Source organism: Tympanuchus pallidicinctus, unplaced genomic scaffold (genome assembly GCF_026119805.1).
Source record: "Tympanuchus pallidicinctus isolate F22 unplaced genomic scaffold, pur_lepc_1.0 scaffold20, whole genome shotgun sequence".
NCBI lineage: Eukaryota > Metazoa > Chordata > Aves > Galliformes > Phasianidae > Tympanuchus > Tympanuchus pallidicinctus.
Genome location: NW_026294722.1, coordinates 10,312,665 through 10,889,380, shown reverse-complemented (window position 1 = coordinate 10,889,380; position 576,716 = coordinate 10,312,665). Strand labels below are relative to the sequence as shown.

The window sequence follows — 576,716 nt, the reverse complement described above, 5'->3', positions numbered from 1 at the left end:
GGAGACTGAATTAGGTGATGTGATTACTCCTTTAAACCGAAATCAGATGCTAATCCTTCAGGCACCCTGATCTTTCTGGCTTCTCTTTCATTCATTTCTCCACGTACAAATTTAAAAGGTGAACTACTATTACTTAAATAGCTTCTAAAACTCCACTTCTTTTCTTGACCCCCATTTTTGCCTCAGTGGGATAGAAATGATGTCCACTGCGTCTCCAGCAAACCCTGCTCCTTCCAATAAAAAAACCCATCTGAGATCTGAAGGGAGAAGATAGAGGTAAAAAGAATTAACTGTTCCACCGAGTGATCAAGAATTTTAATCCTAACCTGCAGCTGGGCTGTGCTTAGCTGATAGGAGAACATCATGTGGCTTGTCCAGTCCCACAGCTCCTGCTGAGCCCTATCTGAGTTCTCATCCTCTGGGTTCATTCTCTGCACTGCAGTGGGCAGGATCTGGCCTGGCAATACTGCTTCTATGTGATTTTTGTTCTGCTGTGATGCAGTTATGTGTTAGGCTGGTAAAGAGAATGTATAGAAATACTGCAAGCCTTCCACAATGCTTTATTCTGATATCTGCATAACATGAGTCTGCCCTGGTATGGTTATTGCATCAAATAACTTCTGAACCAGCGTTCAGTGGCCAGTTATTTTAAAGTGCTCCCAATATTGTTTGGTAGTGATAAAAAGGATAAATAGGGAAATGCACATATTCACCTCCGCACGAAGGCCAAAATCACACGTGGCAGAGATAGCTAGAAACAATAAAGTCCAAGACTGAAGAAAAAAAGAGAAGGATAAAGCCTTATGGTTTAATATGAAGGAAAATATATGGCAGAATCTTTCATCTCTGACCGTGTTTGCTGCAAAGCAATGAGATACATTGGCTCTGAATGGAGAAGATAAGAGAGTGGGATAAAAACCAAGCTTCGGTACAACAAACATGGGAGCTAAATTATTGCCTTGTTTTTATTATTACAGGCACAGAAATAGTGGGAAGACGGAACTGCAGGGAGAAACTGCAACTAGCCAGCTGGATGGGTTGCTAATACTCAGGTACACTTTTAAGAAGGGTGAATGTTGGAAATGTTTTCCTCTTGTAAAATCATTAGAATAATGCAGCCTGTGGATAGCTTGAATGCATTGAAACAATGGCTGTAGCTTGCAGATTGTTGTGGTTTAACCCAGCAGGCAGCTAAGCAGCACACCACTGCATGGGGGAAAGAATTGGAAAAAGATAAAATTCATGGGTTGAGATAAAAGTAGGACAGAAAAGGAAGGGAAAATAATTATAATAAGGAAAGAACACAAAACAAGCATTGTACAACACAATTGCTCCCTGCCATCCCACCAATGCCCAGGCAGTCCTTGAGCAGTGCCCCCTTCCTGGCTGGCTCCCCTGGTTCTATCATTTAGTGCAACACCAATGGTGTGGGAGATCACTTAGACCAGTTTGGTTCAGCTGTCCTGGTTCCCTCCCCCCAGCTCCTTGTGCACCCACAGGGCAGCACGAGATGCTGAAAAGTCCCTGACTTAGTGTGAGCACTGCTCAGCAACAGTTGAGACACCAGTGTGTTGTCAACATTATTCTCATCCAAAATCCAAAACTTGGCACCACCAACCACGTACCTCTATTTAACTCTATCCCCAGCCAAAACCAGGACACAGATTTGAATGAAAATCTTAGGAAAGAAGGGCCTCGTGAAGCAAACTTGTAGACCTGTGTGGAGTTTGGTGGTTTCTTTCTCCCAGTAATAGAATGATCTAAATAGAAATCAAGTTAGAACAAGTTTTCCCCATGCAGAAGTGTACTGGTGAGTTCCTAACTTTGCAAGCAGTCTCCCAAACAATTAGTCTGTTTTTTCAATATGCTCAGTAACTTCTGAAGCTGAATGTATATGGAGATATATGGGTCATTAATGTGAAAAGAGGCTAGTGTGAAAGGCGCCACATGAAAGTTGCTATCAAGCAGTTGCTTTGTCTCTATGGACATCCAGACAGCCCATGAAGCTTAAACAAGTGTAAAGGCAGCACTACTGGTCTTCTTGGGTCTCAAGTATCTCAAGTCTGAACTATACCTTATCTACTATCATTAGTCTTCCTAAGATAAGGGCATGCTTCCCTTGCCTAGGACATGGGTTTCTGTTTGCCCATGTTAGATTTGGTTGCTGGAGGAAGAGGCAGGAACACAAGTTGGTGTGTCTGTTTCCTGGCCACCCCATGGGCTACTCGTTGTTCTTTGGCACCCAACAGATGCGCCTCATCCGGCTTTCAGAGCACCAGTGATGTTTGGACTCTCAGGCAAGCATTTTGGCTTTGACCCTCTTTTGGTATCAGGTCAGATGAGTCATTGGCTAATCCTTCTGTGCATGGTCCAGTCCAGTTTGGGGGGATATCTGGATCCTGAGGCACCATTCATCCATGCTGTTTGTTTGCTTTTGACATGATTCTGTTGTTTCCATGCTGGTTGCCTGTATGGGAACGGCCTGAAACTCTGATTGACCACCTGAGGCAAGCTATGGTTCAGCCACAGGAGCACAGGTGAGGGCAGTTCAGCTGTGCTATTGGAAGGGGTGGAGCCTGGCTGCTGCTCTCCTAGATCCCAATTAAGTGCTGACTGCCACTGAGGAAGGATCTCTTTCTGGAGATTGCTCCTTGTGGAGTTTGCTGTCAGCCTGTGACACCGGTGAGCGTTTCCATTTGTTTTGATTATCTTTCCACTGTGATAATCTGACTGCACCTAACCTCTGTACGCCTGTTGATTGTACAGCTATTGATTGTATGTTGCTAAAGAACACATTTTGCAGGGTCCCTGCTCTTGTGCTGGTCTCCCAGGTTCTTTCCTACAGGTTTCCATATTTATCATGGGAGACTATAACATATTTAGACAAATTATGTCATAAGGAGCATGTAGAGGATTTTCCTGAAGGGCAGATTTCCCTATAGCTTGCTTTCCCCTATGACATCAGTGCTATTAAAGACTTGGCCTCTCCAAGTGAGATTGCTCAAAGCAGCGTATACGCACTGTAAGTCTGGATTGTATTGGAATAGTTGGATTAAAGCAGCATTTGCAGTACAGTTTGAGGAAAAAAAGCTTTCAGTGGACCAACCCCAGCCCATAAGGATGGGTCCTTCCTACATTTTGTGATAGCAGAGTGTGTTACAACAGCCTGCCTGCTGCTGGGTGCCGGGGTGGGTTGGTCCCAACACATGTGGCTGTCTCATTTCCAGGGGTGACTTCTCCATCTGCTCATGGTTCTCTTGCTTCAGTAATTTCTCCCATTTGGCCTTATGTCTGTGATCTGCAGTGACTCTTCTAGAGCAGATCTGCTGTTATGTAAAGGACGCCACAGGTGTGTGAAATGTTATCTGTGTTGTACTGAGGGATGTGGTTTAATTGGTGTATTGGCGATGGGTTAATTGTTGGACCAGGTGATCTTTGCTGTCTTTTCCAGCCTTTCTGATTCTGTGATTTGAATACTGAAACTATGGAATGTTTTAAAAGCACTTTTTTTCCTGACAGATTTCCTCGCTTACTGAGAGTGTCGCAGTTTCAAGCATTTCAGTTCCAAACCACTAGAGCTGAATGCATTTTTTTATGTGTAGTGATTTTTTTTATAAGACATCAAAATATTTAATTCCAGCTTCCTTTTTAAAAAAAGAAATTGTTCAAAAGTTAGTTCTTTTGAACTTCTCATTCAGGAAAAAAAGCTTTTAATTGTACATCGCTTCAATGATATCAGATTCCTTCTTTAGCAAAACAGTTTTGTGAGGATGAGAAGGTTTAAATTTAAAGATCTTCTCGTTTGAAATTCTTTAATGAAAAAAAGAATATATCCTAGGGGTTCTATTTAAAACCTGCTGTTATGTGCATGAGAAAAAAAATTCCAGGGAAAAAGTGTCACAAACCAGAATGTGTTTTATTCACCTCTACATAAATTGCAAGTGCAACAATGCCCGTGAGAAGCAGGGAACTGCTGAGAATTTTTCAAACACTTCATTGTGCCAAGAAAACTGTGCACTCATCAGTTACTGCTGCCACAGCTCAACATTTCTTAAGTAGAGGTATTTAAACCTTTTGCAATAAAATCCAGAGCCAACAGAAATCACCTCATTTAATTCTGAATAGGAGGTGAAGTCTGAGTTCCCTGAGAGGTTAACAGAGATTCCTGTCCTTTGTGCACTGACATCCTCCGTGAAGACTTTAATGTCTTTTACAATAGTAGGGGTTGCCTTCGTGGATAGAGAGCCGAGAAACAAAAGAAGAAATGAAGCAGGTAGAACTGATGCTGAAAACCATTCACCTGGCTCTCCAATTTCAGATATTGGGGGTATCATTCCAGATACGCAGATATGGGACTTCAGTCCATAACAGCTGGATGTACAAGGGCTTTCCTGGAGCAGACTTTGATTTGGAGCATTAATGCGATGCGCTTACACACTGTTGTAAAGGTTACTCCTCAGATGCTTCTTCCCTCAAAGACTGGCACTGCTCATCTTGGCATCATGTTATATATATTGTTATATATTTAATGGAAGCATACATTCACACTGCAGTGTGTGTTTGCAAATAGCATAAAATCCTGGCAGTTTTTCTAACACTTTAAATATATGTTCATTCAGATAAGTTGCAGGGACGAAGGCAGAAGTTTGGGACGAAGGCAGAAGGAAGTTGGATATCATGCCTTAATCACTCAGGGCTGTGCAGAAGGGAGCACGGGATGCATTGCTAGGAAAACGTCCTGGCCAAGACTGCAGTAAATCTTAATGCTGGCTCCAGGTGTGACAAGTTGGTTTCTGACTGAGTTTTACCTGGACTAAAAATACTCCCAGAGTAGGGGTGAACATCAATGGTAAATTGAAATTATTTTTAGCCAAAATCTGGTGTCTTGATATACCTCAGTTTCTACTTTCTCAGCACATTTTGCTCAATTTTATTAGGTCATTTAGCAAATAATTTTAATTTTCTGCTTAGATCTGAATTTCTGAAAGTAATGTACTGTTGTACAGTTAATGAGTCTGCTAATAAGCTCCAAGAAAATGTGATTTGCAAATCATTCCAGGACATAACTGTCACTCAGACCCTATGCCAATTAGCATAACCATTAGCAACTATCCCTAAGAGGTCCTTGAAATTTAAATGACATTTCCTAAGATCCCTTTTACAAGGGAGGCTGAAGACTCTGCCTCATAGGGAAAATGCAACCTGGTGCATTAAAGACAAAATATGTCTGTAGATGTACATGCCCACCTGGACTGCAGAGCCACAGCAGTCACTCAGTGCTTGTTGGCCGTTACAATGATAACAAAATGCAGTGACCAGAACCCCTTTGGGTGCAGGAGAATTTCATCTGACACAACCTGAATGCTTTGCTCCACTCTAGAGAAAGTTCTTTTGTCAAAGTCTGCCTTGACTGATCTTTCTTACTCCAGTCTCCTACTTCCTTGGGTTTCCAGAACTAATTCTGTTGTAAGTTTTAGGAATAAACAGAGCTTTGAGGTATTGTTTAGGATGACAACCTGATGGAGCCCTTGCACAGCATTGCAGTGATGTTTATCAGGCAAACAGCACTGCAGGTGAGATGCAAAAGGTTTTGATGCACCAGAAGTCTGCTTTAGCTTGGGGGCATAAAATAAAAAAGCATGGAATTCTAGACAACTTTAAAAACCCAGAAGAGCTATTAGCTTAATCTCTTCTCTTTTAATCTTGTATTATCTCATTTATCAAATGAGAAATCCCTGTGCTTGCACCTGATTTCTTCCAAATTGAGCCAGGTGATTCCAACAAGGCCTCCACAGCCAGCACCAGCTCATAGAGTGATGTCCCTGAGCCAACTCCTTTTGTCCCAACAACACGCAGGGCAATGAAGCTGTGAAGGACCTGGTGCACATTGGGGTCTTATAGGGAGCAGCTGAGGGAACTGGGAGAGGCTTCATCACTCTCTAAATCTCCTGAAAGGAGGTTGTGGTGAGGTAGGGTCAGTTTCTTCTCCCAGGTAACAGCAGTGGGATGAGAGGTAATGACCTCAAGTTGTGCAATGGGAGGTTCAGATTGCTATTAGGAAAAATTCTTTCTCAGAAAGAGTAGTGATGCAGTGTCACAGCTGCCCAGGGAGGCAGGGGAGTCACTATCTGTGGAGGTGTTCCAGAACCTTGGAGATGTGGCACTGAGGAACACAGAGGGTATGGTGGGGTGGACTTGGTGATCCTAGAGATCTTTGTCAACTTTAATGATTCTACCAATCTATGACACAGGGAATCACCTTTGATGCAACACGTGCAGCCAAAAGTAGCTCTCTTCTGCTGATGTCTGTACGAATGTGATGGAGCACAACACACATGCACACAGTGTAGACACACTGCCAGGAAACAGCTATAGCACACCAAACACCAGAGCTCAACCTTGTTAAGGCGCAGTTAATAGCTGGGCTCCTTACCTGATGAGGGCACCCAATGGAAATTTCTGTGGAAAGCCTTGGGGAGGGTCGTCTTTAAACCATTCCTGTTTCAGGGCTAATTCAGTAGCTATCGTTTCCTCGGGTATGTTAGCTACTGATGGATGATCGTTTGCCACCTTTTCTTCTCTTGAAAGAAAAAGTCAAGGGCATATAAATCATATTTTCATGTAAGAGACCAGATACAGATTTTTGTTATTTGCCTGTAATTGCCTTCTAGGTTTTTGTTAGACAAGAAAGGATATTAACAGGATTGCACAATGGCCAATTAGTTTTAAGGGTCTTTAGTTGCATTACTTATCTGGAATAATTTGTAATCTTCCTTTGACAAAGGCGGTCGAGGAACCCTTTTTGATAATAACACTAAATCAGGCTGCTAGAGCACATACAGATTAACATATACAAGGGATGTTACACACAACAGAAATTCAATTTAACAGATCTCGCAGCTCCAGCCATACCCCAGTCATATTTATACTCTTCTACGGACTTCTCTGCTTTAGCCTCTTATCCCTTATCTTCAAAGGTCTCAGCATGGGTTTATCATGTTTCCTCCTGCTCTCACTCATACGCAGCCTGCTCATTGCCCATCACTTTTTACCATGGTGTTCTTTGATCTTTCTGTGCTGATCCCATGTGATGCTGCTAGCTGCAGAGAGAAAGGTCACTGTGTTACCAGGAATATGGAAGAAGGCACTGAACACTCAGGTCCTTTCCCACCTCCTAGAGGTGTGATGAGGAAGCTGCCTTGCTCTTGATTTATCATTTCATGGCTGGAAGCTGCATGGGTAGAACAGCAGTTCAGAAAAGAACTAATTCCATCAGCTGGGGCTCAGCATCCTGGGGAGAGGTGGCACTGGGGGGACTGGTGGGGCTACGCTGTAGATTGAGCAGAATAACAATAACTCAAGTTCACTCTCTACAAGGAGGCTGAAAAGAGATTGTGGTGAGGTCAGCCTCTGCTCCCAGGTAATAGTGATAGGATGAGAGGGAATGGCTCCAAGTTGAGCCAGGGGATATTCAGGTTGAGTATTAGGAGAAATTTCTTCTCCGGAAGAGTGGTGATGCAGTGGCACAGCTGCCTGTGGAGTCACCACCCCTGGAGGTGTTCAAGAACTGTGAGATGTGGCACCTGGGGATGTGGTCAGTGGGCATGGTGGGACTGAGCTGACAGTTAGACTAGATGATCTGATAGTTCTTTTCCATCCTTGATGATTCTATGATTCCATTCTGTGGTTCTAAGTTCAGACAAGGCACCAGATTTTAGCTCAAGGCCTTCCCAACACTGTAAGCTCTCAGATCTTGGATGTTTATTGGCTTCCATGCTTCCACCTCTGTTTTAAAGCATTTGAAAGGCAAATTAATATCTGAAAGGCAGAGTAATACCTGTAAGTTCTTCCTTTGGAAGAAGTATAATATTACTGCCCTTGCTCTAATACAAATAAGAACAAATTATTTTTGCCTTTGAGTACTGGAAAGTGAAAGGTTGAAAACTCCCTAAGCAGAGTCAGCTGATGCCCACTTATAGGAAGTAAAATCCTCATTAACAAATTGTTAATCTGCAAAACAGTAGTGGCTGAAATCACTTCAGGAGGTACTGAAGTGTTCGTGCAGATGGGACACGTTCCTATGATGGGACCTGCCTGGCTGGTTCCCAGCACTGCTGAGCTTTCTGTAGGCACCTCAGCAGAAATTGTTTCTGCCACATGAGATTGCTGTTTTCAGTGGAGGTTTTCTCCCCTTTATGGAGTGTAGATTGCATCAGCTTTCTATATAGTGTGGGAGACAGTTAATGCTGTATGAGCCCTGTTCAGCCAGAGCTGCATCATGAAATGGAAGACAAGGAAACTAAGCAGCCAGAAGTGTCAGAGGGATTTAAGTCTGTGCCTTCTTCTCCCTCTCACTCCCATAAACCAGTGCTGGAGAGAACACTGATGTGACATTACTTCCATCTTTCATTTTCTTTCCCTCTGCTTTTCATCTATTTGTTCATAAGCTGGGAAAGATTTCTTTGCAGCACCTGTGAAGGTCACCCATCTGAATGCAATGTCACAGGGACTGAAGTCAGTTGTCACCTGTTCCATGCTGGAGCCATCAAACAAGCTGGTCAAAATGTGGGCAGCTGCTTGCGCACACACTGCTTGTGGCTGGGTTCTGATGGGGCAGGTTGGTGTCCAACCCAGTTTCTGGACCATGAGAAGTTTATGGGCTCATGTCTGCCTACCATGTCTCCCAAATGTGTTTTAATTTCACAGGTTTCACAGAAATTAGGCTGATTCATGAGCTCAACCCTCATAAGACACCCAGGAGCACCATGGTACACACCATGACTGCAGGAAAAGCTCTGGCCACAGTCACGCTTTGCAGACCCAAGCAGCTCTAAACACAATCTGCATGCCATAGGAAGCAGCCTTCATCTCCTCACAAAGTTGCTTATTATGCCCTGTGCCTCACAGGATTTACTGTCACCTGGTCTGCGTGCAATGCAGAGCGTTGACCTGGGAGTCATGAATCCACAGCTTCTGTTCCTACCTCTGCCTCGGTGACAAGGTGGACTGATTTCCATCCAAGTGATTTAAATGAGCCACCGGGGAACCTTGATTTAAATCATCACTGTTTGCTTTTTACATTGGCGGGAGAGGCAGCTTTAATGATGTATGGCCCTACTGCTGTGGCTGAAATCTAAATTCCTGGAATATTCCCACTAGATAATCGCTAAAGTTCATGTATTTGCCTCTGGCTAGTGAGCTGCACAGGCAGGAGCCAGCTCTTGGCAGGGCTGGGTGGTTTGGAGCTTCTGCACTTGTGTTGGCAGCCTGAGATGGGCAGGGAGGTAGGAGGCACCTCTGGGCTTCTGCAGAACAGAGGAGAGAAGGGATGGGACTCCGAGAGCTGGCAGGGCTGTGGGAGGAGCAGTGAGCTGCAGTGGGTTCAAGCAGAAAGCAATCCAGGGCTTTTGGATCTCCAACCAGGATCTGAAGGTATTCAGAGAAGAGCTCCAAGTCTGCGTGGATGGACAATTTATAGAGTAAATATGCCATGAACTTAATATGTATTTTTCTTCATGGTAGTAATTGACTTTTTTTTTGTTAGTGAACAGATGGTTGATAATCTAGCTGTCCTTTCTGTTTTCTGCTAACTAGAAAGGTGCCATATACCTATGACCAACAGTGCTGGTACCTCTTTCCTCTCCTCTGCACTGATACCATCTAACAGGAAGAAAAAAGACCAACATTAATCACTGCATGACGAGTTCCAAAGCCAAGAAGCTCTACTGGCCTTTTTATCACAGATACGATAATGTGGTGAGCAGAGAAGATACACTCAGAAGTTGCTTTCATCTTGGAGATATTTAATAAACCAGATACCTATTTTTGTCTCAGTGAGGATTCTCACTGAAGGTATTTCAGAGAGTCCTAATCGCTCAGGTTCATGTGTGTGTTTTGAAACTCATTAACACTGCAGTGCCTCTGCCCAGCACGGCTCATCAGCACCGGGCTGTAATTGCAGAGGAGCTTCAAAGGGCCCCCTCCTGCCTTCTTGTGATGCTGAGGGAGGCTGGGACAGGGCTCATTTACCAACTACCTGTTTGTTAGGGGCTATTAAAGGATATCTATTTCAAACACTGTGACCAAAGAGCTGAGTAACACTTTGGCCTTTGCAGCTCTTTTCATGTGTGGATCTCAAAGTGTTTTGGCGTCACTAATTTGAAGCAGGAATCTCACTAATTAGCAGTGATGTGTGGGACAGAGTGCTGTGCTCTGCAGATCAGCTGTGACACACACACACACACAGTGCTGATTCCCCATCGGTGAAGGATAGCATACAGCAGCAGAGGCTTTGTGAACTGACTTTGAAGCTCAGTTCCCTTTGGTCACGGAACAGCATCAGTTGCAGTGCTCAACACCATGAGGCTCCTAACCTGAATGGCAAACTGAAATATTTGTGTCCAATTCCTCTCTCCACAGAGTTACGTAGATTGGAGAAGGGGACTGATGTCCACATGGAGGTTTGATTTTCCCCCTCTGTCATCTGTACTGTCAGCAATTGGCAGCTGTACAGCAGGAGCTTGGATGCTGCCCCTGCTCTGCAACTGCAGTAAGTTCTGAGTGCTGCATGTTGGAAAAGAGGGTTTTGCAGGAGCCACTGGTGAGGAAGCAAAAAGGGAAAGGAAAAATGGAGTAAGATGGGAGACAGCAAGCTGCTTCTACACTGAAAAAAAACACTTAGCATTCCAGTTCATCAGTGCTCTTCTTTATTTTCTGCTTCCAAAGCACAATCACCACCAATGAGATCTGCATGGAGAGCTGGGAGTGAAGAAGCTTTTGAGGCAGGAGGGCTGTAGACATTCGTGTTGTCTCCTCAAAGGCTGGGAAGCCAAAGCATGAGCTTAAGTGCAGTTGGATTCAGCTGGCAGAACTGTTGGCTTTGCTATGCCTCATTCAAATCTTTGCTTTAGTTGTGCCACCCAGCAAGCAAAGCTTAAGAAGTCCCCAAAATACAGGGTATAATAATGGAAAATACTTCCAGAAAAATGAAAGTGCAGCACTTAGTAATAGAAAAGCATGGGTAATGAGGGACTTGATTTGAAACATATCATTTGTCAGATAATTTGGAGGCACATCTCAAAACAGTGCACAAAATGGAGTTTGCTGTACCCGCTGAAGTCACCCCAAACATTCTTTCTTTGTTGCAAGTCTGTTTTTAAATCTAAGCCTTCAGAAAAGAACCTGGAACTGATAAATGACATAAAAGAATAAATGTTCACAACAAATATTCTGGGCTTAGTTCAAACACAATGTTAGAAAGCTGAATTAACTGTGTTTGTATCAAACCCAAATATATTTTATGAAACAATGAGGCCTCTTAAATGACTAACTGCTGCCCAGAATATATTTTCCCTGAACCAAACTGGATAACAGTTTCCCTCTTAAATTGGTCAGAACTGGCTGCCAAATGACAATTCTGTGTCCCATATTTATTCACCATCTGTGACTTCCACATCAATTTGCTCATTTTGGAAATCAAAACTTGAGGTTTTTTCTCCCACAACCTCTTTCTTTTCCCTCTTCTACCAGAGCTGAAGGGTGAAAACCAAGGAAGGCTTTTTGCTGCATTGTGCACAAGGCACGATGGAGTGGGGCAAGTTCCTCTGCAGCTCTGCTGGCTTTGTGCAGTAGTTGAGTTTTGCTAATGCAGTAGGTTATAGATGAGCAGCAGGTGGGAGGAATTCCTCCAAGTGACCTGTATTATCCCAGATGAATGAGAGAGTAGGACGTAAAAGGGAAAGGGGAGGAGTAAATTTGCCCGTTTGTGGCATCCTTTACCAACCTGAAAGGCTGCATTTACTTGGCAAGTGGCAGCTTATGATGGAAGCTACCAGCTCCTGAAAGGAGGAGAACTAGGAAAACTGATTCTGGGTAGTAGTCGTCCAACATCACTGCATTCCATCTATTTCTGTTCTTAAAAAACACTTGACATTTTGTGGCTACATAGCAAGCCTCTGCATACACCTCCATGCTCATCATCCCCCTGGCATTGGCAGAGGTTGGGCCTGAAGAGTGTGACCCCCACAGATAGATATTCTTCTTTGTAATATCTCTCAACACAAGAAACATTGGGGCACTCAGGAGCACTGATGGCAGCTCAGTCTATGATGAGGAGACAGGAAAAGCTGGTTCATGCAGAATGCAATCAGGCAACGAAACCCCCACACTCCTAAGAGGTCAGGGAGCACAAGCTGTGCTGGATTTGGAGGTGACTCTAGCACTGTAGTTACAAGAACTCATTGGAGTGCTCAAAACTCAGGTGATAAAGGAACACAAGAGGAATGAAGCCCTCAAAAGAAATCTTTCTTGCTCTTCCATCCCTTTTGCAGCACTGCATACCTGTTACTACAGTAGCAGAATTTTACCCTGAGCTGACATTGGCCACTTTCAGAGAGTAACCAATCCGCTACAGCAAAACCAACACTTCTGCATTGGAGAAAAGGCAGCTGCTATCAGATCATCAAAGCAGGTCAGGCTGAGCTTAGGGGTCTCCAATTGTAAATAAGAACAATACATTAAAATTCTGAGCAGAATTTATGACCAAGCTACAGATAGACACATTCTGTGACAATTACACATTACTGCTAGGCTGATCTCCTGTGGTTCCAGAGAGTTAAGCACTCATTACCTGAGTTTGTTAGAGCTGGAGCAGAGCTGGAAAGCAGGGCTGCTCAGCACAGGTTATCCCTGGTATCTCTGTGCAATGCAGAGCTGCATCCACCATCTGGTTGTGTTTGACACGGACTCTTCTGGAAGCAAGCAGATAACTATCTGTCTCTGCACAGCTTGCATGAAATGCAGCCCTGAAACATGGGCTCAGACTTTATGAACCTTTCCAAACTGCTCTGTGCAATGGATGTAAATGCAAGAGTTTTTGACAAACCCCAAGAACTGATGTGTTTTGCTTTAGTTTTATGTCACACTGCATATATTTCTGATGCCTTTAAATCAGGAATCAATCTGAACTTCCTTAGCTATAGATGTGAGATGGAACTTGACAAGAGAAGGTTGCAGCGTGCCTTTTCTGGTACTTAACAGGCTTTATGGGAAACATCAGAATCATTTTTTTTCCTCAGAGGTGTTCGGATAGCTCCATTCCTTCCTCTCCTGAGGATATTTCAATTGTAGTTCTGTAGGTTGCCTGTAACAATCAGAAACACAGTGGAAGGGCAATACAGAGGTGCAGTAGCAAAGGGACCAGAGTGAATGTAGTGGTGTTACAAAGGAAAAGTGCTCACCCATCACCAAAGATCCAGGCTTGCAAGGAAAACTCCACAAGGGAGGGATCTCCAGGAAGAGACTCAGCTGACCAGCCCTTAAATGAGGTCTAAGAGAGGTACAGCCAGGCTCACCTCTTCTGGTCCCACAGCTGAATTGCCTTCACCTGTGCTCCCAAGGCTGACAGGGGTCCTTTGCCCAGGTGCTCAATCAGTGGTTCAGGCTGGGACTCAACAGTTCCCATACAGTTGTCTTTTGGATGGAAGCCTCCTTTGGTTGCCACTTTATGCTGCCTACACAGCTTCTCTGCAGGTGGCAAGAAGGAGGTGTCACCTGGGGGCAGCAGCTGGAACCATGGGAAGAACAAGGATGGGAGCAAGGTCTGCTCACAGCTGGGACAGAGCCTGATGTGGTGAAGAGAGATGGAGGAAAGGAGAAGCACTCTCAGAGGCAATTTTCTGGGAGGAATAAAATTACACAAGGAATGACTGACAAATTAGAAGCACTTTGCACCTAATTTTAATGCATTCAGATCTCAGGGAGGAGAAATACGTTAAATTTCAAATTACCCACTTTGCCAGTTGCTGCCTTCTCTAAAATCAAAATCGAACTAAGCATTTGGTCCTAAATCTTAAAGAAACAAATTGCTTTCTATGGTACACTGCATTCTTAAAACAGCTTTATTTGAATGTCCAGCTGAGCAAGTTAATTTACATGGTGAGGTGGTCCATGACGGCCAAGCATTTGTTACTCACATCAGGACAAATCACACTCCCAGGTAAACTTAAGCTAAGATTAACCTTGGGCTCTGACTCAAAGCCATCTGATGTCCATGAGAGACTTCCAATGGACTTACTGTCTCCTGAAGCAGCTCTCAGGGGACATCAGTCATCACTATTGGCCCCAGTTGATTTACTAGCCCCCATGAACCCATGATCCCAAAAAAGAAGACGCAATTTCCCAAAGTCCTTTTCCCTCCTTCTCACCTGGACATCAGCTGTTCTGTGCCAGTTGTCACATCATCCTGTAGCTGTTACATCCCTCTGCCTACATCCTCTGTTTTTGGAGGAACATGTTATTCTGGAGTTTATATATATTTATATATATGTATTCTGGAGTTTATATATATTTTATGTATCTTGCAGAGGGCTTGGAGTAGATGGCCTTTAAGGGTCCCTATCAACTCAGATGCTTCTATGATTCTGTGACAAATACATACGTTGTCCCCAACACCGGAGCTTTAGAAGCATGGAGAAGACCTGAGTCCAAGCTCTCAAGTGCTCTTCAAGCCGGACAGGTCCTCAGTCCATCCCTGGAGATCTTTCCCATGGCCTCGGTGCTCACAGGCCTGCTGGCAATGCAACGTGTCTGTTTTTGTTAATGTAAGTGATCTGAAATTGCCAGTTCAACGTCCCAATTTAGTAATGAGGCTTATTAAAGCTTATGAGCTGCCTTGGCTTGTAAGACAATTAAATTTCAGGAAACAGAAAATATTCCAGCGAGGCTGGTGGATTCGTAATACTATTTGTGGCTTAATGCATAATAAAAATCTACCATTTAAGGTTTAATATAATATGCAACGACCGTAAATGACCAGGAAAAACATTATGCAAATTCTTAAGGAAATTATTGCCTCCAGTAAATGACAATTTATCAATGGCTTTTACACAAAGGGTTTTCCTCGTAGTTATGGAACAACAAAAATGCAGAAACGAGCAAGCATTAGTGGATTATAGAAAGGGGAGGTCAGCATCTACTGTGCAGTATGAATGGCCGTGAGCTTTCTTGTTAGACAGGGCTGGAATTTGATCCACCATTATTTCTGTGTGCTAACAAACTACATTCCAGCCCCTGCTGCTGCTGCTGCTACTACTACTCCTAATTGTGTTTTAAAATGATGAGTTTTTTTAATATAGCACCTTCCATTTATTTTTTCTTCCTTTCTTTTCCACTTCCAGTGTTCACCGAACATTTCCAGACTTACTTGTAAATATGAGCATTAAAAAATCTTTTATTGTCAGTAAGCTTCTGGTATTGCCACATGAATTTGAATTACAAAGCATAAGGCTGCCAAATTCTCATTGAAATGCCCAGCATTGGGGTGCTCGGGGTGCACTGGGGTTATCTGCTGCCATGGTCACATCTGGAGGCAAAGCTGCTCAGGAACTATTGGGCACAGGTTTGCATCCACTGCAGAGATGGCTGCATCCTGCTTTACACCTTGCGGAGGCTTCCTCCACTTTTGTGGGAGTACAGCTGGGCTCTGAGAGACAATCTCACCATAGTCAAGTGCCTAGCATTATAATGGGCTTTGAAAAATGCTTTGAGTATTATAGAGCTCTTTTTTTTTTGCAGTCATGACATCAATTCTGTATGAGGAGATATTTTATTTTAAATGTGTTATGAAGATACGGAGGCATTTGCATTGTTAATTTCTGAGATGTCAAACAAACACCATTATTGCAAAATGAATGCAGCTATCCAGCTGAGAAACAGATCCATTCACTGCAAATAAGTGAAACTTAAAAAAATGAATGAGATCTACTGATTGCAAGTATCACCAGAAATTAATAATACTCCAGGAATTTTTCACGCAAATGATAAGGAAAGAGCTGTAACTGTTTGCTTCCAGTTGTTGATCTTCATCCCTCCCTGAGGTGCAGGGGATCACGCTGCTGGCTCTTAGCATCCTTTTCCCAAGCCCAGTTTCTTCTTCCCTCTGCTACTCTGTGGCCATGGTTTTCTGTACGTCTTTGTAATAACAGCTTCAGCTCTTGGAAAATTAGGTGAGATGAACTTGTTATGTGACAAATTAAACATAAACAGCTCCAAAAAGCATTTTCGAGTATTTGTCCGTGTCTCTATATTCACCCACGAGATGAATCACTTGAGTTACAGATAGTGTGGAAGTGAAAAATCTAATGGAAATGATAATGTGATTACTGCCCATAATTCTCACAAATCAAGCATATCAGTTCTGCACAAGTAGGCTGTCTGAATGTCAGATGTGGTTTTCTTATTTTCTTATTTAAATCTAATTAAACAACTGATTGTGGGCCTTTGTATGCCTTTCCACACAGTTGATACTTGATGTGGAAAGCAACAGACAGATATTTGTTTTATGACTATGCAATAGCTGAGTCTCACAGGGCTGAGGGCTGCGTGCCCTTCTCTGTATCATCTTGTTTCAAATATTGAGAAAACACAAGAGACACATTTCTTCGCAGATGTACTTACAGAGGATCTAATAAACTGGTCTGCATGTCAAGCTACACTCTACTTTTTTTTTGTCCTTGGTTTGAGAGCCTTTCTGTGTGTGTTGAGCAGAACAGCTAAGGAATTAGCAGCTTTATTGTACATTTAATGATGATATCAAAGCATGTGGCTGAAATACAGCGACCACCTTGTCGAATTAGTGACAAGATTCTGACTTAATGTCTTTTACCAGGAAATCATAATGCATCCAGCAAATGCTATTTAAAAAAAGAGTACAGAGACAAAAGCCCACTATAATGAGAAGCAACTGCAGGAAGAGTGGATATTAATTGTTAACAAGGTTATAAATCCTTATGTTCATGGACTGAATGCATAGGCTAGGTGGTTAAGAAGTTATTTATCCTTGCTATTAATTTTTAAGCTGAAGGAATTCATCACAAACTAACTTAGTTATTTTTACAAGCTCAAACATTTTTTTTGCTAACAAACAAAACTCCAGCTTTATCTGCCGAGGGTCCCTGAATAGTCCTTTGGGTTAACCAAGAGTTTGTGTAAGTAGAGGGTTGGTTTAAATCAGAGAGCAATCCTTTCCTTTCCCTGGATATAGCTTTGACTTACTGAGAAGCAGCAGGTCCTCCACCAAAGGAACTTTGGGATTCTTAGAGGAAAAACAAAGCGTTCATGTTGAATAAGGTGTAAACCATGTCTAGATTACATACACTACCCTGGTTGTGCGATTCAGTAAGCATATTTAGCCAAGATCATCGATTGCAATTTGATTCAATGCACACTTTTCCAACCTGATTCTGAGAACAGACTAATGGTGAAGAAACTGAGCCAGAGAGCAATGAAGCTGCTCATGCAGATCCAGGCCAGCACATCTGCTTAGTGCTCATCTTCTGCTGATATCAGTAGGGTCAGGTTGGCAGCTACTGGGACTACTCCAAGTCTGTTATTTCAGATGATTTTCAAAAATAACATCTTTTCATTTGGTTTATTTTGCCATAAAGGCGCTGGCTTCATCCTTCCAAATCCACTGGTAATGAAGTGCAGCTTGAGTGCAGCACACACACATTAAATATGTGGAAGTGTCATCCTGACCTGGGCACCAGAACCTTGTGCTACATATCATGTTCTTGTGCCATCATGCTAACAGGAACATTTTGGAATTGCTCAGTTTCTGAGCTGAATCCAGATTTTAAAACCAGTCTCCAAAAGGTATCTGCTCACTTAATTCATTTGTGGTAATAGCCTCAGATGAGAGGCATTCATTTCCTCTTAGCGTAACCATATTATGAAAGCCTATTGTGAATGAGGCACTTGTAGGAAATCTTAATTATTTTTTAAAGCTTTAGTTCCTCTCAGATTTGGAAGATACATTTGCTCTTGTACAAGAGAGCCTTTTCTGTACTTGTGAGCAGACTTTCTCAAGCTTTCTTAGACCCCAAAATCACTTAAACCCTCTAGGAAATAAATGACAAAGAACAAAACCTCCACACGGTTTTGTGAATCCTAATGCTTTTTGGTAGTTGAAAAATGGATAAGTACACTACATTTACATAAATAATATCTTTTTTTCCACACACGCACAAAAAAATGCTCTTTTTCCTCCTACAATAATAACAGATGTAACTTGGCGTGTTTGATAATGCCTAGCACTACCCAAATGACAATGGGACTTGACAGAAACTGGGAATCATAATAATTTCATGAACTCTCCTCTCTTGTCCTGTAGCCCAGCAAATTGCTGTGGGCTGTGCAATACAACTATTGCTTGTCAGGTGTCTCCTTCACTGTCTGTGCAAATGCAGTTACATTTATTATCTTTCTCAAGGGCTATGAGAACATTTTACTTAATTGGTAGATCAGACATAGAAGTGCACATGCAGACAACTCAGAAAATTCAGATAGTTAATAGAATTTCCCTTGTGCTGGAAATTTCTAAGCAACACCTCAAGTGCTTTAAAATATCTGTAAGCCAAATGAAAAAAATATCTGTAAACCAAATACCAACCTGAACCTCCTCTGCTGCAATTTAAAATCATTACGTCTTGTCTTACTGATATTACCTGGGAGCAGACTGACCCTCACCTTGCCATAACCACCCTTTAGGCAGTTGTACACAGTGATAGAGTCTCCCCCAAACCTTGTTTTCTCCAGACTGAAGCATTCCAGTTCCCTCAGCTGATCCCCTAAAAACTGTGTTCCAGACTTCTCAGAGTTTCATTGCCCATCTCTGAATGTGCTCCAGAACAGAACTTGTAGTTCTGGATGGGCTCCAGCACTTTCTTGTAGTGAGACACCCAACACTGAACACCACACTTAAGCTGTTGCCCTACCAGTGCTCACTACAGAGGAATGATTGGCCTTGACTCAGATGGTAGGTACAGATCTCCTACTGGTGCTCACAAGGATGCTGACACCGTTATTTATCCATGCTGTTCATCATATTGCCAGTTTCAGAGGGAAAAGCTCTGCCAATTTTATGTAGAGTTAGCTTTGTGAGGGCTATCAAACATGCTTTGGTGACCTGGCCTTAATTTTGCAAGAATTTTATAAGCATCTCACAAATGATTTTGTTAATTTTTAATCTATCGCAATCTTCAGAAGATGCATTTTGCAGTTGGTTGTTGTTGTGATGAGATCAGACTTACGGACTTTTTTGTACCCTGTTGGCCCTCTGCAAATTCACTAGCATTACTGGAATGCAACAGTTTAACTAGAGTCATTTTTGGCAATGAAACCTAAAACAGTGCCAGTTTGGTGCTGCTCCTTGGGGAAGGGTGGGACAGAACTGCCCAGCTCCCCATGGTGCTCACGAGATACCGAATGGGGCCTTTTCCAAGTCTCTGGAGCCTTGGAGATGGCTAACATATCAGTAAATGATTTTCCTCCCATTAGGAATTTCATGTCTGACACCAAAGAACCCATACCCGCTCTCAGGCTCTCCCAGAACATGTCCAAGGCCAAACGGAAGGAGCAGCTCTGAACAGCTGTGTGTGTCACTGTGTTGTGCAGGCACTATTTTGGTGTGTGAACACAATTGCAAACAGCTCTCAGTCCATCGCACACGTCTGCGTTCTGCTGAAGTATCACCCAATGGCACTAATCTTTCTGCATCAGTTCAATATTTATATTGCAATATGAGACAGACAATTCTGGTACTCAAATTTAGGTTGGAACAAGGAGAAAAATGAAGGCAGTTCCTGCTTGTGAGCAATTCCTAATTCATCTGCACACACGCGCAGGATGTGGTGTTCCAAATGCAAAGAAGAGGTCTTCATTTGTGCTCTATGGCACGTATTGTTCTTCTCTCTCCAGGGACCAAAAGTAAATGCAGGCTTTATGGAAGCACCATTCCCGGTGGAGAAGCATTTTTCCTTCAGCTCCCTGAGAACTAACAGCACTTTCCCTTTGGGACGGCAGATGAGTGCTCCCACACAGCACCCTGCGTTGAGCAGGAGCTGCAGCAGCTCAGCAGTCTGTCTCCTTTTGTCTTTCTGAAGGTTCTGAGCCCTTGTTATTAAGCTTTTGCTGCCAGAGGGCTCGTTGCATTTGTTTGATAGATGTAAGTACACCTAGCCAAGGGAAAGGTGAGAGAGATGGGTCAGGGAGGAGACAGCATCTTCAGCTCTGATTTCAGTGACAAAAAGGTACAGACGTGTTTATAATCCAGAGGGATTTTTATTTTAAAAGTGCTTGAAAGATTAATGGCAGCCTGGGAAAATCAATAGCAACTCATCACAGGCAAAATCTTCTGGAACTCAAAACCCCATTGGGGGGACAAAGCCAAATTATGGCAGTGTGTAGAAGGGCTAATGAGCCTGTGATTAAAATGGAGGAGTAGCTGCGTCACCCTGCACCTCTACCACCAGCTCCCCAAGAAAATGGGCCCATCAGGGTGATCCCCTTCAAAGATTGTGAAAATAATTTAGACATCATTGAAAACAAGTTGGGCACTTCAGAACTCTAAACTTGATACAAGAAGCATGGTCCATGATGTCCTCCTGCCTCAGTTTCCCCTCTCTAAAACTACGATGTTTCTTTTGTCTCCTATTGAACCTCTTTCAGACTGGTGTAAGGAAGAAAGCTTTTGCTTTCAGGATGCACAATGCTTCACCCAGGAGAGCCTCGGTCTTGGTAAACATCTGATATTTCCAAGCGAAAACTCAAACGAGTTCCTTAAACCTCATCAGGGAAAAACATAATATAAAGGATAGCCATGAAGTTGTTGGAGATGAAGTTGTCTTACAACAGCTTTACAGGGGTTATTAGGTATTTGGGCTGCTAGTAAGTTATATGAATGGGTGAGATGATCTCTCTTTCAAAAAGTCACCTGAAAAGTAATAGCAATTTAAAACCACAAAATACCCTTCATCATTTCTGTGATGCAAAATGAAGTCAGAAACAAGGTTGTGGAACATTTCTGGCACAATGCCTTTGCAAGACCCTGTTGGGAAGGAGAGAATGAAAGTGTGCATGCGTTGAAAGCTATTCTAATAATATTTATCAAAAGAAAAAAAGCCTCACAAAGTCAGCTGCTAGGGTTGAATCAGAATGTGTCGACATCCTACTGCCTGCCATCTACATTAGATCTAAAGGATTTGGCAAGGAATTTGGATCAGAGCAATTACCTATGTGGCTATTTGTTAAGGGTTGTCTCAAACACAGCACTCAGAGAAATTGAACTGTCAGAAGCTAATGCAAGAATAATAAGAGGACATTTCATCTCCACTGGACACCAGAGATGAATAGCAGGTAAGTCTGAATGGAAAAAAAAAAAATATGTATTTGTCTTTAGTTTTTGTTAAAGGACTATAACATGAATAATGAATATTTTAAGGAGAGAAGACTGGTCCTTCAATATCTTTCAATAATGTTAGTGTTGTATATACTGGTTTGAATAAAATACATTTCATAAAACACCTACACACAGCTCTGCAATGCATTATGGATGGCCCCTCTTGAGAAATCTTACACTGCTTTCAATTTTGACACAGTGATATAGTAATAATGGGAAATTCAGGCATAATATTCAGCCTGCATCTTTTTTCCCCCCTTTTATTATTCCTTGCCACACTGGGTGAGCACAGATACGCCTTTCTGATGCTGCCTTCAGCAGCCCCGGTGGTGCGGCGGTGCTCACAGGGGGTATCTGAGGCAGCAGGAAGGTCCTGTCTGCTGTGGGCTGAGCAGGGAGGGTGGAATTTTCCCACCAAAAGCCTCCCTAAAAAGCTCAGTTTCTGCACAAAAAGATGCCACAAAGGGTGGAGGAGCTGCCAGCAGACACAGCAGGATGAGAAATAGTCACACAGCCCAGGAGATCTCTTTGGAGTCGTGGAGGAAGCTCGGGTGCTTGGGCATGGACTTTGCCTTCAGCCTCTCTTCTGCAGCCTTCCTGCTAACTCTGCTGCATTTCTTTCCTTTCAGTGTGTGCTGGGCTCTCATGGCTTGTTTGGGTGGGTTTTTGTATAAGCAACAGGGTGGGTGCATCTGGCTTCCTGCTTTGTGTGCACAGCCTAATTTTTAGGCAGTGCAATTATGAAAGAGACGTTGAAATGCTGTGGTAAACAATTGAGCTTTTAAACTAAAAAGAAATCTGTTACTGATGAACAAATGGCAAATCAGGCAGTGCCATCTATCCCAGGTTGGATCCAAAGCAGGGGGTTGAGCAAAGACAGCAAGAGGGCAGTGAGACACAAGAAGGTGCTACAGGCTGGTGCAGACAGCACTAACCAGCATCACAGCTGGGGCTCACCATGCTTCGCAGGTCCTGCTTTTTGTTTCAGTGCCCTGAGAAAAACCCAGCAACACTTACGTATTGCTTGTGCCAGGTGGCTTTGCTGGAATAGGAGTAGAGGTGGAAATGAGAGACGCGCCCCCATTTCATTTATGTTTCTGATGGCAGCATGGGGCTGCAAAACTTCACTGGTGCAAATATATCTCAGTTTGTTCCATGCTGCGGTTCAGGTATGAATCATCATCATAGAAACATAGAATGGTGTGGGTTGGATGGAACCTTAAAGATAATCTAGTTACAACCCCCTGCCATGGGCTGGCTGCCCCCCACCAGCTCAGGCTGCCCAGGGCCCCATCCATACCTTGGGCACCTCCAGGGATGGGGCACCCACACTTCTCTGAGCAGCCTGTGTATGGTGGGTAGACAAAGTGTCTGTTTCTGCATTTGTGCTTCTTCAGAGAAATTCCAACCCTATGAGGGTTTGTGCTCTACAACACTGAGAAAGGATGTATTAAAAAAAAAAAAAGTGGAAACAAGGGCAAAATTAATCACAGTAGATGTATCTTGCTTCACAGATACAGGTTGCTGCTGCAGGTATTCATTGCCCTGCTATTGGCAGAGTCCAGCAGGCTGAGGAGCAGCCCTGAGGCTCATCGCCCATGAGAAACCTGCTGCACATACATCACACCTATGGACCTGCTGCTCCTGGCCCAAGAGGACAAGTGACCACTGCAAGTGAGAATAATTATTAATTATTATGGTTATTAACATGGTTATCAGTTGTGTTCAAGCTTCTGTTGTGAAGGTACTGGTTGCCTGAATGGGCAGAAGAGGTACTTGGGGTGGTAAATCTCCAAGCCTGCAATGGATCATAAGTATTCCAAAGTAAACCAGCCCCATACAGGGTATGGCAGGTGAAAAATAACAAAGATAGCCAGCAAAACTAAATTAGCTTTGGAAAAGCTGTTATTGGGAGTGAAAAGCATCGTGCTCATGGAAGCTATGAACTACATCACAGAAACTGGGCACAAAACGTACCCACAGACCAGCATGCAAAGGTAAAGAGCGACATTCCTTGTAACAATTAGTAATCACAACATTATGTTCCTTCCCATTACTGTCAGCCATGCCAGAGCCACCCACTAGGTAAAATTATAGGGTTACAATAACAAGTGTATATCAGCTGATTAACTGAATGCTCCCTGAGAGCTGAGCTGCACAGTAGGAAAGTATGGATGGGCATAGAATAGAAAACAGTTCTGGGGCAAATCTTGGGGTTAATCTGTACACACACACATTTACTCACGTGCACAAATAGTGTTGAAAGCACGGTAACACATGAGAAATTAGGTAAGAAACCACTTCTAGGGTAGAATGGAAAATGAAGGTGCTTTGGGAGACAAGAATCTGTGTGCAGGTCATGAGACTGCAAGATATAAAGAGCTGTTTTGGGATCCTTCAACATCTCCAGAGGATTTAGCCCCACTCCTCTCTGAATTCCAGCCTTACTCACTTGTTTGTGCACCATTGTGTACCATTTGGTTTGTACTGCTGCTGTCTCTCCAGCAGTTCCCACCTCAGGTGTCTGCCATGTGTAAATGTGGAGAAAAGGGAAGGAGAGAAGGGAAGGAGAGAGAGAAGGGAAGGAGAGAAGGGAAGGAGAGAAGGGAAGGAGAGAAGGGAAGGAGAGAAGGGAAGGAGAGAAGGGAAGGAGAGAAGGGAAGGAGAGAAGGGAAGGAGAGAAGGGAAGGAGAAAAGGGAAGGAGAAAAGGGAAGGAGAAAAGGGAAGGAGAAAAGGAGTGGGAGGTATGCATGGCTGCAGGAAGGCTGCATGGAAGGTAGGCTCCAGAAAGACCCGTTGTCCTGGTATATTCCAGGAGATGGCTCAATGAAAGGATGTTGTAGGATGGTCCTTCTGGAAGCAGAATTAGTGCTCTAGAGCAGCATAGGTTAATAAAATACAGCTCCTTTAAACCCTCCCTGTTCGTAGGACAGAATATGTTTTGTTGGCTTTTTTTTTTTTTTTTTTTAAATGAGGAAATGGAAAATTTCCCTCTCACAGTTCAGTATTATTTGTGAAAAATTATCAGTGGGGAAAAAAATACAATTTCCCAGTCAGCTTTCTTGCTGGTAGCCAGCTGTCTGCCAACTTTTGCTAACATCACCAGATCTAAAATTACAGTTGTGGGGCAGATTTTGCTGTCTGCAGTTCATAGGAGTTGTCCAACCAGGGCTCGTCCCGTCTGGATGCTCACTGAAGCAAAGCACTTTGAGGACAAGCTCTGTGATCTGTCTGTATTTCTTTCCTCCCAACTCTTCCCCTCCCTTCATTCTTGTATCTACCACTGTCTTACACTTTTCTTATTTCACTGCCTTATTCCTTCTTCTCTGCCTTTACTTCCTCTTTTGTTAAATCACCAATTCTCTTCCACATTACCATAACAATAACCATACCCATTTCTACACCAATACTAAGGGAAGCTCTGTGGGCTTCGAATGGGAAACAGACCCTTCTGCAGCTGCCATGCAGAGCTCAAGCTCTCAGTAACAGAAACGTGCAGGGACCAATTGAAAATGGGAAACGAGTTTCATTTCAGGTCTGCACAAGGACATTTAGAGCTAAATCTGCCTGGCATTATTATTTGAAGTCCCCAGAGGAAACCTAAGGACTGAGTAGGCCATGGAGGTTTTCATAGCAATATGACTCATTATGATGATATTTATCTTAATTACAGAGTAGCAAATGTAATCCCTGAGATAGCTTAGGTCTAACTTGAGCAAAGGCAATAAGAGACCCATGGCTGCGGGCAATTCTGGTATGTTTTTTTAAAGAACATATAGACAGTCTTTCAATTTGTTGTTTTCCAGATACTACTGAAGCTTAATGAATAAATAAGTACAAAATTAAAGGCTCATTACCCACCCAAAAATCTCCAACATATATTAAACCTTTTAGAGACAGCAAGGAAAAGGGAGGAGTGCCCATTTGAAGGATAAACATATCAGAGATCTGAACGTCAAATCAAGTTGAGCAAAAATTAATTAACTCGGTAAGCGTTAGAAGGGAGAGCTTGGTGTGAGCAGACCTGATGTTCACCTGCTCTTCTTTCTCTGCCAGCTCAAAAGGCAGTGGAGGCTGTGAAGGAATTAATGTGAGCTGGGTGCACACGGCTCATTTTCATGAAAGAAGCCCCCTCCTCATTTCAGAAATCACTTTTCTTGTGTCATGAAAAATTTTCAGTAAATGGGCCTCTCCCCTGTGCCAGATGCTCTGAGAACTGAGACTTCTCTCAAGCTGCCCTCCCAGCTGGGGACCTATTAACCCAAAGATCCCCCTGAAATTGCTGTCCGAGACATTTGAGTGAGTTTTGGATCAGGCCTCCAGTGCCAGCTGGTTTATGGCTACAGCTCAGCTTACAAATGATGCCCTGAAACTGAACTATCTGTAGCTGAGAGTTAATCCCCTTGAAATCAATAATTCCTGATCCCTGAAGCTGTAGTTTCGGTGATGGACGCCTGGCAAGTGAGAGCCAACTTTGTGAAATCACCCCTTTTCCTTCTTTCTCTAAAACAAGATTTTTTTTTCTATTATTATACCATCTGATAAAACAACTGTAATCAACTCTTTTCTGCTCCATAAAATGGTTACTGCTAATTACTAATTATTGGGAACGCACTTCCTACCGTATCTGGAAGCATTATAGAAACTGGGAGTTAACAGCGATCATTACTTTTAAAAGAATCACTATTCACTTGTAAGAGGTTACATATGGCTCACTGAAGAGTTCTTAAATGACGTGAGCCAAAAAATATTTGAAAAGGAGGTTGATGATTGTAAGATATTAATATATACACATTTTAACACGTGTTTGCATATGTGACTATTCACTACAAATTGAAATTCAAGCCATTGCATCCACTAGATGCTTACTGGCCATTTGCATACAAAAACACTTGATTTGTGTAGACAATCACTGTAATTGCATGGGCAAAGAGTTGCTGCCTTGTTCTTTCCTCTTGCAGAAGTTGTTTTTAGGCATTAGTAAGTGCTAGCAAGCTGAAAACAAACTCACTGGGAAGTTATATCCCTGTGCAGAGAATGAGACACTTGCAATATTTCTTCTTCAGGATGTCACTGTTTCTGGGGAAAGGAATTAGTGAGGATCAAACAAAAGTGACCCAAGTACAGAGTAATCCCATGTCTTCCAGTCTAGGAACACTCACTCTATAATCTTTGTATAAAACTAATATCAGCCGCAGAGGAGAAAATCAACCAAATGGATAATGCCATATCAGAAAGTCCCATTAAAGCAGTGAACAGTGCCCATCAGTCTCAAGATGCTGATATCTTCAGGGCAGCAGAGAGGTGCTGGAGCCTGGGCTAGCAGGGGTCTGCAGGGCTCCTGGCACTCAATTGCCACTTTCTGCCCCAGGTTGTCTTCAGGAATGGTAGAAACTGGGAAAGATCCAAGAAGAACTGATCATAATATTTACCCAAAACCTGAAATGGAGAGAAGAGGAAAGACTTCTCTGGAAGTTCATAAAAAGGGCTTCACAAAAAGGACTTCTTTTGAGCTACTCTATCTTCCTATTTCCTAAGGTAGACAAGTATCTGGAAATCCTCAAACTGATTTCAGACCTCAAGCCTACCTCTACATCCCAAAAAACATGCCATCAGCTGAAATTGTCAAGTTTTTACTCAGGTCAAGAAAAGGACAGGACTGAAGCTTTGTTTCTACTAGCAGCAGAGACCCAGAAATTGAGAATGCTTTGCCCTTATCTGAATCAGCACTGATTTATGCTGTGTGACATTGGCCAGACACTATTCCAAACTTAATTAAGGTGTAATATCTTCTGTGTGAAGGTACTCCTTGCCAGGTGCTTTAATCAGCTGCAGAAGTACACACACAGGAAGAAAACAAAGTTCTTGTTGCTTTTGGGGACTGTAAGCAGTGCTGGCTTCCCCACAAATCCTTGGGGCAGCATTAGGAAACCAAGAGGCTTGCCCAGTGGTTGGTTTTCTCCTTCACGCCTTAGCTGTGGGCATCGAGGCCATTGCTGCCCTCATAACCCAGCCCATGTGGAAAGTCCTTCCTCTCTGATAGAAGTGTTTTCTTCAAAGCCTTTGCTAAACCAGAAAAGACCCATTAAAATGCTTGCTTCCTCTTTATTTCCATAAATGATCATAGAATCTTTTCAATTGGAAAGGATCTTTAAAGGCCATCTGATCCAATCCTCCATACAATGAACAGGGACACCCACAGCTCCATCGGTGCTCAGAGCCCCATCCAGCCTGACCTTGGGTGTCTGTAGGGATGGGGCACCACCACCTCTCTGAGCAACCTGTGCCTCACTAATGCTCTGGGAATTCCTCCAGTTCTTTGCCCTGTTAGCCATTCCAGTCTCTCTTTATCCCTTCCTGATCACATCTCCCTTCTCTGGACTAACTTTCCCTCCCTTTTTCAAATAAACCCCAGTGAAATCAAACCCTTTCCTTTCCAAAACTGTATGAAGAAGCATGTAATGCTGTTCCTCTTTCACTAGTTTGCAAATGCATTAAATAAAACATCATCTTAAAGCCTGAGGAACAGCCTGAAAGCACTTTGAGCTGGGTGTTTTTAATCCCTTCATTACATCTATAAAATAATACACGATATTAACCAAGGTGCAAGTAACCCACTTCAAAAATGTACTTTAGTTTATGGACTTGCAGGCCCATTAATTCTACTACATAATTCGCCTGAAGGAGAAAAAGAAAATGTTCATTCCATGTAGAACAGAGAAAAATCCATCCCTTTTTATTTGCAGGAACGAACATGTAATGTAGATAAGTCTTGGCTATAGCAAATGAGATACGAGCAAGAGCTCCATTAGTGGTGAATGGCATTTTCAGCCATGGACTGCATGAGAAAATAAACCTGGAACCCTTTTGCTCTGTGAAGTTTCAGGAGGAAGCCACTGATAATACGAGCTTTTTTTAATTTGGCTAACATTTTTTTGCTAAAGAAGTAGAAAAAAAACATGAAAAAAAAAGTGCTTTTAAAACTGCTTTTTTTTCCCCTGGACTTCTAAAAATAAAACTGGCATAGATTTTACAAAGTTTAAAAAAAAGGCTGAAATAACGAAGCAATGAAAGGCACGTGGCAATTTTTAAGTTTGATGAGGTGCTCATAGTTGACCCAAAATCTTTTATTCTGATCCTCTTTCCTGTTTTTCAAAACAGGTTACTTTCATGAACCTCATCTCTTCCCATCCCCAACAAAAACATCTCCCAAACCTCAAACCATATCCTACCTCAATTCAACTGAAACACATTTTAAACCATTTCATGTTTTGTTTTTACCTATGAACTCCCCCTTATCCTGCCTCTAGACCAGCTCATGTCAAAGCCTACAGTTGGCGCAGACCTTCATTTGTAAGCAGAGATGAAGTCTACCTCACTTGAAGAGTGGTCCCAGGATCATAGGGGGCTCGACTCCAATTTCCAGATACAAGTTTCAATCCCAAGTTGAAGCCCTATCTTGATTCACTCACATCTTAAGTTTGACTCAGACAAAACTTCAGCCGAAAACTTAATAGAATAAGAGAACTCCCTACAGCTGTAAACACAAGTCAGCCATCCATCTGTCTTTATTATATTCAATTTGTTCCAGCCTAGAAGAGCCTAGTAACTTGTGGAGCCAAGTCCAATAAGCAGAGATAGCCCCCAAAATGGTTCCTGCAGGGCACTATGACCTCAGCCAGTATTTAACTTCATTGTGACAGCCAACTGCGAAAAGTGTCTGGAGACAAAATCTACTCTTGGTATGGAATGGTTAAAAGATGTCTACGAGAACCACTCAGACAAGCCAGGAAATGTGCCCCAAGCTGATTACTCTTCACAGGTGCTGCAAGTGACAGCTGAGAGCTCAGCTGGCAAAACCAATCCCACCAGCTATCCTTCTGCACTGCCCTTCACGCCAGTTGTCTTAGGCAAGCTCAAATGATGATGTAGAGCCCCAAACCAGAAAATCCATTTGAATTTCTTTTCTTTAAAACTTTTAAAGGTTTGGCTTCATGATCTGCTAAGGGGTAGTTAATCAGAACTCTTAGAACTGCTCTCAAGCTCAGCTGTGTTGCACAGATGTGGAAGAATCACTGGCTAGACAGTATTTATAACCAATCCTGAGTCCCATAAATCACAGGGCAATACATCCTGAGTTAAGAGGACTATAGAAACTTCTTGGAGCTGAACAACCAAGTAATCGTTATAGTTATTAATACCAATCTTCTATAAAGTGATCTTTTCCATTATGAGATCTGAAAGTGCTTGACAAAATCTGCTATTACAGACACAATCAGCATATCTTCATCTGAACTGTTTTCCACTGGGACACAGCATCTCAGTAAGCCTACAGTGCCCCATTATGTGTTGCCCAGTGTTGCTAACACGTGCTGAAATGCCGTGCAAAAATAGAACGATTCAAAGACATCTCTATTTTTTACCCGAGCCTTAAACTGTGTTTGAAATGGAGTTTTCAGGAATAGCATTTTGGGGAGTGGGGAGGAATTTATAGTTCACAGACAGATCATGCAAATAGCTGGGAGATGTTCCAAACCAGAAGAAAAAACATCTTCAAGTATTTGCCACAAAATTATCAGTCTGCCATCACAGCAGCTCTTGGTGAAACAGGGGCAGGAACAACGTCCTCGTGCTGCATGTCTTTGCCCTCCGAGCTCCCCATCCTGCCAAGCAGGTGCCCCACTGCACATCCGTGACTGAAGGTACCTGTGGAAGAAGTGTCCTTTGACGAGTTTCCTTTGCATGCTCCTAATTATATTTTACGAAAGCTAAAGGGATGTTGGCGCATGTTAATGAAATCAAAGACTCTAAAAAGCTCTTTGCACCCTGGGGTTATACATTTATAACTTACAAAGATTTTGCTACACATTCAATCCTGCCTTGCAGAAAACAGGTCTTTCTGAGACGCTGATGCATATGCAGTGAACAGATAGCTTTTATTTGTTTCTTAAAAGACAGTTGTTAATCAAGTACAGCAACCAGTTGCAAAATACTTTGAGCCAACTGGATTAAAGTGATTATGGGCTTATTAAATGGATTAAGTTCTATCGATAACTGGTTGTCAGCCAGAAGAGCTGAAGTCCTAATCAGCTAGAGAAAACAGACCAAGCCAACCACTTACCATTGTGGTTCACCTTGAACTTATCGGTAACTTCTGCTGGTTTCAGTCATGTTTCTATAGCAACCAGGGTAATTGACATTAATTACCATATTTTGTCTGTGGTTATTTTGTGCTAATTCCATTTCTGAATTGCTCTGAATTCTAATGTGAGACCATAGTAACAGTTTTTCACTCTGCTTTTCATAGGGTTTTGCAGGCGTTGAGATACAGCCCCAACACGTGTCAGTGACATCCCACATACAGACATGGGGGCCATGTTCAACTCACAGAGAAGGCTGCAGCAAGCTGACATCAGCACCTTGCAGGTCATCAGCAAGGTGAGCCAGGCTCTTTGCAGCAGCAGCAAGCAGCAGGAGAAGGACACGATATAGGGTGTAAATTGAAACAGGAGCAATTTGTATTGGATATGAGGAAAACATTTCGCCCCATGAAGGCAGTCAGACATTGGAGGAACTTGCGCAAGGAGTCTGTGCAATTTCTGGTCTTCCAGGAGCTCAGGACCCAACATGACAAAGCCTTGGATGTCCCAGTGCTATTCCTGGGAAGTTCATGACTCCTTTGTGCTCATCCTCACATCTAAAATTCAAATTCTGAGTTCTCAAGTGTTTCAACCACCAGTCCCCACAAAAATGGGAACTGTAGGGACAGGATTGAAATGGAGATTGTTGCCTTCAGTCAAGAAGAATTTCGGGTGCTATGAACTGATTGCAAGCATAAATAATTAAATGCCATCTATTTTCATCAAAGATGATTAATAAAAAGTGCAGAATAATAACTCAATGTGCTCATTTGGGGGGGGGGGGGGGGGGGGGAAATCTTGGCTTTACGAAATGCTGCTAAGTGTCCCAGAGTTCCTGTGACATCGATAGAAGTTGGAGGCACGTGGACCCCACCCGAGTTTGTTGATCAACTTTAACAGCAGAGCCTTTCACATGGTATGTAATTATGAACTAGAGAGAGTCCCAGCTGTTAAGTGCCATTTTTTCTTTTGAGCTAGTTATCATATGCCATAAAAGTACTGTATAGCATAGCTGCTGTCAGGTTGGGGGAGAAAGGAGGTTGAATTTAACTCAATTTGAAAAAACTGGATTTCCACATAAGCATGAAAACTTCAAAGCTCTTCTAACAGCAATGAATGGAGCTGTGCTAAACTCACTGGGAAAAAAAAAAAAAAAACCAACAAAAAACACATCTCTCTGCGTGATATTACCAGTGCACTACAGAACCTACAGCTATAGGTTCAAAATCTAGTTTAAATCCCTTATACTGAAACATCCACCAATACTGTATTATTCTAAAGCGTGCTGGAAAGAAAACTAAGTGTATTTTACTATGTGTATACATGCACATTGTCAGGCAGAAGGCTGATGTGTCAGTCTAGGAACAGTACATGACAGAGATCTGCAGAGTTGTGCCACCAAAAGCACTAAAGACAATTACACTGACAAAAATAAAATAAGAAACATAGATTATAAATTTTTGAGAACATTCAAGTGTATCTCCTGTTTATTTCTGATAAGCTGTGTTGATGACCACGTAAATGATGATACTCTAACAATTAAAGACAAAAAAAAAAAAGTACTGTTCATTGAATGGCTCACGTTGGAAGGGATCTTCAAAGGCCATCAGGTCCAACCCGCCCTCCCCCCCCCCCCAAAAAAAAAAAAAAAATGCACAGGGACACCCCCAGCTCCACCAGGTGCTCAGAGCCCCATCCAGCCTGGCCTTGGGTGTTTGCAGGGATGGAACACCACCTCATCCCTGGACAGCCTGTGCCAATTCTTTACTACTCTTATCACAGAGAACTTCTTCCTTACATGAAGTCTAAATGTCTCCTCTTTTAGTTTAAAAGCACTTCCCTTGTCCTGTCTCAACAGACTCTGCTAAAGAGTCTGTCTTCTTCTTTCCTATATCTTCCTTGTAGATACTGAGCTAGATTCTATACTAAGCCATGATTCTGGCTACTCTCAGTGCAAGATGATGATGGGATTTTTCTACTTTAGATATGGCTTCCTTATAAATGTCAATAATCCCCAAGTCTGAAAAACTACTATCTATTTTAGGTACGAGGACCAGGTTTATGGGACTGGGAAGCCCTGTGGACCTCTGAGATGGTAGAGGATCTTACAAGAAATATTAGGTAAGCAACAGCCCTTGCATAGAAGACAAATGTTCTAGCCTTCCCTTTGCTTAGTGCTCAGTGAAATAAATGTCTCTGCAAGGATATGTTGATACAAGTCTCATTCTTTTATGATAACAGATGATAACTCTTTAGTCTTGGCACAGGGAAGAGAGGAGCTTCACAAATGGAAGCAAATGAGGATCACTCAGAAAAGCAAGACTTAAAGCAAGATGGCTGTATTTAGCGAGGCCTTGCTGAACTTTCAGGGTATTTAGTCAGCTAGTATTCTCAATTATTATTAATTGATAAATAACCATTTTCTTTGTACATTTGGGAATGGCTGCATGAACTCCCTCAAAGTGCAATTCTAGACCTTGAGGCACTGAAAGACAGCACAATTTGAAGCTTTTTCAGACCTTAAATTGCTACTGCCTCAGAGCATTAGATTTGCCTGGAAGTCTTCACAAGCATTTCCAGAAGCTGAGTTATGTGGTTGCTTGTATAAATATATGGAACCGGGGGGCTTCCTGAAGCGCTGCCTCTAAATCACAAACTCCACAGCTCTGAAATAAGGGAGAGGAAGAGAGAAAGAATGAGACCTAATTGAGCCTGCATGGAAAAGGGGCCTACAGTTATTGCTTCCATCTTGTTCTCAGCCTCTCTCCTGTCTCAGAGGTGTCCAGTATGAGGTTTGGTGCACAACAAACTCAGAAGCTGTCCTGAAGCATGCTCTCTGATGGAATGCTGCTACTGGCTGTAAAACCATACTGCAGGAATCAAAGCAGCAGACCTGGGTAATGGGTGCAGAAAGAGAGAAATATGCATGGGGTAAAGCACTGCACGTTCTGAGCATCTTCCCCTAAGAAACAAACACACCTAGTTGAAGGAAGAATACATTTCATAATAACCACTTGGAGCTGTAGTCAGAACTCTGGTTTCTGAGTGATGGTTTATTAACTCAGACATTGAGCACAGAGAGTGCTTGCAGACTTTGCCCTTACACTTAATAACTCACTAAGCATGAATGGGCTCAGTAATTCATTCCTTGTCTTGTGTGGCTTCTCACTAAAACCACTTTGGGATGAAATTGATGGCTTATTCTTGCAGGCCCATGAGCACTTCCTGGGGGTCCACGTCAGCCCCATACCCCTCTGTATGGACCTGCACCCCTGCCACAGCTGTATGGGATGGGATGAGTCACCTTTGGATTGGGCTTTGTTAATAAAGCAGGTTTGATTGCACCTTAAACTTTCACTTTGGTTCTCTGCTACTTTTAGGCTCTGTATCAGAGGTGGAAAGAAGACCTGGATATTAGGAAAGATTTCTTATCAGAAAGAGAGGTAACGCAGTGGCACAGCTGCCCAGAAAGGTGGTAGAGCCACTATTCCTGGAGGTGTTCAAGAGTCATGGAGATGGGGCACTGAGGGACATGGTCTGATGAGCATGGTGGGGATGACAGGTAGCCTATATGGTCTTAGTGGTCTTTCCAACCTACACGATTATCTGATTCTATCATATGACTAACTGCTCACACTTGATTATAGCGGGCTGGAGAACAAGCAGATTATAACATTACAAAGACAAAAAAGGAAAACAAGCAGCTAAAAGAAATAGGGGGTTGCTTTTTTGGAGGGGTTTTTGACAGGGTGTGAGAGCAGCACTCCCCATACCAGGTGGCAGTAATTCCTCCCTGTATCCAAGTTGGGTTCTGCAGTGGGGAGGCCTGAGTCGGTATGTCTGATGGCTGCAAGGCAAAATCTGGAAGGAAGGAAAACAAAAACTTTAAATGCTCTCTTCCCCTGCAATTTACTGAATCTAGAATGCAGTACAACCCAGCAGTACAATTGAGGGCACGACAGGAACACTAAACATTATTAGTTCCATATACCAAAATGTGTCTGGGGTCCTCCCTCAGTGCCCTGTGCCCTGCAGCAGTGACATGCAGAGGAGGATCAGTCCATTCTTTGGCACTTTCCACTAAAGCACAATTTTTTGCTTGTGAATCACGTTGCCCTTGGAAAATCTGACAGAGAGGAAAGGCAAAACAGCAGTGGTGAACAAGCAACAAGTTCTGCCTACAGACACATTGCCACTCAAAACCAGGAGACCACAGCCCTGCCTATGAACAGATGTGCACAGACAAAAAGTGACTCTAGAGAGAAGCTTGAGATCCTCCAGTATAAACATAAGGCAATTAATTTTGCCCATGATGTTTTTCTGCTGTCCTCTTTCCTGTTTTTGAAGACAGCAATACCAAGTTGACGGACAGACTCTTCCTGCCTTCTCTGGTTTGTGTTGCTCTTTCCTTGTAGTAATCTCTAAAATTGGCATTTTCAAAGAGACTGAGGAAATAAGAATCCCAAAGGGGACATAAGCCTCCAGTCCCCTCAGGACAGCCCAGACTGGATCACCTATGAACATGAAAGCAGAGAGGCTCGCAAATCTACAAAGAAGCGACATGCCAGGTGATGCAGAGCTGTGAAACAGCACTTGTACATGATGTTGTGGATAAGTCACAGGAGACATATGACTTATCCACAACATCATGTACAAGTGCTGTTTCACAGCTCTGCATCATCAGTCTCCCTGTTCATAATTCAGTGACTGAAACATTCTCTTGCAAATGCAGAGGCTCTCATTCTTTACTCGCCCAAGCTTGGTACAAAGCAGAAGTAACGCCATGCAGGTTCCAGCACTACTTTGTGAATGAGAGGAGAGTTGAGGAGTGTCTACTGCTGAGATTCACCAGGGATTTCAGCAGGAGTCAGATGCCTAAATGCCTTTGTGAATTGAGCCTTGCGTGCCTTCCTTCATTAATGAAGCAAAGAAAAAAAAGTAACTGTAATTAGAGCAAAAGGAATTCCAGAAAGTAGCTGCATGAATAGTCTCATATTGAAAAATATTGGCTTCAAGCTCATTTGTGTTCATTGGTGTGAAAGTGAGCTTTGTTCACTGGTGCATACAGGAGCATTCTGTAAATACAATAACCATTGTCTGCAGTCCTGCAGCCATTTAGAGGATGGACACTTCAAACTGGAGCTTGAGTGGGAAGCCAAGAGTCACTCCCTATAGGAGAGCAATCACAGTGGCAGCATCCACTGCAGAGGTCACCCTCCCATGGCAAGGAGAGGGAACTGCTTCTGTAACATGGGACCTATCCTCAGCTTTTAGAGTCTAAACATTACAGTCTACAAGATGGTAACAAAGAGAATGAGATGAGCCTGAAAAAGCTAGGCACCCAGGGAAAGAGTGACATCTTGTAAGCAGTTTACAGGTGGAAGGAAAGGACATCTTGACCATCAGAAAAGGCTCATGAAGACTTACTTACCTTTCATGGGGAAGACTGCTCTACTGAGGGCAAAGGATAAGAGTACAAAGCACATCTGCAGCTCCCCACTTTCAAGCTGCAAGATCTCAATAGACAATGTATTAACCATAGGTCCTCTAAACGTGCTTCTGTAACATCATAATGGGATGATAGTAGCAGGGTGGAAAAATCTTTAGCTACAGTAAATGAGAACGAGCCCAAATGCAGCAGCCACAAATACAGAAATGAAGAAAAAGATCTGCTTACCTTCAGAAGGCCTCACATAAGCAGAGATCACCAGCAAGAAATACCCCCCACATGCACTGCCAACCCTTAAATGAGGTCTGGGAAGAGGTGGAGCCAGGATCCACCCCTTCCAGTCACTCAGGTGCATTGCATACACCTGAGCTCTCCTGGGTCAGCTCTGCCTTTCCATCTGGTTCTCAATCACTGCTTCAGGCCATGACTTAGCATTTCCACTACGGTTTCCCTTGCCGTGGCTCTGCTAATAGGTATTTGTATGGGAACTGCTGAGTCACAGCCTGAGCCTCTGATTGATCACCTGAGATGAGCAATGAGTCAGCCAGAGGAGCACAGGTGAAGGCAATTCCCTATTTAAGAGCTGGCTACCAGTAGGGAAGGATCTCTTTTCTGGAGTTTTGTAAGTGAGCCTAGGATAGGGGGAAGGTTTCTATCTATTCTCTTTTTGTTATCATAATCTGCTTTGCTTAACTCTCTTGTTCAAACTTTGGTCAGAAGAGGATGCTGATGGGGGTACCCAGGAGGGGAACAGACATTTGTAGATGTCTTAGGCTTCCTCAAGCATTTGCATAGAAACCTACAGTCAACCCTGCTCATGGATAGAAAGGTTAACTCTCCCCCCCCACCACCAAAAATGTTCACAAATATGACAGAACAGAAACACACACCTTCAAGTAAAGTGTTTTTTTTTCCTGTTGCCTACACTGTAGATTATAGTTAATTAAACCTTTGCTCACATAAACAGAACAAGAAAGGATGTAAAAGTAATGAGCTGACAACATGGTCTGTACTATGTTGGGCTTCTAAGAGAATTTAATTTGGAGAAGAATTATGCACAGGCTGAAAGACAGTCCATTAAACTGAGCCAACTGTCTGGAAAGAGATAAAACAAAACAAAAAAAAAGTGTTCTGCCTCCTGTGAAATAAATAGCACATGGTGCCTTGTTGTCACTGTGCGGGCGGCGGATGCACGTGCCGGTGTGAGCACCAGGAGCTGCAGCCTCTGCTGGGATGGAGATCACCCTGCACTGTCCTCTCAAAGGAAGTGACAGATGTGAGAGAGCCTGTGAATGTGGTGGAGTGGAAAATGGCAAAGTCTTGAGCAATGTTGGAGATATTTATTAGGGTGCTGTGTATGTATTACATCCCATGAATGCCTTCCTGTGCAAAGTTGCACAGTGCTGGACAGCCTCCAGTCCAAACATAAGTGTAGTCTGCTAAGGAAAGTGGTGGTGCTAGCTTCTATGATCAGTTGTGAGAAATGCTTTTACCGTTCTTCTAATCATAAAGAAATTCAACAGATCAGCTCAGTACATGAAGTGGTTCATCTTGTCCTTGCAAACTGACACAGCAACATCTGAATGCAGGTCTCAGCTATCAGCCTCCCGAGAATCTGGGGAGAGGAGGATGCCCATGGGATCACAGAATCATAGAATTACCAAGCTGGTAAAGACCTCCAAGATCATCCAGTCCAACTGTCCACCTACCACCAATATTTCCCTACTATACCATGTCCCTCAATACACCGTCTACACATTTCTCAAACACCTCCAGGGACAGTGACTCAACCACCTCCCTGGGCAGCCTGTTCCATGGCCAAGGAGATGTTCTACAGCAACTGCAGGGCTGCAGAAGGAGGCAGGAACTGGCCTCTGCCTTCTGTCCAACAGACCTCCCACCTCCATCCTGGGGACTCACCTCCTTGCACAGGTTAACAGAGACTTGTCGCATATGTGGTGCCTGTTTTCTTCTCTTGCTGGCATCTCCCTGTACCACTCACAGGCCATTCCTTTTATTTAAAGAAAATAAATGGAGGGAATCAACCTAATAGCATGGCAAAGCAGGCATGACAGTATTGCCTAATAAGCAAGTTGCTTTGCTCAGGGGATTCATTTTTTCCAATTGCGATCCCCTTGAGGCAACTGATAGCTATTCAGGGCAATCAACTTTTTACTGGCAGTCCTCTTAAAAATAAAATAATAAAACAAAATGGACATTTGAGCTGAAGTGACTTGTACCACAGATGGGTCTCCCCCAAGTTATCTGACTTCATAAGGTGAGAGATTGTGTCGCTTAATCTCTGCCCCACCTCCAATCTGGCCCTTCCCAGCAGCTGTACAGTAATAATCCCTTCAAATGCTTCTTTTGAAACATTTTGCTTAAGCCTCAGGGGGATGCTGATGAGAGCTGGGAAATTAAGGGATTTGTTTTCTTCAGTTTGGAGAAAACGGGAAAATAATTTTGAGTAGAATGGAAGCAGTTTTTGTGTTTGTTTGTTTGTTTTTAATCCCTCAAGCAAACTAACAAAACTTTAGTTCAGATTAAATGAAGATTTTTATATATATTTTTCCAGTCACTCTTAAAAGAAAGTGTTTAAATACTTCTAAATAAATCTGAAAGAATGTTAAAGCACAGATCAATTAATTCTAGGGAAAAAAAATACAACCAAACAACACAGAACTATTTCAATCTTGATGACCATGAAATGATTCACCTTAACGAGTTTCTGTCATTTGCCCCAGATCTGGCTCTGAATAGGCCCATTGATTTCAGAACATGTGATTCAAGTGTGCTGTTGGAAGCAGAAAAAATCAGTGGTTTCCCTTTGTTCCTGTGCCTTCGTTCATCTCTTTTCCCTTTCCTATGATTTTGAAGAATGTCAGGAGGACTTACATGACTTGAGGGGCTGAAGCCATGCACCAGTTCCAAAAAAAGCAGGAGCAATCTGAATAGAAAGTGAGAGAACATTTCAATTTGCCTTGCTGTTGCCAGCTGGCCAGCTGCCTGGTGAGAGGGCTTGAGGAAGAGTGCAGCATTGCCTGCTCTGGATTGCATGGGATTTGTGAATGGAGAAGCTCTATCTGCTCCCATGCACATCCCTTGCTTTTGTTTGCTGCCCATTTGGGTGGGCAATTGGGTGATTGCTATTCCAGGAGCATTATCTGCCTGCTTCCAAAGGGATGAAATCTGGCGGAGTCCATTTGTTTTGTACATTGACAATAATCCCTTAGTTTCTGAGAACCACAAAGGATCTTAAAACAAATACCAAACCCAAGCAGAATCAAACTGTCAACATTTAGGCCGAGATTCTCAGAAAAGTTGAGCAATCAGTTTGCAATGCAGGCACCATGGGCTGACTCTAATCAGCCCTTTGCACGCATAGCCACATGCTGGGAGCTCAGGGATACAGTGCTGCCACTGGCCCCAGCCTCTGCTGGCACACGTGGCTTCTGCCAGAGCTCTCAGCTTCTCAAATAGATAAATAAATAAACCCTAGTGATGTGCTGGGGCATTTGTAGAGATCATGGAGAGTGTGGTTTGTAGCACTGCGAGGCAGCAGGAGCTGCCTGCACCCATCTGCCTCCCACCTCCAGAGCCGGGGGAGTACAGCTGAGACAGGCAGATGACTTGCCTTGTGGGGCTGAACCCAGGGACACTTGCTTTTCAAGGCTCTGGAGGTTGCAAATAGACTGAGATGGTTTCCAGAGGATGCGACGTAAAGTAGCTGCATGACATGAATTTGTTGGGCCCCATCCGTGACTGGTTGTCAACACAGCAGTCGGTGCTTGCAGACTTGGAAGCTGAGCTGGGACAAGCTCTTTCACATGACCTGGCAAACCTGATCAACTTTATATAGAGGGATGAACAGGAAGAGGCTAGCTCTGTTTCCTGGCCTTGGAAGCACTCATTTATGCCCAGATCTCTTTTATCCATTTTTTTTTTTTTTTCCCATCCACTACTTAGCTGCCTTTGTCACACCAGAGCCTTTCCTTTCATCCTCTCCTGTTTTTTGTTTCCTCTCACTAAGGACCTGCTGACTCCTTCCTGTATCCCTTTTTTGCACTCCTACCTCAAATTAAGAACAGGTTTTCTTTGATTTCCCTGTAGCTGTGTGCTGAATGCACAAAGTTGAGCTGATGGCATGATGCTTGGATGTAACCTCAGCCCTTCAGCCATCAGAGAGGGAACCCATGCTGTTGTGTATCTCTACCTGATTTATCCTGAAAACAAGCAGGATTCTTGGCTGCAGTTATCTTTAATAACAATGAGTGATCAGAGAGATCCTGCAAAAGTGATGTCTCCAGTGCTAACTGGAAAGCTGTTGGAGGCTCTTATCAGTAAACACTGATCTGCAGTTGGCCTTAGGGTGTGAGATGAATCCTTCTGGGCATCTGTCTTTGGTTTCTATATGGCATCTCTGGGCATCCTGTGACTTCTCCCCAGACACTGGCACACCCAATACTGCACCAAGGCTATTGGACATCCTGTTAGATCCTTTGCTCACCGGGCCATTGTCTTGTTATTATTAGTGGGAGATTAGAAGCTTAAGGCCTGAGAGCTTAATGGCCTCAGCGGGTGGAGAGCATGACACTAGCTGCAAAAATGACAAAAATCAATAGCTAATCCAGTGCAGTCAGTCAACCTTTTCAAAGCCTCATCCGTATTGATTTCCAAGTGCTGCTCTTCCTGTCCCTTGACGTAATCAGGCTGTTTGCTCAGAGGACTGCTTCGCTCCCTTCCACTCTCCCCCCATTTTTTGGGCTTTTTACGTTAGGAAATGGATTACTTGGATCCCCCCAGCTTTTCATCTCTGGCTGCTGTCGGAGGAATGATTAAAGGGGAGGCAGTCTGGGAAGCCATCTCCTACAAATCAAAGAAGAGCTGACCTGGAGCGTGATGGATGTTTAAGGAAAGGAGCAGGCAGACTCTGACGTGGGAGGAATGGAGGACATCTGGGCGAGTTAGATAGTTGCAATCAAGGTAGTGAACACAGAAAAAAAAAGTCTTCCATCTCCTTTCTCCGTCACTTTGAAGGTACATCAGAGCCACTGTGCTGATGGAGAAGCACAATGTGAATTTAGGGATTAGAATGCAAGTGCTCTGGGAAAGGTCTTCTCTTCCAGTGAGGATATCAGCCTTTTTCCTTTGCACACTCTGTTCTAGCTATTTTCAATATAGATTTTAGGGACATCAAGGCAGCCTTGTCAAAAACACCAACATAAGAAGCAACTCAGTTTAGTGATGCCATGCTGTTCCAGCCCTGGGTAGGGTGCTGGGACCCTTCTGCTGTGTGTTTCCTTAGCATTCCCACTCCCTGAAAAGCAGAGACATCTATGGAGCTGGGCTGTCTGTGTACATCTCCAGCGCTGGAGTCCAAGCAGCAGGTACATTGCTTTTGAGCTGGGAGGGTGCTGTGCTTTAGAAGACTTGCTCTCTCCCTGCTCTGAGCTGACCTGGCACCATTCACAGAGGCAGATAAAGAAACATAATTTGCTGTAATGCTTTTCTCCCCAGGCTGCTTCACTGCGCCTCAGACACAGTAGACAAATTCTGTCTGTCAAATCTGGTTACTTTTTACTCAGTGTCTTGTATTTGGGATCAGAGGTCAGACATTTATCAGACAAGCAACCAAATTACCAAATTACATTCCTAAAACAACTGAACAAAGAAAGCCACTCTGCCTGTGACTCTGTTTTAGGGGAAGTTGGAGGGAAACTCTGTGTTTTCTCTTGAAATTTATACTGGAGCATCTGCTCTCATTAGAGCCACCAGAACGACTTTAGAAGGGCAGCTCCTGAAGAGCAAAATATTCTTGAGTCTCCATTCTTAACAATGCTCTTAATGCCATGTCTTCTGTTAAAAACTGTGCCAGCCACAAAAATGCATCACTTCCCAAATTGACAGGCTACAGGAGCAAAGCCACCCCTGTCCTGCTGCTCTGCCCCAGGCTAGCAGGAAAGCAGGGCTTTGGGCTTCTCTAAGGCAGCGCTTTATTCTACCTGCAGATGGGATGAGCTGGCAGCAGAGGCTACCACTGGTCTGTTTTCTTCCCAGTTAGTTTTAATAGCCTTGTGTGAAGTCATTTGGTAAAAAAATTAGAAGAGACACTGAAGAGAAGCTTTGCAGTGCCATACGGTAAGGTCTGCAGGCCAATGCACATTTATTTTAATGAGAATTCCCTAATATCTTCAGCTGGCATGACCCAGAATACCTAAGAGAAGGAATTAATCTGAAACAGCGTCTGCCTTCACAGGACGTCTGGCAAACTTCTGATGAGTCTAATGAGTTTCTTCCAAGACCCGTGCTGAGCTCAGCCCTGTTGCAGGCTTTGTCTTAATGGGTGACTTTTGAGGAAGAACAACAGCAGTGCCAAGAGACCATGTGGTACAGCAGGGTGGCAGTGTTTTGATGCATGGTTATGTCCAATTTACTGCCATGCTGCACTGCAGCCAGAGCCAGGCTGTGGGGCACTGCTGGTCCCAGCCCTGCTGCAGGCTGCATGTCCCCATAGAAGGTTTTTGCATACAGCTCTTGGTGTTGGTCTTTCCCTTTTGCATCTTGCAGATTCTTCGCCTTTAGGACTTGAGAATTATACGTTGTAATTACAAAGAGGCAGTTCTCTGAAGACAAAGCATGCTGTATTTGCCAAGAAGGATGGCTGAAAAGAACAAAGATGTAGCAGCACTCACTGTGCTCCTGAAGCTGGGGGGCTCTCTTAGGAGCCCACCACAGACTAATTCATCCATGGGGTCCCACACTGCTTGAAAAACTGGGGCCTTTGCTTCTCTCCCTCTCTCCATCTGCCTTCCAGGGCTGGCAGCTCTTCCCCATTGCTTCCTGCAGGCTATGATCTGTAAGGTTTACATCCCCCTTTGATCCTCAGCTTAGCCTTGGGAAGACTGTACTTTGCCAGCCTGGAGAGAGAGGCAGAAGCAATCCCGAGGTGGCAACTCCTCGCTTTATTCTTGTAGAGCCTTTGCGTTGGCTGGTCTTACTTGGCTTTAACAGCCCTTTTGATCTCCCTCCCACACAGATAACTCCTCAAGATAGGGAAGGAAGATGGGTGAACAACCTCCATTGAAGATAAACATGCTTCTTCTAACTGCAGGAGTCAGCGCTGGCCTGAGTGACTTGAGAGGCAGCGAGCCTTTCGCTCAGGTCTGCCCTAACAGGGGCACAGTTCCCTTTTTGCCCACCCTAACACAGTGATTCAGGAGGCTCAATCCCTTCAACTTTCCGTAGTCAGTGGCAAAGGAGCTGTGCTTCCAGCAGAGCATGCTTCACAGCATTTCAACCTCTGTGCTGTCCACAGACCAGATAAAGGGAGAAGGCTTTTAGCAAAGGGGACTGAGACTGGCACGTGAGGAAGGTGATATGATCTCCTTTGCAGCGTCCAAAGAAGTGTTCATTTTTAGCTAAGATGCCAAACCAAATTCTTGACTACTTGCAATAAATAAAAATGCTTTCTTTATTTTCTGTGAGGGGAAAGATCTTATCCCAAGGGCAATGACTACATTTTCCCATGAGTAAAGGCATTAATGCTGTTGTACTGACTACATTTTAGTCTAAATTATTGCTAAAAAATGTAATTTTTTTAATGTAATGACAGCCTTTTCCAGGAAATCTTCAAAGTTGCAGCACAGTGCTTAAGCTCTTTAATAAGAAGCACCAGCATTGCCTAGACCATGCTAAAAAACAACTTTGAGGCTTAATAGGACAAAATGGTCCTGCTGAAGTGCTGAAAATTGGATTCCCAAATCTATATTTAGGCACTACACAGTACAGCTGATTTAATGAACGATGCATTTCACAGCCTATTTTAGCCACTCCGATTTGCAAATCCAATCTTAGTTTTCCTTTGGACACAAGGCACGGTGATGGGATTAGTTTACCACTACATAAGCAGTAAATAGGTAATTACTTTTCCGTGCATTCATTAAAAATTTAACCAGAATTTATACATATAAATGACATGTAACAAAGTGTTTTTAGCAGGTTCATTTGGGATTCAGATTGCAAAGATGTTAATTGACATTTAATAGTTTTGTAATTGATCTCTGTCATCTTACAGTGTGGAAAAATGCTAAAATGTATTTCAGCACAATGGAAAACAGCACAATGTAATGTAATATTAAACATATCATCAAGATACACATTTATTGCAGCTACAGAAAGCTAAACTAAGCTATGCAGTAAGTAATTTGCTAGTTCAAGAACTGTATTAATCTTCAATATTTTGTTTCCAACCACCCACAGAATTTTAGGAGGCAACAATTTCACACGGCAATTAAGGAAATGTGCTTATATGTAATAATGGGGCTACACACTCATACAGCATGCCTAGCTCATTGCTGGTTTTAATAAGTATCAGTGCATTTACAGATGCACAGACACTGACTTCTGTGAGTGGTGATGTCCATGAAATAGCTCTGTTTATTATAATAATAATCTGATGCTTGTACTTTTATAGCTCTTTTCACTGACCCAGAACTGTAAACTGAAAGCCTCTGTATTGCTTGGCCAAGTGCTTCTGAACAAATATACATGCATCTTGCCCAGGTAAAACATGGCTGGAACCTTGGAGCAGGGCACTGAAGTTTGACGAGAGGTTGGCCTTTATAGCAGGATACATCATTTGTCATTTTTGTGACAACTGAGCATAATTCAGGTCCTAAGGGGCATGGTGACCTGGTGGAAATGGGGAGCTGTTTCCACTCTGCTGTAAAAACTGGAAAGAAAGTACACTAAGAGGATTTGGCTGCAGTAATTGTCTCCAAACACCTCTGTGCATCATTCCTACTTGCATCATGGTGAGCAAAGCATGCAGGTAAGGCAAGTCGTGACCCAAGTCATGCATGATACCCATGTTTGCAGCTCTCTCCAAGCCACTAGCTCAGTGAGCATTGCCTGCAGGAGGGCAGGGAACTGTCCTGCACAGAACAAGAGCTCTACAGGCAGATCTTTGCATAATTTCACCATTCTAGCATCCTCCAGAGCTTTAACATCAGTGGAGACAGGGGCCTAGTTTATCTACAGGTGTGTGAGCTAGATGGTTGCTCTGGGGCTGTACGCTGTAGCAAGCTGTAGGTTGTTCCACCTGCTAGCATAGGGTGCATCCAGCTGTCTCAGGCACACTGCTCAGCCAAACCCAACCATCCTCTGAGGCTCTTAGCAACTGAGCCACCTCTATTGAGCTGCAGTCTGACGATAGAGTTTTCTTCCCAGTCCGTCTACAATGACTTTTTTGTGGATTTTCCCTCACTGACTTCTGGTCCTGAGGAATGAGCTGTCACTCATGATCACCTAGATTTTCAATGCAAAAAGCCATAGGAAAAAAGGTTGTTTCAGAATATTGTTTCTCTGTGATTCTTTTTTAAGGGTAGTACTGTCAGACTGAATCTGTGCAAACTGAATTTGACTCTTTTTACATGTTGTAAAATTCCCATTATTTGCCAAATGAAATCCTAGTAGAAAGGATTGATAAGGGTCAGTAATGCGCTTGGAGATTAATATGTCTGAGTCACTGGTTTCCCATCTGCCCTGTGTTTGTGTTTAGCCGATTAGTTGGTAGAGAAAACATTTCACATAATCTGGAGCTCGGGTGTAATGTGAACATATTCAAGATTTTAGCATTTACAGATGCCTAAGCCTGGGTTCTGTGCCTCTGAGGCAAACATACTCAGCCTATCGCATACGTGCAGCCTACCTGAGCACCTCATTTTGAAAAGCAAACACAGGAGAGCTTACTCACTGATGGCCATTTGCTTACCTTCAAGAACCTCAGAACATATTAAAATATTGATGAGACTGGCAAGTCCCAGGATTGGTTTAGGAATGCTAAAAGAATCAAAAATTCATTACGATTTGTGTTTATTTGCTCTTCAGTTGTTTACTTTAACTTTTTATGAATTAGGAAAGTCATATGTTTAGATCTAGGCATTTTAGAGGAGTATTTTATGCAAACAAATTATTCTAATTAACTGCTCCAGCAACATGACTGTAAATGAACAGTAATCCAGAAACTGCACAAATATATAGACAATACTTCAGGATATCACTGTTCTCAGAAATGGTCTTTGTGGAAACCTCTAAGGATCAGTAAATATGGACTATTTTCGACAGCAGAATGACATTGCCTTGATTTGCAGGCTGGGCAGAATACAGATCTACAATCATGCAGGAAAAAGCTGCAGTGCCCCTGTTCTTCTCTGGCTCATATAATTCATGTAATTTTAATTGCAAGAACAGGAATGCAGCTGCCCTCTGTTGATCTGAGGCCTAGATTGGTTATTCAAGATGAAGAGGAGGAATAACTTCCAAAACCAGTATGGTGGAAGTAATGAGGACAGCTGGAGCACCCCTGCTACCACAGCTGGCACAGACGGACATAGGCGATAACTGGACAGACAGCCATCTCTGAAGACCTGATGTAATTCATACCATGTGTGAGCTGTGAGCTGAGGTCATACAATGGTCTGCTTCCCTCCATCCTCCTAACATCACCAGCGAGGGACTGAATGGGCTAAAGAGGAGATGTTTCTCTCACTATGGGTTGCTGGAGCTGAAGTGCATTAGTGGGGTCAGATAGAAAATATGGAAGTTATTTCTTAAGATAGAAACATACAGCCTTCATCCTGTCTGTTAGGGAAATTCCTCCTCCAGTGATCTGGAGCTGGGTTTGAGCATGGCTGGTGACCTTTGTTTTATGTTTGTGTATATAGACATACGTATAAACACAGAGGAGCAGTTTCTATCCAGAGGTATGCTTTCAGGGTATTAATAATGACAACAGCATTTCCCTCATTGATCAGACAACATAAGCCAGTGCAACACACACCACACTGCCCATCTTGCACTGTCCAACTGCTTTGGGGAGTATATTATTTTGCAGATCAGATGAAATGCTCATTCTGTTGCAGTTCTGTGCAGTGATATTTATACTAATGCAGTGTATACCTACAATAGATTACTCTGAACCAAACTTTATACTGCAGCCCTAATTGAGATGTAAAGTCTGGCCAAGCCAAGAAATAACGGGCTCATGGCTGAGATGCACAATTGTGCAAGTCTGTGGATTTCAGGAATTAGGAAAGTCAGTCATTCACTCCGATAACGGAGCCTGGTAAACTCTTGTAAGCAAACTATTTTTCTTCATTATACTTATTCCTTGTGCTGATCTGTGAAATTTTGGTTAATGCCATGACATTCCACAGATCTGTTTGCTGCTCGATGGGCCATGGGGCGGTTGTGTTTCTGCCAGTTGGATGGGTGTTATGGAGGAGGGACTGTTTGTAACAGGTAAAGCAAAACAAGCGTATCTTTAATGTGGGTGGAAAACAAAATCACTTATGCTTTGTTATTCGCGTCACAAAAACGACAGAAAAAATCACTCCTATGCACATTCCTGCTGAATAAATCAGGAAGATTGCTGCTAACAGAGATGGAAAACTGGGGCTTTCCGATGAAAAATCTGTTCAGTGATGTTCAGTTCTGGCTGTGAGCCCTTATCTTGTGCTTCCCAAGACCAGCCTTGCAGCAATTCATCTCGCATCCCCGAAGATCCAGCCTCCATGTGGCAGAGTTTTGCCCCACGAAGGATCATTCAGCAGCACAGAACAGCAGCAGCAGGGGACCTCTCACAGCAGGGCATCATTAAATTTTTGCCTTAAATGAGCATTTAGGGAAGTTGCTTTGAATAGCAAATTCCTTCTCCCTTCTTTACCAAATGCCTCTGATGTTACCCCCGATGGAGAGCTTTCCAGATTTCTCTGATTTTTGTTACCTCTGTATTTCAGCTATTGCCACAGTGACTGGAGGTGAATATGACAAAGCTCGGTTATTGTGTTGTGACACGATGTGAAATGCAGACAAGTACTCTGGCAGAATTTAAATATTCACTGGGATATTGCCATTAATAAACACCACTGCGAAATGCTCGAGTGCTGCCTTCTGAAAGGTGCTGTGTAAGGTGCACAAGTTAAATGTAAATAATGATCAGTTCTCAGATCCTCATCCAGTCAGGAGAGATGCCAAGAGCTTGTGTGTTTATCTTCAGATCTATTGGGAAATTTCCCAAGAGCATGAGCTCTCAGACATTTAGTCAAAACATCCAGTGGTAACTGTCTCCAGAACATTCAGCAGCTCTTTGATTGACATATTTCTCATCAACAAGTTGGCTTTGTTTACATGTCTCAGAGAAGTACATAGGCAATGAGGGAAAAAATACCACCAGACTTTTCTCTTCTTAGACTTTCTTCTTCTGGCAGGATGGGTTTTATTTCAGGAAGTGCTACCAGCCCAGACTTGCTAGCATTAACCAGCTGGGCTGTGCTGAAATGGCCATGCAAAACAGCCTGCAAATGCTCCCTGTGGAGGTTTCCAGTGGCTCTGATCTGAACCAAGATCAGCAGAAGGCAAAGAAAGCCTCAGTTTTCCTTCAGCCCGTCTCTGCTTTCTGCACAGAACACATTTGTGCCACTTTCTGGTAGAAAGTAGACTCTGTATCCTCAAACTGCACACACTCCTTCATGCATTCCTACAGCTCTTTGGTTTTCTTTTTCTAAAATAAGTTCTGCCTTCACATGCTGCTGGGACGGCCTAGCTCATTCTTCTCAAAAACGCTCATAATACTGACTTACCTCATGGAACTGTGGCAGAATTTCACTTATAGGCACTCTGAACTTACTTTATTTACAGTTTACAGTCATTAATCAGTGTTTTCATATAGCAGTGCTCAACACAGTGCCTAAATATACACAAACCAAGCGGCTGGAGGGAAGAATCCTACATCTCTTTTCTTAGCACATTAATTCATGCAATGGGATCCAGACTGGTCTAGGGAGAATAGTCAGTATTGTCACGAATTCTAACTCTGAAAGTGTTTTCAATGAAGTGAACTATTTCCCATCCACTGCCTTCTTTGGATTTTCTTTTACACTGGCCACAGCTTTAAAAATATACCAACATGTTGGGTCAGGATGAGAAATGCACAGTGAGAGGAATACAGCTATGGAAACCTGGACGGAGGATATCAGCAGATGGCTAAATACAGAAAAAAAAACTATTACAACAGTAGTCTGCAAACCTCCCAGGTCAGGAGCTGTGGTGGTTGGCATCCCAGGTGAAGGAAACATTTAAGCTCACAGTCCTGAGAGCTGCACCATGTGTCAATCTAATGATGAGTGTACCAGAAACCACTTTGTCAGTTGTTCCAATTGCCCTTGGTCAGCCCTGGGTGCATGTTATCCACAGCATGGGCATCCCTGCTTGCTCTAACAACAGCACTCAGGTGCCTCAAATGAAACCAATAAGCCCCCACAGTTAATAACCTTGAAATGCCACAGCAAAGTCTACCATACTATCCAGCAATTAGGAAAAGTTCTGTTTTAAAATTCACAGCTAGCAGGAGTTCTTGAAAAAAAAATAGTAAAAGAAATAGCTGTTTTGGAACAGAAAAAAGGACAGGCTGTTTCAGTCATCATTTTATTACTGACTCACAAGGGAAATCAGTGAATTTACCAGTGGTTCATGCAATTCTGTTGCCAGCTTCTTCGAAAGGAAATGTCATGTATAGCAACTTGTTTTTCTATTGCAGCAATTAAAGTACATAGGAGGCCACAACAAAATCAATACAAAACTGGTAAATCCTTAATGAATGACAGCAAAATACTGATCTTCTTGCCTAAAGAAATGTCTGTCTATCTAAATGCCACCGTGTTAAGCAATAGAAGGCTTTTGTGGTTTATTTTTGAAGGATCTGCCATTTTTTAGCTTGTATTGATGGATGGATGACCAAGTGGCTCTTGCTTTTTGCTTGTGTTTGAGTTTCCTTCAAGGGAACTATGTTCAAATGCAAGTTTTCAAGGCTTCGGAGGGCCCTCAGGCAATGCAGTTTCTGCTGGATGAGGAAGGTGCCTGGGTTGCTTTTTGTGAAGCTCTATGAATCTCACCATGGAGCAGTGCTGGGAGAGCTGAGCACAGAAGGGAGCTCTCATGGTTTTGCTTGAGACTTTAGCACCCCATGGTTCTTCCCCTTTGATGCCAGTATTGCATCCATTTCTCTTAGCACACCCACACAAGACAACCGATAGGCCAGAGGTGGGTATCAGCTTCCAAACTCACAACCAGAACACAGCGAATTTTAAAATTAAAAAGATTTTTCAGCCAGTGAGAGCTGGTTCTGTCTATGTACTTCTGTACATTTACATCAACCTTCTCCATGTAGGCTGTGGAACATTCACACCTGACAGTGCACGGATAGTTTTCCCCTTCCTATGGTTTTGAACCAGTACTTCACTGAGGCAGATGCCACCTATTTTCTCCAACAACTTCCTACCTGCCCTGTGCAGCAACATGCAGTAAGAGCTGCCAAGGCATCATGACCTCAGTATTTACTTCACATACAGAACACATAAATAAGTGCAGATTAGCTCTATACCTTTCAATGATGTAACCTCATTTATTACCTTATTATTATTATTATTTTTACATTTCCACCCAATCTACTGGTCTGTCATCAAAACTGTAGCACCAGCTAATGCTTTGATCACGGCTGAGACCTCTGCTGATGCATTGCATGTTATTTTGGGTTGGGTTTTTTTGGTTTTTTTTTTTGAGCAGCCAGGTTGTTTTCTAGTGCTGGAATGGCTGTACTAAATGCTCATTGTGTCTGTCACATGCTTATCCTATTTCAGCAGCAAGAAATCGATAAGAATTGATTTGAGAACATCCAATCTTATCAAGTATCGAGTAGGGCGCTGAGACAATCACAGAGCTGATGTTATAACATATAGATTTTAACAAGGCACGTAGCCCTGGGTATGACAATCTTGTTTAAAACGAATGGTTGGACTCCAAGGTGTTAAATGTGCTCGTCCCTTGGCTTTCAAATGGTGCCAATTTCCACACCAGCTCTCTCTCATCTAAAAGCAGAGTGTAAGCACACTCTGTAGTCCTAGCAGAAGATTACATAGGGAAGAGCAAAACTGTTGCATTTAGAAACATCAGTGCTGCCAGCACATGCTATTTCAGCAATTACCTATGTTTAGTAATTATGCTAATGTTGATTCTCAAAAGGCTGTTATTTGCTCAGCATGTTCTTCATACTTTATCTCTCTACCTGCCTAACCCTTTATTTTCACTCTAGCTATTACTGGTTGTTTGTCAAGTTAAGTGATGTTTGCAGTGCCAAGTGTTGTCAAGGTATTGTTGCCTTAGCTGAATTCCTATTTTTCCAACACTGGCTGCTGTGATTTTCTGCTCATCACTACTACGAGGCTTTGGGGATTGTATTTCATTGCTTTCAAGAGACCTTGGGTGCTGCAGGTGTTATTGGTTCTTCGGGCTGCAGGAAGAACCAATAGCAGCTCCTGGGGTTGGAAACAACAGTTAGACAAAGTGTAATGGGCATCAATTTGTAAGTGCTGTGCTGACACATGAGGAACCTGTGTGCTCCTCACTGTGTGCTCCACCTTAAGCCAGAGAATTAACCATGAAGAGCCCATGGCACACGCTGCCCTAAATATGACACAGCAAAAATTAAAGGGCAGAAATCGCATACCGGAGCAATCTCATCATTTTGATCTGAGATCTTTAGTAAGATGTGTGCATGCTGTCACTGATTGCCAGCCCTCAGCTTGTACAGGAGTGCCTGTGAGTATACATATGGGAGTTGGACTTGATGGTCCTTATGGGTCTCTTGCAACTCGAAATATTGTGTGATTTTATACTGACAAGTGTGTATGTGCATTGTTATGTGCATAAGGAAAGGAAAGTGCTCGGTGACCTGCAGGTACAGAGTAATGTCAGACCACCAAGGGCAGCATGCTGTAAAGCAGATGAAGTCAATGGACACTATGTGTGAACATCAGAGGCCATCTCCCCAGGGACACTCATGCTGCTACCCTCTTGCATCAGCAGCATGCTTGCCTAGAAGATGCAACAGCATAAAGTTGTAGTGTTGTGCATGGACAGGGAAAGAGAAACCTCCCTCCTGGTGGTGGAGAAATGGGGAAAAGCCAGCCTGTGTACACGAGGTTGGGACACTACTTTGAAAGGAGCCAGTTCCAGCAGCAGGGCTGTGTCTCTGAATTTATGTCAGTGCTCAGCTCTCCCTCATGGCAGACCTGTGCTGCTCTCAAGTCCTAAGCAGCATCCTCACCTTCCTCCTTCCACCTTCCTCCTGTACTCTAAGCAGCATTTTGCTGACCAAAATTTGTACAGCACTCCCCAGTTTTGTCTCAATCCAGTAAACTGACCTCCAGACATTTCCCAGGCAGGATTGAGATTTAACACTGTAGGATCATGGCAACAGGTATTCTGCAAAAAGCAGCCTGAACTGAAGGAGGACAGCTGTACGGTATGGATGTGAGACCGCCAGCCTCACAGTCAGACTGATATGGGGTGTATTTACTTTATCAGTCCAGATGTGGCTTTGGAAAGCTTGGCTCCTTCTTCCAGCCTCACCACAACACACAGCAGCCTGAAAAGCAGTGGGCTGCATTGTGCACATTAATAAACTAATTTACTATGCAAGCAGATGCTGGTGTCAAGTAACAATTGTACCTTGCCTGAACTTCATGGACTCCAACTTCTTTCTTTATTGATTTTTTTTCTTGTAATTTTCTACCATCTTCCTGCGGTTCAGGGAACAGATCAGGAGCCCTCCTGTGGTTAATTTAGCATCTATTAGCTTTCTATCAACTTATTTGTAAATTAATTGCTAGGACTTCCCTGGAAGGAAGAAATTACATCTGATCCTCAGCGCTCTGTACGGAGTGAAAGCCAGCCTCTGAACGGAGCGATGCTCCCACGCCGGGATGTGCAATCTCTGCACACAGCAACGTTAGCACAGAGGCAGCTTGTTTAAAATGGTCAAGATAAGCAAGGTGCAGATAGGGCTGACTTGGCATACGTGTTCATTAACTTAGATGTGGGAGCTTTGAACTGAAGAGAGAAGCGATTAAGCTCTAATTGTATCTTCTTTAAGGGAGCATTTGGAACAGCCAAGCCTTTTGCAAGGTGGCTCTTTTTACACACATCACGTCTTCCTATGGATAAACAGCCCTTTATCTCACTTGACTTTTCTGTTTTCTTTTCCTTGTGAAATGCTGGATCTGATTTAGGTTCTGATGTAACACCCAGCATACAGTGACTCAAAATTCAATAGATCTCTCTTGTTGTCACTTTCCTCTCGGAAAGTCTTCATCAATGAAACCCTTGCAGATGTTTTAAATGACCCATATAGAGTAGTGCTCTTTAACTGTGTAATCAGAAATGATTTACTGAATGCATTTCAGGGTGACTGTAGCATGTGTTAAAGGATTGTTCAAGAAAAAGAGGAGAAAGCAAGTCACTAAGGTTTGTTTGCCTCCCCCCAAGGACAACACAACAAGGCAAGAGCACTAACTGTATATGTATATTCCATCACTCTGGAATAAAATTATCCATTAAAAAGCAGAAAGCCCAATGTGTCAGGCATTTGGAAACTTTCCACTCGCTGCAGGACCAGCAAAAAGCACAGACTGGAGTGATAGATCATGTGAGCTTGCTTCCTACACTGAGCACTGAATCACAGGTGCTATTTGTACACCCAATTTTTTAAACCAAATGTGTCTGCAGATGCATTTATCTGCTTTGCACATTCAATGGAAGCTCAGTTCAGGTGGTGAACCACACATCTATCTTGTATTAAAAGCAGGTTCTTCCTATAACATAAGTTACTTTTTTTTTGTCTCAAGGGCCAGCTGTCATAATATACACTTGTACAACACATTCAAGTCAACTAGAAGGTACAAGAAAATGTGTTGATCAGTGGCAGATCTCAACAGGTATACTTTAGATTTCCATCAACTTTAGCTCGGTGTGATTGTGCCAGTTCAAGCAAACTGAAGAAGTTCAAATCAACCTTTTGCCTATCCCATGAGAGGATCTTGGAACAGGAGAGATCTCACATGTCACATGTAATTCCTCTGCAATGCTCAAACCCAAGAGACTGCCATAATTACTTTCTCTCGGCTCCATGTATTTCTCGGCTCCATATATTTAAATCAACCTTGGAATATTATACGACTGAACCTTCTTTTGGATTGATCAGTTCCAAACATTCATTTGTCTTTCTCCTCTGAAAGTCTTTCTGTCCCTACGTATCGCCTGAGCTGAGGCCAAGATCGAGTCCTCAGCTGTACGTAGCTCACAAATGAGCTTGTGTAAAAGAGGGGAAAAAAAGAAAAAGACAACTTCAGTGGTCTGTGTGAGGATTAGGGATTGCTGCAACATTATGAATTTACAATAGCTTGAAAGTGTAGAGATCTGATTCAGAAAGGAAATATGATAATCAGTGTCCAGAGGGAATCGGGGAGGCCTTGGCCAAATTGGGAACTGCTTTTTGGTGCTTCTTTGCTGTGATTCCCATAACATTAATTATACTAATGCACTAGGCTGTAGAATTCCAGTCTTACAACAGACTTGTGCCTGACTTAATCTACCCAATGCCTCTTACTGAACTCATTATCTTATGACTCCTAACCATGCATGGGGAGCTTGCTCTAATTTAGGGACCTGCATTGAACTGATATATACTTAGGAGACAAAGGAAACTGTAATGGCTAAACAAATACAAGCCTTTTAGCATCCAGGTGGCAACATCTAACTCAGCAAGAGGAGCAGATGCACAGGGAGGTACCTGTGTTCCAAAGCAATTTGGGAGTTCTGGGTGGCAGGAAGAACTGATTGCTCTCTTTGACCTGGGCTGAGCTGCAGGTCCTGCTGGTGCCTAGACCTCCAAGCTCATTGACTGTGTATTAAGCTCTTTGGGACTTCCCAGTATTTACCTGTGCTTGACCCAGGTAAGCAGAACAGAAAGCTGAACAGAGAATGTTTTTTTTCCTTCACTTTTTGCTCATAAGTACCTATATCCTGAAGTTCCATCAGAATGCCCCAGAAGAGACAAATTGTTTTAAGCTAGGAATTTTTCTTACCAACAGGAATACCAGGGCACATCGTGCTCAGTCCTTCTGAGGGTAGCAGTACATAGTGAAAATCACAGTGTAGCTGTGCTTTGCCCTGCTAGTGAAGCCAGCAGCAAGGGGCCGATGAGTACAAAGCTACGTTCATGCAGCCACACTGCATGGAGATTAAATGCTGTGCTTCCGTCATGTCTTTGCTTCTGAGAGGAACTTTGTTTTTTTTCAATGAAAACTGATTTTTTTTTTCCCTAAAGAAATGTGATTCTTTTATTGGAGACCTTCACTTAGTCACTAAGGTGAGGTCGTTCTTCTCCACACAATGAGTCACACGATCTGTCTTGATCTCTAGTAGAAACTGGATTACTCTTGGTAGTTCTCTCCTATTTCCTTTCCTTTAATATGACTAACTTTGAGAGTAGGTGGGCTTTCCTCTTTGGAAACAGATTCTACATTGGCTCTCGTCCATTGGTGTAGTACCCTGCAGTTCTTTCTGTTTCCCAAACACAAGGATTTCTGCCACTCATCTTGGACTCTACACACCTTGGCTCCTAGGAGGTATCCTGCTCATCGACCCAGTTCAAAACACGAAAAAAGAAATAAAAAATAAGTATTGCTCCATGGCTCAAAAACATTTCTCAGGAGGTCTCTCCCACCCCTGAGGGCAGCCCACATATCTGCTGCAGGACCGCAGCCTCCTGCAGCTTCCCCCCTGCCCTCTCCCTCTGCTCTGCTTTCAACCAGTTTAGGCTTTGTTTTCTTAAAAGAAATATATATATATATATATCTGCTTCTGCTGGGTGGCAGAACAGATGCTGCAGAATTATGTTTTAAATCTGTCTTTACTCCCAGGCAAAACTCAATATTCAGGGGCATTGCTGGGTCAAAATTATTTCTTCATGGCCTTTGGGTATTCATTAAGCACATATAGCTCTGGCATTATTATCCCTTTTCAGTGATGTTATATTACTTTCAATAATAGCTACAATTTAGAAGGTGCAGATCCACCAAAGCAAAAACACACAATAAGGGCTCATAACTAAACTGTAGCTCCATGAATTCAGGGGGCAAAAAGAAGGCAGAGGCTTTCTGGTTGTATTAAGCTGTGAGGGAGGTGGGAGTTTCAGCACAAAGATCCTAATTCTGGAGAGCATTCCACCCGTGAAAGCTCACACCAATCCCTAACACAGACACCAGGCCAATGGAGTGTTGTTTTTTATTAAAGCATAAACTTCCATGGCTGAAGTCTATTCACTTTTACATGGGTCTTTGAGCAACTTGGTCTAGTGGGAGGTGTATAACAGGGTAGTTGGAACTAGATGATCTTCCAACCCAACCGGTCTGTGATTCTATGTATCAATATGTGTTTCTATATATCAAACACGTTAAATCTTTGTTCAGGATGCTTCGGATGTTTTCTAAGTAAAAAATTCATCTGAAATGACCAACAATCCCAGCTGGTCATAAGAAAAGGAGTGGAAAAACAAACAAAAAAGGGAAAACATTAAAATATTCCAAGTACTCACTCCTCTTTTAGTGAAATCAATGCTATTTTGAAGCAATGAAATTTGATGTAAAATCTTGCACTGAATTTCTGAATTTCCCATTCTAGAGTGGGTGTCTAAACACCCCTGTGATTAATATTTTCATGTCTGCATAGCCAGATGGATGCCTGATGGAAGACAGAAACATAACAGCCATGTAAATAAAAATGTATTTACTAAGGGCTCTGCCAAAGCAGGGAAATTTCCTGCCTGAAAGAAAAACAGCAATCTTTGAAGGGGGCAGGGGTGGTGGTGCTGCAAATAATTGTGTCCCAGTTTTGGCTGGGATGGTGTTAACTTGCTATTTAGCACCTAGTACTGTGCTGTGGTTTGGATTTGGGATTTCTAGCTGAGGAGCTGGGAGGGGACACAGCCAGGACAGCTGATCCCAACTGACCAAAGGGACTTTCCATGCTATATGGTGCCATACTGAATGATAGCAGCGGGGGGGCTGGGTTAGGGGGTGCACTGCTGTGGGACTGACTGGGCATTGGTGGGCTGGTGGCAAGCAATTGTGTCGTCGTGCATCACTTGTTTGGAGTATTAATATTATTATCATCATTATTATTGCTGTTGCTGTTACTCTTTCTGCTGTTATTATTATTTTCCCTTCATTTTCTTTCTTACTAAAGTGCCTTTATCTCAGCCCACAGGTTTTATCTTTGTCCCATTCTCTCCTCCAGCCCACTGGAGGGGCAGTGAGTTGATCACTCTGTGGTGCTGGGCTCCCCCTGCGATAAACCGCGGCAAATTGTCGTTGGAACGTTCCCAGACGTGAGGCTCGACAGAATGCTGAATAGTCAGAAAGTTGTGGGAGGCTTTGCTGTGTATCCAAAACACTGTTATCTGGCATTCACTGCAAACACAACTTACTTATTACGTAAGGTTGCTGAAAGAGCACCTTCGAAACAAATCCATTGGTCACCTGGGCAGAGGTAATGGGGCACCAGAGAAGCTGTTCAATATCACTTAAACTAATTTGCCAGCCTACCGATATCATCATTTATCTTTTATTACTGTGGGGTCTGGCATGGGCTTCGTGCCGTTCAGCTCAGTGGTACCTGTGGGCACATGCTAACTCAGGATGAAATTCAGCTTGTTTTGTAACGATTCAGTGAATTCAAGCTGCTTTCACTGGACTCTGAGTATCCAGTGTATGTAAGGATGGTACCTGCCTCCTTCAGCAGCTCACCTCGTTCATCTCACAGGAGGTCTGAGGCTCAGCCCCGGCGTAGTTATTCACAGGCAGATGGGCCAGGACAAAGCACAGAGGGAGCAGAAGCAGCATCGAGGGATGCAGGACCCTACCCACAAACTGAACACCAATCCCTAACAGATGTCAGCCTGGTTACACACGCCAACTCTGGGCTAAAATGTGTGTGAGAGTGCAGATGGACTTCAGCACATAACAGGCAAACATGGGAACAGGCAGCTCACAAAGGGAACCTGCACGCAGACAAAGTAAAAAATATCAAACCTGCCTTCTGCTCTCTCAATATTGCCAGCTTTTGTTGCCCATCAATTCCATTTTCCTGCAAGCTTTTGCTTTCTGTTTTGGCTCATTACTGCTCAACCCATGGGAAGAATGAAAAAGGCTGTTTTGTTTTCTTCCAAACAGCTAATTCAGGTTCACCTATGAAAAGATGCCTACAAAATGCTTGCTAACAGCAGGGCAGGTTGTGCCGCCAACCAAACAGGATTGGTTCACCTACCATGTGCTCCCAAGGGAGATTCAAGTTGGATGGCATAGCTGCCCATGGAGGTGGTGCAGTCACCATCTCTGGAGCTGTTCAGAACTGTGTAAAATGGCACTTGTTCAGTGATATGGTGGGGTTGGGTTGATGGTTGGACCAGATGATCTCAGTGGTCTTTTCCAACCTTCATGATTCTGTGGTTCTGTGATCCCTAACCATACTTGCCTGGTTCTGTCCTTGGCTAAAGTTAGGGTTAGGGTCTAACCTGCCCTAAAGTTAGGGCAGATATGCAGAAAGTTTAACACAGCACAGCCTCGATCCATAAGGAACCAATAAAGGCTACAGTAATACCAACAGTGCATAAATCATTCATAACAATCAATAGCTATATTCCTCCGATGCTTTATTTCCAATGAATAATTCCACCAGTTTGAGTTGTCAGCCATGACAGCAGGCAGAAAAGCTGAGAGGCTCTGAAAACTTCCCAAAGTATGGCCTCCTGCTGCTGTTCTACCTATGGAGGCTTTTGATGGGCTTTCAGAAGCAGGTGAAGAATATAGGAAATCCACAGGCAGCGTGACTCCGGAGCAGCACTGACAGCCTGCAATGGAATCAGGAATTGATAAATAATGTAGAAAATGAGTTGGCAAGGATAAAGAGATCTCCCCTAAATTCAAGCGAATGAGACAGACAAAGAATAGAGAGGGATAGACACCAGGGGAGCAGTACAGCCAGGATATGCATGTGTCTCCTGAGGTATACATGTGTCTCCTGAGGTATACATGTGTCTCCTGAGGTATACAAGAGCCTCCTGAGATACACGTGCCACTTTCTACAGTTTCAGAAAGTTAACAGTGGGAATTGAGATTGTTGGAGGGTTTTCTTTGTATATGTGTGTTTTTCCCCTTCAAAATGCTATTGGCTGACACTGTAAGAAAACTCCTTCAAACATAGTTCCTTTGCACACAGAAGCAAAGCCATGGAGATGTATGATGACCCCATGGGAGCAATCCTGCCCATAGGGTGACATCTTTCTGCATCTGGCCTTGCCTGCCTGCAGACACTACCTTGCTCTTGTGCCATTTTTGCCCATCCTGAAGGTAAGCTGCATCCAAACCTGTATAACTCACCCATGTGCTGCAGCCAGAAAGAGCTACTGTATTTGGGCTATGAAAACCAGCAGCCTGCAATGCAGCCTCCTCTGGGAGCCCTTGGTTTGGAAGTACAAGGAGAAGTTGTACAGCAAACCTGATCAGAACAAACTTATACTCTCACATTGCATTAGACTTTGATCTTGCCTCTACGCAAATGCTTCTGTAATACTGATTAAGCCCTGCAGCTCCTCCAAACTGTGAGTAAAGCAGCACATATTCTTCTACCAAGAGAGCCTGAGGCATACGCAGCTTAAATAGTGCAGGTGAAGCGACATGATGCATTTGTGGCAAATACCAGCCAGCATTTCCTGCTGCTGGTGCCCCGCAGCTGTTTGTGGTTTGTCCCAGTGTTATGCTCCTCCTCATCACATCACCATTTGTTTCTAAGCCACCCATGCACATTCAGACTCACCTGGTTTTGTAGATGTGCTCTTTTCAACTCTTTGAAAGGGTAGATAACAGCAGGACAGGGGGAAATGGTTTTAAGTTGAAGGAGGGAGGATTTAGTTTGGATATCAGGGGAAGTTCTTTTCTATGAGAGTGGTGAGGTGCTGGAACAGCTGCCCAGAGATGCTGTGGATGCCCCGTCCATCCCTGGAGGTGTCCAAGCCAGGTTGGATGGGGCCCTGGGCAGCCTGGGCTGGTATTAAATGTGGAGGTTGGTGGCCCTGCGTGTGGCAGAGGGGTTGGAGCTTCATGATCCTTGAGGTCCCTTTCAACCCGGGTCATTTTGTGACTGATTTTTTTGCCGGGAGGGAAATTTGTTTTCTTTTTTCCTGGAAAATCAGTGCTGGCCCAAAGCGATCCGCTTCTGGAAATGGGCGATGGCATGGAAGCTTTTTTTTTTTGAGTGCCACAAGTCCTTCCCAGTGCTCCTGCTGCTGGCCACAACCTCATTAGAAAAATTGCTATGGATTTGGCAACTGCACTCCATCTCAAAGCCTCTCGTTTGCCTGCCTCTGCCTGCCAGCACGGTGACATTCCATCCCTTCTATGAGCCCTTATCACCTCCTATTGACTAAGTGCCACCACGCTGCAGCTGCTGCAGACAGTGCTGACAGCCATTCTTCACCCACAGATGGACCGCAGGAGCCGCGCAGTTATGGCACCTCTTTTGCAAGACTGAGGAAGTTCCTGCAATGATTTCAGCTTACACTGCTCGCATGAGAAATTTTTTGTTCATTCACAGTGCGAGCAGAGCAGGATCCACGTGAGCAAGCACTGTCCTGCTCTCATCTACATGCAGGCAAATTCAGTCTATCTGCTGCCTTCTCACCACACTGGCACAACCCCACAACGTTAATATTGACACCTCCACTGTATGCCCTCCTCTACTTACTGGTGTGCACTCTGGGGAAACCCACACAGACATTCCTAAGCAGTTCCCCCTCTTGTAGCCGTGCTTAGGTCTGAAAGCAGCGAGATGAATTGCAGTCCAGAAATGGCTGGGAGTATTTTCCTTGTTGACTGCAAAAGGAGCCTAAGTGCTGAGTGCACTTAGCCAGGTGCCCAAAGCTAGGTGAGCTCTCTGCTACTCCTCATGCACATCTACAGTCAGTGCTGTGTGGGAACACCCAGCCTGTGCTCCGCTGCCAACAGAAGTGTGTTAGCACTGACTACCCTAATTAGCATATGGTGCATTTCAGAGAGCAGGTTAATTTCCAGCCCCACCAACAAGGTTGCACAACACCCAGGGACTGAGCAAGGTGCTCCCACTCAACAAACCCAACAAAGAAGCTTCAGCCCATGGTCACACTGCGATGCAAAAAGCTGCTGTGCCCCAGCAAGAGCCCCTGCCTTCCTCGCACCCTTTTCAACCACTAAACCACATTTTCTATACAACTGCATTGATGCAATAGCCTCTTTCAGGCTTCTGCCATTCATCCATCACCCATCAACACTGTATTCCGATTTCTGAGGTACATTTAATCTGCTCTGACAGCCATAATTTTCATGTTACCCCTTTATTGAGGCAATTAAACCGGCTTCCAATCCATTCTTTTAGGCTCTAAATTTATGTTTTTAGCACCAGTTTTGCAGCGGCCCCAGTTCCTTCACAGTTGCTGGGTTTAATTCATGTTTATGTTCAGCTCACGTGGCACCCTCAACACATGGTTTATTTCTGTCAACCACAACTCCCTGCAGAATTTAGATTGCAGCCCAGACTCACTTTGCATCCCCACCACAAGAAATACGAGTGTATGACCAAAACGGGGCTGATTCCTTCAAACTTCTACAGCTTGCTTATGTTCCATAGCATTTTACATACAGATTAAAAAAAAAATAAATTCAATCTATCATGATTGTAGTTATTCTCATTATAATGCATGTAAATTCGTAATTCAGTGGGTGTGAGAAATAGACAGGGGGAGAGAAAAATCCTAATGAAAAACTCAACAGAGCGTGCAACACTTCTGCCTTGCATTTTTAAAAAGTTGTCCATCTTCATGGTCTTCAGAACCACTTATATTTTATTGCAGATTAGGTCAGTGAATGCTTTTTCTTGCATGATTTAGATAATAACAATAACAATAAAAGATAATAGGAAGGCTTATGCCTTTTGTACTGGATTGGATGAAAGCAACAGAGCTTGGAGCTCAGCAGCAAAAGGCAGCCCCACCTGCCTGCAGTCCTTCCCATAGCAGACCTGGGAAGGCAGGGCATGGCACAGACCAGCCAAAATGCTGAGCTGTATGGGGCAGCTCCAGAAAAACTGCTGTTCCCCCAGTTCCTGCTCACAGATTGCTGAAGCTCAGGTAGGAGACACTGGGCACGAGAGCTGCAGCTGTAGTTCCAGCCCCAGCCATCCGTCAGGCTTCTATTAGCACTGTTATCACCACATTTGTCAGTGGATAATGTTTTGCACAATCAGGGGGTGATGGATTAGGCTTCATTTGAAAGGAAGGGTCAGGCTTCATGAGGATTAGATCAGAGCAGCTTGCAAGAGTCCCAGGGGTGCTGCCTGGTCATGACAAAGTCCCAGCCTAGCAGTTCTTTTCTTTTATGTAAGACAGTGACCAAATCCCCCAGGGAACAGCTCTGAAGCCACTTTCAGTCCTGTTTCTGAAGGTTGTTTATAAATTAATATATGACTATTTGACATTTACACAGTGCTGCCACAAAAGCAGTATGTGATAATTCCCACAAGCCATCAGAAGCTGCCTGAGTGGACCAGCAAATGCACAGCACCCCGCTTTCCAAACACTCTCAGCTCCTGGCATGAGACACAAAACCCCAGAAACAAAGGAAAAAATGTTCAAACCTTGCTTCTGCTGTGTGTCAGAGCACATTTCCTGGTAGGATCCAGCATCAGTCTGCTGAGTGCGGGAGAGATGCTCCTCCCTTGGTCTGTCTGCAGAGATCTGTCCTTAGGGGGGGCCTGCAGGTGCTCAGTGCTCCTCATTCTGCATGGCTGCCCCCAGAATACTTCTCAGGTGAAGCAGAGAGTGCTGAGGGCCTCTGTGTTCCTTTTTCACAGCACAGCTCAGCCCTGTGGGTCCGTTTTGTCCCAGCACAGGCCACTTCTCAGGTCCCAGGGCAGAGCTGATACACAGCTCTGCTATTACATGTGCTGTAATGGGTCTTCTACAGAAAGGCAGATCTACTGAAAAAGGTATTCTTGTGGTTTTATGATCATTTTTGGCACAATAAAATCATGAAGAAAGTCACAAGTTTCACCCAGACTAGCTCCATCAAGCTCTAATTTTTAGACCCAGAGGAAACATGAAATCTTGCTTACAAAATGGACTTGAATGAAACCAAGCCTGCATTACCCAGAACGCATTTAATGTCTTCTCCTTTGATTTTATTTGCAGGGCTCTGCTGGCACTTTCCCATAGGTTTCTTCCACTCTACTTCCTTGGATGGCTCAATATTTTGCTGTGCTTGCTGTGCTTGCTGTGTTTGCTTTGGGAAGCTGTGGGCACCCCATCTTGGGCTGTGCTGAGGGCCAGGCTGGATGGACCCCTGGGCAGCCTGCTCTCATGGAGATGTTCCTGCCCATAGCAGGAGGTTGTTTTCAATGGTCTTTAAAGGTCCCTTCCCACCCAAAACCATACTGTGATTCTACGATGGCTTGGCAGATTTATGGTCCAAACTTATTGCCTGGGAAGCATTACCAGCCAGGGAGACTTTTCTATGAGGGGGAAAAAAAAAAAAAAAAAAAAAAAAGCAACAATTTGAGAAGAGGATGGATTTCAATTAATCTTTTAATTAATCTCAGCCCTTCAGATCTTCTACCTTCAGTAACAGGTCGCTGTCTCAAGGCAGTGATGTGGGGGGTGCCCTACTGCTGCAACATGTGCTGATCCCAGAGCTGGTGGCAGAGGCAGGAGGGGTGTGAGGCCATCAGCAGCACAGCAGTTTGCTTTCCCATCCCCTGCTGGTGAGCCAGGCTTCCTCCCCTTGAGAGCTTGAGAGAGTTCAAGCAAAACTGCTCTGACAGAACATGGGCACTGCTGCCATGCCTGTCCCTGCCCAGGGGGAGGGCTGCATCCTCAGGCCAGCAAAGCAGCCTGGATGTGCTGCCTGTGCCTGTGCCAGAGCCTACAAATGTGGCTGGCTCCCATGGTGTGTTCAGGACAGGCTGCTTCTGAGCACACCCTGCCCCAACAGAGCCAGACGGGCCCCAGCCCTGTGCACAGCATCCCTCGTCCTCACGTGGATTTGGCTTCATGTGCACAGCCAGGTGTGCACAGTGCCATGGCAGCCCTTTGGTGCAGGGTTTAGGGGAGCACAACAGGCTCCCCTGGGTGCTGTGGGGTCTCATCCCATCCTCCTATGACAACCAAGCCATGCCTTTGAGTTATTTCCCACAATTAGCAAGAATGCTTCTCTAGTTATCAGGCTAACGTTGATGTTGTCTTTTTAAGTTGGACCAGTGATATTTAGCAGCTTGTTACACAGTACCATGAGCTTCTACATTAGTATTGTCATCTTGTCATCAATTAGCTTTTAATTAACATGAATTTAATCTTTTCATCTCCTAACGGGGAAAGGGGAAGAGTGGAGTAATCAGCAGGTAGATGCAAAGCAGCCCCAACCACAATTTCATGGAGAAAACTGAGCTACCACACACTGGTGGCACTTTCTAACACATGCTGTAAGATTATGTAACATTATGAAAAAGATGATCTATATCAATTTCTAGTGCCCTCTCCACAGTTTTGACCCAACTCACAGTCAGGACTTCCAGTCCCCCAGCAGAGTTTGTGCACTCCACTTGTATGGCTGCATACACAGCTCATGAAGTTTGGGTGTATTTTATGCATGACACAATCTAGAAAGGGGAAATCTACTCTAATGTGAGTAAAACAAGAACGGAGGGAGAATAAGGTAAATATTTTCTCACCTTCTCTCCCATTGCTGAAAAGTATGTGGGTTTCTTGTTTGTTTGGTTGGTTTACTTGTTTGGTTTGCGCTTCACTTTGTTGCAGGTTATGCTCACTTTTGCTATGGATTCCCATTTGTACAAAGCTGGCATGGTGGAGAGTTGCACAGAATTATGGTTCCACTGATGAAGAAAAAGCTCTGGGAAGAAGAGTAAGAACAGGTGATTCTGTAGCGTTTGTGTGCCTTGCCTGAAAGTATACGGTGATGGTAGGGTGAAGGATGGATGGTGCAGTGTTGCAACCATCCTAGAGGATAACTATGGCAGTCCAGAAAGAGGGCTTAAGCCCATTAAAAGGGATATTCTACACATGGGGCCATTTGCTTCCTTCTAGTTAAGCAGTCTTCATTTGGATGTGCTTCTGTCTATAAGGACAACTTTAAACTGAAGGAGAGACAAAACAGGAATTCATGGGGTGAACCCCAAACATTCCTGTACCCTCTTGGCTTAAGCACTTCTGGTGGGACAACGTCAGATAAAAATAATTGGAGGAGACCACATGGTTGTAAATATCAGTGTCCTTATTCTGAATGTATTGCCACTTGTACCTCTTCTGGATCGCTCTGACGGCTGGGGTTTCCTTGAGGACTGCTCTACAATTCCTCATCCAGTGGGCAATCCTGTCCTCTCCTCTTGCTACAACAGCATCCCCATCAGTCTGTCTTTGATGCAAATCCTGAAAAAGGGCAGAATTTAAGTCAGAATTAAATACAAATGTTGGGCTTCTCCCCACCTCTTTTTGTCTCTTGAAATTACCTTTCAGCTCAGTCCCAGGCTGAGTAATTCAAAGCCAATGGGAAGTGAAAATCGTGGTCCATGAAGTGCTAATGGTTACCTAAGAGCAGGAAAAAAAAAAAAAAGTGGGGGAAGATTTATCCTTCCTTCATCCCTAAATCCACCTGACTTGAGAAGAGCAATAAATCAACAGGTCTGTTGTTAGTTTCTCTTCCAGCTCAAGCTTATCATCCCATTTTATCCATCTCATCATCTTGTGGACCTACAGACTGGCGATAAATAGGCAGCTCCAAAAAGACTTGAGACGACATTAAAGAGAAGAATGTCTCCCTTCTCCCTGCTTGTTTATGCACACTGACTCCACTCCAGAGTCATCTTTACACCTGTACATCTCTTGCCACCTGTCTAAAGTGAAATAAAAGCCAAATAAATCCTGGCAGGCTGAGGTGAGGGCAGGCTCAGCAGTCCTGAGCATTGGCACCAGACATTGACTCAAGGGAGCTGACCTGAGGACATGCCCAGAGACATTTCCATCAGTGATTCCCCCAGGAGACATCACCCTGCTGTACCCATCCTCTGCTTTTCCCCCAGGACATGCTTTTGGGGAAGAGGAGAAATGATGATAGAAGGACTTCTCTTTGGCTTCTTGTTTTCCTCCTCTAGGTTCTAATTTTGTCATATTCCCTCTCAGACTTGTTTATGGATGCAGGAAGAGTTGCAGAGGAAGAGACAAGTGCTCACTCAGCCCTGCACACTGTCTGGGGTATCACCTACAGCCTCACCCCTCTTTTAGCTCAGGGACTTTTTGGACACTGACATGACCTGTGAGTTCTCAGGCACCATTACATCTCCTGTGTTCTTGGATCTGCAGAGAAAAATTCATCTCTCTCCCAACCAAAGCCCTATAGAAACAATCAGTCCTCAGGCTGATCCCACTTGTGGCCATTCATCCCTGTTAGCAACTGCTGTCAGCAAAATTAAAAGCAAGGTGCTTCTCCTGGAGATTATAATGTATTTGGAGCTGTGACCTTGTGTTATGGTTAGCCACACTTGCAGGCCTGTAACTCTTCCTGAGTTACTTCTGTTGTCTCTGTGACTGTCGTTCCTATTTGTCCCTCAGGCTCTAATGAACATCTCTGCCAGAGCACGGCCAGCTGCAAACTGCCATGGTGGCTGTGTGATGGGGAGGGGAGAGGAGCAAGGAGAGGCTGATTGGGCTGAGGCTGCACGGGAAATACAAAGCAGTATTAAAACTGAAGTCTGCAAAATCTCATCTCAACACTCACATTGCTGCATGCTATTGAGGGTAAAAAACAACTCTAAACCTGTCACTTGGAAATCTACTAATAAATAAATATTCATAGATTGAATTATCTTTTTTTTTTCCCCACAGGATTTTCCTGCAACGAGTCTGACTCAGAAGGCATTCCTGCAGGCACTGAGCCAAGGAGTTGCATGAGGCAGTTCTCAGTAAATGAGTTTGATGCAGTAAGCACATTTTGAATGTAAAGCACCGGGTTCTCACATTTCTCTCCCTCCCTGTCCTGCTAGGTTGAAGTCACTCACAGATTTTTTGTTTCTGACGTAGTGTTGCCACAAGAAGTCCCACTGCTTGCTCTGCTACAAGAAGTGCGAACTTTTATCTCCCTGCTGCAAGAGAGCAGTAAATCAGAGCAAGCCGACAGCTTTGTCTTGCAGCCTGTTATCCATGGGCGAGAGGATGCCTCCCCCGAGATCCCATTAGGTGTGCTGTCTCCACCACTAAACTTTCAACAAGCACATTGGCGGAGACCTGCATGTCAAAGAGAGCCCGCCAGCTAATGATGCCAGGAGCTCGCTGCCTCTGCTCCTTCCCTCCTGCCCCCGCCTCTCCTTCCTTTCTTGCTCACACTTTATTCTCAAGTTTATTAAAAGGAAGCTCCGTTTAGTGAAGTTTCATCACTTAGAGCCTGCGGAACAACTTCTGTTAGACTGATGCTGTGCATGGTACCGCATGCCTCCTCTGCATGGGCAGGCATTGGGAACTCTGTGCAGCGGCCATAAATCCTGCTTTCCTGCTGCTGACATGCACATAAAAAGAAAGCAAAGCAGAGTGACAGGGATGCAGCAAACCCTCCTAATGCCTAATGAGCTGCTCCCCTCCCAGGTACAGCTCAGCCATCACTCACAGGCACAGATGGTAGACACAATCGCTGCGAGCTCTTCACCCCCTCCCCAGAATTATAAGCTTGTCTCCAAGACTGAGCCCATCCGTGGGGACACTCAGTGGGGTGTGTGAGGGAGCTGCAAATTGAAAAAAGCAACGATATCATCTTTGCAGGAAGGAATACTTTTGCCCCTGACAATCTCTCTAGGACATTACTGCTCAGGCCCCCCCCCCGTGCAGCACTGTTGAGGAGCCAGGCTACAGCAGCCAGCCTTGACTTTACTGGGTTGTCTGTCAGCCCAGTCTCCATGGCCCCTTCCTCTCTCCTTTCTTTGCAAATTGCCCCATGAACCTGAGCAGAGCTGTGCTGGACACGCATTGGCCCTATAGGGTCCATTCATCATTCTCAGCCACAGCTTTTCCATGAAGAAAGAGTGGAGACCTTTCATCAAAGATGGGTACAGGATCAGCAGCACGGTGAAGGCAGCAGATGCCATTTGATGACCATTGTGTGAGCATGCAATGAAGATTCTGGAAACTTGTTCACACCTTGGGAAAACACACAACAGGGCACCTCAAAAAACAGTGTACTCATGGCCAAGGCACTATCCACTTCCATCCATGCATCTGGCTTTGCACTTGTGTCACATATCAAGGGTAGAACAGTGGATTTCATTCTGAGAGCTCATAGCTCAATAGAGCAGAGGCAGCCCTAGATGAGAAAAGCAAGGAAGAAGGCATTATAAACCCAGGAATCTAAAAATATGGGAGCCCTCCCCAAGGTCAAAGCAAAGGTACCAGGAGCAGACGTGAGAGGAGAAGCAGGGGAGAAAAAGCTTACAATGCATTTCCTATTGCTGTTTCCTAAAAGATGTGAGAAATTTTAGTCTCAAGGAGCCTATGGGAAAGAAGTTCTCAGCTCTGTCTCTGCTTCTACAAATAGTTTTCTAAAAATACCAGAACCTAGCAATTATCACAAGAATTATTTTATATTTATTGTCATTCAAATGCTGATGTAGACAAAAGGCATTTAGAAGACGTCAGCCAAACCCTGGACCACTTCTTCCCTCTTTCTGTGCTCTGGATAAGTAAATCAAATGGAAATCTCTATCCCATGCTGTATAACTTGATTAGGCTCAGCAGGTGCAAAACAAACTCCAGAGCACACTCGCTCAAAATTTTACTCTCTGCTGATGAATCCAACCTGACATAACTTGAAAACTCATAGAATAGTTTTGGCCCTACACGTACAGCACTGTTGCAAGCTAGCAAAATAATACATTAACTTTTCTTGTGGGTTTTTATAAGTAAGTGCTATCCACAGAGCCAACATTATGGTAGGGACAAGCTTTGCAGCGAGGAGCTCCGGTCTTAAATCCCAAACTGAGGTTGCTCCCCTTTGCACAGCACAGTAATGTGGAATGGCCCTCCGAGCAGTCATTAAAGTAAAGCCTGGTGGATAACGGAGAGAACGAGGCAATAAATCCCCACTGGAGCCTGTGGAGCCCATTGAAGAGGAAAGAGTGAGTCAGAAAATGATGCTCCCTCCTGACAACATTTCCCGAGGTTGAGAGCCAGCTCAGAGGTGCTGCTGCCTGCGTGCCCCTTTGCAGAGTGCAAACAGGAGGAAAGCAAAGCCCCAAACATGAGCTGACTTCTCTTCGCTGAGATTTATTGCATGCAGGGAGTGGAAATGAGGATGAACCAAGGGGTGCTGAAAAGAGAGATGGATGTAAATAAGGCTGTTCTCAGCCAGCCTGAGCTGTCACAGCCCAAAGGGGAGGGAAAAAAAAGTTGTTTTCACATCCTCCCTGTAAACCCCAACTGGCTTCATCTGAAGGCTCACACCTGGCAGCATTTTCCACCCACTTTCCCATCAATTTGCACTGAGGCGAGCGGAACACGACAGAGACACACCGGGCTGCTCCCTGAGAAGTGAAACAGCTTGAGAACCATTTTTCTCAGGTTTAACAGAGTGGGGATGTTATTTTCACCCAACTTACTGTGACTTCATGGGACAATCAGTCATCACCACTGCAGGGTCCCTGGGTACCTGGCCAGCAGCAGAGGGACTGGGCAGCAGAAGGTTGTGTTGTTGAAGAACACCTTTCTAGCAGTGCCTTGCAGCAGATATAGTGGCCTGTTGCTACATGTTAGCACGAGGAAACAAGACTTCGTAAGGTGCAAATTGGGGAAGTGCTCTCTGACTTTTCTGCAGCCTGAAATATCCCAAGTATACAAAAGGGAGAGCAGGAAGATACAGAAGAGTGACTGAAATGCAGGAGGAGATGAGTAGGTATGAGATCCCTCTCTGATGTAGTGGCTTCTTTGTATCGAATTACTATCCTAAATCACCTGTTTATACCTACAGCTGCTCTGCAATGGAATCAACACTCCCAGCCCATAAGAAAGCCCTTCCCCACTCCTGGGGCTCATGACATTCATACATCTTCCTGATCAGTTGTATCAAAAGTTGCTTTCCTCAAGCCCAGCCAGCTCAAAAGCACACTGGTGGTGGGACACAAACCTGTCCCACCAAAGCATGAATGAAACCCCACATGTCCCAACATGAAAGCCCAGTCCCTGGTGCCGTGTAGACTCACCTGGGCTGGTTGGTTTCTTCACAGTGATGGGGATGAAGCCAGTTCTCCTCTACTGCTATTTTACATTAAAAGACACAGGTGTGAGGAAAAATTCTTATCCCTTTTAGAGGTATCTGTAAGCACCATATTTCTAAAACTCATAAATGGGATCCAGAGGGAGGTTCAGCTCTGCTGTGAGGTGTGGCTCACAGTTGCCTCTATGAGATCAAGGAACAAACGAAACAAAACAAAAAAAGCAATTTAATCTGTTTTCTATCTTGTGTTTTGCTGACAGCTCCATAGGGGACCTCAGGAGCAGAGTAGCAGAGATATTGCAGGTACAGCTGTGAGTGTAATGGATTTTTTTAGTTCGTTTGGAAAATAAACCGGAGCTGATCTGTGTTGACCTGAAACATTTTTTCCACTATAATGATAAAAAGGAGTGAAAATTCACCTTCAATCAACAGCAACATCCCATTTGACCCAAAATGAAAGCTTTCATTTTGTTTTTGTAGCACTCAACCATTTCTTAATTCACGTTAAATTCAAACAACAACAAAAAAACTTGTCAAGGAAAATGTTTTGCCTTTACCTAAATAGATTTCCTTACCCTTCCCTCCCACTCAGGGCACTCTGCACTAAATGCAAGTTGAGTTGGTGAACTGTTCTGATTTCCCTCTGAGCTATATGGAAAATGAAGGGAACTCATTCTGCAGGTTGTACCTTGGTTGGAGCATCAATATCACTGCAGGTTCCTCCTTGTGCAATGCCTGCTGTCCTCACTAGGGATGTAATCACAGGAGCAGCTCCCACAAATAAGCAGTTTCAGCCTTCTTTCCTGTCCCATTCAACTAACTGTAATGAAGCCAATTCTCAGCTCGAGAAAGGTGCACTCTTCTTCTCACTGATGGCTACCTGCTAATCAACTGCAGGAGTGCCCCTATCTGCATCTTAAAATGTGTTATTAATGGGCTGGTGTCCCCTGGAGAACAGCAGGAGGACTGAAAGTAAACCATCAGGATATGTCAGGATTTGAGGCACAGAGCAGTTCTAATTGAAATCTTCTCTGTCATTTGCTCATCAGGAACGTAGAGCTTCTTCTTTGAATGAAACATTAGACACTGGCCTGACAGCTCCAGGTGGAAGATTATTCAGGAGTTTAATCGCTCCCTGACAGCTCTGGTTACTCCCACATCAGCATTTATTAACCTCTATTTTACCCAGTCCCATTTATGCCATTTTAATTTGTGGCTCTGGATGCTTTGGAGTGAGAGCTGGCCAAGCCCCACCTTGGATAAAGAAACACTGTGATGCCTGTCAGGTCAGGTCCTCTGGGATGGAAATCTTCAGGAAAGAGGTTGCCTTGTGAAACCATTAATCTGATCGATACATTGTAATGTTATCAAAACGATTCACATTTTGGGGATGTACAGTTCAAAGCCCCAAGTCACGGATGAACAAGTCACTGTGAACAATTCAGCTTTAATTTAATCTAGTTTTTGTGATAAGCTGATTGTGAGCCTCAGTTTGCTCAAAACCAGATGTGAGCGCACCCCCAAGGCTTAGAAACTGGAAGACAGATAAAAAGAACCCAAAGTTTATCCTCTCTAAATCAAGACTGGATGTCTCTTGAAAATTGATGCTATAACTCAAAGAAAAGTTATGGGCTTGATGCAGAAATTATTAGCTGAGGTCTCTGGAGCTGTTTTATGCAGGAAGTCAGACTAGATGACGATAATAGCCCCTCCTGGTCCTCTGTTCCATGAATCCTTCTCCTGAGTGCTTTGCAATTGTCCCCGAACCGTCCTTCACTATGTTATATGCTTGAGTCAAGATCTTCCATGGTACTCAGATGTCTAGCAGCAGGCAGGGATGCTAAAGGCGGAATTCAAGGCAACTGTAACTTCTCTCTCACCTGCTCAGGTTCCTTCTGTTCCCTCTGAGCCCCCAGGGTGGGCTAAGGCAGTGAGCAAGGTGGGGCACTGAGGCACCAACCCAGTGACATTGGTGATTGGCACCACTGTGCCGCTCAGCCCCAACTTGCCAATCCCTCACTCCTGCCAGCTTCTCCACTCCCCAAGCAGTAGAGCGGGCACTGGGAGCTCTACAGAACGGCTCTTCCTTCCAGCAATCTCTGTTCCCCCAGGCCCCACTCTGCACTCCTCCCACAGTGCTGCCCCACAAAGTAGCTGCAAACCCGCTGCTCCACTCGGCCCTGGCTGAGCTGCATCCCCACAATATCCCTGTGCCTAACTGCCCAGAGATTCAATGCTCCTTTCTCAAGCTGTTCTGGCACATTTCGCTTCAGCCTTGGCCCAGATTTCCATGGCTGGCTCCAGTTGGCTCAGTAATGTAATAGTGGAGCCATTTCCTCAATAAATCTCTCTCTTGTGAAAGGACAGCCGCAGACCTCCCATGCTCACGTGTGTGCTATGCTGTGCTGTTTTCCCCAACACCCAGTACCGATGAAACGTGTCTGAAGTCACCGTGATGGGAAGAAACAGTGATGCTGTACTTCTGCAAAGCAGTGCTGGAAATGTGGAATTCAGCCTCCCACCAGGGGTTCCCAGCCCCATTAATAATCTGAAATAAGATTGAGCCTGTGCCCAGCAGAGCCTCCAGTGAAGACAGATGAGCCAAAGCAGAATGTAGATAATAGTTGAGTGTCAGATGGGGTGAGGAATCCTGGGTAAAGGGAAAGAGATGGAAAGGATGGCTGGAGGGAATGGGTGGAAGCTGGATCTGATGGAGGAGAGAAAAGGCTGCCTGATGACAAGAATGTACAAAGAAGGGGCAGCACGACTGGGGTCTAACAGCAAGAATTATAGGGAATGGAAGAACAAAAGGGCTATGAAGCATAATAACTAGACAGAGAAACTGCAAAGATTTGAAAGGTCTGTTTTGGAATGCAGATTGAGCTAACTGAGTATTAGAAGCACGAAAAAAAACCCAAACAATGACTGCATTCAGGAATGATATAGGTAAAGGAAAATTAAAACAGAGATAATTTTGTGTTTTACAAGCTTTTTCATAGAGAGATAGAGGTAAAAGAGATGTGAATACAACTAATGAGAGGAAAGTTTCAGCTTCAGTACATACATATGCGTGTCTAGACAAAAAAGTATTCTACTGCCATGACAAAAGAAGGAATACTCCCTCCACAAAGAAGCTGATGCCTTTCTGGTGTGCTGAGGAACCATCACAGTTCATCCAGGCACTGAGATACATGAGCTCTTTGACTCGGTGTCAGGTGAGGGAGAAGAGAAGGGCAGCAAGATGCAAAGATGAGATTGTGACATATGCAGCAAAGTCCAACTCTTCACAAAAAGATTTTGAGGATTTTTTTCTTTACAGGTTTGTATATGTGTCCAGTAGAGGTCATGTAGGGCAACATAAGCAGGGCAGCATGGGATAGAAAGCAAATAAGTTGTTTCATGGATTGCAGATATGGTTCTTGTGGTACACAATTGTCAGTTTCCCTTTCATCTCCTATTTCCCTAAAGGGAAGAAGCTAAATATAAAAAAGCATTAAGCTATTCCTTTACCACCATATCAGATATTTATACATCAGTTGCTTCATGGGAATTACGCAGATCTTTCACTGTTGAAATGTCTCAGTTCGTGAATGGCACTGAAAGATTTTAATCATTAGGTTTGCCTTTATTTAATAGAGTTTATCTAATGGGATCTGAGAATCTGCTGAAATCAAAGTCTTCCAGCTTGTGAAACAGCAGAAAGGAAACTGAGCTTCCTTATGCCAATTAAACATCAATAACCCTGGATCTGGAGGTCTTCTCCCACACTTCAAGGCACAGTTGGATTCTGGCTATGGAGCTAGTGAATCATTGCACCCACAGTCGCACTCCCAAACAAAAAAGCTCTGTTTCACCAATAAACCAAACAGCACAACTACCACAATCAGGTAGAGCCCCACATTTTCCCAATTGTCAGTGGTGCTCACAGGTTTGAATTTAATCCCAGCTGACTCCTATATATAAAAGGAGAAGATTCTGAAAGCACACACCTGTATTTAGGAGGGATTGCAGCGTACTTCTTGTTGGAGGAGGATGGAAATCTTCCTGCAAACTACAAAGGGCGTGTGTTAAGCATATGTATCAGGCACATGCTGACTGCAGAAGATGATTTCCCTGCTTCCAGTGATGGTGATCCTGGCTCTGTCTCCTTCATATGTTTAGAGAAAGGATGAATGTGTTTGTTGGTTATTGATGTGGAGTTCTGAATTATGGGAATTTGACATGCTAGGACCCTCTGCTGAATAGTAAACCTAGAAACAGGTCAGGAGTGCTTACTGCCAGGTGACTTCATCACTGCTGATTCTGTCTGCATAGTAAGCATTAAGTTTATAATCATTATTTATAGTCCCCACAACACAGCTCACCTGAGGAATGCAAGTAAAGGAAAAGCTTGGAAAGACAACTATTGCAGCTTATTTACAATGGCTCCATTGGATCACAGCACTCTCCAGATGCATGTTAAAATGGCAATAAAGAAAGCAAAAGCATTTTTAAAATCTGCTGTTATAGCTTCGCATTGGTGACATGTATTTAAATCATCTGCATGCCATCAAACTTTGGTTCCAATTTAAATGTCACTGTGGAAGCTTTTTCTCATCCCTTCACAAAGTCATTTGTCACCTTCCAATTCACAGCAATGAAAGGAAGTGAACAGAAGATTAGATAAACAAATGAAAAATCTTTGTTTTTAATGTAAAATGCAGCCTTTGAGACCTCTTCTCACCATTCAACAAAAGAAAAAGCAAAGCAAACCAAAACGAACCACTACTACCATTAGAGGAAACAAAAGACAAAGCAAAAACTTTTTTTTTGTTGTTTAAATGCTGGAACTAATGATCATATGAAACAGCCATTGATCACCTGGCTGCCCAAATGGATTTTTACCTTTCCATTTATTACCATACTGTGATGAATTTGAATAAGTTATGGGGAGGGGGGGGGGGGGGGAATCAGTGCTAGAGCTTTCTCCACTCTTTCATATTAACATCAAGAAGGCAGCCTCTTTTTTCACAAGTACAAAAATGCATCCTTATTTTCAAGTAATCTGACAACCTATCTTATTTAGTCTGTTATTTTTCCAAGAATTCCCAGTCTATGCTGCCCCAAATTAGAACATTCCTCTAAATTTGAAAATCTTTGACATCCTAGCACTTCTTCTGAACAGTCATCTTATTTTTGTCTTAGGCAAAATATTATGAGCATAATCCATAAGTAATATAATATGGTCTCCATAACAGAAGACACTATTAAACCTTTATTTCATTTTTATTTTGCAGTGACAACGATAGAACAGCCACACAAACATGGATTATGTGATAGCAGTGATACAAATAATGGTTACTTACAGTCATAGGCCAAATGTAGGAGGTCCTAAGTTGTCCAATATTGCTCCTGATGATACTAGAATATAAACTTTTTCCTTTTTTTACCTATTCAGAGAAGATATTTCAAGTCGAAATAATTTTGAGACTGGCTTCTGGTAGATGCAGCATTTCCGATTACAGTCCATTACTATCAGATACATATTTGGTTTGCCGCAGCAGTAAAAGTTCTGAATTTTCCCCCAAAGCCCAGCTTCTGCAGTCTTGTGATTGATATGAGAGTCACTATTCTTGCATAAGAATAATCAAAACTGCAAGCTGGACCCAGAGAAAATGCCTTGAGAATGTACAGCTCAAATTATAATAACAAAAGATGCATTAAAAGGACTCAGAATGTTCTTCTCAGGAGTCGCATCACTTGATGCCAAACCCAGGCTTGGATGGAATTGAATCATGGGCACATTCACAAAGTCTGGTCATTTGAGTCAAATTACTTACGAGCCTTCAATTCAAAATTCACTCGAACAAGGATGTTTGTATTCTACTGATGTTTCCAGGCTTTGGGTCAAAACTAATTTGTAGACAAAGTAATTGTAGACAATTTCACCACCCGAATAAATCATGAAGTCAAAATCAGTCCTGGGGTTGGGGACCATCCCACCCAGCAAATGAATTCTGACACTGGCACAAAGGCGGAAGGTGCAGACCTGTCTTTACACTGATTATGAAACAGCACCCTAACACTTGGTTTTACAGTATTTCATCTATACTTGTTAGCATATGCCTATTGCTCAATCTGCCCAAAGCTGTTTGACTCAATTTACAGTCTCCAGGGCACAGCTCAGTAGTGAAAGCATCCATACTCACTGACTTCTGTCCTGCTTTGCTTTCCTACTCCTAGCACTGATGTAGCTGGTCCTATAGTATCTGCACAAGACATGTTGAAGGCATTCTCTGTGCCACCTGCCACCTTGTTAATTTCTGCAGGTCTACCTCTCATTTTTTTTAATGCAGCTCTTGGGTTTGGATGTATTTATTTATTTATTTATTTATTTATTTTTTCCATCAAGGAATGACATTTTAACACTTAAGAAATCAGTTGCTTAAATTTACAATTGCCAAATTCGCATAGCTGTCTTTTGCCATTTCTGCACCAGGTACAGTTTGTAACAACAGAATGGCAAATGGCACTGATATTAGAATATGTTTTTTCTACAGTCCATAAATCAAAAATTCTCCCCAATAACCTGAATGTATGTGAATACACTGGTCAGTTTAAAAGCACAGTTTTAGTTCTTTGCAATCTGCTAATGTACTTATGGGAAAATTTGGCATTCATAGCAACAAAAGATTAGATGCTCTCAATCAAAGCCTATCACAAGCAGGTCCCCATTTCCCCATTCAGAAATCCCAGCAGAGCTGGATGAATCCGCTTTGTGACTTTGGCTTCTTGTTCTGCTCTCCACAGGCAGATGATGATTTTTTTGTACTCACTATTTAAATTATATGCTGGATAACCTCAGTAAACAATTCTCTCTTAGCAAGTCACCATTGAGCAGTTTCCTGAGGATGCTCAGTGCTCACTCTGGTTCAGTAGGAGGCGAAGATCGCCTGAAGTCCTTGCAGTCTCTATTGGATGAGCAGAAGCCTTAGAGCATGGCTGTCCAACCTCTTGGCTTGCCTGGGCTCTACTGTGTGAAGAGGAATGGTTTTGGGCCACATACATGTTGGTTGCTCCAAAAGTAATGCCTTCAGTTTATTTCCATGGAAACTACAACTGATGCAAAGAGCAGAATAACAGTATTTGACAGTGCAAATTCTCAGCTACTAAACATCATCACCACCATTTGCTGTGCATTTTTGCTGTGTATGAACATGAGCCTGCATATTGTGATCATAAAATTCTGCACCAGCGAAGGTGACTCACTGCCGCCCCTGCTGAAAAGCACCATTCAGTGACTCCCTGTGCTCACATCCACTGTTTAGTCTCCATAATCATTCAGCAAGAGCCAATGAATGTCAGTGGGTGACATGTTTTCCACAAAGAGAAATTCAGTTCTACTCCTTTGCTTCATCCACATTTCAGTGTCAGACACCATTCTGTCAGACTGACCCTCTGTCACATAGCAGCAAAATGGAATGAAATGTTGATGGGAAGGTTCAGTCCCTACTGCCAACCCACCAACATCCACCTCTATTGTTGTGGATCAAATTAATAAAATAGGAGGCATTATTTTCAGAGGAACCCTCATAAAATATGTACTATAGCTAACATGTAAGGAACAAAACATTTTAATATTTAATATTTTTATTAAAACATTAAAAAGGGAAAAAAAAAAAAAAACAAAAACACAAAACTAATAGGCTGTTCGACCTTGTTTGTGTGAATAATCAGTGTGGCTCAGTGGTTGCCATTTTCAGTGAGCTCTGAAGGTGTTCATCAGTGGTTTTTTGATGGAGTTTTACTCTTCTGTGCTTCATCTTTGAGAACAGTTGTACAAAATGTACATACTGACAAAAAGTGATGGCACGAATAAGGCATGATTGTGAAGCGAGGGATATCTTTCTCTGCTAAGAGAGGCTTATTAAGGTCTGGTAAAGGGACACAATAATATTTCTGAGTTGAATATCTGCAACTCTACACATTCCATTTGAAAATTTGCAGGCAATGTATTCATGCTGACTGAAAATGGAATCACAAACATAAATTGATCTCTATTTTTTCTTTTTTCAATCTTGAAACCTATTCTCAAATTCCTGTGTTAAACCGGAAAGTAAGGCTGTGTATATGTCATGTCCACTGGGCTGCGTTTAGGCAACATATCAAAATGCATAGAATGATTTGCCATAATTTGAGTTAGCGTTACCCTGTGCACTCCCCAGGTCCTGGTTTCAGCCCAGACAGCTGATCACACACCCTTGTTTGGTCACAGTGAGCAATGGGAGCATGCCCAGGGCTGGGCAGAGCTGCTGCCAAGAGACAGGCTGCAGTGTGAGCTGTGCTGGGCTGTGGGTTGGACATGTATGCCTTAAAGACTGGTTTACAATGCAAAAGGCTGTGATTTGAATTCCCTTTCTAAGAATATTTTGTAAACTGCACTTTTTACCATGAATGTGGATGCTCCTTTCTGAAGTGGGGTTTTTTCCCCACTTCAGAAAGCCCACACTTACTACTTACTGCTTACCAGGATTAAAAGGCAGATGCAGCTTCATGAATCTGGAAGGTTATCCATTGTGTGTCAAGCAGATGGCTGAATAGATAATATCTGAGAAGCTGTTTAGTTTCATGCTTGAATTCCACTGCATCTGAGTATCTGCAAAACATTATAAATACTCCAGCACAGCAAGATAAGCTAAATCAATATAGTCATAGAAAAATTCCCATTGGGTGTAACAGCTCATATAATAACTGTAGCTGTCTAACCAGGCAACCTAAAATATCCATAAAATTACTTTATTTGTACATTTTGGGATTATTTACCTAACCTGGAAGACTCTGCTGATCACAAGGATTCTTTGAAAATGTGCACACCTACTAATAAAAATATTTTACGGCTTGATTTCATACTATGTAAGTTCCCCAGTGCCTGCCAATGAATTCTGAGTCTACCCACCTTTTCCAGATATGGATTTCCATTAGGAAGAAATAAAGTAAAAAATGGCATTAGTGCAGGTTTTTTTTATTTTATGGGCCACGAGAAAAATCACTGATCTCACGTCTTAAATGTTGGCCAGGAAAGCAAATGACCATTCAAAGGAGAATTATAGAAGTGGAAATCATTGCCAATAAATAACGCCAATACTGAGAGCACAGAGATGCACCAAGTACATCAGAGGAAAAAAACCAAAACATTCTTACCACTGAGATCCTAAACAACCCTGGCAGCAACGTCCAAGAGGACAAAACTATATATTCCAGTGACTCTGAGAAGGGCATTCAAGCTTCTTCATGAATAGCTTTGAAATCATCATACATACACAAGCACAGAAACCTCGGATAAAGCCAGGAGCTGTGGTTTGTGGGGTGCTTGTTGAGCTCCAACGGAACACAGAGGTGGGTTGTACTGGCACTTCCCACTGTAGTGCAGGACAAGAACTGGACTGGTTGAACTGGTGAAAATTCAGGACTTCCAGCTCTGCATTGTGTTAAGTGTGAGCACTGAGTGGGCACAACAAAGTTACTTCTTCTAAAAGTCTTGGATCCTCTCACGCTTGTTCTTGGCGTGGCGAGCTGCAGAGGAAGGTGGCATATATTATGGAAGGAGGACCTGACTGAAGTCTTTTCATTTAGATGCTAGAGGTAAGTATATGAAACCAGGAATTCACACTGCCCATTTTTAGATGACTAACTAGTCTAATTTGACTTTCTCTGTAATTAAAGGAGGAACTCAGCCTGCTATGAAACAGGAACCTAATTTAGCTGCTCTAAGTCGCACCACAGAGGAGCTCTCCCTGCTACCCATTGATTATAGGAGGGAACTAGAGGAGATCAGGTACTTAAATTAATTGAATAAATGAGATACCTGAAGTTGAGTGGTGCAAATGCCCAGTGAAGCACCCTACAACAGAAAGGATAGCAAGATTTCTAGTGCTGCATGGATGACCTTGAATGATATCCAACCCAAATGGCAATCTTCCCATCAATTCCTGTTCTTTGATTGCTGATGCTGACAACGATTCACTGCATGAAATATTGTTTAAGTGCCATAGAATGGCTTAGTATTGAAGCAAAATGAAATGTCACAACATTGAAATCTTGGATAAAGTCTTTTTGTTTCAGTGGTACCAGAATTCAAAACAGACCCAGAGGGTGACACAGCAGCATAGCAGATGTGCAGTAAGGGAGAATTTCTCATGGTAAGTATAGGTGTTTGCAATAGCAAATTTGACTGTAGAAGAAAAGTTTCTAACCCTGCTGGAAGATGAATTCCTCTTTCTAAGATAACAGACTCGACGAAACAAAGAATAAATAAATACAATTCTAAATAAAAATTAAAGCACAATGATTAAGCTTCAGCTTCTACCACAGCCTGACAACTGATCTGACAAGTTAACACATGGGTTGGAAAACAAAAAACTTTTTTTATTTTTTCCTTAAAGAAAGAGGGGGAAAAATTCCAGATTTTGAATAAAAGCTGATTTTGAAACACTGAAATGACTCCTATTGATTTCAGTGGTACGAGCACACATGCAGTCTTGGGGTAAGAACTTTTGAACGTAGCTTCATGATTTTAAAGTTTATCACTCCTTCAGAAGATGTAGAATCAAAGGATGTTTTCTTCCATAAGTAGATGGCATATAGCAGCTTCCCTCTTTTCTCAGTTTTGTGTAACTACTGCTGAGGCAATAGTTCCAGGTTCAGCTTGATGAATTCCTGCAGATAAAAGTCCTGAATTCTTATGCCTGCATTACAGCAGAGACTCTTTAGATGGAATGCTTTAGCTGTTTGGGCTAATCGAGGTCCCTTGGCACTGCAGAGACTCCATGTCCTAGAAAAATCATCCCAAGATGGCCTTGAATTCACGGCTCTTCTGTTCTTGTTCCATTCCCTTTGAGCAGCAGCTTACAGAGATTCATTTTACAAAACAACTCTCAGCTGACATCTGTGGCCACTGCATCGTCCCTGATCACCGGAGCAGAAGCATTTTGCTGCCTTCTCCCGGTCCTCCATGTCCTGTTATTGGAAATGAAGTTTCGATGTCTGAAGCACAGAAGCAATCGCTTTTGCCCATGGAAGATGGAAGCACTAAACTGTTAAATTAACAGCTGCAAACACCTCATGGAATTGGGATAAAAACAAATGAATGCGACTCCATTCCCTCCGAGCAAGGCACAGCCTGGGGCAGATCCATGTGCTCAAAGCACACAGCACTCAGCCTGGCAGCCTCCGCTTTCACCGCCAATCAGTTTGGATAAAAACACTTAAAGGGAGAAAAAATCATCTTGCAACCGATGGAGAAACCTTAAAAAAGCATAGAGAAAGCAAGATTTTCAAGCCCCGCATTGCTGCTCAGCTGGGGGCATTTTTTTCTGGACTGTTTCACCCATCCCTACGCGGTGATATAAAAGTCAGTGCTTCACTGAACTTCCTAATAGCCAGGACATATTTCCTGTGCAGCCCCAGCGCTCGCTCTCACTATGAGCTTTCTCCTAAGCAGCATGACACAACATATTGTAAAGGGAAAATGATAATTAGAAGGAACATTCGAGCAGAAGAACTTGTCTGGAAAAATGCTTTAGTTAAATGAAGCGATAAAGATTGTTTTTAACTTAATCTGTTAAACACACACACTCACATGCACAGATGCAGATCTATCCCAGTATGACAGTATCTGTTCACCACAGTACTCCAGATCGGAGGTGGAGGACAAACACAGAAAAGGACAGAAAAGAGTTCTTGGTTTGATTTTACAGAGGATAAATGGAGGTGCAGGGACATAAAGATGCACTGAGCACCCGTGCTCGTGAGCAACATGTTGCGTAAGATGCATGTGTCCCCACACTGTTCCCACAAGTCACCAGCCCAGGAACCTCTGCAGGCTGTACAGCTGCACGCAGCTCCCCCAGGGAAACCTGCATCACCAGGAACTCAGTGCAGAATCTCATCTGCATCACAAAGCTCTCCTCCTCCAGGGCTACTGGTAAAACTTTTAGCATTTTCAGAATAGGAATGGAAGATGAAGAAATGTCCAAAATAAATTACAAATACTGGAGAGAGAATTAAATAGAAAATAGTGTGCTGAAGGGAAGAAAAACAATCTATTGCCCTGACAGTCAATTTCTGTTTGAGTCTTTGGCTAATGGGAGGGATGGCAGGAGATAACAGCAATCAGAAATATCCCATTTTTCAATTAAAAAACATTTCTAACCGTATTCTTATTTCCCCCCAACAAGTTGTGAAAATGCACAGAAACATAATAAAATTTCACTTAAATTCATATTTAAGTGGGAGTGATGGGGAGGCATTGGCACAGACTGCTCAGGAAGGCAGTGCAGCTACCATCCCTGGAGTTGTTCAAGAACCATGGAGGAACATGGTTAGTGGGCATGGTGGGGATGGGTGGACTAGATGATCTTACACATCTTTTCCAACCTTAAAGCTTCTACGATTCTATGCTTCTATGCATACATACCCTTTCAAGATAACACAAGGGCCCAAAAAGTCCTCAGCCCAATCATAGCAGCTTTGCAGTCACAAAAATATTTATTTGGTTCTTGCTGTGCATGAAGAATCACCTGTTTGCTCTCTGCACCACATTCTGCCCAAGGCTGCCTCTGTGGTGTAGCTTCAAGAAGGAGAAGCCCTCTCTTCCTGCTGCATACTTTCAACAGCAGCAGTCGCAGCGCCAAGCTGCTCCCCAAAATACAAATCCTGTCATTTGGTCAAAGCTTCTTGAAACAAAGACAAAAAGGTCTCGCTGCTGAAAGACAATCTTTGTTTGAGAGCTGGTTCAAGAGTGCTCTCAAATAATAGAACCATCTAGGTTGGAAAATACTTTCAAGATCAAGCGCCAGCTACTGAGCATCTACTGAGACACATCACTGAGTCGTGCTCCTTAGTGCCACATTCATACATCTCTTTTGTACCTCCTTGGATGGAGACTTCACCACTACTCTGTGCAGCTCCTTCCAAAGCTTGACCACCCTCTATATGAAGAAATTCTTCCTCATACCCAATCTAAACCTCTACTGGTGGAACTTGAGATCATCTGTTTACATCTTCTTGTTTGCCACCCAAGAAAAAAGATCAATGTCCTTCTTACGGCACGAGTCAGGAAAGTTCTCTCTGCGGAGTCTCAGGAATAAGACAGTGGGGCAGTTTATGAATGACCATGACAAATAAATGCCAGGAAGCAAAATGGAAATCGAAGTGAGAGGACACGGCAGAGGGAGTTTTCCTGCTGCCTGTAGCACTGACTGAGCCTGCAACTGTAGCACAAGAAGGAATTTATACAGCCACATATGCATCTCTCCAGAACAGAGATTTTTCTCTTTTCTGCATTAATGTAGGATTTCTTTTCTGGTGGCTGTCTGCTTTCCTCTTTCACCTTTACTTTCCTTTGGTCTTCAAAGACAGAAAAAATAATGGAAAGCAGAGCTGGATTGCAGCCTTTGCTGGGAGGCACAGGGCAGAGCAGCACAGCTTGTTTGTTCTCAGGCTCCTTTCAGTAATGCTGGAAGTCAGGCTGGGACAGGACAGCCGTGGGGCAGTGTTACCATTGCTCTGTCTCTCATCGGTAAATCACATCTTCCTCACTAACATTAAAATTGCCAGCTTGAAGAAAAGCCAGTGACCATTTAACCTAGTGGCTTATCTCAGAAAATGATCAAAGCTGCAGCTTCCTGGGAAAATACAAAAAGCTACCACCCAGGAATATAATTTAACAAACCTTAGCGTAATACAAAATAAGTCTAAAGAGGAGCCGTGAGCACATTCAGAAGGACTCTTAATGACTAACTATTTTACTATTTTACTATTTATTCTACTATTTAGTTCTCTTTGAGTCTGTCTCAAAATAATGTCCTTCTGCACAGCAGATGAAATGAACCTGGCATCCTGACCAAACCTTACCTGAGATTGTCCATCTATGGTAATCCAAGAGGAGAACATGGCCATGTGGGTACAGACCCTGATTAACTGGCCTTTCTGGATGGGAAAGGGTAGAGGTGTTCCTGCTTGAAAAGGAAACGAATGATGGGAGGTAATTTCTCCAGCAGAATTTCTGTAGTTCACTATCAGCACAAATGATACATTTCTCCTTGTTGGATTTTATGTTTCCACTAAATTTCATGCAGGTGGAAAGTGCCACCTCCATAGCCCTGGAGGCCCAGGCACTGTTGTGGAGGTTATTTCTTTTCCTGACACCACCTATAAACAAGTGTGTGTCTTTCCTTCTTTTTTTTTTTTTTTCTTTTTTCTCCTCTCCATTCTTTTACAAGCTTTTCCATCACAACTGTGCCTAACATCCCTCTTTATGCAGGCAAAGCATGTTCATATATGGCAGGGAGAAACTACTTCTGTTCAATGACAAATTCTAGGTATCTTCAGTCATGCAATAATTCTGTGGTCGTGTTCCAAGCATAACCACTTACATGAGTTTAATTGTAATAAGGCATTAATATCCAAGTTAAAAAATATATATACTTCCCCACAAATGGAGCATCTGGGTGCTCAGGTTGCTTGATTTGGTATCCTTTGTCCTCCCCGAATGAACTTCTTTTGCTAGAGGAGTCTGTTGCAGGAGGTGTTGCAGCAGCACTTGCTGCCAGCATTGCACAGCCCTCATTTTCAAGGCAGCGTATCAGCCATCCAGGCTGAGTAAAACACAGTTTTGAAAGTGTGCCTAGTAGTGTGGATTGGTTCAGGTTGCCTCTGAAGGCTGAGAAAGTCCATTTTCTGCATCAGTGACAAAAAGACAGAGCATGGAATGGTCACTGACTTTAATAGCAGCAGGACAGGCTGTAGCTTAAAAGGAACCTGCTCCAGATGATCCTTCCAAGCTTGTGATTTATTACTACTTCTGCAACACCGGTGTTGTCACAGATACTGATTTTGGGTGAAAGTCTGTGGGCTGTCAGAGAGTTGCAGTTTGTGTGCATTCTCTTACATAACTGAAGTAAACAATCTGACATGCTCTACCTGAGAATATTTACTGCTGCAGCAACAGAGATCAGTCAGATCTACATTTTGCAACAGAGCTATGCTTCCTCCTGTCCTGTTAAAACAGCACAGGTTTACTCAGCCACAGTTACAGAAGCTCAGGCTCTCAGTGTTCATTGTTAGGTTGGATTCCTGTGTAAAATGTTAAAAATAAAGTTCAATAACCATTCTCCTTGCAAAACATGTGTCACCTATAAATACCCATCACATATGGCTATGTGCTAAAGCTCTCTCATTTACACTTTGTCTGCAGGTGGCAAACTAAACCCAGGAAATAAATATCCTCCACCAGAAAAGATAAATGCTAAAGAAAAATTAAAAGTTAGAAAAGCATTTTCACATCAGAGGAAATTTGACTTCACTATCTTTTTACTACTATCTCCTTCACCAAACCACCACACAGAGAATCATCAAAAGGATTTTAGCCCACAAAGATCCAAGTCAGTTGCTCATGAAATTTCATCCTACTCTTCAAAATATCTTTTCCCCTATCTCTATCTCCATAGTGCCAGCATAAGTAACTGTATTACTGTCTGTATTTCTGCTGGTACCAAAGTCCTGGCTGCTCCTTCTACTTCCTGGTCCTTGAAAGACAGGAATGGCAAACAGAAAAACAGTGCATTTTAATTCGAGATGTGCTTTCCTGAGAACATTACTCAGATTGAATTTAAAGGATGGTGACTGCCCTCTTCCATTCTTTCTCTTTTAGTAAGGAAATAATTGTCTGTACTGGAAAATTTATGGAAAGATAATATAGAAAAGAATAAACAGGTATGTGAATAAATGGACTGAGTCAACATAGCTTTTGCTGAGTCAAATCGTGATCAGAAATCTGCTGGGGTTCTTTGAGAATGTTTATGACCTAGAAAGGATTTGTCAATGTAGTGTGGCTGGATTTCAAAAAAGATTTCATTGAAGTTGCTCACCAGGGGTCTTAAAGAAGCAAGAACAGCCTGGCATAGGAGAACTGCTTCATTTGTAGATTAATGGCTGACAATACAATAAAAAACAAAGGGTTAGGATGGCTTTCACTGGTTACCAGTGAGGTCTTAAAATGTCTGCTGGGGTTTGTTTTATTCAGCAATGATACGTAACCTCAAAATGGGGGAGAACAATAATAAGGCAAACTGCTGATGACAGAAAAAGATTTACAGTAACTAAAACTGGAGTTCATTTAAAAGAAGTGTAAAAGGCTCCCATGACACTGCATGATAAAAATGGTAGGAGAAATTTTTTGGCAGGGAATTCTGACTTCATAGGTTCTGGAAATTTGGTATTCCAGGGGAATTAGACAAGGATTATCCAGCTGGGGTAGATGAAGAAGAGTAAAAGGTGAGATAAACTTGTAAAATCATCAATTATGTGGAGATGAACAAGGAGTGATTATTTACAGTTTCTTAAAACATGATAACAGGGAAATACCTAGTGAAACGTGTTGGCAACAGGATCAAAACAAACAAAGAAGTTTAGCACAAATTAAATAACCAAGGCACTCATTGTCACAGGATACTTTGGGGGCTGAAACCAAGAACATATTGGAAGAAGATTGAGATAAGTTGCTATTGCATATCATCATTACATATACTTTGCATCAAGTTTAGAAAGTACTGACATCCAGAAACTGAGAAAAAAATCACTTTAAAATTACCTGTTTTCTTGTAGATTTCTTCCCTATTAGCCTATGTTTGGCAGCAAAGAATGGTTAAGAGTGCTATTTTAATAAGGTTGCCTATCTGACTATCTATATATCTATCTTCATTTTAGTAGAGCTGTTGGTGTGAGCTAGATAGTTGCTCTTAGCTGAAAGGATGACACTGTGGTAAGGTCGAACCATACCAGACTAGGGAAGGTTGCCCATAGAGAAGCAGGGGAATAAGGAAAAGAAGATGAAAGAGAAAGTCCAGGCAGTGTAGCCATGAGCCTGACATGTGCCCTATCTGTTTCAGTACTAGCTCTATCCTTTCCTGATCCTGTAAGAGCACTAGGAGTTTAGGGAATGGTGCTGGCTTTGAGAGGCATCTAGAAAACACCCTCCCCTGCTCAAAGATCTCTGAAGCCAAAGAGGTTGTGTTCTGCAGCATTTGGGTTTGGGCTTCAATTCCCAGAATAGATCATCCACAGAAGATAACTCCCGGTGAAGCAGTGACATGCTCTCTTTTTCAACCATTAATTGCAGATCAGAATCAGCTGCTCGGATACCAAAGACAAGAAGCACTTGACATTCTCTGAGGCTGGCTTAGTCCTTGCACTCAATCTGTACACAGCCACGTGATGCCTTCCTGCCTGCAACCTCCACAGTACAGCCAAACTGATCGAACTCAGGGCAGGTCTTCAGAGCTTCAAATTGTCTGCTATCTGCTGAAACCCACTACTCTAATGGCTGTCACTTGTACACAATTAATGAACAAAGATATCATCGTTATGCATCCTAGCTATCCACTTCATCCCATAAGAGGCTTTTCTTTCTTCTGGAGTTATTTAGGAGTGTGTGGGTTGCTTTGTCACACCGGCTGGGTAAGGAAAGGGTATAGAGAACAGCCTGAGACCTGATACTGGAGACATGTAATTATTTCTGATATTAAGAGATCTTTCAAGTTTGATTTTTTTTTTTTAATTATTTCTGCTATGACAATTGCATCTGAGTGTTTACCTTTCAGCCTTATCCCACATTTAACAAGCTAAAAAGAAGGATGCATTAGCAGGGTTTATAAGGGGAAAAGAGCACAATAAGGTTTTTAGACCCCTTTGCAGCTATGGGGCTGATTCTAAAAGCACAGGACACAGATGCTCGCACTTATCCTGAGTAACTGTTGAAGCTTGTTTACATTCTGTAGTTGTTTTTTTGTGGGGCTGAATATCATGTAACAAGCACATCACCACACAAGGCTGTGGTCTGACAGGGCCCTTTTTATGCAGCGGATTCAATTCCATATTAATGGCTAACACAGGTTATGTAGGAACATATACCTTTAAATTCCAAATACATCTCCACTTTCACTTAACTGTAGCAAAACAGAAGATCAGATAACTCTCAAGCCAGACAAGAGCACTCCAGGTACCAGAGGCCATGTGTTTCCCACCAGATAATTGAAATCCTCACTGTGGGCTGGGGTGAGAGCCAACCTCTCTGCTAGGAATTATTAGGAGCAAGATATCAGTGTTGATCTACAAACATACATTAGAAATAACAGTGATTTCCACAATACTGATAATACTACTCCATATATCCACTTAAAGGGGAGAGCTTTAAGTAAAGCTTTAAGCTTTACCCTGCATCCCCATAAGCCTATCTGGTGTTCATTTTGGATTGCAAAGGGAAACATCCCAAACGTCCCAACAGCATCGATCAGAAAATGTTTCCTGCAGTGTGAAACCCCAGGAAGAGCTCAAGATTTTTTCCTTCATGAGTTTCCTATGTCTTGAGACAGACTGAAGTATTAAACACAGAAATACACTTCTGCACTGTTACTAAAACACAGTCTGAGTTCCATTTTTGACAAAAAAAAAAAAAATAATAATAATAATAAAAAGACATATGTGATGCTGGGAAATTTCCTAGAAGGAATTCAACTATTTGAAAATCCATACATCTGAAATCTGGGAAGAAAAAAATATGTTTTCATCTTCAGCTGTCACTTTAATTAAAATGCTCTATTGCTCCACTGAACAAAGTACCTGTGCACTGTCACTTGCTTTGCTCTGGATTCCAGTTGCACACTTATGCAACTGCAAAGAGATGGAGTGTGTGGAGAGGCCAGCAACAGCCTGCATAACCTGCCGGTGCATTGTGAAGGCACACAGCTATCTAATTTGCAGGAAAATACAGCAGAGCACAGGACTGATCACTCAGAATTCATCACTGAAGAGCAGAAGCTATTCTAGATGTTGACCAGTAGGAAGCAAAGGGTAAAGGAGGCCTCCAAGTAGAGAAAAAAAGCAGATTGTGTGACTGAACGGGGGTGAAAATGAGCTGTGATCCATCAGGAGAGAGAGTCTGGCACTTGCCTCACCTTTGCAGTGCTGTTTCCTCTCCCGCTGCTTGAAGATAGCCAAGAGCTTCCTTTTTAATCAAGGACCATTGGAAAGTACCAGCAGGTTCCCACTCACAACGCGTTGATTGGCTTCCAACTGCAGTGACAATTGCATCCTGTAATCAAAATAGCAATCATTAATGGCACAATTATTCCCCCCCAACACGCATGCACACACCCTTGTACCACTGAGTAATGACACCAAAATGCAGACTACAAACAATGTAAAATGCCTGGCTCTGGGAAAGCTGCGCATCCCTGGCCTCACAACGGGCAGCCTGGGGTTTCTGGAGCACCAGGCACTGCAGGAAAGCAGGTGTTGATGGCAGTCTGCAGATCCAGGGCGTGACTGGAAATCTAAAGGAATTGAGATGGGAATCCGAGTCGATGGAATTGTTTTCAGGCAGCATCCTGCCCTGCATACACACAAGCATCCCTCCTCAAGTGTTGTTCCCTCTGGCAGTTTCTCTTCCCCTGCTGGTGGTGCCCTGAGGCCATTGGAAAGAAATACTGTTGTAGGTGACTGATTTTTCTGACTGCTCTGAGCACAGAGTTGAGGCATTTTATTCTGGAGATGCCTACTTGTGCTCTCAGCTTTTCCTTTTTGTCTTCTTGACCTTTCCGCTCCCTGTTACTTCATTGGTGGCCAACAGGTTGGCCATGAGCCAGCAGGGTACCCTTATGGCCAAGAAAGCCAGTGGTATCCCAGGGTGCATTAAAAAGAGCGTGGCCAGCAGGTCAAGGGAAGCGATCATATGGAATACCATGTCCAGTTCTGGCTTCCCCAGATCAAAAAAGACAGGAATCTCCTAGAAGGAATCTAGCAGAGGGTGACGAAGATGATTAAGGGCCCAGAGCATCTCTCATATGAAGAAAGGCTGAGAGATCTAGGACTGTTCAGGATGGAGAAGAGAAGGCTGAGAGGGGATCTTATCAACATTTATAAACATCTAAAGGATGGGAATCAGGTGGATGGAGTCAAGCTCTTCTCACTAGAGTGCAGTGACAGGACAAGGACACCACTCCCAGGATGGACACATACTGGAATACTGGAAGTTCCATGTGAAACATCAAGAAAAACTTCTTTACTTTGGCATGATAGAGCACTGGGATGGGCTGCTTAGAGAGGCGGTAGAGGCTGCTCCTCTGGAGATATTCAGAACCTGCCTGGATGTTTTCCTGTGTTTCCTACTGTGAGAACTGTAGGAACTTCCTACTGTGTTTTACTGTGGGAACCTGCTTTAGCAGCTGGGTTGGACTTGACAATCTGCAGAGATTCCCTTCCAAGCCATACTATTCCATCATTCCATGATTGCTACATAGACTCTTCCCTGTTTAAAACCACACATACAAGCGGGGTCTCTTCTCCCCACATGACCACATGCTATCTTCTTTGGGTATCCTCCTCCATTAGTGGCTCAGGGCTCTGCTATTATAGCCTTTGTCCCACCTTTTGAGAGTGAAATACATTTCTGCAGAGGCATATCCAGCTGAATGATTAATTCCTTTAACTTGCACACCAGAAGAAAAACAGAGGCATTAAAGAATCAACTAAATGTCACCTTGCCTTTTCAATTTCAATTTGAATTTGTGCTGGGTGCACAACATACTTCACAGTTTACTATAAAGACAGTTGTTGTTTTAAAAAAGTAGTATGTATAACATGTATGGATTTTACAGTGGGTTGTATTTGATGAAATAAAATTTTAAAAGAACTTTCCAGCCACTATCTTTTTTTTTTTTTTTTTTAAACATATTTTCATTTCATTCTTGGATTATTTTACTTTAACAACATTGAGAGCGAAGGCTAATTTTCAAAAGTTGATGTTTTAACACAAAGAAGTTGCAAAGTAATGCTCTGGAATGTCAAAAGAGAAAACTGCTGACAGACAGAAAACCCCCTTCTAGTTTCTTTCTCCTCACCAAAGATGCACTCTGAGCTGAAGCCTGTTTTGTGCATAAATCTCACCCCTCTAGTTTTCAACTTAGATTTTCAGTTTTACTCCTCCTTAGAACTGCCATTAATTCCTAGTATTTATGCCATTTTTTTTTCTCCCTTTGTAAGGATCCTTGAACAGACTTGAGCAAATCAAAGTCTTTTGGAGTCCAGCTTAGAGCAATTAATGTATTATTTATAAATACAAATTGGATCTGTTTGTGGAGCAGAGAAGTTCCCACAAACAAAAGGTGCCATTTCCAGTAGGCATGGGTTTTACCACTTAAGGTCTTCCACATAAGTTTGGTACCCTTGGTGTGAACATGAGAGCAATTGACTATGTGTTGAATCAACAGACTTCCTTTGCTGACCTGCAAAGTTGGAATTGGGACGTAAAGATAGACAGAAAAAGCTTTGTGTAGATGACTAGAGGGCATGAATCTGTGGCTGCAATGTTTAACCAGCACTGAACCAGCTTTATATGCACCTGTATAGAAAAATAGGAAGAAATACATCTCCTTTTTCCTTTTCTCAGAAATAACAAAGCACATCCCAGCTCTAGAATGAGATGGAGAGTTTATGAAATGTTACTCATGAATAAATCTTTGAACAATAAATTCATGGATTCTGTTATTCTTTTGCAAAGTATTTTGTGGAAATGCTCCCAAGAATCATATTTTGGTTCTCTCTTTCCCTGCTCACCTGATTTGTAGATGCCTACTGGTATAGAAGATACCTCATAAAGTAATCAGTACAAGATGCAAACATGGTTCCCTCATGTTGGGAAATGTTATTTTTGTCAGCCTGCATCAGACTGACTTACTAGCAAATCATTAGCAACAAGCAAATCTCAGGAGTTAGGAATTTAATTTGTTCCATTCCAGATAAATATTTAAATGTGTTCGTCCTTAGTACTTTTCTCTGTGCTTATCCTAGTATATTTGGTCTAGAAATCAGACTGAGGATTTGGGAGTCTGAATCAGCTTGGCAGATTCCACAAAACGTGGAATACTTCAGTGATGCCCAGTGGCAGCACTTGGAAGGTTGTCAGTGCATGGTGGGTTTGGATTTAGGATCTACAGTGGAAGAAAGTAGGAAGAGGGAAACTTGCTTGCAGCAACAGGAACAGCACGTACAACCTCATCAGCTCCAATTACATTTTCCTCAAGGCTCATCTGCACCTCATGGTCATCTGAAGTCAGTTTGAGGGTTGCTTGTATTGCTTGAGAGAGGCAAAACAACCCTGGTGCTGAGAACCAGCCCCACAGCTCACCCATAGCTGCACAGGGACAGTGAGGCAGGGCTCTCTGCAGGACATGGACACCTCCTTTCCATCCACACCTTCACCTCCTCCACCAGGCAGCACGGCTGATGGCCAAGGGTGCTTTGCTTGCAAGTGAGACAAGATGCAGGAAAAGCCAAACGAACTATTCAAACCTCTGTAACAGTTCAGGCCAATTTTAAGAGGCTCTTTTGCCGTAGCTTACCCAGCCGTCTTTACAGCCTTGCAACAGAAAGGAAGACCTCAGGTTTAAGAACAGGAAAAGCCTTTCCCTGCTTGATTTTATTAATAAGTACTTTTTTTTTTTTTCTTTTTCCAGGCATAGACACTTTTTATTGTTAACTACTTCTGACCTATATCAGAGATTTCAGCCAACAATGGCTATCAAGCAGGGCACTCACCAGCTCTCAAAGAGTATAACAGCTCCCTAAGCCACAATTTTCCAGCAGCTGGGCCAGTGGAAAGAAGGCCAACATCTTCACAAAAGCAAACAGCGTCCTGCAGAGGCTTTGCCTTAAGGGGAGCAGCATGCTGCTACAGCCACTTCAGTCACAGGATACGAGGCAATTCCCAGGACAGGAAAATAAATAAATAGATAAATAAATTGGCTGGTTCCTCTACTTCGTAAACACAAAAGCACAAACATGTGCATCATCGCCTTTTCTTAAAGTGCTTTATTATTAACTGGAAATAGCAGCCAGATCCATCATGTTCAGCATGCCCCACATCACCGCTCCACTAAACACCACAGATTATTTCCCTGTAATTGCCTTCCTGAGCTGTCTAGCAGCTTCTATTCATTTCCATTAAGGCTCAGGAGAATGAGATCATTTAATATTTCTCCATTCTCCCTTTATATTTCCCCCATTTTTGTAAATTTGGCAATTATGTGCTCACTCCATCCCCTCAGTTACACAAGTTCAAGTGCCGCGCTTGATGTCGCAGTGGAACAGCTGAAACAACAGCAAAGTAAAGACTGAAATTTTCATATGTGAGCTTTCCCCCTTAACCTAAGAGGGAAATCTATTTGTGCCCAACCAAATGAGGCATGCAACAGCCACAACTGTGCTCACTTTGCACAGAACAACCCTAAGGGCCAGTGGTGGGGAGTGAAGGAGCCTGCAGGAGAATACAGGCTGAAGTCATCCAGGAACCAACACCAAATGTTTGAGTTCGTGTTCAAGCAACGCATTGATGTTGTACTGAGGGACATGGTTTAATAGGAAATATTAGTGATAGGTGGATGGCTGGGCTGGATCCTCCTAAAGGCCTTTTCCAACCTTGGTGATTCTATGATTATATTATTCTAAGTCCTCTTTTTGGCTCTGGTGACTGTAGAACTCCACCTGCTCACATGGCTGGGAACACTTGGATGGATCAGGATGACATCAGGTTTGATGCCAGCATCACCTTCTCATAGAAACGCACGCATTAAGTGAGCAATCCTGCCATCAGCCACACATAAATCACAAAATTCCTGCCAGCCTGGAAGGATTCTGGTGGCTGCATTACAGTGTCAGAGCCGGCTTTGTCTCCACACAGACACTGACATTCTGTTTTTGAGAACAGGACCCAAAATGCCACATTGCCATTTCTCTCCCTTTCCTTCATCTTCTGCACACAGTTTTTTTAATTCAGATTTTTTTTTTTCCTTCCATTCTGATAACTGGTAATCTCATAAAAGAGCCATCAGATATTTCGAATCTCTCCTGTTCTAGCAATTATTACCCTTTGAAGCAGCGATCTTTTGATGTTGCCACAGCCTCATTTTTTCCATTCACTCCACATGCCCTCACTGTCAGAGCCTGTCCTGGTGTGACCCCATGCTCCCCCAACACTGGCAGGAGCTTGACAGGGTCAGGTTGGGCTTCTCCTTCCCACCCCCTGCCTGTGACAGAGCCAGGTGAAACCCAGGCACACACTGCCCTAAGCTCCGTCATCCCAGAGAGCCAACTGGGCTGTACCAAGAAATCAAAGCCCAATAAAAGTATGCTGGGATAGCTCACAGAACCCCACAGCATTCTGAGGATTCCCATCAGTGCAGAAATGCATGGTCCATATTAAAAACTCCTCGGTGATAAGAGCAGCAAAACTTTGTGCATTTTTTTTTTTATATAAAAGAAGGCACAGAACAGAAAATGTGAGCACCATGAAGGACAACTCATAGAGCAGGGGAATTTGTATGATTTGCCACTGAAAATAATTAATAAAAATAAATGGCCTAACACGATCTTATGCAACACTTGGCAAGCTCCTAATTTTGACTTCAATGGAATGTGATTTACATCAGCTGGATGCCTGTCACTATAAAGACATAGATCTGACAGAGAATTATCAGTTTGCCTGTGCTTAAAATACTCTGGGGATGAGGAGGAATTCAGGTAGAACAGAGCTGAAGCATTAAACTGCCTCTTTGAAGCTCCAGAACAGAAAGCCACCCTCTAAGGGCAGAGTTGCACATCATTTGGAAAGCAGCTGAGTGAAGCAACCAGGAGATCCCCTTGGCTTCAGGTCATTAACAGAGGTGGGAAGGCATTATTTAATTTAATTCAGGTCCTTACCTGTAGATGGGGGTCAGCTCTCTGTACTCAGAGAGTGAGACCACCTGGATCACTTCTCAGCAGAGAAGGAATATCACTTCCCAAGGGTAGACAAGAAGGAAGCAGAACAAGACAAAGACACAGGAAAGGGCACAGTGGCATTTATCTACATGTTTGCTAGGGAGAAGAAAGGCAAGATGCATTCACAGAGCAAATGACACAGAGACATGGCAAATCCAACTTAGGGGCTGCCCCAGGACCTCCTGATAATTGCAGCAGCAAGCTGTGCAGCTTCATGGAATCACATCAATGGACTTTGATGGCCCTCCAGCAGGACCCCCACCCAAGAGAGTCTGGCACCTCTGTAAATCACCACATTGTTTCCTATGGGGGGTAAATGAGCTCAGGAGAGGCAGGAGGTTAAAGAAGGCTGGAAATGTTCCAGTTGCCCCATGGATACAATAAGGAAAAAAAAAAAAAGGAAAAACATTACCAGCACATCACCAAGACAGCAATGTTGCCCAGGATCTGCTAAAACCTAAGAAACAGTTCCGAGAGGCATAAAGGAGCTTTCCTTCTCTCAGGTCAGGGCAGGCTGAAATGCGGATATGCAGCTTGCCTGTGCTCCTGCCCTACATCACACAGCACCCAGAGCTCTGGCCAAAGTGGTGAGCTGAGAAAGGGTCATTCCTGTGTCATGCCCCAGAACCTCACAGCTCCACAGTCCTCTGTGTCCCCAGAGCACAGAGTGCTTGCTGCAGCTGTCAGACCACCGAAGCTTCCTCACAGCTGAAGGAACTCTGTTTTGTTCCTGGGATGCTTTCCTGCAGCCTGCTGCTGCCTCCAGCTTCAGTGCAGCACCACAGCTCCAAAGGCGTTGGACACCCAAACTGTGCCAGTGACCCATCTAATACCTAACAAGACAGCTACACTTCCACCACATAAAGCCTTTTTATTTAGTTCTCTTTTTTTTTTTTTTTTTTTTTTTTTTTTTAAGGCAATCAATAACCCCTAATTATAATGTTCTTTTCCTTGCCCTTGTTCAGATCTGTGTCAGCCCAATAATGTCACCAAGTGGAATAGATAAAAGTTTTACTAGTCCTTCAGGGCTATTATGCCAAATGAGGAATTGCTACATATTCACTCGCAAACAGCTGCTAATGTTTAATTTTTTACATAAAATGCTTTGAAAATGGAGATGCAACACACCGAGCAGCTGTTAATGCTCTGTTTTGCTTGTGCATGAGCTGTAGAGTGGAGGGCAATGCTTATCTCCAGCATTATTGCTGCCACGCTGGATTGAACACAACAGCATAGGGTGAGGCCTCATCTAAACCCTTGTTCATATCAGCTCCAGCTGCTGGGCTTTCAAAGAGTCCCGGAGCTTGGTCTCACACTGCAGAGAAATTCCAATCTTAAATCCCCTGTCAAAAAAAAGATACAACCCAACAGCAAACAAAATCACTTCCAAGCAGGGAATGCTTTTTTCCCTTTTTTGTTTCTGCATATCAAATAAAGAGATAGATTTAGTTCCCCATATCATAGGAAGCCAAACCATTTTTTTTTTTTTTCTCCTGCTTTCCTTCATGATGTTTGATTTCTTCTGATTTCACTTCAGAGCTTTCCAGGTGGGGAGCAATGGCTGAATGAAGCTGGACATTGCCAGCAGTCTCCAGGCACATCTGGCTTTCACCTTTTTCCCCAGCAGAATATACAAAATAGAACCATCAAAAAAGCAAGCAGCAAACTGCAGGTCTCAGGAGGAGAGAGAAAGTGGAATTAGTCGCCCTTTGAAATATGGAGGCAGTGGCAAATGAGAATAGATGGGCTTTGATGTCAGGAGAAGAAACTGGCAGCTGAGCTCAGATTCTGATAGCTCCTTCCCAAACCCAGCTCAGATGCTTTCATCTCTCAGGGTCTGGAACAGCTCTGGGCTTCAAAGAAGCCTCTGAGGAATCTCTTCATTGAGAAGTCACACCAAGTCCAGCCTCGCTTAGCCTGGGAACTGACGCCATCCAGGAGCTGCCACGTGTGCTAAGGCAAGAGCTGGAGTTTGGAAGCTTAGGTTTAGAAATGGCTGCTGATGCCCTGTAACTATGAAACAGTTCTTCTTACTGTCATCTTGACACTATTTGAGCATCTAAAAGCACACGGCAAACAGATTAATTGAGCCTCCAGTAAATAAACCTATAGGGAAGGTTTATCAAATCCAGGCACAGAGCAACTAGGTGACTTGTGCAAGGCTATCGCTAGGGCTGGGCCTCTGGGCACAACAAAACAATGATTTATTGCAAGAGCATTGTCACCATGTCTTCCCTTTGTACTGCACAGCCCACAGGATGGAGTGAACCAGGCCAGCTTAGCGCCTGGACAACTTCCTGCTGTGCTTCTTCAACTAGGAGAGCAGAGCTTGGCTTTAATGCCTTGGGGCAAATGTCTCTGAGTGTACGTACGTGTGCATGAGACAGAATAAATTTGATCAGATTTGGTGTGACAAAATCATCAAGGAAACATTTGCATTGCCATTTATGCAGCAGGCTGCACGACGCAAAGCAGAAAGAGAACATGTTCAGGGTGTCAGCAGCTGCACGCCACAGCTAATGGGAAGAGACGTGCGAGCTGGAGAATAATCACACTCATTAACAGTGACATCCAAAACTAACATGGACAGTGCCTTTTCACCAAGGGCAACTAACGTGTGCGAGGCTGCTCTGACTGAAGCCATTGCTGCATTGAGGCTCAGGGCAGTTGAGATGCTGCAGATACGTCCCAGCATCATCTCCAGCTTGCCACAGCATAGAGGATAAGGACAACTGATCCTCTCCTTTTTTTGTGCCTGCTTGGGACCAGGACAGCAGAAGGGGAACTGCAGTCTGTGCATTCCCTTAGCAGTTTAAAAAGCACCTGGAAGTCAGAGTAACAAATTCACTCCCTTTGCAAGCAAGCACTCCCTGAGACCAAAGATGATCATTTCAGGATGCGATGTGCTCTAGTGGCTCTAGGAAATTTTAAATGCATTGCCTTTTTTTGTTCTACTCTTGCACTCAATTAGCAGACTGAAGAGAGTGGTTTATATTACATGCAAGAGAACTTTCGAATGAAGAAAAAGGAGAATTAAATCATTTTATGTCTCTACATTGGTTTGCTATTGTTATACAAGCTCCCTTTATAGAGGGACTGTCAGACCTCAAAAGCTGAGCATTTACTATAAGTATATACATATGTGTAAAGTGGCTCCTTTATTTTCAACCAATTCCTCCTTTTTATTCTTATAAATACACAAGGATTTGGAGGAAGAATTGCATGAAATGGAACTGAGTAATGGCTTCTGGGACTTATATAAATTAGGAACACCTAACTTGACAATGTACATGCCGTCTTTATGAATTTACTCCCCATGCCAAGCATTCTGCAATACACTTCCTCTCCATTTCACACCTAATCATGTGTAGCATAAATCCCACAGATCATAGGCTGCTCATAGGGCCAAGGAAGGATCAGCTTGGGGTGGTTATCCTAGGGGGGGATCAAGCTGAGGCAGCAATTCTCCATTCCTCATCCTCAATCATAGCAAAGGAGCCTCAATCCAGCAAATAATCAGGGTCTGGGTTATTCTCTAATCCATACCCAAGGCATCTGGACACCCTTGTTTGCTATGCTGCCTGCCACCTTTCTTTCTGCGTTCCTTGTAAACAAGCTGCAGGTGAAGAGTGCTGCTCAGCACTTTTCAGGCTTTATCCCACTATTTTTAAATACAGCATAAATATGATTAACACATCAGTCTGATTATCTCCAAAAGGATTCAAGAGGGAGGCTGCCAGACAGCTTCAAGTCTCTGAAAATCCTATTAAGTCTGAAGAAAGCAAGTGTTGATAGAAGCGAGTAGGGATGTGGAGGATTACCACTACAGTCCAGGACAGGTGTGAGGAAGGCAGAGCTGCACCTTCATACTCTGCCTCTTCATGGATCCCAACAGCACACATTATCACAGAGAACTATTAAATCTGGAACTTCTTCTGACGTCAAAGGTAAATGCACTAGAAACTCACTAAAATCTCTGCTCTTGACCTCATGGGCCACTGTAGTAATTGGACAGATTAATACAATGGGAAAGGCGTTACAACAGAGATACGATGATGGAAGGACCAGCATGATAAAAAGGTGCTATAAAGGAAGAGAAGAAGATTGCTCACCCATATCAGAAGATTCTTGGTTCACAAGGGAAAGCCTCATCAAGAAAGGATCTCCAGGAAGAGATCCTTCCCCACAGGCAGTCAACTCTTAATTAGGTCTAAGAGAGATGCAGCCAGGCTTCACCCCTTCTGGTCCCAGAACTGAATTGCCTTCACCTGTGCTCCCAGGGCTGACCGGGTCCTTTCCCAGGTGCTCAATCAGTAGTTTAGGTTGTGACTTGACAGTTCCCATACAGCCACATTCTCTCCTTCGCTCACTTTTCACAAGCAGTTGACATCCTTTCTGAGCAGAAAGCCACTTGTCTGGCTTTTTGAGGCCACCAGTAACCCAGGCAGAGCTGTTGCTCTAGACCATCCTGGAGAAATGGGCAGGGCGCATGAGCATCCTCTGACAACAAACAAGTACTTCCTTTTGGGTATCTGCAGCTCCAGAACATGCCTTTCTTGGATTCATGAGCTGACTCTGCAAAAACAGCACAGCATCTGCACCTCCATCTGGGAAGCGAGGGAGAAATCTGGACTGACATATGGGAGTCAGTGTTTTTTAAATTTCCAACATTGATAGATCCACATCTGAATTTTCAATAGCAGTATCCTTGGCTTGAAGGGTGAACTGTATTTGCCCTTTTTTCTGTGGGATATAATGGGATTTCAAACCAGTGCTCCACTGATGGAGAGCCAAAGCCCCTGTATGGCAGGAGAAGCTGCTGGGGGGTGCTTCTGGTCTCGTGGCTGTACTGGTGCACTGTGAACTGGAACAAGAAACAGAGCACTGAAACAATCAGTGCTGTAGTCAACAGCACTGAAAACCAGGTAGTTCCCTATATGCTCTATTTTCAAATCAGTTCCTCTTTGCTGAACTTTAGAAAAGTCCTTTTCTTGCCCCATACCCATTTTATCTTCATTTTCTTCATAAGTCTAGATTAATCCATTTTGCTGTTGGCTAAGTGCAGCTGTGCATACATAGATACACACAGGTGTTCATATATATGCATCTGTACTTACACACGTATAGATGTATCCATATATGTATGCATTCAATTGTAAATTTTTTACAACCTTGCAGTCCTCTAGAAAACTCCCCAGTGAGCATTAGAAGACAGAAATCTCCAGAAAGGCTGATAAATCATCCTAAGTATGATGTTTGTAGGGGAAGACATTTTAGAGATGATAAAAAGAAGCACATTTTCAAAATGTCAATGAACCCACAGAAGTGGTGAGCAGCCTTTCAGATGTCTGCCTGCTTATTAGAGATGGGCAAAGTCAGGCACCTGTAATACTTGTCTAGGAAAAGTTTGAGTACAAATGACTGCACAGCCTTTGCAAGCCTCTAAAAAGGGAGGCACGGATCGGAAATGATTGGTGGGGAAAAATTGAGTTTCCCATGAAACTGTTTTTCAGTTTGTCCATGGGAAATGCAGGAAGCATAGCACAGGGGTGGAATTGCTCACGACAAATTATTTTTGAATACATAGGACAACATTACTGAGCTGTCTGGTAATGGGAGGCACAAACAGCATCCTCGCCTGCTTCTCAGGAAGCTGTTGGTATCAATTTCTGCATTCCCACATCTTTCTGTTATATAAATTAATATGGGGAGGAACATCACTAACATCAAGGGCTCGATGTGTCTATTTAGACATTCTGAATCCCAGTATCTCATATGCATGTACATGGGAGGTGTAAAAAATGCTGAATATAAACACAAATGTAAGACATAATTGCAGGAATGAGATGTGATGATGTGCTGCTTCTGATCGTTCATTATGATTCAGCCTTTGTGCTATAGGGAATAGGAAGCCCACTTCCCTCCACCACTACAATTACAGAGCATTTTACAATAGCATCCTCGCTCTTTTTCATTTTTTCTTTCTTTCTTCCATTTCTTTTTTTTTTTTATGATTGGTAGAGTAACCATTTGTAAATGAAACTCCTGCAACCTTTCATTAAAGAAGATAGGAAGCCAAGAAAGTAGCATTATATATGGCATTTTTATGAAACATTAGGCACAAAGTGATAGCTGAATTACTGTATATTAGAGAGCCCTGAAGGACGCTCAGCCAACATGATAGCTTGATTGCATGAACATTCAAATACATCTTTTTTAGGAAGGAGACATGAGCCAATGGAACAGCTAAAGGGCCACGTTCTGGCAGGTGAAGGGTCGATTTTTAAAGCAGAGCTATGACTGATAACTTTAGTTTCCTAAAAATATGGCTTGGTTTTTAAGACAATCGAAATATTCACAGCTATTTTCTTATATACTGGGAACCTGCTTCTCCTCCCACATGTAGCACTGGTCTCAGTGAATTTAGGCCTGATTCATAGCCATGTAAAAGAAGAGAAACCCCAGCTGCATGTTTCTTTGCACAAGGTAAGCACAATTTTAAATCAGTCTCTATTCATTGAAGACCAAAGCAGGTCTTAGGCTTTCAGTAGAGACACATGCTTAAGGGCTTTGTTTAATAGGAATCAACTCAAGCCAGGGCTTTGGCAGCTGCTTTAGGTTTTAGAACCTGCACCTTTCCTGATGAGCCTTACTGCAGAAGAAAGTTTGTTATTTCAAAAAGAAGGGGTTTGTGGTTATGAAGTTAAACATAAGATTAACACGCAGGAAGGTTCACTATTTGTCTGCAGCACCTCAACAGAAAATAGTATTTGATAATAAAAGAGAGCAACAGATTGGATCACATTTTTTAGCAGGTTTTCTTAATTGCATCTGCAAAAACTGTAACTCTCGTCCTATGAAATGACAGCTCCACAGAAGCATATGCAGCAGGAGTACACACATGAGCTCCAGAGCCTACAAAGTGGTATTTCAGTAAGCCTAGACACAAGCATGCCCATCTTTTGCAGAGCTGGGCTATGCTTGTGCATTTTATAGATGCTGCTAAAAAGGCCAGCTGGAAACTTAATTTACCATGTTTCACATGAAGAGCATGTTGACTGTAATTAAAATAATTTATATTTGGAGAGGGCAGTTTTGTAACGCTCTTCCTTGCATCCAGGGCTGTGAACTGCAGCAGCAATTAGTAAGAGACATGACTGATAGAAGCTACAGTCTCAAAAGGTCAGAGATGCATTTCCATGCTCACAGTGGCTGAATACAACATTATATTTGAAAGGAGCTGAAATGGGCTCACGTTTGTAACTGTCAGGTTGGACCCATGTACACTGTAGGGACAGATCCCATGTCCCCATGGAATATCCAGGCCCACACCCCTAACAGCCTGGTCGATGTCTGCAGACCCACCATACTCTGATCCCACTGAGCTGCTGGGAGTGCTCTCCAACCAGCATGGCCAATGCAGCAGCATCCATAAACAAGTACTTCATATTTTTAAGTACAAAACACTTGTAGGCTACATTTGTTCGGGCTTAGAATGATTTACAATATCCAAAGCTTCATTAGGTTAAAAGCTTCATTCAGTTAACTAGGGATAACAGATTTCTGAAATTATATTCAGATCTGAACTTCCTTGTTCCGGAAAGTGTGTAACAAATAGCAAAATAAGAGTGCAAGAAAATGAATATATGCAGTTTCTACTCCTGCGGTTCTGAAGGAAAACTTGACAATGGCACATACCTGAAGGAACTACTGGGATACTGCAGAATACTGCAGTGGTGCAGTGCTAGGGGTTCCACCTGGGATATTCTAACAGGGGCAATAATAAATCTCATAGATCCTGATGTTTCCTGACTGATGAGACAAACAGGAGGGGACATGGGCTGGAGGAGGCAGACCCAGATCCCAAGGCAGCACCATGGGCTGTCTCTGGATCACGGAGCACAGTGGGCTGTTACCACCCATTCATGGCTGTAGAGATAGGAATATGTGTTATTACAGAAGTCACTGGCCATTTGCCTCCCATAGATACTTTCTTATTCATTTGGGCATCATTGCTCATGCTTGGTAATGACCAACACAAATCTGCTTTCTGGCACAGTTGCTATGAAATGGGTAGAAATCCTGTATAAGATTTCTTGGATGGGTAAGAGTGCATCAGGCAGAAAGGACAACTACTTTACTCCTTTCCCCATTGCTTTCTAAGCAAAGCAGCAGAGAAAGTCAGCATAAAAAGCTGTCAACGTTTCTCGTGTTTCTTTATTTACTTCTGTTAGAAGCAAAGCTTTCCCCGTTGAAATCTCAATTTTCTTTCTCCATCTGCAATCCGGACCGTCGCGGCAGGGGTGAAGGCAGCGTCTATCTGGCTACATACAACAGACACAAGGCCAGCAGAGATAAAAGACAGCGCTCAACACATAACTGTAATTGTTAGAGCGGAAATGCACCGACCTAAATGGAATTTCACCTTGGGAGTTTTGGCTGAATTGAGTCTAAACAGAGGTGAAATTCCCCATGGCATATGGCAAGTCCTCGGGCTGGTGTCGGCAGAGCCCCACATCACTTCATCAGCCCTCAGAGGCCACCATTAACTCTACAGAGTGCTGTTATTAGGGAGACGAGAACAGCTGTAAGTGTCTCTTAATGCCAGTGGGGAGCTGGGGAGTGCTAAACTACTGAATGTATAATAGAAAAGGAAGAGGAATATAGCTCTGCTGAATTAGTTCAGGCCACGGAGGTCTGTTTGTTTCAATTATCACCGGTACAGTCAAGTCCCCTGAACTCCCCCATTAGCTTCCCTTGTGTTCATTTATACAGAGGCACACAGGTCCAGGCTGACTGGATCAAATGATCAAATGCCTCTTGCTTTAATGAAGCTTTTTTTTTTTTATTATTTATTTATTTATTTATTTATTTTTTTAAATATAGCATTGGAGCAGTTATCAAAAAGAAAGCATGAGCCCTTAAAAATTAATGGGTCAATGACATCACTGCTGTACTATGATGGGACGTACTGATTGTTTAGATCCAAGCTGCTGGGCAAGTAATGTAGCAGAAGAAAAAGAGAAAATTACAAAGGATAGATCTAAAAAAGAGCTGCTTTGCCTCTCTTCTTGGCTTCCCTTCCACTGAAGGCCAGTGTGTGATGTTCCTGCTTTGCAGCAAGGCATTTAGAGAGAATGTGCATCATTTTCTGCCTGCTAATGCTATTTACCAAAACTTTTCTAGGAAAAGGGTTAAATTCATGCCCAGTGCCTCCCTCCAAGCCTCCATTCATGCCACTTAAATACTTAAATATATGGGAAAAGTTAGTCTCCAAAGAGCTGCATAGTTTCCTGTTCCTTTTGCCTGGCTGTTGCAACCACCTAGGGAGAGATTTGAATTTCTTTAAAAAGCTGAGGTTTGCACCTCAATTAAAGTTCAAAAACCATCAAGGAAAGGCAAGAAGACAGAGTTCAAGCACCCTACTTCCTTCCTGGAGCCCACTGCCAGAGCCCAGCTCTGCCCTGGGGAGCAGCGGCCGCACGAGCACAATTTGCAGTGCAGGGCTGGTGCTGACGGGCTGCAGCTCTCAGATCTAATAGAAACACAAACAAGCCAGGCTCCCCAACTCTGACACAAGGGGGAGAGAACTTCAGACTAAAAGTGGAAGGAAGTTCTTTGCTTTTAAGATACCAAATCTCATTATACGCCATTTGCTTGCAAGCCCACAGCGTGCACTGCTCAGTCTGAAATGCTGTCTTATTTCTCCATGCTTGGTCTTCCAGCCTTCTTGTTAGGCTCTATTTTGCAAGGTCAAAAGGCTCTTGACTCTCAAGACTCCTCTCCATGAGCATGTTCTTAAAATGAGCAGTAAAATCTCCTCTCCAACTTCCAAAGAGCTAATGAATAGAGTTCTCTGTGCCGTATAGCTCATTTCCCAGCACCTGAGTCATTCTCACAGCCTTTCTCTGAGAGCTCTGTAGGATCTTCATGTCTCATGCTGAGAGGCGGTGCTGGAAGGTGACACAGTCCTCCAGCAGCCATCAGCACTTCGAGGACAGAGGATGCTCCCCTCGTTCCACCTGATGCCTTCTGTTCATGTGCACGCAGTGCTGCCCTTCTGCTGCCAAATAAGAGCTCATGTTGCAGCTATTAACTACAGTGGCCCCAAATCCATCCCAGAGACACTTCTTTCAACTTGGACTCTCCCATTCAGTGGGTCCCTCCTGCCATTTTCCTTCCATCAAGTGAACTCTAAGAGTATTCAGTCACATGGTTCACATGTTCTTGACCACAAGTTGACAGTCACTGTGGAGCTGAGCACTGTGACCACGACACGGTGAGCAGCAGGTAAGGAACCCCACACTTTAAAGGTTGGATTATTTTGTTGAACCAGAACATTGCAGATTTCTATAATGTGGATTGAGGCATTTCAGTAAAATGTTCATGAAAACTGAAAGCAGAAAGCTTATGCTAATGACCATCCTTCTTCCTAATGAGAAGTGGGGAGGCTTCAGTGCAGAGGGGCTTTGATGCTCCAAGTCTGCAGCACCATAAACCAATACAAACACATCAAATATCCAATAACTCTATAGAGAATTTTAGCAAACATTTCCCTTTCCCAGAGACTTTTTTGAAGAGACAAGAAGAACAATCTTGTCCTTCTGAGAAGATATATTCCAGCGAAAAGACTATTTTTTACTGTAGCTGGTGCCTCTGCCAGCCCACAGGAAAGCAAATTGAGTGATTAGAAGCATCTAAAAACTATTGCTGCAAGTGAAAAAGGACATGGAGCAAGGACAGATATTTTTAAGCCATGCAGCAGTGCTGCCTGCTGATTCCACAGCACCAAAGTTGTAATTTCTTGTTGATCACACAGTTACTTCTTCCTCTCTGCAATCCTGTTACCAAACTCATAATCTGTTATCCTATGAATTGCTACAGTGGCTTGTGAAGAGAAAGAAAACACAAGTTTGGGAGAAAGATTCATGCATTGGCCTTTAGACTGCATAGGCTCGGATCAGAGTTTGAGTGCAAATTTATTTGAAATCTTAATGATGAATGGAAGGAAGTCCTAGGCAGCACTGGCACAAAAGGCCAAATGATTTTGGACTGGATCCAGAGGAGGGGTGAGTACAAATATGTGCTCCAGTCAATGCGAATGTATGGCATGCACTCCCTGGTGACACAACTGGGGTTCTGTTCATCACCCCAGGTTCTCAAGTCAAGTACAGATGTCAGGGAGGAAGTAAAAGGCAGATTTCGGGAGAAGGTTGGAAATATATCCACATTCCATGGGTGGAATTGGAGTAATGCCACGTAGCCCTGGGAAGTGGAGGGGGAGCTGGGTGCCGACTTGCTGCATTCCTTATCAGTGCTGAAGTGCAGGCAGCTCCCCTCAGCCCACATAAAATGCAGAATATATCTCATTAGCCCAGTTTAAAAGAAAAGGAGGTAAGAGAAGATATATCCACTGCTGCTAAGTGGAATAAAGAATTATACGCAAACAGTGCAAGCCTACAGCAGCTGCAGCCAAGCAAACAAATCAACCATTTATTACTTCTCTTTCAGTGTTTTTAAACATTTATGGAGTGCCATCAATAACCAAGTTAATTGTGAACGGCTGCTCGTCTATTCACAAAGCCTTCTTCAACCTGCGAGAATCAGAACTGCCGTGAAAGGGACTTTTCATCAATGACAATAATTATACGGCCATTTAACTGCTCTCTGCACATCTCATGGCATGATCCCACTCAACGCATCACACAGGGCTCTGTTATTAATGACCAGAGCTGAAGAACACTGAGCAAATGAGATGAGAAAAGTCATTTCTGCATGGAAGTGCACACAGGGTGGGAGCCCTCTCCAAAGGAAGGATCCAGCCACCATTTTGCCAGGCGGAGACTTGCCAAAGCACTCGCTAACAGGCAAGCCTGGTGCTCCTGCTGTTTACAGAGGAAGGAATTAATCCTGAGTGACCTCGTTACTGCCTGTGGCACCTTTCTCAACTAACGAAACAAATAATAATAATAATAAAAAAAAATGAAACAACCAGCAGTGACCTAGTGTCAGGAATGAAGAATTTGTCTCCAGACTGATTTAATCATATCAGAAAGACGGATGCCAGCATTCATTACAGTGACAAAATGCTTATGGTTTAATCGCATTACCCGCCAGCTTCCAGCTAGGCTGAGATGAGTTTGTCTGACACCGACCTGCAGTGGTGATCCCATAGAGCTGCCCCAGGAGCTCAGTTCCACTGGGACATTTCTGAGGGCCCCAAGGCTGCACCATGTATGTCCCTTCATGCTCAGCTGGCTGCCTTCATTTACCTGCTCCCTCCCTTTTGGGTGGCTGGCCAAAATGGTTACAGCCTTTTCATGAAAAAAGGTTTCTGATCCCCCCTCAGATGCACATTTTTGTGTGAAACCCTCTTACTTCTCAAAGATGAACTCCAAATAATTTTGTTATTTTCACCACTTACCCACTTCAGCAGAATAACCCCCCTGAAGTCCACCAGACTCCTCCAGTTAGAAGAGCTTTCAGAACAGGAAAAAAAAATATATTTACATATATAATCTACTTAAGGTATTTCTGAAATGTTTTCCGCACTGGTGACATTTAGCAGATCTGAGTGTTCTGCTCAGCACTTGAGAGAAATGTGAGAACGATGCAAGCTCCCGCTCCCACTGGATGACTTCATGGTGGGCAGCAGATAGGGGAGACTTCCCAAGAAGCCCCCAAGTGCCAGCTCCTGTTCCCAGTCAGCAGGAGAGCTGCATCTCACCCATGGTTTCTGTAACCAGAACACAGAACACGAATAACTCTCCTACATACCCTGCTCAATGAAGCTGTAAATACATAAACATGTCCTGCAGATTGCCCGTCCTCAAGCTTATAGCTTCTGCAGGAGCTATGACATATCTTTTACAAAGACATTTAGCCTCAAGCTAAGGACTTCAAATGATGAAGAATCCACCTTGCCGCTGGGTAATTTATTTCAGTGGTTAATTACTCTCACTAAAAAATGTGCACCATATTTCTAGTCTGCATCCGTATAACTACTGCTCTAGTGCAAGTTTTTAAATGAGTCCAAATGCATGCTGGAACAGGACTTTGGGAGTTAATTAATACTGTTTGGATAGCCAGACAGTGGAGACATGTTCAATAAAGCTGACATTTATGTATCACTATCAATTCACAAAGATGAAACACACTGAGCTCCCCGCAAAGCAACAGGCTCGTGCATTTTTGGACTTCCTTGTAGAATTTCAATAAAGTCATAAGAAATAATCTACTTAATTTCCACTGAAGCCTGCTCTCTATAATATCAGGGTAGAACAGTTTTATTTCTCATCATTTAGGGGAAAATATTCAATCCATAGTCCCTTGGAAGGCTGAGCTGGGAAACATTTATCTTACCATTTTCATATTTTTTCTCCATGATTTATAAATTCTGGTGTCTCTCCCTAGAGATGGGCATGAGTTTGGGATTCCTGACATTGATTGATTCAAGGGGAAAAAGTACGTAACTGGATCTGACAAGACAAACATATGCAATGGCTGGACAGATGTACCACAGAGAGGGGTAATATCTGGAGCCTTACACAGAGTTCTGCCCAAGCATTACCCAAGTTCAGATGTTGCAGGAAATTACAGTGAATATGCAAAGAGAAATGAAGTGCTGGAAGAAAAAAAAAATCTCCCCAGATACTGCGTAAGCTGAATAGCTGCAGCCAATTCATTTATTGCAATTCTTCTTGTTATTCATACCATGCCTAAAGTGAACGGACAGGGTTTTTGCTCAGATTGCAAACCAGGTCAACCAACATGTCCAGGACTCCACCTACAAAATGCTAAGACATGCAAATGTTCTTTAAGCAGTGCGAAAGCAAATCTGTTTTTCCTCCCCCTACCAACACGTAAGCCATTGGAAAAGTAAGATTTCACACTTCCAGAAGGAAAAAAAGAAATCACAAATGCCTCCAGCTAGTTGCTAGTAAGTGCTGAGGTGAGCATCTGAAAGGGAACTGGATTTCCTACCTCCTGAAAACTGATGGGATATGCCAGCATTTTTCCTCTGTTCAGATCACACTTCAAACTCAAGCCAGGTTTGAAACTCAGGGTTCAGATGAAAATTTCTAACGTTCTTGGTTTGGGTGAGATCAAATAAGTTAATTCAATTAGAATCAGTTCGGTTCACTCTGTTCCTCTCTTGTTTTGCTTTTCTATCTATAATGTCATTATGATTAAAGATGCATGGATAAAAATACACCATTTTGTCCCAGAAAAACAAACAAGCAAACAAACAATAACCAAAGCCTAAAAATTTACACTTCGATTATTTAAAAAAAAAAGTCCATACCGATTTCTTCCTGTGAATGTCTTCATTCACCATTAATGAACAGATAAAAATAAGGTTTGTTCAAAACATTCCCTGCCAATCCCAGCAAATACTTTTTCCTGTGATTCTAAACTTCTTTGCCTACATCTGCAAATGCCGGATGTAGTTCTGTGACAGCCTCTGCTCCCATCCTGTACATCTCATATGCCCATCACCACATTTGGAAGAGGGGCTGCATGCAAACACACATCTGAGTGAAAAGGAGTTCCACAAGCACTTCCCTTCTGTTTTACTGATGATAACCTGGCAAACCTCCAGGTTTGGGAGTGCAGCAAAACCAACACGTGTGGCCTTGTAACCCCGACATCTCCCCCTACATCTCCACCTTAAATATAATGTTCCTAGAAGAAGTGCAGGTGTAATGGGGCTTGGGAAAACCACAGATTCCTTCAATTACACCTTCAAGGTAAATCCAGAACATAATGTTCAAAGTAACTCATTTTATTTTGCTTCCTTTCAATGAAAAGGAGAGTTGTCTCTCCTACTCTTCTCATCCCAAACATGCCTTGGCAGCAAAGAATATATTTTTCATGAAGCATAATGCAGGAGCAGCTCTCATTCACTTCTGCAAATCCTCTTTAATCCCTGGACTTGTATCATTTGCTGACTAGACTGAGAAATTTGGCTGCATCAAATCCTTCGGCTTCTGAAGAAAAATGGCTTATTTAAATATTTAGCTGCACTTTGTCAATATCAGTGGGGCAGGGGTGATGGATGACAGCAATTATGCTGGGTGCATCTCCATTAACATGCCACTTTTTCCAGGTACGGAGTCTGCCTCTCGTATGGTTTGTTTAATGATCAGGACTGAAAAGGAATTTTAATGACCCCTTAGCAGCTCGCATTGGCTTGAGGATGGACGTTATTTAGTGGCATACAAACTGGTGTGTCAGGATGAGGACTGCATTAGACATCTACTCTGCAAGCAAGTTTTCTCCATGCTTCCTGACCCCTAATTTAGAGTTCCAATTAGAGCTTCAGCCATGAAAATTTAAGTAGTTTCCAGTGTTCTTCAATAGAGCTGCGCAGCAGACGCAAGGCTGGGCAGGTGCAAACACTTGTGGTTTTCCTACATGCCAGAGGAGGTGAGCCAAGAACAAATCTGAATCCACCCCCAATTTTCCATCCTGGTCATGACTATCATTTATTTTTATTATACTTATTTATATTATAGTGGATTTAGTTCTACTTCACTGATTATTGTAAGAGTAAATACAGAAGAGACCATGGAACAATGGCAGTGGGTTACTTCAGTACTTGTCACACTAACTTGAGTCCGACATGCAGTTCTCTTTCCAAAGACCCAAGTCTTTTCCCTTTCTGTCAGGGCAGGAGTCCTGTTCCTGCTACCTCTCTCTATTTGCAATCCATAATCTTTTTCTATGCAGGTGAATTTATTTCACTGCTATATGGGTATTAATTTTGCTTTTTCATAAGCTCCTTTATGTACATAGGCCCCACATGATTTTTTCCTTCTTGGCCAGAACAGCACATAAGAAAGAAATAACTGTTCTGGATGGCTTCTTGCATGTTAAAATTACTGTGAAATCCGTCAGGGAAGCTGTGCTAATCTGGTAAACCCCAGATCTTTCCTGTGCTTTGGGTGCACATGGTATAAACCATGTGAATTCGGATGGATGCCCAGACGACACATAAAAGCAAGTGATATCCTTGCATATAATAGCATTCCCAGGTAATGGGCAACCTTTTAAAAATGCATATTATTAAATTGAAATAGTGTGAGCACTCCTGACCACTAATAGGGTAGTAATGAGGGAGGCACACAAAAAAGCTGTGCCCTCCTTCCTCAGCACTCCTCGAGGCTGGAGCCAGGAAAGGCAGCTCGGTATCCCCTCTGTCTTTTGGATAGGGGGAAAAGAAATTCTTATACCCGTTAGCAGGAAAAAAAAGTAAATAAATCTATTTAAAAACTGCTTTCTTACAAATACAGGCCACACCAACACATTTTTCCTACCTATTTCTTCTGCTGAGAGACTTGCATTGGAATGACCCCTGTACAGAAGGTGTGATGGGCAGGTTTAATCAGTCAGCCCACAGACCTGACCTCTGCTCTCCGTTACAGCCTTCGCTGAAAGAAACATACAGAGGCTACCTTAAAAATAATTAAAGGCAGATCACAGTAGGGATCCACGCAGCACTTCCATCTATTAACAGAAATGATGGATGCTCTGTATTAACCTTGCCATAGCTGTAGCTCTCCACACAGGCTAAGAAGCAGCTGTGCAAGTGATCCAGTGAGGTTAACTATTGCAAATTGCATTAATAATTCACTTGTCTCTGTGAGCAAATCACTCCTTGCCAGGCTGAGGGCTGGGCTGATCTCATGTTTCAGGGTTCAGGTAGCCATGTGCTCCTCCAGACAAAGCTTAAGAAGATAACCTAGGGGAAAGCCATCACCCTTCCCGAACTGGGTGCAGCATCCTGATGCTGCCCATCTCATGGGATGGCAGAAACCAACTCCATCCACAGCCCCAGACGTTTGGAGCCTGTGGATGCACCAGACCTGGCAGTCATTAAATTTCAGGAGCAGGAGATGAACCATTCAGCCCTGACTGCACCAGGCCTCACAGCTGGCAACGGCATTTGTTGACCACAGATAAGAGCTGGAGAAGAAGAAAGTGATGTAGGACTGACAGATCAATTAGTTTCACATCTCACCACCTACGAACCATTTACAAGCAGATCACCAAGCCCTCAGGATCTTTTGTTACTCTGAAGTATTCAAATATTTTCCATAATCAAGTTCTGCCCATGCAGTTACAGCTGCCTGGTGCCATGTCACAGACACGCAGTAGGGTCAGTGGCATGTCCACCATGCCATCCTTGCAGCAAAACCAAGAATGCCCACTAAAAAGCAACATCTATTGTGTTAACACATACACAAGCATACAGTTAATACATACCCCTGGTCAGAACCCCCACAGGTCCACTGCTGCAGGCACTAATGGTGACAGCATCATGGTGCTGTGCAATTGCTATTAAGACTATGATGCTGTTTCAAATGTACGTACTCCTTTGCTGAATGTTAGCACTTTTCTGTTCACGGCAATCTGTAAAGTGTTAAATCTCTTTGTCTTTCAGCTACCTACACAGTCCAATTTGGAGTTACCTTCTGACAGCAATTTAATAAACGACAGAGATTTCATACCTTTTTTTCACATCTGGAGCAGTCATTTGACAGCACGTGGAAGTGGGAGCTGAGCACAGCTGAGACTGAGCAATGCTGAGGTCCGAGTTAAACAGGGGTGGCAGCAGCGGGGGGCCTGGGAAGATTCAGAAGCAGTTGCTATTACACAAGCACAGTTTCCTATCATCCCACACCAAATTTTCCTGCTGGGTTTGCCCTGCAAGCACAGAGACACTCAGGGACCAGGGTCATCTGAAGCACAGATCTGGAGTTTTAACTCCAAAGAGGAGCAATTGCATAACTTTAACAAGGAACAGCTTAACGTGACTGGAACTGCAACTGTTGAGACTTTCCAGTGGCACTGAAAAGCTGTGACACCACCCAACCAAGTCATTAAGCTGAGTTCTCCAGACAACAGCAGATCAAGAGCAGAATCTGATCCAATTTCTCCTGGTGAAAGTCCAGTGAAATACCTCCTGCTTCTGAAGCACGTCAAGAAGGCAGTGGGGGAGCAGGTGGCTTTTTCCAGCAGACCCTAAGCCATCTAGCAACCTGTTCTTTCACACATCCTCTACGAGTTTGAAGCACACAGGGAGTGAAGACAAACCTGCACATCTCTGTTTATTCAGCAAGGTAAGTATCACAGCCATGGTGGAACTCTTCAACACAGAAAGGCTGCAAATCTACATTTTCTTTGTTTCTATCTTTGTTAGGAACTTACTGGACTGATGGAGTCCTTGCCCACAACTGGCCAAATCTGGGCAACTGCAGCAGCTCTGAAAATCTATACCTATTCTTGCCCAGTCTTGTTAAAAGATCAAATCTGCATCTGGATATGAGCAATTTGGACTTGGAAATCTATTTTGTACAGCTGATTATGCTCACTCTCACCTCACTTCAGAATAAACTTTTTTTTAAAGGAGAGAACTCCTTCAAAGGTTTCCTATTCAGCAAATAGTGTGGAGCAACAGCTTCCTGCTCGTTTGCAGCACAGATCATGACCCACTGTCATCCTGGTACCAATAGCTTTGCACAGTTTTACTGTATGAAGCTCTTGACCCTATTGAAATTAACTCCAGCTTTATATGAAGGAAAGTGTAAAACAACAGATTAAAATGGAGCTCAAGAACTGCCAGCATGTTATTCATTCACTGAGATGAAAATACTTTTTTTTTTTTTTTCCAGTGAAGCCTGATGGTTACTTATAGGTACACTTAAAAGGGAGAGTGAGGTGAAAAACCAGCAGAACTTACAGTCTTGTTGACGTCAGTCAGAAAATAGCACCAAGCAGAACTGCCCAAAACTCTTCAGCAAAAACACTTTCAGGAATGGGCCTTAACACTGCAAACACTGCAGTGATGACAGAAGGATCTCACAGATGTGGCAAATTTGTAATTTGAATTGTGGTGTGAGCACTGCCTATGAAGATTTTAATAAATACGTGCCAGAGCTCTAGTTTAGACCTTTCATTTTCATATGGAAATAATAAAAAAAAACCACCAATGTTCGTTCTCCCTCTGGCTGCTCCCTTGGTATCCTGCAACCAGCAAATTGTTTTTAATAAGGAAACATAACTTTTTTGTCACAGGAAGTTTTGAATGGAGCACTGTTCAGAACAGAAAACAAATAAGAGCATCTTCTGCAATAATCAGAGGGAAAGTTTAGCTACCAGCAGTCAGACTCAGCATCTTTAACAGCCAGTGTAACCTTTGTAGCACAGGGTTGACATTCTAGGGGCAGAAAGAATGACTGCTAACTATTTTAGGGCTTCTTGTCTGGTGGAAACAAAAAACAGAGGCATCCAGAAGCAGGTGGGCAGTTTTCCTGCCCCTGATTTTGCAACAAACATGAAGTCTCGTTCCTCACCATTAAGACCAAGCACCACCAACAGCCAAGCCTCTTCCTCCACAGCCATTCATGCTTTCTTGTGTCCACGAGGACATGACCACGGCTTTCTAAAACATGGAAGAAATCCCACAGGAACACATCTAGTGCTCTGCTATCACCCAGAAGAGCAGTGTGAGGAGCTTGCAGGTCTGGGTGCTCCTCCTTAAGTGTATTGGAACATTTCCATGAATGATAATCTGGCCTTGCACATGTGGGATGGCTGCAGGCAGAATCACCTGTCTGCATCTGTAGGGAGAAGCTATGCATTCCTGCTGCATATGCTTTTCTAGCACGTGTTGGGCTTCTCCAGTGGTGGATATGCAAGACTTTGAGCTCACCTGCAATCCTAAGTAAATGCAAAACTCAGGCACAAACTCAGGCCAGGCTGTGTGAAACAAGGCTACATATGAATAAAACAAACCCATCTGTTGTCCTGTATAAACCCTAGGTGATCTCAGATGATATGGGGCTTCATCAAACCCACAGTTCTGGGTAAATGTGGCAGAAACACATACAAGAAAGCCTGCAAGGCAGAATGATGGACTTTGTCTTGGGTAAGAAATACACAGGGTGCACTCTGCTGAGGAATGGATGTAAATTATTATTAAAAAAACCCTACTAGCTTGTTTACAGGGAACACTACCTAAATTAAGTCAATATTTCTCTTTTTTGTCAAGCTCTCCCTTAAATGCAAACAAATCCCTTTTCCATCCCGTAACTTTCAAAAAAATGCAAGCAGTCAGATAGCATCTGAAAGTGCCAGTTTTCAAAGCTTAAATGCAAAAAATAAAACATCCCTTATTTTGTTATTGAAATGAACACAAAATAAAAATTCCGTAGCCTCAGACCATCCTTCGTGTTTCACCAGAAACACAAGGTTGGCCTTCACTCATCACTAATGACAACTGCTCTGCACTGAAGCCTGCCTGGTTTAGCACAGGGGAGCTCTCACAGCTTGATGTGCAGAGGGGTTAATTAATGCTCTCTGTGATCTGTGATTAAATTTATCCTTGAGAATCACTCTACCTGACATGGTAAGGGCCATTTTTTATGCAGTCTCATATAAGGAACGAAATTACAATGGATACCCTCTTTTGCTTCAGTAAAGTAAGTAACGAAGAGAGTTGTTTTTTGCTAGACAATCAGGAGGTGCAGCAATAACTCTTGTCAGCAACTAGAAAGTTCTGGAGGTATATCGGCTTCCTGAGCCATCTGAAATAAATTCTGGGGGGTAATTACTGAACAGAGAAGTACGCCATAAATCCTGTTTAATTGACAAGAAACAGAAAAAAAGAAATGTGACTGAGTTTTTTCCTCCTGCTGCTCTCCACAGGTTGTTCTTAATGTCTTTGGGACGTCTGGAAACCAGAGAGGGCCAGAGGCAGAAATCAACATGTTAACATGGAGCTACCTCAGTGCAAAGCTCATGTAGGAAAGCCTCCTTCTCAATCTTCTATAATGGGCTTTCAAGGAAAACTGACAGAGTAGAAAACTGCAATCAGCTTAGATCATGATTCTGTGATCATCCCACCCCAGGACAGTCCCATTGCCATGCACACCATCCTCCAGACCAGCAAGTTTTCCAGCTGTGCCCTCCAGACATGAAGGGGGATGGAAGGAAATGTTCTGTGATCTGTTTTGTTTTGCTGTGCAGAAATCAGCATTTTAAGGAAAACTCCTTGGAAACAGGAAGAAGCCACATGCCACTTCCCTTCATCTATTAGCTTGTGGTTAATTCAGTGTTGGAAAGGGGCAGCACGCCCTGGGAGCTGGACAGACAACTCTATCCTCGCTGCCATGACTAACTTTGTTTGCATAGCTCCCTTTTGGGATGCTGGGAATATCAATACTCCCAGAGCTTGCTGAAGGTGGGCTCAGCAAGCAGAGCACTGCTCCCACTGGCACTGCTCCTGGTACATGCAACATGGGGACCTGAGGTCAGCATCTGTCTGCAGTGAGCACCACTGTTGTGCCAGCTGCCAGTATTTGAAGCAGCGTGCCCTTGCCTTGCTGGAGAAGACAAGGATGAACAATAGTGTGGGCTAAGTCTACGACACTCAGCACAGTAAAATGTCTCCATACTGAGCTATAGAAGCTGCTCACAGTAACCAGGCTGTAGCCTTGGAGCTGAAGGAAATGGGATTGCTTTTATTAAGCCAGTGTAATCCACTAAGATTGATTTGACACAAACCTGGTAGAGAAGCAGCAAGCTGCAATAAGCTTCCTATGTAGGCACCACAGTTTGAGTTTAGCTCCTTTCAACCCAAGGGAGCAGAATGGAATCAGAGACACACAGCAAGCTGCAATAAACTTCCTATGTAGGCACCATAGTTTGAGTTCAGCTCCTTTCAACCCAAGGGAGCAGAATGGAACCAGAGACATACAGCAAGGTCCCATGGCACAGCTGCCATGGCTGTGTGGTGGTGGTTCTGCTTTCTGTGAAGCTTCTTCGCACATGGACTGCTGAGGGACCTTCATACATAAAACATACTGCCCACATATCTCCACTTTGGTGGTGCAACAGCTGTCTATTTGTCACTCATGCTCTAATCTGATCCTTTTGATTACTGCTATTTGCTTTATGGATAGGTCTGTAAGCTGCTGGCTGTGATGATAACCTGTTACCCTGTGCTGTCCTGTGGACAAAGCAGTGAGGGCAGGGTGATGAAGGGGCCCTCTGCCCTCTGCTTGCTCTCCCTGCTCCCACCTCCATCCCTTCTTTTCCTATCTGACCTACAAAATTGGTCAGACACAAAGGATAGGAATTCACTTTTCCATTGCTGCTATACCGGCCCCCTTTACAGACATACAAAGCAGAAAAAGTCCTTTAAATACATCACCATGGAAGTTGGGAGAAGAAATAAAACTTGCTGACACTCGTACTGACCTGTAACCACTGGGACCCAGCAGAGCCCTTTGCTCAACTTGCAGCTCATCAGCCCATGGCAAACCATCCAGTTTTAAATGGCAGCCTAGCACCAGGCTCATACAAATGTGTTTTAACCAGCCTGGCTCCGTAGGTAGTTTATTAGAAAAGAGGCTACATAATGACAGTTATACTTTCCTGAGAGCTATAGAGATGGATCTGGCAGCATGCTAGAGAGCAATGCAGCATGCCTCATAGCCCTCAGTTGCAGATAGGCATAGTAAGGCAAAAAGGGAGACAGCCACTTGATCATGTCCACACAGATCATTTGAGAAGGAAAGAGGGATTTCTGCACAGCCCCATCAGGTGTGCAAGCTCTGGGATTGCTCTTCTTCATCAGCGTACTTCTCCCAACTCTGCAGGTATAAACCAAAAAGCTGATCTGCGGAGGGAATTAGTAATCAGTGATAGCAGGTTTGAGAATTACCACCTGCGACTTCAAGACCATCCCTGGCAGTCACAGGCATTCGTGTAATCGATCATTTTAATCCACCAAGGTTTGCTAAAAATCCACTCCTCTGTGCAAGAGAGAAAAGAGATTTCCGTCTTCCATCCTGCACATGACTTTCTGGAGCCAACCCTGCAGCCACACAACATTATTTTGCTGCAGCACAACAGCACAAAGCTGGAAAGCAAAAAATCACTCCACGCTGTGATGCCACACTGCTTGCAACCCTCTTTGCCTCTTCCCTCTCCCCTAGGAAGATGCAAGCCAGGTATTCATAAATAGAAATCTGTGCTTTGTTACAACATAGACATTTCTCCAGGGTTGTGCAGAGAGGTGCTGGCAACTGCTGCCACTCTTTTTTGTTACTTCTACCAAGGAGGATTTAGTTGCAGTATTTAGGAAGAAGAGAAACCAAAAGGCAGGAGGAAAACATGTGGAGCAGGGAAGATTTTCTGGTTTTTATACTTTTTTTTTTGTTTGCTTGCTTTGTTCTTTTTTTGCCAGATTTGAAACTGCCACGTAAAAGAAAAATCTTGCATCCTTTCCACCAAAGTCAGTGGGAGTACTCAGGAGCTTAAGTGCTGAATAGAAGAGGAATGGAGCCCCAGAAAGAGTCTCAGAGCCAGCACAACTCATCTGCCCCTCTCTGTTTCTCCTCTTGGTGTGATGCAGTGAGACAAAATCTTTGTGCTTACCATGGCAATCCCAGGTCTCTCCTGCCTTTCGCATACAGATCCCAGTTCAAAACAAGCAGATTAATTTTAGATTGCCCAGGTAGGCTGGCTCTTTTTCCTCTCATTTGCATTTTCAGACCCAACATCAGCTGCTGGGTTAAGAAGAGGATCTGATTCCCAGCGCAGCCATGGCACCCAGGGACTGAGCCTCCTGCCTGGGAAGCTGGGGAAAAATCCCACCTCCTGCACCCAACCTGGCATCAGCTAGATCTGCAACAACACTGGCCTCAGGGTTTTCATTACAAAACCATTGTCAGATTAAAACCATTCCACCCACTCTCATTTTCCTTCAGTTGTGTATGTATTGCTGTACCTAGCGTAGTTCTGTCTTCTTTTGTGAATAGACACAAGTTTCATCTTCTGCTGATTCCTGTAGCACCCTCATTCCTTTTCAGTTTACTCTCTCCTATCTTTCCTTTCATCTCAGCTTTATTCACTTCTCTATTCCCCTTTCACTGTACTTTCCTCTTTTTTTATGTGCCTTCCTTGGTGAGTGCCTTGTTCTGAAAGCACACTCCCGATGCTGTGTACTCTGGGAAGTTATATTAGCCTGCATTCTTTTGGTAATGCCAATGCTTTTAAAGAGGCAACCTCATTTTCATTAAAGCAATTTGCATTGCATTACCCACATTTGCATTCAAATGCACTTATCTGGATCCTAAAACATAGGTGTATTTGGGAGCAGATTAACAGTATGTTTGTAAGTACTTTAAAATACAGCAATCATAAAAATTCCAGCAGCTTTGGGAAATAGTCTTGCTGGCTTCTGCTGCATGAGCGCTGCACTCGTCTGTGCACCAGGAGTCCCAAACTGTTTGTGATAATGGAACAAGCCATTTAAAAGAGCTGTCGCAGTGGTGGATCATATGGTTTCCAGGGAATTAAGCAGAGTCACTTAAATTTGATTATCCCTCTCTCAGTTAGTGTACCTAAAAGTGTTGGGGAAAAGTTACCCGGCGTCCTGCTCCTCCTATTAAAGCCTTTTGTGAGTCCAGCTTTCAAATCTGGTTGACAAAATTAGAGCCTTTATTACTGCCTTTTTATGTCCCTCCTTCATTCCTAGGCTACCCAGAACGAAGCTTACAACGGCCATACTTGTTTTAGGCATTCCTATTTACATGCAACAACCCAAACCTTTCAAAACATCAACAGCAGCAGCAACAAAGGATAGCAAGACCAATTTCCTAGATATTATCATCTGTCAAATTTTGTACAAGTCAAAAGAGACAATTAAATCTAAATGCCAACCTATTCTCAGCACTCCCGCTGAGCTGTAATTCCTTTTGAGCATCCTTTAAAAATACACATCTCTAAGGCCTGCACACAAAAGTTTAAAGAAATAGCAAGTTTGGTGTGGATCACAAAGAGACAAGGCTGCACAAGCAATGCTGCTGTTTATACAGGGGCCAAGGAGTTTAACACATGGACCTTCTAACTACCAACAGGTAAGCTTGCATGACTGTAATTTAATGGGAGCCCAGTTTTGTTTGGGGTCTCAGACAGTATGAATGCTTTCTCTGGTTTAAGAGCACCCAAGAGATTACTGCAGTCAATTACAATACTTTGTTGATGAGTGGAAAGGTGACAGTGCTTCTCTTTGCTGTTCTGTGCTTTTCATGCCACAGGCAGAGAGGATAAAAAAAAACAATAAAAGACAGAAACAGGGAGTCCAGTGTGTGTGTGCTGCATGAAGCAAACACAGCATGGATGCTCAGAGCTCTGTCCCTCCACATGCCCAGTCATACTATGAGTTGGAGATGCTGGGCAATGCTGGAACAAGGACACACAGATGTAGCCACTGGAAAGTGCTGTGGGACAGGGAGCAGACAGGAGAACACGGGAAAGCAGAAAGCTGGAGCATAAGCAATTTCAAACTGAAATGGATGGTGCTCTCTGCCAGTGCAAGGCACCAGGAAAAAATATCAGAGATTAATTTGTGAAGGCCCAGCAGGAACTGTTCATGCTGAGGATTGGGGTGGAAATAAAGCATGTAAAAATACAGTTTTACTGTGATAAAAGAAAGCCAATAAATCAAAGCATATTAGCAAATATCAGACGTATGAGTAAATTGGCAGAGCCACTATATTATACCAGTTCCACGTAGATGAATGCAGATTGAGCAAAGTTCTTTTCTGCAAGGGATTTGCTGGTCGCAAAGTTTAAGTCACAAGTTTTCACAAGAAGAGAAAAAGAAACAGCAGCTTTCATCCCTTTGCCAGCAAGGACGTGAAGCTGTGATGGGCCACAGGGAATGGCTGAAGGTCACCTCCTGCCCGCTGTGCTGTGCCACATCCAGTGGCTGTGACCAGGGGCTGCAGCCACAGCACACGGCTTTTTCCCAGGAGAAAGCAGGCAGAGAAGAAACAGTGCAGGGATACAAAGCTCCTGCTGCTGCTGAATGAGACAAAGCTATCTTTCCTATGATTTCCTTTCAACTTAAGCATAGGTATGCAGCACCTGTGTGGAGATACTGCTTAAAAGTATCTTTTTCTGGAAGCAAAAATAGTAAAGAGACAATGCAGAATGAAGCATTTAGAAGTCCCTATTCTGCCCTTTCATAGTATTGTTTACTTAAGGTTGATTTTTTTTCCCCAGAATTGCTGACTCTCTTCTTATGGCAGTTCTATTAATTATGCTTAAAATGTTATTTTAGGAGGAGCATCATCTTTCCTATGATACAGAACCACCTGATCAAATAAAAGTGTTTCAATTCTCCATAGGCCTGTGATAAAGGTGCTCCATCCATGCCTTGTTTTACAGACAGGGGGGAGTGAAAAACGTGAACTTTCAACTGTTTCCTGCTATCGATTTCAATAATGATAATGAATGGCAAATTGCAGAAGAGGTAGCGTTCTGTCCTCTGGGAGAAGAGAAAGACTGAAGTTTTCTACTTCTTGGATTTATTTTGTAAGCCCCAAGGTACCAGAACATGGTCGTTACTTCTGAAAATCTCAGCTTTGAACTCCTGCCAAAGCATCTCCAAGGGGAGCGTGCTGCAAACAGGATAAGGCGAAGTGCTGTGAAGTCTTGCTAACTTTTTATTAGGAAACACGCAGAGCTCCATAGCCTTGTCCCAAAATGCTACAGAAGGGAGCTCAGCGGTTAGGGAACAACTCTGGGACTCGAGACTAATTTCCAGGTTTCTCAGAATCCTCATGTAACCCAGTGAAAGTCACACAGCTCCCTGAGCCTCAGTTTCCATTACAGAAGTGTCTCAAGAACAACTAAGAAGTTTATGAGCTGTTCAAACGCTGTACTGAAAAAGACTTTGTATGAAGTGAATTGGAAGCAACACTGCAACTGCATGCTGGTGTTATTGCACAACAACAACATACCTCTCAATGGGAAAAAGAGAACATTTCCTTCCTCCTCGAGCACCTCCTTCTGCATCATGGCCTGGTCCCTAGAGACAGCCTGAGCTGAGCCATTTCAGAATGGGGGACAATATTCCACAATGTCTTAGAAACATAACACCACACAAAACCACAGGACTTCAACACGGTGTTGTAGGGAGAATAGGGTAATGCTTTTTCCCTGTGCATGAAATGCAGATGATAGCTCTTGTCCACAAAGAGCAACTGTGACTGTATCATCCCAGAATGTTGTATTTATCTTCTGATAGCCCCAAAGAGAGCCCAGGAACCTCCTTTCCCATGCTACATCATTCCTGAGATAAAGATGAGAAAATGAGAGCTTAGGATAAGATTATTGCAAATTTCCCTTTTCCAGCTACATGAATCACGGAGGAGACTGAGTTGTATGCAGGAAGTCCTCTGACTTGATATCCACAGGTACGTCCAGGAAAAGCTGCAGTTGAACTTACATCTGTCTAACCATTTCTTCTAGAGCTGACATTCAGCACAGGAAGAATTCAGATTATTTATTGCATTTTGAAACAAATTTTGGCAGGATTCATATGTAAATACCTCCTGAGAGCAAGTTCAGTTTGTAGTTAACACTACCTTCGAGCTGAGCTTGTTTCCTAGGACTTTATGGCAGCCCGTTCGCTTCCAAGGCCATTTTGAAGAACTCACCTCTGAACAGCTGACATAAAGTGGTGTAACTCCATAGTGTGATTCATCTGAGACAAGCATCCTCTTCACTTGCAAAGAATCATTGCATTTCCAGCTCTGTGGATGCACTAAATTGTCTTTCTTCCCTTGGTATTTACCACTTGCCCTGTGCTATTTAGCTTGCTGGCAGAGAGATACAACTCTTAATACGCAGAACAGAATCTTGTCCTTGGAGAGCAATAAATGGGAAAAAAGAGATTGAAACTGAGACACGGGTGGGTGCCTGGTAAGCCTCCTGCAGCCCTTACCCCCCATCACAGAGCACTTCCAGCACAGATCAATGTCACACATCGGCAAGGCTTGGGAGTGCTCCTGCGGGAAGGCAACTGCTGGCTTGCACAACAGCCCTGCTTTATTGCTGCTTCTCACCCTCTTTTTATATCTCTCTGAAGCACCACTTCAGCCTTTAGAACAAACAAGTATATTTTTAAAATAGCCAGCGCACTTTGCCTTCACCCACTGGCTCTCATTTGTTGTGCAGTAAACTTTGCAGATCGTTCGAACTTTCCTCAGAGAAGATGCAATTCCTGCTTTCAAATCTTTCCTATTTTTTTTCCACAGGACTTAGGGCTGCTTGGACTAAATTGCACCCAGACCTGTGGCCTTACAGGAGTTGGGCAGGGAAGGGGGAAGCTGTTCATCTGGGATCTGTGTCTAGGAAGATGCTTCTCCCAGTACTGCCTTGGACGGAGCTGATGACATTTTCTTTGGACTGAGAATATCCTCACTGCCCATTAAGAAGCGTGCTCATGATCACTCATCCTATCCATCCCCCTGACTCTGTGGTTATTTCAGCCCATCTCATACTTTGCGTCTGCACCCTGAATTTCAGCCTCTGGGAGCTCCCACTGACTTCAGCAAATCCTACCCCCCTGGACTCAACACTCACATTGTCATCTTTTGGTACCCGGCGCATCATGAGCTCTGCAAAACAGAGATGCTGATTTAACCAAAGTCGGGACTCCCTGTGGACGTACGAGATGCCCATCACCGTGCTGAGCACAGCCCAGTTCAGAAAGTTCTGCTGACATAGTAATTGCTGCAGAGCAGAGGGCAGGTCCTGTCCTGGTGGCCCTGAAAGCATACGTGATCTTAAACAGCCAAAAAATGGATTTTCTGAAGCTTGCACTAAGTGAAGCCAAACACAGCTCTCAAGGACAGCTATTGCTCCAGTCAAAAGCTACACAAGTTGGGAAATGCAGGAACTTCTTGCTGTTACCCCAATTGCCTGTAGACACGCTATTCATTTTTAATCATCCTTGTGAGGATTTCTCCTTTCCACTGCCACAGTCAAAGCTGAGTTGGTTGAGAGAGAAGGAGTTAATCCCTTCTGGCTCTAAAGGTCAAATGTCAAAACAATAACTTTAGTATCTCCACATTTGAGGGACAATTATGGATTTCTTTTTAGGAATTAAAAAAATAGAAGTTTCTAATCAAAGCAAAAACATTATAATTTTAAGAAGCCCAAAAATCTAAGGTACGTGAAGGAAAAAAACCTAATCTCTCCTCCATTTTGGCGTTGGCTGAATGCTATTTGTACTGTCTCATTTAAAAGATCAAGGGGAAAAAAAATAAATCACTTTGAGGGAAAGTTCAAAACAGTAAAGCATTTTAGAACATCAGAATATTCTGATTTTTTTTCTAATGAATAATTCTGCATCAATTGAATAGTTTGGCACAGATTTTTAAAGCATCAGCTTTTGCAGAAATGGAAATCTGCTTTTTGTGTGTGTGTGTTCTGAATTAATAAAAAAAATGCTCAGTTGCCAGCTGAGGACACTGCTCTCAGAGCTGCAATATGTACTGCCATTCTTTATAGGACACCAATCTCCCAGCTTCGTGTTTTAGATCACACATACTTTATAGATGAAGAAAAAAACTGTAGTATTGTTTTCAAAGACTGCTTCACAAAGACTTACCATTTGCTCGACGTGAACTTGATGCATTTCAAACCTCAGGCAGGCATCACTCCCACAGGGTGGGCAGCGAAGCCCCCAAGGGCAAGAGGACAACTCTGAGCAAATGAAAGCATCACACTGATATTCAAGTGTCGTATCAAAAGTGATGTCTCTCCCACATTACCACAAAGTTGGCCACTTGAGATTCTAAGAGATCTCATGTTCAAAGTGACCAACATGGAACAAAGTGGTTCTGAACCATGGGCTCCGAACCAAGTTGTGCCTTATTGTGTTCTGCTTTTCTATCGCCCTTCGATCTGTTAAGCCAAATAAATTTGCTTTTATTCTTTGTCCTAAAAGGCTTATCATGCTTCTAAGAGATCTTTCATAATTGCTATGATTCCTCTTAGCCATGCTCCAGAGGGAAGATAACCAATTCTTGTATATTTTTAGTGTAAATCATGAGTAATTCCCCTGAAGTCAAGAGTGCATAAAAGCAAAGTGAGAAGACAATTAAGTCCTGCTGTTTCCAAAGTGCTTTGGAATCTTTGGGAATAGGAAGGTGCTATATAAATCTAAGATATTATTATATTATTTATTACTGTATAACAAATCCATGTAGCACAGTAACACATGTACAAAGTCCAAATAGCAAACACAGGTTGGTAGGTTGTCCATATGTCTATTTTCTCTCTCTCTAGAGAGCTATGCCTTGTATAACAAGAAATGAGTAGCAAAATAAAAATGTGTAAGGACCAATAAAAATAAGCTGTTTTTTAGCCCTTATAACAGAACAGTTTGTTACAATGGCATCTTCAGTTAATACTTCAATTTTTTTTTTTACTTGCTTCCCAAGTCCACAGAGTAATGATGGGCTACAACAGAAAGCTTCAGTGCTAATTTCAGAACGCCTGAGTCAGCCACTTGTCTTCATTTATTTCCTTCTGCTGGGATCTTGTTTAAAAACAAAACAACAACCACAAGAACAACAAAAAACCATCTCAATTTTATAGTTCTAAAATAAAAAGAACCCTCCTCTCTCCTGGAATTTTGCTGGAAATTAAACGATCTCAAACTAATTTCCTGCATTTTCATATCGTTGCCTTTATTCTCAGCTACAATTAAGGTCAACAGTCATATTGGTTTTAAAATTGAAGTAAAAAGAGTTCATATTTAGGAACTAAATTACGCTTTATTTAAAGGTAACAGAAGGCCAAGCCCAAGAAATGTTTCCCATCAGTTACTTGCAGCTCACTGCAGTGTCCAGTCTCATTTTCTAGTGCAGTAACCAACCTGTAACTCTGCTTTCCTACAGAAAATCCACCATTCAGCCCGGAGTTCTCAGTGCTCTGAGCTGGCAGCAGACACTGTGGGTGCCCTGTGTTATCACTAGGGGCAATTGGAATCCTTCCATCAGGTTGCTCAGGCACCTGCTGAGCTTTCAATGTTCCAAAGAACAAAGGTTCCAAAACCTTCTGACTCTCCTGATGTCCTCCACCAAACACCTCTATGTCAACATCTTACCCGTGCTGAGGCACAGTGTTCTGTCCTTCATTAAGATAACTTATGCAAATGATCTTTGTCATTTAAATAGCCAAAACCTGCAACCTGAGTGCCAAAGAACCTAATGGGTGGACAAGACAGTTTGGGCAATGCAGGTGCTGAACCAAATAAATGCAAGTGTAACCCTAATGTACAAAGGCTATGAGACACACAAACGATTAACCTTGTGTAACACAACAGCTCAGATTCTGCCTGCTTATTCAGAGCATTCTGAACCCAACAAATATTTGGCCTGCCACATTATATTCAGGAAAGTCAAATAACTGCTGGGATATTCTTTTCCCTGTGCCTTGCACTTCTGCATGTCTTAATATTAGCTGTGCTTTCTGGAAATAGCTTCCCTTTTATATTCTGTTCAGATAACAGCAGAGCAGAGGAGACATATGCTGCGCTGACAGGGAAGAGATTGTTGGAGTCACTCTTAAAGCTGGAAAAGAAAATAACAGCAGCAGGAGAGGAAAGTGTTCCCCTAAGAGGAACTTGCCATGCCCCCTTAGAGCATGAACAGATATGTAATATTCTTGGTTACAATTTGTTCCTCACTTGAAATCATCAAGCACAAGTTTAATGCTACTGCCCATCACTGTACTTATCTTATCCCCTGCCTCTCCTCACAGAGGCAGCTCTCAAAGTCCTGTCTCCAATGGGGCTCCATCCCACTGGAATCTCCCCAGTCTGGTGCAGTCCTAGACATGTTGTGCAGGAGTGAAAAATCCATTAGCGTCTGCATTAGTCTCCAGTATTTTCTGATCACTCCCATTCGATACATCATTGACAGCTTCTTCTTTTCCTCTCCTCCTCATAACATGTTTTGTTACCCAGTTGAGAGCAAATGACATTCCAGTAGTACTGGGCCACCTAAACCTTCAATCGAATTTGTATATCAAAGCGGTGGCAATTTGTACATCAAAGTACAACATTGGCAAACTGTCATCACAACCTTTCTATCAGGGAACAATGTGCTCCATATAACTTGGATATTGAATAAGAAGAACTTGGAAATAAGTCAAAGGATGGGTCACTAAGTCACTATCATTTGAGTGACAAAAGAAGAGAAGCATGCTGGCACTAACAGAAAGGTGTTCAGAGTTTCTCAGTCTCACCCAGTGGGAACTTCACAACATATCCAGAGGTGACGTCTTGAAGTTTCTTCTTGTTTATTGTTTGTTTTCATTTTATAAGGAAAAAAAAAAGGCTCAAAGATTCCTGCTTTTAAAGAAAGCAGCTGCATCAGGTTTGGCTAGCAAAGATGAAAAGGGAATTTGATTTTAACTGTTTTAAAATCACATTTCATGATATATGGTCTCCAACAACACATTGTCTTTCTACGGAGTCTTTTGCGTGTCATCCTCAAATCCCTTTTCATAAATAAAGCCATCTGTCTCTTTTGAACTCTAGTAGTTCTGATTTTAAAAGGCAGTATTTGCCAATGTCTACAACTCATTAGCTCCAAAGCTGTGAAAAACTTCCATATCTGATGCACCATTCAACCGAGTCTGGCAATTGCTATGTTTTTAATATTATTCCATTAGTTGTAAACACCCAATTTATGAAAGATGAGTTCAGCTGTGGATGTAAGACGAAGAAAAAAAAACAAAACATAGCTCAACCACTTGTTCTCTAATTAAAAAAATAAATAAATCACACTTGGGGATCTACCTGAATATAAATGCTATAGCAGATACATATTCATTTCTATGTGTGCTGTTAGCTTCCCTTACAATAGCAAAGAGAAAGGGACAGAGAGAATAATTCTCAAAAACAGGGAAATTTCCCTTTAACTAGATTGTACTGACAGGGCTTCTGAGGGCATCACAGGTTCTGTAGAAGAGAGGACTTTGGAAGAGATGTCTGGTGGCACATGGAGAACAAAGGAAGATGTCCTGCAGGGATCAATGTTTTTCCCATCAAGATGCATTTTTCCAATAGTGCACACCCAAAATCACTGCGGTGCTTAATTGTCAAAATCAAAACAGATAAGTACGTTTTGGTAGCAGAAATCTTCTCAGGTGCAAGACATTTTCTGAGGTGCTGAAGCACTGACAGCCAGGCAAGCAGCTTGCTGCACAAAAGGTGCCTTCCTGCCTGCTCAATGCTCTTTGAAGTAAAGCAGCAACCCAATCTGCATTTCTTTGAACCAAAGTGGCTGTGCAAAGAGGATGGATGGCAGAGCTAATGCTTCTGCAGACCAGACAGGATGACTGAAAATAAGAAAAATAGTGGGAGGAAAAAGACATATATCCAATGATTTTAATATACGTAGGAAAGGACTCTTCTAAAATGAGATTTCAGCAACACGAGCTTGTGACATAAATTCACAAGACCCTGCACACTTACAACTCATAAGCGAGTTTTAAAAACCCTTGGTAAATGTGTTGAAAGAGAAAATAAATCCAAACACAAACCTCCTGCTGGTTAAGTGGGAGCCAGGAGGTTTGCGTTTTGAGGAAACACAACAAAATACAGAGCAGATTCCCAATGAGATTAACAAGATTTGAACATAATGAGTGGTCTGTTGAGCTGGATCATGTCATGTGAGGGTTTTTTTTTTAGAAAAACTGCTTTTTCCTTCTTAGCTCCTCAAACTTCTGCAGCTTGGAACTGATACTGATATACAATAGTATTGCAGTCCCAGGAAGAGACCTGAGGTGTAGATACCAGTTCTTTCACCTCTTCTGAAAAGCTGCAGAGGAGTTTCCTAAGTAGAAAGTAAACCTGCTCTGAAATAGGGACAATCCCAACAGCCAAAGCCGGCTGGAGGAAAAAAAAGACCCTTCTTGATGTCAAAGGACTTTGAATGATACCCTAAGCATGCTCATGAAGGCTCTCTGAAGACATGGAGAATCACAGAAGAAGCACGAGCACATGGTACATGCAAGGAGGAGATCAGCTATCAGCTCCATCTAATAGACAACTGCCAGCAGCCCTGGGCAGATCTTATGGAGGCTTAAAGGCATTTTCACCATGCAGCCAGGATGCAGCTGGGTGCAGAGCTGCCCCTGCCTTGGAGAAGGGCAGGTTTTAGCAGAGGAGAAAAAAATTCAAAATGGTCTGCCTTTTTACCCTCCTTTCACTTATTGCTCTCTGCTTTCCCATTTCTCTCTAACATGTTTTTTTTTTGTTTGTAGCAGATTCCTTTTCTCATCAGGAAACAAGGTTTTTATAAGGAAACTTGGGATTCAAAAAATCAACTGCACGTTCACTTTCTTTCTCAGAAAGCTATCCTGATTCCAGGGCTGACCATGTATGCAATGACAGGCTTCTCAAAAAGGAAGGAAATGTGTTGCCGAAGTTTACAAGCCTCAACTTAGCACCAGATATCTGGGCTATACCCTCTGTATTTCGGGTAACCAGAATGACTGCCATAGCACATAAAGTACTGACATGAGTTAAGTTAAACCTCACTGAAATCAAATTGCACAACCTTTTTTAAGGCAGTTGCATTGGACCTTTGGTTGACCAAAGCTGTCCCATGTTACAGCCACAAGGGCTGATTTGTGCAGGAAATGAGGAATGGACCTGAAGGACATCACCAGCAAGGTTACAGATGGTGACTGGGGGGATTGGCACTTGCTGGAGAGTTAAAAAGCAGAATACAAAAAAGCAAAGAAGCATCAGAGACAGCCCCAAAAATACCATGGGAGAGAGACCTCGAGAAATCTAAAAGTGTGGCTGGTACTGTGGAGATTCAGGCTCATTAACTGTCAGATACCTCTGCGATTCGTATGATTATTACAAATAAGAATACCAGGGTCACCTTATTACGAGCCATCTGCCTCAAAGTCGTAGAGGGAAACTAATTTGTAAAAAGCAAAATGTTTCTTTCCCTAGATTTGGTAAAATCTTTTCATCTGGCATTGCTGTTAGCAAGGGAAAAGATGAGGTGCGAATGAGCCTCCTGGTTGCTGAACCCACAAGTCCAGGACAGATAAGCAAAGTACCACTCATCCATCACTTCAGCACAACAGCGAGGGGGGGGGGGCTCGAGCTGCCCGCTCGTGCTTTGCCTCTTCTGTATGTCTCCCTATCTCTAGGGCTGTTAAGAGAGCACCTTTCAAAGGCAGAGAATCCTCTTCAGAAATAGGAAGATAATGAGCCTTTTTCTACTCAACATTGCATTTAGATAGAAAAACAAAACAAATAATGCTGTCAAGATTTCTAGCAAATACATTATAAAGGGCATTAGGACATTGTATAAAGAATGGAAATGGACCTGCAGTAGAAAACACACTTTACTTTTATGACTTTAAGACATGAAAGGCAGTTCATTAATGATTAGAGGGATACAGATGAGCCATAACAGTCTATACATCCTTATAAATTATATACAAGGAGAGCTAAAAGACAGCAAATTACAGGCTCCAGTTTCACGCTACTTCTTCCCTCTTCACCTCTACCTTTCTCAGTTTTCCAGCTCCGAGAAGGCAATTAAAACTTGTGTTGGCCACCTTAGTCAAAACTAGCTATTTTAGGTGCATGGTGTAGATTCCAGTTGGTCTGGAGCATGACATCCATCCCCAGAGACACACATCATGACAATGGCTGGTACCATCAGCACCAGAGTGCTACCAGTGCCAATATGTGCACTGGCTTACCCCTCTTGTTGAAGGATCCTCACTCAGATAGCTTTCAACCACCTGAAAAGTGGTTTCATTATGGAGCTGGCAGCCTGGGAGCATGACACCACTGTATTCCCCTGACATGTCTTGCTACAAGACGAGCTCCCACCACTGCCTCACTGAGCTCTGCAATGGAGATGTGTGCTGGGACACCAGGGCTGTGCTCTGAAAATAAAGAAGTTTTATGCTTTCCATAAACATTTTAATTCAGGGGGCTTTGTTCCTCCTGCTTTGTTTCCTAATTTCTAATGCAGAAGACTCTTAGCTGAAGTAATTCTATTTATGGCATCCTAAGCCAACGCTTGCATTTCCTGGCAGAGCCGGCTAAGAGCGCACGCACAGCCCGTTACTGCTGACAGACAAGTGACGTAATTAACTCATTAAGTCACAGTAAATCAGTCTCCTTAGATCATTTGATCTTATGCAAAAAGACAACTCATTCATCAAAGAATTTACCTCCTTGTGGACAGGAAGGAAGGAAAGAAGGAAGAGGGGCTGATGAGGAGGCAAAGCAAAATGAAACAACCTCCTCAAGGTCACGAGAAGCCTGCAGGACCACACGGCTGAGCTCAGCACTAGATGCCAGCTCAGGGACCTGGCGCCAAGCAAATACTGCCTCTAACAATCAGACAACCACACACTGCACATCAGGAGGCAAACCACCAGTCCCTTTCAAATTAGAGAAAAAAGAGGTTGTGACTCCCAGCCCTGGCTGTTCTGACAGCTCAAACTTTGACTTGCCTCTTTAGAACAGGGCTCACAGAAAAGGCTTTTTTGTGGTGATCTCTGACTCCAGCAGAGCAGCTGAAGAAGAAGCAAGTCTCATACTCACCCCTATTGCTGTGATGAAGCAGGAGGAGAGCAGCTGAGTGCTTCCCACTAGTTGTGGGGCCCTTACTGAAGATAGGGCCCTTACTCCATCCCCAGGAGGCTGCCCCATCCTTTTCTCTCATGGGACTTCGAGTGCACAGGTTCTCCAGACTGAGTAAAAAGAACAACAACAAAAAACAAGGGGTCAAAAAAAAGAAACAAACGCATTAAGCAGTTACCACAGCAATTAATTTGACCAGTAATTAAAGAGCAAAACATTTTTCCTTTGTTCTTCATGTAGTTTCCTTGAGATGTGAAGGAGAGGGAGGAAGAGACAGAACGACCTCCTCTAGAAAATGCCAGTGTATCTTGCTTTGCCCCTAATCACATTAGGTCACCCCAGCCCTGCTGCAGCCCAGTGTCTGCACTTCTGCACTTGAAGCCCATTCTGCCTTTGGCCCTGAGGCTGTGTAGAGTGAGGCTTAGGGGTCTCATGGATAACCTGCAGCTCTGGAGGCAGACCAGTGCTCATCTGAGTCCCTGCTGCAAGACAAAGGGGAACAGCACAGAAAGAGAAAGCTTTTCTCAATACAGGAGCTTTGCCTGAGATTCAGATGCAATTCCTGCTGCAGAGTGGGTAAACCCAGTAAGAAAGCCAAGGTAGATAAGTCTAGGAAAATTACCCAGAGCATTCTTTCTAACCATGGCAGCTCAAAGTAGAGAAGCAGACTGATGCTATGCATCAGTCACCAGCTGTGTTTTTTGGGAGGTCCTGTGATAATTAACCATTACAGAAGTCCTGAGGCCGATGTAATGCAGCACGGCAAAGCAGTCTGGAAAACCTCACAATCTTACATTACCTTCTGCAGTTTCCTTGGGCTGCGGATGACACACAGGCACCCACACTAAGGTCAATGGATCTCCAGGGCTTCTCAAAAGCTGCTGTTCAATTGACACCTCTTGATTTTGGAGCCGACTTCTCCACTGCCTTGCTGTGTGATGCTCTCTTTATGGAGTTCTTACCTTGGGGGAAACGGGTTTTATTGCAAAGTCAAAAGGTAATTTTTACATAGACTCCATTACCTGTTTATAATTAAAACCATAAAATCCCTTTGTAGGAGGCTTAATAACTTCCCCCCACACCAGAAGAGGTTTTCATAAAAAGACTCATTAGAAGTATTCATAGCTAATGCTGTAAAATGAGGAGAAATATGTAAAATTATTAGGACTTATTTCAGCATTTTAAAAAAGGCTTTTTTTTTCCCCCCATTCATTTTTATAGCTCAAAGGGATACAGAAATGGCAGCCAATCTTAACCCTTTTGATCCTCAAACCTTTTGTGGTTCCAATATTAAGTAAAAAGGACTTTAGTACAGAAATTAGAAAGAAACAATGTGATTACACTCTCAGTCTGAACCAATCCTGAGCCAGCCCTTGCACTTGAGGAGCGCTGTCGGTCCTTCTCCATCTTTGAGGAACAGAAAACAAGCAAGGAAAACTGCAACAAAACCTTAAAAACATGGCAGAAAGAAATCCAACAGAAATCTCAAGCAAGCTTTCTAAAAACACTTGTGGGAATCACAGAAGCAGTTTGAGCCGCATAGCTTCATGACCCACAGGCATCTCAAAAGGAGGCTGAACAAGTCCTACCCTACAATTATCTTTATGTTTTCTGTTTCATTGTCCCTTCAAACAATCCTATCTCCAGCTCAGCTTTTCAGCTCGTGTTTTTTCTTTTTCCCTTGCCCTAAATAACACATCCTCATCACCACAAGCACTTGGTAATGTCACCTTGGCAGCAAATTATGTGTGCAAATGAGATAAAATTGGATAACTTAAGTGCTAGCACAGTGGAGGTCAGTCCCTGCTTGTGCTAAGTTCAAGGGTTAATAGGCAAGTGTCACTGTTCCACCCTCCCACACAGGAGTGATCTATTTAGAGTGTGAGGAAGCCCAGTCCCTTTGGAGCCTGGCATAAAGCATACATTGCCTATAATAGAGACAGAATGAGCAGAGCCACTCTTGGAACTCGGGATGTTTGAAACCATCACCTGGGGAACAACAAACTGAATTCTGCCTCTGCTCACAGACTAATCACTATGCAGCCTCATTTAACAACAGAATTATATCTTTTTCCATTCTTTCTACATAATCACTGATTTTCTTAAATTTGCCTTCTCTGCCTGCAGTCATGTCCAATCTCTCTCTATTTCTTTTTCTTTTTTTCCAGTCAGAAGTGCTGACTCATGAAGGAACTGAGGCTAAAGAAACTTTATTCATGTCAAAGAAATTGATCCCTGATAATTTAAAGCCTTCCTGTACCGCTGTTTATCTTTTGCCTCTTACTCCATGTCTTTGTCCCACACCTATGCTGTGGCAGGTGGAGGGCCATGCATCTGTCAGAACAGCAGAGCTGTCACATTGCTCACTTTTGGCCTCCTTGGCCTGGATGCTCCCCTTGCTTTATTAGCACAGTTCTTCAGAACTTCTGACAAAGCAAAATATTCCCCCCTGATCCCTTCCTCATTTAATCCAGTGGCACTTCAAATGTCTTTTTCAAGTTGTAGTGACCTCTCACCTCCTTCCTTCTGCCACCTTTTTCCTCACTTTTTTTTCTTTCTCACTTTTTCCCCAGATGGCACTTGAAGCCCACTTCTCTGTCGAGCCTCTGGCCTTTTAGTTTCCTCCCTATGTCACTTTAGCATACAAATAGCTGTTGCTATGTTAATTCCAAAGATGGTTCTCTTCCCTTCAGTGCCGGCTTACTTCTAAAGTCCTTCTAAACCATCTTATCCCTGCAGCAGTGCAGCAAACATGATTTACTTTAGTACTCAGCACCCCTTTGTTCAGAATCTCCTACCATGACTGAGGGTTTCTTGATTTTGTGCTGCTCTCCTTGATCTCAAGGAGTTTCTACTCCTCCAATACATACCTTTTGCCACCTTTCATTTTGTAAGGCTTTATTTTCAGCCAATGCAGCACTGGTCCCATCCTTTCACACTTACAAGAGAAAGTCAGCCAAACCAATAACTGCTGGCGGTTAGTATCATCCATTCTTTCCCCACAGGATCTCTTTGCTGTGGAATAGCAGAAACACGATCAGAGAACAGCAAGGCCATTAGAATGGGCAGCCCTGAAAGGCAGCAAACCTGTCCTCCCTGCTAACTGATGCAGCACATTAGCTGCTCCCAAGCAGCCAGGGGATGCCACAATGATGGCTGTAAAAAAATGCTTTCTATCTCATTTATCTGTCCCTAACATGGGAAGGAGCCTTGTGGTGTCTGTTTGCTGCTTGCTGCTTTTTCTCTATTATTTGGAACTCGCTCTTCCAAAACTTCAAGGCAATCTGCCTTGATGGATTTCACATCAATTTATCTTTCCCTATACCTCAACTCCCTTTTGTACACAGCCTGTGAAGTCTTTGTAGAAGGGGCAACGTCCTCCTGCTAAATGTGTATTTTACCCAGTTTGGCAGGACCTGGATTTGGATATGGCTCATGACTAGCAGTGGTGCAAGTATGATGAAAAGCTCTCTACAGGTGCCTCTGCTCCTGCTGCACGCCTGGTTTCAGACTCTCTTGGGAAGAACCCTGGAGAATCCATACAGAAATCTGTGATTGATACATTACACTGCAAGAATGGGATTTATCAGCTGTACACAATAAAAAAAGCAATCACAGTGGGAAGGAAACAAAAATTAGATTGGCTTAACAAGGCTGGCAACAGGGGAAGAGACATTCAAAGACAGATTAAACAAACCAGTCATGTTACAACATTGCTTTTGCTCTGTGTTATTTCTAGTTAGGGCATTTATACTTGTTTCTAAAGAAAAGAACATTAAACTGTAATAGAATACAGTAAACACTAGAGGAAAGTCTGAAACTATTTGAAACACTACACAGCTGCTGTTATTAAGTATAGGAGAAAGTCCAACTTGCTAGGGGGAATTCAGAACCTTTTCGTTATGAACTTGGCTTAGCAATCTGCCTCCTGCATTCAGCAGCAGGGAAAACTCTCACACTCAGCTGCAGGCAAGCATCCAAGGATGGACTCATCAAATACAGGAGGGATCCACACGTTCAATAAGGCTGATAGATCATTTACAAGATGCTGTGAGATAGAATATGCAGTAATCACAACGAAAGCACAGCAAAATGGAGACAGGACAGGTATGAAAAATTGCAGTCAGATTAGCAATTTGTCATAGACTTACGAGGAGTTTACTGAAGTTGGAGTAATGAAGCAACACGTGCTTTCTGTGTCTTCAAACCAAGCTCTCCACTCAATTTCAGGAGCTGAACAGCAGTGATAATTGATGAACAGCACAGAGAAGCCTTCTCATGCCTTTAGTCCTTGATTCTATCCTTCCAGTATGAGAAAATTTCCCCAACAAGCAGCTTATTGATTGTCCATTACACATTTTTTCCTCTGAAATTGTTAGAATGCCCTCCAGATGTCAGACACAAGACACAGTAAACTACAAGTTGTGCTAGGGAAAAAAGGCAGCTTTTGGACGCAGTGTTGGATCTGACACTTCAGAACCCAGAGTCGGTTTCTACATCTAGAACCAACGACTCACCCATATCATATCATCCCACCTTGCTGAGCCTCCCCACTTCTATCAGAAAAGTAAGACAAGGCCAGCCTCAAACTTTCATGGCCTTTTCTACAGAGAGCGCTTAACAGAAACAAGCAATGTTTTGGGACTGCAGAGATGACTGTAATACAAAGCAATAAATAATAATAATAATAGGCAAAGGATCTTGTAACATCTACACCGTGTTTACAGTCTTGGACAGCTCTATATTTTCATGTTTTGTGTTCTGCTTTTGTTTTTTTGCTTTGAAAATTTGTCACATCCTTGCAGTGGATCCTTGCCAGAAAAAGTTCTGCCCCTCTCAGCTCATAGGGAGGGCAGTTCCTGCCAAATCAGCCCCTGCCCCATAATCATGTAAAAGCTGCATTCCCCACATCTCAGTCTGAGGCCAGCCCTGTTGCACCAGATTGCATTTATCCCAGCTTACTTATCCCAGCCTCACAGCCTGGTGCAGCGCCTCATTACTTCTGTTCTTTAAGAAGAATACACACGAAGACAATGGATAAGAAACATCTCATTTTTCCACACAAAGGAAAGCGAAAGCCCAGAACAAACAGCTTCCGACAGGATCTGCAGTGAGCTAAGGGCGACATGTGCATACAAATGGTGCCTAATTAACTGCTTAAGGACAGATTAGTTGCCATATGTTGCCAAGAATGATGGGTGTACTTTCAGCGCGGAATTAATCGATAACAAATATGCCGTCTCATGAAATACACACCAGGGAGATGAGCCATCTGCACCCTGGGGAGCAGAGGAAGGGAGCTGAGGGTTTTTGGAGCTGCTGTGGCCAAGCAGGAGATGAGCAGCGTGAGGGAAGCATGGGGCTGCAGGCACTGTGTGCTGGAGCTGCAGGTGCTCGTAGCACCAGTCCCATGGGTTCAGGTGGCATCAGCAGTGACAGCACGGCAAGAGGTTTTGCTCCACTGGTGATAAATGGCAACTACTCTGCAAGCTACGCAGTAATTCAAGGCAATGCACAAACTAAGAGGGCTTCTGCACATCACTTGACCTATCAGAAGATGCCAGGAGTGAGAAAGAACTGCATCTGCATCATGACCTATATCTCCACCCAAGCCTTTCAGCAAAGGAAAGCTTTTTGTTTGACTACTGAGGAAGGGGCAGGATGCCAGGCACTGCTGCCCCTTGGGCAGGAGTCCACTTCCAGTCCTCACCTCCCTCCGCTGCTCCCTTTGCTACACAGAAGCAAACCCTGGACAAATAATGGTGTTGTGTGGCTGGGAAAGACAACGGGCCACCGTTCAGCAGGGCTGATGGCCTGTCAGCAGGAAGGAAGGATGGAGAAGGATCACACTTCTGAGCAGCAACGAGGCATTACAGCAGCTCAGCTGCCTTTTCCAGCAGTGCCTTATTCTGCATGCGTTAATCAGGAGAAATCGTTTAATCTTTCTCACCTCCTTTTCTCTAAAATGGGTTATTGATATATCCCATCTTTGCACGGTTTGGCATGGCTAAATCCATAACTGGCACTCTGTTGCCATGGTTACGGGACCTGTGGGACTCTCCAAACGGGTGCGTGCAAGGAAGAAATGCAAACTGTAATTCTCATAGATCCCCCACTTTCTAAAATCCCAAATTGCATCAGTTGAAGGCCTGAAGCAAAGTCCCTGCAAATCAATGCAAAGATTCCACTGTGGTACAGATTGGTCTGTTAAAGTCTGAGCTTCAATATTTCCCAAGAGAACTCTCATCACCTGCTAAAACTGGCAGCCCTGAAAGCAAGCAGAATGTTGCCCTAAAAAATGTTGGAGCAGCAGATTATTCTACAAGCCTCATACTATTGAAAATGGTATATAACGAAGAGTAGCTAACAAAGCAGTCACTGCAAATGACAACAGCTCAAGTGACCCTGTCCTTTTTTAGGAGCAAATTACAAAGTGCTTCAATTATATCTGAAATGGAATAATCATGAATAGAAATTGAGAGCTCTCCTTCTGCTCTTGCCTGGACCTCAGGAGAAGCCAGAAAAGCAAGGAGATCGGTTAGGAGTTAAACTGAAGCAAAAAGAAAGGATCCTCCTGCCTTCACAGTCTTTTCAATTCCTCCTCCCCACACGGTTTTACATGGCGACCTCATGATTTGAATTTCACACTGCTCTTCTGCACACACAGAAAAGTAATATGGCAGTGAGTGCACAAACAACTGCACCTTAGTGCCAATCAGCACTTGAAAGATAAGCAGCAAATAACATTGACAGCACTGGATGATGCAAAAAGATACTCCTGCATAAATATACCTGATGCTGAAAATGCTATATGACCCACAGAGATCTCTGGCTTTGGTAGGGCTCTGGAAAATGTAACTACAGAAGCCTGAGGAGCTAACAAATGAAAATTACTGGGGTAGAAAAAATATATACCTACATTAGTGCAGGAAAATGTTAAAGAAACTTTTAAACCAGAGCCAGGAAGCATCTTACTATTGCTCTGGAATGGACCATTGAGCATCACAGCAGCACCAAAATGTATCCAGAGTGAGGAGAGGAAAATTGAAAGGTACAGGGGAAATTTCCAGGTAGAAGACTTGCCCCTGCAAGAGCCAAAGCACATTGTAGATGCACAGAGTGCCTCTGTAACAGAAGGTGACATGATCTGGCTATAAATTCAGCCTTTAAAAACCCACTGTTCTGTACAGAGGCTGCATGGTCTGAAGCAGGTTGGAAGCCAGCCCTACATGAGCAGTATGTTACTTCTCAATTACTGGCACTAATTGTGGTTGCCAGTTTGTCACCACTGGGATCATGTAGTGGATTTAAGTAGACAGAAGCATTAATAAACTGAGCTCCATCAAGTAACACACTAGTCTCAAATACCTTCAAAATTATTGAAGTCAGGCATCCGATGAACTCCAGAAGGCCGGGGAAAAAGTAATTACAAGATCAGCAAAATCCCACAAAACTGCCGCTTTTTATTCAAATGCAACTCTATCAAGAAGCTTCACACAGCAGACAGCGTGCCATTTGAAACACTCTCTGCAGAAAGAAAAAACAAACATGTTTTTTGGAAGATAAGCCTTTTCGCAGTCTTCTTTATTATCATTACACTAATTATTCTGGGATAGTCATTCCTTTCTTCTTCAAGAAACATAGAAAATTCAGAAGGAAAATGCAGCGCGGTATTTCCTCTCTCCCTCATCCCTTTTCTTTTGAGAGAATGGTTAAAGGCTCTCTCTTGGAAGTCTAAAAGTAAGACACTGCATACAGTCAGACAAGAGATTGTCACTTATATTCAGTGTTTTTACAAAATCCGGTAATTTATAGAAAAGCAAAGTTCTTCAAAATGACCTTTTAGGTACTAGACAATTTACTTGAAGTGGGAGAAAGAGGAAAAAAAATCAAGAGGACTTTCTCATGATAGTATGAAGTGCACTTAGTAAGAGAAAGCTGTTGAAAACACTTATACTCTATTTTAGGCCTTTCTACTGTTGCCCATCACCATGGTATCAGAACATCTGAAATGTAAAGCAAATTAGCGAACTCTGAGTCCCTGTGGAGCTTCTGTCTCTCTCTCATTTTTGGTGCATGCAGAATCCCATGCCAAGTGAGTCCACGTGTGCTTATTTCCAGTCAGGGTGAAAGCAGGGCTGCATTTTTCAGCAGTGCTACATATGAGGATGGGCTTACAGCAGTTTCTTTAATTAGCCAGATTTTGACTTTGTTCATTCTGTACAGAAAGTATACTTCACCTCCACAGCTGGGCTCTTTTTGGACACGATGGCCATAGGCACACTTCAGAGCAGAAAGTGGTCTGTTATTTTCTTTGAGGCCTAGGTAGATGGCCTGAAGTACAAACATACACTTTATTTTAAATACCTCATTTCTAGGTATGAATGGGTTAATTGCTCTCACTGCTAATTCTGCTGAATTTCTCAAATGAATGTGAATTCATGACATACACTTTTTAAAGCTCCTTTCTTTTTTTTTTTTTTTTTTTTTTTAAACAGAATTAAAACACGGTGCTTGTCACATTTTGTGTCTCTCCTAATATGACAGCCAGGACCATCACTGTCACAAGTTACATGATGTAGCTATTATTACAGTGAACATTACATCTCAAATGATAGGATTTTGTGGTCATCTGGTTGCACTGTGCAAAACTATGTTTAAACAGATCTAACAACGAAACATTTATAACCATTACATAAAGCATAAATGAGATGAAAGAACAAAGTAATGAAGGAGATTAAAAAAAAAAAAAAAAAAAAAAGAACTTGGGAACATTCTCCAGTGCAGCTGGCAGCCTCACAAAACAAGTGAGGCTGCAGCAGGCAGAGCACAGCAGGACAACCCCTTCCCTCGCCTGGCCAGCAGCACTGGGTCTGATGCACCCCAGGGGACGGCTGGCCCTTCTGGCTGCCAGGGCACACTGTGACTCGTGGACAACTTGTCACCAGCCAGAATCCCCAGGTCCCTTTCTGTGGGGCTGCTCTCCAGCCCCTCGTCCCCCAGTCTGTGCACAGAGCCAAGGCTGCCCCGTCCCAGCAATTAAAAAAACCAAACAACTAAGCAATTTGAAAACAAACAAAACCTTTGGATGCCTTCTAGTAGTTTTACAACCTTCTTCTATTGTGGTGCCCAAAACAGCACACAGTGCTCGAGGTGAGGTCACAGCAGCACGGAGCAGAGTGTGACAGCCTCTTCTCTTGTTTCTGCTATAGCTCCTGGTTAGAGCTGTGTAGATGTTGAGAGCTGCTCTCAAGGTCCAGGAGGTCTCTTGCAACCCTGCACAACCTCCAGGCTGCTCAGCCCTGGGGTCCCAGAGGTGGGGTATGGTCTTATGCTGACAGCGTGTAGCCAAGGTCATTACCTGGCAATCAGTGTAGTCCATTGCATCTAAGTAGTCAGCACGGCTCCAGTCCCCATCAAATCTGGTTGCATTCACATCGCTACACGCTCCTGGAAACCAAACTTATGTAAATAAATTATTCCACTGATTGTAGAGACTGACTTAATGCACAGTCGGCTGTATGCTATGAATGCAAATTTGCTGCTCTAAAGAATCAAAAGCAAACTCAACAGCTGCTCAGCAAATCCATGCACACAGAAGCACTCCTTCCTTCTTTCATTGTAACCCCTCTGCTTGGCCGTGATCAGCTGCATACAGAGCTGAGTGCAATTTCCAGAGACACAGCAGACTGAATTGCTGGCTCAATCCTCTGCTTTAGGACGTGGGAAAATTAAATGTGACCATCTGATCTACAGTAAGGTTCCCTTGTGTATGCATGATCTCTGAGCCTCTACATCCTGCATGGTGATGAGCTGGAGCAGAGGGGCTGGGCAACCTCCACCCATCTCCCACGACAGCTGAGGGAGAGTGCCAGCTGTGAGTGTGCCCTTTGAGGGCTGGTGCATAGGATGGTTGGCAATTTGCACCGTATTTCCAGAAGACTGAGCTGTGATTGATCAATGTTAAGGCCTCCTTTTGGAGGAGCCCTTCAGGTCTCACACCAAACCATTCTACCAGCTGCTTGTGGCTGCTGGGCTGAGCACGCCAACACCACGTGGCTCAGGTTGGGAGCTGTAAATATCAGTCCACTGGGGCTCACCCCCTCCATGGCCACACAGGGTGACTGAGGACAGCAAAAAATTCAGCATTTAAAACATTTCACTTCAGGCCACCAAGTTTTCTATTGCAGCTAGTCTCGTATCTTCACTGCAGAGCTTTGGACAAGCTCTGTGACAAATCACGTAATCCTTTTATATCACATACTCTTAAATACCACTAAATTCAATATGTAACAAACACTTTTCACAGAACAAGGGAACAATCAATTACTAGCATTAATATATCCACTGAAACTATTAACAGATCAGTATTTATTTCAAAAAAACCTTTGGAGGGTGCATGGAAAGTTACCTTTAGAATAGTTTAGCCTAAGGTTTTTACTATATAATTTTTTTGGACTGCATGTAAAAGTAGTGTCTATTTAAAATAATTGCAAAGCTAGTATAATTTGTTCAGTATCACCACAAAATAAGTCCAAGGAGAAAGAACTTTAAAAAATTTAAAAAGGAATGAAATCAATGCCTTGAAGATAAATGTAACTGAAAAAAGTACAAGACAAAATCATTACTCAAGGAAGACAAGGCAAATTATTATTGCTTTGATGCATACAGAAAAGCATCTTGATAACTACAAGGAAAACCAAGGTATTGCCGTTATCACTGAAGAATATGATATCAAAAGAGAACTTTGCCCCTGCATTCTGAAACCTTGAATAACAGTGATTTGATTGAGCTGACCTCAAAAGAGGGTGACTGTGCCCTGGACCAGAAAGACACAGGATCTGATGAATGCACAATCAAGGGTGCAGCTCTGGGAGAGCTCCCCAAGGGCAGAGCCCCACAGCTCCACACAATGTCATCAAGCAGATAACTGCAGATCCATGAAGTCAAGGGGATGCAGATATTTCTTCACGTCCAACCAAGATATCAGCTTTGGCATAACAAGGTGCTAAGAACAGAATTAGAAGATGATGAGGTAAGGAAAGCCAAACACCAAGAGTAAACTCCACAATAAAACAAAGCATTTATACAGATCTTTTTAAAGGTGATAGAGAATTTAAAGGGAGGTTATAGAGAAGATGGAGAGAGGTTTTTCTCAGAGGTGCACAGAGAAAGAGCAAGAAGCAACAGGCACGGCTTGCAAGAGGAAACTCGTTGGACACAGAATACTTACAGCAGTATGGCATGACTGGAACTTGTCCCAGAGAGCCTGTGACTTCTCCATTGTGGAGGTTTTCAGAAGTGGATGGGACGAGATCTGCAGCACTCTGATCTAAATCTCGAGACTGGCCCAGCTTTAACATGGAAGTGGGGCGAGAGGCCTCCAGAAGTCCCTTTTTGACCTAAATTAGTCTGTGATCTGCTTTAGATGGATGGAGGGAAACAGCCCTGTGTATGCATAGGTATTCACCTTTTCCTAAATACTTTCCAGAACACCAGATCTCCTAGTTAGATTAGACCAGCTTTAACAGAAAAGAGGCCCAGGCTGAAGGACCTCACACACTCAGCAAACTCAAGCATCTTACCTTAAACTGCAGCCTGCTGCTTTGGGCTCAGCATTTCCTGCAGCCCTCTCCTCTCATCTGAAACCCTGAGAGCTGCAGGGCCCAGCTGCTCTCAGCATGACCCCAGCTGGCTCCATGCACCTGGAGCCTCCAGCACAGTGATTGTAAGGAGACGGGACAGAAGCTGCCTGTTTCTATGCAGTAGTGCACATAGGGAATGGAGCAATATCTCTGTTTTGACACTGGATGTGCTCATGGGCATCCAGACCTCACAGCTCACTCCTGCATCCAGGGAGTGGAACACTTGCTGGTGTAATCAGTCCCCCTGCCTCTTTACAAAACACTGCTCACAGAATGTTTCCTGTGGTCAAATAGCAGCCAGGCATTCTAAAATATCAAGCCATCCATCATATTCAAACGTTTCCAAAATAAAAGGTAAACTAAAAAACATTGAAAAAAATCAAGCGGCTTCAGCGGTGAGAAAAAGTGTTATTCAATATGTCCCAATCCTCAGAGCAGAGGAGGGGTAGGATTATTATTTCTCACCCAAACATAAAACTGGAGAGACACAGAGCAGGACTAATATTTTGCTGCCAGTCTGGCTTCAGACTGACAGCAAACCTTCCCCATTTTCCTGCCCAGGTTCCCCTCTCTCCCTGCACTGTGTGTGCCTTATCTCAGCCACCCCAGCCCAGCTGTGGTGCCGCTTCCATGCAGACACAAACCATTTCAGGGCCACTTTTCACTGCCTGAGGTTAGGCCAAGACACCTGTATACGTGCAGCACTGAGTCCGTGCTCACCCATCTTCTCATAGCACTGAGGCAATGTTTGGGTGATTTATCAGACTGACCATGGGCTGCTGTCACAGGAGGTCAGAATTTCCTTAAATTCAATCAAGTGCCCATAGAAACATTCCCACACTGTCACCTGCCTGCCTGATGTAAGGTATGGGCTGAAAACGTAACAGGAATAGCAGCAAGAGGAGGAACAGAGGTGCTGCTTTCTGTGCCACTTCTCACTCTGCCCAGGGCTCACGACGCTGGTTCAAGCTCTCAGATCCATTGAGGAAATCTGGGCAAAAAGCACAAGTGAGCTCATTGCGTTCATTTGCACAGCCTCATTTTTTCAGCTCATCACAGAGCTCATGCTCGCTTTCCAAGTTTGCTCATTTTTTCACCTTAAACCAAAATCCTGCTGTTGTTCCAGGGCGTCCCTTTGTGCAGAAAGGCTACAACCCACGCTCTGCCCCTCTTTCCAGGTTTATGCCATGAGGCAGCACTCTCCAGGAGTTCCTGTGGTGTGTCCTACCCTTAAGATTGCACAAAAGAGATTTGAGGTAAAGAAAAAAACAGAAAGAAAAAAAAAAAAAAAGGAAAAGGAACGATCCTTGTTCTACTGCCAGCACAGAATGGCACAAGGCCACCAGAGACAAAGTCCAGGTTTGCCCCTTGCCATCTGGGATCTCTCCCAACCAGCAGCAGGCTGGCTCAACCCCTGCCCACTGCCAGCCACCACCCGCTGCCAAACACAACCCAGCTCAGGTGCTTGGGTGAGTTTTGCTGTTTTTTTAATTGCAGCCCTTGCTCAAAAGCTGGAGAATGGTGAAGGGGACTGGGTCATGGTGAAGCACTGCCCCAAGAGCTCTTGCTGTCCAGACCACAGTATGTTTTATCAAATATTTAGGATTGCTCTTTAGTTTCAATACATTTAAGATTGGAGGGAAGCCAAATGAAGGGTCTAGGGTTGTCTTCCCAGCTCTTTCCTTGTGAAAGCAATTTCCTTTATTGGCATCTTCGAAGCAAAAGTAATCTTTCTGAGGGAGATTTGGCAAAAACATGGAAGATTTTTATAGTGATGGGGCCAAAGGTTTATAAAACTCCATTGCAGGCACTGCATTTCAAGGTAATAGGTAGCTATACACTTACAGAATTAATGGAAGGAAAGCAACCTGGGTTTTCAGTAAAGTGAATGGCAGAAACCTTTGTTTGATTTTCAAAATTGATTTTCACCAGTGCTTTCCCTTCCTAATGCTCGCATATCAACACCAAAAGGAGACATGATTTGGAAAACGGGGATTTCAGAAAGCTTGCAATGATTTAAAACAAAGAATAGTGCTGAAACATCATTCTTGTTTACCCACCAACCCATATAATGCTAAAATTCCCATCATTAGCATCTGGATACAGAGTCTGTTCACAACAGCAGCCCAATGGCTTTTCCCATGAGTCCTTTCGTGTGTAGTGAAGAGCTGGGAGAAGCGAGCAACAAAAGGAAAAACAAGGCTGTGGCTTGTGCAGAGTCTAACGTTTCTAACCAAGCAGAGCAAATTAATATCAGCAGAAAATGAAAAAAAGATTCCTATAGGACAGGAGGCTCAGCAGAGCCCTCCCAGTGCAGATGTGGGACCCCATATTTTCTGGTGGAATCAGCTCATTCCCTGACCATGTGTGATGGAAGCCAGGCTGAGCTGTCAGTCAGCAAGTTTTAAAGCTAACCAACGTTCCCATCTCCAATTGTTGTTCACACCTGCAATTGGAAGTGTATTCAAAACAGAAAGCAGGCAAATGATGGCAGAAGGGTTTTATTTCTTAGCTCTTACGCTGTGAGGACCACAAAGCTGGGACAGGATTTGAGCAACTCGTGGCAACTTCATCTCATGGAGGAAGCCAAAGATCTCATTCCTTCTGGACAAAGGGAAACCGCTGGATTTATAAAATGCTATTGTTTATAATCTTTAAAAATAAAACTAAGACATTTTCTGCTTTGGCCATTGTTAAATCAGTACACTGAGTTGAAAGGAGCAAAACTGTGGCTAGCAAAACTTTGCCTGGAGGCAGCTGTTCTGTTGTTAACTATATTGATTAGTTCACTGTTAGCATGTCCTTCTCTCCTGATGTGACTGAAGAGGCTGAGGAATGCAGAGTGCCTCAGTGACAGCACCATCAGTGGCATCAGGCATGCACAAAGAGTGGTATGAGATGCTGTGGCACACCAGGACAGCCTGCACCTTACCTCCTGTCCAATTAGATATTGTGTCTCTATGTTTTAAAGTATCCACAGTCAGATAAATACACGTGCTTCTATTCAGTACCTCCTTCAAATGGTTGCCCTACCTCCACAGCTGCAGCACTTCTAGCTGCCACTCTCAGAAGTCACCAGGACAGCCCAGCGGTCCTCATTCGGTCCTTCTGACAGCCCCTTGTTAAAGAGGCAGGTAGCACTGGCACAGCTTTGCTCTCCATCAGCAGCAGATGTGCACACAACAGCCAGGTGAACCACAAAGGTGGAATCAAAGGAGCAAAGTTCTCTTTTGCCTGCTCTGTGTCCCGTTGGGTAAGGAGATCTTCTATACGGAGCAGTTGCTTGTGGACCATGGTTCTTGAAGGAGTTGCTCTGAGTCTTTCACTCTTTCTTTCCCGATTCCCACTGTTTCAGTAGCATTTCCAGTTTCTGTACTGCGCTCTCCATCTTGTGAGAACATCCCAGTATTTTGTTTTAGGACTAAAGCCATGGAGTGATGCACTTTACCTTGATGTTTTTCTAAGTCACGCACCAGCACACATGTGGGGACATTTGCTCTGTGCACGTCTTTGCTGCAAAATGTTTTAAACCTAATGCAGTCACACTGCTAAAATACACTCACGTTCAGCTTTGGGTGGAAGTCAGCATCTCTGAAGTTTTTATACCTGTTAGACTCCTATCTGGCTGCGGAGCCAAGGAAAACAAAGCCCTTATACCAATGTGGTTTGGCAGAACCCCAAGCTGCCTGCTGTGATGTGCTCGTACCAATCCAAAGAAGTCCCAGTGCACAAAAGCAGATTTGCCTGCTTCCAGCTCATCGTACATTTTTATCTCCAGGAGAAAGCTAAAGGTCAGTTTAGGCACCAATTTTAGGCTAATACTTCCTTGAAGGAAGAATTGCATCAGGGAAGAGTGGGGTTTTGCTCATTTAAAGGACATTAAAATCTGTAATAACTTGAGACTGGAAGGTAATTGAGGTAGAGTAGTGATGACATTTGAGGCACCCAGATTGATTAGATCAGACTATTCCCGCTTGCTCAGATTCCTCCCCTCCCTTCCTAACCCTCTTGATTTTTTCTGTGTGTTACTGCAAACACACCACACAAATCATCCTTTCAAACTTGCTGCTACCTTGATTAAAAAAAAAAAAAAAGAAAAAAAGGTGCTTTACAATTTCCACTGCTGTGACTGCTGCGCATACGCCAGAAGTTTGTTCCTACTGTGTCAGCTCATACAACAGCTCGGCCTTATCTACACAGCACAGAGATTTGAACAGGTTTAAGAGAGCTTTCAGAAATTTACATTCTGTTTACCAGCCGGTCGCCTCCTGTGCTTCTCTGCACGCAGTGCTGCAAACAAACACAGCCCCTCCTGCTCATGCACGTGCTGCTCCAAAAGGAGGGCCACAAATTAAGGCCAAGTGCTGACCCAAGGCGACCTGCTGGAAATGCTGTGGCGATGACCAGCGGTAGAGCAAAAATAGGAAAGGCTTTTGGGTTGGGTCTCTGTAATTTCCCATAGTGAACGGGGAAGTGAGGTTGTAAGAAAAATAGAATTGCTGTCACCTGATGAGCCGCATCCTCACAGTGCTTGCAAAGGGGATCGGAGGTGCCAACACACACAGCGAAGTTTGGAAGGGTTTGAGAGAAAATTCCAAAACCATGAAATTGTGGCCTTTGCGATGACAGCAGCCACAGCACCCCGTGTCTCTGCTGACAGGGATCCTTCCAGCACACATCCATCATGGCTAACACTTCCCAGGATAACACACACGTCTTTGGGTTTGCTGGATTACCCTACAGAAGTGCCATGAAAGCTATTTACATATCTAGATATTCACACGAGCACTTCTACATACACATATATACATATTTACATAAGTAGACTTTACAAGCTATGTATATATATGTATGCCCTATATAAAGTTATATATGTGACTGACACAAGATTCATTAGTCACAAAACTTGGGAGAAAAATCATCCTGGATTTCCCAAAAGTGAAAGTGCATAAGGCCAGGAACATTAGAATGATATTTTATCCACGTGAGCATGATTTTCAAGAGAGCTAGGCTGATGGCGTGTCCTATGCAGCAGTGTTCCCTTATCCATCAGTGAGGCAGATAGGTGGGCTGGGGGCAGCTCTGATAGCCAAAGCAAATTGCTTCCCAATGAACAGACCAAACAAGAATAGGATAAAGCAGCTGAGAATGATTTCAGTGCTTAAGTAATTTAAAACTGCACAGAACGCATTAGCAAAACGTTACATTTTGATCTTTGCACTCCATGTGAATTCATAAAAAAAAATAAAAAAAAAATCTCTGTAGTTTCTTTTAAAAGTAACCCCTGGGCTCAGAGGATGTGCTGTGTTCTTATCTCCTCCTCGGAGCTGCATGTGGGACCTATAACTTCTAAGCCCCACGTTTTTCTAAACTCCATGGGAGCACAAGAAAATTGTGAGCATTTGCATCCCGAGTGATCTTACAACTGCACTCACGTTCCCAGGATAAAACATTCCCCTCTATCTCTCCCTGCACCCTGCATGCAAAGACTTGCCACTGCTCACACAGCTTCGTGCTGAGTCCTCAGTGGGATTCCTATTGTAAAAGTGGACCATGAAGAAGCACCAAGGCAATGGCAGTATTTTCCATGGACTGATGAGTACAAAATCCTGACCTCATCCCACATGCTTTCAGACCAAGAGCTGTTACAGTGTCTGGGATGGACAGGGATCCATTCTCTTTCAGCAAGCTGCATCTGCTTCTCATTTTCACACACACAGACACACAGAGTTGGAGTGTCTTCGTAACCTGGACTTATCACTCCCAAACTGCAGTTTCCAAAATTAGTCTCCAAACTTGCAAAGCTGATTCATGTAAGCAACAGCAGCAGTAGGAGTCTGCCAGTGAGAATTATTTGCATGCTTGCAGCCTAAAATCAACCTTGACTTCATACTTTCTCACTGCTTGATATTTTTGCAGCTATTTTGCTTAACAAGGTGGGGAACAAAGTCTGTTTGTGTTGGGCACTGCACAGCAGTTGATGGGAAAGGCTGCCCCAAGCCCACCCCTAGCAAACATCTGGAGCAGTGGGCAGGGTCAGAGGCAATGCAAACCACAGTTTTCTCCCACGGACCCAGAGAGTAGGGGATGGAAACTGTTGTAACTCTGATAAGCTCTGGAAATTATCAGGAGGGTGGGACCCTTGCTGTGTCCATTACAAATGTGTGCAAGCTTTAGACTTTGGTGTAAAATGCTACTGAAAACGAATAGTGAATCAATTAACTATTTGTGCCTGGATACAGAACATCCCTGAGCAGCACAAGACTGAAGCAACAGGTCTCAGTTCTGTGCCAAAGTCTCGAGGCATGTAGGAAGGACCTCCATGGCCAAAAGTAGTAAATTCCCTCAGATATCACAGAACACTGTAACCTGCTGTTTGTTAAGCACAGCTTCTGTCTGCAAACATGAAGGTGCTGCCATCGATGTGGAGTATGCTGCAATCTACATCTATAAAGACAAACTTCATTTCTACATATAACAAGCAATTTTATGAAGGTGCAAAGCAAAAGCAAAACCTAATGACTTATTTTGACTTCTGCTATTGACATAGGTCATCTGTCCTCCAAATCACAGCCAGCACAGGAACAGCTACTGCAAGTTGTGATGCTTCTTCTGATATGTATGCACTGGGACTGCTGCTAATGAGTACACCCATTTACAGAGAGCTAGGGTTACTCATTCCTACCTTTGTTATACCTTTTGTGGTTTTGTTTTTTTGCAAGATAGTTCCTATGGCACCAGTGTAGACAATCATTTTCATTCTTTGACCCTTCCATCAGCAGCCATGTCTGCACAAACACTGCCAATAATGCCTTCCAGTAGCTCCTGTTGTAGCAGATTAGTTGTGCTCAGCTTCCAGCAGCAGGATGAGCTGGCAGAAGGAAGAAAAACACTCATGCACACCATCACTTCCCTGCTCTGCTGTTGGAACAGACTTGTTTGCATGGAAGATGCACAAATCAGCATCAAGTCCTAAAGGGGATCTGTGCTTCACGTGCTCTTGGCACACTCCAACATTAGGTTAGAATCCCTGCATGGGCTTCTAGTGGGAACAACTGGTGATGGATGGATGGTTGGACTGGATGATCTTGTAGGTCTTTTCCAACCTTGGTGAGTCTCTGTTTCTATGGATCCTAGGGTTGGAAAGAGCCTATGTCAGATCAGAAACAAATCAAAACATCACTTGGAAGAAAGATCCCTGTGGGTATCACTTCTCATTTGTGATATCCCACGCTGAGGTACTGCATCAGAGAAGACCATTACAAATGCACGCACCACTGGCACCTTTCCTACATAATTTGCCAATATCAGAGACATCCTGTGAGACTGGTGGCATCAATGGATTATCTCCTAATGTTGTTCAAACCTTGCATCACACAGCTGGAAGAAAACAAAATAACTTTCCTTGGGCTGCTAAGTCCACGGTGGAGCTGAGAGCTGCCCTAGGCCATTCCTAGCATCCTACATGTGAGAATACAGAGAGCATTATGGTTAGCAACTTCTGGCTCTAACCACCTCCAAAGGTTCTGCATATTTCATTCATTCCCCTATGCAAGCCAGACTTCCTTTCACAGATGTTTTAGAGGGAACCATTTATACATGCAATAAAAAAGCTATTTCACCATATTGCTGAAAAATCCATCTGGTTGCAGCTTATCTTACCAGTATATCATTTACAGGGTATCATATTAATAAAAGAGTACTAAATATTATATTGCTTCTGGCATAAGGAGTACATTATAGGTGTTTATAAACACATTACTGAATGTTACAGACTTTTAAGTAACCCCACTGACCTGTCCCATAAATGCTCTGTAGCTGTTGATTCACCGTACATTAACATTTAATGGATAAACTTTTACAAGCCAGTTACAAACATTCTCTGCAAGAAATATGACATCCTCCTAAACACACGCAGAGATGACTCACAAAACAAAAGCTAAACAAAACACAAGAAAAAACGTATGCCAGTTCTGTAAAATTAAAGTTATGTATCAGTGTACAAAAGTAAAATTGATACTGAACAGTGCTCCCCCCCGCAAAAAAAAATATTATTTATTATATTTTCATCATTTTCAAATGTTGAACTTGATCAAAGAGGGAGGACCTGCAGTGGCCAACTCAGATGACTTAGATAATTAATTTCCAAGAATAGACAAGAAGAATTAAATCTGTTCCTTCTCTATGCCATTGTACAGCATGACTTCCTTGTTGATGTGCAGTAATGTGGAGGCTGCGTCTCCTCTAACATCAGACATCTCACAGTGGTCCATGTTGGTACTGGTTATCAAGCTAACTTCATAAGTAGAGAAAACAGCACATCCAGAAGACAACCACCTGGCTGTCCGAGCTGGATTCACCTTCTGGAAAGGTCCTTTTTTCCCATCCAGGTAATCCTCCCCATCCCCTCTCTAGACTTGGATGTCACGTGGACAGCTATGGCTCAATAAGACCAATCCCATTTTTGACATCTGCTTTTAAACAATACCTGCATATCAACACAATGTGTGGTGTTTGAAGGTTAAACCTTAGCAAATGAGAGCAGCTGTACTCGAAGGCAGTGATGGAGCTGGATGGCATCATTGTGAACTCACACCTTGCACGTGCCAGGTGCAACATTGTGGTGAGGAGCTTGCTTTGGCATCGACTTTTGCCTCCTATTTACCTGCCCAGAACAACAGTAAATGTGTGAGCAAACACTATGTTTGAACCAAACTCAGATACCCAGTGTAGTGCTGTGGAGTTTTCTTTGTATCAATGAAAAAAGCTGAGTATTTGCAAAAGAAAACATGCACAGAGAAAGTATGCTTCTGAGGTAGATTCACCATGCTTTAGGAAAACCAGGAGCCACATCATCCTAGTTTATGTTTAGTAAGGCTAATTAACAATGTAAAACAAATTAGTTCTTACCACTTGGGCTATATGAGTGTAGTAAGACACGGCTCTCCTGGCGCTAAGCTGTGAATCTCAATGTACCTGTGCTTGCATTGAGGGAATAAAATGGTCTTTGGTGTAGAGGATCCCTGTCTACTTCCTCGCCTGCAGCCTCCTACTTTCACAGACTGCCTTGGAAGCCAAGCACAGCCACGTGGCTGTGGATGAATGAGCACGGCAGCCTGCTGGTGGATGTGTGAAAATATTTGCTACTGACATCTCATTCTACATTCAAGTTTGGCACACAACACCTGCACACAAAATACCCGCCTCAAGATAGCACCAGAAAAGTGTGCTTAACGTTAGCAATATCAACATTAGCAATGCAGCACTTGAACACCAAGGAAACAAGGCACTAATACCTGTTAGATGGAAAACATTGAAAGAACATGTTCAGTTCTAACTTGCACTTCTAAGACTGTAATTTTTAAAAGCACTCGGCACACGTACATTGCTTTCTGAGAGGGCTGTCTCAAAAGCTGCAGCTAGATTGAAATGTTGGGTGCGTTCTCTTTGCTGCTGTCGACCCACTTCTGAACAGCACGGTGAAATAAAGCCAGCTGCCCATCAGTGTGACAAGAAGCTATCTCGTGTTTTCTCATGCCACCACCCCGCTGTTTCTAATAGTATTGCTTGCAATATATTGTTCCCTGCATGTGCAAAGAAAAGGCACGAGCACGAGAGTCTCTTAGTAAAACATTAATCTCAGATCACAGATTTATTTTATGGATTTGCAACACAGCCCATATTACAAACATTGTCTGGGAACATTTACAAGAATAAATAAGATGGACTCGCAGTTGTAAAAAAAAGATTACACTTCACTGTAATGTACAGTCAAAAAATATATCTGATATTCATTGACTTGACATTATTTACCTTCCTTCTTTTAAGCTAGAAAGAAAAGACACTGAATGCACAGTGTTGAGATTTCTGCATTTATATTTTTTTCCTTTTTTTTTTTCATACGTGCTTTATCTATCAAACATCCAAACTGTACAAGTGAGTTTCACCAGTAATCCATAAAGGCCAAAGGAGAGGGAGATGGGGGCAGAATCCATCAGCAGAGACGCGCTGATGCAGCACGTGTGGGGTGCTGGGCAGGGTCCTGTTCACCCCAATGCGGCCACAGCATCCTGACTGCAGGAGTAACAGCTCTGGCAACAAGTGGTGCTACAGCATTTCAATTTCAGCAGGATTGGCACAGGGGGAAGGAGATGAAATCAACATGGGAGTGAATTCTGTCAGTGTGTTAAATCAGTACGAGTTAAATGTGGCAAGGGCACAGCTGCAGCTTTTGCACTGAAATGCAGCAGGAGTGCTGGAGACTTAAGAACAGACTACAGAGGTGAGGAGGGTCATGCCATGTACATGGAAGTCCTGCATGGGAAGTGTTAGAGCTAGTTCAGCAATGCCAAGAACCATCAGGTGCCCTGGAGAGGCTTTCCGAATAGCTAAACTCATTGAAGCTTGTGAAGCGCCAGCCATGCACCCAAAAACACCCCTGCAAATGCATTCCTTCATAACTGCACACTAGCAAGATTTCCTGGAGGTGCCCAGTGAAGGATGAAGTGCTCACAGAAGGACATACACCTCCACAGAGCCACCTGCTCAAGCACCTCACCAAGTCCCCCAGACAGTTGTGTTCCAGGGCAACAGATCTCCCTTACAAAACCTTCGCTGAAATACCATCACCTGCAATAACTGTTTCCAGTGACCCCTATTCTATTGGAAACCTGTACAGAACAGACCAGGACTGATCCCAAAGGTTACACCTATGGCATATATCACATCACAACAACCAGCAAACCTCACTGCCAACTGCGTGAACTGGCTCATGGCCACGCATCCGCTCACACTGAACTGGTTTGCAGGAAAAATGTTTTTATCCTTTTTTTTCCTTTCTTTTTCTTTTTTTTTTTTCCCCTCTGCAAAGAAATACTACGGAAACACTGCATCTCTCATTCAGTCTGCTGCATAATTCTGTTTCTTAAGGTGTGGGTTGAAACCAGAGAATAAGGGTGAACAACCTGCCAAATGCACTGGGACAAGGATGGAAAGATTTTGCTTGTTTTGGAAGAAGCTGCCAGGTTTTCACAACTCCGATGTGAAGCTGTAGATACTGAATGCCATGTATTGTTTACAAGGGAGACTTTAAAAATCTTTTAACACAGAAAATAAAGATTACAGACTTGAGACCACTGGAAGTCAGTGAGTTTTTTTGTCTCTGCATCAAACTCAGAACCGCCAGGATTTGGCCTTGGTGTATGAAAATGCATGAATGTGCTCAACTGCTACACTCAGCTGCACATCCTTCAGGTATTTCTATGATGAGGAAGATGACTGATATTTGTCCAAGTCAATAAACATATACTACATGATACATTTCCCTAGCATCCCTTGCCAAAACTGCAGAAAGTGTGCTTTGCTTCTATGCTGTTGGATGGCCCTCAATGGAGGAAGAGCTACAGGGAACTGGGGAACAGGGAAAGGAAGGGCACTTGCATTTAAATTGTATAGCATGTATGTATGGCTATAGAAGACTGCAATCTAAATAAGTATGAATGTAGGAGGCTTAACAGAATCCTCATTACTCTCCTCTGTATACCAAACCTTAATTAGCTGGCTCTCTCAGTTTCTGCTCCTGGAAAGGTCTGTGCAGGGAAGGTGCAGTATTCTGTTCTATCACTTTCTGGTCTTCAAGGAGGCATACTTCAAGGAGGAGCTTCACACTCACAAGCAGAGATCATCCTGAAGCACTTTCAGTACAAGGTCCCATCCGTGCTCCTAACAAGCTGGAGTGAACTTTGTACCTCAAATTAGAATACAGCAGAATCAAACCAAGTTCTTGAGATGCCCTTTGCAATGACTAAAAGTGAACTGCGCTACCAATGAGACATTGTTTAAATTTATTACAGGATGTGGAAAACATTGCAACACTTGCATTGAATTGCAATGGAGGAATATGCCAGAACTGTGCAATGCTCCATGCTGACTTGCAAAGATTTCTGACAGTGTGACAGACAGAGGCACCGCAGATTTGAAGGTTCCTCTGAAAGAAATCTTTTATCTTTGTCCCTCGGGATTTATTCCCTCTGTTACACTGCCTGCTCCCTCAATAGAGAGTTCTGCAGAGTGGAATGTGTTACTACTTGTTTTTTTATGATCCTGGCACAAACTCTGAAGAGTAGGAAAGACGTAAGTATATCCCTGCAAGAATAAGAGACAGAACAAAGTGGAAGTTTCTCACCTGTTTCAGGACACCATTTAATCCTCCTCCACTGTTTGCTTTTCTCTTTATCCTCTCCTCTTCCAGACTGCTGCCTTCAGAACAACTGCAGCAGATGGGAGCCTCTCTCCTTCCTCCGACCAAGGGACACCAAGAACAGCACATCCACAGTGCCTGGCCTGAGATTCCCAGGGGAAATCCCACCAACTACTCCTCAAGGACCCATGCAAACTACATGGGAAAACAACGCTACCATCTGCAGGCTTAAATCCACTGCTGTGGGGTCTTGTGTTGCCACTGGATGTTTTCACAGGGAGCTTACAGATCCAGAATAAAAGGCAGGAAAATTACTGACACACAAATATGTGTTTCCCTAGGCAAAAGCTACACCCTGTGATTCCCATCTCTGCCCTACAGAGTGCACGGATCACACCACTCAGGGCTCACAGACATTGCCCATGATATCTGCCAACTTTCTGGGAGTTCCCTGGGCATTCTTAAAATATGGGCACCGTGTGGACAGGGGCTGAATGGGAGAGATGGGATGCAGAACTGTGGCTTGATTTGGTGCAAAAGGTGATAGGAGGGTTTTCTGTGCATGGAAAAATCTTTCACTGCTAATTACCTGGTGTCTGTGGACCAACACGGACAACTCTAGCTCACTTAAGTGGCTCTAATGCAAATAAACCAAGGAGGATCAACCAGTGCACTAATAAAACTAGTTGAAGCTAACTAAGCATGGCAGTATTCTAGGCAACTTTGCTAATGAATTTCAATCATGAACTGCAATGTCTCCTACTTTCCTGATCAGAGAACATCAGTTATTTCAATTTACTAAATAAAAACCACCAGTTCCCATCTGCTTGTTTGCCACCAGTAGTCCCTACCTTCACACTGACATTGTACTACCAACTCCAGTCTGTTTCCTTCACATTAATAGACAAGTACCTCAAGTCCATCTACAGAAGGTCAACTACACTTTCCTTCACAAAGAAAATTTATTCTTTCCCCTGGGGGGAAAAAATAACAAAAGATGGCAGCAAAGGATGCAGTTTTCACAGATTAAAAAAAAAAAAATCAAAAAAAAAACACCAAAAAAACAAAAAACCAACAGATTGTCACCTTCTGTACCTTGTAGAGATTTTTCTCTACCTCTTTCCTGCTGACAGCTCAGGTTCCTCCTTCTCCAGCATCTGGTCTAGGTAGATCTGGAATTCTTTGTTTCAGTTACACCTCTTAATAACTTAAGATGTTTTAGGCCCTGTGTATGGCATAGTCCCTGTACCCTTACTCTTCTTATTTCTAGTTTTCTGAATTTCAGATTACACTTCAGACCAATACTATATTATCAACAAACAGTTCTCACCCAATCCTGAAGGATGTCAGAATGGGAACAAGTGTTTTCATTAGGACTATTCAAATACTGTCAATATCAAATTTACACAGCCTAAAACTCAGTCATTGAGGAACTCCCCTTTTCTACCTTACATTATTGCTCCCCAACTGCAGCAGGCAATACTTAGGTTGGAAAGCTTGTCCTGCTTGTCAATCTTTTCAAGAGTGAGAAAGCCTCCTTTATTATCTCAAAATTTCTCTCTTTCTCAGAGAAAACAGACCCAACATCCACAATCTTGCTTCAAGCACATCACCTATGTTGCTACAGGTTCCTCTCCACTGTTTAAATAACCTCAAGGTAAGAAAGTTATTTACAGCGAGTTCTTTTCTCTTTCCCTTTATCATTAATTCATATTCAACATATAAGCATCGTGCAGCAAAGAACACTGCAAAGATGCCTGAGCCAATACAGACCGGAGCTGGGTTCCCAAAAATCAGTGTACCCGTGTGTGATGATGGAGCAGTTTGGACCACAACCAACATCACCCATAGTGGTTGCATCCTTCCACACTGGCTGTAGGCTGAACATCACCAGAAAGCTGAAACACAGACCTGAGCTGGCACACAGTCAGTTGTGGCTAACAGTTGGGCTGTATGAACCACCATGATTTGCACTGAACTTGTTCCCTGCAAATATAAGGTAAAATGTAGCTTAAAGACCCTTAACTGAAATCTATGCTATCACTTTGCATTTGCAGAGGGCTAAAAGCATGTGGTGCATGTGTGGTTACTGCGAGCCAGCTGACGCTTGCACCTGACCCTGTACTAGCATGCCTCATACCATGAAAATACATTTAAACCTACCTCAGGACCTTAAACAACTTCACTGCAAGAGCTCTTCTGCCTGGCTCATCCAACACCTGCTTCTCTCCATGTATACATCCCTGCCATAGGCTGACTGCTGCCTTTGTAATTCACTTTCCTCCATGCTACTGCTTAGCCTGAAACTACCTTCTACCCTTCATTTCTTGGTTACATTGCCATTTATTCTACCTCTCTATTCCTTTTACCCAGGCCATTGGCTTCAGTGCCTGAACTAGACTTTCAGTAACTCCTGAAAGGGTCCAATGGGTATGCTAGTTTCCATGTAAAATTAACAGAATGCTAAATACTAATTAATTTTTCCATAGCATCCATAGGGAGTTATTCCCTCTGGCTTTCTGGAGTTAGTGAAGTCACAAACATTTTGCTGGTAGCTTCTTCACACCTTGGCAATTGCAAAATCCTATCCTGGGACCAGGATTCCCTCTTTCCTCTTCTTTGCAAATGGCCCCCAAGCAAACCACCTGTAATTCAAACAGTAATATTATCCTTTCCTTCTCACATGTCATAATTTTGCTTTGCCTTTTATTCTACAGCAGAGTTGTTTGTGCAGTTTAGCAGCAACAGAAAAAAAAAATAGAACAACTAGTTTATTTTGTGAAACAGCAGACATTTACCTGCTGCCCCTGTGTAACCCAATGTTGATTAAGTGATTTCTTGCAGAAAGCAGGGCCCTACCTGACACACAGCACAGGCACCAGTAAGGGGGTTCCCACTGACGCTTTGTGGCACAACTGCCTGAGACCTTCAAGGTATTTCCTTGGAAGAAGCCAAGAATCCAAAGCTTCTTGGAAAGAACAAGAGCTCGGTGGTTCAGCATCCTATGCAAATCTCTCATTTCCATTTCCAAACAGCGAGCCTTGTTTCTTAGACTGCTGCAGGTCCTGACAGAGATGGTAATTTTTTTGTAGGTACTGCTATATCTGAGTCAATAAGGGTTCCAATCAGATTTAATTGTCAAGACAAAGATATAATTATCAAGCAAAGAATGACCATGAAGCAGAGGTGCCTTTTGAATTTATATATGGAATTGGTAAATTTTTTAAGCTTCTGGTGCTCTCTGCGAGGCACTGACACGACTGAGCTCCCAGCAGTTTCTGAGCACTTACCAGAGGGTGGAATACTATGAAATGGTAAGAAAGTGGAATGTCCTTAAACTCTTCCCTTGCCTGTCTAGCTTTAAGCAAGCCTATGTTTGAAGAAACATACATCACCAAGAATCTAATTTACACACTGAACTATCTCAGATCCCTGCACTCTCAGAATAAATAAACGGCTAAATTGAAATACTGAATGTCATAAATCCTTTGTTCCTTTAAGAGTAATCACAGAGATTATCCTGTAGACCTAAGTGATTAGCTCCTAAAACAAACTCTTTCAGAAAAACAATTTCTTAGCTTCTAAGAAGTCAAAGCAAGATCCAGAATCATGGCAAAACCCTTCTGATGTTTGTTGCAAAGAAGAAGAGTTGCCCAGGGGTTTCTGCAGAACAAAAGAAAAGCCTTTTTGCTTAAGATGGAAAGTTGCTGTGCTGGCTGAAGCCTGTTCTTAGCAGGTGCCAGAGCAGGTTTCTTTGTATGTCCATCACCCTTCCTGCAGCTTGGATGGGTTACCATTTTAAATTTGCAGGGGATGGAAATCTGAATAAATCACTCAATTATGTCTGACTGTACAACAGTTTGGGAACAGCGAGGAAAACCTGATCAAACTCAATTTTAAGATTACCTTCAGATTCAAAGCTCTTGAGCAGGAACCTTCTTTGTTCTTCATTTGCACAGTGCCTAGCCTAGTTCAGCAGGGACCTGTCAGGACTAGGGGTCCTAAGTTCTACAGCAATACAAATAATAAATTAAAAAATAATAATACATAGTATATGATCAATAATACCTACTTTATACCCTGTTTTTCAAAGACACACTGCAACCCAGCAAATACTTGAAAAATATGGTAACATCGTTACCAAAGTTGCAAGACAAATGCAATTTGTTTGATGCAAATATTTAACTTCAGGGTTTAAGTGGCTGGGAAACTCATTAATATTGCTTCACCAGCACTGAAACTAACATGGACCTGATAGATGTAACCAGTTCATGCACAGCCTTGGGAGAAACCGGGGGGAAATGTGGAGAAGCCAAGATGCAAATCCATGAACAACTAACTCCTCATCTCCACCATCTTCATGCTAAAAGGAACCAGATGCGGAAAGATATTCAGTGTTTTTTGGTGTTGGCCTTTTCATTTGGAAGATAAAACAAAGACAGATAAGATAGGCAAATCATAATGAAACATTTCATAAATTCCCTATGGCTATCTCATTTTTCCCAAATGACTGCTGCATGAAATTCAAAAATTAAAGACTGGGATTTGAGAACAAAATAATAACTTAAAAAGGAGACATTTAGAAGAGAATTTCCTAAAGGTTTCATTCTTTCCCCACTCTTCAGCAAGGACAGCAAAAATACGATCCTAAAGAGGAGAGAAGTCAGAAGGGATTAGAAAGTCCAGTCCTTCAGCCTGTCTCCCATTTCTCTTATTTTTACAGTAGGTTATTTAAGAAGCGGTAGATGCTCCAATAGAAAGCAGGCAGCAGCAAATACAGGCATCATCTCCTCCTTCCAGCTGGTCCGTCCAGTCTCAGTCTCTTTCTCCAAGAAGGAGAGGTTTTCCTTCCCACACTTGTTACCTCCTTCTAGTGTGGGACAGGGGAGAAGCATCTGCCAGGGGTCGGGGTCTGCCATGTCGGAGGCTCCCCTCTCTCTGCTGGGCTAAAAGGAGCTCAAGTATTCCAGTGCAACCTCATATACAAATTTATACTGTTCCTGAAAGAGAGAATAGAAGTCAGTGGCATTGGGATACAGGTGAACTGTTCGGACACTCATTCTGCAAGCTGCAAAAAAATGCCTCCTCTCTCTTTCTTACTGGTCTTAATGGTCCTGTACATTTGACAGGACCAGGCAAACATTAATTGCATTTCTATGTGATAGTAAACAAGTATTGTTAAGAGTTGTCATAATCAGTGGAAGAGAAAAATGCTCTAAGAGACAGTTACCCAATGGGCTATTCATTATTTGCTTCACAGCCTCATCACATGTGGCTTTTGAGGAAAGAATTCAGCATGATCAGTTGGGATGTCTGAACTCAGGATGGTTTAATCTCTCTCTTGCAGGGAGCAAGGTCTGAGGTGCACTCTCCTCCCTCCATGATTTCAAGGCATGTCACAGCAACAAGCACCAGGCTGTATGCATATACAGGAGGACAAATTCTACCTGCTACCATAGCTAAGGTGACAGAAGCTTGGAGTTTAATCTTCTGGGTGCAGGAGATGTTACCCACCTTGCTGCCAGGGTGGCTGCTCCACATCTATTCAAGGAGAGAAGCAGTGGGACTGGGAGATTCCTCACACATGCCAAAGCAGGGCTGGCTTTAATCCTGCTGCATTTATGGTATGTGTGGTTTTGATTCATGCTGGGCTAAACTAGAAAATCTCAGACCTATTGTGAAGTCCCCATGCCTATGCTGGGTGGAGAAAAGTGCAGGAAACAAGCTTACCAGTGACTCCACCATGTTGGACTTGTTATTCCGTAACGTTTTCACTATGTGGAACACGTCAATGATATTTTGCTGTTGAATCATTTCACACACACTGCAGATGGCACAGAAGGTGCCACTTCGTCCCCCACCGTTCCTGGGTGCAGAAGAAAAGAGGCAACAGATGAAGCCAGGCAAGGGATGAAAGCACAGCTTACAAATCAGCACGTACACCAAGAGAGGGGTGCGTTCACCAGCCTACTTTCAGGAAGCTCATGGGTTTGTGGAAGCGCAGCTCTGCAGGGCAGCATGAGAGCTGGCAGAGCCATGGCACAAGGGAAAGGCTAATGCCATCCCTGGAAGCAGTGGAGAAGGAGCCCTGGGCACTGCTCTGCTTCTTCTCACTCCTGTGGGGCTCACAGCAGAAAGCAGCAGAGCCTTTGGCTCCTCTTCACCACAGTCAGTAACTCTGGGTCAGGTAGTTATAATGCAGCGCAGTATTCGACTTAAAGTATGCTACAAATGTAATTTAACTTCATTTTCCCCAGATGAAGCCTGGCAAACCAGCAGGTTTGGACTGATACATAATCAACCTTCTGGACTTATTTCATGAGGTTACAGACGATTTCCAGCCCTACTTACAGGCAGTGGACCACAGTGCGGCCGTCCCTCCCATCGTACTGCTCCTGCCACTTCTCCAGCCTCCTGACCACCTTCAGCAGTGAGCGTTTGGATGGAGGGGTGTCCCGGTATGCTGGCCAGCCAATGTACTGCAGGTGCTGAACGATGCGATAGCCATCCTGGGGCTGAAACAAAGAGCATTTGCAATTCTAAAGGGAATGGGGCAGGAAACAGAGAGAGGGTGAAGCAGAGGGCACTGATCACACATCTTAATTTGGTATCAGTGCTAGAATTCTGCACTCTGCATGCATGATACAGCAGGGAACAAGGAGTTTTCCATATTTTCGGTGATAACAATGATCTCAGGTGCTACGAAGCCAGGCAGAAACTAGATGCTAAGGACCCCTTGTTTTATTTCCAGTAGAGAAAAAATGTCTCACTGAATTCAAAGAATGGATCAGCTATGTCTTGCCTGGTACCTTGTGGTGGAGGTTCATTGGGTCAAAGCACGTAATGGCAAAGACAGTCCTCAAAAAAATCTCTGGGTACTATGGCAGAAAATCCTCATAAGGATTTAGAAGTGGATATTGCTGCTGAATGCAGGTGGGTGTGAGAAATGTGAGTTTACAGCACCCATCCTGAGAGCTGCGCATTTACAAGGCAGCTTCAGCATGCAGTGTTATCAGCCACGGGACTGCAAGGCTGTCCCCAGCTCAGTGGCAGTCAGCTTGGGATGTGGGGTGGAGCAGAGGTAACTGATTCAGCTGCTCACGTTGTTAGACCCCACAACTCACTCCACAATGACATAATTGAATGGCTGCACAGGCTCTGACTACACAATCAGAGACAGTATGGAAATGCAATTTCTGGAGCCTATTTCCACTTCTGATTGGGGGAAAAAAAAAAAAAAAAAGAAAGAACAAAAAAGAGTTTAATCAATCTGGGAAACAATTAATGGGAGAAAAATCCTCTGCTGAAACTCTTGCCGCAGCCCTGAAGTTGTATTGCACGGGTCTAGAGTGCAGACAAACCTCGCTTCTATCATGCCAGCTATACAGGGACTGAGGGATACAGACAAAAAGTTGCTTGCAGAAATGGCAGCCGCTTATTTATAGGAGAACAGTGGCAATTAGGAATCCCAATCGTGCTGGTAAATATTGCATTTATCTTCAGAAACACTGCAGAGCAGCTGACAGATAGGGAGCAGTTGATACTATTCCAGCTTATTTCCTGTGATGCTGATACTTTTATTGTTTCTACTAATGGATTAATTGTTCTCAAACACATACAGAAAAATGCACTCCATTCGAATCCAGATTTTCAGCTCATACCATCCATTTTCTACTTTCAGCCAAAAGGCTTTCACCAATATAGACTAATGCAACTAAATGTTAATTAAAGGAAGTAGCTACTAAATTTCTGCAGTGGAATTTTGTTACTAGGTGAGCGATTCAGCATCTCAGAACCACAGACTAGATTCTGCCTCTTTCCCATGCCAAAATGCATTTGTGAGAATAAATAAGGAATGTGATATTTCACTGCTCTTACCCTGGCCATGTTGCAGATCCGGAATATCCGGTTGATGATGTCTTCATCGATGTCTGCTGAAACAAACTCTACTTGAATTGGGCCATAGCAACAGGACGTCTTCTCTGGCCAGTACTGCACGCAGAGCTGGTGAGAATATCGAAAAGAAACAGAAAGCACCTTAATATTAACAAGGGAATATATCATCAGTCTTGTCTCACTTCAGACGGGCAGCCAGCACAAAATCCATAACCAATCCTGTTACAGAATGCATTTGCTCAGAAAAGACCTCTCTCTAGCTTCAGGAAACTTCTTGATATTATGAGTCTGAAGACAAAAAGAAACGTATTTTAGAAGCTTCACTTTTTTTTTTTTGTCTTTTTCAGTATGAAAACCATTGAATCCAGGGTGTAAAGGTGAAGGAAAGTGGCAGAAAAATGAAGTTCCTACATGGAAATGGAGTTAGAAAAGAACATTAAAAGATCAGGTAAATGCAATAAAATCACAGAAGTGTGGTGTTAATGAGGAAATGGCACACACCAACAAAATTAATCTTAATTCAAGCAAAGAGGAATTTTTCTGCAAAATGAACTTTTTCTGCTGATACTACTGAATTCACAGCATACAAAACCCTACTATTCACACAAATTACGATCTAAGTATTTCAAATCCATCTGGAAATAGATCATGGCAAGAAAATATTTTGCATGAGATCTCATTAAGAGTTTCCGCTGAGATTGTATTTTTCTGGGTTTTTTTCCTCCTATTTTCAAGAGTAATTTTTGAGAAGTTCTGCAACCACCAGGTGCTCATTTGAACTTGATCTCGAGCTTTTCAAGTTCAATCACTGTCAGTAATAATGTCAAATGTGTGCATACTACTGCATTAACTCTCTATTCCTGCTCTTCCTTTGATCATATGGGGCTGAAATTGGGTGGGATAGTAATGAGATTTTATGCATCTTTGCCCTTATTATTTTGTCAAGATTACAAAAGCACACGAAGCCCACATAAGCAAGCTCTCCTTTGAAGGTTATCTTCACTCTTCATCCAGATTTTTAAGCAGCCTCTAGACCTCTTCTCAAAGCATTTGCCCAAGAGGCAAGGAGATGGGAACTGAGCTGTAGGAACCATCCTCAAGGTGCAGTCCGAAGAACAGAAAGATTAAACTTAACTTTAAAAATCACTGTTCATAAAGCAGGTCTGTGAATGATCACTCAGACTGACATTTGTACAGTGCTTAAAATGGTCTGTTGTGTTCTCTGAAACACGGTTTGCTTTGCACTTTGCACCCTGCTTGCTTCCCTATTTACTACATTTTCATTTATTAACTGCATACTTATTTTTAATCACAGTTTTTATATAAGCAGGTTTTGTATTTTGTGCTTTACTCCGGTAGATGAGTGAGATGTTCCACCTAGCCACACAGATGTGGTATCTTCTGCACACAACTGTACACCGACAGCTGTGTCATGCTTCGCACTTGGGTGAGGCAACAATGAGCAGCTAGATAACAACACTGCTGTACAGCAACAGTGCAAGCATAACGCTGCTGCACAGTTACACTTCCTCTTCAGAAACCTCACCTTCAAACTACTATCAAACTTTCACACCTTGCCTTGAGAGCTTTTAAGATACAAACTTTAAAGCTATCCTTACTTCCTGCGGTAGCTGGGTGCATTCAGCACTGGCTGCAGACTCAAGGTAGGTGACACCACGTTGGAATGACTGTCAAAGTGACTTAATGCACTGCCAAACCTCCTCTCCTCCTCTCCTGTGCCTGCAATCTACCTGATAAAAACAGCAACATTCTAGGGGAAAAAAGCACAGGTAAAGTCTTTGGCAGAAAGACAGTCGGCAAAAGTAACAGGCTGAGGCTGATGGGTTTGTGCTTTCTAGGAACGAGGTGCGAGAAAGAACTCCAGGTTTGCAGAAAATGCTGTGCTTTACAGAGTCTGCAAAAAAAAGAAAAAATGCAATCTGCTCCCACATGTGGGCTCCAGGACTGCACAGACGACTGTGACTTGCTGTCATCAGGAGGGTCACTTCTGAGCACAGCCCTTACACAAACAGAAATGAAATCCCACAGCTTTCACTGAAGGGATCTCCCCTCAGCGCAGCAAGCCAAAGAGACCAACGATCCCACTGCCTTCAAGGCTGCTGAGGCTTCAAAGACAGCAAAGAGACAAATGAAAAATTAATCCGAGAAGCACCGGCTACTTGAGGGCTCTTCTCTTGTTTAACAAGTGCTGTAATGGGTGAATTAGCAATGCCAAACGTACTCTCCACACAAATTGCATGATTGCACCTTTTTGAAAGCTGCTATCTTCTACCACTCATCAGCAAGGTGCCTGCAATCCAGTGCAGCAGCTCCAGCCCTGCCACCTCGACTTCTGAAAAGAGCACTGTGGTCAGCAGCCAAGGAACCAGGGAACACATGGCATTTGAAAGAAAAGAATGAGAAATGCACAGCACAACGTGCTGCTCCATAAGCAGTGTGAGCTGCACGTCTCACTACTACCAAATCTCATTGGAAAGCTCAGGGAGAAGATCCTTACAGTGTTTTCCGCGTATTGCTGGGTTTTATTCTTCTGGAAATAATGGGTGAGCAGGCAGGCATGGAGTACGTATGCCTGGGAGGAAATGGGAATTGGTTTGGGAGGAAACTTAGGCCCACAACAGCAGCATACGCAGATAGTTAATCGCTGTTAATCGCAGTAAGAATTACTTGCCTTAGAAGGAGTCAAGCATGTAGACCTGAACCTTGCTCTTCCACAGTACCCCAAAACATTGCCTGTTACATTCCAGTTTCCCATTATTTATTTTGTTTTATTTATTGGTCACAAGCAAATGGCCGTAGAAACCCCCTGAAGACCTGGATCTAAGAATAAAGCTATGTGGCTGAGATGAAGAAAAATCCCTTACCTGTGCAGCATCCATCTCATTCAGCATCACTACGGAGGAGCAGTTATAATCAAACACCAGCCTCCAGAAGTCTGCTACGGTGTTGGGCAAAGGGTGCTGGGTTACAATAAAGGCAGCAGGTTGCTTGTGGCTCTAACAAAAGAATAAGATTAGTTTAAAAAAAAAAAAATTCAATCAACTTTTATTCAAACGAATATTACACCCGCGAGGCTATGGCTAGGCAATCTGAGCCATTTAACCAGATTATACAAATCACATATCCTTCTCCTTGTTATCGCTGTGCAATGAATGAATGTCTCATAATGGGATTCTTTTGCACCCAATGAAGACATTTCATTAAGGAGGTGTCACAAGAGCAGAGATTACCCAAATCAATTATTTATATTTTGAGACTCAGCAAATAATACTAATTCTACTATTACTACTACTACTACTATCAGTAATGTTAATAATGGGAAACAAAACAGCTAGAAGCAAAGGCACTCCTTTCTCCTGCAGTGGACTCCAGAAACTAGAGCAGGGATTAGCCCCCATCTGCCATTGCTCCCCAGTGGCATAACGCTTCCAAGTGGCACATTCGGGTGGCAGCCATCCTTTAACAGGACATGGGGGAGTGGTCAGAGTCACATTGCTGGCATTCAACTTCTGCTGCTATTCTTTCACATCAGAAGAGCCTTCTGCCCTCAATTTCCCTAACCACAGAGCGGAGAAACTGTGGTCTGAACCTCTGCAGAGCTGTGGTAATGAATGTTTGTGAGGCATTTTGAGATGAAAGGGCAGCAGCTCAAAACGTTATCTCTTTTTCCAACCACGGCATGCAATGCTTAGATGAGCCTACAAATGCTCCGTCCTTTGTGCTGTACATCTGTGAAGTAGACTTGAATCAAAAGGTATAATTTGGGTTAAAAAAAAAAACCCTAAATCGGATTTTGGCTTTAAAGTAAAGAAATACAGAAATGCTGTAAGTATTAAGCTAGCTGCTGCAGGGGCTGCCTTTTCTCCTCCCTGTGAACCAGCTGTGGGTGCAATGGGCCCATGGTGGGAGGGGTGCTGTGCATGTCCTGCACCCCTCTGCAGAGTCGCTGCACCACGTTCTGGGGCGCATAGGTGAGCAGGTGATTCCCTGCAAAGTACGGAGAAGGAAAAGGAAAGCTGTTGGGAAGTGATGAGTCTGGAAGGGCTCTTCTTCTTTCTTCATACAAAATAAAAGTGATTAGCAGAGTTTTGTGTGGAAGGAGATGAGAGCCTTAAAGGTAAGGGGAGCTACAACAGGCAAACACATTCCCAAGCCCTAGGTAATGAGACAACTGATTGTGCACGTGCAGATCTGTCAGTGCACAAAACATTTTTTAAAGAAAGAGAGTTAAAAGTTTCCTTGAGCGTATTTGCAATAAAAACATCACAGTTTTGTGAACAAAAAATCTAAAATTAATTCTATCACCATTTTTCTTAACCTCTTAAATGCAGTAGTATCACTGTACCCAAAACCTGAAAGAGGAGATAACAGAGACCGACTCTACTCAACTGTGCTGGGGAAAAAATGATGACACCTCCCCAGATCATATTTACATATACTCCAATTGTAGTAATTAGCAGTTCAAAGGCACCTCTGTCCAAAAGCAGTTTAGGTACTACAATAAAAAGAAACCATCAACATAATTCAGCCACTATAGACGCCCCATGCTGTGAGTCTGTAAACAACGCAAGGGAAAATGCCTTCAGACAGATTCACATCAGCTTAGCTCATGTCTGTCATCCCTAAAGCTTTTTGCACATCTGATCCCATATTCTTAACTGCAGTAGCTCAGATAAATCACTCACTCCATGCCACAAACTGTTCTTTTCAAAGAGCTGACGTGGCAGCTCCTGGTGAGCATTTCCCTTCCCACCTGTGCAGCAACCAGTGGGAAGAGTTCTCCCACCACCCCTTCATTCATTTGCCATTCTAAGACGCACCCTCAGACTGCACGCTCACAAGCTTCTCAGCCAAAAGTTTTGCAGCAGCCCGAGGCAGAACGACACAGGCTGTGATTTATCACATTACCAAGTGACACATTTCTGTGAAGGAGAGAAAATCCACGTGGCTTTGCCCAGTTTGGAGATATCAGACTCAGAAACTACGGGGGCGGGGGGGGGAGAGGGGGAAAGGCTTCTTGCTTTTGATTCAATTCTCCCAGAAAAGTAACCCAAGAAGGAATAAACCCAGTGCAGTGACAAGGGGACAGGGGGGATGTGCAGAGCTGCTTACATCCATGAGCGCAGCATTGATGTAGTTACTGGATTCGCCATCCACAGAGATGAGGAAGGGCAGGCTCCGGTCCAAGGGCAGCACGTCCATGCAGCGGTTCTTGTCATGGTTCCTCGGCAAAAGGCCGATGCTGCAGTCCTCTGGCCGAACCCGCGGTGTCACGATATTGAGAGTCTGTGAAAGGGGCAGGGAAGAAGGGAAGGAAATACAGAAGCAGGCTGAGCATCTTTGAATTCATTTCCAAAAACAATGCCATCTCCACTGTATGCTTACGCCAAAGAACAGAGATTCTGGAACTGGCATCCCAAAGAAGGAACTGGCATCCCAGAGAAGGAAAAAGAACGAGCACGGAGAAGCTCGTTGCTGCTAGAATACATCACACTGCACATCCTCCTGAGGTGCCCTCCCAGACACCATAAGCTCCAGCATAAATGCAGGGCACTAAATACCATGCAACAAATTCCAGCTGTAAAACACCCCAGCAGTTAGATAATGTTTCTGTTCTTTGCAGAAGCAGGAAATGGCTGCCACAGTGGTATGCTGCAGCTTTGACCTGGTGAAGGAGTGAAGCCTTCGAGGGTGGACGCACACATTCTTGCTCTTTGAGAAGATCCTGAGTTCACCCACAGGCCAACTGGGTTCAAACCACTTCATGATTCCTCAGGCAAACTATTGATTTCTTTTAACAAAAAAACACCTATGAGAAAAGAGTTGGTTTTTTTTTTTTTTTTTTGTTTTAAACAGTCATTCAAGCTATTGCCTTGTTATTTAGATTGCTCCTTTCCTCATGGAGAGACATGCAGGCTGCTTCTTTTCCCCAGTCACACCTTATCTCTGGGGTCTTGCTGTCGGTCTTTTCCCCTTATCTGTCTTTCCCACAGCTTTACAGAATGTGTTTCTTTAAATGTAATTTTCTTTTGTGTTATCCACCCACAAACCAGCCCAGGTTACTCAGCAGCTGTTAAAAACAGCAAATCCAAGTGAACACATCTTTAACACTGTCATTTAAGCCATGGTAGATCAGTAGCTATCTGATGGCATTTTATTTCCACTTGTCATGTTCTCTTTCCTGAGCAAAGCAGTCATGCTGTGAATTCCTTTGCAACCAACAGATGAACACAAAATACTGAGAGGCCAACCATTTTTACAGAGAGGTTGATTTCATCCAAAGAGAAGTTGTGAATGGAGAAAGGAGGGTCAGACCATCTGTTATAGGAAGTTACATACAGAAAAGTAACATCAGAAATCATGTTGCTCTAAATTATGCACACAAGTCCCCTTACCTAGGATGGGAAGCAGGCAGTCTGGCAGGGAAGAGTAATGAAACCTGAAATCTCTGACAGCGCAGATAATTAGGTGAGTAACTTGTTAGTGATTTACTCCTGACTATTTTATGTCCTTCCCCTTGCTCACTTGTTTTTTTGTAGCTTACTCAGAACATAAAGACTCCCCAGAATGAGCTTTTATATGTTCAGGCAATGTGCAGTGCATGAGAAATCTATCCAGTCTTACCTGAGGGACAGCGAGACCTAAATAATACAGATTGGACCAATAGATACAGTTAGATGAACTGGTTCATAAAGATTGTAGCAAAAGCTACCATCCTATGCATTAAAGCCAAACAGCTAAGGCTGAAGAATGCTTTAAGCCAAACCCCTGTAAAAACAGCATCTTAGTACTAGACAGCAAACGAACCTCTTATGCAAAGCATGGAGGAGCATCTCCTACCCAAAGGAGCTGCCAGCCCCTGGCAGCTCAAAAGAACAAGCACGCGGGCGACAAATCTCACTTCCTATCATGACAAAATAAGCACACTGAGCAGTGTCATTTTTTTAATAGTACAGCAGCACTTGATGAAGTCAGGCTTCGGCTCCCTCATGCCAAGCGTCCATAGCCAGAAACGCTTTTACAGATCTGATATCACTTGATAAAAGCAGATATATTTTTTTTAATTGAAGTGTCATCAGTTGGGATCCACGCTCTTTATCTCACTACATCAACCCTGATGATTCCCTGCAAGGTTTCAGATAAAACACACACATTCTGTCTTCGTGCAGAGAGGGAGCAAATGAGGCATCTAGCTCAGAAAGCTCCTGACAGCTTCCTCCTGGAAAAGACACTTGGCTGGGGGACAGAGGGGCATCTCCCACAATAAAAGCAATCTCCATCTTTTCACTGCTGACTAAGAACAGCTTCTTAATAAATAGCAGTCTCTCTTTGCAGTCAAAATCATCTTGCCCTAAATTTCCAACAACATTATGTTGTTGGTTGAAAATCCTGAAGGGACTTACAGATATATTGAGAATCAGCCTAGGAAGCTTAGTTCACTGTTCTGAAGGGTGAGTTCTCTGCTGTGTTGGAGGCACCCTTGCACAGAGCTGGTAGCCTCTGTGTCGCAAGCCCCATTTTACCAGAGTGGGATAAGTACTGCTGTTAGCCCAGCAGTCCTTGTTTCTTGCTCCAGTCAAACAATACTACTCCAGACTTGTGAGTGTTATTATATGACATTCCAGTTCTGGCCACAAAGTATTCATAAAAACGTTCCGGGTGAACAGAGGGCTTCAATTCACTGAAAATTAGTATGAGAGAAAGCAGCACTCACGGAGCTCACCCTCTTTGTATGGAAGGACATCAACAAGTTGATTGTCAAGACTCTGAAGCAACAGACAAGCCACAGGAACAGTTAATAAGGGGCCTTGAGGCATAAATGTTTTTGCATAAATTACAGAAGGAAATGAACAACTGAATATTTGCTGAAATGAGAAGTACAACGTTATCTGCGGAAATTAAAATCCTTGCTCTACTGAAGTGATGGGAACTTTTCATTGCCAAAGGCTGAAAATCTCATGCTTAAAAACAAACCTCTGCCTGATTCAGTTCTAACACAACAAAAATCACCAGAAATCAGACTTCCTCTCAGTGTCACTCTCCTCTGCTGTGTTGGAAATCATAAAATAGCACAGAAATTGATTAAACACCATCAGTACACCAATTGCAATGACCAAGACATGACATTACCTGAAACTCATCTTTTATCTGGCTGGAATTGGTCTGTGGATCTATCCTGCTGATGTTGTAATATATGGATCTGAACTCACAAACTGGAATGGCCGTGTTGCCGCAGAGACATGCCTCCAAAATGGCATCATGGACAAATACATACTGTTCCTGCACAGGGGAGGAGATGAGATATTAAAGTCATGTTTTCACTACAGATCATGAAATATCATACTTTTTTTTTTTCTTCTTAAGTCATGCCTGCTATGCATATTTGGCTCAGTTTCATGTGGAGACAAATTACACATTGTGCTATGTGACAGCTTTGTGAGCATATTTCATCCATCACTGAATGTGAGGTCTCATGTATTCATTTCAAATTTACAAGTCTAATGGTAAATCACCAGCACTGGGAATGCTGGGACAAAACAGGGCTGGGCCAGGGGGGAATTCAAGGAGGCAATTGCAAGGCAATGGTCTCTTTATCACGGAGAATTTGGTTTGTGCTTCAGACCAATGACAATAACAGCACAAATGTAGGTCTGCTCCACCTGTCTCTTCAAAGCTCCCAGAGAATCTGGTACTCTGGCAAAGGATATTTCTGTAAACAGAACATGAGGTACGAGAAACCTGAAAAGTTAAAAGCTTTTCTCTGTTCCAGACTTTTGCTCTGCCCATCAGGAGAGGAACACACATCAAACTTGTGTAGTGGGATAACAGTCTGAGAGAAGTTTATACAGCTGCTAAATGGTACGTTCAGGAGCAGCTTGCTTCATCTGCACCCGTTGTTTAAATCCAGGATGTTTCATAGTTTGAGCTTGCACTTGATACAAAATAGGTACTGAGTTTGCAGTGCACCTACTAATGATTCAGCAGTGACCTCTTCTACTGTGAGAACAAATCAATCAGCAACGCTAAGGCCTAAACATCAGTGCTCGTCCTCCTGCCTTGAGGTCTGAGCAGCTGCCTGTGAACAGGATTCAGCATCTGGCCACCCTTAGCAAAGAAAGTTCTGTATAATCCCATCACAGGGGAGGCAAGCATTGACTTAATGAAGTGTTGGGCCCCTGTGAAGCAGAGGAGCTTCACAGGTGGAAGGAGACCTGCTGGCACCTACCTCTGTCTGCACCAAATTGACCCTCTGGGAGCGCAGCTCTCGCACGCAGTTAAATATATCAACCACACCTTCGTTCTCTGCCATGTCAAGCATGATGTCAATGGCAATGAAGCACCCTGTTCTCCCAGCCCCAGCACTGGAAAAAAAAGAGAAGGCAATGAAGGTCCACACAATCAAGGGACTGAGTGGAGGCAGGGCTTTGTGGAGGAGAAAATAGACATACAGAAAATAACTACACAGAAAATAGCTATACAGAAAATAGCTGCATGGACACAGCTGCTTCTCCTGAAAGTTGCTCCCCATGATGTGATTTTTGTGCTTAGTTAAATTAGCTTTGCATTTAAGAGAATGAGGTGAACTAATATTTCTGGGAATGGCAATGGGCCCAGGAAGGGACACAGAAAGCTTTGTTTTCTCAAATGTCAACAAAAACATCATTCTACAAGACTAGTCACTCTGATTTTACAGATCAGTTTGCATGCACATCACAAAGGATGTGGGAGAGCAGCCTCTGGGTTGCAAAGATACCCAATTCAGAAGGGGTGGGAGTTGGATCTGCTTCTCCAAGGTTTTCCTTCTCATGGGACTACTAAGAAGCATGCATGTGTACTCAAGAGGGCTCAATGGGAGGGGATCAGTTCATTTCCACAAACATTTTTTTTCCCTTAATGAGAAGGTTGGGTCCCAAGTAGGATGATTTCAAGTTATGGATTGTATAACATTATAGAGAAAGGAGCCCGAGGCCACTCAAAACCTTCAGCTAAGACCTCCCCCCAGCTGCACATGAGAATGGAAGCATCTCTTGCAAAGCGTGTTGTCATCGTGTCCTCTTTCCCTCCTGGGAAATCATCCAAAGCTGTTTAGGTGTGAAGGATAGAAAGAGGAGAATGTCTCTAAACATAACACCAAAGGAAAAAAGGAAAACTCAGCTCAAATCGGGGAAACTTCTGTTGCATGAAAACTCCAGCAGAGCCAAAAGCAAGGAGATATGAATGACCATACATTAATGGACCAGATTAATCAACTGCTGAATAGAGAGAAGATATTTTTCATTTGCAGAATTTTAATGAATAAATGGCATTTCCTCTCTCTTTATCTCTCAGCTTTTCAGAATTTTAACAAATAGTTATAACACTTCTATATTTAGAGGACCCCAGCACTTCATAAATATCGAATAGTGATAATATCCAGCCAGGCATCGGTAGGGAGAATTTGGTAATTACCACTTAAAGCAAGTCATTAAAATTCAAAAGCAGATAAATAACAGAGAGGAAATGGCATTTATTCATTAAAATGTGAAGGATGAAAAATTTCTTCTTGCTTTCTTGGTAACGATGAATCAGGTTCAGACTTTTTCCAAGGCCAGCTCCATGTCACAGCACCAAGGCAGCAAATTCAAGCCCTGAAAGCTCTGAAAGAATTCCCTTCTACAGCTCCTTTGGCAGAGCTGCATTTTATTATGGATCTGATTAATCACTTGCTAAATAAAAATTAAAAAAACACAAAAAAAAAAAAAAAAAAAAAAAAAAAACCCCCAAACACTCCAAACAGTTAAAAAAGATTTAGCTGATTTTCCTTTTCAAAGTAACTGTGGGACATAATCTCTCTGTCCTCCTGATGGCAGAGGCCATCACTAGGAGGTAAGTGCCTGTGCACTGCTCAGGCTGAGATTCTGGGACGCTCAGCTCTGCTCTCTGGCCTGGTGCTGCGTCCATATCTCCTTTCCAAAACAGATGCACTGTGACTGCAGAATCACCTTCTACAAACCCAAATTCCTTTTTTTGCAGTAATGTCTTTTTCTGCATTTGAAGTCATGCAATAATGAGCTTTCTTAACCAGGTATGCTACAATCACAACCGCTTTCACTGTAAAGTCAAAAAAAAGGACATGGACCCATATCTAACACTCACTAGCACAGTAGGTTTTGAGGTCTGTTACTTTCTTCTGCCTCACAATGACCCACATAAATGATACAATCTACTGATCCAATCCAGTATAACCTTTTCCCCCAGTTTTTCCAGTGCTGTAAGCTGATGTAGAAAGGTGGTAAGGATTAGCATAGTCCTGCTCAGGAGATTTGGTTTCTTTGCCTGGCTCTGCTGTGCCCTGGGTGCCTCTGCTCTCACAACACCATCAGCATGTCTGATTACATCTCCAACTGCGGGTTCCCCAAGCCAGGGACTCTCTTCTTCTTACTCATGTACTGCCTTGCACAGCACAGACTTGCCTTCAGCTGGAAGAAGACAGTGCAAAAAGTGTACAGTACCAGCAGCAGCAGCCCAGGAGTCTGCCAGAATGCAAATCAATAATCTGAATTCTTACAGCTGTAAAGCCAAGCAGTTTTCCTCAGGCATTTGCCTCTTATTTCCTATCTGGAAGGCACTGGGCAGGTTTTCAGTCTGAAATTCTTATTCAGACTGGGTTTTGAGGAGGCTGAGATGCATATGGCTGGTATCAATAGAAGGAAGGCAGAGAAACGTATGAGATAAAACCTCTGACCCTCGTGCAAAGCTAAACTTCAGTACATGTGGGTACAAAAAAGCACAGTTGCTTTAAAATCCCTCTCTGCAGCCTTGTTTGTTTGTAGGCATCATCCCTACTGCCACATGAGGTTTGCTGCGGATAATGACTGGACTTGCTGTCCCAGATATTTACCATTTTCCCAGCTCTGCTGTGAGCATCTAAGAGACTATGGGCCACCAGAGAGTCTTCTACATTCCAACAGCCCTCTCTGACCCACTTATCTCCAATTCACGCCGGCTAAGCTCCAAAGCTGCCACTTTAGAAAAGAAACCAGACTCCACTTCCCACAAAGCCAACAAATTAAACTCTTAAACAACCAAAATGTAGTTTGTCGTTGTTGGACAAAAAGACGAAAAAAAGCAGAAAAAAAAAATAACCTGATGGAAGAAAGGCACCGAGAGCTCACATACCTGCAGTGCACAACGATGGGTCCTGCCTCTGGGGGGTTGAGGAACTTTACTTGCCGAACAAAGCCCAGGAGGCCCGTGGCATAGCAAGGAACCCCGTGGTCTGGCCAGCTGGTGAAGTGGAACTGCCGAATCTCTCGGATCTCATGGTAGCCTTTCTGAGGAGACAGCACAGCCTCTATTTTTCTGCCACCAGACTGCAGTCAACGCATTTTGCCCACTGCTCCCTACTCTCACACAGAAGGCTGAACAATTTAGCTCTAATCGTGTGCAGGAATGTGTCCTATACTTTTCACTCCAAGAGATTTCAAGGTGAAGGATCAAGATGCACTCCAATTACAAACGAAGTGGCAAAGTACAGCTGAGGACTGTGGAGGTGAATGCCAGCTCCTGATTCAAACCTGTAGTCTCAGTGTTCAAAACCAGCTCACTGATGACTTCTGCCCCAGCGTACCAGGGCTGCACTTCGCCCATCTCGCCTTTGGTGATACCTCCATAAACCACCACTCTCAAATCCTTTTTCAGACACTGAAGCAAAAGCCTGGGGAATGAACAGCTAAATACAGAGGCTCCAGGAAACTGTAGATTTTCTGTTGCCTCCTGCCAAAAAATATCAAGTTTGAGATTAAAGCTGGTGCTGAAAAGGATAGAAAGTGGTACCTAGATCCACCACTTGCCCTACTGGTGAGACAATTATGCTTGTGCATGAAAACTGACTGTAACTGTATTTGTTTTGTCGAGGGTAACACAGAAATATCAGTTAGCTGTGACCTTTTACTATATAGGAAATGTATGTGGAGCTCACTAATATGTCAGATTTTGGCATTAGCATTTCCTGTCAGGTTTTTCAGTGATTCAATGGAATGTGGACCTTATGAGCTAGAAAACCTGAACAATATTCCCAGTGTGGCTTAGTAGGTATTTTGGAAAAGCTTTAAAACCACTTACTGAGTGTTTGGAGAGTAATTTGGACAGACCTGGAATACTCTGACATTTAGATATTCAATTTCTAATTGTATATAACATAAATCTTCCAAATCCTGCCAATTTGGGGACAATTTTAATAGTTGAGCTTTTATTACTTTATTTCTCTTGAAAAAGAAACCTCTCTGGTAACCAATTTAGCTGATATCTTTTCTTCACCTACAGTTTTCTGCTGTGAATTGGGATAGCCAACTACCTGCTGGCTTTTGGATTTATTTAAGCTTCAGGCACTGCGGATTTTACCTTTGTTGTTACATCAAGACGTTTAAGTAAAATGAGAATATCTGTCAAAAATTTAGATTCCAGAAGTGAAAACATGCCATACAGCTACTGTTCCCATCTCCATACCTCTGGATGTTCCACCCAGAGTTCACATTTCAGATCACAAACTGAGTGTGACATCAAAAGATCAGCTGACTGAAGATTTCCTTACCTTTTGTACTGTAAATGTGCGTATGACATACTCTGCCAGTGGTTCTGTCTCAATTAATGTGACTTTAATATCCCCATAGACCTCTGTGTCATCTGGCCAGTACCGAACACACTTCACCTGGTGGGAAGGGAAAGAAAATATTGAGAGGAACTAGCTCCAAGTGAGGCAGAGCTGATCCACATTTTACCTCACTCTCAAGACAACATGAGCTAAGGCTCATGAAAACAATTACCTCATCATGTGAGCGCATAGCACGTTTACAAGCCACGTGCCAAACTAACGGTAGAAATAAATGCCAGAGCAGCTTATACAGGTTAAGAATATAACGTTACTAAACGCTCCAGCATGAAGAGGTGGAACAGCACCTAAAATCTCAACCAAACAGCTACTGCAAAGCAGGTTATAAATCGCACTTCAAGTCATAGAAAGAGGCTGTGATTATACGATCCGTTTAGGATTTGGAATTTTTTTGTTGGGTTTTTTGTTTGTTTGTTTTTTACACAGAGGAGTTTATTTCAAACTGAAGTGTCAGTAGAAGGTAGAATAGAATAAATAACAATAAATGAACAGAACCAGGCAGCATTCAAACATGAGATCTAAAGGAAATCAAACACAAAGCAGTTGAATTACTAGCAGTTGTGAATAAGATATTGCTTAAACATTTCTTTTAGTACAAAGGGAATGGAAGGTGACAAACAGAAGGAGAATATTTTTGAAGTGCTGGTTTCTGGCTGAGAATCTCTCTAAACCAAAGACTACCAGGAGTGGGAAGAACGTGCCAGGGGAAGCACATCCCAAATGTGCCTCCTTCTTATTCTCCGAAGCTGCTCTGTCCCTCTGAGTCATTCACATTTGCTCCCACTGTGAGCTTTAGCAGTAGCCCTGTGCTAATGCAGAGACTCCTGGTTAGCTGAGTCCAAGAGAGCAAAGCTGTGTATGATGAAGAGCCCAGTGCCCCTAGGTGGCCCCAGGATCCAGCTGTGCATGGGCTCACATCACAACAGAACGGTGATATTCTGAAATGATCAGCAACTCTCAGCTTTGAAATATCATTTAAAAATCTCTTTTGATCAGTTCAAACACCAGTTGCACGTCCTCATGCCTCCAGATTTTTGTGGGTAGAAAATTACTCAAATTACACAGATAAAGAATAATTATTACAGAAGTACATTTTTTCCCTCTGTACTGAAAAAGGAGACAGCTCCTCAGCTAGCATAAATTTGTATAACTCTGCTAAAGCAAGACTTACAGCAGGAACAAGATCCTTATTAGACTGGAAGGGAAGCAGCTAAGTATTACAAAAATCTAGCATTTTATAGGAAAAAATTCCTGAGTGGTTTAATTCCTTTCTTCGCTACAGTAAGCAAAAAGAATTTCACTTGCTGAGCATTGCGCAGCATCAACACCAGCGCTACACCCAGCAATGCTTTGTTTTTCTGTGATAGGAAAATGGTCCCCTTACCCTGCCCACTTCCACCAAGTTGGTGACCATGACAACGCTTGCAGAGTTTTCTTGCCAAATCATTCTCCAGAAATCCTTCACTGTCTCTTGCATCGGCCCTGGGGCATGAGAAAAGACAAAAAGACATCTTCAGAGAGTACATCTAATGCCAACAACCCATTCCAGTTGTTCCCTTGCCATTGTGCTGTTCTCACAGGATCCTACTCTCCCTTTCAGTGCCTCTTTCTGTGACTCAGGACTATAGACACTGAACAGCCTGGAGCTCTCTGACGGATCAGACACCTCACCTTTCTTGCAGTAAGTATCTGGGATTCCAGCATGCCAGAAACAGAGGTGATGGCTGTGTTGTAAACAGCTGAGATGACAGTTCCAGTAGGAAATAATGTATAAGCAAAGGGATGGGGATGAACCCCACGGTCACTCTGCAATTAAGGCAGTATTGAGATTTGTACCAGATGCAACAGTACAATTCCTAATAGTTTATTAATTATGAAGGAGAAAGCATTCAGAAATTAGTCCTTTTTTGAGAGTTCCTACAAGGAAAATCATTGGGCTCCAACAGCCAAACAGCTAGCATCCACAAAAGATAATTTATTAGACTAGAGCTTCTTCTCTTATTCCCCCTTTCTCTTCTAGCCTGCAAATGAAAACCTTCAGCCACTCTGCCCAAACTGCAGCCTCCATGTTCTTTGCCATGATGCATTCTCTATACCCTTATAAACCCATACACCAATTTTATTCTATTATGTTCTTTATTCCTTCAATAGAGACAAACGTGAAAAAATCATGAAGTGGAATTTAAGAACAGAGTCATTTATGTGAATATCACATTTCCAAAGGAGGAAGGAATGCACTGAAATGAGAATGAATAATTGTAGGGAAAGTGGTTATGGCCAAAGAGTTTGCCTGGTGATGTAGGAAAACAGCAATCCAGCGCAAAGAACCGCAGTTAGGAGGCTCATCATCTAACATGCTCAGTGTTCAATTGTGTAGCTGAGGTTTTTGCTTCTTTCTAAAGGCAGAGCAAACTAATTTACAGAAGGTGTTGTTCAAATGCAATTTGCTACCATTTCCCACTAACAAAAATTCATCGGTCACAGGCATATTCTTACTGCCTTCCCACAGCAATTTCATATCACCAGGTAAACTCAAGCTCCATGAAGTCCCTTTTAGTTATAACCTTGTATTTCATGCACAAAGGGCACATTATAGATTGTTCTGTCATCTCTATGCCTACTCTTATAATTTAGATTTTTTTGTTTGAGTGCCTTTAGTAGCTTGGAACATCTCATCTCCTTGCCTTTTGCTCCCCTAAACCAAGTTTTCATACATTCCCAACACAGAAGATGTCACCCTATAAATAACTCTTGTAGCAATCTAGAACAGCAGAGATTTTACAAATATTTAGACATACAAGAATGAACTTGCCTTGAGTTGCAATGTAATGACGAGGCCGGTGGTACCCCTGGAAAAAAAGACAAATATGTGATGGCTGGAGGTCACAGTTAAACAAAGCACAGCAACATGCATTTTCACCTTCCTGGCAGCAAGAACTGCTCTGCACCAACGCTGGTTATTGAGTGCCTGAAGATAAGCAACAAGGTTGCCCTGTTAGATTTTAAGTGATGGTATCTCACTCTGGTCAAGTAATTTAATTAAAAACCTCACAGTGTCAGGATTTCACGATAGCAAAGAGAAAACAGGAATGGAACAGTTTCCACTACTCATTCCAAGAAACAGAAGTGTCATGCCTAACCCACAGGTAGCTCTGGAAACTGGAAAAAGCTGAATCTTTGTGCTTGAAAAACAACAAAGGTGTGAGTTTTTCCCTGCATGATAACACTAAATGCCAGTGGTATGTGACTTTAGTAAGTGCATGTTTCAGTTTCTTCCATTAGAGATACTCTTATGAACAGTGCCATACTCCTAAGCATGAGGAGACGCATACAAGAAGTGCACGTCACTTAGCATTCTCTTTGTGCAAGGAAGGCAGCTTTTTAAAAGTTATTTTACAATGCTTAAAAAAAATGTCAAGCCACTCACACCTTCTGCACTGTGACTCTGTATGCAGTCAGTAAGAATCAGATATCTGCTAATGTTACTGTGAGGGGCTGATATTGATTTCCACATACATCACGCATTTACCCCACATTCCACTTGTGTTTGTGGAGCTGTCAAACATAGGAAATCTCCATTTGTCTAGACTGGTCAGAAAGAAGAGACTGGAGACCGAGAACCTTCTCCCTGTCACAACATGATGTCTGTATAACATTCATCTGTCATTCACATCAGACCAGCAGTCTGTCCCTACGTAACATGCACCACAAAGTGGTGAGCAGACTTGTCAGCAGCACTGTTTGTCACATTGGGAACGTCCATGAGCCTTACGTCTATGTAATTGGCGTTGATGTAGTCAGAGTGAGGGTCCCCATCCAGCAGCTGCAATCTCACTCTTGAATGATCATCTGAAAGAAGGAAAGAGAAAAGTGACAGTAACGATAAAGAGGACGTTGTCAGTGCTTTATTTTATCTGCCAGTTCCTGCAAGTGAGTAATTGAATACTTATGATAATAATAATAAAAAAAAAAAATACTGAAAGAATATCAGAGCTGTTCTAGTTCCTATACACCCTTTTTTTTGTACATAAGATCTTTAGGTTAATGTTTGTTCATACTCAGTGCTCATTAAGTTCACTGCCATCACTATAATTTGTTACAGAGCTTTTGCAAAGACCAAAGACACTGCTTGGTCTGGGGGTCTTTCAGGAGGTATCTCCATTCCAAAAGCCATCTCCATCCTGGGAAGTGACAGCCCCCCTGGATTTCTCAGACCCATGGAAACTGAGACAAGAGCTAACACACAATCAGGATAAACATAAACAGGCCACAACAGAGGTATGGAAGACTAAAGGAGAAATCCTACAAATAACAAGTGATGTAATCCAAAGAACAGAAGGAAAATACTGAAGGAAATCAGAGCTCTTTTACACAACCCACAGAACCCACTGCAGCAAAATGGCAGGTTCACTGCAGCAAAAACAAAGTGCTCGTGTTTTTGAGGACGTTCAAAGTTACTTTAGATAAGGCAATGACAGATATCAATCTTTTCCTCTCCCATTATGCTCTAGAGCTCAGATACAGAAAGGAACTACCCCAGCGGGCAAATTATGTCATAATTTTCCACCAAGAGAATATTTTGATCTTCCTCTGGAACAGCTGGTGCTGAGCTCTGTCAAAGCAGATACTGAGCGAGCTGGGCGTTGATCTGATCGGGGCTGGCAGTCCCAGTGCTGGCATGTAATTAATTGCAGAGCTGTTATCTAAGGACCAGTTGCTTGGGAAAGGCAGCCGGGTTACGGAGGTCACAGCCAGACATGCTGGGCTCATTTCTAAAGGGCTTTTATAATGAAGCAGAATACAGATTCCATTAAGTTTATTTCCTCCCCGCTAGCTATGTAGACAGTAGCTCCCAGGCAGTAAAGCATTAATGGTTAGAAACACTTCTCAAAATATGAGCCTAAGCATGATTTACATTCAATTAAAAAGAATCATCACAATAAAACAAAAACGTGAGGCGGAGTTCTGCAGTAACTCAGTCAAAAAGGTTTTAGCCATGACTTAATTAAACACAGAATCAGAGGCAGATGTACCTACAGCTCCAAAAACTGAGATTTCGATGTACATTAAATATTCATTTGCTCATGTAAAACGATTCTATACTTCGCTCATTATTTGGGTAAGGATTTCACACCACAAATGACAGCCACACTGTTGTATTTCTCAAATGCCATATTTGCATTCAGAAATGGTTATGTTGGTGAATCCATCAAAACCTCTGCTATACTTGCATTAATAAATACAAGCTGTAAATGCAGGAGATATCTTTCCCAAAGTGCTGATGTTGCTCCCAGCTCTCCACAATTACCGGTGCTCAAGGCAAGCACACCAGGAGTTGCAGTAAATCATGTGGTTAGACAGACAACAAAAGAATTTATACTTAGAGCAATTCACACAGACAGACAAGAGGCTGATTAAGGTGGACATCTCGATGAAATACACCAAGTCTCCCGTAGCCAATTTCACACTTGCAATTCAAGGCAGGAAACTAAGCTAGTTAAGAACCATGCAGGAACAAAAGCAAAGCAAAGCAATCCCTAGAGCTAATGGTTCTGAGGGAAACACTTACTAATCATCCTTGTGATGCCACAGGATAGCGATGTTATGAAAGTCCTGACTTATTGCAGTAATATAAATGAAAAGTTGTGAGACCAAAAATGACCCTGATGACAGAAAAGAATCTCAAGTTGGTTTTTTTAAAGTGGGTTTTAGATGCTGTCTTCACACAGTGTGTGGCTGAAGTGCCTTGCACAGCCACTAAGGAAGAACCTGCCTCTCCTCATGTAACTGAACCAACCTCACAAATCACATTTCAGCTCTCTGAGCCAATCCTTACTTAGAAACTTAGAAAAAAAAATGGATGCCTCCTTAAGGGAACTGGCTGAGAGAGATCTGAGAAGGACTGCAGAATGATCTATGCCTTTAGGACAGCTATGGTTAAATGACAGGTGCTCTGCAGCTAATAAAAAGAGTTTCTTTCATTCACTTGAACCAAATACAGTTATTCTTACTGGAAATAACAGGAAAGTGATTAATACTTGTGGGTGATTTGTTTATCTTAATAGTGCAAACTGTGCAGCAGAAAAACTGTATATGTGTAATAATGATGTCTTAATGGCATCTTTAATCAAAAGTTCATAAGTTTAGGAGACCACTCTGAATAGAAGCTCATGGGTCTTGTGCTTATTTTTTTTAACTTACAGACTTTAAATGGCTTCCAGTGATCAGAAGAAATCCCTCATTCTGCACTCTTTCCACAGTACTACACTAGCCAAAGAGACAAAGATTTGGCACACTGAAATGAACACATCACTCAACCCTTCTACACATTCAAGAGACATCACAAAATCTCCATGTGCCACAAATGCTTTACAGAAATCTCAGGGCTGCAAAAAAATGGACGTAGTTTTACAAATGTATACATGAGCTTACTTCTCCCTGTTGCCTACAGTTGGTAGGCAAGTTAGCAGAAGTCTGTGTGAAGAATACTTTGACTGAAAATTGGTCTTCAAACAGATTTCAAAAGTGACAGGAGTTTCACTGAAAAGCATTGTGCTCCTATTTTAGCACAAAAATGTTATCATTTCATACCTCTGTCAAAATCTCCATTAGTGATCATTTGAAATATCATTGCAATTTTTCCACATATCATTTTGACACCAGTGCTGGATTAATCTCATGCAACTTTCGCCATCTAAATATTATGCAGCTAGTCTAAATTGGCTGTCAAGGCACTCCACTGAGTTGATGGAGAAACACAGACATCTTTGGAAATAAATCAACATAGTTCTGGTAAGAAAGGATGATTTGACCTCTCAAGGGACACTGTCCTCTAATCAGCAGCCCTAGACACCTTTAGAACAGGACAACAGTGAGGTGTTCCAGCTGGGAGCTCTCTTAATCTTTCTCTGATATCTGTCAGTTCCACCACACAATTCTGATAAATTTGCTGTCTTAGAGTCCAAAAGCATATAGCAGTCAGAGCAGAAAGAAAATAAAGCAAGTCTCAATTCGGCCTTTTGTCACCAACTCAATAGGTTTTAACGGTCCACCACAGGATGTTAATACAATGGCCTAAGTGAGAAGATGGTAAAGCTCCATTGCAGCTGGGAGAATCATCCAAAGCAGTGCTGGTCAAAGCATCCCTGAAAGTGCTAAGCACCTCCTGTGAAAACATGTTCAAAAATGGGAAAAAAAAGAAGAAAAAAAGATGGCGCTCTCCTGTAAATTAAAGCAAAGCACAATTTTTTGTCTCTGTTTTCTGAGCTCTTGCCTGAGAGTTTTACTCCTAATCTGGATAATATGTGGAGAAATAGAATAGAAGCAAAGGTCTCACACAGCTTTGCGATGTTTTCTCTTCTATGGAATGAGATCAGCTCAACTCACAAGTGCTACGTCTCTCCCTTAACCATCGCTCGCTGATGCACTTCCAAAGCATCCATATCTAGACACTTAATCAAACATAAATCATTTCCATACATAAATGCATCCACTACCTACCTCTGCCTCTTAAGCTGGTCCGCAAAGACTGGTTTGCAGATGTAAGAGCAGCATCAGATACTGGGGCTGGCAGTAAAATTTAGGTTTTCACATAGAGTCACAGTGTTAATAAAGTACTGGGAAAGAGACGAGCGGAGTAAAAAGGTCCTGCGAGTGTCCTATTACATGGGAGGCAGCAAAGACAAGATCCAATCTGCTGTGAATCCCTGAGCTACACTAGTTGTTGCAAGAGCTGGTAACCTCACATTTTAACAAAAGTCTCCTAAACAGTTAGAAAAGTTAGTTACAACCTGGCTTTTCAATTCTCTCCCCAAAAAGCATGCAATACGTTGTTCCAGGATTGATGAAATTGCAACTGTGATTAAACAAATAACGTTAATTGCCATCTGTAGCGTTCTACCAAATGCACTGGTAAGAGCAATCAGTGCATACTCCGGGTTTTACCAGCAATTGTAGGTTTAGCACAACAAATCAGCTAAGGATGTAATCGTTTTCCGCCTCCTCTCCTCTGCTCAGGATTTTGCACAGTTTGTACCCACAGAGCACAATTCATTTTCATGATCTGCCTGGAGGGAACTGCTCTCCTGCTATTTTCAGCTCTGCTGTCAATTCTCCTTTCTGGATCCCGCCCCTTTACTCAGGACAGCTGCCCAACATCACCCGTTGGTAGGTTCTAGTTCAAGACTTAGCCAAAGACATCACTGATAACTTCCCACCATTTTGACAAAATGTCTAACAAATGCTATGCCCCTTCCTTAGGCAACCTCTCTTCCTTCTTCCAGGCATCTTCAAAGTGAAGCAAACATTTCAATCCATTTTACTTCATCACTCTTCTTGGCATGTTACTAAACCTACAAATTATTCTCTCTTTCTGAACGTCTTTATGTCATACATACTTGAAGTGAAGAAAATCCATCTGGTCTTGTTGTTTACCTTCAAATCGTCAGCATTCCTCTGCTCTTTCACTATTTTTGTCCTTCTTAACTATGCCTTTCCATTGCCTCAACATCCTTCTGATTTTTTCTCCCACATGCCTCAAATTTGAGTTTTAAACATTGGCTCTCGCACAGTCTTGCCTTCTTTCACCTCCACCTTGACATTAGGTCAACTGCTTCTTCAAAACCCTCCAAAGAAACATTCTCTTTCATGTTAGCTTCTTTATAGCACACTATGGCACTTCCACCTTCAAAAACCAATGTTCAGTTGCTATAGCTGGATGATTCATTTCTCAGACTAATTTGATCTAAGCTAATTGTCTAGACAGGCAAATTGAACCTCTGTCTGAAAGTATCTTTCTTTGCCACTAGCAACACAGGAAGCATACAGCAAGGCAGAGCTTTTACACAGCTGAAGATAAGGGAGATGATTCCCACGCTAACTACAATGCTCCAATAGTACCACTTCTATTTTCCACATGGAGAAACAAAGACTGATGGATCTGGTGTCCAGCTCACAATCAATGCAGAAAGACAGGAGCAAATGCAGGATTAGATTACAGCTCAGAAACCTTTCATTTTAATTTCCAGACTTCTTCACCTTTACAGTGAGGTTCCTTAGCCGTTCTGCCCCATTCCCCCAAAACTGTTACATGAATCACTTCTTTTAAGTCTTTAAAAGAAAGAGAGGAAAGTTAACTTGTGTGAGAGACACCTCATTGTGACCAAGATTTTTTCCACTTTGTTAAAGTCTGCTTGTCCTACTGAAAGTATATATTTAACCTGAGAAGAAATACACCACTAAACGTATAATTCCATGCAACCTAATTTTGCTTTTACAGTGTTCCATACATTTATTCAGTCTCATAAATGTATGGCACATCTATTTACATTCTGCTTGTTCTGATCGTCTCAGGCCTGGCTTCTCCAATTTGATACTGCTTAGCAACCCTTAAAAAGGATGATTTATTGTACCTCTCCTCATTCCTCCCAGACATTGTAAGGAATAATGAAACACTGGGGAAAGCTGCCTGGAGAGCTTTCGGAAAGCTTTGCCTTGGAGATCTTTAGAAAAAAAAAATCACTAAGATCTGACAAAAAATGACAGAAGTAGAACTAGTCCTTAGATGGAAACAAAATAGATCTAAGTGGTTTTATGGAGTCCTCCCCTGCCCTGCAGTTTGCAATATATTAATATCTCTATAACACCAACTATAATTTATTATAGAATTAAACACAACTCTGAACTTCTAGTGTATTCTCAACTTCCTTTCTATGATCAGTAGAAGCTAAGCTTGTCCTAGTCATCAAAACAGCTCTGTGTAGACAAGGAGCAGCTGCTGCACTGGTTACTGACCACTGTTCCACATCTCCTTTTCCAATTCTGCTTGTGGAACTGAAAGATCAGAGTTACATAACAAAAAAAAAAAAGAATGGAAAATTGGCAAAATCACCTACTGTGAAAATCTGAAAAGATGACTTTGTCCTTGATTTGAATAAAAGATAAATTTGAAAAAGCATTAAAAAGACCTAAGAAAAAAATATAAACAAAAAAAAAATCCTAGAATTAAGTATAGCATGTAACAATCAGACTGAATTACTGCATGCTCAGCACTATAAACCAGTTTGAAGTGAGGTTTTCAAGCACACCCCGTTTCCATAAGACGCTTATGAAATCATACAGAAAGCTCAGTGTAATATGACTTAACACCTACAGGAGATTATGTTTCCATATCTATTCTTATTGCGATTTTCATCTTCCTTGGCTGTATCCCAGGATGCCGTCTGCCCCTCAGGTAATGCCTGCAAAAAAAAACAACAGTGGAGGGTTTATAAAAATCTGGACAGTGCCTGCAGGTGGGGTACGATGGCAAAAGAGGGCAAAAATAACAATACTGCATAATTCAGTAGTCAACCATGCAAATGACTGTTCTGGAAAGGGCACATTTACTAACAACGAAAACAGAGCTTGGTGCAGACCATTTGCATCCCTTGGCTTCTGCTAGCTGCTAACGCAGATCTAAAGGGATGAGGAGACTTGGTTTCTGGCTGCACAGTCACAGGTTAAGCTCATTTCTCCTGCAGAACAGGGAGATTTCACATATATACATTAAACTATAAGAAAGCATCCAGAGAAAGGCTATAGAGGGGAAGGGTGTGAGGGCTTCAGTGTGTGAGAGGGGTGGCTGAGGTCGCTGTGTTTGCTGGGCACGGAGCAGAGCAGGCTGAGGGGAGGCCTCATGGCGGCTGCAGCTCCTCACAGGGAGTGGAGGGCAGCGCTCTCAGCCATAGGGTTTGGGTGGTGCTGTGTGGAGCCAGGGGTAGGACTCGATGATCCCTGTGAGCAGGGATCCAAGAGAGGACAGTCTGCGATTCTGTGCACAGCTAAGGAAGCCCAGATGGTGGAAACAAAGGGCTCAGGCTTTGAGCTGAGCACATACAGTGGTTTCAGCTATTTCTATATTGGTGATGGGGAGATGTAATACAAATTACTCGCTGATTTTCTCTAAGGAAAAACAAAAAGCTCAGAGTTTTAGATCATGTCTATAGAAAACAGGCAGAAAAAGGTAAAACATACAAACTGTGAAAATAAATGGTCAACTTCCCCAGATTTACCCTTTTGATGGAGGCAAGGAAACACAGAGGGTGCTGACCCACTGAAACAGGTTGCCCAAGGAGGCTGTGGATGCCCCATCCCCAAAGGCCAGGCTGGATGTGGCTCTGGGCAGCTTGGTCTGCTGGTTGGTGACCCTGCACATAGCAGGGGAACTGGAGGAGTGCTGTGCTCCTTCTCAGCCCAGGCCATTCTGTGATTCCATGAAACAAGCAGCAGACAGCGCTGCTTTACCATATAGCTTGAACATAAGCAAATGAGCTACTTTCCCTTCAACACATGTCCAGTGAGGATTTTAAAGTCATAAAGGCAGAGCCAGGAAAGTGGCAGCTGTGATGGTGTCTGGCTGGAGGTTGGCCCTGCTTTCCTTGGGAGATGGGCTGAGCTGTCCATGAGGGATGGTCTCTCCAGGGACAGAAAGCCACAACCTGCACACAGCTGGTGCAGCTGGAGCCAGCCCAGCCTTGACTTGTGCTGCATGCAAAGCTGAGGAAAAAAACAGCTTTGGCTGTGTTTTCTTGGCCTTCTCCAAGATCTATGCCCTGACGTGAGCCTGTATTACTAAAATCAACCACAACATTACAAACTGTACTATTCATAATCCCAAGGGAATTATGGAGTTTTTACACTGCACTCATAGGGGGAATCATATCTGCCTTGGCTAGCAGCAGGTAGTTTGACAACTGGAAAATGAATTTACATTCATCTTCACAAGCCATCCAGGTCTATTACAGTTCCTGAATGCAATAGCAGAGAGACACAATTATTAGGATCTACAACACTGGCGTTACAAATAAATTTAATAAGAGCAACCCTCTTGCAGACCAAATCGTTGTGAATTTCCCCCAGAGGGGTTCCAGGACAGAAAATGTCAGGCACTGCAGCACTACCATGAGCCTGCTGACAAAAGACAGGGACAGCAAGTTCCTATTCAAAAGCCCAGGAGAAAGAATAATAAACTCTGTAATTGGCAAGGGCTTTGATCACACATATATTTCCTTTACAGACAGCTGTTTCCAAACAGAAGCTCATCTCCTGAGTACAAAAAAAAAACAAACCCACAAGAATACCAAACCCACATTAAACAACAAAAAAATCCCTGAGTAAAAGGGAAGAGATAAGGACAGTTCATTTTTGTCTTTAAAGATTAAGGAAAAGGTGCCTTATTTTTCCACTAATATCAAATTACAGCAGACAGACCAGAGAATGGCAACAGTCATTAGACACCTAATCACAGCCACGTGAAAAGGAAAATAAATTCTTCCTCATCACTTCACCAGGAGGAGGCTGTCTTGGTCAGAGAATACACTTTCAGTTCTGAAAAAACTCTTTCCAAAGTAATGCCATCCTTTCAGGTGATTTGTTGAAATTCTCCATTTAAATTCCTGTTTCCCAATTTGCCTCACACAGCCTCCACAGACTGAAGAACTCCAAAGATTGAATTCACCTCACTCAAAATCAAAGAAATCGCCACTTTTCATGAAACTTTCCATCTCTGGAGAGACAAAGGGCAGTTCTGCTTGGTGAGGAACACAAACCATACCTCTTCTTCTATACAAGCAGCTGTACAAACTAGATTAATTGCACATACACAGGTGGTGCAGCACTGACACTTCTGCCATGAGATCACTGACAATGTAGCACTGAGCATCAAAACTGCGTTAGAGACACAAAAGCAAAAACACCAATTATGATCCACTTGTATCCAGAAAAAGAGCTTCATTCCTAATGGGTTTTGTGCAGTGAATTGCACAGCATATTTCATAAATATGCACTCAAAAGGAACACTTCTGTTTCTCTCCATAGTATGAAAGAGGGCAGACCAAGATGGATCTCCTGGGTATCAGAATTTGACCCACATGTGGTATTTCTATAGGAAACACTCTGGATTCTTTGTTCGATTTATTAACTATAAAATGCTGGTGTTCAAAAGTCTGGGCTTAATTTTTAAGCCTTCCTTTCTTGTCTTCTTTTAGAGAAGAGTAGTGAAATGCATACTGACATACCTTCTCTGCAGTGGAATTCATAATGATGCTTTTTAAACTAAATTGATCTAATTTTTATCCGAAATTACAGGGCCAGATCTCTAAAAGTCAGCTTCATCTCAATCAAAATTTCCAAGCACCAAAACTTGGATACATAACCAAAGAGCTCACATTCAGTCGAGGCTTAGAGCAAGTCAATATAAATTTCCAATGGAGGCATTTAATTAGTTTGCAGTTTGGTTTTCATTTAGAAGCATGAAAACCTGAATCATTCCTTTGCACTGATGTATCCCAAAGCTGCAGCTTTGTTGCTGAGTGCAATGCTATCAGTTAAAAGCCTCACTGCCCATCCCACACCCTGCCATGTAGTCCTGAATCCCTGCAGCTGCTGTCTCAGCAGAGATGGCAAAGCTCTTCCCACAACTCTGCTGTGACCCAGGGTTAAAACTGCTTTGGCTGAAAACAAACAAGTAGGAGAAAAAAAAACAACCCCACAACAACAAACCAGCAATGTAAAAGAAATAATTCAGCCAGTTCAGCTCCCCACTCGGTACACAGCAAGGCCAAAGAAAGCCTTAAACCAGTGTAATCCAAGGACAGCATATCTAATGGCAATCCTGCTGACATTTCGTAGTGCTGTGTCACAGGCTGAATGGCAGGGTCTGGTCTTTAGAGCAGATAGAGGCATTGTGGGCAGCCAGAAATGAATGGGTTAAAATCCTGAGGTGATTTTTAAGTCATTAAGACTCTTCAGGAAGGAGCCACAGAATCCAAAGTAAGCAAGCAGTCTTGGTAATGCATGAGAGAAACATGCTTCAGTGACACCCTAAATCATATTTGAAATTTGGATACTTAAGCTTATTATCTCTGCAGACAGTAATTGGAGCTTGCAGTACAGTTAGGGACCAGCGTAGCAGCTCACAACAAATCAGGGCTGATATGCTCTGAGAAAGGAACAGGTGGCAGTTAAACAAGTCCCGTTTAAATGTTTATGGCCATGCCTAATCCCACACAGTGCCATCTACATCCAGTGTCAGTGACGGATTGTTCTCTCGTGGCTCACACGTTTTCCTGCCAACCACAAGGAGCAGACACTTCGGCCTGAGGTGCAGCTGGCAGAAGGAAATAATGCACACACTGCAAGTGCTGACAGGTTCCTACATTCACACTCAGTTACCAGCCAATTCATACGAGCACTGCCACCACTTGCACCATCACATCCTGGTCGTTTTCTCAGTGTGGAGTTAGATGTAAGATGCAAGCACTTGAAAACCTTCCTTTCAAGATGTCATCGGTGAAACACGTGCCCTAGTGTTCTGCAGGTGAAGGAGTATTAAAGAAAAGCCTGAATGCAACTCCCTGATTCCTCAGCGGAAGTGGGAATGCACGTAGATAAAAAACTGTCACGTATGACTGATAGGTTCTGTTCAAAGTGATTGTTCATGAGAGTGCAATTATTTGGGAACATGTCACTAAACAGGCTCCCATGTATGCTATCAATCTGCAAAGTAGGTAGAAAAGCAGCTTCTTAGAAGAAAAAATATACACACAGATGACATTGATATAAGTGTGTAAAAACAGATTTTAAGAGACAAAAATAAATTTTCAGGCCTTTTCCTTATCAGAGCTTACCAATCATTTTGCACAATGTTCTGCAAGGCAGGTTTTCCAGCCAACTTAAAACTACTCTTCCTCCTAGAAGTTACAACCCTTCAGCATCCTCCCTGCAATTTGCAGTGATGCTGTTGGCGGCCGAAAGCTGCTTGGAGCTGTGCTCTGAAAACCAAATTCCACCAACTTAAAGGATTGCCACTTAGGGCAACTGCCTCTGATTGCAGGGTAGGACAGTGCAAGCGATTTAAGAGTTTGTGGCATTCTCCAGGCCACTTCTTGTGAAGGAAGGAATTATGCAAATGTATATAATGTCATCGTCATTACATACGTATTTAGATAGCACTTTCTGGGAAAGGCAGAACTTGTGGAGCTGAAAGTTGCATTGACATTTTTCATGCTAATGTGTTATTTTGATAACTACCAATGCCAGTGCCAGAAAATCACATATATGCCAGCACCTGTTTTCTTCCGAACATCAAGAACTAGAACTGAGGGCATCTGTAATTGAGCTGAATGTAGTTTCGGGTACTGTTCATAGAAGTGGAGGCCAAGAGAGGCTAAGTGAATCTCCCAAGAGAATTACTACCCTTTTTCAATATTTAACCAAGCTCTTTGAATTCATATTTTAATTAGTGTCCTTGATTTTGGCGCATGAATGCATTGCCCTGGTTAACATACAGTTACCAGAAATATTTGTCATGACAATCTTTGATGCCATCTGACTAAAACAAGTACTCCCCGGTGACAACCAGGAAAAGATTATTTGCAATTATGGCAAACCCCAGCATCAGTGATACAAACCCTATGGACTCTCACTTGCAGGGTGGAAAAGTGAGCTGCTTTCATTAAGTAACTTACTTTTCACAGCTGTTAAGTTATTTTTAAGTAGTTTTAATGACACTATGCATATTAATTACTTATTGCCTTCCCACCAGCTTACTACATTCATTATAATTATCGCTTGCTACAGCAAAGTCTCACATATGTTTGATGTTATTTCCCCATTTTCTCCTTCTCCTCTGAACGTTTAATTGTCTTCCAACCCCTCCCCAGTGCCATTGTTCTTGTCATTTGCATTACATTTCTGGTCACTCCAGCTCTGTGGCAGGGGAGTGGAGGGGCTGCTTTCACACTGGCAGTTTACTGCTCACCTCTCTTTTCATGTAGAGTCGCAAGAGCAGATCATTTACACGTCCTCTGAGACAGAGGTATGAGTATACAGAAAAACTCCATTTCAACTACACGAGGTTGCTGCCTTTGCCTTTACAATTTGGCACACAGAGGTCATTAAGCTGTGATTTAATTTGATCAATTGTTACAGAGCATTTAGGTTCCAAAGTACAAAAAGCCTTCTTTTTCTTCAAGCCTAGCTTGCACTATTGTCATATAAAGCACATTAACAAGTAAGGGACTACAGGACTCCAAATCTTTCACTGAGTTCAGCAACAGTTATTATCTCTCCAGGGGAGAGAGAGCACATGGACACAATGCCATCCTCTCACAATGTAGTAAACACATTTTCTCTTGACCAGGGAGCCACCAAAGATTGCCAGTGTTGTAAATCCTAGTCTTATCAACAGAAATAAGTTGGAAGAAGGCAATGACTAAGAGAGTAAGTGAATTAAGGAAAAGGAGCTCTGCATACAGTTAACCTTCCACTGCAAGCATCACTTCTTCGAGACTGTCACTTCTCCACTGATTCACACGAGCGAAGGTTCCTCTCACCTCATATTCCTCTTTAAATCCATAGCCCTGTCCACGTTTCATCTGGGTGATGTGCTGCAGCAGATCGGCCACTCGGATGGCTGGCTGGAACTGCCCCCGTGGGTAGGACATTTCCACTGGTTCGCAGCTCCGATACGGGTGGGTCTGGATAGTCAGGGTTGGCTGAGTCATCTCTCCATGGCTACTGTCTGTTTTAAAGACAGGGAGGCAAAACAAGCTTTCACCTATCTGTGACTGCCATTCTCATTCCTGCTTCACTTGTCTCTCCACCATCCCACTGGCTGGTGCAGGCAAAAGAAAGTAAAGAAATCAAAGAAGCACACAGTGCTGACTGCTGCCCAGAAAGACCAACTCCCATTCAATTATTTTTTGCGTCGAAGAGACAAACCCAGAAGAGGGAATGGAATGAACAGCCAATCAGGCACGAGGATATAGCACATACAGTGAAACAGCAAACTTAGTGTGAGCTCTGCATAACAATCCCACTGGGATTACATACCTTCCTTCACAAACCTGCAAAAGATACAAACAGATGAGGGAGATTTGGGGCGTACAGCATGAGATGAGTGAAAGGGGCCCAAGTTAACAGCAAACAAACCACCAGCATTTCAGATAAGCCACGCAAGATGTTAGAGGCAATTTAAAATGGTCTATAAATTCAAGCCTAAAATGTATGTCAATTGCAATATTGTAATGTTAGGTAGAAAGAAGTATAGAAACAGTCACCTTGCATGCACAATCTTAACATTTACATATGTAAACTTAATAGATATAGACCTTTTTGAAACAAATATTTTAAAAGTATCTATCATTACAGAGTTGGAATTGTAATCTCTTATATCCTCCAGCAAAACTCCAAAGACACAGCAAAACTTCCTGTTGAGCTGACAGAAGCTTAAACAACTGTACCAGAGACTACCAAAATATTTATGCTTAACAGGAGAAACTCAGAATAAATGAACAGTTTAGGGGTTTATCTACCAGAATTGACCTGATTGAGAGTTTACCAAGTGAAACAACTGTTCTTTTTCCTATGGTTACAGATATCTAAGATCACAAACTCCCAGGCACTCAGGGTCTCTTTGGTCTCACTCTGCTCCCACCAGGGCCACCCAGCACTGCTGCCCAGCACCACATCTCATTGACTTTTAAGGATCTCCAAGGAGGACATCCAACACCTCTCTGGTCTCCATGCCAGAGCTCCAGCACCGACACAGTACAGCAGTTCTTCCTGATGGGTTTGGGTTCCTTGGTACATACAGGCCTTAACATCCTGCATGCATTCTTTCTGGTCTTCCCCCAAAAGGGCCTGTTAGCAAACTGAAAATATACCCTTCTTTCACTGCTCAAAGAAAAAGAAAGGAAAAAGTAGAAGATTGCATACACCAGGCTCATTTCATACAGAACACAGATTGAAAAAGAGCCCCAACACTACTCCTTGTCAGCAGTAGTACAGTCATGTTTTAGGAGGGATAAAAAATAAATGAATCAAGTTGCAATTTCAGGGTGATTTCTGAGAGATAGAAATATGGCCAGAGTTACTGTAAACATTGCTATCCTTGAGAAACCACCGTGAAATTTTGTTCATAAGCAGTCAGGATCTCTGCTCTGTTCCTCATTGCAAAATTGGGCAGGAGCAGACAGATTAGGGCATTAGATTGCCTTTTCAGCAAACGACAAAACAATGACATGACAAAACTTGACAAATTATGCTCTAGTTGGTTCTGTCTTATATTGGAGGTAAGTTATCAAGACAGGCATATGCTCTGTTTTGGAGGACTACGAGAAGGAGAAAGGAATGACTGCAGTGAATGCACTGCCACGGGGCAAATTATCCCTACAATACATGGATACAGCTGATATAGAACATTAGATATAGATAGATGAGTCTGATGGTTGAATTATGAGAAATGCTGAACATGTCCTGCTGCTTCTGAAATAAATGGCCATCACATCGATCATTCACTCTGAAGATGAGGCTACTGGATTAAAGATTTCTCGAGCCAAGATCCTCATGAACAGTCACATTCCTCGGACAGCACAAGATTTACAGACCTGTGGTTCTAGTGAAGCAACCTTCACATACAAAATGTGAATAAATTTGGGATTTAAGGAAGAGTAACATCCAAAGCATTTGTATAATCATCCCTAATGCTCCGACTAATGATAGTGTGAGAACTCTGAACAGAGGGAATTTCAAGGCTTATTAATTCCCCTAGTTGGATTCGCTTTCCCAGAGCATCTTTCCTCCCCTGTTCCCTATTAACCTCCTGTAATGGAGAGGAGAAGATTTTTATCGTGGACCATTTCCGACAGACGTACTATGCTTAATTTTCCATCATTAGGTTTAATACAAACCCAATTTCACAATTGGCTTCTCTGAAGAACCTACAAGTAATGCCACATTTTTATCAGCCCCAATTAAAAGACATTACTACATCCCTATTCGAGAGGGAGACTTAAAACTTACGTGCGATACTAGTGCTAATAGAGTCAGGGCACATACAGAGCACAGACTATTTGTAAAGCAGGGCTCTTTTTCACATTTATTAATTCTGGTGTTTTTGGGTCTCTCCTCCAAGCAGTATCCAAGCAAGGGGTGAAACCAGTCCCCTCTCCAGAATAACTTCCTTCCAACTAGACTGGAAGTAGATGAAGCTCAGCAGTGAAGGGTCTGACTCCAGCCATTAAGTTTATGGTGACAGCTGTGCTTCTGGTCTCTTTGGTCAGACAGAAATACAAAATCTATTGATTGCAGCAGCAACTCTTGAAGCATCACCTCTCACCTAGCCAACTGCTTCTCCTAAAAAACCCCCGTGTCACACAATCTGAGTCACCCTGCCCTCAACCCTAGAGCACACAGAGCTGACACAGGGAACACCACCTCTGCTGGATTTCTGTGACAAATACATCCCAGGTGGCCTCTGTGCACTGCCCAACAGAAAACCACAGCCTGAGACCTGCACCAGCACGGGACGGCTGCCAGTTCTTTCCACAAGCATCTTATCTGGGACTAGGAAGAGATCAGTGGAGATTATTACAGAGATAAATTACTATGTATGAGGCGAGTTTAGCGTTCATATGTTCTGCTAATAAAGCCCAATTCCAGAAACATATTGTTCCTTCCCAGTGTAATCACACCATGAGTCGGAACGTAAGCATGGTTAATGAGGCGCTCAGGCAAGGCACTGTCCCTTCCCTCAAGATGTGCAGTGAGCAATCTGGAATGGAGGGTAGGAGGGGAGGCAGCAGCAAATCCAGCTCTCATTGGGACAGTCAACCAAGCAGCCTTCAAGCATTTACCTTTCTTTTGCTTTTTTGCATTGCCTTTCTGCTGGTTGCAGCAATAGAAGGGACCTGTGCCTTCTGGTGCTGCTGTTACTGGAAAAGGCAACAGAACCACCAGCCCCTCAGCCACGTGTTCTAATGGCTGTACTGATGGCAAGTCATAGAAATTTACCATAGTCCCTCCTGTCTGTCCCCATCTCACAACTACCCACCCTGTTTTCTTTGAGAGGGGATGACACTGAAGTTTTGCTGGTGTTTCTGGAACACTTGTGCCTTTCCTGAGTTTTCAATGAGATGACCAAATAAATTAAAAATCTCTTTTGAAAGAGGCATGGAATAATTTACTGTAATATTCAGAAACTAGTAAACATATAGACTGCAAATCAGGTTTTTAGGATGATATTTCATATGTCCTTCTTATTTCTAGTCAAACATTCTCATTCTGTTGATAGGAACACAAACCAACACATTTGACTTCATGCCAAAGACAGATTAGCATCAAGAAATAATCCAAATGTGAAGATTTCAAGAGATGGTGATTCATCCTGACCCCAAAAGTTGTGCCAATGGTTAATTACCCTTGCTGTCTAAACATTTCTTAATTGCAATTTGATCTTGCTAAGCTTCAGTTTCGAGACACTGAATCTTATTATACCCCCTGTTAGATTAAAGAGCCCTCTGAGTATTTGAAATCTTGACCTGTGCAGGCACTGATCAAATCACTTCTCCAGTTTCTCTTCGATAAGGAAAATCAACTGGGTGCTTCTGAAGTCTCATTTGGGCAGAGCATTCAGGACCCCACTTCCTTCCTCCAGACATCTCCAATTTTCTAAAGTCTTTTTTGTGCAGCCATAAACAAAACAGATATTCTGTGTGCTGCTGGAAACCCACTGTTCGTAACAGGCTCTTTTCTAATGCTAGCAGCTGCAACAGCAAAATATTTTGTCAGCTTGCTTGTTAGCCCTTGTTAGCACAACATGCTTTGTCCCCGCGCTAAGACACCAGTTGCCAATGTAGATATTTTGATTTCTGGAAGCTGGCACTTTCATTATCAGTCAAATAGTACATGGAATGCCCTGAAATTTTGTAGAAGATGTTAAATCAATGGCTCACTGGCTCACACACAACTTGCTTGACTGTGGAACTCTTCAGGCATCTCAACTTATCTGTTTGGTAGTGGAACTGCAGATGATAAAATTTAGCAATGTTGACTACACTTTTAATACTCTCAAGTTCTCCCTGCCTATGAAATGGCACTTCTGTGACTCTCTGCTTTACTGGAGAAGTAATCATAAACTTGTTGAAGTTAACTGTGAGGTCCTACTCTGCCAAGAGAAACAAAAAGCAGCACCATATGCTGAGAAAAGCTCACACAGAGGCCGACGAGGTGACATCTTTCCCCATTTGGTGGGTAACCCTGAGGGCAAGATAATATTGCTCACCTGCTGCAACAATACCTTCTATTATACACTTTTGCTGCTTCCCAGACAACTGAAATAAATGGCTCCCTCCACAGAAAAAAAAAAAAAAATTCTGTAGATGTCAATGATGAGGTGAAGAAGAGCTGAGGAACTGAGAGCCCCAGCCTGCAAACAGCTGTGTGCAGCCCCATGCAACCTCTGCTCTTGGGAGAGAACCTGCCCACCCGGGGCAGCTTTTGGGATGGAAACTTTAGATTTTTTCACAGAAGTTATCTTGTTCCATAAACAAAGGCTTTGTTAGTCTGCAAGACAGATACGTAGACACACACTGTAATGCTGCCTTCAGATTAGAAGACTGACTAGAAAACAAACTTACGCCTCAAGCAAGTGAAAGCAATGCTGCTCTAATGTGTGTTGAACATGCAGAGTTTATTTCAAAAGTTTTGCTTCAATATCTTTAGCAAAATATAAATAAAATTTGAGCACTGTTTGTGATGGATTTTATTGCATGCATGTTCAGTGTCTCTACTAGAGTAAGGGTTGCCAATTATTTGACATCTTCCAAGGCTGACTACAGGATGGCTAATATCTCTTCTCCTTCCACTAGAGATAAATAAGGTGGCACCTGGTAAAACTAATTTGCTTTTTGAGTGCAACAAGGCTTGATTTTATGATAAATATCTAGCTATAATGTGCTACATACAATACAATCAGTGGTATGGCAAAGCAAAGTCAAAACATCATTTCCCTAATGATATCAGCTGAGCTATAAAAGGCAAGTTCCTTAACAAAAAGCCTTCTGAGATCAGTTTTGACAGAGCAAAGCATACATTGTTCATTTCAAAGGCTATAAACAAGCCATATGGCTGGAGTAAATTATTTTCTCTATATTTAAAAAGATTTTTTAAGGATAACTTGGTAAATACTTCATAAAGTGCATTTTAATCTTAATAGGACTATGGAACACAATTATTTTTTCCATCAGCACACAGGAAAACTCTGCTATAAATGTAAGAAAGCTGCTTTGGTGATATGGGCTGAAAACTGGGACTACCGGGTTCACATGTCACTGTGCAGCTCTTCAGATGTATGGGTTTCTCCAAGCCTATGTGAAAAGAGGCAGATCTGCCTGCATTACAGAGCAATTCATCAGCTGGAGAGCTACTGGCAACTTCAAACCAGCACTCACAACACAAAAAGCCACTAAAGCCTGGGACAGTTTTATTATTTGTATTCAAAAAGAAATGTAAGGGAAATTCAGCTCAAGCAGCAGCCCTTAATGTCAGACACCTCTGGCGCAGGACAACATGAGCACAGTGAACTGAAGTGAAAGACTCTCCCACAACCTCTTCGAGACTGACGTGGCCACAAGCACTGAATAGACTGAGCCACTGATTTTCAAGTTTTCAATGCAACTTACAAAGTCAGACTTGCTAATGCAGCAATATCAGCAACATCAGCATCTAAGCATCTTTTCTTCAAACGTTAGGGTTGTGGATAAACTCAGAGCAGGTTGGATAGGCATGAGCAAAAGCCCACCCAAGCTACAGAGCAGTGACATTCAGAGCAAATTTCTTGTTGTTTCTATTTTTTTTAATGCAAGCCAGGATTTGTTGAAAACATCCCAACAGTGAGCTTCCTCTGCTTGTTCCACCCGTCTGCAAGGAACCACGAGGCACTACTGTCCTTATCCTCCTGGGGGGGTAGGGATTCTCCTTATTAGGATACTCTTGCATAAGGGAATTGAGAAGATGACATGAAGGGATGCAAGAGGAAGGTGGGCTGGCTCCCCTGAAGAGCCTGCACTGATGTCATTTGCTGAATGACTTTGACTTCCATGCACGTTTTCTCCAAAAACAAGCTCTGATGTGGTACCATCTCTCACTCAGACTTTATATTAGTCATATAGCATGAACCTTACTCAAATATTAAAAGCAAGGAAACTGCCTCCTTAACTTGCTAGTATTAAATACTCTCTTTCCCAGCAAAGATGCTTGTGAAGGCCATTAAGTCATGGAATCTACAACTCTAAGTTAAATTACAGAGCTAAAAACATGCATTACATGAAAAAAGTGTTAGTCAAGCACAAGATGTGGCAGAGGCACAAAAAAATCCCCTGTATCTTAATATCAAGAAATCATGTCACAGTCAAGCCTAGGGAGTCATCTAGCATGGCAGATATAGAACATTTATTAGCAGAAGGCATAACAGATGGGAACAAATAGCAGTGAAGCACAGGTGGTGCCCAGAGACAGATATTGGTGGTGAAATGACTGATGCTCTTTTTAAGATCTTTTTCTTTCCCAGGAATTAATAAACGTCAAAAATTAAACTTATTTTGCTCATACAGCATCATCCAATGTCTGGTAAATCTGTCTGAGAGGTCAGAACGTCAGGCTTTCCATTTGTCTGCAACTCACAAGAGAGAAATTTCTTTGGTGCTAAGAGCTGTTCTGCAGCACCTGTGGCTGCTCAGTGCAGGTGCAATTCAAGAGTGAGCAGCGTGTGTAAATCATGTCTTAAAATGCTCTGTGCTTAACTTCTTGTGTGTAAGACCAGGATATCAATCCTTACTCAGCTCAGAGATAATGGTTAATAGATGCTAAGTTTTAAAGAGTTTTAAATATGTAGAGCTTTGGATACAGAAGCACAAGACTACTTTAATTCCCAACTCTCTTATTTATTATTCCTCTCTAATTGTGGTGTTTTGAAAGCTTTGAGAGTTCTTTTTGGCTTTTTCTTTGCCCTGTGAGAGGCACAGATTGACTCTATTACTCCTTGAGCTTCAGCATCAGAAGTATGCAGTTTGCTGTCTTGACACAGGGCTAATAACACCTCCCTCAGACTTTGGTACCCATTTTCACAGATGCTGAGCACCAGTGAGAGCAAAATGCAGGTCTGAGCACTGTTTCTAAAGCACAGCCAAAAGATAAATCCACCTTCAGACCTTCCTGTTGACAACGAGTCTCTGGGAAACAAGAAGAAACCTTCTGGAAAAGACGACTTCTTCCCCATCACATCAAAAGAGGGCTTATTCATCGCCATCAGGCACGTTGATATATAGCAGGATAAATGTATGTATTGTGGCAGTCCCTCCAAGCCTCTCTGGCTGTTAGTCTGTAAGCCAAAGCACTTAAGTGCTTGGTTGTAATTTCTTCCTGGTCTAACTATAGGCCTTCAGCGTGCCCAGAGTAATGTTTAAAGCAGACATGGTAGATTACTGTGTCTGGAACTGAACATTTACTGTAGATAATCCAAAATGACAGGTTTCATAAATACCACTGGTTAGATTCTGATCAACTACATATCATCTTTCTGATTCATAGCAGAGGAATTGCCTTCTTCAAATTCCACACGCAGGCAGCATCCTCCAGGGAGAGCCCGAAGTTGTAGGCTGTTATTACTCACTTTCAAGGGTATACCTCCAGTAAGGTTCTGAATAGCTTCTTTTTATCAGCTTACAGTTTCTGTCAATTTTGTTCTCTCTGTTAACTTACTGTGCTAACATACTTTTAAAAATCCAAAAGCTAGGAGCTGCACACGCTGCAGCACACAACCATCTCCCTCTAAAGTGACCAGCAGCCACAGCACAGCCTCCACCTCTCAGAACCTGCCTTTTCTTTACCCTGTCACGTCCATACCAGACTGCTGCAATATTTAGCATTTGACTCCCATTTCCCAAACCTACCTTTTGGTTCCCACCTACATCTGTATATTTTGAACTGTCTTTTCTCAAACAAATAAATAGAACCAGTTAACAGCGATAAGAAGGCATGAGTGAAACCAAAGACTTTCCAATTAACAAAGTACATGATCACAGGATTAATTATGATTTTGAAGCCCAGCCACTTAACAGCATTCTCTAAGTTATCTGCAAGATGCAATGAGCATGTTTTCTCTCCAATGAGAGAATACCACCATACCTGTCTTACCTAACAGCGTGGTTGATGGAACTGTGTCTGATGATACTTTGAGAAGGAATTCCAGTCACCCACACGACACGGGTCATTGCAAATCAACAGAAGATCAGCAGGAAAAAAAAAGTTACAAAAAATGAAAACAAGGTTAGTTTCATCTCATACTCAGCAGATTCAGTCTATAGGTCATATCAGGAAATGCACAAAAGTAAAGAAAATTTAGAAAAGAAAAAAAAGTCTGGCACTAGTACCTGAGTAGTAGGAATTCAACAAAGATTTGCTCTGAAGGGTTTTGCTTTGGACAGAAAATGAACAAGGAGAGGGTGATGCTAGGTAGGAAAGACATAAGGAAAAGACTTTAGACATATATTAAGAGAGAGAAAGAACAGGGAGAATGTTCCTCAAAGAACACAGTAATATGGGATATATAAGGCTTATCAAAGTGAATTATATTTTTCATCTCAACATGCATATTACATTTATTACAATGTCATCATGATGGATTTTCTTTAATATAAGTACTCCAGACCCCAAATATAGTATTGCAGTTTTTGTAAATCAGTGTGTTCCTACACATATAGGACTATATTCTACACACCTCTTTTTTTTCTTTAAACCAAAGGAACATCTCAGAAAAATACTCAAAAACAACACCCAAAATACAAACTACAGAGAGTAAATGCATTATTAACAGCAAAATAAGCCTGCTAAGCACAATGTACACTAGTAGCACAAAAATACACAGGCAGGGTAGCAAATTTTTTTAAAACCATACAAGATAAGAAGGCAATTGTTTTTCAATGCAGAACACTTAATAGTAAATCCTATAATCTTTTCCCTTGTGAGATGGGTTCTTTCAGCAGGACATACATCCCTATTTTCTCCCATCTAAAGCATTAGCTTTCTCTGGAACAAATCCACAAATAATTCCCATATTGATCAAATATTAATGGAAAGTAGCCAGGGCTCCACATCTTCACAGCAGAATCTTTCCTTGCTAGCAAATGTACGAGATTGTTTATATCCACAATAGCATACATGTACATTCTTACGATAATCCATCATTTCTGAATGTATATTCTTTAGTTATCACTCTGCATTCACTCTTAGACTTGCAGACATTTATCTCCTCCTCAAAACATTGGGAAACAAGCTAATACGAATCTCAGTACATCAGAAAGATGACAATAGATAAACACAGGAAAAAGTATTCCATAATCCAGCAGAAGTAGATAAAAGTCAGTATACATCAAAGCATTTTCAGAAGCAAATTTTGTATCTCTAGAAAAAACACCACTAATAATTTTAAAGTTCCTCTATGGGGTGAATGAAAGAAGGCACTATCCTAGGGATAGTCTTCAGAGTTACCTCCTAAGCACTTTATCATCAACTTATAATGAACTTGCTCCTCCTTGCATTTTTCTGCTACATTGTCAGGCTTTGACCATATGAAAACACATTAAGATAATGCAATTTCTCATAGCTTAGTCTGCTGTAATGCAACTCTCATCTGGGACCTCTTCCACTTTCTCCCCTGTTAGCTAGCCTAAATAAGACCTTCTTTGTATCACACTTGTGATGTGGCCACTTCTACAGATGTGTAAGACAAGCACTATCAAGAATACTTTGGTTGGCCAGAGTCACAGAGTAAATCCTCTGATTTCCTGAAATTTGGGAGTACAAAAGTACATTGGGGCACAGCTTTTCCAGGAATTGCCAACTATAACTTACTCAGGCATCCAAATGTAGACACATCACATCAGTGAATTTGATTAAAAATGTTTCCAACAAAGGAAATGAAACCATATTTGTGAGATGGGAGGTGAATTCAGACTTTCAGAGAGCTTATTGTCAAAGTCAGCCAGGTGGCTGTTGTAGGAGAGATGCACACACAGTGCTGTGGCTTCATCAGAGGTACCCACCAGCACCAGTGTGTGCAAGTCACAGAGACACTTCCAAAGAGAACTTCACATCAAAGATTAAAACTCGATTTCAAATTCTCTATACACAGGAGTGGCACAAGAGGCCACCCTACTCATGCCAATAACAATACCACTACTAATGCAAATCTCCATTCCTTAAAGTATCCTAGAAGGCACCTTCACACTGCGCCTCTACCAGTAATGTTAAGGCTATTCAGCTGGACTGTACCAGTGTCACTCCTTTGGATCATTTGGAAAGCAGTGTCCTCCGTGCACGATGTTGCAGCACAACTTTGCTGAGATGATGTACTGCTGCTTCTCTCTTCACACAGATGTGCTACCAAATCGCACATAAATTATTCAATAATAACCCCTTGCACACCTTTCTGGTCAGTGCACAGATACTGTGGGATAATTTCGGGTCTTCCTTGACTGCCATTCGTTACCTCACTCCACAACAACCCTGCACTGAGTCAGTATCTGCATGTGGCCATGCTGTGCCACTCCGAGGAAAATGACACTGCTTTCCAAACACTCCTGAAAGATAAGGAGTGGTCTCAAATACTGCAAATATCAGCATTTACTTGTAGAGATTTAAGATAAATATATAATTTTTAATTTTTTTTTTTAAAGACTGCTTTTGAGAAAAATGTACATCTCACTTCACATGACTTTTGGGTAAAACCAGACAAACTGGAATAATGTTAGACTAGTTTGGCTTTCAGCAAACATCTATTCTGATTCCATGTTGTGGCAGAGACATGGGCTGAGTCCATAAAAACTCTGCAGTTAAAACTTTAAGTACCAGTCAGAAACTGGCCTGAATAACAAGTATCATTCTGGGATGGAAAGGGGGATAAAGAGCCTATCTTTGGGCCAGAAAATTTAAGAGCTCGTTTCTGTTCCACTTTTCACCAAGATCTGAAGTCTCCCTGCTCCAGCATACCATCACAGAATTACAGAATGGTCTGCATTCTGTAATGCACTGGAAGGGCCTTTCCAGCCCTCCAGCCCTTCCCTGCTGTGGGCTGGCTGCCCCCCAGCTCAGGGTGCCCAGAGCCCATCCAACCAGGCCTTGGTGCCCGCTGGGGATGGGGCACCCACACTTCTCTTGCCAGCAGTGCTATGGCCTCACTGCCCTCTGAGTAAACAATTTCCTCCTGACATCTAAACTAAATTTCCCCTCTATCAGTTTAAAACCACAGCTCCCTGTCGCATCACCACACTCTGTGACAGAGTACAGCTTTCCTGCAGGGCTCCTTTAGGCACCAGAAGGCCACACTGAGGTGTCCCCAGAGCCCTCTCTTCTCCAGTGTGAACACCCCCAGATCCCTCAGCCTGTCTTCGTAGGAGAGCTGCTCCTCTGAGCATCTTGGCTTTCTCTAGACCTGCTCCAACATCTCCACACCCTTTTTGTGCTGGGGATCCCAGGCCTGGATGCACTACTGCAGTTGGGGCTTCACAAGCGCAGAGCAGAGGGGCACAAACCCCCCTCCATCACTCTGCTGCTCCCCCTCCCATATGTTAATGCAGTACATTTGATCCTCTGGCTATAACTGCACACTGTTGGCCCATGTTGAATCTCCCATCAACCAACACCCCCAAATCCTTCTCCTCAGGGCTGCTCTCAATCCATTTTCCACCCAGCCTGTATCCAGAGGCTAGAGATGTTCCAGACATAATTACGTTTGACAACAAACACATCTATCAAGCAATCTACGCATGGCCAACGGGGCATGAATTTATGGACTGCACCATTTGCAAGAGCTGATATTAAACATTTCCAAAGACTTTCCATCTGAAGGAATGAAGCAGCAGTCGGTGAAGGAATAAGCATTTTTAACAGCAGAAGGCAGGGGTATTTCCCAGTCACTGCTACAGCTAACTCAGACTCCTCATACTCTCATAACTGAGGTCAGGAAGGAGAGGATGAGCACCTATCATGAGACATTGACGAGCACTATTTTCTGTTGTGAGGTAAAAGGAACATTTAAGACAGAATTTTACTCTTGCTTAAGAGACGGAGCTGATTTCAAAAGCTAGGATGAATAGCCCCCATAAAACTGTATTAGTTAGCAGGAAAGTTACAAAGTAATCCAATTATGTTATTCAAAAGTAAGAGCAGGCCCATATAAAAACCTTTAAGTATTAAACTCCATTAAAGTAATTTTTTTTAAATAAAGGCTTTTACTCTTTTTTTTTTTTTTTTTTCCTGACTATACGATCAGCTGCAAACCCATAAAATTCTGGCATCAGCACGTGCACATTTTTGCACAGGAGAGAACTTACCTGCAACACCTCAGCATCCTGGACTTGGCAGAAAAAAAAAATGTGGAGAAATCATGAAGGCTTACCAGTGATTATTGCTTATGGATATAAAGAGGGAAAAAAAAAAAGAAAGAATCAGCCCATGACTTGAATCAGGCTGTGCTACAGAGGGAGGTGGTGATAAAATCTGCAGTGATGTCAGACAAGCAAAGGACTTACTGATTTAAAAGAACGAAAAAGAAAACCTGAAGGTATGCTTCCCTTACAAAATTAGATATAGCATTTCCTATAGTTGCTATTTCAAGCAAATGACTCAGCTGTTTTAATTAGTCTCTCAAAATATCAAGGAAAGAAATGAGGTCACTTTACAGGCTCTTCTTTATTTTCTGGTTGGAAAAAAAAGCAAAACCCACAAAGTTTTAAAAATCCAGATTCCAATGAAAAGTGAAAAACTTGGTTTTCCTCATACATTTCAAACAAACTAACTATCTTTGCTGTTTCTAGGCTGCCTGTTACAATGCTGCCCTCTGCTATCCTGTCTTTCAAAGATACGAGGCACTGACAACTCATGCTGTCTTCTTTAGGAGGCACAGCTACTCAGCACCTGAGAAAATTAGATCTTGAGTCAAGTCAATTTGATATCAGAGAGAAGTGTTCACCACTAGCCTTGATGGTCCCAAACACCTACTTATCCAGCTCACAGTTACGTTACATAGAGTGACAGTAGCAATGCATGCAGATGGAATTTGACATGACCTATAGACAGAGGGAGAAGAAAAATTCACTCAGCCTGTAGTGATCAACCTGTGGTTACAAAGAAAGATTTCAGTGATAACAAACTTTTTTCTTTCTTTCTTTCTTTTTTTTTAATCATAGGCAATTCCTTGTTAGTAATTAGGGGAAAAACGCTTCATAAAGATGTTAAAAAATAACAAGAATTCTAAGTATGCATTTTGCTTTCAGAGCTGAACCTTCTTCAAACTATAGGGTAAGCATCAAAAGAAGGAGTGACATTCCCATAGTGTCTAAGTTAAAATTTATTTAATACGAAAAGGTTTACAAATCCACCATGCAGTCCACCATGCATTCAACCTGGATCTAGTGAGGCTAAGGGGTAACTTAGTGCTGCTTTGCCCAGAGTCTTCCAGCTACAGAGGTCTGAGTGGTTTACAATTGTTAACTACTATTCGTTTTACGGAGGTTGAGTGAAGAACAAACTGAGGACACAGACAAAAGAAGAAATGATGTCTTTCCATTTCTAACCATGAGATTGTTTTCTTTCATAAAAATTCCATACAGAAAACGATATTTCCATCCTAGACGTCAGCTAAGTGATTTTACTCATCAACTCACAAAGGAAAAACTGTTTCGGAAGAACAAATGAACATATGCCTTTTTGAATGTCTGCTGCAATTATTAAAACACATTATAAATTATTTCTTGGTAGATTTAGAGTGAGAAGGAATTCTCCCCACCCAGCTGAGAGGTAAAATAGGGGCAGTATTAGAAGCATTTCAACAACTGATTCCTAGCAAGCTTTTGCAACGAACCCTCTCACTGCCACTCCCAGCTTCTCACTGTTGTGCCCAGAGGAATAGGTCCTTTCAAGAACCCAGAGCTCTCCAAAGGGGACATATCCATTGCAAGCAAGTTAAACTTACTGAATCCATTAACATCTTGGCAGCTGGAAGAGAAAGCTTCTTCATTGTGAACAGCGCTGAGTTTGGTAGAGGCCTTGTCTGAAGCGGCCACAGGACCCATCTCTCTCTGTGTGCTGGTCTGAGTCTCCTTCTGCTTCTTGGCTAGCTTCCTTTAGGGTATTTTGAAGAGGGGAGAAATCGAGGTCAGTTTTCCCTCATTAGAAACAAAACAATGAGAAAATATCTCAAAAATCACAATTATCACACTTAAGAGACATGCAGGGCACATGGAACTCCAAGAGAGAAAACCCCACAGCTTTTTAATATGTTGTTATGGAGAAAAATAAATGTAGTGATGCCAGCCTGTGAGTCTGGCTGTCCCCCCCAGTAACTCATCGTGCACAAACCCACATCACCCCAGCAGTAGGAGCACTACGTCACCAAAGAAGAAGAAATAAGGAAAGCCCTTGGAGCAGGTGACATCTGCTCCGGGAAGAGCAGAGGGCACCGGGCATGGGCAGCAATGGGAAAGGCTCACTGGAGGTACATGGGATCTCCACATCCATCCCACAGGGCCACCTGCACCTGGGGCTGTCTATGGAGGCTCCAGGGAGCATTGTGACTTGAGGCTGTGCCACTGGGCAGCTGGGCAGGAGGCCCAAGCAGGGCAGAGAGGATGGCAGCCTCTGCTAGAATTTGACAAATTGCTCTGAGGATCGGCACTCAGGGAAGAACGGGGCAAGTTAAAGGCTGCAGTAATTTTAAAAATGACTGTGTCCAGATACGTCCTTTTTCTGGGAATTTGGGTCTTTGAGGAGACCTCAAAGTAGAAACACTGCCAGCTCCAAAAACAGTAACAAAGCCAAGAACTTAAGAGGCTCCTCTTTTGCAAACACAGCTAATAGTAAGGAAGTGGAGAGAAGCAGAAAAGTGAGCTGCTAAGCTTCCACTGACATTTGACTGCCCTGTGCTTCGTTCATACCAGAGAGCAAAAGTGTTTAAAAATGAATGTGTGATATTCTACAACCGGCACCTTGAAAAAATAGCACACAAATCCCCAGCACTAGCAAGGAACTTTGCTTACACGGCTTCCGCAGATAAGAAAATAAAACAAAATAAAAGGGAGAAAAACAGATTACTGTAAGTAGGAGTTTCGGTTTTCTCTTTCCCCTCTTAAATGAAAGAAAAAAAAATCCTAACAACTAAATCATTTTGCAAAGAGGTTTTTCTTCACTGAAACGACATGCTTATGGTAAGTACTCCCCATCTTTTAAACTTCATTAGGCTCTTAAAAGGATATTGCTTGCAACAGGCTTATTTATTCACAGCGCTTGTCAGTGGCATTTACAGGCAGGTCCTGGCATACAGCTGAGCCCCAGCCCTCCTGCAGTGGGGCAGCTGGGCCAGCCACATCCATTGGCATGGAGGGCTCAAAGAGAACTGAAGCCTTCGGCTCATCTCAGTGAGGAGCGGCTATCTTAAGGCAAGCTGCTGAATCCAGACCAGGAGAGCAAAAATTTGTGGAGAAATGTCCAATGTCTGCTGGAAACTTGTGAACAAATGCATCTCTCTCATCTGCTTAGTCAGTTCAGCCTTGTGCTGCTCGTGCTTTCAATTCCAGCCCACAGCCATTCCAATTGGAGACATAATTATAGAGTGCATACTTAGATCTCACAGAATCTCCATGATATCCACTTCTGTAGATAAAGATGCAAACAGAGGAACCGGCCTTGGATGCTGAAGCAAAAAGCTGGCATTTAATGATGTTAAAAGCTTTGCTTCCAGCACACAGCGATGCTAACACAGCCAGATTTATTAACCATGAGCCTCCTTGTTTTGTGCTGTTGTCCCTGAGGTAACAACAATAGTTTGGGAGCGTATTAACCCTGCTATGCGGTTATTTTAATCCTTTAGATTTGCTAATCATACACGGCTATGTGAATTCTTTGGCAACAGGAATTAAAATTTCTCAGTGGGAAGCACTAATCCAAAATGCACAAGTCCTTAATAACAAGCACTCTGGACTGCTGGGGTGAGACATTACACACTACCACTACTGATGTTTAAAAATAGCGAGTCAAAAAGGGTGACTTCCTTATTAAATCCAGATTAAAATATTTGTGGCCGTAATTACCCCTAAGTCCCATTGCTTGGTTTCCTTTCAGAAATGCCAACAAGCTACAAAGAGCCGGCAAGCTCCGTTTCTATCAGTAGGCAAGCAATACCACTTTCTGCACGTTCTGCACAGGGACAAAATCACCCCAAACCCAAACCCGTGAGACCCCAAAGGCCTGCTTACAAAAGCCCTATGGCAAAGCAGTTCTACCTGGTCCTGTAGAAGACAGAGAGGCCCCTAAAACATTGGCTTGAATGCCTAAAAAGAAAAGGTGAGATGAGTTTAAGGTTCTTGACCTAGGACCCGCAGGCGGCAGCCTCCTGCGCAGGCTGCTCACCAGCGGAGGCTGCTGCAAGCGCAGGGGGAGCGCGTGGGAGAAGCCACACAGAAAAGTGTTGGGCATCCGACAGCGCTACGATCGGCTTTCAACGCAGTGTTATACGTTCCCACCTTCCTCCCTCTCTCCTCCAAGGATGTAAAAATTCTTCATCTAAATTTAGAGGGAAAAGGAAGACAGATCTCTTTTGAGGATTTCAGAGCTAAGCTTGCCAGACACATCAAGGGGCTCCTGGTTTCTAAATGTGCCTTTTCTGACTCAGTTACATGTCTGGATAGAGTGGCAGCACAGGACTAAGCCTATTTGGCCCTCGCCATCTTTATAATTCATAGAAAGGATTATAAAATCAAATGACTAGTACTTTCTAGAACGCTAGGGATGCAACTTAAACCCATGGCAAGGTAAAGGTTTATTTGCCAGCATGTCAAAATGCCTCTGGAATCGGAAAAACATTTATCTGAAAACGCTGTTTCCAAAAATAGGGCACTTGAAGAGATCTCTGTGAATCACTGACAGGCAGCATCAGTGACACGGCTCCTGTTCTCCGTACTGACCAGCTTCCCCCAAACAGCACAATGCCAGCATCCTGAGGAAACTGCTATCAGTGCATTAGTGTCAATCATGGGCCGGCTCAGGCTGCCTCCGGCGTGCAACCAGCACGGGCTGTCACCAGGCACAGAGGAGACACTTTCTGTCTCATGCATTATGCAGTTGAAAAGGGGAAGAAATAAAGGACTAGGCAGATACTTGGAAGAAGAGTCTGATATAATCAACACGGGGTGAAGAGATGAAAATGTCAAAATGTGAATGGGGCGATATTAGTGGCGGTTTTACATTCAAGTGTAAGGAGAAAGTGCCAGGAAGAACATGAGAATCCATGGATGGGGTTTACTGGGTTGCCCTTTTCAGTTCAAGAGGATTCATAAATGAAGAGATGATGTTTATGGGCACAATACACACACAGGAGTGATGAGACAGAAAGATGCTCAAAGCAGAACAAAAAGAATGAAACCAGCTGCATAATCAGGCAGTTGAAGCTAACCCAACTAAAGCAAGGACAAGAGCTGTTAGCAGTGAACCTGAACTAAGTGCAAATTCAGAAAAAAAATACGATGGAGATTTGGTTTAGCTATTTTTGAAACTTCTGCTCATCAGAGAATATAAAATGCTGAAACGCTAAATTAAAACTGAGGGACTTCCAGTTTAACAATCCAGGAATACAAATTTAGTATCAAGTCAAAAGCATCCACTACCATGAGCACTAATCAGAAACCTCAAGGAATATTTTCAGCTCAAAGTATTCATAGGATCAGATTCCAGTTTTGCAAAGGCTTGGGTAAACTTCAAGGATTATATTTTTAAAAGCAGCTCTTACTTAAATTTTTATGTCAATTTTACATGCATGAATGTTAAATCTGTAACTGCCACTCCTAAAAAGCTCTTGTACACGTACGTTGACAGATTTAATTTTAGATGTTTCACAAGGATGGATTATATATACTATAGTGTGGATTTGCATGCACAGGTAATTTAGACATTAGGTATAGATCATGTAACTTAAACATGAAATTTCCTCCTACAGACAAAAATTGCATATTGCCCTCATTTCCAATAAGCAATTTAAGAAAGCTACAAAACACAATTCCTAGTAGATATTTGTGTGCAGCAGCCTGCTAGGAGTACACACGTTATTTAACATGAAATCTGCACAAATTAAGGCAGAGATCAACCATGCCAACACCCTACCGGGAGCACTGGTGAACCAGCTGATCTATGGAAAAGGATCTTCGCTCCCTAGATCTGTAATAGGTCATAAGCTCAACTCGAAGGAGAAGCCCCATCTCTGTGCAAAAAGAAGGTGGGGATTATAGATGGCTCTGCAGTCTGCAGGACACAGGTAATCCTTTTGCTCTGAGTGGTGATAAAGGCTCCGCTGCAGTACAGCATCCAGTTCTGCACTTGAAAAGGATGTGTACCAAAGGAACATACACCAAAACAGAACAAGGAAGGTAAATCTGGAAAACACCATCTACAAGAAAAGGCCAAAAGAAGTATGGCTCTTTCACCCAGAGCAAAGACAAAGAGCTGACACCTTCAAACATAGGAGAGGATACCACAAGGAAGTTCTTCTCCTGGTCTACAGCACTGTGAAAAAAAGTGATGGACTCAATGACAGGAAAGGCTGTTCATTTGAGACTCAGGAAAACCTGAACAGAGCAGAGGCTGCCCATCAGTCAGATGAACTGGGAGATCTCCCTAGAGGCTGCAGCTCCACAGGCTGATGGAGGTAAAGCAGTGCAGCCTTTTACAGCCTGGACAGTGGCTCCTTCTCCCCTCTGCAGATTGCACTCTGCACTGCGATCTCCATCTCTAAATGAGCATCCCTGGCCAGAGCTCAGTTGCAGGTCCTGCTCTAAGTGTAGCTCACTGGTTCTCACAGTCTCCCCAAGGGCAACCCCTACATTTACTGGCTAGCGAGGACAGCAGGGCCAGTGAAGCCAAACTCAGGGAAGGTTTATAGCTGAAGCAGAAGAGAATTCCCCAAAGAAAAGGCTGTATGATGAACAAGGGCCCAGCTGCACCACTGCAGCTCACAGAACAAGCACTGCCCGGCATGAGGAAAGTGCTATAATGCAGGCACAGGGCAAAGGATGCTCTGAATGTTTTTTACTCTCATATACACAAGCTCAGCACCAGGAAACACTCAGGAATACACTCTCTAAGCTTTATTTGAGCAAATCAATCACTTTTCTGGAGTATCTTTGGTCACAGCAATATCCATTTTGGAGTAGGTAGGTGCACATAAGAGTCATGCAGTCATATTATATATTGGTCCAAACTGTCCAATATATTCTATGGCTTTGCAGACACCTAATAGACATGTTCTAAACAAGCTCTCACATACTTTCTCAATTAACTGGCATAGCCACTGATTTATGACTGCTCTTCCAGTATCTAATGAGAAAAACAGTTTCTCCTAAACATTCTGATTTGGCAAGCTGAGCTGTGCAGGCAGATCCCACCATCACAGGAAATACATGAAATATAGGCATGTAGGTATTATATATACAGAAGTATGCCCATAAATAGAGTTATTTTATTTCCTTTCAAATGTCCCACATGTGGTGCAAATAAATTCAGCACAAATTCTGTTAGTTCAGAAAAATGCAAGTATACATTCAGCTTTACTATCGGGATGGAATCTCTTCTATGAAGAGAAGCTCCAATTTGATAGCACAGCAATTAAAGTCTGCTTTCAATCACAATGGGAGCTGAAGGGGTTCCATGTGTGCAGCAGGGCCCTCACTACTCTTGCTGGATCGAGGGCGAAGGGAAGTAATGCTCTGGCCACTGAGCACTCTCTTCTTATAAATAACATCAGCAGGGCAGGTAACACGTATATGAATCTCTGCATTTCCAGAAACACTTTTCTGGTCTAAAAGCATTCTTGATTAAATCCCAGCCTGCAACCATTACTGAGCGTAGCAGAAGGGAAAAACAACAACAACAGCAAACAAACCCCAACCAAACAGCAATTTGAAAAGCAAAAACAAAAACCCACAGAAAGTAAAACAGAGTTCCACTTTTTTTTTTTTTTTTTTTTTTTCCCCTGGTAAGGAAATAACAAAGCCTCAAGAAGGCTCGTTGCAGGGGAAAACACTGTGAGAAAAGAGATGTCTGTCACTGAATGCAAAATCCCCTTTAAAGCAGCTGTAATGCCACCCATGTTTTACAGCTTCGTCTAAGCAAAGAAACAAAAACTTTCAGAGGTGGATGGGTTGTTATCTTACACAGTACATCGGATCTTACAGTGCATTAAACTTGCATGCAATGTGTCAGAGCTGGCAATTCTACAGAAAACTTAGGCAACGCTCGTACTGATGTAAATACAGAGCATTTCAGAACGCTTCTCCCGAAAGGCCTGCGCCTCACCACAGTGGCAGGGCTGCAGTGGGCACATCTGGTCCAGAACTCACAATTCTGCATCCTTCTCACCCATTACAAAACCAGGAGGACTTAACTTGCACCACTGGTACAGGAGGTTCTGCCCAAGGACCTTTCTCTGCAGCTGACTTCTAAGGAGGGGTAAAGTGAAGTACACAAAATGCTGTCATCCTGCATGACAGGTGAGGAATAGGGCTTTGCTGGCTTTGCATCTCCCACTGCAGGTGTTTTAAAGATCTTTATGGCCTTCTCTTTCAACCACAATAATACCTGATTAATACCTGTTCCCACACATTGCAGGAAGCTTAGAAATGGAGTGTTGCCATACAAAAAACCTCACAGCTAATTGGGCAGAACTCAGCCTAGAAACTGCCACAGCCCTTATGGCCCATGTCTGCAAGAATCAGTTTCTCATGGTATAAATGTCAGTGCCTTTAACAGATATGCCCCATTAAGAATAAGAGTTGAGTTTGAAGATTTTGGTCCCTAAGAAGAAGAAATGTCTGTACAGCAGATGACAAAAAGTTGAAAGGAATTATCTGAAAGCAGATGAGAATTACTCCAGGAAGCACAGCTTTGAAGCCCAGAAACTGAAACCAAAAATAGAACAGTGTAGTCTGTGCGGTTGTATTTAAAGGTGTGCCAATAGATCTATTTGAGAACATGTTTTTCAATACTGCTAACTCCATTCAATTTTGCTTCAGGACTAAAACATTCATACAAGGTCGTAGCATAGAAACCAATTTTATTTTTTAAATCTATATGTATACATATCCCTGCTCTTATTTCCACAACACGTCAAATAAACTGAAATCAAACCTTTCTGTTCCTAAGAGGCTGTAGCAATTTCTATTGGCTTTGGCTAACAATTGCTAATTGTGCAAGGACTATTTGAGCGTTACCTCTACCACTGAGACGTTCCAGCTAACAGAGGTCATGCTTGATGTGGTGCCTTAGACAGCGTAAGCACCGAGCTAAGAGCAAGCTCTCTGTTTAGGGTGCATTGGAGTTCTATGATTTCTGCATCTTGACTTCAAATCCCCATTCGGTGCTACAGGGAGTTGCTACAAACACAAAAGCTTGCCTGGTGACACCTCAGGCTCTCCTCTACTGTGATATACTGCATGGTGCACAACTGCTTTATTACACCTCTGCAGCCCATCACCACTTGCTTTTGCTACTGCTGAAGTTCACTGCAACCTCAGGCTTTGGTGACCTGCACAGTTCTGTCTCTTCACTTTTCTCAAGTCACTCTCCTGTTCCCCAAGAAGAAAAGTACTGGTATATTGATTCACAGAAGCCACTGAAAGACAGCAAAGAGACTGCTTACCAATACCCTTATTTTCTCTGTACAGAATAATCCTCAGCTGACTACTTAAAACAACTCTGTGGTGCAGCTGCAAAAATGGGTCATTTAGGGCTGAGAAGTTGATTTATGCTTTTAAATGCGTAAATCTCAAAATACAATAAAAGTAGGGAACATTTTGACCACATACTGCCTGCAGGAAGAAGATGAAATTGTATGGGTAAAACAGGGAATGCATTTTTCAGGCAATATAAAAATGTAAAGCAGTGAAGATGGAACTTTCCTGATGTTCAGGGGAAATGCACTGAAGAAGAAAGGTTGTAGCAATAAATGCAACGAGTTGGCAGCATCTACCTGCTAAAACTGTCCCTGACTTTAAGTTAAGCTTTTCTTGAAATCTTTCCATTAATGGTCAAGTTCTATTTGTGGTTAACTAGTGTGGAGCCTAGAGAAAATAGAGTTATCTTCCACTTACAATTATTTAGCTGGGTAAAGGCAAGTCTCAACAGGGTGTCTTTTGGTTTCTTGCAAACATAGCAAGCCATGAAGGTTTTTCTACTCATTATTTTCTGATAGGTCATCAAGAAGCAAAATGACTCTACAGCTGAACAGGGATTCTACTCTTAAATCCTTTGCCCTGATCTTAAGATGTAACTCAAACTCCCATGGAAAATCAGTCAACTTCACTAAAATGAAGTTTAAACACATTCATTCCACTGACTTACTGAACATCTTTCAGATGTGTCCACAGGACAAAGTCATAACACAAAGATGAGCAGTAGGAACAGGTGAAGGAAAAGGGTGGCAGGCTGGGAGGAATTAGCAAAGCAGATGTGGCCCTTTCAACTATTTTGTCTATGTCAGAGCCCTAAAAGTCCGGCAGGCTGCTGCTTGTGAGGGCAATAGAGCTGCTGGTTGTGAGAGGTGGAGAGGAGACATGTTTCTCTTGGTAGTAAAAGTTGTCTTCTCCAACTCCTCCAACTCTCTGGTGACAGCAAAGGCATCCAGGCTCTGTACTTCAAGACCCCCTTCTTCAGATCACTGATCCAGTCCTCACCTCCTCCTGATCCTCAGACACGTGTTATCATTGCAGAACCAGCTCAGCCCTGATTACTTTCCAGCTCCTCCATCTTTAAACAACAGATGGCCCCAGAAAGTTCTGGTGTGCAAAGCATTTTCAAGAGCCTTAACTGCCCTAATTATGCAGCATTGTCATTAGGTTGGCATAGGTGATTTAGATCTGAAAATCTGAAATCCTTCATCATCCGCTGGTCTGAACTGACACTCAGAACCTGGCAGCTCCACAGACAGGGATATTTGTGGAGGCAATCTCAAGTCCTCATTGCCAGAAACCTTACAATTTTAAAACACTTAAAGCAAGCTTGAGAAATTCCCAGCAACGACTTTGAGGTGTGAATTTCCTGGCAGTCTGGCTGAGTATGGTGGACAATTTTAAGAAGTGCAGTTCTTCTGCATTTATCCATTAACATTTAAAGAACTATAAACTATAATGGACAGATCTATGGACATTTACGTGTTTGCATAGTTACAGCTGAAATGGTGAAACAGGGAAAATATATAAATGTGAAAGAGAAAATAAAACACAATCTATTGGAAAGACATGATTGAACACAATGGCTAAAAAACAAAAAAAAAAAAAAAAAAAAGAGTGGTAAAAGAAAAGAATACAACAAAGCACAAAATTACCACAGTGAGTGTCTCAAGAAGCACCATCCCCTGCTAGGTACTTACAAGTAATAGGAGTAGGAGTATGCATTTCTTCTAAATATGGACAGCCAGCCAGACGAACAAAATATCCAAATGGAGAAAAAGAAAGAAAAACACATAATTAGATTTATATGAACTCGATGCTATTTTTGGAAATACAAAGTATTTGTGCTACCACAGGTACTGAGCTACTTTCCCCCAGCACTGTTGTCAGGAGCTGTATGTTCACAGGGAATGGACGCAGAGCTGGAGATAGAACACAGGTGTGTTTTCACTTCTGCTACTGACTTGCATCGCCATGAACAAATCCCTTCACCGATTTCTTCCTCAACTTGACCATGTCAGCAACATGGACGATGATACTTACCTTTGCCTGTGAAGTGCTTTGAGACTTTAGGAATGGGAAGGATTATGTAAGAGCTACCAATATGAATGACAACAAGTAGGAAAGTGGCAGTGCAAAAACATCTCAATTTCAGAATATTTAGACAATGAACAAATTGTGCAATGACAAATCAAGCTTCATCAAACTCTAAAATGCAAATAGTTCATTAACAATTCAAGCATCACTACATATTTATAGATGATCACTGGGGGGATGTATTAGCTTTCTGCGTCAGTGTGATTAAGCTTTTTCTGTTCGTTTTTCTACAAAGAACGTTTTGCTACAGCAAGACAAAATGAGTCCTGGCAATCAGTCATGACTGAAGAGGTGATGTCATCCCTTTTATAACTGGAGGAGAACTTAGAAAATGCTGCTGCACAACAGGTGTGCTAGTACAGACTAAGTACCTTGCTAGTACAGCAAGGCATGAGGCAGCATCAGAAGTGGCTATCATGGTCAAGGCAAGGAAAAACAATGCAACCCTTTACACAGCTTTAAAGCACCATCCTTGAAGATACTACGAATACAAGGAAATACAGACAAGTAGAGATGCAGCACTCAAGTGTTCACTTTTATGGTTGTTCTGAGTAAAATTCCCTAGGTACACACAGAAACCAGATTCAGCAGGGCTGTTCTCTGCCCACGACCACTCTCTTTGCTGTGCACTTCCTGAACATACCACTGTTTGCACAATTGGCATTTCTTCTCTCATTAAAAAATACAACTTGCCCCATTTCCTCACATATTTACAATCTGTTGCCCCATGAAGAGATTCCCTCTGGGCAAAGACAGCCGACTACAGATGTAGGAAAGGATTACTCCAAAATGACAAGTTGTGTTTGGCGGTGGCCCTTGCTATAAACCTGACATTCAGATTCCCGATACACTCCAAGTAATCTGAATGACTGAGCCCAAATCACACCTGAGCACACATTTATAACATAATGCCAGAGTCCCCTGAAACTCAGAAACCCTATGAGTGATAGCAGTGCATCAGTTGTGGTGTATTGATTCCACTGAGCTACACTGAAAGTTTGAGCTCTTCTGAACCTCCAAACAAAGGGAAAGCCAACAGGATGTGGCAAACGAAAGCCCATACAGCTGAACCCCCTACATGTCCTGACATATTCCTTAATTAAACTGTTCTGCTGCACCAGGGCCAGGCTCCTTGCAGCACTACCAACTGGAATCTCCCTTGTGAACATCTTGCTGTACTTTCTGCTTTTCTCATACCACAGCCATTGGACACGTGTGATCACTCAAGGCTCAGTCCTCATTCAAAAGCTGTGCATCCCTCAAGATGCAGAGGAAAGCTCGAAGAGATTTATTCCTTAAAGACAAGAAACAGAGGAAGGCAAAGAAAATGACAATTATATTTTGGGACTGGACGTACCATTTTGGCTTCAATCCACCCACAATATGCAACCAAAGATAAGGACTTCCTAAGGACTATGTTAAGACTAACTGTAAAAATTGATCTGAACCATGGATCACTAAAAACATGACTTGATCCTAGAAGGTACAACACAATCTGAAGATCCTGCCTATCATCTGTCTTCAGTAAGAAACCAGGAGGTTCTGGGGTCCCTGAGCATTCAAATATCCCTATCCTGATTCCATCCTACAGCATGGGTACACTCTGCTCAGGACACTCTTGAATTGTATTTTATTAGTTTAAAATAACAACCTAAATCCTAATCCAGAATGAAGCACTGGAGTTTCCTAGAAGGAACCAGTAGTCCTACACTCTACATAGCCCCAAATCTCCTTTTTTGCTACCAACAGCACTTTAAAGAACTTATTTACAGTGCACCCGTGACAGGCTGTCTGATCCAATTTATTCAGTCTTATACTTAAAGGGTTCAGTAGAGGCTTTGTCTGCTCAGATGCACAAGCCTGAAAAGTCACATTCTTTACTCCAGGGAAATGCAAGTCACGATTACAGAGGAATTAAAGCTGTCCAGATGAAATCAGAATTGACCAGGACCTAATCCTTCTGGGGTGCAAAGTCAAAGGGTATTTCCTCCAGAAATAGGATATACAAATGCCTTGGTTTTCTAGTTTCAGTGCATTTTTATTAACTGGTCCTAGATTCTCTCCCCCACAAATATGTTTAACCTATATGAAGTGCAAATGAATGAACTCTTTATATTATCAGTAATATCTTGATACAACAAAAATTAGGTACTTCAAGGTATTCTATATCTAGCTGTTCATGAAAGAAAGCAATACATGCAGGCAAATGACCACCAGCTCACATGCTGTAAATTAACAAGCTAAAAGGAATTGCAATTTAAAAATGATGATATTGGAGCTGCAAAAACATAACTGGTGTAGCCAGCAGGTCCCCAAAACCAGGAAAACGTCATTTTGGTTTTAAATGCTGTAGGACAGCCATATTTATAAGAGAACCTCACATACACAAACAAATATTTAACACAGATGATCTGTCTACTCTCTAATGCCCAACCAGTTTCCTGCTCTTAGTGCTTCCTCCCCTCCTAGCCCCTTCCAGTGCTCTGTACTGCATAGCTTCAGTCAGGAAATCCACGGCTGTGTCTGTTATCAATGAACTATGAAGTCCTGCCCCACGAACAAACACCACTGTGATACTTGCCATCTCCATTTGAAGAAAATGCCCCAAATGTATCTGATTATTTTTCTGCATTGTTGCTTTGCAAGACAACTGTCTCGTACACAGAGGCATTAGCCTCCATGAACTGAAAGGGGGATCTCTTTTGAAGTAAGGTTAATGCAAAAACCAAACTCCAGAGCTTGGGTTTCTAACATTTCTCTTTGTAAAACACAAAGAGAACACAGTTGCTGTTCAGCTGCTCTCTCAGACAAGCTTTCAGCTGTGCTGCTCCAGAACTTCAGATTAATCTGTGGTCCAAAGCAGTCTTTCCCTTTATAAAATCTGCTCCCAATCCACAGTGGTTTACAAACAAAATGAGCCCAACAGCCTTCAGCTCATCTTCGAGGAGCGCATGTCCATGCTCAGCCCCACACCTCGGTGTGATGTGAGTGGTGCTGCCCCGGGGACAGCAGGGCTGACACAAGCAGCAGTTCTATCAGGTGCACAGACCTGGAGAGCACCCGCCTCCAGAACCTTTCCATGCACTGTGACAGCTTCTAAAAGGGAAAAGGTTTGAAAGTTGATGAGCCTGATTATTTCTTATTACAGTGCATATTCCAGTGGGTAAGTCAGCAAGCAACAGCGAGTTGGCAAAGAGATGCTGCCTGCTGACTCTGCCTGTCTGCTTTCAGAACAGGGAAGTATAAGGCTCATAAGGGTATTTTCACCCTTCTTACTGAGCTGCTGGCAGACTGCACCACAGCAAAGACTGTCCTCAGGTAATAAATTCCTGGTCATCATGAAAAATCCTTTTCTGGGTCTTTTCTGCCCAGCAATGCACATAATTTACAATAATAACATAGTGTGGGGCAGAAACAAAAGATGTAATCAACTCCTAATAGCTTGTGGAACACACCAGGATGTTCAGAGGTGGTACCACTCCATACGTCATGGTGGGTTTCCTCCTAAGTTTTACCTTTCAGGTTGTACAGCTTTTCTTAAAGAGCATTTAGAAAGGTAGCAGGAATGGATGACAGCTGGACATTAAACAGACCAGAAACACAGATCAATTCTTCTTGAAGTTCTTTTTCAGTTTGTTTGTTTAATTGAAAACATTTAATTTTTTTTCTCTTGATGACCAGAGAAGCTGCAGGGAGGCTGGAATCAGAGACAGCTGCACCATTTGGGCTTCACAATGAGCACATGTGCAGTAGGCATGAGTACAAAACGCACGCCCATTTGTCCACAAAGTCTGATGCGTTTACACACACCAAAAAACGGACTCAGAACCTTCATCTGAGTCAACAGGAATTCACAGCACTCAATACACACGTGATCAGTTTTGCAGAATCACAGAATGACGTGATTTGGAAAAGCTCCTGCAAAGTCGTTGAGCCCAACCTCCTGCGTAAACCAGTTCCACCCACAGACAGTCCCTCAGCCTTGAGGGATTCATCCAAGGCAAATTTTTGAATTTCTAAAAGAAAAAGATTTTCCAATTTCCAATCCCTTTTGGCAACCCTCCTCTAGACTGATCTGTGTGTCAGCTCTGTTACCGTGCTGAGATTCTGCAATAACTGGACAATACATATCCACAGCAACCTCAACAGTGACAAGGGAATAAACACATGCCTCAACCTGTTGGCTACCCTCATACTTGCAATGCCTGGGACATACTGAGCTGCCTCCAAGTGCACACTGCTCATTTCTGTTCCATTCCTCCTCCAAGACCTCCAGCTTCCTTTCTGCAGACCTGTAGGTTGAGTGGGGTTACTCCATACCACAGTGCAGGACTTTGCTAGACTTCACAAGGTTTCCACAGCTCTTTTCTCCAGCCTCCTGAGTTCCTTTGCAAACCCAGCCCTCCGCTCCACATGCGTAGCACAGAGTCAGTGCATGTGCCCTCTGCCTTATTACAGAGAAGATCATGTCTAGGTTTAATTGCTCCTCCTATTTCTGTGTGATTGAAGCACATAACTATCGCTGAGAAAAAGAAATATCCAAGGAACAGTTTCACTTTGCCAAGTCTCACTTCTTACAGCAGGCCAAGAAGAATCTTCAATGCTCTCACAGGTCCCACTGCATGCTCCCTAGACAAGGGGCTGCCAGGCTGGCTAGCTCCCATTTCCTTTGGAATTAAATTACTCATGAAAAGCAGAGCTCTCTTTAAAAACACAACTGGTAAAACCACATACAAAACACATCCTCTCCTTATGAAAATCTCTAGGTGATTTGCTGAATCAGTGTATTACACTCTTCAAACAGTAGCAGCTACAATGGCCTTCTTCAAAGTAGAAGTGCAAATGGTCCACAGAAAATCACATAAAATGAACTCTTTGAACAAATGTTGTTATCAGACACGTTTTATTTTTTTAAGTTTTATCCTCCTATAAACTAAATCTAATTCTTGCAAAGAATACTAAGCCTCCGCAACATTTTCATCTTCTGTTCCTTCTCTTAGATCATTAACTCTCTGGAGTAACAACCATATTTTTGTTGCTCATGAAATATCCAGCAGAACAGCCATCTCTTCTGTGACCACAACTTCTAAGTAGTATTATATAAATATATATTCACTGCTGCCCCCGGTAACACAGATGGAATGATTTATGTCTGCCAGATTTAGAGTTCTATTGAAACAGCAGCATTCTAGCCAGGAGGTCCAAGATGTAAGCAAAGCAGAAACTTACCTTCTCTTGATGGTAAGCATTGCTCCTAAGAGAATAATAACAAACATCAGAAGCCCAGCTATAACTCCAGCCATTTTCACTGTGCTGTCAACTTGCTTTTCTGGCTCCACTGCATTGGAATTCTGGGTGGAAGCTCCTTAAAAGATGGAGGGAAAGGAGGGAGAAGATAAAGAGAGAACTTGTAGAAAAATCTTGCAACGATCCAGTTTTCATACTCACTTGAAAGCCTAAGAACATCTTTGCAATTATATTGCAGCAGGCCATCTCATTTACTTTCTGCCTTTTAGAATGACCAAAGCCAGAAATTTCAGGGCAGCATTAGGGTGCAAAATCCCAGGGTAAGGAACTAATATTTTGCAGTATTACACTATATTCAGGAATGTAATGTTGTGATGCATTCAGCATACACCCAGAAGCAGAAGGATTAACAGCAGTTATAATTTTCATCCCAAGCAGCTTAAGTGAAGGTGCAAGCCTTACTCATCAAAATGGTGGGTGTAGAAGTTTGCATTTCTATATCCCATAATACCACTTGCAGAAACTTTGTTTTTCTTAAACCAGAACAAATTTGTATTTCTCACTATTTGGAAAGCCTGGCTCGTGTGACCACATCATGACAGTCACAGAATTAACAAGCATCAGCCCAACTCACAGAGCCCCCTCCACATAGCCTCATGTATTCCATGCAGGAGTTCTTCTGTGGCTCAGGCAAGGAAACTTTTTTAAACAGCACATCCTACACACCTAAAAACGACATTTACAAAGCATTTCTTCTTTTACTTATTTGTTATAATCTGACTTCAAGAGTCCTTAGCCCTGCAATAACGTAGTATGCATTATATACCTTAGCTCTGCCAATGTTGTCACAGCTGCACATAATTTTTTCTAAATAACACTTAAAGCACAGAGCTCAATTTTGAAAGCCTTGCAAGATTGAAGTTGTGGGTAATCTGAAGACTAAGTCAGCCTATTCTTATTATATTCTTAATCTATGTAACTACCACTAAGAATAACATATTTGCATTTGGTGGAGTTAAGTGAATTCATGTTGCTTGAGATCACAATTCTGTCTTGGGCTTCACCTTTGCTGCTGGCATCAGCAGGTCTTCCCCTACAGATCAGACACGGAACAGGCAATAAGATGTGAAAGCAGTGCTGTCATGAGAAGACAGTAATGCTCTGCTCTTTTCACAACTCTATTGCTGACCTCCTGGAAAAGCTGAACTACTTCTGCTCATGCAGCAGCTGCTCGTGGCAAGGATATTCAATTGAGCCCATATATTGGTGAGACAGTAGAAAGCCTCACTGTGTTGCTCTTCTGCCCCTTTGCCACTTGTTAGTATGTGTGAGGTCTGAAAGATGAGTCCCATGACCACAACCACACCATGTAATACAGGCTTGTGAGTATGTTCTGAGTAAGGCCCAAGCCAATGGACCTCCTGGGACGAGGATCAGATCTTGAATAAAGTATTACATGCTTTTCTCATCTTATCTTGAAGGGTAAACACAGAACAATGACACAATAAATGCAAAACACGAAAACTCACCACATGCAGTGATAAAGGTATGATTTCAGCTTTCCTAAAGCTAAGCTGTTAATCTAGTTTGCCACAGGAAAATCCAATATTTACCAAGCAAGAACGTTCTTTGCTGTTTGAGGCACACATGTAATTTTCAGCTTTCTGTCCCTGACAATTGCACTGCTCTGCAGCGTCCACCAATTTTCCCATTCACTTAAGAGCTCAGCAGTAACTTCTGTGTACACATCTAAAATACACTGAAGGGACTCCTGAGCAGGAAATAAAATAGCATATCAGCTGCATATTACCATCATTGTTTGACAACATCTCATAGAACAAATCTGTCCAAGAAGCAAGCTGTATGTCATTGCACAGGCAATCCTGATGCTATTGTATAACAAAATAAATTATAAAGGTACAATTTCACCTTGAAAATGTCTGAAACTCTGTTTGTTTGATGTGCAAATAAGTAGCATTCCAAATTACCCTTCACTTGCATTGCAGTTACTCCTATGACCCTAAATGATAGGTGTTGGAGAATCGCTTACAGCCACGGATGGTGCAGTCAGACCCACCCATTTCTGTTCCATCCGAGTGCCCTCACCAATTGTGAGCCATGTTAAAAAATAAAATAAAAAAAAAATCAGAATGTGCTGTCAGCTCCATCCTCTGATTCTCTGGATTGGATTGATTCTGCCAGGCTGTTGCTTATTACTACGGGCAATGTGTGCGGAGTGTATTTTTATTTGATATTTCTCTTCCCATTGTAGACTAGTGCAGCTCTAGAAAGAGACTAAAGCCTCATTATCCATCCTGACACCTACACGCTGTAGTGACTGATTCACTCGGATCTTCTGTGCAACTCTTCCTATCTGTCTTGGCAAAGGCCAACGATTCCTTTAGGCTACTAGTCCAACCATTTGGAAGTTGTCTTAGCTGATAGCGCCGAGGAATTGATAATATGACAGTGCCAGTAATTTCCTGAGCCTCGCATTCTTAAATCTTTGCAATGAAGCAATCCCACAGAAGTGCACTGTTCTCTTGCCACTCCATTGTAATTTTCCTGTAGATGCCTAAACCTGCTATGGCTGCGCCACCACCATTTGGAGGCAAGGAGACCATATCATTGCTGGGAGCAGGAGGTCCATGGGCTCTTGTGCAGTTGCAGAAGATGGCTTTTGCTGCTCCTGACAGAAACAGTTTAGAATTCAGTTCTGCTTCTCTCTGTCACACATGTGGACCTGAAATCTTCTGGGCACAGAAGCCCATAAAAACTGGCTGTTTCATTTCATAAGAATACCTTTAAAAACGCTTTTTCTTCTGGAAAACAATGTTTATATTCTGTTTACATCAAAAGGGAAAAACAAAACTACTATAACCAGTTCCTAGCAGTGACTTCCACCACATTTCCTAGGATAAATTGTTCCTTGTAACTGCAGTCTGGATGCCGATACAGCTGGGTGCAGCACAGGTCACTGCTGTTATTGCTGTGTGTATTTCAGTGGCATCCAGAGACCCCCACTGAAGGCAGGACTCCATTACAGTGCACTAACACGAGCAGGACAATTTCCTGCCCTAAGCTTACTTTCTTAATAGGGAAGCTAAACGACAAACAACAGATCCCAAAAAGAGAATACCACAGCTCCCTTGACTCCCTGCCTGTGTTTTATCTACTAGACAAGTTGCAGCTTTCAGGGATACATGTGTATGTATGTTTTGTATTTATGTACTGTACAAAATGCACTGTCCTATAAGTGCAGCCAGGGCACGGATCTGACTTCCACAGGCACTGTCATTCACCCAGCACTCCATTACATGTTCATATCTGTTTTTGAAGACTGCAGTCCTTCCCCACTGACCTGGTCTGCTTTGTTGTTTCAGCCTTTCACGATTCCCAGAGTGAGATGTGGCACCTTGCAGACAGGACACGGCCCAAGATATGTGCTCTTGGGAGATGCTGCTCCCGTGTCACTGCAGACATCAGAGCAAATGTGTTCTTTGCAGCCACTCACTCATCTCACCAGGCAGGAGGAGTTGGGCTTATGGCTCAGTGAGCAGCAATGGCTTCAGTAATTTGCTCACAGGCACCTGACATCTACCCCAGCCATCCCGTTGTGGGCGCAGACACCTGAATCCCAGACTGCTGCGATATCTGACTACTGACAAAATGGTTTGGTGCTGCACCAGATCCTCAGGCTTTCACAGCCTTCTGATCTTCCCGCTGCTCCAGATCCTGGTTAAAGCTGGCACTGCCCTGGCTGATAACTTAAGGATGGGAATTCTGAAATTCCAAATGAATCCCAGCAGAGAGGGCTGCCACTTGTATTCCAGAGTTAGATGTGCCAGATGATTTCTTCAGCTGAAAGAATTTCTGCCCATGAGGAAGAGCTGACTGCTGCTCTTCCTGGGAGATGGCTTGCAAGTGATTCCAACAGCCAGAATCGAGTTCTTGAAAAGGAGACAAAGCCTTCCTCAAAATACTGGGAAAGTGAAAAATACCAGCCAGTATTCATTCGCAGCATTAGACATTTCTAGACTGATATCCGTACCTACTTTAAATCCTCTAAATGCTCATGCAAGGTAAGTAATAAATGATGCTATCTCCTTTACAGATCCAGAAAGACTTAAGAGGATGCCTTGGGTACCAGACAGCAGAGCTGAGCACTGCCATTTTGAGACCAACAGCCATCAGAACACAGCACCTTTTGTAAATGGGGGAAAGGGAGAAACAGAGGTAGCATCTGAGTGGAAGATGGCAGTCTTACATCTGGCAATTCAGAGACTGATGCACCTAAAAATGAGCAGTGTCAGTGTCAGGGATGCACAGATAATTACCTGGTGAAGACTAGGCTTGGTCTTAAAATTGTAACACCAAATAATTATTCCTATGGGGAGAAAATCACTTTTGTAACAAAAACTAATCAGAAAAATTACCTTAAAGTAACAATTAACCCAGAAAAATTAAGGAAAAATAATGGGTTAAAAGTCTTTAGGAGTTCAAAGAAGCTGCTCAATTAATCAGAGTAATTTCTTTGCAGCATATAATGGCTAGGCAGTGTGCTGAACGTAACAGACCTGCAGGCTGATTTCAAAAGACAATTATTCTCCTTTCACTAGTAAACAATATTTCCTATTTTTTTCCCTTTCCTTTTACAGCACCTCCTTCACAAGTAACCTTAAAATATTCAAAGTAACTTTGCATCTAGAATTATTTTCCCCTGTATTTTCAGATTATATCTACACCTCTGAAACTCAATCTTAGATAACCAGACACAAGGGCAGGCCTCTAACGACAACACTTCACCTTGGCTATGCCTTTGGTTGCTGCATTTCAGCAGAAAGGAGCACCACCACCACCACTCTCACTACACATCAATTTGCTGTGCCAATTTTCCACCCCCAGTTACTGAGGTCTGCAAACAGCACAGGATTACTTGCTCTGGCTTCAGAGCACGAGACATTCTCATTTCTTTAAAAGAGCTCAAAAGGAGTGGAAAGAATGATGAAAGCCAAAAGCTTTCAACCATATTCTAAGTGAAAAGAGCAGCAAAGCAAAGCAGTCCTGGACAGAGAGACTGAGCAGAATTTATATGAGAGATTATCAGGCATACAGGTTGAATCAGCAGGAGGATGAGGGTAAACAGCAAGGAATCAAGATTAGTGTTACTGAACTGAATGAGAATTAAAAAATAGCAGTAAAAGAATAATTGATTCCGGAGATTCCAGGTAAATCCGCCACAAAGGCTTTTCTTCTCTCCTCATGTTTTTCTTCCTCTCTCTTTGGAGCAGAAGCACTTAATTTGTGCTAACAGCAGATATACGGCCCCAGGAATGAGAAAGGTTATTACATTTGCTTGAAAGAAGAGCTCGGATAAAGAGCAGCCGTTGTGATGTCTACGAGCGATGTGATGGTTCAGAAGGTGAAAGCACATTTCCATTTTAACTCTCCACTTATGCAGAGCTATTTAAAAACTGACTTTCAATTATTAAAAAAAAAAAAAAAGAAAAAAAAAGAGCAAAATTTCTGAAAGTCCAAATTTACAGATGCGACTTAATTTTTGTGCGGTCTCAGGTATGTGGAGTGGGATCAATCTTTTGACTGATGCAGCCAAAAGCATTTCAGCGCAGGATGATGGCATGGATGTAGAACAGAACTCACACTCTGAATAACAACTAATTAACCTTCTCACCAGCCAGTGCCCGTTACTCTGCTCTCCTCATGGTTATCATTAAAACCCCACAGCCAGAGCAGCTGCAGAAATTACAAAAGCAGCGAGCAAAGTCCAGAAGTGTGGATATAACAAAATGTGAAACCAGGGCACCCCCAAGCCTGGCTGACAAGGGTGGTCTAAGCACCCTGGTGGCCTACAGAACCTATGGCTAAGACCTCACCTGCAAGCTGAGGAGGAAGCTCACTGCTTTCCAGTAAAAGGGATCCACGTAGTCAATGCATGAGGGAGTCCGTCTGCATACACATGCTCTATGTGGGCTGCATGAGATCTTAGGAAGCTTCCTGTGCTTTGCTAAGTTGAAGCAGCACTTTCTGATGTGTCTTGAAGAAAGGTTGTTTTTTTTATTTTCCCCCTCTATTTCTATTCTTCTATTATGAATACTCTTCAATTAAGAAGTGGTCTGTTCCATGCCTACCTCTCTTGTGCCACTGCCATCTCTCATACTATCTCTTACACGTCCAGTTCTTCAAGGCAACTGAGCAGGTCCTGCATTAGTAACCCTACCTTGTTCTGAGTATGGGCTCATGGAGAAAGCTATGTCAGACCTTTGGGCTCTGCAACACGCCATGGCCTCCAGGCTCAGGCTACCAGGCCCTGCTCACCTCTGGCTTCATCGCTCTCGATGTTCTTCCCTAACTCAGAGTTGCTTCATTAGCAATCTGGGGTAAGGATGCCCTCAGGACACCTTAAATCCCTCTAAGTCAATCTTGACACCAAACTGAAAGAAAATAAAGCAGCTCACTAGTTGAACATGCATCCAAATGCTAGGAAGCTTTGATTTCTCTTCCCAGCCAGGAGTGTTCTTCAGTAAGAGCAATATGAGTGTGTCTGTTATTAACAATTAATTAGAATGATACATAAATTTGTGCTAAAATAATAACTTTTTGAAGGCTGAGACTTCATCAAGGGAAAGAAAAAAAAGCACGTTCATGCTTCTAACTTAAAAATGCGATGCAACCTTCTGAAATAAATAGCACAAAACAGAATAAACCTGTCAAAGGAGTAATATTCCAGTGTATCAAAAGACAAAATGCAATAACAAACAGATTTGAAGTGGGATTAAATCTGTTTAAAAAATACATTACCTGTCTACGAAACTAGAATATATTTCAGACAAAAATTGAACTGTCTTATATGAATTTGAGGGAACAAAAGCTATTAAAGAAACAGCTTTCACTTGCAGCAAAACTGTTTATGGTAAGAACTTTTTTCCCCCTAAACTTTCCCATTTCTTTTGCATGTATAATTTCATCGGTCCCCTTTCAGACCCAGATCCATTTTTGAGGTCTCTATATTATCACATATTCATCTTCAAGGCAGTTCCCTTTTCCGCTGTTAATCCTCTGCAAAAAGCAGGACTGTCTTTTTCAATCTTAAAAGCATTTGAACTTCAGAGAAATCTCAGTACTTTTCTGCCCAGTATCACCACAGCTGTCCTTGCGTGTGGTTAATAATTGCTGAGTAAGGAAAGTCTTATCTATACGGGGATAATCACGTAGTATGAGAGGAGGCGCATTCCTACAAAAATGTAACCCACTCCAAAACTGAAAACCCAACTCCCTCTTCCCACCCATTTGCATTCATCACACACCACTCTGTAATATCCCAGTAGGTCATCCTATGCACATCAAATTAAAGCAGTGGAAACTATTTCCACAAGATGATGTATTTCTCTTCTAGACTGAAATCTTCTGGAGCGGTGCAGAGGTGCCAGTTGCAGTATTATGCAAGTTTACAACACAAAGGCTTTCATGTTCAAACTGCAAAACACTTGAGAAGCTCTGAGCTCCTCCATTAGTGACCTGTAAAGGAGCTTTACATCATTTGATTCTGCAAAGTCTCTGATTACTGCAGAACTTTGCGCAAAAACGACTTACAGAATCAAGTCTTCATTTGCCTGTCATCATATCCTCAACAGTACCACTCAGCTGTTGGAGCCAAAGTGTAATCACCAACCCCAGGAAAATGCAGTAGTTACTGTAACGTGAAAATGCAGGAGCATCTCCATGCGTGCTCGGATGTTCAGCCTCTACAGAGGGCCAACAAGGAATCCACGGGCCTCTTCAGTCACGCTCAGAGGCTCATATGGAGATTAAAGTGCTCCTTAGGTCTCCGGACAACCCTCTGCTAAGCTGTACATTTTACGTCAGTGCAAAGCAATTGCTACGTGAAAGTCCCCTCTATATTGCAGTTTGAACAGCTGTAAAAGCATTTTCCCACGCAAGCAAAACACAAAAAGAGAAGTCATGAAGCTGCTCAGACTTCTGGAAGTGGCAGCAGTCTTCCTGGTCCTGAGCTGATAATCACCTGTGCTCAGGAGGCCGGGTGGGTTTCGTGTGGTCGCCTGTTGCCTACCCAGCACTGCTAAGAACAAGCAAAACCGTTTCCAGGCAGCATGCACAAGAAAAACAAAAGGAAAAAAAAATAAAAATGTACCTCGTAATGGTTATTAAAGTTCCATTCTTTCATTTGCAAGAACTCACATTTTTTAGAAAAAGAAGAAATAAATATCAAGAGATAAGGAAGCATTAATGAGCCCTCTGCCTCGGTTTCAATTACACCGTGAAAATAATTTAATGCACTTTAAGAATACAAGAGGTAATTGCTCTCTCTAGTAAGAGGTTGCAATTTTCTCTAATAAAGTGTCAATATAAATACGTTGCTTTAAAACAAGGAGAACAACCAAGTTACTTCAGAAAGAATGGGACACATTAAAGCAAATGCCATCATGGAAACCAAATGGCAAAATTAACAAACGAACTGGCTGAGTGAAAACTGTATGGCAGAGAGCTGATAAACAGAATAATACACTTATTTTTAAAGAATGCCTAATGCTATGATATGCATCCAAGCAACTAATGCTATGAAAGATGACATTACTTCTGTAACTTAAGAAGAGAAGCAGAGCATCCGAGGAGAGGTGGTTATGACTGGGAATGGTCGGAAATCTGAGACCAACAAAACTGGAAATAAATACACACGTCGATACAAAAGGTTAATAATGTGGATATGAAACATGCTGGCAAAAGAGGGAATGGCTACACAGACTGGACAAAGGCAGACTGCTTTCTGATGGATTGCAAAACGTGACCTCAGCAAATGCTGGTGCCAAGTCCTTGCCGTTGGCCCATGGACATTAGTCAAGCCCCCTACTGAGGTGCCAGAAGGAAGGAAATGTGCTCAGCAGATGCACTTGCCCACGTGAGTATCTACTAGCTCTGCTCTGAAGGCTGCTGTACTTGGTGTCATGACCTTCTGTTCTGAGATGCTGAAACCCACCCCTGACATTTCAGCCAAAAGATGAACATCAGAGAGGCAAACCGTTGACAAAGGTCTCTCTTGGGACCAAAAGGACCAAAGTAACCTGAGCAGGAGCAGCAGGCAGGAGAAACGTGCAGAAAAGTGCACGTGGCAGATGAGATGCAGCTTCTGAATGGAGGGAAGCTGAAATGACAAGGGGTTATCTGAAGTCTACTTCATAATGAAGCTGAGGTCTCAGCAACACAAAAGGGGAGGAGAGCAAGCTGAGAAATGTCCAAAACTCTTAATGGACTAGAACACTTTTAAAAGAGTTATCTGAGTTCACTTTATTGGTTTTCAGGCAATGGGACATACAAAACAAATTGCCTCCCAGCCTGCTGAAGCAGTGACAAGTAATTAGAGCTACGCAGCTTCTGAGCAGGTGCCTTGCAGCAACACCCAAGATGTGCTATAATCCCCCAGTACCACACTGCCTAACACATTTTATTGCTTAATTACTCCCACACTCACGTTTACTGCCCTTGTTAATCCGGTACTTGAAGAGAACACTTGCCTTGCTTAAACATTCCTCAATTCTAATCTCCCTGCTACTGGCGTAAATCAGAACTCATTTCACTGACATTAACGGAGCTACTGAAGTGTCATGTATCCAGGAATGGAACAAAATTACACCAATAGCCAGAAATGAACTTTTTCTCTGGCACTAGCAGTATGCATTCACTTTTTTTTGCATCAATCTGCGAAACAAAATGCACTTTCTCTCTAGTACAAACTGCAGCTTGAGAGCTGTCAATGCTCAGATCAGCCTAGCTAACTTCAGCCTAACTCCAAGACATTCATTCTCCTTGCTTGTTATGGAGGACACCACACTGTTATCCCTGCTAGCAGCTCGGAACATTCTGTTGGAGGCACACTGCAGCCTTGCTCTTTCTATCCTCAGAAAGACAACGATGCAAATAAAGACAAATACATGGCAATGCCACTAAAGATAATCAATCTAATGAGTAGACAGAAGATGACACAGACACAATAGGTCAGACAGAACATCCCAACAATCAGTTGTTGGCCACATCACAACATTATTACAGATTTGTGACTGTCTCCATCTATTTCCACCCCAGCAGAGATGGGGCAGATAAGAAACCCCTCTACAGGTGCTCAGATGGATGTAGAGTGGCTGAGTCCTTCTGTCCACGTGGAGTTAATGTGGATGGAATTCAGCCCTACGACAAAGAGAGATCTTCAACTATGGAAAATTTCCAAACCACAGAACCACTGTTTAGCTTTGGTTCAGCTGCCCATACATCACAGGTGCCAGCAATGGACTGTTAATGGACTGTTAAACTATTAAGACTGTAAATTCACTTGTGGTGCTACGCTGCTTGTGTGCTGCAGCCAATACTGTACAATTAAAAAGCCAAAATTGGCATGAAGCTAGCCACAGCCACATTCCAGTGTCCCTGTCAATGGTCAGGCATTGAGAAATACGAAACAGCAAATCACAGAGTAAGGACAAGGAAAAAAAAAAAAAAAAAAAAAGAAGAAAAACAGGATTTCCAGACTCCATGTATACAGAAACAAGACATACTTATAAATCAAAAGCAATATCCATCAAAACAGTAATAAACACTAGTGCTACTGTGGTTTTTTTTTTTGTTTTTTTTTTTCCCTTTCCCATTCACATCATTCAAGAAAAATCCTAAACTATAAGATCACCAAAAAGCTCTAAGCATCCCCAGGCTTTACCCATCTCTCTGATTTCTCTTGTCAAATTTAGTATTAGGAAAAGGTCACTTTTTAAAAGGAGCTGGAGTTCAGAACATCAGAGTAAAGGCAGCCTGTCACTTCTTCTTGGTGACCCAACAGGTTAACAAAAATTAAATCCATTTGCAGAAGGCAGCTCGGGGTCAAACACTTATGTGAGTCTTTCCAGCAGTACTCAAATTAGGCAGTGCAAATCAAGAGAACACAGAAGAATAGGACTTTTCGAGCTATACAGGTGTTTTTATTCGAACAATAATCACAGAGCAAATATATTTTTAGTTAGAACAACAACTAACTCACATTCCTCCACTATCTCCAGAAATAGGAACCACTAAAGTAGAAGACACTATAGGACTCCAGAAATGAATCAATCTAATTTCTCCGAGCTGATGAAGAGCCCTCCAGTCACGCTCTGGGAAGACCCAGAGGAGAATCATTTCACCCAAATTTCACCCACTCCTGCTCTTTATATCTTTCTACCACCAGAAGGCCAAAGGAAGATAAATTTGCAATGGTCACTCCACTACCCATGGGCCAGGAAAACTGCAGGGGAACAGACGGGAGACTGACACAGAATGTTTGCAACCCAGAGCAACGAATTAAACGAAGATATTACAAGGAACACTTAAAGAGGAAACAACGGGAGGATATAGGGTCCACCAGAGCCACAGATGAAGGGGAGAGGGGACAAATGGCTCATCCTTGGCTGTCAGTGGTGACACAACTGCTTACAGCCCTGCCAGCCTGCAGCACCAGCTCTCTGACGGCAGCTGCAGGCAGTGCAGCACCTGCACCTCACACCCTGCTGACAGTAACACTTCTGCAGATGTCTTCACATAAGGGCAAAAAGAGTCCTCTGCTGCTACCTAGTAACTGCTAGTTGGGGCTTCTTTCATCCCCCCAGCTCCTCAGTAAGTGCTATAGCAGAAGCGCACATGAAAAATTACCTAGAAGGAATTAATTTCTGCTACTGCTGCAAAACAGAAAGGACTAAAAAGAATGGGAAAAAAAGAAAAACAAAACAAAACAGGGTGATGCTTCTTAAAGAAAAAGAGCCATGAGTTTCTACCCATTTCTTTTCAACTTCAGGAAGACTCCATAGGCAGTAATGGAGTTATTCCACGTTACAACAAAGCAGCAAGGGCACAGGATGCATTCCTGAGGGTTAGAAAAGGAGAGTTACCTCCAGCATGGCCCACAGCAATTACCTTAGCATTTCCTTAGAACTCATTTTGAGACCAGATACCTGTTGAGGAAGCCTTTTTACAGCTACTCGGTTTGTGTTAGGAGTAAATTGCTTTACTGACACATTTGTTGGCAAAGTATCCTCTGGGGTGACTTCGAAGTCCTTCGAAGAGTTGTTAAAAGCAACTCTAAACTCCAAGAAGTAACCCAGACATTGTCACCATTGGTTCCCCAAGAGCTACATCTTGTGAAACAACCTGGGGATCAAAGCAATGCGTCTGAACGTATTGCTGAATCATTTGTATTGGGTTTGCTCGTGATGATGCTAGGTCTATTCTGAACTTAATGCGATGAAAATAAGAAATATTCTCCACGAGTTCACTGCATCATACCATGAAAATGGTGTGATGTAGGAATTGTGCCCCAATGTGTTGAAGGTCAGGTTTTTCAAAACCCATTTAAAAGTCAGGTTTGCATGAGATCCCCTTTAACTTATCTGCACTGTGTAGTTACAGAGAGAATGAACTTAGCAGGAAGCTTTTTCAATCACATTCTGCCAATAACAAGAGCAGTCCTCAGGGCAGGAAAGCAGTTGATAGAACAAGTGAAAACAGGAACCACAAAGAGAGAGAGACCCTGTCTTGAGAAATAACAGGGCCTACACATATAGTGAAGTGGTTCTGGAAACTGACATTCTGCCTTCGATATTTTCCTTAAAATATAAAACTTTTTGAAAAGAAGCTTCTTCCCTGAGTAGTAGCTGTAATCTAGTTGTGTCACCACTGCAGCTTTCATAGTACTGGTGCTGTGCTTTGCAGGGAAAGGAAACCCACGTACCTTTAGTTGCCAGCCGGACGCAGTTGATTTTTGTTTCCTGAAAATCAACCAAAAAAAAAAAAGAGAGAGAGAAAAAGAAAACATCAAGGTGTGTCATTGGCCTATCTGCAATAAACATATTAAACATATTTCTCATCAAGAGTCACTAAAACACATAAGCATTTTTCTTACACTTCATCACTGAAAGTACCACCAACCGTTTGAATGGCATAGAACACTCCATACTAATGGGTTTGCATGCAGCTGCTTGCCTGACTGCTGGGAAGTTGGATGTTTTTCCATACTCAATGTGAGGAATGAGCACCACGTAACGGCCTGATTTACTAATAGAATTTACCAGCTAAATGGCCTGATCTGTAGTAGGCAGACAAGCATTGGGTCAAAAGTACACGCAACTGTACATCCAATTTTCACGCACCATTACCACAAATTTTGCAAATTGGGTATTTATTTAAACACATGGCAAACAGACACCTAAGCAGTCATTTGAATATTTCAGCCCTCTGATATGTATGTGAAGCAGAACAGCATGTTGTATGGCTACTTCTGCCAAATGAGCCATTCAAACACAACCCTGAGCACCACGGCTTTTCATTGCAGAGCTGGGATAAAACCCAACGCTTTTGTTCAGTGCACCTCAGAGTCCCCAGATCTGTGTAAACAGGAGTTTGGAGCTGAGCAGCAGCGTTGTGTTATTTGGCTTAGCTAAAGGCATCCTCCTCAGGCCACTTCCACTGAAAACAAACCCTTTCTGGTATCCCCACGTTTTCATTCTGCAGCTCTTACTGGCAGGGGTTGCTTCTGAACAATGCGTGATCATCATCCAAATCTTCTGTGTTCCTTTGGTTAAACAACTTTGTCAGGCAGTAATCTGCTGCAGGGTGTTCTTAGCACTTTATGACTTTACATGCTCTTGTGCATGTCTCGGGTGTAATGAATACTGCATAAATTACTGCATGTGATAATGCCACATTAATATGGATGCTGCCTGGCTCTGGAAACAACAAATACACTGCTGAGCACCTTGCTCCATCCTCAAGCAGTTCAACAGAGGCTGTAAAGAAAATCTGCAACCGACCCTCAACTGCAAACAGGAAGAGGAAAACTGCAGACACTGCACAGGGAAATGCAGCACCAGCTCCCCCTGCTCCCTTATCATGCACTCATTGACTAAACTATTCCTTATTCCAGTAAACCCAAGGTATCTCTCTTTGGTTCACAAACTTCTCTCGCTCACAGAGCGGCTCTGCACATCTTGTACAACTGCTGGCACTGCAAAGCCAACAGAGCTGCAGAGCACTGCTGCACAGCCATCACTGCCTCCTGTATAATCAGCCTGAATTGCCAGCTATTCTGGAAACCAACAATCTCTATTACTAGTGATGTTATATAAAGCAGGAAAAACATAGTCTTATTTTCAGAGCACAGCCTCAGCAGATAATGCAGGGAGTCAGAAGACATCTGATGCACTTCACAATCTACGCAAAGATGGCCTGGAAAATCAGCAATGACGAATGAAATATAATTGATATCAAGATAGTACTGCTGCAGGCTAAAAGTAGGTGGACACTGGCACACATTGCACACACTTGTGGAAAATTTTCTTGTGCGTCTGTTGCTTTCTGCTAGCTTCAAAGTGCAACAAAAGGCTGGAGAAATTAGTCAGTGCTGAGAAGAGGTGACAAAACAAAACCCAAAACCTTGTTAACAATGCTGTAATTGATCTCATTTGAGCATGTGCATATTCCTGCACGTTGCCCTCCCACGGGGTAATTTGAGAAGACAGGATGCAGTGTGTTCTGTTTGCATTTACATCTACTTATTTAGCCCAGACAATTGTAGTTATTAGAAGACAGTGATCAGGCACTGCCAAAAGCAAGGGCAATCAATCACCAGAGGAACAAGACATCTGGACTTAATTTCAAATGGTGTCTTCTAAGGAGAAAAACATAAAAGAAACCTGCACAGCCACCAGGCATCAGCTACTAGAGATGTTGGAGCCTGAAGTCTGTTCTCAGTCCGTACTCCTGATGAGGGCTGATTATTGCTTTGATTTCCATTGAGCACCTCATTGATCAACCCACTGCTCCTCTCTTTCATGTCTCACAAAAAATGAGACCTCCTTCCACTTACTGTATTTTTCTTTGATTAATACTGAGAATTGTTTGTCTGAACTCCTTTGTCAATACACAGAACAATTTTTTTTCTTCTCAAAACAGTGAAACCATTTGCCTATAATCACATCTGCTTTCTGAAAAAACTCTCCTGGATTTAGATGAGGTGCTCACCAGAGTAAAGATGCTTCTGCTTAACCAATGGCAAAAGAGGAGTAAATAACATACACAGATGGCTTGAAAGCATTACAAGAAAAATAATGAAAAAAAGGAATAGCAAAAAACTTTTATAAAAATAGTTTCCTAAATTTCAGTCTCCTGATTGTATCCATAGGCTCTTTCAAGTACTCTGATACTCTAATCCCATTCGTTCTCACAGAACTTTCCCAAACCCAACCACAGCCAAGACCCTGCTCCCACCAGCTGCAGTAAGATGCTTGCTTTGTGCTGCGGCTGCAGGCACACAAATAACCCAATGTAAGGTCCCAGAACCACTGCTGCTTTGTGCTCTGGGCACTGCCAGGCTATGCTATCACAGACAGGATACGTGCAAGCAGTAAGGGAACAATGTAGGGATGTTTTAACCTAGATCCTGGAACTGGACAACTGTTTCATTTCAGACCCACATCCACATGCCAGGAGCTTATTCTGGCATCACACTGAATTCTCATTCTTTTCAATATGGTTTGTTTCTTTCCTTTTCAAAGAAGGAGAGCTGATGCCATTTACTAATTATTTAGACTCCAAAATATGCATTTCACTGAAGTGCACAGGATGATAACAAGACAAGTTCTGCCTTTGTTTTAGTACTTGGATGGGAACAACTTTCTGCAGGAAAGATCTATGAGGGCAGAAGGACATATGTTTATGTGACAGCTGCATCTTCACAACCTAAAAGGCCAAATGATTTTTTTTCCTTTTATTTTAAAATGACAGCTTGCTGTTTACAGACTATGAACAATAAGATAAGCAGAGCTTTTTCATCCATCTGTTTTCACACCGTTTTTTTTCCTTTTCCTTTCCTTGGCTCTGATTATGACCCTGCATTAGCTCAACAGTGCATTCCTTGGCTGAAGCAGTCCCTGCCAGCACCTGCATATACCTGTTGCCCCCAGGTGCCACCCTGCCACAGGTCTCCAGACAGCCCCACCTGGGGACAGGCAGTTTTAACTCCTGCTGCTGCACAGACAGGTAATTACCAACCTCCTACTTGGCCTCAGCCACAGCACTCCATGTCCCAAGCCTGTATCGAGCACGCTTGTAGGCAGCTTGATCCCATGGGACAGGCACTGCCCTTCCATCCTCTGAACTTTCCGTTGTTGTTCTTCAGTTTTTCCCATGTGTCTCTTTCTTATTCCACTGAGACCAATTGTTTGCTGTCCTTAAAATTAATCACATGCACAGAGTGTGCAGAGTCTATGGACTCCCCTATAATTTCTACTGCCAGCTCAAGGAAACTGCTAGTTCTCCAGGAGGCTCAGCTAAACCCCGTATTGACTTTCCAATTATCAGTTATTTTTAGTATCTGTGTTATCTGGAGAAGTGAGCTTTAACAAAGTGGTTTGGGCTTTTATTATTTCCAACAGAAAGTGATTTCAAGGATATTTAGTTTATTCAGTATCCACATCTCCCAAACTCAAGGATGACTAGACAATCTTATTCATACAATGAATAAGACTACCAACACTCAGCTTCGTGTCTTCTGGCTCAGGAAGGCCAGACAAATGTGGAAACAAGGACTTACAAAGAGTGAAGTGTATCCACAGCTGCTTTACTGCTGCCCCAGGAGCTCCAGCATGACAGTAAGAGGCAGTAAACATCACTGGACAAAATGGTACAGCTGAAATCACAGAACACTGAGTCCCCACAGCTGTCTGTTTGCAAAACCAATGCAGGCAGACTTAGTAGCATACTGGTTTTCAGAATAGGCCTTGTGCTGAAGTGAAGTACCTCGCTGGCTCTTTGTGAGCCATCTCCACAAGGATGAAGGTTATTTTCCTACTGGCAGCTCTGCCCATACCTCCAAAATCTTCCTTAAGTATGTGAGTAGACCTGTTAGCAACCAGGAATCCAGCCTGAAATCCCCTGATAATGATAAGCTGCCCGATTGTGCATGTAGTACAAGTCATTAGAGTGGAAAAAAAATCAATGAAAAACTCTGTAGAGTCCATCATTCCTTCAAAAATAATATTCTCATTGATTCCTGTGCTGCCACTTTTCACAAAGCTGGCATGAACACATCATTCACCTGTTGGACCACCAGGCTGCAGGAGCAGCTGGCAGCATCCCCCACATCATCTCCAGCTGTGCTACAAAGCCTCCTGCCTCATCTCCCATTTAGAGGAAAAATGGCCAAGGGTTATTGATTGCAACTGTGCCAATACAGATTTCATTTTAACTCCATGACGTAAAGCACCGGAGCTACAGGAAAGATTTCTAGGAAGCTCTGTTTCCTGAGCTGCTCAAAAGTTCAGGCAGCAGCACCCCGGGAGCCAAGGAATTCTCCCCACCTGAGCGTGTTTGCTGGATCTCTAACTGGGCACCAACACCATCCATGGCTCAGACAAAGAACCTGGGGACAGCAAAATCTGTGACATTTAACTCTGATTATTAATTCTGCATAATATCGCTGCCCAGGCCGTACCTTTCAGAAGAAGCACCACAGGGCTGTGCATCACAGAGGCTGAGCTCAGGGTGGTTTTACAGGCCGGGAAAGCATTGTGCTCTGCCAGCAGCCATCTGTAGCAGGTGGCACCAGCACAACCAGCAAACATCACTTAGCTACCAGGCTGGGATGGCAGGCACGCAGCTCCTGCCAGAACACAGCAAAGCCAGTTGTCTGCTCTTCCCTCTGTGTCAGTTCTTGCACTAACTGTCCCTAACAAATGATCAGTAGCTAATTGTGTTTCTCAAGTGCCCTGTTATAAAGCCTAGAGTTTCTGTTTTCTTTTTCTCTCTTCCCCCCCAACCCCTTTTGAACTTCGACACCTTTCAGTTCAGCATCTGGCTTTCAATTGTTCCTAGGAGGAAAACCCACACAGTTTGGAAGCGTTTTGCACAACAAAATGTTCTGTTCAGACCCTTGTCTGGAAGCAGCAACAGGCTGCCCAAGCTTCACACAACTGCCCACAGAACTCAGAGAGCGACAGCTGTCAAAAAACAAGCACCACACTGCACGCAAGAAGGCAGCAAAGCTCGAGATCTGATTTTGCAGCAATTTGCTGCACTTGTTTTGCATCCAGCTGTTAATTATGTCCCTTTCAATGCAACAATCATGGCTAATGGTTACAGAGCCGACAAGAACACCAAATGAGCACAACCCTCCACACACAGAGGAGATGTAAAATAACAATGCAGAATTCCTCTACCACCACCATCTCCTCCTAATCAAGCTTTTTGACCAAACACAGAATGTTTCCTCAAATTAAGCTCCCCCTGGAGCCCTCCATTTCCAAAGGAAGATGTTACGGTTCACTGCACGACGGCTTCTCATTGCAAGTTCCAGGTGTGCAAGAGAAGTTTCATCGTTCCAGATCTGTCAGTGATTAATGAAACTATAGAATATCCTAATTAAAAAATGAGCTGCGATGCTCTGTTAAGTTTTTCATGTGCAAAGGAACATAAGGCTGGATTTTAACTGTGCTAAATTGTTACTGTCTCAGATATTTTGCAGATGTGCGTTATCTAAAAATGCCTTCCTGCAGCCATAATTTTTGGTAGGCTTTATGTAGACCACCAAACTGCCTCAGGCTGTTGATAAAAGTGAACACCCAGAACTCTTAAAAACAAATTATACTTGCAAACAGTTCTGGGTATGAAAGAAAACATTTACAGCTGCAAAACATCAGACGCAAATCAGATCCTAACATTTTAAATGAGTGCCTCAAGGACTCTATCAAGGCAAAACAAGTTCCACAGCTACTCACTTAAGATCCATATTCCGCTCTTGGACAATTCACCTATGTCTTTTTCCAGCAGCACTGCACTTTGAGGATACATCACCATATAATGTACTGATGTAAATTATTAACACAAGAGGCATTTGCTTGCTCAGACATGAACTTGATGCTTCTCATGCCTTCACAAGCTGCATACAGACTTTTTGGATTACTTCTTCCTGAAAGGTCTTTTAGTTTCCTATCTGAGCAGCCCAAGTATTATGGACTTTTTTGAGTGTGGAGCAACCTGTCAGCTACAGAATTCTAGAAAAAGCAGGAGCTGTACATTACTGCTGCCTCACTCCAGAATGCCAAGGGAAGCCTACATTTCCATTCTTATTACCCAGTTATGGCACATTAGATTGTACTCGAGCAAATAAAAGTTTTTTTCATCCTTAGGGATCCATTCGCTAGCAATTAACTATCACATAAGGGGGAACTAACTAGAAACAAAGAGACAGATACATATATTTTACAATTTCCTTCATAGAAGTGAATCTAAAATTGAATTAATTGATGAGTGCTGAATGGAAACTGTACCAACTAGAAGGGAAATCAAGGTGAAAAGCAGCACAGTACCGAAGAGATTTGTGCTTGTCAGCCACACAGCTGATACTCTGCAGAATGGTGATAAATGAAGGCAGTAAAACAGCATGACATGTTGAGAACCTTCACTGGCATTGCCAGCCTGTTAAAGGACGCACAGTCCTTTGTGATGCACGCCTGTGTTTTGGGTATCAAAGTCATTATCCCAAGTGGAGACCAAAGCCTTTACCATTCATCTTTGATTGATTTTTCTAATTTTGTTCTTTCAGAGGTGATGTATTAGAGAGCTTACCCATGTAAAAGTTGGATTCAGGAAAGCATTGGTAAATGCACTAAAAACATCCCTGGCTGCCCAACTTCTTCACTGTGTATTAATGCTATAAGTCTCCTCAGGAGGCTGGACTGGTAACCTGTAACATGTCTGTGATAACCAAAAGCTACTGGGGGAGCCAGAGGGGATGCAGCTGAATGACTGCTTAGATTGGATCTGGCCTGCATGCTGTTAGCTGAACACATCTGCAGCATGAGGTCATAGGTCACAAACCACTTTCCAGAAGAATTTATGAGGGAAAAGAGGCCTTCAGTTTCCTATGAATGGATCTGTTGGGCATGATGTGTGTGACATTTGACTCTCAAAAAGGGGCAGACTATGTTTCCCACACAGTCTTAATATCACACACTTAATATTACAAAATAACTATAAGTTAAAAATAAAGTCTATGATACCCAAAAGGAGTAAGAAAGACAGGCACAAAGTTCCCTTTACGGTAAAACTTACATTTTGTTCAAGGTGAAAACCTCAACAATAACTGCTAAACTACGGCATGAGCAAAAGGAGGCTACAAAGTAATCCAATTTAATAGCTTTTGGTAGCTCTCATCTCTCCTCTAAAATTACTGTGAACTGACGACTGCAAGGATGTAGCAGCTACATCTTAAAAGGACAACAACCTCTACTCTGACATTAACGCAAGGAAAAAGATCATAAACAATCCACTTCATACATCATGTGCCAACATATGCCCTTTCCATCACTTGGCACTCCTACAGGCTTTCCATTGCATCTGCAGAGAAAGTTGAGTGAAGGACAAGTAGTGGCATGTATAACTTCCCTCAAATTTCTGCAAGAAAGTGATAATCGGCAATTAAACTGGCATCTGATGGAGAAGGAAGGAGAAAGACAGGGAGGCTGGAGGTTGTCATGTGTACAGATACAGACAATATTCTCTGCACTTACGCCGTTTGCCTTGCTAAGAGCCTGAAAGTATATGCTGTAGCTTTTCAGGGGAGAAAGAGGAGCATTCCAGTAGCCATTGTAGGTCTTGTTGTCGCCCACGGTGAAGGGCTGTGTGACAGGCAGGTTGATGGGCTTCAGCTCGGCTGCAAAGTAGTGAGGTGAGTCAAGGCTGGAGGCGTTCTTGTAGCTCACTGGGATGGAGAAGCATTCAATGATGTCTGCAGCTCTGCGAGCTTTCTGCAGCTTCTCCTCCTTGACAACGAGTTGATAGACACTGTGAGGAGAGGGGAGAGAGGAAGGTAAGACTAGAGTCCCAAGATCCTTAAACATAAAGAGTGTTTCCAACAGTGAAAGAACAAAGCAAAGTAACAAAAACACTGTTACATTAGGGTGAGACAGCAAAACAGCTCTTGGCACATCAATGACTGTCTATGGCTGCTGTAAGCTGCTTTGAAGGTAAAGTGCTGGTTCATTTGCTCTATTCCTTTAGCAGGATTACACCTTTGGGAAAGTCAGAACAGAGCTCAGTCATGCCACGCTTTGGGTAACGAAGTTACCTACTACAAGATCCAATCAGTAACAGATTTTTAATGTACTGAATGTTCCCTCCATTCCAGCCACCAAGGTGAAACATGAAAACTTCGCTTGGCCAAGGGATGATTGTAGCAGAGGGGAGCATCCACAGAAAGCAATGCTATCGGCTCTGTTTTGGACAGTTTCAAGGTGCAGGAACCAGTTCAGATGACCGAAAAAGATTCCCGTAACTTTTAAGACTGCTCCTAGTTTTGGCCCTGCCTCACATCTCTTTTTGTGATACATCCCGGAATGAAAAAGTTTTTGGCCATGATTCTTGCTGGCAAGTCTCCTCCTACCTTGCATCACTTAAAGGCTGACTTACAGAGCAGCATATGTGGGTAGGTGGCTTCATCTCTCTCCCAATTCACTTTTGTTTCAGGAATCAACTCTCGATACTCTTTCGAGCTCCATGAAATCCTAATCCTTTTCGATTCATGCTAAGCCTTTGCCTTGTATGATATGTAATAGCAACCTTGTCATTTCTAGCTTGCTATTTCCAGGCTCAAGGAGGTTGCATTCAAATGCACACTGTGTTGTTTTTTTCTTTTCCAAAGACAGTTAACAAAGCCCTTTAGTTCAACGCTGCTACAGCCGTGGCAGGTTTAGTGCCTGCTTAACACCGCTCACCCCTTTGACAAAGAGAGATAGCGCTGCAGTCATTTCACTTTTTGTCAGGATATTCACAGCGCTGCCCTCACCTGCCTGTGTCAGGCTGCTCCTTTGTTTACTTGGACAGGGGAGATCGATTAGAAGACCGGAGGCAGCCAGCAGCAGATCCGCGTCCCTGCTTTTGCAGGCTCATTTCTGCAGAAAGGCTGCACTGGAAATTATCTCGCATAGCAATGGTTCATCAGCGCTTCTGCGGGGAGCAAAGTTCTGGCACCTTCCACAGGCAGGAGGCAAAACAAAACCTAGTTCATGTTTCGGAATGCATTGCTACTTCAGGGCTGCAGGTACTTGGCGTGCTCAGTGCTGAGAGTGAAGCAATCAGCACAGCAGGGCAGCTCCCACTGCCAGGCCCAAAGGCAAATCATCGTTACCAATATGACCCATGGATGAACTGCTTGCTATTAAGCTGTCCTTATGCAGGATGGTATTCACATTTGCTAATGGAGCAGGAGCACCCAGACATATGGACACAGCCTTCAATGACGTCCCCGCAGCACTTTGGAAGACTCTCCTCAATCCTACTGTTCATTGGAGGTTTTCATAGAATATTTTAATCTTCTCTAGTATTTGCTGATTTCTAAGACGATAAACACATTTCCCAGCAACAAGGACTCACCATTGAGGATTTAGTGGTAGCTTTAAGCAAAAGTGTGTGTAACTTCAACCTCAAGCTCAGCTCAGCTGTAGAGTAGCAGTTTGCCTTCTGGGACACTGCTCATTAACAGACTATATGCAGAGTCTTATTCTGACCCTTCAGGTTGCCAATAATAATCCACATTGCTGACAAAAATAAAAGGAAGCTTTTGTTTGCTGACAGAAGTACTCCAAATTGTGATGAACATTTCTATGGGCATTTGTCATATGCTTTCTAACCAAAAAATTGTTTGTTTCCTGCTGCATATAATCCTATTCGCCTGTTTCTGCTGGTTTTAGAAAATGTTTCCTTTATATACACACACAAATCATTACACACACACATATCTAATTCTCCTTTCAGTCCATAGGGGCCACAGGTTCCCTCTTCTTCTCTCCCATACTTGCTGTGTTGAAAGGACAACCTCATTCTCTTCATTATGCCACATGCAAGCAGAGAGCCCACAGACCTGTCTGGTTTAGAAGGGGAAGTTACCAGGAACATTAATGGCCAGGTAATTAAACTGCTTCTGTAATCAGAGAACTTAGTTACCTTTGAAGACATGCTCAGTTTCTCCCGTGGCTGCTCTCACACCCACTGCATTACCATATGCACTCATGTTCATCACGAGCAACTCCTCTGATGCATATAGAACCTTGTAACAGATACTCTTTTGCTTGCAATCTTTTACATTACAGCTTTCTGCCTTGGCCATTAATACATACTTCTTCCTACCCTGGGGGTAGCTCTTCCATTTTACAACCTGAAATTTCAACTTATTTTTTATGTTTATTCTTTTGGAATCTTTTCAGATGTCTCTGGAAGCACAATGGCTCCTTCATGAGCATTCAGCTGAAATTTAATAGATGTCCCATTTGTGTGCAAGTTAAAACACCACTGATCTATTCAAATACTGTCACCTTTTCCTTTGAAACAAGTATTTGAGCCAGCATTGCTGTCATTATTCCCTTTGTCTAAAAAAACTACTCCCTGGCAAAACACAGAATGAGTTACAGATGGCATTACTTTGAGTTCTTCCCTTTGTGCCCTGGCTCTCACCAACTGACACAGTGCTGGCACCTCTTTCTGCCGTACCTGCTCAACTCAGTGACCTTCATCATTCAGCCTCACTCTTTCCTTAGGCTCTCTGTTATTGCCTAGTGGTCAAGTGGCCGCTCTCACAGGTGTCGACCAAGTGGCCAAGAGAGCAGCCACTCTCAAGGATCACTCTGGACTGAAGATTATCACTCTGGGAAATTGTTTTCCTGCCAAATCATTACTCTGGATCTCATTTTTTGATTCGGATATTTTGATCTGGTCCCTCTAGAAATGCCAGATTTACACAGTTCACCCCTAACTAAAAAAAGGCTCACAATTTCATTTTCTTATTTCTTCTTCCTTGATGTATTTTTCTTTTCCAGGTTACTTTTCCTCTTAGAACCACAGAAATGTTTGAGTTAGAAGGGATCTTTAAAGGCAATGAAAAGAGACACCCACAGCTCCATCAGTGCTCAGATCCCCAGTGCCCTGACCTCTCTGGGCAACCTGTGCCACTGCCTCACTGCCTTTAGTGTAAAAAACTTCTTCCTTATATCCAACCTGCATCTCTCCTCTTTTAGCTTGAAACTATTTCTCCTTGTCCTATCCCAGCAGACCCCGGAAACAGTCTGTCCCTTTCCTTCGTATAGTTCCCCTTCGAACATTGAAAGGCCATTGAAAGGTCTCCTTGAAAGAGTTTTGAATGTCTTATTTTTACTTAGGAGCAGAATTTTCCTGAACTGCCTTCAGGACATTCTCAGGAATCAGCTTCTCTGCTCTAAATAACAAGGTGCTATGAAGCACATCAAGAGCTTCCAACTCCGCTTCCATCAGCATCACATCTCCCTCCTGCTTGCCCTTCCACTGGCAGTGGAAAGCCAGTGATCCTGCAACCAAATGAAATCCATGTGGGAATTCTGGATAGCAAGCATGCAATTACTCATCACAATTATGGCCAGGTTGTCTGCATTACTACAGAAATTCTCAAAAGAGTAAAAGTAATTCCAGTTTTCTCAAGAAGTGATAACATTCCACGATGCATTGTGACCCCAAAGATTGCAGTCAGGCACTCGCTCAAAATAAACTCTGTGAGCATGACCTGCCCTTTTGGCCTGCAGAGGCATCCAGCTGCAGCCACACTTCTGTTGGGATGTGGAGCAGAGTCAACCATTTGCAGCTTGTTAAGACCAACAGTTTTGCAATACACAGCATTGTGATTATAAGCAGGGAAAAAAGGAGTGCTTTCCCAAAAAGAAGAGCTAAATGCAAGGAAGAAAAGAGGCAATGGAAATACAGAGGAGGTATCCAAGCTATTCTATTAGCTCTTATTCTGGCTACCAGGTAGGCAGTAAAGCAGATCTCCTGGGGCTCTCCTCCTCTCACGCTTCAAAGCTATCGCTTCCAGCCAGTATCAGCCAACACTGCTTTCATAGCAGGAATCAATACATTGCTTGAAAATGCCCAGCTGGATAAAAGGAAGTTTCAGTGTCATACACTGAAATTATATTAAAAGAGACAACAAAAGCAGAACATTGAAACTACCAATTCCATATAACAACCCCAGTGCCAATAAACTGGAAGACGACACAGTAAAACTAACTACTTCCTTTCAATGTTTAATATCCAGCCACATTTGCAAACACTGCAATCAAATCCACACATCTGCATGTAGCAGGGGAATAGAAGCAGGGGTCTTGCCTTCCTTGTGCTACTCCAAACCGCCTCACTGCAAACCAGCAACTGCTTTATCCCCATGAATGGCAATTGAGGACTGGTTTCCACACATCCACAGCTCTGCTCTCAAGAAAGAGCTCTCCAGGGATTCTCAATCTGGTACTGATCAGATGCCTGACTTCCTCGAAGGCTGGGAAACTCCCTGCCCTGTGGCACAGCTGTATACTCTTATTAGAAAAGGAGGCCAAACCTGGCTTCCCTGAGAAATCTCACAGGTTTTATATAGATAAAACCATATTACTTTAATAGAAGCATTTTAAAGTTTTTGACAGCTCCATTCTAAATCACTGATAAAAGCAGCAGCCATAATGGCCGCCACAGCACAAATGTTGTCTGCAGAGGAAGAAAATGTGCTCTTATCATCATCTACAAGGTAATCTCTTCAATTATGAGTTCTCTATTCAGTGTGGAAGCACAAGTGTGATAATCAACGTTCCAAATCACAGCCCTGTCTCTGAGCTACTGAGACATCTCTGAGCTCTGGCAGACTTCTCTTTCCCTGCTCTTGATTTCTTTTTATGCTGCTCAAGGATGGGCTGAGGAAGTAATTGTCCAGAATCTAGCTGTGTGTTTAATCCAGACTCCAGTTTTGGATGCATGATGTCTACGAATGTGGGAGGAAATGTCAGAGCTTTCCATAAAGTATTCCACATCTGGTCTGTGCACTTTGGTGTGCTGACACAGCACTTCCCATCCAGGAGCATCTCCACTCTATCCCTGATGATGACAGAGTATGCCATTGATACACTTCCTTCTTAACCCTACAGTGATCTCCTCACTTGACTTATTAAAGCTTAAAAGAAACAACGCTTCAGCATTCAGTTCACTATCCCCTTTGGACCATTTTAGTACTACATTTTCTTAAACGCACCACATTAAGATCTAATACTTTTTCATTTGATTTTAATATTTAACACACAAATATATTATCAGCTGTGCACTATTTCCAATAATATTTTCACCGTGGGAATAAAACCCAGTGGCAATTAGTACAGCCTGATGTTGCAGTGCATTTTTACCAGATTATTTTCAGCAAGTTTTGTAACTCACCCCACAGAGAACAGGAACCTCTCATTTCTGGTTCAAAGGAGTACAATATTTTCAGGCAAACCGTCTGACAGGCAGCAGGAATTAAGATACCACAAAAGGGTCTTTGTGGTTTCCTTACTAATAGTTGTCTTAATTCAAGGATGAAAGACAAGAAGGGCAAACAAAGTATGAAGATGCAAGGCTTTTCCATCCTGACACTGTCATCTCAGACTGAGGGCATGCAGCAGCCCACATGAGCTATGCATTGAATTTCCCCTGTTGCATGTCTTCTGTAGAATCAGCAGATGCAGCACTTCTGAAAAGGTTATCCAAACACATGCAAATCAAACCCAAATACTGTCTGACCGATCTGTGAGAGTTAATGCTGCACAGAGACAACCAAAAGGCATCAAGTGCACACAGCCAGGGGCAAAGGTGTGACACTTTGAAGGGCTAACAACCAATTCTTCTTTCCTCTTAACCACACTGACAAAGTTTTAAAAACGTGTTCTCTTAAGACCGGGAATCTCCTCAGAAAGCTGATTCACAGCCTCAGCAGACAGAGGATGTGAATGCCCCAGGCATGGCACAACACAGAAATCAGACTACACATACTTACACCAGCACCTTCCACCATCATTTTTCACTTGTGACTCCATTAAACTGGCTTAAAACAATTTAAACACATTTGTCAATATACCTCCACATGAACAGGAAAACTCGGGGCCTTTATTCTGCCAGCACGGAGCCCTCTCCTGCCATAATGGGACGGCTTAGATGTGGTGCATGATAGTCAAACTTCAGCATTCAGAGAATCATAGAATGGTCTGGGTTGGAACGGACCTTTAAGATCATCTAGTTCCAACCCCCTGCTATAGGCAAGGATACCTCCCTCTAGACCAGATTCAGATTAGCTACTGTGTCTGCAGATGCTTACTTTTCTGGCCAAGTTGCTTTTAGTGACGCAAACTGAGCCAGAAGAATGGCATCAACGTCTTTAGTTTTGATTTCCCAAAGGTGTCTTATAGAAACCCCGAATTCTGCCACACATGCAATAAGAAACAAAATGGTACCACTCACAACAAGTCAATTGCATGGCAGCCCCAGACAGAAGACAAAGATTCTGTGCAAACTGGGTGTTCTGCGAGCCAGAAACACTTCACTATCCAGGCACACGTTTTCTCCTAAAGGGAAATCCGATGAAATACAATCACAGAATCATCAAAGAATGGCCTGGATTGAAAAGGGCCACAATGATCATCCAGTTTCAACCCCTGCAGGGCTGCCAACCAGCAGACCAGGCTGCCCAGAGCCACATCCAGCCTGGCCTTGAATGCCTCCAGGGATGGGGCATCCACAGCCTCCTTGGGCAATCTGTTCCAGTGCATCACCACCCTGTGGGAGAAAAATGATAGAAGCTAGAAGTACCATATAGAAATCCATCAGGTCTCCATAGAGCTCACTCAAAAATTTAAATAACAACAAAAAAGTGGGATTAAATACTAAATAGTAATTACAGTGTGAACTTGCACAGAAGGATTTTGTAATGAATTCAACCAAAACCCACTTACTCTCAAAAAGACTTATAAGAACACAAGTGATTTGCTAATAAAATGTACAGGAATAAAACGTGTAACAGTCAGAGAGCAGTGACACTGTGGAAGCTCCATCCTGAGCCATGCTCTGTGCAACCTGTGCTAGTGGAAGGCAATCCTGCCCATGGGAAGGGGCTGCAAAGGGACGTGTTTGGAGGTCTCATTCAACCCAAGCCATTCTGTGATCCTACAAAGCCAAACACGGAGGCTCGTTGTTCTGAGCGTACAACGCACCTACAGCCCTGTGTTACTTTGGTGCAATGCTGAACACTCCCTCAGTAGTTTCTCCTTGTGACTATAATAAAATGCTCAGTGCCAATACATTCCTGAGAATGGAGTCATCTACTTCATACACTCCAAAATTTCACCCTTAACATCTCCTATGCACTTTTAATCAGAAGCTCTGAAACTAATCTACGAACGATAATGAACTGGGCTTCACAGCCACCTAAGATGTACGTACAGGGACCCAATACACCGTTCTGCAATTTTCTCTCTATTTGGGGTCTGATTCTAAAGCCGTTACAATCAATTAAAGATTGCTACTACCTCCATACAGCTCCACGTAGGACGCAATATGCTGAAGTTAAGGTCAGCTTTCAATAAACATTTTTATGGAAAAGAATATGAAATAAAGATGTTCTGCAATGTCATCTTCTGTAATATGCTTGGCTATTTCAAAGATTCCAAAACTAGCCCATTATGAATATTGGGCTGCAATTCCATCAATACAATCGTTAAAAGAAATCAGCTTCTTCACATCTGCAAGAAAGCATTCACACAAATAATGCTTACGAAAGTGATGCTACTTGAGGAAATAGTTTCTCATATTGCAAAGCTATTACATCAGATCTTTCATTTTGAAGTTATTTTTGTGTGCTCTTTAAACACTCATTTAAATTAAACAACTCTTTGGCTACATTTGCTCTAGTTGAAAATATCAAAATTCAGCCAAATTTGTTAACAAAAAAAAAAAAAAAATATTTTAACTACTGCTGTTGCTATGAAAAAATCCTGCTGAGATAGAGCCAGCAGTAATGCAATCCATTTCATCAAGAAGGTTGATAACAGTCTCTCCACATTTTATTCCATTCTGACACTCACCCCCTACCACAGCCTTTCTACCTTGAAATTCATGAAACAAAATGTAGCGATTTCACACTTGGCTAACACTATTTGGAGCCACTGTTTTCATATGGGCTCATATGGGTTTCATATTATTTATCACTAGAACATCAAGCTTTGTTAAATTTCTACAGCAAGTGGAGTGGGCACTAGAAAAAGGTAAGAAAATGTAAAGACTGATCCTATCCCTGTTGGACTAAAATTCCAACTATAGTTCATCTTTCCCTGTAGCTGGACTAATGGACTAAACTTATAACCCCAGCAGTGCCAGTAAACTCCAAACAAATGTGCTACACGTACAAAACACACACAGCTGTCACGAGGACAACTGTATTGAGAGTCAGTGTCTAACGACCAAAGGAAGGACTGTGCTTAAAAGCCCAAAAGCTCTGGCCTTTGGCCCATACTTAAAAAAGATTGCTTTCTTTCCATGCTCAGACCACTGCATCTATTTACCTGCACTAGGGCTGCTCCGAAAGTAATGCCTCCTACTTTATGACGTTGGCCCACAACACCAGAGGCAGATGTTGGTGCAATGGCAGAGGTAGAGGATGAACCTTCCCATCAATAGCCTGTTCCATTTTGTTGCCATGTGACACACGGCAGCAGAGGGGCAGTTTGACACTATAATATCTGACACTGAATTCTGTATGAAGCAAAGGGGTGGAATTGAATTCCTCCATACAGAAAAAAAGTCACCCACTGACACTCATGGACGCTTGCTGAACAGTGATGGAGATCAAGCAGTGGATGTGAGCACAGTGAGTGGTGCATTTCAGCAGTGGTGACAGCGACAGTGCGTTACCTCTGCTCGTGCAGATGGTTACAAGCACGGCATGCAGGATCTTGCTCACTGGCAAAAAGGCACAGCTAATAGTGGTGACTACGCTGAAAAGTAGTGGTTTGTAGCTGAGAATGTGCTCCATTAAATAGTGTCATTGTGTTCTTTTGCAGTTTCTTTGCAGGTTGCAGTTTCCATGGAAATAAATAGGAGGCATTACTTTTAGATTGACCCATGTATATTTACACATGTGTAAATAAATATATATCTGTATATATATATATATATATATATATTTACACATGTGTATATATATATATATATCTGTATGTATATATATATATATACACACATATATGCATCATTTCTTCAAATGCCTAAAGTTCCTCCTGTTTAATCTTATTGGGAAAAAACACACGGTAAAAATAATATAGAACTAGAGGGCATTTCAAAGCTCTGTGTTCCATTATCTCAGCCATCTCCATAAGGCTGACCTGGCTTGCAACACAGATTAGACATAATAGCTGCTGCTCCCCCGTGGAATAGGCCCAGTCCCTATCTCTCCAGCTCAATGTTATTTTGTGCTGGCAGATTAAAGATAATGAGTGCAGACAGATAAGGCTTTCGCTGCAACAGGAGCTAATGTTTGTGGCTTTGGAGGTGTTTTTTCCCTCCTGAACCACCTGCCATCTGTTTGATCTAGAGGAAAAAAAAAGCCACCACAACCTTTTTGTGCTGATGTCACTTAGCATTAAACAGGCATCGCTGACTGAGGTCTCAGTGATCGCTGGTTTGTCTTGAGACCAGAAGAAAGTAAGTTTCAAGGACAAGAAGAGCCAAAGCAGTTGTTTAGCTACCTACAGGACCAGGAGAGAGTGTGGCAGGCCCTTCCCTGCGTCTTCTGCCATGCCCTCCATAAAGCAGAGCCTCGCACAAGGCTGTGTGTATCTGCATCTGTTCTCAATGAGTTTGGGTATTTCTAATGGCTCCCCTGAAATTAAGACAGTTTCCATACAGAAACAATCTAGTTTTTTCTCCATTTTACAGGCCAATAGCTACTGGACTACACAGGGAAAACCCATACATATGAATGTAAAATCTTTTCTTAACAACAGAACAATAGAATTGACTTATTTATGTAACTAAAAGGCTAATGAAAGCAAGACAAACAGGGGAACTTGCTCTAACATCAGCAGAGGAGTCATTATTAAATAAGGCCGCTGTGCTCACGTCATAGTCTACTCACTGTTATTTTATCCACGGACAATAGAGAACATGAGCTCTCCAGGGAGATGGTAACACAGATTTCCACCTTCTGAAAGCTACTGGCCAGATTCTTTCTGCCTGTTCTGGGCATACTGCGCTTTTCAGGAGGTGCAAAACACTGATGCTTCTGACAGCAGGAAGAAGTGGCACCTTCAGCTCTGGAATACAAGTAAGCTGTGGGTGGGAAAACAGGAAAATGGAAATCCCAAGGATAAGAGCTGGCAGCTGGTCTGTCATCACTTGTAAACACCTTCAGAGATCCCCAACAGAGTGGGAATGGGGCAGATTTATCCAACGGGAGGCCGTACCTGATAAAGACATACTTCACCATTCACTCCCTTCAAAGCTATGCATCTTTTTGATGTGAGATAAAACTGAAACACAGGGTGAATCCTCTGGGAGGAATAAAAAAACCCCTCAACCTGCATCAACATCAGCTCCTGCAATTAGTTTTGAATCAGGCAAGGTGGGTACTGAGGAAAGTCAGCATCTTCTGTTCTACTGTTTGACCTTTCCAGTGAAATACTGTTCTCCACCTCTCTCCTCACCTTCCCCTTTTGCACCATGACTACTTTTAATTAAACCAGTCCAATTTCCCCTTCCTTCTGCACCGTAAGCAAGTCTCTCACCATCTCCTAGCTCTGCCTTTTGCTTTGGAAAAGTGCTGTGCTAGGAGAACTGAAATTATAGGGAGGCAGAACAGCACCATGGCTGGAGAGGTTTACTCTTCTGAATTGTCTGGCTGCATTTATGATAATCCCTTCATTCCATCTGCAGCCCACGCGCTGGTGCAGCAGCCCCCTTTTCTAGTTCAAGAAATTATGCATTCATTATGGAGGAAATTAACACCTCAAAGCAAACTATAATTAGGAATTCTTCAATTCGGTTTATGCTTTTTCAATTAGGCCCTCTATAATTTTAATCACGGGAGCATTAACATGTTTCCGGAATTTATATACCTGTAGTATAATTAAATCCTGAAATGCCTTAGTCTGCAACAGCAAAGCAGAGCTTACTCATCTTCCCTTTTATTGCAGTTTTGTGTTATTGTAGACATATTGAGGGGCACCTGCTAGCACAAACACTGCCTGCCACATGTAGGAAGGCATCCATTTACCCTCTGAATATCTCAGCCCTGCTGCTGCTGGAGGAATGCTGGCTGGATAGGGCTCATACACTGCTTCCGAGGGGTGATGTTTGCCAGGGACTATTGCCCAGATTCATCCCATCTGATTGTAAGTACCAAAAGGAGCTGCTTCAATTAAGCAAACTTTCCTCCGTGGCCCATGAAGGGAACCAAGCTGCTGCCTGTGGGCAAGCTCCCACCTGGGGCAGCTCATCCCACCTCAAGGTGTGATCCAGGGGCTGCTGCAAGCAAAAGGAGGCTTGGTGGTACATCTCAACAAACACAATTTCTACTTTTTAAAATATTTTATGCAGTTTGCAATCATCCTTTTATTCTGGGATAAAACAGAAGGGGAATACTGACTCCGGGTGCTCTGATGCAAATTAAGGAACATCTTGGGAAAAAGAAGTGCTCACAGTGGGAATGGGGACATTTCCCCCTGTTCCCTCTTTGTCTTACCAGCTGACAGCTTGAGGTGAGAAAACGGCCATCAATTTGCAATTCTCGGCTTAAAGTTCAGACTTCATTAACCTTTTGATCGCTGGAATTTAACCTGACAGTTCATGTGGACAGCATGAAAGATTTATGCAAAAACATTCACTCCCTGACTCTCAATATCCTCAGGCCTTCAGAAAGCTCGCTGAAAAATGTTAGTAAAAGCTTCACTGTGCAGCTAATAAAATGCTACTTGACACAAAAGAATTGTCTCTATATGTAATTTGATTGTTAAAATATTATAATTAAAATATATGCAAATTTGATGGCTTTCCTCTCCCATTCCCAGCTGCTGCCAGACTCTCCACAGAACGGCTTAGCAAGACACAGCAGGTCACGCAGGCTCAGAGAGCAGGCATGTTTCTGATGGCTGATAAATGGGTAACAGCAGCTTGGTGACATTTTAAGGGACAGTTCTCTCAGATGTTGCAGTAAGAGAACCTATTTCCAGTACCAGATGAGACAACTGACCCAAAATGCCACTTATTCTCACTTTTTAGGGCCAGGATCTGACTCTTCAGGGGAACTAAAAAACCTTGAAACATCTATTCAACTGATTATGTCACGCTATATAAAAATCAAAATATTCCTTCCTGATACTTACAGCTGTCACCTTGTTTCCTGACTCAACCCTGCATTCCACTGCATTGATACAGCAGGCACAGCATTTGTAAGATCCAGAACAACTCAAAGCGTCACTGAAGTCATTCTGCATGTCCTATGACCACCATGCAATGACCCAGCAGATCCGGACGCGTATGCTCAGCTGTGCTGTGCCCTGCTCAGTTCACCAGGGGTAGAACACACTGCTGAGGTCAACCTGCAAATATTTAAGGCAAAACTCTGCTCCTTTTAGGTATAATAACCATCACAGCAGTCTGTACAGCTGCCATTCTTCCCAGCCTTTCATGCAAATCCTCATTCTCTTGGGTGCAATCACACACCACTAAAGAAAAAGCAGCTCTAGTTTACCTTTGAGAGAAGAGGAACTCTGCTCATTTACCTTCAAACTCTTGCCTAGATGAAAGACAGAACGCCATGCAGGAGAAACCCAGCTTGAATGATTTCAGAACAATATCCCTGAGGTATATTACGGGAGATGTTAATTAATACAGATAATTAGGCTTGTACTATCAGAAGCCTAGATTGATAATCTCATTCCTCATTAGATACCACAAAATTAAAAGATCTAATGTGATGACTGTTTGCCCTGTGTTCAATCAACTGTGTCATGTGATGCATACACTGGAATAAGAGTTTAGTAAAAGCAGGCTGGGATTTTTATTTTCCAGGTATTTACAACACGCCTATCAATGCAACTGAACTCTCAGAATTACCAAGGGCATAACAATTTGTCAGGCTCCCCACAGCTTTAAACATCAGAACCTTTTTTATTGCTTTGCTGATCCCCGACTCCAGTCTTTATTTTCAAGCACAAGGTATTCTGTGCAGGAGTTTTAAGAATAAGAAATCGCCACCCATTCCTGGCATTAATGAATTTATTATAAGCATAAATGCCTGAGGCAAACTCATGTGGTAACACTCAAAAGTAGCAAAACAACAAGCTGAACAGCATCAACACAGACACTGAGATGTAAACACCAAAGCCCCTATCTGCAAAACAAACAAAAACCCAACAGATTCTGCAAATTTATACCTCCTCTTTTGTAGATCTCATTCCTCCTCCACCACACAATCAAGGTTATTCAGTTTGCAAATGATTCCTTCGTATGGATGTGAAGAACTAGTGTGCTTCCAAAAATACTACTACTACTAATACTACTAATAATAATCAAGATGCCAGCCAGAGGGATTTAGTTCTATTCTATAAAAATAGACGGTAGCTGAAATGACAAGAAAAGAAAGAATGACATGAAGATGAACATTATAGCCTATGAATTCAGACACTCAGCATTTCTACTTTGTTGCTCTGAAGTGGAAGGCAAGTGTTCAGCAGTGAAAGTCTCAGCACAGCAACACAAGATGGAAGCAATGCCACTCCCCAACATTACAGGGTATTTCCGTTTGTTACTACGTGTAGGAAGACATGGACATGCAGAAACATCATAGAGGATTGCTTGCTTGGAGAACAGCTTGAGCAGAAAAACAGAAAAAAAACACTGTTCTGTTGAATAACAACACAACTGTTTTCTCTTGATTCATTTAGCAACACGCAGACCAAAAATATTTCTGTTATTTCATGCTTGGGAGACCAAAAATCAGATAATACTCATGAGTAACATGGGGCTTTGTTCATACAAATTAATTTCTCCTACTGGCTGGCTGGTGATATGAAAATACTTGTTTCACCTTTTGCTCAGTGCATCTAAATATATTCAAAAGACTTCCAGTCCCCTTCTCCCATTTAGATTTCCTTATTTCCTTTAAGATATGCATCAATACGATAACCCATCCATCCTCAGCAAAGTGATTAAGTATATCCAACCACCGCGCAAACAAGTCTGACCTCCATAATTTATCCACCATTACTCACACCTCCTCCTTACACACACCTGTGTATGTATGCACAGGGTCACGTGCAAAGTTCGAAAACTTATGTTCTAAAAACACTTTTCTTTAGCCCAGCACAAGTTCAGGTGCCTAAAGACCATCAGATACCTGATGCATCTGCCTGCCTGCCGTGCAAAAGAACATCACAGATTGCATACTGATACACTTTGCAGAACTGCAGCAAGGCCATACAGAAAAATTAAATTCTCTTTTTATTTTTTTTAAGCAAAGAAATCTGCCACCACCTCAAACTCTGAAAGTGTAATTGCAGACTCTGCTCTAAATGGCCCAGCAGCTCCAAGAGATGGAATGGCATGCCAAACAACACTATCACCCTTAAGGTGAGCATTATTTCAACTTTGAAATCCCTGAAACTAACACATGCTCTGAAAATGTGATGTTCTCTGTAATAGTAACAGGTAGATACAACTGATGGTTTCTTAATAAACCAGATGGACTTCCAAGTACGCAGCACACAGCAAACAGCCCAGCGGACTGGTCATGGAGATAAAATCCCTCACAGCAGTATTTTCAGGCAGTGAATAAGGTATAAATTCTCAAATAGAGGTCTAAAGATGTCATATGTGAATAATCTATGAAGGACCGACTCAGCCCTCCTGACAATAATGGATTCACAGGCAAAATTATCTTCAAAATCACACTGGGATTTTTTTTCAAGAAGGAGTTGAGGAATAAAGATTGGGAACACTTGCATTCTTCTTTCCCCCTTCTGAATCTATTACAGACGAATGTCAGTCTTCAGCAATCAATCACAACACCATTCAGGGGCTTTGAATTGATATAAGAAGCACCAAAAGTTATTTTTAAAGGGCAACGTGGTGTCAAACTCTGCAGGTTTCACCACAAGGAAATAATGAAATGCCCAGGCCACAAGGGAGGATATTTATGCCTTGCTGATGCTCCACCTTTCTTCTGGCAATAAGACAAAGCCTACAAAAGTATACCCAAGTTCATATTATTTTTATTAGTTCATATGAAAGTATCTTGGTTCTTATCTGTAGTTTGTTAACAATGTCAAGTTCACAACCATTAGTTTTATAAACAACCACATTTAAGTTATTGATCGTGAGCACAAGGAAACATCAGAAACGTCTCACTGTTGAAAGTGACTTTGGATTTAGTGCACCCGTATTTCACATGAGAGGAACAACAGTGAATCTTTTCTGAAATATTCTACAATATTACTCTAAAAATGATCTTGCAAATCGTACTCCATCTGTATGCTGCTCAGACTAGAGCAGAATGAAATAACACAACGCAGGTCACATAACTATCTTTTGGGAGATACTGTTACCAATCACACCCTCACACATACTCCAATTCATCTCCCTATCATCTAAGAGAAAATATGAAGAATAATTGCTATGTACTGAAGGTGTTCTTTCGTTGTTGTTGCTTCTTTACTTTCACATTTGGAAGGATTATATTGAAAACTTGGGGCACCACAGAGCAGAAACTGGCTGCCTGGAGTACTGTCAAGAGATGAGAGGTCTACCTATTCCTGCACAGTGACAGATCAGAGGCTTTATGAGCTACTGTGAGCAGTATCTATTTCAGACCATTTTCAAGAGCCCTTTCTGAAACACCCCAGGCAGCCTGAGTGGTCAGGTGGAAAAGGGAATGGATCGAGGAAAGCATGGCCATGCCTACAAGAGAGGCCAGGAGAGCAGACATCCTACAGACATCCTTTTAGCATGCTGGGCATCTTTCCCATTATGTGGAATCCCTCCACCCACCTCGCACAGCCTCAACACTCAGCACCAGTGTTGCCTGAATCTGAATCTGTATCTTCACTAATGCCTTGGTAAGTGAATGAGAAATGGCAATCAGACTAAGAGGGGATGGAAGCACTCAAGGTTTGCATCAAGATTTAAAAGCATTTTAAAAGTCAATCTGATGACAACAAGTAGAGACAAATACAAGATATTATACGTGTGAAGGAAAAATAAACTTAAAGCATAAAACAAATAATCAGACAAGAAAAAGAGAGTATATTAACTCTCATGAATATGAGAGAAAAATCTACGAAAAAGCAAAGAAACACCTCATCCTTGTGTGTTAAGTGTCACCAACAGTTCATGGCACATTATTATTCTAATTGGCTGGATGGTGTTGAAGCCTCTGAGGGAGCGCTACCTACTTTTGGATATTGTAAGCGTGCAGAACAGGCTGAAAGAAAAGGGAATTGGTTGGGAAAATCTGATACAAGGTCAAATTTGTTGGATTTCATGAGGTTAGACTAAGAGCAGGCTATATTTATACAGCAAAAGGAATTCATCCATTGTTCAGCTATCATAGCTAATAAAAAGCTAAATATCTCCCCTGAGATATTTTAGGGGAGGACTCCTCCCCTGTCACACACATACACCTCTGCTCTGGTTTTCTGTGTCAATGGACAGGGCTCTGTAAAGGAAGTCACCTCATCATTTGGATGTGGCATAAATATTACACTGCAAACGTGCACCATAGGCCACAATGCAATTAAAGAAACTAGACTGAAAAATTAGGAAAACTTTATAGATTTTTTTTCTTATAATAGATGCATTTGCTGAAAAAGATACTATTCTCTGAACGAGGTTAATGTATAGCAAATTGGCTTCAAGAAAAATCGCAAGACTTTCAATAAAAAGACGAAATAGCAACACTCTTAAGACAGCAGGTGGCAAAACGAGATACAGGAACGTTCCCCCATATAAAGAAATAAAACAAAACAGAGCTCTGTGATTTTACTGCCATTTTCCAGCACAACAATATCCCTAAAGGACTCAGAAAATAGGCTTCTAAATTTGTTCATATGGAGTACCAGAGATTAAAAGGGAAATGTTGGAGCCTGCTTCTCAGAACAACTAGAATGGGTGTGGTGCTCAGCAAAAATAGATAGTTTGCTTTAAACTAATAGTGCAACTTGGGAAAAAGCTGTGACATAGATGGAGCACTAATTGAGATAGGATACTTCATTAAATTAAACAAGTTTACACGTGAGTAATCTGTTCCTGAACACTTAGTGAGACGCCTTCAAAAAGCACTAGGAACTCATCCGTGGGATGTACAAAGCCCATTCACTTCTGAGAGAAGCAATTATTTGTTTTTAAAATACCACTCAGAGGGAAAAAAGAAGTGTCTTGTGAAAACTCAAGGGAAATCCTAAAGAGCTTACAGGAAGGTAATGGCTGCTGGGTATTTTACAGAGCAGCCCAGATCCTCCTAGGTAAACTACAGCTAATTTTATCATAAGCACTTTAATTCACATGCTCAGCTGAAGAGAACGGAGGATGGAGGAGTGCCTGGCATTCCTGCTAGCTTCAGGTAAGGCAGTGCTGTCTCTGAGAGGCAGCTCGTTCTCTTGTGCTGATGCCTTTCAACACATGTTTTCCAAAGCAAAAGACAGCAGTGGAGTACAGGCCTCTAAGTCATGTTTCAGCAGCCAGAGAGAGATCTGCAGCTAGGTGCCCCATTTCAGCCCTGGAGAGCTGGTAAGAATGGGATCCAGCCCAGGATTAGTCACAAAATTAGTCACAGATGTTTTCTACAAAGCCATCATCCCGTTCCACAAGTTCCATCTGTATAGCTTCCTGCCCCTAAGTCCTCCATTCTGGAAATGGAAACTGCCCACCTACAGCTGGTGGCATCCCACTAAACCAGAGGGACTCTGCCAGCCTCCATCACCTCCTGTCTCTGCAACAAGCTGGGAGCAGCAGCTGGCTTTTAACACTGAGATGTGAGGAGCCTGGCTGGATCCAGGTTTGGAACAAATGATCTGCCAGCATTAGTTCAGGCATTCCTACCATATAGTTACAACAAAGGCTTGTCCCTCATAGAAACAAGGGCAGGAGATGGAGGCCTGCAGCCTTGTTCACGCTTGCTGAGCTCACATCACAGCACATAGCTTTATAAACTGAAACTCCAGTATTGCTGAGGCTCCTGAGGCGATGCTGAAAGGGCAGTAACTCCATGCAATGCCATCAGCAACCATTCCTGGAGGTGAGCAGCGGGATGCATTTATAAGAGGAAACGTGAAAGGCAGAATCAACAGCCAAGTTGGCCATGTATCCAGCATTCACTTTCAACAGCTCTGTTATCAGATGAGAATAAAAGATGAGTGAAACCTGGGGAAGAAGGAGAGGAAAATGCTGCAAATAAAAAAAAAAAAGGAAGAGGAACCACCCACCTGACAGGGGCTCCCCGGGACTGAGCAGGCTTCAGCATGACAGTGATGGTGGTGTCTGTCTCATTCAAGGGCGAGTCCGTGTCGTACTCCGGCATCGATGGTGCTGTAGCAGAACAAAGAGCAACACGTTACTGAGATACCAGTTGCTGCCTCTGGTAGTGATGGCAACGTGCTAGTAACATTTCTTGGAGACCGTTTAACATTTCTCGACTGAAACATCAAAATACTTTCTCAATGTTATGATCAAAATTGTCATAACTGCTTAAAAAATTTGTACACTCATTTCCTATTAAAATTAAACAGGACACCCAAATCTTCAAGCTGGCTTTGAAAATCCTGCCTTGAATTTTTAAGACTTATCAGTCCTTTGGGATGGGATTATTTCTTCAAAATTAAAAGTAGACAAAGAACTGCATGGACATTGAAAGATGCCATCCTGAGACCTGTGAATCAGTGGCAGGGCTGAAAGCTGCACCCAGGAACCCATCTCTTGTTCACTATTTGTGCCAATGGATCAGAGTTCTCACATCTTAGAGAATTTTTAATGCATGTGTGAGCTCTGTCTCCTGGATTAGCTGGAAGGTACATTATGAAGGGGGAAGGCATCAAAAGAAAAGAGCATGGAATTATTTGAGCACTCAAATGGGTATTTAAGCCCAGTGCTTTAGTGGTGTGTCCACCAGTGTGTGTTGAGGGCAGTGACCAACCACAGCATCCATCACTCCAGCAGTGGTGTGATATGGGAAACCGCTGACCACTCACACGTAGCCACAGTCCTCTTCCTACTTCTGCCTTATTTCCTTCTGCTAGGGTCATTTCATCAAGGTGGGAGAGATTTCCCTAGGAAACACAGCCTACTCATTATGTTAAGTCTTCTTTCCCCTGTAGCAGACATCCCTTAGGGACAAAAAAAACCCAGAAGAATCTGAGCAGCATTGTATTTATTCCAAAGAGGTAAGCTTTGTTGAAATTTCCCTAACTATAAAGCAAATAGAAGAATTTACATGAAGAACATAGTCCCACTCAGTTCATCTACAACTCTCAAGGGCAAGCTGCATTGTGGGGGTCCCACATTTAATCCTCTCATAGCGATTTCCACAGTAATCCTGTTTACAATCAGGATTTTTATCTAAATGCCTGAAAACTGTTAAGCATGGTGTTTCCTATTATCAGCTCAGCAACTGACTTCCCTATCCATAAGCTGGCAGCGAGTTCAGAACGAATGGCAGTTCCTTAGCAGGGATTCCTCTGCAGAAGGTGCTGTGCACTGAGGAAAGCAGTATGAGTCACTTAAAGATGCAGGGCACCAGCAGTACCCAGTAGCTGACAGCACTGTACTCACTGGAAATGCCACAGTCAGAACTGTGCTGCTCCTGTACTTGGCAGAGGGGACACTGCAGTGTTGCAGGGCTCCCTGGGCACCATGAGCAGGCTGGGTTGTACCTCTGCAGGCCCTGTTTTGCTGCAGCTTCCATTGGCCTAGTTGAAATGCTGCACTGGTGCGACTGAATGGCCTCTGCTGTGTCAGCCAGCTGGGCTGGTTCCTTCACAGAATGCACCATTTGACTTTCAGATGCCATTTAGTTGAGAAACAAATGGAAGCAACATCGTTTTTGGCAGGAGTAGCTAATGGTATCGAGTACAATTCAGCAACTGCACTGTATTTGTCACAAGATGCTGTAACAGGATATGGCATTTTTCTGTCCTCAACATGGAAGAGTTGGACAGTGCCTCATTAAAATGACTCTTGGCAGTGACCTCTGTAAAGCAGCAAGCACTGCTCACTGATGTGGTGCCTATTTTGCTGAGTCCTGGCCAAAGAGAAGTCCTTGGGAATTCAGGCAACTAGTATTATAAAGTGTGTGATAAATAGTACATGAGTGTGATAGATAAATTAACAAACATCCACCCAGATAAACATACACATTCACACTTTCCTACTGCATAGGATGGCTTTTCATTTTAAAGCCAGCAGTTTCCAGACAGCCTTATAAGCTTTATAAGTAAAAATAAGTCAATGCAAGTCTCATTTTTCTCTCTGCTTCCTTTAGGACTGCATCTTTAAGTAAATATAACAGTAACTTCAAAATCCCGTGCAGAGGACTGACCATACAACAGTACAATCGAACACCAGAGATGCCTGAGTGGGGCCTGTGTCTGTCTACTACAAACAAGAAGTTTAGAGGACAGAGAAACAGAGATGATAAACTGAGCTCAGTGCCCATACATTTAATAACCACGCAGGCTTCTAACAAGATTTGAGCACTCCCTTAAAAATAAAATGAAAAGAAACTGAATAAGAAGAGAAAAGCACCCCTATTCCTGTGCTGTTTTGTTTCTCTGGCCGGAGGTGGGCAGAGCACACACCATGCCTTCCTCTGCAGGCAGCCTTACAGCCCGTGGCTGTACTCCAGTTGGATGTGACATGAACTTTTGCACTACATCTAAAAGTCTCTAGCCTTGCTGACTGTCAGTGCAGAGAATGGGGAGACTTTATTTCTTTAAAATGTTAAACTGTCATTTACTGCTAACAACTTACTAATCAGTCCTGAAAGATAAGGGAAAATATGCAAAGCTGCATATTTCATCATTACAAGTGTCCCAAATATTTGATTTGATGTCACTGTGATAGATACTCCAGAAAAACGTCCCTTAGAGAACCTGGCTTAGTGAAATTTTAATATCTAATTCTGCATATGTTTGTTCAATGTCATCTCAACCACTACCTTACCCATTTGAGCTGTTGGTAGCCAGACCAAGTTTCCTTGCTTCTACTGTACCCAGGAGTTTTCTCTGCAGTGCCTCCTGATTTCAGTGCCTTTGACATCCTTCTCCGCCTAGCTGAAGCCCTCTTTGTGGCCTTACTCAGGAAAGAAGCCATAAATGTAGTTTCTCTTCCTCATTTTCCTCTCTTTCAGCTATTAATTCAATTACTTCACTGCATCCGTTTTTGGTGAGCTCTTGAGATAAAGCAGCATTTTTGAAGGAGCTTCTGTGATCAAGCATATAATTTGAATAATCTGCTGTAGTAAGAGTTCATCTATTGAACTAACAAAGGTTCCCATCTGAAATCCTCCTAAGGCATCCACAAATTAACCCCTGCATTTGTAATCTGAACAAACATAGATAATAGATTGTGGTCCCTATGAAACTTGTGGAGGAGACACCAAGCTGAACAGCTTTTTATGGTTTCACACATCAGCTGTAGATCTAAAGAACAAAGCCCTGTAAAGTTCCTTTTTTGTCTTCCCAAAGCAATACCTGAAATCTTAGTTGCAATCCGTGTTGTGATGGGTGGCCCAAAGCCCTTCACTGTGCTGGCTTTGATGGTGAATGAATACGTTGTCCCTGGGTATAATCCTACAAAGAGGTGATGTGTTTCATTCCTTAGTTTGAAGACCTTCCCTCTTTGGCTGGACAGGTCAGCACTGGGATCCAGAGACCCAACGGCCTTGTAAGTAATCTGCAAATGAAGAATAAGGACAGTAAGGTGATAGGAGTCTTCTGCACCCGGCCTCTGTCTGCGCCCCTATTTCACTCCCCTCTTGGAACTCAACATCCAAAATAAAAGGGCAGATATAAGGGTAGCATCTCCTAGTGAAGTGCCCTGTGTTTGGATGCTGGCAAGTGAACATCACCATTTTTCCAGGTGTTACTTTGGAAGAAGCTAATTTCTTCTCTCCACTAAAATCTCAGCGTGTGCTGACGTACAAAAGCCACCAAGAATTGCTTTTCGTTCCCCACCCCAAACTTCTGCAGCCGAAGCTGAGCACAGCACAACTTGCAGAATTTTTGTGAGAATTTCCCACAGCACAGAGGAACTTTTGGTGCACACAGGGATACATTTTCCATCAAGCAGTTGTTGTTTTCAGGAGGCTTTTAAGAAGAAACAGGAACCTTTTACTGACAACAAAATTGTCTGAATTCTTCTCCGATGCTGAAGACATCGCGCCAAAATGAAAGACTGAAATTAAATGACAGGTTCACGAGAAATAAATATCACCAAGCCTTTAGACAATAGTCCCACTCGTTTTCCTTGAGCTCACGAGACAGTTGCTGATAAAATTTCCCAGTTTTAGCCCTGGGCTGCAGACTTACACATGGCTCCATTCCTGAGAGCAACCCAGCCAGGCCACAGCCCTGCGTGCTCTGCACTGCTAACACATCTTCAGGGGAACCCAGGCTGAACATCCTTTGAAATTCTGCTCGAGCTCCATTCTGTTTACCCACGACAGCCCCTGTGATACGCAGACACTTTCGAGGAGAGCTCATGACTTATTTACCAGCCAATTCCTTCCTCACCTTCCAAATTCAATCCAGAGGCAGCTCAATTTCAACTGAGCTGTCAATATAATATAATGCGCTCCGCTGCTCTCCTAACCTTTCCTTATATTATGGGATCCTCGCTTATTTGTAATGAAACACTATGAATAAATCAATGTATGTTAATATATGAAGTCTTCAATATTTTATGAAGGACTCCATGAAAATCTAATTCCCAGGTTTGCTGAAAGAGCCTTTGAAAATTTTTAAGTTGCTTGTATTGTGACAGGAGGAAAATGTTCTGTTTAAAGGAAAAATAAATAAACAATATTTAAAAGATGGGGCTTTAATAGTAACAGAATAAAAAGGAATTATAAATAAGCAGCTTGTAGGTGGTCCCATGGCAAACCTGCTAACTTTTCCAGGAATTACAACCAGCTTTTGAATTTTTATTGCTTGCTAGAAACCTGAGGAAGACACAGCACTTGGCGCAGTGATCATTAAAACAAGGCAATTAAGTGCTGGAGGAGAAATGTTTAGTCCTGCTCCTTGTCCTCAGGCATGGTGAGGTGCACACAAGGCACTGCTGTGGCACTTGGAAGGAACAGCACCTGTGCACCTCCACCAGCAGAATCTGAATGGGGTCAAAGACCTTAAACACAGAGATGCAACCCAGCCAAGGCCCCAGCAAACTCCAGTATGAAAAATGCATGCACTGTGTTTGTTAGGAATGAACTGATGCAGTTTATATGCTCTATTTGTAAAAAGAGTGTTAGAGAAGTGAGAATTGTGTGTGCTTCTGCAGGAGAAGGAAATAATGAGGAATTTGGGAAACGGTGAGGAACATCACAAGGGCACCAGGCACCACGTTCACGGGACATCCTGTGCAAAACCATAGCTGTTTGTTTCCAACACACTGCACAGAAGGCCATAAATGAAAGTAGAAGATAAAACTATCCTTGATCTGCATTTAAATAAATGCATTCACTTACCTTTACTAGTTCTAAAGTTACTACAAAATGAGATATTTTTCCTTCATCAATATACATGCATATCCCCTAAAGGCAAATGGGTAAAAATATTTTTGAGAGAGAAAAAGAACAATAATAAGGAAAATCACTGCTATTAAAAAAAAAAAAAAAAAGAGGAGGAGGCTTGCTGCTCACTAAATGAGCACAAGGAATCTTAAACCAGCATGGGTTCAACTCATAAAAAGTGGGAAGGAGAAAGCAGCACTTCAGAGAACACATCCAAGATTATTTGAGGTTACAGCTTGGGCTGATTTTCAGAAAGACTGTTCACTTACATCAGTCATTTCCCCAAATGAGTTTTTTTAAGGATATGTAAACTGCGGTAAAGACACACACCTGACATAACCAAAGTGCAAGACGGTTACTGCAGCAGACACCATTCACATTACTGTGGATCTTACTAACCCAGGTGAGAAACAACAATCCCTGTCCCCAAAACGTGACACTTAATTTTAATGTGGAAACAGGGAGAAAGGAAACAAAAAGCAGTAGTACAAAACTTAACCAAAACAGTGGTGATGCAGTGGCACAGCTGCCCATGGAGGTGGTGGGGTCACCATCCCAGGAGGTGCTCCAGATCTGTGGGGATGTGGACTGAGGGACAGTGGGCATGGTGGGATGGGTTGGGGCTGGACTTGGCGATCTTAGTGGCCTTTTCCAACATCACTAAGTACATGATTATATGATTTTATTGCTCATACAAGAGTAACTCTCAAGCTCTTCTCTGCTGCCCACAGCAAGAATGATGTGGTTAGGGAGGTACTGAGGGCCAGAATGCAGCTGAGCTCCCAGCTCTGCTGATGGCCTCCTTCACAACCATGTTCTCTGAGCCTCTGTTCTGCCATTTATGAAATGAAGGCTATTACACTCCTCTGCACAAACATTTTTGAGGTTGAGGGCTTCTATGCATTTCCATCAGCTGAGTGCTGATGGTTAAGCAGCAAAATCTCAGGTGAAATGTGAAGTGGTCCCAAAAACAGAGCACTATTTGGAAAAGGAGGCGAATTCTCTTCCAGCTCAGAATAAAACAGAATCATTTTCCCTTCTACAGCAGCCAGCCAGGCTGCTTGCTGCTGGCCACTCCTCAGCCCCACTGCTCAGCCCCCAGGCTTATCGTGCCTTTCTCATGGCCAGAACAATCTGTAACTGTGGAAGCTTTGGTATTTCTTCACCAAAAGCATCTGCAACGTGCTACAGCATGTATCTGTGTTTCCTTACAGAACAAAAAGATGCTGTAACAAATCAGTGACAAATTGGGCCTCATGTATAAGTAAGTAGATGGAGTTGGTCTGTTTGTTTTTGTAAACTATACGTGCATCACCACTACTTTTCTGAAGGCATCACTGTAGATCTGCCCATGAATAAATCCATCAGCAAAGCATCCTGATGCGAAAAGCTTCTACAGGCACTGACTGCGTTCTCATCCCCACGTTTCTCTAAGGAGTCTTCCCTGTGGATGGAAGAAAACAACACGACAACACACTGCATTCCCATCCCAAATCCAGAGAGTTTGTCAGCTCAGTGCTGGCTCAGGTTGTGCACCACGATGTGTCAGAGGCTGACAGGGCACAGCTGAGGATCATCAGCTGATGGCAAAGTGAGAAGATGCCGCTCTTCCTCTGAGCTGATATAAAGTTTTGAAGGAGAAGTTTTAGGGAATCAAATGCAGAACATTTTTCAATAAAGAAATTTCTGACTCTATAGAGTCATCTAAAAATGCATTGAAACGTGTGGAGAAGAAATATGGCATTTCCTAGAAAAAGAAGGCTGCTGAAGTAAGCACCTGCTTTCCTTGCTGGTATGCTAACTATTTATCTTCATTTCTTGTTCCAAGTGTCAAACCATTTCATTACAAAATAAACAAGAGATTCTAATCTAAGAAAATGATATGACTCAATCACCAGACAACAGCTGCTCCAAATTATTTTAAAATAATCTATTTTAAAGACAAGTCGTGTCATATAACACTTGTATATTCTGAAAAAAAACCAAAAAACGAGACAATAAAATTAAACATTTAAAAACCTAGACAGAAAACAAACAACAAGAGGCTCAAAAAGAAGAATTTCACTTTGATTGAAAATATTGAAAATATTTGTTTTGACTCTGATGCAGAATAAATGCAGACACAAAGAGGAGGAAACGTCTCACAAGACTGCAGCTCTATGTTTTTTAACCAGCTCCCTGGTTATCTCCCGCACGGCAGACAGCTGCTGTCCTCTGAAAGCTGCCCCTCCCTGCACACTGCTGTGGCTGTCCTGCATTTGCAGACGTTATTTGGAATTTACATTTTGGCTCCAAGGTGACTCAGCGGTCCCAAGGAAAAGTTTTAGTGGCCAACAAAGCTGCTGTTCTGATCACAGCAAGTGCCAGTCCTGGTTACTGCACAGCGAGACCAAGAAACAAAGAGATCCTAAATCTTCCTTCTATTTTCTTCATTAAGAAATGTTTCTTAAATTAAAGCACCGGGAGTAGTACATTGGAAGTAAGCAAAAAGATCAGGAAGCACAGGGACTCAGGGAGATAAGCAAGAGCCACGTCCTCAGCACAGCAGGAGGATGAGTGACATCCCCGGGGTGCAGAGAATGCACTCCAGACTTTGCTCAGTTCAGTGTCCATCTGAACTGCCAAATCCAGCCAGGCAAGTCCAAATTCCTCGTGGATAAAATGTAGAACAGGTCAAGAGAACAAATTCTTTCTGATACTTTCTAGTAAGCTACTAACCCCTACAGGGGGTTAGTTGATTTCCAAGTGTTTAGTGACATATCTGCTGTGTTAGACTGTGCAGAATAAACCATGACAGGTCGGTGTCAGAAATAGGATGGTTATTGAGTTCACTCCTTGTTGTTTAAGCAGACATCCAACCCATGCCAGTGCAACCAGTCCCATCAACCAGCAGCTCTCCTGTGTACTCCATCCTACTCTGAGTTTTATACAATTTAAAGTTCAGAACAGCAACCCCTTGAAATCACTGACCAAACACCATGTTAACAGCCACAAAATGAAGACATAACACTGAGAGCAGGAGCACAGCTCCACTCTCCTTCACAGCACCTAATTTAACACAATTTGATGGGGGAAAATGAATGCTTTACCAGCTGTCATCATCTCTGACTGTAAAACTTTCTATTACGATGTAAGACTTCCATCGTCAAAGGAAAGACCATAGCAGAAATAGTAACTAAACTAGGAAGCACAGGGTTGTTCTGCCCTGCAAATTTTAATTCAGAAGGAAACACATAATAGAAGTGTAACCAAGTCCTTCTTAACTTGTGTGATTTTTCTCTACCTCTCAGACGTACAGGCAACTGTGTGTCCACACAAAGCAAAAGGGCATTGTAACATTGGAATGTATTACCATAGGGGTTCATCAGCATTATCATATATAACACCAGTAATGGAAAGAACAGCTGAAAACCAAAGGTCAAAAAAAAAATTACCCTGTAGGTTTTGTATCGTTAAGAAGGTGGTAATTAAACAGCAAAACAGACCATCAAGGGACATGATCAATTATCCTTCATGTTTAGACATTTCTTCAGAAGGATGTATCATGGCACAATTGTGAGGACCTCAGCTCAATATTACAATAAATCACCATAAAGATGTCCTCTCTCTGTTGTAATGGCCCTTCTCTCACCCTCCAGTACCGTGCACGAAACCCCTTGGGAGCCCTGAATGGCTGTTCAGATTCTCTTTAATCCTCTTAAATAAACAAACAAACAGGGAGACATTCCGCTCCAGCCATGCTGTTGTAGCCATTTGATCTTCCTGTACATCAGCACATTCAGATAAGCTCTCATATTAATGAATAATGAAGTTATTAGGATTTCATGTGCAATAACCTTAGAAGTGAGGGCAGAAAACTCCTTAGAAGTGAGGGCAGCAAAGTCTCAGGATTGAGAGCCTGCCAGTCAAGGCAAAAACAAGCTTGTATGGTCCTCCTCACTGAAACCAATAACATCACTTTGTTAAACCTTCCATCATATAGAATTAATCAACATTGGTGAGCAAACTTGGTCTCTACAGCCCCATTCATTGCCAACCATTGGACCATAAGCTTCCCCTCTGACTTCAGGGATTGCAGCCTGTTGGAATGCAAACACTAAGCACAGCTGTTAAATCAAACACTACTTTGTAGACACATTATGCAACTGTATATCTATTTTCCATTCTTGTGACAGCCTGCCCAGCACTTCAGTGAAGGCATCTGAAACCTATAAATCCATTACATTATCCCCTGCATCCCCATTGATGTTTTATATCCCTGTCTCTATAAAGCAGTCCGTCCTGCCTCCTTGTTCTCACAACTCCTACCACCAGGGATACTTGGAGCTTACAATTGCCACCAAGTCCACTTTTTCAGTTAGGAGCATAACTTTTTCAGTTAACAGAGCCTGCTCCTTGCTATGGAGAGAACTGGAGGCATAACAAACCCACCACATGCACAGGTACCAGCATCAGCAGGAATATCCCAAACTGTGCTTTACACCTTTCTGAGCCAGAAGAAAAGGAAGCTTTTCTTGGATTATTAATGCTTTTTCAATTCTTGGCTTGAGAGATGAGCTGGAATTTTTTTAATCCATATGTCCTTTTGTTGTCCATGAGCCCCATCCCTACCCCAGCACAGCAGCTCCCCCCACCCGCAGACAGCCACCTCCGTGCATCCTTCATACTCTGGCTTCCATTCCACAACAGGGCTGGCACAGCATTCCTCAGACAGATGAGAAAAGTTTGTGGAAGGCAAAGTGTGATTTTCGAGGACTAGAATTCCTTATGCAAGTCAGGAGTGCACAGAGAGAAGGGGTGGGATATCAGTGCTGTGCCTGCAGATGGATGGGAGGGGAAGCAGCCGAGAAGTTTCATGATTGAAAGTACCTTGGGAAACAATAGGCTATTTCATTTTTAATCTTGCTTTACATATTCCACTCTATGCTCTAATAAAGCCTACAAGCAAATTTCATTATTCCCCTGTTTCCCAAAAATAAACACAAATAAACCGATGCACTAAAGTCTGACAAATATCCTTGAACTCAAAGTTATTAGAACATTTCCTTCATTTCCTGAGTCGCTGCCTGAGGGAAGCAGTGTTCCCCAAGCCAGGTGTTAAGAAGCCATGTGCTTTACAAGTTAACTGTGCAATTTATTTATTGTAGAAGGAAACCAGCTCTAGTTGGCAGTGCCTCCTGGATGGCATTTCTTGCAGTTCAGTTGGGGCCAGCAGGATACAGATGAAGCTGCTTCCTGAACATCTTGTGTGGTACCACTTCAGGAATCACTAACCTCTCAAATACCAGCTCATACCTTAACTGGATTGCTCTGCTGTGTTAACCTGAGTTCCTGAAACATGTCATTTTGAATCTGAATGTGTAACATTCTAAAATATCTAACATCAAAACCAGCTTGCATTAAAATCCAAAACAAGAACAAGAAATAACCAGTCCCAACCACAGCTTCCCCTCCTACCTTTTAGCTGGACCTGACTACAAAAGGATTAGTAAAATGTTCCTAAAACAACATGCATCTCTTATGTAGTTCAGTCCAGTGAGCTGGAGCTGGCTTGTCCCCAGTCACTGCATGCCAGGGCTAAGCTGCGATGAATTAATTGCCCTGTCTTCTTCAGTGACATCTTCTAGAATCAGGGCTTAAGCTGAATATAAACAATTAGCACTGCTGAATTCAAACCTGACAGCCCAATACCTTCACACAGCCTGGAATTTAGTTAGGAATGAAAATCAGCTCCTTTCTTCTCGCAGCCTCTTGCTCAGGATCATCCTCAGCAGCATAGCACAGATAGCTCTCAAGCATTTTAACAGAATCCTGCAATACAGGGAGCAAGTTACAGAGTAGTGTCACCAGTAGCTGTGACCCAACAGCAAAGAGCAGTCCATGAGAGAACCCAAATTTCCGTTTCCACATGTGTTAGCAGATGTGTTTGCTTTCCTGATGGAAGCAGGAGACCAATCCCCAACCAGGTGTGCCATCCTGAGATGCTGCAGAGCATGCCTGCACCACAGGCAAGGAACAGCAACTAATGGTAAACCCTCAATTTATCTCACAAAACACCACAGCTCACTGAAACAGGACATCTCTTAGGAAGCAGAGGAAGAGAAGCGTCAGACCAGCTTATTCAAATTGAGTCCACAGCTCCTCCAAAAAGATGAGCCCTGCAGTGGGTAACATGACTAACACAAGCCAAAGCTGCACATACTGGTCAGATCACAGCTTAAACCCCCTACCAGGCCATGGGAAGCTCTGCTAAGCCCTTGGTGACATTCACACTGAACAAAAACAGCAAGAAGAACAACTGCACCACTGAATACCTACCAGCAGCATCTCACCTGCTGACAACAAGGATGTTTGGTACAAAATACAAACTGGAGCAAATGCTTTGAGCCCAGCAACCTACTCAAACACGTATTTATCTTCCTTTACTGCCAAGGGAACATAAAGCGCATGAGCATGTGCTCATCTCAAAAGGTGATGGATAAGTGAATCAAGCCCAGAGCTGCTCTGTTAGGATAAGATATACCAACCTATGAAAAGGTCACACACAAAAACTAAAAAATGACCTTAAAAGAAGGAATCGACACTAATGATCAGAACTCACTTGTAAACCAGCACTGCCCAGGACCCTTGCAGTTTCTCTCACATCAGCACCATAAATCAAAGTCCATTCTTCCATGCTGGCTGTCTGGTATTCCTCTTACAGCCTGTACCTTTGTTTGCTGACTTGCACAGCACTGAAACACCAGCATCTCAAGCACTAATGACATATGAATGAAAGAAGTGAGGCTTGCTGTGCTCTGCTGCTCAACCAATAACCTGCTTACCTGTACCTAGACAAGTTCTCCAGACACTACTGACTTCCCAAGATGAGCATTCCATAGCCTGCCAGAATGGCAGAATGCATTTAGATGGAAGTATGCTTTTTTTTTTTTTTTTTTTTTCTCCTGGCATAGTCTGTTAATAACAAAGGCAGTGATTGCAGTTTATACATCTCTCTCCGTTTATGCCATCCAGCTGTCCCACCTTTGGATTTTCCTCACCAGGGAGATAAGAAAGCCATGCACAGTAAGTGAAGGCTAGAAATAGGCTGTGTGATTTCCATACCCATTTTCCTATTTTTTAAGTTAATACGTCCCCACTTCCCATCCAGCATCATTCCCCAAGATATACAGTGGCTGGTCACAAAGATTTTAGAAACTGCTCCAGGTCAATCTGCTATAATTCAGCCTTACAAAGCAGAAGGGAGCACAGCCCAGTTCCCCCACAGATGCACACCTGCCATAAATAACAGGGCCAGAACTTCCTCTTGAAGCCAACATAAGAATCCTTGTTTAAATGTTCTGAGTTAAAGTATTTATTTAAATACTCTGAACTGCTTCGGACAGCAGAAAAAGCCAAGTTGGCTTTTGCAGAAAAATGGTCAGCTTTTCCAGCCAGATAACACAGAGTAAAGAACATAAATTTTTCTATGTAAAATATTTGCTTGCAATTTAGTGGTTAAGATGCTGTCTTGCATAACAGTATTTTTAGCAAGACCAAACATATTTTCTTGAGTAGGTTGGCCAAGGTAGACAAGGTGAAGTTCTCAGGAATACTGCCCAGCAATCCACGTGGCTGTTGGCACAAGGCTGCACCTGATGGTCCCATCCTGCTACAACAGTGCCACTAAAGGTAAGGACTCAGCTTGGGGATGGAGCTGGGAAACAGAAAGGAACGCAGGTGTACCGGTATGCAGAACTATGCTGGGAGCACAGCCCACCCTTCTCAAGCCCCCCAAAGTAGGGAAGGAACCAAAACAGGGACCACCTGTGAGCCACACAGCTTGTGCCAGCTGTGTCAGGAGAGCCCTGGGGTACAGCTTTAGGAAACCCTGCAGCTGCATGAACAAAAAGAAACAGCATCACAGCTAAGAGCCAGACTGCAATGTGTTCCTGTGCATGGCAGCACAGGGATATGAGGAGCTCATGGAGCAGACGTGTATCACTCTGCTGCCACCAACCCCACTGTAGAGCTGTACAGGAGCTGAATCTCAGCGACAAACAGCCTGCTGCTCCTCAGCCCAAAATCTTTTCTGACGATCCTTCTGCATCTCAAAATACACATTTTGTATCATCTAAACCCTAAAGAATTTCTCCTATGCTCTCATTTGAAAAAGCCATTCAGCTCCCCTAAAAACACAAATTCCAATCACCCGCACAACATCCTCCCTGGCTGCAAAGTTCCTGCCCTCACTCAGGGCCATGAGGCTTTACACCACGATTTTGCTTTCCACACTAACCAAAATCTTTAATCAGAAAGAAAACGAACCCTATGCCTGAGACATTGAGGCCTTTAAAGAGACTTCACAGCATTCATACCCCGAGGGCCTTCATTTGTGCACAGACTGTTTGCAGCTCTCACTGAGCAAAGTCACTGATGCCCGTTTCTTCTTGAATAAATCCTGGACCTAATTTCCTGGTGTCCTGGGGGGAGTCCAAAGTCAGGAGAGAGCTGGAAGACTTCCATCACGTTGGAGAAGCATCTCTTGTTCTTCAAGACATAACAGCATGAGAGGAGACACGTGTTGTATTTTGCAGATGCATTAGGTGCTACATGAATAAAATCCAATTCCTGACACGGAAGAGGTCTTCTCCAATTAGGTTTGCTACAGTACGATTTCTGGATCATTCACCTGAACTGCATTTTCACAAAAGCCACAGGCTATAAAACACATTGTGTTTAAAGCAAGTTAAAAGCTCTTACCAAAAAATGAATGTTTTGATGTTTAAGTGACTTTCCACACCGAGGCGTCTCAGAGCTGTCCATTAGCTGAAAATGAGACATGTCTCATTGAATCACTAAATACTCTTTGCAGAGAGGAAAGGCACGTGGCAGCCCCACTATGGAGAACATGCTTGAGGGTCTGAAGCTGAGTGAAGCACTGTGGCCCCTGTGCCCAGAAATAACTGGATTGTTGATATTATGGTACGTTTTATGCTGGAAAGCTTTGGTTGTAGCAGCGTTATGTTGTTTCCCAAATGCATATTCTGGAGATGAGAGGAATGAAAGATCTCCAGATATCTCCCATCTCCAATCCTGATCTTACAGCCATGTAGTCAACTTACAATCCACGTAACACTTCTACTGCACTTCTAAACTATTTAACATGCTTTGCAAAACTCCTGGTGGAACACACTTGCTGTACTCCATTATTCCTGCCAGCACCCGTGTTCAAGAAGAGTTAAAGAAGTAAACGTGTTTGCTTCCTATCACAACAATTTGCTGGATTCTCATTTTGCATCACCTGTAGGAACACTGTCATCGCCCCTCATCATCAGACATATGGTGTTCATTTGAAAATACACAACATTGGCTCCATCTTCTTTTCTTTGTTCAGTAGCAGCTGTCCAAGCAGTCTTCACTCCTCTTTCTTATGACCTATTCCTCCTGGCCAAAGATTCTCGGGATTCTTTTAGGCTGCATTAAAAGGCATCACCATTAAAAGAGTCTCAAAAGATCAACTTTTAAATAGATTAATTTACTCTTCCAGCTTCCCTTTTAGGATAATCTAGCTCTGCTTCTTTCCCTTTTCCTAATGAGCTGGAAAATCAAGCAGCAAGCAGCTGGCTAACTTTGGCTAGCTCCAACTCCGCTTTACAAATAGGAAGCAAAACCTCTTTCAAGCTCTGCTTTGATTCTTGGTCCTCTGCTGAGAGCCCCTCCACCAGCGCTCCACTGGCACTGATGGAACTTGCACTCCTACTCCTTTTCAACCTCAAAAGTGTTTGGAGAAGCCAGAAGTGAAAGCAAACAGCTTGGCTTCCCTGTGACATTGTCACAAAAGGCTGGGAGAAGCCACAGTGCCAGCATCACTGCTGTGTCAACGTCTGGACGCAGAGCTGGAGCAGGTGGTAGGGAGGAAGCCAACAGCTTTTAGTTTGTCATGGCGAGGAGGTAAACAAGGTTAACTGCTGCAGATGTAGACTTCAGCTCTGCACACCGGGAATCATACAATAAAAACAAACTGGAAAGATGCTGGCATTTTTCAAAACGGACCTCGTTAGATTTCAATTAAAAACCAAAACTGGAGGAGCAGAGAACACAAAAGAATGCATTCTCTGCTGAAGATGAAAATATTTCCTCCCTCTTGAAGGCCTCTCTTTTACTACTCTTTCTCTCCCTCACACTGTCCTGTATTTCTCAAACTCATCACTCCAAGCCATTCCTCATACAGGGGGAGCACAAGGCAAGCAGAATCCACCCAGGCACTGCATGCAGCACTGCCACCACAGGCATGCACAGAAGGAACGCTGACCCACAGTGCTTGGTACAAGTGCCTGATATACCCTCAACCTCCCCCTATCAAACCAGTCAGAACAGTTTAATTTGCTGTACTGAGGTCTCAGACTCCATCATAACAAAATTCCAGGGAAGGGATTAGGCCAGGGGCTCCTACAGCTCAAAACTAGGGAGAGTACAAACATATTGCCACAGCAACAACAGGATTCAAGAATCTAAATGACAACAATACAAAAAGCTACACATTTCCCAGCCTGAGCTGCAGTAACATCCATACAAACATGCAGAAAGCTCTCAGTTAGTGCAGGCCTAGAAATTCTTCCAGTCTCAACTGGTTCACGATTTCACTCTCAAAGCTTGTAAGGTTCAACCCCAAATAGCAGAAGAATGATCACTTTTTCCTGAGCTCAGTATAGTATTTCGTGCCACAGTTTTTTAGCTTGATTTCTGGATTTCACAGACCCGTTGTGTGCTCTTTCAATCTATTCCATCAGCAGAAAGATGGCAACAGGCATGGAAAGAGAAATGGAAACATCACATTTAGCCATACATACCAGGTAGTGGGAATGTCTGGTGGGTGCTACCTACACTTACCCTGAAAGAACAGCACATCGTTCTATAGAAGCAAACTGTTCCTACAGTGACATCTTGAATTATGCTTTGCAGCGATCTCAAATGGATTTAGCAGCTGCTCCTGGACTTCATGCAATATTTGTGCCTTTTTACCAACAAGCATTCAGACTCTGAATAGCAATAATGAGAATGCAAGCTTGACTATGGCTCAGATTTGGCTCCTAAGCATAAAACACGAGTAGGTTAGCATCAAAATGTGGCAAACTGGAGTGCAGACACCTGGGCCTGAAAAGTCATGCTAAACTTATTTTATTAAGAAACAAGGAGATGCAGCATAAACTAATTTGGAGGTTTAAAAGAGTAACAGATTTATGAATTCACTGGGGAACTGGAGAGAGTCATCACACAGTAATGGAAAGGCAGTTTTTATATTGATTCAAATTAAGGATAATTTATTGAGAAAAAGCTATGATTTGCATGAAAGATGCTGCCTAAAGACACAGCAGTCTAAGCATGTCTTGATATATTTCATGCATACTGACACAGACTGGTGCAACTCATCCTGCTAAGTGAATCAGCAAGCTGCACCGCTCTGCAGTGATTCCCCTGGTTTATGATCAGCAAGAGAAAACCAATCAGTCAAAAGGCTTTGCGCTGAGATAACTCAATCCTTCTCCACCTCAAAAGCAACCTCTCCTCTTTTTTAATTTGGAACACTCTGATCCTTCTTACCCACTCTGTCTCTCCCAAGAAATGAAACAGCGCTACGGCTATGGGGTGCACCAGGACCCTTCCTCAGCCGCCTTCGTCCTCATGGAGCCTTCATTGAGGCATGTTCTGATTCACTGAGGAGGTCTTTGCCACAGGAAATGAGAGTAAATGAGAACCTTTCTCAGGGAGCTCAGGTTCCCAGCAAGGCCATCTGGGCATATACTTCAGTCCCAGCAAGATCAATGCTTTCCAATCAAAGCCACTCGCTAAGAGAATCCACTCTCTATGTGGAAGCTTAAGTCTTCCAGGTTTGGTGTTTCTCAAAATTCAGATTTGAATCTTATCATAGAATCATTCCAGTGGGAAGGGACCCTTAAAAGCTATCTAGTCCAACTCCTCTGCAACGAATAGGGACACCCACAGCTCCATCAGGTGCCCAGAGCCCTGTCCCAACCTTCAGTGTCTGCAATGATGAGGCATAGTTTGTTGGAGAAATTGCAACAGTTTCAGAGAACCTCAGAGATCACAACATGCCAGTATTTCCTGACCTAAACGCTTTGCCTCCATTCGGTACCAGGATTCCAGGATACCAGGATGGGAACACAGCCATAGGCTGCAGACACTGAGATCCAGCTGAGTGCCAGCAGGACCAGGTGGGCATGGCATAGATGGCCCAGAACAGCATTTCCATTCCTAGTCTTTGGCAAGGAGCAGCTTTCTATGTGCTCCCACAGCCACCAGCTGGGATGCAGTCATGCACCCCAGATGTCAACGCAACAAGCCTACTTCTTCTGGAGCATCTTACTGCAAAGCATTCCTGTTCACAAGAAAGTTTTGTTTCAATAAATGTGTTAAGAAACTGGAAGAAAGGCGCACTGCATACACTTGCCTTCAGCAGATGTTACATCCTGCCATTACTCCATCACACCACAAATGAGTTCATCAGAGATGCAATCTCCACAAGCAGGCTATGTGAGCAGCACGCTGGGCAAGCATGCAAGGTATTGATCTCACTAGGCTAAATGCTCACACGGGACATAAGCCAGTTCCCATTTGCACATACAGGCTGCAGGAGTTAAGGATTTGATAGAAGCAATCACTCCACAGAGGCAGAATGGGGTCTGAGCAGTCCAAGTTTGCATTTTGTCTTTTGCATACACATGGTTTAACAGCAGAGAAGCATGCAAACAGAATTCAGACAGCTTTATCTAAACCTGGCTTCTGGGGGAACTGCTCCATGGCAAACAACAGTAGGAAGCAGGATTCAAAGTAAATCTTACAGCCAAGGAGAAAGCCCCTGTGATGGGGGAAATGGCATGAAATGCTGAGAAGTCTCTTACAAAGAGAAATTATCACACTGCATAGATGGCAAAGGGAACATCTACATTCCCAGTTCGTAAAAAGCAGTAATTAATACAGCCAGAGAAAATGTAAAATTTAATGAATAACTGAAGTGTTCAAACAAATTGCCAGTTTAATAAAGCAGAACGACAGAGGCGAAGTGTTGGGAGTACAATCCTAAGGTTCTGTTAGCAGATAGAAAATTCATGGATCAAGTGAGAAGAAAAGGTGATTTAGCATCAAAGGAAATAATTACTCTTCAAGTAAATAAGAATTAGAATGAACATTTATATGGTCTCTTCCCTCCTCTGAACATCTCCAAAGCTCAAATCTGTTTTAGTTTACACACACAGATAATTAAATCTCTAAAAAGAATATAATTTTAATGGGCCATTTCTGGACAAAACCAGCACAGCTTAAAACACACCCAGCTACTTTGGTTATTACATCAAGTTTCCATTAGCTTCCACAGTGCAATAAGTTCAAAAAAACTGCCTCCTGCTGATCTAGTTATGATCCTGTTTTTAAGCAGGTTTTAAAAATTAGAAATATATTGGAGATTCTCATATGTAATGGCTTGAATTTAATAAAAATTACACTCAAGTCAGTAAAAAAAATAATTACTGAGTCAAACTCTCAGCTAAGACAAACAGGAAAGCCTTCCCAAAGATGCAGTGGTACCAGAGCTGGGTAGTTGGTATGGGCAGAAAAGCCCCTTCTCTCCCCAGCTGCCAGTCTTACAAGTTCACATCTCACTGTAAGTGCCAGGCTGGGTGCAGCTCTCCTCATGTCCCATCAACATGAACTGCTTGCAGGCCACACTGCATCCGTGAATCTGTTTTCAAACTCAGTTGCTTGTAATTAAGTCACAAACCCAAAGCGATCAGAGCACCAACAAAGAGGCCACAAACCAGACAGGTCTTCTCCTTGCAAAAAAATCACATCCACCTTCCCAGATGACATCCATAGAGATCCACCATTCCTAACTTACTCTTATTCTTGCAGGTTATTCTGCAGGTCCAAAATTTCACAGTCTATTGGATAGAACATGGTGTGACACAGCTAACAGCAGCATACCTGGAACAGCATTGCACAAGTCAAGATGCAACCTGAAAACACAGCCATCAGGGAATTAGCCTGACCCACAACGTTAACAGAAGCAAACCAAGCTGAAATAACTCTTCAGAAAAGCACCAATTTGCATTCATTCATCATGTCATGAAAACCTCAGGATGGTTCCCAAAATAAGAAGCACTGCTCCCACAATTAGGGTATAGCTATGCATTTCCATTCCAGACACGCATACCGTGTTTAGAAGTACGGTACAATGAGTACTCTAGGTGGGAAGAGAAGTAAGGCAAGTAGAAGAGCACAAGCTATACTCTGACACAGTCATTATTTTTTAGACTCTGATGTCTGCAAGACCTGCTCACAAAATTCATCTGCAGAGACAGCACTCTTTCCACTCATACAGCAACGAGTACCTGTGTAGTTTCAGATCCTGCCAGACATGGGGGCTTCTTCCGCACTGCTTTTTTCACTCCCAAGCACGGCTGCTTCTATCTTCACTTTAACCCTGAAAACTAACCAATGACCTGAGAGCACAGCTGCTAGAAACAACTGGGTGCAAGATGAGGTTCCCTGCTCAGCACCCCCCCCCCTTTATAGCACCCAGCACCTGAGATGTTCAAGGAGCTGTCACATCTCCCAGGAATGGTACCAGACAGGGACTGTAGCTGCAAACCAGGAAAAGAGAGAAGAAAAGCCCATTTGGGCTAAGAGCCAAGCAAAACTAATTAAACTTCAAGTCCACTCTTACTAGACAAGTCTATCATCATAACTAGCTAGAACTTGGATGTAGATACAACCCCCTACCAAAAAAATAAATAATAGCCAGGCCTGTTCTTACAGCGTATCTTCTCCCAATGAAGGTGAGAGCCTCAGAAACCACTCCAGAAACAGAGACTCAGCTGCATAGAAATTCAGGTTGTTGAGCTACAACACAGTACTTACCCAACAGCCCAGTCTCCAAACCCTTTAGCATAAGGCACAAACATCTCAGCTCTTGGTGGTCATCCCTTGTCCCTCCTGGGGATGCCTGACATTGGCATCTCCATGCAGCAGGCTCTTGGCAGGGATGTTAAGTTCCATTTCATAGCAGAAGACTGCAATGATGCCTAACAACATTCCCACCCACTGAAGCATATTTCACTCCAGGGACTTCCGTGTGAAAAAGAGACACTGTTGAACAGAAGGCAACATATCTTCCTCCACGTTCAAATCCAGGGACTTGTTTGCTTGCAGTGACAAGTAGAAAAAACAAGTGTCACCTCAGAGCAGAGCTCTGTCACCTCATCTGTTACCTTCTTTAAAATAAAGACTCTCTGAGGGGCAGCTGAGGCTGAATGGGTTGTACCAGATTGCAATGCATTTAGCTGCTGGCAGTATTTATAATCAGGAAGGTTTATAAGCAGAAATATTTATAAGCAGTAAATTTAGAGGTTGACACATTGCTAAAGCTGTGCTAAACACAATGTGGTGCACTGTCCAAATGCTGCATCCCCTCAGGTGAGAAGGGGATGCCAACGAAAGCCTTCTTCCCATAAACTAATGCCTGTCCTCCTTCAGTATGAGCTCCCAAAAATGATCTCCAAAATTTTCTAATGGAAACTAAATGGAAAGCAGAATTAATTTCTACTTTCAGCCATTCCACCTTTCATGTCCAGAAGTTAGTACAGAGATTGAAAAAAGAGGTCTGTTAACTGCTTTTGCAATTATTTTATTTCATTCTGCTTTTGGAGGGGTGAGGAGAGAGTAAGATGCCTGCAATGGGCAAGATGCAAACATGCGAGCACTGAGGGACAAAACTCATTCTTCTAACAACCTACACATGGACCTGTGCACAGGTTGTTGGAAAAGATCATCAAAAAACTGCTGTGCTGGTCATTAGCATATTACTACTAGCACAATCAAGAAGGAACTTCCAGGAAAAAAAAACAAAACAAAAACAGACACTCATTCTTAACAGACCTGCTGTGCAAAGCAACAATTGGCATGGTATTTTTTTCCTATGCTTATCTAATTTGAGACAACACTGAAAATCCTGTGTGGAACTGCAAGCAAGTCCAGATTTAAGTTCAGCTTCAGCATGTTTCTGATTGTCTACCAGAACAGAGGAACTTCTGTTGGGCTTATCTTATTCGTAATTGATTAATCACAGGCAAGGCTCCCACCAGCAGCGTGTGCCCCCAGCATATCATTAAGGATTATGTTCACAGATATTCTGTTTAGACAGCACGGTGTTAAATCCCAGCAAATAATTTGGACACTGAGATGTGCATGGATCCCTTTAGGAGTAAAGCTGCTAAAACAATTGTGTAATGATGTGAAAAAGCAGTGGGTAAACCACGCATCTGGATTCTTCTCAGGCACAAAAGCTTCACCAGGGCTTCCTCTTTATCTCAGCTTCGTATAAAAGAAAAAAATATAGCCATTGCTACCATGCATCTCCCGTTAGAAGTGTCAAACACATCATTTTTCTTCTTATGAGGAGCTCGGGGTAGCAGAACACCAACATGTTCATGCAGCAGACACAACTGTGGCTCACCAGTACCATCTCTTTGTATGACAACTATTAGCACACTGCTGTGGCTGTAAGGAATTCCTCGTGGAAGGGTTGCTTGCAAGTGTCTGCCTCCCTGTACTTAAGGCTCTCCATAAGGCAGCCAGGAGCAGATGCCCCTCATGGCTCCGTTGCTGCTGCTGAGATTACACAAGTTAAACTAGTAGCAGGTAACAAGGGACTTCCTCAAAACTCTTTCAGAAGCAGCTTTCCTGGTGCCTGATTACCATGACAGAAGGAACTGAGAGGCTGAGAAGCTCGGCTGACAGCACAGCAGACCTTTGCCTCAGGCAAAGCAGAATGAATTTCCCTCGTTCCCAAGTCAATGCAATTTATAGCCCAGGGCTACGTCTCATTACTCCTGCCCAAGCCAAGGTTGTTGGAACTTCAGTGACAGTTCAGCAACAGACTTCTCTCACTGGTACTCCTAAGGCAGTAGCCACAGTTTTATTTAGCTGGAAATCTGCTTTGCCATACAGAGAAGTTTAGAAAGGAAGAAAAACTGTTCTGGAAAGTGAAGTAATACATAGCAGATCTTATTAAATAACGCTGCGGTTTAACCTGGCAAGCAGCTGAACACCACACAGCCTTTCATTCACTCCAGCCCCCTCAGTAGGACAGGGGAGAAAAATTAATTCTACCTTTTCTCCTTGTCTTTTGTTCTATTTTTGCATGATGTCATACGGTATGGAAAGCCCCTCTGGCTAATTCAGGGCAGCTGGCCTGGCTCTGTCCCCCTGCTAACAGGGCAGTACAAGAAGCTGAAGAACTGAAGTGTCCTTGGCACTGTGCAGTGCTGCTCAGTAACAACTAAATTATCAGTGTGTGAGCAGCACCCTTTTTTCTCCTAAAGTCAAAACATAGCATGGCACTGTGATCTCAATACGGGAAGAAAACTCTCCAACTGCAGTATGGTGTTAGAAAGAGCATTCCTTTATTTCTCACGATACAAACCAGGTGACCTGATAAATCAAGTGTGCACTGCCAGAATTCAAGTTTTACATTCAAACAGCTAAGACATACACTTCATAGAATGGTCTGAGTTGGAGGGGACCTTTAAGATCACCTCGTTCCAATCCCCTGCTGCTGGCAGGGACACCTCCTCTAGCCCAGACTGCTCACAACTCCATCCAGCCTGGCCTTGGACACTTCCATGGAGGGGGCATTCACAACTTCTCTGGACAACATGTTCCAGTATCTCACATACGCAATACAATGGCATACATATTCATTCCTTTCCAAGAAATCGTTAATATATGCTAATGAGCTTCTGGGCATGCATGGTAGGGGCCCACAGTGGTCTATGACCACTACTTTCTCCTCGTTTTTCCATCACCAGCTTCACCACTGTGACTTTTGGCTGATCTTTAGCTACTTCTTCCCAGTTTGGCAGATGTCCATTGCTTGTTAGGCCATAACAAGCAACTATCTATCATCGCATACTATAACCTAAAACAATGGGAGGGATCTGAGGAAGAAGTCCTTGCACCTGGTGGATAAAAGCAGTCTGTTGCGATTCCAGTGCTCCTGGGAAGCAGGATCATTGAGAAAAACAAGGTTGTTCACACACCTAGCAAAGCTAAACCAGAAAGTTTTAGAACTAACACTTACTGATCCCTTTTGCTAAACTAATATACTGATTCTTAAACTAATAGACTAACAGATCCCTATTGCTAAGTGAGCTTATATCAGTACCAGACACAGAAAAATCAACTGTTCCAGCTGAAATCAGGACAAACAATAACTAAAAAAAAGACAGTAAGCAGGAAAAAGTCGTATCTACTAGGCAGCACTACTTACTCAGCAGCAGCACAGACAGCATCACATAGTTCACTCTGAGTAAGGACAGAGCTAGGTAACAATGCATACTCTAGTCTGGGTAATCTGCAAAACTTGAATAATTTCCAATTTGTCTGCATCACAAATAAGAAAACGACAAGATAATAACACTGTGTACTCACTGTGTTTTCTTCTAAATTTAATAGAAGTTTCACACTGTCACAAAGACATGGTAATGGAATAGCTCAGAAAAGGCTCCTAGCTCAGCAGAAAAAGGAGCCAGGCACTAAAAGAAACAGCGTTCCAGACTGTATTGAGATGGAATTCTACGTTCATAATCTGTGTTTACATTTCTCGATGCCAATAACCAAGCTGATTATCATTCTTGCACACACATACATGAGCTATCTAAAGTCAATTCCTTAGCGCTGCTCCTTCTGACAGCACAGCTTGGAGCTACCATCACTCAGCTGAGTGGGAGCAGTTCTGTGAAGGAGCTCACTGTGATGGCCCGAATCTGCCCAGCAGTTGTAAGACCACATTTCTGACTCTCAAAAAATGACCAAAATGAGCAGAGAAAGATCACAGATTCTGAAATACAACATAAGTCTAGACAGAAGCATTTCAGACCGAAGGGTGAACCTGATGAAGGAAGCGTTCCACACAAAATACAAGACTGGTGTTAGATCTTCAAGGGACAGGACTGAGGATAAGGAGCTCCTAGAATTTTCATGGGGAGTTATATTTTGGATTGGATTTCACTCCTCTTGAAGGATCAAATATATTCCTGAAATGATGGAGTTTAAAAAGGAACTTGATTCTCTGAGGACAGAGCCAGGCCTTCTTCACAGGTATCTGAAAAAGAATATGCTTCATTGCCTCAAGACCGTATCTTCACCACATCCCTTATTTCAGCTCCAGGAGTACACAGAAGCTGACTCCAATATCAAAGAGGACATCAGGATACTCCATTAACAAGACATTTGCTCAGCTCTTCTTTCTATCAGACTTTCCTGACTCCCATAGCCCTTTCATTACCTGATCCCCACCACCACTGGTTTTGTGATTCATCCAGGCTCCCATGTGAGCTGCCAATAGCCTGGGCATCCTTCTCCTAAATCACTGTGATTTTCACCAGATGATTAGGAACACAAAACAGAGCTGGCTGATGCTGCTATGCTCTCAAATTCTGATTTCAAGGTGATTTGTGCTCCCTTCCTCCTTGGTTTGTAAGGACAGGGGGGAAGCAGCAAGCTCTCTTTTGTGTGCTTGGAGCCAAATAAGGAATTAACTTGCCTAGCACAGTATCTGCTCCAAAGTGTATGGTACCTCAGGAGGACAATCAATTTCATGGTTCTCTAAAGCTGATTGAAACATGATTACACAGCAAGCCATAGGCTTTTTTTTTTTTTTTTTGCTTTTTTTTTTTTTTTCCCTCTCTAAGACTTGCCAACTGCCTGTGCTTCTTAGGAACGATTACAATTGCAGGTGAATTCGGATTGCTACTGGGATGGACATTAGTTTCAATCTTATCAGGAAGTTTCAGACATTTTGGAGTACAAGACTAAGTTAATTGTGCCAAGTGTTACACAAAAGGAATAATCTGAAGAAAGTTATCTTCTAATGAACAGGAAAAAGTGGGTTAGGGAATAATCTTCCTCCTGTGTTGGACTTCAGAGCTAAAGAATGTATTTCATGACTGGATGATTGGGAGCATTTTCTGTTTTAAAACTTAGTTTAAGCCAGATGATTATTGCTACTTATGTCCTTTCCCAGCCCAGTACATTTCATGCAGGAAATGTGAAGAAGCAAATGCCTTTTGTTCTCCCATTTGTGAGCTAATTTTTTTGGAAGAAGGTTAAGGGAAAGTTAAATGGCATTTCTGCAAGCCTTTGCTGCCTTAAATATAAGGCTGGCAACAGGTGGCAGACTAAAAGCCCTGAAGAATGAAGTCTCTTAATTTAGGCACAGCAAAAGCACGGCACGGTTAGTATAAAAGGATAAAAAACACAGCACAGCTCTAGGAATGGCTGTGGAACTTAACCCAGGGAGACCGTGCAAACAAAAGAGGCCCTTTTGCTCCCTAGCCTGTTTGCTGTGAGTCATACAAGCAGGGAGTCAATTAAACCTGAATACAGACAGAGTGGACACAGAACATAACATAGCCTTCACCAAGATCAGGAACATTAGGGCTGAGAAGTCTCATGTATTCTCCTTCTTGCCCAGGCTCCTCCTTCCCAGTCATACTTCCTTGGGACTTTATTGCTTTTTGTTTTCTATAAATAAAGCTAAATTTAATGTCTATGAGAAAGGGAGAAAGAATGGAGTAGGTAACAAAGCAATTGGGAGTGCCTTAGTAATGTATTCAGGCCATTAAGGATTTCATTAGGTTTACTAAAAGGTCGTTAATGATAAAATATCTTTTTATTTTGCATACTTTCTAAACATTATAGTCTGTTCTGCCATTCAAGCTTGCACCCCACTGACATTAATTAGCATGCTATATATTAAAGAGAGTTTTTAATGAGCTGCTATTTCATATGATTTTATTGGAGAGGCTCATTGTTCAGTTTAATAGCAGAAAATGACAACTATAGAAATTGCTTTGATACGACTGCAGAATTGAGGTGGTTATTCAACCCCTATGCTTGCTCCTCAGTTTGTTCCTGATCCTGGAAGCAATGCTTAATGTCTCTCAGAGCTGGTTTGCCGTGCTGCACTTGCTGTAGTGAAAGCTGTGGGCAATGAACAAAGCCCCAAATCAACAAAGGAGTAACAGCAACATCACTTTCAGCTGGTCTGCGTGCCATACATCACAAAGTAACAGCAGCAAGAACCACACTGTGCCACGTTAATAGCTAGGACTGATAGATTATCTATAAATGTAGCCCACAATTGTAAGACTATATTTTTTAGTGATGCAAACACTGTACTATCCACGTGTACTTATTTTCCAAATGTCTGCCTCGCCATAGGCAACTTTTCAAAAAGCAGCTGAAGTAGAAGCAAAGATGGGAGCAAGGAACCACAAGAACCCTTCCCAAATGGCAACACCTGGCACCAACTCCTGAAGCTGTCCCAGCCTCACTCTCAATGATGCCACCTTGGTGGCACAGAGCACAGAAACACTTGACAAATGCAGAGGGCAAAAGAGTAAGCAAAGCGGTTGGTAAGGAGAGTGGGGCATGGAAATCAAACCCAAAACAAAACTCATAGTACCAGCAGATAGCAGGACCATCGTTAGTAGTCCCAGGTCTAACATGCATGCAACAAGGATGACGGCCACATCAGTTTCCAAAGGAATCATAATGCTGGCACCTCCTCTTGAAGGCCATGTGAACACCACCTTGACTGGCTTTTATTACATTTATTTTGTGTACTTGAAAACTTTTTTAATGCATGTCCCACTACATTGTAGCCCTGTGTGTTTATGTACATTAGCATGCAAACCACCGTTTCATAAGCTGGTCCTTCCTGAAAAGGATCTTACTTGTTTTCTAAAGAAACTTTAAAAAACATTCTTTGTTAATGGTATTCTTCATACACAGCTTGCAAGCACACAGCTGTGTCTTCTCCTTTGTTACCCATTTCCTCAGTTGCACCATTGCATAGAATAAAGCAAATTCTGATTTGTGCAGGACTCTCCAAAAAGCGATGCCTCCTATTTATTCTCATGGAAACCTCAACCGATACAAAAAGCACAGTAAAATTATTTGATAGAACACATTCTCAGCTACAAAGCACTATTTCTCAACATAGTCACCACCATGAACCGTGCATTTTCACCTGCAATGAACAAGAGCTGCATCAGCGGGGTGTCCCATAGTCCCACAGCTGCTGTGACAGCCCTGTTGGTGGGAAAATGCTGCACACAGAGCCCAACTTCCACTGTGCTGACAGCCACTGCTTGGTCTCCATAAACATTCAGCAAGCACCAGTGAACGTCACCGGGTGCCATTTCTTCCACACAGAGGGATTCAATCCCACCCCTTTGCTTCAGATGCACTCCAATGTCCACACCATTCTGCCCCTCTGCTGCCATCTGTTACACAGCAACAAAATGGAACAGGATATTGGTGGGAAGGTTTAACCTCCTTCGCCATCCCACCAACATCCAGCTCTGACATTGTGCACCAGCATCACAAAACAGGAGGCATTACTTTCAGAGCAGCCCCCATACAACCCTGTATCTGCACTTTGCTTTCAAGTTAGTTAAACATCACATTTCAGGAAGCAAGATACTGAAAAATCTGAATCTGGAGATGTTACAGGACCTTATTTGTAATACCATAACTGCACAGGTACACTGGCTCTTGGTTTTGTACCCCATTCCTTCCATTTAATCTTGCCAAGTGGTTTCCTGGATGGGCAGCTAAGAGAAACAGTATGGCTGAAGGGGAAAACAGTCCAAAACTGTATTTTTTCTAGCAAAGAAAACAAAGCAGTGGAAGGCAGACAGAAGGAGATCACACACCTACAAAAAGGTTCATTTTTCAAAATTTTTTTTATCTCTGTTACAAAAAAAAAGTGTTGCTTTTGTGTTCTTCCCATTTCATTTGGTTAATAAAAATCTATCAAGCACAAAAAATAATGCAGTTCCTTCCTTTAAAAAAATTATTATTATTATTTTTTTTTAGCCAAATGTCTTCTCTCATTTGCACTGGATTTACATTGCTGTAACTCTATTGGCTTCAAAAGAACAATAAAAAGGTAATCAAAGAAAGTGTTGTGCTCAGGGGACTGCATTATGCTTTTATTTCAGGAAAGCTTGATCAAGCAATTTTTTTTTTTTTAACAGTTGATTCATACTATTTATAACACAAGTCTGCTGTTTACCTAGAGGTTATCATACATTTAAAGAAAACCTGACGTCTGAGTTTCTCAAAAAAATAAAAAATAAATAAAAAAAAACCTCTCATTTTCTCATTGTGATGTTGCTGGAAACCAGAGAATTAAAAGTGCATTAGTAACAACTGCTTCCAAGTACACCTTGCAGGTAACAGCAAGTAAGCAGCACATGATTAAGAATCCTATATAGTTTGCAGATGTTTGCTCAAAAGCTCTTAAAGGTGCTTATTCAAAAACCAAAACCATCCCTAACCGGAAAATCATTCAAACATTTCTGCAATTTGAAGGCTGCCGTAAACTAACAGGGGCAGGATGGGGAGAGACAGGGGCAGCTGAAGTCTGCACCTGAGCAATACAAGAAACACAGAGCTGTTGGAGAGGTGCAGAGGAGCCACAGAGATGAGCAGGGGACTGGAGCAGCTCCCTTATGAAGACAGGCTGAGGGAGCTGGGCTCGTTCAGCCTGGAGAAAAGAAGGCTGCGGGGTGACCTCATTGCAGCCTTCAGTACCTAAAGGGAGCCTACAAACAGGAGGGGAATCGACTCTTTGAAAGGGTTGATAACTGCAGGACAAGGGGAAATGGTTTGAAGTTGAGGTTGGATGTCAGGGGGAAGCTCTTTACAGAGGGAGTGGTGAGGTGCCCAGAGAGGCTGTGATGCCCCGTCCATCCCTGGAGGTGTTCAAGGCCAGGTTGGATGGGGCCCTGGGCAGCCTGGGCTGGTATGAAATGGGGAGGTTGGTGGCCCTGCAGGTGGCAGGGGGTTGGAGATTCATGATCCTTCAGCTCCCTTCCAACCCTGGCCATTCTGTGATTCTTAGCACACAGGTCTGCCAAAAATCCACATCTGCTACACCTCCTGCTCTATGTTCCTGGGATGTAAGGAGCACCAAAAGACACTGCTCCAGAAACTATCACACAGACACAGCAATGCATAATTCCTATAAACGCAAACTCTAAATTAGCCCAACCCACTTCACTCCTACCACAGCATTTTATGTTCCCAGGCATGACAGCAGAAGAAAAGCCATCCTGCTTTGAAGGAGCAGCACATACAGGCATTGGCTCCCCATACTTGCTGTGCCCAGGTGCAATGCTGTAACTTGATGGAAAGTACAGCAATGCCAGCAGTTGTAGCAGCAAAAGTCCTAGGCTGCAGCAAGTGAAGATTTGGTCAAACGTAACAACAGTTGGCACAGAAACAAAAGAAGCTGCTTACCTTTAGAAGGCCTCACATACACAGAGATCTCCAGCACAATACCTTCACTGACAACCCTTAAATAAGGTTTGGCAAGATCCACCCCTTCTGGTCATTCAAGCACATCACATGCACCTGAGCTCCCCTGGGTTGGCCCAGGTGCTCAATCACTGCTTCTAGCTGTGTCCTGCATTTCCACTATACCAGGTAAGCCAGACTTTCCCTGCAGTCACTCTAAGTTCCCAGGATATTGCTACCAGGTCGCTCAGACTCATGCTAGAGTTCAGGGTCTGACAGGGAGCTTAGAAGCCACGTTCATCTATTAAATCCCTATATTCCTATATTCCCCTATATTCAGCACTAGTGAGGCCGCACCTCAAGTACTGTGTCCAGTTTTGGGCTCCTCACTGCAAGAAAGATATTGAGGCCCTGGAACGTGTTCAAAGGAAGGCAACAAAGCTGGTGAGGGGTCTGGAACACAGGCCATATGAGGAGAGGCTGAAGGAGCTGGGAATGTTCAGCCTGGAGAAGAGGAGGCTCAGGGGAGACCTCATTGCTCTCTATAACTTCCTGAAGGGAGGTTGTAGTGAGCTGGGGGTCGGCCTCTTCTCTCGTGTCATCAGTGATAGGACCAGGGGGAATGGCTTCAAGCTACGGCAGGGGAGATTCAGGCTGGACATCAGGAAGTATTACTTTTCAGAAAGGGTGGTCAGGCACTGGAATGGATGTCCAGGGAGGTGGTGGAATCACCGACCCTGGGGTGTTCAAGGAAAGGCTGGATGTTGTGTTGAGGGACACGGTTTAGTAGGAGCTATTGGGAATAGGTGAACGGTTGGACTGGGTGATCTTTTAGGTCTTTTCCAACCTTGGTGATTCTATGATTCTATGATTCTAAATAACATGAGGGGATGGTGGGAATGGAAAAGGCTCCCTGTGAGATTCTGGTGGCAAATAATACTGGACTGACAGAGGTGCTTCTCAGATCCCACCAGAAGTTTCTCACTGCCCCCTGCCTTGTACCAGAAGCAGAACCACAGTCTTATGGCTGACACAGCATCCCAACCCTGCTGACCTTCTCAATTGTAATGAGATAATAAACCATTGCAGTCAGCACCATTCATTTTTCACATTTTGGACTGAATCCTAGCTAAGGGGAGACCAGAGCACTGGCAGTGCCTAACCAACCTGGCTACCAAGTGTTCTGAAAGCATGTCAGCAACCATACAAAGAAAACTGATATTCAGCTAGTACAGCCTTCTTTCAGCACAATTCTGCACAAAAATCTGTTAACTACAGAACTAATTTAGGTGTGTACATATGCACAGCTTTCCTAACATGCAATCAAGAGGACGAAGCAGCCAACTATAGAGCTGACAGCTTCAAACTTGAACAGATTATGGATGGCTGCACAGTTTCGCTGCTAGTTTAGATTATTAAGGGATTCTAATTCAACATAACACAGATGCAGTAAAGCACTTATTCTTCCTATAATTGACTTTCATGGACTCTGGACAAACAACATACTGCGGAACAAGGCACCATATAAAATCAGTGTCAAAGGAAAACATTAGTGCTGTAGATAGAGAAAAACATCCAGTTGTGGGAAGACTGCACTGTCAAATGTCCTTACAGGAGGATGAGAAAGTTACAACCAAATAGACAATTGTTAATTGATCATTTTCTGGGTTTTGAGCACTTAACAGTGTCTCCTTAATGCTGTCTTAAAGTTCAGTTAAACGCAGCAGCCAGCTGTGTGTTGCATGGACTTCCTTCAGTGCACACTTAGTGAGAAAGCTTAGTCCCAGGAGTATCGTGCTTCCACAGAATGCAATTGAGAAGCTGTAAAATGATTGATTTTCATGGGAACATTCAAAGCCACTTCTCACTGAAGGCAATTTCTGAGAATTGTCATCCTTCTACTATTTTGACTGTAGAGCTTTATATAAATTGGTTGCAAGATTTTGTGGTTGTTGCTTTCCTTCTTGAGGGAGCCATTTTTCATTCTTCTTAACAAAAAAAAAAGAAGAAAAAAGCCTTTAAACAAACAAACAAATGACTAAGCTAAGTTCACATTTCAACTCTTTTGTCTTCTCCAGGAAGAGTTTGCTTGGTTTGCTTTCTGGAAGGAAGATTTTATTCTAAAAATTTCAAGTTTTGTGAATAGCTCTAAAAGGGGATACAAATAGAAACGCAAGCATAACAGTGCAGTGGGTAGCTATCACATCACATCATCGAGCTTCATCTTACAGCAAGGAAGCAATAGTAGGGGCCAAAGCTGGGAGAAATCTTTTCCACTGTACTGTAAATGCAGGCAGTGCATCCAAAAATGGTGACCCTACACATGACCATCTAAGAGGCAGTTTGCATGTAACGACCTCTCCTGCTGAGAAAGTGAGTGTAGTGACTGAGAAGTGGCGTATTGGCAACTGGAGAGATGTTGTGTGGCAGACTGCAATTTCACATGGAAACACAGAGGATCTGTAACCTCCGATGCACAATTTAAACTGAAATCCATTGGGCTTAGAGCAACTAGTCTCTCAGCATCCCATTAAAGAGCTGAAATAGTGCATGAAAGTCCCTTGTATTATTATTTCTAGCATCTAAATAGGGATTTGCAGCATTTCAAAAACAGAGACTGAGAAAATTAGTAGTTAGAAGCTGCAAATACATCCTTATTTCCCAAGACCCCATATGAAACCCACATGGGACTTAATCAATGTAAAGATGAGAACGTAAGTGGTTACAGGACTATGCCATGCAATGTTTAAAAAAGTTTAAATGTTGCCTTTAGGCATGGCTTTGAAAGGACTTCAATAGGCTGACTCTTTCTTCTAGCCAAGGAGCTGAAAATGCTGCAGCCACACTTGAAATGCTTCTAAGATTGTAATGCATTCCCCCTAGCAATACAACAGGTACTTTAGACAGGAATGATGTGGGGTTCTTTTGTTGGTAGTGTTTTTTTTTATTTGACCTTCTTCCCCAATAAAGAAGAAACATTCTAAAAACTGGCAATTAGAAGAAACTGATTGCACACAAATAAGATGCTTATGACCGTGAAAATCAACAACAATCACTAAGTGCCCCTGCAAGCTGACAGTTGCCCAAATAAACAGCAAAATGCAGCTATAAGAAGTTTTGCTTATTTACATTGTACAGATCAAATACAAGTTTTCAGAAATTACCTGGGTCCATCTGTGTGCAGGATGCACTTCCATTTGGATCATGGAAAAATGCCTGAAACAACCTCATATAATCTACATGCAGGAGAATTTAAGCTGGTCCATGACCTTGAATTAGATTGCTTGTTACTGCATTCCAGGGACAGCATAGGTCCTGCCAGTGCTTGATGCTGGTTTGACTTTACACACGCTTAAGATAAAAGAAAGAAATCTTTGTTGCATTTCTTTGTACACAAAGGCTTTGAAGCTGAACTCCCACGTGGGTATAAGCACCATGTGATTATTAGGGATTTTAAAGCACAGCAGCTTTTGTGGGATTTTTTTTTTTTTTTTTAAAGAAAAGGAAACAAAAAAGATTCAACAAGCTTTCAGACTTCCAGGAGACTCAACGGGGGGCAGAGCGTATCATGATATTGTTAGACGCTGCCACTCACAGCTCACTCCCAGACAGCTGCAATAACACCTCTTTCACAAATGGCACATGCTAAAACACCTCTGCAGAGCTTTCTACCCAAACCAGTGTACCAGCAAAATCCATTATCACTGTTCAGCTATGTTTTCAAACACAGATCGATCTACTTGTCTCATGTAAGTACCTACACAACTTGAAGCTACCCCGGGGACTTGGCTGGAGCCGGAGCTCCTCAGCTTTATGCCCCCTGCAGTGCTTACCTGCAGCAGCAGCCTATGCATCTCCCTGATGGCTCACTTGACTGGACAAACTGATACCCACTAACACAGAACATGTTCATCACATTAACTGCCTTGCTGTGTTCCCCTAACATCCCCAGGATGCGCTGCACCATCACTCCTTCCTGACTCACATCTTCATCTATCCAGCATGCTAATAACTGACTTGCAACTCCTGGAGCTCTCCACATTCTCTTGCAGTGATGATTTCTGCTCCCTAGGAACAGACTACTATTATATACTAATTTGGTGATCTAAAAGATTCCATTGTTTAAAATCCCAGCAGTGGCTGTACCCAGTGCAACAAAAGCTTAGAAAGGTGGGGGTTTTATTTGTTTGTTTTAAACAGAACTAGAGAAAAAATACAGTACAGAAAATCCAGTGAGTCAGACCTAAATGATGATGATGCAGAAGGAACTATTACTTCATTTGGGGAAAGAAGATGGCTTTTTTGTTTTCTTTTTATTAGGAAAGTTTGTGCCAAAAGGTATTTGAGAGAGAGTCACCTGAACAATACCTATGTGTGAATCTAGGCAGCTACTCCCAGGGGTAATGCAGAACTTGACATCACCAGCTCAAATTTATAATGTGGTGTTTCTTGATCTGTACCTTGGAGGGAATTTTTCTTTAATAAATTTTAGTTGGTTCTTGGGTTTGTTTCTCCCTAACGAGAGCAACACCACCGCAGAGTTTCTAGACAGCTGCAGACATCACTGAGTTTCCTGCTCCTGCTGGTGACAGAGCAGCGCTGCCAGTGCTGGCTTTCAGGAACTGTGCTCCCTCCAGAGACCTCCTTAAAGCAGCACCACACAGGTTCCTAGTTTGACCTTCTTTTATTTTGCTTTCTGTTGCAGTTAAAGCTTTATACTTCTACCTAGATCAGTACTGCAGAGCACAGATACCTGAAAAAACTTAAAACCTATCACAGACTAACTACTAGCTTTTTCTTCCTTTTTAACCAATAGGTCAAAGCAGCATCAGGCTTTGATAACAAATAAATGACCAAACCCTGTCTAAAATAATGCTTTAAAGGATGTTACTAGTGAGGAATTACTTTAGCATGAAGTCTTAAAATAATGCCTGTAGAGACTCACTTTCAGGTTTATGTATCCATAGCAGGCTAGGAATTAAGCAAGCAATACAAAAAATGCAATGACCAGGGCAATACTGGAGGTTTCTTGGTATTTCCAGGGAGATTAAACTTCAACTGCAGGTAGCAGGATGAGACATTTCTGTGCAAATACTTATGCTTTATTTACTAAGCAATTTAAAATACAAAGTTTCCTGTTACTTAGAACGAACACATGTATTTGCTTGTTCAACATCCTGACAATGTCTCTGAAAGCACTCTGGCCTCTCACCAGATTATAGGTAACTGCTCATCTGTATTTTTGTCTCCACCTGGTCAACTCCATTTATGTCAATAGACTTCTCCCAGGGTGTCAAGGAGAATGGGAATGCTCTGGATGAATTTTGGCATTTCTTGACAAACCTCAGACACTACAGTTCTCCTGGTATTAACGCATGGACTTTTATCCTTTTGGGGAGTGGGAAAAGTTGGAATTCACCTTGACTTCTCTTTGGCTTCAGCTATCAAATGTGCATAAAATCATTATCAGAAAAGAAAAGATCAAAAGATCTGTTTGTGCCTCACTGAGACTTGAGCAGTGGTATGACTCGAGGGGCAAAGGCACAGTCATGAAGCATCACTACCCTGGAGGCATTAAAATATCTCTATGCAGCTGCTCTGCCAGAAAAGCTACTTGGTTTGCTGAAGTCCTTTCAATGAGCTGAGCCCAAGGCAATATTTTAGAAGGAAACTGCCTCTTTAAAAATTAAAAGGAGTTATTTTTGCATCATTTGACTAGGATTGCTTTAAATGTGTTCCTTTATAGGTCACGTCCACTGCCAGAAAAATAATGCATTCACAACTGATTCTATTCAGACCAATTTCTTAAAAAATGCAGATTGCTTTAGTGCGTAACTCCTCACTCATATACAGAGGATAGCCTATTATACCTGCAAAAGCCATGAAATTCCAAGGGTTTGCTTGAGTTCAGGACAGGTCCTTTGCAATCTGCAGAGATTTTTCCAAGTGACTGCACAATGACCAACAAAACACAACTTCTGACTCCAGTAAAGGATTATCCCTTGGCAAAATTTGCCACAAATACTGGTGAAGCATTCCTTCCCCCAGTCCCCACATGCCTTGAACTGGAACACTTTTTCAGTGACAACAGCAGAATATCTCAAATATTCTTATGTATTTTATTCAGGCTTACCATAGTGTTTTCTGAAATCTCCCAGAGCTCATGACTGGCTTAAACACATATGAGAAAGGCCCTATGGCATACGTGGTTTGACAAAAGCCAGTTCTCCTCACCTCATAAAGTGTAATGATGCCATTTGTCTCATTTGGAGGCTTCCACTGAACGTAGATCTTCTCTTCAAAAGGTCCTCCCTGGATGGATTCCAAGGGAACAGGTCCAGGAACTACAGAAGAAAAAAAAAATAGCAAACACAATGCTGTGTTAGAAGCTACCACAAGCTCCAGCTGCCACACACATCTGAAGACACCAAGAGACCATCAGGCAAAGTTCATTGCTGAAAATAAAAAATAAAAATAATAGTAATTAAAGAAAATCACTAAGTGAGAAACAAAATCAGAATCCATGACAATGCAAAGCTGGCTCCAGTATGCCTTTATCCCACAGTAGAAAATCTTTGAGTACTTAAAAAGGAACCAAAACTACAGAAAATGAATTTATTTGTTTATCCACTAAACCACCTGTAAGAGTTTTCCTTGCATAAACACACAGACTTATGCTTCCTGCTTCCATACAACATCACAAAATAGATGTTTAATTTTACCCCAAATTAAGCATTTATTTTTAACCAGTATTGCAGTATGTTCATATTTTTCTAAGCTTCTCTTCTATTCATATATTAAGATGCAAAAAATAAATATTTTAAATAAAAAGAACTTAAACAAGTGAAACCAATTCAACTTCACCTCAAACACACCTATTTGCATTAGTGCAAATAACAGTAATTTACACTCTGCAGATAAAGCTTGATGTACAGAAGGTAATGTAAGCAGTAATATTTGCAGTTCTCAGAGAACAGTGCATGAAGATCTTCCCGCTTGCATGCATTGCTGCACCACTGGATAACCTCATGGCACGTCCTTGCAGCGCAGTGCAGTGAGGCATTGAGCCACCTCAGCAAATTGGCCAGAGGAGAGCACCAGCAGTGCTCACTGTTCCATCTGGCAGCGCTGCGCTCAGCTGGTCTGCACTGCTTTTATGGAAGTCTTCTGACTCACTGAGGCAGGAACATAACCTAGGCCTGTCCTTACCACGTGGAAGAGTGATGAGGTGGCACGCTGTTCCTTTTGTCTGAGTTCTGATACAACCTTCTGATCATTTAAATGTCTCTTTTCTGTGCTTTAGACTCCCCAGGCCATCTCATCATCACTGTAACATTGCAGAAATGTCCACAATGCCCACACCATGTCAAGAAGTGTAGTTACAGGGAGTAGCCTTTCTTTAATTCTCTCACTGTTCTGGAATACAACATCCTTGTATTTCCAGTGGAGCTGTGTTTTATCTAGAAAAAGTTCACCAATATCGGGTCATTAACAAACTTGACACTGCTGCATCAACAAACTGCTTGAGAGTTGGAAGAGTAGCACATCCACAAGGAAGCAGGATTTGCCCTTCAAACACACTGTGAGGATCAGTAATAACGTAGGCAGTGTAGCCTCCTTCAAAAATTATTTGCAGTGAGCAATTTCAGCTCCTCTTCCAGCTCCTTTGGACAATGCCTTCCCTATCTCATGCTTTCCACCTGGGAACATTACAGATGATATATGCACATGACAACTCAAGGCATTACACAGGTGGACAAGGCAGGACACGAATAATTCTCTTTTAAAGGCTTAGTGTGCTCTCTGCTAATTTGTAAGACTGCAGTGCTGTGTATTTACATTTTGCTTACAAGCTAAATCTTGTCCATCTGCCTGTCTTCCATCAGATACACAGGATGGAGAGTGTTTGAGAACAGAATCATTTGGGCACAGTGCTAAAGGACAGTTACACTCAGTAGGAAATATACTGCGTCCTCCTTCACCTACACAACAGCAAAGCTCCATCCACCTAAACAGCCAGATTGCACCTCGGCATAAAGATGCTATGAGCTGCACACCTTTATCAATATGAAAGATTGATTTCCCTAGTTAAGGACAACATAAGATTTATGTTTCAAGATGGCTACAAGGCCACCTAAAAATCCACCTACCCAAGCAAAATTTTAATGCTGTGAAAGATAACTAAGTACACTTCCAAGCCTGACTGATAAAAACCCCACTCATTTTTTCAGAAAGATCTGCCATCCTCTTAAGTCCCTTGTATGATGTATTAGACGTCTGGAATCACTTTCAGCTGAGAGAAACTTAGGAAAGCAACTTCTTATTGCTCTGGCAGAGGAAGAACATTTCTTTTTAACACTAGACAGAATGGAAGCTTGTAGTTTAGGAGAGTTCTTAGTCTGAAATAGCTCAGATGGGATAATAACACTTTAAAGCTTTCCATCAGTACTTCTTGAAAAGTGTTCTTTTGTCTCGGAATGGAAGAGTTAGCACCAGAAGAATTTAACATCCGAGGCATATATAAAATGCTACATCTAGAAGGTCAGCATTAAGAAAAAACACACTTTAGAAAGGAAGACATTATAACTCTTTGGGGACTGTGATGTAAAGGAACCAGAAAAAAAAAAAAGAAAAGACTAATGTCAGAATTATATTTGCCCATATGATAAAGGAAGCTGCTCTGTAGGTCCTGGGTAGTTCAGAACACAACTTTTACAGAATTAAACCTACTGCTGTTCAGTAACTGCTCAAACTGGTGCTTGCCATTTCCAAACACTTCAGGGAGTCCTGCCCTTTCAAGAACACTGCTGTAAAATGGAAATTATTTATACCTACAAATTTAACTTGCGTAACATACATCCTGTCCAGAGAAGCCATTTATAAGTCTTCTGGGACAGAAGATTATGCTGTTATTTACAGTTCAAAAATATTTCAATGCCTTCACAAAAAAAGAAGCTAGCAAGCAAACCCAGCATAACTTACCATCCTCCTCAGTCTGCACAACCAGCTCCTCACTCTCCATTTTGCCTTCCGGATTAGAAAGGGCCAGTCTCAGCCTGATGGTCATGAACGGCCGAAGACCTCGCAAGGTGTAGTGGGAAGATGTTTGGATCAGTTCCTCTGCCTCAAATTTTTGCTGGTTAAAGACATACTGGTACTGGACTGTGAGATTGTAGCTGTGGCAGCGGGTCACCGCATAACCAAAGGGCTCCCACTGCAATGTCAGCTGCCGGGAACGGATATCAACAACTTCTACATTCTGTGGTCCATGAACAGGATCTGTGAGGCAAAGAGAAAATAAATAACAAGAGAAATAACAGATTAATTCAACTTTGAAAGGAATCGGCCACCATTAATATGCCTCCTGCCATATTGCCAGAGTATCTGGGTCCCTCCCAATTCTGAGTGCTCTTGCCTTTACAATGTAAAAGCGATATTACGTTTTTGAGAGAAGGAACAAAGGCAAAGGGAAATTAAAGTCTGACCCACTAATGTATTCTAGCTGCTGAACCATCAGTGAAAATCCTGTCATAGAACAGGATCCTGTCACTGAACAGAGGTCATGCTTCTGAGTCCTGTGAAATGTCACCAAACCCAACAATGGCAGCACGATTTAAGTACTGCTTAAAGCTGAAGCTTAAAGCTGCGCTTTCTTCACTTTTACACACACACTCCTTCCCAATACCTCAGTGAATGCAGACCTACCTAAGTGATGCAAGAAAATAGCAGTCAGAAGAGAAGGAACAGGCTCAGGTCTCTCACCACCATTACACTCCTGCACCCTCCTTGAAGCCCCAAACCCACTCTGCTCTGACTGAGGCACAGGAGTACAAGAACCAAGACGTACACTGCCAGACATCCTCTGCCCTAGTGCTGATGCTCCCTCCATTTTTAATTCCTGGGAGGCACTCTTGGATGTTTTGGCAATGGCATACACGAGCAGACCATGCCCCTCTTTGAGTAAATTTTGTGAGCCAGCTCAACCTTATGCCACTTTTATTTCAGAGCACATCAATGCTTTAGTCTCAACAAAGTTTCATCATCCTGTATTATTCTTTCTACAGTATCTGTCTGAGGTAAAGTTTGAATATTCATGTGTAAGAATCATTTTCACCTGCTGTTCCTTAATTTATTTTTAACAGCATAACTCAGAAGCTTTGACTACAGACTTTGCCCTTTTTATGAAATATAAATGCATGCGTCGTTACTCATGCAGATATAAAGAATGAAAGATGAGTTAGTAAAATCAGTGTTTGAGACATGTCAGATGGTAATAACACGACAAGTGTCAAAGTTTGTTTATCTGACATTTCTTCAACTCGGCGAGCTCATTTGCTTTGTTGTTCAATATATATCTAAGAAAAATAATTAGAAAATACATTATTCCACACATTTTGATAGATGTTGCAATTTAGTGTTTTGCCCACTTCTTCCATTCTGTTCCTTTCACAAGCTGAAATTATAAGGGAACATTTTTATGGAAATAAAAAAAGTTATTGGGACTCCAAAATAGAAGTTGCACTACTCTGGAAGACAGTAAAAGTGGAAGAAAATCTTTCCACTGATTCTTGAAGGAGCACAACATCCCTACTGTGAACAATCTACTAATGGGCAAACAAAAAACACACTGCAGCAAGGAGTTTATTCATAGCTTTATGCCCTTCTTATGTTGTGGCACCCAGAGCACAGCAGGACAACCCCTTCCCTCGCCTGGCCAGCAGCACTGGGCCTGATGCACCCCAGGGGACGGCTGGCCCTTCTGGCTGCCAGGGCACACTGTGACTCGTGGACAACTTGCTGCCAGCCACAACCCTCAGGTCCCTTTCCGTGGGGCTGCCAGGGTTGTCCAAGCTGCACAGCCCAGCACTTCTCTTCTTTGTGCAGACAGAAACTACCCTCAAATCTCTCAAGACTTTGGAGCCTCTGTACTCTCAAGGCAATCAGTGCTCCTCCCAGTTAAGCATCATCCACAAATTTAATGAAGCTACAGAGGCGGCTGTTCCTTTGGAGAAGCAGAAGACTTTGGTTTGGATGGGAAGAAGGGCCAAAGTGCAGCATGAAGGTCTATTCCAGTTGCTCCATTGGGACTTTCGTTTCAACAGTGGACCATAGCCAAATTTAAAAGGACAACACAAAATAATAACAATAAAAACCTAAGCAATTTTTTTAAAAAGCAAAACCAGTCTGTGCCTCTCCATTTGGGTACCTGAGGGTCTGCCTGGGGACTGCCCAGTGCAGCAGTATGCCAAGAGCTCCCTGCAAGGTCTGTGCACTTTTGGGACAGCCAACAGCTCCTCCCAGCTTGAGCACTACTTGAACACATACATACACGTTTGAAATAGGACAGTTTTTAAAGGATGTGGGGTCTAAATCTAGTGACTGAATCTGTTTCCAGATAAGCCATGTCATTTCTCTAGCAATCAGAAAACACCTTAAAGGAAATTCTCCAGCACACAGTGTCTTTACATATATATACATATATTTAGAAATCAGAGAGTTTGTATGCATGTATATATGGACACTTATTCATAACAGTTGATCATTGCTTTACTATAAGACCACAGAAAGAACATTTCTGTAGATTTATTGTATACGTAATTAAGCTGAACCAAATAATGTTTCTGTGACAACTTCCAGCCTCTGAAACTGTAACAATTAGCACAATCCTGGCTTTGGAAGCATTCAAAGAAAACCAAAACCAGCTGAATGTCCTTCAGAGCCTTCCAAGGTAAACAACTCCTGACTCCAAACCAGATTGGGACTGAGACACTGCAAAAATGTCATGTCTTGGCAGTGGTGCAGCTGAAGATGGCAATTAACCTCCATGCTAATGTTATAGCATTTTTAAAATTAGTTATTTAAGTCCGTCATGTTATAGAATGAATGGGCAATGAGAGGGTGTTTGGTTTATTGTCGTCAGGTGTGTTGACTACTGGTGAGTAAGAAATGAGACTGATTGAGCATCAGCTCATTAAAGTGCACGTCCAAAACCTTTGCTGCGGATGATTATCTGCATTTCCCAGTTATCTCACCCTGTTCACATTAGCCCTTTCATTTCTTAGTTTCGCAAAACTAAGTCTCCCAAGCTGGTCCATGTTGAACAATCTCAAATTCTAACTCCGTAATTTTATCATAAATGCTCTATGATATATCCTGATTTATTTTTTTTTCCCAGCACAATGTTTTTAGTAGAGTAACCTGGCTATGAACAGCAGGTGGGTTTGAATTATAAGGCAAGAAACTAAACTCCAGATTTCAGATATTGTCCAGAGACCCCACTACACAAACACAGAATATCCTGCATTATCCCAAAAGCTATTGTTTTTCAGGCTTATGTCATTAAAATGTGAAATTTATCAGTCCAGTGGTGTAGGGTTGTGGCAGTGAGGTGGGAAGTGATTCGAGTGTTGCAATGAAAACAGAAATGGGATGCAAGTTTCAGAAATACCCATATCCTCAGGAGATTCCAAAAGTGTAGAGGTTTAGCATGTAATGGCCTTCTAGATTCTTTAGCCAAGAGGAATGTATAAATAAGTAAAAACTATTTAAACCTTAGGTTCAGAGAAGGAGAAATGAGGCTGGAATGACATCAGTAAATTGAAGCACAAGACCTGCAAAGCTTTATATTCCTTCTGGCACCCTTATCTCATCTTTCAATCTCCTTTTCCTGGAAGCTAAGACTATGTAATTCTGAAAATGTTTTCCTGTTGCCACACCAATTTCCTCCACAGCCTAAGCCACTGAAACTTATTGTTAAAGATGAGATTCTGTATTGTTTTTAAAGGGCAGCAGTCTTACTACTTTCCCAGTTTAATTCCTCCTGCACTTCAGCTTTGCAAGTACATATACTTCTTTTTCAATCTTAGTCTCAAAAGGTCCGTAGTACCCATTTCCCTGGGTCTGCTGTATAACATAAACTACTTTTCATAGTGCAATCACTTATTTTCCCTAAAAGAGTAAACTAAAGCTTAGCAGAAGGAGATCTGGGGGTGCTGGTGGCAGCAGGTTCAACATGTGCCAGGAGTGTGCCCTAGAGGGGAAACCATATTTTGGGCTGCATTAAACACAGCATGGCTGTCTCATCAAAAGAGGTGTTTCTCCTGCTGCATTTAGCACTGATGTGGCCTCACTTTGAGAACTGTGTGCAGTTCTGGGTTCCACAATATGGAAAGGATGCCAAAGTCCTTGAAAGAGTCCAGAGGAGGATAACAAAGATGTTTAGAGGGTTGGAAGACACATTCCAGGTAGGAGAGACTGAGGACATGTGGGCTGTCCAGTCTGGAGAAAAGGAGGCTGAGTGGCAACATCACTGCTGTCTGCAGTGATGGAGGGGGAGGAGGGGGAGCAGAAGGTGGTGCTGAGTTGTGATCATGGGAACTGGTGGCAGGATGGGAACGGCACAAAGCAGTGCTGGGGAGAGTCAGACCAGGCATGAAGAAAAACTGCCCTACACTGCAACAAGACTCCCAGCAAGGGGGCTGTCAGTGATCAAGAGGAAACTGGATCATGCCCTCATTAATATGCTTTACTTTTTGGTTAGCCCTGAAGAGGTCAGTTGAACTAGATGATATCTGTACATTCTTTCCAACAGAACTATTCTATTCTCTATAATCTTCTACTATTGGAAATACCTGAAGAGTGGACAAACTGCTCCAATTCTGTATAGAATACAAAAATTATAGCTTTCCAATAAAGCAAGGAGAAAACTAGAAATTATTATTTGGCTAGTTGAAGAGAAGTTGCTAATATAGATCTCAACTTCAGCTGTACAGAAAAACTACCAAAGCAAGACAGAAACAGTCTGACCCAATCTGAATAGTGATGGATCATATATATTAAGACATCAGTGGAACCTGCATATACTGAAGTTTCTACATGTACTGAGACCTTGGAAAACCCATGAAAATTCTTAACAGGCAGCAGCAATGAAACAGCTGTCACTGATCTATTAAAACTAGCCTTGAATCCGTACAAAGAAAATCACAGTCTCTGGGATTTCACTGTGCAAACACTTCATTTTCCTTTCAGCCTGACTGAACTATTAATTACATCAAAATCAAGGACCAAACAGTATTTTTTAATACTGTATTTCTCACCAACACTTCCACACCTATCTTTACTTCAGTAGGATGCTGCAAGATGTAGCTGGCCAGGAACCACCATTCAATGTCTTGCTGAACTGTGATAGCCCAGTGGCCAAGATGGAAACAGACTCCAGCAGATCATTCAGATCCACGTAAACAGATGCTTTTGATCCACTGGTGACTGCTACTGTTCAGAAACTGCATCTCCTGCTATCACCATTTCACAGAAAGTGTACTTTTATGGCTGTTTCTGTAATTTTCTTATTGAATTTTACAGATCTTGTTTTGTTCACTAGAGTCATCTCACTCGAGGTGAGATTGTAGAAGGGCAGAACTTGATTTAGATTATTAATAGCAATTGTCTCTGCTTTGTATCTCTGTCCACCTATGGAAGACCAAAGAATAAAAGTCATAATGGCAAAGCACCAGAGTTTGAAGATGAAGCTAAGGTTAAGCAGAGAAGTTAAATAGAGAAAATCAGCTGTTGCTCTTCAGGTTAACTACTTGCTGCAGGGGCCTAATTGCAAGGCATTGTTACTATCAGTAAGGGCACAGTACTGAGTGGAAATGTTCTGAGGCCCCACTGCCCGCATTTCCTGACCCTACAGGGAAAGAGGCGGTGTTTATTAGCAGTGCAGTCCACTGATTACATCGTTTCCCAGCAGTAGATGACTGAGGCTGAGAAAGCACAAAAGGAGGAAAATCGGGCAGCAGCTTGGTGAGAGTCCTGCTGTTTCCTGATCAACTAGAGAAGGAAGTATGTCAAAGTGCCTTGCCCTCAATACTCTCACCCCTCAGCTCATCGGCCAGTCACTCCAACCAGATCCCAATTAACATCTGGTGCCCTAATAAGGCCCACATCCATCTGCTCCTTCCTAGACAGGCTCTCTAACAGACAGGGAGATGCCTGCGTGCATTGGTAGTTAATAGTAAGACCAAAACTCTACTCTCACAGCTACCTGGGTGCTATGACCTCTCTCTTTTGTCCAGAAAGTATTTAAATTCATCTTCACTTACCAAATAAATTTGGTAGCATCACAGAATAGCCTTTCTAGATTTGAGAACTTCATAGAATATTTCACTTTGACAATAAATTGAGACAAACTACTTTTCATGTGAAAGCAACAACATTCCTACTAACAGTAAAACAGGACGATTCTTTTGTAGGTTCCTACCTGTTCTACAGACACCTTTTTTGTTTCACAGATGGAAACCTAAACAGTAATTTGTCCGGCAATGATTTGAGTGCAGGTATTAGATGAGGGCTGAAGCCCTCTCTATCTCACCTTGACTCCCTGTTTTCCATCTTCCTCCTTACACATCCATAGGATGCAGCATGCCAAGGGAAACATACCTACTAGCAAAATAATGTAGCAAGATAAAGCAAAGCAAAAGGTATGTTTTATACTGGTATGTTTTATCCAATTCAAACGTGTGACCGCTCAGGATCAAACAGACAACACCAGTGAGTGCTGTACACCTCTTCAGAGATGCGGACAGACGAATTATTCTATAAACACCTTCTGTATCCTCATCCTATGGCAGACATTTCAGAGCTCTGTGCATTCTTGAAGCACCGCATTTCTTTTTGGTGACAGAGTTTCTTTGCTGAGCATAACAAAGCATACAGATGCTGCCCATCATATTTCAATGCCTTCCCAGCCTGAATGTGGTACAAATGCCCTTTCAGATATGACAGATAAAAACATTGATTAGGCAGAGCTCCTCAGCCTTTCTTGCCCTTATTCTTTCCTTCTTAACGAAATTTTCCCTCATTGGAATTTCTTTTTAAACGGTTCAGGTGTCACCGCTCCAAAGACAGGGCAGAGAAAGCTGAAGGCAGACAATTATACAGAAAGGTGTCTTCTAAGAGAAGAGTTTCAACAGAGAAAACAAAAAGAGAAAAAAGGAAGGGACCTAATACAGCAAAATGGCCTTGGAGCAAACAAGCTGCTTGTTGAAGTAAGTGCAATCAACTCATCCCCACGTCACAAAGAAATAGGTGTCATTACAGCTGATGATCAAAAATAGGCCATCTGATGACATTCTGTGAGAAATGAAGGAGCAGTGCCACACAGCTGATCCATTATAAAAGAGCTATGAAATAACCTGGATCACTGACATTGTGCTAAGCTAGGGAATGAGCTCTTGCAACAGTTAACACAACCATTTCACTGCAAGTCCCAGCACTTCTTCATTTTTTGATCAATTTGGTTTTGTTTCAGTTGCAAATTTTAATTGAATTCTGCGTTGTAGAAAACACAAGGTTCCAAATTGTGTTTTCCCATTTGGAAATGGTAAAAAGAAAGCTTTCTTATTCTGGTACCAAAAAAACTGTTGTTCCCTAACAAACTTAAAGATAATCATTTAAAACAACAATAAGGAGCAATTATGACGTTATTAAAAACATCTATCATGGAAACACTTAGCGGTGCTATTCCATGGCTGGGAACAAAATGGGGATTATGGAGCATTTTGATGATTAAATGCAAAAGCATTATTAAATATGCTAATGTAAGCAAAATTACAAAGCAGGTAAACCACTTGGTCTTTGGCAAACAGAAGTAAAATGTGGTTTTTTTTTCCTATGAATCTGTTTATTTTATTACGTATAAATAAAATTTATTTGTGCAATTTTATTAACATGCATATGTATTTAATTTGATTACCTCTTTCTCTGTGTACCTCTGCTGTTAGCTTCAAACAGAACAAGAGGAAAAGATTGCAATGCTGTATAAGGCACTTCCTGACAAAGAATAAATTATCTCCATAAAAATAAAGGAGGTAATCAAAATAGCAGGGAAACAAATGTTTGAGAGGTTTCCTCTATGCAGCCATAGATCTGTTGAATTACTCTAAACAGCAGAGAGAAGCACTGCTCCTGCAGATAGGCCTTCTCACATTTTCTATCTGCAGCTTCTTTTTCTGTCCATGCAATCTGCAACCAAAATTCTCCATGATCTTTAGGAAACCTTTCAAAAATAAAAAACTATGAAAAATAGTTTTCCATGTCTATTTGTCAGCCTAGTGAAAAGAGCCTCCAGCTGATGAAGCACTGGCTTGGAGGGGGCTATGGTGATACCTTAGCTGCCAAAGCCACTTGAAGCTCATCCCATCTTCTGAAGATTCAAGAGAAGCAACAACTCGTTTTTTCACCAGCAATAGGCACCCAGATTTGAGAAATCCACATATGATAATGACTAGATGATATTTCTGTGCTTAATGATATTTCTAGTGATATTCTCCCCACAATACAGCACACTGGCAGAAAAATAAAATAAATAATCTGTATATTTTCAATTGCTAAGAATGCTGAGATTGGATAATTACGTAGGACAAAGGAGATACTGACACAGCCATAGAAATTAAACTAGACAAAGGGAGGAGATGTTCTCAGGAGTGAGTGGTTGGAAATCCAGGTAGAGTAGAATATACCAACCTGTTTATTTTCTCAGTTATTCCTTTCACTGGGCCAAGAGATTTTCAAATTCCTGTGCCTGTTGTCTGCAGTGTATTTTAGACAGGGTTTAAATACAACATATGGGAAGCTGTTTCATTCTAATTTCATGCTGATGTCTTTCTTCCAATAGAAAGTTGAAATCAGCAGTGCAATGTCATTACTGCCATGGATGGATAACTATTGTGTGAATGTACATATCTGAACAAGCGTTTATTTCAAACTGCTATAGATGCCCCTTGGGATGGTGGAAGAAGGATAAAAGTTGGCTCTGAAAAAAATCAATAGCCCAGTAATTGCTCATTTCCTACGTGATGGTTGCACTTTTAACCTACAAAAAATAAAGCAGAATAACTTTATCCCTAAGCTTATCTGGCTGTAAAATTTCTGTTCAAAGATGTCCATGTTCCCAATAGGAGCCATTCCCATTCTTCTGGATTTTCTGACTCAATTAATAAGCCAGACTTGCTACAGTGCAACAGCCAGAATCCTAGTGTGCTTCAACAGCTGCTCACAAGAGGGACAAAAGCAAAATCTCTCTCAGCACCTTCCTGTAGGTGCCAACTATCCAGCACTGATTACAAAGTGCCAATGTCTCTTCTCTGGCTTTAACTCAGTTTTGTCAGCTCCCTTGCATGTCACCAGGCAGCAGCATCAATAAGTAACTCCTCAGGTCATGGTCAGCAACGCAGCAGCCAGGTAGATTTTACAATGGGATTGCCCAGATTTCTGCCTTTGAGACTTTTCCCAATCTGCTTTCAACACCACCACAGCTTTAACACAGACAGGGAGCCAGGATCAGTGCCCTTTCTGAGTGCCATCGGACCGGCAGATCTGTAAAGCAAAAGGGCTCACAGAAGGAGGAGGCCTGGGAAGAAGTGAGAGCAAAGGTTGCAGAGAGCAGATGTGAGGAGCAGGACCAGCATTTCTTCACCACCACCGATTGGTGAGACACTAAAAAATTACTCTTACAGAATGTCAGTGCAGACTTTACGCACAACACAGATATATTGTATGGATAAACTTGTTCTTCAGAAAAACTACTGAGCCTCTTAAGAGAGGACACTGCTTATAAGACAGGTGAAACCTGAACATACGGACCTTTGTGTCTGTGCATGAACCTGTGCATAAAGCTACACACACACACGTGCAGTCCCCCTCCATGCCAGGATGCCACACTTGCTCAGAGAACGAAACTACAGTTTGCCACGAGGAAACTCTCTGCAGTCTTCAGAAAGGAAAAAAGCAGAGGGATGTAATGAAGATTGAAAGCCACACAAATCATGCTGGTGATCAGTTTCTAAGCTTCTCTACCAAGTCCCTTACTGGTCCATTTGTCTTGGAACTAAAAACTTGAGGTTTTAATGAGCACAGGAAGGTCAACTCTAATGGACCTAAATGTAGAGAGGCATAAAACTGCCAGTCCGCATGACAGAAATTGGCCGTGTCCTCATCTGCAGGCCAGTGGAAAGGCAGAAGTAGATTTACACTCTTCTCACTTTGTTCATAACTCACTGATCCCCCATCAGCTAGCTTTCCCATAACAAAGAGCACTGTTACTGCACCGAACGCCGTGATACAGCCCAGCCTTGGGAAGGCTGCCACAGCTGGAGGGAGGCCATGCTGTGAGGACCCACGTGCAGTCATGGGGATGCACAGCTCTTGGTTTTTGGTTCTGAAACAATGTTTGGGGCACGACTGAAAGTTTCAAAGCTAATGAACAAGTTAGTTAGTCATGAGGTTGGGCCAAAGCTCATTTGTCAACTTCAAGATCTTTATTCTGTAAAGTTTTATTTTTGTGGGTGAATGAAGCCCCTTGCACTTGCCATTTCTTACTGCATGCAAAGAAAAGAAAAGAAAAGAAAAGAAAAGAAAAGAAAAGAAAAGAAAAGAAAAGAAAAGAAAAGAAAAGAAAAGAAAAGAAAAGAAAAGAAAAGAAAAGAAAAGAAAAGAAAAGAAAAGAAAAGAAAAGAAAAGAAAAGAAAAGAAAAGAAAAGAAAAGAAAAGAAAAGAAAAGAAAAGAAAGAAAAGAAAAGAAAAGAAAGAAAGAAAGAAAGAAAGAAAGAAAGAAAGAAAGAAAGAAAGAAAGAAAGAAAGAAAGAAAGAAAGAAAGAAAGAAAGAAAGAAAGAAAGAAAGAAAGAAAGAAAGAAAGAAAGAAAGAAAGAAAGAAAGAAAGAAAGAAAGAAAGAAAGAAAGAAAGAAAGAAAGAAAGAAAGAAAGAAGTGGAAAAAAAAGCAGTGTGTTTTGTTTTCAGCAACTATGGCTTGATTCTTTGCTGCCATGGCTTTAACGACAAGGCTAGAAGGAAGTAGATGAGCATTCATGTGTGAAAAAGCCTATGTTTTTAACAGAATTAGGCAGCTGAGCTCATTTCCACCCCATTAGGATCAGTCTATGAGACAGTGCTGCCAATGAAAGCGCAAGAGATTAGTTTTCCCCTCACTAGCTTAAGCAATGCTCTGGGCACCAAATAAAGATCACGACACTTTCTGGGGATACTGCAAAGCTTGTGCAGGGAACTGGTCCAGATCCTGCCTTTCCATTTCTCAGCAAAGCCATTTCCACAAAAATGTGCCACTGTGCCCTGAAAGAGTTTATTTTGAAATGGAAAGAGGAGAAAGGATGTCAATTCTGACTGGAAATCCATTTGCTGGAAGTGAGTTAAGGAAGTTAAGTTTCTAAGCAAAGATCTGTTAATATGTCACTGAAAAATTCCAATAACCACTGCTGCACGTTGGCACCACAGCTCTGCATGTTCCAACAGCATTTACTGCAAAACACTTTCTGTTCACTTCATGTAGTCTTGAATTAATATACAGAAAATGCCATGTTCCTAATTTCTTTTTCTTCTAATATTCCTTCCTAAAACAAGTGTTGAAAAAGTCACTTTGATGCTTAGTTATCTTCCAGCTGTTAATGATTTCCTTCTGTTCAGAGCAGAGTGCAATAAAGAAGGGCAGAGAAAAAATAGTTACTGCTTTATTATTAAAATAATAATATTCCTACTGGATATGTGTTAGCATTTGCTCCCTGAATGGTTGTAATTTATCTCAAGCAGCAGAATATTAGAAATGTCAGGGATTTCCAACTGGCATCCACTCAGCTGCTCTCTCTCCAGACTTACAGATACAACCACTTTCTCTTCCCTCTTAATCTTCAGAAAATCTCCTGTGAAACTCAATATCCAAGAGCATTACAGCTACAAAGTGAAGCAATCATTTGCTGGGACCAGATGGAATTAGGGTTGCTTGTGCAATGTGAATGTTGTATTAAACATGCACACACACTGTGCCCATGGTCTTCAAGGCACTTTTAAGCATTTCTGATAGCAGGGGACACGAAAAGAGTCAAACCAGCCCCTTCAGTACACAGGTGTAGCCCTGTCAGCCGCTGGGTCTCAGTCTCTGGCTTTGCTCATGCACTCCTCCTTCACTCCCAAAGACATCCCAGCTCCACTGTCCAACACAGCTCCTCAGCTCAGAGATCAAATCTGGCAGATTTCTCCTCCAAACCGCCTGAGCACAGCAGGGAAACCATTTTCTCCACAGGTGTAAGGATCCTCTCATTTCTAATCCAGGACTCAACCTTGGACGGGCTAAGAAGAACCCAGACAACTGAAGTCTTTTGAAAACTTACCCATTACCATCTCTAAACATCTTCCTGCATATCAGCAGGCTATAATTTTTTTCCATTTCATCCAAACTCAATCACACAAAACCCAGCTGTGATGGGTTTTCACGTTGACAGGAAAAACATTAAAAACAAACAAACAAACCAACAAAAAAACCCAACAAAATAAAATCCACAAATCAGAGTGAAAAGTTAGCCTTAGAGATGCTTGAGTTGCTTCCTCCAGAAGACATAGGCTTAAGCTCAAAAACTGCATGAACATATTAGGTCATGCAGACCAGCATAGAATTGTATGTGCAAAACTGATGTTCAGCTGGCTTTCATATTAGGACTGAAAGATCCTGGATTCCTTTCTTCTATGAGTCGATCAAACCATCCCACACAAAAGTGAAGGGCACTTCTGCAATATTTACCAAGTATGCATATTATTCATGTAAACAAATTAAGAATAACAAAGTAGAAAAAAAAAACAAAATCCAAGATCACTGGAAAATACCTCAGAGAAAAGGAGTACAAAGGGCCCCAATTCCTCTGCACATCAGTCAGGACATGAAAATTCTCAGCACAGCAAGCATGCCTAACGACTGCTTACATTCATTACCGCTGCATCTGATGGAAGCACTAACTCTTCACATTCATTACACTTCCCCAAAGAACACAAAAACAGAAAGACAATGACCAGCTCTCAGCTCTAAATTAAAGTTTAGGAGATCAATCAAAGGATGTAAAAGGCTGTTCTTGCTTTGTGATGTTCAGTGTATCTGCCTTATTCGTTGTCTGTGTACTCCAACCCAGATAGTGCCAGCTGTATTAAACAGTACACGACCACCTAATGGAAACCTAACAGCTCGGGGAAGTGTGAGGTACCAGTATACTCATCAAAATAAAATTCTCCTGTGAGAGCAGTTTATTGATTTGTGTATTTTACTCTCTCTGGGATTATTGTTCAATTACTTTTATCCTCTGAGATGAAAGAGGTGGAATGTAACATCAAAAGCAGATAAAAAAGTTGCATGTTTCAATTTTTTCTTTTAAATCTGCATAATATCCATTACAGATCTGATTTTCAAGGCAGCCCTCTGAGAGCAACAATGGAGGGTAACTATCAGACACAGAGCTCTCATCTGCATTTTCTCTAATTATTCCAGAAATTCTTTTCTATATCATTCGTCCTTGAGCAAACAGCAGGCTGCAGAAGTTATGCAACCACCCTTCACCAGGTGGGCTGCTTTCTAATTGTTGATACGATTAGTAGTTTATCACCACTTACACACTCAAACACAAACACAGTGTAGAACTTACTCGCAGTACCATTCAGGAGCTTAAAGCATTGGCGGTGGTCAAGATATCAGGAAAACGTTGTTTTGCTGGTCTGCACTCATTTTTCTCTAAAAGCTTTTCATCTTCTGTTTGCACAAAGAAAGATGCTTTTCTAAACTGCCAATCCTCTGTGGGACACAAGCTCATGCCACTTTAGTTTACCACGCACATCGCAACCAATGCAACAAATGCAATCAGGACCTCGCTCCCCTGTCTGAGGGAACGGAACAAGGAATTAAATGGTGCTCCCTTCCAGCTGCACAAAGAGAGCTTTGCTCGGCACTCGTTAGATGTGAAACTGGCTTACCATCCTCAAATACAAAAAGCCACATACTCCAAAGTTAAAATTCCACACGAATGATTACATAGGTTCGTGACCTAGCAGTACAGCTACTGTGCTCTATATGGTAAGGCCACCGTATGGACAGCAATACCACAGCTCAACTCACACCCTTGGGAATCACAACCCTCAATTTTAATAACTCATCAGCTGGGTGACTTCAGTAGCACCCACACACCTACTGACAGCAGGAACTAAGGGTACATGTGTCACAATAATACGGTGAATTTAAACAAATATTTGCACTTCTCAATTTACATTTTGATGAATATTCGTTTATTTAGCTCTAAGAGGTGGTATCCATTTTAGAATACAAATAATTCAGCACTGTGACACAGCACCTAGCTGCACTATCTTAGGGTGCAATATATGCTTGTCTACATAGAAGTGGGGAAAACTGCCCTTTGAATTACTCACAGTAGCAACACATTTAGCTATTGAATGGATCAGAATGCCACTTTGAATACAAAAAGAAATAGAGTACTGGAGACTCGGGCCATTGCAGCTTGATTTTTACTGAAGTTGAGCTACTCATCTGCTCTGGCACTGATTTTGTCTCTTTGCAACAGGCTGTCATAAAATGAAGTCACTGCAAAGCTATTTCAGAAAAGGTTGGAATATAAAGCAGACTGGTTTTCTTTTAGTGATGCAATTACAAGGAGAATGTAGTCATGAATACCACTGAACTTTAAAATATTGTTTCTAGGAGCAATAGATTTTACCCAAAGAGATATTAGTGCTCCACCTCTACATTAAAAAAATCACTTGAAAACTTGCAGCAACACATTTACAGTCCATTAGTATGCATTTTCAAATGCCATGCCTCGAATGCAACAGTCAAATTTCAGAATCAATCAGCCAAAAGGAATTATTTTACTCAGAAGTTATGTGAAAAGAAAGTAGCAGAAAACAGTAAAACATAGAATAACTTTACATTGTAACTTACAAACCTACACAGACTTGTCGGTGAAATAAGCAGCAGTACACTGTGCACTAGAGAAGTGTCCATCCTCATCAAGTAAAAGACCAAATTTACAAATGATCCTTTTCCTATTAACATATTTTAAAAAGCCCTTTTTCTAGTTCCCCACTCTACTGACCAGCTCCAGTCCTGAGGTTTGGTCATATAAATGCTCTCTCTATAGTGGCAAACAACATCTCTGTAGTCCTCCTATATTCACAGAATCACAGAGTGACCTGGGTTGAAAGGGACCTCAAGGATCATGAAGCTCCAACCCTCTGCCACACGCAGGGCCACCAACCTCCCCATTTCATACCAGCCCAGGCTGCCCAGGGCCCTATCCAACCTGGCCTTGAACACCTCCAGGGATGGACGGGGCATCACAGCCTCTCTGGGCAGCTGTTCCAGCACCTCAACACTCTCTGTAAAGAACTTCCCCCTGACATCAACCTAAATCTTTCCTCCAACTTCAAACCATTTCCCCTTGTCCTGCCATTATCTACCCTTGGAAAGATTTAATTCCCTTCCTCTTTGTAGGCTCCCCTTAGAAAGGCTGCAGTGAGGTCACCCTGCAGTCTTCTTTTCTTCAGGCTGAACAAGCCCAGCTCCCTCAGCCTGTCTTTGTAGGGGAAGTGCTCCAGTCCCCTGCTCATCTCTGTGGCTCTCCTTTGGACCCTCTCCAACAGCTCCCTGTCTGTTTTGTGCTGGGAGCCCCAGACCTGGATACAGGACAAGAGCACCTGATCCACAGGTACCTCTTAGGTCCCTAAAGAACAAATCATCAGTGTCATCATCCTGGAGGGGTGGCCTATGGTAGATGACACGTAACTTCCTTTCCCACATCTGCCCTGCCTGTTGCTGATGAAGGGCCAGTAACTGTTCATCATGACACAACAGGCACAGACTCTTCCCAACACATTTTGCTTATGCCAATGATACTGCAGCTATGGGACAGAGCCAAGACTTCCAGCTGCTCTGGCTACTTTGTCCTGCTGAGTGCATTGGTGTGCAGACATTTCAAATGTGCTTCACTGTACCCACCCTATAACTCATGGAAATGTCTGAAGGATCTCAATATCACACAATCCCTAAAACTCAGTCTTGTCCCACAGCTTATCACTGGTGAGCCTGGTTTTATTTCTTTTCATGCATCAAATCATATGCACCCTTCATATCCTCCTTCAAAACTAGCACCATAGCCTTGTTTTGGTCATCATGGGACATTTTTAGGGTCACACTGCCATGGCTTTCTGATGTCACAAACCACCTCCATGACAACTGCTATAAATACAGGGACTGTGACTAAGTCTATGGCACTTTGATGTAGTTAAGATGATTTTGGCAGCATGTATTGACTGGGCACAAAAGGGATAATGAACAACATTTAAATAAATCCTGGGAACAGTTTCTAAGTTATAGACCAATCGTATATTATAAATCTCTTTATGTGCTTCAATAACAACTGCTACACAGGCACACCAAAAAAAGTTCACTGTGCACAGTGCTGTATGAGGAGATTTCTGTGCCGATAGCTGCTGAAATGTCTAACTATAGGTTCTGTTAAAAGTATTACTGTACCAAGACTTGCACTTGATAGGAATAAACTCATCATTCTGAGTAACACATCCAGCTACGAGCTGCCTCGTTAGTGAGGCGATGCATCCAGCCACAACTCCCAGGGTGTCAGACCAGGAACAGGAAGCAAAGCAATAACCTTTTCACAGCACTGGGTCTACAAGCTAAATAAACTCCTGGAAGCCATCAAAGTTGGGGGCTTCAGTCCCTTTGCAGCTCAGCTTCATAAAACCAGGCACTTCCAAATGACACAAGATACACCTCCAACCTGACAAATAGACAGAATAAGATTCAAGAAACACTGCTGTTGTGTGAAATCATCTTTTACATGCCCTGTAAGAACGTTTCAATTAATACTATTAATTAATAGTATCACTTAATTTATATGTAAAGCAAAGTAACACAGAACAAAAGCACTGACACTGCAACAGGCTTTGGAGATCTTCTGGGAAAAGTTCAAAGCAAGGGAAAACCTCTCCCTGAATGCATCACTGCAGAGTTCCTCCACACACCCACCTGATACCCTACAGAGAAAGATTCTTAGCAGACTCTTCCTAGTCCTTCTTCTAAGAAGATTTTGATCTTCAGACACAAGAGGACAAAGCAACGTGCCTGTCACCTATTAAGCATGCTTACCTACTTCCCTTCTATATACGTATCCAGCTGAGCTTTAAAATTCATGGTTTGAGCACCTTTACAGTGAAGCCACTGAAATATGCTGCAATAGCCACATATGCTGCAATGCATGTATCAACTCAATAAATTCTGGTTTGTGAACTGCTGCTGGATCCCATGCTCTTCTGGGCTACATGTCCAACAGGTCATTTAAAAATCACCTTAGGATGTTCCTGAAACCCACAGACAGTAACATCAGAGAGCAATAAAAAATGTGGGTATGCAGTAAACACATAGACCAACCATGACAGAACAAGTACTGAGGAAAGAACTAGAAATGGGGAAAAAGAAATGTTCATCCACAGGGTTAATATTCTTGAGATGATAATCCTCCTATCCAAGATATGACAAATCCAACTTCCTGGGAGATGGCTTTGAGACGTGAAATAAAGCTGCATTCAGCAGCAGTGGACAGAACACATTCTGGTGCTTCTATTATAAGCAGAAATTAATACCCAGGTAGAAATAACCATAAATCAGTCTTACTTAGCTCATCAGTGAAATACCAGCCTTTACATAAGAATACATTTTTGGCATTTCCAGTCTTGTATGTCACTGTGATAAGAAGCCAGCCTTTTTAATCCAGGTCTGCTAATCAGGAAGGGTGGGAACATGAGAAGAGGAGCTCACATCCCATCGTCCCACGTCTGAAGCAGAGGCGTGCTGGAAGCTGCTCTGCTTACAGTGTGCATACAAATCTCTTTCCTACTTTTCCAACCCCTTAAGTTTTAAACAGAGTACAGGATAAAACTAAAAAAATCTTAGGTCTGCTATTCATCAATAGCCACAACATGAGAAAAAGGAACATTCACATATCTTGGACTTCAATTTCTACCTATATTCAGCAGAAAAGAACGTTTGGCCCATAGATACGCATGATATGATATGCATGGATGAAGTAACCCAAAATCATTTTTATTATGGACAGCCATTCTACTTCACGCTTGTAAGTTTCCAACTTACCCTTACACAAAGACTGCTGTAATGTGATATTCCTTTTTCATTTGAATCTCTCGCAAAAGGTCAGTCAGTTTGGGAACATCGTGCTGCTGGATCAGAATATATAGGAATATATGCTGGCTATCTGTGGGGATTTGCTTCCTTCCCAGTCCCAGAACTATGCAAGAGTTGGGGATTCTGCCTCAGCTACTGAGAATACCAATAATATCTCTGGGTTCAGCTTGTCTTGGTACTAAAGTGAGGCTCACACAGCCACAGCACGCATGATCTATCCCCTAATAAAGACAGGAATCACTGAGAAAGAACTTGTGCCACAACAGCTGTGTTCAGGAGCACAGAATGACAGAATAAGCCTGGCTTTATCAAATTTGACACCTGAATATCAGTGCTCACAGAAATCATCTATAGCTAAGACAGAGGGAAATCACTCTCATTCATTAGTGACTGTCTACTTCTATCTCAAAACTTTCTTTTCCCAGTACAGAACTGCAATACTAACCAAGTGGGAATCAAAAGGGTTTTCTTTGATGAGTACTTCATGCTGATGAAAAAAAGCTGAAGCTAAGTACACATAACCCACAAACATTAAAGATATCAGAACTGTGAGTTTCTCTCTGTTGTGCATCAGTCTCAGAAGGAGCATTTTTATGAATAGGAAGCAGAGGTGCTGCTTGATTTGTGCCAGTTCCTTACTGGAGCTCAGGGCCTGTGCCAGCACTCAGCTGCCAGCAGCTGTAACCTCAGATCTGCCCACAACTGGCGTCTGGCAGATCTGGGAAGGAGCTCAGGGAAGTGGTTTCTCCCCCTCGATGATGCTCATGCCTTGCTCCCTGCTCTGTGCCTGACCCACACAGCAGCTATGTCTGTGCCTCACCACTGTGGACCAACCTATTCACAGCAGTTTGACTTTCTGCCTTGACCCAAGGCCTGCCTCACGGCTGTGCTCAGCTCTCCATGCTCAGGGGGCTGCACCGCTGCTCCTACTGAGGCTGCCCCACCATCCTTCCCCACTCCCAGCCCTGGTGGAGCAGCCCCCCTCTTGCTGCTCCAAGTTCTGAATTTGCCATTGAATTCTAAAAATTAAAACAAACCTTGGTATTCCTTCCATCAGTATATCAGCAGTTGTTTAGCGTTTCTACATTGCTTTTTTGTTGCCTTTGAATTTTTGGTAAACTTCTGTTTTAGTTCATTCTCCATTTATGTAATAGCACGGACTGAGTTCTGTATCTGGTCATTTTGTCCACTCCAAGCAAGGCTTTTGTCAGCTGATAATCATAGCTGATGTGCTTATATTGACCTATTTAGAATCTCAAATGGTTATAAAAGATAGGAAGCTTTTTAAAAGGCACTTCCAGAAGTGTTATTCAAAAGTAGAATGGTCCCATTTGTCAAAAATGTAAGTTTGCCCTTTAGCACAGACCTGGTGTGTACAATTGTCTGCCGACAAACTCCTCTCAAACCAGCTGCTCTCTTTGGGTTTTCACTGCCAACACTGAAAACACTCTTTGATCTCAGTGCAGAGGGCATCCATTTTGCTTTAACCTGCTCAAGAAGAAATGGAAGTTGATCATCCCTGGCACCATCAGCCACCACTGACTGCTCTTCCAACTGGAATGTGCCCTTAACGCATCTTCAATCTTGAAAGGCTTTCATTTTCCGTAAGGAAGAGAAGGGCAGGAACGAAATGCCTGTGCTGGAGATGGAGCACAGGATGAGCCCTACAGTGTGAGTTGCTGTCATGTTTCTGAGGTTTCCTCGCTGCTTATGAACCATTTTGGATTGTGTTTTAGTACAATTGCTGCACATCCTTTTTTTTCCCAGCATAGGTAACCTTGGAGATAAATTGTTTGTGAATCAGCAAATAGTTGCATGTGTTCTTAAGATTTTCTGAAGTGAGATATTTACATCCTTAAATAATCCTAAGAGGAAACAGGTGGCTCTTCAGTGTACTTGTGGCTTTTTCAATTACATGCTCAGGCTCACAGAACAGGCGCTCGGGGGAGGGTGGTTAGTTGCTGTGTAATTGCCCTGCCATGGTAGGCAGTGTTAGAAAAGCATCGAGATCTCCCTTTCTAAACAGTAATGCATTGGCTTGCTTGTACACAATTTGTGCTACAGTATTTGTCTTGAATAACTTTGCATTTGAATGCAAGCTGAACACATTTATTTCCACCTACTTTTACAGTTTACTTTGCATTCACATTATAGGAACTTGTATACACATTGTGCTACAGACTAAACACTGTAAATGGGGGCTGTGCTGGGAGCAACTGAAACACAGAGCAACTGAAACAAGAAACAGATCTAAAGTCCTCACTTTTCTCCCAGAGTAATAGAAAAATTCTGTAGCCTAGCTGGGTGCTGTGCAGATGGTACTGAGATTGTTACATCAGAAACACGACCAAATCAGGGTTAGGAAGGAATACATTAATTCTTTCTTCATCAGAAGGGGCCTTAAGCAGTACATGCAAGCGGTGGTGTAAAGAAGGGCACACCAACATGCTGACACAGATGCTTTTTATGGTCCCTGGCTATTTCTCTCAGTCAGTCTAAAGGCACTCAGATTTGGTCATTATCTAATGCATCCAAATGAGTTTCACGAGTTCTGGAGACTGAAGGCACATTTGTAAATTAGCAGCTACTGACCTGTGATTGGCCTTCAATGTGTATGATCAATAGTGTGGATAGTACCACAGAGAATAAGATTAAAGACAGAAATTCTTCGAGCAAGTCCCAATGAGATCAATCACATCATGATCAGAATTCCCTAAACTATTTTACAACTGATTTCCTCTTAAATACAGCTTTTCCTTAGCTTTGTTTTTTTTGGCCACCTGTTATTCAAGGCCTATTAACTAAAAATCTGTTGTAAACTGAATAAGTTTACAACTTATAAGTTAATAAGGCATGGGCCATCACACTGCTCAAATCATCCACCACATCCATTACGTTTCCATGCAAGAGGCTCTGTAAGACAACCACTGTTCCCAAAGCAACAAGTTTTGAACTAGTATCCTTCTAACCTGCCAATACAAATGCTCGTACGTGTGTTCAAATCCAAGACTCGATATCAGAAAAAGTGACAGAAGAATATAAACGATCCTCTTTTCAAAAACATTATGTTTACACGAACAAGAAGTTCAAATTAGATATGCCTCAGGAACACAGATCATTAAGATAATGTCCCCTGTCTTTGTAAAGCATGCTGTAGGAAATGAGCTGGCACTGCAATTTCTGTTCTAATCTTAAATGCCCCAGGCAGAGGTTACTAATTCTAATACATTTCCCAAAACTGAGGTTTATAATAATTAGTTTGCTTTTTCTTTCTTTATTCAACTATTCATAGCCATATTCTCGGTATCATCCCAAATTTTTCTTCCCTCTCAATGTTTACAAATGCATAAATTATTATTTTTCATTCTCTGCCCAGATGTTGGCCAATAGAGGCACAACATGTGTGTCTAATTACCTCTTTACAACCCACGTCTCTTTCCAGTTCCCTGAGCATTTGCAGTACTATAATTTCTAATCCTTCCAACTTTGCAGCATCTTGAAGATACCTGCAGATTACAACAGTGTGTTCATAAATGCAGTTTCTCCCCTTCACATCTCTTCATACTTTCAAGAGGAACACGAGATGAGATGCCCCATCCCTGCAGGCATTCAAGGCCAGGCTGGATGTGGCTCTGGGCAGCCTGGTCTGCTGGTTGGCGACCCTGCACAGAGCAGGGGGTTGAAACTGGATGAGCATTGTGCTCCTTTTCAGCCCAGGCCATTCTGTGATTTTATGATTCTATGTGTATCCAAGACTCCTAAGGTTGGTAGGTCCAGAAGTCACATCTGGGAAGCCACATGAGTAAACGTGAAAAAAGTTCTAAATTCAAATGGCACAAAGAAAGAAAAACATAAATAAATCAGTTGATAAGAAAAGCCTGCACTTCTGCTGATTGCCAGCATTTTAGTTAAGTCAGGACCTGCAGCGTTCCCTAACTGCTTGGCCTGCCAAGCAAAATGAATACAACAAACAGAATCATCTTACTTACAAAAAGCCAGAAAACAGTGTAAGTGAGGTTAAGTGAGCAGCAGAAGACTCAATTCTTATCGAGCAGCATTTATGCTGTCTGTCAGGAAACTCCTGCACACAGGAGGTGAGTGAGGAAGATTTCTGAAAAACAAAGGCAGCAAGCAGGTACTCCAAAGATGATGGGAAGCAGGCAGGGCAGCTCCCTGCCTCTTTTTGCCCTCCTTTTGAACTCAGCATGTCCAAGTACTCTGAAAAAGAAGTATCTAAAAACAAATTTTAATGCCAAAGTTTGTGCATTATTTTGGAAATTTGAGTGAGCATAGAAAAATGTCACAAATAAATGAGGAAACAAATCTAGAAAACAAGGACAGGAGGAGATGAGATGAGAGCTGGGTAGAATGCTTGCAGAACTGCAAGAGAAAGGGGAAGATATTTCAAACACTGCAGGCAGAAACAGAAAGAGCTTGGAAGGTATTTCTAATTGGAAATGGCAAAGAAATTCTAATCTATCCCTTTCAATCATTTCCCAAAACCCTTCCAAAGTTTGTTTATTCAAATGAAGAATGTGGGCCAAAGTGTAACCAGAGACATTTACTGCAGCCCAAATTTCAATTCTAATTCTGAAACAGCAACTACATCTGTGCTGAGATATGCCAGCTTTGCATTAAAAAGCATCAAAATACAGGATTCTGAATCCATTTGATTCGACTCGGAAGTTCCTGTGGTACATAACCTCTTTCTCTAATATTCAGCATCAAAAATAAGGATGCCTCCTATTCTAGGAGCATGAACTGACTGTGGCATGCTTGCTGGCGATCTTACTAAGAACTTCGTGAAACTTTATCCTCACTAAACACCAGTGAGCATAAGACTCTGTCTTCTCCCGTTTTTTATAGTGGCTAATTAGCATGTCATTGCAAGAGCTTAATAATCTACTGTCTTCCAAGGAGATGTTTGTTTAACAGTCAAAAATCAGCACATGGTACACATCATTCATTGAAGCAATCAGAACACACTCCAGTCAACACCATTTATCAATGTCAACCAGAGGAGCAATTATATTTCATGCGAGCAAAAATAAACAGGCATCACATATTGGACGGCACACAAACTACCAGCTGGAGGGCTCTCATCAAGTCCCCACTGACACACAGTTGTACACAGGTATTGGTGCTAGTTACGAGCTGTATTTGGTTGGAGTAATTGGAAAACAAAATTATAACATGTTTGAGAATGGTAAATGAAGAACATAAATCTTGGATGATGAAAAGGAAAAATAACAACATCAACATTTATGATTCTTTGACTTTTTTTCCAGATTTCATACCTGCCTGTAAAGCCAGCATAACTCCACTAATATTGGCTCTCTGGTGGAAAGCTGGATGCAAGAGGAAGAACTCCAACGTTGGTTATTTTATGAAGTGAACGCACGGAATCACAATGCTATTAAACATCCAGCTCTTTCTGCTTAATACCAACCACAATATGCTTTATTGCCTAATGTTTATCTCAAAGTGGTACCTGGAGAATCCCGTCAAGGTTAATGTACTGATGTGCACAGAGCTTGCTGAAGTCATAGGGACTACTGAGTGATTTAGAATATATTAAGAGAAGTCAAACAGGAATAGCAAGTAAGATACATATGTATTTGTGTACATTTCATTCTTATAAGGTGTATATTATGAAGTGGAATATGCACAATTGTTTGCTTTTTCAAAAATTGTGAAGAAGTATGAGAAGTGATCAAGAACAAGGTGAAGGGGAGAAAAAATTACCGTTGTGAGGGTTCTCAGTATCCTACTAATGAGTGTTACACAGCTTCGGTCTGTGGCCATCTGCTGAGGCTCTTAAAAGGAGCAACTGTCCTTCCTACAGCAGCACAGTGAAGCCTGGAGCAGCGCTCACATGTACCTACTGCTGTGAGAGCCCTACAGCTTTCAGCCACATCTAGCCACACTACCTAAGATTCCCCCCAAAGACCTGCTTTCCTTGCTTTTATGTGTGAATCCAGTTCTCAATAGCAACAAAACACTCCAAGCAGCAAATTACCAGATATTAATGAATTTCTCAGGTGGTTTAAGCCACTTAATCTTTGGCCTCATGCCCTACAGTAACACCCAAGGCAGTCTATAATCACCCTGAAATGCACTGCCTGATGTGTCTTTATTGCTTAATTATCAAGGTGAGATGCTCATATTTAATCAGGCATTTAATCATAAACACACATCTCTAAGCATTATTACCAAAAAAAGTTACTTAGATAAATAATTTATATTTTTGTTGTTGATGTTCCATTCTTGCACGATACTGAATTATACCTTGGAGCACAGCTGTTACTTTTGCCAAATGGATCTTGAAGCAGAAACTATACCAAGCTTTAGCTTTCAGATATTAATGTAGGGTCAAGCTGCAAAGCTGCCATTGGGAAAGAAATTACTCTCTACTTTTCTTTAATGTTCTTGAAGAACATTATGTTCTTTACATGCTGTTCTCCAGACAAAACCACCCTAATGATTAATCTTGCCTTCTGCTGTTCTTACTGCTTTCCCTTGGGCTCTTCCTATTGTTTTCCAGGTCTGACTTTACAGCATCCAATCTTGGATTTGTTTCTTCAGCTGCAGCCTTATTAATGCCTTATTAATGCCTTATTACAATCAGGAGATAACAATAACTCAGCTCAACAGCTGCATATCGCAAAGGAAAACAAAGTCGGTCCCTGACAAAAGACAAAAGAATCAGGATTAGCTTGCAAAGATGTGGCTGTCCAGACAGACCTGCTGCTGGGACAACAGGCATCATTGTTTCACTGGGTAAGCAGGGTGGCAGAGACAATTTCAGCCCATTCCACACACACTCAAACTGATACACACTGTACTGCAAGTCTTTCACTGATTGCAGCATCTGAAGCTTGCCTAGCTGACTGTAAAAGCAGTATACAAAAAGCGTTGGGAGATTAATTATTCAATTTTTAATAATGTTGTCTTGTTCCCCAAACACCTGCAGGCCAGTTCTTCATAGCAGCCTTTTTGCATTACACTTGAAAGAGCAGTCTGAGTACTGCTATCTCTTCAGGATTTGTTGCAGGTACTTTACAAGTCAAGAATAGAGATGGGAGAGATGAAATCTGCTACAAGAGCCCAAAGACTTTGATGTAAGCAACCTGCCATAAAACACACGGTGCCAGAAATGTAGCCCTTGGCTGATGATTTCTTTGCTTTTGGGCTTTTTCCATTGTGCTTATTTCCTTCCTAGCTAACAGCTCACTCTCCTGAAACAGAGATCAGATCATGCACACAACATCCCGTGTTGGATTTATCATTTTAGAATCTGTAATATGGGACAATTCACACATTCCACAGCCACATCTGCCTTGTTACACAGCACAGAAATTTAGTTGAGTGATGCAGAGCTTATATTTCATTAACATATTTAACCAAAGACAGAGCAAGGCAGTCCTGCAAAACTTGGAGTCAGGCAGGGCTGTTGTTCTTCTAAAATATCAGAAGAACATCAAGCATAGAAGGGCTTCACTCCTCATAATGTGTGGCAGCTAAAATACCAATAATTCATTTCAGCATATTGGCAAGATTCACCAATATTTATGTATTTAGCAGAAAAGGAGCAGTGAATTATTTGTAACTGAAAATGTGTTGCTACTCAGAAATATTGGAAGCTGATAGAATGCCTACTTTTTCTTAAAGAAAACCAATATCCCGTAATATTCAGTGAGGAGAAACAACCACAAGCCACATTCCCAGCTGCCAGACCAAGCTAGGAGCAGCTTGTGGAGAGGGGAGCATTCTCTTCTCTCCTATTTCCTTTATCCCCACATCAAGCAACCAGCTGGAGCTTATTAGAAAGGATCTTCCCCATCTACACTTCAAGCTTTCAAATGTAGACAGAATGAACTGAGTAAAGAATAAAAGAATATTTTAACGCCTTTCTTCCTGCATTATTTTAAGACCCACACGTACCACCAAATTAATGATCTTAACGCTCTCTTCCACCGGAATGATTCTATGACTCTCATCAGAGTTTCGGAAAGCTGAAATACAAAACTGTAAATGATGCTGTTACTTTGGAGGCAGTAACTCTTACCTCAGGCCAGCTACTGCAACTCTAATTCTTACAGATATGCATTTTTTCTATTTTTCCTTTGGTTTTGTTTGGTTTGGGATTTTTTTGGTTTATTTGCTTGTTTGGTGTTTTGGGGTTGTTTTTTTTTTTTTGGTTAGCTGCATCAAGAGCTCTCATGTTTGTGCTGGAAATAAAACCAACCAATACTTTCTATTTTATTAATCATGTGCAAGAGAAGAGGTCCTGGTTTTACATTACACTTCTGCTAGAAGCTGGAAGCAGACCCTAAATCCAAATGCATTGCCTCTGCCTCACACAGGAGCCCACATGTATTTCTGAGCATCTGACACGGCAGACTAATGGCAAAAGCAGATGACAAAGGCTGCATGAAGACATGGCAGAAACACCACCAACCACGCTCTGCCACGTGGGCTCTGTCTCCAAAGTTCCAGATATCTTTGAGACATGAACATTATCTGTGATGCCCCTTGAACTGTAAGTAATTTGGGGTTTGCATTTAAAATTATCAGTCTCTTTCCTATCTCTGCCCCACTCTTCCCAAACACACAGCACACATCTCTCTTCAAAACACGGTGAAAAAAGATAACCTTGGGAAACTGTTCTTACAAAGATTTTCATTCAAAGCACTGTAGTAGGCATGGGAGGGGGAAACCGTTCTTAGATCAGCTCAAGACGATTCACTTTGCAATGCAGGACCGTAGGACAGCAAGTTTGATATTTTGTACACATAATCCTTATATTGCTGTGGGATGTGTGATCTGTTGGCTTTGACCCAGTGGGCATTCTTTGAAACAGTCCTTGAATAAGCTGCGTTTCCTCCCAGTTTAGCTCTGTCGTGTTAATAATTACACTTGTGTTTGGATAATGAAGTTAGATTTATAAAAGCGCCTTTCTGGCCTTTCAAAGAAGAGTAAAAAGAGGGACCTGGCAATAAGCAGCCTCCTCCAGGGCATGAGGAAATGCATGAATGTACCATAAAATTAAAAAACAATAATAAGAAATCGACCGAGTCCCCATTTCAGAAGCAGCCCAATTGCTGATATGAAATCCTCTCCCAGACAGAAACTGCTGACCATTTCACACCAACAGGCAGTAAGCCTTTTTTTCCTCCTCCTATAAATGAACATATACTCCCCAAACACACCAAGTTGTGAAGCATACAGTTAAGTATTAAAGTCTGTAGTCGCAGTACAACGCTCCCGTAGCCTGACACCAACTTCTCCCACCCAGCCAGGCACAACATGACCTTGCACATGTGGGCATTCATGTGTTCTCATTTCCACCTCCCACCACCCCTACCCTGTGGCAGAGGCTCTCATCCCTGTGTCTGCAGAGCAGAGGCAGAAGCTTCTTCCCCTTCACTCCGACAAACCCTACTTCAGCATCCCAGTGACCACTAAATAAAGAAGACACTGAAGGCACATGCCTACAAGGTAAGAAGTGAGGAAGCAAAGTACCATTGCTGTAGGACAAAACCACTTTGGGATAAATCTTCATTAAAACCACGTGGCACGCAATTAGCTTCCTGAATACTGTATCCTATGTCACTGACTGCCTGGAGAGACAGCTTTTGGTCCTGTGCTCTTTTGCCGCTGTGTGCACACCCACCACCACAGCTCATGGCTCTCCTGCTTTGAGATCTCCTATTTCTATGTCTTATTTTGTAGAGTAGAACAAAATATCCTATGTGCTTTTTTCCACCAAAGCATGGCATAGGAAGTGGTGATCTTCCCCCCATTCACTTTATACGCTCTATTGGCTTCCTCTCTCACGAGAAGTGAAAAAACAATTGACAACACCAATTCAGCAAGAGAACCCAGTTTTAAAAATCATATTTCTCTGCAGGCAGTCTGAACAGCCCTACTATGTTCCAATTGCACTTCTGTCTTTAGCAAACCATTCTAAAATCAGATATTCCATAACGTGAAATACAGAAATTCATCAGGTTTGTTACATATCTTACAGTTCTCCCAGGGAAAAACATAACACAGGAAGATAAGCATGCAGCTCCCTGTCCTTCAGGAAAAAAAGCTGTTTGTAAGGTGGCCTCCTATTCTTTTGTCTCTAGTTTCAGTAAGAACCTCTGCACAGGAGGACAGATGGAAAGATGGGTGTGAAAAGACTCACAGGACTTGCTGCACACAGGATTATATCCAAAGGAATCAAACTAAGTTGTGAGCCCCACATGCAGCACAACGGCATGCATTCCTGTTCCTCCCCCACCTCAGTGGGATTTCAGAAATCCTTGCAGGGCAGAAATAAGAGCCCCCCAGTCAGCAGGGATGTCCTGCTGCAGTCAGCCCATGAGCTGGGTGCCCTGCCTCTACCCACAAGCAGCAAAAAAGCTCCACGGCAGCAGCCAGCTCCACCGCCCTGAGCTGTGAGAGCCCCCTGCTTCCACAAGCACCAGCTGACAGCAGAACTTCTCACCATTTTAATCATTCTCAGAAAAGTACTGGAAAACTTGTTTAACAGTCTGAGTGCAGCACTGGGCAGCAGAGGGACAGCAGTGCTGCGGCTCCTTCAGAAAGATGTGTCCAACTTATCTACCTTGACAGAAAGAACCAATCTCATTCAATCCCAAACCAATCTCTTTCTCCCAAAGCAACCACTTGTAAATACTCCCACGTACTTCTCACCTAGTGGATCAAGATATTACTTCTCCACCTTTTAAAACAATAAGCCTTCATAAGGCACACATAAAGTGTGACCCAAGGGAAAGGAAATAAGGTCTTCAATTCCAGCAGCTAGAAATGCAACTAGATCGAGCACCTAACCATCTGTTGGCATTCACATGAACGTCAGACAAAGGGAATCACTGTAAAGGGCCAGTCTTTGGTGACTGCAAGAGCAGAAAGGAAACAAACAGACTATGCTTTCCATTTATCACACCTTCCTAGTTCAATTAATGCCAAAGGAAAGGTGTTAAATGGACAGAGCAGCTCCTGGGCAAGGTGCATGTGGGGAAACATAAGAGGAATTTACTCATTTAGAAAAGAAATAGAGCCAGTGGATCAAACCACTCATTGCTTTTGCAGGCCCAGCTGGCAGGGACACCATGCTAGAGCCAGCAGCACAGTTTACAGGGTACAGCTATTAAGCTGGTGTTTTACTGTCAAGTTGTCAAAGCTGTTCCTTTTCTTCTTTTCACTCTTTTATCAATTCAACATCAACAACCTCCCCTGACATTGCTTATGTGGTGCTGCAGGCACGGAAACCTGAGCAACAGACACAGAGACTACGGCAATTTGAAAATTATCCAAAGGGAAAAAAAATATATGTGAAGAGAAAGTGTATGTTCAAGCAGTTGGCATTTCTTTCCAAAGTTTGTGCTCTGGGGTGACATTCTCCTAAAGTGCCAGGCTGGGGCTCATTAGAACCCTGCCTTCTACCCCAAGAGGTGCTAATGCCCAAACTCTGCAGTGCTTCATGGCAGGGATTGCTGCTGGATGTGGGGTGTAGCCATGGCCCCACATGGACACACCAAATTGGGAGCCTCTCAAGAAGTCCTAACCGTGGCTCCAAAAGAAAGACTTCACCAGAAATACCTCATTTTGTTCTCTCCTCCTGGCTTCCAAACTCTCAAGGCACATAAAAACACTGAAGGTGGATGTTCACTGGTTGTTCCATTCAGATGAGTTACCTTTGTTCAGCAGCACACAATGAAGTACAGTAATGAAAAATAAAATCTGTTTCCTAGTACCAATACTGGTAAGCTTTAATTTTCAGGAAGAAGTGCTGATCAGATCTCCTTTTGTGCCTCCTGCAGACAAGCAGAAGTTAAGCAGAAACTACGTCTGCAGAGCCTGCTGACAACATCTGAGCCTTATTCCGCAGCAGCCATCACAGATGTAGAAGGTCCCCTGAACAGCTCACGGTTCTCCCACAAGCAGTACTTGAAAATGGGAGGAATTGCTGATCTAGAAAGAGAAATCAGACTCTCAATCAAACCTGGATGCATCCAGAATTGAGTGAAGTGTTTTCCCAGATGTTGTCCTTCTAATGATGAAAAGCTTTCAGACAAGACCAAGCAGCAGGACTATATTCAGAGAATATCCAAAATCATTTCTGAGGGCTGCTCCTTTAATGAGGCAGCTCCAGTCTTCCCCTGCTCCCTAACAGATCATTTAGGTGTTCTCAGGGTTTAAAATGTTCAGGAATGGAGTTCAACCAATAAATTCATTTTTTTCTGCTCTGCTCTTCAGAAAAAGAATCATATCAAAATGGAACTAGTGGCATAAGCAGCAATAAGAGGCTATTGCATAACATCTCCTGAACTCACAGAAGATAATTAAAGCAAAAACACAAAACGCAAACCTCTTCTAACACCCAGTAGTTAAGAACACATCCAAAGAGAGTTGTTAGGTATTGCTGAAGCAGAATTTCAGTGTTCTTTGAAGGACCACCTGCACTGTTAACACCTCAGGTTCAATACAAGGGAATTCACTCCGCATTCCACTGAGAAAAATCTCTCACTTGGCCCTGGGAGATCACTGCCTCAAAACCAAACATTTTACTTGAGGAAGACTGCATTAGTAACCCATACCAGCTCAACTCCTCAGAGTTAACTTTTATTCTGTCTGAAAAGTCATACAGGGGAAAGTATTCATACTAATCCAAAAGGAATAAAATGTGCACGTCCTACTAGCATTAATATTAATACCTGACTGCCCTGATACGGCACAAGTATGCAGAACAGAAACAAAACCAAAATGCAAGTATACTGGCATTGACCATTTACTGACTAAATACAGTAGCACTACAAGATTAACGCTACTAACGCAACTTCCCAATCACTCCTAGGGCTGGAGGTTGCTAACAACAACCAAGAGCAGCTCTGGGACAAGACCAGCTGCCTCCTTCCCAGCTTGGAGAGAGGAGGGCTGCCAGCTGGATCCCCAAACCCTTAAAAGTGGGGGATCCAAGGAAGAAGAGTTGGCATCATATAGGTGTAGAACTGAGAGGCAGAATTTTGCAGAAAGCAGTTGTAAGTACCACGCATGCTTTCATGTGTGGGTGGCACCACAATCAGTAGTGAGGTGCCCCGCATGAGGAAACCTTCAGCAGCCGAAGCAATTCAGCTTATGGGCAAGCTGATAGACTCACAAAAATCCTTTGATTCCTCTTGGGCAGATCTTTGATGTTTATGCCACAGCCACGTTGCATTTGCTGTTTTTACATCTTCAAAGGCATCTAAAAACATCTTCTCTGGCCAAATTTCCCTCTAGCAATTCATTTATAGAGAAACGGAAAAAAAAAAAGCAAAGCGAAACAGAACAAAACAGACAATGAGGGTGGTGTGAACAACCAAGTTCCTGGCTGTAAATGAGCAGCATCCAAGCACATTTGTACTCATCTCCCAGGCAGGAAAACAAAATGAACACCTTGGTTTCAAAGCTGTGGCCATCCCTCCATATACGAGCACCACCAGGCTGCTGTGTTATTCGTGCCTGGGTTCTCTGCAGTAATACTCTTTCATTTCAACACTGCTGTCACATAAGAGATCCAACAATATCAAACAGAATTTATAGAAGCATACACTGCTCTTGCCAAAGGCTACAGCTATAAAATCCAGATTCTGCCCGCTTTTTTATTGTTTGTTTAATTTTAAATATATAGGGAGCAATAACAAAGTTTTAGTCCATCTATTCTAACATTATTAGAACGAGGCACTAAATCAGGAAGTTCAATTAGATTTCTGTTTTGAGCAGACTGACGTCTAATCTTGTCTGCAGCACGACAGTACAAAGGTAAAAGCATAAAACGATACAAGTCAATAATGGATAGTGCTTTGCTACACTGCTTGTGCGTTGTGTTTGAAGGCACCGTGTCAGTGGAAGGCTCAGCCATCTTCTAATTAGACACAATGGGCAGACAGAATATTTGCTTGTTGGCTGGCCATGGTTTTATAAAATATTTACACATCTTTCACAGCCTAAATAATATTAAGATTTCTTCCTGTTTGCCCATTTTCTAATTCACACTGGGAAAGTTCACTGCCCAAAATGTTTTTTTTTTTTTTTTTTAAAAAAAAAGAAACAAAACAACCAAAGAAAACTGCCCACAACAGTATTTTGGTCAGAAGTCAGTTTGAATCCCCAAAGCCAAGAGCCCCTGAAACAATGCCACTCTCTACTTTGAAATGCTGCCCATGGACTTCTACTGCACTCATTTTCTAAGAAATGCATGTTCTGTGGGTGCCACAGCAACGATGTTTCTGATACAGGAGAAGGACAGGATGAAGGAAGAAATTACTGATGTGACCAATGGGATGTGAGGCAACTGTGAGATATAAGTAAGAAATGGTCAGTGCCATTGAGACACATGCTGGCACTCCTTGGACATACTTCTATACAGCACCTTTAAAAATCAGTTTTCAAAATATGATCAAGTGATTTGAGAGAGATTATGGATGTCTCACCTATCATATTCACGATGAAATCCAAGCAAAACAGGATACCAAAAATATCAGTACAAGCATGCTCTAATGATACGATGATATGATATAATGATAAGAGACATCTCCACAAATACCCACCTCTCCATGAGATTGTCTGTTCTCTTCTGTATATTTTCCTTTCTTACACGCACACCTTTTCCACAGCATTGAACCAGCTATTGCATGCTATTGACATTTCTTTATGTCATAGCTCTAAAGAAACTCGAGCATTAATTGCACCTATAAAGAGCAGAAGTGCAAAAGGTGCTAATGCTAATGCTCTGCTAATGCTCACTGTGCAAACTGCCTCACAACAATCGAGGCTTTGAGCCTCATGGTAGCAGTTGGTAACCTCACTGAAGAGCCAAGAGACCAAAGCCATCTGTTGTTAAATGTTTGAGGGAACTGCATCTTCCGAGGAAGCATTCCTGCAAATGCAATTCCTCCAACATACTACAGACCATGAACTCAGATGTCACTTACTTCTGGGTTTCACACAATGAAAGACAAAATAAAACGTCACAGATGTAACCGATGACCTGAACAAATAAACTCTGTGACCAGCAGCCCTCAGACAGCATCCAGTCAATATCCCTGTCCACAAGGAACAGCGCTGAGCTGATGGTGCATTTCGTCATCTGCAGCCTGGGTATGCCTGGTGGTTTGGTTTGGGCTCTGAGTCTGCGTGGGGCAGCATAGGGAGCTCCAGTCACTGTTCTGCAACTGAATGTGGAACACCAGTAACATTACTGAGGCTGTTTAGGTAAAAAAGAAGACATTCACCTCTATTTGGTACCACAAATGCCAGAGACTGGTCTATCCTCATCCTACATACTGTATTCATTGAGGTCTTCACTGTCCAGGAAGCACAGGAGCACTCTAACAGTGCCAAACACCACTCAGGGATTCTTTTCCCAATCGTTTTCTACTGCCCAAACACTTTTGCTGTACTTCAGAACTGCGTATGTTCACAGAACTGAGATGTGTTATCTTCTCTTTGCAAAGAAGCTGTTAGCCCTTTTATTCACTTCCAAATTGAATTTCATATTGATCAGAAGTTCATACAGACTAGTGATGTCTCGTTATCCCTGATGGGGAAGTACCTTACAAAATATTTAATTTTTCTATTACATTCTATATTCAGTGTTTTCATATCGCTGTATATTTTATCTCTGCTATAGAATTTTATGTGGGAGAGTCTTCAAAAATCATTAGGAATAGACATCTGTGGAATCACAGAATGGCATGGGTTGAAAAGGACCAAATGCTCATCCAGTCCCAACCCCCGGCTGTGTGCAGGTCACCACCCACCAGACCAGGCTGCCCAGAGCCACATCCAGCCTGGCCTTGAATGCCTGCAGGGATGGGGCATCCACAGCCTCCTTGGGCAACCTGTTCCAGTGCCTCACCACCCTCTGGATGAAAAACTTCCTCCTAATATCCAACCTAAACCTCGCCTGTCTCAGTTTAAAACCATTCCCCCTTGTCCTATCACCATCCATCCTCACAAACAGCCATTCCCCCTCCTGTTTATACACTCCCTTCAAGCACTGGAACGCCACATTGAGGTCTCCCCACAGTCTTGTCCAAGCTAAACAAGCTCAGTTCCCTCAACCTTTCCTCATAGGAGAGCTTCTCCAGCCCTCTGATCATCTTAGCAGCCCTCCTCTGGACCCACTCCAAGAGCTTTATTAATTTCTGCTGCTTTTTGAAGTAGGATCCCCTTGGTTTCCTCCTTAACAAATTCTTCAGACACCATTCATGGGGCTTTGCAGGACATGCAGAGTCAGCAGAGCAGTACCTGCTCAAGCACTCAGCTAGGACACCATGCCGTATTGCAAAGGGTCTCTCTCCATTCTTTGCCTATTTGCTCTGATTTGCAAATAGGAAGCCACCCTGCTGGTCAGATCCCATTTCTTTACCAAACTGCAAAAAATATGTGAAAATGAGCCGTTCCTTTCAGAAAGGCCATCCTCCACTTGAGATACCACTGCCCCTCCACCCAGCATGGAATCCACACTGCTGACTCAACAGATGCTGAGCTATGCATGTTTCCTCCATGCTCAAGAGCAGTCTGGTTAATTCTCCTGTACTGAACTGTACCTTTTTGGGGATCCTCTAAAACTTGTTTTTGTCATCCTACTGTCTGTACCCTATGAATACTGTGATCATAAGGAGCTCACTATCATCTTCTCTGATTAATAACTGTTTAAATCAAATATTATGGGAGCCTAAAAAAAAAGGGGGGGGCGAGGGGTGGGGAGGGGGGGGGGTGGGGGTTATTTGAATGGAACAAATTGCAGCACTCAAAATAATCAAATTTCCAAACATTTCAACAGACTATTTAGGAAATGCAAGGTCCTTCGACCAAAAGAAGTAAATACTGATGGAATTTGATGACAGACCAATGTAAGGGTCAAAAGGGTCAAAACTATGAAGCAATGAACTTGCAGCAAATGCTTTTCCCACCTAACAATGGCTCCTTTGAAAATAACTGATGTGCTCCTTTCTTCTAATTAAAGCATGAAATGAAACTGCTAGGAGAGATGTAGAACAAGGCATGGAAACAAACCACAACTGGCTGCATAATTTAATATATAACACTAGAGGAAAGAGAAAACTTGTTTTAAAACTCAGCATTGACTTCTAGGGATGGATGGGAAAGGAAAACTGTGGAGCAGTGATCCACAAGGGCGATTAAATGCCCGCTTACTCTAACCAAAAGTGTTTTAAAAGAACAAGGCAGTGCAATTCAATTGGGCTTCTTCGTTAAAATGAATCTGACTTCAGCCACCCTTGGAAGCTACTACATTTTACTTCCAGAGCCAGGAAGGTGCTGATGGGATGCTCAGCACCCAGCAGTGCACACTCACCTTCAGACAGCTCCGTCATCGGTGACACTTTGATTTCCTATACTGCAGGACTGGCGTGAAACCAAGCACACAGAAAAAGGAAAGATTAACAATATAGGAAAGAAACAAGCAGTCCCAACATTATAGTAGCAGCCTGAGGGCACATCCTAAGTGCTTTCAAGCATTACCCCAGTGTATTTTTCAAGTATCTCATACTTCCCGAAGCCTCTATGAAATGCAGCCAATACTCATAGTATATATTGCTGTGGTCACTGCCACAAAATGTGTCCTGGAAACAGCTGGGAATGTTTTATTGCACGGCCTTAATAGAAAGTAGCCTAAAGGTTTATAGGCTTAATAGCAAGAAAGAAATCTGCTGCTCCCCAGCCTTGCTGTTCTGTGCATTCCCATTCCTGATGGCTCCATCACTGCACTGTATGAGCGCTGCAGCGTTTCACGTTTACCTGTACTGACATAATCAAGGTATTTTTTCCTTCTGCCAGCATTTCCTCTTCCATCTGTCTCCATGCCATTCAGCGCCATGTTCATTTCCCATTTAAGTTTCATTCTGGAAACTTCAAGGATCATCCATAGATCCAGGGCCACTGACCTGAGATCACTCTGGGTTTTCTATTAAGAAATAGAGGATGAGCTATGACTCTGTGGCAATTTTGAAAAAATGGTTACAAATACTGCATTAAAAAGGATTTCTATATTTTTCTGGTTTTTTTTGGTGTCATCTCAGAGATGCAAATACAGCCTAATTCTTCGAGCTATATGCATATGGGAGCTTCGTAAAGTCAAGGTGGGTGGCTGCATGCAGAAAAATCACAGGGGAATGGGGTTACAGGACAACAATTCCACCCAAACCAAGGATGCTCCTGAAGACACCATTTCCCCTTCTCCTATTCAGCAAAGCATGCTGCTCCCTCCGACCATCCTGCAGCCCTCAGCACCTCATGCAATGCCTGGTCCCAGCAGACTTCAAATAACCCACAGGGAGGGCAAGGCAAGACAAAATAAAAAGCCTTGATGTGGGTCTTTAATGCTGTGGACAAGTGCCACTCATGGACAGTGTGAGTGCTATGAAACAAGGGGCAGGGCCTCGTCCCACATGAGCTGGCAGGGAAGAGCTGCCTGCTTGAGCTCTCTCAAAAGCTCTGTAAATCAGTGAGTTCCTCCCTGCAGGCAGATATGCAGATTACACAGATTTCCATCAACAGAACATCTACAGCAACAGAAATGAATCAAAATTTAAAACAGATAAATGTGGAATTATCTGCACCTTTGTATTTTTGAAGCTTCTTGCGGGAACTGAACTTTTTTATGCTGTTCCTCTTATCACTTGGTTGGCAGTGTTCTCTGAGCCAATCAAACACTCAGGGTGTGCTCTGCCAACATCATCCATATTCCAAAATCTCTTTACAGCAATGGTTCCAAGTTGTAGAACATGGAACACCACCAAATCACAAAGTTATCTGCAGTGTGTCAGGTCACATTTACTACGTGTCACTGATTTTCATGTATATGAAATGAACTATTATAGTCCACTTGAATGCATGCATGCACACATATGCCTTTCTGCATATGTCTTCTGTCTTCCTATTCTATTTCTTCAGCCAGCCACGTTGTACACAGAAGTGGTCTTTAGGATGTATGGTTTTTGCCTGGGAAATAAATCTTCATGGAATGCAAAAGCACCTAAGACTTCTTTCTTTCTTCTTAAAAAGGGGGAACAAGCACATCCTCCTCATGTCTGCTCCATGCTAAGCTACAAAAATCCCACCAAGGACTGCTCCTGCCTCAGATTTTTGCCTCTTTTGACTTCTGAAAGTGAAATGAGAGGATTCTGTTCTGACTCTTGTGGAAGCTGGCAATAAAGCAAGCCTATGAGCAACAGCAGGCAGAAAACCTCCTCCGCCTCTGCACACCTTGCTGGAATGCTTCAGCCTTCTTCAGGTGCAGCTCAGGCAGCAGGGAGCAGTCATTTTAGCCTCATGTTCCTCACTGAGCTTCCTGCTGGAGCACCCAGTAAGTATGTGGGTCTTTGGGAAACAGTATTGAGACTGCAAAATTTATTTCACATAGAGGAAAACGTGGGAGATATATTTTTTTCCAGCATTAACAAGCTGCTTTTTATTAATTATTTCATCTTCTGGCTTTTTTGTTTTATTGCTTGCTTTTTGTTTTAATGCAGATTTTTCCAGGCTATTTAGTACTACAAACCGTACGCATTCATTACGTTTTAAACAAATGTCACATCCCAGACCTTCTTGGGAACTTTGGAATGGAACAAGTTGCAGCTGCTGCTCAGGCACCATGAAGATGCAGGATTTGTGTCATTCATTGGGCCAGCTCAGCCTCACTCCTGCAGCTGCTGAGAAGTTGCTGAGAAGAGGGAAATGCCCCTCTGTTCTCCTCTGTGTAACTGTAGCATGAGGTACAAGGAGAAAAGAGCTCTTTCCAAAACCGTATCTCCAAGAATAAATCAATATTATTTACTATTACTAACAATTCTTCAAACAGCAGTCTTGAATGCAAACCTGGTTTTGTTTTTCTTCTGTAGCACGCTCAATCACTTCTACTCCAACTCGAAAGCATTGATCTTTGCACTTCTAACAGTTTCAGTGGAAAACAGCAGCATCTGTCTGAAAAGCATGCTCAGATAAGCTGCAACTTCTAAAACTTAATCATAAAGATAAGCAATGTAACGTCCATTTCTCAACCTCATGAACTACAAAAAATCAAGAGGTCACTGAGGTAAAATAAACCTTTTCACCATGGCCTGGTTCACCACCTGTGCAATAGACGTCGCTCTTCCAGGGACAGCAGGCATGGTGCAGATAAGGATGTATGAAATGGATGTGTGCTACCAGCTCCTCGTGTTAAGATGCTTTCTGTCTCTAGCTGTGATGATTCTAAGACTGAGATATGCAATCCTGTGAGCTGCTGCTGCCACCACAGAGGGGCAGAGCTGTGGAACAGCAAAGAAGAGCCATTGTTGGGGGCTCCCAGTGAAGCTAGTGCTGCTGTCCCATAACCAAGTGGAACATATTTAACTGCTCCCTGGGCTCTTCTGGGCCAGTCAGGTGGGGAGAAAGCTCCAAGTTGTAGCTTCAGGTTTGCTTTCTCTTCAGACATCCCCTGCAGTCTGGGTCTGATTGAAAGCAGCATGCCAGCGTGGCTCTGGTTGGAAGGCTAACGATGGTATTTGGAGAGATATTTAGCTGGAACATACTGCAATATAAAATATCTTTAAGTAGAATGTTAGCCTACTGGGAAGCCTCCTGGGCTCTTTAAATTTGTGCTTTTTATTTCTGACTCCTCAACAGAAAATCAGGCTTGCTTTATCATTTAAATCTCTAATATAGCAAAGATCAAAGTGCAGTGCTGCACAGTTCGCGTGCCTGATGAGCTAATCAGCAGCACTGCCTCCAGTTTGGGAGTATGCATAATGTAAGCAACAAAAGCAAGAGGCAACTAAAAAGCAATCTGTACAAGAGCCTCGTGGCAAACCCACCCCTTCAGCAATCTAAAGCTCAGCTGGGCACAGCACAGAAGAGCTCAGCTTTCTACACAGTCGAGACCGCACCGTCAGAAGCAGCACAATCCTCTCAGGTCTCCCCCATCTCTGATTATTTCAGCACTGCTGTACCTGTAACAGCTTTTATTCCTGCCTTTGCGGGCTCTTTTTCCTCACATCAAAGGCAGAAGAATGAACTCTGCACCACATCCCTTGGCCATGTCCATGTCGCTTATGAGACCTCACCTTCAACAGCATTCTCTAACAGAACCACCCTGAGAGTTCAATGGTAATATTTACATACAAAGAGATCTAAAACATCAGATTCTTCCCATCTGAGGGTGAATATTGTTTCTTGTTTACATTCTTTTAACCTACTGCTACAGTCCTGTTGTGGAGTGCTGAGGTGCTGTTCCAAGGGGATGAAAGCTGTGGCTCTGGCTGGACCGTGCATTAGGGCCTTCCTACATTAACACTTGTGTGAAAATGACAGAAGATGGATACCAGGGAACAGCTGGATCTGTGCTTGTAAGTCACAAATACTTTGTGATTGCCATCCCAGAATACAAAAACAGTTCATAAAGGTTAAAAGTACAAACCAATGCTAATACGTATCAGAACATCACACACATGAATGAGGACAAGAAGGCAATGCAGGACAAGTATAAAGATTAAAAAGCCAATGCACATTTTCTTTTTTACCACAAAGTAAAACAGACCATCAGTACAAACTGGGGTACTGAGCGTCCTGTTGTCAATGTAGCTGTGATATTGGGCCAGCAAAGTTTGTGCAGACACCAACATGCATTTCTACACAGCGGTTTGCAGGCACAAAGAACTTTTGTTTATGATGACAACTGAACCACCAGGCAGAAAAATGCATCCAACACAAGTTGTGATTGAAAACAAACCTCATCGACCCCAGTCTGACAGAAAACCTGGGCTAATGCAAAGATGCAATGAAAAACAAGTGGGTTCTAATAAAGCCAATGACACTTGGGAGCTTCCATGGGGTGTGGCAGACAGACCCGGCTCCTTCCCAAAGACCCAAAGCAACAGATGGAGCAATTAGCTCCCTGCCCCACAATATTGCTGGGCTTGGAACTGAGAGTGCCAGGGAAGATAATTGCTTTCCCTGCTCTCTTGGAATGTGCCGCACTGTTTGCTGACAAACTCTCTTACTCAAAACACACAGCATAATGCCCAGGGCACTGAAGCATTTGTCTGCCTTGTAAATGCATGTAAGCACAGAAACTCATCCCTAGTGCAAAATCCAGCACAGGAAGGTTGGTCTCTGGAGGTGGAGATACACCAGGGTGCTGCCTCCTTGTGCACTAAAATGGAGAGTTAAGAGATGCCTCCATCCCATGTACCTCAAACTACTGGTTACTATATAATGTTCCCAAACAAAATTAAAATGCCTGCCATGGCTTCTCCTGGTAGCCACATTTCAGCAGCAGGCAATTTATGTCTGGCATTGTGGCACGGAGAGGAAAACTGGATACAAAATGATAATTAAGCATTTTGAATTAATTATTATTATGGCCCTGACATTTAAAGTTGTCAGTTTCCCTATAAGAGAAATATGACTGTTATGGCTGCTTCAGCCTACAGTTCTTCACTTCTCTCTGTGAAATGTTATTTGTACAATTAAAGCAAAGCATTTACAAACACATTTACAACTCCACATTTCTTAGCACAGGGCTACATGCAGTACGCTGTAGGTGTGCAGATATTTTGGTTTAACGTCATTAACAGGCTGAGAAGAACACTGGGTCATACCTCACACCTAAATGGCCACTGAGACCATCTCTCCCAAGAGAAGCCCTTATCATTGAATCATTAAATGGCCTGGGTTGAAAAGAACCACAGTGATCATTCAGTTTCAACTCCCTGCTATGTGCAGGGTCTCCAACCATCAGTCCAGGCTGCCCAGAGCCACATCGACTGATCAGGCACAAACAGCCAGAGATTATTTCCCAAGACATCTCATGTCAGGTAGGTTCAATCCCCAGCTTTTCAGCATGCTAATGAGCATCACCTGTAATTGTGCCTTAAGATTATTTATGCAGTGCCCCAGAATTTGCCAGGTGCCATCCTTGATGATCTGCATCCTTATTGAGATCTTATCATGTAAACCAGACTTGAAAAGGTCTCCATGGGTTTGGACAGAACCCAGCAGCTGCCAAAGTCTGCTCACGTAGATCTATTAAAGGACTGACACACATAAACAGTAATATTTGCTATAAAATGACATGTTTTATGCACAGCATAATCTGTATTGTTTTTCCCTAATGGAGCTGTCCTGCTCCTCGCTGTTCCTTTAGCAGCAGGTGAATTCCAGCCACTAGCCAATGCTTGCTCTGTCACTGCTTGAGTTCCTATCTTCAGTTTCTTTTCCAGAAGAAAATGAGTTGCTTTCAGATAGAGCAGGGCTACCTGACTGTATGCCTGAAGCCATGCACACGTCGTTTCCGCCAGCCCAGCAAAGCACCTCTGCAGAAGCAGCTCCATGGACGCAGTGTGTCAGAGATGCTGTGTGCTGCAGGATGCACATGGTTACATGGTGGAAATGGGGCATTATTTATAGTAAGTGTCAGAACATTATTTATTCATTTGGCATTGACTGTAAAGACAAAGTGAACCACCATGACACTCGCAGGACCGTGCAGCACAGTTCTGTTGCAGTTCAGCACAAAGAACTCTGAAAGTCTTTGACTTTCAGGGCAGTAGTGGGAATCTACAGATGCTAACACAGTACTGCTTTATCAGAGATGCTTTGTTGCAGGGCTCTTATCTACAAAATACAAAATCATGGACAGTATTTATTGGAGGGCCTGACAAATCCTACTCTTTGCAGCACTGTGTGCTCTCCTGCCTCAGATCTTGGCACCTTGTTTCACTTGTGAAGTCATCAACGTGTTTATCTGGAAGAAGGGATATTTCGTGTTACCACCTTCTGCTGTTGAATTCCCAGCAAGGAAAGCAGATGTTATGGAAAATCCACAGTGACAAGAGACCTATGCCCCCAGCACCAGTGACAGAAGCCCATGGGACACACGCAGCAGCACAAAGCATCCCAAGTGCCTTAACCCAGGCAGTGCTAGGACCTGCCCTTAGCAGCTCTCAGTAGGCAGCACCCCCTGCCCCTGATGTACTCCAGTCAGCAAAAATCCACAGGCTGCAACCAGCAGTGACTTTGAGAAGATCCTGATGGAAACTTCATTGTTCCCATGACCAAGTGTTACTGAGAACTGACTGAACTTCTCCTCCCAGCTGCCACTGAAAGGCTCAGTGTCCTTTCTTTACTCTTATCCCTCAAAAAGAGCTGTCATTGCCATCAACTACAGATGCCACTAAAAGATCTCTTTGCACTTTAGCCTGCCTCAACATCCTTTGTACAACACTATTAGTCAGATCAGGCAGGGAACAAACATGAAGGCAGGGTCCAGCTGAAGCACACTGTAAACATTGTGTAAATGCACCAGGATAACTGGGGTAACATCTTGTCACTGTTTACCAAAGAGAGGATGGCAATGTGCTACAGATATTGCAGGGCTCCTACAATTGCAGTACCTACAATAAACAAAAAACACTATGCAAAGCAGAAGCATTGCTAATCCTCATTTTACAGATGGGAAAATGAAGTGATGAACTCTTTATTTCCCCAGTCACTTCCAGGTCCTTCCAGACCTTCCAATAACTCAGCCTTCTAGCTGAGCCAACCCCAAAAAACATTCACAGCTTACCAGCAAAGAAACCAAGTCACTGAGACAGCAAGGACACTTTCTGCCCCTTTAGTCCATTAGAAATAGCACCTGGCAGTGGTCCCAGGGCAGGTAAAACAGACTGAGATATCCTCCCCACACTGCAAGCTTCCAGAAGTCTGTTTAGATACACTTGTGTTCATCCTGTTCTTGTACTTCACATCACCACCTCTGTAACATCCTGTACCCCTAGAAGGGCAGATTATTTGCCCTCTGTATCTGGGAATCCCTTCTGCTCTCCCTCTTCTGAGGCTGTAAGAGAAAAACAGAGACTTTGAGGATCATCACTGAGCCCCAGCACTGCAACAACACACGACGTGCTTCAGGCTTACACCAATGAGTGTGCTGTCCTGCCAAGATGGCCATGGAAACATCTCAAACCAGAAACACCTATCCCAAACCAGCATCAACTTCAAGCTCTTGGAGAAAGAACTAAGCTCCAGACTGGTTTAACCTTAATATTCAGCAGTACTAGTTTGAAATGCCCAAGTTTGGGAGCTCAAACAAACTTCCTTAAAGGTGATAAATGCTTTCCATTAGTGAAGTGCTATTGCCTCCTCCATGGCCAGTCCGTAATGATGGCCTCTGCAGGGCTGCTCAAGGTCAGGGATCTATTGCTCTGCTAAATATTAATCACGCTGATTTCAGTCATAAAATATGAGGCTATTGAATCCTCATCCATGTGCTTACACACACTGTGTACTTGCCTGCTCAGCAAAACTATTATCAGCCCAGTAGTGATTTTTCTTTCATAATGGTAACTTTATGGAATCTGCAAGGTGACAGAGAACCTATAGCTGGGGACTTCCGCTGCCCCACGATTTTTCACATCACCCTGCAGAGCTTTAAGCACCTGGTAAAAGTTCACCCAAAGAAATCTCAGTCTAGACTGCACATTAGCTATCCGCTCCTACAAATGCTTGCTGTAACAGATATCAAAATGTCTTGCCTTTTTTTTTTTCTTTTTTTTTTTTTTTAATGTCAGGGATTCCTTTCTTTTATTGTAATCTTTTATCAGCTTTCATTCTCAGTTGTCCACTTTGATTTAAGGTACATCTTTCTCTAGACTGACAAGGCAGCACGAAGCAGGCATATCAAAGATGAGGAGTTATTTACTTGGAAAATGCCAGCTTTGAAGATCTCTTTTTCCCTTAAACGAAGTCTTTCAAAGTCCAGTGTCTGCAATTCCCCATTGAGTAAAATCACTGCACTTCTCACGCAGCTGCTTTTTGGTAGTCTGTGATACAGCTGGGAGCCCAGGCAATTTATAAACGTGGCATAATACAGTTAACACAAAATGCTGTTAACTCAGAGTTAAAAACATGTTAAAGTTATATCAAGAACAATGTAAAGAAGGTATTTGCAGAAAGAATTCTCCAGCACTTCTGCATGCAGCAAGGCCTTCATCCTTAGCACCTGTGGGAGAGAACAGCTGGCTTTTTAGAACAACAGTACCCTCACAGAGTGAACTTCAAGTCTCATTTTTTCCCTGTCCTCCTCAATCCTTGACTAAAAGTCCTCTGGACCTTCATTTAGTTTGCAGCTTCTTCATCCCCTCAACCCCCCCCGCACTTCCAACATATACCAATGGCTGGTACAGCAACATTAAAAATCAAGGGTGAGATAACACAGTCCTGGTCAGAAGGCAGTGAATTTGTTGAGTAAGTGGAACAGTAAATGAAAAGTTTCAGTTAAAGGACAAGAGAAGCTGTTGTATATATCACTAAAGGTTGTGATGAAGAAGGAACAAAACCAATCCTGGAATCATTCAGGTGGAGGGAAACCTTTACAAGTCATCTGGTCCAACAACTCCACATCCAAAATACAATTTCAAAGTTACATTCAACTTCAAAATTCAACAGATGTATTTCTCCTGGTCCTCTCCCTGTGCATCAAAAGGATGATTTCACTGTGCTCTCTTTATGACAACTCACAGGACAGTTACAGCAATCAGATACCATTCCCCTCCAGACCCACGTTTTCAGGTGGAACGAACCCATTTTAATCCATTCTCATAGAATGGCTTGGGCTGGAAAAGACCTCAAAGACTATCCAGTTCCAACAACCATCTACCAAATGATTCAAGTTCTAATCTTTCTTTCATAGAATTTTTCTTGCTGTACTCCAAAAGCTTCTCGATTGTTCACATCCTGCCATGCTGCCCTCCCAGCTGATGTTGGAGTGACTGAAGTTCAGTGTGAGAACATCCAAGAGGCTCCACGGGCTCCCACAAGACCCCACAGACAGGCTTCACACCTCAAGTCCTGCCAGTCCATAGCTCTGTGTTATTGCTGTTGACCTGAAAGTCACACAGACAGTTCATCCCCACTGAAACTATGCTAGCACAAATATCTAGTGTGATCTTCTTTATTTCACAAGCATCAAACACTGTAGTGAAAAAAGAGTAGCTGTGTTTTACTCTCCAAGAAACAAGAAAAAAAAACCAACAAACCACCACACTGAACATATGTTGCTTATGATCTTGGATAGGGAGAAATCTCTCAACGCCCTTCTCATTCCTTGATGTCAGAGAGCTTGCCAGGTTCTCCTTCTTCCTATTCACACCAGAGGTTGGTTTTGTGGGTTTTTCTTTTAGCTGAAATATACTGTATGAAGTTTTGACAGTCTTGACAGCATCATGTGTCATCCAAAGCTTTCCAGCACAAGCAAGAAAAAAATAGAAATGAAAAGTGAGTATAATTTCATGACTCACTAAGGGACAATTTGTATGCAAGTCTGCATAGTGCTTTTAGTTAACTCATCAAAATTTTACACCAAAACAAAGACTCTGACCTGCTCTCCAAAAAAAAGGTAGGGTCCTTACATCATTTTTCACATCTCTCCCTTAAAAATGGAAAGAAGAGTTGCCGTGCAAATAGAATTCACCCCTGGAAGACATTAAACTCTGTTAATTTCAGTGGCCTTTATTTTTTATTTAAAATCTCACGTGCCTTGCTAGTAGCGTGGAATAGAGGCTTGCTGCCTACTTTGCTGCTCAGCTCACCATACAAGGAGCAGCTGGCAAATCTTTGGAAAAAATGCTGAAACACAAAGCAAGTCCACAGCATTAATACAGGAACCACGTTCTGTGATTTTATACAGACAGGTTTTCCACAGACTGAGACCAAGTGGGTGATGCAGAATTTTCCCAATCATCACATATCTCAGAAACACAAGAAGTATTAGGTTAAATCCATTATTGATGTGTGGCTATTTTAGTCCATGACTCTACAGTGATGTACACCTGTTAAATACGTGTAATCAAACTCTAGCAGTGCAAATGAATCTTGTCAGATTGAGTAAAAGCATTAGGAAGAGATTAAGAAGTCTCTTCAGGAAACTAGTAAATTAGCTAATATTGAACAAAGTATCAGGTGCCTCATTAAGAATGTAGAGCAATGTTCCACTGTATTTCCTTTCACTAACTTCTAAATTTAACAATATACTCAACAATTAAAATTTTCTCACTAAACAAGTCACAATAACATACAATCTGCATTTCAGATGTCCAGTTCTGCTTTCAGATATGTACCAACAGGACTACAGTACACAGGGCAAAAGTGTAGCCAAAGTTTATCTCAAAATGTTTAAGCCCAATTTCCAGTTAAGTCAACGGAACAAGGCTTCCCTGAATGTGAAAGACAGAAGATAAAATCAAGAGACCACACACCAGCAAGGCATGAAGGAGAACTACATGTCCAGCACACAAAACTGCGGGCAACGCTGAGCCCATCGAAGCCTGGATCAGCCCTGCAGGAGAGCCAGTTTGGGGAAAGTCACTGCTGCCACACAGCCACAACTTACTTACAGGTAACGTCTGTTCCACTGGCTATTGCAAGGACCTGTGGGTCTCCTGCAGAGCTGTGGTGTGCTTTCCCTTGGCCATTGCATTTTGATAGACACAGTTTTAATGATTCATGTACAAGAGGTTCTATTCTCCGGTAGGGTTTCTTTTGCCAGGGCTGCCAGCATGTCCACTGTAGGATCATCTGCATTTCAGAAACTACTAAAAGTTCTACTACATCCAACAGACTCAGCATACTCGTGCTTCTTTGCAAGGCCACACTCGTGATAGAAAAACCAACAGTGAGCAACATCAGCAATGCTCAGCAGTTAGCTGCAGCCTGGGCTTCCCCCCAGAGTGCTCCTGAGTTGTCCTCCCAAACACAAGCTGAAACCCTATCCTTACTGAGGGCTGTGAGCTTTCACATCATTTGATTTGCACCAAAACCTCAGGGAGCTGAATCTCAGGGAGCCACACACATCTTTCATCCCTTTGAAAAGATGGACAGTAAAACAGAAACCGAGTGGCAGCGCTCCCAGGCCTGTGCTGCTGCCCCATGTAGGACAGGGCAATTCCAGCCCCTCCAAAAGGAAGGACACACAACCTTACCCTGGCCATCCGCATGGAGCAGAAGCTTTGCAGGTACAGAACTACAAGTGATAGTCTTGCTCCTCCCCTAGGTGAAGATTCTAGTTCAAATGACAAAAGACCTTCTTTGCCTTTAGAAAGATTAAAAAGTAATAACAGCTAATGAGTTCCTGCAGCATTCTATGCTAATTTTGGTATTAACCAATGCTGTAAAAACGTTTATTCTCTGTAAAGCTAAAGAAAGCAACCATCAGGCAAGCTATTCTGTAAAACCCACAAATCCTTCACGACTCGATGTGTTTAATAACAGTACTTCACTCAATGAATAATACACAACAATGACTCCACTAATATAATAATTAGTTTTTTGCCTTCCAACTATCTGCCACTACATAAAGTAGAAGTTGGATCTATTTTATTTTATTTTATTTTTTACAATTACCATTTCTTTTTCTCTGTTTAGAAACAAATGTAATTACTTCAACTAGAGGAGACCAAATTACTTCTGCAGCAGAGTCAAAACATGCATCAACACTCATTTTCTGTAATTATTTCACAAACGTTCTGTCTCGCATCATTCTGAAATGAAAGGAGTTTTCAGAAGGGCCTTTGGCTACTTGATGAGCAGCATACAATCACAGGCACAACTGAAGAAAAAAATGAAGGAAAAAGAAAGCTTCTCACCATTCATTTAACCTTCTCTTTTTGTGTCTGCCTTGAAACACAAAGTGACTTCAGAGAACAAGATGAATCTCCTCATCCCCTGTTTCCCTCTGTACTTGATAAACAGCAAAGAGTTGCCAATCTCTTCTATGACAGAGAGGTGTCAAAGCTGGGATATAAATACATATTGTGTACCCATGTTTCGCCTCCTAGTAATTTATTATTGGAGCTTCTTGAAAAGCGTGTTGTCATTAACCTTAACTTTTTGAAACAATCATTTGTTAAGGCTGCTTTCTACACAGAAAAAATCCAGCTCCCAAATCCCAGGCACCCCAGAATGTTCATACTTAAAACAGTTGTAGAGATAAACATAACAAGTAGAAAAAAATGTGGTTTAGAGTAACCTTCAGAAGGCAGGATTAAAGTACATCACTGCGTTCATTAAAAGCCAGTAGTGTGAGCAGGGCAGCCAGCTGAATGCTTGGATTAGCTGGAGCTTTGCCTCTGCTGCACGCTGCAAGAAGCTGAGGACTGGAGGAACAAAGCAGGCGGGAGGAGACAGGCTGCTCTTGACAACCAGATTCCTCTCCTCTCTCATCAGTCTTAAGCTAAAATAAAATGTGACACGAGTATGACAAAAGGCTATTCCCTTTCCACTAGCTTCCTAAAGAAAAGATACACAGAAAGTCCTATGTATTCTTCTAGCCTCCACTCAACAAATTCATCACCCTTCTGACACCCACAGCCTGACAACTCCTGCCATGAGCTTTTATGAATTAAAAAGGAGTTATTTTAAATTCAAATATGGTGGCACAGTTATTTTTATACTCCTCCGCACTTCTAAGACAAACTTCAGGTTTCTTCCCAAATAAGTGCTGTGAGGCATGGATGAGTAAACTGTGCACTCCACTTCCTCTCTTCATTCATTTTACTGCTGATAGCCATTAGCATCGTAGAAAAAAATATATTAAACTAAAGGGCTGAGGAGTCAAGAGTGTGTCCAACCTGAAGTAAGAACCTTTAGAAGAAGTGCTGCAGCAGCATATAACGCTAATAAGTAAAGAAGCAATGAGGCAGCTTCAGGTTTCAGCAGCGCTAAGCTCAGATCATTGCAAGATTAGCGTTCATTTGGCAGGAAAAAAATTAAACTTCTAAAGATAAATCTGTAGAATCATGGACGATTTGTAAAACGGTGTCAAACAGTTTGCTATAAATTTAAGGGATATTCAATGCAGCGAACAATCGTAAGATCTCCAATCCAGATAACTAGGCAGAACAGAATTTGGATGTTTCAAGAACCAAAGATGAATTTTAATGACTTAGGAGAAAATTGAGAAGGGAAATTGCCTTTCAAATCTTCTTCCACAGCAGTTAACGCTTCGAACTGCCAGCGACTGTACCAGATGAAACCTCATTTTGTCTCATCTCGGGATAGCAGAAACTAACCAAGAACCCAGAAGAGAACCTGCGCTGCATCTTAATGCCACCGTTACTGCTTGTGTCAGGAGTCAGACTGAAACCTCATTTACCACAAACTTGTTTATTTATGTATTTAGAACCTAAACCAGAGTACTTATTTTCACTAAAACTATTTTCTTTATGGCATGCAGAGAGAGGGAGGAAGCTGCTCCATTTGCTATTTGGACATCAGAGGCAGTGTTTGAAGAGCAAAGGAAGGCCACAGCCTGCTGGCCCTGCAATGAGTCCCATTTGGGAGCAAGGAAAAAGACTCTTAATACAGAGCAAGACTCAGTGCTACAGACTCACTGAATGGGCTACAGGCCAGAAAGAAATCAATCAATCACCTGTAGGCTACCAACAGAAAATTACAGATGTGATACAGAAAATAGCTCCTTGATACTGATTCACGCAGAAAGTTTAACAGAAAGTTTCTGTATTTTTCCTGTTCTACATTAAGCTTAATTCCACTTCCACAATGGAAATGTTTTGTTGCTCCCCTGGTTGGAAGGGACCTCAAGGGATCATCGAGTCCAACCCCTGCTAAAGCAGTGCCCTACGATAGGTCACACAGATGGGCATCCAGCCAGGTCTTGAATGTCTTCATAGGAGACTCCCCAGCCTCTGTGGCAGCCTGCTGCAGTGTTCCATCACCCTTACAATAATAAAGAAGTTCTTCCACATGTTGTACTGAACTTTCTGTGTTCAGCTTTAAAGCCATTGCTCTTCGTCCTATCGCTACACACCACCAAGAGCCTGGCCTCATCCATTTGACAGAACACCAACTGAACACCAGTATTTAGAATTTGGCAGAATTAAGAGATTCTTCCTTTCTAATACAGCCCCAGCAACACTGAAAACAACAGAAGCCTTCAGTCTTCAAGTTTTGTCACAGAAATGGTTGTGCACCTGCTTTTTGTGCATGCATGGTCAAGGATGGAGAAGGGCAAAAAGTGCATTCATCCAGTTGCCAAAGTTTGATACAATTTAATGATGCTCTTAACACATTTTATACCTCCTTCTGTGTTTATTAGTATTACATCAGTAGTTAGGACCCCCAGGTCCAGTTCAGGTTCCCACTGCACAAAAACAGAGGACTGCAATTTCTGCTGGGCACTTCCATACTCACAGACAACATGCATCAGAGTCTCTATACAACATACTGCAGAAGCAAGATGTCTCCAACTTCTGTTATTATAAAGAATACACTATATGGTATCAAATAATGAGATCTCCCACAAAGCTGTTACTAAGCAAGTGACATTGCTTAGATATTTAATTGCCATACATTTTACTCAGAGGTTTTTTGCTCTTCCCTTCACACACAATTTTTAAAGTTTAGGTTCTCAGGCAATTTGACCCGGAGTTATGAAATCATATCTGTGTTATAAGAGTTTGATTATAATGTGTTGTTTTCTGGTGACATGCAAGGTCCTAAGGAGCTTAAATATAACCCAAAGGTTTTATAGATGACATAATCTGCAGGATGAAAAACCCCATTCCGTGATGCCTCCTCCTCCTAAGACAATACCTGGAATTCACTCACTACCCACCTGACACCGCAGTCAAAGGAAGCAGGCACTCGAGAGCTGAAAGCTGGCACAGTGCTTAAAGAAAGCAGAGATCTGAGACTGTGCTTGGAGGGAGGAGAAGCTGAGCTCTTATTCCCACGAGGATGAAGCATCAGCTCAACTCTGAAATTTAAAAATACTTCTTTTTCAGCAGAAAAAAAAAGAGAGAGAATAAAATGTAAAGAAAATAAAGGAAACAGGAGCAAGAGACTGTTTGAGCTAATGTGAAAGTTGAACAGCACTCAGCCCAGCATTGCTGTATCTGCAGTGAACTCAACAGCATTCCGGACATCCACTGCTCTTGTCCACTAAATTCAGTACTGCATATTAATGCCATAATAGCTCTGTATAAAAAAAAAATAAAAATAAATATACATTGGTACAATGCAATGCAAAGACTGTCAAGAAGCTGTGCTGTTCTGAAGTTTCGTGTCAAACCTCCCCTTATAAATGTCTCTCTAGTATGGTACATCTTGACACCCATATGTTGTCTCAGCAGTGTAGGAAATGTAAAGCTTTGCAGATCACACTGACTGGCATGATTCCTCATCTCCCACGCTTCCTTTCAAGCAGACAACATACTACACAGAATAAGGCTCCCCAGATAGTCTAGGATAATATTTTAGTGTAAGTAGAGCTAAAATTATTGCGAGCTATATGATTTGGCAATTAGCATTGCAAGAAGCCAGGAAGCTCAAAGGAATTGTTTGAGCTAATTGTGACCAGGTAAAGGGCACAGTGCTGCATCCTTCTGAGTGCAGTAAAGATGCTCCTGGTGCTCTATGGAGACGGCAGGAGCAAATACCAGATCCTCTGCCATCATAAAGCCCTGCAGTACAAACAAAGAGCAGCCTCTCAGCCCAGCACAGAGCTGGGGCAGCACGTCCCACCACCTGCTGACTCTCTTGGGGCTGGACTCGAGGACTAACAGGCAGCAGAACCAACAGAGCAGTTTTTAGCAGTCTGGCCCCCAATTTCCCTTCTGCACACAGCTGGATGTGCACCCAGCACACAAACAAAATGTGCTCCTGTCTTCCTCTGCCCAAAGTCCTTGGGGCCATCACAGAGAAAAAGCTGTTGGTTTTACCACTCTGGAAATGTATTCAGTCTTGAGGTGGAGCAGTGCAGAAGAGAGGATGCATGTAGATGGCAGCCTGGAAGCACAGCTCAGCGCCTGTGTTTTAGCATGGAGAACAGATCATCCATTTGTGACTGTTAAATACACGTGAAAGCATAAGCTAAATGAAGGTTTAAAAACAAAAAACAAGACCAAATTTCCTAAGGTTGTACTATGCAGGGAGTGGCAAAACAGATAGATGGTTTCTGACTCCAAATTTTTCAGCTCTTTGGACCAATGGTACTGTAACTGTCATAAAAATCACAAAAGCAAAGCAGAAAGGGTTTTTAAGGATAGACCTGTCAACACAATCTGGAATCGCTCAGCTTTGCTGCCCAGAATCCGATCACACTGTTGTTCCTTCTGTGCTCTGAATACACAAGAAGGCAACCTGCAGCGGTGCGAAGGGTGCCCAGAGCATCTCACACTGTCCTCGTGCTCTCAGGAGGGAACAGATGGACGGCTGCAGGCTACAATTTGCTATTTTTCAGCCTGACTCCTTTGAGAAAGACCAATTTAAAGGAAACGCTGAAGGTGATACACCACCAGCGCTCTGCTCCTTAACCTAGGGGACAACCCAAGGTAGGATTTTTTTCATAAATCCTTGAAGGTATTTGAGTTTCAAAGCTGTCAACACATTATCTGAGGCAATGCTATTTCATAATTCCCATGCAACTGTCAGGCACAGCGTGGCCATTTTCGTCCTGCTGTGGAGAATAGTGGAGAGTTCTGCATAATGTTTATGAAGTCTGTGACTCAGGCAGCAGTTTAATCATGCCTTCTTGGATTTTTTTTCCCTTAACCCCAGGAGGATAACCTGGTTTTAGAGTTAATTACCTGCAATGGAAAATACGTAGCCAAATAGACGTGGGTATAAGGGAGTAACTGTTAAGGTTTCCTGACAACTGGAAAGGTCTGAGCAATCGAATTGTCAATGGTTAAACAGATAAAAGTGGCCGTGCCAAGTGGGGCAGCTAGCTGAGGACAGGAGCTCCAGCAGAGAGAAAGCCATCACCAAGTGCAGGCAAGCTGTTTGCAGGGACTGGAGGGCATCAATTTCAGTCATGTAAGATAAAACTCAACTCTGATTTCAGAAATCAGAGACAGAAGAAGAAAATATTACTTGAAAAGAAAGGTTGAATGAGATGAAAGCTTCACAGGCAGAATCTGTTTAGAAATGAGGCAGAGGCAGACGAGAAAACAAAACTGCATACGGATGTTTAACTCTCCATATTCTTATAGGAGCAATGAGATTTCTTGAGATTTCTTTTACAAAACCCTGTCATGAGCATTTCAAATGGTGGGCTATTCCCAATGCAATACCTGTGAGCCCTGAATTCCCCCAGCTGGTGGTTCAGAGGGAAGCAGTACAGACTGCAGGGTAAGGGTTTAGCCATAGCACTGGGTTTGGAGTCCTGTTCCTGGGTGGCAATGTTATTACACAGTGTTATTTTTCATATTATGAATGAGGGCAAGTGTATTGAAAAACAACTCATTATCCATTCTTTAAAATAACTCTTTTCACTGAATTCTTCATTCAGTATTCCTTAGGATATTTAAATGAAGATTCAATCCCATTCCTACCAAATTCACCTGGTTCTTGTGCAAAAACTTCAAACTTCTGCACGTGTGCAAATGCTTATGGTGTGCACACAAACTGCAAGTCAAACAGCACCAAGATATTTTGCTAGACAAACTAAGTTTCATAGAACATATGCAGACTGACTTCATATTTGTTCATTCCACTGTCATCCGTGTCATCTACAATTAAGACTCAGGTATGTTATGTGCTTTTACAACTCCTATTACTCTTTCTTGCCAGATGCATGGGAAAATAAGATAAGCAATAAAATAAGATACTTTATTGCTGTTAAATATACTCTAGGATCAGCTTCTAAAGGGAACAAATGCTGGGCTACAGCTGTATGTGATGAGCCTTTTGCCTTCAATCCCCAAAAATGAACTTGTGTCTTCCCAGAAAAACAAAAAAGGATTGGCTGTGCCAGGACCACACTGATTTTTCATGGCAGACATCCTATCCCAACAACAGAGAAGGCAAAGCTTTCTCCCAGCAGCATGCTGCACATGAGTTGGTCCAAGGATCTCAGGGCTACTGGAGTATCACATGGCTTAAGGACGAACACGAGGAGAACATTCTTCATTTTTAATTGTTGTCTCTAGGAGAAGTGTTTGATAAAATTGCAGGGGAATGTAAATATTTTGTAGCAAATTGCTCCAATCAGAAGAAAAAAAAAAAAACAAAAAACCTTTTCCTGCACAAAGAAACTTAGAACAGAAGTGATTCAGCTCAGAAGACACATCTCCAGAAAACAGCCTACGACTTGAAAACAAGTTTTAGAATGTTTTTCAGTAGAGTGAGAATTTCCCCCCACTCCTTTCATTTTAGGTCCTTCCATTGCACTTTTGGAAATGTACCCTTTGTTTAACATATCTAAGCAATCACAGAATCATAGAATTGCTCAGGTAGGAAAAGACCTTAAAGATCATCAAGTCCAACCACAACCTAACCATCCTACGCTAACTCTAACAGCTCTCTGCTAAATCATGTCCCTGAGCACCACATCCAAACGTTTTTTAAACACATCCAGGGATGGCGATTCAACCACCTCCCTGGGGTGCCTATTCCACTGCTTAACAACTCTTCCTGTAAATAAGTTTTTCCTGATATTCAACCTAAACAATGCACTGCCTTCCCCTCTCTCAACAGTGCTTGCTTTTAAAACCTCCACATTCTACTCCCAAGGGACCCCAGTGTCCCAGAGAAAAGGCAGCAATAACACAATGATGCTGCTGATGCTCCCAGCACCTGAGTGCAGTGAAGAAAAATCACCGCCTGCAGCCTGAGACTGCAGCCCTGCTGTGCTGCAGCAGTGCAGGAGCTTTGGGAGATTCAGCTCCTGACAGGCTGCAGTGTGCAGTGCTGGTTGCACACCTGTTTGCACAGAATGCAATTCCAGCTCTTTTACACTGAGGTATTTGCTTCTGTGAGAAAAGAAGTAAATAATTGCTCTGCTGTGCCAGCTGGATCAAGGGAATGCTATACATTGTCCAAACCTCTGGGAGGCGGTAGGAGCAGGCTGGCAGAAGGCATGTATCTGCAGTACACATGCACACCACAAATTGAAACCAGCAGCGATTGAAAACAGCTTTGGAACAAGCAGGAGCACAGGTAGCACACAGAGGACTGAATTTTAGGTCAGGTATTTCAAAATTCATCTTTCATGTCTGCATTTCGTGATCTCTTCAGAAGAGTAGGACAGAGATGAGAACTGGAGAAATTGAGTTTTCACATAGGAAAGTCAACTGAAATTAGGGTGATTTAGAAAAAGGAAGACCATAACCTGTGGAGGAATGAGAATCCACGCTCACAATCACCACGACACATTCATCACCCCAAAGCAAGTTATAACACGTCACATGCATCCGTGATTTGAGTGGGCATTACATCAGTATCTCAATGTCTTGTATCAGACAAAGCTCAAAAACATTTGGGCAATAAGGTTATCCATCTGAACTGGCATTTAGCTGTGCATGAAAGAAAACAAAGACAGTTGTGGAGAGGTTTTCATATTCAGTTTTAGTGACAACAGGGTTCTGCCTGGGATGAAGAACCACGTGGAGGTTCTTGCAGGGGAAGGCGTTAAATGTAAAAATAAGCACTGTATTAATGTGGCCCATAAAAGAAGTGGAAAGGTTTGCTCCTATAGAGGCTTAACAAATAATATCTCTGAGAACAAAGCCCACAGGGAAGAATTGGTTTTTAATACGTACAACTTTGTCCATCACATCCAGTATTTGGTACCTGAGATTGCCTTTGGTGCAGCGTTCACTGTCTCATAGCTGATCTCCCACTTCTTTGCCTCACTTCCTTTTCTGTTAAAAATAACTCAGTACTAACAATTTACCTATTACAAGCATTACTAAGCCAAATGTACCTTAAAAATTCCATGTTGGACAAATAGACCACTCTGACTTCATCTTCGAAGTGATGGACTGCCTTGATAAATAGCCTAATCTTTCAAGCTCACCAAATATTTTCATCACCCTGCCTTTACTCACAAATCAGCTTCTGGAGATCTGGATATATTTAAGGACTACTTCCCTCCTGCATATTTTTTATTTTCTAGTAAATGCTGGAAAACCTTTCAAAGTGCCACAGGGAGAAAGCTGTTATGTTAAGGTTTTCAGATTTTGTTATTTTGGCAGTTGTGGTCTTCACATAAATCCCTTTCCAATGGTTTCTGCACCAAGATTTTAGTTTAATACTTGAAGGATTATTGGCAGCTAAGAGGAGGATTTGTGGATGCTGAATGAAGTACATTGTAATAACAACTGTCAGGCTGATTATGATGCTCAGGCCTGTATGCCTCTCCAGTAATATGCGAATGCTTTGATATGGTCACAGCTATGGCCTACTTGAATATGTCTAGAGTAAAAAAATAGTCAACTACTTCGTATTTTTTTATTAAATAACAATAAAAAGCTTTTATGAGCTTTTAGCTTATAGATTAAGTTTAAAGGAGTTGAAAGCATTTCCTTTTACTTGCTCTGAGCTCAGTGGAATAACAAAGAACTAAGATGGCAACAAAGCTTCCTTTCCCTACCAATCCCATGGCAATCATCATGGCATCACAATCCAAAGACTGTGGAGTTCAGGGTCTTTGCTTCTCCACCTGTGAAATGCAAACTGAGATACAGAGGGATTCTGGCACCCTATGAGGGGGGAGGACAAATCTGGTTCACTCTTGGCTTTGTCATGTTCAGATGCCATAAAATAATGGATCACAGAAACATCCATGAACAAAAGAGGCGGTAAAAGCCCATACAAGCAAACAGAGAAACCCACAACCCAACTTGTCCTACTTTCATGCTCAAGCAGGGTGAAAACCAAATGAAAATGCAATGTATTTATGAAGGTAAACACACGCACCAGCACAAAAAAGGCTCTGTACTCTCATACTCCATCTGCTGGCTCTCCTCAGTAGGGCTCAGATGTATTTGTGTGTTCGGTGTGGGTTTTTTAATTCTTTTTTCCCCACTTCTCTCACAAACTGGGCACCATCCCAGCTGATAGGGGTAAGCTGGAGAGCACTGAGCAGAAAGCCACATTCATTTTAGAGTCCAGTGGGGAAAAATTATAAGGGTAAAATATTTATGGCAATGTAAAACAATTGAAGATGTATGGAACAAAACACTTCCTAAATGTTTTACAAAAAAATCTCAGGGTTAAAAGCGTACAGTGAGGCTAAAGATGCAGTGTTCTATTCAGTTTGGCCCCTACCTTGCTTTTGTGTTACATGCTAGAGCTTCTAAAAAAGCCAATTAAAGTGCCTTTTATTCTATGAAATGTTTAAAATTGGGCACTTTGGGTATACAAACTCTAAGCGTCTCATTATTTGGGTGCTTTTTCATGCAGACTCATGTACATCAAAAACATTCCCAATCAAAAGGCATTTATTTTTCAGCCGCCTTTAGAAAAGCAGAAAGAGAAGCGTAAGCAGGAAGCAGAAAGCAGCATTTGTCCCAGGACAAAGGTAGGTTCATGACTACACAAACACAGAGCTTCATGAATGCTTTGCAAGAGTGGGGTCTGTCATTTCACAATATGAACTGTATAGAGAAGAAAAACAGCCTCCTCTCTTCGGTCACTCCCCAGTGGAAGCTCAGTGCTTCCCACAGGCACGGCAGGAACACACACAGCGTTATCTGTTCCAGTTTCCTCCCACTGACTGGGCTTTTCACTCCCGTATAAAGCGACATCTGGAAATGATCATCTCATCGCACCCTCAAAAAGCTACAGAAGCAGTAATAATATGGTAATAAGGGATGGAATTTTATGAAAGATGGCACTTAACTGAAGACTAAAAGACACCATGCAATTTAAATAAATTGCTTTTAGCAGGGGACTGAGTGACAATCAGAAAAAAAAAAAATCAAACTAAAAAACCCACCCCACTCCTGGCCCTTTCTTGCAAATTGTGGGCCTGACTTTCAACTGGCGTAAAATGGTGACGTTGGTACAGCAGTGCTGGTTGCACACAAACCCTTTTTATATGGAATACCATTTTGTGGAATGGCACTTTTAGGATCATGCTGAAGAGACCCTCAAATTGAGGATGCTAAAATGAAGCTGCGTAAGCAAAGCGGAAAGAAGCTATTAGCATGCCAAATATCTGCTTGTTTTGCTTCTCTCCCTTCTTTAAGTGAGCTGAAAAAGGAGAATCACACCATTTTCTCTCCCTTTGCATTTCTGCCTCTTCAGATCTGTCAGTTTGGAATGAAACCCGGACAAGACTTGACTGTCAAGGAATATCAAGAGTGTCCTAAGACAACTGGCATGGAAACAGCTGCCAGGTAGGTTCCATTCTTTTGGGAAAAGCCATGAGATCCCATCACCAGCAAGATCTCCTCTTCTTACCATGAAAGCCTCGTGCCTTTTGGAAGTTATCATCCTCCTGGCCAGCCAGCCCACTCAGAATGCAGTGCTATATTCAAATGCCATTATAGAAAGTCATTAAATTTAACACCAACAGCACCAAGAAGAAACAGGGCGACGTGGAACTGAATAACTAGACTTCATACTAAAAAATAAAAATAAAAACACTTCGGGACAAAAAAATGCCTTTGCAGATAAAAAGAAATAAATCCCTAGAATTTAAATCCATCATGAGCAAAATCCCTCTGGAAAAAACTCCAGACCAAAGCCCTATCTTGACTGCCTCTCCATTCATGAAGGTATTTATGCAGACTAAGATAAGGGTAATCAATCCACATGCCTTGGGACAAAAGCTGATCTTCTGCAGGGTCAGGATAAAGAAATTTCCTCACCACATGTGCCCTGGTTCAGGGCAACAGGAGGCACGCTTTGCCAGGCTCAGGAACTGCTAGAAGCAAGCCTTAGATTTGTGCCATGCTGATGCACTCCCACAGTAAATCCCAGCCTTTCCTCTGCACACCATCATTTCCCAACACACTGAATACACTGCCTGAACTTTGGCTGGGCTGTGCTTCTCAAACCTACCCAGGGAAACTGTCATGCTCCCAGTTTGTCTCAAGAGTCCTGTACTGTGAAACATCCTGCTTCTCATTTCACCATTTAATTCCAATTCCTTTCTGCTCCCAGATTCTTTCTGTTCCTTTAAGTCATCCCCTTGTTATAGCCCAGACAACATGGTTGGTTGTTGTTATTTTCCTCAGTTCTTTTCTAGCAGCCATAATTCATACTTAGATACAATCAATCCTCTGTTCTCTGAACGCTGTCACTCTGCTTTGAGCACACTTCCACAGCTGGTGCATCTCTAACCTGATATTTGCAGCTCCTCCAAGAGACACCTTTTGCCCGAGACACCGTAGCACCAGCATCCAGCTGCATCTCTGCAGCACGAAGACAAAACAGAAACACAACTTCCTCCTATGGAACTCTGCTCTTCAGTTTGACACCCTGTCTGCACTGTCCAGGAGGTCTGAATGTGCACATTATGGGCTAGAAGAAATTAAAGTCTGACAAAGACAGATGAGGAAATTGCACCACTCCACGCCCACAGCCACAAAACATGACATCAGGAAATACTGCATCCTTTCTGTTATTGAAAGGGTAGATGCTGTTCTTCTCCTGCCCAAAAATTAGGAAGTGAGGAGGGAAAAAGGATAAACCAAGCAACACACATTATCTATTTAATCAATTTGACAGAGAAAGTCATCCTCTCTCATGTAAAAGGACTTAAGCTGTTAAGATAAAGTCCCTATCTTTCAGTAACACCATCAGACCGTTTCCAAGCACAAACTGGGGATCAAGGATCAAGCGAAAGGAATATCATATTTTGGTAAGTCGACTCTTATCTCTCCAGCTGCCACGCCAAAGGCTGCTGAGGTGGAATGAAAGCAGAGTTTCAATCAGCAACAAAACACTGCAGCTCATGGACAGAGTCGCTCAAACAGGTACAAGTCCCACAGGCTTTGCGGGATCCACATATCAAAACACAGATGTAAGATTGTGCCATCCTCAGCAGCTCACCTGCAGGGCTCTGTGGCTCTTGGGAACAGAAGCTATCAAGAGAAGAACTCATTTTCGTTGTGCTATACAAGCCTTTGTTTGGGGGAATTTAGCACAAACCAAACACAAATGGAACGTGTGCCACTGAGGCTCGTGCCTTGTCTAGTGCAGTAGGAACAGAAAGTCCCTCACAATATTTACCAATAAAAACAGGCAACAAGTAACACCAGTAAGGTTTTCTTTCACTGCTAATGTCTGTGGGTTTTTTTGTTGTTGTTGTTTGCTTTGTTTTGGTTTTTTTTTTTGTGTGTGTTTTTCAAAAATCAACATTCCTGCTAAATAAGCATCTATTTTCCCAGTTGTCTACATTTAAAGCTGCAGAAGACAGTGGATGTAAGAATTACAGTAAGTTCCCTATTCATATACATATACATATTGGTTCTCTATTCATACATATACTAAGTTCCCTATTCATATACATATACAAATTTATGTCCCAAGGGAAGACCTAGAGTAACTCCAGGCTGACTTAGCGTGTGAATCAGTGATTTTAACAATACCTACACATTCATTGCACAGGACTCTTTCAAATCACCTTATATGCCACATGGGTGGTTGTCTGACACACGTATCAGCTATTTTTTCTAGATTTTCTGTAAGCTTCAAATAGATTAAAGCAACAGTATAGCAACCCCAAATGGTATTTTTCAGCATCACAGCTAATGCTTCCCATTTAAGGGGAGTTATCACCTTAAAATTAAATACAAAATATTTTTCAAGTTCTAAAAACTCAATGTTGGCAGCCTTACCACAAACAGACTTTCTGGTTGCTTGGTTCACTCAGAAGGTGGCTCTGAACAGATTGTTACTGGCAGCTGTGTTCAGACATTATTTTGACCCTGTTATCTCCTTCCCTATTATTCTGGGGGAAAAACCTAATATTTTATATCATCCTTTCCTCTAACTGCCCCTCAACCCTGTGTCTGGTTTTAACCTGCAGCACTCTTTCTCTTGTCCTCATTCCCTGCCACACATCTCTTTCCTGACTGCCAGTCCACTGCCAGAACATTTAACTTTCTCCTGCCCCAAGTCAGGACCTACCACAGCCTATGGAAAAAATTACAAGACAACAAAAATAATCATTTATTTGCAAAGGCAGGGTTTGCTCTTTCCCTGTAGCTGGCTTTTTTCCTAGAAGGAAGCAAGGTAGGGCTCACTTCTCAGTGTCACTTCTAAATATCAAATATAAATGAAGGCTTGCAATACCATCCTCTGTGAAAGCGAAAGCACCACCAGTGGGTTACTGGATGCCCAGGTGTACCCTGTTTAGAAAAAACTAGATATTACCCAGACTAACAAAACTTCTTTGTGTTTATTTAAAGCGAGACCTTTCATAATTAGTTTTATGGATTTCATTTAATGAAAACCTTTTACAGTCTGGGTAAACACATTCCATTTATTGTGATAAAGAATTTGGAGATCACAAATGATCCTGATAAAGACTCTGTGATGGAGTCATACCTTCCAAGCTCACGCTGACCGTTGTTTGATATAAGACCTGCAGTCAACTAACTCACACCAGTATTTGTAAATAAGCTCCCATCACTTGAACTGAAGCAAAAAGAAAAGCCTGATTCTTCCCAAACCCTGTTCTCTCATTCAGAGTTATAAATAAAAAGAGAATCTCACCTCAAGGTGTGCATAAATTCTTAGCTTCCCCAGCACACACTCAGACTCTGCAGCACAGAAGCAGACCATGCCAACGTGAAAAGATGCACAGGAGATTATTTAGTAAAAAATACACTGACATTCCATTTTCAGAAAGTTGTAGACAACTTCCATTTATGGTTACAAATATTTCCTGCCATTTAAACAACCAAGCAAACATGGTTTTTCCAGTACAAGTGATATTCTCTATTACCATTTCTGCATTCAATTTGCTATCTGTATTCGTGGGCCTGATAAACACATTACAAACAACGTAAAATAGGACCACTTCACCACTTACTGATGACATACAGATGTGTAGGAGTTTGGTACTTCCCTCCTTGCTAAGAAAACATAATGACAAAAGAAAAAATGCACTGAAAAACAGTGGCATCCCTCATCACTGAACTATTCAGAAAACAACAACTCTATTTCAATTTATGTCATTCACTGGGTGCTCTAAGGAAAACCAAGGAGGTAGTGCTGCTTTCTGGATTCAGTACACTTCTGAAAACCTTTACTATGAAAGTTTTGTGTAATTGTACCAGAAATAGGTTATTTTGAAGTCCTACCACCACGTATGAAAATTGGGAAATACCATCTATTTTCTTGTCTATCATTTCAGTTAACATTTTCTAGAAGGCGTACATCTTCAGACAGTGGGGAGGTCTCTTCCTTGCTTTGTGTCCATGTTTAGATAAAGATCACTACAAGTTCCCCCATCCAGTGCCCTAAACAAGACATAAATGCCATCATCATCAGTCTTAACAAGCTCTAAATTGCAATGTATATTAACGGAATGACCTTCTCCAGTAAGATTTTCATTAGCAAACTAGGATGGAAAACAGTAAGTAGCACCACTTAGCCAATTTTAGTAGATTATCTACATCATTCTTTGTGACATCAGTTGATATTCAGAGCAAGAAAATTGGGATCCCTACAAGCCATCATAAAGCACAAAGTTAACCACTTTTTTTAATCCTGTATTACCTAGAAAGTATTACCAGATAGGTTTGCAAGTTTGGCTGCTGCAGAGAGTTTGCCTGCAAAGCTGCTATGTGTGAGCAAGAAACCTAACCTCAGCATGTCACAATTCCACAAATAAATGCACAGTGCCAGGTTATTTCTGCTGAAGGTAAGAAAATTTGACAACAACATGACCACAACACTAGTGAATGAGGACAGCCAAAAGCTGGTAGCAGAGGCCATGCCCATTTCCCAAAGGGGCCAGCAGGACATCCATACCACTGAAGAAAAGCCTCCAAACATCTGTCATCTGCCAATGGATAAGTGCTGAATATAGCAAACATCTAAATGTCAAATCCTTATGCTAAGGTTTCCCTTCTTTTTTCTTTTCCAGTCAAAACTTCTTAAAGAGACACCAGATGTCCACTGCTGTATAAGTCACACAAAAAGCAAAGGCAGTAAGGATGTGCCCCCAGCTCTGCCCTGCACTCTCAACCTGCCAGGCCTCCTTGGCAAAGGAAGAGGATGATGCTAGGGATACACGTGCTGTGAGAGTGAGGAGCACTAATCTTGATTTCCCTTAGTGATTCATTTATGAAAATGGGATCCAAAATACCTGAAACATGAGGAATGTGATCCTTTAGTTATTACTGAAAAGGCCAAAACGTGCTTTAGAAAGAAGATAGATTTTTCCTATCCTTGGATCAAAACAGATCTGTTCCGATACGAAAGGCAAAAGGAAGACACTGCAGAGCGTTCAAATAGGTTTCTTGGTCAGAAGTGAGAGGAACAATCAGCACAATGAAACAGAATACAGAAATACATCTTAACAATTCAGTGCTTATTGCTTATCCCTACTGCACTGAATAACCAGCACTGACCTGCTGCTACTTAACAAGAACATATGTTTTGCTATAAACCTGCACAGTGAAAATTTGGTAAGTCAAGTCCTGAGATCTATTTGCCTATTGGAGAATCAGTTGAAAAGCTCTCGTTTGCTCTGTCCATTTCAAAAGAAAGCAGACATACACTGTAGAAGAAAGTCTTGCAAGCAAACACACTGCATGAATAAAAACAACACTCTCAAACACTGGCCCATGGATAAAAGGCAAAATATACCTACAACATACCAAAATTCATGAAATTAATTCAGATCTCCAAAGAAGCACATCTACAAGAAGTACAGGTGGAGTTAATGCATCAGTAAGCAACCCAAAACATCCATGGAAAGCAGCAGAAACACTACCTGCACATTTTGTCCTTGTTGTGAGTGGCGGTCCAGGTGGTCCTGTGCCTCCTTCTCCAGGGCGAGTCAGCAGCACTCTGATCTCATACTCCACATCTGGGTCCAGATGCCACAGTTTGTAATTGGGAGAGTCCACAATGTGTGTTTCTGCCCAGTTCCCAGTGGTTGTCCGATACTCCACCTCTTTCAGTATGATGGGCCCGTCTCCGATGATGGAGTTGGCGTTGGGTTTGATCCACAGGTAGGTGGCTCCAACAGCCAGCAGTTCAGGAGGGGCAATAGGAGTTGGGGGTTCTGTAGATAAAGAGAAATCATGAGAGGCCTGAGGTCGTTTCATCGAAATGAAATTTCCACTATGTACCTGTAAAGCAAGCCTGCCCCCAAATCTTTCGTTAGTTACTGAGCGTTTCCTGTGATTTACCAAATCTTTCATGAGAATTTGTTTTCCGTTATGGAAAAACAAAGGAAAAAGGCATTATATTTGTTTTGAAGTTACTGCCCCTTGTACTGGTGTATTAATGCAACTGGTAGCATTACCAATGCAGAAACATTACTTCAAAAATACAGTGCCTACAAAGCAGCTTCTGCTGAAAATATAAAGCACAACAGTGACACGTTTAAAAGGTCAGAAGGTTTGTACTTATTCCCTTCTTTATTCATATGCATAACGGCTGTGAATATAACACAGGAGAAGGAAAAGAAGTCTTAAATAACACAGATTGAGCATAACTGTGTAGTGCTTAAAATGACACAACTAGCAATGAGTGGAAAACTCAAATCACTTGCTCATTCCGTAGTCTTATTAAGGCAAACAAATATGAAAAATAGGATAGATTTGTAATGAAAGTACTGGTTATTTGTCTGAGAAGGTACTGCAGCTATGAACACTGGGGATCTCCCAGTGGTCCTGCACTCCAGACATCACTAAAACTGACTGAGAGCTTTGGTAGCTCAGAGCTAAGAAAAACAAAGGCACCAATGATTGACTGTGAAGTTTTTGCTTAATTTCATGAGCAGAAGTACACAAGTAAAGTCTGTTTGAGACTTGGAAGAGTGCCTAGATGTCTGAAAAGCATCACGAGGAACCCAGCCACTGAATATAACCTGTGTGATAGAAAAGCAAAGACAAGTACCAATATCTCAGCAGCACCTCAGCATCTCAATGACAAAAACCACTGCAGGTCTCCTGGGCTCTGCCTGCCTGTCTGACTGATTCCCCCCCTGCACCCTCAGGATGTAAGTACCAACATGGTATTGGAAGCCACATGAATAAAATATGCTTTGTGGTTTTGAAAACCCAAGCTGAACTGTGCAAGATTATGAGCAATTTCATTAATTTCATTTAGCTTTCGCTCTGCCACACTCTACTGTGGTTTGTCTTCAGAGGACACAGATCCTATTCTCTTGTGCAAACAAGGTGACAAAAAGGACATTTCTCTTTCAGAAGAAGAAACATATGAATGTTACTCCAGGTTACTCTGGGATTTGATTGCCAGTTAGAACAGATTTATGGGCCTGAGTTTAATTAATAAAACAGTTTGTCCTGCTAACCAGACATTAAAGTCTTGTCTAGCAAGTTTAGAAACTAATATTGCCAAAGCAATTTAAATTAAGACGACATCCAGCATTATTTCACTGTCTACTTCAGGACAGACCTAAACTGCCTCCCCTCCACCTCTGCCAAGATGGAGATGATGGTTTCCACTTTCTTCTACCCACTCATTTTTGGCTCTCCAGTAACATCAGAGAAATAGACGATGCAGGATATTAGAAAATTAGGAGTTGAAACTGTTGCTCTCATTTTCCAAACTGAAGAAGCAAAGATGAGCAGCAGTAACTGTAATTTTTCAGGACTCAATAACACCTCACTGCACATAATGGGCTCTTTCCTACTGGCACCAACTGGACAGAAAGCTACTTTTCAACATCACTCTTTGCCAAGTTACTGCAAGTGATCTAAACAAGTTATTCATTATTTAGCACAACTAGCACATAAATAAGGACCGCTTTTGTCCATTGTAACTAAACACGCTTGTCAGGTACAGATGACCAGGCTCATGCTATCAGCTTGCTTTTGTAATTAAAACCTCTCTGCGACCTTGATTAAATAAACAGGGTAACAGATTGGGTCTGTACACATGTAATTGTGATCAGCAGTATTTTAAGCCTCATTTGATCCATCCAGCCAGTCTTTCATATTGCAAGCTTTGCTCCCTTTCAGCCTTTATCCCCTCTTCCTGCAGACTCTTCAGGAAAGAGCACATCTGGAACTGGGCTGCTGCAGTGGGGATGGCATCTAGCCTGAATCCCAGTCCCAGGAAGGACACAGAAATGAGGGTCCTAGATGACTTCTTGCAAGAAAAGACAAGACATACGTAGTACAAGCCCAAAACAGAGTTACTGAACATGCATAGATTTTACCCTGTGCACAAAGCACTCCCAATTATGCATTCAGCAATGGAATTCAGGGTGTACTCTTCTCCCCCCATAAGAGGAAACACTTCACACGCTGCACCCATTTTACTCTTGGGCAACTGTTTCTGGGTATCTCTACTCTACTACTGGAATATTTCTCTACATGACAATTCTAAGCAATTGCTTTAATAGGGCTCAAAGGGCTCCAAAATGAGGGAGAGAAAAGAGGATGAACCAAGTGATCTGCAACAAAGCACTGGGTGCAGGTTGGATGAAAAAACTTGAAATAAGAACAGGGGTTATGTTCTATACTTAGTTTTCCAGTTATCTGTATAGTTCAGTGGTAAAACACTGTGAAGTGGACCAAAAGATGGAGAAAGTCAATAGAAGTCTGCTAAGCTCTGGCAGTTGGGATCAATCATGAAGGAAAAAAGATATTATAGAAGACAAATTATTTGTTTGAGTCACCTTCACCACACTACTTTTTTTTTTCCTCTCCTATAAAGATGATGTACTGTTAGTAAGAAAATGTTACGTTGGGAAAAATCAAGAAGTGTGTTAGAAACATGGCAGGAAGCAGCTGATTGTCAGTCCTTGGTAGAGGTCTCAACAGTTCTGGAGCTTTTCATGGAAACAAAGAGCTCCCAAGGAAAACATGAAATGCTACAGATTTTGATTGCTGCAGTGAAAGAAACCAGAATTATCTTCATAGGAGGTGCTGGGTAATCCTTTAAGTAGTAGATCAGTAGATCTTCGATGTATAAGCAACTGTAAAATGTACTAGATTGACCATCATTCAAGTAAAAGGCATGTAGTTGCTCTCCCAGCAGTGTGACAAATACTCCCCAATCAGCAACGACTTTCATCTTGCAAATGCACCCAGAGGTACATTAGGATTATTTCACAGAGTGCTTTTTCTGAACTCTTTTTGCCAACTTTAGCCCAACTTACCTCTCACATCTAAAACCCCAGTGTGAAAAAGCAAGATGAGATTGCTGAAAACTGAGCAGCCTGTTCAAAAGCCAAATAGAACTGAGGGAAAAATTCCCTTTTGGTAGAAGTATATGATGAAGCAAAAAATGTTTGAAAATACAGTTGCAAGAAACATGCTCAGCCTAACTGAAACAAAGCTAAAGCCATTAATCTTCTTGCCCATTACTGAATACAAACAGAAACCACTGCTTATGTTCCATAAGGCGATATTCTTAGAAGGGGTAATACCTTCTAGGACAACCAACCAGCTATCTAAATGTTGCAGTGAATGCCTCCTGCATTAATTCTGTCTGAAAGTTTGTATCATCTTTAACAACACAGAGAAACAATTCCAGAGCAAGTCCTTGCTAAAGGCCTATTCTAAACCACTACAATCCCAGATGGAAAGCAATGATCTCCTAACTAAGAACAAATCCTGAGTATGGAGCTGGAAGGGATCACAGCCAAGGTCTTGCTGTATCAATCCTCAATGAAAGAAGACTGAAGTTCCATCACCATCACGACATCTCTGATCTGTCCACAGGAAAAGGGCATTCTCTACCAAAAGACCTTTAGAAACACTCCAGTGTTCTCATGGGCAGCAGAAAGGAACTGCCAAATAAGCTATCTCAAAATCAGATGTGACAACAGGAGAATGTTGAGGGTTTTGTTTGTTTGTTTGTTTGTATGTAGGTTTGTTCTAAATCAGTGCTTCAGATTTCTGTAAGAAAGTAAAAAAATGCTCTCAGTCAAATTGGCACACTTCTGTTGCTGGTTCTCTGGGGTGCTGTTGCAATTGGACAGTTGTTCTTTGCTTTTTGATTTTTTGAGACTTCATGCATGTATCTCATGACAGAAGGGAATATTTCTGTGAACAGCTTACATCAATTACAAAAAATTCAAGACAATTAATTGACAAAACTGAAGCCATGGAACGTTGCTGCTTTTTGATCAGGGATAGAAGAGACTGATCTTTGTGATAGTAAAAGCAAAGGGAAAGCAGCTGATTCCTTTGCAGAGAGTTAGTGTTAATACTGGGAAATTTTTCTGTGTGTCTTGTCCTGCTTCCAAAGACAGAGAACACACAGGAACACAAGATCAGCTCTACCTGATCAGCCCAAAAGTCCATCACACCCAAAAAACAGTCCCAAGTCTGTATGTATGTGTAAGAACAGAATTACATGTTGATTTTCTACAGCATGTAGTACTACCTAAGGACTTCCCAAGCTCCCTAAAATAATCTTCCAGTATCTGTGTCAACCAAAGAAGTTTCACAGGACAACCTCCTGCTGACCAAAGTCTCCACCTGAAGTTACAAAATGCATCAAAGTGCAAAGCGCTGTGAAAAGACGTTTGCTGGACAAGCAGGATTTGTGTTCCCAAACCTGATACTGCTTTTTCCCCTACCAACAGGAACTTTAACAGTGCAATTTTTTCACAGCATCCTCACTGACCAGATGCAGACTGGGCAGATGAAATGGGTAAAGACGAGACCAGAAGGCAAATGTCAAGCTTCTTCAGAACCCTTTTATATCATTTTTTTTTTAAATACAACAAAAACTCCAGAACAGAACATAATTGCATTGTTTTCTACACAAAAGACACAAACAGTGGCCACTTAAATTTGCACTTAAGAATGCAATTTAATTAATTAAATTTGCACTTAAGAATGCAAACCCAGCGGTTTTAAGAAAAGAAATGGAAACGTTGAAGTGCCATTGTTCGGATTTTTTTGCACCTCTGTCCTTGAAGATAAATCTGTCACCTTTGCACAGCTGTTGCACACCTTATCTGTAGTGACAGCTAGCCCTAAGAGCCAGACACGTAACTGAACAGCATCTGTGTGACTCCTACTTTTATACCTCTGCAACGAGCATTTTGAGCTTTGTATCATGGTACTTATATTGCTCATTAAGAGCACATTACTGTTACAAATACAGCCATTAAATTTTGTTTTCCAGTGACTGTCTGAACTTCCAGTTCCATTAACTGCACAAAGAAACAACATGAGGATTTTACAAAATTTAGCACGAGACTATTTTACTGCACTGACAGACACGGTACTAATAGCTCTTTTGTCTATAAGAGAGACATTCAAATCAGTCTCTCAGTAATGTAATAGGCTGACAGCAGTAGCATATGTCAACTGCGTTGGAAGAAATGTGCCAGTGGCATTAATAAAGTGATTCATTAATTCACCTGCATGGGTAAATTGCACCAGTCTGCCTACTCAAAGAAAAGCACCCAGAACCAATTCTAAAATCAATAGTTTTGAATATTTAATTAAAACAAAAATCCAGGGAAGAGAGAGAAGACAACCTAGGGTTTCCACAGTCTACAGAACAAAGATTTATACATTCTACAGATGCAAAAGCCTTTCCTGTGGGAAGCTGGTTTTGTATCCCATTATCCCATTTGTATCCCAACACAGCAGTTCCAGCCTGCAATCACCACCCTTAGATGCATTTCACTACTCATCCTCCACGAGCATTCCTGCACTGTATGCAGTGGCCCTGTGGGTGTGCAGGTGTCCTGTTGGCCCTCTCGAGATCAACGCTGCAGCCATTCCTGTGAACAGTCAGAGGATTTTTATGTGCTTAACAATCAAAGACTGACAAAAAGAATGGAAACTCGGCAGGTTGGTACTTAGCTAAAGATCCAGGACACTGGGGCAGTAATTGGGGAGCTGCAATTAGACGCTGCCATATTGTTTTATGGATTAGTAAATCTAATGTCAGTCCTCTCCATGTGATACTCCTCCTAGTGCAGAATTTACTAGCACACAGTAAGTAATTTCAGTACTCTATGATATAGACCACATGTCATAGCATGTCATCTGCTTCTCACTTTTGCTTTCACAGCTAACACCACTGCCTGCAAGGGATCTGACATAATTTCATGATTTGATTAACCTCCTCCTATCTTACAACAAAAAGGTCACCTACGAATATTAGCTAACATCTACCATGTCATGAGGCAGGAATGTGATCCAGGTGTCAAAGACTTAAACAAAGTGGTGAAAAACTCAACACAGTGGCAATGCAAAACAAGAGAAGAGCAGATCTCTGTGGATGGTAATTATAATAATAATTATATAAATAAAAAAAAGCCAGTGGAGCAAGATAACCAATATTGGACAAGATGCTCATCTTCCAACATTCCAAAAGACCCAATATTCAAAAAGTATGGAATTATATCCTTTACATCTCACAGCAGTGTAGGTGTAGTACTTTTGTTCTAAAGAACTTGCTGATGAGAATGAAGAACACATTCTCTTCATATTTTCCTCTTAAAAAGCATGGAAATATTTCTGATTTGAATATGTATGTACTAAATTAAGCAAGAGAGCTGTCTGGGTTTAAAGAGGAGAATGCAATAATGTTTGTAAGAGGTAGAATAATTCAGCAGAAAACTTCCTTGAAAGCACTGCAGATCACCAGACAAGACATGTAGAACAAACCCTAGCTTAACAAAGTTTATCTCTATCAGTGTCATCTTATTAAACAGAAATTTATGAACTCATCGTGAGACCAGAAAGTTGGTACAGTCCATCACCTCCTACCAACTCTACTCCTAATTGTGTTATAGGTTAAAGGAGTGGGGCACAGATACTGATTGGGAATTACCATAGCATGCTATTTCATTAGCCTTTCATATTATTTGTCTCTCAGAAGCTTAGTCTGAATCCCACCAGAGCTTCCAAGGATGCTTTCATTCCCTAATAAAGAAGAAAATAGCATCGGATTAGTTGAACAGTATCTCATTTCCCAGCGTAAATTAAGTGAATTAGATGGAAGACTGCTCTAATTGTGAAGCTTATTACAAGAACTCACATAGATTAGAACTGAATGCTTCACTTTGAGTCATCATTTGTGCTGTAAAAGAGAGAAAAAAGAAGGCAATTGTAGACTCTCCCATGGCTCCCTAATGGCTCAGTATTGATGAGCCACAACTGTATCAAAAGAATCAAAAACCTTCACTACTGTAGCAAAACACACTCATAAGTTTTGTGCTCTCAGCGTGCTAGAAGGCAACTTTCTTTATACAGATAGGAGTGCACAGGCGGTCTCCAGCAGCTCCCTGAGAGCATCAAGCTCCCCAGGGTTGGGAGAAATGGCCATTTAACTCTCATTTTTAATGTTTGTGTGATTTTTTGATCTCCTCAACCACGAAATAGCTACACAACGACATCACGAGAGCAAGAACAGCAGTACATCCCTTGTGGCTTATGGAATGACACTATTATGGAATATCATTCTGGTTACAGACATCTTACATGAGGGGTTCAACACAATACACTCTTATGTACTAAGAACTTACATATCCATGAATTGATGACAATACTCTGAACTTTTACTGTGTAGCTTCGATATACTCAAGCTTGTACTAGTCACCTCAAGTTCCCTTTATAGTCCATGGAGAGAGATGGACAATTTCAGACAATGTTCAAGGTAAGTTTCATATCCAAGACAGATTAAATCAATCAATTCCTGAACCTTACCTCTTCTGACTGGTATTCTGATTTACGTGAGATGCATTTTACATCCTTAACCTTATGTTTTCAATGCTTGGCCTTCAACATGAAATAAGACCGGTAACCCTATGTGAAGAGGAAGCCACAAAGCAAGCTGTGCAAAGAACAGCTCAGCAAGAAGTAACACTGAGCATTTGAATGCTCTTTTAATGCTTTCATAATGCCCTCAATTCATGGCAGCAAAGCTCAGGTGCTGCAGTCCAAATTCTTCATATGAAGATAAACGATCATACTTTCCTCTGAAAAAAAAAAACAGGCACAGCTCTTTCTTTTATATATGCAGCCAGAACATGCACTGGTGAGTGATACCCTTTACTTTAATAACTCAGTGGCTAAAATCCTTGTCAAAGAAAGAATATCCCATCTGTTGAGGCTGCACACAGAAATAAAACGTTCCATTTTCATTTGACACACACAGACCAAAAAAAAAAATCAACAACAAAAAACCAATTAATTTCTCTATCTAACTGTTCTGTCTTGCCCTTATGTTGGCACATCCTGGGTGCCTGAACCAAGCAAGTCCTGTTCTCCAGATTCATCTTTGATATCTTTTCTCTCACAAGTTAATCATTTTCACTTATATTACTTCCCTTATTTCTTGGAACTTGCACTTGATGACAGACACACCAGATGTGTAGATTAACAATATTGGTCTTGAAATGACCTATGAAGAAAGCCACATTAGAGTTTAGCAGAAGACAAGCATCAGAGTGCAGCAATTACAAAAGTAACATAACACATCAGCTCTCTGACAAGGAGATGAGAATACTGGAGCTTTTCAGATGCTAGAGAAAACATACTGAGATCTCCACCAGAAACCAGCAGTCATTCAAAGTTGTGTTTCTGAACCAGAGTCTAAATTCTCTGTCCTTCCCATGTGAGAAGCCCAGGGTATTTATACCCCACACTGCTTTGCTTTGTAACACAAACTACACAACAGTAAAATGTGCAACATTAGCAGATGGGAAGCTCTCTTTTCTTCTGGCTGCACCTACTCTGTACAAAGATACTGAAAACTGCATCCACATCCCATTCAAAACCAAGGTGCTCTCAGCAGCCAGTAGTCAGGGCCAGCTTTAGCTCTATCTCATGCTTCTAACACCACACGCTATTTAAGCTCATATATCATGTGTTATTAAATCTATTTCAGCTTTCTGCATGAACAAGCTGCTAATCTCCCACAGGGACTGCAAATGTAAATTCAACAAGCACACACAAGAAAAAAAAAATTAGTAGAAAGGCAGTAGTAAACACATAAACTGTGAAACATGTAATTTCAGGTCAACTCAAGTTCAAGCAGCTTCATCAGTTGCTACGCTACTAGCTTATGATGGTGGGAAAGGATGGAGGCAACAGGACTTTATAGGTTCTTCTAGAGAGGCTATTTAGCAACTCTGGCTTTCTGGTACATCTCTGTCTGCAGAATGAAGGATCGTCTGTCTCTAAGCTGCTGAAATGGCCAGTGACTGGTGGTATTGACTACTATGAGCAGCACGAAACAGTTTGTCCAGATTGATTAAGTAGCTTAATCCATAGCAACCTGCTAGGTTTACAGGAAAAGCCTGAGGCAGGATTTTTCATTTCGTTTAAGGCAAATTGGGGAATTAAAACATCCCACTGCCCTTTACCATCAGCCCAGCCACCTCTGAAAAGTATGTGGAAGAGACTATGAGCAGTAAGGGAAACTGAGACAACAGTCAGGCTGGAGTTTAAACATAAGAGCCCATGACTGTGAAGACGTTCAGGCTCATCAGCATCCATTCTGCTGCTGCACCACTGGTACTACTCTCTCTTCTCAATGAACCCGGAGATGGGTCAGCGAAGAGCAAGGACAGCAGTGTATGCAACATAGGGCATTTCCAGGAGCCATATGCTCACAGATCATCTTTGCAACATACCGGTGAAGCAAGTAACAGTATGTTGTTTTATAACTGGAAATAATGATTAATGGATAGCTGTAGGGTCATATACAATGTAGTCCTGTGTTTCAGCTTACAGTCTTGATGACCCCCAACAAAGAAGTGCACGCCAAGCTTGACATACAACTTCAGGCTTTCTCAGCCCATAAAACAAAACATCCTCCTTGAAGTATTCACTTTCCTATGACAGACCTATGAAAAACACTGAACATTTGACAATTAAGGCGCAAGTCACATCTGACATAGCCTCTTAGGAGCTTACACTCTAATAGCAGTATGCAATAAAATGCTAACAGGGATCTTGGTCGGCCACCACGGGCAAGATAAAGCACTAAAGCTGAAACCTGGGAAGTTCTGAACAAACATACCTGTACTACAAGAACAGTGCTGAACAAACTATCCAGGCAGCTACCTTGCAGAATGGATGGACACCTGTGTGCATGTATTCTTGGCACTTATCTGAGCAAGGAAGCGTTTTTCAGAGTTCAGTATTATATGGCAGTTCGGTATTATACGGACGCATGAGGACTTTCTACTTCCATAGTAGCTTTGCTGAGTGCTCATGTCAGGAAGTCACTCTGTATGCCCTAAAGAACTAACTGAAATGACATTTATACTTGAGGAGACTGTGAAGGACATGGTTTGCAAGAGGGAAGAACAGGCTTTCCTGTCATCACAGCTATGCTTCATTCAAAGTTTTCTCTCTTTATTTTGCTTGCTGACAAGAAGCACAGATATATACTCCATAAAACTTAAAGAAACTACTTGAAGACCTGGATATTAATCCAGCTATTTCCTACAAATATTCCAAAAACATTTGCATTAATACATCAAAGTTGTCCTACGGTTTACATCTGAACCATAACTTTTCATCCCAGACATTCAACATAGAGACAATTACTGTTCTATTTTTACTGACAACAAATATTTATGCTAAGTGCGAAAAAGTCAAAGTGTGTGCCAGTAGCACACCTTGAAGCTCCATTTAGGCTTCCAGATCATAAAGGGATCTCTTCTACCCTTAGGTTATATGCCAGACTGTTGTGCATATTTCACATTAACCACAAAGAAATAAATCCTCCTACTACACCAAGAAATATTCCGCAAAGTGGTTATTTCTATTAGCGCTTATGATTTCCAATGTGTGTTGTTTCATTCTTGGTGGTTGTTGTTGTTTTTTTTTCCCCCATAAAGAACAAACCTTCTGCTTCTGAACGAACCTAACAGAGTCAATCCTGCCCTTGAGAAGCTGTGCCTGTTGACACTGGGATCTTCAGGTCTGATAAATCCCCATTTTATTTAAACAGCCTCACCCTGTGTCATAAACTTCCCTCTGAAACAGTATAAAAGAGGCACTTCAAAATCTCTTTTGTGTATGAAAGAATCTATTTTGTAACCATTAAAGAAAAGAGACTGAAGGTCCAAGACAGCAATAGCAATCTACTGTGGTGAACAATGAATGACATTTCTACTCAACTATTCTTAGAGCTATCAACTGAGTGAGCAGCCAATCAGAGAGAAATTACAGGGGATGAGAAGTGAGAGCTGGTAATTTCCCCTGCTGCAGCACAATGGAGAAAATGTCCCAAGCACAGAGTGCAACTCCCTAACCAAGAGGCCAGACCACATCAATAAATCTAATAGTCCAACGACGGGAAGGCAGGCAGATATTTCCCTTAGACTTGAAGTCCAGTGAGATCCAAGATTCAAAAAAAGATGCTAGCATTTTACTGGTTTGTTTGTTTGTTTGTTTTCAATCAGTCTCCCATTATTGCCACTAATGTCCGTAAGAAATTCCTTCAGTAAGTGCATGTTCACCTGCTTTTTGTTGTGTTGTCCCTGAGGGAATGGATTTGAAACAAGATCTCCTACCATCAGACAAACCTGGAAGCTCATTTGGGCATGGCTCCTGGAATACAGACTGTAGAAGAACTGAAGTGGGTTTTGATACAGTATACTGTATCAGCAAGTCAATGTGAAATTAGTATTGAGACAACCTGTGTCTCCCATAGACAAGGTCTTGTGTTTGAGCTCATGCAACAGAACCCTGTCCTGCTTGAGAAGATGTTATTTCTCATTCACTTTACACCAAATTTCATATACATCCTGTGAGACCTCACATCAAGGCCTTCCAAACAAAATCTCTACTATAAAAGTCTATGTTCCAATTATATAAATAATGGATTAAAATGATTTATGGAGGAACTAATGAACAGAATATTCACTTTGCTACAAATCTTACCTAAACAGAATCTGCAGGTGTCTGAGAACCATCTGCATATATGACTGATTAGATTACTAGTAGTTTGTTCACTGAAGGACACTTTTCTGTCCAGAGTTTTCTGCTTAAAGCATATTATTACTCCACCTACCCATGCAAATTGAACCTGGGCATTCCTGAGCAGTTTCAGATTCAACTTGAATGTACTGATGTAATGAACTGAGTTTCCCAAGTAGTTTAGTTCCCTACAGACATACATTCCAACATTCAGCAAAGCCTAAAAACAGAATGGAAAATCTGTTAAGACATGCAAAGACACCCCTGAAAACAAACAAACAAAAACCCACAACAACAAAACACAATATCAAGAACACAGTACAAAGGATTCAGGTCACAGCGATTCATCATCCTTTCAGGATGATGTGCTATGGTACACAAGCTTTGATATACAATCTGTCATCTTCTAATAGCACCATTCGCTAAGCATGGCCATCAAACAGGTCAAGAATCATCAAGAAAATGCTGTTCACACATGCCTTCTGGCTGAAGCAAGATCTTATTAAACACTGCATTACTCCAAAGTGTGATTTGAGATCGCTGCTGATGGAGAGGAGTGGATTATACACGTTTACATAAGTACATACCTGCAGACATTTGCACTGCTGTACTATGTGTTGCAGTGATAAGCACTGCAAAATAAACCAGCCTCTACAGCAGGCTGCACACCCAGACAGGAGAACAGGAACAGTGATGATTCCAAACAGCAACACTGGCTGGAACCTTTTTGCATCATCACCCTGCTACCAAGTAATTTGTAATCACAACAACAAAATTGAGAGCTGCCAATTACCTTAATAGCTAATACATAATTAGCAACAGCCTGAACAACATGTCATCCTGTGTATCTGAAGAATCAGAAACTAAAATGCAAAATGACCAACATACTATTAGGTGTGAAAAAGTATTATTCCTACCTCAGATGGAAATTGTGACTGGAAAAAAAAAAATATTTTCCTCAGTAAGGGCCATTTATAACTTTGTACAAGGTCTGTATTTCTTAACCAGGCAGAGAAGTCATTAATTTAGATCCATTTGAATCACTGATGGAAAATCAGGTTTGGTTAAAAAAACTCACAGAATTTAGAAATGTAGGCCTTGAACTCTCAAGCTGTCATTCACACTGAAGCAAAACAGCAAAGGCCATATGTTGATTATTTCAGCCTTCGGTACGTACATAAAATTGAGTTAGGGTACATAAGGGGCTTCTTTTTGCCCATTACTGTGTACATGTGGAACTCCTGCTGATGCAGATCAATGGAAAACTTTAAGTAGACAAGTCCTCCATAAGCTGTCATTTACATAATCATGAACATCTGTGCTAAAAAAGTCAGCAATTTTCTCATTACATAATTATGAAGCACTGGGTCAAAATTCACCTTTATTACTGTCAGTAATACCTGCCCTGCAGCTGCTGAAATGCTCAGATTCTTAACGCCTCTCAACATGAAGCAGTATTGCACTGCACCATTGAAACAGACACAGTAACAAAGAGCAGCAACACAAAACCTCTAGCACTGTCCCATATGATTATACGAATGGATATCACTTGATTATACAGAGTTAAGAGCCCAGTTTCCTATTTTCTATCTTCACAAGCAGAAAGCTAGCGTCCAAACAAATTCCAGGTAATGCCTGATGCCCCTCCAGGGCAATAGGAAACTCTATTTCTTAGACTTGTACCTTTGTATTCCCACAAGTCTGAATCACAACAAGTGAATTGCTGCAGATAATCACGCACCTTAGAGGAGCTAGAGTAAAATACCACAGGTCAAATCTTACCCAAAGTACTTGCACAGCAAACCTACTGCTTTGTAAGGGCTGTTTAGACTGAATTCCTTTTGCTTTTCTCAGAGTTCTTTTCAAAGCGTACCCCCAAAAACACCTCCTGGTTGAGAACAGGAAGATACGGATGATGGTACAATATTTGATCCCCTCACTCACTTGTTAAATATTCATCAGCATAACTCCTTGCAGACTTGGTTGATTATTTAAGAAACACAAAGATTATCTGGCTCTGTGCCTAATTCTTCCCTAGTTTACTCTGGTAGAAATGCAAAATAAATGGAGTTACTGCTGCGATGTAAATAAGCCCAGTTTCTGCTCTTTTGTCCCTGAGTAATCTGAAATATTGATAAATTCTTATCCTTCATAGACAAGCTGATAAGAACCAGCACCAGAGGGAACTATTTTCTAGCAGTATCTGTGCTGTGCCTGCTCCGAACCCATTTGTAGCTTAGTAGGACCCTGGCACAGCTCCACAGCCCAATGAACGTGATTAAAAATGATATGATGAACTTAGTCTGTTGAACAGGTGGCTATAATGAGCCTGGAGAGATACGAAAAGCACTGTCAGCTATGTAGAAAGAGTTGATGCTTTCTAGAAATGTTTCAACACCAACAGATCCATGGACATGAGTACAGATAAACGTCCAGCACCCTGCTGGCTGTCAGAAACTGCAATGACCAGGTGTTAAAAGTGAGGACAAGAGAAAAGAAGCCTCAGCATAGCTTCCTTTACTTTCTGCTCAGCATGAATTAATGAGTAAGTCCTGGGGTACTGGGAAACAGGAGACAATAAGAGAGTTTGACAAGAAAGGATGCTAGTTGGAGCCAGTAGTTGCGAGCAAGGCAGTGGAGTGAAGCCTGCCCCTGAGGGTCTGGCTGAGCTCCCCAGCAAAAGCAGGGAGAAGCAGAGCCAGCAGCTTTGAGTCAAAATAAGCCATGCCAAATGGATAAGAAGTGACTTGAGACAAAGGAGGTGGATGGGGAGCTACTCAAACTGCTAGGCACACACTGACAACATCCAGAACTCGCATCTCTGGGGCACTAAGATAAAATATGAGAGTCTAAAATAGAGTTGTCAGCAGATTTTTATTTTTAAGATCACATAAAACCCCAATTGTAAGAACTAGGCAATAATTTTATAAAAGGCATTAACTGTGGAAGTCAAATTTATCTGGACCTTCTGAGAAGCCATGTTCATTTGTAGGTATTAGAAACCCTAAATAAAGTATTAAAGTTCCAGGAAAGTTAAAGTTCTAAAATAATCAGAAAAAAAGTAAACCAGGACTGATGGAACAGATATGCAACCAGACCCAGAAATGTAAGAAACCATCTGGAATAAGCTCAATTACAAGTTGACTTGATTATTAAAAGTGAAAAGAAAAACAAACAGTGGAGATAAATCTGCTGCTTTCAGATCCAGCAAAATTTATCTCAGAAGTTTTCCACTGGGAATCGGATTTTTAATATGTTATGTCTATGCCTTCAACTCCTGCCAGTGAACCTGACAGCTGCATTTTAATTTATTTGGATAACTGTTATTGAAACTTATTCAAGTAAAATACCGAATGCAGTGAATTCACACAAAGATTTAGGACCATTACATATACATCTATCACAAGCTGCCACTTGGAATGCGATCTGCTGGGCAATCACTTCATTGGTAATAAAATTCACAGCTGTATTTTCTTGGGATCTACCAATATTCACTGCATAAAAGCAGCAGGGCAGAAAAACTGAGATAAATTCATATGGAAAGTGCAAGCTTCAGATGAGAAGCTAACAATAGCCTCCTTCCTCTCATATTGTTGGAAATGCATTAAACTAAGAACGTAACTCACCTCTGCACACGCATTAAAAAACTCCCAATGATGCAGAGGAAGATGATAACCTGGTACTATGAGGATTACAGGGAGGGACTAGCAGTCCACACATACACTTTTTTCTTTTTATAGGGTTCTTAGGAGCTCGTTTGGAATTTACCGTGCATGTAAATGCCAAATGAATTTCAAGTACTGTGTTAGCTGCCAATCCATTACACAACCAATGCAATTTTCACTTACAACTCTTAACTGCCTGTGGTACCAATTCTGAATTCTAGTCTTACAGCTCATCGCTTACTATTTAAACAATCTTGTTATCCATGGAAATCGCAGTATTGACATTTCATACCTTCTCCTAAATAAAGGTGTGCTTACAACAGAACATTGCCCACTGTTTTATAAAGGAAACAAGCACACAGGAAGCTGCAAATAAACTCTGCTCCACTGCAAAGGATTTCTATAGCTAAACAACTTTTACAGACGGTTATTAAATTTAACCACAACAATTTAAGGCGCTTCTTTATAAGAGATTACCATGACATGTAAGAGCACGAGAAAAAAAAAGCAGTACTGTCTCTCTCATCTAATTAGCTGTCATAACAGCCTCACATTCGGCCACACCAGTATGGAAAGCTGCAATTCCTTTCCCAGGAAATCTAGCAGCAAATTTGTGAGAGCTGTAGGGGTACACCTTCCACCTGCCATGAGCCTGAGTCAGAGGAACGCGGCATTAAGCAGGCTGATAACCATAGTTGTCAGGAAAGCAGACTTTGGTTCAGTGACCAAAGAAGAATCCCAATGGTCCTGGACACAAGAGAAGCCCAGGAGAAGTGGTCAATTTTCAAAGATCACCTCCTTAAAGCTGGACATTAAATGGAACACAAGATTGTGTTTCATCTATTAGCTATTAAAATCAGTTCTTACCATCGGTGACAACAACTACTGGGGCTGGCTTCAGGAATCTCCAGATCACAGCCTGATGGCAGTGACACACAGCACACAGACTTCAAGCACACACACGCATCAGTAGTCTGTCGCAGTTCAGGACTAGGAAAGAACACCTAATGAAGTCACAGAGGGCTCAAATCAGCTGTAGCTAGTTGCTGGCCATTCCACAGATTTGGTGCTTGCAATATAATAAAGATTTTCTTCATCAGATAACCAAAATTTTCACAATGACTTTATACATACATTTATCAGAACTGCTGATAAAATTTACACTTAAGCATTTAAGCCTATTTTCACTGCAGACTTAAGCAAAGCTATAACATAAACCAAAATCAAAGATCTACCTCAGTATCTTCTAAAAGGAATTTGCAAAAACACAGAGAAGACCTGCAGCTTCTTGAAAACATTAAGATTACAAAAATAAAAACAGAAGTCTTTCCTTACATTAGCTAACAGAGGGGGAAAAAAAACAACACCGGAATAAAACAAAAATGAATCACAGTGCAAGGTCTTGGCAAGTGCAAAGGCTGTCAGCAAGCTTTAACTTTGTAAAGACACAGACAACATAACAGACCATGAAGAAAGCAGCACACACATTGTTCCCATTGCACACCCCAAAAGATTTCCAAAACCGTGCCAGAATACAGTGCACAAGTTAATATCCACAATTAGCTCACTCGACCCACGTGGCCTTTTCAAATATCCTTAAAGCGCTTTTTACTTGGATTGTACTTTACAAATCCCTTCATTTCTTTGATTCATTAAGTTCAATGCCTCCTTCACACTTCTGGTAACAGCAGTATCTGGCTCTTCAATCAGTGTAATCCTATGGGAGACCCAAGTTAACCACATGAAAGGAGCACAGGTATACGAAAGTGGAGAATTTGAAGTTTCCATCTGATACAATTAATTACCTGGCTAGGTTAATTTACCACTGACTTGCATCCAATTGCTTTCTTCAGAAATCACAGTACAGATTTATGAGGATCCAAATGAGTCACATTAACCATACTTCAAAGACACAGTGATGAAAATCTACCCACCTATTACCTCTGCAGGACAACGAGCTCCTGCAATAGAGCTAAGGTAGAAGAGCAGCAGCACTACCTGCTCACTTGCCTTTGGGCAGCCTATCTCGCTTTCAAATCACTGGAATTAAGGAAGTAAGAAAGATGCCCTAATGTGATTTCAGCTAAAGGGAATTACTCAGTCTTCATTGCTCAACTGAAAGTGGCTGGACATTAAGCATGGTTGTTTGTATAAAAGATCTCTCACTGATAAGTAATTTATGTAGATAATAACTGCATATGCATCTCGCAAGCAGTTATGAAATAAATCTTAAGGCACTATTATCTTGTACGTAAACAAGAAAAAATGCTTAGCAGCTGCATATGATCAGGAATTAGTTGGCAGTCCTGAGATCCTTGTATTTCTTTCAGAATGTTGCTACAAATTATTTAGTAGAACTAACCATAGAGTAGTTTAACACAGAAGGTAAATGCAGTGACTCAAGCAAGTGCCTAGACACCACAATTCTCCCATGCATACCCGATTTCAAAGCTTATCAAGTCGTGTCTATAAAAGACTGAGAATCTAGACTAAGGAATGTTTGAAATCAACAGTTGAACACAATCACAGCTGGGCAAGATACAGATATACATGCTGATTAAAAAAAAAAAAGAAGCAGCGATACAGTTTATAGTGGGAAAAATATCTTCTCATTACCTCCACTCTAAGATTATCTGTATTGTAGGATTTATAGAGTACACTACTATTGCTTCATTTGTTGGAAAGAGCAGTGGAAAATGTGATCATGGATCATTTATGATTGCTCAAACGACAAGCCACTGAGGGAACAGTTAAGAAGAATTGCAAAGTGAATATGCAATACACTTACATTTACAGTCCCTTCTTCTTCCACCAGCAGGACAGGATGGTGTACTAATGCACAAAAATTCACTCTGTCAGTCATAAATCTTTTGATGTGCTTTAGCTTAAAAAAAAATAAAATACATCAGGGAAGACCTGTTCTATGCTATTTCTACTTGCCCAGTCTTTATAGCTTCTGGTTAATCCACATAAGAGTGTCCAAGTTAGAACCTAGTAGATCTAGCCTTACTAAATAATTCACCCCACATATATTAAACATCCATCCATTCCTTTTGTCATACCAAGCTGTCAAAAATGATAGAGATTCACTCTTGGGGCTCTACGAATTCTTCTGCCTCCTTTTCCCAAGCAAATAGATGGTCCCTTCCAATAAAGCATTCCAAGATTCAGTGACTTCCCAGCTTGGGGCATGTACTTTTATGATCCAATTTAGACATTTCTCATCACATAACCACCTACACATCCATTACACAGTGATATTTGCTCATTTGACAAGACACCTTTCCAAATACAAAGAAGACCTGGTGCAAACCTTGAGTGCATCCACACAGAACCACAGAGATGCCCCAAGGCAAAGAAAGGGCTTCTTCCTTTCCTTCAACATGAGGAGTTTGGGACTGCCAGGAATGCTCCGGGATTCATGCCTGTAATAGGCAGTTTTAAGGCCAGCTTCTTTAATGGATTATCTTTTCCAGTTGTTTGTCAGAGCTCAGTACCTCTCATAATACAGTGTGAAGGTTTAGAGGATTTTTGTTTTACTTCCTTTAATGAGCTGAACACGTACCCAATAGATGAACCAGTGAGATGCAACAGTATGCATTTGATATGGCAGCAACAGCTCCTTTTTAGTCTTTAAATGCATGACAGGTCCTGCTATTGCAGCTGTTGTCATCACGTCATTTTTTACGTAATGGTTTTCCCAACCACTGGACTGAGAGATCAAAACGTTTAGCCTTTAATATACATCACCAAATCTGGCAGAATTCACAGTAAAGGAGCAGCTGTCAAAAACTGTGCAATGCCAGCAATGTGAAGGAAAGTGTTAAAATGGTTTTTCTTTTTCATAACCACAGAGGAGTCTTCTAAGTGCATTACTTAAGACAATGCATTCTAAAATATCAGCCCTACTGACCTTTCTTGTTAAAAACACACACAAAAAAAATCCATGAAGTAAAAAAGTGACTTCCACACTGTAGAGGTGAAAAACAGAAAACAAAGCTCCTAAGGAAGCTCTCAGAGTAAAGAAAATAGGGCTTATAATGAGGCAATATAAATCTCTTCTGAAGAACAGAGATGAGGAAGGAGGGATATAATTTCCCATGATCTGTTATTTCCTTTAAAAGCTCCATTACAATGAACAGAGAGCTGACTGCATTTGAGTTCTACTCCATCTCATCAAAGAAGTAAGATGTGAGAAAAGAAAGTTTAAGAAGTAAAACTTGGTAAAGCATTAAAAGAAAATTTCCAATGAATCAGAGTCATATGGCTTTTGTCCTACACTGAGAACATGTACATTTTGGAGGGGTAGCAGGATCCAACAATGTGTAAAATAGATTCAGAAAAGTAGTAAAAAAATTATTAGAAAGCAGTACTACCTGCGGGAAGGAGCAAAAACCATGACTCAAAATCAGAATTAAAATTCTCCTCTGTGTCAGCTAAAAATATAGCTGCCTCTGATGACATCTATTTTAAACAATTCCAGCTCCTGAATTCTGTTTGGAGAGTAAGAGAGGAAGCAAATACCAGAATATTTAAGGCGGACATGTAAAGAGACTGCAATTAAGAACAGCCTGATTCGATTTTTGGAGAAGCAATCCAACATCATTATGAAGCGCAGACTGCAAAAGAGAAAATACAGTCCTACCTGCACAATGGATTTGTCCTTATCCTGTCTGCAGCTCCTTGCCAATCAGCACAACACAGCCAGACAAAGCGATTGCAAACAACAATGGTGTGGATAAGGGAATTGGACAGGGTATTGCTTTCTCATTTTTGCCTCTTTGGCCCCTATTTCTCTATCATTTCATCTTCTCTCGCCACGTGTGTGGACACGGACAAAAAAGACAGCTGTCCTATGGGGCTAGCTATTGATAAAGAGTAGGTGAAGTAAAGCACGTTACTACTCAATATACTCTCTAATTGTGTCTGTCATCCTTTCTGTCAGCACCAGGTGCAAAGTATGAACGTCCAGCTATCCAGTGTGGTACCCTGCCCAGTAAGTTGTTGCCACACTATGTATATAATCATCCCTCCTATTTAGGTGATACTTCTGAAAAAAGGAGGGGAACCTTCTTCCAACTCAGTAAAGAAATGTATACTCCAAGGAAAGAAAGCCACAAACAACCATTCTGCTACAAAATCACTGGATGCTGTTTTTTTCTTCTAACTAGCAGAATTGTGGTTGCCCCATATCTAGAAAAGCTAAGCAGACAAGAAAACACTGCAGCACTAAATGACACATTAAATAATTTCTTTCTCCATAGGCATCCACCTACCTCCTACTTCAGTGACAGCTCACACACTTGCGCTCAGTGCCTCAGTCCCAATTACATCAGACACTTCAATTCTCCTTTATTAATCAGATGAGATCAACCATACAAAGGATAGTGTGGGTCACAGCTTACCCTCTCGCCAGCTTTCCAGGTATGCACATCCTAGGGAGACAGGACTAGTACTTCTAAAGCAGCACCAGATCCTGAAAGGAGGAAGCTAACACTGGCCTTGAATGCTGAAAAACTATATTTATCGCAAAGTGGACATTGCTACACCCTTCACTCCACCTTACACCTCTGTAAAGGAGGAATTTCAGTATCTTGTAAATAACACACAGATAGCCACTTTATTAGCAGCACATCCCAGGTCCCCATTACCAGTTTGTCCACATAAAAAATACATCTTTTTTTTCTAATAATCACACAGATATTGTGTAGCAGAAGTTCTCACCGTTCAATTACACAACAGGAGGAAAAATTATAACTTTGCTAACTTTTAATATCTCATCTGCACTTCAATTTCACTTGCTCCTAAACCCTTCTCTAATCAAACTGAGTGCGGACAGACAGAAAAAATATTCTTTTCAATTGAAACAGTGGCTGTAGAAAGGGATTCCAACTAAAAAATTCACCCATCAAAACATTCTGCTTTCCTATGCATCTCTTTAAAGAGTCTTGCAAATGCCAATGGAAATGATGGGGCGTCTGATGTTTTGACAGAAGCAAGAACGTCATGACGGCAAGAGCTGTCAGCAGGTATTTTATTTTCTCCCTGAAGAATTAGGCTACAGTTTAGGCATTACTTCTTTACTAAATCTCTTTTATTCTTTATTTCCATTTCCAATGCAATCCTGAAAGATGTCATACTTTATTTCCCTGTGAACTAGATAGATAGGAGAGTAACAGTGACAGCTTGTGAATAAAAGCACTACAACCGTGCAAGATTCAAAGTCAGTGGCCAGTGGAGATGCACTAATTGCCTTGCCACTGGCATAACAGGGAAACTATTCTGTACACCAGTGTTTTCCTTATTAATACACTCAGAAGCATATCTAACAATGCTTAGGTCTAACTAAATATGAGTAAAACTATACCAAAAAATCATTATTTCATACACATTATCTACTGACATCAATAGCATTACTAGGAAAAGATGGCTTTCTGAATGTATGTAAAAACTTATAAAACTCATTGATGGCATGATGAGCAATACACAGTCAGAATGGTGGGTGACATCAAGCACAGAGGAAGCAGAGTACGAGTAGCCAATGGATGACTCTGGGGTCTTCCATCACACTAGACAAAGATGAAAAACTAGAGCCAATATGCCACCCAAATCCAGAAGTGGGCACAGGAAAGCAGCCACAGGCTGTGAGATTACTCAAACTCAGTGATGCTTATTTAACTTACGTAGAGTAAGAACTGATCTCCTTTCCCAAGAAAGTGCTACATGTCAGCTTGGTACAGCAGATGAGAGAGGTCAAGCAGATTTGCTAGCACAGACTCCTCAGAAGACATTTATTACTATAGGAAAGGGTTGCATCAGAAAGAGGAAATACAGGCTATCCCTTTATCAACAACAATACAATAGATGTTTATGCTCTGCACTAATTGGTTTAATGGTACTTATTCAGAAATCCTCATTTAGTTATTAAATAAACAAGAGGCATGTGAATAAGTATTGTTAGATGCCTTGAATACTGAAGGGAAGGCATTTTCTATAGAACAGCAGACGTATGAGAGAATGAGTCAGATATTTATGTTCCCTTTACAAAATAAAATTAGTAAGCTTTTAAAGGAACATACTGTTTCCAGATAATGGAAAAGCATTCATGATTATATCTGGAATTTACAACCAAAGTAAAAGTTTTGCTTTCTTTTTAGTGGATACACAGCATTCCTTCCCATTCATGTGGCCCATAATAGGGATCAACAAACACTACCTCAGAGAGTGAAATAATTCGTGGAGTCCAAGTTGTTTTACTTTTACACCGGGTATGCTAGGGAAGCAAATGGACAGGTGATATATAAATAAAGAAGTAAATAACTAACTAAGTAGTACATCATGCAGAGAGAATCAGATTGGACACATAAGGTCATTCATGGTTGTAGTGCTGCAGGTTTGTAGCTACTTCCCTATGTAAGAGACGTGTGAGACATCACATCTGAAAGCCTCCAGATCATGCTCTTCAGATTTGCTTGCCCTGTGCTTTTTCAAAGCATGTCACACACACAACTGAACTGGTGCAGGCTCGGAGGGGAAAAAAATAACATCTGGTTCAATGCAATCAAACTCAAAGAGAAATTAAACAAAAATTTTGAAGTTCCTTCATTTCTAATGACTAAAAAAAAAAATCTGTATTGGTTTTCTAGATCTTGCAAGGACATTCACAGCCCAAAAATTCCTACCTGAAACAAGTGGCAGAAATATTTACTGTAGGCTTTTTCTTTTCCCCCCTCCTAAAAAGTCACAAAGAAAAAGCTGTTTTGAGTACTTTTTCTTTTCAGTACAGCATATTTGGTGCCATTTAGTGCCATACAGCACCCAAATAAACTTTATTATGACATTCCACCTGATCTTATTGAATAAGAACTTTAACCTGCTTGAAACCAGCACTCCCTATGGCTGTATTTAAAGAACAGGAAAGACATTTTGTTGACAAATTAAATTTGAAATTCTTTATTTAGCTGGCAAATAAAACACTAACTGGCCTATAACTGGTATGAACAGAGATATCCCAGGCTCTATGCTAATGGTCTGCTTGCCTTTCACTTGGAAAGACGGAAAATTCAACCCTTCCTCCTACCCAGCAGAATTAACTTGTTGATGGATGATATGACTTCGACTAGCAGCAACGTTAATCTAGAAGGTATCATATTTGGCCTCCCAATTCACAGAAACATGTGTGACAGAAACGATTCAAGTAAATTTCCTCCCAAGTTGTGGCTGGCAACAGTTGAGAAACTTCTTTTCCCTTGATATAGGCCATAGCATGTCTGTGTAAAGATCCAAAACAGCATTATTCCTTTCCAAGGGCATCACGGACACCAAGCTCCATTTATTCGGTTAAAGACATGCTTTCCTGATTAAGAGACAGGAACAGGACTGAAGGAATGAAATAAAGAGAATGGGGTGATGGAGGACAGATAGAGGAGGACAAAATGAGGAAAGCTCTGGTCGTAAGGGACATGCAGAAGAATGAGAGAAGAAAGGATGGATTTAAGTGCATATAAAGCCCCACAGAGCTAGGGGCAGCCACCACAACTACAGAATGTGGGAACTGACCAGCAATGCTGGTCAAATCTGCTGACCTATGTTCCATCCCAAAACAACCATCAGTGCAAATGAATTGGATATAACTGAATGAAAAGTGAATTTTCTCACTCTCACAGGATACTGTTCATTAATAAGAGCAGAGGAGTGGACATGGGGCAAGTAGTTGCTAATCAGTGTATTTACACAAAAGAGTACACCTGCTACACTGGATTCACTTTCTGAGATCACAGAACAAGCTGCATAGATTTGAACAACACACTTATTAGGAATTGTAGACGGATTCAAACATGCATTCCTACAAAAATCCATTTTCTTTTTCTTCTTGGATATGCATGTCATGCAATATTAACCACACCCCATCCTTCACAATTTTATTACACTAATTAAGTTTGCATTTGTTAATTTTCTTGAAAATTGAACCCAGTGGGGTTTTACTGAATGATACTTTTTTCCACAACATCCCCCCTGCCTCCCCACCCCCCTCCCCCCGACATACACACAAAGGATGGTTCCAAACAGGAACATACTAATGCATATAATGAAAAGCAGGCTGCATATCCCAGCAAGATATGTGACAACTCATTTAACATATAAATTGTTTGAGGTGCTATTTCAGCTAAGTGATCTTAATGCACTGCCACATTTTATGCCATTAGCCTCAGGGCCCTGAGCACAATCATTTAGTTAGATATCATCTTAAAGTCCCCTGGGCTCAGTTTTTCATGCATGTTAACAAATATAGGCTTAGATTTGCAATATGGTAAATGCTTACTTTTACACATGTGACACAATGCAGAGTGAGATCTCTACCTATGTTTGTACTCCAGTATGATGGCATCCACTGTCCTAACTACAGAGATCATTTTAAGTTTGCTGTGCCTACAGCTACCGCCACTTTAGAAATGATACGCACATTAACCAGCATGAGTATAGCTATCCTGAGGATGAATTCTAGTGATCTAATGAAATGGCCTTGGAGAACAAGTGCCTCAGTCTCTCATCCAGTTCATTCTGAAAGGCAGGTGCCTCTGAAGCCCTTGAGAGAAAGATCTGCTCCAGCTCAGATAACTCAGCTTTGGCAGACTGGTTGCCATCCATTGTCAACTAACCATCAAATTTCTGTTTGAAAGCTTCATAGAATTATACATACCACCAGAATCACTGCCTTTAAGTTTGGCGAAAGCTTGTCTCCTGTCTCCATCTATTTACAAGAGCAAATACCCAATCTGATTCACTGCTGTTCACGTAGAACACTTTTTTCCCTCCAGGCATCAAAAAGCACAGGACGCTCTTGAAATGTGGTGTACATCTGGTGACATGAATCAATTTGGAAACAGTATCTGTAAACAGAGCTGCCACCCAGACCAGACATATATAAAGTATCAGAAAACATAACATTAAAAAGAACATACACACACACACACATACACAAAAAAAAAACACCTGTGTAGGTTTCTAGATATTACACCTTTTTCAAATAACCACTATGTAATATCCAAGGGAAAACAACTCAAGAGAAAGTCACTGGTGAATCCCAGAATTGCCCACATTGTCAAAACTTGTCAGATATACGTGACTAAAATGCCTCTATCCTTAAAATGAACTTTTAAGATGATAAATCATGACAGAGTCTGCAACAGCAGATGGGACAAGAAGAACACATGGAACTATCAATAGTTGTCTCTGCTTTCTACTAATATGTTATTTTGTTTTGTTTTTTCCTACTCATTTTGATGTAGAACACTATCAAATCATAGTTTGATGAGAAAAGTTGACTCTTTTGTCCCCATAGATATAAACATCTCACACATCCAACTACAAACTGAACTCTTCTCTCAATTTGTGATGTAACTGTCTGGACCCTTGGCTTGTTGGACACAAATGGTAAGAGAAAGAACATATAACAGACTGTAACCTTACATATGTCACTCTAAACTCCTGGGCTCAGTGCCCAAGGATTTCCAGTTTAATGGAGGAACAAAAATAAAAGAACATTTTGTGTACAACATTCTCACTACTTGTTTTAAAATACACTGGCTTTCCTCTTCTGCTTTTTTCATGAACATATCTAAAGCAAGGGGAATCAATAGTGCAGTCCCATGCAAGGAACTGAACTGCTGTCATTATAAATAAGCCTCTATTATTCTGGAGTAACCCTAGCAACTCAAGTGTCTTACTTGCCAATTATCAGTAATTTGTTCCATTCAATTGTACCAGAATTACCTACTGCTTCTTTCTTTGTTTGGATTGGAAACAGGATAAATATACCTTGCAGGAACCAGAGGGACATTTGTCTGATCTTACTGACAGAAGTTTGACTGATGTAAGGAAAATTATCGCCTTGTCTGCAGCAAAACATTTTGATGTGGACAGACAAGTCAATGAGTGGATAACATTATGGCCTGTCATTTGAGTTGCTGCTCTAGGGAGCAGCTAACAAGAAAGAGAAGTAGCAGGTGCATATAAAAGTATAAGAACTGACATGAAGATGTGCAGTGGATCCAGCTAGGATAGAAACCTTACTTTTTTATTCATAATCACATAGTACAGCATATACCAGTCAATGCAGCAAATATAGGAGGCTGCTAATTTAGCGTACGCAAAACACTTGAAATAATTGCCACCCAGAACACCTCACCAAGTGTGCAATATTAAACTTCAAAAATTGTTTTTTCATGCTCTTATGCCATTCTCAGCTGATGCTTTCAGCGGGACAATTTGTTTTCCTGTAGTTCCTGGAAGCACCATTGCAGAAGCCCTTACCCAGGGGTAAGCAGTTATTCCATTGCCCAAGTGCTTGCCCCTACACTGTTTACGGTTTCCTGCTGAGACTTCAGAGAAATCTGATCCATCGTTGCCACTCATTACTGCTGCGAGGATTTTGAAGAAGAGATGCAATCTCTTCTGGATGCTCTCTCACAGCTTTATGCCCTCCTTACGTTGGGGCACCCCAAGCCACACTCTTCAAGTTACAGGAATCATGGTGAGAAAAGACAGGTCCTGACTCAGGATTTATTCCTTGGAGCCCTGGCTGGTGAGTAACAAGTTAAGGACCGAGGGAATGACCCATGATGTAGACAGGACCAGCCTCATCTAGGAATTAAAAAATGTTTCTGAACGGAGTGGAGGCCTTCAAGTGTGAAAAGGGAATGATGAGAAGGAAGAAATGGTGCATTTGTCACTTCCAAGCAATGGAAGCAAGAGAGCAGAGGATCCACCAACAAAGAGCCAGGCAGAAACTGGCACTTCAGAAATCAACTTGTTGCCGTGATTTTTTTCCAAGAATCAATCATTACTGCTATAAACAAATTTGCTTCATGTTTGTAGAAGAGACAGGCCTTGGCAAAGACTCCACAAACTAGAAAAACCATTTCAAGTAAAAAAAAAAAAATATTTCCCAAGTTTAAGATTGCTCAGGTTATGGCTCATTCCTATGGAAATTTTTACCATGGGTTTGAAACTATACAATCTCAAAGTTTAGTGTCCTCTTACAGCCTGAAACATTGAGGTCACCCATCTCCATGTCATACACCAGTCCAGTACTACCAGAGTGAGAGCGTTATCACAGACAATACCCTTTCTTTTATCCTTTTCCTCATACTTTTGCTACCAAGTTCAACAATGAAAAACCAGCACACGCCTCATGAGGCAATCATGCACTGACCCCAAAACTGGGGAAAGGTGCTCTGCAACAGCCCCCATATTCCCTCAAAACAGCTTGAAGTAAACGTGCCAGGAAATTTAACAACAACATGGAATGAGTCCAGCATTCACAGTACAAAGTGTCACAAACTTGGTGCAAGTGCACAAACAATGTGCATCATCCCAACTAGGAATCTTTTCTGTGGTACAAAAATACCTTTTGGAAGACTCTTTTTAAAACTGTTTTTATGACAGGCACCAAAAAGTTTTTGGATAAAAAAAACAACCTTAAGGTTGTCTATTTCTATCCCTTGAAGCCATTCCCAGGGACACCCACTGCACTTTCTTATGTTTCAATACATTTGTTATTTGTTACTGTAAGTGCAGGAGATTATCACATAAGCAATGATGGTCTCCCAACACAAGAAAGGATGTGAAATGCTCTGCTTGGAAAGCATTTTATTTAGCATGTGGAGCATGCATGCAGTTATTTTCTTTGAAGAGTGCTTGTGTCAGAATTGAAAAAGATATATCACAACATGCTTAAAAGATTCACATTCCATCTCAAGGAAGAAAACAAACATAGTAAGCAAAGTATTCATTGTGAAAACAAAAGGTAGTGGTTCACAAGTTTATGTAAAAGTCCAATCTTGAGCTGTTTTCCCAGAACTGACAGCAGCACTTCCACAGAACAAGAGACTTTGCAAAGTAACTTCTAACTCTTATGTAAGTTAATTAAACAACGCCAAGCTCATGGTCAATACAAGGTTCTACACAACCACAAGCATTCTGCACCTGAAGATCTATTATGTTTAGCAGGAAGACTCGAGATCTGATGGTCAGATTCAAAAGCTGGAAACAGTTATTAGAATAAGACACATACACTAAGCAGTGAAGATAACTACCGAAGCAGCTTACCTACAGAGGTTATGATGATTATGATTGAAAGTTTTAAATGATAAAAAAAATCTCAAAGACAATTCTGCTTCATTCATACATTATCATACAGGATGCAAGAATGACCTGTACATTCTAGGGCCTGCATACCGCAGCATGTCAAGTTTGATTAAACATTCTTTCTTTCTATCATTACATCTCTAAGTCACAGGAGATGGGTAAAAAACAATGGAGCTTTCTTAAGACCATAGAACTGTTCTAGCCAAGGCTGAGGCAGGCAGGACATTTCCATCCTCCAGCTTGAAAGTCGAGTCTTACTGAAACTATTGTAACATTTATGAAAAACATAAAGGTATCTGTTGCTTGTGTGTTTGTTTTATTCCCGAGGAACTACCAAAATCCTACTGCAAAGACTGTACCAGTGCAGTGATTCCAAGGAAGAGACAAAAAAGTAATTATGATAAACTTGAAGATTATAATAGAATGAGTTTCCTCAGACTCCTGAATAAATGCAGTGTTAACTAATGCTAAATTATATCCAATTGACAGAGATTTTGAGAAGACCACGAATATAGTGAAAAGGTTATATCTTAGGAGAAGAAATATATTTTTCCTAACTACTGTTGGTGTGCAATTCAATTTCTGATAGCAAAGCCTCATCTGCCTTCAACACGTCATCTGATCCGTACAGTTTTTAAGGTAGTCCTGTCCACTCTTAGCAGGCAACAGAGAGAAACAGAGCATTCAGCTGTCAGAGAGCATTTACAAAACCAAGATTCACACTTCAAAGCTACAAAAATGTAATTTCAAGTTAGGGTCAGGAGGATATCCTAAATTTTATATTCTGAAAAAAACAGTGGAAAAGCATTATTCTGCTCTAGGACTTCTGGTGCTATATCTACATAGAAATTGGTACAAAATACTTGTGAACAGACAAGATGTCAGTTCTCAAGAACCTGTGGGTTTGTGACTGCAGTAATCATAGAACTTTCCAGAAGCTAAGCTATTGCTGCATGCAATAAACAGCCAAACCATTTTGCAGCAAAAGCAATTCACTAAAGTTCCTTGTCATCCATAACGCACATAAGGAAACAAAAGTAAGCAATTTGGCAAGGCTTGACAAGTGGAGCAAAGGTATGTGTCAGACTAAGTCAAGCAGAAGAGCAAAGGCAAAAGAAGATGCAAGAGCAAACACGTAAGCACTTATGCTGAGAATTTCAGCCTCAAAATTATGGAAAATACTGAGAAATATTGCTCACATTTAGTCTGGGACACATTTTTGTCTGGGACAAAAGACTGAATAATACCATAATGCTGAGTAAGAGGGAATAAAATATTGTCAGCTCTGCTCACTGGGGTCAGTCAAAAACTTAGAAGCAGGACAAACAAAAGAAGCATTTGCCATAATATAAACAAAGGAAAAGAGAAAATTAAAGAAATAAGCAATCCAACCCTTTTCCATTTTAATTTGTGTCTGTATCCTGCTGAGAGAACAAGCAGTTTGTAAGTTGCAGTCTGCCATGTAATTCAGTATTAGCTGCAGGCTCATAAATAGGACAGTAAAGCATACGCAAAGACTGATTTATAGGATCCAAAGAGAGAGAGCCAAAGTCCTGCAGCTATTTGCATCCTCCTCACATACAAACGTGTGCTGACGGAAAGTTTCCTGCTGAGAAAGAGAGAGAAGCAAGAGATGCTCGGGAGGGAGATCTCACCTGTAGAGAAATAGGTCTAGCCTGCAGAAAGCCAAGAAATTTCATATTATGTTGGTGGCTTTTTCTGCCCTCAAATCCACAGGCTAATGATTACACGAGAGGCAGGGCTTGCTGCAATTACACTACTTAACTGCTGCTCAGCAGGTGTCTGCCCCTACATCTGAAGCCGTCTCTCAAAGTCACAGCAGGGCAGAGGTAATGGGGAGGATGTGAAGTGAGCAAAGTGTCCCAACACCAGTAGAAGAGGGCAACAAGTAGTGGTATTTATCATGGCAGAAGATCAACACATCAGATCAAAGCTGAAAAGCGTCATAACAGTTTTTGGGGGTTTGTTGGTGATCATTTGAGAACTGCTTTTCCTCACCTGACAGCTACAATGGGTGCTGGGAAATCATTTGCTCAGAAAAATTCTTCAGCTGAGCAGAGTTGAAGAAGCAGGACTGCAAAATCTCAATGCAAAGTTACAACTTTGGATCTTTTCTACCTCAAATAATCTCCAAGCTGAGTGGGAGCTGACTGCACAGTAGCATTCTTTCCCTAACACTGAAAAATGCTCCTTCATCTTTTCATTTGGATCGGGCAAATGTAAACATAACCAGCACCCAGCTTCTCCCTGGAGTTCAGTTCTGCTGGCTTTGAAAGCAAAGCAGTTCAGCTCCATCATTCAGAGACAAATACTGTGTGCACTTTAAAGCCCCCATTTCCCTCAATACCTAACAGAAGTTGGCTGAAGGGCCTCCATTCAGCACACCTGACTTCAATAGACTTCTGTGAATTCCTGCTTTAAAGATAAGGGGATTCTGGGGCTGCTGCAGTGTGAATGTCCTTAGCTCTGAACTCAGCCACTCACAGTGTTGATGGGGTCCATCATTCATTCAAGCAAAACTTGCAAGCTTTTTTACCTTAGAACTACAGCTGTGGTTTGTAAAGCCCACACATCCAAACCCAGCACAGGAATTTAACAATTGCCCATACAGTAGAACAGTTGGAGCTTATGTAGTGCTAGCCAAAAGAAAAGCAGGTGGAAAGATAAGTATTGCATGTAGACCTGGAAGGGTGAATATGCACCTGAAGAATACTGTTCAAGAAAAGCTTTCACTTCAACACAATCAAAGGTGGTTGAAGAGGCACAAAAGAAAAAAAAAAGCTGAGTGCTTTAGCATAGACCATTGGGAACCACCATATTTCTTTTAACAGCTCTGTATTGTGTCTTGTGAGTTTCTGTTTGTCTTTTTAAGGAAAACAAAAAAAGCTGAGCAAATACTTCATGCATCCCAAGAAGGCTGACTGGGCAACTAAGCAGACTGACATCACACTTCTGACTGAGGAAAGCTTAAATCAGGGCAAAGAGAGCTGGGGAATTCATTAGCACTTTGCTCAGAAGAGGAAACTGTCACTTCCACAGGTGATTTTTGACTCCTTCATTCAGTTGTCCAGTAGCAAATGTAATACTTTTGCAGCAAGCCTATTAGCTGCAGTAACTACTGCATTCCTGAAAGAGATCAGTAACTATGCTTCTTTACCCTCTGTGTGTCTAGAGCCATAAATTTCTTATAAGCTCCAATCTTCATCTGAGGCATTTGCATCCAATAGAACGAGTTTACTCTCTTCGTTTGAAATTCAACCATTTCTCACATATAAATGGAATCTGCGCTGTTTTGCCAGTTTGCTCTGACAGGTTCTTTTATTAATAATGACCACTGCATACTAAGAAATCTAATGAATCTTTGCCCACATTTCATATGAAGTAAAAGCACTACAATTTTAGGCTTTTTTTTTCTCCCACTACAACAGAAAAGATATTTTGATGTGGAAAGATGTCCTTCCTGCTGAGATAACAGCTCATATCCACCAATCACATCTAACAAGTGTCAGAGGTCTCCTGATCAGACCAGACTCCTCACCAATATCCAGTACAATGGCAGATTGTACTTCAAGTGTCTTCTCTTGAATTAAAAGCACTTAACAGGATTGCAACCACAGCATGGGCAAATTAAGAATAGTTCTAGGTTCCATTTGCCAAGAGGTTTGAAAGTTCATTCAGAACTTCCCTACAACTAAAAAGGCAGAAGAAAGATGAGTGAAAGAGAGAAAGTTAGCAATGCATGTGACTCAACTTTTCTGCTAAATCTTACAGTTGAGTCACAAGGGGAAAAAAAAAGTGTCATTTTGAATTGTAAAAAACATGAGCATCACAAGCAATCGTTATGAAAAATTGTACCTTGGAAAGAAACAAAGAACAATGGAAAGTTCCAGATACATTTTGCAATGGCATACATCTGATGGTCTGAGTTGCCAAGCTATCCCCACTGCAAGAATATTTCCAGCTAGCAAAGGCTTTTCAGTCAGCTCCTTAGCATTTGATGCTTTTTTTTTTTTTTTCCTGATAGCAGCACTCCTGAATTAATTTCTGTGCAGCTGCTTTAAACTTTTCTGATGATTTTAACTAGGCAGTGAGAGGGCTGTGCTTTCCAACTGCACCACAATACAAACCACAGGCATAATTCAGCAGGATCAAACTCTACTAAAAACAGCAGCATAGGTTGCAGAACAATTAACAAAGTGACAAATTTTGTATTTTGAGTGTATTTTAGCAACTGAGCGAGAAAGCTAATGGCAGGCAAGAAACAATACTGGTCACGTAACTGCTATTCTTCCCTTCCCTTTAAAAATAAACAAATGAGAACTGATTATTAAGACTCTACGGACCGTCAAATGAATGCTACAGAACAATGGAAGCCTCCAGCAGTGAAAATCCAGCAACTTAAGTTAATACTCTACACACCCCAGCAGCAATATACTTGAAAATTGCATTACTGCTATCCTTCCTCCAAAATGTAAGGCAGCATGAAATATATGAAATTACCTTGTCTGTACTTTTCAAGCAGGAGTGTAATCCTAAGTAGACTGAAACACATTCATTTGTTCTTGCAAGCTTCCCTTCTTCTGCCAGCTGCACTGTTTGCTGGGAGCTTTCTCTACAATGGGAAACTAATAAGTAGATGTTTACTGGAATACTAACCAATAAACAACATTTTATTTCTATCAATTTTTGGACCACCAAAGTCTGAAGACCAAAACCTTATATAAATTATTTAGGCAACTTTAACATATCAAGATTGAAATTGCTATGACAAAACAAGTCATTTACTTACTTTGACTCCCACTTTCTCCTTTACATGTGTCTGATGTGGGGAGACACTTCTCAGAACAGCAGGTAGAAGAATAAAGCTATCTTCTTTCCTATACAGGTCTACAAGAACAGTTCATGGAAAAGCCAAGGAATGCCAGGGGAGTCTGGCAAGAAGAGAAAGTCTACCATCCAGTGATGCTTTTTCTTCCTTTATTTTTGCTCTTTGGAGATTTCTTCTTCCTTTTGTAGGGGCAGGTAAGAGCATATAGGACGGGGCACAAAAGACAACTGCTAGCTACTTCTTTCACCCAACCACAACATTATCTTACTTAAAAGCAGCAAGAAAGCTTCTTCCCATAGGAAATCTTGCAGTTTCTCAGTTCAAGTTGGGAGGGAAGATTTAAAGAAACAAAAATAAAAACAAACAAGCCTTTTACTAAGTTAATCATACCTACCTGTTTCTAGAGTCCTGAGAGAGAGGAGATAATAACCTGGGAGAAGCCCCCTTGCTACTACAAGCTGTAACAGCTCTCTCTGCCTAAGATTGATGAGGACTGCTTGCCCCATGGCTTTCAGCCAGCAGAACCACAGCTCACATGAGCTGCCTGCTCCCTGCATCCAACATCAGGTCCCTGAGATGCATCAGGGAGGCTGTAGGCAACCACACTCAGAAAGCAGAAGGATATTTCTCAAGCTCCTTCATTTCAAAAAGATTGTTTCGTATTCTTTCTTTACTTGTTAATGCGTTTATTTATCTTGTATTCCATTAAGAACTTTATACCTATCCTAAGTTGCCTTGGCAAATGCAAACACTGAAAACAAGGAATACAAACATGGCAACATGACTGCAAGTCCATACTGCACTGTGCAGTTCTGAAAAATTGATCCAGTCTATAATATTGTGTACATCTATCAATCAGCTCTCAAGGAAGGGCTTCATTTCCAGTTCTATTTTGGAGGTTAAACAGAAGGAGAAGGAAATATTTTCTTTTGAAAGAACACGTATCATTCTTTCTAACTGCCTATTTCCAGGAAGCAACGGCTTTGTCCTCATCGCTCTCCCCTCCTCAAAAAGCTATTAAGCCTGAGTGAAAGAAAAGGAAGCAAAGGTAAAGCTTTTAGTGAGAGGGAATGAGTGTTCAAAATCTCATCTCCCCTTTTCTCAGCACACAGCCATCCAATGATTACAACTGAGTTAAAGCAATAGCTATTGGACAACACTGAACTAGATGATTAAAACCGAGCGAAGAGTTCAAGTAATTATTAGCCCGATTCAAACACCAGGGAATGGAGCACTGCATTCCCTACATCATTTTGACTACAAAGGAATAAAGAAATGTTAGCAGCTTCTTCAGGCACCCCACAACCACAAAGCCAGTTTCTTTTGTTCAGTAATCTCATAGCCTTCACAAATGGTTCACATACACACACATACCACACTGTGGTGGTCCAGGATTAAAATGAGCAACATTAGCACACACCTGATCAAATCTACGCTTAACTTCTCATGGTGCAGCACACATCAATACTGCAGAAAATCCAGTTGTGTAAAAAGGTAGAGAGCATGAAGCCTGAGGAAAGCCCTCCCCATCACAGCTTTCCTGATGCTGCTGCCAGTGCCAACAAGAGATGCTGTCCTGTTCACGACATGGAAGGAACTTGGAGGACCTTGATTAATGCATATTACTGAGGCAGATGAATTCAAATCTACTCAGCAACTTTTGCAACCAGGATGAGCCTGATGAATAGTTGTGAGGCACAGAAATTCCTATCTAAACTTCTGCATACTATAAAAAATATCTTAGCTGTGAAATCTAAAAGGCATTTACTTCTGACCATAGATGAGCTTCTCTCCTAAATGACTACAAGTGAGAGGCTGGGCTGGGATCTTCCAGCTGCTCCCAGGCAAAAGAAGATAACTACAACAGTGCTACTTTTCTTATCAGTACCCCAGCCCAGGGGTCTGAGTACCACTATGGCAATAGTTGCTATATTATCCTGTGATGGCAATGATATTATGATGCATTTAATGAGTACATTTCATATCAATATCCTGGGGTACAGAATTATACATGTACTGAGAATGAAAATAATAATAATTAAAAAAAAAAGCTTCAAGACTCTTTTTCCTATCCCCTGTCCCAAAAGATGCTTTCTATGAAGTGAAAGACCATGGAGTTTATGGTCACAGATATTTTGCTTTAATGCATAATTATTTCTCGTTATTTGTTGTTTTGACAGGCATCGCACCAGAAAAGAATCAGAGAAAAAAACAGCAAGCAACTCTGGGAAAAAAAATCCACCTCTCCCTCTGGCATCACTGAAAGTATCAGCTTCATGTCTGAAAACCTCAAGAAAAAAGTGACTGATAAACAGATGAGCTGTCCCAAATATCAAAAGGATGACAGAAAGCCACTCAGCTAGGGAACAGACTGTCTTACATCTGTGTTGAGTAATCAAACACTTTAAAAATCAACAAAGACAAAACTGAAGAGAAAAAGAACATATCCTAAGAGGTCTGTAGAGGGGCTTTGTTGCATACTGCAACTCCTGTTGTGGTAGAATAGAACAGAGCTCACAAAAATCATCAGGTAGCAACAAGATAAGCTCAAGGGACTTGCTGGAGAGCCAAAACTACCAAAAAAAAAAAAATTGGTTAATGAAAATAAGTTACAAATTTCTACCATTCATTAATTTGGGCACTCAAACTACCTGAAATGGATCAGAAAATAAACTGCAAACAACTTGCCATACAAACACATACACAGTTTAAAATGTTATTCACACTTCTATATGAAGCAACAGGTTTCCTGGAAGGACATTCGATGTGTATCATTAATACTGATCGTAAGCATTCAGATTCTGGCCAATTTCATAGTATTCTAAACACTCTTTACACAAGCAAAATATGAATTTATTTCAGAATACGAATAACTGCCGTGCGGCTCTTACTTAAAAGAAAATTACAAACAAGAAGCATTCCATCTGTATGTGACCAGGATAGCAAGATGTAGAAGCTCTAGGTTTTTTGAATCCTGCCCTACACAAAATTGCTGTATGAGCAACCGTGAAAGTTAAGAAACAGACAGAGCTATTTCCACAGGAGCAGCAAAGGATGGTAAGGTGTGCAGAAGGAAATGATGGGTTTTTCAGGCTTTACAATTATGATTCTGAACTGCAAAGAGAAGAATAAATTTACTGTCACTTATAAAAGCCATGCAACAGAATCGGGTACAGAAAGGTATCAACACAGACAGCGAACAGCTCTACAGTGGCAGTTCCCATGCTTTCACAGTACTACAAAGGTAAAGTCCACATAGTCATGTATGACAACTGAGGGGGCTGGTTTGTGTTTAGTATCACTGATTTATTTGCTGAAAGAAGTATCTGCCATTCCAATTTCAAGTGCTGAAGTAGTAAATGTATTTCAAATAAAAATTCCTCATTCCGTATCTACTAAATTATGCAACATCAAGAAATGTAAATCACTTTCTCATTACTGTAATAAAATATCTTATGGCTAAGGGAAGCAAACACATCTTTACACGAGAAAGATATACAGATAGTTTTTTCAACCTTGACCTTTGTTGAAAAAATCCCACATAATTTTATGTTCAGCTAACTGGGAGAAAGCGTGTGAGGCAGAGTATTAGCTTGGATTTAGTAGGTTTAGGGACAGGACTGTCAATTGAGCAGAACTTCAATTACAGACTAATTTAATGTATACCCAAGTACATTACTGCAATTCAATAAACATCTCTTCAGAATTAAACAATTCCAATTTGCTTTCATTTCAGCCTGTATATATGCGTTACGAATTTGCTATTATCCACACTAAAATTAGCCAGACTGGAAGTATTCATCCATGCAATCCCAGTGTTTCACAGTGCTGCATCAAGCTAACCTCAAATGAACCACTTCACTTTGCCTGCATACTATACAGAAGCACGGAGTAGGGGAGTGTGCCTTCCCATAACAATAGTACTCTCCTCAAGCTCTTCTGGCTAGGTGCCTGCCTGGGCAATTCAGCAGTGAGTCTATCAGTGTCCCTCATGTTGGACGTCCAGCCACTCATATTTACAGCTCACTCTTCTATTTTTCTCCTCCTCATGTTGTTAAACATGAAAGTGTCAGGCACATGCCCGACTTTGCATATTCTGATATTGGTTGCTCTGGAAGACTGCCTTCCCTCTACTTACCAATCATATAGCACTAATATGCCACTCTTGGCAACTCAATTTTATTTTACTCATGAGTTAACTCCTCCAACAAGTAAGATACTAGATAATTTGGCAGGAATTAAAAGCACTTAGCACCTAATCTGAATATTCTCTTCATAATCAGTGTAGTCTGAATATCTACAACACTGGATATTTAAGGCACTGCAAAGGTACTAGCATTAAGTGATAGAAAAAGTTGGTAAAAAAGTACTACAGTAGAAGAAAGTGATCTCATTTCTCCAACAGTCCTCCATTTCCATAAAAAAATGAAAACATTTCGAGCAATGAAATTACATTCCGTGAGAAGATCCATACTACAAATTCCTTGATTCAAATAATTGTTTTAAAAAATGATTGAAATTCATGTCACTTACACCCATTTCTCCTACTTGAATCTAATATAATTGAAAGAGAAAAGCCCAACAGGGGGTCAAATTTTATACACAGTTGACATGGGAGGAAAAGTTCATCTAAAACAAACTTGCTGTTTTAATACAACCTACCTTTCACTATTAATTCTGCATAATTGGAAACTCCAGATCCACCATCTGAACGAATGACACAGCGGTATTTGCTGATGCTGCGCTGCGAGGTGTCAGCAACGCTGACCGTAGCAGAGAAACGCCGGTGGTTGACGACTCGAGTGACCATCAGTGCAGTGTCCCTCCCATTCCACTGCTGTGAAGACAGATGAAAACGACACAGGTCACAAAGGCATACAAATTATTCATTCTTTGTTACTCTTCAAATTGCTCAGCCCTTCACTAGGTTACATTTCGTATAAGCACCATTTTTCAGGAAAAAGACAGCTAGTAATGCCCATGAAAAATTTACAAGCACGCTGGGTTTTATAAACTAGTAGGCTTAAATGTTCTTATATATTTGTTTAAGTTTTTGTATCTACTTAAATTCTGATATGTTTTTGTGCATTTGATGTGTTATGCATACTGAAAAGGCTGGAGAGTGACAGTTCAGAATATCTGTACAGGGTATATCCAGAAGCTAAGCTAAGACATGAAAATACTACAAATGAATGCATTTTGTACTCCTGTGGAAATGCTATAAATGAACAGATTTTATAAACCTGTCATTTTCAGGCATAAAACTTTGTTTCCAGAAAAATTTAAATATCTTGATCTGTCCAGCACTCCTCAATAAACCTCTCTCCACCAATGCCAGGCAACATTTTCCCAACTGGAAAACTGACAGGCGATGAATTAACTAGAAATCGGCATAAACACCTGAACTTGCTCAGTTGGTCTATTTTATTAGGAGGCTCAAAGGAAAACACAGAGCCATTCTGCCAGTTTCCAGTAATCAATTTTGGGAGGTATTTCCAAGGCTATTTTCATTAAATCTTTCCGTTTAAAATAATGGAAAACAGGCTGCCACTAAGAATGATGATTTCCTCCCAAATCCTTTCTTCTCTTGGAAAAAAGTTTACAGTGCTTCAGATCAGAAGTGTTTTCTCACACATCTAATCCTTCCATGGAAATCCTTCACAGAAAGAACTCAAAAATGATATAGAATAAGCCAAAATATATTTCTATTAATGCTAGAAGTACAACATAGGCCAATAACTTTCAGATTAGAAAGTAAATTTTTGGATAACAGCTTTGATAAAGTACAAGTAATAACTTTGTCCTTCACTGGGAAACCACGCTCCACCCTTGCAGTTTGCTAAGTGCTCCATTCCTAATTCCAGAACTGAAAATCGGTTAAGCTTGTTAAAACAGTCTTTGAACAACCAGTAGGATGAAAATAGACACGAAGAGAATGAACTCCTCGGTCATTTAGTGAGGAACAATCCGCTATCAATGCAGCCAAAGGAAACCAGGAGGAAGAAATAAATCAGTACAAACAAGTTTTGTCTTTTGTTTAACATATCTTACGTAGTGTTTTCATCTCAACACACTTTCCCCAGCCTTTGTCAACAATATTTTTGGGGGGCAAAAGGAAAGAAGACCAAAAATTAAGCAGAAGGGAGGCATTATTTCACCTGTTCTATTTTATGAACGAGTCCTTACAGGTGTGCAGACCTATGTTTGGAACTGACATTTTGCTGTAACTGCCCACTTTTTCCATCTTCTGTAGCACAATTCTGCATTTTATCACCTTGAACTCTGATTTGGAAACAATTTAAGGCAGTTCTCAAAGGATTTTGATGATAAGCATTTGCCCCACCATCCAGTTGTCCTCTGTCTACTTATTTTACCCGAAAAAAATTGCATCACTTTACCTGGAGCCAGAGTTTGTCATGCTGGGACCACTTTCCCCCAGCAATGCACTGGAATGTCGCGTTCTGTCCCACATTAACCTCCACATTCTGAAGCCGTAAGAAATGAGGTGCTTTTCCTAACAAGAGAAGCAAAGAATAGGAAGGGTAGAGCAAGGCAGCAGTTACACCAACACAAATATCAGTACCTAGCAAACCATCCTATTCCTCACAAAGTGATTTAGCAAAATAAAACTGTCCTTCAGCATTGAACGATTCGCTGCAGAGCAAGGTGATCTTATAGAGAACAGGCCAAACCAATACAAACCTCCAGCACACCTGAAAACATACACTTACTATTAGATCACAACACCAAAACAATTTGTTATTTCCTTCTATAAAGAGTAACTGAGTACACTTTTTTCTTTAGAAAACTCTGGTTCTACAAAGGGCAAAATAAAATCAAATGTTTGAGGCTGCCAAGCACAACTGGCAAAAACAAATTCTTGTAAAGAATTTTCTCCTTTTAATTTCATTGACTATCAAATACTTCCTGCAGTTGTGGAATATCAATGCCACTGATATCAAATCATTGATATTAAATGAAATATTGATATTACTGATAAGTGTTGTATCGCTGCATTTGTTAACAACACCAACATCTGTTTTTTGCTGACAATAAATTCAGTATTAGTTCAATACTAAATGCATCATCAAAATGCTAATATCACCAATATATTTGGTGACAGCAGAGAAAGATCTCCTGATTATCTTTTTGACTAAGTATCATTTGTTTACCTCTGCAAAAAAATTATAAGAAAGTAATTTTAAAAATAGTAGTGAATCTGGCACTTCAAAATGGGCCTTGTGCTTCAGAAAAAAGTTTGTGCGCCAACCAAATACTCTCAGTAGAACACACAGCAGCCTTGCAATGCAGTAAAGGTCAGCATTTTTCAACTTCATCTTTACATTTTTGAGTATAAATAGCCAAAGAACTACATATTTTCAGAGCACATAGTAGCCTACATTTTTCTATTGGAATTAAATAGCTTCAGAAGGCTGTAGGCATGTGCGTGCAGAAAGCTTAGCAAATACATGGTTGTCTGCTACAGGCATACGAACAGAGGACAGCTGCCTATATGCTATGTCAGAGGTTTATATCTACGTCCTGTGCCACACTGTCCACATGCCCAGTTTGCTGACAACTCTAGCAAACAGACTGCTGAAGTGCAGTGATTCTGTACTATGGTGCTTTCTGGGGGTCAGTACTGTGTGTCAAAGCCAACTGGAAAACCACCTTTGGGTGAGAGGCAGCGAGTCCTACGTGCTAGGAGTGAATTCTGCCTGCATGAGATACGAACGAGCTCCAAAACAGAACCCAGATACATGCAGCCACACCAGCCCCAAACCCCAGAGCTCAGTTCTGCCCATCTTCCAGGGCACTGCACTGTCCTACAGCTGCAAGTGCTTGTGCATACACAGCCAGCGAGCCTTTTGCACAGCAAAAACATTCTCTGTGCATTCCTTCACAGGATTAAAAAAGGCAATACTATCTAGACCTCTGTGTTTTCACATCACTGTGTCATCAGGGGTTTTTCCCAGATTAATAAAAAAAAAAAAACAAAATAAAAAACAGCTGCTACTTAAGATTGTCTGCTATACTACGATTTGTGTAGATGAGGGAGAAATTAAAAAATAACACCAATAATTTTGAGTGACGTTCAGGCTCAATCAGAAGCTTCCTCTTCCTGTGCTTTGAGTTTTAACAATTGTAAAATGAACCCAAGGGGCAAAGTAAATCTGTACAATGTCACTGCTGACATCTACTCTGGTGGCTGTCAGTGCTGAACAGCAAAGACAACATTGAGAATCAGACAGAAGTATTTACAATAAGACTACAGATAACTTGCAGCTCATAGGGACCTGTGCACACTGCAGGTTGCCAACTGATTCTAAATGCACTGGGTATAGTTTGAGTCATTTCAGCTTTGGGTCACCAAGATCTCACTGAATTTTAAAGAGGGACCTGCATGTACTTGGAGACACAGATCTAAACATCAGTTTTAATACTTCACTAAGTAGGGCTTGGGATTGGTATACATTTTTTGATCCTATAACCTTCTTGTCTTTGCCTCACAGTTGGTTTTGTGGCCTCTTTCCCAGTAAAGGGATCAGTCATCACCAAACATGCTGTGGAATGCATGCACATCGTTTGGGGGATTTGTTTGGAGGCTGCCAGTTATCAGCAACATCTGGTCAACACAGATTGTAAGTATTTCTTAATGAAGTAAATACACCCAAAGGCCTGAGCAGCGAGCACATGGTAAATACAAATATAATTTAGTTAAACTGCAATTAACCATACTGCAGTTATCAGAAATGTCCTGTTAAACTTGAGCAGAGCCGTGTTCCTCACACCCAATGGTTGCTGTTCTTTCAAATAAAATGGGTGAATCTCATCCCATTGATACGTCCCACAGAATTTTGTTGTGAAGAGCTGCTGCTTGCTTACTGAAACTAAGAACCAGTGAAAGGAGCTGTTAAAGCTCTGACCTGGCAGGGTGGTGGGCTACCTTCCAAAATGACATCAGGCTGCCTGGAAATACTGCAGCATCAAAATAATAAACAGATGTAAATGTAATAAACCAAAGTACCACCCAAAAGTGCAACTTAATATGCTACGTAACAACTAATAATTCAAGCATTAAAATACATAAATTTATTACAGAATTACTTTTAGAAAAATAACATATTTGAAGGAGATATGTCTGAACTCATTAATGAACATGAAAGCTGTTAAAAATCTGTAGAAGTCTGTATGCTCCATACAGGGATACAAAAGTTCTCAAGCCTGTCTGTGGTTGCACAGAGAAACCCAAGAAGTCCACACACAAATGTAGAGGCTTAAGGTGTCTCTAAGCAGAAAAAAGGTAAGCTGGGCATAGTGCAGCTAAGGTAGAAGAAACAGAACAAGTATTTTTGAGCAATGTAATGAACCTGCATTAGTTTTCGTGTCTGTGCAACTCTAAATGAGATTTATTTTTTAAATAACTCATGCAGAATCTGAGTGGGTTTAACATTTCTTTTGAGAGATACCTTTGGGATATGTCCTTTATCAAGGAAATATCGAACGAATTTGTCTTCTTTTCTTAAGTTAACCTCACAGGACGTTATCAGAAACATTTAGATCTTCTCCTTTTTGTACAGCAGTACAATTCCAAAACAACAAAATAGAGTTATATTCTTGTGACACTTCTACAAAGAGAAACTTCCACAAACATCCTGGCACAAGTGTCAGCCTCAGAGCACTTTTGCCTTTTGCACAAATTGTCAAGTTATTTAATTACACAAGGCTGACAGTCTTTAGTTGCTTTGGGGGACGCCAAAACAGAAGAGATTTTAGAGTTGGCTGAATTGGATAACTCACAGCCTTAGAATGCAAAGCCTGGTATGAAGACTGCAAAGCTTAGTATATAACACATTGAGGTGGTTAGAAAAACAAAGAATGCTCACTGCATGGATGGGCAAGAACTCTGACTTCATCCACAGCTATGTACCCTGGATGTCCTTTCACAGAGACAGATTCAAATATCACCTGAAATACAAAGAAAAGGTTTTCTTAAAAAGAAAGACTGCACTAGTCGTTTGGCCAGTCACCATATTCCACTCTTTTTCCAATGTCTGATACATTCAAGGCATTTTATCATTGATAACAAAGGGGTACCTATGCAGTACAGCATGAAAACGAATATCAAAGACTGAAAATCTATTTGATACAGAAAACAAAGTCAGAGCAACATTAATTAGGATTAGTGAGAACTATGTACAACTTCCATTTGGAAGAGCAAAGATATACCCTATGCTTACACACACTCTGTATTCACTTTGCACCATTCCGAGAACATCAGATGTGGAATCATTTGGCATCTTATTCCAGAAAGCTGTAGAATGCCACTTGTGAGATAATTTTATTTCATTAAATCAATAACACTGCATGGATTCTTTTGGAGAAAACCTTTTGCATTTTCACATGCATGCCACTGCAGTACCAGAAAGCAATAAATGAGCAAGAGATGATGTGGATTTTAATTACTGGACTGAAATAATATTCTCCCAGAAATAACAAAGTTGCTTCTGCCTTTCCCTAGATTGAACCAGAAGAGAATTTTTGAGTATGTAAAAATGTAATATTTCTCTATGTTAATGGTACACTACTTCATCCAATTTTATTTATGTATTATTTATGAAAGTGTTCCACTAATTTGAGACTGATTACACATATGTGTAATTACTTCTGATCTGAAGTGTCCTGTTAGTACAAATACAAATACATGCAAAGAGTTCGGGGCAAGCAAGGGGACCCTAGAAGACTGATAAAATTCAAACTAATTTAACTATTACCAAATAAGCAAAATAAAATTCAGGAGAAAAATAGTATTAAATATTGTGAAGTTTACTCAAACAACAATTATAAGAAGCAGGGAATTTGACAATGTTGAGTTGGAAAGGAAAAAAGAAAAACACAGACTGGTCATTTAACACTGAATATGGTAATGTCAGCTCTCGAGTGAGTGATGCTCATCTCAAAGGAAAGGAATGAAGCGCTATCCTTAACTCTGTGTGCAGAAATGAAATGAATGCTGTCCCCAGCATTTGAAAGAGATGCCCCTTTGTTTTCTCTTACTAATGTGTCAGCCACACTCTAACCTGGGGCTTTGAGCAACCTGTTCTAGTGGGAGGTGTCCCTGCCTATAGCAGGGAGTTGGAACCAGGTGATCTTTAAGGTCTCTTCCAATCCATTCTATGATCCTATGGTTTTTGCATGAGTTTGCAGCAATGTTTTCCAGGACAGAGCTGATTAATGTGTTCAGCGGGCACAGTTACTACTGTAGCAGCAGCATTCAAGTGCAGCCATTCTTTTTGCAGGATAATTTGTGACTACCAAAATCATTACTGGAACACCACGAAGTTTCTTAACTATCTCAAGCCACTCTTCAACACTGCTGTTTCCACTTTAAATAAAAGCCAGCATTCCTAGCCTGTCACTGTTGAGACTTTCCTTCATCTCCTCCATCAGAAGATTTAACACAACAACAGATTCAACTTTCTGAATGCTGATCACCACATGCTCAGGCTACAGAAATTAAGCAACATGTACTTCATAATCAGGTTGCCATTAATCATTTCGCTTTGTATTTGGGCTTCCTAATTTAGTTTCTACTTATATTCCCATGACATCTTAACATCTGCTCCCTCAGTTCAGAGCATTCCAACTGGGAGCACTCCTAAAAGAAGCCCTTTAGAAAAACGCCATGATAAAAACAGGTAGAATACAAAAATAAAAGGAGAAAAGACGAACTAAGAAAAGCTCAGGTGCTAGCAATACAAAGAAACTGAAACTGAAAGAAAAGACTTCTGCAGCAGATGAAGGTGGGCAAAAAATAGGTTGTCCAAGGGATTAAGAGGAAGAAGCAAATATCTGGAAGATGATCAAACCATTAACAAATGTTTCCTGTGTTCAAGAGTTTCAGTACTTTCTAGAGACTGTATAAGCAAGAAATATAATGCATGTCCTTAGTATTGGAATTACAAGATAAATGAAAAGCCATTCATGATAAAAATGGCACTTATTGGTAAGGTCACACAGCAACTACTGTGACTCCCTTCAGACTAGGATTAAACTGCCCCTTTATAGCTACCAAACCTTACTTTGGTTACGCATTAGTGAGAAGTTATAAGCTTTGCTGAGTTGCTACATCAATTTCCTGAAAGCCAAGAACTTGGAAAGAAAAATTGCCCACTTCTTTGCGGTAAAAACACACACATAGTGAACTGTCTTCTGTTAATTACTGACATGGCTCAATGTCTTTAATAGAGCACAAAATAACCTAAACCTAGAGTCACTAGCAGTTGTGTCAGCTCCTGTGGATTAAATCCATGGATTTCATATTCACACTGTTGCCAAAATCACTGACAAAAGTGGAGGGGTCCCTATCAATTCTGTTTTGTTTGAACAGGGTATTTTATTACCTGTTTCACTCTATACTCAGATCTCTTTATTTCCCAGTTCAGATCTTTACACTGTTACCCTTTTATGCAGTTTTGCACCACCTCAGCCCTGTCAAAGTGAGCAGAGCAGAAGCACCTGGGTTTTCTAAATACAGGGAACTGAGATCCAGCAGTGAGGAACAGGCAGAAACCCATGCTTATAGGTGGCACATTTTGGCAAATCTCACACTGAATTTCTTTTACGTCCTTTTAACTTCAGTTGAAAATGTAATGAAATGGTTGAGGAACAGGCGTTCAATACTTTACGTTTTTGGAAGTTCTCAGAAATTAATGTAACTGGCAAATGCAAAGCTTTGCTCTTCAACATCCTTAAATGCTCCTGAGAATCGCAACTACCAAGTCGCTTGGTGTTTCCTCACCTATAAACAAGCCCACATTTCACTGTTGCTATCTACCAGCAAGGTCTGTGTTAGCAATGTAGCCTGGCTCATCTGTTGCGGCACGACAGCTTTCCTCAGGCATAGATCAATACCATTTCTTGCTGTACATCAAAACACCCCTTCCTGGCAGACTGTAGCGCTGCTCTTGGTGCATTCTGGGACTAAGTCCATCCTTATGGCACGCAGTAACTCAAGAGAACACGTCTTACCTTTCTCCAAGAGCTATTACAGCTTTTACTCACTACGCTAAAAACGCACGCAGACTGGGAATCAAGGCACGACTAACTCATGGGCAGAGCTGAAACACCTCCACTGCCCTCATGTGAATACCTCAGCAGGGTGCTTCTGGATGTGGGTGACTCATACAACCCTTGTGCAGAACTGCCAGACCCAAACCACGACCCTCTGGCAATAGGCCTGGCACTGGTTTGCCGCTACTCCCATCTCCAAAGCTCCAACTACTTGTCAAAACCTCCCACCCAGGGCAAATGGCTTCAGACTTTTATGCCTGACAGAATTTTCAATGCACACAGCAATTCCTGATGGTGCGATTGTCGTGCATTAAGAGAATAATCCACATTTTGCCTGACACTGATTTCATTATTTAGGAGAAATACTTTTTTTTTGTTTTTTTTCCTGCGTTACCTTGTGCTTTTGAAATACGGAACATGCTTTCAGGCCTCTTGGGCACAAATTGTTCTCCGAGCGTGCAGTTTTGATTTAAAGCTGACAAATAACACTCTTACAGCATAATCTAGACTGTGAGTGTAAAAGGAGACATTCCCTAGGCATTGGTACACACAAGCTTTTATCACCCTGCCACCTCTGGACTCCTTTAGCCACAAGGGTTACGACGTCAAAGAACAATAATTTTGATAAAACTCTGTGATTGTATCTCCTCTTCACTTTTGAGAGCTTAAAGTTTTCTTTCTTTTGTATTATTTCTTTTTCTTGTTTAGACTTAAACGTAGAGAGCCACCAAATTGCAGCAACTGAGGTACAAAATTAGGGATCAATGACAGAACAGCCTATCAGATCCCCCACAACCTGTGGGAAAGACCCTCACATTTTAAAAGCCATACGTTAAAAGAAGGAAACTGGAACCTCATCCATCAAAAAGGTAAGGCTGAGGAGATGGAGAGAAAAGGAGAGAGAGTGTTTGCATTTTGTGGGCAGGAACCACTCCCAAGCAGTCACTGCTGCCTGTAGGCTCTTCGTTTTTGCTCGGCAGTGCAAAATTCTTCTTTGATTTAAAGGATTTTCTTTCTCAGGAAAAGCAAACCTGACCTCTCAAAAGACTTGCAAAAGATGTAATAAGGTTCAGGAAGTCTGGTATTGGTATATCTAACAGTTGGATCTCTTAGTTTGAGATCAGACTGTCTTTTCCAGGTTTTTCAAGCACTGATTATCTGGGTGAAAGATCATTTCTGTTATCTCTGTACAGCACCTACTACCAAGCAGATTCTGGTTGATGTTAATATGAAAGTAGTATTGATCACTTTAATATGATTTCAGAGCAAGTGACAAGTTGTGCACAGCCCTTAAAACACCACTTTCAGTGCATTTGTGTCTCTTCATCCCATTCACCCTGTACAGTGCGCTCTTATCTATTCTGCTGAAATCCTCTGCTCCTTTTCGGAAGCAGAACATTAAAGTGCTCTACTTTAGCCCAGATTCTATAGACCTACTACCCAGTTATTAAAAAAAAAAAAAGCTTTTCTTCCTACTGTTTTCTATCCATAGAGCATTCACTGCCTTTTCATAGTTTCTTTTACTGTAATTCCCATCTCACTCATGCTTTTTTTTTTTTTTAAACTATAATATGTATTTCTCATTTTCCTGTAAGGAGTAGGGTGCAATTACCTCCCAGGAACTTTTTTTTTTTTTTTTTTCCCTTGAATATAAAAAGACAAAAATTTGAAAATAAGAGTCCTCATGTCTTCACCGTTTAAGAAGAAGTATGTGAGCCCATTGTGTGCATGGGAAGTGCCAATCCAAGTCTGTTTATATGCATATTTCATGACATTCAAACAGGTTTTAACTTTCCAATAAATTACTTCATCTGTCCAGCTTTTTCTCTGTGACCTGAGAACATCTGAAGAAAAAGGGTGAGAAGAATTACGTCAGGATGTCTCCATCATCTCTTGCTATAAAACTGCGACATGAAAACTCATTTTGATACCAAAAAAGATGTGATGAAAAACACTGTATTTAATTTTCAGAAGACTTAATGCTGACAGCAGCTCACAGCTCACACCCAGCCAGATGTTCAGTGGAAAAAGTGAGATCAATCTTGCAAACTCATACCTGATAAAAATGTGGCCAGAACGTACTGATGGCAAGTTCTGCTTTCACCCATCCTTCTGTAACAACCCCTGAGACATTCCATATGGGATTGCCCTGTGGTCCTCCATTCACTTTCACGTAGACATTCAGAGAGCCAGGACTCGAGCGATCTCTGCTGGATAAGTAATAATGGAAGTCGATGCAGTGTGTGTCATTTTCCTTCAACGTGGGCAAAAGCAAGTGAGCTTTCTGCCCAGATGCCCGTCCAGAGCTGTTCACCATCATGAAGGAGCCTGTACACAGACAAGGGAAGAAAGAAAGAATACAAAACATCCGCTGAGCTCTTTCAGTTAAAGCAGTTTCCTTGGGAAAGTCACTGATTCCTTTAGAAGCCAGAAACAAAACAGTTCCTCCTAAGAACTCAAACTAGCTATTTTATGCTAGTTGTTAGGTAACAGAAAAGAAAGGAGATCTAAATTACAGGGTATAAATACAAATAGATTCATGGCCACTATAACACCTTAATTAGATAACTTTAAAAATAAAAATACGGCTTTGCTTTTATTGTTTTATAAAATTGCAATAAAAAAGTCACTCTATAAAAAATCACATTTACCGTTCAAGCAGCCATGAGGCTCTCCTACCACATACAGCCCCAGATATCTACTTTGCCAAAGGCACACTGAATACAAAAGACTATTTACAAAAGATCAGATTCTCAGCTGGCATTAGCCTGCATGGTCCCTACCAACTTTGTGCCAATCTATACCCAGGAGCCCTGTATCTTGTGGTACAAGCTTTGGAAAGTGGCAAGGTGTTAAGAAAACCTGGTGTTCAGAACCTGGATGAATTAGGCTTGTTAGCACAACAACATCTCAACTAGCAATACAGCAACAAGGACAATTACACTTCTAAGAGGGAAGGACTGGCTGAATTTTAGGAGGAAAATCTATACTAAGGCAATTTCTGAGTTTGTTAACCCTGAAGCTTGCATCATATTAACCATGGCACTGGATGTTGAACTCGTGTTTTGATTCATCAAGCAGTTATTTTACAGCACATCGTGTCTCAACTCATCTCCTTACAGATGCATCAAGGTGACAAATGTTAGCAATAAGGAAAAACGTTATGAGAGTTATTTGATTCAATTCTGTTTAAGGGATCTGCTTTATGTGTGCACAGACGTTCACAGAAAAAGCAGAAGAAAATACCAAGATCCAGGGGGAAAAATCTATGTGTCAGCAGCAAGGCATAATAATTTTTAATCAAATGCAGCCTTCTTGACATTCAGAGTCCTGCTGCAGCTGCCAAGTCATGCTACAAATGTATTTCTCTACTGGCCTCTTGCAGTTCACAGAACATTGCGTTTGAAAAGCCTTGCCTCACTTCTAACCTATCGACTTCCTCAGTTCCATGCCATAGCAGTTTGACAGGCACTCAGATGAGCCAGGTAAACATTCGGATCAATTCTGTCCAGCGGACAGCCATACATTTTAGTTTTTAGTTTTAGTTTGTGTTTGTTTTTTGTGTTGGTTTTTTTTTAAGTCAACAGATAGCAGCAACTTTCTCACAACTGCTTTTGGTGGGTTGTTCTTTTTGTTGTTTTTTATTTTGTTTTTCTGTTTATGTGATATATATACATACATTTTGTAAAGGACTTCAAGGCATGGATGCAGAAGAAAGTGGATATTTCATAAGAAATCACACACACTCCAGAAACCTTGGAAAAGTCAAGCACAGTGCAAGCAGAGCTGGGGAAGAAGATTTACAAGAAGAAATGCTACAGTCAAGGTGCTTTCTGGCAATCCAATCTTTCATTTGGATAGCTTGAAAATCCCAATGGCCCCAAATCAAGAAATTCCAGATTCACCGCAAAGAGCTCAAGAAACAGAAGAGCTGAGTCCAAACTTTTAATTTTTTCTCTAATAATCAAAGTCCGTAAGGTGAGACAAATGTTCTCTGTTGATGCACTCCTGCTCTCAGTCAACCACAAAATCCCCTTCGTCAAATGAGAGATTTCAATGAGTGCTGCAGTAATCTTCTAAATAAACTAACCCTAAATAAACTAACATTGTGACAATCTGAGATTTGGGCTCAGACTTGATGACCTGGGATAATTTATTACCAGGAAGCAGAGTTACCAACAGGTTTGGCAAGGCAGCACAGCTGCTGGTTAAGGCAGCAAGGTGGAAATCCAAAGGGCTGGTTTCTAAGTCTGACAACACATTCAATTCTATGACCTCTGTCTGTATGTGTAGACTGCCTTATCTTCCCGTATAAATCAAATAAGAACACTAGTAAAATCTACTACTAAGAATCAGAGACAGAAGCCACTGTATAACTGCTGAATAACAGAAGGGTTTTGTTGTTGTTGTTTTAGCTGCTGCAAAATGCACTGCCTGCAGTGTTTCAGTGACATTTTGGGAAACAGTACAAAATCTGATGAAGGCAATTTTGCCAGATGTGAGATACAGGGGTGATGGTACAGCCAAAGAAAACATTCAGTAAAGGAAAGTAGAGATCATTCATTTCTGTTCTATTTTTTATCAGCTCTTAGCACACATCATTCCACTTCTGCGTGCCTTCCTCAACCTTTCACACTTCTGTATTTGGATAATAGATGGATCCCTGCCCTAAAGATCGACTCTGAAGCTGCACAATGCCTAACACAATTAGGTCCTGAACTGCAGTACATTAGGCAAGCTTTCAATGATAGATAGACTTAAGGAGGATTTCACTTCTCCAGATTCATGTATAAAAATAATGAGCATTCCTCTGGGAGAAAAACATCAACTTTTATAAAAAAGTTCAAAGCAATAATTACGATTTTATTTTTTGACACCCACAAAAAAATGAATCATATGCTATTTGCAGAACGACAATGGCCTTTTGTGCAACTGCTAGAGAGAGTACAGAGCCTGTACATAATGACTGACACAACGTGAGCCAGTAAAATATCCATCGACCAAAAAACACTTACAAAATAATTAGCCTTCGTAACTGGAAGAATAGCCTTACAAAAAATTTATTGCCATCTGCAAATTATTCACTGTCTTAGTTCTGATTTATGGATGCCTTAAAACCACATAGCCACACCCCACATCATGCCTAGAGAAAATGCTGTAAAATTCAAACTGTCTCCAGTAAAGTCCTTAGGAGAGGTATTGCTTTACATGATAGTAAGAGTAGAGATAAAAAATTTCCACTTCGAGTGCTGCCTCTGCTGCAGAAAAGTGCTCCTATCCTTGACTGTGCCATCTGGTATCTCTGTCTGCCCTTACTTCCACAGAGACCTCAGATGGCAGGTGCCACAAAAAGCCCTTTTCGTCCCGGGTCAAGCTGGTGCACAGCACACCAAGCCTGCCCTTAGGAGGGGATATTGTTAAACTAAAGCTTCACCCATGCCATAACTGATAGTGGGTACAAGAACATCTATCTCACAAAATCTCATTGTTGTGAATCATTTATACCCTGTACCACACATTGCCCTCCATGATTCTCATTTTCCTTTTTGCACTGTGAACTCGAATGCAAATCCCATCCCCTACCCTCAAGAACCTTCCAAAGGTTGCTCTGTGTGCTCCTGGACCAACAGCTGGGATGCACTGACTCTGTGTCTGTGCCAGTGAAGCTTTTCTGCGCAGTACACATTGCTTACCAGTAGCTCTGAGATCACTACAACTGCTCCCAGCAGCAATAAATAAATAAATACATAAAGTTCAAAGCAGCCTTTTAAGGACAGGCGTATTTTGCCTTATTAGCCGTAATAAAAACTGACACATCGCGATTCAGAGTCTGACGGCCTTCTTTAGCATGAGCAAAGAATTGAAGCTGATGGGACTTCTTTTGAATTTATAGGCCTGTACGTGCAAATAAAAGAGGTACAATCAGGTCTGGCACCAGCAAACCATTTGTCACATTTCTCACTCATATAAAGCCCTAGGGAATGCATTAACATGTCACAAACGGAAATTATTGATCAATGAACGACTGAAAACCTACTTAAATTTCCCCTGGCATGAATTTGTATAAAACAAAAGATTCCTTGAAGAAACTCTGATTTAGATTGACTTTGAGCAGTAATGACAGTAGAAAAAACACTGAGTGCTATTTTGTTTACCTCCATCTGGAAAGTTCAAATGCCATCAGATAGACACTGCAATGGGAAAAGAAAGTGTGGAGAGAAGAAGTGATGTATTCTGTGTGGATGCTGTTGGGTATTTCTATTTTTGTTGGACACAGAAGTATATGCTCATTAATGCAGCTGAATATCAGGTCAATTAACTTTAGTGCTCTTGAACCAACAGGTTACATTAATTAATCTCTTGCTGGCTTTGCCACCTTCCTGAATAACTAAAACTGAATGTGCTGTGTTCAGATCAGTCAAAAGCACGGAGAAAAGAAAGATGGTAAATAAATTCATTTTTAAAAATCCATTCGAATGACAGTGAACATAAAAAGGCACTCTCTTACAGTTATTAAACATACCACTGAAAATTGGGGAATTAAACCATGAAGTGCTCTCTAGCTGGCCATAAATTTCAATTTTTCCCCTGCTCGGTGCATAATGATGCCTTGATAAGCTTCCTATTATTGATGCATCTGCAACATATACCCTCTTTTTGAACTGAAATGCTGCTCTGTAGCAGATGGTGGCTATTGTGTTTACACATCAGCACTTTATGATTGCATTTTCTCACGTCTGCAGTAAAAAGAAAGCCGTAATTGAGTTTTTAATGGCTTTGCACATTGTTCATTAAGATTACATGAGTGTGTTCTGACAAATGACAGCTGAAGAAACGAGCCACTGAGAACCCCTCACGATCACCAGACAGAACTCAGCTGATGCTCTTTCACTGCTGCCTTTGAAGAACTGAGCTGTTTAAAAGTAAAATTACAGCAACCATTAAAGACTAAATGTAAACTTGAAAAGAAAACTGTCAAAATGCTCAACTGCAAAAAGAGCCTTCTTAAACCCTGAGAACCCAAATCAAGTACAGAACTTTTTTTTACACAGCAAACTCCTCCTCTCAGTACACCAATCTGCTTTCCAGCATCTCCATCACAGCAGATGCATTTTTTTTCAGTCACAATGCTGCTAGTTTCCAAAGAACAACTCTATCCTCAAAAAGGAAGGGCCTGACATCTGATCCTGTTAGCATGGAACGAAGCAAGCTGGAATAATTTCAGTTGGAAGGGGCCTTAGGTCATAACTATTCCAATTCCGTGCTCAGAGCAGAGTCATCTCTTTTCCCCACTGACTCTAAATCCTCCCAGATGGCCCAGTCCCTCTGGGTAACCTGCTCCCGTACTTGGCTGCCCTCATGGTATCCCCCATAACCTCTCATTTCAACCCATACCCCTTATCTCCTACCCTGCAGACACTCAGTGCAGTAATGAGCCTGCCCCATCCTGCAGGCACTGAGCTGTTGCTCTCAGGACCCCCCAAATCCTTCTTGCCCCAGCCTGAACAATCTCATCACTCCTCAGCCTCTTCTCCAAGGGTGCTAGCTTCAGCCCTGACCACTCAATGGCCTTCAGTTTCCTTCCTCCCTTTCATCAGTCATGTTGGGGCACCCGAAATTGGGCACAATATGCAAATGCAATCTAACGAGTAGCAAACAAAGATGGACCACTTCTATTTGTCTGCTGGCTTGGTCCCTGTTAATACATCCCAGGATGCCACTAGCAGTCAGATCACACTGCTAGCTTATATTCAGGCTGCCCTCTATCTGACTAGTCCATGTCCAATTTTATGCTGCCCCATCCCTGCAGGCATTCAAGTCCAGGCTGGATGTGGCTCTGGGCAGCCTGGTCTGCTGGTTGGTGACCCTGCACCATAGCAGAGGGGTTGAAACTGGATGAGCATTGTGGTCCTTTTTAACCCAGGCCATTTCATGATTCCAGCCTGCCTCTACCCCTCTCGATGGTGGTCCTACCTTTGACTGTATCAACTGTTCCCACCGTCTGATGCCAAACTAGAGCTGCCACCAACTGCTGCCAGCCAACCAGTGTGCCTCTCCCCATCTGCCACCACCAACCCAGATCATAACAACACCCTGACCTAAAAACACATGAAGCTCTGTCCTGACTCTGGTCTCTGTAGATTCACAGCACTTCTGCAGTTGAAATACAGGACCAGGAGAGTTCTGGTAACTTCACATCTTACAAAAACAAAATGCTCTGAGAAAGATACTTATTAAAACAGTAGAAGCTATCCACATCACTCATTTTAAACTATACACATTAGTGAATGACTACACATCTCTGTGGTTTTCAGCAGAGATATGAGAAGAAGTCTGCTACTATGAATCCCTAACATAAACACACATGAAGACATCCTGCCCCATAGTCTTCGTGGGTGGATACCAAGATGAAGGGCAGTTTATGGTTAAGGCGAGCAAAGTTATTGAGAATAATTTTAATTACAATCTCAGGTGAGATTTCTCACCATCCTCTCAAGGTTATTATGTCACAGGGCACAGACCCAAGGGGGTACCCCAGTAACCTCTACTGGGGAAATGAATTTGCTGGTAGTCTTTGCTTATTACCTGTGCACCTTTGGAGCACTTTGTCTCTTCCACTGCAGCCTTATCTCTTTTCAGGAAGAGTCCTCTCAAAACACTTTCTGGAACTCCTTTGCATTTGAAAGTCATTTTAAGATTATTTTTTTTTTACTTCTTGAAAGTATTCCAAAAGACTGCTGAGATGCAACTTTCCAACAATATTCTTTCCCAGTTCCTCAGTCACAGTGGATTAGGGTCAAAGCCAGCTCATTATCTCATAAAATGACTTGGAAGTCCACAAGCAGTGGCATTTTTATGGGACAGATGTAGCAGGAGGCATCACATCACACCAGCCAGCTAACAAAGCTCATCTCTCTCAGTAAGGCTCCCCAGTATCATACACTTGCACAGCTTTTGGCAAGGCACATTCATAACACTGTTAGTCAGTCTGAATGCCATAGAACAGGTTTTGAAAAGCACCAACACTGAGTACGAAAAAGGAAAAAAATATATTTCCATATAATTGTTTTAAGTTCAAACTATGAAATTCATAGTTTTTATTTTACAAAAAGTTACTGTCGCCCACCTGCTTCATACTTTCCACATTTCTCTATCCCTGCCCTCCATAGTCACATATAACAGCTGAGGAAGGCTCAGAAATCTCCTGGCTGATGAACCACAGAGAGCAGTGCTCGTACAAACTCAGAATTAAACAAGGCGTATCTCATAGCTGCTGTCCCTTTTTCAAATATTAGGACAAAATCAGACCCGTGCATTTTCTCTCTCAAATGTGGGCCACACTGAATTAATCTGCCATGGAATAAAGAGCTTGATTCACAGATAAATAGGAATATAAACTGCAAGTTCAGTCCCATATAATTCATAAGGACAATTCATTCGCTTGGGAAACTGTTGGATAATAGGAAAATATTTTTTAAAGAGACAGCCTTTATTTGTAAAGACGTTTTCTTCTGGAAATTTATGTCATGAAAAGAATTATTTTACTGTTTTGTGTTGTTTTTTTTTTTTTAAATAAGATGAATCTCCTCTGGAAACAAGACTGATTACATATTGCTTTAGCGACTGCAAATATTTGCTGTAGTAATTTAAAGGAAGTGAAGATTGTGGCCCTGCCGCCTCACTGACCTTTCTGAAGCAGTAGGTGTGTAGCAAATAAGTGAGAGCCTGGTTTGCACATCTCATAGTTTCTCTGAGAAAGGGGATGTTTGCAGTTCCTCTGGTTTAAACAAAACCAAATAATTACAGGACAATACTCAGAACTAGGGAACTTTTTTCTTCCACTTCATGTTTAGGAAGGGCCCCTGTATGTTAAATGAATGCTCCATTAAACTTACAAAAATATTTAAATCAAGTGGAAGTACATTTCTCACTGCTCTGTTGTTTTTCTAACATAATGCATGTCTGCAGTTCTTGTTCACATAATTGTATGACGTTTACCAAGGACAGCCATTGACAGAGATTGACATATTTGCAATGAAGAGACAGCGTGCAATATTCAGGTTCTGTCTGCATCGTTTCCTCACTGACAAATAGGGATTTTTTTCATTGGCCTGACGAAAATTAAACTGTAATGTGGAGGCACAACTTTTACAAAAACAGACATAAAAAGAAGCAGTTGGAGAAGTGACAGAATCTCACATTAGCAAAGAGGGATTTGTGGCCTCACCTCCAGCCCAGAGCAGTCCCTAGCAGCCCTGTACTCAATACAGGCACACCTGCACCAAACTACTGCTAGATTCAGTGGAAAATCAGCACTTAGAGGTTGATTAACACCTGTATGGAGTATGAACACAGCAGTGATACTTAATTACAATTTCAATACCCAAAAAACTTCCATCTAAACCTCCATAAGATGAGTCCTGAAAGCACTGACATCTAACAGCGCTGGTCTGTGATAGGGATGGTACAGCTTATCACAAAGACTCATGAGAACATTTCTCACTTGAAGGTGCAAGGTGCTTCCAGTGCTGTTGCTTTCCACTCAAGCCTCACAAGCAGTTTCTTCCACCATCAATCAGGAGAATACCTGCAGCTGGTGTTTGCTGGAATTGCATCTGTGGTCCAATCTCCTCTTCCCCTCCAACACCAAACTCAAATTTTGGTTTACAAAGCAAAAATCCTTGGCATCAGATCTCAGATGAAAGCCGTTGCTTGAGGGTTACAGCTATCTTACAAATGCTCTGCACACCTCAACGCTCCACGGTCATTTTTAGAATTTTCTTTCCATGTTTTGTAAATGTTTCTTCATTGAAAGACTGATTGTCACAGCCATCAGCCTGCTCCTGAGAAGCAAACAGCGGTGTGTGCTGTGGAATCACAAACAATTCTATAAATCTCAACAGTGAAAAACTTTTTAATGGATTCACTGCCTGCATTCATTGTTGCTAAGGTCACTGCTGTAGCATACGTTGAGACTGTCCTTATTCCATTATTTATAAATAGGGTATAAACTGCTTTGCAGTGCTACAAAAAAAGGGTCCATTAGAAATGAAGTTACTCCCGCTTATCAGCTAAATGAATCTTGTAATAATGAACATGTATCTCTACAGTCAACAGATCAGAACTCTCTCTAATTTTAATTATACCTTCTTGTTTGCATCATCATTTTTTAAAACGCGTGAAAATACACACTAAAACCATGAAGAGGTATTGTTGATTTTCAATTCCAGTAGTTTGATTACTATTTATCCTATCAATTACTAACTTAACGCTTTGGTGAAATGTAGAGAACTGATTTAAACACTTAATAAAGTACAGGTTATTAAATGGGCAAATAAGCAAAATACAGGGAATGGCCATAACTCAGCATAATATCTTTGCTTAAAGACACTGCAAATCTTGTTCTCAGCACTCAAGAGCTTTATTACAGCTGAGCCTTGAAAGAGAGGCACAGAGATGAGTTGTAGGGACATTAGTAAGCCTCAAAGCCTCTTGCAAATGTAGCTCCAAGAAGGCTCAGAGTTCAGCAGAATACTAAATATCTTCTTCACCTGATTTAACCTGTGACCAATTGGCTGCTGCCAAGTGCGTCTCTCACTCGGGGAGAAGGCAGCATTTTCAGTACAGAGCCCCTGGACCCACTCTGAAATGCACTGACCTTTTTTTTTTAAGTTCCAGGCATACAACTACTTGTACAATGAGCATAATTTACAAATAGATGCTAAAGACTGCTCTCGAGAGGAAATCCCAACAACAAATGAGTTTAGAGGTAGTCAGTAAAGATTTTTCTGAACAAGTAATTGCTATTTATTATGTGTGCCTCACAGCTTTGCTTACAAACATAGAACTATTTTAAAATAAAATTCTCTATCTCATTAAAGCTCAATGGCTAAAAATAAAGGTCTCTCCAACCAAGACTCAAGGAAAGCATGTTTTCGGTTGTTGATTACAAGTCATTAAAGAATTAAATTGGTATGTCACAGCTACTGCAACATCAGCTCTTCCTGTAGGCAGAGGGCAGCAAGGCAAAGGACAGCTCTGCTGCCCCTCTGGATTGGAACAGCCAAAGAAACAGGCTTTGATATGCCTGAACATACATGGTGTGCACAAAACTAGGAATATAACTTCCTTCTGGCTTTGAAAGCTGTTTTGTATCAAAGTTCGATATACATGTAATGGTCAACAGACATGAAATAACAACTCATGATTACCCTCACAGACCAACTATCCTGCACTGTTCAGATACAGTGTCGGACCAGACAAAGTCATTTAAAAACAACAGCCCCTTTTCAGAATACCCTTTTGTTCTCTACTTTTATTTTGTCCTGTCAGTGTTTCCCATTTCTGGTTTGTTTCTGAACATATTTTTTCCCTCCTCTATATACATCCTAAAAGATGACTACAAACTCCGTTATGCCACATACTTCAAGTATGCAGCAGCCATCTGTCAGATGCAGCCTCATTCGAGAGGTGTGCGGATGGATGGCTCAAGGTTCACAGAAGGGCCTGGTGTATTTTAATTTGTCTCCTCTAAAGCCACTGAGACTGAATACCACCAGACAGTTGCCCCGCTGGAGCTCAAGGTTCCCAGATGCTCCACAGCACCTAACTGCACCAGACAAAACCTACTGCCTGTTTCCAGTGCCCCATTCGAAATTCATCTGGGGCACATGTGTTCATAGGCTCCTGGCTTTCACAAGTTAAGAAACCATGCCTATATCCTTGCTGTTGCAATAATAAAAAAATCTAAATTGCTGTGCACTCCAAGAGTTGAATCAAAGTGTATTTTCTGAAAGGCACTCTGGAATCACCTTTGGAATTGGCATAAGGGCTACCAGAAGTATTTTGGCAAAAATATTAGTTTACTAGAAAGTACTAGACTCCAAGTAATTCAAGCACAGTCTTATTTTCAATACATTTGAATTCTTTCTTCGCTTAATCATGAAAGACAAATGGCCAAATAATTTATTATGTAATTCTAAGGCATAAGAAGTGTTCTATATGCCAGCCAGAACCAAATATCTCATTAGTAGGCATGCAGCTCCACTGCCGGCCAACTTTTACAGCCTCTGCAACTCGTGTAAAACTTCCATATGTCTTGTCTATGTAACATTCACCAGGCAACTGCGGAGAGATTATTACCTTCTGTATTTGTGACAGAAAACACACACTAAATGCAATGCCAAAAGCCAACTGCAGCAAACAATGTCTGAAAAGGAATTGTTTCTTAAGAGTTTGTTTTTACATAACAGAGTTCCAACCATATGGCCACTTATTTGCACACTTAAGAAAGCAGCACCACAACTCTAAACTCAGAATATGTCAAAGGTTGGATGGTGAGTTATTTTTGTAACAAATTCCCAACTCCTCTGAGCTTGGTTTCAACAGAAAGTGTTAATTGCTGTTAAGTCAGTGATGCTATTCTGGGTTTACTGCAATATAGCCAAGGATGGAGTTTGGCAGAGTGAATTCAGAAAATAATTAAGCCCATCTCACAAGTCACCACACTGTATGGCAGAGCAAGAATTTCTCAAAAGGAGCAGCTCAAAACTGCAAAAGCAGAGGTTCGTGCAGGCCACTGTGGAGGCGTATTGGCACAGCAAAAAGGAGCCTCAGCCATTTCAGCCCACACCTTTACCAGCTGTGATCACTGTGATATGCTCATTCCCATGGGAACTAAATTAAACCAGATTTTTCTTTTAAATGGGAAATGTTTGTTTGCCTATCATAACTCCTGTTGCAATTACAGCAACCTAAGCAGAAGGAGTCACTGTCAGCATCCTCATTTCCAAGCATGTTGTCCTCTTAGGGTGGTCATTTTCTAGCTGAACATTACTGACTTGTACTACAGGAAGAGAAAATGAAATACCACCTTGAAGCAGCTCAGTTGCCAACGCTGGCTAATACTACCATTCAGAGAAAGTGCAAACTTTCCACAATAAAATACTAATTTAATCCAAACAGAAGACATTTCTTAGTAGCAAGAAGAATTTAGTGGCTGGCTCAGGACATGAGACAATATTTGTGCTCATAAAAAATCCCAAACCATGCAGTTCCAATTAACGATTACTGAACTGGATCCATCACTTCACAGAAGCCTAAGTAAACACCTAATAGTTACTGAATATTGACAAACATTTTTACTCAACTTGACAGTTGTACTCAACAACAAAGCTTTTCTTTGAGTAGCTTAGAAGCAGCTACCTTTGAGTCCCTGGACACATCCCTGTGTTTTAGACAAACAAATATGCTCAATACACTCAATGTGCATAGTTTGCGATAGTTTATCATGATTCACTTCGTGGTCTTTCTGATAGTAAGCAGCAACAAGATTATTAATCTCCACAGAGGCTATTATTCACATGTGGTTTTTTGAGCCCAGCTGGACGTCCGTGTGAGTCTATTTATTTTTACTAAATTGCCCCAAAGTGTGCATACATTTATGTCCCGTGGACTGCAGTTCATTTAGAACCTAATAGTGTTATACACACAATGATAGATTTTTATTAGAAATTAATAGCATTAACTGAATCATATTTTCTGGCCATGCTCTTTCCTGCTGAGAAACACGGTTGTGCAACACCCATTCCAAGCTCCGCAGTTGATACAAACTGAGTTGATACCACTTCTTGTGGGGACTTCCAATATTTCACCTGTTAAGTTCTTTGACACAATGTAAATCCACCTTTTTCTCCAGAAGGTAACTCAAATGCAGTACCTGCCACACCAAAATAACTGGTTAATGTGGCCATGAATTGACACCACCAGGGCTTTGCTTAAATGAAGATTATTTAGCAACTACACAACAAACACTGCACCAAGTCCTGGCACTTTGGTTAAATACACGGAGCTGCCAGTGACAGAATGGTTAAGATTACACAAGCAGAGATGTTCAGAATGCAGTGCAAACAGTTCCTAACATTACTGAGAAATCCTCTAAACAACCCCAAGTATGCCAGCTCTTCATTTAACTCAAGCTCCTCACAGTTCTCAACAAATTTTGCAGTCAGTGCTGTGCTACTTATTTAATTGTTCATTTCCTCCTAAAAATGAAGTCTAATACATTATTAGGAAAGTCATTTGAGCAATCCTTTGTTAGCCTTCTGCCACATTTGACTATTTTCTATCTTCAGTAGACTTCAAATCCCAAGCAGAGTTTTGACCCTCCCCTGAGGATTGCTTTATTTAATAAACTCTCAGGAGGTATTTCAAAAGCTCTGAAATCCCTGGTAAATCCAGTTTTTAATCCATTATTACACTGGCATTGAAAAAATGTCTGTAAATTAGAACGCCATAGTGCTCTGCTGGTTAGTCTTTCATGCTGGATTCACCTAAGTGGATTCATCTATTTGTTATTGTTTCAATCATTTTACCTCCAAGCTTTCTAGGATCATCCCTTTTTCTTTTTGTTAAGGAAAGAGACTCCTGGCTCTTCTCTTCGGTAGCCAATTAAGCAGCTGTGAAAAAACACATCAGCAAATCCAGTACTTCCCCTAAAAGATTCCACAGGGTATCATAAAGTTTTCTTGTTTGTTACCAAAACCACAACTGGTTGTTTGACCAAGAGTCAAAAAAAGGAAAAAATAAACCTTAATAAACCTAAGATTATCTGAAGTGTAGATTTTTGTACCTGAAAAAGAACCTAATTACCGATATTCTGATTCTAGATGACTCATCAGTCCTCATTTCCTGCATCCAGGAGATTTAAATAAACTTAGAATCTCATATTACCTTATTCTGAAATTATCTTTCTACCCCAATTTCCCAATTTCAAATGTCTATACTACACCTCATAATTATTCTTAATAGGCTCTTTTAAAATTATTTTTTAAAGTGAAATGCCATTTTTATCTTCAAAGGGCTGGCAATGATAAAGTTGAGAGTCTGTGGGGAAGGATCCAGGGGAAAACCAATAAGGTGAAGATCCAGGTGGGGGTCTGTTAAAGACTGCCTAACCAGTGTGAAGAGACAGACAACAGACAGACAGACAACAGCTGGCAGAAGTTTTGTGATTGTCAGCCCTTGTTCTCATGGGGGACTTTAACTTCCCCTGATAAATATTGGAAATCTAACACTGCACAGAGGAAGCAGTCTAGGAGGTTTCTAGAATGTGTGGAAGTCAACTTCCTAGCACAGCTGGCAAGAAAGCCTACCAGGGAAGGTGCAGTGCTAGACCTGGTGTTCACAAACAGAGAAGAACTGATGGCAGATGTGGAGGTCAGGAGCTGCCTTGTGCAGAGTGATCACACAATGCTAGAGTTCTCTACTCTTGGGGAAGGGCTAATGAGAATCTCCATCGTTTACTGGATACAGATGGGTACCTGACCATGAAGGATAACGGCAGCCAATGGCTAGCACCAGTACCCTCTTTGCTGGGTAAAGAACTGGCTGGACACCAGGCCTAGAGAGTGGTGGGGAACATAGTTAAATCCAATCGGTGACCAGGCACTTGTGGTTCCCCCCAGGGGTCAGTACTGGGGCCTGTCCTGCTTAATATCTTTATTGATGACCTGGATGAGAGGATCGAGTGCACCCTAATAAGTTTGCAGATGACACTAAGTTGGGAGGAAGTGTTGATCTGCCTGAAGGCCCTACAGAGGGATCTGGACAGGTTGATCGCTGGGCTGAAGCCAGAGGGATGAAGTTCAACATGACCAAGTGCCAAGTTCTGCCCTTTGGTCACAACCACTCCACGCTACAGACTTGGGGCAAAGAGGTTGGAAGACTGTGCAGAGGAAAAAGACCTGTGGATGTTGGTCGATTCTCAGCTAAACATGAGGCAGCAATGTGCCCAGGTGGCCAAGAAAGAAACCGGAGTGTGTCCGGAGAAGCAGAGTGAAGCTGATGAGGTGACTGGAACACAAGTCTTATGGGAGTGGCTGAAAGAAATGGGATTGTTCAGCCTGGAGAAGAGAAGCCTCTGGGGAGACCTTATCGCTCTCTACAACTGCCTGAAAGGAGGTTGTAGCAAGGTGGGGGTCGGCCTCTTCTCCCAGGTAACAGCAGTAGGATGAGAGGTGATGGCCTCAAGTTACGTTGGATATTAGGAAAAGCTTCTTCTCTGAGAGCGGTGCTGCACTGGCACAGGCTGCCCAGGGAGGTGGTGCAGTCACCACTCCTGCAGGTGTTCAAGAAACTTGTAGACGTGGTATTAAGGAACATGGTTAGTGGGCAACACTGGAGGTAGGTAAATGGTTGGACTAGACATTCTTAGACTTCTTTTCCAATCTTAATGTTTTTATGATTCTATGAATTATTTGCTTTATTTCATGATAGCCTTAACAGTCTTTCTCAGTTAATATTTTCAAAGATGCAATTTTCAAATGTAGCAGTGGTTGAATAAACTTACTCCAACGTAAGGACAAATGGTAGCATGGTTTCCTATACATTACCCTCCTTAATTCTTCAACTGAAACAGCAGGATAAAAAACCTAAAACTCTGTGTGAGACAGCCTTGAAACAACATGAAGTATTGGGACTTAAATGGAGTGTTTGGCAATTACAGCAGAGCATTTAAGATGGCCAAGAGGTAAAGTGAAAAATTCAGTCACACTTTTAGAACATGAAGAAAGTTTTCAGTACTGGCACGAGTTCAAAAGGAAACAGATTTTTCCACAGGCAAAGCTCACCCTTACTATTCCAAGAGCATGCTGTTGAAACAGGTTGTAAACACTTTAGGTGGAAAGAACTCAAATTAAAACATACTCGAGCAGTTTCCTCAGGTTCTGATACTGCTCTAATGAAGCAGACAAATAAAGCTCCTCCTGAACTCAGCACAATCAGGATCAGTGCCAAATTATTAACAGGCATTTTTCTGAGTAGGATTAACTATCTTTGAAAAATAATTGCTCCTCATGGCCTTGCAAACAAACGAGCAATTTTTGTAGGAATTACAGTGAGATTAGTAGAATTTTCACAAATTCATGCAAACAGACTAACATTCCAAGCATGTGGATACAATCAGGCTTTCAGGCTCTCAGTTTTCCCATTAATCTCTATTACAGAAATGTACTCCAGAATCGTATTTCTATTCCTCCTGACTTAATATATCGAATTCTATTACTGCAGCAAAAGTGTTGTAGGAAGCTCCAAGAGTCAACGCCCTGACAGATTTTGGAATGGAGATTTCTCTAGCATCCACATCCTGCTCTTTTTCAGAAATAAGAAAACGTCTCAAAATGCATAAGTAAGGTTTTTTCCTCTGGTAATCATGTACAACATAAAATGGATCATTTTTAAACTTGTATTTATTAGCATTACTTAATTATTAGCATTACCTAATTACATAGGTAGTTACTTAGGCAAACACACAGCAGTAAAAATACAGGGATCTTAGGGCTTCTTCCCTTTCTAGAGGCCACTTTCACTTTGACTGCAAGCAGCATAACTCCATGTATGCTACAGCAGGGTCAGCATGCGTTATTCTGTCCTCAGCTACTGGAACGGCAATCTACCCACAGGTGAAGATTTACAGAATAAATTAGGAAATTTATACTCCTGGGAAACAATTGTTGAAATAAGTTCAACGTTTATGACAGCTGTGCAACAGTGTTTCTATTTCAGAGGTTCTATGGATGCTCAACTGAAATAACCTGCTTAGCTTGCTCACGCCTGCCATTCAAGGAGCACTGATCTATAACACTCAATGTGGTGAGCAATCTCATGAAACCTGTATGATTTTCCTTTAAATGTAAGTGTACATACACGTAGCCTACTGGATCATCAGGATTATCAGTTTTCAAGAGCAATGGTATTGTGTTTGGATAGCCCGTGCATTTCTCAAACTATCAGGATTACTCAATTGTTTTTTATTTTTTAAGAGCATTTAGACTGCCTTCTGTAGTTATGTGATAAAGCACTGCGATGCAGTGGAATGCAGAGCCCAATATTCAAATATAAGGCAGTGGGATACTGGCTAAAGTTTACCATCTTTGAGCCAGTGATACACGACAACATGGAGGTAACCAAACATAAAGGGCCCAGTGTTGTTATGTGCACAGAGCTGTTCCCTTCCCAGCTCTGAACTGAAAGGAATAGAAAATATACTACATTAAAAATACATTGTCTAGAAAAACAGTAAAAATGATAACAGCTTAAAGCACAGTCCATGCTCAGATTGGCTCTATATCCATATCATTTTCAGCAGCTGGGGAAGAAAAGTACCCAAAAGAGACAGCTGCTGCTTGTGATATAAACATAAAAACTACATTAAAAAACAAAACAAAACAAAAAACAAGCTCCTTTCCATTTGTTTAGTCTTCACTCTTACTTTTGATATTCAGAGCACCTTGATGTGAGCCCCCAGAGGATTGGAATTCGAGCAGTCCTCCTGCCTGACAATTTCCTTTGTTATTTTGTCTCCTTATACTATAAGGACGAATCCTATTTCCAAACCTACAGACAGTTCATTTAAAACACATCTTTCCATTTTGAACGCATACCACTTGCAGCTTGTGCTTTGAGGATACACAATTATGTTTCACCCTCATAAGGCAAAAGCTCAGCATATTCCACTAAAACTGGTAACAGGCTGCAGGTTTACATTTTCAACATAGATAACTTAATGAAATTTTGATTTCACAGTACTGTAGATACCACATGCTGAGTGTAACCTTTCCTCCAAGAGATCTTTCTGAATTCCATCCCGTTTTAATTTCCTCCTAAAGTACTGCATCTGGTACTGGAACATTTTTATTTCAAACAGTTCAAGATTTTAGTTGTTGTATTTACAATAAAGCATAAAGGCATTAACAAGAACTGAGATCATTCGCTCCATTTTCTATTTTGCATTCACACAGCCTCCATCCAGGGTGCTAATTTGGTAGAACAGTGGAGACTGATTTCTTCGCAGTCACAGAACCGCCTAGCCTCAGCGTGCAACAATTTGCCTATCAAACAGCTTTTAAGAGCTGAAGGGTTTACATACTGCTAATCTTACTAGAATTCTCTTGGCCATGAGCACACTTATTTTTCCCTTAGTATTTCCATTATGGCTCAATACGAAAGTAGATTTTAACTTCTTTCTATTTAGGAAACAACCAAGTGACTCTAAGTCATATGCAGTGATGCTGGAAATTAAATATCAAGAAGCATCTAAAACTCCAGATAGTATCAAGCAGACACTCTTTGTTCGTTTTGAGAGACACAAAATAAATTGTGGATGGCTGAACTGCCATATTGATGTTTGGCACTGAGTCCGAGCATAGATGTTACCCCATATTTTGACACCAGTGCTGTAAAAGTACTCACAATTAAGGATGTGTACCAAACTCTGACAGTGTCAGTGAAAGCAGAGCACTTTAAATATGGCATTCACACTGCCTACAACTCCAGACAGCTTTAAATCACATGAAGCACGACAAGAATGATTTTCTAAAGCCTTGTACATCTTGATTTCTGCATTCACAACCCATACATGTGCTGCATGACATGATTTCACATATTCAACCACACAATTGTATGGCAATTGTAAACATGCTTGTAGCATGTAAAGCCTTTGGTATAGCTACACATTTGAAGCTCTGAAAAGGTGTGAATTTTAATTACTCATCAATCTCTTGAAGACTCTGTTCTTACTATTTCGATGTCTAAGAAGCTCTAGAGATAAGTCAAGGTACAAGCCTTAGAAAGGCTCTGAAGATTTTCTAAACCTTTACCAGAAATGCTGTCTCATTTTTAGCAATGGAAGTCACCAAAGCATAAAGAAAAGCTGACCTCAAAGACCTAAGAAAGAAATTGGGGAGGACACTGAAAGAAAGATTATACATTGCATATACTATGCAAACATGAACATTGAAAATGTGTTACGCGGTCTTTCTCGTCCTTCTGAATCAATGTATTATAGTGAGCTGATCTTCCAACCATATCTAACATGAAAACAGATTTTCACAGAAAAGATAACTCTCTAATACACTGCTTTCCTTCCTCAGCATAGTGTGGGCAAGAATTACATGCAGAAGGACACGGGAATGTCAAGAGAAGGAAAAGCAGGCCTAGCCACCCGGCCTCCAAGGCAGTTAGCAAAGGCCTCTGCTGAAATCACCCACACTTCCCACAGTGAATGTTCGCCATAAATCATAAAAAATACTGAAGCTACACATTTGATGTCATATTTTTCTGTTCCCAGTTACTACAGTCCAGACTATCCCTAACAAGTTCTTAAACTTAATGCACAGTTTTCTGTACACAAAGCTGATATAAGGAAAAATTTCCTTGTGACAAGGGTGGCCAAACACTAGAACAAGCTTCCTGCAGAGATGCTAAGCCCTAGACATGTCAGTATTCAAAAGACACCTTCAATGCCCTCATCAATTTGCTTTATCCGTAAAGAGGCCAGGCAGCTGGACTTGAGTTTTGTAGGTCCCTCCCAACTGAGCCATTCTGTTTTGTTCTGGGGTGACAACAGAACCAAGGCACCTTGGTCAAAGGTGGCAGCAGTGGCAGGGCTTGGATTTCTTGGATTCACTCCTCGCACCACAGCTGTTTAATTATTGGAGTCAGCAAGTACCAGTGCCATAACACACACATTGCTCAGGATGATGAAGTAGCCAAGATGGCCAAATACTACAATATGGTTTTGCCTCCAAGACTCTCAGAACAGGACCAGGAGCACCTCAAACAGCTGATGCAGGAGTGAAGCAATGCAATAAATCATAGTGCTGCAACACCAGGCAAACCCCTCCCCACAAGCTCCTTAAAAGTCAACAGTTTCCTAATATATATAAATCAAAGCAAAGGCTGGTAAATAGATGGATAGATGGATAGATGGATAGATGGATAGATGGATAGATGGATAGATGGATAGATGGATAGATGGATAGATAGATAGATAGATAGATAGATAGATAGATAGATAGATAGATAGATAGATAAAGACAGACTGGGGAAATATTAAGGTCAACTTAAGTCCTAGTAGTTTAAAATTCAATGAGAGATTTCTTTTGAACTTCAAATAAATATAGGAATCAATCTAAAATATTAGACAATCAACTGATTAGATTGGTATTTTCTTTTTAGCTAGCCTTTAAAATCTTCCAGAGCAAAAAGTCCAAGAAATCTTATACTGAACACTTGCAAAATAATACCTTTTACTGAAACTCTTCTAAGCCCATGTAATTAGCTATCAACCTTGAGAACTCCAAACATAACATCTTAGAGGCTTATTATACAGGGAAAAAAAGAAAAAAATACTCAAAAATGAAAAAGAAGAAAAATAAACTTGATTCAGCTATTGAGAATCAGAGCAGATTTGTGGCTTCCTGAGGAGAATTTGAAATACAAGCCCTAAATGAGTTAGGGGTCCAAAAGCCACATCCAACCCCACAAAATTCAGAATTTCCTTTCCTTTAGCACATTAGTGGAGACACTTCCCTCATGTTTTATCATCCTGATACTTCAGCTTCACCAGGGATTTGCCCCTCCCCACTCCAAGCCATAAATGTACCAAAATAGAAAGCAGATGGGAAAAGTGTGCCCAGAAATCGAGTTATTCTTCCTCTTCCAAGTGCCCAGCGAGTGCTGTCTCCCTTACTGAAGGCAAACACGACAGAATGAGTTCTCTAATTAATGGACAGACATGCGGTTTGTGTTCAGAAGTGAGAAGTACTCAAATATATTACCCCACCACACAGTGCAGCAGCATAATTTAGTCTTTTATGACAAGCTTAGGGAAGAGTGCATGCTTTTATAGGGCTTGTTGAAGTTTGTGCTGATGCATATGTTTGTGAAGAAGCATGGATTTATCTTGCTCTGTCAATACAGATATTTTTCTACTTGATGAATAAATCATTAGGCATAACAATAACCAAGTCCTATTATTTACATTTACGAGGAGGACTTTCAAGGCTGATACTGTTTAATTTCAAAATAATAATTCATAGACTTGATTTTCTATTTTCTTTGGGGCTTTTGCCTCACCTTGTTAACACATGGAACATACACGCACACTGATCTTGTACACCGATTAATGTAGTAGAAAATATATATATTTGCAGAATGCTGTTATGCACCACTATGAATCTTCATTTGAAGCAGGCTAGTATTTGCAGCAGCCATATGACTTGTGCTTGCTGGAAGCATGTACTAGAGATTCTGTTAGGAATTAGAGGATACAAAATGATCCCTGTGCTCTTGATTCTGGTCACATGTCACATCACTACTTACAGCTATGTTATATCTTCCAAGCAGCTCAATAAGGACTTAAAACAGACTTGTATCTGTTAAAAATCCAACTACCAGCTTATTCTTGAGTACTGATGTGCTACCAAAGGATGCAAAGGATTTCAGAACCAAGGGTCATACTTCAAGCTCATCCTATTTAATGCAAGCTATGTGAACAGCTTCAAAAGTAAGGCCTCCTATTTTATTGCGTTAGTCCATGACATCAAAGGCAGATTTTGGTGGTATGGTCAATATTCTGTTACATTTTTTTTGTGATGTCACCATCCTCTGGTCCTTCTTTTGCCATTAACTTCTTTGAAAAAAAGCCCTTTCTCCAGTTCCCACACTACTGACAAGCTTCAACTCTAACTGAACTTTCGTCACACAAATGTTCTTCCAACAAGGTTAAGCAACACCTCTGTTATCTCCTCATGTTTTTCAACCTCACATCCAGTGGTCATACACTCGCTTATTCCACCTAAGCTGCACAAGATCCCTGCCCAGGCAAGCTAACCTTCTGTCCCATGTGCACGACCTCCAACATTATGGCATGGCCTTTTCCTGTACGCTACAGAGCTGACAGTTCAAAGTGAGCAACTTTGATGGTCCCCAAAGACTTCAACAGCAGTTTCCCAGAGGACCTTCTACTTATTTCCCTGAGGAGTCTTAGGTCTGCTCTTCCAATATCCTGGGTTGAAGTTTTGTGACAATTTCCCACCTACCACCAAGGATTTGAAACTTAAATCTCAATGTTTAAAAGCCACAAATCTACAAGCACCATTCTTCACTGGTTCCCCCAGCGCCTGTACTGAGAATTTATCATCAAGCCATTTTAAGAACTCTCCTGGACCTGTTTTGTACCAGCTGTGTGGTATTCACACTTAATGTCTGACAAGTTGAAGTCACCATAAGGACAAGAGCACTTGATCCACAGGTACCTCTTAGATCCTTAAAGAACAAATCATCAGTGTCATCATCCTGGAGGGGTGGCCTATGGTAGATGACACTTAACTTCCTTTCCCACAACTGCCCTGCCTGTTGCTGATGAAGGGCCAGTAACTGTTCATCATGACACAACAGGCACAGGACTCTTCCCAACACATTTTGCTTATGCCAATGATACTGCAGCTATGGGACAGAGCCAAGACTTCCAGCTGCTCTGGCTACTTTCTCCTGCTGAGTGCATTGGTGTGCAGACATTTCAAATGTGCCTCACTGTACCTATCCGATAACTGAGCTGATGGATGTAAACCAGCAGAGAGCAGCGTTGAGCCCATGGAGGTGGACATCCCGCTAGAGGAGGAACCCATGGAGGTGCATCCACCTCCATTGAGGCAGGCAGGCACCCCAACATCGTGTCTGCATGGAGACGCTGCTACATCCATCAGCAGCGCACCAGGGGCTCTCGATTTCCACCCTGGCCCTGAAATGTCACCATGTGCCAGAGAGCCCTGCGCCAGCTGCTGCTCCCTGCCGCCCTTTCTTCCCCGTCCTCCATCTTCATCCAAGAGCTCTCATCTCTTCTTTCCCGAGCTCTGAGGAAACGGGAAGGACTGGGACTGCTGTCCCTTAAGCTGCTGTGCTGATAGGAGATAAGTGGCCCTGAGCTCCATGCAGCCTCAGGTGAGCCCTGAGAAAAGGGCAGGACTGGGACTGGCACTGTCCAAGCTGCTGTGCCAGCACAAGAAGAGCCCAGTGGGAGCTGTGCCTGGGGTGGGCAGCGGTGCTCCGGCTGCCGACAGAGCTTTGGGAGGAGGCGAACAGCATTTTGCTGCTTTGGGACAGATAGCAGCAGAGGGGCAGACTGACAGTATGCACACGAAGCACAAAAGTGGAACTGAATTCCTTTGTGTTCAAAAAATGTCACCCACTGACATTCATCGATGCTTACTGAACGTTATGGAGACCAAACCATGGATGTGCGCACATTGAGCGCTGGGCAGTGCGTTACAGCAGTGCCGATGGCGCCTCACCTCCACTGGTGCAGATGGTTACAAACAAGGCATGCAGCTCTTGTCCATCACTGCTGAAAATGCACAGCTAATGCACAGGTGTGTTGTTGAAAAAAAAAAAAAGCATTTCGTAGCTGAGGATTTGCACTATCAAATATTGTTATGGTGCTCTTTGTAGCTGTTGTAGTTTCCATTGAAATAAACAGGAGGCATTACTTCTGGAGCAACCTTCAGAAATTCTGAGCCAGACATTCCCTGTGTCATGGTTTTGTGATTTTTGGTTTTCGGTATTCCACATCATAACATCATGTGGGGCACTAAAAACCAAAAATCACAAAACCACGACACCCTGAACATTTTGCCTATCAGTTCTAAGAAACACATTGTTTTTTAATCAACTCCAATACTCTAATGTCAAAAAAAGGTGATTACACATCAGAAATAATTCCAGAATCTGAGTTCTTCTGCTTCTCAGAAGCCTTCCTTGCCCTGTAAGGCCAGGCTTTCTGCTTATAGCAGTGACACAAAAACAAACATGAAACTGGAAGTCACTGGAACATTGATTTCAGCAAGGGTGATCATATGCTTGGTAAAATGAATAAAATCACTGACATTCTTATTTTACTAGTATGAAATGACTTTCAAAGAGGGGAAAAAGGCTATGGAAAGAATGTTGAAGCATTAGAAACCCAGCCCTTCGTACCAGTTCCCCGTGCCGGATCAGCTTTCCATAACATTCTGCTCTGCAAAACCTTATAATATGATTGGAAATGCTTTGCATTGCTCCTTCTGCACACATGGAAGTGGGATTTTGAGGAAGCAACGTAAATGGCTATCCTGGCATTAACTAGATTCTTTTTTTTCCTGTTAGGTCATCTGTTCAATAAAAGGTCATGGAGGTGCTCCTTGTGAAATGCTGGCAGGGGAGTATGGATGCCAGCCGAATTCCTGGCACTGCTATTCAGCTACATTTATCAAAAAATATCGTTTTGAAACAAACTAAACAGAGCAAATAAAACAAAAAAAGCACCAACTACACAAGCTCAGAAGTGACTACTGTGAGAAGGTGCTGAGCAGAACCTCATGAGTGATTTACCCTGTAATATGGAAACTTTTATTTATGAATTATTCACAAACCTAACTTGACACTTATGAATTTTCTTGGGGTTTCTAATAGTTCGGATTCTGCATGTGGCATTTCTCAGCTGATGGGTTACTCACTATTCTTTTCTACTCATCGCAACTCGTGCCTCTAAGCAACAAAGCAGTGTTTCTATTCCTGGATCAGATCACTGAGCCTTTTGTGAGCAAAGAACAACTGCTTCCAACATAAATAGCAAATACCATATAGGTTTTTATTCTATTTTTTCCTCCAGGTAGGCAATGGAGTTCTCAGTAGCACCTATTTGCCCGAATTTCCAGGCTTCAACCCCCCAAAAACCCCAAACATTCTCACACCACAACTGCTTTCCCAATCTTTCTCTTGCTTCCAGTTTGTATTTTGTTTGGCCCAATCGATATGATGAATATCATCAATATGATGATGGCCCATCAATATGATGAACAGTCTCAGAAGTGAAAGAGAAACATCAACAACATGAGCCCAGGGCAGGCAGCCTCTATCAGCAGTACCAGAGACAGTGTGAAAGCAGATTTTGATTGGACTGTACCAGTTGTGAGAGCTTTGCAGAAAACAACTGCATTCCCAGATTATGAACCAATCTTTTCCTTTAGATGCAGAAATCAGACAGCAGCCTCATCATTATAGCAAACTCAAACTGAAAAAACATATAACCACTGATGAATAGGTAACAAAAGCACAGCAACCACATTCTCAACATATATGAACAGCTTTGCCTTCAGAGAATTTCAATTTAAAAATATTTTAGACAATTAATGTTTTATTTTGTTCTTAGAACTTGGAATTTGGAAGATACATCCTCAATAAACTTTAAATCATTTAGAAGTATTTTTAAGGAATTTCTTGTCTGAAACAGTGATAGAAATGTTTAATTTACTGCTCAATGCAAAATCTGTTTTAAAACCCATTTTAGCTGTGGGTCTCAAGCAAAGACTCAATAAGAAACACTCCATGCCTCAACTGCTCTTCTAACCTTTCATTCTCTTCTGAGCCTTTTGCACCAATGTAGCCTATGTCACCACCCAAAGCTGCACAAGACTTTTAAGACCCACCATATTTATGACTCTCCCCCTACAAAGACTTCTTGTTGCCACTTAGTGAAATACAAGGAAAAAAGAAACTAGCCCAATATAATTTCAATGCCACATAAAAGCTTACAACTTAAGATCCTACAGAAATACACTTGCACGTCATCAGAACAGGTAGAACAATGACAACAGATCTAACAGGGACAACGCATGTAGTTGCTCCTTGCTGTCCTTAGGGATTTTGGACAGCAGCATGTCTACGCTGCAAGTATCTCTGCCACCATCCTCTCACAATAACACCAGCTCAAAAAAAGAGTAATCAAGTGTGGAAGTTTTGCTTAATAGCCATTTGAAAACAATTGCTGCCATGTATTGCTGATGTTGTTCTGAAACATACATAATAGTTTCTCAAGAAATTTCTAAGATCTAATACATTTCTAAATAGCTGTTTAAAACATAAAATCTAGAATGTAGCCTGTGTCTCAACAGACAACTGAGGAAGTGTGAAAAGATTAAGCTGTTAGAGTTAAGTATGTCCCTCATCCAAGGTGATTCCTTCCAGAAATACCACAGGTCCCTTCTACGCTTCAGGACAAGACAAACAGCTCTGTGCTTGTCTACATCTTTCAATCTTGCATTATATCATGTCATCTTTTAGTTTTGTACATGGTTTAGAGCATTCAACTTAGCTATAGAGTCACAAACAATGCCTCTGGCAACCTAAGTCCTATTTCTATAAAACACATGTGGATATCTGCCTCCTGTAACATTTTGTTCTTCTGCAATTTTGTTTTTCGCTCAGCTTTAATGTTGCTCTTTAACAGCTATGGCTAAGATATCCAATAAAGTGAGACCAAGCAGCAGTGAAAAAACCCCAACGGCAACATAGTTCAATTAAATCTATGAAAGTCCAGCTCCAGTGAAGCAAGACATACTGTACTTGCATAGAGAACAAAGTGATAAAGTGTGACCCTCTAAAATTCCTCATCCCTGCAGCTGTTGCTGTAAGAGGAATTCAGCCTGTGATGGTTTGATGCAAGGATTGAATTCAAGGACTGAGGCTGTCAAGAGAAACCAGGCAGTGTTTCCACCTTTTGTGCAAAACTGAATACAAGAACACTGCTCTAAGTGGAGCGACAGAAAAATTCACAAATTAAATGAAAGTATTTTCACTGGAATGAAAAAAAAAAAAAAAAAATCCCATAGAACAACTCTGTGCCATTATCTTCTCTACATGAGCTGATGCATCAGAAAGTACAGCATGAGGTATAACAAAGCTCCAGAGAGTGCAGAGTCGTTCTGCTTAAGGCACAAAGTAAAAGAGGCCAGGTGGCACAGTAAATTGAAGCATCAGTTTCTGTACAAGATATGCAGAGGAAGTTGCAGGTGAGAAGGAACTAACCTCCTGAAAGTTACTTGTTTACTTCCAGAAGTTGTTTCAGTGCCATCCAAGACACCTGGGGATTTTTTGTTCGTATAAAGTTTTTTCTTTTTTTTTTTTCCTTTTTTTTTTTTTTTTTTTAATATGTGCAAGTGTTCACAGCAATCTCTTTACCAACTACAGTAAAATGTTCACCTCTTGGCTGAGAGGCAGTCTGGGGAAGCACAACTGTAGATTTCAGCAATCCACTGACAGCTGTCCAGTTGGGAAGATTGGGTCATGAATTCCCACAGAAAGTCAGCAGTCACACTGGAATTCAGAACTGCCTACATAGAAATTCAGTAAGTTCCCATGTAGTCCTGATAACTCCATCTTTTCTCTGCAGAACATTCCTGTATAGATAGTCATAGCACACTCATGCATAATAGAAAACTTGAATGACTGGAAATAACCACAGTGAAAGGAAACAAATTCCTCAAAATACCATTAAGTAATGAGTAATTCCCTGACCTACGTGCTCTTGATGAATAATTTGTGTTTCTACAGGGTTTTCTGAGGACACTGTAAGGAAGCACTCCTTCCTTTTCCATTTGTCTTTAGACCTCCTCTGACCACAAGCAAGCTTCATCTCAGTTGTCTTCTGGCTGTTAATTAAGAAAAACAATCATTTTTATACTGCAAGTATCAATTTATCTAATTACTTGCATTACCTCAAATATGCAGAGTTAAAAAGAAGAATTAAAAAAACACACAAAAACCCATAACAAACAGGCAGAAGACAAAATTAAGTACAGGATGCATACTGAACACAAGATAGTAAATTCTCCTGAGCATTCAAAGCAAATTACTTTATCCCAGTGTTTTAAATGGGTTTTATTGATTTATCTCACTGTTGCACTAATTCCATATTTTAAATTTTTCCCCATTTCATTTACTTTCTGCATAGTCTCTCTCATGCAGTTTGCTACCAGCTCTCAGAACCTGTAGTGGAGCTCACTGATGATACATACCATATGCTGAAGTAGAAGTTATTCAAATCCTTTGCAACGTTTAGAAAGTGCTAAGATATTACGACCTTTGAAAAGCGCCAGGAATGAGAAGGCAGGCTGCAGAATGGGAAGAACAACTGTTCTTTTTTTGGGAAAACAAGTGCAGTTGATAAAGGCACGCCCTTCAAGAAATAACTAAATTCTCAAGTGATATAAACTGGCCAGGCTCCAAGAGAAGCAAGAGATAGACTGAAAACACCAGGTGGGAATCTGGCCTATTGGTTAAGAGAAAAAAAAACAACGAAGAAAAAATGACAGCAACAAAATCACTCAATCACAAAAGCCCACAAATTTCCACTTATCTTCATTTTTGCATAAGGATACAATGCTGCCTTTATTATCTGCAAAGATCATTTGCCTCAAAGCAAGCACAAACCTTCAACACTTCTCAAGTATAATTCTTTCCTAGCTAATGGGTGTTAAAACTTCATCCCAAGTGGTAGACATCATATGGCAAAGAGGCACAACGGAGTTCATGATAACATTGCTGTCTAGCACTAAATATCCAACTTTTCCCCTAAAAATTATTCTGAGGACACATTCTTTCATCCTGGCTTTCACCAAAAGCCTCCCCAGAGGAGAAGAAGTCACACTGAAAGATTAAGCAGTGCTCACTGCTGATGAACTTTCCAAAAACAAAAATACCAGGGAGAGATAAGTCCACTTCTATTTTCACCACACACAGGACCAAACTGAGCAAATTCCTGTCAGAAGAGATGTATGTTGCATTGATGTTATTGCACCGGTGAAAAATGGAGAATTCCAGACCACAGCAATACCACTTTTTGCTGTATGGTTGTTTTATGTTAATCACAAGACCTCGAAAATTGTATCAACCTCTCACTTCAGTCAATATTATTTTTTCAAAGTTTGCCTGATATAAGAAATTTGACAGCTCTTCCAGCAGCAGACCAATCCTCCAAAGAGATACAACTAAACAAAAAAATGTTTACATTGGATATCACCTGATGTTCCTCAAAGCAAGGTCAATTTAATCTGTGAACGTCACCTCTTAGAAATGATAGAATACCCACACCGGAGTCATTTCAATGGGAAGGGTGAAGAAGATTGAAATGAAGAGATATTCCCTCTGCTGCTGTCCAAAGAACAGGGTCACAGATAGTGCTGTTTTCAGTCACTATCTAATATTACTGATTTCATGCTGTAGTAATTGCATGTTTGATAGAACCCTTCTACAGATTTCAGTAACAACCCAAGTGAATTTAAAGCATACCTTTTGGGAAAACTGATGGCTTCATGAACAAAAATAATACTTAGTTGTTTAGGCTTTGCCTGCAATAATTAGTTTGGCAACATTATTTGTTGTTTTTTCTTTGTTTTTTAATGCAAAAATCCATATTTATAACTTACTTCTATTTACCATGATAAATACAGAAATTCTTACTTGACCAAGACAAACATCATTGCTTCAGGACAGAGCAATGTTTTCAAAGCCTGAAAAACATTACCTGCAAAACCAAGGTGTTGAAAATACTGACCTGTAAGAGCTTCAAGTATCTAGATAAGTTAATGAGCAAACTGTCTTTTAGTCAAAGTCCCAAGAATCCACAAAATACGACTGTTCAGTGAGGACATGACTTGCCAAATACAGAACATACCAAAAATTGTTTTGAAGATGACTGTAGCCTAAATGGATACCTGGCAGGATAATTAGAGCAAGTAATCAATTAAAAATACAGCAGAAAACAGAAAATGTAGTAGTACTGTGTGTGATGCTCTGCAGACTGAAGACAAAACTTGGTTTGGGTCCTTTGCCTTCAGCTCTGCTGTGCATTGTTCAGTCACCAGCACAGCACTGCATATTGTACTTCCCTAATAAAGTTCTGTGCCTGGGGAAGGCTGTGTGAAAAAAAACGGGACTAATGCAATCTCTGAAGCACTAGCAAGCTAACCAAGCCATAACTGCTAAAGAGCTAGCACTGACCAACAGTACAGCAGGTAATTATCTTGAGGCAATACAGTTTCAGTTTTAATCTCATTCACCTTAAATTAAAATGAACATGTTTCACAAGAAGCCTTTATTCCACTGGAGAATGACTTTGTCTGTAGCCTTTTAGGAAAGATTTTGTATTCCTGTTCCAAAAGCCCAGTGCTAAGTGCTGCAGATATTGAGCAAGGTACAAACAATCCAGGGTTTTAACTTCTTTTAATTAACTTCTGTTAAAACAGCCAAAGCACTTTTGGGGCTGAAATGCCTGTGTCTTCAGAAAAGCATCTACTAAGAAAAAAAAATAAAGAGTATTTCATCTCTAAACTGCCAAGCAACAGAGACTTTGGGGGAAGGTCCAGCTGAACAGCAAGGTCAACTGGATGCTCATTTTCCATATAACTTCAGTATCCTCCTCTTCTTACACTCTTTAGCCTGGCCTTTCATTAACAATCCCAGTAGTCACAGTTACTCTCTGCTCTCCGACCCCTTCCAACAACATTAGAAGGAGTTAGATGTGTAAAACTCTTTTGCAAAGCAAGTCTGGAAAAATTTTATGGGGGACTGAAGGGCTGGTGGAAAGCACTTTTCTCTCCACACTCTGAAAGATAAAACTTAGCTAATGTTTTAAAATTGCTTGGAGCATTTACCCTACTCTTCTCCTTGAAAGTCTATTTGATGCATTTCTCTTTATTCTAAGGAGCTGTGGCTAAATTAATGTGCATAGCCCCTTCTCACTTTTAGTTCACAGTACCTTGTTCTTAAATGCATCACCAGCTCAGATATTCCTGTAGCATGTGTTCATTTTATTCCCAGTAGAAGTCTTATAATTCAACAAGGCCCTCTGTTGATCATTTTCCTTCTCTATTTTCTAAATGCTATTAAAACAATATTTTCCTGTTCGCTCTTAATACTTTCCGATCCTCAGGACTCGAGACCACTCCAGTTTGACCTCTGCTGAATCCTCATCTCTCTTCTAAAAGCTCCTCTATAATGGGGTAAGCTCCACTAAATATAGTCATCCAGCAGCCATGAAGATACCTTTAGGTTTTTCACTCCTTCTGTGCATCCATTGCAGAATTTGTTTGCTTTTCATTGTGCTTTTAATGCTGCCAAGCAGTGCATTAAAGGCATCAGCTTTATCCTTTATAATCCCTTCTTTTTTTTCTATTACTGCCTTTGTGTGTGTGTACTTACGCTGTTGTTTTTCAGCCTTTTGTGTTTCACTTCCTTTCATTTGTCCAGAAATCACAAATCAATTATTGTCCTATTCTCTTCGCAGGAACAAACTCTGATCCTTTTATCCTTCTTTCAGTTATAAATATGCTACTTTACAAAACTCTTAAATTTGTATTTTCAGTGCCCTGCTACAGATTTTCATATGTCAAAAGATTCCATAGACAAGTTCTAGGACTTATTTCAACAACTTCATATGCTATAAAGACCTAAAACATATACTTAATCTCAGCACACATAGTAACTTCAGATCTCCATGGATATTTCTAGGGAATAATAATAGTTTCTTTAATGCACACAAACATCAACCTTCATTCCAGAGGCTGATGCAATTCTCTCTCCTCCTTCTGTGGTCATTATCCTTTTATCTCCAGCCTTACACAGAACTAAACACACTTTTTGTGTTGCCTCCTCAGTGCAGATTCAAGATTCAATTCAACAACTATTTTCTTCTTGCATTTAATATCTCACTTTACATCTAGATTGGAAGGACAGAATTTAGAAGAAGAGTGTAGAACCTTTCCACACCTTCTACCCTCCTGTTTTAAAATTTCCATCTGTATCTTTTAAGATTTTGATCCCATTATAGAATCACAGAATTGCTCAGGTTGGAAAAGACCTTAAGAACATCAAAAGTCCAACCACAACCTAACCATACTACCCTAACTCTAACAACCCTCAGTTAATCATGTCCCTGAGAACCACATCCAAATAGTTTCTAAACACATTCAGGAATGGTGGCTCAATCTCCCTGGGGAGCCCATTCCAGTGTTTAATAATCCGTTATGTAAAGTTTTTCCTGATATCCAACCTAAACCTCCCCTGGCACAACTTAAGGCTATTTCCCCTCAACCTGTCACCAGTGAGAAGAGACCAACCCCAATCTTGCTGCAATTACCTTTCAGCTATTTGAAGAGAGCAATAAGGTCTCCCCTCAGTCTCCTTTTCCCAAGACTGAACAGCCCCAGTTCCTTCATTTTCTTCTCAGAGGCCATATTCTCCGTCCTTCACCAGCCTTGTTGCCCTTCTTTGGACGTGCTCCAGCACCTCCATGTCCTTTCTGTACTGAGGTGCCCCAAACTGAACACAGCACTCGAGGTTGGGACTCATCAGTGCCGAGTACAGGGCAGGATGACTTCCCTGGTCCTGCTCACCACACCATTCCTGATACAAGCCAGGATGCTGTTGGCTTTTTTGGCCACCTGGGCACACTTCTGGCTCATATTCAGCTGACTGCCCATCACTACACCAAGGTCCCTTTCCGTCAGGCAGTTTTCCAGCCACTCCTCCTCAAGTCTGTAGGGCTGCCCAGGGTTGTTGTGACCAAAATGCAGGACCCAACACTTGGCCCATCGATCCAGTCTATCCAGGTACCTCTGTAGTGCCTTTCTCCCCACAGGCAGATCAACACTCCCTCCCAACTTGGTGTCATCTGCAAACTTACTGAGGGGGCACTCAATCTCCTCATCAAGATCATTAATAAAGATGTTAAATAGAAGCAGCCCCAGTACCGAGCCCTGCGGGACAATGAATTATAAAACACACTGATTGTGATCTAGAAACCTGTCTGGGCTCTTACAGTGTGATTAGGAATTATGTTAGTAGTATCTCAGTTAGATGGTGGTATCTTATTGCATATACTTTGTGCAGTCTATGGCTACAAATAAATACTTTGTAGGTAATGTTCTCTGAAGTACTTAATATATATACACACACACATATATATATTTAAGATACCAGTAAAATTTACATTTCAAAACACTGAGTTATATGTGAGAGTGGGATTTAAGTACCTGAATTCCTTGAACACTCTTCAGATTTCTATGAGATTTTTCAACTGACAAAAAATTCTAACTGCCTCCAAGTACTAAGGCTATTTATCATATTCAGCATATTCAGCATCAGAATACATGGGTTTTTTTTTGAAAATGTCAGAATGTACATAGGAATATTTGTGTGTTTTACACACTGGAAAAGTAATCTAAGCACACTGCAATAAAACAATCTTTGTCACTTATGTTTCACTTTGCATTCCAAACCCCTAAATGGTCACACAGCAACCACCAAAGGCAGAATGATTTTGTGGAAGCAGCAGCCTTCTTCTTTACCTGATCCATAACAGATTACTTCATTGCAAAGAAACTATATGGGGACCTGAGACTTTATATATATTGTTCCAAAAGTAATGCCTCCTGTTTATTTCCATGGAAAACCAACAGATACAGAGAGCTATTGTTATTGCACACCATTTGTGTACATGATGTATAGCAAATTCTCAGCTATAAAACACTCTTTTTCAACACAGTCATTAGCTGTGCATTTTCACCAGTGATGGACAAGAAAAAGCCTGCATGTTATGCTCATAAAAATCTGCACCAGCAGAGGTGACCCAGCGGTTCACAGTTACTATGATAGCGATAGCATTGTTGCTAGAAAAATCTTGCCCACACAGTCCATCTTCCATCAGCCCGAATAAATGGAAGTCAGAGAGAGCCAAATCCAGCTGCACCAGGTGGGTGCAGTAGGACAGTCCAGGCAATGTGTTCCATGATCCTCAAACTGGTATGGGGCTTGGTGTTGTCTTGTTGCAAAACTGAGACCACCTTCTTCTCTGGCAGGCTCTGGAAATTGAAGCTTTCAACTTCGTCAGTTATGATGTAATGGTCAAAGGTGATAATTTGTCTGGTTTCCAGGAAATCCAGAAGGATCCCCCCTTTTCAGTTCCAAAGAACAGTGTGCATCTCTTTACCCACTGAGGGCTGCATCTTGAGCTTTTTCTTTGATGCAGAATTTGCATCACCACTACACAGACCACCATTTTGACTCTGACTTGTAGCAGTGATGCCACATCTTGTCACCGACAATGATGCGATCCAGGAAACTGTCACCTTCATCCTCACAGTGGTTCAATACACCCTGACAAACCTGCATATGGTGTTCTTTCTGTTCCTGTGTGAGCATCTGTGGGACCCACTTGGCACAGGCTTTCCAATATTTTAACACAGTCACCATCATTTCCAATGCACTGAAGCTGATATTAAGCCCTGTACACTGTTCCCAGGTTGCTGATTCATGCAGATGAGCTGATGGAGATACTCTTCATTTTATGGTGTGACAGCTGTCCAGAATGTAGCTTGTCTTTCACACTGCTGTTGCAGTTGCTGAAATGCACTCCCCCACACCCCATTGCGTCAACGTGCACTGTTTGGTTTACACAAACTTTTAGCAAATGTCAATGAATGTCAGTGGGTAACATTTCTTCCACATGAAGGAATTCAGTTCCAAACCTCTGCCTCATACATGCTCCCATGTTGACACCATTCTGTCAGACTGTCCCTCTGCTGCCATCTGTCACACAGCAACAAAATGGAATGGGATATTGGTGGGAAGGTTCAACCTCTGCTGCCATCCCACCAACACCTGCCTCTGGTGTTGTGCACCAGCATCATAAAACAGGAGGCATTACTTTTGGAGTAGCCCACATATCAGAAATCAGTATTTATATTTCAAAATTCTAAATTATTCATCTCATTGCACAAAAAAAACCAGTTCTGTTTTAAATTACTATGAAATGAAAATAAAATTGTTTTGTATCTTCAGGTTTACTACTGGCACAGTACGTTCTGAATGAAGGCAGGAGAGAGATCAAAGCTTTCTGATGGCCATTTTCAGAGCTAGAGACTCCACAAATCCATCTACAGTCCACATAAGTAAGTTAAATAAGCTTACAGGGAGTCTCTTGCCTTCTGCCTGTATTCTATATTATAGCTCTAAAAATGTAATTAAGAAAACAAAAGCTCCAAAAGCAGAGAAATATGGTATATAGCCAACATGTTATTTGGAGGAAAATAATGTAGATTGTCCAAATGTAAAAACATGTATTCTCCAGTTAAGTACTTGACGTTTACTGTTCCATATAGATTAGAACCAAACCATGCCCCCCTCATGTACAACCTTGCCATTGAATGTCATAGCACAAGTCCTGTCCCCAGAAGGATTCTATTGCCTTTCCATTCTACAAGAAACAGTACATGACTTTGGCAACCAATTAAAAGCAAACAAGTCTTTAAATACCAAACAAAAATAATCACAAATGGCTAAGGGGTTGCTTTGGCTGTTGTTTTAGTTGTTGTTTTGTTTTTAAGTTTAAAAAAAAAAAAAAAAAAAAAGAGTATTGCAAATGAGAGACTAATTCAGGATAATTGCCATCTGGTTTAACATTTGAAAGCTGTGCTTTCTGCATGTGAGACTCATGTTATTTTCAGGGGAGACATCTCATTTGAGCAGGAAAGAAAAACAACCGGGTGACAGTCACAACAGTTAACTCAACAGGGCTCAAGGGCTTTAAATGCAACTAGCAACTGCTGGATTAAGACAAGTAAGTGCTGAATTCAGAGTTTAGTGGGTGTCCTAAGTAGTTCCAGATTTCTTCCACCACTTAAGGTGACAGGGCAATACACAAGCTTGCAATAGAGAACCAGAGTACTACTTCCATTTCAATCCCTCCTGCTCCTCAAGAACAATAGTAGAAGAATCAAAGGAAAATGAAGCAAATCTACAGAGGCAGCTTCCACCAACATATCCCTTTTTATCATAGAATGGCCTGGGTTGAAAAGGACCACAATGCTCATCCAGTTCCAACCCCCTGCTGTGTGCAGGTCACCAACCAGCAGCCCAGGCTGCCCAGAGCCACATCCAGCCTGGCCTTGAATGCCTGCAGGGATGGGGCATCCACAGCCTCCTTGGGCAACCTGTTCCAGTGCCTCAGCACCCTTTGGGGGAAAAACTTCCCCCTAATATCCAACCTAAATCTCCCCTGTCTCAGTTTAAAACCATTCCCCCTTGTCCTATCACCATCCACCCCCATAAATAGCCATTCCCCCTCCTGTCTATGTGCTCTCACTGTCTGGCTTCTCTGGAAGCCATGCCACAGGCTTACAACTTAGTAAACATCTCTAGCAGATAATCTCTAGGCTCAGTTCACATACAGCATCCAAAGAGGCAGTCTCTGTTCCAGACTGCCCTTCCAGGCACAGGACCATCTCCCTGCTCACGCAGCCCAACTCTGTGCATGAAAGTAACCACACACTGTGCACAAAGGCTGTGAAGTTGGGTTGGTTCGTAGGGTTTCTTGATGTTCCAAAAAGCGTTCCTTAGAGGGGGCTTTTTGTGTTCTCACTGAACTATTCCTATCTCATCACACTACACACTTGTCGTAAGACATGCTGTTTATGGGATCTGCTACACAACAGTGTCTGGTGATTTTCATTTGTTTCACATTGCAAAGTACTGCAGGATAATTTCAAAATCAGCCTAAACACAGAACCATATTGTTCTTACAGCAGTAAAAAAGGTAGGCCTGGCCCATGGATATGGGGCAGCTTCACGTAGCATCTTGCTAATTTTGCCTGCACTCTTCCATTAGTTTTAATTAGAAAAAAAAATTATTTTGGGAGGAAAAAAAAAAAAGAAGCAGCCACATACCAAAAACCTGTGAATACTGTTTTACTATAGAAGTAACTGATCTGCAGTATAAGGTATTTATTTATTTATCCAGAGGTTCCTGTTGCACTTTATTAAACACTCAGGCACTGAGTTACTGATGGCAGCAGCAGGGTCTCTGCCTCACTGAATATGAAAATAGGTTTGTGGATCTACATCTGCCTATTCATGAGGGTCACAAAATCAACACCTTTGCCATTTGCATATTACACTTTGAAATGCCTGAAGAAACGCATATGTCAGACATTTGTCTGAGCCTTAGTTTCCATGATTCAATCTACATTCAATATGTTTTCCTACAGAACTCAACAGAATCACACAAATCTCATTATATTGATTAATGTGCCATCCACACACTGCTGGCAAGGATATACCAGAGCACAAAGAAGGAAAAGTGCAGATAATTCTGCTCTGGATCAGCCCCTGCTCACACAGTGTGGATACAGTCGTGTAGCTGCATCCCCTTCCAACTTCCAGCTCAAACACACAAGGGTACGGAAGGAAAAAAGTTTTAGAAACCATTCCTGAACATCCCATCACATCTGTTCTCACAGTTCTCTGATTCTGAAGTTTTTCTTTTTAGAATTTGCCTTGCAAAACTTAGACCAGGTTGCTAGCTTTGAACTGAAAGAGGATGTAGGTAAGAGATCCAGGTGCATTTTTGGTCATACAAAAGAAACGCTTCCCTTAAATGCTTATAAGCCTTAATTTCAAGGTAAACATCTGCTTCTTCACAATCTTAGCATATCCACCTGTAAATTGATGATATACCGTGTCTAGGACAGGTGACTGCACAATGAAATTCCATGGTAGTAAAGAAATGATCAGGAGTCAGTGGGCAATCTGCTGCATCACCAAACTGGGTGAGGTGATCAAGCCCAATTCTGTTTGCTTAGTTTGTGGTAGACCCAGTTTTGATAAGGCAGCAACGTGGGGACAACACATGAAACCTGCATCAGTCTGCAGTCTTTGTTTAACTGATGTTAACCACTGCTTTCAAGAAGTTCCCAGAGCCAAAACCATGAGAGCAAAGAAGTCTCCAGGGCTCTGTTCCAGCACATCTGGAAGGAGAATTTTGCTCCTGGCTACATTCTGTTCTGCCAAAATCTTGCTTAGGGTCTTCTGAGCACACGCTAATGGTTACAGGGTAAATAGGAGAAGATAGGAGGCAAAGTTAGTCCCCCACAAAAGAAAAGAACAAATTTACAACTAAACAATTACTTGTGGTATATTTATCCTAATCTCTCAACACACAAATGTTTTCAGTGACTTGAGGCAGACTGTTTCGCTTATAAGAGATACAAACTGTCAGGAAACAGCAAAAGGCAATTAGTAAATCACTATCGCTTTTGTAATCACTGATGAAATTTCCATTTTTTTAATTCTCTATTGCTCATTCCCACAAACAAGCACGACATCACCTTGAAAATAAATGCAATTAATTATCTTAGCTGAAGCTTTTAAAACGGAATATCTTCTAATCTACATTCCTGGCAGAAATTCAGTGAGATTGCACTACTGCAATGTTAACTGACTACTGTTGTGGTTGTACCACCATCTCCCTATTTTTATTTTAATTTTTAAACACTCATTTACAGAGTTTTTCGAATTCAATACTTTGAACAATTACATGTTCTGAAGTAAAGCTGTGATGAAAAGACTATGGAGAGCATGGTTTACTCTGCAACAGAGCTAGAACCATTTTGATTCTACTCTAAAACATCCAATAGCTGAAGCCCCACACGTCTGGCTACTCAAAAATCAGTTGAATTCTATGCACCTGAACTAATTAATCAGTGTGCCTACCACACTTATGCATTCTTTTCTTAGCATGCAGCAGTTGTGTTGGTATGAAATGAGTGCATCATTTCTGTATAGGGATTTTGGAATTTCATTTCAGTGGCAGTATAACAGCAGCCACCACATTACTGATTTATTGCCCTAACAATAGAAATAAAATTAAACAAACACAACATAAATTACTACACTGCCCAGGGTAACCGTTTTTGTAGCAAACTTTCAGTTAGACATCGGAAGGCAAGAAGGATTACGTGTGTATTTTTGAAAACACCATTGGTTGGCAAAAAAAATATTATAATTCGTGGTGATGAAAAAATGTAGACTGGTGTTGGATCTCAAGCTGCAGCATGATGTGATGACAGACAAAAATCATTTAATTGCAAATTGGGCACACATTCTACAAGCCCTGCAATCATTCTCCAGCAGAATGACACTCCTATCAGAGATGCAGAAGCTCAGCTATGGTCCAACTGTGCCTTGTGAGCAAGGTACAAAAGGGAAGGGTGACAACTCTTAAATCAAGCAAATAGACATATACACAAGCAACACGTTTCCAAGAGTAAGTGCAGGTTAACTGAATGAAAAAACATAGTTGATGCCCTACAAATATCTATTATGTAAAGTATTGAATAGGCTCTAAAGTTGATAGTCTTTTATCCTTTTCTAAAGTTAAAGCAGTTGTATGTGAGTACATGCATAAAAGACACTGCATTCATGCTTGTAGAAACAATTTGTCATAGCCAGATGAATTCTGGATGGGCTATTATGTTACACATACATGCTTCTCAAGACATGCTTCTTAGATTTCCTATCTGAGCTTAAGACAGCTTTAAAAATATTTATCGTAAATGAAATTATTTATTGCTTTTACTTTTGGAATAATGAAAAAGTACTCAGGAAATGCAGGTAGGCCGATTAAGTCTGATATCTGAGATAGGGAGGGAGTTTGTCACAGTGCAAAGCGAAATTTAGCATTGCTACTGACGCTCAGAGATGCTTTCTTACCTCATGTTAAATTTGTGGAGAAAAGAGCTTCTCTTCAAATGCAAGACTAGCATATACAGTCTTTCCTCTTGTAACAAATGAACAGCTTGAATGGAAAAGATTAAAGTGCTAAAACATGCTTAAAGTTTTAGAAAGAGATGAAATAGATAGAAGTACTGAGATTTCACAAATCAGGCCAAATAGACATCTTCACAGTCCACCCTGCCAAAACACTAAAGCATCAGGGACACAGGAAGCCCTGTGTGTAACAGCACTTACTTATTTTACAGAGTTACAGCTCATTCCAAGTGCTTTGTTGGTTTGGAGCAGCACCACTAATTAATACAATCAGAAGAAAAAGTTTCAGAGATCTCCCACCAGCACACATTAGCATATACTGCCGAGAGACTTGATAGAGTTCAAAGCTTATCTTGTAGCCTACATGCTCCATGTTTGCTTAGAGCAGCAGCTGGCCAAGTGATCTCCCTTCTTCTCAAAGAGCAAAATTAAATTAGATTAGATCATCTATTCTCCCTTGTAGAATTAAGATCGTGCTATGAAAACAAGCAAATTAGCTTTTGAAATCCTGTTTCTCACTTAAAGGGTAAAAGGCTGAGGGATGCTTTCTGTACCAACAGAGCCAAGCTGCTTTCTGTAGCAATTCAGCTAAGCTGCAACAGAATGCACATGCCTTTTCTTCCTGGCAACCTATAAGAAACAGGTGTGGCCCACTGGACTTGAGGCTGTGAGTGACAGGGAAGCCTGAAGGATGAAGTCAAAGAAGAAGGGATAAAGGGAAAAATTACAACAGACACAAGGTCTTGAGATAGATGCACAGAAATGGATTGAGCTGAAGGACTTCAGAGTTCTGAGATCTGCTTTGTTTGCTGCCATGTAAAAAAAAACACTCCTAAGAACAAGAAAACTTGGTTCCTAGACAAACTATGTCAAAGAACATTTTATGAAAAGAAATGCTCACAACATTAGGAAATAGAAGGAAAAACGTAAGGAATAAGACTGTTAGGACTTAAAAACTATCTTGAAAAACAAGCATTTGTGGATGATGAATGGGATGGAGGATGAACAGTAGGATACTGCAGTGATGCTAGCATTAGTGATGCCATATTAGAAAAGGCACAACAGTGAATGAAGTTCAAAAGGGGCCACACAAATAAGATCTAACATTTAGATGCTAGTTTCTAGTGTTGCATCACTGCACACCAAGCTGTGAGGTCAGTTGGCACAGATGCAGTTAAACAAGCTTATAAAAATGTGTTCCCATTAAATTACCATGTTGCAGCAATTAGACACACTCCAGAAGATTGTCCTATGCAATCTGTTCTAGATGAACAGCTAATGAGAACTAAGCTAAAACACGATCTGGTTATGATTCCTCTTTTTAATATTCCCTATATCACTAAACAGCTTAAACCTATAAAATGGAAACGGTGAAAGATATTTGTCTGCTATGGTCAGATGGAGTAGTGAGACTGGCCATGAGAGCTCATAATAAAGTCTGTGGTGCACCTTCACTCAATCACCCTACACTGCATCAACATTTGCAAGAAGTTAATTTAAGTTATCGTAGCTTGATTAGATCTTAGTTTCGTTCAGGGTGAGGGAGAAGGCAACTTCAGCTTTGCTGCCAAGACTCCTCACACCTCAACCTTCACCACTGTAATTGGTACAGATTAAAACAAGATGACGTTGGAAAAATAATACCAAAGAAATAAAAATCTTCTCCTATGGGAGGATGCATTTTAAAGAGACGGACGGAGTGAAAAGAAACTCCACTTTTCGTGTGGTAACTGAACGACAAGTAACTAAGCCTCAGTTCACAGGACACACTGACTTGCAAAAAGCCACCACTAAGTTATTCTGTGAAAATCATGCTCTTCAAAGAGTTACTATATTGGGTGTTATAGTCATGCATGGTGCAAAAATAAACTTTAAAAAATGGAAGCACTGAATATACTCTCAGTGCATACAACATTTGTTCTGAAACATCTTCAAATTAATCAGATCTGTTATTTCAAGATCTTGAGGAATGCAGACACTTACTGCCCCTACGTTTGTTCTTTCAGCATGCTTCTGCCCACTGCTTCTGTTGTGTGGACAAACACATCAGCTGAGATTGCAGACTGGCTCAGCCAACATCCACGCATTGCAATAAATGGCATTTTCAAGGATCAAAGGGATGTAGTCAGATATTTAATGGTAAGAACAGCCTTATTTCAGGTGAACCAAGAAGGCTTTTAGACCTGAGTTATGTCGTTCACTTCCTGTTCTGCTTTCCTTAAAACACCCTTAAGATCAACTCTGCCATTTCCTTCATATTAACTCTCATGTTTGCACTGTAAGTAAAACTGAAGGGGGAGACCAAGAGAAAAATCTAATTCCACAATTAGAAATATAAACAGCTTATAGTGATAGCAAGAGTCTTTGTTCTGTTTGTACAAGGCCGACTCTTACGTACTAAGTATAAGAACTGCAAATAAGGGCTTGACACCTCTCTATTTGTGAGCTGTACTGAAGACATTATGCTAAAAGTCAACCATCTCTCAAGGTAAATGAGGGTTCAAAAAGGATTGTCTCACAGCCTGAAATGTCTCAACTCCCTGTGAATTCCCCTGACTTGACTGGTACCATTTTATTGCAGCTGTTCATTCAATTCAGAGTTCACATCATGAAACATGACAGAAAAGGAACTGATGAGAATTCAGTGAATGCAGCTTTTCATTTGAAAAGATGCTCAAACATATAAAATTGCTTTATTTTGCTTAATTTTCCACATTTAAAAGCATAAATTACATTTATTTTTCTAGTCAATACTGAAAACAAGTGATAATTTGTAGTATTACAACTTTCATCTCAAAGGAATACAACCGCAACAGTTTCCACTCCTTCTGAAAGAGGTGAGTGCTATGGAAGACATTGAATTGCCTAATGCAGGAGATGCATACATTATTTCTCCCCATGAGAATATGTGAGAACTGTTGCTATCAGCTTCTTTTTGTACATACATAAATGACTTTCAGGAAAACAGACTTTTTTTTCCTTTTTTTTTTTTTTTAATGTGCTGATTTACATGCACTACATATCTAATATTGGAAATGGGAAATGCTAAGTATTTCCTAAGAATAAAAAATGACTTAGTATTCTTAGTAGCCACAGTTCTCAGCAGGATCACTTAACTGAGGTTATTACCATTCAATCCAAACAACCTGCATCCTTTTAAGTAAGCACTGAAGTATTTAAAAGTCTAGACTGTGTACTCTGCCCATTATGAAATCTCATCTTATTTATTTAGGAGTTGGTGGAAAGACTTCCACTTATTTCACTACACAGCAAATCAGGTCTATGGTAAAGTTAAATAATCAATGATGCTGGAATCTTAGATACTACAACATAACTTTGTGCTCTGATGCTGAGAGTCTGGTTTTGTGATAGAAGTAAAAACTAATGATAATAAAAGTAGAAGGATGAGCTCAGTGGGAAGACATAAAACAGGAAATGTACTGCATTAGTCAGACAATCATCACAACATACAGTACCCATAAGTGATTATATCCTGTTTCCACTGAATTCAAAGAACTTCATGAAAATTCCACTGACTTTGTGTCAAGCAGCTGCAAAGAGCTGAACATTCATAGAGACTTGCCAAGACTCTGCTACTAAAGCAGATGAGGGACTGAACCTTGACTGTACCTTCTGTCCCGCCTGCATTCTGATCAGCCTCTGCTCTAAAGGCTTTCCACTGTTGCTTTCTGATCACTTCTGGGATGTAATTTTTCCTACTGTTTCCTCAGCATTTCCTTTTGTAAATCCTTATCCTTCAACGTTCACTCCTCATTCACAATCTTATCCTTTTTTCAAATCTAATCTACCTTGACTTTGGCCATCTGCCCATACAGACCTAGAGTCATTCTTCTCTCAGATCTCTTCCCTTTTAGGTTTTCCTTCTCTAGATGACCTTAGTCATTGTTTTTCCTCTGTTCCTTAGTGACCACTACTTTTACATTTATCAATTTTACTACACCAGCTCACCAGAAAGACCTTCTCCAATCCTCTTTCTACCTACGCATCTTTCTCATCTCCTGTTCTTCCTATAACGTGCTTTTCCTTGCTCTGAATCTTCTAATAAGTGGAGTATAAAATTATCAATCTTCCCCTTGTTATAGAAAGAATTTCCATAGAAATAACTATTTAAAAAGGAAGATCTTAGTCACAGGACAAGAAAACTTGTTTTGCATACTAGCCTTATTTCAATGCAACTGTATTAACTTCTGTGGCATTTAAACTAGATAGTATTTATCCACTTGGAAGAAACCTAACATGAAATTCAACACTTCTTCTTTCTATCTCTCCAACCCTCAAACATTTTGGAGTTTTAAATTAGAAATGTTTTTCCAGTACTTTGGTTATACAGTGCCTTAGCTTGGCTCTCAACCGTCTGCCCGTTGGCACCTGGACAGCATGCCCTAAGAGTCTGCATTTTTCCTAATCTAAGATGCTGAAAAGCATCAGTTCCTGTTAGAGCCAACAGGTTCTGGGAAAAATGAATATGCCTGAAACCATGGAATGCAAATATATACAATGATGGCTTTCTTGTCATCCTAGTGTGATGCTGAATGATGACATCGCAGTGCTTTGGAAGTGTCACGGTCTCTCTAATGGTGAAATGCTGACACTCACAAACAGTCCCACTTCTGACAGTTTCCACTGAAAAGGATCAGAAATAGACAACAGTTCAAACATACCATTTAACACATCAAGGTGCAGTAACTACATGCCTTCCCTACATGGTTCCTTCAGGGTCATTAAAAGGCCTTCTGAGAAGTCACTCTTTCCATCTTCTTTGATCTGTCTTTATACTGTGCACGTTCAGAAAAAACTACTCTCCCTTGCTAAGCAAGATTACAGTACCAAAGTGCCATCTACACAGAAGCATCCTTCTTCTGACTTCTCACACTGGTGCATAAATGTGCTATTTCACATTTATGATACAAATGACCAAGCATTAATAACCAGGATGTAATTTCCTTCAGAAAGGAGCCTCTGGGGAGGTAAGTGTTCTTAATTAAATCAATTTCTCCTGCATATAACATCATAGAATAGTTGACTAACTTATGCTTATTTTTTTTCAGTGCAAGATAATGACTTTACAAGTCTGTAATTTCACAAGTACTTTAATTCATTACTATTCATGGTCCACCCAAAATCAGTAGGTCTACCCACAGATTGGCATTAGAATGGAACACTAGATAGAAATCAAATCTGTGGTACGAATCACCCTCAAGGCTAATTGCTTGGAGTTACCTTTCTGAAAGCAATTGTGTGCAACAAAAGCAATTGCTCATGGTCTCCATTGCTAGTTTTCCTTGGCTGAAAAGCAAATTATATACTAATGCAGGTATGATTTACTTACAGATAACCTAGACTAGAGAAAATAAAAAAATATGGATGACAATACATTCCTCTGAGAGAAAATAAATACTAATACTGAGCTGCAAACAGCTATTAAGGAATCAGTTACAGTAATGGCTTCTGGGGAGACCCAATAGATAGTGTAAGAGTGAGCAATTTAAAAGGTGCAGTTCAAAATAAGCTCCCTCTAGTTGTTTACAAGATTCTGTCCATCCCAAAGCTGTATCCATAAATAGTTCTAAAATCATTTATTTTCCTAGGTCTAAGCATTCTTATGTACACTTACCAAAATAAGATCAGGAAAAAGATGTAAACCATGCCCCCAAACTCAAGTCAATGTAAATTAGTGACGAAATTCTGAAAATTGAGAAGAATTATTTACTACTGCTACTATGAAAACCAACCCCAAAATACTGACAGTAAGCAAGATGGTAAAGAGCAAAATTAAAATGCGCTACGGAAAGTCTCCACAGATCCCTTTTTTGCTCAGACCTTAAAAGCTGAGAAATTACTTTGAGTTCAGTACCCATCCCCAGCCTAATCTGCTTATTTCTGTGGAAGTCAAAGAGTGGGGAGAAACGTATTTCACTCATTCTTAGTAATTTCCCCTACAAAAAATATTTTTTAGAGAAACAATTCACAGACAGCTGAGCCAATTTTCCTTCTCCCCTCTCAGACAAAATTGGATCATGATTCATCACATACACAGTTGGATTTTAATTTATTCCTTTAACAAGTTTGTTTATTTTCTTGTAAGCAAGTATTAATCCACTCAGACACAGGAAAATGTTAATTTTACTGCATTGCCTTTCAAACTTACAAAGCTGAGTCTAACTCATGTTGGTGCTCATTCTAGCTTTGAAGGAAAAAAAAAGAAATGCCTGACCTGTGTACAGAGGTTCCCTGTTCTTTGGGGGGGCTAACACTAACTGCACATCAATCCTCTCTGAATGAAACTGAACAATCCTGTCAATCTTCAATGTGGGCATAGATGGAGTTTATCATCTTCAAGGAAAGCTGTTCCATAATTATTCATTCACACTAAGTTCTCAGTGCCACTCACTGCAAAGAAGGTGACACAGGAAAGCATTTGGCCTATTAGGGAAACATAAAACTTCACTCAGTTCAGTGGATTCCAAGTAGAATTTAGCCATCTGGTATTCAGATATACATCATGCCTATGATGTTCACTTGCTAAATGGTTATTTCGTGAAGCAATGCTAATGATGATAACCCTTCTGTTCTTTCAGTGAGAAGCTTAGTGAGCCCTCCAGCTACTGGAACAAAAGTACACGCCCAATTAGATGAGAGAAGAGTCCCCATCCCTTATCTCTGCTGCAAGAGGAAAGAAGGAATCTGCTACATGTTCGAGGGATCAATGCGATTCAAACACCAAACACCTCTCAAGCTATGTTCATTTCATTGTGCCATGCAATATGGACTCACACAAGAAAGTACTCAGAACATGTTCATGTCTGAACCTTACCATTATCTCAAAACATCTACCATTAGGAGGATTCAGCTCGGAGCCCTTCTCCAAATTCGTGTGAGGACAGATACAGGACAAATGCTGACTGTGTCTCTGAAGAGTGAACTGCTCATCTCAATGCTGCACTTGCCATTAGGGTTTCAATCGACAGGGCAGCTGACAGTCACTTGGTACTAACCTACTCTGTCTCCTGAAGCACTGTAAAACAGTTAAAATGCTTTAGCTCAAATGTAAACAGCAAAAGATTAATGCAATACATGCACACTTCCGAATCTGTGGTGCAACACTATTTATCAGTTATTTGATAACACTTATCAAATACACACAGGGAAACCCATAAAATTATGTATTCATGGCATTTCCCACAACTATTTGCAGCTTCCAAACTGTGAGTTACACATTTCAAGCAAGTTCAACCCTTAGGTAACAATGCATGAAAATACTGTTGACTGTTAATGGGCTCTGTTTCTTTGTGGAAAATTGGTGAAATTTTTGTGAAGTGAGGAAAGCTAGGCAACCTGCACTCGCTAAGGAACACCCAAATGCTACAGTGCTAACTCTGAATGCTCTAATTTCTTCTAAACGTTTCACTCATCTCTAAGCTCATCTAAATTTGCTTTTAGACAAACAGGATGTCTACTTGATTCAGCCCAAAACAGCAGTGATATTGTGTATCTTTACAGAAAGATAACTATGTATATACACGCATACACACAAAGTAAATTAGCACTAAGTGCCAATTTGTATAAACGAAGGGAAATCAGCAGTCAGGAAGATGAGGCCAGACATTCAACTGCTGCGTGCCGACTGCTTTCTGCTAACATGGAACAGGGAAACTTCACACAACCAACCAGGAGATGAACAGTCAGTGTAACACTGACAGACACTGCTGCACAGAGGCACATTGCACCACAGCTCTGCATTCAGAGGACGACCGTATTTAACACAATTAAAATAATTGCTCCAGTCTAGTCAGCCCAGTTAGGTCTCCATTGAAGTTAATTAGAAAAAGCCAGTAAAATACTTTGAACGTGCAAATGCTAAATGTTAAATACTTCCATTATTAATATATTCTCACAAATGCTGCAATGGTAGGCAGGTGCAGGGTTCCTGGAACGCTGCAGTGTTATAACATGAAAAGTAAAGCCAGTGTTTTTCCAACACTAGTTTTAACACAGTACAAGAATTTGTTCTACGAACCAAGCTTTTGCCTCTGAAATACACACAAGCTCAGGCCCTTTTACCACCAAGGAAGTATTTTCTGTGATTCAACACAAACTAGAACCCCACGTTCATCTCAAATCATCTAATACATAAACACATAAAGACAGGTTACTAATGGAAAAAAAAAAAGGGGAATAAAAACTGCATGAAGGAAATACAAGGAGCAGGACATAACTGCATGCTGTAGTCTAAACTTCTGGAAGAGAATTAGAGCCGTGCATCCTGCCAGGACTGTCATGCAGAGTTTCAAATCCCAGCTTGCTACGAGAGCTTTAGGCAAATACCCAAAAAAGATAAGAAGGTAATGACTGAAGGCATGAAGTAGAGAGAGGGAAACAAAACATTCTGAATTCAAAAAGGGTAAAAGCACTGGGTCATACTTAGTCCTGGGAAACAAAGACTTAACCGTACACAACTATGTAAGAGATCATAAAAGAGAGCAACAACTGATTATTCTTCCTAGTCATAGATGGAGAAAAAAATAACGAGATTAAGCCATAAAAGGGAAAATGGAAGATGAGTACTGAGAACCTTTATAACTCAAAGAGTGGAACAAGTAGCCCAGAGGCTGTAGAATACACATCACTGAGGATAATTCAGGCTTAAGTAAACACCCATCTGTTATGGAATATTCTGTTATAATCGCTCCTGCTATCATGCAAGGAGGTGGAAAGAGTTGCACCAAAGTCTGGGCATTGGATACCTACAATTCATTTATTTCAGGTTTCTGAAACATTTATTTGAAACAACAAACATCTGTTTCTTAATCCCCCAATTAACACAGTTTCCAGCCCGAAGGAATTAACCACAAAATTCATGAAAAACAGTTTATTTGCTAGCAATGGTGTAAAACAAATTGCCTACAAACTTTTACATGGCTAATAGAGCAGTTTAATTGTGCGGTTTTTTTTTCTTTTTCCCTTTGAGGAGCGCATTTTAATTCAAAAAATATATATAAATAAAAATAAAAATAGGAAGTCATCCCTGAGCAGAGACCTTTGCAGCAGTGTCTCAGCAGAGAATTACACAGTACTACAAACTTAGGCTCTCATTCATGATACTGACCTCCTCTGAAGAGCACTCTGAGATCTAACGATGAAAAGGACTGTAAAAAGCACTAGATGTTATCATTAGTATTCAGGAGGATGGAATTCTGTGGCTTGGTTGAATTCAAAGGGACCTGCTGGTGCTTATGAAAGCTGACATTTTAAACAAGGAAATAGCTCTGACAGTAACGTTAATGTGGGCTGACCAGGATGGGGTGAGGCCACACTTTTCTGCCAACATTTCCCAGCAGGTTGCGCTGCAGACTTATTCAGGACCATGGAACCAATTTAATGCCTGCTCACACATTTTACCATTTTCACAATACAGTATTTTAATCTGATTCCAGTCACACAAGAACTGTGTAGTGTCTAAAACAGCATCCTGTTCAAGAAAATACGCATTACTGCTTGCATCCTCAGACCTCTATGCATTCTTGCGCCCCTGTTGCTTCTGCCCATGCTAAAAGTGATTTCCTGCCTACAGTTGGCCACCAGAAGTTGGAAGTTGCTTATTCCAAACACTGTTACCACCTCTGACACCCTTGCAACCCGATGGATTTGCACCATGCTGCTTCAGCTGCTTTGGAAAAACTAAATGGATTAGAAAGTCAATCACCAAATGTTCTAGTACTCTGGCTCTAAAGATGTCTCTGATTGTAGGAGTGGAACTATTTCATCAGTTTATCTGGCTGGCTTTGCCACTAGATGAATTTTAAGTAATCCTTTATTCTCACAAAACAGACTCTCAGTGAGTAACCAAAAAACACATGCATTAAGATTCCATCCAGCAATACAGACTCCCAATAATAGCTCTAGCATCTCCACAAGCTTGAGGCTGTTTAATTGAACACCATAATTTACCTCAAGGTTAGCATCATTTGGACAGATTTTGAAAACATATTTTTGTTACTGGAGAAATGTGTTCTGTACACATTTGCTGTGGTCAGCCTTCTTTTCCAACCTAATGATTTGACCTTCTGTTCTCTGTGACTAGTACTGAGACATCAATTAGTAAAGCAAAGCACTTTATCATTCCCCCTCATACTCCTTAAGGTCTCTTTAAATAATATTTCATCATCAGAACACTACAAGTTGTTAGAATCTTTCCTCTTCCATATACAGTATAATAACATATACATATAATTAATACAACTCAGATTTCTGCACTTTCATGTTGCTTTTTTTGTTGTTGATGCTGTTACTTTGCAGCTGCTCCAACCTTTATAGATCTAACTATTAGTTCTACCTGATAACACGGAACACAGCATTAAGAGAAAGGACCATACATATCTCTATCTACTTTGTTTTGGGAAAAACAATTCTGAAAGCCTTGTTAAGAAACATGCTGTACTATTCTGGGGTTTGTTTGCCATTCCAGGCCGTTGATTGTCTATCAATTTCTCCACGGATCCAGCATCTTCAGATGATAAAACACTTTCAGATGGAAGGCAGGAAGATAGATTTTCCTTCACATTCAGAGTCAGCAAAGTACTGAACTTTTCCAGTACAAGCCCTCCCGTTAATTCCTTGCCTTCCAGATGGCATCACAGCTATCTACGTTCCTATTCCTTCAGATCATTGTGAGATCTGTAAATTCAAATATCTGCCATGTCTCTCTAGTTAGGTCTACTACAAGCAGGGAGTGTGACACACAAGAGCTGAAGCTGAGGAGCTGGAGAAATAAAACTGCCCTTATGAAAAAGTCAACACATTCAGAATGATGAAATGCATTTGTACAGACAAGACCAGAGAAGTAACTTTCAGAATTAGCTTTCGGGATACCAGAGCCAAAACAAGTAGTCCCACGTGTCACACTTTGAAAGTTTCTGTCACTAACAGCTTCCAATTTAGGCTATAATTAAAACAAACAAACAAAAAAACAAGCAGTTATCTTGTGGTTTTGTTTCTATTAACAGATTTAACATGCAGGGACGAACACTAGCCTGTCTATCCATGGCTACAGCAGGAAACTATTCTTACATCAGCTCTGCCTGCTTCCCTTAACAGACACCTAGCAATTTCACGTTTCTTAGCCCAATAATTTACAGGCATAAAAATACCCCTGCAACAACACAAGATGTTAATTCTGCCAAGTAGTTCATGCTTGTCAGAGTGCAATCAATTAACTGGAACAAATACTTCATGACTGCAGTCAAGTTGGCTGGCCAGTTCTGTTTGCCATTGTGTCAATTGCTTTAGAGCAGGGCCTTCAGCTATTTCAATTGCCAAAAAGCACAAACTATGGCTTTTAGAAAAATTTAGTGCCTTTTCTTAAAACGTGCTTTACTTCAAGGTGAACGAAGCATTCCGTAGAATCTATGCCATCTATACACCAACAATATAATGTTAATTTCCAGTAAGAAATAAAACCATAGGAAATTTTCATTACTGTGAGCTCTTCAGAGAATGCTGAAAAGACTACAGTATTATTATATGTTCCCAATGTATGTCAGTAATCCGTACAGGGCTAACAGCTGATCCTCACAAAGAGTAATACCTCTGCTGCTGCAGAGGCTTCTTACTTACCAGTTGGGACTGCAGGATCCATTGTTGGCTTTTCCCAGGTATTGATCTGCTCCCAGGTAAATCCATTGGTTCCCAAGGCCACACTATAACCACAATTACTGTAGTGCTCATCAAAGGAACAACCACCTAGAAACAAGAAAAATGCATGCATTCCTGCATTAATTACATATAATCATTATACTAAAATCATTTAATTTCTCATTCCTAGGTTTACAGAGGAACTTGGAAAAAAAAAAATCCTGCATATTATATTTCAGAGAGCAGAGAAGATATCCAGAAAATATTTTGAATTTTCAACTTTCTGTATCTCTTAGAAGTCTTTCTTCTCTCATTGCTACTCTTCTCCTCTATCAGCTCCCTTTGTTTCAACCTATTTGCTTAACATTTTCACAGACAATTGCACATAATAAGCACGTGCATTTGGGTCCCAGTGCTGATATTTACAGAAACCTCTAGGTCAGATATTTTTTTAAAAAAAAAAAAAAAGAGGGAGAAAGAACCCAAATGAATGACCAAAAACCCAAATGATTAACTATCACCTGGCAGCTGTCTGAACACTTATGAATGAAGAAAAAAATATATCTCAATATGGACGTGTGTGAGGCAAACCAATTCAACTAGTTTAGTCTTCATTTAGTGTTAATAGATTGTTACCACACTGCTGAACCACCCTTCCATTGCCTCATTCCTCACATCCACCCAACTTGGTTTGCCAAACATATTGCAGTACTGGATCTATTACATCAAGTAGATTGGGTGCTTGGGTTTTGACCTTAATTATGACAACAGTGTCACTGCCCTGCTTTTGTTTTCTCTTACAGAAGCAAGGAGAAATTTCTCTGCAGTTACTAGTACTCCAAAGTCAGCTGGACATATCTAACACTTCTGGAGCTGCAAGGACTGAGCAGTGCTCAGGGCTACATGATCTTGCCTTTCCAGCCAAACTGCCAATTGCTCCTGACACGAATCAGAGTTATATGCAGAGAGACGTTCCCAGCTCTTTACCTTCCCACAGGCTGCATTCTCTACACATGCACAGTAAATAGCAAGTACACAAGTGGTTTCCACTCAATAACAGTTACCCAACAGTGGATCATTTAGGCATTCTTTAGTTTTCTGTGTATATCTTTTCCCTCTGGCTCCCAACAAAACCCAAACCCATCTCAGTTCCTATGAAATTCCTCACAAAACCCTATTCTGCTCAAGGATTTAATGTGCATTCCAACCACAACTGGTTTTCTAAAAACTCCCGTGAAACTTCACACAAATTATTCCTATTTAAGCATATAAGCTTGAAGGATTTGTTGGATAGAGCACCTGACCATACTCGGTGCTGTTAAAGAAAAATTTAAAGATTAAGCTTGTCCTAAAAGAAAATATTGTCATGTTGTGTAATTTTAGTATAAACAGTTCTGAGTACAGCAGATTTCACGACCCTGCCAGCCTTGCCTGCTTCAGTAGAGACCTTGCAAATGTATTTTCTACAAATTTTAAAAGTATTTTTTGCTTTAAATTTACAGCGCTCGTGAGGCTTTCAGAGCTGTCAAAGTGAGCAGGACTGCACTTCAGCTGTTTCCCTAAAGTTTTAATTTGATTTAGGTGAAAGAGTTCAAGTTTAAAATATTAAATGTGCTCATTAAAATGTCTAACGAAAAACAGGTGTTCTGGATTGCCTGTGAGGAGCATGCAATGCAACTGAAAGTCACCTTTTTCGTAGTGAGCTGCTACGAGAGATGATATCAAATACTCTGCTCTCAGTCTCCACGCAGGGCATTCTAGTCTTGATAGATTCACTCTAGCAGGAGGACTTCAGATGTATTCCATTTACACACTACCTCTCTACAGCACACTACAGAGCACAACAAGCAGTGCTGTTGTCTCAGCTACTTCTTGGAAATAAATACTGTGATCAAGCCAGACAATTGCATGAGGACTCGTGTACAGAGAAAATTACGCAGGTGCTGATATAAAGTCTCAGAAGCAAAATGAGACAACAAAACACAGGGTAGCGGTCCTTATTTAACAGGGAATGTAATTGCTGATGTATATACAATTAGCTAAATAGGTTGTTTTATGTACGCAGAGGCAGGTGAAGTTGGAGAACAAGCTGAACAAGGGTAGTGAGAGCTTCCAGAAATTAATTGGGAGTTTCCACTGATAAGAGACAACACCTTAGGAAGCTTGAAAGCGTTTTGTGTGACATTCAAGACTAACCCTTGTAGTAAGATTGGATAAGAAAGGATAAACTGTGGAGAGCCTTAAAAGCAGCTGCAACACATCTACATTTCTAAAGAAAGAAAAGTTAGAGTAGGAACCACCAAATGCAAAGTGACAAGGCAATAAACCAGATGGATTAATTTACTGGAAGCAATAGAATTGGAATTTGGAGAGGTGAATTTGCAGGAAATGAGGAGAGGGAAAAAAACATTGGAGTCGATTCTCAAGGCTTGGATAAGCAGTGGCTGCTCAGGGAGCACAGAACGGCTCAGTCTGGGTGATCAAGGAGAGGAAAGCACCTGTCAGCTTTTTGCTAGAGAGTGACAAAAGAGACAAGAACTAAGAGTGGATCCAGGTGGGACACAGCCATGATCGCTTGTGAGCAAGAAAGCCATCAACTCTGTTATCACCATTAAAATACGGCATATACCATATTATTAAACAGGAAAGACTTCAGTAAGTGCAGGCAAAGAATCACACAACTTGAAATACTGCAGAATTTTAAGTGCTTTTTGCTCATATTTACAATACACATTGCTGATGGCCTTAGTTCGCAGAAGACAAACATGGCAACGCAACGTGGCTGCAACAGGCAACCAAAAGCAGCCTTCCATACCCCACCCTGCTCTACCTGAGAAATCCAACATCCACTCGTGCTCTTCTTCTCTACTGACCCTGGTGTGCACAGCACTGTTTCTCACGTTTTTGCCCTTTCTCCAACAATCTGTGCCCTGCAGAAGCAACCGTGCCCAGCCCAGCACAGCCCTGCCTTCTCCTCCCAGAGGTGCCCCGCTGCCAGACACCCACTGCTGATCTTTTAAGCACCAAACTCTGCTTTAAACCATACGTATGGCCCCCAGGTCAAATGGGAGCATTCCCCTCACCTCCCTGAAGCTGTTTTGGGCAGTTGCAGACCCGTCTGTGCCTCCAGCACTCAGCAGCACCCTGCTGCCTGTGGCACCCTGCCCAGGCTGCAGCAGGGTCTGAGTACACACAAGTGTGTGTGTGTGTGTGTGTGTATGTGGACAATAAGCTCCCAAACAAGCTGAAGGCATGTGTGCTGTTTAACTGCTCTTGCACAGGTGCTAACCTGCCAGGACGGAGCCATCCCTTTTGCCACACAAGCACCTTGCCACCAGATCCTTGGAAATTCAATTACTCCCCACTACTTAATTTCATTCTAAACAAAAATGTAATTATGGGACTGTAAATACCCGCTTTAGTAAGGATAGCGATGACTCCAAAACAGTACAGCAAGCTAAAACCTGCAGTTGAGTTCCTTTCACAAATAGCAGCACAAGCTTAATATTTACTGTTTCCTAAGACACCACATATATGGATACCTAAAAGCTTCAGCTATGCAGGAACATAACAAGGGAAGAAAAACCACAGAGATAAGGTCCATCTTAATACAAAATCATCCATCGCTGAAACATAACTGCTTGACACAGAACAGGGATATTCATTAACAGAGAGAAAATAATTCACAACAAAAGATATCAGGCTGTAAATTTAGATACTAGGTTTGCACGTCACAGTTCTACCCACAGCATCACAAAGCAGCTTAGAGCAAAAGTAAAGCATTTGCATGCCAACCAAAATGGAGTTTTGGTGCCTTCATTAATTATTAAGAGGGCTAAGGATTTCAGGATGCAAACTAGAATCTTTCCATTAATCAGCTAAAAATTAAGTGAAGAATACCATTGCTAAGTAGGGCAAGAGGAAAGGAAATTGAGATGACTCTGACACTGCTAAGATAATGCATGCGGTGTTGACCATCTCTTTTCACAAAATGAAAGCCAAACAAGGATGAAGTCGTTCCCTCCCTAAAAAGGGTCATATTGAAGCAAATAACAGCTCACACAGGACAGATAAAATATCCCTTGTTTTACACTGCAGGCTTGTAACAATGCCACTGCTCATCTGAGTGATGCTAATTAATCTTGAGCAGACCTATCATCAGTTACTGAGTCTTGCCCCCGGATTAAATGTAAACCAGCCTTGCATAAATTGAATGCCTCCTTTGAATATATAATTGAATTTGCAGAAGTGTGCGCCAGGGGGGTGTTTAAATAAGTGCACAAATATGATAAAAAGGACTTCACGCCATTATATCTAATTCAGTAAGCAAAAATAATGGCAGGGCACGTTCCAATTAGTGTTTGATTTATTTATTTTAACAAATCCAATTAGTAGAATGTTTTATAAAGTCATCCAATGTCAAACTCTCACAGACTCACTAGATAAAAAACAATCCCTTCTAAAGAGGGATAAAGAAATGTACTAATGGGAGAAGCCCCATTGGTTATCCTGTGTTTTTAGATACAGACAGAAAATAACACATCCTCAGTTTGATCAGGCATTTACAACATTCTCAGGGTGGGGAGGGGGGAACAGAGCAAGAACCTCAACAGTTCCATTTGTCCTCTTCCAGGCCTTTACTTTTGGGATAGAAATTATAACAGCACACATAATTCCAACCAATGCTTTTTCCCTGGAATACCTTTTCTGGAAATGCGTTGAAATCTATTTATTTAGTTCAGAACCTCATAGCCTAACAAAATATGAAGAGAGTACAGGAAGAAACAAATGGTCATAGAATGAGATAGTGCTTATGAATTGAAAACTCCAGAAATAAAAGCAAAACCAAACGCTCTCTGATCAATAATTTTTGTCTGTACTTCACTGAAAGAGCTGCATTTGGCTCCTTAGGAAAACAATTTATTCTACACGATTTGTCTTACAAGAATCCATTTATAACAAATTTTTCAGAATGCAGACTTCATGTAGGATAACCTTGAAAAAATTTGTTCCATGTTGTTACTGGGAAGGAGAGGAGAATAAGCATGCATTTCAACTTTGTGTTGAGTCACTTCATTTATGTCAGGGTAAATCTTTTCAAGGGCTATTGAGTTTTCTTCCATCAGGAGCAGCAGTTACAACTTCATAGGCCTTCTGCTCCATCCAGAAAGGTTGATGCAGAAGGCATCAGAAATACACATACAACCAACCAGAAATGCTAAGCTGAACTGGAGATCAGATCCAAATTCTACAGCCTATTCCTATTTCTGATGAGCACTGTCCAATGACCTCAGCTCTCAACAGGCATCACGCCAAAGAGAAGGACAAGACAGAAGGTGCTTGTCACCTCAGTCATCATTAGTTTCACACATAGCAGCCTAGAAATGACATGCTTTATGTATCTGCATAGTACAGGGTAGGAAGTTTCAGAAAGGCTATCACGTTGCTCAGTAAATCATCCTTTTGCCATCTTATCAATCTACTGCTGTAACTGGTTAATTTCAACCAGTACTTCCTTATTTTCCTAAACTACTTCTGTATTACCAGGTTTTCAAGAAAAAAGGCTTTTGCAAAAAGAAAAGTTGCCTTTACCACATCAAGACTTACCACGTGTTCAGTGCATTTATTCAGACTATGAGGAAGAGGAAGATGCTACTCTTTAAGATGCAGGGACAGCTCTGGTAAGGTTTTGTCCCTCAGTCACCTGAGGATCTATGCCAGGAGAAATTAAGGAGTAGATTCCCCAGCATATAATAAGGTATAAACTCCAATGAAAGGTATTTGTAACATCTTTTTCTTATGTCAGTTGCTTGAGTTCACGTCTAGCAGAAATTCAGATACAATCATGAAACACAAATCCACATTTACCCATCAAACTCTTGTGTCAACAGAAGTGCATTTCTCAAGGTATCCAGATATTTTGGGGCTTCAGGAGAAAACATCAATGATTTCTCCAGTGCTTCAAACAAAAGCCTTTCATTTCCCCTACAAGTACAATGACTTGTTGATTCTCCGCAGCCTCTATCAGTCCTCACTGTCATGGGATGATTCATCTGCCACAGGGGAGATCCACTGATTTCCTTTCCATCTTACTTTTAACACATGGTATTAGTTGGTTTAGATTTGGGCAAGGGAGGTTTTATCTACTCTAGAAGGTGCTAGATTTTTGAGATGCAGTGAACAGTTGCCCATCTTAGGTATGGGCTATTCTTGTTGCATTTGACTAAATTTCATTCCTTTTGCACATTCCATCCCATGACAATCAGATCTTTTTGATGTTGGAGGTAGGGACAGGAGCAGGTGGGAGAGCATGAGTGGACTTCTGTTCCATATGGAACAAGCATTTAAAAGCTGTATTTTCTGGACTTGTTGGGTTATGCTACGTTTTCATTCTTAAATTTATTTTTATAGCTTTATCTTTGCAGAAGTTTCCCACGTTCCTTGTAATTTCAACCTCAGACCAGTTCATACATTCCTTTTTAATTCTGCTCCTCATTTTCTACTAAGGATTAGTGAAATCCCTTTTAAAGTATCTAGGAGTAAAACCAACACTAAATGTCATTTGTTTAAATTGATAATGTCCAAATCAAGTACGAATCAACCTAACTCCACTTGCCAGAATGTGTTCTGTGTTTAGCAGCAAGAGCACCTTTTTGCTTCTCATCACTCAGCTGTCAGTACTTCAATAACTTGAATCGTAACATTTAACTGCTTTAAATACGCACACCTTTACAATTTCATTGTTGTTTTTTGGTTTTAAGCTACAGAACCAAGTCAGTTAACCCAGCGCAGCACTCGAGTTGGTTCTCCAGGAATCCAGGCTTTGCAAATTAAGCTTAGCTTCAGGCTGCTGGAACGCCAGGATTAACTCGCATGAAGTTTTCAGGTTAGTCCATCCTCACGTAATTAAACTTGCAAGATTAACACAGGTTTTCAAAATCATGAAACATTCTTAAATAGATGTTCCCCAGTGGCTTTTGTTATACTTCCAGTTAATCATATCTTTTTAATTCATTAGTCAGGTAGCTTTCCACTCCTGTAGGAGGCTCCTATGCTATTCACAGTATGATAAAATTAAGATTCCTTTTTTTAAAATGCAAATTCGTAGCACTTATTTTTGTACCATAAATATAACCAGGTTTTACTTGGCTCCAATTTCTGCTTTTTAAGTTAGAGGACCAGCTTTTTCCACCTAAAATAATACTGTTTTACATTCCAAAATTAATTTTCAACATTTAGTAATGCTGCTTTTCTTTCCTTCCAGCATATGAAAATTGCTGGCTCTAGTTATTCTGTAAATCTGAACAGGGTTTATCTAATGTTATGTGTATGGTACATTTTGACCAAATTCTACATCAGTTATTCCACTGGAGTCTTAGATCAGTCAGAACGCTCTATTGACTGACTTTATTTCAGCATTTTGTAATGTCACATTGAATAGCTAGATATTCAGGCTGCATAGTCATTTAAATTACATATCTATGACTTTCCCCATCCACACAGGCAGCAAAAAAAGCCGCCTGAAGGTAGCTCTTTGGACTTATTTTCTTTACTCTATTATGAATTCTAACATTTTATTTTTTTTAATAAGATTAAAATTAGTATGTTGGAACTTCAAACAAGAAGCAGTCACTGGTTCACTCATATTGTGCTTGGCGATGAATTAAATACTCTATCAAAAGATAGAATATCAGGATCTCCTTGTAGCTGAGATGCTTTCTTTGAAGACTTCATGGCCAGAACTCAAGAAGACAGTGGCTTAGGAATAGGAATTCACATTAACTGACACAAAAGTGAAAAAGGAAAGCAGTTATACACAATCTGTTTGCAATCAAAGGTAACTAAACACATTTTTATCACTTTTTATTATTTTTAGAGACAAAATTAAGCTGAGATTTTTCAGAAGCATTTTACTACCTCAATGCTCTTCCCAAGTGAAGAAAATAACTCCATGGTAATTCCCACCATTCAGTCTGCAGTGACCTCTCTAAAACTGTTTGCACCTGACATTTCCTGAACCTTCACTGCAGCACCTCCAAAGCCAACCCTCACTAACACCTAGCATAACCTAGGGACCACAGCTCAATTTTCTACTTACAGAAAGCTTCCTGCAGCACGCATAAAGACAAGGGAATAATAATTTGATTACAGATCGTGTCCGCATACAAGTGATTTAAAAAACAACAACAGTTGTTTAAATGTTTTCTTGTAGAAACTTAAATGCGGTAATTCCGTAGATTCATTGAACAGATTCACAGAATGGCCTGGGTTGAAAAGGACCACAATGATCATCCAGTTTCAACCCCCCTGCTGTGTGCAGGGTTGCCAACCATCAGACCAGGCTGCCCAGAGCCACATCCTACTTTGATTCTTGTGGATCAATACTGATTGTTTTGTTACATTGCTTCTGAAGCACGCTTGCAATTTAAGCAGCCAGCGTCGCATAGATCTCCAAAGATTGCTTCTTGATGTCTGAGCTGGTGTATTTAAAATGTAATAGCTCAACTGTATACTGGTCAAATACCAGAAAGTTATCTAGAAAGATGGATATAACCTGTTAAAACAGAATCTCATTGGCTAATACAATGATAATAACTTGCAACGAGTTTTGCAATTGGCATATGTTGTTCAATTTAATTTTGTGGTTATTGGAAGTTACTCCCAGTGTTTGGCTGCATAAATAAATTTTATTGAGGTCTACCAATTCTTGCAGCTACAAGTTTATACCTTCCACAGACAGAGGTCCACAGAATACCTTCTTATTTGTTGTCAGCAGTTTCAACTTACATGTAAAGTGCAGTGTGAAGGATAGTCGGGGATGTGTTTTTAAAACTGTTTTCAGTAACATCATGATCTTCATTCAGTGTGTCAGGAACAAGTCAGGCCCTGAAATAGCAGTGGCGAGCCAGCTGCTCTGTTCTCAGGTGCCCTGCAGTCAGGCTGGGGGCAGGATGTCAAATGCTAGATGGACTACACAAAAGACCTTGCAAAGTCTGGTCAGCCGAGTGATGGCCAAGGCACTAAAAATCGGCTAGAATCAAAAGTTAATAATCTGTTACATGGTTTTCATTTTCTTTTATTTTTTAAGTCCATTTATTTTCTATTTTTCACACATTTTGAAGATCCTGAGCGTACCACTCGCACTGCAATAACCAGGATGCTTTCCAGAATCATAGTAAGGTGGAGGCAAAGAGCACCAGGAGCCTTGTTATCCCCCGCAGCATTGTGAACACAGCAATCATGGAAAGATTTGCTTACGTTCAGCTTGCAGTGCAAATATCTTTGTCCGAAGAGCAAAACACAGATAGGTGCCAGGAAAGACTAGATCCCTGTCTAACAGCACAGGAGTCCCTGGAAATATACTGAGTTCCTTTTCTGCTTAACCAAATTTCCTATTTCAGTATTTGAACAGAAATGCAAAAAGTGCCCCTCTAATTACAGCTATGAATCTTCAACTTACAGTACCAGACTCAGAGCGTGCATTTAGCAGAGGCACAGCTGTTGGCTTCTAAACGCTGTATTAGAGAAGGACAGCAGGGGAAAGCAGAGAAAATTAAGGGCATTAACACAAAGCAGCTCTCTAATGGCAGCTCATACTTTGTTAAAAAGGAGGCCACCACAGCACATCTCACCTCTCAGCACTGTTCAGAATCAGCCACATCTGCAACCAGTGACAAATCAAAGGTGATCTCAAAAAAATGACCATCAGCCGTGCAATAGTGAGGCAGTTCCACTATGGGAGAGAACAGCTTTTGCTCTGTCCTGTGACGCAGGAACTCATTTGCTAATAAAAGATAGAGAACAGTTCAATGCTGTCTGCTCAGATTCTTCATTTTAGAGGAATTCCAAACTGCACAAATGGGCTCATTTGTAATGTTTTAAGTTCACTACACTTTTCATTTCAAAAGGGCTCAGGCTGTGCTGTCATTATATAAAACATGATTGGTAGCACACATACAGAAAAAAAATAAGTATGCCATCTTCCAAAGCCTTCCTCCCATTTCTGGGATGTATCTTCTCCATTTTGAGTCTGTAACCTAGAATGCTACATTTTAAATGGAATCTATTTCTAAAGGAGGATTTTCTGAATTCCTCAGTTCTTATTTCTGTAAAATAGCATCAAGTTGAACTCTGCCAGGAAGCATTAAATGTTTAAAGCACCTCTTCCCAAGATACAAAAGGCACAACATCTCAATGCAGTTACTTTTCAAGATACTGAACAACCAAATTCTAATAATAAAACCTTTCCTGTCATATTTGCTCGTGATATAAACCTCGTGTCATTGAGTTGAGACATGAAACAAGGCACCCTGAGCTTTTTATCCCAAGTGCACACAGCTATAACCTGTGCTTCACGCTGTAGTGCAAACACACTTGTTACAGCTGAGATGGCCCAGTGAAAGGCATCTAAAAACCCAAATTTAGAACCTGGTCTGAATAGCATTTAACATACAATATGTCACAACATGTCAATATTTCCTTTTCGTAACCTAAAAGGATTTTGTAACGTTTTCCACATAGCATGCAATACAAAACACTGGAAGCATTGTAGACAAACATTTCACCATTGTTCCTACACTGAAATAGTCCTGGCTGACTGGTGCAATTCAGGTGCACAAAAAGCTCATTTGCTGAAATCCAGTTCTGGAAAGAGTCTTAGCATCACTTTAAGAAAGAAACTGCCTTCGCTTACAGAATTTCCCTTTACACTTTACACTAGAGGTCAAACGACACTCTCTGTGGATTAGACAAACACTGTACAATGTTGTTCTATCCACCCACCATCAAGCCCTATAAAATTCCTCTCCCACTTGATTTTGGTACAGGGAAGGGTATTTATGCATACAGCTGCATGCATTCGCTTCACAAGACGACGGCACAGGCAACCTCATTAACATTTAATACATTCCCAGTGTCCTCAGGTGAAAGTGCAGATACTTGGAGATGAAAGTGTCATCCTAAGGATTTCAGCTATGTAGTTAAAATCAAGTGTAAAAATTCTAATAAACTCTGTGTTCTTCAATAACATTTTCATGCCAGACACTGTAATTTTGAAGTAATTGTGCAGAATCCGATTCATTAAATAGATAATGCTTCAAAACACTACAATGATAATATTAATTCAGAAATTAGATTCAGTTTCTGATCAAATTAATTGGTACTAAATATACCTATCAAATTAGAACCACGCTGTAATTCCACTGGTATTTCAGCTAACAACCATGCTTGAGGCACTACTGCCCAAAATGTAAGAAATGAAGGTAATGCTTTCTTGGTGTTTGCCCCATGGTCCTTCTCTTAAAAAAATGCAACTTAAGATGTTTCAGGCTTCAGATGCAAGTTTTAGCATATCACATCAAGCACAGTAGCGACAAAAACAAGCTAGTCAGGTATCTCCATTTGTTATTCATGCACTTCTCAGCCTAAGAGAACAAGCATGGTATGCTATCAGACCTCTGTTGATCCCCCGGGTCCCATCATAATCACCTGACCTGCACATATCCGAGATTGGCAGAAGGAAAAGACAGCAGAGCACTTCATGCAGCTTACAAAACAAGAGAGTGACAGAAGCACGTCAGACCAAAGGTCAGACATCTGCTAGACGTCACTTGGGAAAGATGCAGAAGTAGGACGAGCACACAACAGATCTTCTTCAAAACCCCTTCCCAGCCTCAAACAAGCCTCGCTCCAGTCAGTTGTTCTCCTCCCTTGAATCTGCCCAACCATCTTCAGAACCTGCACGCCTGTGATGACTTCTAAGGCTTAACCGCACTCTGACAGCTTCTGGCTACTACTTTCCTGGGGACAGTTAGAAACAGAGATGGGGTTATTTTTGCCCTTATGCAAAGCCATACAAGCACAGGACAGTGACACTATCTTTGCAGATGGCATTTGCCTCATGTGCTGATCTGACACTTTAGTGATGAGAAAGGAATTACAGTATATTGTTTTCCCATGTAAGTGACAGCGCTTGTCGGACTGTACCCAGGAGGCGTAACTGTTTTAAATCACATTCTGCACTTTGGGACAAGACAGACTTCTCACTAGGCTATCAGCCAACGGTATTTTTTTTCTCTCCTTGTGAAGAACTGTCTCTCAGGGAGAAAAGAATCGGTATGCTTGACTGTATTGCAGCAGTTCTAGTAGTTTAAGGCTATTTTAAGATTATCTAATGAAGAGAAACCTGACAATGAGGTCCCAGTTGGAATAAAGATGTTATTTAACTACCTCTGAAAACACTCATCTGTGGCAGAAACTAATAGAATTTCCCAGAACTGTTACCACAATTAACATGGACTTTAAAAAGCAATATTTAACTAGCAGTTATCATTTTATTAGCATAAAGAGTAAAAAGAATCAAGGTGATGGACTTGGTTTCAAATGCAAAGATTATACCAAATTGCTTTATGTAGTTCAAATTTTACTTTAATGAAATCTTTCCCCTTTCCTCTTTTTTTTTTTTTTCTCCTCTGAGAGATTTTATATCCATAAATCATCTGCATTCAACTGCAGGACAGCTGGGAACACTGATTTATGGAATATATTTGATTTGACTTATAATTATGTCACTAACTTCCAAAAACACTGCTCCAACCTCAGTGATCCCACTCCTCAATGAATCACAATGTACACAGAGCTAATCGACATAACACTTCTTCAGCAGAATGGGTGTCATCACCATAGGACACCATAGGGAGGACAGAATGCTGTTAAAGCGAATATACTTCTAAGTCTCAGGAGGTTTGCACAAAACACTGTTTCACTTCAGCAAAAGTTCTCGGGCTGCTCTAGAGTGAGGTTTCCACATCAAAGAAAAATCTCATTGAAAAACATTGTTGTGAGAATGGTATCCTCAAACCTGCACAGGCTGGGGATATGAGAACAAAGTTTACATTTACCTACACAACGAGAGAAAAGTACAACTGAGCTGCCTCAGCCAGTGGAAAGCACCAAGACCAGTAAGCCACCCTACCACGAAGCTTCTGGATGTGTAACTAAATGCATACCTTGGTGACTGGTCAGGGGAGGGGTGACCATTAGAAAAAAAAGAGGAATCTGGAGTGTTTAGAGTGGTCTATTATTTTCCTTTTCTTTCTATGTATTTTCATGAGGAGGACTTCCAAGCCTCTGTCTTTCCAGATTAATAAAGTCACACTCGTGTGGTCTTTTCACAGGGAAAGTTGTCAATTTTACCAATAATCCTCATAGCCCTTCTTTGAATTTGTAATGTCCTGAATTAATCCTTCTTTTAAAGGAGTACCCAAATTGTACAGAATATGCCATATTAAGTTATTTTTTTATCTGTCTAATGGCATTCTTATTTCACCATCCTTCCTTACAGGAATACGTTCCCTATTTTAGGACAAATCTCTCAGACTTACCTCAATCTCCTCTCATTAATGCTCCAGCAGCTTTTTGTCACTTTCAGCTGATTTCCTATCTTAAAGCAAAAATCTAATTAATCCCGACATGCATGACCTTACACGCTGCAATACTAAATTACATCCAATTTCGATTTCACCACATTTCAAAGTTTTCATTCCTCCAGTCTGATTAATTTATCCTCTTCCAACTGCATGTCAGTGACTGCTTATGGACTGCACATTCCCTGCTTTTAGGTTGATGTCAGGGGGAAGCTCTTTACAGAGAGTGGTGAGGTGCTGGAACAGCTGCCCAGAGAGGCTGTGGATGCCCCGTCCATCCCTGGAGGTGTTCAAGGCCAGGTTGGATGGGGCCCTGGGCAGCCTGGGCTGGTATGAAATGGGGAGGTTGGTGGCCCTGCGTGTGGCAGGGAGTTGGAGATTCCTGATCCTTGAGGTCCCTTCCAACCAGACCATTCTGTGAGCATCAGTGAAAAGAAGTTAGATCTCAAGCATTATCCTTTACACCTTTAGCTAACTCACCATCAGTCTCATACAGAAGGTATAAAGGTATACACAAAGTTAATAATGCCCAGGTTAGTCACAGACTCATCCATTTAACATATTTCTTCTATTTAAAAAAAAAAAACAACATTATTTTCACAGTATTGTGTTCTAAAATTTGAATTAGATCAATCACATTACCTTTTCCTAAGCAGTCCATCCATAGCACTGTACCTCAAACCCACTAACAGTTTTTCAGTAACATCCATTCAAACAGTATGCCCCCGTACTGGTTCCCTCATAAAGTCTATCTTGTAGGATCTTTATGAGTGTGCTTCCAAATACCTTGGATTTAAATTAAATCTTTATCTAGCTTTAGCAATCAACATTGCAGGATTCAGTGGTGATTGAAAAAATTTGTACCAGCTTGAGCCAATCTTTCATCCATCCAGTCCCACAGAGTTTATGACATTAAAGGTTTTGACTACTTGATTTAATATCTGAGATAAAAAGTCAGTGGACTGCCATGCTGGTACCGCTAAAATTGGGTAATTATTTAATAGAATCTGATTTCCAGTGCTGTCAAATTGATACAATATTTAATAGATAGGAAAGTAATGATGAGAAACAAAAGAACAAGTATACTTGCTTTAAACCCTTCATTTAACAAGTTTCTATTTGACTTTCTCAAATCTTAAGCTGCTGTTTTGACATGAAACATCAATGATTTAGAAATTAGTAACTTGTAAGTACATTATCAGTTACTGCAAGCTTAGATCTTCATTCATGGAGAATAGGGCGTAATTTGACAATGCTGCTGACATGCACTGTGTTGATAAAGCATGCTATTTCTCAAACTGGCTTTAAAATTTCATTTACATAAAATAATTATATATATATATGTGTGTAATATACATTGACATAGTTAAGAAAACCAGTAATATCCCGTTTTTGCTAACTGTAAAAGCCAGGAAGTTTACTCCCAATCTTTTATATGTGGATTGATAACAAGTATTTTTTTTCCTTCAGTCTCAAAAAATTTTGAAAATAGTAATCATCTGCTAAGTAATAATTAATCACCTGTTTCTCATGTAAGAAGAGTGACTAGCTAAAAACACCAGTGAGAGTGCTTGGTTAGGAAGCAAGCAAGCCACAGAAACTTGTTGAAAGCATTAGATATCTACCTTGTTGTTTAGGACAACATGGTACTACACAACATTTGGGATATTCTACAAGAGAAATGGAAAACCACATCAAAGAAACTCAAGCCCCTTTTTAAGGCTGGTTTACTAAATCCCAATGGAATGCACTGTCATCATCCTCTTCATTTCCACAGTCCTTCATTACCGAGCCATCCAAGTTAAATGGTTATTCTTAACATTCCTAAGATGGAAGACTGAAAACCCTTATTGGGGAACCGTTCTGGAAAGGAAGCCTTCTGCTGAGAAGCACAGCCTTCTTTTGTTACAATAAAAATATCGCAAGTTTCTTCACATCATTCGCCCATATTAATGCAAACAAGACTTCAAAACTAACTGAGCGATGATGTGGCAATAAGAAGTGCAAATCATGTCTGATGATTGTTTCCTTTACTGGCCCACAGCGTATTTCTATTCGGGTGCAAGGACAGTCAGTCCAGTGAACTTAAAACCTCCTATAAGGCTCCTCTACATCTACTTTTAAACAACTATTAGTCATTCAAGATTTTCTCAAACAAGAGATTGCACACAGAGAAATACGTACATCTAGCAGGAGATCTTGTTTGTTTCATTTACTGTAGAATTTTCAACTAGCTTCACGTATTTCTAGGCTCGTGCAAAGGTCACCTAATTCTGCCTATTAACATGTGATTTCCTACAGCAGATGGAAAAAAGCTTCACCTGATTTCAATGACCTTTGCAGCCTTCATGAACTCTTAAGCTATTTTATACACACACACACACCGCTGTCTAATGTGATACATTGGAAATGTTTTCAAAAGATATGCAAAACAGATTACTGAACTAATCATTATCTCTTCTTAAGATTTTTTTAAGTCATGTTCTTTTTCTGTATGACTTTCAAGTAAGTATTATCTGCTTGAAACCCCTCAGAACGCAGGCATGTAGAAAGACACCAGTGGATTATAAATGATTATATTCTTAATGTTTTAAATTATTAAAATTGCTGCCTTTCAGCACCACTGTTTCTGGACAAGTATAAAGTGTTTTCCAAGAGCCTTAAGTCTTTTTGACTATGATATCAATCACAAGCCTTTTTCAAAAATGTCATCTGGAATGGATATCCATCCTTTCTCATTTTCCCAGAAATGAAAACTATACCCAGCTGAATATCCAACTTTCCATGCACTTGTATTATCAGAGCACCCCAGAGACCTAAATGATGGTCAGGATTTGAACAAATTCATGCTATTGTGCTAAACCTCTTCATTTCTTTGGAATTTTTAATACACTGTATGCTTTAAAGAATCAGTAATGGGTTCCCTAGATAATCGAGGTTTTGGTAATATGCTGGGAGGCTGAGAATTTAGGAATCCAAACACAAGTCTGAGATTTGTTGCTAGAATAACACTAAAAATAACACTAATTTATCTACTAAAATGTTGGTTTCCTGTAGTTTGACCAGAGGGACACTGAATAAAGCCCTTGTAAGAAGGCTAAAGGGGGAGAACTGAAGGATTACAGGCCATCCTACTTCTGTCGTAATTTGGTTTCTAAAACATGGTTTAGGTTTGGCTGGTGCCAGTCAAAAATGCTCAACTCACTTGAGCACATATTTGATTCCTCTTTTATGCTGCATTCCTGCCATTGCCACGTGCACCAACAGGGCATCGTGGTGCTACAATGTTCTTGCACTTACATCCCAAACAGCAGATCCCAGAGTTGCTGTTATAGGTAACAGTAAGTTAAAAGCACCATAGTTGGATTGGTGGAATACAACAACAGTCCCTGGCTGGTAAGTGGGTAATTCCCCATTTCACAAAGCTCGACCACTCGAATTTATGCCTGCTATTTCCTAGACAAGGAAAAATCTGTTGCTATCTGTACACCCGATTTGAATTCAGCTGCCAGCAAGACAGGCCAGGGTTCTAAATGCCTGGCTTCCAGTATCTGCTTTGGCTACTTTCCCCTTGGATATTTCATGGTTCAGGGATGCAGACTATAAACAGTTTGACAACTCCTGAATAGAGATAAAAGTATTGCCAAGTCCTAAGACTTGTGTATCTTTTTTCTCTATTAAGATTTTACCTATTTTAGAACTTGCAATATTTTAATTTTTCTTTGAAACAGTCTCAGCATTGTTCTCACTCAACACATCTGCTTTACCTGAAGAACACAAAAGGCTCAGCAAAACCTTGACTGAAAGTTCACAATACCACCATTATCCATCAATCTATAAAGGAAGACGGGTTATAAAAGTAATGTTCTACTTTCTGTGCAGCTACTCTTGGAAAACCAGAAAGTAATGGATGCTCTAACTTCCTTAGAGACCTCAAATGCTCACCGTACAACAGCAAACAGGCATTTTCAAGATAAATACTGCTTCTGAAGAAAGGGTTATTGTTTCCCCTTTTTCACAGGGCATATGAAACACTGCTTTCAAACAAAATAAACGCTATGATTCTATATCATTCATTTACTTTCTCTTTAGCCAGATGCATTTCCAACATAGAAGCAAGCAGAGACTTCCATCCATCCAAGTTTCCTCCTAATTCTTTTCTATATCAAACTCCCATCAGAACTCCCCAGTAGTGAAGGCACAGAGCAGACTCAATGTTCTGCAGATCAGCAAAGAGACCATCAGTCCTCGCTTTAGAACACACATCTCTGCTCACACTTCTGACACAACGGAGTTCAGCTGCAGAATGTGGTGTTTCATTTTCTGCTATCAGATTGCATTCACATGCACAGCCCGCCGTCGTGTTTGCATTCACGAGTGAGCAAACTTTCAGCGCCTGTAACTATAAAGCTTTCACTTGCAATTTAGGTTTGAAGTTCTCTGAAAGGCAAACGATGTTGGAAACATTTTCGTAATGTGGAATAAATGTATCTACAGAAAATTCAAATGCATCCTCGGGTAACTATGTTAAAATCACGAGTAACTTCTGAAACTGCTGACTTGCTAATTGACAGAAGTAGCAAAGTCACTTCCCTTCAAATCGTACCTTAGATAAGAAGCCTATATAAAAAAATAACCAGATTTCTCTTCCAGAGGGAAAACCAGAGTCAATATTTGCCTTCAGTTTTAAGTATGTGAAAAAGTGTGACTCTTTTTTATATCTTTTCAGATAAATTATCTGACATCAAGGATAATGCTGTAATAAAAGCAAAGCAAAATCTTTTTGCTTCACAGCAAGAAAAACAAATATTTATAGACTTTTAATTTGGGCTCATTTGCAGAGAACTCTGCATGTCAGGACGAGCGAGCTATGAAAACAGTGAATAAAAATAGCCAAGGACATAATAAGCAGGACAGATGAGGAATCATCATTTTGATGGCCTCCTTTGGTAACTGCTCTGTGTATTAGGAAGACACAGCTTAGCCTCCAAAGTGGCCTCTGCTGGTAATTTTTGAAATAAATTACTTTATTACAACCTTCTAGTTGTTTAATTCTGCTCGAAGATATTTTCTACAACTGCAACAACCACATTTCCTCCCCCCACCCTCTCTGCTATGCTGAGCTGACCACAGCCTGGATCTGCCCTCCTTTTACCCATCACTAGCAGTGACAGCATTGGGTTTCACCTCCTCTAGCACCTTCTGCACTCCTCCATCTTCTTTTCCAATACCAACAACATTACACAGAGTTCAAATCAAGAAATAATTACGGAGCAATGTTTGTGCTTCACCCCCACCCCCTCCTTTTAGACAACATTATTATGTTGAAAAATCGCAGCTCAAGTTGAATTTGTGGAGATGAAAAGCTCAGCTAAAAAGTCAACTATAGAACCAGGAATGGAGAAAAATTAGATTGAAGCAAGTTTGAAGCCAGAGGCCTTGCCAGCGCTTTCTCACCCTAATAACACCCTGATAAAAGCAAGGATTTAATTGCATTTTCTTTCCCATGCAAGTGGACGTTTTAAAACTATATGTTGGAGAGAGGGGAGTTAACTTGATAAATTTTCTAGGGCTGCAGGAAGGACGGCTGGTAAATAACAAGCAAGATATATACTACAGTATAAACTCTTCAGTTCTGTAAAACAGAACCCAGAAGCACCACGCCTTATCTGAGCCCGTTCTGCAACCATCACACAACGCCTGGGCATTTCGCCATGTTGGTGCTTCTGGCTTACAGCAATATCAATACACAAACCCAGAGCACAGCAGCTTTTTACAGAACCACAGAGGTTGGAAAAGAGCTCTAAGATCATCCAGTCCAACCCCAACCCACCCCACCATGCCCACTGACCACATCCTTCAGTGTCACATCTCCATGGTTCTGAGCACCTCCAGGGATGGTGACTGCATCACTTCCCTGGGCAGCTGTGCCACTGCATCACTGCTCTTTCAGAGAAGAAATTTTTCCTAAATTCAGAAATCTGAACAGACTGTGCAAGTTTGGATTTGTGCATCTGCCCAGAAAAACCTGCACTGACCACACTCATTAAGAAACTGCAGGACAGGACAAGCAGTCACTGGGAGCAGTGACTCCACAAAGACCTCTGCTGTGCAATAAGGAGCAGCTGAGCCAGAAGCAGCTGGGGCTACAGGGGAACATCATACAGAAACATGAATTTCCTGATGGTATCTCACACTGCTGCCCAAGATGGAGCAACCCACTGCTCCACATGCAATTCTCCTTAAGATTTCATTGCACTCTTCTCCATATCCCACTCCATTTGAAGCATCTGGAACATTTTTTCCCCCTTAACAACAGATTTTAAAATCTGAAGATCCTTGAATGCTCATCACCAAAGGCCTGATAAAAACTGCAGCCAGCAGCTGCCTCTCACAGGAAATGCTCTGGGACTGCCCTCCACATGGCACTGGGACAAAAAGCAGCAGCACAACAGCAGAATGTTCATTTGCTTGGTTGTAGTTTCCTGCACTCCACCATCACCTACAGCTGCTAGAAAAGAAAGCGATGTGAGGAAACTTCAACTCTTTGAAAGGGTAGATAATGGCAGGACAAGGGGAAATGGTTTCAAGTTGAAGGAGGGCAGATTGAAGTTGGATGTCAGGGGGCAATTCTTTCCTATGAGAGTGTTGAGGTGCTGGAACAGCTGCCCAGCTGAATGCCCAACCCTGGCCATTCTGTGATTCTGTGAAATAGCCACAGCCATTCCTGCCCAGCGCTCTTCTCTGCATCACGTGCACTGAAAAGCTGTGGCCATCAGGAACAGATCGTCTTCCCTTGTTATCTGAGCTGCAGTTCAGAAAGCCAGGGTTCCTTCTACCTTTGCACAATGCAGCAACACAAGAAGCTTGTGCTTCTCAAGCAGAATCCCCATGCTCAGTGCATCCAAGCAATGACTTGATCCTGTAATTTAGGAATTCCTCAGAGTAGGATTGACTATTCTGGAGGAAAACAAGAGACTATCTTTCACAGTAAACACCATCAGTTCCCCCCAGAGGTAAAGACAGATACGTGCCCACTCTGACTGCTACAGCTGCTGCATCTCAGGCTAATCACAGACAACCCACAAGAACTGTGGAAAATGGAAGATTCTCCATTTTTCTTATGTTTCCCACAAATCAAACTATCATTTTGAAATGCAATATTGTGTTTAAAAAAAAAAAAAAAGAAAGAAAGAAAGAATGAAAGAAGATCTACTTTACTTTTTCCTGCCTTGCAGAGCCTTGATCAATTCACCCAGGTTTTTGGGATAGATGAATTCTGCTTTGCAGGTAGGCAGCCAATGCATAAGCACAGCACCTGCTCTGCTCTCAATCTCTGCAGATTGTGAAGGGTTGGGGATGGCACCTGGGCTGGGAACCAACCCCAGAGAGGATGCAAGTCACAGCAGTGACCCTACACATGCTACAAACGGAAGCAATAGACAGACAAATCCTAATTCTTAGTGATTTTCACAAAACCTTTAAGCCAGCAAAACCTTGCAGAACTCAAGTCACAAGATCTGTTGTTTCCCTAGCCTGAAACACTTGCAGGATTCATCGATATACAGAAAGCTGTCATTCAAACCGCCTGCAGCTGCAAGTAAATGGGAAATTAAGAGAAGGGAATTGGGGTTAGCTGGCTCAGGTGCTGAAGGTGTGCAGGGGCTACAGTGGAAGAGACAGGGAAGAGGTGATAAATATTTACATGAGGAATCTGAAATTTCTCTCAAATCTCAAGGCAAATTGTAAACATTGGCAGGATTAACTCCTGGAAAGGAAGAACACTGCTCACATCATTAGGAATCTCTGCCCTCCTTTCCTACCTGTAAAATTGTTGCTGCAAGCCTTAATATTAAGAAAACTGTTCTGATGATTTCAAGACTCACTTTCTGGCAATGTCAATTACTTTTAGTTCCAAAACCAAAAAATTAAATTATCACTTTGGATCCTTCTCCTTCCTCCTATGTAAAAATAGACAAACACAAGAAGATAAAACCTCACATGACCAAACAAAGTTTATTTACTATGTGAGCTGTATTGTTTAGACATCCTCTACAGGAGTTGCTTTATTACAGATGTCAGCCTTTCTGTTTCACAGTCCAACAACCACAGGACCATCAGCTGCTTTCCCAATTTGTTTTCTAACCAGCAAAGCAAACCTCAAGCCCTCTGTAGCCCTTAACAGACCCTGAAGCACAGACAGCAGGTAGTACAAAGTACAATATTTTTCCTAACACTGCAGAGAATACCCAGGCACTCTTGACTGCCAGATTTAAGTGAGAACAGAATGGAACAAAAATACTACTACTGTTAACACATCTCAGATGATGCTGAAATTAGTGCTTCGTTTGGAGCATGTACACAACGTCAGGCTCTTCCATTCCTCATCCACTGTCACAAATATGGTCACCTAAACCTTCCATCAGGGGGATAAGACAGAGGTGAAGGTTTGCTTCACACTGCTGGCATTCCACTGTTTCTCAGTCGCCCCATCGCATCTGCAGCAACTAGAACCAGATGACTATTTGCTCTGTGACATACATGCCTCGTGTCACTCAAATTGTTCAGATCTTGAAATGATGACAGAGAACGTTAAGAGTATTTTCTTACTTCCTGTAATGCTTACCACTCATCCAGAATAAAACACTGCATCCAAGCCCCTGCTCTTCTGAGAGGCACAGGACCTGCCCCGTTACCCCACACGTTTGAAGAAAACAAAGCAGTGAGAATGAACACAAATTGGAGCCAGCAACTAAAACTTTTGGGGATGCATCTATGGAATATTTTCTGGTAAGCCACTTAAAAGTTTATCTGCCCATTCTATTTACATCCTCACACTTGCTTGTTTAAACAATGAGGATTCAAAGCAATCTGCACTCCAAGCAGCCAATACTGAACTCACAGGCCCTTTACAAAGAAGGCACAGCCTACATTTACAGAAACAAAACCAGTGCCACCATGGCAACAAGTGAGCAAGCAGTGCAAATTCCTTCTAAAACTGGGAAGCAATCTTGCCTCTAATCACACTGATACCAGGTGTACGACTCTTAAATACAGTCATTCCTGGCACACACTTTGCAGAAAGAAAACATTAAACTATGTGTACAAATATTCACTGAAAATATATTTACAGATGTGCACTAGCAATAAAAATCGAATCTGTAATACTGCCTGAGATGATTTTCATTCAGGTGGGAAATGATATGAAAATAATCAACTGTGTACAAAGCTGGGATCGCAAATAAGCACGAGCTTTGAAATAAACAGATACATTTTGAAGTAAAAGTACTAAGGACTGATGTCTGTAGTCAACTTCAGCTAAAAAAGCAGAAGCAATCAACTAGATTTGTTTCAAAGCATATGGCTGTCAAACCAGAATTCTTCTCTACTCATTTAAAACTCTCTAGCCGCAGGTACCCAGGATACATACAGACAAATGGCTAAAAGACCACTTCGAGATTAAGAACTTCCAAATAACACTTCACTCTGTTAATTTTTGGTGGAGAGACAAAAGGATAAGAGGTGGGCATTTGATTTTGGGGGTGGGTTGGTTTATTTTTTTGGTAGTGGAAGAAGTGGTATCAGCATGACTTCAGCAGGCTATAGATGAGAGCTTCCTTATTTCCTCTCTGGCTAAGGCCATGTAATCAGGTAGGTGAAATGAACTATAGACAAACAGCCATCATGAAAGACCTGGCTGCAGCATTAGCTTTGATGACCTTAAATAAGGAATCATACCTCAAAAACAAAGCATTACCACATCAAGAAGCCAGAGATGGGGTAGAAGTCTTCCAAAGCCCTTCATCCGTAAATTGCTGCTTGCACAAACTCACAGCAGCAGTTCCAGCCTGAAGAGCTCCATCCAAAATGAACTTCTTTTGGAGCAGCTGCAACATGGGAAGTGCCCCCTGCTCAAACCCTCTCTATGTACAAAGTCAAACATCTCAGGTTTTAATGTGGTGCATCTTAGAACCTAAATACAGAGCTAACTTGAAAGGAGCCACAGGAACCATTTCAGAGCTAGAATTATCTTTTTGGAGTGCAGCAAGAAATGTTTGCCATTCAAGTTTGAGAGCCAGAACAGAATAAATACCTTCCCACTTCTTGGCATGGCACATATACAGCAATAGAAAAGCACAAACACACACCTACAGCTGTTGAACCAGGAGAGGACTTGTCAGAAAAAGGTCACAGTGAAAGGGCTGTAATAAGTAGTTTGAGACAAAGTGTCTGAGTGGGGAATGAATAGCATCTCTAAAAAACATCAACAGGAGCAAACAACATCAAAAATAACAACGTTCTGCAGAAGTAAACTTTCTAATGTGCTGCCCTGCACCTCTTTACATTCCCACAACTTCATTGCAGCACTTCTCCATTCCCTCCTAAAACTGTTCTAGCTAACCCAAGCCAGCTGAAGCAGAACAGGAGCACCAAGTGCAGCCCCCATTTGGCATCCCAGTCCTACCTACTTCTCCACTGCCAAAAATTTACTTGAAATTAAATCTTACTTTGAATTTGTCTGAAATTTCTAAGTATTTCCAATTGCTAATTATCAGGAAAAAGGAACACAGCAACACTGGCTTGCTTTGGAAGTGAAGTTTAGGGACCTCAGGCTGTGACTATAGATTACAGGCACACAGACAGACTCGTGTATATAAGATTCTATTCTTATTGATAAGAAGTAGGTGACAAAAGTTACCAAATTCAGTGCCAGCTAAGGATGCCTGGATAACTAGGGAGCTCCTTTACATTCCATAAAACCTGAAAAAGTACCAACATGCAGTGCATAGGTTCCCAACCGTTCTGCCTGTCCTATGGAGATAACTATATGATCTCATATGGTTGCTGTAAGATACAAACATGCTTCTCATTGTCTTGTGAGTTGAAACATATGGAAATTTAAAGTGTGAAATTGCAAATGATTTCTACATCTTGCATCCAAAACGAAATTATGTACAGATCTCACATTTTCTTTTGTGGCATACAATTCTGTCAGAGAGCTTACAAGCTTGAAAAAGCACTATGCTTCTGGTCCTGTACTTGCAATTTAAGGTAGAAATAGATTCCACTGCCCTGTACCTCAGTGAGCATTTCCAGTATTACACCTGAAGAATTTTGTCCTGCTATTTTCTTCACACGAACAAGATGGAAAGAAAACAGGAAAGCATTTCCTTCATTGACCCGATGAGCTCTGAATGCCAGACATCCCCACTCATCCTTCCATTAGACAGCCCTCCCCCCTCCATTCCCTGCAGCCCACCTGTCTTTCCCCTACAGACCTGCAAAAAATTACCTCCTATATCTTCCTTCATGTAATGAATTGTTTCCTTCTGTAGAAATGGCTGATCAAGATTCCTAATATAACGTCATAAAAAAGCGGAATAAACTTTAGCCCCATGTCTCATCAGAGGATGTTTATTAAACCTTACAAACAACCCCAAATCTGAAGGTTGGTTTCTTTTTGTCTGTTTGTACCAGGAAAAAACAGTTAAATGTGGCTGTTTTACCATGCCACGTCACTGCTTTTTCTTTGAAGCAGTCCTTAGTACAATTTAACCATCAAAAGAAAGAAACCCAAAGGATTATGCACAGTTAATCCCTGCACCAAAGAACTTCAAAGTTGCAGTAGGGTAGTGCTTAACAGCAAAGGTTTCCGTGGCTTTTAAAACACAAAGGCTTTTGATATCACGTTAATAATTAATAAATGACAGAGTTGATGATCAGTAGGTATAACTACGTGAAGAAGGATCCCACCAAAACTGCATTCACACACACAAACTGGCAATAGCATAGCTTGAATCACAGAACAGCTTTGATTGGAAAGGGACTTAAAGATCACCCAATTCCAACCCTTACCAGTGATTAACAATCACTACTAATAATTGGCACAGGACTTCAGATTCTTCCCACTTCCATCTGAAACAAATTCAGAAGGTACAACTTCAGGCTATGTTAAGGCTTGACAGCTCTTTTCCCCCTGAGCAGTGACCTGGACTTTCACAACTCCTCATTTCCAGCCGGTCAGGTAGGTGAGTTAAGAGGTTCTTTATTCCCATAAAACACACTCTGGGCTTCTACTGATAGCAGGAGCACGCAACCCCTGAAACACCACCACCTTCTGCTTTACAGTTCCCAGCCCACCCATAGAGGTTTGAATGCACTGTTTACGATCTCATCCAACTCAGCTTCTGGATGCTGCTGTGCCTGGAAGCATGGAGTTCAGTCCCCATAGCCACGCAGAGTACTTAAATTTCTGTGGCACATGGCACTTTGCATCATGCATTAGCATCAGCCCTTTGATATTTTCGCCCTTCCCTAGTAGCTGTTTTATGCGTAACGACGTTCTACTTGAAGTCTGCTCCGGGGGAATGAATACTATGGGATGGATTTGTACACACAAGCTTTAGAATTAGGTCAAGGGCAGGCACCAGCTCTCACCTTTAGCTGCCAACACAGCTCCTAGGGACACGAGGACCTCAGAGGGGCTGGGCTGCAGTCACACAACGTTTGCAGTGGAGGGGTCATGGAAAGCCAACGGTAAATAAATAAATCACCAGTACCAGCATATGTACACATAAGCTGTCAAATGGGTAATTCAGCAAGCAGTGTGCTCCTTTGCTGCTGGCAGGAGAGCCCACAACCTGGGGACATTGCCAGTGCCATCTCAACCTCACCAGAGCTCTTTGGATGGAACGGTGACTTGAGGGAGGGTCAGCAGCAGGAGCACTGCCTGTTACATATACACAGTTGAGACTGAATTTTCACAAGTGCTTTTTCCCCTGCCTATTGTAAGGGCCCATAGGGAAATGTGTCATTGTTACTTTCATCAGGAGGCAGCTTTGGCACAGCTCCTTTCACTCTGGCCGGGGCAGAGAGCAGACAGGAGTAGGACCTGCTCCAGGGACAGCCACAAAACCCAAAGGGAAGAGCTGTGCAGTTCCTGGCAATGACCTCCATCCATAATGGAAAACAGAGGTCACTGCCAGAAATGGTAAATGCTTTTCCAGTCCTCCGTGGAGGAGGAGAGCCAATTTCCCAATAGTTAATTGCACCTACATTTTGAATACTCTTGTGGCAATCAGTATCTCGTTATCAAAATTAATTAGAAGCTGCAGGAAGCAGAGGAGTGTGAAAAGATGATGCCTCAAATGAAACACTTCAACAGACAGAAAGACAAGAGTCTGTTACTTATTGGGAGGGACAAACCTGCCTTGGCTCTATCTAAGTGAGGATGTGCGCTGTGACAGCTGAAAGTGAGATGAAAAGAAGAGCAAACACCTCCCTGGGGAGCAAAGGGACAGCATTAGAAAGTTGAGTTGAAGGCATCAGGCTGCATTAAAGCAGCTCAGCCAGGTCAGCCCACCAGGATATGTCTAGTAAGCTTTTGGACAGGTGGGATTTGTGTCTAGGCCATTTTTTTAATCCTTGATCTCTTATGCCATAGGGTGAGCCGGGATTTATTCTTTACAGTTTCTCGTTGGTGATATTTTGTAGGGGGGGTTTGTCAGTGTTTGTCTGTTATTTAAATAAAGGCTGTTTATATATATATCCTACATGGTACATAGGATAGAGCAAAAGAATCGGAGTTGTTGCCCATGACTCAGATTTTTAAAAAAAGTAAATCAGGAAAACAGAGAGAGGTGCAGCCTTGCACTGGCAGCTGAGAGATAACAACATCTCAGCTGAGAGCAGCATCACTGCAGAGCCAGGAGAACTGGTGCTGTTGGGTGACAGCAGGATCCGGCTGCTTCTTGGTGCCTGCTGCAAGCAGGGGGGAGCTTGCACCTCAGCAGGCGTTATGGAACAAAACAGAACAGTAGCAATTTTTCTCCTCGCTCCTCATGTGTTTGTGTGTGCAACCACATGGGTGGCTGAATCAAGATCTCGTGCAGCCATGGCTGTTTCTAAACAAAGCATGTTTCTGTAAACTAGGGGTATCCATTACAGAGCACAGAAAAACATTCCAGCACACAGTCTAATAACATGTTTTGTCAATTAGCTCACTCGCCATTCAAAGGAGTCACAATTCTACCCTCTTCTCCCTTTTTTTTTTTTCTCTCCTTAGAAATAGAAAAAGCAGCAGTTTTAGAAGCGATCCTTAAACTCAATTAACATTTATTATAACTTCCCAGGTACAACCTACGCTTATCTCCCAACAGCATAAAGAGAGGTCTCGTTGAGAGGTTATGATAAAAGTAGTCATTTCACAGCTGATCTCCGCACACTGTTTTAACAATCCTGCCTGCTTCTGGAAAATCCTGTCACCCTATAATCTTCAGAAAGATTAAAGGTACATAACAGAGCTTTAAAAACCCACGTGTGCTTAAGGTCTCTTATTAGTCAGGTTTTCCTGAAACTCGCTGCTCGTTATTGCTCACAGCCAGGCAGTGCAGTTCTGTAATCCCAGCTGAGCGTGCAGGGGATCCTGGCTGGCAGCAGGTCAGAGAGCACCCCAGGACCATTATGGGATGTGGAGGTGACAGCAGAGCAATGTGCTGAAGCAATTTGAGGTACCCTGAGGTTAACTCCAAGTTTTCTGCATCCTTCCCTCTATACAGACCACTAATGCTACACTCTTAAGAGTAAGGACATTCATCTTTAAGGTAAAATCAAAGCCCTGAATGCTCCATAGCTCACTGGTTAATATTTGCCCCCGGAACAGTGAGATAATAAGCAGTACTCCAATAATTAGTGAAGGGCAGCATGTTCTTCTTCTTCTTCCTTGTCACATCTGCTTGACTCACTGTTCTTATTGTTGCTGCTCTTTGGGTTTTATTTTAAAAAGTAGGCTGCTCCTATGAAGATTAAATACCCTGTGATGGGAGAGGGACAGAGCGAATGCCATACTGTACTCCCAGCTTTCATTTTCTCATCACATGAACCTGGTTTTATACATGCTCATAAGGAACAGCCACAGCACCTCCCTGGGCAGGTGGCCAAACCAGACACGAAGCAGTTTGTACCAGCGTTTCTCTGTCAGCACAACAAGCACTGTATCCTCCCACAGTTCTGAGCGCTCAGATTGGGCTCATTTGGGGGCTCTTTAATCTCTGAAGGAGTACAGGGAGCACCAGAACACTTCTTTATGTTTGTACCAAAAGGAAGAGGGTAAGTGGCACTGCACCTGAACCCATCTCTTTTCTGTTCAGTAGGGAGAAGCCACAGGCCCTGCTGATTTGTTTTGCACGTGGACTTGCTGACAGCTCAGTTCAGATGAGCACTACATTTGTCTCCTCAGCTCTCATCCCTGCTGCAGCGGCACAGCAGAGTGAGACCATCCAGAAGGATGACACTCAGATGATCACTGCTGGAAAGGACTCAGCTCCAGGCTCTGAAGGAGCCCTCCAGGTGCAGCAGAAACAAATACTGCCTCAGCACCGTGGTGTACAGACAGGTGCACTGATTTAAAGGAATCATTCACAGTTGGGTACTCTTCTGAAGTCTGATCTGCGGAACACACAAACTACTCAAAACAGCAACCGTACCGAGAGATGAAAGCATTGCACAAGAGACTGAGTACGGGCTCCACTTACGTGTGCTTGTTGGTGAAGACATTTACATTTGGGCAGTTTGTGACCTTTCAGATTTTGCTCTGTCAATCAGGCATGAACAGAGAAGAACATTCACATCTGAGCACCTTAAAGCTCACTCTGCCATTGGCCTTTGTGCCACCAGAAGCCACCTGAGAGCAGAAATAGATACATCCAACTTCACCTATAGGGTTATTTGGAGCGCTTTCCATCCCACCGTAGCAAGGAAAGCTGCTATCCAGGGATGCTTTTAGCCCAGCTCTGAAGGGAACTGAGAAACATAAGACATGTGAGCACTTAGCTAAGAACTGAGATTTCTTAATTTCACCTGTCGCTTATACTGCCACATTACATTTTCATTACAGTTCACGTCTACTTATTACCAAATCTAGTACTAGGTGGAAAAGAATCCCTTTTAAAGTCTGGCAGTTTGGTTTTACCTCCTTTCGTCAGCAAGAAAATAGGATATTACATCTTGCAGCAAAACAACTTTTTCTTTAGTGACTATTTTTGTGCTTTTGTTGTTGTGGCCAAGGAAACGCAGCCAGACAACCCACTTCCCCAGTCATTCACCACCATGTCAGAAACTTGCTGAGAGTGAACACAGCAATCATGGCATAAATGCAGTAGAGTTCCTTGCAGATACGTGGCACCAAGGATGGTGCTCGTGGGAGCTTCATCTCCCCCTGGTCAAAGCATCAGCAAGACACCTCAGCCCTGCCTCTGTAGGCAGGCAAGAAGAAAAGCTTGTGCTTCTTTTCCTAACAAAGTACATACTAAAAAACAAACTGCACAGCTCTGCCTGTAGTTGCCCAGATTCTTTTCATTCCAGTGGCAAAGCACAGATCTAAATTAAGGCTGGTTAGATCTAAATTAGCTAGTTTTGTACTCCATAGCATCCAAAGATAAAGTGTGCTGGTTATTACTGCAGCTCATTAGAAGCAATTGGGATCAATGAGATGATCTGGAAGACACAAGGCAATGAGGAGGCTGAGCTTGCAACCACGGTGACTCACGGGTAAGGTGAAAGAAATAATATATTCCTAAAATACCACTACACCACCACATTCTGTGAGAAAACCAAGGTATGATTTCCTGAGCTCTTCTGTACGCTTCACTCACTTTTTGAAAATGAAATGCTGATAACTTGACTGCAGTTTGCAGCCTAAATCCTTAGGGTAGAACTAATGGTGGCACATGGCGATGCCGTGCAGGGCGCAGCTCATGGCATGGCCCAAAGAGCATCCTACAGAACCACAGCCACAGCTGGAGGAGCCCAGGCAACGTGCAAAGCCATGGCCAACACCTGCTTCCCTGTATTTGCTCTGGAAGGGTTTGCCAGCCTTCAGGAAAAAAAAGAAAAACAAAAAAAAAAACAACCCTGGTTGCCATGGAAACTGAAATACCACAGTAAGGCAAAGGGAAGAAATATTCAACTGTCAGTGCAGAAAGAATAATTGTTTAGGCTTCCCCGCACCTGTGTAAAACCAACACGGAGCTTTGTGTCATTTACCCCCAACCTAAATTCCTTCCTGCTGGTTCCATCTGATATTTATGAGTGCTGTGATCCAGTAGGGCTCTTCCCTTTCACGGCACACTGCCTCCCTGTGCTGCAGGAACAGTAACCCCACGCACACCAAGGGGAGGGAGCCCGCGCCGCTATGTCTCCATCACATCGTGTCAGCAAAGGAAGAGGGTAAGGAAAGGAGAAAATGTCATAATTATCTTTAAAAAATTCCCTTTGGGCAGCACTCCTTGAATATCAATGGCTGCAGTGCAGCTCTTTGCTATGCAAGCAGCATCGGCGCACAGTCTCTTTCAGAAAACAGCCAGCCTGAGCTCCGCGGCTCATCTGATGGATTATTCCCAGGGGCTGTAAATCACTCACGTTCCCCATTAATGAAAAGTATGAACAAGTTTATGACCAATTAATTGGTGTACTTAGGTAAACGAAAGCAAGAGTAACACATCGGATGAAAGCAACAGAGCGGCTTGCCCCACGCTCAGCCCCTGCGCTGCAGGGAAGGGAATGCATTGGCCTGGGGCAGTGGCTTCGCATTTCTTCCCCAACTCCATCCTGCATAATTTAATCATGGATTTTCAAGGAAACGTCTGATCTTTCGCCAAGCCAAGTTATTTTCCCAAAAAATGCCTCAAGACAGAACGGCACAAGTAAAATGTGCACTTCTTTTTCCATCAGTTCTAAATGCACAACGTGCTACCTTCCAAACTCCTTGGATGTCCCTTTGTTCCTGCACTGCAAGAAGAGCGAATAGCCATTAACAAAGAACTGCACAGATGTTGCATTGCCTCTGATGGATTTTTTGTGCATTTTAAGTGAGTTACAGAAAAAAAAATATCAGTGATTTGTATTTTCATTCTGGATTAAGCAAAGGAATGCACGGTGAAGAAAAGAACAGAAGCTAATTTGGAGAAGAGAACTAAGCTCAAGTTCAGCACAGTGGGCCGGGGAGGCAGGCAGGGATGCTGTGGTGCCAGAGGGAGCCAAGCACAGCAAAAGAAAACACTTCTGCTGGGACATAAAACAATGCAAGGAGAAGGCTGCTTTCCTGAGAGTGGGAACAGGATGCAAAGGTGGTAAGTGGCAGAACAGGCTGCAGCAGGACATAATACAGGCGTAACAATCTGATGTACACAACTGCATCACAGTCTGATTACAAAGTCAGTGTTAAATGAGGGGTTCAAAGCACCACAATACTGTCACTGTTCAGTAGGTTGAAAGAACTCACCAACGCACATGTACAAAAATCCCTCCTTTATTTCCCAATTTTCAGCAACAGCAAATGAACAGCAATGAGGATCAGAGGAGCAGTCTGTACCAGCTGCTCCCAAACACCTCCACACTTACACCAAGCTCAGCTCCTGACCATGCTGGTGCTCAGGTTGCTGCACTGGAACCACACAGTGGGAAGGTATGATGGCACACAGCGCTCAGCATGGAGGTCACCTCCCATTGCTGTGCTGTGTGCACCATCCAGGGATGTTACACACACAGAGGAAGCAGCACAACATCCTATATACATAACAGGCCCTTACTTTAGGATGAAGTTCACTTCCTCAGTGAAGCTGCCGCCCAAAATCAATGTAAGAATCAGGAGGTGACTTTGCTTGAGCTTTAGCAGAATCAGCACGCAGTGCAGAAAGAGTGGCCAAAACTTTGCAGCGGGGAGAGATCAAGGGAGATCTCAAAAACTAAAGCTACAACTAAAGCTCCTGCAACATTCACTTCATTCAGGAGAAGAACTCAAAGATGGACCCAGGTAGCATTCTCACTGAAGCGCCCTTCTTACAAAAACCAAAGGACAAATTATGGTTTAGCCAGAATTCTTCATGCTTGCAGAACACTCTTTCCATTTGCAATAATTTGCCATTGCTCCTTCAGGCACAAAGGAACAGAGTGCTGCAGCAATGCCTCATCCAAAGCCCGTGCCACTGGAGCAGCAAAGAGCAGCTGCGTTACACGCTTGGCATTGTTTCACTTCTGATTACAGAACAAAAGGTGATAAACAAGCAAAGGGCACACATTTATATCTACAAGCCATGGCAATATCACAAAAATCAAAAACAGTGACATTTGCTATAGCTACATTCATTTCTTGTTACCACTTCACCAGAGCTGGCATACAAAATTTATTTTTATTTTCAATCTTCCTTTCCTTTATAAGAAGGATTGATAGGTTTTTCAGGGCTTTTAAAATTGCAAGAAAACGCAGACAGCTTTCAAAATCAGCGAGGCAAAGCCAAGCTGTTTCTTAACACAAATGTTACCTGAGGTAATTTCCAAAAGACACAGCATTTAAAAACTGCTGTGTTGACAGATGTACATCTCTCACACATCCCTAAAAACAGAAATTTAAAAAACAAAACCAATGAAAATTCACTGCGTTGTATCACGTATTTCGGGGTGGCTGATCCAAAATTCATCCATATCAACAACGGTATGACAAAAAATTAAAGAAAATTAATCAGTCTGTTTGGGCTGGATGTGGCTTCAGGAAATCTAAGCACACAGTAATGAATTTCCAAATACTCCATCTCCAGTACGGCTGCTCCTCACAACTTCAAACACGACACTTTGCAGTCCCCCATCTAGAGCCTCAGAAGACCTTTTTCTCATTCTTCCAAAGCACTGCAAAGGATTTTGGCAGGGTTAACTTGGGATGTGTGTAGGGCACTTTGAACACAAATGCACCGTATGCTGTTGAATTGTTCGTGTTGAAAAAAGACCAGCCCCAAACAATTCTGCATAAAACCTCACCACTTTCAGCTCAGTACTCATTTATTTATGCATTATGACTTCCTCAAGTTCTGCAAAATTCATGGACTTAAACCAATTCCAGTTTAAGATACTAATTTCTGCAAAATACAGCCTGCAATGCTCCAGGGTTTTAAGAAAAAAAAAAATAAAAAAAAAATGAAGCATTTTGTCTGCTAAAAGGAAAACCAGAGAGATCCCCTGGGAATTGCTGGAATTGCTTAGTTTCTCTGCTCATGCCCTGAAACAGCAGAGGAACAAATGCACGGAGGAGGGCACAACCCAGTGCACCCCCTGGGGACGGCCTGGAGCTGCAGCGCTCCCCAGTCATGACTTCTCCCCAGCCACCTTTGGCTGATGGGGGCAGGAGGGGCTGTTTGCACTGGGGTGTGCAGGATGGAGCAGTTCCTCCCCAGCTGCAGTTGGCCCAGAGTTGCATAAGCACACAGATAAGATGAGTTTAATTAAATTTAACTTGCACACAAATAAGATGGCAAGGCCCAGATGCTCTACAAAGCAGAGATTTTAGACGCTGATATCTGGCATCAGTTCCGAGACACACATTTAAGTATATGTAAGGTATCTGTGTATACAAAGTCTTCCCAGCCCTTAACTGCATTGTTCTGCTTTCAGGTGAGAGAATCTGAGTTTGAAATCAGCTTAATCCATCTGCTGAAGAATTACTATCAATTCCAGTGGGAAATGTCACGGAGTGTGCAGGAATGATGTTCAAGCCTTCTTAAAGAAGCAAACAACAACAAAATAGGCGCCACTGAGTCCTTCCTCTGAGTGCTCTGTGGAGACTCTGGTAGCTGCAGTTCCCTATTGTTTCAAAATAAGCCATCTTCCATTTCAGTACTGTGAATGGGTTTTTACAAACCCTTTTTATGCTCAAGATCTGTTCAAGTCTCAAAGAGTTTCAGCAGCTCTACACTAGAGTGCAGATACACTACAAGGACATAACAATACCACAGGAGTACAGCATCCTTCCACAGCACAGCAAAGACTTGAAGGTAAAACAGGTTATCCAGAAGAAGCTACCAAGTGCAACCTGCATTCTTGGCAAGGGCTGCAAATCCCAAAGGTTAAATGCAAGATTTGCAAAAGAACTGAAAGCAGGCTTTCAGTAGTGGTGCACCCCAGTAAAATTTACGTGCGTCTTTCCTTAATGTGTTCCAGGATTCTCCAGTGCTACATATCCCACACAACAAGTATTGAGTTTTCTGACATTCATAACATCATACTGCTTCATAACTGCATTGTGCTTCAGTGGAAACTGAAAAGTTATCATTCACTTCCAGAGTTTCACAGAAATGGCTAATTCCCTTTTTTATTTTTTTTTTCCCCTGTGATTTATCCCAAGTGAAGGGGGAGAAAAGCCCTGCCACTTGGCATTAATAGTGTTGCACAGACTTTTGCCTGAAGGAAAGGCTTTTAAGCAAGCAGAACCAGAACTCAGCAGAAAAAGAATCCCTCATTCTTTCAATTAGGAGATGAAAGGACCCTCTCAGGTCTCTAGAAATCCCAAAGGAAGGGGCAGTAGGGGCAATAAAGCTCTCTGATTCTATTTTAAGTCTTCTAATCACAATCACTGAGAACATTTTCCCATACGCCAGACTTGGAGTAGAATCAATGGCACAGGATTTTGGTTTCTGACAATTGACGCAAACATAGAACCACTCCACTGATAACAATCATCTAGAAAAGATTCTATAACAAGAATCAGCAAGTTGCAAGTTCTCATAGGACCACCCAGGTTGGAAACACTAAGATCATCAAGAATAACCAGCATTCATCACCGTTGTGCTGCCACCACAGCATTAACTATTATTAATACCAAACTTCTGTCACCAAAGCTTTGTGGGTTTTTTCATTTTCCCATTGCAATGTTCCATGCACAGAGCAGGGCTTTTCACACAGAAAAAGCTTTCCTTCTCTCAAGAAAAAGATGAAGAGCTTGGGAAGGTGAACAATGCATGTTTCAGATGTCACAGCATTACAGTATGGATCAAGGAGCTCTCTGCTCAAGGTGAAGCTCTGCACTGAAGTCTCCTCTAAGAAGTCCCCAGTCTGGCTCATGACACAGGAAGCCTGTTGTGCTCATGTCTGCTGCCCATGACTCAACACGTGGGAAAAACAATCAGACCCAACTAATTAGGATGGGTATCTCTGGAAGAAATACACAGCCTCCTCCCAATCGTGTTAAAAGTCACTTGAATTTGATATTCTGAGTTTTAAAGGATAGCAAGAACAGGCCCAGGCAAGAAAGATAATTCTAAGTCAAAAGCAAAATGTAGAGAATTGACCTATGAGTTGTGGATGCGTGCTATCTCACAGGATAAAGAGCAGAAGGGAGAAGAAAAGCCACTTTATTCCCTAGTTAGTGGCAACAATAGGGTTTTTTTTCCCCTCGCGTGTTACTAAAAGGCCAGGACAAACCCTCCATTCCCTACTGCACTTAACAAGGACCTCAGTGTCCAACCAGCGCCCAGTGCGCGCTTTGATGCAAAGAGAAGGAAGACAATGCCAACTTCCACAGGTAACATTTTATTCATTATCGCTCCTCCGCATCCACCTTCCCTTTGTCAGGGACTCTCCTCCACCACACAAAGCACCACGCGACTCCCGCAGTGCTTTTCACTCCACGCTGATTCAATGCCACAGCAACAACACTTTGCTTTTCCTCTTGACCGCCTCTCCTCAGCGGTGCTATTCTGTTGGAGATGCCCTGGCTGCCACTTAGGATTTCTTTTACATTTTCTTTAAGCGCTAACAGCCTCTGGGAAATAAGCTGTGTACACAGTGAAAAGCCTTTTCCCCTGCTAAGCCGCTGTGTGACCAAGCCCCACACCGGCAGACACAGAGAAATCCTGCAGGGCTTTGATGACACAGATCTGCTCCAAGCAGCTGTGCTTTAGGACACTGCTAAAGATTCATGCCTGGAACCCAAATTGTTTCAAAACAACCAACAAAGCAAACAAACTAAATTCACCAGTACTCAGGCTGGCAAATACATACACACAAAAAAAAACCCAGAGCCTGAGACCTGAGCTTCACAGGCTGTATTAAGAAACTGACCTCATTCCTGTGACAAAAGCCTACCTCAGCTGATGTACACATCAGAAATAAGGGGAAAGCCTTTACCTGGTGACCACAGCCCTCCCTACCCTCAGCTGCTGACCCAACACAGGAAGAAGAACTGCAGTGCCTGCAGTAGGGCATGCCACGTCCAGTGCTGCCACCAGAAATCTAATCCCAACTCCTTCAGATTATATGCAGCGTTTCAAAATGAGTAAGAGCAATCATTTTTGAGAACTCTCATCTTGCACAGGCAAAAAAAAAAAAAAAAAAAAAAAAATCAGTACTATTCTCATTCTGTATAGGCAATCAATCCTGTCCAGGCTGCTTTGGATAATGAGCTTCAAGAACAACCACGAGTTCATCGTCACTTTTAATGGCTTTATCTATGAGCTAAAACCCAGGAGCTGAGCAATTTGGTGCCAAACCCACACACATATATCGTAGAAACATAGAATGGCCTGGGTTGAAAGGGACCACAGTGCTCATCCAGTTCCAACTCCCTGCTATGTGCAGGGTCACCAACCAGCAGACCAGGCTGCCCAGACCAGAGCCACATCCAGCCTGGCCTTGAATGCCTCCAGGGATGGGGCATCCACAGCATCCTTGGGCAGCCTGTTCCAGTGTGTGATGAATACAAATCTACTTTTTGAAAGTGAAGGTGCTATGTGATATTGACTCCCAGCGATCAAATTTCACATCTTGGAGTCTTCTTCCAAACTTTGCTGCAAAGTTTTATAAATTAACTTTTCCTTCCCTTGTTCTGACACTGAAGTGCCGGTATTTGAAAAGAGAAGCATCCACAGCCCAACGTGGAGGTGTGACTCCTGCAGGGTGCTCAGGAGCACAGCAAGAACTGCAATGGATAATTCTTAGACCAACCATCAGTTGAATGTGTAATAGCAACAGTAAAGGTGGGGGAGGGAGAATTCCCTCACAGCAATCCCTCCGGTCTCACAGATGTGACCCAGCGAGAAAATCTCCAATTCAGTACTGCCTCAAAGACACAGAGATAATTAAAATTCCCATTATAAAAGAACTAGAACTTCTTTTTTCTGTTTTATCCCAAACTGCAAGAAGGCGATGTGGTTAATCAAAGCATTTCCAAATGCTTACATTATTATTCAAGCTTCTATTTCCAAACAGAATCATTGAGTAGATTTTTTGCTGTAGGCAAAATAAATTGAAAGCATCTGCTAGTATTTTTGTTGGGCAATGGGTGAAAAAAAGCAAATAAAGAGCAGGCATATAAAGTGGCTGAAGCCAGTTTGTCTTTCTCTAAATATAGATCAGCAGCCACTGATAGCTCCTTAATGTGTTGCTCTGTTTAGGAATACAGCAAATTGGTTCACACAGATTAGATGTCTCATTTTCAAAACGGCAAAATCTGCTGTGTTTATTGGAACAAAATACATCCCATGGCTTTTTATTGTTCACATAACTGTAGAAAAATAAATCGTCATCATCATCCATCACCACAGTCCATATCTCTAGACTAACAATACACCACAATTCATTGTTTGCTTTTAATTGGATGCACTTCAGTTTGAAGCCACAGACATGTCACCCTCATGGAAAGGCTGCAACATGCAGTTTGTTGGTTCCTCCCAAAAATACCGAGCTCCTGCATTCCCCAGCATGAAGGGCTTTTGTTGCAGATAACAAATCAAGACAGAAATGACAAGTCTATCATTTTATGTTTCATTGGCCCTTCATTTCCTACATACAGATATCTGGAAAAATAATGAAAGAAGGGTAGAGACAACCAAAGGCCATCCCCAACTTCTTTAATGAATAGGGGGGGAAAAAAAAAAAAGACTTAGCTACCAGGAGAGAGAAACAAAGCATCCTCAGGAAGATTTTGGAAAACAGCAGGAAATCTATTGTGTGCCCAAAATACATAAGAAATGCAATAGGTTATCGTGTCTGATATTTGAGATAATCAGGTCATTTATGTAAGATAAGATGTGCCTGATCCACCCGCTGTTAATAAGCTTCCAGTGAAATGAAAGCTTGTTCTCAGCACCCTGATAATGAGTCACTTAAGTCTCCTTAAGTCTTAGAGCTTCTCCAGCACAGGAGCACACCTGCGAATGCCAACACCACAGCAGGGCTGGAAAGCTGACAGCAGCTGCCATACCTCCAACATACTCCAACAGCCAGAGATGTACATCACTGAGCAGAGCCATGCTGACAAACAGGACACCTCTACCACGGCACAGCCATGCAGTTAAGCAGAGGGAGGCTTCATGTAGTGCAAAACAATACAAAACCTAACAACGCGTGTATCAATGCCCACTTTAATAACGCACGAGGAAAGATCAGTTGGGTAGAGCCCTCCCTTCCCTGTCCCAGGAGTTGGTGGACACAGGGGTCCAACAAAGGAAAGGGGCATCAAAAAGTGAGTTCTGCACAACTTTCTGCAAGCAGAAAGCACCGGCTTGGCATAACAGAGAGAACATCTCCTCCAAGAGTCTTCAGGTCAGGTCCGGCATGGCAGTGCTTGAAGAGCACTATCTGTTGCCAAGGCTGCCCGGAAAAGACAGGAAATTAAAAGGGAGATGCTGTGTCAACATTTAGAATTGTTTTTAATACACAGCTTATGATTACAAATTCCAATAAACCCAACCGCAGCAGAACAAAGAACGCTTATGCAAACTCTGCTCTATTAATTTGTTGATAAGGCAATACATGAGAGAACTAAGAGCATCAGATGCAACCAAAGCGTGAGGAAGCTTTCGGGACACTGCAATTAGGATGGCTCTGGTTCCAAGACCGAGCTCAGGAAAGGAAGAAAAATGCAGACAGACTGGAGAGTGCTTTCCTCCGTGTGATGGAGTCTTTGGGAAGGGACAGACTGCATCAGAAAACTGACATCTCCAGGTGAGCTGCTGACTGCTCTCCTTACATGGGGATGGATTCTTTCCCTTGGAGAGATGTGACACAGCAGCAGTTTCCCTCCCTACCCTGCTTAGCTTTTGCTAAATGAGTGCCTTGAAAAATCATAAAATCTCAATACTTAAGATGTGTGAGCCTCGATCTGTTTGGTGCATGGAAACTATACCCAGAGGACAACGCTGCGTTTTGTTGCAGCAGCACAAATCCAGATGTCTTCATCTATTCATTTCTTTAAGCAGTGACTCTATGTCTGTATAACACGTTTCAGAACAGGATTTGGCTCCAGTGCTGCCAGCCAGGATCCTCCCATGCCCATACCAAACATAAGAAAAGCTTTTCTCTTCTAAAACAAGGCACCTGGTGGATATCCCCCTGTATCCTTAGTGCCTTCAGCCCCCAACACCACACAGTCAGTATTCCACAGCCTTGAACATCTCCGTTCTCAGGAGCAAAGAGCTGAACATAGAGCTGCATTCTCAGTTGGTGTGATGGGCAAATCCAGGCAGGCCCCACTCTGCAGCACAGTGCCAGCGGCGGTGCAGCAGCTGCCTCCTTTGGTTTGAAAGTTTGTCTGGTTATTTTATAATACAGAACTGCTCAGCTTTGTAGTTTTTTCTGCAGCTGTATCAGCTTCAGTTTCTTCTCCAGCTGCTAACAGCAATTTACATTGACAAACAACAACTTATTTTGCAGTAACTGAACTTAAACTCAGTTTCCAATGGCTCAATTAGCCAGAATACCTAAAAGCCATTAGTGGGACACAGAGCACACACACACAAAAAAAGCTTAGGAAAGCCAAACATAATTAGTTTAGTCTTTCATAAGCATGCAAGCATACAATCTCAGTGCATGCCTCAAACTTCATAAGAAATTGATTAAACAACAGCACTGAGCCAAGATTGAAACTTTGCCAGACATTGAGCCAGGGCAGCTTTGTTCCGACTAGTGAAAGCACAGCCCAAGCATCATGCAGTAATACTCAACCAGGATCATTTCTAGAAGGCACAGGCTTTGCATTACATGCACCAAGATTTACTTCTATTGCATTACAACTGAGAGCACGGGGAAAGCAACCGTTGCTCCAGAGGGATGCTCACCCTCATTTAGAGCCCTGGCATCAGGACAGCTGCCTCATTCATTAAGGAAAAGGAAGTTATCAAAGAGCTGAGTAAAAGCCTGATGATCAATTTCTGGACCAGAAGTGAGCCTGAGCTGTTACTAACTGTGTATTTGCCAATGTAAGGGCAAAACTCCTCTGCTCTCTCAGTCACAGCTCATCCATGCCAGAAGCTCATCCTGGAACTTGAAGGTGTCTGCATCTACGAATCAATAGTGGTGTCTGAATCTGCCTGAAAAGCACGTCTGGCATTTTCATACTATTTTTTTTTCTACAGTATATAAACACCAACTTCATAAAACTGCTGTTAGATGTGTCTGCCAGGTCTAACCTCATTTAGACACATTTAAACACATTTGGTGCATGTTCACAAAGTATAAGATAATCCACCTCAGCAACCTCTTTTAAAATATACAGTACAGCAGTTGCAAGCTTAAGTCTGTTCCAAAATAGAAAAAAAAATAATTGTTCCTGACCAAGAACTGAGCTCATTAGCAGATTAATTTTTACTTCAAAGTTTGCTGGCTCTACGCTTACATGGAGTAGAAGCAAAACCAACTTCATCTAAGATAAACATGGATTTGGGAAGCACTAGCCCAGCACAGAGCTGCTGTTCAGCTTCCACACAGCTCCTGCTAAATGCCTGACTCCTCCAATGGAATGCAGTTACAGCTGAGTTTGCACGAAGTAGATAAACACCACTGCATTACATGGATAAATCTGTCGTAAATGTAAAATACTTTGGTAAGCTTGCTTTCTTGTTCTGTAGACTGTATATTAGAGACAATTTTATGCATCTAAATATTTAAGTAACCTTTTCCCTCCCAGTTATTTGAACACCAAATACACGCAGACAAAAGCAATAACTAAATTTAATGAAGACCTGCGTGACTCACCCAAGGGCAGAAACATATAGAAAACAACCAAAAAGCCATACAGAGTACAAACCTGCTTCATTAAGTGCTCCTATCTACATTGCAACCGTAGCACTGAAGGGCCAAACCCAGCATTAACCTCGCCAGCACACACATCTCTCATCCAACAAGAACCAGCTCTTACCTGGGAAAGCAAAGCAAGGCCACAGCCAGCATGCCAGCTCACAATCACCATTAGAAACGTGAATTTAAATGTTAAATTAAGATTAAAAAAAAGATCAAGGCACTCTCGAGCTGGTTGAGCACCAGCTCTTCAAGCACAGCAGCCTTAAAGAGCCGACTGCAGCCTTATAGGGGCCAACCTCTGCAGCGTGGACTTGTCAAAATGTTGTTCATTAGCTTACATTGGCTCTAAATTACACCAGAGAGCCTTTCAGCACTGACCTTGGCGGAAGCAGAATTAGGGCACCACAGAGCACATTTCTGAGATCTTAACCTCCCCTAATATTTCCACTGGGTGCTATGACTGCAGTTACCACCACGTTATTCTACCCTGGCTTCTGCTCCTCTCCACAGCCAGTGATATTTCAGCTTTAATTGACTCAAAAAAAGCAATAATGAAATCCTACAACTCCATTCTGAAAATTCAAGTGGCTTTCTTGGCACTTCTTATGAGGAAGAATAGATTGAAGCAGTAGATCGTAACCATGCTTCCCTTTCCAAGCAAACTCACCTTTTTTCATGAACACCCACATGTCACTGAAGGAATTAATAGTATCTGACTGAGATGACAGAATGCTGCCCTCCTAAGTATTTGCACTGGGGAAGAACCTTCAGCAGCACCAGTGGCCAAGCACATGCCCACATGGGATGGAAGTGCATCATTCCAAGAACCACTTCAGTCCTGACTGGAAAACTTGAAACTTCCAAAGAAAGGAAACAAAGTGGGGAAAAAAAGAAAAAGAAAACACATTTTTCTCCCATTTGCTTCTACTCTGTGCCAATCAAGTCGCTACCACCTACACAACAATTCCTTTTTTGCTGCCTTCCATCAGCAAATAGATGAAGGATATTGATTTGAGTGGCAGAGAAATAAACAGAGAGATTCAGCTTCACTAAACTTTGATATAACATAATTTCAAGTTAAATACGTTCTGGACTGGTATCCAACAAAGCAGCACTTCTAAATCTGATAAAACCAATTCTACTTGAAGAACTTTTACAGGAGATGGAGAGCAGGAAGGACAAGCATATTTCACTTGAAGGCCAGAGGCAGATAGATTGCGTTAAAAAAAAAATACAAAGAAACTTTATCTCACACCAATGCCTGAGGAAAGATCCTCTCAGCTCATAACCAATATTGAGTTTGTCTGACATTCGCAAGGTATTTGCATAAAAGCCCAACTTCTACTCCACCATCTTTGGAACACAAGAAGAAGTCAATCTCAGGGTACACAGATAATTACAGTGACCATTCCAATACAGACATAACACCAGCATTAAGAGGAAAGGATAATCTGAATTGCTGTTCCTTTAATCCTATCCCCCAAAGAACCACTGAAGCACTGCAGCATTGCAGCGCTGCAGAACATGGACTGGTAAGCATCCTGAAAAAAGATAAAATTAATTCAAGCATTCATTCCCCTCCCAGTGTCCTTCAGGTCCAATATGGTCCCTGAAACATCCACTCCCCGAGAGATCTGTCTGTGCAACCCATTGCTCCAGGGGCAGCATGAATACAAACTTCCAGGCTTTCATATGAAGCTGAACCTTCAGATGAAAGACAAGAGAAGCTTTCAGGTTACTGCTGCTACAATATACACCAAGCAACAAATGGTTAGAAGCAGTGAGATGCTTGTGATCAAATGTGCTCACACACAGCTCTTGATTGTACAGAATGCAAGAACCAAGTGAGAAAATTGTAGTATAAGACTGCAGGACGTGCTTCTAGAAGTAGCACTATCCCAAAAGCCACAAGAAGTTAATTAGCAAAGCTTCAAGCAGCCAGGCCCACAGCCGACAGAAAACATCAGCCCAGCTTGGCCAACAAGGCTCCTTTTGCCCTCACAGTGGACACAGCCGCCTCTCCATGCACCCCACATTCCCAAAACAGACACACAGCTGGCACCCCCAGCCCCAGATTTGTCCCCCAGGTCCGTGTTACCCTCATGCCCCTTCCCCATACTGCCCCATGCAGCCTTGCCCTGTGGTCCCTTTGGAGCACAAAGCCATGGGGAGACAATGCATAACTTTTAGGCGCAGATCCTCTTCTACCTCCAAACACTCAGCTCTCCATGCATAACAAGCTCAGAACACCAGCAGAACTCTCGTCTATGAAAAGCAATACAAAGCAGCACAAACAACCTTGACGCAAATCTGTTTCGGAGTAGCAAGAGATCTTTGTTTAAGAAAACAAAGCCAAACAAACACAAACACGCACAGAACCCACCAAAGTTCTAAGCTAAAGGACAAGCCAGCACACACACACACTGTGTGTGGATTCCACTTCTCTGGTATTGACAGTGCTCACAGCATTTGCCCAAATGAAGCCACCAGCCTGTCCTACGTACTTCCCACCACTACAGCACAGAGGATGCGGAGTCAGAATGGATACAAGGATGAAAAATGAGTTGCACTGTAAATATATACCAACACGGATCCTACTCTAAAGCACAATAAATCTGCTGCATAGCTGTGCAGATAACGAGATGTCGGCTCATTTTTAAGAAGTTGCCAGAATGATGTGCATGAGAGCAGCACAGAAGCGGGGCGTCCTTTGTGTGCAAACACTCTCACAGCAGGCGTGTAAAACCTTGGCAACCCAAGTGGTCCACAGATGTTAAACACTATTAGATCACTTCAGGGAAGGATCATGAAACACTGCTCTGTCAGATGCACAGCTGCTGTTCCAGGAAATTCCAGATTAGAAGGAAAGGACACATTTTTAACAGTAAGAGTGATGAACCACTACAGCAGAACACCATGGGGAGGGATGTATCCTCCACATCTTCGCGTTGGAGATGAATCTCTTAAAGACATGCACAAGACAAAATATGTTGGGTTTGGTAAGTAAGTTATGGTCCATTTCTCAGCTCCAAGTGAGGAAATGTAAACAAAGAAGCAGCGAAAGGGCCAGCCAGGAGGTGTGGGACCAGATGGTCCCTCCTACAGCTATCCCTGGGTACCAACAAGTTGTAGGGATGATGATAGCACACCATTCACTGTGCAGCCTTCTGAACTTTGTGTCTTAAAAGGACAAGAACAAACTGCTGAAGCTGAGCAGCATCCTTGGGTGATTCTGTCCTTAATCATCACGTAAAGCCCCATGATTTCAACACTGCAAATAGGAGGAAGGTAATAAATTTACTGTTGAAAATGGGAGGCCAAACATCCTGGGAAAGACTGTTTCAATAAAAATCAAAACAGTGGCTGAGCTTAGAAAAACTCGTATGAGAAGGTATTTACTGAAGCCTGCTGGTTAGATGAAGAGTTTTAACGTTCAAGCGGGAAGCTCCATGAGAATTAATAGGCAAGCACGAGAGCAAAAGAAAAAGATACAGATTTATAATCCTTCAAAAAACAACTATATTCCTTGATTTAAAGGAACATGTGAAAGGAAACCCCAAAGAGCTAACAAGCTGTCCTAAAAAAAGTTCTAATAAGGTTGCTGATGAAAACAACCAGACTATTAAGTGTTCCTGTTGTTGAGATTAATATGGACAAAACCTACATTAATATTGTTTGTATGTTTGCATGCTGGGATTTATTTCTAGAATAAACCAAAAAAAACAAGCTTGTTGATTCTTCCAATATTGTTACTCCTGTTAATTCTCTGTACCACTGGAGTAGCAACAATCACATGCAGAGTAAGAGAAGATCCATGAAGAAACATCATGATCTGACAGAAATCATGCTCCAACTCTAGAGGATGGTCAAGGTTTCCAGGAGGCTTAGCTGAAAAAATTAAGTGTTGGCGAGGTTCTGAGCAGGATGCAGGTTTTAAGTGTATTCAGATTTAGAAAGCACACAAATTAAAAAAATAAAAATAGGCCATTGGAAAAGTTAATAGTAGAATGGTTTGGGCTGGAAGGGACCTTAAAAATCATTGAGCTCCAATCCCCAGTATATAGAACTAAAATATAGAATCAAATTTAAAAATAAAAGGAAAAGCAGTAATGTAGAAGGAATAGGCATAAAAACTGATGTTGTGGAAACCCTTTCTTTCTCAAAGATGCCCTTTTCACCATGATGCTGTCTTTTCTGGTATAGAGCCACGCATGAGCCCCGAGGCAAAGAGTACAGTAACCCAGAGAAAGGAAGGAAAAGAGAATGCAAACTAGTATATTAAAACTGAAAATCTGGGATGGTTTCCTCCCCTTAATCAAAAAAAGCACAACTGCCACTTGCAAAGGCTAGATTGACACCCATTGGCCTCAGAGGTGCATCACAGCCTGACGCTTCTCGCATTTTACAAGGTCTCCCTTAGGACATTAACATGCTTCAGTGGGCCACAAAAGGGAGCCGCTTCTCAGAGATCTTAAGATCCATTTTATTCAGCTTCTGCATTTTGTGAGAAAGGATTTCATGCAAATAGCTTGAGAAGTCAAGCCTACAGAGCCACAAGATGTTAGAATTGCCTTACTTTAGATAACATAACACTACTGTCCTTAACAAGCATCTTCTATAGTTTGACAAGCCCTAGCTTGAGTTTGAACTACTCTGTTTTGAGCAGAAGTGGCAGCTATGGCATGAGTGGGAATGCAAAGAGGATTCAGTAAAGTACTTAATCTGTTCAGTCTTCCTTACACAAGTCCAAGTGTCCAGAGCTGTAAAAACTTGACCCAACTTAAAGATGAAATAAAACCACACCATTTCAATCTCACTGCTCCTGCTTCCATCACCACCCAACTGAAGTCTCATTTCCAGTTCTCTCAGCCCTACAGTGGGGGGAACATCTAACCTGGGCAGCTTTTCTGGCTCCCTTCACCAAGCCGGCCCACAAGCAGAGCTGCATTGTGCTCAGAATATAACGTGCCTGGGACCAGTGATCCTTCCACAGGGTACCACAAATTTGAACATGCAAAGGATTTGTCCAAGACAACTATTCCACACTGAACAAATGCTTTAAAATTACCTTCTCTGTAGGAAGAAAAAAAACATTCTATTTTGCTTTGGATACATGTTTTACTGCTGTTGCTTTCAAAAACAAAAAAGTGATGTTGCTGTTACCTTCCTACATAATCAGAAAAATCTTGCCAGTACAAAGCTAAAATATTCTGTTGCTTAGCAGTTCTCATCTCTTAAAATGAGACAGGGTATGAAGGGACTTACCACGGCCTCAGAAGCAAACAGTGCATTATTTCAGCATGCTTTCAGAAACAATAATCTCATCTTTACCAGCGCTGAGCTTTAGAGCTTATACATCTGTGCAATTGAATGTTTTTATGGCTCTTATAAGATCGTTAGTCACTTTCTTATGTTCCTTCTTTTCTTTCATAGTAACAAATGAACGTGTCAGCTATACAAGAGGAATTCTCAGACCTTGATGCTATGCTCAGTTTCACAGAAGCACCAGATTTCATGTGCCTCACAGTTATTCATGTGCTCAGATGCTATGGATGCAATTAACACCTTGAAGTCATGACACAATTTACACACTTACAGAAATCTGTAGTAATTAAGCTTCAGGTAATTAATCCCCTAACACCAGGACCACATGTTCTTTTTCTTCCTCTGAAATACCGCAACAGAAAACACAGACAATTAAAACAGAGCTCTGGTCCTAGAGAAACACAAACCAGAATAAACATTCATTATTTAAGGACTGATCTCTACTTAGCTGTGATCTATGGACGGCATTTGTAGATGCATGGTGGGAGACAAGGAAGCAAAGATGCAGCAATTCTGCCTCCTCCATCACTTCCATTTTTCTGAAGCTGTGTGGCTTTGCAGTTCTGAAAGCCTTGTTTCCTCAGAACCTCAGCACTAAGCCTCAGAACCTCGGTACCTTCTGGCAGGTTTACTTTGCCTTGGAGCATCAGATTATAGAACAGTTGGGGTTGGAAGCGACCTTTAAGATCATCTAGTTCCAACCCCCTGCTATAGGGCACCTTGGATAAGCTATGGCAAATTCTCTACTTCTGGTTCCAAATCTTTCAAATGATACTGATATTCATCTTAGTTGTCTAAAGCACTCGGGTCTGAGGCAGCAAGGCACACAGTAACTGGTCAGGATCAAGTGCTCTGCCTTTTCCAGTACCACTCTTTACACACCATGTGCTGGAGCCTATTTGAACAGCAAACCTGAAAGTAAAAACAACAGAATGAATCAACATCAGAACCTCTGTCAGAAAACTGACTGTTATTTTATGGAATAGAGGGAGGGAAGGGAATTCAGTAGAGATTAGCTGATAACACTGTCGTCAAGCTACACTTTCTAAACTTACAATTTCTGTTTACATGGACAGACATTACCAAATTTACAAGTGTCTCCAGAGTAATATTCATTACAAATTGACTTCATAAAGCAGCTGAACAGGCAGGAGAAAAACTCATGCTACTCTTTCATAAGTGCAAAAAAATACTCCAAACTGTGTACGTGTGGAATTCTTAACGCAACTGAAGTTTTAAGGGGTGCATGGACTTGATTATTTTCTTTTCTCTGAGCTAATCAGCAAAGGCTGCCTTCAGGGGTAGGACAACATGGTCTAGCAATGCTTCAGATGAAGCTCTCTGTGATGCAAAAAGATAAAGAAACCGTTACCCCTTCTTCTCCACCATTTCCCAAGATTTCTTAAACTGGAACAAGTCAGAGCAAAGACTGCACCATGTGACTGATGGAACAAAAGATTAGATATTGACAAGGAAGATGTAAAAACTCAAATCCATCGGACAGGATTCATTTATTGAAGTTGAAAGGCTTATCAATGCTCTGCAGCTTGGAGCTTGCAGCACATTCCAGCTGAAGCAGGAGAGAAAACATCACAAAGAGCCGCACTGGAATTCTCCCCCAGCAGAAGGGAGCTGAACCAGGCTGACTGCTGCTTTGAACTACTTAGTGAATTAATGGGTTACTTCCTGCCAAGTTCAAATGCAAAAGGACATCAGGTGTGACTGCCAGAGAATTGCTTCATCTCCAAAAACCTGAACAACCCCATTCCCAGCAAACCTAACCAAGAGCCATCTCGTTTCCTGAAAACATAACATGAGAAAGATACAGAGACTTCTTATGCAAGATATTTTATCTGATTTATAGGTGGTTGCATCTCTTGCTACATAAGCCACACCGTGAGTGATAAATTACAGGGATGCATGAAATTACAGAGTACAGAGGACACGTTATCAGAGATGCCAAGTGAAGATGCAATGTGCATCCATTCAGAATAGTCAGTGGAAACAAAGCTCTTTTTGCATGAAACATTCCTAGGTGTACAAATTCCCTGTGACTGATCTGATAGTTTGGGGATTTAAAGGAGGAAAGGAAAGAGAACACTCCCTCCTGGCTCTTGCACCTAGCTCTAGGGACTCAGACAAGCAGTAGTGCTTAAAGATTGCTGGTACATCTCAGCAGATCTCCGCACCTTTCCTAGGGTTATCCCAACCTCTTAACTGCTGCCACTGCTCATAGTGGTCTGGGTCCTACCCAGAGATGACCACTTATTCTCTCTTTCTCCCACCTTCCTTGCTCACCAAGAGCCACGTGCACCAAGTCCAAGCTGAGAAGCAGTGTTTGCTCAGCACTAAATCTGCACTGGTGCACTGACAGCTTCTGGACCATCACCTACCCAGACACATATGGCCTGCAGGTATATGACAGGAACCAATGCCAAGATCCTCCAAGGACCAAGTTGCTTGTGCCTTTTATACAGGAGGTAGAGGTCTCTATGGTCAACTGCTGCCAAAAGAGCATGCAGCAAAAGGTTAAGAAGTGCTTCTTAGTTTGATACAGCACAGATGTTTTCACAAAAGCCACACTGAGGTACTCTGTAGGTCAGGCTGATGATACAGGAGGAGGAAAATGGCAGTGCAAGAGAGCACACACCCAAAGAGCCCCGTGAGCTGCAGGAAAACAACTTCATGCTTTTTCTTATCAAACCTGTGCACTGTATATGGCACTGAAGGACGTGGTAAGTGAGCATGGCGGGAATGGGTTGGGGTTGGACTGGATGACCTTAGCGATCTTTCTAACATTAATGTCCCATAAATGACCTGGAACCACTTTTACTTTACTTAAGTAAAACCAAGTCTTCACACGTTCCAAAAGGTGATGCCAACCAACCCAGCTTGACAGCAGGATGGCTGCTCTGCAACTTGTTTACAATTAGCTTGTGGCACCAGTTTGACTGCCATGAGCCCTGCTGATGGGGCACCCACTGACTCCTGTCCCCACGGACCTCCAGCAAGGCAGAGCTGAGCACAAAGCAGCCCAGCAACCATTCATGCTGTCTTGTTCTTGCAGGGTTGACAGCAAGCTGTAATTCTAGAGGTAATCATGCCATTCCTTAAGAACTCTGAATGCATTTGGAATTAAATGGGGAAAAAAAAAAAAAGCAGCTATAGAGTAAACACCGCACAGCCCTCACAGTCAGCCAGCCACTGGCTGCACAGACAGGTGTTATGCTGAGAGCAGACTTTGGCTCTGGGATGTCCTCAGGAGATGCTGCCATGCTTTCCAGTTGGGCAGCAGCAGCAGGTAACCAACACCTTCAGCTGCCACAGTGGGGGAGGAATGACACAACCACTGTCCTCCTGGTTGCAGATTGGATGGGGACATTCCTTTGTCACTGCCACAGGTCTCCCTGGAGACCAAAATCTGCTTCATCCTCCGGAATTCCAAGACATCTATCAAAGAGAAATGAAAAACCTGCCTAATAAGTATGGAAAGCAAGAAAGAAACATTCTCACAGGGCATTAAGAGTTAAAGTACTGGAGAGAGCAAAGTAGATTTGTTTTTCCATTTTTTCTTTTTCCCATAATAATGACCAAAATTTACACAATAGTAAAAGTCTCACATGCAAATGCAAACATCACTATAATCCTTGTTAACAAAGCACACAGAGAAATTAAAGCAAGCTTAACTAAGCAGTGTTTGTGAATATTAATGAGCCTAAAAAGCTAAATCCAAGCTTTAAAAGTTCTTTAAAAAAGTAAAAAAGAGGATTGTTTTCAAACTCATTTGTATTTTAAACTGGATGCTTTGCATGTGAAATGCAAGGAGAAGAACCAACTATCTTGCCCTAGAAAAGCTTTAAAAATGAATACAACAAAGATCTTTAAAAACATCCGGATATCTGGATATAGTCATCCTTTAAGCTGATACACTGAGCTGTGGATGTCACCGGACAGCAGCTCCTTCCAAATCTCCACACTACATTTCTGTGCAGAGATCAAAAGAACGCATACATTTTTTCCTTCCTGTCAGAGCCCCCAGAAGTCAGGCTTCTCCACCTGACAAGTGGAAGCAATGCATTCGCCGCCCACTGAAGTTTAGGACAAATGCGGAACGGCTTTCACATCTCGCCAGCAGCACAGGATGGGTTTTGTGAGTGTTGTACATCCCTTGTATCAAACAGAATGCTTTGAAATCCCAGCAACTCCAGGGAGGAACAGAAAAAGCATGTCAGCCAGGATTCACTTAAATCTTAAATGTCTGTAACGCAGACATCCACGCCACCTCTGCTGTCTTTACAGCCAGCAAAGAAATAGCAGTACTTTTATTCTGAATGTCATCTCATCCTCATGTAGATGTCTGGGTGAGAGGAATCACCCTTGAGAATCACCTGGCTCCTCTCCGCTGACTTTAAAGAGAACTGAGGACTTCCACCAGTGCAGCTGGTGGTGCAGGCATCCAAAATGCATCAAAAGACGCATCTCAGCATCCATGTTCTGAGGTTCAGAAGTCCAAAGTACAACGTCCACCCACTGAAACTTGACCAAGAGATTGAACATTCAGCTCAGCTCTTTGAACAGTTGTGTTCTTCCACTGCCAGGCTCCCTCCACTCAACCTGTCCTGTACTAATATAGTTTTCCTAGCACTTTGTCTTGTTGTTTATGAAAAAAATGCCCAACTATGCCAGATGATACACTTCCCATTGAATTAAGTACCATCATTGGGAAAGACAAGCAGAACAACTTGATATCAAGCGTCTGCCTGCTGTGTCTTATGTTTGGAAGTCTCCAGCCAGTGAGAGAAAACCCAAACCCTGTGTAATAACAGGAAGGGAAGAACCGGGTTGTAGAAGGAGAAACAAGAATCCCAGTAACCTTGTGAAAAAGTTGTGGTACAGGAGGATGGCATTTCTCTTTACCAGAGTTGAGCACCAGATGTCACCAGGAGTGCTCAATGCCAGAAGGGCACAGAACATTCAGGCTGGGATGTGGGAATTCAGGCCCTTCTCCTATGCATAGGCACATCCAGTATTTTAGGGAAACAAAACATAACCAGGCAGCCTCAATATTTTGCCATCTTATAAACACCTTCCTAGCTCAAATAAAGCAAAATCCACATTGAAGGGACAAAGGAGTCCTTCTGCTTTCACTTCCTTCTGTTGAAAGGCAGCAACCCTGAAGAATGAACTATGGGCAAAAGACAAGAAATCACCCAAAAATTCCCAAGCCAGATACCTTCTGTGCCCTCACCTGCCCTCCCCTCCCTCTGCCCACACTGCCCTATTGCCATCCCTTCCACGTGATGCCAGCAGCACCGACAGCTGCAGCCTGCATTATTCAGCTTAAACAGAGATCAGTGGTTACCAGAGTTCAAACGGTTCATTAACTTCTTGTGCTCAGAGCCTGGAGATAAGAACCCACTGTCTAGAGCAGCATCAGATGAAGACAACAAAACAAAGTGATGAAATAATACACCATACTGTGAGCAAAGCAGGATGGTTTTGCCTTCTGACGAAGCCCCTAATTCCCCGAACGGGGAATTCCCATCCTTCCCCACAGAGATGAGCAGAGAGCTGCGACCTTCAGACTGGAATGCACCCTTTGCTCTCATGCACAAATGGGCTAATAGTTTGGATCCCAGTCAGAACCACAGATGTGTATATCCTAAAACACAAGTGCTAGCACATTTGGCAGCCTGGGCAGCATTGGCATGCACGAAGCATCCCTGACAATCTACCAATTGGTCTCCTAAGTTCTGTGCCATGGGAAAAGGAATGGACTACAAGCAGCAGCTCTGTCACAGCCTCACTGCTTCCTCCCACAGCACGAAGCATCCAGGGGCACTGCATCCAGGTGCTGGAAGGGACGCGTGCTCACAGCCTGCTCATTTTCTTCAGCCCTGACAAAAGCAGCGACATTTGCCAAAGTTCCAGTTTAATTCATCCTCTGCTGTAAAGGCCCATTCCCTGGGGGTACATATTGCTGTCTAATGAGGAACAGTCACGCACAATTACACCACAAGGCAGCAAATGGCTGAGGATCTTGAGGAAGCTGATTTTGTTAGCCTAATTCCTGAAGGGAAGAATTTTGGTAATGGCTCAAAACACAATCTGAAAACCTCTGAGGGGATGCTGCAGTACACATCCTTCTGTTGGCCTTACCTTTATCAGCCCCTCCTGCTCTACAAAGCTTTCTGTCCCTGCCACCAGCCCAGCTAGAGTTCCTAATGCACATCATTTCTCGCAAGGACCATCCAGCACACGGCTAGGATAAAGCAAAAAAGCAACCACACAAATTCCTTATTACATAGCAGAGAGCCTGGAAAATCAGAACGTGTGGCTGGAACAGGACATGCAGTTTCTCTGCCCTCTGAAGCATGCTCTCATTCCCTGAAGGTGTCTCTCTGTTGCATCAAATCCCATTCTTCCCCACCTTCAAAATGTCAATGCACGCCTACAAGAAGCTTTCAGGCCCTTGAACTAAAATCATCTTAATATCTGGGTCTCATTTTAATGCTACAGGGCTTCTAGACTTCTTGCTTTACACCCATTAAGAGCGATCTCAGTAGAAGAGCATCTTTCAGGAAGGAGACAGGAAAAAGGAACAAGAAACCCCTTTAGCAAGCCCAGTAACACAGACTACTGTAATTGATACAGGAAGGAAACGAAGCTGTAATTAATCCATTCGGGAGATGGGGATCTCAAACTCTGCAGAAAGGGAGGGAGCCCCTTGTTACGCTCACTTTACAAACAACCAAAAACTAATTGCTTCAGAGTGCCAGCAAAATCCACCCAGGGAATACACCCTCTTATCTAATGCCACCTGCAGCAGGACCGTGCTGCTGTGAATTACAGCCAAGAGATCAAAGAGCACCCACACTTCGCCTTATTGCATTTCCCCCTCCCCTCCATGAGATCGGTTTGTATTCCCCATCACTCTGCCCACTGGGCTGTCCCTGCTGACTGTGAGCCCCCAACCCCACAATGATGCTGAGCTCACTGCACAGGCCTGGCATGGGGCAGAGGTCTCAGCTCAAGGTGAGGTTGGTCCATGCAGAGCACTGCTGCCAGGCACAGCCCAGCACTGCCCGCCTCCTGCTCACCACTGCTAACACAGCTGATTTTGAAACGGAAATGCATTAATTTGTTGTAAATTAAAATTAATTACCATAATAATGAAAGCACACGTGAATATAAAGTTGGCTTCTTTTACAATGATATTTACAAGAGAAAGATTAATAAGGTGATTTGTGGTCAGCTCTTGGCAACAACCCCATGAGGAAATCAGCACAAGGAAGCTGACAGAGGCATTCCTTACTGGACCACATCACCCTAACACCTTCAGGAGGATGGAGATGCTCCCGGGAAGTGCCATGGAGCACGAGATATATAACAATACAATACATCTGTTGAGCACAGGTTTGAGTTCCCTGCTTTGACCCTCCTCCATTGACTGGAGGTCCACCTGCATTGCTGGGAGCTGAATTTGCAGACTGCTTTGCCCTCGAGCACTGACCAAAGCAAAGCAGCAACACCAGAAGCGGCCACAGCCCAGCAACCTCATTCTGCAGGGCCCCCCAGCTCTATCTCACAGTGGGTATTTACCTTCCCGAGGCAGCAGCAGAGTAACAGTTCTTAAAAATTACTGGCTGCAAAGCAGAGAGCACTGCATAGAGACATCCCACGTGCTGGAAGAGATTCAGCATCCCCCACGTCTCAGAAGCTGGTCAGCAATATGACTTCTGTAAGCTGGTTTAATGCTTCCAATCTCCACAACCAGCTGGAAATCAGCAGCTTTACTTACAAAGTATTGAGCTTACATGTCAGCCTCGGCTTTTGTGGGCTTTGCAATCTATTTGCTAACATCAAAACACTCAGCACCTCTGAACACCACATGGCAGCAGGTGGCAGCACCCGCAGAGGATGAGCCCCCTGTGTCCATCAGTGCCAATTAACACCACTATCAATAACCACTGCACAAAGGACTGCACGCCTTGCTCCGAGTGCACGCGCAAGCAGATTGCAGAATCACAGAATGGTTTGGGTTGGAAGGGATGGGCTGCCCATAACGGTCATGGACAACCCAGGGAAGTTGAGTTATAACAGCAACAGCCAAAAAGAAACATATCTGTGGGTAGATCAAACTGCTCTCCCAGGACATTGGAGCGAGCATGGGATCTGCAGTAGCATCATACAGATGAAGCTCTGGACTTTGCTTAGCTCAGGTGGCAGCTTACGGGCCAGCAAAGCCCCTCCTGCAAAATCCACTTTATTTGATGTGAAAACAAGTTTGGTGTCTTGCAGTGATAAAAGGAATGGCTGCAAGGGATGACGAGGAGGAGAGATTTTTGTCTGTGCTTATCCAGCCGGGGAAGACGTACCTGCATGTTACCTGCAGGGCACAAATCAGCACTGCGCCAATAATGCGCCGTGTAAAGCACGCTTAACTTCCCATCACTTCTGTGAAGGGCCTCTTAGTCCTGTAAGTGCAAGTTTGTACGTGCTTCATTCATTTACCATCCTCAGTGGGGTTTGTATTAATTTAAATGTTTATACAGTGCTTTGAAGATGTAAAGGACTGTAAGTGGCAAGCGCTTTCATTAGGTATCAAAGAGCTAGCTATAACTTGCAGAGAATAAGTCGATCCATCAGCCAAAATAATTGCTTGCATCGAACTCTGTGACAGAGTAGAATATTATAAATGTCAATTTTTTCTATAGCATACACAGACCAAAGTACAGAATCACGTTCAGATTTGCTCTTAGATGAAGCACATCACTATGGGGTTATTTTGCCAAAGCATTACCTTGTGTATTTTTGGAGAGGAACGTTGTCTTTGTCTGAAGAATCACACGTTGGACAAGGCTAAAAATAAGATACTGAAGATGATAGATAACTGCTATAAACTGTTACAGCAAATGCAATGTCTTTGCTTTAGTCGTATTTTACCAAAGCTTGACTCTGCTGACTTGGCTGTTTGTGGCTCCAAAAGTGCACAGGTCAACGTGCAACCGAGGCAATGCACAGAAAAGTATGGAAAAGAGAGACAGGAGCCATGATTCACGGAATTTCTTACTACACACACTAAATATGGATGTTTTTCTGCAGTGGAAATACTAGCAACCCAGAGCATTTTTTGGGTTTGAATGTGACATTCAATACTATTTTGGAGCTTTTTTTTTTTTTCTCTCCCCTTTTCTGCCATGTTATTCTGAGATTCTTGAGGAAGATTCCCAGCTGGCAAGCTTTCACCACATGGTTCCACTGCCAACTGCACTGCTGAGGTGGGGGGAAGCCACTCAGCCTTGAGTGCATGAAAGCCAAGGGAGAAAAAGCCCCACCACCACCAAACAATAGGCAGCAGATTAACACTGCCTCCACTAATTAAACTAGAAACACACCACTCTAGAAATAAAGGGGAAATAGTCAGCAGGAAAGACACTGACATAGCAGCAGAGAAAGCTCCAGCTGCTTGGGCACATCTGGTAGAAGTAATGACTGCCACCGACTTAGTCACCCCAGGGAAGGGCAAAACAACAGGAGCTGATTTAGTGGGAACTTGTCCATATAATGTATGGGATGGGATGCAAAAATCTCAAAGTCCAAGAGAGGACACCATGAATAAGTCAGAGTGGTCACCACACCTAGCAAGGCACAGGTATAAGGTATACCTGAGGAGGGGGGGGGGAGCAAAATCAGCACACATCTTGGTGCCTTGGTGTCCTTTAAAGTCCCTGCTTTCTTCAGACATTGAGGCACCCCCAGAGCTGCTGCCCCATGGCTGATGGACAACAGCTCAGCAATAAGACACATCTGTGAGCACAGACCTGAGTGGCTGGATGGGGAAGGAGGGAGCCTCATTCACTCCCACTACAGAAAAATGGGAAGAAAAAGGAGATTCAGCCCAGCATCCATGCAAGACGACACATGACAACTGCTTGAACATCCTCACATATTCTAAGGGGTTGGGCTGTGTAATTTTGTTTAGATTGGGTGGGTTTGGCATCCTCATCCTCCCCCTTAAACTGCAAACAATGTTTTGGGAATCTGTGCAACTCTATTAATAACAGCTCGTGAAAGTAACCATGATAATCCAAATCTCTTAGTGACAGCACAGCCCCAAAACACTCAGGTCTGTTTACAGAAAGCTTTCAAAGGAATCAAGACTCAAGTTTTGGTTATTTTAAGTATCATTTTCACTACTTTTTTTTTTTTTTTTTTTTTTTAATACTGTGGAGGTTTCTTCCCATCTTCCTCAAGCAATCAGTTTAATTCCTTAATTAAACATGACTGACATTGAACGCAGGAATTGGTTGCCCAGAGGGGCTGCACAGTTCTCATTCCTAGAGATGCTTCAAGGCAGACAAGGCCCTGAGCAACCTTCTCTAGCCAACCCCCCTTTCAGGAGAAAGCTTGGACCAAACAGCTTCCAAGATGCTTTCCAAACCCAAAATTCTGTGATTCAGGAACATATGAATAGAAGTTGAAAGGAGCTCACATCCCTCAGGAGCCAGCTCCTCCCAGTTCAATCCCTAAAATTTAGAGGAAGGGACTCAAGATGTCTTTAAGACGAAGTGGCCCCCAATCTGAGATATTACTTCACCACAACCCCAAGCTCCTGTCCATCCTTCAGCACCCATCCATTTGATGCCTAGTGTCTTCCATCTAATACCTATGTGGAAGCACTAAGTTTTCTACCCAGCTTCATTTTTCCTTTAACTCTGTTTTCAATAACGCCTTCCAAATCTACAGTAAACGTCACATATTAATGAAATAATCCTTCCTAAACTGAATGCAGCAACCCATACACATTCATACATGAGCACCTTTATCTAACAATTTTTGTTCAGCAAGACTTTTCTTCAAGAGAAGAGCTATCGTTTAACAGCTCCAAATTTCTCTCTCTAGTGTATCCTCACAGTTCTAAAAGCTTCTTGACAGTCTACATAAGTATACATATTTTTATAATGCCCATCTTGGCCATTAAAATTGAAGTTCTCGGAACTGCAAGCAGAATGTAGAGGAGGCACTTTGCTATAGCTTGAAGCTTCAGTTTCACAGTGGCAGCTGGTGATATGTTCTCAGAGGAGAGAGTTGAAGAATTCTGCATGCTACAGTGCTCTCCTCGTTGTATCTGGTTCTTCTTCCTGAGGGGCACTCAGAGCTCAAATAGCAATGGCCAGCCTAGACTTCTTCCAGCTAATCCAGGAAAAGAGTCACAAACTGAAAATTGCAACAAGAAGCTTGGTATAGTCCATTACAGACAGATTTCAGCTTCATACCACATCTGAGTTAATGCACAGCATAGCTCAAGCTACAGGTTTTCTTCAGCCCATGACCTCCTCCCCGAGACTGATGAGTGCTGCTAGCTGGTATGACACAACCACTTGTCTGCATTAGGTTTCCACATACAAGGAAAAATGCCCTGCTCACTTCTTGAACTGACTTCTGTTTTACCTGAAGGAAAAGCAGACGCAGAAGTCATCTGAAACTCCCCAGCTAGAGCTTTAATAGACTTTCAGCTGCTGTGTGTCAGGCACTGAAGACAACCCAAGGCGTACTCCTCCAAGAGGTTGAAAAGGCAAAACATGCCTGCAACTCAATGGCCATCCCATCTGTGGTAATGGGAACAAAAGGACATTCGGCAAGAACACACTCAGAAAAACAAGAAGCCCATTTACAGAGAAAGGTAAAATCACAGGTCAGGTCTGGAATGAGTGCAGGCCAGAGCAGCACAGCTCTCAACAGTGCATTTAGTTTTGAATCGAATATATGAGTCGATAAATAATTTCCACGTAGGCCACAGGAGAGCTGTTGGATGGCAGTGACTTTCAGAGGTTACTGATCGAGCCCAGAATCAGAACTGCAACTTTGAATTTAAAAGATAACAGTCTGAATGTCCCATCTGAAGTGGAACTGCACATAAAGCAGCTGCGGGAGCAGCAGCAACAACATGCTTTTAATTTACATCCTTTATGATCCATATCAGTCACTTTCAAGAACCTGGGCTAATTGCTTTTTTTCCCCCAACCTTCCCAGTAAAATCTTATTCCAGTAAAGGGCAATGACACAAGGTGTTGGCATGAGAGCATTGCAGTATTAGCTCTATCCATCCCTACAGCCTGCTCATCTGACTGAGGTTGTCAGACATTCCTCTTAACGTAAGGGCTCTCCACCTGGGTCAGCTTTGTTTACCTTGTATTCACGTCAGGAAATGCAATGTTGCTACCAGTGCAATGAATATTATCCTGGCTGCTAAAATGCCCAGGCAGCAATGTCCTGACCCACGCTGACCTTGCTCTGCTGCTTACTGCCCAAGTCAGCCAAAAAAGTTAGAGAGCTGTTTCTAAAAAAATCCATCATGGTGGAATACTGCTGGAACTTTGGAAAGCAAAGTTATTCCCATTTTTTGCTCTGCAAATATCATCTTCCTTATGTAACTACAATAGGAAACTTTTTTTTTTTACTTATTAAAAAAACAAGCAGAGGTCAATTCCACTCAGGATGAATGAAACTGACACAAGTACTGCTCCTGGCTTATATTGGGGAATAAAACTAAGACCATGTCAAGTATTTCTTAAATTCCACCCTAAACTGACAGACTTAAGGAAAATAAGATGAAACCTGACTTTGAACATTACCATCTTTTCTATTTCTACGATAGAAGCAAGTGTCTGCAGCAAGATTAGCACATTAGCATTCCAGGGAGCTAAGTACTGTTATTCACACTTCACAAATGAAGAAATAAGTGATTTGCCCCAAAGCCTTAAGACAGACAAAGACTGAATGGAAGACCCAGCAGCCAGCCGGGCCATCTGCTCTGCTCCTATTTGCTTGACAGCAGAACTCTTGGGATAGCACCAGCAGAACCATTATGCAAACTGGGTCTTTTCTGGTCCTGCTAGATTTTTCAAAGAAGAAATAGATCTATACTGGAAAGCACTTGCATTGATTGTTTGCTCTGAGTCTGAAATTAGTTTCCCGTTTGGATAAACTGGAAACAGTCTCATCTTAATTTAAATTTCTCTGTAATGAACAGAAGGATCAAAGACACCAGAGATTTTATAGCCAAGCTATAATAGAACTTGAATGGAATTCAGAATTTCTGGGCCAGGAGAAATTCAAACATTAAAATATTTATTTGCATCCCAAATTAGAATAAGAAGTTCCATTTCTTTTAACCTCTAAAATAGCAATGTTGAAATTTTGTTTCAAGAGCCTTTTTCATCGGAATTGCATATTGTGATATTTCAACAGCTCTGTTTCCAATTTCCAAAACTGCAAGCCAGCCTGACAGCAAGCAGTGCTTCCTCCTCCTTACAGCTGCTGGCAACACCACTGCTTCCATGGGTCCCCTGCGATGGCACCAGTGGCGTGCCACAAGTCTTGAACATCACTGCAGCAGGTGAAGTTCAGACTTTCCAAAGTCTCAGCAGCTTTGCAAGATGGTGGATGGTACTGATGGCAGGATAAAGCCATGGCAACTTTTCTGATTCAAAAAGACAGCACAGGAAGACAGCTCAGATGTTTTCATTGAAGTGCCAATACTTTCTGTACAGACCCTTGAAGCAAAGCATTCTCATTTTCCATAACTTCTGTTGTCTGATTGCTTCAGGGGGAAGGAGAGAAAAACTTCTCACTTGTTTTAAAGATTCTGAGATTAAGACCTTCACAGGGAAACCAACATCAGAAACCAAACTTTGTACCATAACTATGACAACTCCCAAATAATTCCTTAAGTAGAACCTAAACTTTTAGTTGAGCTGTTCATTGGAGTTTGTTTCCTAATGTTCCTTTAGGGCTTGGCAGTGGTTGCTGAGTCTCCAGCACACCCTGCATTAAAATCTTTGTTTCTGCCCATTCTGTAGCAGAAAGTGAAAACATGATAGGTTTACAAGAACCAACAAGCAGTGCCAAAATGAGCATCATTTAGAAATACACCAAGTACAGCCCCTAGGAGAGCTTCTTCTCCTCACTTCTATTGTATCCAGAAGAAAAAGATAAAGTAATGTAAATACCTACAGGAACAGGACTAGTGAAACAACACTGCAGTATCATGGAAATTTTGGAATTAGCATAATCCTACGCAACTTCCCTGGGTTTGTAATGAGCAGAGATGAGATGGAAATGAACACCTCAGGTTTGTGGGAGGTGAAGGAACGTGGGCCAGATACAGCTTCAGATTGCTACGGCTCATACAGGCCTGGCAATAGGCAAAGCATTTGCAGCCATGTGCAAAAGCAATGGGCAAGATAGGAAACTGTGTAGGCAAAACCTTTGGTTTCAATGATTAGCCATCAACAAACAGCTGTATGAACACACTGAAGAACGGAAGCAAAATAAGCCAGCCTTAGATTTGCTCAAGATCTCATCCACTCGTGTCTCTGTTCAGGCCTACGTTACTCAATATGCCAAGCGTGATTGCCTACAGCCTCTGTGCAAAGCCAGAGAATGCTTTTTGACAACGTAGCTCCACGAGATGCTTCCTGCAAAGATGCAGTGGGAATCAATCTTCAGGTCTTTACGCTGCCCCATAAGCAACAAAACCACTAGAAATGATCCACAACTAATTCTTCCCAGTAAACAGAGGGAAAATTAAATCTATCCTATTCCTCTTTAATGCTGACAGGTCAACCCATTGCTCAGCTGCCTTTTTTGTAAGTGCTGGTGAAGCAGAGGCAGCTCCAGCCCTTGGCGAGGAGCTCTGTGGTCCACATGTCCATCCAGGCCCTGCATCCATCTGAGGATGGAGATAAGCAGCCAGACACCCCTTGGGCTGCGTTCCCATTTCCTTCCAACCCACCACTGAGCTCCCCACTCTTCCTTAATTGCTACAAGTAATTTTATTAAAATACTTTGCAGCACCATTAACTGTTACCTGAGGCTTAACATTAAAAATGATGAGGCAATATAATCTTAATGGTATTAATTAATACTGTCGTGACTTTAAGGTTTCACAAATTTGGCAAAGAAAATGCACACTTTTTTTTTTTTTGGAGGCAATGTCTGGCAACACACAGGAACATCTGATGGTTACAAAAGCAGAGAATGGAGTGAGAAATGGGTAACACTAAGACAGCTCTCTCACAGGCATTGCCACTACTAAACAACAGTTTGCCCAAGACCTCTTAATGCTGCTGATGAAGAAAACTATTGACAGACCTAAGAAACATTGGGAAGACAGCAAAAAGCATCCTTTTATTCTTTTTTCACCTTTGTTGGGGTCTAAACATAGAACATGGAGGTTGGTAGCCCTGCCAAGTTAGAGCTTGATGATCCTTGAGGCCATTTCCAACTGAAGCCATTCTATGATCTCTCAGCATCACTTAATTAGACAAAGATGCATTAATGACGACCAATGGACAGAGATGGTGAAGGCAGGACTAGACATAAGGGAAACAGATCCAGGGGCATATCCTAAAGCCAACCCACTCGGCAACCCCATCAGCCTGAACTGTCAGTGCTCAGCACACATTTTTAGTTTTGCTCTTTAAAATCTCCATCATTAGTGTTCTAATTTATGACTTGCATGAACCAACTCTCAAAAGATCTACCACCAGGAGCCCACAGAGATTTGTACTTCTCTTTGCATCAGGCTGAGTAGATGAATCAAGCACACGAAGAGCAAGTTTGCCTTAAATCCCAACCCTGAGCTCAGCAGTGGCTCAATCAGGAAGAAATTCCAATCTAAGTACACCACTGTGGCTTCCAGGGCATGGAGCAATCAGCTCCAGTTGAGCTACAAAGGTGCTCAGCACCACTGGAAAAGAAAAATCATCTCGTAACAATAATGAAGCAGAGCAGTCAAACTACTCAATAGATGTTATTAATTACATTGTCAGCTGAAGACAGATATATTTACACTGCAGCAATACTGTAATTATCAAGAAAATGCCCTGCCTTCTCCTAAGTGCCGTGTGCAGTAATTAATTTTTCTGCTACACACAGACATTTGGTAGTATTATGTAAATCAGAAGGTATTCGCTACCTGTATTTAAGAGAGACATTCACTGTCACACTCTTGAGAACACCTACAAGTAACAGTGAAGTCATGTGAACGCAGAAATAAGGTGCCCTTGTTATAGCTCTGAAATAGGTTTTAGTTGGTTAGCATTGAGGAACATCCTGACACAAAGCGTTGGCTTTGCCAACAACTCTTCACAGCCACGTACAGAAGTTAGTTTGGGAGTCAAAGCAGCTCTCCAGCTGTATGAGATCCAGCCCCTCCAGCTGTGTCCTTTGCCCTCTCCTGTCTCAGAGGTCCCAGCCCCAAGCCTCAGCTGCCGTAAGTGTTAGAGGGGGAAAAAAATGAATTAAAGAAATCACAAATGAGCTGAAAACCTGAAATAAACCATGGCAGCAGCACACAGACACTGTGGCTCAGATCCCATTTGTCCCCCCAGTGCACAACTATCGCTTCTCCATGCTCCTCTGCCAAAGGCAGGCCTGAAAGACCACAGGTTGCAATTACTCTGTTCAATACTAGCATTCAACAGCACAACTACCTTTCATTATAGGCATCCCCAAAATACTAAATTAAGCCCTGAAGCTATTTTCCCTCTCTTAAATCTTTTTCAAGTGTTCAGCATTTGCATTTTCAGGCTAATGGAAGAACGCTATGATGTTCACACCACATTTTTAGTATCATCTGCAAGTGTCTCCTGCAGGACAACTTCTGTGTTTCCTTCTCTGGAATAGATGCTGATTTCCCAGAAAGGCTGCTGTAATTTTGCTATAGTAAAAGCTGCAGGAGGCTTCCATGGACATTCATTCAACTTGAAGAGGAATTTCTTTTTCAAGAAAAAAATGCAACTTTTTTTCCTGACAACACGCAGCTTAATTGGAAATACAGAATAAATTAGGACAAAAAAAGCCCAGGGATGTTTAAGGCAAAAATAGGCTTTAGCAGCTTTGCATACTTGAGTATGAAGTGGAGACAAATTAACCGATAATCTTCACTAAATTTATACAGGAGACAAGCTGCTTTACAGGGAATTCTCAAGAGTGGTCTTTAAAATATATTAAAACAGGAAAGAAAGAAGTTAGTATTTTGCTTGACCAAGGTTATTTCCTACTTGAGCAATTGCAATTATCTGTCTCAATACTACAGCCTCCTTTTAAGGTAATCTACAGAGCATCACTGCTGTGGGTGCTGCGCAACACTCAACAAGGTCAGAGACTTTGATAGAACATTTTTCCAATGGTTGCCATTTAAAATCTAATGAAACAGGAAATAAGCATAATAAATAAATGCGTTGGGCGCTAATACCACCAAAGCTTTCCTAAATCTCTCAGTTTATCCTCCCAGTCTTGTTCTGCATAGGACATCAGGTTTTTACAGCTTATGAAGAGATCAAATACGTATCTTTCAAACCCTATCATAGAAATGCCATTTGTAATAATAATGAAAATACACAACACCAGAACACAAGGACTACAGCCACATTTTTTATCTCTCTGAAGGACCTCAGAACTATACTTTACATTCATATTTCCCTCACTTTCACTTTCCAGAGTCATCAGAAGGGAAGTCATTTGTTGCAGACATGGGCATCCAACTCTGCAAGCTCTGCAAGGAGCAGAGCTCCTCTCCCAGTGCACTGCTGCATAGAGCTGAGCAAGAGCAACTATGTGTGCACCCTCTTATTTACTGCTTCCACTCAAAGACTTGGAAATTAACACAAGGACAAGCCTGTAATATTGAAAAGGTCTCTTGGTCATCTTAGTCAGTTCACAGCTTTTCAATGAATCACAGAATGGCCAGGGTTGGAAGAGACCTCAAGGATCATGAAGCTCCAAGCCCCCTGCCACACACAGGGCCACCAACCTCCCCATTTAATGTCAGCCCAGGCTGCCCAGGGCCCCATCCAACCTGGCCTTGAACACCTCCAGGGATGGACGGGGCATCCACAGCCTCTCTGGGCAGCTGTTCCAGCACCTCACCACCCTCTCTGTAAAGAATTTCCCCCTGATGTCCGACCTAAATCTCCCCTCCCTTTACTTAAAACCATTTACCCTCATCCTACACATATCAACCCTTTCAAAGAGTTGATTCCCCTCCCCTCTGTAGGCTCCCTTTAGGTATTGATAGGCTGCAATGAGGTCACCCCACAGCTTTCTCTTCTCCAGGCTGAAGAAGCCCAGCTCCCTCAGCCTGTCTTTGCAGGGGAGCTGCACTAGTCCCCTGATCATCTTTGTGGCTCTCCTCTGGACCCCCTCCAACAGCTCTCTGTCTGTCTTGTACTGTAATGCAGCTCCATTAATTCATAACCATGGTGGTGTTTTTGCTGTCCAAGAGCCTCTGCGTAAGGCTACCAAAAGAAGACAGGGTAGAACGCAGGCATCACTGGCCAGCAGCTTCAGCACAGAACATGGAGGCACAAGTCTGATCCTTGAGAAGAAGTCAGATCTGCTACAGACAGATGTTGCAAATATTGCAAAAATCAATCTAACAGGCTATAATGAGTCTTTCACAGGTTCATGCAAATTGCACATAACTCAAATGTAGTCTACTTCTACAGCTCACACTACTACCTGACAGATACCTGACAGCAACCTGCTAAAGCAATTAAGACCAGAACATTTACTGCCACACAGTCTGACCTCGTGGGAGCTGCACCTGATGCAGAATGGGGCCCTGGGCAGCCTGATCTGATGGGTGACAACCAGTCCATGGCAGGGGTTGGGAGGGCTGTCAGTTTCCCTCCAACCCAACTCCATGGGCAGTGATGAGCTCCCAGGCTGGGGTCACACTCCCCTACTGAAGGACTTCCCCATTGAACTCTCCTCAGAGTGGCCTTGCTTCCCAAGCAGTTGCATTCAGACAAGTCACTTTGATGTGTCAAGATGTAAACAACCTGATTACAGCAGAGAAAACCCTTTATGACTTCTCCCAGGACAGAAAGATTTTCTTGTTCAGAAATATCTACTTCCACTCAGAACAATATTTCAACAACAAGCTCTCTTAACATATCCAGAAAACAAACACACACACATTCCCCTAACCACCCTTCTATTCATCTTTCTTCTCTCTTGGCTATCCACCAGAGCAGCTGGACAGCCAGCTCACGAAGACATCACTGTCCAAAGTAACCCCAGCACAACTGCAGCCCCTGGGGGCACAGAAGTCCTCAACACAATGGCTGACATGGCAATGTGCACTGCTTGCAATTCACTCTTGTGCTCCCCAAATGCTCTGGTAGCACTGGTTACTTCCATTACATGTTTCTGATTTGTTGGCTGATATTAAACTGGAATAGCTGATGCTAGATATCATTTTGTTACGAGGCTATGATAGACTCTGACTTTCCTCACTAAGGAAGATGACTTTGTCATCCATTAGCAGCTGTTTATTATGGAGACTTCATACTGCCTCCCAATATAGATGTCATGGATTTTGAAAGGAAATCAAAACAGGCACTGGTAGTGTTCTGAGAATGAGAAGCAAAAATAACATTGTTATTTTGACAGTAAACTCAGCAGAGCCCAATTTCAGTATTATACTGGCCTGTTTCAATTTTGAAGTTCAAGTTATAGATGACTTATACACATACAGGCCACCCTAAAAGTAATGCCTGCTATTTATTTCCACGGAAACTGAAAGAGATACAAAAAGCACAGTAACACTATTCAATAGAGAAAATTCTCAGCTTTAAAACACTCTCAGCTGCAAAAGTTGCCTCTGATGTTGTGTGCCAGCCTAAAAAACAGCAGGCATTACTTTTGAAGCAGCCCTTGTATCCAAGACTAACTATCTATAGGGTGAAGTCTCTGCTATGAATTCTGCTTTCGAACTGCTCTTACAGTTACAAGACGTGCCTGGGTATAAAAGCAAGGACTGATCGCACAACTTAGCAGAAAAACCCCACTCATAGCCTTCCTCATTAATTCCTGAGCATCAAGAAACACAATAGCATTGTACTGCTATATATTTCTCTGCTAAATTTCCAAGTTTGCAGAAGAAATCTTTAGGACTTCGCTTTCTGCTCTCCCTGTGAGCACACTGTTTCAGAACTCTTTCTCTCCCCCCCTTCCAGCATGTTGTACATCTGTTTTCCCCTTCCTATTTTACGTACATTCTCACTAAAGTAAACCAGTAGACAGCAGGAGTCCAGCCCCACAGTGCAAGCCCAAATTTCTGGGATAACCCCTTCATCTGCACCACAGCACCTTCTGGTTCTTTGCAGACAGCAGTGACAATTAGAAGCTGAGTTCTCATGCATTCCTGTTTTTATCACTGTTCAACACCCACCTCGTACTCAATGACCACAGTTACACCAAGAAGCCATAACAATGGAATGAGCTGCCTGCTTTATTAGTACACAAGGTAAACCCCCGTTCCCAAAGCAGAAAATCCCCTTGAGTTATTTAGCTGCTTTGCAGTTATGATTACAGGTACGTGGCTGCACATAGCGCATGCAGAAGAACAACGAACAGTACTTGCTAAAAAGAGTGATTTTAGAAGCTTGAAGTTTGAGCATACACATATCATAGAACCATATGAACAGGGACACCCACAGCTCCACCAGTGCTCAGAGCCCCATCCAGCCTGGCTCCAGGGATGGGGCATCCATCACCTCTCTGGCCAACCTGTGCCACTGCTTTATCACCTTAACCATAAACAACAGTTTCTTTACACCCAGTCTAAATCTCCCTTCTTGTAGTTTGAAGCCATTTCCCCTTGTCCTATCATGGCAGACCCTGCTAAAGGTCTGTCCCCCTCTTTCTTACAGCCCGTTTAGATACTGAAAGGCCACTGTAGGCCTCTCAAAGCCTTCTCTTCTCCAAACTGCTCAGCTCTCAGCCTGCCCTTGTAGGAGAGCCATTCCACCCTCCGGACCATTTTTGTGGTCTTCACCTGGGTTCTGTCCAACAGGTCCATGTCCCTTCTGTGCTGAGGACCCCGCATCTGGACACAGTGCAGCAGGTGGGATCTCAGCAGCACAGAGCAGAGGGAACATTCCCACCCCCACCCTCCACCCCCCCAGTCACATTGCTTTGGATGCAGCTCATGATCCTGTTGTTTTTCTGGGCTGCCATTTCCACAAAACACACGTGGTAAAGAATTAAGCTTTGAAGGGGAAAAAAAAAACCTCAGAGCCCTGTACCAAACACTGTGACTTCCCCCACACAAAGGCAAAACTTCCAAGCATGGAGCCAGAATGACAACTGCAGCCCACCCAGAGCAGCCTTGGCTCCTCCTCTGCTACAGTGGATCTCTTCCACTCTAACAACATGTTTCCAGAAAAGCATCTGGGATCACAAAAACACACCAGCTTCTCAGTGCAAGTGGCCACGCAGCACATAATCCACAGTTATAGAAGAGTAATTTATCCTTTTTTTTTTTTTTTTTTTTTTTTTAAAGATGACATTTCAAGGAGACAAAGAAGTACAACTCGATCTCTTCGGAGGAGTTCCAGTAAAAGACATTTATTCTTTCTGGGCAGCCCATGTCAAACAGACTACATCATTTTTATTCCACTGAAAATAGACTTTGCATTTATATTCCAAGAGATCTATATAAGATTTTGCTAATTGTGCAATAGCACAATGCTTTCTTGAACTGAAACAGAACAGAACAGAAAGCCATAATACAGAGGGCAGAGAAAAATCTTTATTTGGGGATTTTCTGCTAACGTTGGCAGTAACAAGAAGACAGCAGAGGGTCATTTCCTACTGACACTGTGGTTGCATCCAAAGGCTACTGAACAGGAATTTAGAATCATAGAATGGGCTGGGTTGAAAAGGACCACAGTGATCACAGAGATCCAACCTCCCTGCTACGTGCAGGGTCGCCAACCACCAGACCAGGCTGCCCAGAGAGAACCCTGACCAAAACAACATTCAGGAAAGGCTGTGAGAACAACACAACAGTACTGCATCTGCTCCCCCTCACCTGTGCCCACTGCACATCTGCAAGGTGCGAGCTCAGCTGTTTGTTCTCAACTGGAACATCCCTACTGCTCCAAGGGATGCTGGAGGCAGTAACATGAATGGGCAGAGCAAGTTCTAAGTAAGGAGAGTCAAGTGGTTTAAAAAGCAGAATATGCCTTTACCTCTTGGCAAATAAGCAAGTCAGAAGCTTCCTAGCTTTGCAGCCTGATTTCCAGCATTTACCCTTGCCCTAGACACCAGTCATTCCCATTGAGGACTGTGGTGTATCGACAAAGGTTCCATTTCACAAATGGGCTTGGCTGAAGCAAACGTGACACAAAAGACACAGCAATATGAGAGAAGCTACAGGTGTTTCCACATAAACACAGATACTGCAGCTTTGTCCACAAGAACATCCACACTTGCATGGTATTTGTCAACAAAGCACTCCTTCCATAGCCATAAAAGGCTAAAATAAGGAGTTGCCCTGATAGAGCTCAAAAAAGCTCTTAGATCAAGAGCATTTAATAGACAAATGACACACTCAGGAATTGGAGATCATCTGCTATTTCTCAGAAACACCAACCTTAAAGTCAATTAAAACAAGCTCCTACCAACTCCCTGCACCACCTGCCATCAACTTCAAACATCCCTAAGGCCCCGTAACAAAACTTGTAGAAATAAACCCCAAAATGCCAACCATACATGGAACAACCATTCATATATGTTAACATTCTGAAAGCACAATCAATATTCACTCCCCATTAGCTGCCTCCAGATTCATCAGCAAGACTTCTCCTTTGCAGCCTTGAGGGGAAAATGAGAAATATATACGGCTGCACAGAAACTGAGGAAAGACTTAAAGGGCATTTAGAGATGTTACAATCATTTCCTTTCAACAGATGAGTGAACTCAAGGTATTAAACACAAAGAAAACCGATTTCCTATTGAATGTTACCCAAACACTGTGTTGCAAGCTGGATAGGTGACCTTTGGGGCTGTGGATCCTCTCCATCATGGCCTGACCCCACTGTGGATTTCAGCTGGAAGTCTGCTTCTGCCAATCCCAGAGAGCAGGGGCAGGACTCCCACCTCCAGCTGTAACCACTGCTCTGGCTCTCGCTTTCCTCATCATCAGGGCACACAGCAGTGCCTCACATTTCCCAGCCATACAAGGTTATCATCTTCAGACCTGAAAGTTCAGCCATCTGTTCCTCACCAAGTCACACTCTTACAGAGGAGAAGATAACAATTCAATGCCCTCAGAATAGTCAGATACTGATTCCCATTGGACAAACAAGACTGCAGCAAACTGCAGCAAACAAGAGCTGGCAGTGCACTGCGCTCCCAAAGCTCTGCTCCAGCACCCAAAGCTGCACTGCATCTACAGATCCCAATTGTGAACTGGGATCTCATCAGAAGCTCAGCTGGACGAGGCAGCCTGCAGTGCCCACACACAGCTTACCCATTGCATGCTACAGCTGGTAACACACTGCTCAGGATGCCACTCATCTGGGGCTCTTCTTAGATCAGGGAAAAACACTTCACAGAACATTTAACTGATATTGTAGAGCATGCTGCATGTACCCACTCTGCTATTCAGAGCTGGAGAATCCCCATGAGAAATGGCACACAGGTACTCAAAACCACTGGACCAGAGCTGCTACAACTCCCCCCATCAATGTTCTCAAAGGTCACACGCTGATCACCATCACATCAGGTTTAGGTCTGAAAAAAATGTATGTAAAAACTTCCCCTAGCATCACAAAACCACATCTCTAAAAGGTCAGTTGGAAAGATGGAAAAGATGCATGCTATGGATTAGAGTCAAAATAGCAGAGAACAGATCAACATTAAATTAATGCAAACCAGGAATCATCTCTCCATAATAAAAAGGAGATACAGAGCTATGGAGCTAAACAAGCATCACAGAAGTCAGTCCCTACGATGTGATTTCTCCCCTTAAGGCTCTGTGCTGAACAGCCTGCTTCCTATAACGTTCTCCAAGACAAAGCAGCATTGTACACTGTAGGGAGAGAACAAAGCGGTTCCTTTTATCTGCCTCTCTTCTCAGTAAATATTGCAGCATTGTTCTCCCCAGGAAGCACTTTTCATCTTTGTTTCAAGGATGTGGGTGAGCATCCTTCAGCCTTTTGCAAACAGGAGCCAGAAATCTGCAGTCGTGCTCTCCATAACACGAGCACATACAGACGTTTCCTTGTCATCTTTGCTCGCCATTCTGACACTCCTCACCCAAGGTCAGCCCACTCGAGATTTTGGGCTGCTGAGGGCAGTGAGAACAGCCTCATGCTCAACTTTTCCTCCCTGAGTGTCAAAACAGCTCACAGAATCAAAGTGTGTCTATGCTAGGTGCCATCTGTTACCCTTTCCAGAAAAGGTGTCATGATATTTATTATCCCCTGAGAATTTCTGCTTCTGCTCTAGGTAAAGATTCCCCTCCTTAGATACAACTGCACAGAAATATAAAGGCTGCAGAACAGATGTGTGTTGGGGGGGGGGAATATAAGGATATTATCAGGAGAAACATAATATTCTATAGAACAGTCATATTCCTGATACAATTATAGCAGGGTTTAGAGGAAATAATAGACATGCACTACATTTTCTGGAGATTTAAAAGTTCCATAGAACTCATACCCTCAGTAAGGAGCCCTGATAGGGAATTTGCACTTTAAATGCTCCAAATGTAATCTGGATTAAAAGGAAAAGGATCATTAGAAGATGGTAAAATAGCAGCTGTTTTTATGGTTCTATTCATGAGTTATTCCATCAGTACTCAATATGCTCAAGTCAGAAAGGGAACTTCTTCCAGTGATGCTCTCCTCCACCATCACAGCATACCTACAGGGCTACAGCACCCACCTCTGTTTTTTTGGACCATGTACTTAAAGTGAAGCTCTCTTACCTCTCCAGTTTTGAGTTGATCAGAGAAGAAACACATCCACACAATCCTGGGTCACTTTCACCAAATGAGTTTGGTCTGAGCACTTAGACAAGCCTTTTTTGTCCAAGAGGTGATCTCTCACATCCATGTCCTGCTACACACACACACCTGCCATGTGGATTTCTGTAGGAAGGTCCTACTGCTCCTCTGCTGCAATAAGCACTGGTAACCCAGGCCCCAGTTAAAGAAATCTCTTCAGTGCTGCAGAAAGAAGCATCTGGCAAATTTCTTAGTGATGAAACTACCTCATAGCTCCAGACAGTCAATGTTCAGGAGTCTAACATACAGCTCGAGATCATTCTTTAACGATACTTCTATGAAGCAATCTTAACATACTATTGCTTTGTTTGGTTTTAGTTTTTTTATTGAGGGAAAATAGTATACATTTACACAGTTCCTTTGATCTATAGTCCTTTTTCTCTTGGTTGTAGGTTGTGTAATAGAAGTGTCAGTAGAGGTCTGCTGCTATTAAGGATGCGTGTGAGAGTTTAACATGACAAGCCATTGAGTGAACTACTTCCCTTGCCTAAGCATATTAGAGGATATGCATACAGTAATCTACAAATAGCCTGCCGTGAGAAAGGGCAGAATCCTAACACAAGAAGTAAAAATGCAGACTGGGTTTAGAACTTTGCCTCCTTACCCACGCCTATGCCATCACAACAAAGTGGATGCGATACACCTCCAGAAACAGAAGAGCAAACACCAACGTTCACTGCCAGAGTCTCCTGGTTCATGTATTAGTTCACATTATCAAGAAAAAGGAAGGAATCATCCACACCTGCTTATAGGTAGCTACTACCTTACTGCACAGTTAACAATGCATGTGAATGCTCTCAGCTGACAACAATGGATACAACATGGCTTAATGACCTGCCATGGAAGAAACATATAACAGCATCTTGAATTTGCTATGAGCCATCCACCAGAATCCAGCTGATGTGCAATATAGCCAGGTGCCAGACTCTGAGTTAGCTGCACAGACCACACAACTCTTGGATGCCTTGCACACTTCTCCAAAGAGCGACAGAGAGAGCAGACACTCACCTGCTGTTCCTGTCCCTTCCTTCCCATTCCAAGGTCAGTAGCCCCCTAACACCAAAATATTCCATCCTACATCTGTTCTGTGATCCACACCTTAATTCTGTTATTATATCAGGACAGGAAGGCTGATCTTCAACATAATATCCATAACCTCATAAAGCAAACAGCTCTGCACCAGTCAGTTCAATAGCTAGATGTTTGCTAAGCCTCAAATTTATAAAAATACACACACACACCTTTGCTTAAGACTGGGGAAGCATTACAGTCGATCATCACTCACCATTGGCAGCTTGGCTATCATATTATTCATGCAAAAAAGCACACCCCCTTCCTCCCCATCACATATAAATGCATCTGCTTCTGATTTCAAACAAAAGTTGAATTTTGATTTTTAAAATTTAAATTAAAAAAAAAAAAAGCTTTTACCTTAAGAAAGATAAAAGTTTCAAAGTTCTGTAATTTGCAGTTCATTTGAATGTTAATGGAAAGAAGCGTTCTTCCACTTCAAACCATTTCCTCAATCAATTAGACAAATCCTTTAAGTGGGGTTCGTGAAGCAGTTCACCTCTGGGAACTTAATTAGTACTTAATGCCAGCTCTTGCGTCCACCTCTATCGACTACACACAGGTCCTGTACTCCCAGGGCTGCCCAAGGCCATCATCCACACAAGAAGAGCCATGAGGCAGCTGGGAACACCAAAGGGCACATTCAACCAAGAGAGCAGCTGGAAGATGTGAAAGCTGGTGGTAGAGGCTGCAAGAGCAGAGCGGACCAGCTCATTAAAAATGGCTAAAAGACTCAGCAAAGGTCCTGCCTATGGTCATCAAGAAAACTCCTACTGCAGATTTTAAGAATAATAGTTTTCCCCAGTGCTCTTACAGAATTTCTTTGACATCTGCCAACTATTCCTGCTCCACCCCCCTGCAGTTTCCATTGTCCTGTCACTTGCACATTTGTTTGCCCCACTCAGCTGCTCTGCTCCATGGCACCTCCATTGGGAGTGCTAGCACACAGCCAGCACCAGAAGTATGGTTCACAATCCAGCACTGCCTTGCAAGCCAGAAACCAGTGGGAACAAGGCCAAAAGCAAAGCAGCTTTATGCTGAGAATGCAAGAACAATATTTCACTCTCCAGGTAGCTGCATGTCCATGGTGAAAGTAATGCAAAAAATACCAAGTGATTTTCAAAAATATTTAGTGTCTCCTATAGGCAAAGAAAAAAGCTTTCAACAATATTTATAAGACAAACTGAGCCAGGTAAAAAGGAGCAACCCCGACTGTCAAAACAGTGCTTTTAGTCCTGATGATGGCATGTTAGAGTGGAAACTAAGCAAGTTTTCTGATAAAGAGGTTTACCTAAAGCCAGCTTGCCTTGTAATACAGGGTTTTATCCCAATTTCCCCACTGTTGTCTCTATAGCAAACAGGAGTGCCAGTGTGTTACCTGCGGATTTCAGGGCCAGTAGGGCACAGTGGAAGATAACTTCCCCTTCATGTGTTTCAGTAAAGGTTTAGGTTTGTTGTTGTTTTTCCCTCCTTTAATTTCAAATAAATTAGTTACTAGTCAGCCATTCAGAATAGAGAAAGAAAATTCAGTGAGGTGAGCAGAGTCTTTGGTGCAGTAGGTAGAGCTGCTCTCAGCACATTCAGCAGATAAATGTGCTATTTCGATATAAGGAGTAGCTTTATAATTCAAGTTACAGCCAAACACTAGTGGCCACATCCATGCTCACACATCCAGAAGGCAATGTTTCCTACTCCCTCAACTCTGCCCCCAAATCACGGTCCAACAGATCATGTTTCCTTTCTCCTTCAGGTGAGGGTAAGAGCCTTGAGAACATTGAGGAATTAGGATGTCAAATTAACAGAAAACATTTCTGTAAGTTTCAAAGTGTGATAGACTGCGTGCCAAATAATGAAAAAGAAATCATTTTTGAACACTCCTTTCCCCAGCTCATGTATTCATTGCTTGTGCAGAACTGGAACTGCTCTCTGCTCACACACCTGACTCAATCTGCAGTGATGTAACAAGAAACATTCAGGATGGATTATTCCAACCCTTCCTTTCTCCTCAACCTGATTTAACTCTTTCACACAAGTGAAATTCAAAGATATCACCATCATCAAACCTTCCAAACCTTACAGATGCTCAGTCACCTCTATGACTTGATATTGTCTGGGAAAGGGAACACGTGCACATATTGCATGTATGTCAGCAGTAATTACATAGTCCTTTCTGACCAGAGTATCTAGACATTGTCTTTTTTATTGTTATTAATTTGCCTGGATCCCCAGACATGAAGGCTTCTTTTGATATTACACTGTAAGTAAATCACAAGAACCACAGCTCAGATCTCACCAGACAAGAAACATCTAAGCACAAAGGGGCTCTGCAGGCATCTCTGACAGATACTACAGACCTCCATTATCCCAAATTAACCAAAAAGCCTAAAGAGAAGGCAAAGTGAACCCTGGCCCATAGCTTAGCCTCCCTTCCTTAAAGGGTCTTTCCATACAGAGGGGCAGGAATAACACAACCCGAGGAAGAGCCCACAGCAAAACCACACGGCTCAAGTCCAAGGGCTTGATCTTGTGATGTAATAAGCATCTGAGTTAACATTACACAACAAAAGAAGAAAGCCAAGAACCCAGGAACTGTCTCAAGGATGGCAGGGTCAAGAATCAAGGGGAAAACCCCACTAAGAGATGCAACAACTGAAACTAGCCCAAATGCATCCACCATAATTTATTTTATTTTTTTTTTTTTTGTAAGAGCTCATATTTCAGTTTTGTTTATTGTCAGAAAGAAGTACAATATATTTCCTATCCCATAAAATACAAATAATTTTCATGGTAATAAGACCCAGGAGAGGCATAAATATTCCCAAGGGTTTCTGCAGTTCAGAAGAACACTGTAAAACAGTTTGATAACTCGGAGATTGCATTTCCCTCTGTTCACCATACACATACACCCAAGCCTGCAGGGGAACATTATTGATGCTTTATAACTATAGGCCAATAAACCTCATGAATTTCATTTGAAGGCTGCAATAGAAGAAGATAGATAAGTAGCATCCTGATATTTAGCATCATTAATTTAATCCCCCCTTTGCCCCTTATACACATCAGCTAGCTTTCTATGTTAAATCTGTTTGTGATCCTTTTGCCAAAAGCAAACAAAACCAGTAAATGGCATTTCAAACCCATTTAACAGCATCCCTCCTGAATCATCCATAGCAGCAACCAAATGGTGTTGCGATGCTCCTTCTGACACAGCTCCTGTTCCTTTCCAAGAAGGATCAAGATGAGAAAGAGAATGGTCCTTGCCCCCCAGGAACACAGCCCATCTGTCCTCATCAGTTCTCCAAAGCACCAGAACTCCCTCCTGGAGGTGATGCAAGGTCCACCACCAGCAGGAAGAGGACCTGGCAGCTCTTCCTGCTGCTCCCAGGCCTACAGCATGAGGTACTGGGGGCTCGCAGAGCAAGTTGGCACAGTGTCACTGCAAAACGTTCACCCTCCTCTCACCAATATAGCTAGAAAGCTGGCACACGACGATTCATAGCAGCAGCATAGCCAAGATGGGCTGCTTTAAAAAAAAAAAAAATCACTATAAAAAGATGATTAGACCTATTGTTGAATTTCACATAACTCACTGCAGCCACCCATGCCTTACATCAGTGGCTCAGCTATGGCCTTTGGCACCACAGCTCCCACTAAGATCACAGAGCATCAATGTGCCTGCTCTGAACTGCAATAAAAACGCTCTACATGAAAAGGCAGATCAAATCCTTAAGTCAAAGGATTCAACAGAGAAGAAATAAGATGCTGTGGAGTGGGGAGTGCCAAAAATCCATCAAATGCAGGTAAGCTATCTTGTCAGTGGTGCTAAATAGGTATAAATGGACATGTTCAGCCAGGCAGACAGCACTGCAGGAGCTCTGTGAGGGAGAAGGAGGAGGGCAGCAGCTCCCTTCCAGATGGGATAAATCAGCATCTGTTCTGTACTCAACTTTGAACGCCTAAATGCATCTGGAAAAAAAAAAGCACCACACAGAGCAAAGGAGTAGGAGATAAATGCAGGAGAGCAGCCTAAAGTGGACAGCAAGCATTGTAGCCAATGCATGCAGGCAGGAAAGGGCTGGTAATCATTCACAACTTAGGCGATGTTAGTTATTTTTCTACTTGCAGATTCCCAGTGCAGACCCAAATATTGCAGCAAGAACTGCTCTGTGATGCCAGTTCCTCACAAAGCAGCCCACAGAGGCACTGCGCTTCCCCTCAGCAGTGACACCCTCACAAGGGCCACCTTTCTCCCTCTGCCTACTCCATAAGGGTATGAAAGAAAACCAACAAGCTGCTCAAGCCTGTTATTTCAGCTTCCAAGATTTGAGAGCAATGTATTTCTGTTCTATGAATCACCAATGATCTGCTTGGGCCAGCAAAGTAAAAAACCAACAGCAGCAGCTTCTGGTGCAGCATGTCTGCCCTGCTGCTTCGTGCTCTGTGCTTCTGGCTCCAGGGGTGCTGCCCAGCAGCACAGCACCATTATTTACACCCAGAGTTCTCCCCAGAAATCTGTCTCCACTGCTCCTGAAGAAACACACTTGGGGCAGCTACAAGCAGCACGGAAGACAGTTACTGGTATAAGCTGGTCCCTGCTGCCATTGAAGCTCAGGGACAACATTTCCCCTCGTGGTCAGTCAGTATTCCCTAGATCCCAGGGTATAGGAGAATTTATTTCAGGAACTAGTGATATGAATCCAATTCTGTGTCTGGATTCTGGTGCTATTTTTGCTTTGAGTGTAGCTTTTCAGCGACTAGCAACCTGCTCGTGCCGCCAAGACCTTAACGAACAAATACAAAAGAAAACTGTCACCTTAAAGTATGCAAAGAAAGAGGGGAAAAAAAGAAAAAAAAAAAAAAGAAAAAAAAAAAAAAGAAAAAAAAAGAAAAAAAAAAAAAGCAAGACAGCCCCCAGTATTTCACACAAGCACAAATCTGACTCAAGTTTTTCCAGAACAAAAAGAGCATTCTTGAGGCTGCTGTCCAAGCACCAACACCACATACTGCATTCCTCCCAGCAGGGCCCAATACAGCCCAGCTGCTGCCAAAAGCCTTCAGAGCTGTGGGAGCACAGCCTTGGGGGCACATGTGGCTGGGGAGTGCCCATAACAAAAGGTATCTGTGGCACCCAAAGAAACTAAACACGCTGAAAGTACACAGAGTAATACCTCCTTCTCAAAAGAAATTATTCTGTAATTGAAGTGGAATTCAGTTACGGAATCTCCTCGAGTTAAGCATCTCAGACTGCCCAGCAAGGTTGTGGATGCCCCCTTCCTGAAGGCCAGGCTGGATGGGGCTGTGAGCAAACTGGGCTAGGAGCTGTCTCTGCCTATAGCAGGGGGTTGGAACGAGGTAATCTTAAGGGTCCCTTCCAACCCAAACCATTCTGTGACTCTGACTCTCCCCTGGCACCACTGTTCTCCAAGAGTAGCATACATCTTGTCACCCCTTTTGGAAGGGAGGATTTATAGCAAAGCAGAGCAGAATTTAAGAGATATTCACTAACTTCCCAACCCAACTCATGGCCACCCCCCAGCCTGGCCAGGCACTTCAGTCCCCAAAGCAGTATAGGTCAAATAGGCAACAAGCCCTCCAGCTGGACACCAACCACATGGCATTTGAAGTTGACTGCCAACTTAAATAGGAAAAACAACAGCTCAGAGACTGGAACATGCTATTCCTTTACTGGCTGTAGGTTGCATGGCCCATAGAAGCACTGCAGCCAGTACTGAGCACTCCTTCACCATCCACCTATGGAATCAGATACATAAAACTCAGAGCAAGCAACACAGAAGTGCCATGAGATGTTTTTCAATTACAGATTCAGCTTCCCTTGATTGCCAGCCTGCTACAGCACAGAGTAGTCATCTATGCCTTTGAACTTCTGTTTCCTAATTCATACTGAATGCCAGCTTCGGTCATTATTATTACTCATCACTAATTATTATTCCTTACCTTCAGGCTAATAAAAAAAAAACAGAAACAAGTCGTAGGCAATGCATACATAGAGCACTGTGATACAAAGATACCAAAAACTAATATCAAAACTACAGACAAATCTAACCAACATCCAGAGCCACTTGCATCTCCCTACAGGAAAGTGAAGACATGGCCCTGCAGCCCATACATCACTTCAGGACCTAAACTTCTCTAATATTGTGAAGTTTCATTACCTGTTGGCCCACTAAAAGTGCTTTTTCTTAATACAGACAAATGGTTCAACGCTGAGCTCATCCTGGGCATTTGGTGAGGAATAAAAAGATTAGAAATGCAGAGTAGACAAGACTAACCAAGAAGAAAGCAGTGACCGAGCCTACCTGCTAGCCATGTTCACCAATGGAAAACAATTCCTGAGACATAATGAAAATGCCAGATAAAAGGCTGAGGCATCTCAAAGCAATGCTGGAGAAGGGAATATATAGGAAGACTTGTGCATGTTTGGAGATAAATGGTAGAAAACATCTGCAGATGATGCAAATTTCGTCTTTCCAGCTATTTATCACCTCAAAACTTTGACAATTGCTTTGGTCACAAAGAAACAGATAAGTTTGTTACCAATCTTGAAGTGTTCTCCAAGAGAATTTCATTTCCAAAATCAAAGTGGATAAGAGGCAGTGCTGCTACCTGCACACCAATGCAAGATGTATTTTACATGCACAACTCACAGTTCAATGTATTAAAAATGTAATGAAACTGACAGGAGCTTATCCAAAAACAAAGACAGCTCTGCCTACTTCCTTCCTTCATATGTGTGTCAGCAACTGCAGGGATTTCACTTTCCATTTGTCCACCTGAAGAATGGTCAGCGTTTCAATTTACAGCGACACTGAAACTCAAGTTCTTCAGAGAGCTTACATAGACTAAGCTCCTCCCCAAAGTTACAGATTAATTAGCAATTAAGAAATTTCAAAGCAGAAGGACGAGCCCAGTCTACTTTATCACAAGTCATAAAATGACAATGTAAATTAAAGCCCTTCAGACAAACCCAAGGAAACCCTGCTCCCATAGCAAGCCCTCTAAGGGTGGGAGTCCCTCTACTTTAGTCATCACAAGGTCTTGAACACATCACCAAGGGGAGGATCTCACCAACCCTACACTGAGATGCCATGGATGTCAAGCCAGATCTCCTCACCACGGGCTGCTCTGCCACAGACAATTGGCAGGAGCAGGCTGCTTCACACCTGCACGTCTGTCACCGCTCCTGATGATCACACACAATTAACTCCTATCACAGGAAACGCCAGCCTCTACATCTCTGCAAGGAGAACAGAATGGAGCACAGGCCTCAGCACACCTTCTGTCCAAAGAAGGGCTGTGCACAGATCAGGTAGGTAGGGGTAGGGCTGCTATTGCCCCCATTCACCCCTTGCTGGTCAAAAGTAAGAGTTCATGAATATTGGTCAAACTTCAATGTAATTTAAAGCATCTTAAACTAAAAAGTATAGGTATTTAAAAGAACCCTTAATTCCTTGTCTTTGAGAGCCTGTAAATGAGACATTGATGCCTAGTCAGTGTCTTTTTTAAGCAGTCAGTACTGTATTAACCACTTCTCCATGCTCACAGCACTGAACAGGGCCACATTTGCTTTTTCATCCCAAGGGCATTCCCAAACTCCTCGCTCTAATTGGGCCATCAGATCTGAAAGTGCACCTGAGATCTTGGAACCAGCATCTCTTCCCACCACTGCAGGAAACAGGCTGATAAGTGCATATAAAAATAAAAGAACCGTATTAGACAGCAATTACAGCCCTGTGGATTATCGTATCAGGATTTAGCACAGCTCTTCTGGTTGTAAAGTGGGAGGTGATGAGTACTTCAGTGCAGTAAAAGTGCACAGACAGCATTTCTTATGGTGAGCCAAGAGAATGTAGTGGCAAAATCCATTATTGAAGGTAGAATTCCCCAATTGATTCCCCTACAATGGAAGCTCATTCGATGACTACAACACTGCAGGTTCCACTACAAACTCCACATGAAGCATTCACAGCCAACTTTCAGCTGCCATCACCAACACAGTGACCATTTTGCCACTGCAGTCGGTTCTGATATCTATGTAAAAACAGGGCACTGTCCTGGAAATAAGTCTCCATAGCCCAGAAGCAGCTGAGGATCAGCTGTGCAGCTCAGGCATTTGTTCTGACCTAATTAATTCTAAATGACTCTAGAGGGGTTTGGGTTGCTCTATTCCCACCCCCTTCAGGTAATGCTGGAAATCCTTAAGTACATTTTCTAAGCCAATGATTCTCAATGCACTTCTCAAAATATGAGTAATAGAAATTAACCATCATGGCCCCCTCCCCCCCCCCCCCCCCCCCCCCCCCCCCAGAGTTTATTTAAATGCTTTCAAATTTTTAAGCAACCATTTCCAACTGTGAACCACTGACTGCTGGGACTGATTGCAGCACACAATGAGGACCTTCTATGCGGCATCTGGAGAGCCCTCCTGGTCCAAGCATGCGGTCAGGTTCCGACCAGATGGTGCAACTCCTAGGCTGGCACCAATAAGTAGAAGGATCCTGATAAAGCTTTGCTCAATTCAGGAACAAAGTTAATTAACATTTAAATCATTTTCTTTATTCTGATTCTGAAAATAACCACTGCTAATGTTTGCCTTTACCTGGTGGTGCCCACTCCCTGCAGACATCAAGTCAGGCCTCCCAGCTCTCACAGTAGCATCACAGAGTCATTATGGATGGAAAAGACCAGTAAGATCATCATCAACCCACCACTACCAATCCCACTAAATCACCATCCTTTGGATGGAGCCTTATCTGGAGATGCTCAGCCTCATTAGGATGGTACCAATGCTGTTCTGTCCCAGGTTCACCCAGCTGAGAACTTTACTTGCTCTTTGAGCTTTAACGGAGAAAATCAACCCTTTCAAAAGCCAGCACTAAGGCTAAGCCCTTTCACCTATTTGCTATTTTATTAAACAGGTCCAGACCTCCTACCTCTTCCCCAGTGCCTCTTATGACTTCTTGAGTTGTGGCTATGAACTCTCACCCTTTATTCATTTTCCATTATTGCCCATAAACCAACTTGCTAACCAATGGGCTGGTCCTGCTGCACACTGCCAGGCGGGCATCTATAGAAGGTAATGCAAAGGGATCTTTCTCTCAAAGGCACCAAGAAGCAATAGGGACTTCTTTACAGCTAGCACAATGGCTTTGCACTTGGGTAATTTTCATGTTGTCTGTATTTTACTGAAGGGGGGAGAAAGAAGAGGAAGGGAAAGAGGAGGGAGAAGATTATGATGACGTTATGACTTCACTTGGGAACACAAAGGAAAAAGCATTTTTAAAGCCCGGCAGGTTTAATGAACAGTATAGTCTTTATCATCTTTTGACACATTTGGGAAGAAGCTAAGAAATTAGAGAAGAGCATGAAAGAAAAGGGATTTTTGGATCTGATACAGAAAAGCACCGCCTTTAATTCCTTCACTGCACAGGAACGTTCCTACCATGTGAGGATTCCTACCCATGCAAGTAGGGCAGCAGAGAAGACAGAGCTCTAAAACACATGGAGTCCAAAATGGCCCAGTGGCACACAATGTCCAAAATCTATGCACAAAGAGGGTGAAGAAGAGAAAAAAAGTATACAAATCAGTGTTATATATTGAGAAAAGGCAGAAATTATTCCTTAACTTCAGAAATACAAGTAGAGGACTTTTTGTTAATATGCTTTTAAAGGCCAAATTAAATGACCTGAATAACTATGCAGTTGTCAGCTGGCATCAGTCCCAGGTAAAAAAAAAATAATTGAGCAGCTGATAGAGAGCTCAATTAACAAAGAATTAAAGACAATGAACGTAGTTCATCCATAAACCCACACTGACTGAAATCATAGGCCTTGGCAGACTAATGCAATCTCTTCCATTAAAGAAATATATTAAATACCAGTAACGGTTGTTGACAAAAATATTTCACACTTCCCCCACTCAACACCTCGCCAGCTGCTGGAGGAGCACAGAGCACACCATGGAACTCTTCCATGGGAAGCATTCTCCCAGTTCCCAGTAACTAGGAACCAGTGCCAGACCAACTGCTTGCCAGGCTCCTTCAGCATCACTGGCACAAAATATTTTCTCTGTACGGTCTGCATCAGTATAAATAAAAGCAACCAGAGATAGAAGCTAAAATTGAGGATGGCTCCTCTTTCCTTAAAGAGTGTGCTGCTATGAAGCTGAACTGTGAGTCTCAGGCACAGGGAAAGATGCACAGAGTTGTACAGCATCACGGACTACAAAAAATCATAAAAGCCTGAAAAGAGATAAAAGTTGTAGGAGAAAAAGGAAGCAATGGAGAAAGTGAACACACTATTCAAAATATCAGGATCCCAGCATCAACCAGATACTGGGGCTGGGGTATAGATCATTTTCCCCCACAAAAAGAATGGATAATACTCCCAATCTCAGATCAAATCTGCAGTAAACTCCATGGCATCTCTTTTATTTCCAAATGAATTTGCCTTATTAAAAAGGTAATGAGCTATTAATTAACTTTGCACTCATACAAAGCTGTTTAATTCTCAATCCAATTAACAGCAATCTGCTGAAGGATTCTAATGATTATTTTAAATTTGCTAAGAGAAACATCTCTGAGCCTTTCATAATAAGATATTTATAGAATGGCTTGGGCTGAATCTTGCTTGCATTTTAATTCAATAACATTTTTATTACACTTCAACAACTCTCTACAACATTATCTTTGACAAGGTATCATTTAGATGCAAAGCGAGCTTGTGCAGCTAAAACTGCTTATTCACAACTTCTTTGGGGAGGATTATTTTGGTGTGGCTTTTTTGGGTGTTTTTTTTTTGGTTCTCCAATCATACCAGCCCTAGCACAGAGTGTTCCAGATCCTCAAGGTCCAGTTTCTGAACAGAAGTCAACTCTTACCTGTCAACCTCTCTAAACGTTCCAAAGTTTCCTCAATCTGCACATGCAAATCCATGCAGCTTCCCAAAGCAACTTAGATTATGGCAGCAGTGCTCCTGCAGAACTAAAGAGGGGTCGATCTGACGTTGTGCTCATGGGGCTGTCTGGAGGTATTTCTCTTGGTACTACACAGTCAGAACACAACTACATGGCAGCATCCAAGTCCTTGCATATATTTGCTCAGAGCATAATGGAACTCCCAAAATCTGACATTTCAAGAGCTGTCCTTCTGTCCACCATATCAGAGATACGTTCAGATCGGATCACAGCATCCGATCACACTGATGTTACAAACCTCCCACAACAAAGTGAAGAATTTACTCAGCTCAATCAAACATGCACTCAGAAATAACCCACTTGTAAAAACCACAGCTGAAAAACTTTAATACCAGACATCACAGCTGCATGTAGAATTCCTAATAATTAATTGTTCTTGCCTACCTGAAATGAAAGTTGCAGATCAATATTCAATTCTCAGCAGTTCTATGTCCCGCATCACGTGGGTCCCAGGCACCCAGCTCCAATCTCATGCTCCCAGCAGGAAGTTTCTAAAGGCAGCTCACATCTTGGCCTTGGCAGATGTTAACCCACATCACACACTAACCAATTCTACTGCCTTAATAGACACACACGCCTGCAGCAGTTCAACTGCTGGTGTGTTAAACCCAACACCAGAACCACCAACCCAACTGCTCCAGAGCCACTGCAGCACTGCGAGTCACCAGCACAGGATGCAATGGAAGGAACTGAGGAGGTGCCATAGGATATAGGTTTATTCTGTCACTGCTCTTTCAACACCTGCAACCTTTGGTCAGCGCTGACATCATTTGCCATCCAGATACTCAGGGCTTGCAGTCAGCAGTAACCTCACTTGGACCCTCACTTGTGTCATGACATTGGACCTCCCACTTCACTCATCCCCATAATGCTAGCAGTGCCTGTGGAGGAAGCTAAGGGCAGAATGCCACATAGGGGAATGCCACATGGAACAAGGACTCTTCATCTTCTTAATGAATGAAGATCTCTGGGTTTTCCTTCACAATCCATCCTGCACAGCTCCAAGTGCTTGCCCACATGCTTCCCAGCCTCCTGCATTAGAGGGCTCACGCAGTTTGATGATTTATTGTTTGCCTTTGAGGCTGAGGGCACTCTGCTTTATTTATTACCTAACGTGTATACACAGAGCACATTTTAACTCTGCTGCATCCATACTCTTATTTTACAAATCAATGCCGTGCCTCTGCTTGTATCAGAGCCACCATCTGAAATTATCGATCTGTTCGTATTTGTCTCTGCTGATCACATTATCTACAGCACCACCAAGCTGCCCTTGGCACAGACCGCTCAGATTATCCCATTTCCCACATTCAGTATGAAGACAACTGCTACTAACTTGCCCCACAGCAATAAGAGCCAAACTTCCTGAACACTTTGTGCACAACCCTCTGGACACCCACCTCAATGCAGCCCCTACCTGTTTAGAGTGGGCTCATTTCCTGCACCTGACAAAACCTCCCCAAGCCATGGGTGCTACCCACACACAGCAGTCCCAAGAAGGAAGAAGTGGGCAGAATTCAAGACATGAAGGACTACAGATGATGACAAATGATTTATGCTTTCATAACGCACAGAAAGTGCTCTCAGAGCCACTTCTGAATCTTGTTTACCCAATGGCAACCTTAATTTTAAAGTGCTGAGCTACTGAGCTAGCTTCAGGGGATTAAGAAACAATAGCAAACAGCCTTCCAGCTTCAGTAAGAACAGCTTCTACAAATTACTTTTTCTCCAAAATTCTGCTCTACAGAAGCTCATAAGGCTATGCTGTTTCTGCTAGAGTTACTAAATGGGTTCTAGGTATGGGTTTCATACTTGTCACAGGGTGCCTGCATTTTTACACAGCCTCTCTATAGAAGAGAAGTAACTCTGAGATGCTGGAAGGCCTCACAGTGCCTTCTGAAACTCAGCACAATAATGCAGAACACGTGGAAGCTGATGTTAGGCAGCTTCACAGATGAGTGGGCTTGTGTCTCCTGACCTGTGCATGGACAGCATTATCTAGAGCTCTGTAACCCCTGCTTTGGGGCATGCTATTTGAACACTCGTTGCCACACATCTAATGCATCTGAGAAGCTCTCAGTAGCACACTGTGCACGTGATATACATGACAAGAGCATCTTGTAGCTCAGGTAAAGCAATTGAGCCAACTAGTCTGCAGAGCAATGGACATGACCAAATTACATCCCAGCCATCCTCTTAGACAGGACTTCCTGATGAAATTGGGCACATTAGATAATGAGAAATAGGGCAGCATCAAAGCAGGGCCTCAGAAGAAGCACTGTATGCAGAACCATCTCCAAAAAGACTACAAGGAAACATAGCTTTAAGTGTAACAGTTCTCTCACCATTGAAATCAAGTGAGCCACATCAACACGGAGCAACTACCTTTAAACTGAACTGACTATATTGGAGCTACTGATCTCAGAAATATCAGTACAGTTTTGGTGCCGCAGAGGAAAATATTGTGATATTTGAGACATGGCTAAATACAAACACCATAATTTTGTATTCAACATTTGTTCATCTCTAAGTAACGTTTCCAAAAATTGATGGCTTTATGACTAACTCGCTCTGTATAGACACACAGATAGGGCAGGTTTGGGGAGGGGTAATGGTGAGCCAGATGCTAACTCTGCTCAGCAAAAAGGGGAGCAAGCACTAGAAATGATAAAACCCAATTGAAAGAAATGCAAACATGTAAGTTATGACTGTTCTCCCTTCCTTCTGGGAAGACCTTCCCTTTCCCTGTGGGAAGGTTGATGAAAGCATCACAATTCTTTGTTTATTTCTGTTTTTAAGTGTTGTCTGGTGGAAGACTGGGCACAAAGTCTACAGAAGTGCAGGTTCATTACGAATTATTACTGATGCACAAAATATAATATGGTTGCACTAGATAAACAAAACAATAAGTCCAAAACTGATCTGCTCCAGGCTGGGCACCTTGCAGCTGTAACTCATTTTTTTCCAGCACAATTGCAAAGCAAACAATTTGTTCTCCTTCAGACAAAGGAAAACCCCAGGTCTGGGCTGTGCAGCCTCAGCTTCTCCACACTGAGACAATGCAAAGCCATCAAAACAGCAGCTTGAATTCACATCCTTAAAACCATCTGCAGTCCTCCATTTACTTTTAACATTAAACTGTGCTTCATTCTCTTCCCACAAACTCAGTCTGACTCCCATACCTCTTTCAACATCCACACATTAACCTCTGTAAGTAAAAGGATGGCTGCTCTTGAAAGTTCAAAGAACATCTTTAAAGTTAAAAATGCATCGCAATACTTGATGTTATTGCAAAGGGAATGCAGGTGCTTCCATTCTGATATGCTGGAGATTTACACATACTGTTGTCATTACAGTTTTCCCTACAATTGCTTTTCTTCCTGCAGTACAGGGTAGACATGTGGAGAAGCACTGATGCCACCTTCATCACCGGGTGCAGACACAGCCACCCTCTCTCCTGAGGCCCAAAACCAACGCAATGCCATTAGCTGTGGTTCTGCCAAAGACCAGAGTTCGGTGGGAAGCATTATTTTCAAGCACTACAAGCAACACTGAGAACCTGCAGCCTTCAAAGTACCACTAAAAGACCCCACAATCTTGCAGATCACTTGCTGCTATCACGAGCTCCATCTACAACTAACCCTATCTACTGCCTATAATATAATTCTTTTAATCTCAGCCTTTAGGATGCATAATTTGCATGCGGAACAGCTTATTATCAATCTTTTCACAAGCAAAAAAAACTACAAAGTCACTTCGCACAACTTTCAAAGCTAAGAGCTCCAAAAGAGATGAATCCACTAACTTGCAGCACAGCCTCCCATTAGTCAGGGCCAAGATGCTTCCCCAGAGCTGTCATGCAGCTCACACAGCACATGGGGATTGGTGTCAATTTGGATCGGTCCGTGTAATGGGTATCTGATTTTCCACAGTATATTTTAAGTGCAGTCAAACACCTTAAGGCCTCAATAGGTATTTTAACAGATCGAAAGAAACAAGTGAGTAAGGGCATTTTTGCCACCATTCACAGTTTAGAAGCTTTCAGGACACGTGTTTAATCAGAGTTGGTTAGGATTATGGCTGAGTGATTATTTATTGACGTGTGCACAGAGAGATGAAAACAGAATGGGATAATTGGTTCCTTGCCACAATAGCTGGCAATGGTTATTGACTTTTTTTTTTAATCTGGACATCGTCCCAAATATGATGCTGTAGATGCCAGATGAAGATTTATGTTCAGCAAAAGTGAAAGTACATGCAGAGCTTTACATATGTGATTAATTCTTTTAATACTGGGCCAAGCTACGCCCAGAAACTCATAGCTAGGTCCTCCATCTGCATATGCTACAGAGTACTTACACACACGTATACATTATTTTCAGCAATCCAAGCAGAAAATCAAGTTGGCATTTAAAAAACCAGTATTGCAATCGAGCAAATTCAAAAGCACAGCTAAGATACATTTCAGGCACTTGGTATGAAGCAGTAATCACAACCATTCTCTCACAGCCCAATATTGAAATGAGGGAAAAGCAAATGTTTGCTTTTTCTGAGAAGGGTGATATTCCAACAGACAAGAAGTGTAAAAACCAAATATTGACAGAATGGAAGGATGCGCAATCAAAGCAGTGCAGGGCCTCCATCCCCACTGGGACTCAAGCAAAGCACCTTCACCTCCTGGAAACGCTTGCTCTGCCATCTGAATTGCTGTAATAATTTCATCTGAGGGCTGCAAACAGAGATATCAGGCTTACAAGAGAAGAGCACAGCAAAAAAAAAAAAGATGGCTTAAAAATTGCCAGGACTCATCTGTTTCAACAACACCAAGTCAGGCTGAGCTGACCCACCACCATTAAAATCAACAGATTTTCCAATTATTTTGATGGGCCTTGGAGCAAACCCTTGGACACAGCTGCTGAATTAACACACGAGCCTTTAAATAAACCCAGATAATGCCTTCATATCTCCTCTGTTTGACTGAAACTGAGGCTGCACCTCAAACACTGTGTTCAGTGCTGGGTCCCTCTCTACAAGACATTGAGGCCCTGCAGCGTGTCCAGAGACACACAGCAAAGCTGTGAGGGGTCTGCAGCATGAGTCTTATGGGGAGCAGCTGAGGGAACTGGGATGGTTCAGTCTGGAGAAGAGGAGGCTCAGGGGAGACCTGGTCGCTCTTTACAACTGCATGAAAGCAGGTTGTGGCGAGGTGGGGGTCAGCTCCTGCTCCCTGGTAACAGCGACAGGATGAGAGGGAATGGCCTGAGTTGCACCAAGGGAGGTTCAGATCGGATATTAGGAAGAACTTCTCAGAAAGAGCGGTGATGCAGTGTCACAGCTGCCCAGGGAGGCGGTGCAGTCACCATCCCTGGAGGTATTCAAGAAACATGGAGACATGGCACCAGGCCTGGTGGGAAGGGTTGGACTGGGTGATCTTAGAAGTCTTTTCCAACCTGAATGATTCTTTGATTCTGTGAAGCTGTATGTATGCAAGATTCTGCTGCTTACGTTTTACCTCCAAGGAGCATCAATGAAAACAAGATTGATCAGAAATAGATTTTTTCGAACTAAAGATTAACCTATTGACCTACTGACTCTACTCCAAACTTCCTATTTTAAGCATCCTTCCCCCTTTGCTGGAAACTGCCAAACCCAAAAAGACACTTGTCTCAAATATTCAGATCACAATATTTTCACAGACCTTTTTTTTAGCACTACATTGAAAAGGAATCCCAAACAAAAGCACAGCATTTACATATGGGGTCACTACTCCAGTGTCCAGCTTCATTAGAAGAACTCTCTCAAGACCTTCCCAGAAGCATCTGTGCCCTCTGCTGCACTGGGCTGAGCACACAGATGTAAACACAGCTCAAACCTTCACAGTTACAAAATAAAGACACCAAAAATCCCCAGAATGTGAAAAAGTCACAATAGGAGAGGCCACATGGCAGTGAGAGCAGGGTCATTTTTTACAAGCTTCTTCAGCAGAGATCACTAATTGGTGTGGGGACTTCAACGCACATTAATATCCTTCAGCTCAAAAAGAAACCCAAGGGCATTATTTCCCCGAGCCTCTGATTTGGGCTGAAACTGCAGGTTTTTATAGAGATGTATGCATGTTCTACTGTGTTTAAAATGCTATATATGTTTATATGTGTATTTTCTACAGCCTAGAAATACTACTGGGGTCGGGATGCATATGGAGCAGAGCAGCATGCCAGAACTTACTACCAAAGTTCAGCTTTCAGCAGATTCCCAAAACTAGCACAAATCCACTATCTTGCTATCGAATTCTGAAATAATTCTGCATCTGCAAGCAGACACCCGTTGGTAATTTTGATAAGCAGTCTGTGCATATCTACACTTTAGCACAAATATTAAGAGATATGGAGGAGGGCGCTGAAAAACAGAGTTCAGCTGTATGTGCAAGGCTTTATCTCTATGCAAAGCAGTGCTACGAGGAAGCAGTTGAGGAGGTGATGTGAACTTTTTTGCTTTAATACCTGCAAGTCAAAAAAAATCAATAGATTTTAATTGTAACACAAAGTAACATTTTGCTTTGAATTAAAGCAAGAAGTTTCCACATTCTCTGCTAAAGAAAGCTTTCAAACAAATGTTTATTTGGTATTGATCAAAATTTTTTTTCATCTATAAAAAAAAGCTCCATTTATATTATACAAGGTTGAAACTGAAAACTTCGTCTCCAGCAGAAAAAATAAGCAATGGATGTAGTGAAAGCTATTTATTTTTTTCCTCATTTTTTTCCCCTCACCCCTACAAATTGGCTGGAATAGTAACTGTATTTTCACCACAATCACACTTCAGGAAATGCACTGCTGTCCAGGAGCCTCTGGGCTTCTTCAGAGCAGACAAGAAACAAAAGCACACGCTTCTTTAACAGGTTTTTGTTGCATTTTCCTTTCTTTTTTAATAGATGCAGTCAGTTGCAGTGGTAGGAAGTTAAACTAAGGACCTTAAAGTAATAGAGCTCTGGATTCCCAATTAAAAAGTCAGGAAAAAGAGGACTGTTAGAGCCAGAGCTCTGGAACACCAATTACAAATTGCAGCCCTTTAGTTACGTGATATCCCAAGCCTTTTTCACATTTCAGTATTCAACAATCCTGTTGCCATGGGATTTCTGCACCCAGAAGCTGAGCTGAGGCTGCACTAGGTGGAACCCAGCAGCAGATGGTCAGAGCTCAGTGCTCACCCCAGTGCATGCAGCTGAGGGAGCTCCACTTGATCAAACTCAGGGTTCCAGAGTCACAGAAAAAGCCAAACTAAGTCAGCAGTTCTCACCTATCCAACCCCAAGCAGAGTTTTCCTGTGTTCTTACCCCATTCCTCATTTTTACAACCCCTCCCACGTCTCCTCCAGCCTCCTCTATGTTTCCACACATCGGGTCTAAAGATCCCTGAAGCAGCTTTACAACGTACATCAATCTCAGACCATTTATCAGCATGACTGACACCTGTCTCCCACCCAAACACTGCTCAAAGCAGGAGGTACAAAAGCAGGGCAGTGCTCAACACACAGACGTGCTCAGCACTGCCTCCTTTCCCCTCCTACCCTCTGCTGAGGAAAGGAGCTTTCTTTCAAGTCGGTGAAAAACGCTCCTTGCAGCGCAAGTCTTTGCAGGGAGCTCTCTTAAATCCTCTGTAGAACAGCAAGCCACCAAGCAGATGAACAACAGCCCAAGTCCTTGCCTTCCTGCACCAGCACAGCTGGCAACAGGTCCTACAGGGAAGCACACAAAGCAAAGCACAGCCTGGGATGCGCTGAGAAACAGGAACAGGACTTCTTTCACTAGAGGAAAAAAAGACATCCATCTTCACAGCACAGCAGCTCAGCAGGGGCCATTTTTCCTCATGACTTCATTCAGGCCCTCCTCCTGAGCTTCTCAAGTTTCCTTGTGCTTCACAACTTGCACTTCTGCGCTGCTGTCTTTCCCTTTTACCACTTCTAAACAAGATGAGTGGGCAATATTACTATAGATTTCAAGTGGTAACATCACGCACACTTGCAGAGCCTCCTATAGAAGGAAACTGACTTTGTGTCCCAAACTAAAGAGCCAACATCACCCTGGCTTGTATCAGAAGTAGCACAGCCAGCAGGACAGAAGGGCGATCGTCCGCCTGCACTCAGCCCTGGTGATGCTGCACCTCAAATGCTCTGTTCAGCATTGGGCCCCTCACTACAAGACAGACACTGAGCCTGTCTAGAGAGGGGCAGTGAAGCTGCACTGAGGGACATGGTCAGTGGGCATGGTGGGACGGGTTGGCGTTGGACTTGGTGGTCTTAGTGGCCTTTTCTAGTCTCAAAGGTTCCATCATCCTTATGCCACTAACGATCGCACGTGCTTATTAACACAATTTGCTCCGAGCATACCGCTGCACAGAGCTGTATGGAGTTCCCCAGAGTGGGAATAACTACGTGGAGTTCTCCAGTTCTGAGAAGATGGGGCACTATGACTGGGAAATATGCACTGTCTGGACAGACTCAGGTCTTTTAAAGACATTTTGAAGACACTGCTAAGGACTGCTCTGATCCAGCAATGGCCATTCCCTAGCAAGTACTTCAGCACCAGCAGAAGCCTCTCCAGAGCCCAAGAAGAGCCTGAACAACCTTGGCTATCAGCTGGTCCAGACAAGAATAATGATAAAACACGAGATCATACAGACTTAAAGGAGGAGAAATTCAGCTATGCAGACTTTCAACCTCATGCTACACGCACAGGTCTGCATAAACACCTCTGCCTTCCCTCACTACAGCCACTGAGCTCACAGCAGACAGAAGCCTGCCCTGCCCTGAGGAGCTGTGTCTTACCCTGCTTAATGCACGAATTCAAATTCTACTAAGTGTTTTCAAGACTACTTGCAGCCTACAGACTACTGAAAGCAGGTAGCCAAATTCACCCTTCTGCAAATTATCCAAGTCAGTAAGATTGCTCCAAGGAAGCACAGCAGCGGGGCTATCAGTCCAGTAACAGCAACTGGAATTACCAATGGAGCCCTGCACAAACCTTTGGATGTGAACAGCCACAGGTCAGTCACAACTGGGATGGTTTGGCTTGTCTGCATACCCACAGCACAAATGAGGAACTTACTTCCACAGTTTTCTAGTCAACTCTAACACAGCATGCAAAAGCCCTGCCTTTTTTCCTACAAACATTATACAGTTCTTCGGATGTGAACAAATACAAACTTTTAGTGCTGGCAGAAAAAGGGCTCTCCTGCAATCTTGAAGGTATCAAATAAGCAATACTGCTTTGTAGCAGCACTCCCAATAAAAGGGTTTAGTGAAGTTAAACCACATACAGCCCTAAGTCGTTCAACAGACCATAAAAGAGAATAAATCATTGATTTTTTTCTCTGATTTACAGAATTCAAAGCACACGGAATTTATTCCTATGAAGCCAAACAACCTGGGCAGCAAAGATGCCTCTAAGACTTGATGGAGGTCCACAAAATAGCTTCAGGTCTGTAAAGGAGTGGAATTGTTCAACGTATCTTAGAAAAGTTCGAGCTGCTAAAAGAAACCACTCTAGAAAAGTACTTCACCAAATCTCTCTTTCTTTTTTTGCTGAGGGAATATATAAGCAGTATGTTTTTCCTCAAATGAAAATATAATAGCAACTGACAGACCGATTATTGCCTTCCTCTATCTACTGGACAGGACTGAGACAGTAAATCAGGACAGCCTAACTGAATATACCAACGTATTCAGTGCAGCCAAATATTTGATGAAGCGCACAAATTGAAATGCAATCAGATAAGAACCACCTGGGAAATTCTGTGCTATGTATCAATCATCTCCAATTAAAATCCTTTGTATATCTGTATGTATAAAAAAGACTATGTAAATCAGCTGAGAAATACATTGAAGTTGCACTAGCACGTGCAGGGAACCACAGTGTATGCTCATGCAGTGTGTCCAGCAAAGGGCCACAAGTGACTGAAAGACTGGAGCATCTGACATGCACAAAGAGGCTGGGATAGCTTAGCCTAGAAGCAGGAAGGCTCAGAAGGATCTCATCAGTGCTTATAAAAACCCAATGGAAAAGCCTAAGGATGACTGAACAGGACCTCTCCCCCCCACACACACACACACACACACCAATGCAGAGGTGGTCAAGGAGCAGGACGCTGCCCACTGAGGTTGTGGCCTCCATCTTTGAAGACATGCAAAGTCCACATGGACGCGGCCATGAGGAACCTGCTCCAGGTGGTGGTCCTGCTCCGAGCACAGGGGTGGGCTGCCATCTCCAGAGGTCATATCTCACCTCACTGCACTGATCCAGTTCCAACATCAGTGCCATTTAGTGCGATACTTGGATAGCTCTTTACGTATACCTGAAATTGTAGGGAATTGAAGTTTTAGAACATTCTTAACTGTACACATTCTCACTAAGACAGGACAAAATGAGTTATTTGTTAATAGTTTTGAGGAAAAAATGAGATTCTGAAGTCCATTTGGACACTGCTTTCACTCGGGAAGCAAAATGGCATGTTTGAATAATACTGTGCTTCAGCACTCTCAGATTTCTCTATTTTGTCTGGAAGAAAGAATGACTTTGGTCCATTACGAGTACCCCAATGCCTAACAGGAGTGCATTAACCACATTAACCTTTTCCTCTACAATAATCACACAGATCAATCAAAAATGAAAAGGACTCTTTTGGAGTCTCACCTCCAAAAATCAGTTCTTAACCTCTCCAATGAAAAAAGCAAATCTCTTCTACTTCCCAGCATTTGTGTATTTGCTCTTGCACCATCCTTTGTAAAAGAATACTTTTCAGCTTTGTGAAACAATCAGCATCTGCCTGCCTCACTGCCTCTGCCAGAACACCATCCAGAAAAGCAAATTCCAGGGCCGGTTTATGATGGAGAGAGGTCCCCAAGCATTTAGCCCACAGATACGAGGTAACCTTGTTCTGCTCATTCAAGCACTGCTCCAATACACAAGCCTCCCCAACGCCATCTATAGCATCGGTCCGACCACGCACAGGGAGGGCAGGAGCACAAACACACACACAGGCATACATCTGGGTCAGGAGCTCTTATAAGAGTTTGCTTTTGCCTGAGGAAGTGCAACGTTCATTTTGGGAGAAGCATGACATCCACATCCTCTAGCAAACCCCTGATTTCTGTTACTAAAGAGGTTGCACACAGTTGCTAACCCAAAGGAGCTCCCCAAAGATTACTGCAGTCTCTTGCAAATAGTCCCAGTTAAACCATCATTCGTCTCACCTGTCTCACACACGGGGCTCTAAAAGCAGAAGTGGTTTGCTCCAAACCCCAACCTCTATTCCTGGCAATCAGGACAGTTTAAAACAAAACTGTCCAATACTAAAATTCTGAAAAGCACTGCCTGTTCCAGCAGGTGTTGGTGGTGGGACCAGGCACACAGGTTTAGGGAGGACCCATCATCCCATGGCAAGGTGCCACTCAGGGTGCAGAAGCAAAGCTCCTTGCAGGTAAACTGGGCAGCTCCACTGCTTTCATTCAGCATGTATTCTTGCATGTCAGCCACGATCTTATCAAACCTCTTAGGGAACAGATCATTTGGTAATACTGGGAGATGGGGAGCCAGCCTGAGAACACACTGCACCCATTGCTTTTCATCACAATTCAGTGTTAACGAAGCTTCCCCTGTGAGACAGAATAGAAACATGCATGCATTTACAATAGATTGAGATATGAAAAAATTAACCAAGGTTATAAAATAAGGCCAGGAGAGAGCTTAGAGCACAAACCCTGGGTCTCCAAATCCCAAATCAAAGTGTGGACTGAATATTCACCTGCTCCCCAAGAGTCACACAAAGCTGAAATTCCTGCGAGCATTCAAATATTATGAAGGGAGCACACTTCTCAAATGGTACCATTTGGGTACAACATCCAGTGGGCTGCTTTGTCACCAAGAAAACCTCTCATTACTGAACAAGACCAAGGATTCACCTCCATCTGTGAGAGCTCCTTGATTCTCTCAGAAATACAGGAGCATGGAGAGCTGCAACATGCCTACCTCCAAAAGGTTAATGAGCAGTGAGCTGACACAGGAGCTTGGGGGAGGGGAAGGGCTTGATTCATGTTAAGTCTTCAAATACATTTTCTTTACATCTTTTCCCCATGTAATTACACATACATTGCAGATAACGCTCTTGTACCCAATCCACCTCATTATGGAGTCAGGATGTGAACTTCCTCTTCCTCCATAATCTCCTTGGAGCCAAAGTTATTATCTAAAGAAACAGGTATCTTGGGGAACAGTACTTGGTACAACAAATAACACCTCTGTATTTACTTTAATACATTAAAAAAGAAAGAAGGAAGTCAAAGACAAGTCCAAGAAAAGTATCAGCCTGAATGCACGACGCCCCATGTTTCCTCCACCCCATGCTATGCAGTAGGGCCCACGGGGCAAAGTAACATCAATAAACCATGCTGTAAGTTTCCGGGCTCTGTTTTGAGCTCCCATACAGAGAGAAATCACTTGTTCCAAAGTAGATGAATTTTCCAGTCACTGTCTCAACACGCAGCCTTCTTTTCCTTTGCTGATTTGATCACAGATGAAACCAAATCCACAGCAAGAAAAGCATCCACGGTTCTCAGCAGGAGATGCTAAAAGGAGCAGCAGAGGCATTGCTGGCTGCCAGGGATGTGCAAGGCAAACCAGCACCTGGGAGAAACAAACCTGAGAGCTCCAGCCACAGCCCAGCACCAACAGAAGACCACCAGATCTCTGCTCCCTATTCCAACAGCACCGCAGCACAGGCTTCCATCAAACCTCATCAAGGTTGCATTTTTTAAAATCCAGATTCTTTAAGAAAAATCCTGACTTGGAAAAAGCTCTTATAACTGTTTTAATTATGGAATTTTTCTTACCTTCTTGCCCTTCTTAGCAGAGAGGCAATGCAGGGGAGAGGAGAATTGGAAGAGGATTTCTAATAAATCCATTCACCTTTATGGCCTCGGAACGGGAACTGCTCTGCATATTTATCAGGCACACGTTGGGAGCACACAGGCACACACCTGCTGCTGCAGCACATAAATGCCTGGAGCGGAATTTAACAGCACCAGTGGGCATCACCAGCAACACACCGGATGCAAGAGGAACAAATGGACACTAGGTGTAGCTTGAAGGAGAGCGGAACAGGGATAAGTTGGAAGCCTGGGAGGTCTATGAAGAAAGCAGATTTTTTTTAATGAAACTCATTTGTTCTGCAATAAAGTAAATATGGAGAAAAAAATAAAAGGGGATGGAACTGAAGTTAATTTTCAGGAGACAGAATATCCTCAAGTTGAGTGATAAATTACACAGCCCATTTCTCACCTCCTTTATTCTTTAATGTGATTCAAATAATCAATTCAGTTTAATTGCAGCGGCACTCGTTTCCCCACCCAGCTTTCTACTGTTTCAAGTTGAAGTGAACAAAGCGCAGGATGACCTTAATTGCACAGAACATGCTGATTTTGATTCAAACAAATATAAAATGATTGCAGCGTGAGACGTCATGTAATAAATACGATTAGAGACATAGAGACACGAAATCTCAAACACTTCCACCCCAATCCAACTGCCTGCTCACGGCTCTAAGCCACACTACCACCTTGGGCAACCCTCCACAAAGAAAGCAGCCCTATGCAGAGCTCACTGTACAGCTATCCAAGACTTTGCTTGATAGACTCAAGGTTGATACTGCAAAGCGAAAAAAAGGAGGCAGGGTGTTGCGCAGATGAGCTCACAATCACAAAGCAGCAGTAAAAGCCCCTGCCAATGCACTTAAACCCAATGGAGAAGTCCCCAAATTTCCATCTAGCTCTGGTTGCTGATGGGCGTCCCCACCTCGAAGCAAGACAAAAAAAAAGTACTATTATTAAAAACAAAAATCAAGCTTTCAGAAGGTTATTTACTGCCCTAGCAAAAAGGTCATCCACAGAACCCTGCATCAGTCCTCCTGTAGATCCAGCATTACAGGACGAATAATTACCTGATCCCATACTCTTTCCTGCCATGGGTCCTTTTGTTGTTCTGTGCAAAAGATGGATGGTACTCCCTGAATGAGCAGCTATTCAATATTTTGTTTTAATCTTATTGTTAGCTGTGTGACCCCATGCATTATTTACTGCACGCTATGCAAACTGATCTCCACAGAGAGAATTATTAATTTCCTCTTGGATTTCTCTACAGCTATAGAATTTCTATTCCTTCACAACCACGCACACACACGCACTCAGCAATGCCCCACAGCTCCTTCTTTGGCTGCTCCTGCTTCAGGGAGTCAGAGATTAAGGGAAGATAGCATTAATTCTGTATCCCCCCTGTGAAGCACCCAGAGCTTTTCAACATCCTCTGGAACTTGTACCGGCCCCACAAATGGGAAACAGCACCACTGATTCTAGCTGCAGCTATGATATGATATCTGGATATCAAATCCAGGGTGTAAGAATGGGGTCCCACCAGGGTGACAATCAGCAGCCAGCCACCAAAGCTGAGCTTTGAGAAAGTTATCCAGAGCCACTCGGGAGGAACTGGGAGGGGTACATGATGCCTGCATACAATCTTCAATTCACTGCCACTGCTGATGAAGGGACAGATGAAGGCTGCACACACCCACTCTATTTCAGCCAGTTATTACCCTAAGTCCCTAGTTTGGAAACTGCAGTTGTGCTCTTTATCTCCTATATGAGTGCAAGAACAAGCATGGCACTCGGGAAGCAGAAGTGGATGTGCTGTGATCCCCAACCAAAGCCCAGTGCTGTCAAACCCGTTGTCTTCAGATACTAAACCAGATGAATTGAAAATTCACCCCATTAGTGGGGCAACATCCCTCACTTACTGCATGCTAAATACAACATCCTCCTTTTTCTTGTAATACCTTTCCCCTCTTCAATAACTTTACAAGAAAAACAAGCTAGCAGGGGATTCTTCATTTTTTTTCCTAGGATTGAATTACCTTCCCTCTATAGATAGCAATTATTTCATCCTGCCTCAATTAAAATGTCTCAAGGAAAAGGGCTTCCACCATTTCCTTTGGGACACAACTCCACAGCCTCACAGACCTGCAATAAGGCTCTCCTAATGCTTAAAGTAAATTATGCTCTCATTTCCGAACTCATTCCATTACCCTTGGTGCACATTAAGTAACTCTCCCTTCCTCCTCCTTTCCTCCAAGGTATTCTCCCTGTCACAGCTGAGTTCTCAGCTGCAGATCTGGGGGCTAAAAGTATTTAGATTGCATACCCGAGCATTTAGATGTTGTACTGTGAGACATGGTTTAGTAGGGAAATAGTGGTAGCTGGATGGTTGGACTGGGTGATCATGGAGGTCTTTTCCAACCTTGGTGATTCTGTGCCTCAGTTCTAAAAGGGAATAAGTTGTTGGTCACTTCCAGGTCCTCACAATAGTTTGTCACTCTCAGGAATAAGATGATGCCCAGGGTATGTTCAAGGCAGGAAAAAATAAATCACAAGCACATAGTAACAGCAGAATATCTGACCTGATCTGCTGGTCATATAGATCACAACCATTTACTTGCTTCTTTTCAAAGTCATTTCAGTCACATAAAATATTCTGTCAACTGTTGGTCCTCTTAGACTCCCAGCACTGCTTCCAGATCTCTCCCATCCAACTCAAGTAACTGCATGAATTTATTCCAAAATCCATGTTGCAATATTGCAAAACTGCAGTTTCACAAGGTGAAGTTTCTGCCTCCAATTTATAACTTTGAGAACTTGATGATATTTCCCCCATTTCACCATCAATAAGAACAGAGGAACTGCTTCCAAATTTTTCCTGAACTTTAATGAGGGGAAATGACTTCTCTTACAATAGGAGCTAGAACACTTCCATTGATACAGGCACAGGAGCAAAGAAAAAGCCTCTTTAAAAACAACTACAAGGAGTGATTTAATGAGGGGAACTGCTAAGTGACCTTCAGCCAAGAGCAAGACTTGGTTCCAGAGCACTACATCTCAGCTATTTGCAAAGTAAGTAAGTCTGTGCTATTGCGAGAAGAGCATCAAAGTGTGAGAGTAAAACAGATGTCCAATGCAGCTATACTCAGTTTGCTAAGTATTGACACTAGAAATGCAAAGAAATGTAAATAAGTACATCAGAAAACATTAGAAACTTTGACACTCTGAAAAGCTTTACACATTAGAAACTTTGACACTCTGAAAAGCTTTACACATGAGAAACTTTGACACTCTGAAAAGCTTTATTATAAAAGATGCAAAGCAGAGACTTGACTTCAGAAGGGTTGCTTCTGCTGGGTAGGTTCATCTAAGGACAATTAATTATACTTTCTTATCTTCGCAGGCTCTGGCCTTGGCAGTCTCCAGAGTTATCCCTGTGCCAACAGAGACAGCGGTTGTTTATTTCCAAGCTTTCCGCTTCTCTGCGTATTACAACCACGTGCTGATATCTGTTAGCATATAAACCATCTCCCGTTTTCAAATCATACAAATCTAGTCACTGTTTCTCCAGGAGACCCCACTTGTAATGAAGGCGATTCACTGGGAAGCTGAAACATTGCTTCCCCATTGTAGAATGCAATAGTATGAATATGAATATTCACTCAAAGCAGAAATGCCTTTGAAGAAGTATACATAGGACTTCTTATATGGCTTACTGAAAACCGTTGTTTTGCACTAAATTACATGGACTTTTCTACTTCCAATTCATGTTAGCATGTTTGAACCCCGAGAACAGCAGAACTGCTCATTTCAGAACAGCTGTTTATCTTCAAATCAATTTTCAGATCACAGTCATGGAAACTTTTCAACTGGGTTTAAAAATTAATGAAGATTTTTCTCCCCCACAGAAATTAAACTGAGGGTCCAACCCAGCCAGGCAGCATCCGAGCAGTCAGCTGTGCCCCTGGCAGCAGCACTCTGCATGTGTTTGTGTGCGGGGGGAACAGGAGGGAACTGTCTGCACTGCTGGCACAGGGACAGGCCGGCGCTGTCTCCTTTCTCATCTCTCTTGCAGGAAACCCAGGCATCCTAAGGGGAATGAAGTCAGCACTGGCAACAAAGCCACGACCCAAAAGCTGAATTTATCACATTGCATCCTGTAGAATTTTTTTTTTTCCCCCCTCCTGGAAGAAAAAAGGTGCAAGGAGATGCAGTTGGCTTCAGCTTTCTGATGGACATAACTTGTGAAGCATAACTGTGGGTGCCATGCACAAGTTCCAGGGTACCTGGATGCTGCTGCTCTCTCAACCAGCTGAGTACAGGCAGTGAGGGGTAAGAGCATTTTGCAAGATGAACATCAGTCTTTGCTTGCTGCATGCTCATTTTTTCTCATTACTAAAATAAGCAGCACACAACCGTACCATAAATACAGGAAGAGATCTCTAAAGTATCAGTCAGAGAGCAACAACGGGAAACTTGCTGCTGTCAGGTTATAGGCTCTTAAAATATTAAGTGATTGGCAGATGTAGCAGCGAAGCTCGCACACTTTTCTAAGCAAACACAGAATGGCTTGTTAATAAATTGAAAGTCTTCTCATCAGCCTGGGTTGTGAAAAGAAGCTCAACCAGTTTGAGAAAACACCACAGTGCAATTGAAGGAGAATAATAAAAAATATGCAGCAGCCCACATTCTGGCCTAAAGGCCAACTCTTCAGCAACAACAAGCCTTCTTCCTAGCTGACAGTTAGCTTAGGGAAAGGGAGAAAGAGGCAACGGCAGCGACAGCCGCCCTCAGAAGCTGTAAGCAGCAGCCAGCTGCCGAGCTCTTTCATGCCTGCTCCCTTCCCAGGCCCATCCCAGCAGGTTCCCTTCACCTTTCATGTCTTATTTCATGCTTCTTCCCTCCCTCTTCCTTCTTACAATAACGCCATACCCACATCCACCACCTCCTTGAGCATCTCCCCACCAATGTCTGTCAGCAGCCACCATCGCTGCTCCCGTTTCTTCTCTGCTTTTACAGCTTGGAGATGAAAGCCTTCTTCAGGGTACAAAAATGAGTCGCCTTGCCTCTGCAGAATGTAACACAGGTGGCTCTTCTGGTTATCTCCGAGTTGTTACACAGTAAAGCAATTAAGTTTAAAAGAATAAAAAGGAGAGGAAAAACAAAAAAACAACTTCAGTACCAAGATGCTCACTGGGGGAGAGGATCTGACACTCATACAAACTGACAACTGCCCATTAAGTGCACAGCAAGAAGGAAGACGAGCTCCTAAACATCCACCACAGGCAGGACTTTCTACCCATCGTGGATGCATGTGTAGCTCTTGGAAACAGCCCTATTTGCATCACAGGTAGCCCACACAGGTTTATGCTGATGCTGTTCAGGCCTTGGGAACAAAAGAGTAGGATTTAAAATATAATCTTTCATCTACACATTTGAAGTAACACCAAGACATTAAATATTTCTATTTAAAAAAAAATAACTAATTATGGTGGAAATACACAGTGCTCTACAGTGCCATCAACAACTGCTTTCTTTTTAGGGTGTTTAATTGACACCTTGAGGAAAAATGAGATTTGGGATGCCATCAAGAAGGGACATGCTGACAGAAACCTCTGTTTAGAAGAGAAGAGCCATCAAGTGCAGCAGCTCCCCATCCTGCTGACAAAGTGCTCTTCTGCTTATCCATTAAGTACTGCTGCAACTCCAGCAAGTATTTCTACAGGAAAAGAGCCCCCTCCATAGCAACCAAACTCCATTAATTCCCTTATTTTCCTGAGTTCAAGCCCTCCTTTTGCTGGGCAGTCTCAGCCATGCACACTTACACCAAGACACTTGTACCACCTGTCTTCATCACACTCATAAGGAAAAGTGGAGGCCATGAATAGAATCCTCAGCATGGTTTTTTCATTTAAAAGAGGAGCCTGAAAGCACCACACACAATCATCTATTTGCCTATTGAAACCTTCCTTCTTGTTTGCAAAGCTCCATCCCTCCATCCTCCATCGCTGTGGAGCTGGCCTTTGAACTGACACTCAGGTAGTGGAGATGCACTGATTCAGGTCATTCAGGTAACACCAACAAATTCAGCAGTACCAGAGTCAGCAAAAGCACATTTCAAGGTGAATAGCCCCAGCACAATTCAAAAGCCTATTTCTGCTCAAAGAGGTAACAGCATTTTCTTCAGATTTGAGAAGGACTGATCCCCAACATAGAACAAAATGGATGAAATCAGGATTAAAGCGCAGTTCTCTTCCTATTGTCATCCTTCACAACTTCGCAGAGGAAAAGCAGAAAGTCAGCCCTCCCAGCACTGCTGTGTGAGCACTGAGCCCAGGGTTGTTACGTGGAATCACAGAAACTGCTCTGGTTTCCCAGCCAGTCAACAAAATGACCACAGTGGGATCAAAGCTGAGATCACTGGGAGGTGATACAGGCAAAAAACATGAAGGCAAAGAGGAAGGACTTCCACAAGTACATTGGCCAGAAAAGGGTGACCAAACAGAACAGGCATCCCCAATCCACTGACAAATAAGACAGGAGAACTAGTGACAACAGACACGGAGGATGGAATTAACACTGTAGTTAATACCCTTGTTTAGATAACAAGCTTGACTTCTGCAAGGCCTTGGACACGGTCCCACATTATATTCTTTATGTTAGAGATATATGAGCTCAAAAGGGGGGACTATTCAGTGGAAAGGGACTGGTTGGAAGGTGGCCAAAGGCTCTATGTCCAGGTGGAGGTCAGGGATGAGTGGTGTCCCCAAGGGGCCATTCTGGGACTAGCACTCTTTAACATTTTTTTTAGTGGCATAGTCAAGAGGATCAAGCGTACTCTCAGAAGTTTGAAGACAACACCAAGCTGAATAGCACAGTCAATGTAATAGAAGAAAGGGATACCATCCAGAACAACCTAAACAAGCCCCAAAGGAGGGCCAGTGTAAGCCAAATAAGGTTCAACAAGATAATGCAAGGAGTTCAACTTATATCTGGGATTTCCCTGATCTATGTACAGACAGGGAGAAGAACTCCTTGAGAGCAGTCCTGCTAAGAAGGACTTTTAGTCTTGGTAAATGTAAAGCTTAACACGAGCCAGCAGTGTGTGCTTGTAGCACGGAAGGCCAACTGCATCCTGGGCTGCATCAATAGAGGGCCATGTGGCAGCAGGATAAGGGAGAGGATTAGTGCCTGATTCAGTGGTTAGCCACTGCCCACAGCACAGAGATTGGAACCAAGCAGTCTTAGAAATCTCGGAGGTCCCTTCTACCCAAGCCAGCCTATAATTCTGTGGTTTTAAGTTAGCATTCAATGGCAGCCAAGAGGTGCAGGAGCAGAGCAGCATAAGGTCGTCAAAACAAAAACAATTAAAAAACCCAGACACCACCACATCTCAGCAACTTCAGCACAGGACATGGAGGCAAAGCCCAGATCCCTGAGCAGAACTCAGATCTGGTACACACAGATGTGTTGCAAACATCACAAAAAAAAACCATTTAACAGGCTACAATGAGTCTGTCTTTCCATCACACGGGTTCATGCATGGACATCACTCAAATATAGTTCATTTCTACTGCTCACAATATTACATGAAAGATACCTGACAGCAAGCTGCTAAAGCAATTAAGACCAGAACATTTACTGCCAGCCTCACCACTTCTGCAGCAGCCTGGCTGCATGGGAGCTGCACTTGAGGCAGGACGGGGCCTTGGGCAGCCTGAGCTGGTGGGGAGCAGCCAGCCTATGGCAGGGGTTGAGACTGGGTGGGCTTTAAAGTTCCCTTCCAACCCAACCATCCCGTGATTCTATGCTGTCTCTTGCAGAAGATGCCATGCCCTCCCATCCAGGTTGCACAGCATCCAACATCTCTGAACCATGGTATGATGGATAGGATGTATTTACCAGATATTATAAAACAAGTGGCTCTGATTAAATGATGTATGGTCTGATTAATACATGGGAATGATGTCTTCTTCCATCAAGATAGATCATCTTCAGAGCTTGCAATAATGAACTAGAAGCAATTACACATTGGTTACAAATGTACAGCAGGGCCAGGCTGTACAAAGCCTTTCATGATGCTGTGACAGTGAGCAAGCAACATCCAGGTGCAAGAAGTGACACAGAACCAGAGAGGTGACAGGTAAATAAATTGCATTTCCCCTCCAAAAAGCAAGTATCACTGCAATGAAACAATTCCCAAGCAGTGCAAGGTAGCACAAACAGGCTGCACACCATCAGCAGAAAAATAGGAGAACTGTAAAATTCAAGTGGCACTAGGAAAAAAAAAAAGTGATTCCTGTCCAAACACTGTGGTTTAAATGAGCCACGTAATACTGCCCCATAAAATGCTCAGAAATGCCATAAAATCCAAGTGCACCACATTCTTCTCAGAAATGAGAACACAGAACCAAGTGGCATCAATCCAGGACCAACCACCAAGTGACGCAGGAGGCTCTGTGCACTGCAGCTTCCAACAGCCCATCACAGCAGTGACCTCCAGACCCTGCTGTTCTGTAAGCCCTCTGCAAGGAAAGCCTTGTCTACCAGCACACCTACAAGCACTTTTTGAAACTTCATTGCACGTTGTGTCTGTGCGTTACAAGACACTTGGGAAACACTCCGAAGCGGTTTCCATACCAAATTAAGTGTCTCTCTAAAGGATGTGTGCTTTATACAGATATACACACACTCCTGCTGCTCTTCACGCAAATACCATGAGTTTTTATGAACACCAGCTAAGCTCCAGTATTTCTACAATGAAACAGACCAGCAGTCTCTTACTGCTCCCAAGAGCCAGCAAACCCACCCATGCCCCAGCACTCCTCAGCAGCTGGGTTTCCCCACACCTCTCTGTCAGATTTGCGCACCGACAAAACATTTCAACTCAGGAGTTCCCATCCAAGCAACGAACCCGTTGATATACATTAGTTTACCCCCTTTATAAAACTATAATGGATGCTAACAGAAGCATAGCCACCATTATGATGAATAACAAGCTTAAAAAACCCCACTAAACACAGAGAGAATGAGAGACACACTAATCCTGTGCTGAAAGCTATTCAGGGGGATTGTCAGCGCAGTGCTGAACTGATCAGTTTATTTCTTTTTTCTCATCTTCACTTAACTGGATTTTATACACAAAAGTAGATGCTCCCATGAGAAACAGCCCCCGATGGCAGCTGTTTTTTGGGAGGTTCACGAAGCCTCAGACCTACATCTTTACCACTACGCAGGTTTCCATGGCAACAGATGGCGGTGCCTTTGAAAAAATACTATTATATTCTAGAATAAGTATCCCAAATCATTCCTGCAATATTACCTGGAGCACGTGGGCCTGCACAGAGAATCTGAGGCTCTATGGAAGTACAATTAAACGAGAGCAGCAGAGCTGAGGGACTCTCAGAAGGGCAGAGGGAAAGAAGGGCTCTGCATTTGCAGAACCAGAACTCGGATCCACAAACACCTTTGTGCACAGCAACCTTTCACAGCCACTGTAAGGGAGGCAGCTTCAAGTCACCTTTTTGATACTAATTATTTATTAGAAAACAAATCAAAGCAGCCAGAGATGTAAAATAAAGTTGAATTGTAGCGCGAACAGTTCCCCAGTGAGAGTGAAAAATGATTATTGAGTTAAATGGCTGCATTGTTAGCAATTGCCACACTGAGAAGCTTACTTGGAAAGATCCATTTTTCACTGCCAATTTACCGACAGCGAAATCCACGACTCAATTAACTCCTGGGAAATTAATTCATTTCCCTCCCAAATCCTCCCAGCTCAGTCCTTCACCCCCATCTCCTCTCTCTTAGATCCCCAGATGAAACCATCCAGCTCCGTAACTCTGTGATGGGCAGCAGCCTGAAAGCAAACAGCCACAGCTCAGTGGCAGGGAGCACAGATAAACGAGCAGGAAAGATATATAGATAAAAATATAAAAGATTGACACTGACATCAGGAGATGACCAAGTGCCCTGATGGCCAAGGGAACAGTCCCAGCACAAACCCACTGGACAATTTCCCCCTCCCAGCTGCCTTTCACAGCTACAAATGAACTTTAATGTCCACAGGCTCCACTTTCTGGTATTAAGAACACACAAAGAGCTGTAGTGAAGCGCACAGCAACCAGCAGAATCTTCCTTGTAGAGCTGCACACGTGCTTTTGGGAAAACATCCTGCTTTAATTTCTGAGCTCCTACAAAATCAGCAGCCTCCGGAATTACCTGCTGCTACTTTATAGAGTCACAGAATCACCCAGGCTGGAAAAGACCTTCAAGATCACCCAGTCCAACCACCCCAACTACCACCAATACTTCCCCACTGAACCACGTCCCTTAGTACAACATTCACACGTTTCCTGAATGCATTACATGGGAAAACAGAGGAACTGATGTAGCATCCAGCCCCAGAGCCACCCAATTGTTCAGCACCCACAAGCACACCTTTGGTGGTAAGCACAGAGCTCAAACTCAACCCAAAGCGACTGCTGGGGGAACTTATAAATAGAAAACACAGAAATTACGTAAGGAAATAAATGTCAGCCTGCTCCCTCTGTACGAAGCCACGCACTGCAAGTAGGAGGCGGCCAGCAGCCTGCTGCAAGGCTGCAATATCTCCAGTTTCACATGCTGGGGATAACGGAAAGAAGCAGGTAAGAATTCAGCTTTGTTCTGCCTCGACTCGTGGCTGTGCTGTTCGTTAACTGTCATGTCTGGAAATAAACGAGAACACCACCAACTCCTCGCCCAATGGGTTCCCAACTTCTTTCCCCAAGAATTTCGGGATGTCCGAGCGGCAGCAACGCGCCGGGCTTCGGAACTCCATCACAGAGAGACGGCAGCTCCGACGGCCCATAGTTATGGGCACAGCACCACCCGATGGGCGATGCGGGAACGCGCCGTGCGGGGACCGCAAACCCCACAGAAGTGTAAGAGGCAAAGCGTGGCTGAGCAACTTTGGCCTTCTCTTCTTCTTTTTCCCCACAAAACTATCAGCAATGCAGAGCACGCAGCGCTTCACTCCACGGTGGACCTGCAGGGGAGCTCTGCTTTAAGGTCAGCACACACACAGCTCCGACAACATGAAAAGCAGCCCCTCTTGCTTTGAGCAGCAAAGAGCACACAGAGAGGAGGTGAAATGCTGTTAATGGTCAGGAAACCCCCACGGTCACTATTCCTGCAAAACCAACACTGAAAGCCAAACATACCGTTGTCTTCTGAAAATGAGGATTAGCCAGCTGCTTCCATTAAGTTCACATATGCTTAGTTCATATTATATTGCTATTTCCCTCAATTTCAAGTGTTTCCTGCTCCCTAAAAAGTTCACCACCTTCACTGAAAAGCCTCTTTCTAAGCACCTGGCTCAACAAATTCATCAGAAGGCACAGATCTCACCGTAAGTGATATGACGCACACTGAGAACCCAAAAACACCGTTGGAACAGAAAAGACAGAAGCAGCCCCACGTCTCACTTACTCAAGGAAGAAGCTCCCTAACTAGGTTAGACTTCTCGGCTTCCTAACAACTCTGCAGCTCTGTGCAGTTGCCTAGCAATGTCAACACGATGCCATGGTTTTGCCAAAGCACTGACGGATTACAGCATCCCCTCTGCCGAGCTGGGGGCTCAATGCCTGCCCAGCTCTCCCCATGCCAAACTTTCTCAGCCATGCCGAACAGAAGGTATTATTTAAAGGCATACATAGAGCTGGCTGCACGCTCAGCATCCGCTGCTCTGTGCGCTAGTTCTGTTCTAAAGAAGAGAGACAGAGTCGTCAGGGCAGTCTTAAAGCATGGAACCCCATCTCCAGCACTGAGATTCATCACTATTAAGCAACAACAAGGAGAATTTTTATTTCCTGTAAAATCTTCTGGTCTGTATACGATCAAAAGTAGAAAAACTAAATGCATTAAGTCAGGAAAGGGGAATGTTACAACTGTTTATTGTCCAGCGTTAAAGAGAAACTGCAGTTAGACTGTTTCATATTGAAATATCTGAGGGAAGAGCCAAAACTACGCACATCTTTCTTTCACCTACAAAATGGAATAAGAGGAGAAACCTGCACCTGTCGTCTCAAAGCCATTCAAACTATGCCTAAAGGAACTTGTAGGAGGGGGAAATAGCAGGCTGCTATTAATGTACACATGCCAGGCAGCAAAGTATTCCTTAACAGAGCCACGGCGAGAATGACAGCTGGGAAGGAGCGGCTTCCCGGGGAAAGTTACTTGAGCAGCGAGATGAAAGGGGGGAAGAAAATCTGTCCCCAACTCCTGGAAATAACACGAAACGCTCCTCCGAGAAGAGGAGCTTCCAGGCAGGAGCCCTCCGGGGCCGCTCCTCTTCCCGCAGCCCGGCCGGCTCGCAGCGACAGGTCGCGGTAGGGACTCCAAGTCCGGCAAGGAGGCGGCGATGCTCAGCCCTCTCCCCGCACAACTTCTCGAGCAGCCCCGGCCCGCGGGCACCGCCGCGACCCCTCCCGGGCCGAGCCGAGCTCCCCCGACTCGCACCGCACCGATCTGCCGCGGGGCTCCGCCGGAGGCAGGGCTGAGGCTGGAAGAGTTGAGGCCGCCGGTGATCGGCACGCCGCGAGAAGCGGGCATAACCTCACCGCGCTCACCTGGGAAAGCCTGTCCGTCCGCCTCGCGCAAAAGCCGCAGGAGAAAGACGATCGCGGCGAAGCCGGTCATCCTTCCTCGGACCGAGCGAGTTCACCGCCCACCTTCCCCGCCGCCGCCGTGCCGCTGCCTCCCCTCCGCTCTCCCCCGCATCGGAGCTCGGGCGGCAGCGGCGGCGGCCCCGGCAGCCGGAGCCGCGGTGCTGCTCGGCGGAGCCGCCGAGTGGCGGCGGGGAGCGGGGGGAGGCGGGCGGAGGGGACCCCCCCCAGCGGCCGCGCCCGCGCAGAGCCGCCCCGCTGCCCCGCCGAGGGGCACAGCCCGTCTCCCCCCTCCTTCGGATTAAAAGCCGTCCTCCTTCGCGCCTGGCGGTTTGTTTCTTGTTGTTTTTTTCCCCCCCCCTCCTCTCTCTCTTCCTTAAAATCCCGTTCCAAGCCCGGCTGCGCACACCACGATCTGCTATCGGTAGCGGCTGAAGTGCAGCATCGTGCCAGCGAATCTCGGGTTCCTGCTCCTGCCTGCTCTCTTTCTAGCGGGGATGGAGCGCCAATGCAGCGATCTGCGCTCAGCGGGGACGGGGCAGAGCCGGGAGGAGGGACAGAGCGACCCTCTGATGGGGGGGAGGCGGCAGCAAGAGTTCGGGATCCTTTGTCGGCAGCTCGCTGGGCGGCTGCCGCTGAAAACAGTCATTTTCGTCATTATTCACTTTTGAGAGAGTTAACCGCTGAAGACCGGATCACAGCGTGTAGTGCTGCACACGGGCTGTGTACACAGGCACTGTCTCAAGCAAAATAATTAAAAAAAAATCGCTTTCCATAGGCAACTTTACAAAAAAAAACACACTTCATAGGCACAAAATCAGAACACATCAATATTGATCAGCCAACCTGAGCTGGGATTTGCACAGGAAGGGGGAAGCTTTGACCACCTCGCCCAGGATAAAACGAGTCTTTAATCATCAGCACAACAGGAGATTATCTGTGACAGTAACTCAACTTCCCCAAGAAATTCCAGCAGTGCTACATATGCTTTTCCTCCGACTGCTTTAGGTCTAATAGAACACCGCTTCCTCATTAAATTTAATACTGCTCTCAGTGTCACTTAATCTCCTCTCTTTGTGCTCCCTCCAGCACACAGAGCCCATTTCTCCCAGTGCAGGGGATGGGGTGAATGGGGTCAGCCCTTCCCCAGGTACCTGCAGCCCATGTTAGGGTGGGAGACCACCCTGTGCAGGGCATGGAGCAGCACCATGGCACACAGCAGGGATGGGGCACTGATAAGCAAAGCATTCATCTGGGGGGCTCCTCCAAGCAGCTCCCCACAGCAGGTAGAGGAGGAGACGCCTCAGGTGAGGAAGTTTCAGCACCACAGCATCGAGATTCACATTTGGAAATCACTGTTGAAGTGTTTCACATTGCATTCCTGGTTTTGTCAAGCACAGACTTTAACAGTCAAGCATCACCTAACAAAGGGAACTTCAATTTGCTGCTGGTGTCCACCTGCTGCCCCCATGAGTTACACTGCTAGAAGCAGAGACTGCAACATGGGCACCAGCACAAGTAACAATGGGCCCAGAGCAAACCAGGGCTCACAACAGTGGTCCAGATTTTCAGTTTCTTACCTAAATGCATAAGACTATTTCCAACAATAGAACGTTCCTCCATAGACCCAGCAGAAAGACTTGCAAAGAGATGAAATACCAAATACCTCTTTCAAAAGTTCTGCAGAATGAGTTACTCATCCTCAGTGCAGGAGGGGAGAGACAGTCCCCACCCTTTTCACTGTCACAGCCGTATGGCAGCTTGACTCCATCAGCACACCTTGCTTATGGGGCAGGATCACCACACTGCAAACTTGGTGACAGCAGAGAGCAGACAGCATCGAAGACCAGGACAGAGCACAGCACCATTAATTGAAGCTGCTCCTCTATGGCACCAAGTTCTTCCCTCCTCTGCCTGCCAGCTCATAGGAACAGCTTCTCCATGACAAGCACTCAGGAAGTGAAGCGTTGAAGTAATTGCCATTATTTAAAAATAGATACAGAGCTGAGTTGCACTGGTATTGAGTATCTCCATCCAGAGAGGAGTCTGAGAGAAGGTCTGAGCACTGTGCTCAAAACCAAAGTCTCTGCCAGCCCAAAAAAAACCCTCTAGCCAAGGAAATGCAGTCCTTTCTGTAGGTGTCAGCATCACTTCAAGAATTATGGCATGCCACTATCTTTTGCTGAGTAAAGGGACAATCACATAAACAAGTATACGACTAGAAGCCTAATGTGAAAGCAGAGAACACGATGGCAAGGAAACTGAAAATGTCACCATCTAAGCAGCCTAAGTCACAGAAACAACCCAGCCAGTAAAGCACAAGCAAGCAGAAACTGCAGAGAGAATCCTGCATCAACACAAAGTGCTTGTACAATAAGAACAGAGAGGCTTGAACCACAGAGGTGATGCTGTTAAGAGAAGTAGGAGTGATGGGTAAACAGCAAAACCCAACCCTACATCAAGTGATCATCGCTTGTCTCCATATATATGAAATAAAAGGAAGAAACAAAAGCAAGCTTGCAAAGTGCATTCGGAGTGACAAAGTTCCATGAACAGATTTACTGAGGTCTGAGGAGCTCAGAGAAAAGAGAGAAACTTCTTCCAAGGAGAGATGATAACCTAAGAGAGAAGTCTGCATCATAAGCAACATAAAGGAGAAAAGGTAGGATCCTCATCCTCACCTCTCACTGGATGGGAGAAAATGGATCATAAGAAACTGACACCAAGAGGGGCAGAGCCAAACACCAGGCTGAACTGATGTCTGAAGGACTGTCCATCCAGAACCACCTCATTGCAAGAAAGGAAAAGAGAAGACGTGCAATGACTGCAGCAAGGACAGGAGAAACTGAAGTTACACAGATTGGTACAACAGAGCGGAATGCTGGTGTTAGTACTTTGGTTTGACTTCCGTTCATTCAAGTTGCTGCAAATTGCAGAATAGCACACTGCATCCATACTGAACACTGGGAAAGGGATATAACTGGTTCTGGAGCCACTCAATTTCAACAGCACAAAAGTTGGTGGGAGACACTCTGAAGGTTAAAGCTGAGCAACAGGCTACACTACAGCAAGGATGTTCTAATGGAAATGTGCAGAAATTGTCTGTTCAATTAAAGGAAGCATGATCAGGTCAACATTAAAATCACAACTTCACCAAAACATGATAAAATGACATACAAGATAATCCAGCATTACTACCAAGGAAATACACAGCAAGAC

General features: G+C 42.2%; 1 protein-coding gene and 1 long non-coding RNA gene across 6 annotated transcripts; one reads left to right on the top strand and one right to left on the bottom strand.

Annotated features, from left to right (window-relative positions):
* The first annotated feature begins 2,542 nt into the window (after window positions 1-2,542).
* LOC128081132 (uncharacterized) lies at window positions 2,543-12,378 on the top strand. The gene is made up of 3 exons (XR_008207013.1): window positions 2,543-2,682; window positions 3,228-3,349; window positions 8,707-12,378. It is a non-coding gene; the product is annotated as an uncharacterized LOC128081132 (long non-coding RNA).
* A 140,571-nt stretch (window positions 12,379-152,949) lies between these two features.
* On the bottom strand, window positions 152,950-574,199 carry PTPRT (protein tyrosine phosphatase receptor type T). Of its 5 annotated transcripts, XM_052684090.1 has the most exons (35): window positions 573,462-574,199; window positions 464,391-464,516; window positions 413,554-413,825; window positions 408,311-408,392; window positions 404,822-404,937; window positions 403,086-403,260; window positions 364,643-364,936; window positions 300,805-301,101; window positions 298,057-298,166; window positions 265,418-265,619; window positions 262,157-262,259; window positions 243,389-243,662; window positions 235,555-235,591; window positions 230,815-230,868; window positions 222,756-222,891; window positions 217,130-217,159; window positions 210,000-210,047; window positions 207,695-207,843; window positions 202,095-202,172; window positions 201,859-201,894; window positions 193,218-193,405; window positions 186,995-187,082; window positions 180,617-180,693; window positions 179,657-179,693; window positions 178,229-178,326; window positions 176,767-176,883; window positions 175,353-175,507; window positions 172,420-172,555; window positions 171,324-171,473; window positions 168,306-168,479; window positions 166,058-166,189; window positions 163,155-163,280; window positions 161,628-161,791; window positions 161,007-161,142; window positions 152,950-160,276 (listed from the first exon to the last, which is right to left on the bottom strand). In XM_052684090.1, the coding sequence occupies exons 1-35, from the start codon at window positions 573,529-573,531 to the stop codon at window positions 160,223-160,225; spliced, it is 4,521 nt and encodes a 1,506-aa protein (XP_052540050.1). In that variant the 5' UTR covers window positions 573,532-574,199; the 3' UTR covers window positions 152,950-160,222. The 5 variants fall into 5 exon arrangements, with proteins under 5 accessions (XP_052540050.1, XP_052540053.1, XP_052540051.1 ...); XM_052684093.1 differs by lacking the exon at window positions 202,095-202,172; XM_052684091.1 differs by lacking the exon at window positions 210,000-210,047.
* Between the last annotated feature and the right edge of the window lie 2,517 nt (window positions 574,200-576,716).

Coding starts and splice junctions, on each gene's coding strand:
- PTPRT (XM_052684090.1), bottom strand. CDS start 573,531: ATGACCGGCTTCGCCGCGATCGTCTTTCTCCTGCGGCTTTTGCGCGAG. Junction 298,167..300,804: donor TGTGCAGACTGAGGAGGATG/GTAAGTTATGCT, acceptor TTTCTTCTGTAG/TTCCTGGACCTGTTCCCTTG. Junction 187,083..193,217: donor GATTTAAAGAGGAATATGAG/GTGAGAGGAACC, acceptor TTTTTTTTGCAG/GCATTACCTGAGGGGCAGAC.